At 39.9% G+C, this 576,716-nt stretch overlaps 5 protein-coding genes and 1 pseudogene across 6 annotated transcripts in view; 2 read left to right on the top strand and 4 right to left on the bottom strand.

Annotated features, from left to right (window-relative positions):
* PRMT9 (protein arginine methyltransferase 9) overlaps positions 1–36,915 on the bottom strand; it is a 38,610-nt gene extending 1,695 nt beyond the window's left edge. The window contains exons 1-10 of the mRNA XM_032855557.1: positions 36,518–36,915; positions 34,057–34,205; positions 30,232–30,468; positions 29,519–29,686; positions 27,136–27,238; positions 24,602–24,708; positions 18,780–18,969; positions 17,006–17,189; positions 12,584–13,298; positions 3,594–3,747 (exon numbers count right to left, since the gene is read on the bottom strand). Of these exons, the coding sequence (XP_032711448.1) occupies positions 3,594–3,747; positions 12,584–13,298; positions 17,006–17,189; positions 18,780–18,969; positions 24,602–24,708; positions 27,136–27,238; positions 29,519–29,686; positions 30,232–30,468; positions 34,057–34,205; positions 36,518–36,706 (2,196 nt within the window). The 5' untranslated portion in view covers positions 36,707–36,915. The remainder of the gene's footprint in view (positions 1–3,593; positions 3,748–12,583; positions 13,299–17,005; positions 17,190–18,779; positions 18,970–24,601; positions 24,709–27,135; positions 27,239–29,518; positions 29,687–30,231; positions 30,469–34,056; positions 34,206–36,517) is intronic.
* Positions 36,916–94,674: 57,759 nt separating this feature from the next.
* On the top strand, positions 94,675–411,860 carry ARHGAP10 (Rho GTPase activating protein 10). Of its 2 annotated transcripts, XM_032855552.1 has the most exons (23): positions 94,675–94,923; positions 177,958–178,053; positions 178,128–178,189; positions 198,989–199,060; positions 207,637–207,738; positions 214,292–214,402; positions 216,715–216,819; positions 226,702–226,831; positions 229,635–229,741; positions 232,023–232,117; positions 257,843–257,924; positions 259,871–259,916; positions 261,970–262,035; positions 280,818–280,892; positions 287,365–287,452; positions 296,324–296,382; positions 307,772–307,877; positions 309,529–309,688; positions 359,793–359,943; positions 385,668–385,824; positions 401,577–401,729; positions 402,920–403,011; positions 411,335–411,860. In XM_032855552.1, the coding sequence occupies exons 1-23, from the start codon at positions 94,770–94,772 to the stop codon at positions 411,421–411,423; spliced, it is 2,358 nt and encodes a 785-aa protein (XP_032711443.1). In that variant the 5' UTR covers positions 94,675–94,769; the 3' UTR covers positions 411,424–411,860. The 2 variants fall into 2 exon arrangements, with proteins under 2 accessions (XP_032711443.1, XP_032711444.1); XM_032855553.1 differs by lacking the exons at positions 385,668–385,824; positions 401,577–401,729; positions 402,920–403,011; positions 411,335–411,860 and adding an exon at positions 366,992–367,110.
* LOC116866572 (40S ribosomal protein S24-like) lies at positions 241,297–241,811 on the bottom strand. The gene has a single exon (XM_032855555.1). It carries the CDS (start codon positions 241,789–241,791, stop codon positions 241,399–241,401), a length of 393 nt encoding a protein of 130 aa, XP_032711446.1. The 5' UTR covers positions 241,792–241,811; the 3' UTR covers positions 241,297–241,398.
* Positions 292,193–292,474, bottom strand: LOC116866573 (60S ribosomal protein L37a-like). The gene has a single exon (XM_032855556.1). It carries the CDS (start codon positions 292,472–292,474, stop codon positions 292,196–292,198), a length of 279 nt encoding a protein of 92 aa, XP_032711447.1. The 3' UTR covers positions 292,193–292,195.
* Positions 328,495–329,697, top strand: LOC116866571 (annotated as a pseudogene).
* Positions 411,861–420,383: 8,523 nt separating the features above from the next.
* NR3C2 (nuclear receptor subfamily 3 group C member 2) overlaps positions 420,384–576,716 on the bottom strand; it is a 330,198-nt gene continuing 173,865 nt past the window's right edge. The window contains exons 4-9 of the mRNA XM_032855551.1: positions 517,078–517,194; positions 487,301–487,645; positions 485,891–486,035; positions 459,126–459,256; positions 453,399–453,556; positions 420,384–420,651 (exon numbers count right to left, since the gene is read on the bottom strand). Coding sequence (XP_032711442.1) covers positions 420,496–420,651; positions 453,399–453,556; positions 459,126–459,256; positions 485,891–486,035; positions 487,301–487,645; positions 517,078–517,194 — 1,052 coding nt within the window. The 3' untranslated portion in view covers positions 420,384–420,495. The remainder of the gene's footprint in view (positions 420,652–453,398; positions 453,557–459,125; positions 459,257–485,890; positions 486,036–487,300; positions 487,646–517,077; positions 517,195–576,716) is intronic.

Genomic DNA, 576,716 nt, shown 5'->3' with positions numbered 1-576,716 from the left:
CTCAGTGGGTTAAGCCTTTGCCTTCGGCTCAGGTCATAATCCCAGGGTCCTGGGATCAAGCCCTGCATCGGGCTCTCTGCTCCACAGGGAGCCTGCTTCCCCCTCCCCCTCTGCCTGCCTCTCTGCCTACTTGTGATCTCTCTCTCTGTCAAATAAATAAAATCTTTGGGGGAAAAAATGATTAAAAAAGAAAGAAAGTACCCTCTTTCCTTTTGAGTAAAATATTAGAGCAACTGTGCATGGTGAAGCAGTGGACACAGATCAACCTCTCCCCCTCGGCATCCTTGAAGGCATCCAACCTTACCTGCCATAACGACACAGCAGTTCCATGCCATTTCCAGGACTCATTGTCCTTTATCCTCATTTGTATCAATCACCAGAAGAAGCTCTAGATTCCTGTTACCTCTCATCACATGCCCTCTAACCCTCATAGTCCGTCCTCACTCCTGTTTCTCAACCTAGCCTCCTGGCCACTCCTGGCAGCTGTGCTAATTCTTAAATTTCCCATCTAAAGCTCATCATTTCATGAATTCTCATGAGTTCAGTTCTTTCTACATAGCCCCAAGGTGATTCACTCAGGCTTTAAATATCATCTACCAATTCTTTTTTTCATCTATCAAATTTAAGTACCAAATTTTATTTCTAGCCTCAATCTTTCTCTGAATTATTATCCTACTGTTCAATGATCCCACAAATGCATGAACACAACCTGATCCTCATGCTATTTTCCCCATTTCAGTAGATGATAACTATTCTTCCAGGTGCTTTCGTACCCCACATCCTATCTACCACAACCTACCTTCCAATGTCTCTACAATCACAACACTTGGCACCACCTCCACACTGCTACCACTTATTCTAGTCTAAGTCACTATCCCCTCTCACCTGGATTACTGCCGTAATACCTTTGCCTGCTCTCACAAGTGGTTTACTTCTAACACAGCAACCACAATAACTTTCAAAACAAGATACACGGTGTCATTCCTCTGTCAATACCTGACATGTGTCTCCCACCCTTTTCAGAGTAAAAGTCTTCATAGGACCAAAAGGCTGTACAAGATCTAGCTCCTAATACTTTTCTGTCTGCATCTTTTACCTGACCTGCTGTTTCTGAACACTCCAGTCATGCTCTTGCCGCAGGCCACTGCACTTTTTGATACTTTAACTTGTTTATGGTTTGCTTCCTTATTTCTTCAGTTCCCTGCTTAAATATCGCTTACCCATGAGTCCTTTCCTTAGTCATCACCTATATAAAATAGTTTATCACATACCCCCATTCCCTATCTCATAACCTGCTTTATGTTCATAGCACTTTTAACCACCATCGTTCTAATCTTTTTACTAGTTTATTATCTATCTCTTGTTTGTCAATCTGAACAGCTCCATGAGTGCAGGAACTTATCTCTTAGATTCACAGCTATATTCCCAAAACCTAAAGTAGCACAAATATGCTACACATTTGTTGAATGAATAAATTTGTTATTTTCTGTACAGTCCTCTTTGTGATTTCACTTTCCATGGTTTCAGTTACTAGTAGTCAACCAAGGTCCAGAAGCAGAGGATCCTCCTCCTGACAAACTGTCAAGTCAATGGTAACCTAACACATCATTTCCCTCACATGATCTCATTAGGATAATAATGAGAGGATACGAGAGGCATTTTATCATCCCACGTCATCACAGAAGGGTGAATATGGTACAATAAGCTATTCTGAAAGAGATCACATCCCTGTAAGCTTTATTACAGTACATTATAATTCTTCTATTTTTAGTTATTGTTATCTCTTACTCTACCTAATTTATAAACTAAACTGTATCATAGGTATGTTTAGGAAAAAAACAGTATAGATAGGTTCAGTACTATCTGGTGGTTTTCACTGTGGGTCTTGGAAAGTATCCTCCATAGATAAGGGAGAACTACTGTGTAGTTTTTCTTTTTTTTTTTTTTTAAACACCTCTCATTTTGTTTCATTGGTTCACTCAGTTGTCTATGTAACAGATAATTCTCATATTAGAAGAGAGGAGACAATATCACCTAAGAAAATGAGTAAGTGGACCAGGAAATGTAAAACTACCAGGCAACCTGCCTCTTGAGATGAGTAGTCACAAGCGGAAGAGAGACCAAAGTTTGCATATTCAGCTGCAGGGCTACTGGTGTAGAGAAGGCAGAAAGCTGGATTTAACCAAGGTAGGATTTTCCTAGGCCAGTACAAAAACTAAAGAGAAGGGATATATGAAAAGTTATATAGACCATGGAATACACACTCTTAAGGAAGGGAGAAAATACAGTGAAATGATGGCAGGATCAAAATATCATAGATTCTGATGGAATCAAAGAATTATAGACACCAAAATCAAGAGGGAATAAGCTAGAAAGGAGATAGTGGTATTTCTGAACCACACAAACAACCAAAACTTCTTCTTTTTTTTTTTTTAATTGATTTATTTTTTAGTAATCTCTATGCCCTACATGTAGACTCTGAGATTAGGAGTCATAGACTCCTCCCATCGAAATAGCCAGGTGCTCCTAACTTCTGTCTTCTGATAAGTATATTCTCCTTATTAAACTCTCCAAAATCTGAGATTAAACAAACACTAAAATCTCAGTTAGCCAGCCCTAGGAAAAAAAAGCATTTTCTCAAAAAACTTATATTTGCTGAGCAAGTACTATTCACAGATCTAACTGTATATTCAAAGCCTTACTCTGTATAGCCATTAGATATAAGTTTTAGATGTCACTTCTTTAAATATGTATCTACTTCCCAAAATTCTGCTTTGGCTTACATATCAGTATTCCACCTACTTCCTACCTCTGTCTTCAACCCCAAACCTCTTCCCTTAGACACTCCACCCACTCACACAATTTTAACTCACAAATTTGTATTCTGAGGCTAATGCCTCTGCCAGCACTAAATCTTGGGTCCTTGTTTCCCAAATAACAACTAACCCCTTTGCCTTGAGTTCCAGTTTCCTAGGTTTCTGCATTCCTACTCACAGCAGTCTCACTGTCTAGACATTAGCTGCTTACATCTATCACCTGCTAACCTGAGGTTTCAATGTAATTAAGGGTTCATGTTTAGAATGCCAGTCTTTCTCTGGCTGCTTCTGTTTTAGACAAGAAGCACCTTTTTCCTAAGACTAAATCTAGGACCCTATTTTTCACTTGTAACAATGGTTCAGAGGAGTATCTGTAGCCTTTTGTCAGTAGAAACAACAGACTTCCTTGGCTATTCTAATCTCTAGGTTGATTTTCACTCATAAATTCCTTTGCTCTGGGGACGCCTGGGTGGCTCAGTTGGTTGGACGACTGCCTTCAGCTCAGGTCATGATCCCGGGGTCCCGGGATCGAGTCCCACATCGGGCTCCCAGCTCCATGGGGAGTCTCTTCTCCCTCTGACCTTCTCCTCGCTCATGCTCTCTCTCACTGTCTCGCTCTCAAATAAGTAAATAAAATCTTAAAAAAAAAAAAATTCCTTTGCTCTGGGACAATGATTACCATCCTAATCCAGCTAAACACACTGTCTCAATAAAACTACAGAGAAAGATAAGGTAGATGGGGGTAACAGCCACCTGGCTGAACTTCTAAACACTTACCTGAAATTGATTAATAAAAGGTGCTATATTTAATCCAAGAGTACGTTCTGTTCCTTGAACAGCACTCTCTTCTACCAGTGTCTGTGATTCCACAAGCAACCCGAACATCAGCACATACTGAGGAAAGATCTTGCCTCCAGATTGTAGCAAACACCTAGAGAAGGAAAAATATTTTAAAAAGCGTCTTAATTCCCTACATTTTACAAATGCCAATAACTAAATCAGAATGAATTGGTGGGCTACAGATTGTACATAATCTAATAGACTTTATGTTATTGGCTGGTAGTTCAGAGTGGTAAACCACTGAAAATAATTTCCCAAAAAGTCAAAGTGGCCACTGATCCATGAAAGAGAAAAACCACCAGCTGGCTGGATGGATAGGTCTTTAGATTTAGGAAGATTATCAATTGATATTAAAACTAGTGATTGAAAGTCTTATTAGGAAAAAGATATTACAAAGTCTCAAAGTATTGCCCATCCCCCAAATGACATACTCATTACAAAGGGAAACACAGCATTTTATTGTAGAAAAACTTGATAGATACAACTTAAACCAACTGATCTAAATTATTACATCAACAATAATGGAATAAAGCAATACTATGTGCCTCGTAATGTGACAAGACTTGGGTAAGATTCCTCTCTAAAATGGATAATCCAAACCTAATTAAAAACAAAAAAATAGGGCGCCTGGGTGGCTCAGTGGGTTAAAGCCTCTGCCTTCAGCTCAGGTCATGATCCCAGAGTCCTGGGATCGAGCCCCACACCAGGCTCTCTGCTCAGCAGTGAGCCTGCTTCCTCCTTTCTCTCTCTCTGCCTGCCTCTCTGCCTACTTGTGATCTCTATCTGTCAAATAAATAAATAAATCTTTTTTTAAAAAATGAGGAACATTCTAAAAAATAAATGGCCTACACTCTACAAAACTGTTTATGTCATGAAAAACTTCGGAACTGTTACAGAATTAAGGAGACTAAAGAGACAAGACAATTAAATGCAGTATGTGATCCTCAACTGGATTCTGAACCAGAAACAAAAAAAAGCTATAATGGATACTACTGCAACAAATGGTGAAATCTGAGAAGGATTGTACACTAGACATAGGTATTATGGCCATCCTTCCTGATTTTGACAACTGTATGATGGTTATATAAATGAATATCCTTGTTCTTAGAAATATAAACCAAAATATTTAGGGGTAAGAGACCGTGATATCTGGAACTTATTCTAAATAGTTCAGAGAGGGGGCGCCTGGGTTGCTCAGTGGGTTGAAGCCTCTGCCTTCGGCTCAGGTCATGATCTTGGAGTGCTGGGATCGAGCCCCGCGTCGGGCTCTCTGCTCCCCCCTCTCTTTCTGCCTGCTTGTGATCTCTGTCTGTCAAATAAATAAATAAAATCTTTTAAAAAATATTAAATAGTTCAGAGAGAATAATAAAGCAAATGTGGCAAAAGAGTAACAATTTGTGCATCTGGCTATAAGGTATATGTTAAAAATTCTTTTTTGCTGCTGTTGTTAAAAGTTCTTTGTTATTCTTTAACTTCTCTGTAAGCCTGAAATTATTTCAAAACAAAAAGTTAAACACTGAAAGAAAAAAATGTAATTAAAAATCGAAATGTTCTAGTAAAGGACGTTAGGAAGAGTATTAGTAAAGGGTTAACAAAACCCATTCTCCTCCTACAACTGATCTTGGGTTCACCTTTTGATTCCCTGGAAATCCCATAAAGGAAGAATATCAGCCGTCTTAGTGTGATCAGCAACACTGCTTAGGACAAAGATTTTTTTAATTGCCTCTCAGTAGGTAGAATGCATCTTAGACTGAGAGAACCATGAACAAACTATAAGCACCTGATGGGAAGCTGTATCATCTTTCGGCTTCCCTGAGGGTGGTTATCTTGCAACCAAGTTTCCCTATTGCTACACCTACAGGAGGTATTAGTTCCTATGTGAAGTTTAGGGCTCTTAAACCAAGACGGCTCCCACGTCCACCTATACAGTCTTACTTCCTCACCCCTCAGCTGTGTGAAGCATGAGGCAGTATAGTGGGTCTTCTACTACCATCAAATGAAGCAGTTGGGAGAATACTTTAAAGGACTTTCAACCAAGTCATTATTTTCATTTGCCACATTTACAGTCACACATTAAATCCCTCATTTTTACTGAATATTCTAAGCTGGTTTCCACCTGAACTTCTAGGACAGGCTATTTATAGACAAATGAACTTCATATTATCGTATGTATCTTTCATAGTAAATTTTTCCTCTTAAATACACAGGATTAGTAAGGATCTATTTATAATAACACAAGGATAAGGTCTGGTTTTGCCAAGACATTTATCCTACAAGTTAATAAAATTTTATGCTATGTAATTTCCCTGAATGGGTCATTAAAATCTTGACAAACTTATATAAAACACCCATTCCTCAAAACCACTTTGGCATTTCTGCTCTTAAATTAGTTTCAAATCATTAATTCTTCTGTCTTCTACTAAACTGATTCTCTCAACCATTTAAAAATACTGTATCTAAAACCAGAATGGCAAACTATAACAAGACATGACAACTAAATGCAATGCAGGACCCTTGATTAGAACCTAGATTGGGAAGAAGAAAAAGGAATATAGGATATTACTGGGACAGTAGGGGAAATTTTAATATAGATTATATATTAAACCAATAGCATTTTATCAATGCTAAGTTTCCTGAGTGTGATTTTATTGTGATATGTCGGGGGGGGAAGACTTTGTTCTAAGGAGACACACACTAAATGTTAAAGTAAGAGTGAAGGTTATAAAGACAAAACAGCAGTCTTGTTTTCACTGTTGCAATTTTTCTTAAGTTTGAAATTTTGAAGTATTTCAAGATAAAAAGTTGGTGGAAAAGTTTACAATACGTAAACAGACTATTCTTGTAACAGCTCTCCCTAAGATTAGCTAGCTAATCAGAAGCCATGTCATAACCAGATCATTTGAGGAACACAGAATCAGCAAGGGAAGTTAGAGATGATTCCTAAATATAATGAGACAAGTTATGATCCTAAATCAGGATAATCTCTCTTCAGTAAATATAAGTACATAATCATTTACATTGCAATAAATCCTGTATATTACAGACTAGCCTAAAAAAGGATTCCATCCTGACCCCAATGTTTTGCTTATTTTCGTTACTGCTTTCCTATCAACTTCTAATATTTTAGGTAAATTCTAGTAGAAATTAATCTCTATAATTAGTAAAATTACATAGCTCTTAACAAAATTCCTATGTCTTTAGCAAACCAGATGAAAATTTATCTTCCAAAAAACTGAAGAAACCAGTTTTCCTCAAATGGATCAGGTTTAATTCTGAAAATTCATGTTACTAAATTTTTCTCAAGTTATTTGCTAATTGTGATCTGTTTAAATAGAACCAGATCAGGGGCTCCTGGGTGGCTCAGTGGGTTAAGGCTCTGCCTTCGGCTCAGGTCATGATCTCAGGGTCCTGGGATCAAGTTTCACATCGGGCTCTCTGCTCAGCAGGGGACCTGCTTCCCTCTCTATTTCTGCCTGCCTCTTGCCTACTTGGGATCTCCCTCTGTCAAATAAATAAATAAAATCTTTTAAATAAATAAATAAATAAATAGAAACAGATCTAATTTTTCTTTTAAGGGAACAAGATCTCAAATGACAGATAGCCACAGAGCTTTATGCTGCTTGACTAATCCCCTCCACCCCCCAAAAAACACAGGAGGGTTACTGTACTATGAAATCTGCAAGCTGAAAAAGTACACAGGTTAAAAGTCAATCTTCTAACCATAAAAATCTATGGGAAAGAGGAAGGGAGGGCAATACATAAAATCATTTCAGAAAATCAGACCAAAGTATCAAAATTTTACTTGCTGAACGTTAAAAAAGTTATAAAAGGCTGAATCAAGTACTAATGACTATACCAGAGATAAATACTACACAAAGGCAGTATATGAAAATTATTTTAAAAGGCTGTAGTCCTATTATTCTAATCTAAAATCTTTTACAAGTCCTTAACTCAATATTACTGTCCTAACAGAAATGCTTCTTAGTTACGTTAGATAAAACAGTAATCACCTTGCAACTATGCTTAGCTTTACTGACATTGTTTTGTTGTCACTTATGCCACTGGAGCTTCCAGACTCCTCAATGGAATCTTCTTCAAAGCCAAATAGTGCTTCTAAACCATCTGTGCCTTCAGGGGTGAAAAAATACATTCCAGCTCAAAAGTTTAACCATAAATGGCAAAAATTCTGAAGAGAAGAAATCCTTCAGTTTCTTTGTGATCTAACACAAGATGTTTTTAAATGGGTTTAAATTTTAAAAAAAAAGTACCAAAAAAAAGTTCTCCTGTGTTTTAATTTAGTATGACTAAACATTTTACAACAATGACTACGAAAGTAATTTGGAAACTACATACCGAAGTCTGCGAAATGACTCATTTTCTCTTGCTTTGCAGGGTGTGGGGGGGGGGGGGTTGGAGAGGGATGGTGTCTGGGAGGAGTTCCAGTGAGAGAGATCCCTTATCCCAGATATAATTTATTCTCCCAATCACTAATTGCACCCTCTTTCCCAGGCATGAGACCTCCTCTTTGTTAGAGGCTAAAGTAATAACAGCAAGCCTGTGTCAGAGTATCTGCATACCTCTATCCCCAGAATCAAGATAAGCCAGGTAAGGAGGTTGTACAATAGCTTGGGCTAAAGGAAAGAACCACTGGTTCCCCACTGTTCCTCAGGAGGTATTTGGAGGAGAGGAAAGAATACCGGTTAAAACAATGATGACAGGTGCTACTAGCATTTAGTGCCTAGAGATGCCAAACATCCTGCAATCTATAAGACAATCCTATATAAGAACTGTAAAAAAATTAAAAAATAAAAAAAAAAATAAAGAAAACAAAAACAAAAAAACAAAACAAAAAAACTGTCCCACTCAAACTGCTAATAGGACTCCTCCCCCTACTAAGAAACACAGGGAAGAGCAGTTGGTAGCTTTACATAAATTGTTTCCCACTATTATAACACAGAACACATTCTCTGCTAAATTGTTTTTATAACTTTTAAAAAATCCTTTAAAGGTTCCATTTAAATAAAATGTGACTGACTGAAAGCTTTCCCACTAAGATCAGAAACAAGACAAGGATACCCACTTTCACTACCTCCATTCAACATAGTCTCTGGAAGTCCTAAAGGAAGCAATCAGGCAAGAAAAATGAAGGGCATTGAAACTTAAAATGAAGAAGTAAAATTATCTCTGTTCATAGACAACATTATCATATATTTAGAAGCTCCTAAAGATTCCACACAAAAATGTTACAACTAATAAATTCAGCAAAGTTGCAGGATATAAAATCAACACACACAAATTAGTTGTATTTCTAAAACTAGCACGAACAATCCAAAAAAGGAAATTAAGAAAACAATCCCACTTATAATAGCATCAATTTAGGAATAAACTTAACCAAGCAGGTTAAAGAGTTATAAGCTGAAAACTACAGACATTGCTAGAAAGCACAAATAGGAGCAAATGCACAGCTCAGTCAGTTTAGCATCTGCCTTCGACTCAAGTCATGATTCTGGGGTCCTGGGATTGAGCCCCGTATCAGACCCCCTGCTCAGTGAGGAGTCTGCTTGTCCCTCTCCTTCTGTGCCCCCCCATCCCACCTCCCCACTCCTGCGCATACATGCACTCCCTCTTTCTCACATAAATAAATAGAATTTTTTTTTTTAAAGTAATGAATAAACTGAAAGACATCCCACATTCAGGGACTGGAAGAAAATATTGTTAAAATGTAAATACTACTCAAAGTGAACTCTACAGATTTCATGTAATCCCTATCAAATCCCAACAGCATTTTTTACCGAAACAGAAAAATCGCCATCCTAAAATTCATATGGAATTTCAAGGGATCCAGAATAGCCAAAACAATCTTGAAAAAAACAAAAACAAAAACAAAGTTGGAGGTTTTACACTTACCAATTTCAAAACTTATTACAAAGTACAGGGAAAATGACCATATAAGCAAAATGGTGAATAGGAAGCCTCCAACTCACCTCTCCCCAGAGACACTTAACAAAAACACACAGACTAAACTGTTTCTGAGATATCTAGAAACCAGTTAGGAGGTTCCTATACCCCAGGCCAGTGCACAGCCAGAAAGAACGACATGGAAAATGGTAGGAAAATGTATCACATTTACTTGCCATAGTCCCTTCCCCAAGCACATACAGCAATCAAGTACAATCAAGAGAGAACTCCAAATTCCCTGCTTCTTGTTGGGAAGAAAAAAGATATATGCTCCAAAAAAAATGTTGGAGCATATATCCAACATTCTGACTTTGGGTGGGGGGCTGTCCAAGGTACTGGTTTCTCTCTTGCATGAACCTAAGCAGTGACCAAAAAATGGGAGTCAGTTGGGATCTCTGATAGACAAAGGACATCACTTGGCTTGGTTAAGAAGCATAGGGTGTGCAGTACCACAGAGAGACATTAGGGTGAGCTCTAGTACCATGACTTGCCATAGCACCAAGGAAGCTGCAATACTGAAGTCGGAATTATGATTCAACCACACCCCTAGATACATATGAAAAGAATTGAAAGCAGACTCTCAGAGAGCTATATGAACACTCATATTCAAGCACCATTATTGACTGTAGCTAAAAGGCAGAATAACTCAAATGTCCATCAACAGATGAATGGCTAATGAAACGGGCATCTTCATACAGTGGAATATTAGGCAGTTTTAAAAAAAGGAGGAAATCCTGCTACCTGTTACAACATGGATGTACCTTAAGGATATTATGTTAAGTGATATATATCAGTTACATAAGACAAATACCACATGATTCTACATATGAAGTATCTAAAGTACTCCAAAAAATAGAAACAGAAATTGGAAAGGTGGTTGCCAAGGGCTTGCCAGCAAGGAGAATTAGTGTTTTGTGCTTATAGTTTTAATTTTCAAAGATGACAAAGTTCTACAGATCTGTTGTACAATAATGTGAATAACCTTAGTACTACTAAACTGTATGCTTAAAAATGGTTATGATTTTTAAACATTTTTAATGGTCAATCATTAAATGATTTTTAATGGTTATGATGGTTTTATGATTTTTCCACCTAGGAATGCCTCGGTGGTTCAGTCAATTAAGTATCTGCCTTTGGTTCAGGTCCTAGGATTAAGCCTCCTGCATCTGGTTCCCTGCTCAGTGCAGAGTCTGCTTTTCCCTCTTCCTCTGCCCCCCTACCATGTTCTCTCTAATGAATAAATAAAATATTGTTTTAAAATGGTTAAGATGATAAATTTAATGTTGTTTTTTTTACCACCACGACAAAAAAAAAGACTTAGCTGCTTAAAAACACACTTATTATAAAGCTTATTATAAAGAATAGGACGGTAGTGGCATAAAGACCAGATATGTAGATCAATGAAATGGAACTAAAGACTTCAGAAATAAATTTTTACATATATGGTAAAACGGTTTTTGCCAAGGCTGTCAAGACCATTCCACGTGAGGGGCGCCTGGGTGGCTCAGTCAGTTAAGCGACTGCCTTTGGCTCAGGTCATGATCCCAGGCCCCTGGGATCGAGCCCCACATCCAGCTCCCTGCTCGGTGGAGAGCCTGCTTCTCCCTCTCCCTGCCTGCCCCTCTGCTTACTTGTGCCCTCGCTCTCACTCTCTCTCTGTCAAATAAATAAATAAAACCTTAAAAAAAAAAAAAAAAAGACTATTCAATGTAGAATGGATGTCTTTTCTACTAATATGATAACCATACGCAAAAGACTGAAGCTGGGCCCTAACTGTATGCCATATACAAAAATTAAATCAAAATGGATCAAAGATCTAAATATAAGACCTAAAACTATAAACACCCTTAAAAGAAAACATAAGAGAATAGCTTTAGACCATAGCATTTGACAATAATTTCTTGTAAATGACACCAAAAACAGGCAACAAAAGTAAAACAAAAAACAAAGTGGACTGTATCAAAAAATTAAATTTCTACATATCAAAAGATACTCTCAATAAGGTAAAAAGGCAACCAACCCACAGAATGGGAGAAAATATTTGTCAATTATCTGATAAGAGATTAATATCCAGATACACAGAAAATTCCTAAAATTCAATTAAAAAAAAAATCTGACTCAAAAATTGACAAAGAACCTTTAGAGACATTTTTCCAAAGAAGATACACAAATGGCCAATAGGCACTCAGATCTGAGCAGCACAACTAAAGAACTCTAATTGAATTTGCTTTCAATATTAAATATGGGGTCAATTTTTGCCTCCACCAACCAACACTGAAGGGAAAATACCTTGGAGAGAAAACTGTATTATAAAATAAAGATTTTAAGACCTAAGAGAACTGGGACTTGTTTATAAGAAGCACTTTGCTCTACCAATATACCATCAAATGTGTACTATATGTTTCTTAAAGGTATTTTTTAAGATTTTATTTATTTATTTGAGAGATAGAAACAAAGATAATGACAGAGACAGCTAGAGAGAGCATGAGATGGAAGAAGAGGGAGAAGCCAGCTCCCCACTGAGCAAGGAGCCCGACCTGGAACTCGATCCCAGAACCCCGGGATCATGACCTGAGCCAAAGGCAGACACTTTACTGACTGAGCCACTCAGGTGCCCCATTTAAGATATTTCTTATATCATAAAGATGAGATTTGATTTTTTCCTTATTTACCCTGAATATCTTTTCTGTTCTTATATACCTCTACTTAATTCTCTATACTATATACAGGCAGTCCAATCCCAAAGCAGGATCTCTTCTTCACACCTATAGAGAAGGTGTTCCTTTAGATGAAAAAAAAATGAGTACTGACATGCACACAAAGAGAAAGGGATAATGTCACATATCCTGAAAAGCAATGTTTAAGGAACATACATGATCATGACTCATTTGTACAACTACGCCATTAAAGAATAAAAGAATTTACATGAATTTAAGCTCAAAAACCAAAGGTTGTATTTTGTGTTTTACCTGGATATTGCTGCTTTTTCCATTATTTCCTGCTGAATGAGCCCAGATGGCTCAATGACATCCAATATAATTATACTCCACAGCTTGTCTGATTTTGGCCTTTGCAACACAGAAGATTCATCTTCCACATGCCTTAACCAAAACTCAAGTGTTTCTTTAGGAAAGTGATTGGCTTCAGATATGAGGTCCAGAGTGATACGATGCTGGTCTTTTTCCACAGAACTGTAAGGTTTAACCTGCCCAAGTGTGCCAGCAATTATGGGCAGAATAGAGAAGCCTTCAGACACATCTAACACATAGAAAGGTTCAGGGATGATCTCTTGAGAATTACTCTCTTCACTTCCACAGCTCATCTCATTCTGACACTGAGTGTCCATGGCCTGACACAGTTTCTCTGGAGTCAACGAAGACAATACTTTTCTCATTGCCATTTTAAAGCCTTCATGATAGACGCTGTTATTAAGCAAAGCAATTTCTGTGGATTCCAATATACATGTCTGCTCTACAGCATCTGGTTTACTGGTCTGAAGGTTAGCCAGGGCACTACAGAGTTCAGCCTCACTTCCTAAAGTGAGCAAGTCTTTATTTTTGGTAAAATTTTTTCCAGTATCCACTTCACATTCTGGACCAAAAACACTGATATTCTGGATTCTTAAGTAACAATCTTGACAAGACACTTCCATCATCACATGGTCCCCACGTTTTATCCGGTAGTCTCCATAAAATAGTAAGAAAGAAAAAAATTGTAATTGATGAATATATTTATAAGTCTGAGGACCATACAAACTCTCCCACCCTCCCCTATTCTGAAATCACTACAGGAAAGATTACATCCATTGATTTAACAGAATTAAGTGAATTAATTTACTCATTTCCTACAAAAGCCAGGAAAAATCCCTCCAGCTTTCTTAGCCAAAAACTTAAAATTTGAAGACAATTAACTTATAGCCTAATAGAGAGATTAGATTCAAGATCTCTACTATTAGACCCCAACTACTAGTACTACAGTGCTTTTAGTGCAATCACTAGCTATCATCATTTCCATATTAGGGGGTGGGGGAAGGATTCCAGGGGACTCTTAATCTTCTTCAGTAATGAAGCCAACAATAACAAAGATAAATGAAAGGGGTCAATAACCAAACCCTCACCTTAGCTTAAAGGGATATTCTTTTCTCTAAGAAATTTCCAGAAGAACAAGGCAGGATTTAATAGAATATATTTCTAACTGGAAGTATTTAGACACTTGAATGTTTAAGAATTTGATAATATAAGGAAGGATTTAAGTCCTACAATAGAGACTATATCATGCTCTTATCCATGAGCTTTCAAACTCAGTAAAAATTTAAATGTAAACGTATAATCACAATTCCTTCTTATCAGCTTTAGAACCAGTTGCAAATAAAGGTTATTCTTGTTTACACATTTAAAATGTCCTTTCCCAGGGTGCCTGGGTGGCTCAGTGGGTTAAGCCTCTGCCTTCGGCTCAGGTCATGATCTCAGGGTCCTGGGATTGAGCCCCACATCAGGGCTCTCTGCTCAGCAGGGAGACTGTTTCCCCCTCTCTCTCTGCCTACCTTTCTGCCTATTTGTGATGTCTCTCTGTCAAATAAATAAATAAAATCTTTTTAAAAATAAATAAATTTAAATAGATAAAAAATAAAATGTCCTTTCCCTAAGAATGATTAAAAAAAGAAAGCCCACCCAAGTAACTACTAGAAAGAATAAAAATAACACATGAAAAGATAATCAAAATCACTCATCATCATGGAAATACAAATCAAAACCACAATGAGATATAACCTCACACCTGTCAGAATGGCTAAAACCAAAAACACAAGAAACAACAAGTGTGGGCAACAATGTAGAGAAAAAGGAACACTTATGCACTGTTGGTGGGAATACTGTGGAAAATAGTATGGAAGTTCCTCAATAAATTAAGAACACAACTACCGTAATTACCGTACGACCCAGTAATTCCACTACTGGGTAGTGGAATATGAGAATGAATAATGAAAATGAATACCAAAAAGAATATGGAAACACTAATTCAACACTAATACCTACGTTCATAGCAGCCTTATTTACAATCGCCAAGGTACAGAAGCAGCCCAAGTGTCCACTGATAGATGAATGGATAAACAAGATGTGGTATAGAAGGGAGGGTGTGGAGATGAGTTAAACAGGTGATGGGGATATGGGGATTAAGGAGTGCACTTGCTGTGATGAGCAAATGATGAGCAGGTGGTATATGGAAGTACTGAATCACTATATTGTACACCTAAAACTATTAAATACACTGTATGTTAACTGGAACTTAAAAAATGTTTCTAAATGATGTGGTATATAGATAGAATATTACTCAGCCATAAAAAAGAATGAAATCTTGCACTTGCAACAATATGGATGGATCTAGAGAGTATAATGCTAAGTGAAATAAGTCAGTCAGAAACAGACAAATACCATAGTACATTCACATGTGGAATTTAAGAAAAATAAATGAACAAAGAGACAAACGAAAAAACAGACTCTTAACTATACAGAACAAACTGGTGGTTACAAGGTGGGGGCAGATGGATGGGTGAAACAGGAGAAGAGGATTAAGAGTATATTTATGATGAACATTGAGTAATGTAGAGAATTACTCAATTATTACAATGATTATCTCAAACTAGTATAACACCATATACTATACTGGAATTAAAATTTTTTAATAAACTCAAATAAAAAATGCTACTAACTGAGTGCCAGTTGCTATGTTGCTGATACGCATTTTACATCCATTATTTCTTTTTTTTTTAAAGATAGATTTTATTTTATTTATTGTCACAGAGAAGGAGAGATCACAAGCAGGTAGAGCGGCAGGCAGTGTGAGAAGCAGACTCCCTGCCAGGCAAGGAGCCCAATGCCAGACTCAATGCCAGGACCCCAGGATCATGACCTGAGCAGAAGGCAGACACTTTTTTTTTTTTTTAAGATTTTATTTATTTATTTGACAGACAGAGAGACAGTGAGAGAGGTAACACAAGCAGGGGGAGGGGCAGAGGGAAAGGGGGAAGCAGGCTCCCCTCTGAGCAGGGAGCCCAACTCGGGGCTGGATCCCAGGACCCTGGGATCATGACCTGAGCCAAAGGCAGACACTTAACTGACTGAGCTACCCAGGCGTGCCTTGTCCATTATTTCTTAAAATCTCTACAAGGTACAATCCTGCAAGGTAGGCAACATCATCCCATTTTTGTATATCAAATAATAAAAGCTCTGAGACATAGTCAGCAAGCCAGCCAGGAAGTCGGTAAGCAGCAGTGCCAAGACCTGAATCCAAGTCTACGTGACTGGCTCCAAAAACACCATACTAGCCACAAAACTATACTCATTCCAAGATTTAACCATCTTGCCAAATTAGATCCTTGACTAGGAAAACTACACAGAAATAGAAACTTATTACCTGCCCCCACTTAAAAAAGGTAGAATTTTTCTATGTAATACAACTTATGTAAACTATATTGAAATCCACCAAACTGCTGGTAAAAAAATTTCTATACAAAAAATATCTTTAACACAGACTCTCTAGGGAAGTCCGTGAATTTATAAGCCCTCTAAAACTGCAAAATTTTGTTTTATGTGTGTGTGTGTGTGCACTTTTATGACCGGGGGCTCCACAGATTCTACAAGCAGCAAGAGCTCCTACCCTAGTACTTTTCCACTGTTCTATAACAAATAGACTAGCATTTCTCTTATCTACAGATAACCAGAGTAATCAGAGCTAAAGAAATCACATTTTTAGAATAAATCTTATTTATTTATTTATTTATTTATTTATTTATTTGAGAGAACATGCATAAGCAACAGGAGGGGAGAAGGAGAGAATCCCAAGCCAACTCCCTGCTAAGCAAAGAGCCCTACACAGGGTTCAATCTCAGGACCCGAGACCATAACCCCAGCCAAAATCGAGAGTCGAACACTCAACCAACTGAACCACCCTGGCACCCCAATGATAGGTATTTTTGAGTGGTATGCAGCAATTACATTTTAATTTCTCTTCTTAAAACATATATTAATTATTTAAAACTACTTTTTTAAAAAGTAAGTTCTGGGGTGCCTGGGTGGCTCAAACCTGTTAAGCAGCTGCCTTCGCCTCAGGTCATGATCACAATGTCCTGGGATTGAGCCCTGCATGGGCTCCCTGCTCAGCAGGGAGTCTGCTTCTCCCTCTACCCTTGTCCCTACTCAAGCCTGAATGCTCTCTTCTCTCTCAAATAAATAAAATCTTTCAAAACAATAAAAAGTCCTAAAAAATTTAACCCATCTCCCTTGATTGGAAATTTCTTATTCAAAGTAAATTTTTTTTACACTAATTCAAATGCTTACAGGATTAAAGCAACAAGATTTAAAAAAACAAACAAACAACAATTAGCTAAGATATACCTGCAAGGTCATGTACAGGGTAGACAGCTTGTTCCCAACATGTTTCCTCATTAGGACTTGTGGATAAACTATGTTCATCATCAAGCTGGAGTACAAACCAAACCACAACAGCATCTAGTATGCCTTCTTTAATAACAGGAATACCAATTTTACCAGGTTTTTTAGTTGCAAGACTTTTTAATTCCTGACAAAAATGTAAAAGGAATGAAAACATTTTATATACTTAATATATATTTAATATGTATATATCATATCACCAATATCATATCACTTCCCATTTCTGTAAATTCTCACATCTGCCCAGCATCCTTAGGAAAATCAATATCCTTACATACCTATAGCCATTTGAGGCATACTGGATGAAAAGCTCCCATCTATCATAGTGGAATACTGTGTAACTATTAAAAACAATGAGGCAGATACATAATACTGATGTAGAAAGGAGTCCATGACAAAAAAAAAAAAAGGAAAAAGAAAGAAGTTCATGATATATTGTTGAATGAGGGCAGCAAGTGGCAAACAAATAGGGATTTTATTTTTAAAAAGTGTGTGTGTGTGTGTGTGTGTGTGTGTGTGTGTGTGTTTAGAAGAATAGAAAAACAAGTCTGAAAAGATGTACCTCAAACTTGTGGTCTGGGGAAAGTAGGACCTAGATTTTAAAAAGGAAGACATACACTGTTTCTTTTCTTCTTTATTACTCGAAAGTGTTAAACAAGTAAATACGACTTCCAAATTAAAGCCTTAGTAAAGTGTTGTTTTTTTTTAAACTGTGTCAAAGAAAATTTAACATAAGAAAAGCTCAAAATAAGAAAATAACAGTTTTGGAGTATTTAGCAACTATAACTGTATTGTTCCCTACTGTAACTGTTATATCAGAAATGAAATGGTCTTGAAGCTCAGCCTCAGTAAATAATGTCAAAGTGTTAATGCAGCTCCAAACCACCTTAAGAAGAACCTAGTAACAATTAGTAGGAGATTAAATTATATTAAATTTATGAATTGTAAAGATCACAGGCTATAATGGCCCTTACAAAGTCTTCTGTCCCCAGACACATCTCATCTAACCTTAATGTTCTTCAGACAAGGACTCTGTGTGACCTTTCTCAATCTCCTTGGGCATTTTCTTTATGCAGCACATCTGCCCACCACCCACCAATACATACACAGAGACACAGGGCAACCAACCTGTCCTGGTTTGCCCAAGACTATCCTAGTCTAAAACTGAAAGTCCCATGTCTTGGGAACTTCTCATTTCTGGGCAACTGATTTGGGTGATCACCCTGATACAGATACGATCTAGAGATTTGGGTTACCGTTCTTTTCAAGGAATACTGTTAACCTGAAATGGCAGCATGACACTGAGAAAGTCAGAAAGCTCTAGATTATAACTCTTGCATTCACACCTGCATAATTTGGGGAAAATTAATGTAAGAAACAATTCCCTCATCTATATAGCACAAGGATAATCTTAACTATAATTATAGTTGCAACACTGTTGTAAAAACCATCTAAGAACACATGTGAAAGCACCTGTCACATTATACATTCCCAACAAACCTTAGGGATTTTTTTTCCTATGTATTTAAAGTAAGTACATAATCTTCTCAGGAGAAAATACTGATTATAATTAAATCATTTTCCTTATATGTAGTAAGTAGAATCCCATGTAAATTCATAAAATAAGACTGTCCTATGTATTACTTTAAAGAATGCTTGAAATTTAATGCTCAAAAATTATAAGTGAACTTTTTCTTTTTCTTTTTCTTTTTTTTACCTGAAGATTGTTGAAATCTACTGTCATAATTTCAAAGCGCTCTGTCAAAGCCAAATACCCGCCAGGAACTCGACTCATCTTTTCGGTAGTATATGGTTCAACTGTCTCTTCAGTATCTACAGAACAAGCTGGACTCTGAAATTTCACGTATGTTGGTAAACAGATCCCAGCAACATTCTTAGTACCCACCCTGGTAGAAGGGAAAATGAGAAGGGGAAGGGAGAAAGATGTTTTCTTTGTTTTTTGTTTTGTTTTGTTTTGTTTTGTTTTAGAATCAAGTAACACCATCTAATACTGAGTCCAGAAAAAATAAACATAAAAATGAAGTCACTTTACTGACAAAAGTTTAAACACAATTAATTACATACACAATCACTAACTATAAAGCAAAACAAATGACAAATAGGTCTATAATAAAAGTAAAAACTCTTTTCATCAAAAGCTACTCAGCTTTAAAAAAGTACAAAGGCACATTGAGTAGAAGCAATTTATAATACATCTATTCAAAAAAGGGCTCATATCCGAAATATACCTTTAAATTTCTACAACTTAAGAAAAAATGGGCAAAAGACGTAAATGGACACTTCACAAAAGAACATATTGCCAATAACATGCATTAGTCACCAGGGAAGTGAAGTGAACACCTACACAACCACTAGAACTGGGAAAATGAAACAGTCAGTACCAAGTGCTGGTCATGATACCATCTCATACACTATTGGCAGGAGTATAAAATTAATAAGATCACTTTGGAAGACTTTTCACAGTACTTACTTAAGCGGAACATAACCATTCTAGATTCACTCTTAATACAGGAACCTCAAGGTACTTGGCTTTCCTACTTCTGGGAATACAGCCAACAAAAATTCATACACACAATCACCAAAAGAATGCTCAAGAATGCTTACAGATGTACTATTTCCAATAATCAAGGAACTAGGTATCACCTAAATATCCATCATCAGTAAAAGCAAGTATTTTGGCATATTCACCCACTGGTATACTACACATCAATGAGAATGCGCAAACTATACACCAGTGAACAGGGATGTTGAAAAAAAGAAGTCAGGCACAAAAAAACTTACTCTGTATGATCCCACTTGTATGAAATTCAGAACAGTCAAAATAATCGATGGTGTCAGAAGTCAGGATAGTGGCTACTCTAATGGGGGACAGGGAACCCGTAACTGGAAGGGGTTTCTTCCTGGGGACCTTCTGGGGTGCTGGTGTTCTGGATCTTGATCTGATCATTGGTTACACAAGTGTATCAATGTCATGAAAATTCATCAAATCATAAATTTATGGTTTATGCACTTGCTTTAACAGCATTCTGATGTCAAAAAAAATTTACACTGGGGAAAAAAAATTATTTCGTGTATATTTTAGCCACACCATTTTATGAGAAATAAATACTCCAGGGACTCCTGAGTGGCTCAGTCAGTTAAGTGTCTGCCTTTGGCTCAGGTCATGATCTCAGGGTCCTGGGATCGAGCCCCACATTGAGCTCCCTGCTTAGCAAGGAGTCTGTTCCTCCCTTTCCCTCTGCAGGCGGAACAGCAAAGAGAGGGGTTTTTTTCATAATTATGTATATGTTATGTACATTTTGGGTATAATATTACATAAGTGATATATCCTCAAAGTATCAGATTTAGAAGAATCTTACTGGTGATGTTAATTTTGATCACTTGGTTAACATGCTATGTGGTTTTTTCCCTGTGTAATCAACATTTTTCCTTTTGTAATAAATTATTTGTGAGAAGATACTTTTAAACTTACAAATACCTTGACCTTCATTTAATTTTCCCCCCTTTGATTTGATCCATTCATAACCTTTGCTCCCATCTTTACATGGGGATTGCAAACAATAATTTTGCAGCATTAGTTTTATTATTAGTCAACATTCTCCTGCTGGAAAGAACTGTCCTTTTGTCCCCATTTATGAATTTATTAATCTATTTATTATAAGTAGGAACTCATGGATTCTTATTTTATCCAATGGGTTTTAATTTGTAAATGCCCTTATGTATGTATGTATTTGGTGCTTAAATTCTCTCTGATTTGGCCAGTGGGAGACTCTTCCAAACATGCTTTTATATCCTTTTAATGGCCTATAATTTTTTTTTTTTTTAGTACTTCCTTAATTTCCAACGCAAAATGTTTCAAAGTCATCTTGAATCTGTCCTACCCTAATCCTGGAAGCAGCCATTTCTCCAAGGAGCTATAGTTCCCTTTGGCAAGGAATGGAATTTAGAAACCAAGACCTAGTGTCAGGTGTGCTCACTGCTCCTAGGATTACACCTTGTCTTCTTCACTTAATAGTATATCAAGAACTTCTTTCCATGTCTGTACATGTACCTTAAATAATTCTTTATGACATTTGCACAGTACTGCACTAAGCGAATGTTTTATCAAAAATTATTGAAATATTTTATTAATAAGCCTTCAGATAGTTTTTTTTTTCCCAATTACAGCATTACATTAAACACCCCTGTACACACGTGTAAGCATGTTTAACAGGACAGCTTACCAGAAGTGGAAATACTAGGTCAAGGACTATTCAGATCTTTAGTTTTCTTAGATAATGCCAAATAGAGCTACTAAAATGTTGTACTAACAGTGTATAAGTTTTCCCCACACCTGTGAGAAAACAAGATATTATCATTTTTAATGCTAATATAATTACTCAAAAAAATGTTATATTGACTTAATTTCCATTTCTGATTAACAATTTTAAGTATATTAATGCTTTGTTGTAAAAGTTGCAAATTTTTATCTCAGCCTGTCAACTGTCTTTTAACTTTATTTACACTTTCACCAGATAAAAATATTAAAATTTTTTTAAAGTAGTCAAATTTATCACTCTTCTATGGCTTTTTAGACTCTATCCTATGTTTTCCTTTGGAAAGCCTTCATCACTCAATGAATTTTCTACACTTATTTAATTCATCTTGAATTAAAGTAAGAACCTAATGTTTTTCCCTATATGAAAAATATCTCTATTTCCATTCATCCTTTCTCTGCTGACCTGAAATACCACATCTGTATCATTACTAAATCTCTATAAATTCCAAGATCTGTATTTATTTTTTCCACTGATCTGTTTTTCGATCTCTGCATCAGTGTTTTTTATTTCTAGAGGTTTGTATCTAGTAAGGCAAACTTATCACTTTCCTTGGCTATTCTTAAAACATTTGCTTGTTCAGATAAGCATAAGATTCAATAGGTTCCAAACAGTGATTTTTATAACAGTAGTTAAAATTGTTTCTACCACGGGTGCCTAGGTGCCTAAGCTGGTTGAACATCCAACTCTTGGTTTCAGCTCAGGTCATGATCTCAGGGCCGTGGAACAGAGCCCCACGATGAGCTCTACTCGAAGCGTGGAGTCGGCTTGGGATTCCGTTTCCCTCTCTCTCTGCCCCTCCCCCCACTTGTGCTCACTTTGTGGACGCTCTCTCTTGCTCTCAGATTCTATAAATAAATAAAATCCTAAAAAAAAAATTGTTTCAGGACACCTGGGTGGCTCAATTGGTTGGACGGCTGCCTTTGGCTCAGGTCATGATCCCGGAGTTCCCGGATCGAGTCCCGCATCAGGCTCCCAGCTCCACGGGGAGTCTACTTCTCTCTCTGACCTTCTCCTCGCTCATGCTCTCTCTCACTCTCTCTCTCTCAAATAAATAAAATCTTAAAAAAAAAAAAATTGTTTCTACCAGATAAAATAGTAGCACTCATCTCTATATCTTTCAGCACCTTTCTTCATGGTCCTCAACCCACACTGCTGAGCTTCATGAAAAATAAATATCAGGTCTCGGGGATGCCTGAGTGGCTCAGTTGGTTAAGCCATTGCCTTTGGCTCAGGTCATGTGGCTCAAGTCCCACATCAGGCTCCTTGCTCAGTGGGAAGCCTGCTTCTCTCTCTGCCTCTGTCTGCCACTCTGCCTGCTTGTGTTCTCTCTCTCTCTGACAAATAAATAAATAAACTCTTAAAAAAAAAAAAAAATACCAAGTCTCACCCACCCAGACCTACTCAAGCAAAATGTATGGCATTTTTATTTTTACAAAAACTGCTGGTGCTTCTGTTGTATAGTCAGACCCTTATTTGCTATGTAAACGAATCAATGATAAAGGGATCCTTTTCCTTTTTTTTTTTTTTTTTTTAAAGATTTTATTTATTTGTCAGAGAGAGAGAGGGAGAGAGAGCAAGCACAGGCAGACAGAATGGCAGGCAGAGGCAGAGGGAGAAGCAGGCAGGCTCCCTGACAAGCAAGGAGCCCGATGCGGGACTCGATCCCAGGACGCTGGGACCATGACCTGAGCTGAAGGCAGCTGCTTAACCAACTGAGCCACCCAGGCGTCCCAAAGGGATCCTTTTTCAAAATAGTAGACACCAGTCAATTTCTATTTTGTTTAGCCAAACAATTTTAGTGACTTAACTATAAAATATAAAGAGAAACTATTTATGGCAAAGAATCTAGAATCATGTTATAGCAAGAAATCTCAGCAACACACAACCTAGCTTTTCTGGTGGGCAATTCAGCAATGTGTATCCATAAACTGAAAAATGTACACACCTTTTAACTCAATTCTTTTTTCTTTTTTTTAAGATTTTATGTAACTTGGGGTGCCTGGGTGGCTCAGTGGGTTAAGCCTCTGCCTTCGGCTCAGGTCATGATCTCAGGGTCCTGGGATCAAGCCCCGCATCAGGCTCTCTGCTCAGCAGGGAGCCTACTTCCCCCTCTCTCTCTGCCTGCCTCTCTGCCTATTTGTGATTTCTCTCTGTCAAATAAATTAAAAAATTTAAAAAAAAAATAAGATTTTATGTAACTCGATTCTTTATTAAGAAATTTATCCCAAGAAAATAATAAAGACAAGTTCTAAGTACGAAGATATTTACCCTTGTTCTTATATGCAGAATAGTAGAAGCACCTAAAAATTCTAAACTCAGAATGAAAGGAAATTGGTTTTAAAAAATCATGAAGCATATCGATTAACATGAAGAGGCTCACAAAGAAAAAGCAAACATATTTACTGAAACTTTTGAAACAAAATTAAATTGATATACACACACCTTTACTTACACAGAACAGACACTCAACCAGCACACTAATTCAGCCAATCTATTCATTAAGGCCACTGTCTGTCTGGTTGGTGCCCTATGCCCTACCGATAACTATTTTACTTCCTTATCACCCTGTAACATGCACAGAAAAGTAAGGAAGAGTATACAACAAAGATGAACACTAGCTATCTAACAGTGAAGTGTTTAGGATAATTTTTATTTTCTTCTTTTACTCATCACTATGTCCTAAATATTTATACGTTACCTTTACTACTCTTAAGTTATTGAAGGGGGCCTCTTTAATCCACCACAAATAAAAAAAATACTAAGTTGTATCAAAATTAATTTTCCACTAAGAAACTGAAAGCTGGTTTTAGTTCTAGAGTTCTACTTTATTTGTTTTTGAAGATTTTTTTTTTTTTTTTTTTGAGAGCGAGCAAGCATGTGTGCACAAGCAGGGGGAGCAGCAAGCAGAGGGAGAAGCAGGCTCCCCGCAGAGTGGGGCTCAATCTCAGGACCCTGGGATCATGACCTGAGCAGAAGGCAGATTATTAACCAACTGAGCCACACAGGCATCCCTAGAGTTACACTTTAAAGGAAAGTAAGAAAAAGGCAAACGGAATTAAGGCTGGAACAAACATCATGAATCTAAAGGTCACAAAACTACAAATTCTCATCCAAATAAATATTCACTAAATAAACTTTCAAGTAGTTTACTCTTTAAAATTAATGTTTTCTAGTATTTACTATTTAAATAACCACTTACCTATGATGTCTTCTTATCTCTGCACATTCTACTGCCATTCCAAATATGACAGCACTTGCTGGTATAACTTTCCCATACTTATCACAATTACCATTTTCACCTCTGCTCTAAAATATAACAATAAAAATTATATTCAGTTATATTCATGTATGTAAAAATATGTGTGCATGATTATGAGAAAGAAAATTAATAAGAAAAAAACTTTAAAAGCAACAGGTAAGGATAAACAAGTTAAGGTACTTTTTTCTTTCAAAAGTTTTTTTTAGGGGTGCCTGGGTGGCTCATTTGGTTAAGCAACTGTCTTCAGCTTGGGTCTCCTGGTATTGAGCCCCTAATCGGGCTCCCTGCTCAGCTGGGGCCTGCTTCTCCCTCTGCCTGCTGCTCCCCTGGCCTGTGCTTTCCTCTTCTCTGTCGAACAAATAAATAAAATGTTTAAAAAAATAAAGTAAAATAAAAATGAATAAATAAATAAATAAATAAGTTTTTTTGGTGGGGACATCTGGGTTAATCATCTGACTCTTGGTTTTAGCTCAGGTCATGATTGCAGGGTCATGACATCAAGCCCTGTGTCAGACTCCACGCAATCCTTTCCTCCCTCTGCACTTCCCCCTATTTGCACATGCTCCCCCTGCCCCTCAAATAAATAAGTGAATAAATAAGATTTTTTTTAAGATTTTATTTATTTATTTGACAGACGGAGATCACAAGTAGGCAGAGAAGCAGGCAGAGAGAGAGGAGGAAGCATGCTCCCCGCCAGGCAGAGAGCCCCAGGACCCTGGAATCATGACCTGAGCCGAAGGGAGAGGCTTTAACCCACAGAGCCACCCAGGCGCCCCAAAATCTTTAAAAAGTTTCTTATGGGGCACCTGGTGGTTCAGTGGGTTACATGTCTGACTCTTGGTTTCAGCTCAGGTCATGACCTCAGGGTCATGAGACAGAGCCCCACACTGGGCTCCACGCTGAGCGGAGTCTACCTGACATTCTCTCTCTCCTTCTCCCTCTGCCACTCCCCCTGCTCACTTCCCCCTCCTAAAATAAAATAAACAAAATCTTATAAAAAATTTTTTTTAATTAAAAATTTCTTTGGGGGTTCCTGGTTGGCTTCGTTGGTAAAGCATGCAATTTTTGATCTCAGGATTGTGAGTTCAAGCCCCACATTGCTTAAAAATGAAATCTTAAAAAAAAAAATTGAAATTGAAAAGCTTCTTTTGTTTACTAGCCTTATTGTGGAGATCATTTCACAAGATATACAAATTTTAAATCAATACATTCTATACGTGAAACTAATATAATGTTATATGTCAGTCATACCTCAATAAAAAAGCTTGAATATTACTCAGCCATAAAAGAGAATGAAATTTTGCCATTAGCAAGAATACAGATGGATCTAGAAGACATAATGCTAAGTGAAAGAAGTCCGAGAAAGATAAACACCATATGATTTCACTCATATGTGGAATTTAAGAAAGAAATAAACAGCAACAAAATAGAGATAAACAAAAAAACCACTTAAATGGAGAGAACAAACTGATGGTTACCAGGAAGGAGGTGGATGGGGGGATGGGTGAAATAGGTGACAGGGATTAAGGGTACACTTATCGTGATGAATGCTGAGTAACATACAGAACTGCTGAATCAGTATGTTGTACGCCTGAAACTAATATAACACTGTATGTTCAGTATATTAAATAAAAACATAGTAAATTTAAAAAATGAAAAACAATGAATGTGATGCCATGTTAATACTAATTTTATTTAAAAAGTTTATTTCACTTTCATTGCTATATATGTGTGTTTGTATATGTATATATGTATACATATTTTTTTCAACAGTACAAATACGAAGAGGAGGGTAGCTATAAATCTATATATAACAAAAAACTGTCGGATATGACTTTAACTGAGAAACCAAAATCACTACTATCTATTTGAAAGACCAACTGCTCTTCTTTTCAGTCTTTAATTAGGTATTTTAAATTCAAATCATTTTCTGTAAATAGTAAATTCTCATGACATGTTAAAAGACTTTCATTCACATTACATATTATAAAAACTAAATCTGTAATTCATGGGCCACCTTAGAGAATTTCATTGCAAAACACAATTTGGCAATTTTAAGAGTTAGTCCTGTCCAATCATTTGGTACCTTAAAACCACACCAAATCAGTTATCGCTACACTCCCCTTTGATAGTTTGCCAAAAATCCAAGCAGTGAGGGCTATTGAGACTGAAAGTACTTCCCTTTCTCAATCCTATTCAAGAATTCCACAATAGCTGTCCCACAGTGTAGCCTCAATTACTATGAATTCCTTCCTGGAGTCTTTTTTTGGCCTATCTACCCCATGGAGGTACACAAGTATATATTACATTAGATGATTAAACTGGTTTTTGCATGGATTTCTTCCCAACTACGTAGTATAAACCTTGATAGGAGAATGTATTTCATACTGCTTAGCAGGACACAAAGGGGCTCAATAAATACCTACTGAAATAATGAGTTCTTAATCAAATTTAAGTGTTTTCATGCTGCTTACCTTTGGCTGCAAAAGTAAATGCTCCCATGCATGAATCAAACTCTCCACAATTCCTTCTCCAAATAAACCTGCATCGACAGTTTCTGTTACAACTAGGGACACTCTATAGAATGATTTTTTAAAGATATATGTAAGTAAAATATCATGCTATTTAAGTAAAGATGTCAAAGCTGAGAGAACAAAGGAAAAGTATATTATAGAAACAGTTCACATGTAAAATGTTCTAATACATTTTACTTTTTTAGTATCTACCCTCAGATCTTAAGGAACTTGACTCTACTGTTTCCACAGGCTCCTCTGTTCTCCACTGGCACCCTCTGGGGGCAGGGAGACACACAACCTTCACATGACCCTGGGGCCTCTTCAGGTGATTCTTTCACTGCCTAAATTCTTAAGAGTGCTTCATACCCATTATCTTTACCAGTCCCCTCTTTCATGGTGAGTAAATGGATTTTTATCCCCAATACTCTATAAAAATATTCTCTATCATAAATAACTCCCCTACTTATAAAGATGAGTAATCTTTCTCAGTTATCATTTTCCTTAATCTACAAATAACATGTAATGGACCTGAGAAGACCTCCCTCTCAAAATCCTTTCTCTCCCCTCATTATCCGTGTTTACCTCTTACACATTCACTGTAGCTCTCTTGTTGCTTCTTTTGCTTTACCTACTACCTGTGAGTTTTCACAAAAGCTTAAGTCCACAGAGTTGGGATCTTCTGACCATTCTTTCTAGAAAATTTCACCCAAAGAGATATACTTTCTCCCTTCTTTGAACTTCTTTAGCAATTATTGCCAGTAACATTTATTTATGTAATTAGAAGATAAAGAAAAGTTTCATGAATATTCCTTATCTTCCTCTCTAGATTATAGGTGCCTTGAGGACAGAACAACTTTGGTATGGGGCACCTGGGTGGCTCAGTGGGTTAAAGCCTCTGCCTTCGGCTCAGGTCATGATCCCAAAATTCATAAATTGAAGCCCTAACTCCCAAGTGACTACATTTGGAGCTAGGGTCTTTAGGAGATTAAAATTAAAGTTAAATGAAGTCATAAGGGTAGGGCCCTAATGTGACAGGGCTGGTATCCTTATAAAAGTGGAAAAGACAAGGTGATCTCTCTTTCTCCTCACATGTACAGAGGAAAGGGTAGGAATGTAACTGTCTGTAAGCTAGGAAGAGAGCTCTCACCAGAAACCAAATTTGCCAGCACCCTTGATCATGGACTTCTAGCTTCCAGAACTGTGAAAAAGTAAATGTTTGTTGTTTAAGCTACCTAGTCTGTGGTTATTTTGTAATGGCAGTCTGAGTGGATTACGATAATTCAGGATACTGTTTATTTCTATAAAATGTGTCTCTCTGCTTCAACAAGATAATTAAGACTTCTTCCATGAAAATCAATGCTGAGCCCATTGGAAAGTATAATTATTAAGTAAACAAATATTATTATACATACGGAAGAAGACTTTTAAAAATCACAGTCCAAATGACAAGAGAGTATAAAAGTCCTCTTTCAATATAAATTGAATTTAAGTAAGATGAGAAGATAGACCACCCAGGAGAGGTATTAAAGAAAGTGCTACATTAAGAAAACTGTATCGAGGCTCTTGGGTGGCTCAATGGGTTAAGCCACTGCCTTCGGCTCAGGTCATGATCCCAGGGTCCTGGGATCGAGTCCTGCATCGGGCTCTCTGCTCAGCAGGGAGCCTGCTTCTCCCCTCACCCCCGCCTCTCTCTGCCTGCCTCTCTGCCTACTTGTGATCTCTGTCTGTCAAATAAAAAAAAAAAAAAAAGAAAGAAAGAAATAAAAGAAAACTGTCTCACAAATGATAGTGTTGGACCAGATGATTTGTAAATCCATTCCAGTTCTAAAATTCCATCACCCTTGCAATAATGATTAAAGTGAGATGATATACTAAAAAGCCAAGACTTATGAGATAATATCCAAAGCATTTGAAGAAGCCAGGACAAAATACTTTGACGGCTTTCATTTTAGCCAAGGTTAACACAAAATATGATAAGTCCATCAAGCCGGATCTACTCTTGTATTATTTTTAACCACAATTTTTAAATAGTTGACCACATAAGAGATAGTATCCATTTTCACAACCAGAATACTAAAATTAACAGAATAAAAGTAACTTGCTAAAGGTCAAGTATATTTAGTAAATATCTTAGCACAAGTTTTTTTTCCAAGATCTAAATATTTTTTATCAAGAATATGACCTTATGAAAATCCATCTTATGCTAAATGATCCCATATTCCTATCTTTACAATATAAGGATTTTAGAATTTTTATTTGGGCTAGAAGCTCTAAACAGGAACATCTTAATTTTTTAAAAATTATAAAAATAAAATTATATTACATAAATATTATATAATACCTTTCAGGAATGTGTTTTGGAATTTCTATATCAAGTGACTTCATATGTAAGAGTTTGATTCCGGCTTCCATCTTGTTTGCTGCCACTACATCACAGGCAAGTTCATACATGGTCTTGGATAACTCACAAGCATATACTGAGTGTGCTCCAGCTTTTTTAGCAAACATGCTGCAAGGGGTAAAAGTGCTCCATCAAGAAAAAATCATCCACTGCAGCTTTTCAAATTTTAGTGGAATTATTAGGCTTAGACATGCTTTTTTCCTTTTATTCTTTAACTAACACAACCATTATTCATTTCACATTTAAAAAAAAAATGAACCAGTATTCTTATCAAGAAACAAATCATACAATAAATCATGATACTCATGTTTTTAAGAAGACATAATTGACATGAAAAATGTCGACAGGCTTTAACTTAGACAATTAGACTCAAGCACAATATTAATGCAAAAAGTACTCTTAAAAGGCATTGTTCAAAATTTTAGTAACCCCAAATTCTTAGTAGTTGTGTCCAGTGCTTGATAAAATAGTTACAGTGAAAAAAACAATAATAGTAGTTTACATGAATAATCATAAGATTATGAGAAATAAATTGAACTCTATTTTTAAATTCCACTGTTAAATTTTCCATATTTGGTAAAAAGCTTTAATTTACCTTTGTGTGTGTGTGTGTGTGTGTGTGTGCATATAATTAAAACACAATTACAACAAACCTTAGTATTCCAGTTCCTGCTCCAATGTCCAAAACACTCTTGGACCCCAAGCAAACTGCATTTTGGATTGCTGCATTATAAACTGTATTCCTTTTGGTGTCATTAAGCATGATAAAGTGCCAGCGTTCCACCAACCAGTTTGCAACACGATAAAAATTCTCCTTTGCATCATTGAATTCAGGGTTTAGTTTTACAGCTTTATGAAAATACCCAGCTGCTTCATCTCTAAAGCCCATTCTACAGTAAAAAATGACAGACAAAATGTTCAGTTATTATGATATCAATTACTGTGCCTTTGTTCATGCCACTTATCAGGCGTAAGAATCACTCCAGCACCCCAAATCCTACTCATTCCAAGCACCATCACTTATGAGAAGTCTTTTGTAAGGATGACAGTCTTTGATCATTTTTTTTTCCTTTCTGAACCCTTACTGTATTTATGCATTTTAGGAAACTGACTATAAATTACTATTGTACTAAAATATAGTAGAAGCTCTCCGAGTCATCCTGCCATTTAACCAACTCACTAGAAAACCAGTGCTTTCTAAAAATCATTCCTGTGTAAAACATACTAATGCCTAAAGCTAGTAGGGGGTGTGACTGTATACCTTTTCTCACAGCAACTGAGTGAATTATCAAGAGCCAGACCAGTTTTTATCCGTTGTACTTATTATTATAATTTCATGTAATTACATATTTCAATTAAATGTATTTAATATATAAGTATATAAAATATATACATTATATAAACATAACAAATATATATGATAGAAACTAAATAAACATAACTGCAAAGAGAGAGCCACTGTTTCTGAGGACATTAAGCTAAATCCTTTGATAAAAATCAAAGGCGAGTCATCCAAAAGTTCCTACTGAATTAGATGTGAGCAAATCAACAATAAAAGCGGGAAAACTACTGACCTATCTAGAATAGGGCTTCTTGAACTTTCTGTAGTAAAGAATCCATCTCCCCCTTTTTAGATACATAAATATTTGTAGACCAAAACAGTTCTACTGCATGTGATTAGCATGCAACTCACCCAGCAGATTTCAGCAGCACCCTAACTGGTCCACACTCTCCTTCACAACTGAGTTCCCTGATCACATGCTTGGATTTAAAGCAGTATCAAAGTGCTATATACATTTCTAAACACTTACACTCAATTTCTATACTTACTGTCACTGACTGATAATCTGTGGACCTGCCCCAGTGTGTGGTCCACAAATTGAAGAGACATGAGCTAGTAAAACCCTTTTACACTCACATTTCTTCATGAGAACTTTTAAGCATTTGAAAATCAGACTATTCATTCTAGGTATGGTTTACATAAAACAAATAAACAAACAAACATTCTGGAACTTCAAACAGGGAACTACACTCTAACAAAAGGTAATGGCCCTAGTCAAATGACTGGCACTCATGTTTAAGGTTAAAATAAAAATGTTTAAGGTTAGTATCTGTTATTTTTAAGTATCTTGAAGACAGGATTATCTTATTCTACAACTGACACTACACAAAATACAATACGAAACACATTTTACATAATCATTACTCAGTGAGACAAAACTAGCAATAGGTATTTTAGAATGTTTAAATATCAACAATCTGCTGAATCAATGCCAAACCTGCCCCTAATAATTTCCTGGGGTTTGTGCTTCCCTTAAGTTTGATTCTTAATATATCATTCAGGTTTTTTTTTTTTTTTTAAAGATTTATTTCTTTGACAGAGACAAACACAACGAGAGAGGGAACACAAGCAGGGGGAGTGGGAGAGAGAGAAGTAGGCCTCTTGTTGAGCATGGAGCCCAATGCGGGGCTCAAGCCCAGGATCCTGGGATCATGACCTGAGCCAAGGCAGACACTTAATGACTTAGTCACCCAGGTGCCCCATCATTCAGTTTTCTTAAACCATAATGTTAATCTGAAAGATATATGGTACACTCAATTAAAGTTTATCTGATATTGATAGACCCAACATGTGTGTCAGTATCAACAAACTATAAAACCACCCTTCTTTTAACTAGAAAAAAAGAAATATCTTCCCAATTAGCAACTTAAATGTTTTGTTTAAATCTGATGCTACTGGACTATTGGACAAGGTTGTAAAGTTGAGACTTTCCAGACACATATTGTATTTCACAAATACAAGGAAGGAAGAAAGGAAAGCTATCGTTTACTCTGGAAATTTTTTTCTCCTGGAGCCATGATTCTCTTAGTGCGGAGTGAGTGACCCACTGTTTTTGATGAGGAAAGTAGAAAGGACAAAAGGTAAGAGCCACTGTTGTAAAGAACAAAGACAAACTATATAGCAAAGCCACATTCACACTTTTACAAGTTCTGAATTCTCAATTATTTTGCATAATTACATTTCCTGAAGCAAACAAGCATTATTGTCTCAGTAATTGGTAACTGCTCAGACTAGTATCTTAAAACAATAGGTAACCAAATTATGATCCGTCAAAAGTGTACAGAACTCCAATTTTCTGTTGAATTGAGCTTATCCTAAACATTAGTTTTAAAATGTTATGATCATTACATGCCTATTATCTGGAAATACAACTGAATCCTGTAGACTAACTTCCCTTATATGAACTGAAGAACTAAAGAAAATTTTGAAATTAAAATGTATACTTTTAACTAATGTGACAAGTTATTTAAAAATCTTCTTAAGCTAGGGGCGCCTGGGTGGCTCAGTGGGTTAAGCCTCTGCTTTCAGCTCAGGTCATGATCTCAGGGTCCTGGAATGAAGCCCCGTATCGGGCTCTCTGCTCAGCAGTGAGCCTGCTTCCCCCTCTCTCTGCCTGCCTCTCTGCCTACTTGTGATCTCTCTCTCTCTCTCTCTGTGTCAAATAAATTAAAAAAAAAAAAATCTTCTTAAGCTAAATTTCATTTAAAGGGCAAGTAATTGCTAATTAATAGAGATGGAATCTGTGTATCAGGATCAGGTTAGCTGTTAGTGTGAGCAAACAAGCCTCAGTTGAAAAATCTGCTTCATATCCCCAGTTATTATCATACTCTACAATTAGAAACTGTCAAATATTTATCTCTTAAAGGAGTACTTATTTCACTCCCCAAGTTATGCTGATTAAGACTATTAAACTGTATACAGCTACCTGAGACTAATACATTTTGATAAAGATACTTCCTTTATAGAACTTTTCATTGAATAAAACTTAATATGATTGGATGAACAAAGCAATAATACTAGAGGACAACTGCTGGAACATGTAAAATGATCTCACTATATAGAACAGGACATTAGCATGCTGTTTCTTACAAGAAGCTTCCTGCTAAGTTGTACAAAGTGAAACCAAATTTAATAAAATAAATCCAAAACAAAAATTGGGGGTTTTCATGTTTTTCTAGTTCTATAGTTTCTATGGAGAATGGACAGAATTTCTAATGGCAAGTTTCCAGCCAGATCCAGAGAAGAGATTCACAAGTTCCCTGGCAAGGTACCACAGTGACTTACTTCACAGCCATCCTGCAACATACACCTTGGTCCTCTCCAACAAGGTCTCGATCTTAGCCCAGTGAGGGGAACTCTTCCTCAGATACTCTGTGTCAACCCTTGGGACAATGGCTATTATGTAGCACAAATATAATACTAAAATTAATCTGTTATTACATATTATATTTGCTATTCTTATATTCTTTTGAGTTCTCTCTACTTCTTACTAGCCAATCCTTCATTACTCTGATCCCCGGTCACAGTTAATAATTCTTTATATTAAACTTTCCTTTTCAAATTACTGTATGATTTATCCCTGATCAAGACTGATACAGAGTAATTCTTAACAGGTAATACTGAAATCACTACAAACCTGAAGAGATGCTCCCCCATACTATTACAAATCACTTCATCATCAGGAAACAGTTCCAAAGCTTGTTCATAACAACTAAGTAAGTCTTGTGTTCGATTGAGAGAATCAAGTTCTTCAGCCCATCTAAACAGTGTATACTGAAAAGTTTCCTATTTGAAAGAGAAAACAGTAATTTAGTCAATAACATAAATGAAGAACATACAGCATCTGATGATTCCACAGAGAACAGAACTTAACTACTATTAACTGATTACTTTAAATTTTATTTAGCTTTAGTAGACAACTTACCAAATAAACAAAGGCATAAATGAATTTTACCACCTATGTAGCAATAACATGCAGAAGTAGAGAGTATGACCACTCTAAACTCTCTCCATTCTTAGCTGTCATATCACATTCTCCACCTACCTCTCTTTTGTGGGCTCCTATGTTTTAGGAGTTGTTTTTGGCCACCTTCTTTCTCATTCATCTCCAATGCATTAACTATCACCCATGCATTGAAGGATGAAGCGACATCTACATCTCCAATCAAGACTCCCTCCTCTTTTGAACCTGACTCACAGACACAACTTCCTATCAGTCATCTCAACAAGGAACTGCACCCTCATCCATCTCAAATTCAGCTCAACTGAAGTATTTCCTGAACAATCAGTATGCAAAGAACTGGAGCTAAAACACAGCAATGAACAACATAAATCCTGTTCCTGTCCTCACAGAAGACTTGCTGGGAGAAATTAAACACGCAATTTTTAAAAATTCAAAATGCTCTAAAGTGAACCTATTATATTCCTCTCACACAGGATATAAGGTTAAGGTACCACCCAACCTCAAACCACTGAGTCATCTTATTTAACACTACCTTAACTCCAATGCAATTAGTTTCAAACCCAGCCAATTATAGCTCAACATCTTTAAGTCTGTCACCTTCTCTCCATCCCCACTGTTAAAACATAGTCTGGGCCTTCTAATACTTGTTGGACCACAGTAACAGCATTCCCACTGTCCCCAGCTCCAATCTCACCTCCCTCCAGCTATTCTCCACATCACAACACCATAGAAAGAGGGAAGGCTTTAGTCATGCCAGTTTTATGGTGAGCACATTTTACATCATCCTCACAGATTTACAGAAGAGTTGATACTTGTAACTGAATTCTGATGTAGTTTACTAGAGAGAAGAATATGCAAGAAGAGTCTATAGTATCAGGGACTAAAAAGCACAGATGATATGAACTGGGTCAGGGAATCTACAGGTAACCAGCTTGGTGTGGCTGAAGTGTGGGCATGGGGAATAGAGTAGTGAAAAATAAGACTAAAGAGATCTTTTGCTAAAGCCTGAACGAAGAATATGGCCTTTGTTCTGCAGGAAACAAAAGTTTCTGAACCCTACTGAACATGAGGCATTCAAATACAGGCTTTAGATATACTTTTGATGCGCACTAAACAGTTATAAAAAAGGTATTGTCACTGTTTGACAAAGGAGGAACCTAAGGAACAAAGAAAGAAACCACCACTTGGGTTGATTCTACTGCTGCCTACCTATAAGAGCAAACTGTATCTCAACTAGCACCTTCTTCTTGGGGCCAGCTGCTCGTGAAATTTACACTAAACTTATGTTAACCACAAACATCTAGACATTACTGACATCTAGTAGGTAGAGGAAATCAACAATGTTGCTAAACATTCTACAATGCACAGGCCAACTCTCCAAAAAAAGAATCACGCCATCAACAAAGTCAGTAAGGCTAATGTTGAGAAACGCTGGGTGAAATAAAGCAAGTAGCTTGAGGCTGAAAACTGAATACAAAATTAAGTGAAATCACTTAAGTTAGATTCTAAAATAACTTGAAAATTTTTTCAGCATTTAAACAATAACCATCACAATCCAGTAGTTGAAGGTTAAAGAATGCATCATCAAATGATAACTTTAGGCTACTTCCAAACTTTATTCAACTGCAGATACCCACAACACTCCTTCTGCACACAGCTGGGCCAGGGTCAAACGTCCTGAGGCAGGGATACTAGAATTAGATATAGGAGGAGGGAGAAGATCCCTTGCGGCCTTATTTGCAATACAGCCTTTATATTAAAATGGAAGTTTTGAAAACGAGAAGTGACATCGTTTGACTTGTTATGAAATGCTCACGCAGGCTGTGTTGGGACAGCCTACGGGGGAAAGCCTGGTTAGGAGCCTGCCGCAACAGCCAACCGATGACTGAGACTTTAACCAAGGTAGTAAGGGAGAAGGTGGTGAGCAGTGGTCAGATTCTGGATATATTTCAAAGATGGAGCCGACAGGATTTTCTGATGGGCTGATTGCGGGCGTGAATAAAAGAGAAGTCAAGAATGAACAGTAAATATTAATGGCAACCGCTCACCCATCTCAGCCACCCACCTCCCCCAACTTATTTTACGTGAAGAACACAGATCTGCCAGCAAGTGAAAGAAGGGACCTCCTCCTCACCTTCACGTCGTCTTTCAGCTCCGGCGCCAGGCTGAGTACGAGGAGGTAGTGGGCATAGGCGGTGCCGAAGTCCTGGGCGCCCAGGCAGTGCTCTGCGCTCTGCAAGGACCTCGACACCAGCTCCTCCCGCCCGGCTGCCCCGCCGCCACTCCGGGCACCCCGATGGGGCCTGGACCGCGAGTTCGGCATGCCAGAGCCACCGCCCTGAAACCTGCGCTTGTATCACCAAAGGGAAGATGTTTGGCTAAACGGTACGACAAAACTGTCCCGACGGCCACACTTCCAAGGGACTTAAAAAGAGCGCGAGAGCCGGTACAGGAAAGTTATCCTCTGCGGCGTCCGTGCGCACCCACCTCCGCCAGACAGAAGCCCCGCCTCCCCCCGGCCAGGCGGGCTCCACAGACCGCGACTCCCGACCCCGCAACTAACGACGCCGGCCGCCGGCGCACGCCAAGCGAGCGTCAGTGCGCCCGACGTGGGCACGTCGCGGTCCTCCCCCTCCCGCAGGAAGTGTGGCGTAGGGCGGCCAGTGCGCGTGCGCGAAGCGTGCCTTCGCGGATCTGTGGTACTCTTGCCTCCTTCTCCCTTTCCCTCCTCCTTCTCTCCCTCTTCTCCCGCAATGAAACCGAACTTTTCTCTTTCCTGGCGGCCATAAGTGTGTGACTGCGACTGCTAGACCTCACAATGCAGACCCAGTCAACGCGAAGCAGCACCTAACCGTGAGGAACCTGAGTGGCTATGAGGAGGGAAGGTCAGGCGTTCGCGGTGATGCTTAAGACCTTTGGGTCCTGATTCATCAAATCTCAAAATGGCAAGACTGCAAAGAACCCCGAGATAACAAACGTACCTCAGAGGTGCTAGAGCAAATGCTTTCACAGGCATTATTTTAAATCACCCTCACAAAACCCCATGAGGTGGCCTTTAAATCACAATCTTAAAGACGGAGACGAGGACACCCTGAGAAGTTACTTGCCCAGTATCACACAGCCGGTTGGTGGCAGAGGCGTGGCTTAAACCCACGTTCCATGAGTTATTTTAAAACGAGTTTAGGGTCTATTTCACTGTTCGGTGTATCACCGCTGTACAGTGATTATATTAATACATAGAAAAAGTTTTTCTACCTTCAAGTGTGGCCCCTAAGAGATGGATTCAAAACTTTAAAGGGGATGAGCTTGGGAATTACACTTGAAAGCGGTCATTTTTGTCTTCATTTTCACACATGCCAGTGGTGAGTAGTTTACTTAGCAAAAAACAACAAATAGAGCATCTGCATATCAAACTAACACGTTGGGGGCTCCTCCAAGTCTCTGCCTTCTCTATTGATCTGATTATCTGAACCACCCTTCCTCTGAGCACCTACCAAAGTCATTCCTAATCAATTTTTTGGAGTCCTGGTCACTAGATTGTAACCTGCTATCTTAGAAAGTCCCTCAAAGACAGTAACTATTCTTAACCATTTTTGTAACCTTTGCCCCTAGCAGAGTCTAGCTCAGTAAGGACTAAAAAAATTTTTAATGGAAAGTACCTACCATACTACCAGGTTAGTATTTTTTTGTTTTAGTTTAGTTTTTATGTTTTAGTTTGTAGATTTCCCCAACCATTGAGGTCCTTATTTCTCTCCCCTTCTGATTTGCTACTTTTTGTACTAAACAACTTAGGATGTAGCTATATATTTCCCTAACAAGACTGAAATGCTAGTCCCGGAAACTTGCAGGGACCCACATTAGAATGTAGTAGAGCAGGAAAAGATCACTGAACTTAAAAAATTTTAAAAAAGAAAAAAAAAAAAGCATTCTAGTTCAAACTTGACCTTTTCTGCCCATCCAATTTTCCTTAAGAAGTATTATTTGTAAAAAAGCTTAACAAAGCTGTATTTCCTACTTTGGACCAAAAGTTGTTATAACCATCAAGTGAGATAATGAGATGTATATAAGATATATTTAATGCTAGGCATTGTTACTATTATCTAGAGTTATTTAAAATTTACCTGGCTTATTAAAATAAAAATTAGGTCACTAACACCTTCAAGCACATGATCAGAAATGTATGCAACTCATAGCATTTAATAGTCTAAAGTAATTGGCTAGATTATCCCTTCAGAATGCAGAGGGAGACCTACCAAACTTTCTCTGCAGAGAATTTAGGTTAATGCGGAATCACTTAGAGGTCATTATTCTAGTCACCTCTGTGAGTCCTTGATTCAGCTGAATTACTTCACTTCACAGCTTATCTTATAGTCCAGGGCATCCTTTCCCATTCTACAGTGGCAAGGTTTCTCTTGTCTTGTTTCACTTTGCTTCATTTTGATCTGTTGGCTTATTGAGATAACCTACATCCCTCAAACACCTAAACTGCATGAAGCTTAATGTGGACATATATTACCAATATAGGCTAAGAGATGAAGGAGGGACTTGGCAGGAAGTGTAGAGAAGGCAGAGAAGAAATGAAAGGAGCCAACCTGCCTTATTTCATTATCATCTACGGCATCATCCTGTAGACAGTGACTACTGCTAAAAAAGTGCAAGGGGTGCTTCCTGCCGTTTGTGAAATCCTTCAGTTACCTCTGTGAGCTACTAAGTTGCACTGAGTTAAAATGTGATTAATTTTCATAGAGAAAGCACAAGTGACATTTCTTTGTAGTTCATAGCTTGGACACTACATAGGTTGATGTGTGAAACAAAGTCAGAAAAAAATTTTTAAATTTCCTTACTACCTACAGCCCGTTGACAAGTCCTTGAAACAGGCAGAGTGACATTCCTCTAGGAGCTCAACTGCCTAGATGTTAATACTTTGTAAAGGACAAAATGCCATCCTAGTCTGACCAACCCTTCCCCCTGGCACCCCACACCAGGATCCTGTAAGTCTACTTTAACGTATAAAAATTCCTTTGGAAACTTCCTTTATCTCTAAACCTCCCTCAAGATATGTGATGGCAATCATCCCCCAAGCACATGGCTCATTGACACACATCTGAAGGGTCTCATGAGTAAGGCTTTATTAGACAGTAATAAATGACCTTTTCCCAACAATGGTTAGCCTGCTCAAGGTCCTGGCAACCTTCCTTCCAAAATTCCTTAGAGACTTACCTATCCCTAACCCCGTCTAACTTGAAAGTATATAATGGGCCACTCCTCATGACCCCATTGTATCTCTTTCTGCCCACAGGTCCTGTCCCCGTGCTTTAGTAAGATCACCTTTTTGCACCAAAGGCATCTCAAGAACTCTTTCTTGGCTGTTGGCTTTAAATCCTAATGTCGTCTTTCCTACATCAAAGGGTAAGCCATTTGAAAAAAATAGAACTGATACAAATAACATGGGACATATGGTTACCTTAACAAAATGGAATAAAGAATATATTTCAACTATTTTCCTTTATTACCTCATTTCTAATTAAGACTTAGAATTACTCAGATTGTTCATATTTATTGAAGGTCAACTGTATTTATTGTAATTCTTTTTCAGCCCTTTTTGAAAGAGTATTTATTTGATTAAAAGAACTCAAAAACATGTTGCAAAACAAATGCAGAATGTAGATTTTACTTCTTGAGACTTAATCAAAGTTTTCTTTAAAAATATTGAGGGCATCACTCCTTTGTTTCCAACTGCCTTCTTCCCACTCCCACCTCACAACCAAAACTATAATCTTTAATTACCTTTGAGAGTCTGTTTGATTCCTTCACTTATGTGTTCTAGCTCACCATCTTTTAGTGTTCCAAGAAAAACCCTACTGATTAGAAAACCACAGCTGACTCAGAGGCAAGTTTAATGAGGTTTTCTTTTACCATGTTCTGGGCAGTTTGTCAACAAACCACACATGCCAAACAAGGAAGTAAAACCAACTGAAAGGCTCTATCAACTTTACAATGTGCAAAAGTTGAAAGTTAACAGTCCAAAAAAGGGCTCATGGTAAGTTCATTAACAAGGGATAAATAGCTTGCTGGGGACAAGTATCTTGTGTTTATACTTTTTGTGGAGATTCATACTTTTTTGTGTAATTTAGTTTGTTTTCTTTTGTGGTTTGGAGATCTGTTCTGAACTCTTGCATTTGAAGATTGTTTAGGGAGCTTTTAAACAATATCAATGTCTAGTCTTTGTACCTAGAGATACTGATTTAATTGGCCTGGAGAGGAGGGGTAGGGAGAGGGTCTGAACCTGAGTCCTTTTTTTTTTTTTTTTTAAGATTTTATTTATTTACTTGACAGAGAGGAAATGAGAGAGCACAAGCATGGGGAGTGACAGGCAGAGGGAGAGAGAGAAATAGGCTCCCTGAAGAGCAGGAAGCCCAATGTGGGGCTCTATCCCAGGACCCTGGGATCAGGACCTGAGTCTAAGACAGATGCTCAACATCTGAGCCACCCAGGTACCCCTGGACATGAGTACTTTTAAAAAGCTCTCTGAGTGAGTCTGAAGTGTGTGGTAGGGGTGGGAATGTGGTGCAGACTTCTATTTTATCTGATATATTTGAAGTATTTAAGGTATTGTAATATAAAATGTGAGGGCAATGTAGGGAGTAGAAATATAATTTTTTTATGGCTCAACAAGAATTGTAAAGATTCTCTAAATTCTTTTGAAGTGATTGCTATGTGATGAAGAATAGAATGTTCATCATATTGAATTACTTGTTGGATTAAAAAAAGTATAATTAGGGGCGCCTGGGTGGCTCAGTGGGTTAAGCCGCTGCCTTCAGCTCAGGTCATGATCTCAGGTTCCTGGGATCGAGTCCCGCATCGGGCTCTCTGCTCGGCAGGGAGCCTGCTTCCCTCTCTCTCTCTCTCTCTGCCTGCCTCTCTGTCTAGTTGTGATCTCTCTCTGTCAAATAAATAAATAAATCTTTAAAAAAAAAAAAAGTATAACTAGATCAACAAAACACTACCACCATCAACCAACTGCTTGGGCAGGGAAATTTGCGTTGATACATTCCCAATGCTTAATTTTCCCAGTTTCTTCAATCTTTTTTGTTTTACTAAAGTTAGGATTATTTTGTTGTTGTTTTATAATAGCCCCTTTCTATTGCTCGTGGCATTTCAAAATATAAAACTCTATTAATAGCTAGATCAGTGTTAAATTCAGGATCTGGAAGTACAAGGACATAAAATAATGTAACAAGAGTTTCAGAGACAAGGTAAGAGAAGCTTCACTTACTCAGTTCTACTGTGTACCAAGTATCATGCTTGCTTCTGGAGAACCTGCCTGAAGCCGCTGCTGGGGATACCTACCAAGGTGCTGGTACTGGGACAGAGTCCAGGTAGTCTGGACAGAGCATGTCCTCACAGAGCATTCAGGAAAATGCTAAAATCCATTAGAGAGCAAAGAATCTAAAGCCCAGAGTCCCCTCAGTTCTCTGTACTCCTCTCCCTATTCCCCATCAATCATGACTAGTCAGGTCTCTGCAGGAAGAAGATTCAAAGGACCTAATTCTAGAGAGCTTAACTGAAGGACATTTTATAGAGGTAGAGTTTGTGAGATACCCACAGAACATCAATAGCTGGACGCTATTACCATCCCCTGTCCCAAGGAAGCAAAATAAGAAGACTATATTACTGGAACCCAGAAAGAGCTGTAGCTGTGGAAGAGGGGCCACTGAAATAGAGGTGTACTATAAGTAGAGGAGAATTCCCTGACCTTTTACTCTTACTGTCCTTGTCTCTCACTGTCCTCCAGCCCTCAATAATATACCAGCCAGAAAGGGAGTTTGGATGATACAGCCTATAGAGTCACGCCCTCCAGAGCAAAGAACAGAGCATAGACAGGTGGAAAATGGTTCAGTAGAGCAAAGGGAAAGTAACCATCAGAATTTACTATGTTTTACCTCTTTTACTCACTAATTTTTTTTTAGTCTGCCTTGTCCTTTCAATGCTTATTACCATTCTCTGTGTTCATTTTCTTTTTTTTTCCCTAATATTTTATTTATTTATCTGACAGAGAAAGAGAGACAGCAAGAGCAGGAACACAAGCAGGGGGAGTGGGAAAGGGAGAAGCAGGCTTCCTGACAAGCAGGGAGCCCCATGTGGGGCTCAATCTCAGGACCCAGGGATCATGCCCTGAGCCCAAGGCAGACACTTAACTACTGAGCAACCCAGGTGCCCCTGTCTTCTTGTTCTTTTAATCTTTCACATTGTCTGTTATAATGGCCTTTTCATCATCCAGCTTTCATTTACACACTCCTTAAATTCATCTTTTATGTTGTAGCTAGAATGATCTAAAATACAAATTCCCCATTCAGTGGCTCCCCAAAACCTACAACTGTATTTTACAAACTTTTTTCTTAGTTGTTTGTGTCAAAAATTTCCTAAATCCTAATAAAAAATATGATCGTCTTTCATTAGGAAAGAGTTGTGTTGAATGTGTAGGTTTACACACAAAGATGGTTTGGTTTAGAGTGTATTATTTGAATAAATGAATTGAAGATAATCTGGTATCCTTAGAGACAAAAAGCCAAAAGATTGTTGTTATATTGTCCACCCTGGGCAAAATAAAATGGTTGAGCCACTTAAGATTGGCCCTTAGAGGTAAATGAACTGATAAGGACACAGCCCTGATTTCTTTTGTAGCAACATTGGAGGAACTGGACCGTCAGGGTACAGGCTTTTCTTCCAAAGGTAGGAGATGAGACAAATTGACTTTAAAAAATCTAAGCCATGGTCATAGGCTAGGCTTTTTGGAATTGGCCTTTTACATCCTCTGCCTTAAAGGACTCTCCTTAAGACCCACTTAAAAACACACTATAGCTCAGTGATTGTGAGATCAAATACTGGAGCCAGATAGTCTGTGTTTAAATTCTAGCCCTGCCACTTACCCTCTAGGTATCTTGAATGAGTTAAAATCCTTAATTTCTGTACCTGAATTTCCTCATCCATAAAATGAGGATCACACAGTATCTGTACCTTAGCTTTGTTGTAAAAAGTAAATGAGTTAACGCACTTAAAGTGCCTGAAACATATGAAGCCCTCAATTAAATATTAATTATTGCTGTTACTACTCCAGCTTTCCCTGGAGGAAGACTCTACTTGTTCTCAGAGAAGCCAGGCTTCCACCCAAGAGGAGCCAGTGAGTATCTGTTCGCCAGTCATGTAAGTCTTAACACAGAGCTTGGATCTAGAGAACTTTAATGGGGGTAGGAAGATAAGTCCTTCCTCCTTCGCCGACTGCCTCCCAAATAAACTGACATCTGTCTCAGAGCTGAACAATAAATGCTTAATTTGGTTTTCTCCCACAGTTGAGTTAAGGAAAAGGAGCAAAAACAGTGTTTTTCATGGTAGAGTAGATCTTAAAGGATAGATCTTAATCTGTGATAACAAGCCCTGTGAACAGGTTCTTAGAACCTGATGGAAAGCAATGTTCACAGTAGACTTCTATGACCTATTTTTTGTGCAGAGTACTATTTGAATGTGAACCATGAAAAAGCCATAAAACAATGCAGAAATAATAACAATGTCTCATTCTGTGCTTTGTCTTCAGAGTAGAGTTCCTGAACTGTTCAGTCCTCATGCTTTCCAAGCCGAAGATATCTTCTCCACCCTTTTTATTTGTATTGTTTTGATAAGCACCCAACACCTTTAGGTAAGGGAAGTATTTGCAAGTGATGTTGTGAAAGTTAGCTGAGCTGCTCTGATTAAAGTAGGTATCAGAACCAAAGTCATAAAGCACAGTTGGCCTTCTGTCTATCCCCCCCAACCATTCACCAAACTCTGAGGGGCTTTCTCTAAGGGGAAAATTGCAATCATACAAGATTAAGTTCAGGTTTCTTAATTAAGTCCAGATACGTGATTTGGTTTCCACTTAACCTTTCTAGCCTCAATCTTTAACATTTCCTACTTCACTACCACAATTCACACCTTTGCTAAGGTGGTTCTTTCTCCCTATGTTTTCCATCTTAGTTTGCTCTGTTATTTTGTATCACCTCTACTCAGGATTCTTCCTTCCAGAAATTGCCAGTTTAGGAGGAGCATTCTTTCTTTGATTTCTCATAGTCCCCTGTCTATAGCTCTTAGCATTAACCCAATTATGTAAGTGAAATGATATGTTTGTCTTCCTGACTGAAAAGTGAGCTCTAGGCCTTAGGAAGTATACCTTTATTTATTCCTTGTCTCCAGCATTCAAAATAGTGACTGGTACTTAAAAGGTAATGAGATGTGTGGTGAACTAAGCTAAAGGCATTAGCAGGAAGATCAGAGAAAGGAAGACTCAGAAGATGTGTAGAGAACAGAATCTATCGGACTTGAAACAATTACATTATAGGAGTACCAAGGACATAAAGAAAGGGGAAAAAGTTAAGGTGATGCCAAAACTTTTAGCATGAGCAGCTAGGGACATGGTGGTGCTGCTGACCAGGGTAGTCAATTCAGGCAACAGCAGCAACAACAAAGATTTGAAGAGAAAGACGATGAGTTAAATGACCATGTTTTAGATATCAATGGGATATCAAGTGAAGATGTCCAGTGAGAAGGGAAGAAAATGTATCTAGAGCTCACAAGCAAGATTTGCTCTAGAAGTATATTTGGAGGTTTTTTTTTTTTTTTTTTTTTTTTTTTTTAAAGATTTTATTTATTTATTTGACAGACAGAGCTCACAAGTAGGCAGAGAGGCAGGCAGAGAGAGAGGAGGAAGCAGGCTCCCCGCTGAGCAGAGAGCCCGATGCGGGGCTCGATCCCAGGACCCTGAGATCATGACCTGAGCCGAAGGCAGAGGCTTAACCCACGGAGCCACCCAGGCGCCCCATATTTGGAGGTTTTAATTATATTGGTAGGTTGAAGTTGTGTGGATGGTTCTTATTCTCAGGAAAATGTGCAAAGGGTTGGAATGCTCAAACCAAAATATATAATGAAGAGAGAACAAAATATATAATGAAGAGATACTCTGGGAGAATCTTCTGAAATTAGTAGTGGATGAAGGTAAAATCCTGGGTAAGATGGATCATTTTGTAAAAATGCACTATTCTAAGGAATGGTTTATAAATGAGTTGCCAGTAGGACCAGTGTCTCTCCCAAATCAATCAGGGTAAGGGCATATAGAATAGATAAATATAAGGAATATAAATGTTATATTTTTTTCAATATACAGGTATAAAGTCCTCTTCAGATTTCTTTTGGTTAGTGAAAACAGGTATTAATGTAGGGGTTTTGGTAAAAGCAAACTGATGGAATGCAAACTTGGGAAGTGGAGGATACTCTTCAGTTTATGCCATTTCAGCTTACAGATTTCATAGGAACATTCCACCTTTAGATTGTAGGAAGAAGCTGTGTTCTAACTCATTTTTTATGAGGATTTTTTTTGTGACCTATTAAAAGTGAGAGTCAGAAAGTTGGAATTTATTGGTATATCTCCAGGGAAGTGTATAGTGAATGTATTAAGTAACTTAGTGTTTAAGTAATTTAATATTTCACCAGCCAGCATCTCCCCTCTCTTTTTCTAGGAACTGCTTGCACTTGTCAGCTTTCCTGGTTATGCTATATAACAAACAACTCTGAGAGTTCACTGGCTTACAAAACAAAGTACTTCTTTCTTATATTACATACAGACTACAAGTTGCCTACAATGGTGCTTCAGGCTTTGGGAAGTAATCTACTGTGCACCATGTCTTATCTCATCCTGGATTCCAGATTGGAGAAGGAGGTCCTAATGTGAGACCTGCCATTCTCATGGTGGGAATGGGAGAAACCTGTTAGAAAAATCATAATGCCTTTTTTTAAAAAAAACTTTATTTATTTACTTGGTTGGTTGTTTCTTTGTTTATTTAAGTAATCTCTGCATCCAAGGTGGGGCTCAGACTCGCAACTCCAAGGTAAAGAGTTGTATGCCTTTCCAACTAAGCCAGCCAGGCACCCCAAAAATCATGATGCCCCTTAAAGCTTCTACACAAGGGTGTTGTGTGTTATGGCCTTTCACTCCATTGGCTAAAGCATGTCATATGACTAAGCTCAGCCTTAATGGGTAGGGGATATATATTCACCAGGAAAGATACACTTCAAGTCACATGTACATGGAAAGGGAAGAACAAATAAGTCAATAATAAAATTTGCCGTACTATTCCTCTGTCAGCTTAATTTCCATGACTCTTGTGGGAAAATTCCCATGTTCTTACATGTTCCCAATTTTTTGGCCATAATTGGTTTCTTCAGTGTTGAAAATATAACTCAAACAGAGCCCTTCTATTTTCTAGTAGGATTTGAGGCGGCGGGGGAAGGTGGGGAGCCAAATTGTATATGTGGTGCTGAAGCGAGCACTCCAATAACCCAATTGTAAAATGTAGTGCCTGGGAGTCATCAGTGACCACGTTCCTCAGCATATAGAGAAAACCAGGCTGCAGTAGTAGGGAATAGAGCTGACCCACAGAATAAAGTCAAACAAGGACAGGAAGGAAGTTATGGCATTTCTGCTCTTCCTATGGTTTGGTTGTTCAGCCATTCCTTGGATTCTGTGAATCATGAAACTTTTTTTTGTCTAAGCCAAAATTGTATTGGTTTTTGTCTTTTGTAATGATATCAAGATAATGGATATATAATTTCATACATTTAGGCAGTCACTGTAATTGACATTTCACACATGAGGATTAGAATTAGGGATGGAAGTTCTCTCTGATACCCTGGCTGGAAGAAATATTTTTCAAGAACACCCATATACATTATTCTATACTATTCTCACCAGCAGTTCTTTGTACTGGTTTCTTCCAAGGGCACTAACAAACTGGGAAACAGTGACCTGAAGAAAATGGGCTGATGTTGGTTATCTTGCCAGAAATAGTTTGCTTTATGAACTAATTGATGTTATAATTTTTAAACTAGCTTTTTAGTGAGTTGGGTTAGTATGAATCATTTCTAAGAATTTGAGTTAACTATTTAGAATTTAAGAATCTGAAAAGTTGAGGATCATATTAGAGGCAAAACTTATTCGGGTCTGACCTTGCCTACAGCAGGTATACAACCTAATTTTGAGCATCTCCTTAACTGAACAACCATCATAAGCGGGATTTTTAAAGATGTTGAAAGATAGAATTTCTATGAAGAACTGACTTCTGGACACAAAATTCAACTTCCTGATCATTTCTATCTCAAAAAAGATGTAAAAGATGTATGTTATCTACACTGTTTTTAGCCCTAGACTATCAGTGTTTAGAACAACCTGAGGTTCTATTAGTGAAAATAGCGGAGTAACATACTCCAAATTTCATCCCCCTATAAAAGCAAATGAAAAATAGGCAAATAAAATAATGAAAAATGATCAGAGTTAACTTTTTTGTGACTTTAAAAATTAGCCTATGGCAAACTGTCAAATATTTATTTGGGAAAAAGGGCTGATTTTTAATATGAACAGTAAAATATATAGTGTTTCAAACTGTGCCATCCCTATCCTCTGCTCCTCAGATTAATGGTAGCTGTGTGAGTAAGAGCCTGCATTCCTGGTACCAGAGGGAACAAAATATACTTCATAAGCAAAGAATTGTAATTAATTGCAGTTGACCCTTGAATAGTATGGGTTTGAGCTGCACAGATCCACCTACATACAGATTTTTTCAATAAATGCAGCACTGTAAATGTATTTTCATTATTATCTTCATATTTTCTCTTGCTTACTTTGTTATAAAAATACAGTATATTATATATACAAGTATGGGTTGATTGTTATTGGTAAGGTTTCTGGTCAACAGTAGACTATTACTAGTTAAGTTTTTGGGGAACCAAATGTTATAACTGGGTTTTCAGCTGCCCAGGGGGATAATGAGGAGACTCACCACTCAACTCCCATGTTGTTCAAGGGTCAACTATATTTGTTCTAACCATGTCTGGTGGCTCCCTGGAATATTGGCTCAAAGACTTGTCTTTGTTTTGCCTAACTCCAAACTAGCCTAGTGCTAAAGCTCCTTCCCACAGAGCATTTGTCGAAAACATTTACAGTATAATATCTTGGGTTATTATGCCTGCTATGATAAATAATAGCTGGGGTAAACATAGATTCATCAGAAAGGCTGGGCTATGAGTGCCTTGTAAGGGCTTACAAAGCTCCTAAGAATTTAGAAGGCCAAACACATGCTCAGGGTGGTGTGCATGCTCAGGAAAGACCCAAGCAAGCCCTAAGTTCTCACTCCTTGCTGACTTTGAGGTTCTAAGAAAGAAGGACAGAGTTGTAGAGTGCCTGGTGAACGTTGAAAGGATGGCACGACAAACATACATGGGTTCTCCTCAAAGACTGGGACATTTTTTGGTTCCAAGTATTTAAGGAAATCTCTGATCAATCATTTAGCTGGTCACTAAGCTACTGTAACAGATACTTTAAGGGGCTATATACAACAAAGAACAGACTGCAGAATTACTTCAAGGAGAGGCAGAAACAGGGGCACCTGGTTAGCTTAGTCAGTAAAGGATGCCACTTGTTATTTCAGAGTTACGGGTTTGAGCTTCATGTTGGGTATAGAGATTACTTAAAAACAAAATCTTAAAAAGAAAGTCACTGAGCAAACAGAACTGTAATAAGCAGTAACATCAGCCAATTAGGGAATGGGAGAGTTAATATAATCATTATCACCCAGTCTGTATTTACATAAAGGTTCACTCCTGGGGTATAGTCTATGACTTTTGACAAATATATAATGACATGTAGCTTCCATTATAGTATCATACAGAATAGCTACACTGCCCTAAAAATTTTCTGTGCTCTGCCTATTCATCCCTTCTTCCCCTCTAACCCATGGTAACCACTCCTCTTTTTACTGTCTCCATAGTTTTGCCTTTTCAGAATGTCATATGGTTGAAATCATATAGTATGTAGCCATTTCAGAACTTCTTCTTCATTCCATTCCATTCAGGCATCCCAAAACTACTTCTATGTACTCATATGTATCAAAGGTTCCTCTATATCTTTTAGTGGATTGATAACTCATTTCTTTTTAGCGCTAAATAATATGTGATTTTCTGGATGTACACCATTTATTTATCTATTCATCTATGAAAGGAAATCTTGGTTGCTTCCAAATTTTGGCAATTATGAAAAAAGCTGACATAAACATTTGAATGCAGATTTTTGTGTGAACATAAGTTTTCTTTTTTTAAAGATTTATTTATTTTAGAGAGAGAGAGAGAGAGTTGGGGGAAGGGGCAGAGAGAAAGGGAGAGAAAGAGAAAGAATCCCAAGCAGATTCCCCACTGAGTAGGGAGCCTGATGCAGGGCTTGATCCCATGACCTGGAGTTCACGATCTGAGCTAAAATCAAGAGTCAAACACTTAAACAACTGTGCCAAGAAGCCACCCCAACATAGGTTTTCACCTCCTTTGGATATAAAAACAAAGAGCATGGTTGCTAGATTGTGTGTTAAGACTATGTTTTGGGGGCAGTTGGGTGGCTCAGTTGCTTAAGTGGTCCACTCTTGGTTTCACCTCAGGTTATGATCTCAGGGTCCTGGGATGGAGCCTGGCATTGGGCTCTATAATTGGTGTGGAGTCTACTTGAGATTTTCTCCCTTTGCCTCTGCCCTCCCTCTTGCACACTCTTCTCTTTCTCTCTCTCTCTCAAATAAATAAATAAATCTTAAAAGAAAAAAAAAAGATCATGGGGTGCCTGGGTGTCTCAATTGGTTAAGCATCTGTTTTCGGCTCAGGTCTGATCCCGGGTCCTGGGATCAAGCCCTGCAATGGGCTCCCTGCTCAATGGAGAGCCTGGTTCTCCCTTTCCCTCTGCTGGTACCCCTGCTTATGTGTGTTTTCTCTCTGTCAAATACATGAAATCTTAAAAAGAAAAAGCCTATGTTTAGGGTTTTTTTTTTTAAGATTTTATTTATTTATTTATTTATTTATTTTTTTAAGATTTTATTTATTTATTTGATTTATTTGACAGGCAGAGATCTCAAGTAGACAGAGAGGCAGGCAGGGCGGGGGGGTGTGGAGCAGCACCCTACTGAGCAGAGAGCCTGATGCGGGGCTCGATCCCAGGACCCTGGGATCATGACCTGAGCCAAAGGCAGAGGCTTTAACCCACTGAGCCACCCAGGTGCCCCTAGGTTTTGTTGTTGTTGTTGTTGTTTTAATATTTTATTTATTTACTTGACACACAGAGAGCTAGATCATAAGCAGGCAGCGAGGAAGGCAGAGAGAGAGGGGGAAGCAGACTCCCTGCCAAACAGAGAGCCCAATGTGGGGCATGATCCCAGAACCCTGAGATCATGACCTGAGCCAAAGGCAGGGGCTTAACCCACTAGGCCACCTAGGCACCCCCTATGTTTAGTTTTTAAGAAGCCTCTAGTCTTCCAAAGTGGCTATACCATTTCACATTCTCTGTAGCAATGGATGAAAGTTCCCGTTGCTCCACATCTTCACCAACATTTGGTACTGTAAGCACTTTGGATTTTGGCTGTTTTAATAAATGTGTAGTGATATTTCTTTGTTGTTTTAATTTGAAATTTCCTGTTGACATATAGTGAGAAGCATCTTTCCATATGCTTATTTGACATCTGATGTATCTTTTTTGATGAGGTGTCTGTTCATATCTTTTGCCCATTTTTTAAAATCAGGTCATTGGTTTTTCTTATTATTGAGTTATAAGTATTATTTGTTTACTTTGGATAACAGTCCTTTCTCAGATACGCCTTCTGCAAATATTTTCTCCCACAATGTGGCTTCTCTTCTCATTCTCTTGATAGTGTCTTTCACATATAAGTTTTTATATTTAGCAAAACCCAATTTAACCATTCTTTTTTTCATGAATTGTGTCTTTGATGTTCTTCTAAAAAGTTATCACCATTCATAAGGTCATGTAGATTTAATCCTATGTTATCATCTAAGGTTTTTATAGTTTTGCATTTTATACCTAAGTCTGTGATCTATTTTCAGTTAATTTTTGTGAAGGGTATAAAGTCTGCGTCTAGATTTTTTTTTTTTAACATGTGAGCATCCTGTTGTTCCACCACCATTTGCTGACAAGTCTGTCTTTGCTCCTTTATTAAAGATCAGTTGACTGTATTTATTTGGGTCTAATTTGGAGCTCTCTAAACTGTTCCATTGATCATTTGTTATTTTGCCGATACCATTCTGTGTCGATTACTGAAGTTTTATAGCAAGTCTTGATGTCAGATAGATTTAGTCTTTTGAATTTGTTTTTCCTTTTCAATATTGTATTGGCTATTCTGAGTCTCTTAGCTCTCCATATTTGCAGTCAATTTGTTGATGCCCTCAAAATATCTCACTAGGATTTTTATTCAGAGTGCACTGAATCTATGCATCAAGTTGTAAAGAACTGACATCTTGATAATATTGAAACTTCCTATTCATTAAATATGTAATTTGTGCCCATTTATTTAGTTTTTAAATTTCTTTCATCAGAGATTTATTGTTTTCTTCAAATAGATCTTGTACATATTTTGTTGGATTTATACTTAATTATTTCATTTGAGGGGGTACTGATATAAGTGATGATGTTTTTAATCTCAAATTCTACTTATTCACTGTTGGCATATAGGAGAGTGATTTATTTTTGTATATTAATGTGTCCTATAGCATTGCTGTAATTGCCTTTTCATTCCAGAAGAGTTTTTGTTAGTTCTTTCTGATTTTCTACATAAGTAATCATGTCACCTATGAACAGACCATTTTATTTCTTCCTTCTTAGTCCATACACCTTTCATTTTCTTTTCCTGTCTTATTGCATTAGCTAGGGTTTCATTACAAGGTTGAAAAGAGTAGTGAGAGAGGGTACATCTTTGCTTTGTTCCTGATCTTAGCAGGAAAGCTTCTAGTTTTTCACCATTAAATATGACATTAGCTTAGGGGTTTTGTAGATTTCTTAATCAAGTTGAAGGTGTTCCCCTTTATTCTTACTTTGCTGAGAATTTTTGTCATGAATGAATGTTGCATTTTGTCAAATGCTGTATCTGTGATATGATCATATGATTTTTCTTCTTAGCCTGTTGACATGATCAATTACTTAGTTGATTTTAAAAGGTTGAATCAGCCTTGCATATATGGAGTAAATTTCACTTAGTTGTGGCATATAATTCCTTATACATTGTTGACTTTGATTTGCATTATTGAATTTGATTTACTAATATTTTATTGGAGATTTTTATACTTAATGCTCATGAGAGATTTTAGCCTGTAATTTTTTCTTGTTTTTGTTTTGTTTTGTTTTGTTTTGAAGATATTATTTATTTAGTTGACAAAGAGAGAAATAGCAAGAGAGTGAACACAAGCAGGGGGAGGGGCAGATGGAGAGCGAGAAGCAGGCTTCATACTGAGCAGGGAGCCCAGTGTGGGACTTGATCCCAGGACCCTCGGATCATGACCTGAGCTGAAGGCAGACACTTAGTGACTGAGCCACCCAGGCACCCCCTTATAATTTTCTTTTCTTTTGATAGCTTTGTCTGGTTTTGGTATTGGGGTAGTGCTAACTAACCTCATAGAATGAGTTAAGTATTCTCTCTGCTTCTGTCCTTTGAAAGAGATTGTAGATAATTGCTATAATTTTTTCCTAAAGTGATAGAATTCATTACTGAGTCCAATCTGGGCAGGAAATGGTTTTTCAAACATGATACCAAAAGCAAAAGAACCAAAAAAATAAATAAATTGGACTTGATCAAAGTTGAAAACTATTGTGTGTCAAAGGATACTATCAAGAATAGGAGAAAATATTTGTAAGTCATATATTGGTTAAGGATCTAATATCCATAATATATAAAGGACTCTTAACTAAGAAAGACAAATAACCCAATTAAAAAAATGGGCAAAAGATCTAAATAGACATTTATCCAAAGAAGATATACAAATGACCAACAAGCATAAGAAAAGATGCTCAACATCATCAGTCATCAGGGAAATGCAAATCAAAACCATAATGAGATACCACTTTGTACACACTAGGATGGCTATAACCAAAAAACAGTAACAAACTCAAAATTAAAATGAAACTACCCTATGATCCAGAAAATGTATTACTGGGTATTTACCCAAAGAATACAAAAACAGTCATTCAAAGGAATATATATACCCTTGTGTTTATTGCAATATTATTTATAATAACTAAATTACGGAAGCAGTCCAAATATCCATTGACAGATAAATGGATAAAGAAGATAAGGTATACATATACAATGGAATATTATTCAGCCATAAAAAAGAACAAAATCTTGCTATTTGCAACAAAATGGATAGATCTAGAGAGCATAATGCTAAGCAAAAAAGTCAGTCAGAGAAAGACAATTACCATATAATTTCACTCATATGGAGTTTAGGAAACAAATAAAGAAAAAAATAGACTCTTTTTTTTTCTTTTTTAAGATTTCATTTATCCATTTGGCAGAGAAAGAGAGAGTGCAAGTAGGCAGAGAGGCAGGCAGAGGGAGAGGGGGAAGCAAGCTCCCTGCTGAGCAGAGAGCCTGATGTGGGGCTCGATCCCAGGACCCTGAGACCATGACCCAAGCAGAAGGCAGAGGCTTAACCCACTGAGCCACTCAGGTGCCCCAAATAGACTCTTAACTATAGAGAACAAACAGGGGATTACTAGAGGGGTACTAGGGGGCAATAAGTGAAGGAGATTAACTATACTTACATTGATGAACAGTATATGAAACTGCTTATTCACTATTTTGTACACCTGGAACTAAGATAACACTCTCTATAGAATTAAATTTTTTTTAAAAAGCAGTAACAATTGTTGGTGAGGATATGGAGAAATTGGATCTGTCATACATTGCAATGCAAAATTGTGTGGTCACTTTGAAAAGCCACTTGAAAGTTCTTCAAAATGTTAAACAGAGGATTGCTGTATTACCCAGTAGTTCCACTTCTAGGTATGTATCCAAGAGAATTGAAACATGTTCACAGTAAAACTTGTACATGAGTTTTCACAGTGGCATTATTTATAATAGCCAAAAAATGGAAACAAGTCATATATAATGATGATGAATGAACCAAAAAATTGTATAGCCATTTGCAATTTGTTTTTAGATTCCACATGAAATATTATTCAGCCAGAAAAAGTAATGAAATACTAATACACACTACAACATGGACGAACTTTGAAAACATACACTAAGTGAAAGAAGACTGTAACAAAATTCCTTGCATTGTATGATTCCATTTACATGAAATGTCCAGAATAGGAAATAGAGACAAAAGGCAGATTAATAGTTTTCTAGGGCTGGGGTAGGGGTGGACAAATAGTGGAGTAACTACTAATTTCTTTCTTTTGGGGGGTGATGAAAATGTTCTGAAATTATATTGTGATCATGGTCACACAAAATAGTGAAAATACGGGCGCCTGGGTGGCTCAGTGGGTTAAGCCTCTGCCTTCAGCTCAGGTCATGATCTCAGGGTCCTGGGATCGAGTCCCGCGTCGGGCTTTCTGCTCAGCAGAGAGCCTGCTTCCCCCTTTCTCTCTGCCTGCCTCTCTGCCTATTTGTGATTTCACTCTCTGTGTGTCTAATAAATAAATAAAATCTTTAAAAAGAAATAGTGAAAATACTAAAAACCATCGGAGTATATACTTTAAAATAGTAAATTTTGAGATGCCTGGGTGGCTCAGTCAGTTAAGCATCTGACTCTTGGTTTTGGTTCAGGTCATGATCTCATGGGTTGTGGGATCAAGCCCCACATCAGGCTCCATGCTCAGTGGGGAGTCTGCTTGAAGATTCTCTTCCTCTGCTCCTCTCCTCTCCTCTTTCTAATAAATCTCCGGGTGCCTGTTTGGTGCAGTCTGTTAAGCATTGAACTCTTGGTTTAGGCTCAGCTTGTGATCTTAGCGTCACAAGATCGAGCCTTGTGTCAGGCTCTGTGCTAGCACAGAGGTTGCTTGAGATTCTTTCCCTCCCTATCTGCTTTTCCTATTTGTGCTTTCTCTCTCTCAAAATAAATAAATCTTTAAAAAAATAAAATAAAATGGAGAATTTTGTGTTATCTGAAGTATATCTCAATTATATACATATGTATATAAGTATATTTCTATCTATATCTATATCGATATATGTTATAAGGGAGAAAAATAACCTGGCAGATTACAGTTACAATTTCTAGAGAATTGTTAGTTTCTAACATGAAAAATTAGAGAAAATATAAGTCTCTATTCAATTCAATTCTTGTTTTTTTTTAAATTTTTAAAAATTTGTAGTTGGCATACCGTATTAGTTTTGGATGTACAACATAGTGATTTGACAATTGCATACATTAAAAAGTCCTCACATGGTACGTTTAATTGTACCACCTGTCACCATAAAAAGTTACCACAATATTATTGACTTTATTCCCTGTGCTGGACTTTTTATCTCCTGATTTACTTATTTTATAACTGGAATTTTGTACCTCTTAATCCTTTTCACATATTTCACCCATCCTGCCCACACTCTCTTTGCCTCTGGCAATCACCAGTATGTTCTCTGTATTTATGAGTTTGCTTCTGTTTTGTTGTTGTTGTTGTTGCTTCTTTGTTCATTTGTTTTGTTTTTAGATTCTACATGTAAGTGAAATCACACAGCATTTGTCTTTTTCTGACTGACTTATTTCAATTAGCAGAATACTCTCTATATCTTTCCATGTTGTTGTAAATGGCAAGAGTTCACTCTTTTTCATGGCTGAGTAATATTTCTGTGTGTGTTTGTTTGTGTGTGTATGTGTACACATATGACCTTTTCTTTGCTCATTCATCTTTCAGTGAACACTATGGTTGCTCCCATATCTTGGCTATTGTAAATAATGCTGCAATAAATATAGGGGTGCCTCAAGTTAGTGTTTTCATTTTCCTTGGGTTAACACTCTGAAGTGGAATTACTGGAACATACAATATTTTTATTTTTAGTATTTTGAGGGACCTCTATACTGTTTTTCATACTTGTTACACCAGTTTATGTTCCCACCAACACTAGGAACATATGTTCCCGTATGTTCCACAACCTTGCCAAAAGTGATTTTTTCTCTTTTTGATATGGCCATTCTGACAAGTGTATGGTAATATCTCATTGGGATTTTGATTTGAATTTCCCTCATGGTTAGTAATGTTTACCATTTTTTCAAATATCTGTTGGCAATCTATATGACTTCTTTGGAAAAAAGTCTATTCAGGTCTTCAGCTCATTTTTTTTTTTTATTAGATTGTTAAGTGGGAGTTTTTTTGTGTTGAGTTGTAGAAGTTCTTTATAGATTTTGAGTATTAGCCCCTTATCAGGTATATCATTTTTTAATATCTTCTTCTCTTCAGTCAGTTGCCTTTTTCTCTTGTTGATGGTTTCCTTCACCTTGCAAAAAGGTTTTTATTTTGGTGTAATCCCAGTAGTTAATTTTTGCTTCTGTTTCCTTTGCCTGAAGGTCCAGGAAAATATTGCTAAGGCTGATGTCAAAGAAATTAGTACCTATGTTTTCTTCTAGGAGTTGTATGGCTTCAGATCACATATTTAGATATTTAGCCCATTCTGAGTTTACTTTTGTGTGTGGCATAAGAAAGTGGTTCAGTTTCATTCTTTTGTATGTAGCTGTCCAGTTTTCTCAGCACTGTTCACTGAAGAGACTGTCTTTTCTTCCATATTATGTTCTTGCCTCCTTTGTCATAGATTAATTGGCCATATAAACATGGATTTATTTCTAGGATTTCTATTCTGCTCTGTTGATCTATAGGTCTGTTTTTGTGCCAGTACCATGCTGTTTTATTATAGTTTTGTAGTGTATCTTGAAATCTGGGATTGGATACCTCCAGCTTTGTACTTCTTTCTCAAGATTGCTCTGGCTATTCAAAGCAATATTCAAAGCTTTGGTCTTTTGTCTTTCCATACAAATTTCAGGATTCTTTTTTCCAGTTCTGTGAAAAATGCTGTTGGTATTTAATTAAGGACTGCACTGAATCTGTAGATTGCTTGTGGAGTATGGTCATTTTAACCATATTAATCATTGCAATCCATGAATGTATATACCTTTCCATTTATTTTTATTGTCTTCAATTTTGTTCGCCGTTGTCTTATAGTTATCAGAGTACAGATCTTTTATCCCTTTACTTAAATTTATTGTTAGGTATTTTATTCTCTTTGATGTAATTGCAAATAGAAATATATTTTAATTTCTTTTCCTGCTATTTTGTTAGTGTATAGAAACACAACCAATTTCTATATATTAATTTTGTATCCTACAACCTTGCTGAATTCATTTATTATTTCTAACAGGTTTTTTTGATGGAGTCTTTAGGGTTTTCTGCCTCCATAACACAAGTGTTATTGTGTTTGATGTTCCATAGATCCCTTAACTTACCTTACTTTTTTTTTTTTAAGATTGATTGATTGATTTGAGGGAGAGAGAGAGAGAACATAAGCATGAGCAGGAGGAGGCAGAGGGGGAAGCAGATTACCCACCAAGCAGGGAGCCTAATGTGGAGCTTAATCCTAGGATCTTGGATCATGACCTGGGCCAAAAGCAGATGCTTAACCAACTGAGCCACCAAGGTGCCCCAATCTACCCTACTTTTTAAATTCTTTTTAAATTCTTCTTTCACTTGGGCTTGGGTGATTTCAATGCTCTGTTTTCCAGATTACTGATCCATTCTTCTGCGTTCTCTAATCTGCTGTCAATTGTCATTAGTGTATTTTTCATTTCAGTTATTGTAGTATTCAGCTCTGATTGTTTCTTTTTTGCATTTTCTATCTCTTTGTTGAAATTCTGAGTTCATCTACTCTCAAGTCCAGTGAGCATTTTTATGACCATTGTTTTGAACTGTATCAAATAAATTGCTTATCTCCATTTTATTTAGTTGTTTTTCTGAGTCTTTTCTTGAAAAGTTCTTTCATTTGGAACATACTCCTTTGACCCCTCATTTTGTCAGACTGTCTGTGCTTTTTCTGTATGTTAGGTGGGTCAGCAATGTTTCCTGGTCCTGAAAGTAGTGGCCTTCTATAGAAGGCATTCTGTGATGCTCAGTAGCCCAGTCTTCCAGGTCACCAGAACCCAACACATAAAGGGTATCCCCTGTGGAGGCTGTGTGCACCCTCCTGTTGTTAATGCTGTGCGCACACTTGTGGGCAGGGCTGACCCCCAGCCTGCTTGACTCTAATGATCACTTGTGACTACTGTGGGCACACCGGTAAGCAGGGCTGGCTCCTGGTATGACTGGCTGAGAGGCCTGCATTTGTGCTGGTGGGTGGGTCTGCTTCCCCAACCCAGGGCAGTTAGTGCTTTGGAGGGGCATTGGTCCTGGCCAGGGCTATTTGCTGAATGGGGCGGGGGGGGGGGCAGTTGCTTTTGGTAGACACCAGTCCTGACCAAAGCTGTCTGCCATGTGTGGCATGGCGGGTGCTGCTTTGGAGGGCAGCCTTTCACAGTGGGTGGGTGGATGGGACTGGTTCACAGGGGAATACCAGATCAGTGTGAGTGGTGTTCTCAAGGTAGATGGACAATGTCAGAACTAGCTCCCACCAATGTCTGGCCAGCTAGCTGAAGATAAGTTATAAAAATGGTGCCTACCATCATTTCTGTTCCTTGACAAAGTTTGTACAGATTTCTACCCCTTTACCACAAGCCTTAAAATTAGTCCATAAATCTCCTTCACATATAATTCAGGCACTACTTTAAAAAGAAGATTTTATTTATTTCTTTGTGAGAGAGTGAGAGAGAGAAAGCACAAAAAAGGGGGGGAAGCAGACTACCTACTGAGTAGGTTGTCCAGTGTGGGGCTCTATACCAGGACCCTGGGATCATGAAACCCAGGCACTTTTCAAACTGCTGCCTCTGTGCTGGGTCTCAGACCACATGATATAATGCATTGGCCCTTTACTAAGAACAGTCTCAGCCTCCTATAACTGTCTCCTGGAGGTAAGCCCCACTGGTTTTCAAAGCCGGATATTGGCTTTGAAATATTGTGGGAGCTTGTCTTCCCAATGCAGATGAGGAGGTGCAAATTTTTGGCTTGATCCCCTGGCTTCTCTTGGAGAACCTCTGTGTCTATGATATCCTTCCCACTTTGGGGTCACTGGACTTCCAGGAGGTATGGGTTCTAACCCCATCTCCACCCCTGCTGCCCTTCTCAGTGTGGCTTTTTCTTTATTTTTATCTGTGGAAGAGCTGTTCTATGAGTCTCTAGGTTGATTTCAGAGTGAGTTGCATCGTATGTGGTTGTAGAGTCAGTGTCTGTGGGAGGATGTATGCTCAGGGCCCTCCCACTTTGCCGCCATCTCCATCCTCCCAATTCAATTCTTAATTTCTCTAAAAATTGCATTATAAGTTCATTTTAAATGGCTACAACAAATGCATAGACCTTTAGGAAGGTGATAGGACTCGAACCAGGTCTTGAAGAATGGATAGTATTTGGGATATGCTAAGATAAGGGGAATGGTATTTTTCCAGGAGAAGACACCAACAAAGCAGAAGCAAAAAGCTGAGAATGGATGCTGGAGAGAGTGAAGAAAGCTGTCTCTACAGAAAACTATTTATTGTTTCAGTTAGCAGCAGTAGCAAATAAAATCGAGAGTGTAGAATGGGTCTAAATAATGGGAAACTGGAGAATAATACAAAGGAAACTCTCAAGGCAATAAAAAGAAAGTGTGTGTATTCATTTAAAAAAGAGAGAGAGAGAGAGAGGGTCACTGGGGTGGCACAGTTGGTTAAGCCTCTGACTCTTGGTTTTGGCTCAGGTTGTGGTCCTGGGGTCTTGAGATGGAGCCGGGTGTCGGGCTCTGCACTCAGTGTGGAATCTGCTTAAGGATTCTTTCTCCCTCTCCTTCTGCCCTTCCTGTTCATGCTCGCTCTCTCTTTCTCACTCTTTCTCTCATAAATAAATAAATCTTTAAAAGGAAATAAAGATAGAATTCACATTTCTTGAACACTTAGAAAATTACTCTGATATCAGTTGCAAGATAAAAGAATTTAAAAATAATTCAGGCATGAGCTAATTCAAGCCTGAACTAGAAAAACAGTCCTGGGATTAGGAATAAGGAAGATTTAAAAGGGTTTTGTTCCAAAGATAGAAAGAAAGATTATTTAAAGATTTTTTTTTTTAATTTATTAATTTGACAGAGATCACAAGTAGGCAGAGAGGCAGGCAGAGAGAGAGAGGAGGAAGCAGGCTCCCTGCTGAGCGGAGAGCCCAATGTGGGGCTCCATCCCAGGACCCTGGGATCATGACCCGAGCTAAAGGCAGAGACGTTAACACCCTGAGCCACCCAGGCGCCCCAAGAAAGATTATTTAGAAATAAATTGCTAGTGATGAAGAAAAGAACCAAGTAAAAATGAATCATTAGACAATTAGGTAAAAAAAAATTGAAAGAAAAATGGAAATTGGAAAAAAATGAGAACTTACAGATATATGACAATATTGAGATAACCAAAGTTAGTAAATAAAATTCCAGTTCAATAGTAGGACTAGGGAAGCATGATCAAGGGATCTTTAGTTTAAAAGTCTTTAGTATTGGGTGCTGGGGTGACTCAGTTGGTTAAATGTCTGCCTTCACTCAGGTTGTGATCCTGGGGTCAAGAAGCCTCGAATTTGCATCTAGCTCCCTGCCTGGTATTATTGAAGCAATGAATAAAATTTTTCATTTTGATATAACCCAATTTCTATTTTTCATTTTTGTTGCCTTTGCTTTTAGTGTCATATCCAAGAAATCATGTCATAAAGCTTTTCTCCTATGTTCATCATTATAACAAATTCTCTTTACATCCTTCTTTAATGAACTATGATATCAAGCATTTGTTCAATATTTGCACAAATCACAAAATACTTCACTAATTAGTAATTATTCTTCGTAGTGACTTTATCATAGATGTTACGTCAATGATCATACAAAGGCACATTGAACTTAAGGGTTTTTCATAGAACAATGGTTCTCAAACTTTTTGGCTTCAGGATCCCTTTACATTCCCCCAAATTATTGAGGGTACCAAGGAGCTTTTGTTTATGTGAGTTATAACTATTTTATTTACCTTATTGGAAATTAAAACAGATGTTTTTAAAATATTTATTTGAAACAACAGTGATACATTCGTTACATATTACCACACATAACATTTTTATAAAAAATATTAAATTTCCAAAACATGAATCATGTAGTGAGAAGAGTGGCATTGTTTTACATTTTCAGGTCTCTTTAATATCTAAGTCAATAAAAGATAGCTGGATCTTCATATCTGCTTCCCATTCTATCAGTGCAACATGCTGTTTTAACTGAAGTTTATAAAAAAAAAAAAAAGAAAGTCCAGACTGACTGGGCGCCTGGGTGGCTCAGTTGGTTAAGTGACTGCCTTTGGCTCAGGTCATGATCCTGAAGTCCCAGGACCAAGTCCCACATCAGGCTCCCAGCTCCATGGGGAGTCTGCTTCTCCCTCTGACCTCTGACCTTCTCCCCTCTCATGCTCTCTCTCTCTCAAATAAATAAATAAAATCTTAAAAAAAAAAAAAAAAAAAAGTCCAGCCTGGCATAGATATGTTGTTGTAAAATTGAAAAGCATTTTAATTTTGGATAATTGAGGATATTTTTCTTTGTTATAATACTCAACAGTAATAGTTTTTTTTTCTTTTTAAGATTTTATTTATTTATTTTAGAGAGAGAGAGAGAGAGCACATAGGAGGAGAGGAGCAGAGGGAGAGGGACAACCAGACTCTGTGTTGAGTGTGGAGCCTGATGTGGGGCTCAATCCCACAACCATGAGAGCATGACCTGAGCTGAAATCAAGAGTCAGATGCTTAACCAACTGAGACACCCAGTGTCCAATAAGTAATAGTTTCTTAAAGGCTAATTACAATATGGTATTTGTTTTGTGGTTTATCTTACCCTTTAATGAATCTCTAACTGAGGCATGATTTTGTAACATCGTGCTTTAGTCATTTGGGAAGTAGTTCACTGAGTTATGTAGATCCTCCTAATGTTAGCACATTTTGTCATACTTTATTTAAAAAAAAGTCATATTTGTTAATATACCACCACTCTCATCAGAAAATCTCCATGTTTTTGGAAGCTGGTCATTCTAACAGTGGTAGATACAATTTCCAAAATTCTAAATTTTGCCTAAAAGTTGAATATTTTCATTGGTAACAAATACTGTAAATTATTTTCATAGAAGTTGGAGGCTTGCTTTGCTCATATTTTCAAGTCTAAATAACCATAGTTTGTCTTTAAGTTCTTTCAAATAAAGGTGGGGTTTCATTTTAAAAAGCAGCTAGTTCTGGGGTGCCTGGGTGGCTCAATCGGTTCAACGTCTGCCTTTGGCTCAGGTCATGATCCCAGGGTGCTGGGATCCAGCTGGAAGTCAGAGCAGGGAGCATGCTCCTCCCTCTCCCTCTGCCATGCCCACTGCTTGTGTTCTACCCCACTTAAATAAATAAATAAAATCTTTCTTAAAAAGTGGCTAGTTGCCTTTCCTCAAGACAACCATTATACTGCTGTATGCAGAAGTGCTTTATGTATATTTCCTGTTTTGTCACCCAGAATATTAAAAGGATATGTATTCGAAGGATGAAATTTAATATAAAAGTTAGTAATTTTTACTGCTTCACTAAAGACTTCTTAAATAAAACTGGCTTTTTTCTTTTTTTTTTTTCCTGCCAATGTGTGGTACTAGAGAGTACATAACTACTAGTAATTTGGTACCACTGCCTTGATTCATGCTAAGCCACTTGCAATTTAACACAACAGTGTTTTCATATGATCACTGCAAATGTGGACGTATTGGAAAAGTCAAATAATGCCATAGTATTATTAAAGAATGTTTTGACCTCTTGGACCCTCTGAGGTATTTGGGAGGGATGTGAGGACCACACTTTGAGAACTGATGATCTAGAATATGAGCAATATAAAAGCAGTGAGTTTCTTTTTTCGCTTTATATTTTCAACACAGTTCTATCTAGAACAGGGCCTGAAACACGATAGGTGATTAACAAATATTTCCTAAATGTATTAATAAAATAAGAATAAATGAGAGATTAATTCTTTATAGAAAACAAAATAATAATTTAGGATGTATTTCTTTTTACCATATGTAACTCAATAATTAACCAATACAATCCATAAATGACATAAAAATCTAGTTTCACTATTACCATTTCCTTTCATAAAGATCCCATTGACTACTAATTTATGAGCAAAAAGACTAAAAGACGTATGTGAAGGAAGAAATGTGAAATGTGCCAGATTCAGAATAAATGTCTTTTTATTTTTCCACAGAAGCACCGAGATTAAATGCATTCAGAAGTCATGTAGCCCAATTCCTTCAATTTTGCAAATGAGAAAATTTAGCTGCCCAGGCTGCTCAGTGACTAACCCAAAGTCTTAGAGTGAGTGGCAGGACTAAAATACAGGATCTTTCACATATTTTCTTGCATAGAGAAATGATAGAAACAATCATGGGAGGCAAAAAACCTCTTGTATATTTCTGCTTTGAAAAGGGGCCAAGCAGGTCAGAGTCAAATCCTTAAACCACTCCGTAGGTACTTTAGGACAGAAGAGAAACCTGAAGTTAAAGGATAGGACACTTAAGTAATACTTCCTGGACAAGTACCCTGCTCCTCCCCCAGACAGCTCAGGCTGGAGACATGTAGAGAGTACACGGGGAGTCAGGCTAGCCCTGCAGAACTGTGACGAGGAAAAGATTCAAGCTCTGAGAAGTAAGCAAAGGGCAGGCAGCGGGGAGGGGGCCTGATGCCTAAAAGGAGGACCTTGGAGCTGTACTGGATAGTAACATGGATTGGGCCAGGGACTGAAAAAGCCCCAACAGAGAAGAATGTCTTCGGTATTTGCCAGCAGGGAGCTAAATGGTATTTCGTATGAACTGTCTGGCACTTTCAGGCTGTTTACTATCCCTGCCCTCCCCCCACCAGATAACAGTGAATTCCAAGTCACTGTGACAATTGAAAATGTCCTGCGCATTTTCAAGTGCATACTAGAGGGTTTGTACCACCCCTGATTACCCTGATTGGTGTGTACCACATATTTACCAAAAAACACACTTCCTGATAGATGTGGTGGGACACAATTTGGAGATGTTTCTCTTCTTCACAGGCTTTTTGGTTTTCCTCCTCCACCACTGGTCCTCCCCTTTCACCCACTGAATCAATAGCATTCATGGCTTCAGGATGAGGGTAAACATAGCTAAGCACAAACAAGACAACCAAGTTTCGGAATGGGGTTTTATGTTGGTGGTGGTGGTGGTATTGTTTAGTTTTCTAGTGAGTGACTTGTATTTTTCTTTGACCTTATACAGTCAATTTCTACAAAACTTTCTCCAGAGAAAATCCGAATGGAATTTTAAAATCAAAACAAAAACAGTAGGTTTTTTTTTTTTTTTATCATAACAGAAGGTTTCTTAAAAGAAGAAACAAGGGAATTTTATTTATTTATTTATTTATTTATTTATTTTAGTTTTAAATCTGTTAGAGGTTGGAGAACTCAGGGCAGATTGTTTACACCATCAGCTGGAGAGTTATGAGATATGAAGTTGTCTACCAGAAGAAAAAAGATATTCAGCCTCTTGGAAGGAGAAGAGAATCTGAGGGCCTGTTACTGTAGTTTAGATGCTGGCAGGTGCCTATGAAAGGCACCCCCCATTCATTCTTCTGAGTCAACTGAGAGGACAGAAAATATCCTGGAAGAAGACAGTAAGGACTTTAAAGCCGAGAGGATCTTCACCTTGCTTCTAGCAGACCTCATTGAGAAGGCCCCTGCTCACCACACAACTGAAGCAGAGTGACTGAGACATGCATACCCACCCTCCAGGATACTGAGCATCCAACAGTTGTTTCCTGAGCTCCCCAAAGCAGCACATAAGTGGTTTGAGTGGGATGGCGGAATGGGAGGGGCCTTGTGGTTAGGATGGGGTTGTGGACGATAGGCAACAGGGAAGGGAGCTGACAACCATAAGCTAGAGGTAACTACTTATCCCAGCAGATCCTGGACCAGCTGACTCTGAGGTTAATACAACATACAAATCCCAAGAAAAGGAGAGTGAGGGGCAAACTCCTGGGTTGACTGAATTTAAATCTGTAAATTGCAAAGTTTACATAGAAGGTCAAGTTTTAGGGTCTTAAATGAAAAGGGGCTTAGGTGCAATAATGCTCTAGTGCAGTAATGCACTAAAGAATGCAGGAAATCCATCCTCAATTCAGTAATGAATTTTACTCCCTCTTTGCTTAAGCCCTTTAAATTTGCAGAAGGTACCCAGATGCCAAATATCAACTCTTTAGTTTGTTCAGGTTTTAGTATTTCTGTGGCTTTGATGACGATTGACAAACATGTCCTCTTTTTACTTCTCTATGTTTGGAAATACCACTGAAGTGGCTCCTAACTATATAGAGGAGACTGAAGATCAGTTGATTTTGCTGGTTATCAATGGTTGAGATACTTCGGCTGGAATCTGTCCCTTTTTAAATTGGTGGAATACTCACCCTCTTTTGTACAATCTGTAGTTTTAAAGTTAATTGTCACTCAAAATAGACTTTAGAACAAAGACTAACAAGAGCCAAAAAGGCATTACATAATGATAAAGGGATTGAGTCAACAAGAGTACAAGATATAACACTTGTAAATATCTAGGCACCCAACATTGGAGCACCTAAATACATAATGCAAATACTAACAGATATAAAGGGTGAAACTGATAGTAATACAATAATAGGAGGGGACTTTAACACCCCATTATATCAATAGATAGATCAACCAATCAGAAAATCAAATAAAGAAATGGATCTTTGAACAACACATTAGCCCAGATGAACTTACCGGTTATACACAGAACATTCCAGTCAAGAAAAACAGAATACACATTTTTTTCAAATGCACATGGAACATTCTCCAGGATAGATGACATGTTGGGCCATAAAACAAATCTTAATCAGCTTAGAAAGACTGAAATCATATCAAGCTTCACCTTCAACCACAATGGAAAAAAACAAAAAAAAAAAACTAGAAAAACCCTGATGGGACAGATGGCATTCATGGCCACTCAGGTGGCCTTGGGATTGGCTATGGGACACATTGTGGGTAGTACCCTGACCAGAGCCTTCAATGAGGTGAACTCAGAGCCCACCCAGCCTGCTACTCAGGAGGTCCCATCCACTCTATCCCCCTGCCCCTGCAGATGGGGCCCTGTGCCTCTGAGATCAAGCAGTTCCTGAACGGTTCCAACACTCAGAGTGACCTCTCCCTGTGCCAGAGCTTCAATGATGCCCTGGAGCAGTGCAAGTACAACCATGGTCCGAGCTCCCTGCCCTAAAAAGATGGGGGCAGATTTGTGCAAATTGGCGGGTCAGCCCTGCAACCACCTTCCTCCACTTCACTGATGTCAGATCATACACGTGTAGCTGGGATTGGGGGTAAGGATGGGGGTTTTCACCCCAGAGTCACAAATGTGCAATTAAAAGAGGTTTTTTTTTAATCCTAAAACTTATATGCAACCACAAAAGACCCCAAATTGCCAAAGCAATTTTGAAAAAGAAAAGCAAAGCTAGAGGCATTGCAATTCCAGACTTCAAGTTATATCACAGAGCTGTGATATAAGCTGTGATAATCAAAACAGTATGGTACTAACACAAAAAAAGACACATAGATCAATGGAACAGAATAAAAAGCCCAGAAATAAACCCATAATTATATGGCCAATTAATCTTTGACAAAGCAGGAAAGAATATCCGGTGGGAAAAGATCATCTATTCAACAAATGGTGTTGAGAAAACTGATAAACTACATGCAAAAGAATGAAACTGGACCTCTTTCTTACATCATACACAAAAACAAATTCAAAATATGTTAAAGACTGGACACCTAGGTCCGAGTTTTTATTTCAACTCAGGTCTTTATCTCAGGGCTGTGAGTTCAAGCCCCATCCCCTGTGTTGGGCTCCACAATGAGCATGGATTCTACTAAAAAAAAGAAAAGTGTTAAAGACCTAAATGTGTGGCCTGAAACCATAAAAATCCTAGAGGAGAACACAGGCAGGTCTCTGACAATGACTATGGCAACATTTTTCTGGATATGTCTTCTGAGGAAAGGGAAATAAAAGCAAGAATAAGCTATTGGGACTACATCAAAATAAAAGGCTTCTGTACAATGAAGGAAATAATCAACAAAACTGAAAGGCAATATACTGAATGGAAGAGATATTTACATATGACAGACATATCTGATAAAGGTTTACTATTTAAAATATATAAATAACTTATAAAACTCACCCAAAAAACAATCCAATTTTAAAAAACGGGCAGAAGAAATGAACAGACATTTCTCTGAAGAAGATAACCAGAAAGCCAACAGACGCGTGAAAAGATGCTCAACATCACTGATTGTCAGGGAAATCAAATCAAAACTACAATGCAATATCACCTTACACCTGTCAGAATGGCTAAAAATAAAACCACAAGAAACAACATGTTGACAAGTATGTGGAGAAAAAGGAACTCTCTTGCACTGTTGGTGGGAACACAAACTGGTACAGCCACTATGTAAAACAGTGTGGAGGTTCATCAAAAAGTTAAAAATAGAATAACTCTATGATCCACTAATCATGCTAATGGGTATTTACTGAAAGAATACAAAAACACTCGGGTGCCTCGGTGACTCAGTGGGTTAAAGTCTCTGCCTTCAGCTCAGGTCATGATCCCAGGGTTCTGGGATCAAGCCCTGCATCAGGCTCTCTGCTCAGCTGGGAGCCTGCTTCCCCTTCTCTCTCTGCCTGCCCCTCTGCATGTCTCTCTGCCTACTTGTGATCTCTGTCTGTCAAGTAAATAAATTAAAAAAAAAATCTTAAAAAAAAAACACACTCATTTAAAGGGATACATACACCCCTGTGTTTATGACGGCATTATTTACAATAGCCAATTTATGGAAGTAACCCAAGTGTTCATTGGTAGATTAATAGATAAAGAAGATATGGCATATATGTATAATGGAATATTATTTAGCCACAAAAAAGAATGAAATCTTGCCACTTGTAACAATGTGGATAGACCTAGAGGTATAATACTAAGTAAAATAAGTCAGAGAAAGACAAATACCATACGATTTGATTCATGATGTGGAACTGAAGAAACAACAAATAGACAAAGGGGAAAAACAAGAAAGGGAGTGAGAGAAGCCAAGAAACAGACTCTTAACTGTTGAGAACAAACTGATGGTTAGCAGAGGGGAGGTGGGTAGGAGAATGGGTGAAATAGGTGATGGGGGATTAAGGAGTCCACTTGTGATGAGCCCTGGGTGATGTATGGAATTGCTTAGTCACTATATTTTACACCGGAAATTAATATAACACTGTACACTGATGAAAGAAATCGAAGATGACATAAACAAATGGACAGACGTGCCATGCTTGTGGATTATAATAATTTTGTTAAAATGTCCATACTCCACAAGCATTTACAGATTCAGTGCAGTTCTTAATCAAATACCAACAGCATTTTTCACAAAACTAGAACAAAGAATCCTGAAATTTGTATGGAACCACAAAAGACCAAAGCTTTGAATATTACTTTGAATACCCAAAGCAATCTTGAGAAAGAACAAAGCTAGAGGTATCACAATTCCAGATTTCAAGATATACTACAAAACTATAATAATCAAAACAGTGTGGTACTGGTACAAAAACAGACCTATAGATCAACAGAGCAGAATAGAAAGCCTAGAAATAAACCCATGTTTATGTGGCCAATTAATCTATGACAAAGGAGGCAAGAATATAATATGGGGGGAAAGAAAATCTCTTCAATGAACAGTGCTGAGAAAACTGGACAGCTACATGCTAAAGAATGAAATTGGGCCACATTCTTATACAAAAAATAAACTCAAAATGGATTAAATACCTAAATGGGTGATCTGAAGCCATGCAATTCCTAGGAGAAAACATAAATAGTAATCTTTTTTACATTAGCCTTAGCAACATTCTTCTAGGTATGTCTCCTTAGGCAAGAGAAACAAAAGCAAAAACAATAACAACAAAAAGCTTTTGCTGAGTAAGGAAACCATCAACAAAGTGAAAAGGCAACCTACTGAATGACAGAAGATATTCACAAGTGATATCTCCAATAAGGGTTTAATTATCCAAAATATATAAAGAACTCTATAGCTCAGCACCAAAACAAAATAAAACAACCCAAAATCAATCTAATTTAAAATTGGGCCAGGGGTTGGCGAGGAAACACCTGGGTGGCTGGGTCAATTAAGTGTCTGCCTCTGGCTCAGGTCATGATCTCAGTGTCCTGGGATTGAGCCTTGTGTAGATCTCCCTGCTCAGTATGCTTCCCCCTCTCCCTTTGTTTCTTCCCCCTGCTCACATACTCTCTCTCTCTGACTCAAATAAATAAAATCTTTTAAAAAATGGGCTGAGGACCTGAATAGAATTTTTCCAAAGAAACATACAGATGGCTACCAGGTACACAAAAATATGCTCAACATCAGTAATCATTAGGTAAATGCAGGAAAAAACCCTAGTGTGATATCACCTTTTACCTATCAGAATGGCTAGTATCAAAAAGAGAAAAAAAAATAACAGTATTGATGAGGATGTGGAAAAAAGGGAACTCTCATGCAGTGTTGGTGGGAATATAAATTGGTGAAACCAGTGTAGAAAACAGTATAGAGGTTGCTCAAATATTAAAAACAGAAATACCATATGATTCAATAATTCCACTACAGGGTATTTACATGAAGAAACAAGCAATAATTTGAGAATATACATACATTCCTACATTTATTGCAGCATTATTTACAATAGCCAAGATACAGAAGCAACCCAAGTGTCCATCAGTAGTTGAATGGATAGAGAAGAGGTGGGATATACACACAAGGGAATATTACTCAGTCATTTAAAAAAGAGTGAAATCTTGGGGTGCTTGAGTCACCTAGCTGGTTGAGCATCTGACTCTTTTCAGCTCAAGTAGTGATTTCAGGGTCATGAGATCAAGCCCTATGAAAGGCACTGCACTCAGTGTGGAGTTTGTTTGAGTTTCTCTGCCCTCCTCTTTGTGCTCTTTCTCTCTCTCTCCCAAAAACAAATAAATCTAAAAAAAGGTGTGAAATCTTGGCATTCCCAACAACATGGATGGATCTAGAGGGTACGATGCTAAGTAAAGTAAGTCAGACAGAGAAAGACAAATACCATATGCTTTCATTATATGTGGAATCTAAAAACAAAACAAATGAACAAGCAAAGCAGAAACAGACCCATAAATACAGAGACAGATTGGCTGTTGTCAGAGGAGAGAAGAGTGGGAGGATAGGCAAAATGGGTGAGGGAGATTTGGAGGTACAGGCTTCCAATTATGGAATGAATAAGTCATGGGGATGGAAAGTACAGCATAGGGGATATAGTCTCAATGGTATTGTAATAGCTTTGTGTGGTGACAGATGGTAGCTGCACTCATGGTGAGCACAGCATACAGGGGTGTGGAATCCATATTGTCCACCTAAAACTTATGTAATATTGTGTATCAGCTATACTTCAGTTAAAAAAATAGAATTTAAAAATAAATAATATTAACTGTACTAAGAAAACAAGGGTTCATACCTCATGGAGGTTTTTAAATTTAGATGTCATTAACATTCAGATTTTAAATTCAGTAGGCATACTCAGTGTAGAGACTCAGCCTGCCTGTGGTGATGACCAAAATGGCCTTTCTTACCTTATTGCATACACTCATTCCAAGTCAACCTTGTTTTGATACTTGTAAGAAGCTCATGTTTTCATTAGTATGTTTGGCCTTTCTCTCTTTCTCTCTTTCTCCAAAAAACAAAAGAATTTCAGTTGTTCTCGGAGTATACCAAAATAGTCTGAGAAAGTAAGAAAGAAAAGAAAGGGAAAGAAAAGGAAAGGAAAGGAAAAGATCAAACGGGAGGAAGGAAGGGAGGGAGGGATGATGGAAGGAAAGGAAGAAAGTCTTAAGTTCTCATAAGCACATAATCAGATCTTCCCCTCTTTCATGGTCCCTGTTGTTTGATAAATTATGTTTTATTTTCCAAAAGAGCAAAGTGGCAGTATGTAACACACTTCTGGTTTTGCAGCAAAGTCCTGTAAACTTTCATGTTCTCTGGGCGCCTGGGTGGCTCAGTGGGTTAAAGCCTCTGCCTTTGGCTCAGATCATGGTCTCAGGGTCCTGGGATCGAGCCCTGCATCGGGCTCTCTGCTCGGCGGGGAGCCTGCTTCCCTCTCTCTCTTTCTCTGCCTGCCTCTCTGCCTACTTGTGATCTCTCTCTCTCTGTCAAACAAATAAAATCTTAAAAAAAAATTTCATGTTCTCATTCTTAAATATGTGGAGTTTTTTTAAGTGATAAAACAAACGTACTGAAGTTAGTCAATTTTATGACAAATCTGACACCTTTTGTGGTTGAATTTGATTACTCCATTCACGAAAAAATCTGCAGGCTTGGCTTTCAAGTAATTTGGATAGCCTTGTGGTTCATATGTTGCTTTGGAGCTTTGCATTCTGCTTTTTATTTGTTGGTTTGTTTTATTTTTCGCTGAAAATAAGTTGGTAGTTCTAATAGTATTTATGTCTTAGTTAAGTAAAGAATCAAGAGAAGACTTGCAGCCTTCTTAACCATATTAATGTTCTCTCTGGTAAAGATGGTGACTGAGACTGGAATAGGAGAGACAGTTGTGAATTTAGAATTTCTTTTCTTCTTTTGATCACTTCGTTCTGTAAGTAACAAAAAACAGATGAAACAAAATTCTGAGAACTAACTTTTAAGCTCAACCTTTAAAAACCAAGAGAAACTATGAGTTAAAAACTGGGTTATTAGTCACTGAGCATGCCAAAGCAACTTAACTTCTCTCTTGTAACTACTTTTTCTAACAGGTTAAAAACTGATAAGAAGCTCTTGGGAAAGTCTTATCAGTCATTGCAAAAAGTAGGTTAACCCATCCTAATTTGGCAAAGACTTAAAAGGCCTAAATTCCTAAAAGCATTAGGGGATTTTTTTTTCTATTTGCTAAATATGCTATATAAGAATCATTTCTGTTACAACAAATTCAGGGTTAAAATATCTTTTTATTTATGTGACATGTTCTATAAGTGCATTTGCAGCCTATAAAAGAGACATTTGCTTAAACTGACACTGCAGAACATGGCAGGAAATGTTGATTAGAATTTGCACATTTGTTCTGAGTTTGTGAATTCCCAGAAGGTGTACTAATGGAGAAGCGGTGGCTTTTTCACAACTGTTCAGCTGTAGATCATGGCTAGTTTTTTGTGTTTCCTATGTGTGTTTCCTATGTGGTAAAGGCTATTAGTATTTTAGTATACATCCTTCCGAGTATATATTCCTAGTATATATCTCTTCATATGTGTTTTTCACTTTGCAAAGTTAATCTCATAGTATACTTGCTATTTCATAATTTTTTTCTCTAATGACATGTTATTAATTTTTTGAAAAATAATCTCAACCATATAAAATAATCTATCATCTAGCTATAATATAATTTATTAAACTACTTTCCTATTGTTAGACACTTGGGCTACTTCTGATTCTTACCTATTGTAACTATTATAGCTAGAATCCTTGAACTTAAACTTTTGGCACAATTTTTTTTTTTTTTTGAGATTTTATTTATTTGACAGAGCACAAGCAGGGGGAGGGGCAGAGGGAAAGCGAGAAGCAGATTCCCTGCTGAGCTGGGGCTCACAGGGCTTAATCCCAGGATCCTGAGATAATGACCTGGGCCAAAGGCAGATGCTTAACCAACAGAGCCACCCAGGTGCCCCCAAACCTTTGGCACATTCTAGTTTGTCCTTATTTCCTATAGATAAGTTCCCATAAGTAATACTATTGGATCAAAGGCAAATATTTTAAATGATCACTACCCTAAAATAGCCACTGCCAACAATTTGATGTGTATTTTTACAGTCTTCTAAAAAATTAACATTTATGTGCTTGAATGGATGTATTCATACAAGAAACCTAGTTAGGAGTTCATAGCAGTAATCCAGGAGATGGATCAGAGTGGCTTGCAGCAAGAGTCAGTAATGGACATAGTGAATGGTGGTCAGATTCTCGATAGATTTTTTTCTTTTTCAGGAAGACATTGAATACAGAGTAAGAGAGAAAGAAAAGAGTAAAGATTTACTCAAGTTTGGAGGCCTAAGCATTTGGAAGAATGGCACTGAGATCAAATGGCAGGGGAAATGCTGTTGGAGGAGCAGGCTGGGGGAGATGGAGGAACAGAGTTCAGCTAGGAGAGAGGGAGAGTGAGATACCTATTCGGTATCCAAGTAGAGAAGTCCAGTAAGCTGTTAAATATATGAGTCTGCACTTTGAGAGTGAGCAGGTAGTAGAAGTATAAATGTGGGAATCCTCGGCATATAGATGACATTTGAAGCCAGGAGATTGGGTGAGATCACCAAGAGAGTGAGTACAAAGAGAAAAGTCAAGACTGGGGAGGAGGGCATTCCTACCTGAAGAGCACCAGGCAGTCGTCTGCGTGCTTTGCATAGATTATAGGTTGACTCATTTAGTCTCCAAAGCAACTCAGTGAGGGGGTATGATTATTAACCACATTTTACAGAGGAGGAATCTGAGGCACAGAAAGATTCATTTAGTAATCAGTAACTATTTCATGATAGGAATTGATGGAATAGGTTTTAACTCCCTTTTTGAATAATGGAAACTTGTTTTGAAATACATCACATAAACTTTTTCTGCATAGGCTTTATCCATTATGTCTCAAAAATCTTAGTAGATATGCATTCCAGTTATACTTTAACTAATCAGCATGACTAAACTGTTCAAAGGTGCTTTTCTTTTCAGCTGACACTACATTCTAGAAGGGGATATTGAGGGGGTGTCTCGGTGGCTCAGCTAGTTGAGGGTCCCACTCTTGGTTTTGGCTCAGGTCACGATCTCAGATCATGATCTCAAGGTTGTGAGACTGAGCTCCAGAAGTGGCTCTGCTCTCAGAGTGAATTCTGCTCGAAGAGTCTCTCCTTCTGCCCCTGTTCACACTTGCACGTGAGTGCATGTGCTTTCTCTTCCTCTCTCCCAAATAAATAAATAAATCTTAAAGAGAGAGAGAATTTAGAAGAGACTGGAAAAAGAAAAAGCTTATTTTCAAAAAGTTAGAGCTATTTTTAGTGTTCAGTGTTTCTTAAAGACCTTGTGTTTATTTGCTTTCATGAGTCTCTTCCTCAAGAACCATGTATTTTTTAATCATACTTAAGGATGGGAGAGGCAAGTTAATAAAGGGAGATTGTCATCACTCCTACCATCTCACTCTATGCCATATTCAGAGTATCTCAGTGGGATGGCTTCTAAGGCTATACCTCACCTTTAACAGAAATGTGCATAAGACAGGGAAAGACAAATTCACTATGATGGATTAATCATTACAGAAGGCTTCCAGAAAAAAATATTTCAAAATGTCCCCTTGGTATCCTGGAGCTTTTAACATCTTGGGACAAGGTTGCAGATGAATGAACTTGCAGTGTGCTTTTCTACCTTCTCCTCCTTGAGAGAAGGGTTACTGTGAAAGGGGAGGTGAGTAGGAGAACTTGCAAAATGCTTTTTCAGATAGTTCAGTTTAAGGAAAAAGGATATATAGAAGTTGAGGATCTGGAAATAAAATATTCCCTGCCAACAGTGCTCCTTGAAAAGTATTCACATACTTTCAAGGGTTCTTATAACTCAGGTTGAATACTATTGTTTTAAATAATCTCAATAGGGAATAATAAAAGAGATATCTTAAAACACCAAGAATGACTTCAGAGGCATTCCTTTACTGAGGCCAAAATATGAAATGATGGAAAGATGTGTACATTTACATAAATACTAGAGAGTGGCATGACCTTGAATAACAATACCAGGAAAAGCAGAATCCAGAATTAATTCAGGGAAGTGAAAAATATTTTTAAAAAGGAGGGAGGTACACACCAGTCAGAATGGCTAAGATTAACAAGTCAGGAAATGGCAGATGCTGGTGAGGATGTGGAGAAAGGGGAACCCTCCTACATTGTTGGTGGGAATGCAAGCTAGAGCAGCCAATCTGGAAAACAGCATGGAGGTTCCTCAAAAAGTTGAAAATAGAGCTACCCTATGACCCAGCAATCACACTACTAGGTATTTACCCTAAAAATATAAATGTACTGATCTGAAGGGGCACATGCACCTGAATGTTTATAGCAGCAATGTCCACAATAGCCGAACTATGGAAAGAACTTAGATGTCCATCAACAGATGAATAGATAAAGAAGAGGTGATATATATATATATATATATATATATATATATATATATATATATATATATGAATACTATGCAGCCATTAAAAGAAATGAAATCTTGCCATTTGCAATGATGTGGATGGAACTAGAGGGTATTATGCTGAGCAAAATAAGTCAGACAGAGAAAGACAATTATCATATGATCTCTCTGATATGAGGAATTTGAGGCAAAGTGGGGAGTTTGGGGGGTAGGGAAGGAAGAAATGAAACAAGATGGGACTGGGAGGGAGACAAACCATAAGAGGCTCTTAATCTCACAAAACAAACTGAGGGTTGCTGGGGGGTGGGGGGTAGGGAGAGGGTGGTTGGGCTATGGACATTGGGGAGGTATGTGCTATGGTGAGTGCTGTGAAGTGTGTAAGCCTAAAGATTCACAGACCTGTACCCCTGGGGCTAATAATACATTATATGTTAATAAAAAATTTTTTTTAAAAAAAGGAGGGAGGTGGTTGGTGGGAAGGGCCCTTTTAAAGTCATGTTCATAGCAAGAACAAAAACATAAAGACACTGAGGAAAGACGATGTAATGTTTAAAAGATAACAGAGAAAACAGAACTAACCAAAGCCTCTTTTTCTCTGTTCTTCTCTCAAAAACTACCTTCAAATGAGAAGGTAATGGTAGGAGGGAACATTAATGCAAGGAAGGTAGAAAACAATTTAATTAATAGAGTTATTTTAATGAGTTTATTTTTGATACCCAGATAAATTGTATCCTGAGATACTTAGAGAACTTGTAGGTATAATCATGTAACCACAGTTAACCTTAGAAAATGATTTCAGAAACAAAGTCATCATAGATTCATTAAGAATCAATGCTGTCAAACTAAGGTTACATCTAAGAACTTATTACTCAACTTAAGACCTAGACTTCATATCTTTTTCATTTAATGTTATATTAGAGCATTTCTTTAACATTTCTCATCAAATATACTTCAATACTATAATTTTAGATAGCTACATAGTTCTCAATGGTATGAATATACCCTAAATTGCTTAACCAATCCACCATGGTCAAGTTTAGAATATTTCACATTTTTGGCTTTTAAAACTGCCATGGTTAAGATCATTTAACATAAAATTTTATAAATTATGATTTTTAAATTTTAGGTTAAATTCCCAGAAGAGGAATAGATGGATCAATGGCATCATATATTTTTAATGGCATGATATTTCAAAGGCTTTTTAATAACACCACCAAAACAGCCTCTAGAAAGAAGTATCTATTTATATTTTCTTTTTCTTTTTTTTTAAAATATTTTATTTATTTATTTGACAGAAAGATAGAGAGAGGGCACAAGTAGGCAGAGTGGCAAGCATAGGGGGAGGGAGAAGCTGATTCTCTGCTGAGCGGGAAGCCTGATGCGGGACTCGATCCCAGGACTCTGGGATCATGACCTGAGCCGAAGGCAGCCACTTAACCAACTGAGCCACCCAGATGCCTATTTATATTTTCAACAACAGTATGTGAATGACTGTTTTTCCAACCCTTATAATTACTGGAAGATTTTGGTAGAAAATCTTTATATTGGTGATTTTTTTTTATAGTGGTAAAATATAAACAACATACAATTTACCATCTTAACCAGTTTCAAGTATGCAATTCAGTAGCATTAAGTATATTCATAATGTACACAACCATCACCACTGCTTTCAGAATTTTTTCATCATGCCAGAGAGACACTCTGTACCTGTTAAACAAAAATTTAAAAATAAATATTAAAGAGACACCTGGGTGGCTCAGTCAGTTAAGTGTCTGCCTTCAGCTTGGGTCATGATCCCAGGGTCCTGGGATAAAGTCCTACATTGGGCTCTCTGCTCCTTGGGGAGCCTGCTTCTCCATCGGCCTGTCTCTCCTCCTGCTTGCTCAGTCTCTCTCTCTCTGAGAAATAAATGAAATCTTTAAAAAATATTAAACAATATTGCCATTATCTTGCTGTTTGTTATTCAGTCCCATCAACAATACTCTTTCCCCTTCCTAATATGTTAGAATTCTTCTGTATTAGGATAGGACAGGCTGTACCATGGTAACTACTCCAAAATCTTGTGGCTTACACAAGAGTTTACTTCTCATTCAACTTACATATTCTGTGCCAGTCAGCGAGTATACTTGTTCCTCAGACTTTCAGAGGTTCAGGCCCAATCGTATAATTGATTCGTAGTTTCATGGTTACTGCCAAGGCAGGGCAAGAAAGTGCTGTTGAGCCTTGAGGCAGCAATCAGATGCTTCAGCCTGCAATGGCATGTGCCATTTCTAAGTACTTGGTTACAACTAATAACACGGTGAAGGGTACAGGTACATTCCTCCCATGTTACCTACAGAGAGAGGAGAGTGCTAGAAGTTCTACATTTTCCTTTGTATCCTTACTGATACACAGTTGGCTTCATTTAACGACTTGCATTTTTTTCCTATTTGTAAAGCCCACACATTAATGTTTCATTTTATGGATTGCCGCAATAAATTCTGGAATAAGTGAAAACAATTAATTTAGAAGAGTAGTAATTTGATCTACGGGAAAAGACACATGTTACAGAGTAGTATATTGTGGCTAACATGATAAATTGCCATCATTGGGCCCAGTGTTCATAATATATTCTAACTTTTGAAGTAGGTACTGAACATTTCAGTGACATTGGGTGCTCTGGTTTTCATGTATCACTGTGTATGTCCCATGGAGGATGATAAATATTGGCAAACACTTCACAAGTTCATTAGGAACTTTATTGAGAAACGAGAAATCAGTACTTAATTTTTCATTAGACATGCACTCTCTCTTAGCTCATTTCTGCCAAAAGGTTTTTTTGTGTGTGTGCAAAAAAAATGGTAATGAAACAGTAAAATATTTAGTTATATAACTATAGCCATGGAGTTCAGACTTTTCTCTATATGTTCTGTGGCAGCTCCAGTAAGCCTTCATTTTCTTTTTCTTTTAAGTAACATATAATGTATTACTTGCCCCAAGGGTACAGGTCTGTGAATCATCAGACTTACACATTTCATAGCACTCACCATAGCACATACCTCCCCAATGTCCATAACTCAGCCACCCTATCCCTCCCCCCACCACCACCCCCAGGAACTGTCAGTTTGTTTCGTGAGATTAAGTGTCACTTTATGGTTTGTCTCCATCCCGATCCCATCTTGTTTCATTTTTTCCTTTTTTACCCCCCACAACCCCCCCGCCTTGCCTCTTAAATTCCTCATATCAGAGAGATCATAAGATAATTGTCTTTCTCTGATTGACTTATTTCATTCAGAATAATACCTTCTAGTTCCATCCATATTGTTGCAAATGGCAATATTTCGTTTCTTTTGATGGCTGCCTAGTATTCCATTGTGTGTGTGTGTGTGTGTGTGTATACATATATATATATACCACATCTTCTTTATCCTTTCATCTGTTGATAGACATCTAGGTTCTTTCCATAGTTTGGCTATTGTGGACATTGCCGCTATAAACATCCGGGTGCACATCCCTCTTTGGATAACTACATTTGTATCTTTAGGGTAAATACCCAGTAGTGCAATTGCTGGGTTGTAGGGTAGCTTTTTTTCAACTTTTTGAGGAACCTCCATGCTGTGTTCCAGAGTGGCTGCACCAGCTTGCGTTCCCACCAACAGTGTAGGAGGGTTCCCCTTTCTCCACATCCTCGCCAAAACCTGTCATTTCCTGACTTATTAATAATGGCCATTCTGACTGGTATGAGGTGGTATCTCATTGTGGTTTTGATTTGTATTTCCCTGATGCCAAGTGATGTGGAGCACTTTTTCATATGTCTATTGGCCATCTGGATGTCTTCTTTGCAGAAATGTCTGTTTATGTCTTCTGCCCATTTCTTGATTGGATTATTTGTTCTTTGGGTGTTGAGTTTGATAAGTTCTTTATAGATTTTGGATACTAGCCCTTTATCTGATATGTCATTTGATATCTTCTCCCATTCTGTCAGTTGTCTTTTGGTTATGTTGCTGTTTCCTTTGCTGTGCAAAAGCTTTTGATCTTGATGAAGTCCCAATAGTTCATTTTTGCCCTTGCTTCCCTTACCTTTGGTGATGTTTCTAGGAAGAAGTTGCTGTGGCTGAGGTCAAAGAGGTTGCTGCCTGTGTTCTCCTCAAGGATTTTGTTTTTTGTTTTTTAAGATTTTATTTATTTATTTGACAGACAGAGATCACAAGTAGGCAGAGAGAGAGAGAGGAGAGGAAGCAGGCTCCCTGCTGAGCTGAGAGCCGGATGCGTGGCTTGATCCCAGGACCCTGGGGACATGACCTGAGCCGAAGGCTGAGGCTTTAACCCACTGAGCCACCCAGGTGCCCCTCCTCAAGGATTTTGATGGATTCCTGTCTCACATTGAGGTCTTTCATCCATTTTGAGTCTATTTTTGTGTGTGGTGTGAGGAAATGGTCCAGTTTCATTCTCCTGCATGTGGCTGTCCAGTGTTCCCATCACCATTTGTTGAAGAGACTGTCTTTTTTCCATTGGACGTTCTTTACTGCTTTGTTGAAGATTAGTTGACCATAGAATTGAGGATGTATTTCTGGGCTCTCTGCTTTGTTCCATTGATCTATGTGTCTGTTTTTTTTTTTTTTTAAAGATTTTATTTATTTATTTGACAGACAGAGATCACAAGTAGGCAGAGAAGCAGGCAGAGAGAGATAGAAGGAAACAGACTCTCTGCTGAGCAGAGAGCCCGATGTGGGGCTCGATCCCAGGACCTGGGATCATGACCCGAGCCGAAGGCAGAGGCTTTAACCCACTGAGCCACCCAGGCGCCCCTGTTTTTTTGTTTTTTTTTTTTTTAAGATTTTATTTATTTATTTGACAGAGAAAGAGATCACAAGTAGGCCGAGAAGCAGGCAGAGAGAGAGAGGAGGGGAAGCAGGCTCCCTGCCAAGCAGAGAGCCCGATGCGGGGCTCGATCACAGGACCCCAGGATCATGACCCGAGCCGAAGGCAGAGGCTTAACCCACTGAGCCACCCAGGTGCCCCTATGTGTCTGTTTTTGTGCCAGTACCATACTGTCTTGATGATGACAGCTTTGTAATAAGGCTTGAAGTCAGACATTGTGATGCCACCAACTTTGGCTTTCTTTTTCAACATTCCTCTGGCTATTCAGGATCTTTTCTAGTTCCATAGAAATTTTAGGATTATTTGTTCTATTTCTTTGAAAAAAATCAATGGTATTTTGATAGGGATTGCATTAAATGTGTAGGCTGCTTTAGGTGGCATAGACATTTTCACAATATTTGATCTTCCAGTCCATGAGCATGGGACATTTTTTCATTTCTTTGTGTTTTCCTCAATTTCTTTCATATGCACTTTCTAGTTTTCTGAGTACAGATTCTTTGCCTCTTTGGTTAGATTTACTCCTAAGTATCTTATGGTTTTGGGTGCAATTGTAAACGGGATTGACTCCTTAATTTCTCTCTCTCCTGTCTTGTTGTCGGTGTATAGAAATGCAACTGATTTCTGTGCATTGATTTTTATATCCTTACACTTTACTGAATTCCTGTATGAGTTCTAGCAGTTCTGGAGTGGAGTCTTTTGGCTTTTCCACATAAAGTATCATATCATCTGCAAAGAGTGAGAGTTTGACTTCTTTTTTTGCCAATTCGGATGCTCTTAATTTCTTTTTGTTGTCTTATTGCTGAGGCTAGGACTTCTAGTACTATGTTGAATAGCAGAGGTGATAGTGGACATCCCTGCCATGTTCTTGACCTTAGGGGAAAAGCTCTTGGTTTTTCCCCATTGAGAATTATATGTGCTGTGGGTTTTTCATAGATGGCTTTGATGATATTGAGGTATGTACCCTTTATCCCTATACTTTGAAGAGTTTTGATCAACAAAGGATGCTGTACTTTCCCAAATGTTTTTTCAGCATCTACTGAGAGTATCATATGGTTCTTGTTCTTCCTTTTATTAATGTATTGTATCACATTGATTGATTTGTGGATGTTGAACCAACCTTGCAGCCCAGGAATAAATCCCACTTGGTCGTGGTGAATAATCCTTTTAATGTACTGTTGGATCCTATTGGCTAGTATTTGCATGAGAATTTTCACATCTGTTTTCCTCAAGGATATTGGTCTGTAATTCTCCTTTTTGGTGGGGTCTTTGTCTGGTTTTGGGATCAAGGTAATGCTGGCCTCATAAAATGAGTTTGGAAGTTTTCCTTCCATTTCTATTTTTTGGAACAGTTTTAGGAGAATAGATATTCTTCTTTAAATGTTTGGTAGAATTCCCTGGGATGCCATCTGGCCCTGGGCTCTTGTTTGTTGGGAGATTTTTGGTGACTGCGTCAATGTCCTTACTGGTTATGGGTCTGTTCAGGTTTTCTATTTCTTCCTGGTTCAGTTTTGGTAGTTTATACCTCTCTAGGAATGTATCCATTTCTTCCAGATTGTCAAATTTGCTGGTGTATAATTGCTCATAATATATTCTTATAATTGTATTTCTTTGGTGTTGGTTATGATCTCTCTTCTTTCATTCATGATTTTATTAATTTGGATCTTTTATCTTTTTGATAAGTCTGGCCAGAAATTTATCAATCTTATTACTTCTTTCAAAGAACCAGTCCCTACTTTCACTGATTTGTTCTACTGTTCTTTTAGTTTCTATTTCATTGATTTCTGCTCTTATCTTTATTATTTCTCTTCTCCTGCTGGGTTTAGGCTTTCTTTGCTGTTATTTCTCCAGTTCTTTAGGTGTAAGGTTAGGTTGTGTACTTGAGATCTTTCTTGTTTCTTGAGAAAGGTTTGTATTGCTATATACTTTCCTCTCAGGACTGCCTTTGCTGTGTCCCACAGATTTTGAACAGTTGTGTTTTCATTTCCATTTGTTTCCATGAATTTTAAAAATTCTTCTTTAATTTCCTTTTTGACCCATTCTTTCTCAAGTAGGATGCTCTTTAACCTCCATATATCTGAGTTCTTTCCAACTTTCCTCTTGTGATTGAGTTCTAGTTTCAGAGCACTGTGGTCTGAAAATATTCAGGGAATGATCCCACTCTTTTGGTTCTGGTTGAGACCTGATTTGTGACCCAGGATGAGATCTGTTCTGGATAATGTTCCATGTGCACTAGAGAAGAATGTGTATTCTGTTGCTTTGGAATAGAATGTTCTGAATAGCTGTCCATCTGGTCCAGTGTGTCATTTAAAGCCTTTATTTCCTTGTTGATCTTTTGCTTAGATGATCTGTCCATTTCAGTGAGGGGGTGTTAAAGTCCCCTACTATTATTGTATTATTATCAATGTATTTCTTTGGTTTTGTTATTAATTGTTATTAATAATTATTAATCATATATATAAATAAAATAATTATTAATTATATGAGTGGCTGCTCCCATGCTAGAGGCTTAGATATTTAAAATTGGTAGATCTTCTTGTTGGACAAACCCCTTGAGTACGATATAGTGTCCCTCCTCATCTGTTACTGTCTTGGCTTAAAATCTGATTTATCTGATAGAAGGTTTACCACCCCAGCTTTGTTTTGATGTCCATTAGCATGGTATATTGTTTTCTACCCCCTCACTTTAAATCTAGATTTGTCTTTGAGACTAAAATGAGTTTCTTGTAAACAGCATATCAATGGGTCTTTTTTTTTTTTTAATCCATTCTGATACCCTGTGTCTTTTGATTGGGGCATTTAGCCCATTTACATTCAGGGTAATTATTGAAATATATGATTTTAGTGCCATTATATTGTCTGTAAAGTGACTGTTACTATATATTGTCTCTGTTCCTTTCTGGTCTGTTACTTTTAGGTTCTCTCTTTGCTTAGAGGACCCCTTTCAATATTTCCTGTAGGGCTGTTTTAGTGTTTGCAAATTCTTTTAATTTTTGTTTGTTCTGGAGGCTTTTTTTTTTTTTTTTTTTTATCTCTCCTTCTATTTTCAATGACAGCCTGGCTGGATATAGTATTCTTGGTTGCATATTTTTCTCATTTAGTGCTCTGAATATATCATGCCAGTCCTTTCTGGCCTGCCACATCTCTGTGGATAGGTCTGCTGCCAATCTAATATTTCTACTGTTTTATGTTACAGACTTCTTGTCTAGAGTTGCTTTCAGGATTTTCTCTTTGTTGCTAAGACTTGTAAGTTTTACTATTAGATGATGGGGTGTGGACCTATTTTTATTGATTTTGTGGGGAGTTCTCTGTGCCTTCTAGATTTTGATGTGTGTTCCCTTTACCATATTAGGGAAATTGTCTACTATAATTTGCTCCAAAATACCTTATACCCCTCTCTCTCTTTCTTCTCTTTCTGGGATCCCAATTATTCTATTATTGTTTTGTCTTGTGGTATCACTTATCTCTAGTATTCTCCCCTAGTGTTCCAGTAGTTGTTTGTCTCTCTTTTGCTCAGTTTATTTATTCTCCATCATTTGGTTTTCTATATTACTAATTCTCTCTTCTGCCTCATTTATCCCAGCAGTATAAGCCTCCATTTTTTATCGCACCTCATTAATAGCTTTTTAAATTTCAGCTTGGTTGGATTTTAGTTCTTTTATTTCTCCAGAAAGGGATTTTATTTCTCCAGAAAGGGATTCTCTAATATCTTCCATGCTTTTTTCAAGCCCAGCTAGGATTTTGATAATCATCATTCTGAACTCTAGTTCTGACATATTACTAATGTCCGTATTGATTAGATCCCTAGCCATTGGTACTGCCTCTTGTTCTTTTTTTCTGGTGGTGATTTTTTTCTGCCTTGTCATTTTATCCAGATAAGAATAGATGAATGAGAGAACAAAATACTAAAATGGTGGCAAAGACCCCAGAAAACATATGCTAACCAAAATAGAAGAGACCCGAAACTGGGCGGGGGGGGGGGGGGGAAAAAAAGGGGGAAAAGTAAACAAAACCAAAAAATTATATATATATATTAGACTGGTGAATAGAACAGAGCCAGCAACTTGATTTTGGGTGTATTCTGGTCTCTTAGAAGAAACTATCTCCCAAAATCTTAAAGAAAGAAAAAGTTTTATATATATATATATATATATAGGCACAAAAATAAGGGTAAATACAATGAAGGGATGAAATATGACTGTGAAGATGAAAATCAAAAAATATTCTAAAAAGGGAACTGATAAGATAAGAAATTGGTTGGAAAAAGAGAAAAGAAAGAGGAGAGAATGTGAATGTGATCAGGCTGGAGACTAGAGCAAAGCCATGCACTAGATTTAGGATATATTTTGATCTATTAGAAGAAATTGTATCCCAAAATTTTAAAGAAAAAAAACCTATATATACACAAAAAATAATGTTAAATACAATGAAGAGATAAAATATGAGGATAACAATGAAAATTTAAAAAAAATTTTTTAAAAGGTATTGGTAAGATAGTTAAAAATGTTAAAATAGGAAAAAAGAAAATTAAAAAAAATAGAATAAGAAAAAATAAAATTTAAGATATTTAACTTTGAAAGACTAAAGGATCATGGGGAAAAGCCATGAATTCTATGTGCTGCATTTCCCTAGATCTGGAGTTCTGCAGTTCTCAATGATAGGTGAACTTGGTCTTGGCTGGATGTTCTTGCTAATCTTCTGGGGGAGGGCCCTGTTGCAGTGATTCTCAAATGTCTTTGTCCGAGGCAGAATTGTACCACCCTTGCTAGGGGCCATGCTAAGTAATCTGCTCTGTTTTGGTCTTGGGAGCTTTTGTTCCCTAGATGCTTTCTGTGTAGGAGGACAGGAATGAGGATGGCAACCTCCCAATCTCCAGCCCCATAGGAGCTGAGAGCTTGGGGCCCCACTCCTCAGTGTGCCCTCAGAGGAAAGCAATCAATCTCTCCTGTCTTCCTGATCTCTGGCCATACTCCGGGCTCACTCAGCCTGTTACTGAGTGTTTCTGCCTCTGGTCCACGGCCCCGTTTGGAGTCTCCAAACCAAGCAGATTCCTGCCGCGTGTTCCCACACCGCTTCTTCTGGAGGAGGAAGGAGGAGGTGTCTCTCTGGATCTGCCATTTGTGGGGTCCCTGCTTGAAGAACCATGGCCCTACTGTGCTATGAATTATGGTTTAAGGTAACCCCAAGCTGAGAGTGCACTCCTTGCCTCTGTGTCTGTAGCCAGCTTCCCCGCTCCGATACCTGGGAACTCTGCCACACTCAGGGACTCCCGATCTTTCTGTGACCCCGCAGGTCCTGTGACCACACTGTCCCTGGGAGGGCTCCACCCCTCTTAGCCTCTGGAGCAACATTCCTCAGTGTAGCAGACTTCTAAAAGTTCCGATTTTCTGCTCCGCTGCTCTTTCACTTGCCGGAAGCCAGTCTCTCCCCCCGAGGTTTATCTTCCTGTTGCTTCGGATTCATTTCTCCGCATGTCCTATCTTCCAGAAAGTGGTCAATTTTCTGTTCCTATGTTTGCTGCACTTCTTCTTTTCTATCTCCTGCTGTGTTTGTAGGTGTTCAGAATGGTTTGATAACTACCTAACTGAACTCTTGGGAACTGAGGTCATTTTAGTCTGCTATTCCTCCACCATCTTGCTTCCTCCCCCAAACCCTCATTTTCTTTTGTATCTTATACTTAACCTGAACGTTTTTATGAATCATGTTGACCCTGATGCCCTGGCAGCTTTATTCATCTTGTAGGTTATTGCATGAAACTTTCTAAAATTGGCTGATATATTAAACAACCAAGAGTAGCAGTGTAAACTCCCAGAAGGAGTAACTCTAACTGTCTCTACCTGATCATAGCCCAGGGAGCTTCATTAGATTCATAAGTACCCTTCTTGAAAGTGTGTCGGTTACACTGCTTCTGGGAAGGTAAAAAAAAGAGAGATAGGTCATCCTTGGTCACCTTTCAGATTTCCTTCTTGTCAAAGTAAGACTCTGTTCACTGTGTTTACTGCACATGTGTCTCATGCACTACTAGATGAGACCATGGCAGATCAAACACAGGATGGAGGTCCAGGAACCCATCTTGGCTTAATTTTAAAAATCTCTTCCATGATGGGGGACCTGAGTGTCTCAGTCAGTTAAGCATCGGACTCTTGATTTGAGGATTGTGAGTTCAAGTCCTGCACTGGGAGTGTGGAGTGTGCATGCATACATACATACATACATAAAATCTCTCTAATGCTATTATTTATTGTAAAACTCTATTTCAAAATGACACACCCAGTGGAAAATTGTGAAAGGACAACAGCTTGGCATATCAGCCTTGGAACAGGAAGCTGGGTAGACTGCCAGGCAGCAGGTCTCTTTTGACACTCTTGGCTGGAACAGATGAACTTTGTTTCATTTGTCAGTGCTTTACTATACTTCAGAGTCAAACTCCTGGGAAAAAGAATCTGGTTGGCTGAGCTTAGGGCATGTGCCCCCCCCCCCTTGGCAATTGCAGGTCTGAGAGGAAGGATTAGCAGAAGGAGTCTCCAGGGATCTCTTTGGATTCCCTAATGTGAAGCAGGCACATGAATTTTACCAAGACTCCATGCTATGTGGGAAAATAATTACCCATGTGAAAATCAGGATGCTCTTGGGAAGTGGGAAGGAAGGCTAAGCCTCCAAAGATGCCAGGATCCACCATTAAGAGCAAAAAAAAGTAATCATTCTAATGGCATCAAAGCCCATGTACTCATTAATCTGTGGAGCTGATGTGTTGATTTATTTTAGTATTCTACAATTGTTAGATTGCTTCCTTTTGTTTTCTTTCTTGCAACAAATAGCCCTGAGCAGATACTTTTAAAAATAATTATTTTCTTAGGACAAATGATCAGGCCTGGAATTATTGGGTCAAAAGATAACACACGAGTATTTAAACCTTTTTCATTATCTATTTTACTGAAGTGCTGATGGACTCTGAAAGTATGCCTCTAGTCATTGTAGATTGGGTTTCCTGTAATTGGATAATTGCTCAGTTGAAGGTCACCCTGTGAAACCTCTCTCAGGGTCATATCAGGGGCATTTGCGGTCCTGGGAAAAGCATACTATTTAGAGCTCTCCTCTTTCCTTCTACTAATGTTTTTAAAATATCCATTGCTATCTGGATGAAACAAAGTACAAGGTTTCTGTTTTGGTCAATTGATTCACATGTTATAGAAAAGAGCACAGCATTTGCTGGAGGGATCTGTGGGCAGTGGGGAGTGGCCGCTGATATGTATCAGCATATATAATAGGATATGCCCAGCTCCCTCTCCTCCCTGCCAAGTCTCTCCAAACCCAGAGGCAGGAGAATGAGTGATTTCACTGACAGGGCACTCCACCCAAGAAAGGTACTGGTTGTGTGCCTTGGCCCACATGTTCTTGAGCCAGTTTCTTCTAACTCCAAATGTGAGCTGAGTCCTTTGGAAGCAGCAGTGTGCTTTGTTTTATAATTATCCCTATGTCGCTTATTCCCCATGGCTAGAGTACACCAGATTGTAGATGACTTGAGATTAGGAATTGTCTCACCTTGGTGTTTCTTGCAGCACTTTGCACAGTGCCTTGCTCATTCTAGGTACTTAAAATTTGCTACATATATTGTTTTAAGATTTTATTTGTGTGTGTGTGTGTGAGAGAGAGAGAGAGAGAGAGAGAGAGAATGCCAGTGGGGGAGGGCAGAGGCAGAGGCAGAGAGAGAAGCAGACTGCCCACTGAGCGGGCAGCCCAAAAGGGCCTGGATGCCAGGAGGCTGAGATCATGACTTGAGCAGAAGTCAGATGCTTTAACTGACTGAGCCACCCAAGTGCCCCAATATTTGCTGACTACCTTAAGTGGAATAGTTCTAGTACTTTCTTGGGGTCTAAATTCTTCCAAGTTATGTCTCAAGGTGCTGGAAAAGGTGAGCATCCCCTAAAAGCCATCGGGAAACCCTAGGGCGTTCTGAAACCCATGTTTAGCAATCTGGAGGAAAATTGCTAAGCCTGGTGCAGATGCAGATGGATGGGCACTCGCTCCCTTTCCAGGAGTTGTATCTTAGCCCACAGTGCTCCAGCCACATGGCCGTTTTGGTTTCTTGTACTAGCTCTCTGACCAAGGTTTCACTGGGCATGTTTCTCCCCCTCTAGATCATATCCACTAACCAGCACTCATTAAATCCTCATTCTTCAGATCTCAGCTCAGTTGTTAATTTCTCAGAAAAGGCCAAATTCCTGTTATATATAGCATCATGGACAGCTCCTTCCTAGCACTTATCAGTGATTTCATTGAATATTTATATTTGTAATTATTTAATATGTTCCTTCTCCCTGACTGGAGACATTAATCCATTAGGGCATGAATTGAACCTTTCACAGAAAGTGCTCATTTTATTTACTTTGTCTTCCTGGTTCTAGGGTCCTCTCTGGCATATAGGGGGTACTGTGTTAACAGAGGCATGAGTAATAATTTCTCCACAGCACATACATGTACCCAATGCACTCCTGGGAGATATAGAGTATATTGACCAGGATTCTCCAGAGAAATAGAACCAACCAATGCGATATGTAAAAATACATGTTTTTAGTGTGGTTATAAATATTTATATTATTTTTATTGTGGTAAAATACACATAAAGTCTACCATTTTTAGCCATTTTAAGTGTACAGGTAGTGGGATTATCTTAATCTTAAAGTATATTCACATTGTTGTACAACTTTCACCATTATATTTTATAGATTCCTCATTCACCAACTCATTGTATAACATCATCATATTTTGGTAGATTAACCCACCTTCAGCTCAAAGGATTTATGTATATAATACGAAGAAGTCCCATGATCTTCCATTTGCAAGCTGAAGAACCAGGGCAGCCAGTGGTGGAAGCCCTGTCTGTGTCTGAAGGCAGGAGAACCAGGAGCACCAGTGTCTGGGGATAGGAGAAGATGGACATCTCAACTCAAAAATAGAAAGGGAATTTACCCTTCCTCTACCTTTTTGTTTTATTTCTGCCCTCAATAGACTGCGTGATGCCTACCTGCAGTGGTCACCCCCAGCTCAAAGGGCAGCCCCTTGGTGGCCTAAGCAACTTGGCATCACCCCTACCCTGCCTCAGTGAGCGTTTGAGGGAGAAGCCTCTGGGTTTAACTGAGATAGGTCATGGCAGTCTCCTAAACTGGTTTGATGCCCTGATGGAAGTAGTTGTGATAGGGGAGCATCTTTCTAGTGAAGGAAGTGACATTGTTTATAGGCAAATCTGGAAATGATGAAGCCATTCGATTCTCAGAAAGGAAGTGTCCAAGAGGCTAAAGTCAATACTTAGCTGGTGCAGAGCTGAGCAAATCACAGAAAAGTGAAGCTGGAGTGGTGATAAATCTACAGAACCCTGTCTTGGCTCTCCAGGGAGGATTTTAGTGATATGGTCCAATAATTTCTTGTTTACATTATTTTGACAATTCCCCCCTTAATACTTGTGAGAAAAAGCAATCTGATACAATTTGGAAGACACTCAAAGATTTATCTTGCATTTCTTTATATCATTTATGTTTTGCCATAGCTATAATTTATGGGCCTCACTCATAAAGCTGTCACCCTGCAGCAGAGATGCTAGGTCTCTGCTCAAAATCTGTTGTCCTTTTTCTCTTTGTAAAAAAAATTCAAGTTTCACTTAGGTGACAGTGTACTTGGATAAAAGACCACCTTTTCCATTTTCCCTTGCAGTGAAGCAGTGAAGTGTGGCCATGTGACTAAGTTCTGGCTAATGAGATAAATACAAAAATGTCTGAAACCTGCTGGAAGGCTGACCAAAGTGCTGACTTAGCTGGGGGTGGGGGGGATACACTTTTATCCTTTCCCTTCCTCCTTCACAGAGGGAGCTCTAGGAGCCTCCTTTTATTATGAGGTGAAACTGAGGGTGGAACCCAATGCTTCCCTGGGGACTGTGGAATCCTGTTAGACTATCTACTTCTGGACTTCCTGTACATGAGAGAGAAATACACTCCTTATGGCTTAAACTACTTTTATTTTACATTCTCTGTTACAGTGTGTCTGAACCTATTTCTAACTGACTCAGCCTGAAACATATCCAAAGATTAAGTAAAAGCCATGTTTGAGTTTATATGTGGTAACTTTGTTACTCATCAGGGAAAGACTACATTGTATGTAGCAAAACCTACATAAAGAGAAGATTTCATCTGTATTAACCTCTATTTTATCTAGACTGGAACCTGACCAATTTGCATTGTTTCAAATCCTTAGCTAATCTACGCATTCAGCAAAGCATAAGAATGCTTACCTGACATATATACTTGAATATCTCCCAGGCATCTAAAAATGAGTCTGAAACTGAAACTGATCTTGCCCATCCCAGTCATCATTAATTACCACCACCACATGGACTTCTCTATCCCCTGTTTTCCTTTCAGTGAATGTTCAGTGAAGTTCATATCCACTCACCTTACTTATCATGACAAGAGCCTGGGGGCCATCTTTCACACCCTCCTCATTTCTAATATCCAGGCCATTGTCAACTCCCAGAATCTCCCTCTACAATATATTTTGATCTATTTCTGTCTCCACTGTTACTTAGAGGTTAAAACTTTTCCATTTCTTGCTCAGACCACTCCAAAAGCCATCCTTTTGGACTCCCATTCTCCACCCAGCAGCTAGAGAGAAAACACAAACCAAATCACATCCCCATCATGCTGAAACCTCTTTAAAGGCTCGGAATAGCATTACAATACAAACCAAAATCATAAATATGGCCTATGAGGCTCCATGCAATTGGGCCCTTTCCTCCCCTCCACCACCTGTGTTGTCTTGAGCCAGTTTCTCTCACTGACCATGCTTTAGCCGCCTGACCCCTTTTGTCTCTTGAATGTACCAGACTCTTTCCCATTCCAGAGGCTTCCACAGGCTGGTTCCATGCTTGGACTACTTTGCTCTCAAAGCCCTCTATTTAATGGTGAATTCCTACTGATTCTTCTGATCATTGATTAAATGACACTTCTGTTAAATCTTCCTGACCCCACTCTTCATTTTTATCAGGCCCTCAATTATAATCTCTCACATGCTCTAACTGTATGGAACTTTCATTTTAAATTAGATATATATTTGTGTGTGGGGGGGCAGTAGTTAATGTGTCATTTTCCCTCCAGAGAACAAAAGCACAGTGAGGACAGACACTGATTTGTGTACTGCTGTATCACCAGCACCTAACACATAGTACATAATACATATAGAAACTTAACAAATATTTGTGGGAAGAATTAATGAATTAATGAACAAAAATGAGACCTAGGAACCCAGTAGTATCTGCTTTTGTGATCACTTTCTTTGAATTCTGTCTTATGTGGTTTTAGAATAGATTCTGCTGCCCTGCCCCCCCATTTTCCCCATATTGATGGAATGTAATCTTCATCTCCTCTTCCTCCTCTGTCTTTTCAGCCTACCCTCCAAACTTCCTCCTCCTTCTATTGATCATCAGTATCATGACTTTCAGCAGGTACTTTACAAAAGCAGTTTTATTAAATCTTCTCAACCAACTTGCAGTTGCTAAATCATCCTCTCCATGCCATGGATGGCAAGCCTGAGATTTAGAGAAAATTTACCTTTGCCAAACTGGTACAACTATTATGTAGTAAAGGTGACTAGGAGCTCCTAAATTTCTATCTTTCCACTCTACCATAAGGTTTCCCTTGACTTGGCCATACTCGTTCTTTCTAGTTACTGATCATCTCTACTAGGCACTGCACAAGATGTAATTGAATAAAGCTAAACTACTTAGGCCTTCCACTACTGGTGATCACAGTAGACCTGTTGAGTGTTGAATTAAGAATCATATTCACCTGCTCTTTAACAGTGTTTTGGGGTGTGCGTGTGTAAAGACAGAGGTAGCAATGTTTTTGTGATGTTGTAAAATTGTTTTAAACAACTCATTTTCCTCCAAATATCTAAATATCTAAAGAAGAAGTGGCCAAACTGAATGAACCAGAATTTTTGTGGCTGGGAGTAGAAACTAATAAGGAGAGAGAGGAATTTTTGGAATAGCCCCTACCCCCTTTTTTAACTTTGTAATTTAGGTATTCCACCCATTAAAATGTACAATTTAATGATTTTCAGTATAGTTAGAGTTGTGCAATCATTACCGAAATCTAAGTTTCTTTTCATCATCCCCAAAGGAAACACTCTACCCCCCACACCACCATCCAGACTCTGGCAATAACTCATCCACTTTCTGACTCTACAGATTTCCTTGTTCTGGATGTTTCAAATGAATTGAATAATATATATGGTCTTTTATGACTGGTTTCTTTCACTTACATGTTTTTCAGGTTCACTGTGTTGTAGCATGCATCAGTAAATTTTTTCTAATATTCCATTAGATTAATATTCTGCTGTATGGATATACACATTTTCTTTATCCCTCCATTCATCAGTTGTTGGACTTTAGGGTTGATTCCATTTTTTTTGGCTCTTATGAACAATGCTACTGCGAAGAAGTATTTGTACAGACATAGGATTTCATTTCTCTTGGGTATATATCCAAAGAGTGGAGTTGCTGGCTCACGGGTTATTTTTATGTTTAGTACATTGATGCAGCCGCTGTGTATGAGGATAAGGTTAGGGATTGTCTAGAGGATTGAGTCAGTTTCTGTTTTGCCAGGTCCTGCTTGTTTACATCCCTTTTATTCTTGTGTCTTTCCCCCTTTATTTGCTTCATCTCTCCTCTTTGTAGAATCCAGCCCCCTCCTGATTTTAGTAGTAACTGAAGCTTTCAATGCCTAAAAGTTATTTGTAAAACATTTTGAACTCTCTGGAGGATGGACGTTAAAGCAATAATGTTTATCTGTTTTTCTTTGGGTCGGCGGCATGCGGTGCTATTTTGTAACAAAAGAGCTCATTGAGTAGGAGGCTTATTTAACTTGTTCCTGAGGGTTACACTCCAACAACATGCTGTCCAAACAGATTCTTAATTACCCAGAGCCGAGCCTGAACGTTTTAAACAAGCAGTTTGAAGTTTCTTGGAGGATATTAACATCTTTAATAAACCTGGATATGTAAACATATGTTGAGAGCTTGTGAAAAATGTATGTAGAGTTCCTGGTGTGTGCCTGGCACATAATTGCTTAATAAATTGCTAATTGCCACTATAAAAAGTTGCCATAACGAGCAACCGATTTCTTTTAAGTATAAATCTCAACTACGTAAAATATCTTTTTTTTTTTTTGGAGACACATTTGAGTTCTGTTTCAGAATACACAGGATACTTTTCCATGAGTGCTGACATAAATTCTCATTTAATCATCACCCCCACCTCGTGAAACCTGGCATTTGTTTTCCAGTGGTTATTTTTAGAACAATAAAGATCATCTCCACCTACCCAAGCAAATTTAATCTGAATACAACAGAGACAACTCTTCAGTGGTTTATCCACCCGCTCCCTCCCTACAAATCCTTGTGTAGATACGCAGAAGGGTGTAATAGGAGCCGCCGGCCCCCAAGCTCTCCCTGCTCGGGTAAAGCTTTCAGTTAAAGCGGAGATTTAACATGCATTTTACTTGAGATGAAGAACGGGAATAAGGAAAAGCGAGCCCTGCGTGCGAGAACTTCCACAGCTCCGGGTCGTTCCCAGAATAAATGAGATCAATGAGTCAATCGTTTCCCCTCGCAAGTCAGACATCTGAGCGCGATCTCCGGCGAAGGGGATTAGAGGCTGCTAGGAAGACGCCCCTTCCCTGTTCTGGTCGAGTTCCCGGCCTCGCGGAGCTGACTTTAAGTCACCCCAAGAAGGGAGCTGGAGAAAGGGGAGGCGCACGCGCCCCGGGGGTGGAGGAGAGCCGCGGGACGAAATTCTAGACCGAGTGAGGCTCGGAAGGAAGAGGAGGGGCAACTGCGCGTGGGGAAGAGGAGAAGAGTGTGCTGGGGAAGGGAAAGGAAGGGAGGGAGGAAGAAGGAAGGCGGAGGATAAAGAAGGGGGCGAGAGGGGGCGGGGGCGCGGGGCGGGCCGGGGAGGTGCCCGGGGCGGGCCGGCTCGCGCCTCGGGGAGGGTGTGCGGAGCGGGGGCCGGGCGGGGCGGGGCCGCGGGCGCCCGGGGCTCGGCGGGGGCTGTCGGGATTGGGGCGCCGCGGTTCTCGCTCGCCTCGGCGGCTCAGCTCCGAGGGACACGTCCGTGCGGCGCTCGCCCGGGGCCGCGCATCTCTCCGGGACTTCCTTCCCGCGCGCCCCGTACCTGGCCACGGCTCAGCAGCCCGGCTCCGGCTGTAGTGCGCGGCGGGCGGGCGGCGGACCGCGGCAGTCATGGGGCTGCAGCCCCTGGAGTTCAGCGACTGCTACCTGGACAGCCCGTGGTTCAGGGAGAGGATCCGCGCCCATGAAGCGGAGCTCGAGAGGACCAACAAGTTCATAAAAGAGCTCATCAAGGACGGGAAGAACCTCATCGCAGCAACCAAAAGTAAGAGGGACGTGGGCGCGGGCAGGCTGCGGAGCGGCGAGGCCGGGAGGAGCCTCTGCGGGAGGGAGACGGGCAGTAGCGTGCCCGGGGTCAGCCGGCCGCGGAACGGGAGACTGGGGACTAGGAGGCCCCGGGCTTTCTCCTGCCCTCCCCAAGCAGCGGGTGGCGAGTCCCCTTTCCCGTCCCTAGTGCTTTAGCAGCGGCCAGAGGCAGGAGCTGTGCGTGGGAGAGCGCCGCCCGCAGCCGGGTACCCCTCGGCGCCTGCAGTTCCTGTCCCACCCGCCCGAGGTCAGGTGGGATTGCGCCCTAAAGCTCAGTTTCACTAGTTTTGCCTCGTGACCTATCCAGAGGACTTTCCTGGGGATTCTTTGAAAACCTGCTCCGTGATTTACTCAAAAGTCCCTTCAACTGCACCCTTACCCTATTATTTTCTGATCTTTTCGGATAGTTTCGGCCCGGATCCTCCACTGTGCTAAACCAGAAAGTTCTCCTGGCGTTGTGCTGCTTTCCGCACATTCTTTCCCTCCTGCGCTGGGGAGGGTTCAAAGATTGGGACTTGAAAAGGTGAGCAGGCAGCCTACCCTTTGGCCAGAGCCAGCGTTGCCTGCAACTAGGGAATTCCACCCACGTCGGGCTTGATGCCTTCCTCCCTGGTTCTTTTCTGCTTTTTGAAAAACTAGGAAGTGGCCACCGGGGAAATAGATCTCCGTAGATAACATCTGTATCTGAGGATAGTCTAGGAGGGAGAAGGTCTAAAATTCTTGCTGAAACACCGAGTTGGTGATGTTGCTGGATGGGGGTGGAGGGTGAGGCGGGGAGCCTTAGCTCCAGTGAGGAGCTGGGCGGCCTGAGCACACCTGTAGTCCACAACCCTTCTGAGGATGCCTCTGAGTGTCCTCTTAAGACAGCAGACGAGGAACGGGGCAGTACCCAGCCTCACAAGTCTGTATTGTTAGGGTCTTTACCACTTTTCTAGTTTCTCAGTTCAGTAATTCCCAGCTTTGGAGTTAGTCCCTTGTACACTTGTTTGCAGACATCACCTCTAGGAAAAATACTCCATATCACTCTCCCCTCTACCACCATTTTGTATTAAGGAAGATTAAAATATACTGAATAAAACTGTCTCAAGAACCCAGCACAGTGCCTGGAACAGTAAATATTCATTTAATGAATGAGTTGAAATAAGTTTTAATGTGAAGAATTTAGTGAGCCATCCCTGTAATTCTGGAAGCAATTCACTGCTCTGGATGGTGTCTGGATGATGTTCTGTGACCTTGTTGGTGATGCAAAATGAGGATTGGGAATCACTTTGTTCGGGATATGTGACAAGTGGGCTTATTTGGTTGATGGCTGTCCAGCGTCTTGGTATTAGGTATGTGTGTTGGGTAGGAAGTTGGGAGGGGTTATAAATATGTAGGCAGGAGTGAGAAAGGCAGTTTGTGTGTGTGTGTGTGTGTGTGTGTGTGTGTGTGTGTTTGTACATGTGAGCGCCCCTGAGAACATGAGGGAGAGATCTCCTTCCTCTGTACTTGGTGTTAACCAGTGTCACTGGCTGGGGGAGTGTACCTTCTCTCTTACTGGCTGTAGCAGCTCCCTCTGGAGTTAGGATGACAAGGAGAGAGCCTTTGGTATGGGGAGAGGCAGATGGCAAAGCGAGTTTGGCCACTGGTAGAAAGCTATTTATGTGACTGCATGTAAGCTTTTCTGCCAACAGGACACATGCCTGGTGTTCCAGCAGCAGCTGGTGCATCTGGGGGGCCAGCTGTCAGCCTTCCTCCCCAGAATGTAGACTTTCTTGAATTTGTCAACTGCTGTCTTACTCCTTTTGATTCTTGTCCTTTACCATAAGGAACATAATTTATAATCATGATTAAGAGAGCAACCCGAGGGGGCACCTGGGTGGCTCAGTGGGTTAAGCCTCTGCCTTCGGCTCAGGTCAGATCCCAGGGTCCTGGTATTGAGCCCTGAGTCTGGCTCTCTGCTCAGCGGGGAGCCTGCTTCTCCCTCTCTCTCTGCCTGCCTCTCTGCCTACTTGTGATCTCTGTCTGTCAAATAAGTAAATAAAATCTTAAAAAAAAAAAAAAAAAAGCAAACTGAAAGTATCTTTTTTCTCATTATATTTGATTAACTTAAAGTCCTTCCCAGAAGGCAACAAAAATACAGCTTTTGTTCACATGCTTTAGGCCAGTTAGGAAGACCCTGCATTTGCCCAACTTGCTCCTCAAAGTGTAGTTCTAGTTCATATCAAAGATTACAAGCACCTGACTTAAGTCAGGACACCTGTGTTTAATTCACCTTTCCTGTTGGTTAGGCCCTGGCCACATGACAGCTGAACAGGTCAATTATTTTGTGTTCGGTTTCTCTTGTCCTACTTCTTAGAGGTACTGGTAAGGTTCTGCAGTGTTTGGAAATTGCAGTGTAGGTCAGTCATTTGCCTAACCAGTTGAGCCTTTCTATCGAATATCTTCGAGTCAAGAAGTCAAGGAAGGCTGTAAGGTGGGGAGAGGAGCTGCAGAAAGAACAGCAATCACCTGGGTCAGACTGATTATATTTTCAGGTGTCTTATATTCCGTTGTGCCTAAATGGCATTTGGTGCATTTTCAGAATTGTGAGTTTAAGTGATTTGTTTTTAATTGCCCTGTAAGATGTCTCCTGCATGCACTAAATACTTGTTGGCTTTATGTAGTTTTGATGTCATGATGCTTTGAGTATTCCATAAATATTTAAAGAAATTGGAGGTGGCTCTGTGGGACTTGAAGGCTTACTGCTGAGTTGAGTGATGCAGCAATCAGCACATATTTAGCATCTATGATTCATTAAATATTGGGATTGAGATACAAAGAGGTAATAAGACAGAAACCCTTGTCCTTGAGTTTATCATGTAGTTGAATTCAGCCCAATTTAGGGAATGTGTTTGAACTCCTGTAGCAATGTGCTGATTTCTTAAAGGATACGCAGACACACACATATTAAAAGGTTAAGGGGTGCCTGGGTGGCTCAGTCATTAAGTGACTGACTCTTGGTTTGGGCTCAGGTCATGGTCTCAGGGTCCTGGGATTGAGCCCCGTGTTGAGTCAGCACAGAGTCTGCTAGAGATTCTCTCCTTCTCCTCCCAACCCCCTCCCCCGCTGCATGTGCATGCTCGCTCTTTCAAATAAGCAAATTTTTTTTTCTTTTTATTTTTTTTTAGAGATTTTATTTATTTATTTGACAGAGCAAGAGAGAGGGAGAGAGAGAGCACAAGTAGGGGGAGCGGGAGAGGGAGAAGCAGGCTTCCTGATGAGCAGGGAGCCCGACTTTGGGCTTGATCCCAGGACCCTGAGATCATGACCTGAGCCACACAGGCACCCCGTAAATAAATGTTAAAAATAAATAAAAGTTTAAAAATATAGTGACGAGCAAGTATTCTAACTTTGCCAGAAACAAGAGTTTGTTATAGGTTAGAATAAAGACATGTGACTGGCAATTTGGGCACTTGTTTTAAGGAAGGACTAGAACCTTGTAGAACTTGTCAGGTTGAAAACAGCTGAGAAGAAACTGGAACACCACAGTGCTTAAGGACCATGAGGAGACCAGTTAGGAATGAGATGAAGGGAGAGGTCAGTTTCAGATTATGGAGGGTCGTAAAATCGAGGTGAGGAATGTGGACTTTATCCTGTGGAGAATCACTGAGGTTTGTCAGCAGAAGGCTGACATAAGGGGAAAGAGTTGATTTTGATACAGGATTTGACATCTGTGTGTAGGGTGGACATAATAGTGGGGGTAGGCGGGAGCTACAGAGAAGTCTGGGATCACTGATTTATGTGGTACATTTGGAGATCATTCACTCAGTTCAATGGAGTCTTTGTTTAAATTGATTTTTTGGTCTTTTTTCTTTTTCACGCCTTTCCTTTCCTAGAATAACGAGTGTCCTCTTTTAATACAGTCTTTCCTTTTGTAAGCCTTTCATGTGTTGTCTGTATAGTTTCAAATGCTTATGATTCATAGAAATGTTTAGCTTATTTGCCAGGAACAGAAATAGATCAGATATGCTTTTCTCACAAATTTTACATTAGGTAGTCTTGAGAGAATTCATTCTGTTTTCAGAGGGAAAAAAAATTTTTTTTTTTTTAAAGATTTTATTTATTTATTTGACAGAGAGATCACAAGCAGGCAGAGAGGCAGGCAGAGAGAGAGGAGGAAGCAGGCTCCCTGCTGAGCAGAGAGCCCGATGCGGGGCTCGATCCCAGGACTCTGAGATCATGACCTGAGCCGAAGGCAGCGGCTTAACCCACTGAGCCACCCAGGCGTCCCAGGGAAAAAAATTTTTTTAAAGCAAATAGTCCTTACAGTTATTAAACACTTACACAGTTATATAAAATGTTCTTTAGTAAGCTTAGATTGTCTAGCTCTCTTGATGTGTGTTAAGCTGGAGAGCCCTTCATAAGTGAGCCTGCTTTTAGCACAGATATGGAGAAGGGTGTTAGAGGCACCCAATCCTAGGATTGGAGTCTTCCAAGTCTTGGTTTTAGTACTTTTTTTAGACCTTGGTATTTTAATCTTTGCTTTGCTATTTAATATTTCCTTGATTTTTGCCTTGCTTTCTTTAGGACAACATAAAAGTTCCTTTTTGCTTTCTTTATGTTAAATGTTTCAGAGGAATTGTTCATGCGATAATCCCTTTTAGGGGAAATTTCCCAAGTTGCTATTGAATTGGAATATATAGAAGTTTGGAAGACTTAAAAGAATTTCACTTTGCCAACTTGAGCCTCAGTTTCCTTATTTGTAAAATGGGACTATTGCGGAAAGCCCAGTCTGAGGATTAAATAAAATGGTGTGAAAGTGTTTTGCAGACACACATATAGAGGGGTTGGTGTAACTCTATTGTTTGCCCAACCAACATTATTCTTCTCTGACTATCTGAATTTTGTTCAGGTGTCTATACCTTTTCTCAGGAGACACAGGGAAGGGTGATTGCAGGTAATTCCAATTAGTTTAACTCAGTTTTTCAGGCCCAGCTGATCTTTAGAATCACCTGGGTGGCTATAAAGACATGTGGTCAGGGTTAAGAGTCGCAGAACTCTAACTCAGTTATGTTGAACTTATTTTCTGGACTGGTGACTGGTTTAAGAATGAGGCTATATCTCAGTTCTAGCCAGTGAGACATGATAGGAAGGCTGCTGGAGACTTTGAAAAATATTTCCTTTTTTGTGAGGAGACTCATAAAAACGGCTTTTGGGGTGCTTGGGTGGCAGTGTTGGTTGAGCGTCTGACTCTTGGTTTTGGCGCAGGTCATGATCTCAGGGTTGTGGGATCGAGCCCCGTGTCAGGCTCTGTGCTTAGCTGGGAGACTGCTTGAGATTCTCCCTCTCCCTCTGCTCCTCCCACTCGTGTGCTCTCTCTCTTTCTCTCAAATATATAAATCTTAAGGGAAAAAAAAAAAAAAAGCCAAGGGGCTTCTGGGTGGCTCAGTTGTTAAGTGTCTGCTTTCATCTCTGGTCATGATCCCAGTGTCCTGGGATCGAGCCCCACATCGGGCTCCCTGATCAGTGGGAGGCCTGCTTCATCCTCTGCCACTCCCCCTGCTTGTGTTCCCTTTCTCACTGTGTCTTTCTCTGTCAAATAAATAAAATCTTTTAAAAAAAAAGCCGAAAAGCTTCTTTACTCTTCTGTGATATGTGATTGTGTTGCCTGGAGCGCTACCACCATCTTGGGACCGATTAGTGGAGCCAAGGTAAGGACTGTGGAGCAAAGAGGTAAGTGTATCTGGGTTTTTGACATCATTGTGGGAGCCAAAGATTGTTCTATGTCAAAAGCCCAGCTCTGGATATGTTGTTAAAGGACCTAAGCCAGTTTGAATTGTGTTTTTTGCTACTTCATACCCCAGGTTTTTTTCATACCCCAGTTTTGATGGAGTGTAATTGAAGGAGTATAATTGTAAATTTCATGCTGATGCTGCTATTGAGTGGAATTTAGGGAGGTATAGAAATGTTACTTAAAAAGTTGACAAATTACAAATATAATTTTTCCCTGAATGGAAAAGAATACTCATATGTATTTTTGTCACAAAGAAATCACCAACAGTTCAGGGCATCTCCTGGATAAATCTTCAGCTCTCACTTGGGGTTTTAGTAAGGTCGGCCAGTCTCCAGGGTGAATGCAGACTTGCTGTAGAAAAACTATCAGACTGGAGCTAGGATGTGGACCCAGACAGGCTTTAAAGCTTCATATACTTTACTCACTACGGGTAGTCCTTGATTCCATAGAGAATAGTTTTTTTTTTTTTTTTTTTTTTGGTTAAGATTTTATTTATTTATTTATTTATTAGAGAGAACAAGCAGGGGGAGAAGCAGAAGCGGGGGGCGGAGAAGAGGGAGAATCAGGCTCCCCACTGAGTGGAGAGCCTGATGCAGGGCTTGATCCCAGGACCCTGAGAGCATGACCTGAGTCGAAGACAGACGCTTAACCAACTGAGCCACTCAGGTGCCCTTATAGAATAGTTTCTGTTTAGAGGTCTCCACTGGCCAGCCATGTTCATTTAGAATGTTTTATGGGTTAGTCATCCAATGTTCTCCATGTCTTACTTTGACTTTTCCCTTTGCCTTTTCCCTGCCCTCCCATCTGGTGGGCGTCTTCTGACTACCTCCCTTCTGGTTAGTTATTTTGGTGGGGGCTAGGGAGCTTTATTGACTTTTGGAAGAGGGAAAGTCAGGAGGACATTTTTATGTTTTAATTTTTAAAGTAGCCGATGATACAGTACAGTTTAGAAGATTAAGAGCACAGGTTGAGGGTACTGGTCTTTCTGGGTCCTTATCCTACCTCGACCACTCACTGACAGTGGGGTCCTGGTCAAGTTACTTAGCTTTTCTCTATGTTGTCTCCTATAAAATGGAGATTTTAATACTATCCACTGTATAGGGTTGCTCATTGGATTAAATGAGTTAATACATAAAAAGCATTTAGAATAAACATTCGGATGTGAAATGTTAACACTTACGATGTATTATCTAAATTGCAGGTACATGTTTTAATATCAAGGTCCTTTTCTTGTCTGAAGAATGGCTACTTGGCCTAGTGACTAGTATGTAACCTTTTGGTGCTTATTACCCTTAAGAGCATATGGGTTCATATCCTTATTAGCAGTGACGAAAAAGAGACCCAAATTTGTCAAACTCTGAGAAGGCTTCCAACGTTTGAATGTAGTGCAGGATACTGAAAAATCTGGAAAATAAGTTGATGAATCAAAGCTAAATGGTATCTTGGAAAAATATTCTTCAGAATTTATTTCCAATTCACAAGGATTTGAAGATGGAGAGGGTGTCAGTAAGGCTGCTGTAGATCTCATGAGCCCCTGCATGTGAGGCTCAAGCAGTCAGCAGCTAGAGGACTGGTAAGGAGGAGTTGAGGGTAACAGAGCTGTGTTCAAGGTACTGAGATGATAACATCAATGAGGAGACTTAACAATTATAGTGATACTTTTAGAGGATACTAATGTTAGTGTTTAATCTGCAGGAAACCCTAACAAGTAATGGACAGTGTTTGTGTCTGCTATCGGAAATTCACAATGAGAAATTCACAATGAGAAAGGGGAGTCAGAGACCTTTCTAAGAGGGCTGTACTGAGGACCTGTTAGGTAATCCTGTTCATTCTCTATGAAAGAATCCTCCAAGTCTCCTCAGCAAATTCCCAAAGAGGCTGTTAGGAGTTTGTGACTCTAATAGCTATTTATCACCTTATGATTTTGTTTATTTCTTGGGTCATAAGCAAGAATTTTGAAGGATAAAAACACTGGGTAGTGTGCTAGGTTACCATAAATTATGCTTTAAGTGATTGCTGACTGTATGTGGCAGTGAGTAGGTACAATGTGAAAGCTTGTTCAAATCACACAGTTTGTCAGTGGAGGAGCTGGAATGTGAACCCACTTTTGTCTGACTCTGAAAGCCTTAACCACAATCATTAGCTGGCCCCATAAAGGGGTGTAACTGTGGTCTTGTGTTACACTTGATCTTAGCCAAAAGGCCGAGAAGCGATCTGTGGTCTTGTGTTAAGGGAAGTTATTATGATAAATCTTGGTTATCTGGAATGTGTGTATATTTCATGATCCAGTGGAGAGACTGTTCTTATTAGCTCAGCACAAGGATCACGATTGACACAATTTCAGGCCTCCTGGGATGATTATCATGAATAAAAGTGGCTTCTAGTTTGTATAATAAGTATAGGCATTCAGATATTGGTTGATTTAGAATCAATTACGTTCAAATCTTTCCTTAGAACAGTATCATTTCCTTCCCAGCAGTCTCTGTCTCTTAATCTCCACTCCCTCCTCCTTCCTTTGCTTCCCATTCCTTCTCCCACCCTTTAGTAGAATACATTTTCATTTTGTTCTTATATTTTGGCATTAGGCTTTTTTGCTTACCAAAATTATGAGATAGTTTAGAAATATAAAAAAATATAGAGAATCTCATAATAACTACAGTGTGTGTAATTGTGTCCTTCAGCTAACATCTTGTTTCATTAAGATGCAAGTTTTTGTAAACATGTGCAGAAGCATATAGGAATAGCTGTGTTCTTAACTCATTGAAAGCACACTGTATAAATTGTCTTTCAAGTAACATGTTTTTTCATTAAGATACAAGTGGTTGTAAATGTTAGTGGAGAAACATATGGAAATAGCTCTATTCTTAACTCGTTAAAACTATGCTGTGTGTGTGTGTGTATAAAGAATCTCAGAATAAACATTTCTGTATTTACATCTTAGTTTAGAAAAAAGCTTACTATCTGCCTCTCCCCAGTAGCAACCTGTCCTTCTTCCTAAACAGTAGCAGCTATCTCAGATCTGGTGTTTATTTTTTCTAGACATTTTAATATATATGTACGAATTCTTAGATAATAGCATGTTTTTAGACTTTATATAATGGTTCTGATACTATATGTTCAACTTCTTTTTTTCCCTCAATTTCATATTTGTGAGATTTACCCGTGTGGATACATGCATAGCTCTATTTCATTTAGTTCTACCTGTTTTTCCTCCAAACTGTGTTTTAGAAGACTTTGTTAATTGATGTTTTGTAGATGTTATATAAAAATATAAGATGTTCTATGATGTGTCATATATTCATGCATTTTTTGATTGCCAGGCAACTTATTAGAGAATTTATGCAGCATGAAATCCTTATTGTAATTAATTTTATAAACTTTAAAACAGTGGCTTTGACAACAATCTGCAGATAATGTGCCCATGAATTTTGAAGTCCTTGGGTAAAATTTCTTTTTGATAAATTATCAGCTTAGTCTGGATAATCGGAGCAAACCAGTTTAAGTTTCAGTCACTGGTCTGAATCACAAAATTTAAGGCCATTTTACTTCCTTGAAATCAGACTTCGGATATTGGTATCTGGAGGAAAAAATTTATATTCGTAAACACAGTGTGCAGTAAGACCTCTGGTAACTGTCAGTCTAGTTAGGTCAGATGAACATGATTTTTAGGCAGGGATTGGTTGGTATTTTGCGATAGCCCTCAAAGCAACGGGAACCACAGCCTGCTTTATTTGATTATCATAATATAGGAACATAATTTGTAGACTCGCCAAGGGGATACTTTTGTGATGAGGAAGACTCGACATCCCTGTCTTTTAAACAAACACACACATGCTGAAAATCCCCTGACACTTTACATTCTAAGGGCAGGCATCTCTAGGTCCTAAGCTCTACCAGTATCACACCCTTGTTCCTCCTGCTGGAGACCTGCCTCTCTGGTTGAACTAGAATTTCCTCCCTGTGTTTCCTGAGGAAGATGTTAATCCTGTGCCACTTGATATTTCAATGGTGAGTGTGATTTTTTCCTTCCTTGTTGGCTTGTTCACCCATGGGCACTGTCTGCCCTTGGGTATCAAGGTGTGTGTTCTGCCACTGTCTGGGAGTGAGCGAGTCATGGTGAGGTGTGTGGCTGGAGGAAATCCATTTGGCCAGAGTAAGGTCACTTCAGGTCTGAATACAGGATGTTTAATACTCTCTAAAAAGATGAATGTGTTTATCTCTAACTGTAAAGTTGGCTCCCCTACTTCTTAGTAGTGTAGACTGGTAGACTTTGGACAAATGAGACTTTGGGCAAATTACTTAAACCCTCAGTGCCTCACTTTCTCCCCCCCCCCCCCAACTTTTTAAAGATTTTATTTATTCGTCAGAGAGAGAGTAAGAGAGCACGAGCAGGAGGAGAGTGGCAGAAGGAGAAGCAGACTCCCCACTGAGCAGGGATCCTGATGCGGGGCTTGATCCCAGGGCCCTGGGATCATGACCTGAGTCAAAGGCAGACACTTAACCAGGGATCCCATCTCACTTTCTGTTTCGTTATTAGTAAAGTGGAGATAGTAGGAACTCTGTCTGATGGGGTGGCATTATTTAATCCTAGTACTCCATAGTAAAGGATCTCAGAATTGTGTCTGGTCCCTGTTAGGAGCTGTCAGCAAAAGAGCACCATTCTGACTTCCTTTTGTTGAACTTGGACATAGTTGTGGCTTTACCGGTAGAGATAGTAGAAATAGTCTGTGAATACATTTTCCTTTCTTTTTCAGGCTAACAGTATTTTGAAGTATAGGGCTGAATATAGGCCTCACATTTATGAAATAGAAGAAACCAGCTGTAATAGCATGTTGAAATACAGTGTATTACTAAGCTCTTTGCTTGAAAGTTCTGGGGACAAGCCAAAGAAGTACAAGGGAGTGGAGTGTCATTGACATGTCATTACTTTTATTGGAGAATCTGGCAGATAGGACTTCTGTCACTGTGACAGATAGTTTTGTTTTTCTTTCGTGAAATGCAGGTCAAAGGCAGCATAGCAAAAATATTGAAGAGCATGGTCTTTGATGTCAGATTTACTGTGTGATCTTGGACAACTTGTTTAACTCCTTTGTGCCTTAATTTCCTCTTCTGTAGAATGTGGGTAGTGTTTTATCTCCCTAAATGTTGCTAGAATTAAATTAGTTAATTATTTCCAAAGCACTTAGAAAACGGATTCATAATGACCCCTGAATGTGTTTGCTAAGCATAGGAAAAAAAAAATTAAAAATCTATTCACCATCATCACTATAATAACCTCATTTATGACAGAGGGGACAAAGTGTCCTCCGAAGTCATTAAACCCCACCTATTGTGGGCAAGTTGCTAGAGGTTTAGCAATGAACAAAGACCTTGTGTATCTGTGCAGAAGTCAGAGTTCTAGTGGGGGAGATGGAAGATTAATTAAGTCTTGTCACTCTGTTGAGTAAGATTGGGATGCTATGTCCCTTGTTAGGTCTATCTAGGGAGTCAAGACTTCAAGAGAGTAGCAACTTCTAAGCTGAGGCCACAGGGAAGCTAGGAGCTTTCCATGCTGAGGAGAGGGAAGAAGGGTTCTTCAAGCATGGTCAAATGCATGCAAGAGGACTGGAGGCCAGAGAGATCGTGTGCTACATGGTTGGTGGAGCAGCACCACCGGTGGGCTGGGAGTGGGGCAGGAGCACAGTGAGAACAATGGGGCTGCAGAGTGGACAGGTGCAGGGTTGGGAAGGGCCTGCTGAAGCCGTTAAGGAGGTCTTCACACTTCATTTGAAGCACAGTAGGAGGTGATGGAAACATTTCCAGCAGGGGATTGGCATCATTGGAATTGCATTTGAGAAGTTTGTCTGGCAGGCAGTGGTTGTGAGAGTGAATTTGAGGAAAGGGGACCTGGAGGTTGGGAGGTCGCTCCTCTAGGGCAGAGACTTTGGTAGCAAAAGAGGCAGATTCTCGAGGAGGAGAATACAGAGGCTGCAGACTGTGGTGGGTGGTTGGGTGTGGGGGTTGAGGAAGGAGGCACCCAGGGTGATTCCTCAGTTCCTGCCCTGGGCAGTTGGGTGCTATTCTCTGAGGCAGTCCAGCTAGAGGAACAGGTTCTGTGGGAGAGAGGAGACATTTTTGGATTGGATATGTTGAGACTGAGGTGCTTCTCAGCTATCCAGTAGACACATTCAGTAGTTTGCTGCTTTTATAAGTATGTATTTCAGGAACACGGCATAAAGCTGAAGGTAAAGATTCTGGAGACACAGCATATAGATAGGAAAGGACACCGTGTAACAGCAAACCTGCCCGAAGAAGGAATGTAAAGTGAGAAGACAGGGAGCCTGGGCAAATCCTGGGGAATATGACTCTTTTTTTTTTTTTTAATTTAATTTTTTAAAATATTTTATTGATTTGAGAGAGAGAGAGCAAACGAGAGAGATCACAAGCAGGGGTTGGGTGGTGGTGGGGAAGAGGGTGGTGCTAAGCAGAGAGCCCGACGTGGGGATAGATCCCAGGATTCCAGGACCTGAGCAGAAGGCCGATGCTTAACTGACTGAGCCCCGCCAGGCACCCCAGGAATACAAATTTTAAAGGGTGGATAGAAGAAGAGCTTGAGAAGGAGATTTGAGAGCAGTAACGATGGGGTAGGGGGAGGGAGGAGATGGAAAATCTGGTGAGGGTTGCACATGTCATGCAGAAAGTAGGAGGGAGGCAAAAAGGTAATTTTACAAAGAGAAACCAGTACCAGCAGTACAGGTGACATTGCATTAAGGCAGTGTCATTGGTCAAACAAAAAGACTCTCAACCATTGAGAGCAGACTGATGGTTACCAGAAGGGAGGTGGGTAGGAGAATGGGGGACATAGGTTACAGAGATTAAGAGTACATTTGTCCTTGGGGCGCCTGGGTGGCTCAGTGGGTTAAAGCCTCTGCCTTCGGCTCAGGTCATGATCCCAGGGTCCTGTGATGGAGCCCCGCGTCGGGCTTTCTGCTTGGCAGGGAGCCTGCTTCCTCCTCTCTCTCTGCCTGCCTCTCTGCCTACTTGTGATCTCTGTCTATCAAATAAATAAATGAAATCTTTTTTTTTTTTTTAAAAACACAATCTTTTTTTTTTTTTTTTAAGATTTTATTTATTTATTCGACAGAGAGATATCATAAGTAGACAGAGAGGCAGGCAGAGAGAGAGAGAGAGAGAGAGAGAGAGAGAGAAGCAGGCTCCCTGCTGAGCAGAGAGCCCGATGCGGGACTCGATCCCAGGACCCTGAGATCATGACCTGAGCCGAAGGCAGCGGCTTAACCCACTGAGCCACCCAGGCGCCCAATAAATGAAATCTTTTAAAAAAAAAAAAAAGTACATTTGTCCTGAAGAACACCAAGTAATCTGTGGAAGTGTTGAATCACTATATGGTACACCTGAAACTAATATGACACTGTATGTTATCCTGGGGGAAAAAAAAAGGACAGTGACATTGGTAGTAACTGGGAGATTTAGTTTATGTCACAGTAGGGATGAGACCCTGACATAGAGGGTTGAGAGGGAGGGTGTAAGGGAAATAATGAGCTCATAGTATGGATAGCTCTCCCAAACTCTTGGTTAATGGGTGAGATTTGAACATGCTGAGGACAATATCCAACAGAGAGGAGAGACTGAAGATTCAGGGAGTATTCCAGACTAAAACGTACTTCTTTCTGCCTATAGAAAATGGGATTCAGAGCCCAGGTGAAGGCAGGACCACACCCTTCATCTACTTCAATATTGGAAGGGGTGGAAAAGAGGGGTGGAAAATAAATAAATTTATTGATTTGTTGAAGACTTTGAGGAAATTATTACCAGTAGATTTATTTTCTCTGTGAGGTAGATGACAAGATAGTTTCTAGTAGTTAACTGTGTTTTAATTTCTCCTCCACCACATTCTTTTTCTGGTTAATAAATAATACATGACTTGTAAGACTTTCATTTCGTAGTCTGTTTGAAATGGGGGTGGGTGGGTGGAATCTAGACATTAAACTGAGACAAGGTAATGGTAGGTGTATGGGGAGAAAAGGTAGGGATAAAACGTCTGGATAAACATCATCGACATTAACAAATGCCTCAATTCCAGACTTTTATTCTGATGGCACTTAAAGTTGAATACTTTATTCAGTCTTTAAACTTGTGTGTGTGTGTGTGTTTCACATATTAAATGAAAACACCTTTTTCTTTTTCACGGAGTGACACTGCTGATTTTTCTGTTTTATCTCCGTGGAATCATGCTGGTTCTTTTTAGATGCCTACAGAGAAGACCATGCCTCTGGCAACATCTAGGAAGAGACTCTAGGACTTCAGATTTTTGCTTTTTTGTCCAAGAGAGGAGGAGGAATAGAACCTGTAAGAGTTTAAAATGTAATTATCAGCAATCTAAAAAGATCTTTTTGTCCTCTTTTCTAGCTATCTGCTTAGGTTCTAACAAGTTTAGGAATGATTCTAGAAGAAAGAACTGTTTCCAATGACTGTAACTTTTCAGATGCAGTGGTGTGCAGATGGGACCACTCTTTCTTTAGGCCTGGTCGCACTGAATATAGACACACTGTGCCCCTGGAGGTGAGGTGCGGAGGTTCTCAGGCTCTTCAAAGGGAGGGACTCTAGGACCTTAGTGCAGAAGTTCATTGCTTGTGTCCCTAGAACTAGAGTTCATGGTCTCTTTTTGTGGAAAGTATAGGATAGGGTTCAGAATTAATCTGAATTCTTTTTCTTTCTTTCTGTCTTCTTTTTTTTTTTTTTTTTTTTAAACATTTTATTTGTCAGAGAGAGCTTGAACATCAGTGGGGAAGGGACGGAGGGGGAGGGGGAAGGAGAAGCAGACTCCTTGCTGAGCAGGATGCCCAACACAGGGCTCATTCCCAGGACCCTGAGATCATGACCTGAGCTGAAGTTAGACACTTAACTGACTGAACCAACCAGGCGCCCCGTGAGCCCTTTTTCTTTTTCTTTTTTAAAAAATTTTTTTAAAAAATTTTATTTATTTATTTGACAGACCGAGATCACAAGTAGACAGAGAGGCAGGCAGAGAGAGAGGGAAGCAGACTCCCTGCTGAGTAGATAGCCCATTGCGGGGCTTGATCCCAGGACCCTGGGACCATGACCTGAGCTGAAAGCAGAGGCTTTAACCCATGGAGCCACCCAGGCGCCCCAGAGCCCTTTTTCTTTTTTGACAGCTTACATCTTTGACATAAAACAGGCTGTATATCCTTATTCATTTCTTTCAGTTGCAAGTGAGAGAAATCCAGTTAGAATCGTTGAAGCAAAAAAGAGATTTCTGGGCTCACATAAGTGAAGTCTGAGGAGTGGGGCTTGCTTTAGGTACACCTGAGTCCTGGGGTTCCTACAGTGTCATCAGGTCACTCTTCATATCTCGGGCATTTCCCTCCATTGGCTTGACCCTCAAATGGGCACTCTTTGCATGGTGGTAATAGCTTAAGTCTATCTTTCTTATTGCTCTGGGAATTTTAGATGACAGTGACTCCTTTTCCTTAGAGGACTTGTTCTCAAATGGATGAATTTGACCTCCCTGGATACATGTTTGGTTGTCCTGATTGGGAGGTGCTACTGGCATCTGGTGGTAGAGGCCAGTGACGGAGTGCTGGTGAGTGTCCCACAATGCGCTAGACAGCCCCCCCGGAACAAAGAATGGCCCAGCTCTGTTAATTGTGCTGTGGCTGAGGAACTGACCAAATAGTCTAACAAAACACTTTTTCGAGAATAAAATGATGCCAGAGCAACAGGGATAAACTGGGATTGTCCCAGGGAAAACCTGGACCTGTGGTTGCCTTCCCTAAAGGCCCTATCAGTCCTGGGTCACTTGCCCAGCCTGGAGCCACCACTGAGCACAGCAGATGGTATACTTGGGCCAGCTGAGTTCTGTGCCCCCACTGGGGTGAAGAAGCAGGCAGCAAGTAATTGCTTTACCAGAACGCTAAGGTTCATAGCAAAGGGATTTGTAGAATGCTGGAAAAGAAGCAGACAGCTAATATGTAAGAGAACTTACATTTTTGAAAGTGACTTCTAGGGACACCTGGGTGGCTCAGTGGGTTAAAGCCTTTGCCTTTGGCTCAGGTCATGATCCCAGGGTCCTGGGATCGAGCCCCACATCGGGCTCTCTGCTCAGCGGGGAGCCTGCTTCTTCCTCTCTCTCTGCCTACTTGTGATTGTTCTGTCAAAAAAAAGGAAAAAAAAGTGACTTCTAGACCTATTTTGATCTGGGCCTAGGGGCTTCATGGGGCAAATGAGGGCTGTGAGAAGATAGAATAAGTTTGCCCTTGGGCACCTGGGTGGCTCAGGTGGTTAGGCATCTGACTCTTGGTTTCTGCTCAGGTCATGATCTCAGGGTCATGGGATAGAGCCCTGCTTTGGGCTCTGTGCTCAGCAGGGAGTTGGGATTCTCTCCCTCTCCCTCTGCCTCTCCCCCTGCTTTCTTTTTCTCTCTCAAATAAATTAAAAAAAAAAAAATAAGTTTTGGGCACCTGGGTGGCTTAGTCAGTAAGCCTTTGGTTGAAGTTGTCATCTCAAAGTCCTGGGATTGAGCCCAGCATTGGGTTCCCTGCTCAGTGGGGAGCCTGTTTCTCCCTCTCCTGCCTGCTGTTCCCCCTGCTTGTACAAGCTCACTCTCTCAAATAAGTAAATAAAATCTTAAAAAAAAAAAAAAAAAAGGAAATATATGATAAGAAAAAAAAAAAAAGAGTAAGGTTGACTTCTGTTTTTCCCATTGCTTGGTTGATTCCTTTAAATCAAAATTGAAAAGGGCAGGAGAGATGAGAGGCTAGAAATCAAGTGTGACTTGCCTGGATACAAGGTTAAGGTTGTTGATACAGTGAGGCAGTTAGTGTCTGTGCCTTCCTATAATTTACCTCTAAAATACGGAGTGACTGTGACACTTCTTTTGATCACTGTGGAAAAGGCTTAGACTAACAGCTAATATTTATAACATTTTAATTTGTGATAGCCCAAGAAAATATTTTAAAGATTAAATCGTAATTTGCTGGCTTAATTGAAATTTCTTGCACTGGTATAGTGCTTCCGTTTAGTTTTGGAGAAATAAAGTATTGCTAAGAAGAACTGATGTTTGTGAGTATAATTTATCTCACACAGTAGATTGAGCAATTTTACATTCTTTTTTCCTTTTAAGGAAAGAAAAATTTTCTTGAACAGAAATTAGAGCAGGTGTTTTTTCTTTTTGTATATATTCCAACCTTAATTTTGTTTGAAATCAATTGAGATAATCCTGTAAGCCACTGGAAAACTTGTCCCAATAAATTTATTTTCTTCTGAATTGTCTGATAGTCTCTGGAAATATTTCCCTTGTCTCCATTTTATTGTGCATGCTGGATAGTATTTAAAGCAAATATTTAGGGGGCGCCTGGGTGCTCAGTGGGTTAAAGCCTCTGCCTTCGGCTTGGGTCATGATCCCAGGGTTCTGGGATCGAGCCCCACATCGGGCTCTCTGCTCAGTGGGGAGCCTGTCCTCCCTCTCCCCACCCCTGCCTGCCTCTCGGCCTACTTGTGATCTCTGTAAAATAAATAAATCTTAAAAAAAAAAAAAAGATTTGAAAGTAGGTAAGTGACCTACTTGGACTATTTTCTTTTCATTGCTAGTTTAGGGGAATTGTGATGGTTAAATTGCACATTTATGATGTAAACTCTGAAATCTTTGAGAATTGACTGCTGTGTCTTAATTGTTACTGTCTAAAAGGCTTATATGGCGATGCAAAATTGTTGATGAGCAGTCCTACATCCAGAAACCGGATGTATCACTTAACCACAGTTAACAGTTTTTGTTGGCTTTAAGACCGTGCACTGCCTTTTGGCCTGGTCTATGGGTGTCTGCAGTACTGATTTATCTCGACAATCATGGAACAAACGGGTTTAAAAAGTGCTTCTTTGTCCAGAGAACAAAGAGGCAACTTTGTAAAGACCTTTAAGTTTTGGGACTTTGAAGTTTTCATTTCAAAAGCTTTAAAGCTGAGTGTGTAGATTTGAGTAAATGTACTTCCTCAGTTTAATGTATGCGGTGAGAACAAAATAGAAAGGAGCAGGGAGAGAGTGGGTTCCCTGATGGAAGCTAGTGCACCGGTGAGGATTTGACCTGTGGAAGGTGATGGAGGGCACCTTAGAGTGAGGCGTGCCAGACTGTGATGGGTTTATTGAATGTGCACCCAAACTCAGAATTTACATTAGGAAGGAAAGTTGGAATGGAATTACTATATAATCAGCTCTGTGGGTTCCATTATGTGTGTGTATATAATCTAATCATAGTTTAGATGTCACCAAACTGTGTTTATTATTTAAGAGGAATGAGTGATGATTCCTTTAAAAGGAATAGTCTTCTCCCATCCTATTTTTGGGATGTGTATGTGAATATCCATTTCTATCTGTTGGATTTGTTTAAATGAAGGTGCACGTAAGATATCTTCAATTTAAAACAGCAGTGAGTAGGTTACTGTTTTAAGTTGGAGATACTAGATTTTGCTTTAATTTGCTTCATAATTATCAGTTGAGCTGTCAGAAAATAATAACTGAGATGTCCTAAAACGTAGAAGCTTACTAAGAGTAAGGATAATACTGGTAGTTGTGGTAGTAGCAGATAGTATGTTTTTATTTATTGTTCATTTTTAGCACTTACTGTATAAGTATGTAAGCCTCTCACATGAATTAACATTTACTTTTCTTAGTCTTATTTGGTGCACTCATTCTTAGTGCGAATACCATTTTGCAACTTAGGAACCTGGGTTTAGATAGATTGAGTTACTTGCCCAACGGCACTTACCCAGAAAGCTGTGTGGCCCCTGCCACTTACACACGGTCTCTGAAGCCTGTAGTTTTCACAACATGCATTATTGCCATTGACATAGTATTTCACAAGTCTTATTTACAGTGTTATCTTGTATAAAGACACGAGGTGGTGCGGTTATGTCTCCAAAGCACACTTCAGGAAATGAAAAAAAATTTCTGTGAAGGTGATAGAAACTTCAAGTTATTAAAAGTCATGGGAAAGGAGGTCATTTTCAGATGTTCTGGAATAGTGGCCATACAGTTCTACTTGTATTAGAAGAAGTGAAAAATCTTAATGTTGTTGGCTTTTTAACCAAAGCAGAATTTTAAAAGTAATGTTATGGTTAATGATCCTAAGGGTGTGTGGGTTTGATGCATTCTGACAGCCTGATACTGTTGCCATTTTCAGCTTCCCTGTCTTATCATGATAGGCCTGTAGGAGTTCTTCCCTTAAAGAGAAAGAAATACTTTGTTTTGTGAAATGGATGCTTTACTGTTTATGCCAATTTGGACCTTTGCTTATGTTTGTTGCTATTTTATGCCCCAAATTGTATTGGCATCTTATTTCCTTCACAAGCAATGACTGTTTCTTTTCTTTCTGGGTGCAGTTTCGTTCTTTTTGGGGATGTATTTTGAATGCATTTACACTGAAGTAGATTTTTTCCTAGTTCACCCAGGAAGAGCTTGCTACCCAGAAGTTTAAGAATTTTGTGTAGAGTCATAGACAGTATTAAGAAGACATTGTAGTTAGTTTAAAACTCTTTTGGGGCTTTTTAATAAATCTTGAGTATAATGAATTTCAGTTTCCATATAAAAAGCTAGAATTAAAGTCCCGTCATCTAACCATGTGCCACAGAACTGGAAGGAATGCCAAACCCTTGTATTCTACGGATGAGGAAACTTGTTCCAAGTGGCCCCTTTAGCTATCTGCTTTGTCTTCTCTGTTGGTTTCTTGAAGTTCATTTATAGTGTTGAATTTACATGGTAGTAATTTTTTTCAAAGGTTTTTTATTTATTTATTCGACACAGAGCGAGCAATCACAAGTAGGCAGAGAGGCAGGCAGAGAGAAAGGGGGGGGAAGCAGGCTCCCTGCTGAGCAGAGAGTCCAATGTGGGGCTTGACCCACGGAGCCACCCAGGTGCCCTACATGGTAGTAATTTTACTTTTTTTTTTTTTTTTTAAGATTTTATTTACTTATTTGACAGACAGATCACAAATAGGCGGAGAGGCAGGCAGAGAGAGAGAGGAGGAAGCAGACTTTGCGCTGAGCAGAGAGCCCGATGCAGGGCTTGATCCCAGGACCCTGAGATCATGACCTGAGCCGAAGGCAGAGGCTTTAACCCATTGAGCCACCTAGGCACCACATGGTAGTAATTTTAAAAATTTATTTGCAGTATTAATGGACAAGTAAATTTGGAAGTCATATTTAAAGGGTGATTTTTTTTCTGCTTTTGAGACTATTTTCATGATGCTCATGTCATATTCATGTATGTGGAAAATTTAGATGTGGATGAGAGTGAGCAAATTTTGAGACTTAGAAATTTAATTTACACGTGTGAAAGCCCTTCTTCCTGATGCTTCATTTAAAAATTAAAGTAGAGAAATTAGTGAATTGAATAAAGATGTTGTGACATTGTTTGTGATGGGGGTTTCCATTTGTCTGCTACTGCTGGTCCTAATAAAGACTGAACATTTCTAAATGCTTTGCCCCTCACCCTGCTCACATTCTAGATTCCAGTAAACTCTAGATCCTTTGAGGGTTCTGTCTCCTTGTGGTGCTCTACTAATGCCTAGCACCACACCTGGTTCTTAGGTCTTGGATTAATACTTGCTTGAGTAAGTGCCTTTTTGACTCCTGTGATGTTGGAAGTCCTTGAATTCTGGAGAGGTTAGGTGACACCAGTGAAGACACAGATAATAATGTGAGAATCCAGGCCCTTTAGTTCCTGTCCTGCTCTGGAATCACTGATGTGAGGCAGAAGTTTCTTGTGTAACTTTGTATCGTATTACGATCCCAGCTCTTCTGCAAATTCCCACTGAGTACTTTGTATCTTATGAAAATAGGAAAATCCTAATGCTCAGTAGGTAAAAAGCTGCTGTATTTCTGGTTAGGAAGCTGTTTTGGGGGCACCTGGGTGGCTCCGTGGGTTAAGCCTCTTTCTTCCACTCAGGTCATGATCTCAGGGCCCTGGGATTGAGCCCCGCACCATCAGGCCCTCTGTTCAGCAGGCAGCCTACTTCCCCCTCTCTCTCTGCCTGCCTCTCTACCTATTTGTGATCTCTCTCTGTCAAATAAGTAAATAAAATCCTGAAAAAAAAGAAAAAGCAGTTTTGGTTTACAGTTGATAAATGTTTGGAGCATGAAGTCAGATCTAGGGGGAGTTAGGGCACAGTTGGGCTAGCATGCCCATTCTTCCGAGGGTTCCAAACTGCCTCTGGATGCAGAGAAAGCTCAGCATGGTTATTGTCAGAAGGGTATTTCTTTTGGGTTGACTTTCTGTTGTCACTTCTTAATGATTGTTTCTACTTAATATGCTGAACATTGCATACTTTTGTTGTTGTTGTTTTTGGTTTAGTCTGTTTCCACATAGAGATAAATAGTATGGGTAAATTTTCATTGTTATACATGAATAAAGGTGGGGTTTTAGTGTTTAATTTGTTTCCTTTAATGAAAACTAACAGAAAAAAGACAAAAATAACAATTTTGCTGCACAGTTAGGTTGCACATTCTTTTAATTGATTTATAATAGCACAAGGTTCCTGGAGAAATATTAAAATCCTTTCAAAATGATAACTTTACAAAATTCCCATGCAGTCCCACAATTCTGTGGTCAATTAGTCTTTGACAAAGCAGGAAGGAATATCCAATGGAAGGGACGCCTGGGTAACTCACTTGGTTAAGCGTTCAACTCTTGATCTCAGCTCAGGTCATGATCTCAGGGTTGTGAGATTGAGCCCTGAATTGGGCTTTGTGCTCAGCATGGAGTCTGCTTTTCCTTTCCCCTTTGCTCCTCTCCCTGATCATGCCCCCTCTGAAATGAATAAATAAATTTTTTCCCCCCAAAAGAATATCCAATGGGAAAAGACAGTCTCTCTTCAACAAATGGTGTTGGGAAAACCAGACAACAACATGCAAAAGAATGAAACTGGACCAAGTTCTTACACATAAGCAAAAGTAAAATCAAAATGGATTAAAGACCTAAATGTGAGACCTGAAACCATAAAAATTCTAGAAGAAAGCACAGGCAGTAATTTATCTCATGTCAGCTATAGCAATGTATTTTCCTAGATATGTCCCCCGATGCAGGGTAAATAAAAGCAAAAATAAACGATTGGAACTACATCAACATAAAAAATTTCTGCACAGTGAAGGAAACCATCCACAAAACTAAAAGGCAACCTACTGACTGGAAGAAGAAATTTGGAAATGACCTATCTGATAAAAGATTAGTATCCAAAATATATAAAGAACTTATAAAAATCAACACCCCCCAAAATAATCCAATTTAAAAATGTGCAGAAGTGGAAGACATTTCTCCAAAGAAGACTTCTAGATGGCTGACAGACACATGAAAAGATGCTGAACATTATTGATCATCAGGGAAGTGCAAATCAAAACCACAATGAGCTAACACCTCACCTGTCAGACTGCTAGAATAAAAAACACAGGAAACAACAAGTGTTGCAAGGCTGTGGAGAAAAAGGAAACCTCTTGCACTGTTGGTGGGAATGCAAACTAGTGTAGCCAATTGGAAAACAGTATGGAGTTTCCTCAAAAAGTTAAAAATAGAACTGGCCTACCACCCAGGAATTGCACCACTTGGTATTTACCCAAAGAATACAAAAACTCATTCCAAGGGATATATGTATCCCGATGTTTATAGCAGCATTATCTACAATATAGCCAAATTATGGAAGCAGCCCAAGTATCTATTGATAGATGAATATATAAAAAAGATGTGGTGTATATGTAGATGCAATGGAATACTAATCTGCCTTCAGAAAGAACGAAATCTTGCCGTCTGCAACAACATGGGTGGAGCTAGAGAGTGTAATGCTAAGTGAAATAAGTCAGAAAGACAGATAACATATGACTTAACTCATGTGGAATTTAAGAAATGAAACAAGCAAAAGGAAAAGAAAGTGACAAACCAAGAAACAGACTCTTAATTACAGAGAACAAACTGATGGTTACCAGAGGAGAGGTGGGTAGGGGGGATGGATGACATGGATGATGGGGCTTTAGGAGTACAATTGTCTTGATGAACACCTGTGATTAAAAGAGAAACTTAAAAACATTTCCCAAACAGTAATGATAAAATACAAGCAAATGTATTAATGAGTTAAGCAAAACCAAAACTGTGATATTTATTAGAAGTACTTGTTATTTTAAGAAGAACAGACTGTCATATTTTTCCTTTTAAAATGTTTCCTTACATAACCAGTTCTTGTGAAACTTATTCTGGACATTCTGTGTTCACAGCATCATTTCTCATCTAATTTCTCCTAGAAAATTGTAAGGCATTCCATCCCATTTAACTGTAAACAAGAAGAGACCCTAGCTATAGGAATATCAGTGCTATGTTATAAAAAAGAAAGAGATGGCTCTTTTTGAAAATATTATCATCCTTGGCCTTTTTTTTGGCAAGCTACCAATATGATATTTTAGGGAGTAGCTTTGCTTTTCGTCTTATAAACATAGCAAATAGATGCTGCCCTCTTGTCCTTCTCTTGCCCTCATATAGTGCTGGTGATACTTTTCTGTTTGTCTCTTTTATTTATTTATTTATTTAAGATTTTATTTATTTATTTGACAAGAGATCACAAGTAGGTAGAGAGGCAGGCAGAGAGAGAGAGGAGGAGGAAACAGGCTCTCCATTGAGCAGAGAGCCAGATATGGGGCTCAATCCCAGGACCCTGGGATCACGACCTGAGCCAAAGGCAGAGGCTTTAACCCACTGAGCCACCCAGGTGCCCCTGTTTGTCTCTTTTAGAGGCTAGACTATCACTAAAGAAAGTAGAGATGTGTACAAATAAACCAAAGACAAAACACACACCGAACAGCCACAGAGCAGGCTCTGTCTTGAGGAGCAATGCATCAGTCACAGCTGGTTGCATGTAATAGTAGACAGACCTTGACCGAGTTGGTGAATTTTTTTTTCTCTCCTAATAAGTCAGTAGTAGGTGGTTGATGGCTGGTTGTGTGAAGGCTGAGGGTTCTACACATTCTTGGCCTTTTCCTCATGGTTGCAGTGTGGCCCAGCCATTACACCCTCTTCCTAGGGCAACAGGAGGAGGAAGTAGTAGTAAGGAGGAAGTCTGTATCACAGGCTTTCCCAGGAATCATCCATCGGCTTCTGCTTATATCCCATTGGCCTCAGTTTTCGGGTGGTCTCCCCTCACTGCAGGAGGTCTGGGAAAGGGTTGTTTCTGGACCAGCCTTCATCGTAGAGGAAGGCGAGGGAAGAGAAGATTGGAATGGCTGTTGAATGAGACAGTTTCTGGACCTGCCAAGAACAGTTTAGGATCTTAGTAGTGTTTCTCTACTTAACCTTAACTAATCAACAGGGCTTCACTGAGCACTGTTAATGTGAACTCTGTAGTTAATTGGTGTTGGTGAAGGAGAGAGAGAGGGCTGCAAAAATATCATGTGTTGTCCTATTAGAATTTGCAGTCCAGATGTGGAAGTGAAAAACATGAGACAAAGGTTCTGTGGAATTAAGTGCTTTGTTTTCTCACCAGATTTTAAGTAGAGGGGCCTTCATGTATATGCAGTATGGTTTAAAAAAAAAAAAAAAGACTCCATATAGAAGGTAGAGTTTGCAGAGCATGGGCTGACGGGAAAGATAGAAATTTCTGAGAATGGGAAACAGCTTGAATACCCAAGAGTATTTAAGATTTAGTGGAAAATATTAAGACCTATTGGAAGGATGAATATGGAAATAAGTTCTGCCCTGAAACAGAACTGGGGAGTCATTGGGGTTTGGGAGTAGGAAATAGGGAAATATGCTGTTTAAAGGGAAAATAATCAGGTACTCCTTTGTGTAGAGCAGGGAGAGCCTGGGACCAGAGAAACCTGTGGAGGGCTGTCCTGCTCACTTGGAGGACAGGGGCTGTGGTCCAGGTTGGAGGCAGAGCAACTGGAGGGAAAGAGCATGCCAGAGGGAAATGAGCGATGCCAAAGGAAAGTTAGCAGAAGTCCAGGGCTTCTAAGATTTGCTGAAAAAGCTAAATCAAAGCTAATGTTTCTGGCTTGGTGCATTAGGAGAACATTAGAGACCAGAACCAGAAAGTCCACTGGGAGCACAGGGCCGTCCAGGTTGTGCTAAAGGCTGTGTGACCCAGCTGGTCTTCGCAGTCTAGGCTGCTCTGTGGCCATCATCTTTACCCACTTCCAACCGTGTAGCGTCCACAGCTTTTGTTTGTTGGTAGTTTCTGCGTCCTTCCAGTTTTGGCTTACTTGTGGGCTGCTTCTCTAAGTGTGCCAGCAGCCTCACCTTCCTCTATGTGTCTGGGTAATTTCCATATTCTTAAGTCAGCTTCCTAAGAGAATCTAGTTGGCCCAGCTAATTACCATTGTCCTTGTTTGGGGAGAGGTTGTCTGGCTCAGCTCTTGGGAGGTCACTAACCCACCTGTTGGTTGTCTGCTCTTGGATCTGGTGCCTGCTCCTGTCCAGCCAGCTGTAACCTGTGATACAGGTTTGTCCAAGACTGCCACCTCACTGGGGCCTGGAAGAGGAAGGGTGGGCTGATTGAGGGGAAGGCACAATTATTTAGTTGTGTGTGTAACTAGTACACGTGCCATAGCTTGCTTTGCATTTTATAATCATTTCTATATGCAGAGGAGCTGATTTCTATCTCACTCTATAAAGAATGTAGTGCAGGGGCACCTGGGTGGCTCAGTTGGTTAAGCATCTGCCTTTTGCTCAGGTCATGATCCCAGGGTCATGGGATCGAGTCTCTCACTGGGTTCCTTGCTCAGTAGGGATTCTGCTTCTCCCTCTCCCTTCTCCCTCTGCTTGTGCTCATGCTCGCTCTCTCTTTCAAATAAAAAAACATTTAAAAAAAATCTGTAAAAAAATAATGTGCAGTTACATATGCATAAGCCTTTGGCTAATACTTTGTGCTTGATATTTTTTTAACCACTTTATTGAGATCGATTTATACACCATATAAGTCACCCATTTGAAGTGTACAATTTGGTGGCTTTTAATATGTGAACATATTAAAACAAGTTCACATATAGGTGTAGCTACCTCCACAATCAGTTTTAGAACGTTTTTTTCATCCTGAAAAGAAGCCCTAGACCCTGTGGGCTACAGGTTTTTTGTGGTTTTGGGGTTTTTTTTTTGTTTTTTTGTTTTCTTTTTTTGTGGCTGATAACATGTAACAGGCTTCTGCACTTCACCATGTTTCAAGGTGAGGCGTTTCTGACCACAGTGTTTCATTTGGCACCCCTTCCTCGTTCTTTCTCCCCCTTGCCTGCCTATGACATGCCACAGCCCTTATCACCTGATATCTTTTATATTTTTGTATATCTGTCTTAATGTCTGCTTTTCTTGGAATGGAAGCTTTGTGGCAGCGTCTTTTGCCTGACTTAAAATAGCCAGTGTGTGGCAGGTGTTTAGATATCTGTTGAATGCATTTATTAAGCTTCCTGCTACCAGTGTGATGGGCTCAGCTCCTTATTTTTCACAAAAACCAGAGGAGGAGGTAATTCTGTCAGGTCCTAGTATCTGTGCAGTTGACACAAAATTTTATAGAAGACAGTATGACGATCTGAAGAGCTTATTAATAGCTTGTCCAGATTCACAAGCTTTCTACTTGGTAGGGTTGGGTAGAATCCAGCTCGCTTGAGGCTCAGGCTAGTCCTTTCACATAAAGGGTTTGTCTCTTTGTCCCCCTGGTCCATCTTTGGCCTTCTGAGAGACTTAGTGTGTCAGAGAAACCCTGAGGTTCTTTGTTGTTGATTTCAGCCTTTGCTCATTTTGACTCCTCCCATTGTCCCTCTTGTTTTGGATGGCTGTCCCTCCTCCCTACCCTAATTCATTCATATCCTCTCTCTTTCTCTATCTTTTTTCCAGACTGGGTTCCTTTTAAGACTTTATTTCCCCCCAAGTTCCCCCCTGAAAGTCTCCTGTTCTGTCTCTTCCATCTTAAATAATTTAAAAAGGCAAACAAATCTTGTAAGAAAAAGATCTACTAATTTGCTGATTTGATTATCTGAGGGCCCGTTCATTAATTGGTAGTACAGGACTAGACAAAGAAAAGATGTTCTCATTCGTGACCAGTTTCCTTAGGTCACAGGGGGTTGTGTTGAAGGGGGGTAGTGTTAGTCTCTTCTGGGGGTGATAGAAGCACCCTGCTGCTGTGCAGGGGATAGTGGGTACTCAGGGCTGGGAGATGGGACCTCTGGCTGGACACTATGGATGGGAACAAAAGCCTGGGCATGAAGTGAAGGACCCCCACCTGAGAGCTGGAAAGAAGCTATTTATGGGCGATTATTTTGGAGAGGTGGTTTATTTGATGAAGTTATGTAACCCTCTTTACAGCAGCCTGGTGTTGTTTAAAACTGTCAAAGCCTTCTCTAGGGCTTCTGCCTTATAAATAATTTCTTCACTGGCCCCAAGTGTGTCTCATGTGTGTTTTGTATTTGTAGGTGGCTGCTTTGGTACTTTCTGAGTGGGTGTGGCAACAGCATTCAATTCAAACCACATGAGTCTGTTGCAATACATAGTGGTTCCTCTCTGATTAAAAACTTGGGGTTTGGATTTGCTCCCCCTCCTCTCCAGAGCAGCAGAAGTCTTTCCTGAGTGGAAGGAAGGCCTTTATCGGGGACGTAGCCATTACATCAGGCCTTTACATTTATCCACTATAAAATATAGTTGCATGGAATTCTGCAACCTAGTAGGAGCCAACAGTCTGAATTGGAAGATTTGGCCATTCGTAGTATGTGGGCTAGTTAACCTTGCACAGTACTGGACTCTTCCTAAGCTTTTGTGCTGATGGGTGCTAATCAGCCTTCAGGGTGATATTAAGAAGGCTTTGCTAGGACCAAGAAAGGAAAAAAAAAAGTTAATTGAATTGAATGAGGGACCGTTTGCTTTACTGTTCTGAGCAGCAGTGTGTTCCGTTCTTTCTCTTGACTCTTTTCATGCTCACGCCTAGATCAGAAACGCAGATTCTCCAGCTTCAGAAACTTACTCCTTTTGAAACGTAAATATGATATCAGTTAATATGTTACTATCTCCTACCGATTACAGTTGCTATTTTTTTCAGCTTACTGAGGTATAATTGAAAAAATTATAAGATATTTAATGGGTACAGTGTGGTTTGATACATGTGTACATCATTTCCCCTGGCACTGATGTACTTCATCAGGACTAGTTGAGGCAGATACAGAATGATTGGTCTGGTAGGGGTGTAGGAAAAGGAAGATGAGTGTTGATGGGTTTGGTGAGATAGCCAAACAAAGAAATGATTTATTTTTTCATGGCCACGTGGACTGGAGTAGGGCAGATTGTTACTAATTCAAGATTGGTTGTTGCTACTCACACACTCTCTGCCCTATTTGCTGGGAATTATGAATGATAACAGATTTTAACAATTGAGGTAAGACATAAACTGTGATAGGACACCAACAGAAGGAAAATAAGAATGAGTAAACCAACTAATGATACAATATAAAAACAAAAGACCCATAATAAGTATGTATAAAATTCATTGCAAGAGGGGTGCCTGGGTGGCTCAGTGGGTTAAGCCGCTGCCTTTGGCTCAGGTCATGATCTCAGGGTCCCGGGATCGAGTCCCGCGTCGGGCTCCCTGCTCAGCAGGGAGACTGCTTCCCTTTCTCTCTCTCTGCCCGCCTCTCCATCTACTTGTGATCTCTCTCTGTCAAATAAATAAATAAAAATCTTAAAAAAAAAATTCATTGCAAGATACATGTTACACAACAGTGTTATATGCACTAGAATCAAATGGGAAACTTTTTTGAAAAATGCTGATGCCTTCTAAAATGATTGAGTGGTTTTATTCTGCTTGCTTTGGGATGAAGCCTGGGCATTGGTAGTTTTGAGAGCTCCTCGGGTGATTCTTATGTGCAGCCAGGATTGAGAGTCACTGGTATAGATGTGAATTAAATCTTACATAGGGAGTGATTATTGAACTTTAGTGAGCGTCAGACTCACCTAGGATGCTCTTTAAAAACGTAGTTTTCTGGGGCGCCTGGGTGGCTCAGTTGGTTAAACGTCTGCCTTCTGCTCACGCCATGATCCCACAGTCCTGGGATTGAGCCCCACATCGGGCTCCCTGCTCAGCGGGGAGTCTGCTTCTCCCTCTTCTTTTGCCACTCCCCCCAATCCGTGCTCATGCTCTCTCTTTCTTTCAGCTAAATAAAATCTTTAAAAAAATAAGAAAAATAAAAATGTGTTTTCCTGATCTCCACTCACATTCTCTCTAGAGTATGAGGCAGTTTCTTGGGCTACCCTTTGAGAAACACTGTTGGTATAGATTATTGGATAATAATATCACTGGGCACTGACTGAGGTTGGACAGATTTCACGTGGAGTGGGACATGAGCAACTGACTGAGTAATGTGTAGGACTCAGAAGAACACAGGGTGGCAGATTAGAAGGTATATTCGGGACATTGACAGCGTTGGTTTTGGTGAAGGAGTAATGGTAGGGAGGCTGGAAGGTAGAGGGACGGCTGTACCACTTTATGGAGCTCACGTTTTGCATTTTTAGGTTTGGAGAGACTTGAGTTTGGAGAGCCTGGCCTCAGCTAGTCCTGAGCAAGCTAGGTCAGTAAACAACACAGAGAGGATCGGCGTCCTTAACTGTATCTGAAGTGATTGTTTTATGAGAGGTGACTTGGGAAGTCCGGTCTCCTTTCCCATCGGCCCCCTGCAGTAATAAAATAGTGACACTGGAGCTAAAAAAAAAAAAACCTCTAAATCTGGGATAAATTAATCCAGCAAACATTTGTTAGGAGACTTTTATATTTATATTTTATTTTTAAAAAATTTTTAATAATTTTATTTATTCAGTTGAAACAGAGATACAGAGAGAGTGAGCATGAGCAGAGGGGAGGCAGAGGGAGACACAGACTCCCCACTGAGCAGGGAGCCTGATGTGGGACTTCATCCCAGGACCCTGAGATTATGACCTGAGCCAAAGGCAGACGCTTAACCATCTGAGCCACTGAGGCACCCATTAGGAGCTTTGATATGACCAATATCCCGAGGACCTATAGGTTATTTTTAAATAACATACTAGAATGCTTTGTTGGTAACACATTTATATAAATTCTGCAGACTCACCAAACACCAGCCCATCAGACTAGGAAGAAAAATAGCAAGTGTCACTTTCGTTTGTGCTCAGATTCTAATAACATCGTTTAATCAGGACAACTTACAGTGTTTTTGATGATCTTGATTTGACAAATACAGTTGTTTTATGTTGGAAATATTACCAGAATAATGCTGGAAGACTGTTCATCGGGAGTATTTTAAAAAATATATTTTAGGGCACAGAAACCTTTGAGTATTGAGTACAAGCAAGAGCTGTCTTTCCACAAAAATGCACAGATACATATAATCTTGCTTATTAATTTAGGGCACTTAAATGCTGTGAAGTCAGATTATAACCCCTGTAGGTATTCACAGACTCTAAGTTAACACTTAGAATCGACTAGGGATAATCCTGATGTCATGTACATTTTGGGGAAGTGGAGAAATAAGGGTGTTCATGACAGTTTCTCTTTTAATTGTTAGCCACAGCACTTCACAATGTGTAAATCAGCATCTGTTTAGCAAATGTTTTTGAATCAAGTGTGCATAAGCCACAGTCAAAGTATTTCCATATCATGGTGCTATCATTAAGTACGCTTTGGAACAGGGGCAAGTGTGTATGTGTATATATGTATTTCAGTGTGCCACATCCATCTGCCCTCCGGACAGGCTGCAGAGTATTGGGTTGTCTATTGTTGTTGGGTCTCCTGAAGTAAAACACAAGATAGGATTTAATCCAGCAATCCCCAGTGTGTTTTTGGGGAATCCCATTTCTGATACAAGCTCCATGAAAACAGTCTCAGAAGACTGAGTCCTTCTGTAACACATAACGTGTTCTATCCTGTCTTGGAGATACACTACACATGTGATTATAGTAAAAGAATTCTGGCTATAAAGAAATCTGTTTCACTTTGCTTAAATCCACCAATTCTTAAGTTTATTTAACCAGGATTTCTTTTCTTAAAACACCCTTTAGCTTCTCAGAGATAAATATTGTGAAATATTAATTTCACTTACTGTTGTCCAAGTTGGCTGCATGAAATACAAGTGAAGCCTTCATGTGTGTGAGCTGCAGATTTTGCTCTCAGTAAAGCCCATGTGGAAAGAATTATATTGGCACTCTGAGTGAGAACTTAGTTTCCCTGCAGATCTAGAGTTAGAGTTTTGAAAGGCATTCTGAGATGACTGCGTGGACATTACCTTTTAAAAATGGCCATATTTGCTGGGCCATTTGGTGGCTCAGTTGTTAAGTGTCTGACTCTTGATTTTGGCTCAGGTCATGATCTCAGGGTCACGACATCGAGCCCTGCATTGGGCTCCATGCTCAGTGGGCAGTCTGCTTGAGATCCTCTCTCCTTCTTCCCCTACTTGTGTGCACTCTCTCTTAATAAATAAAATCTTTAAACAGAAAAAATGGTCATATTTACTCTTATAAAAAGACAGAATTCATGAAGAGATTATTGAGGATCGTGTTGAAAATAAAACAGAAAACTTTTATGGTTTTCTTCTACTAACCCATGCCTTTTGCTCAACCGAAGTCCTTTCCCCGGTATAATTTGCAAATTTGAAGATAATAATTGATGGGGTGGAGAATCAGGGAACACCATATTTGAATGATCAAGGGAATGGTTCTTAAATAACAGGACAGATAAATTAGAGCGTTTATGTATGACAAAGCAAAGATTTTGGTAATAGAAATGATGGATATTATGTATACTAGGGCATTACTACATAAGTCTTTAGGGATGAAGATCATACTCTAATGGATTATTCCTTCTTAATAGTTTATTGATTTTTTGGGGATGATTTTCAAATATTTATTTGATTTAGATCATGTATCCGACACTAAATAAACATCTCTAATTGGCTGGTACCCTTGCTGCCAAATATTCGGGAACAGTTAGATTATGGCTCCTGCCCTTGAGGGGCTTATAATTTTGGTGGGAATTCCTTTCCCACCAATGTGATTTTCCTCTGGGTGGCAACTTTTTCTTCTCTGGGCTTTCTCTCCTGTGCAGCCCTTCCCCCCACCCCCCTATTATTGCCACCTACAGTTGCTAGCCTAATCTCAAACTGAATGAATCATGGACCTGAGTGCGGTAGTGCTTATATTGCTTTATTATATTGTGAAACACTTCCCGAGGAGAAGAACATAGACGTGGTTTTGAGTGTCTGGAAATACTGCAAACCTATTGCCAAATAATCCTAAAGAATCCACTGTTAATGTCCGTGTAAAGATTTGTTAGTGACTTATTTGCCAATTCCTCCTTCCTATCACAGCTGTCTGCTTAATTAAGAAAAAGTCATCGATGCTTTGGATTTAGTGAATTTTACTTAATTTTCTCAGAAGAGACTTTAGCATATCCTCATAATAAAATTGTTCATTCTAAGAATCTTCTCTGCCAAAAATTTTCATTTTTTTCAAAAACCTGTTTTTGCCAACTACTAAGTATAAATGATTGATAGAGACTCTAGAAATTGCAAGAGTTTTATATCACCTTTGCTGTTTTTGAAAGTTTTGATTTAAATACTTAACTACTTAAAAATGAGGGAAGGGATGAATAACACAGTGGTGATCTCTATATCCATATTCTTCAGGTAGAACCAATCTGTTTCAGTGATGAGGCATTTTCTTACCATGTATAGTATGGTAGTTCTGGTCCTCAGGGAAGTTACTCAGTAAACATTCTTGAGGAAGCAAAGAAAAATGAAAGTTATCCATTCTGGCCCATAATTTTAAACTTAAAAGTAAACCCCTAATTAGAAAATAAATGTAAAAAAAATAAAAATAAAAAATAAAAAAATGTAAATTTTATAGGCATCTAGGTTCTTCTATGTCTGTTTTGTATTGTTTTCTTCATAATATGGACATTAAAAATAAACTATGCATCAATAGGAGTCACAGTGCTTATGTACATCTCAAATTCCCTATTAGCTTAACATTCTGCTACCGTGGAATTTCCATATATTAAGAGATTCTTTCTACAGCGATGATTAATACTTGTAATGATTACCCTGAGGATCCACAAAATCCTCTTGAGTCATCCAAGATGACATTCAGTACAGCTTTAATGTCACATACTTACTGTCTTCTAATTGTTTGAAAATTGAGAATCTATTTGTGATTTTTTTTTTTCCCTCTTGGTTGAATGCCCTATTTCCTGATCATTTCATATAAGAAACTGCAGGATGCTATCAGGAAATCTGTCTTTCTTTGGTATCCCAGTTTAAAAAACCAGTGGTTGGGATTAAGAAATGTGTTGTGGAGTTTCAGAGAGGAGGCTGAAGTGACGTCTGCCTTCTCTAACCATGGAATACGCAATAGAGCTTTGGACTAATGATTAAAAAGAGGAGTATTGAAAAGTCCTCCCACTGTTTATGCACATATTCCGGATAACAGAGGGCCCAAGGAAAGCAGGGACAAAAGAGTGTGATGAATCTGTCCCCTTTGATCACGGAGATGTAGTGTGCCTTCATAGATGAGCTCCTCCTCCTCCCTAGCCAGCCCACCACCACCGTGGGCCAGGTCATTATCCATCTCACCTGTGCTGCTTCATCAGTCATGTAATTGGGGCATTTACCCCAGTTCTGGACTTAACCCCAAGCCACTGAATCACTGCTACAGTAGCGTTTGTCTATCATAGCACTTAGGAACTAACCTCATCGCAGTATATTATGGCTTTATGTGGGGACCCCACATTCCAGTTTATAGTCACTTGGTGTAAATAAAGAGTGGTCGGTATTTATTGAGCACTTACTTTGTGCCAGGCTATGTATTCAACTTGTAGAGAGTAGTTTGTGTTTTGACCTAGATTCAAATTCTAACTATACCACGTACTAACCATGTGACCTCGGTTCAAGTTATCCTCTCTGGGCCTCAGTGTCTTTTTCTGTTATAGCAGTTACGGTAATTTGTTTGGGTTGGCATAGCGAAGTGTCACGGATTGGGTGGCTGAAACAACATGAATTTATTTTCTCACAGGTCTGGAGACTAGAAGCTGGAGATTAAGTATCTGCACGGTGTTCCCTGATGCCTTGTTTCTGGGCTGAGATGGCTGCCTTCTCCGTGTGTCTTTTCACGTGGTCTTCCTTTGTGCATGTCTCTCTGTCCTGATCTTCTCTAATAAGGACACTAGTCAGATCAGATTAGGGCCCACCTGAGGGACCTCATTTTAAGTGAATTACTTTTTAAAAGACCCTATCTCTGGGGTGCCTGGGTGGTTCAGTGGGTTAAGCCTCTGCTTTCGGCTCAGGTCATGATCTCAGGGTCCTGGGATCGAGCCCTGCATCGGGCTCTCTGCTCAGCAGGCAGCATGCTCCCCCCGACCCTGCCACCTGCCTCTCTGCCTACTTGTGATCTCTCTCTCTCTCTCTCTCTCTCTCTGTCAAATAAATAAATAAATAAAATCTTTAAAAAAATAAATACAAGACCCTATCTCTAACCATGTACAATCACATTCTGAAGTATTGGCAAGTAAGACTTCAACACATGAATTTTGAGGGACACAGTTCATCAGCCCATAAGAGCAGTGGACATAATATATGCTCAAATATTGTATTGTTGTGAGGATTAAATGAAATACACAAAGGTCGGGCCTGAGTACGAGCTTAGTGCATACTCCCTGTTAACCTACTCTGTGCTAGAGGTGGGATGGAATCTTGTTTTCTTTGTATTCTAGCCAAGTGTAAAAGTAAACACTGGTGAGTTGTGCTGTGAATATCTAGATGTCTCTTTCCAGAGGCTTCTCATCTTCTTTACCCCCCACTTATGCAGCCAAATGAGTGATTTGCTTCGAGGCTCCTATGCGCGCTTTTGGGACGTTCTCTCTTCTTTGGCTCTGCATCCATTAGGATATCATCTCGAGGTTTTTTTGTTTTTTTTTTTTTTAATTTTTTTTTTCAGTGTAACAGTATTCATTATTTTTGCACCACACCTAGTGCTCCATGCAATCCGTGCCCTCTACAATACCCACCACCTGGATCCCCCAACCTCCCACCCTCTGCCCCTTCAAAACCCTCAGATTGTTTTTCAGAGTCCATAGTCTCTCATGGTTCACCTCCCCTTCCAATTTCCCTCAACTCCCTTCTCCTCTCCATCTCCCCTTGTCCTCCATGCTATTTGTTATGCTCCACAAATAAGTGAAACCATTTGATAATTGACTCTCTCTGCTTGACTTATTTCACTCAGCATAATCTCTTCCAGTCCCGTCCATGTTGCTACAAAAGTTGGGTCTTCATCCTTTCTGATGGAGGCATAATACTCCATAGTGTATATGGACCACATCTTCCTTATCCATTCGTCCGTTGAAGGGCATCTTGGTTCTTTCCACAGTTTGGTGACCGTGGCCATTGCTGCTATAAACATTGGGGTACAGATGGCCCTTCTTTTCACTACATCTGTATCTTTGGGGTAAATACCCAGTAGTGCAATGGCAGGGTCATAGGGAAGTTCTATTTTTAATTTCTTGAGGAATCTCCACACTGTTCTCCAAAGAGGCTGCACCAACTTGCATTCCCACCAACAGTGTAAGAGGGTTCCCCTTTCTCCACATCCCCTCCAACACATGTTGTTTCCTGTCTTGCTAATTTTGGCCATTCTAACTGGTGTAAGGTGATATCTCAATGTGGTTTTAATTTGAATCTCCCTGATGGCTAGTGATGATGAACATTTTTTCATGTGTCTGATAGCCATTTGTATGTCTTCATTGGAGAAGTGTCTGTTCATATCTTCTGCCCATTTTTTGATATGATTGTCTGTTTTGTGTGTGTTGAGTTTGAGGAGTTCTTTATAGATCCTGGATATCAACCTTTTGTCTGTACTGTCATTTGCAAATATCTTCTCCCATTCCGTGGCGAGTTTTAAAGTCCATGGGCCTTTCCCTTCCAGTTGGCAGGAATATCCGGCTTCTCCTGAGAACAGCCATGCGCTTTGACTTCCTCTCTCCCTTGATTCTTACGGCATTTCCAACTGCCAATAGCATGTTTCAGCCACTTGACACTGTTCAGATGTCATGGTTTATGTTGTTTAGACCTGTTCTTCCCCATCCTCCCTCCCCTTCCTTCACTTATCAGTACCCTCTCCCCACCACAACTGCATTTCCACACACAGACCAGAGGTTTAAGGCAGGCTGCGATAGATGAGCGAGGAAGTAATGTGAAAGGAAAACGAGCGCAGGCTTGGAATGACTTAGTGTTTGTGTTCAGACCGGTACCATGTGGCCTGTGCCTCATGGTGAATGAGTGGTAATTCCTCTGAGAATATTCTGTTGAAGGATCATGTCTGACAAGGCATTAGCCAGGGTGTATCATCCAGGTAATTCCAAGTAAATGCACATGAGTTTAAAATCCTTGGGTATAATAGGTCACAAAATCATTTCACTTGTTAACTTTTGGGAGACACTATGTATAAGTGTTACTTACAACTCTTTTATGGGCCTTTTCATTATTAACTATTGAGAAGTTTCCCCCCAGTGTTCTCTCAAGTTGAGAACGTTTACTAAGTGTCGTTTCCCAACTGGAGCTTGGTTTCCTGAAATCTATTCTTGGTGTGGTAGATGAGTGCAGCTGTTCATATCTTAATATTTCAGTTTGAGTCATTGGGTGGGCGGAACTGATTAGAATTCCAAATGCAATATACAGGGGGTTAGGTGGAACTCTTGGAATTTACTAGGAGAGGGTTTTGACAGAAGTCCTGCATTCTGGGGTTAAGTGGCAAAAAGAACACTTTAAGTACAAAGTATCTGAATAAATGTCTTCTGCATTTCGCTTTAGTTTTCTTTTTTGGTTGGTGGAAGGGACATTCTTCTGCATTTCGCTTTAGTTTTCTTTTTTGGTTGGTGGAAGGGACATTCTTCTTTATATTAAGAAACAGTTAAGTGGTGCCTGGGTGGCTCAGTTATTAAATATCTGCCTTCGGCTCAGGTCATGATCCCAGGGTCCTGAGATCCAGCTGTGTATTGGGCTCCCTGCTGGGCAGGAAGCCCAATTTTCCCTCTCCCACTCCCCCTGCTTGTGTTCCCTCTCTTACTGTGTCTGTCTCTCTCTCTTTCAAATAAATAAATAAATAAATAAATAAATAAATAAATAAATAACTTAAAAAAAAAGACAGTTAAAATATGTTGTTGAGACAGGATTCTTTGAAAATATTTAAAATAATATTCTTCCCTTCCAAAAAGCGCTTATTTCCTGTGGGCGAACATGACCTTGTTCTCATGAGTGTTCATACGTGTGTTCAAGATATCATTTTTTTCATTTAAACACTTTATGAAGCTTTATCATAATTTCACTCAATTTACCACAAGTTGGAATTTTGCTATATCCCATACACCACTTGGGAAGAGAAATCATATTTATTGGATGGAAAGCGGCTTTTGGGCTGGCTAATATAAACATCCCTGGAATGTTAGCCAGTGTCACAAAGAGGGGCAGTGGAAAGCTTCCTATTTGTGGATTCCAGCTGCCCAGTGACAGCTCGTGAAGCAGCGTGATGTTTTCGAGTTTGTGTTAGGCATCAACCCCAAAACATATGTCTCAAATGTTACCTCCTGAGTTATGACATAAACCAACATTGTAATGTTTTCTAGGATGTGGTGTTCAGTGTTGCCATGATGTCCTAAGTAAGGCTTAAAAAACATTGATTCAGGGGTGAAGCTTAAAACAGTCTGTTAGAAAGCATGCGCTGCCTCTTGAAACAAGCCATAAATCAAAGTGGAATGCTAGGGAATCCCTAAGGGGCAGAGAGAGAAAGAGTGTTCTTGGTTCTCCACCTCAGGTCTTCAGAATGTGAATCAACACAAGCAAGAAAGAAGATGGAAGAAAGAAAGAAAAGATGGAAGCAAGAAAGAAAATGGATGGCTCTAAAGCAGATGCGTTTTAGAGCTCCTTGAAGCTCGTTTAAAGGGTTACTCCCTTTTCTCAGACATTTAGTCCTGGATCAACTCCAGAGCATAGCCTGAAATACGTTTTGAAGGCCTCTATGAAGCTGCACATCAGGTTAGGCACGCAAGAGAACCTGACTGCCTTGGGGGTACACACCTTGGCCTGCCCTTCAAGCTATGTGATCTTGGTCAAGTTACCAACCTCTCGGAGCCAGAGCCATAGTTTCCTCGGCTATAAAATGGGCATGATAATAGCATTCATAGGGGTGTTGTGAGAATGAAATGCATTAGCATATGTAAGGCATTTAGGCCTAGTGCCTGGCACCGGGCCAGCCCTAAGTGTTGACCGCTAATATTATCTTAGCACATACTAAAAACTCATACGTGACCCTGAGCAGACCAGGTTGATACCCAGTGGCATTGTTGTCCATCCCTGACCTAATTTGTCCTGAGTTCTCCAGCTAAACTCTATAGTCCCCGGGCTAGGTAAGCATGAACTCTTGCTCCTGGTGGAGTGTTCATGGAAGAATTTGTTTCTGTAGGTATCTGATGTTGTTTGACAGGTTTGGTTTGTGTGTAAGAGCGTAGGTGGTGCACATGACCTGGGCTTGTGTCTGTAGGGTTTCAGGTATGGCTTCAGGTGAGGGTGAGAAGGATGATTGTGAGATCAAAGTTTTCCTTATCTCTTTCTCTCATTAGTGCTCTCCATTCTGTAACATACTTAATTTTTTTGTTTTAACCTTAAAACCCTCTTTATGTCCTGTGACTTTATTTTGTGGAATGGTGACCACCTGGGAGTTAGCTTGCTGCCTGTGTGTTGTGGGAGATTGTATAACCTTCACATAATGCTATTACTCACGCGCCTGTGTGTGTTTAATTTTTTTTTCCTTGGGCTTGAAGAGGCAGAGATAAGATAAACCTTTCAGTGTTGACTGAGCCCCGTGGGACTCGGAGTTGACGCAAGCAGCATTTGCTCTGTGTCTCCTCCATCCTAACACTTCGCTGTAGCTCCTTCCCCCTTGATGGGCCTTTTTGGCCTTCCACATCCTCACCTGTGACGTCCAGGTGTAAAGCTTGCATCCTGCCTCCTGGCCAGTCTGGAGCCCTACAGAAATAAAGGGGGCTTGAGACGGGTCCCTGCTGTTTGCTGCTTCACGTTTGTCTTAGGCTCATGGAGGTGGCTTCTCTGCAAGGGCCGAGCTGTGCAGATGGGAGGCTGCTGGAGGAAAGCCGTGCCTGCTGTCTCGGGGCTGGCCTAAGGGCCGGTGATGGTGCAGCTTTTTTTTTTTTTCAGAGTTACATCAAGGTCCTGGTGTAAACCTCATTGTCACAGGGGCCCAGCTGGCATAGTGTAACAAGGCCTGGTCAGGCAGAGAACGGTGATTATTGTTGGTACAATAATCACCTTCACTTTTGTCTTTTTTTGGTTCACTCAGAAGGCTGTGGGAATATGGGAGGAGCACAGGCTTTGCAGTCAGGCTGACCTGGATTTGAATTCTGCTCTGTCGCTCACTATATTATCATAGATCGGTACCTCCCACTGAACCTCAGTTTCCTCCTCTGGAGCATGGAGGTTCTCATTCTTCTTGCTCAGGGTTATGGAGTAAAAAAACTAGGTGCAGCACACCAGGATTGTGGCAGTTGCTGATGGTGGAGTGCTTGCTGGGCACCAGGTATCATCCTCAGATAGGACGAATAATGAGTTACTCGGTTCTCGCCATGACAGCATCTCCATTTTGCACCCTAGGAAACTGAGGCACAGAAAGGGAAGTATGTTGACCATGTTGGTACTGCAATCCAGATTCAAATCTAGGAACTCAGAAGTTTGCTTCTGCAATTATCCCGATGTATAACTTTTTGATGATTTCTAAGGCATGGTATTACACGATATGATTCCTTCTTAATTCTTAGTGTCTGCACAGCAGCTTATTAGCTGGTACCTGTACCTTCTGTAGACCTACCAGTGGGCAACAGATATAACCTATTGATGAGAAAATTGTCCTTTTGCAGATGTTATGAGGTTATAATGGTTGTTCTGATTCAATGTGAAGCCCATCTCTCCCCTCAAATACCACCTATGATACCTCCACAGACAGCACACAGACTAGGAATTATTGTTCTAGAACTTTTGATACATTTGTGCAAAAGAAAGTCTCCAGACCCATTGGCATCCCTGTGCATTGTTGCTTAATCCAAGCTGACCGGGAGTTCTGTGGCTGCTGAAGTAAGTTTTGAGAGGGGGCAGCTACCCTGCTCACAGGGCAGCATCAGAAGCTTACACACTGGGACTTGCCCTGGGGCATAGACTGTTACCTTAGCTTCTGGGAGGCTCAGATGACATATAGTGGTTCATTTTGATCCTGGTAGAGTGTCGGGGACTTTTGCCAGGGCATGGTGAAAGCTTTAGGATAGGTTCTGAGCTGGGGGGGAACAGGTCTGTCCTCTTCCCTTGTGGCCTGCAATCACATGGAGGCTTTGTGGGTAGGTGTTTGGCTATATTCGTCACTGACTAGTCCAGAAAAACTCTGGCTGGGCTTGACCTGGCAGCAGAAAGTACCGTGAGGCACTGGTCACTGTCACGATCGGTTTTCTTCATTTGGACTTGAGTATATATTCATGTTAAGCTGTTTCAAGATGGGTGTGCCAGATCCGAGTTTCAACGACATATCTATGTCTGTTCACTATGGAGAAGTTTGGTGGCCTTGCTGTGCTAATTAAATGACAGTCTGTGTGGCCAGATAGAGTTGTCTGCTTAGGGTGTGTTTTTCAAACTTGGCCTCATGTTGAACCCAAGGCTTGGAGTTGTAGCCATTCTGTCAGGCACATCTGTGAATCACACTGGGCTTCAGGGTGATTCATGCGTGTGTCATTTCTGACTGTGTCTTTACCTCTGGTGGGGACAGCTTGCGTCTCTAAATAGTAATATGAAGTACGGGAGTGTACCCTGCTTTTTATTACCTTGAGTAATACCCATGAGTTATACACTGGGGCCCATATTTTACCATAAATGTTGTGTTTTTAATGACCTAACTTTCTAAAATCTAGATTCTGTTTCATATACGTGGGGAGATGTCTTTAGAAATTGGAGCCCTAAAACTAGAAAAGAGTTTTGTAGGTCCAGCCCGTGTGTGGTTACCTTTCATCACAGTCTGTGTGGCACTAAACTAGATAATGTGAGAAACAAAGTCGGTCCTGCTTCCTGTCCTCAAGTTGCTTACTGTTTAGGTGGAGTGGAGATATACGTCGGCTCAAACACTGCATAGGTTTGCAATGGGGAAGATCCTCTTAGAGGTGTCTGTTAATATTGGCACCAAGAAGAGCAAAATGACTTGCAATTGATGGATCCCTAGTCTCTGAGTCTGGCTTAGACATGATTTTTTTGTGTGTGTGTGTGAATTTCCTAAACTCTGAGACAGAGAAAAGATGGGTGTTGTCTGTCCTATGGCAGGTGTTACCATTCTTGACAGGAAATGGGTCTTTTTGTCCCTCATGTCACCTGGTAGAATATAACTATGGAATTTTGGAAAAAAGCACGATATGCATTGGGTTTATAATGTGCTACAGCTCTTTGACCTGGGGCAGAACATAACTGATTTCTGCTGTGGCCTGGGCTGCTCTCTCAGACATGTTGGAGACCTGCCTTCAAGGAAAATGGTACTCAGAAAGTCCTGCTTCCTGTAGTCTCTTTTGTCTCTGGGTCTTTAAGAGCCCTTTTCCTCTATTTCCTTTTGGGTTAAAACCCCAGAGCAGGAAAGAGACCTTTGTGGTAAGTAAGCTATGGCATTGTCCCTACTCTCCCAAGGAAACTGCTCATAGGGCTGTCGCTAGTTGAAATGTCCTTTTCCTACCTGGGTTTAGCTGCAGAATCCTTCTTAACACATGGTTCCTAGATGTCACTACTTTTTGCCTCAAGTCGGCACATTTTGTGAAGTTTGTAATTCCCACGCTACAAGTCTGAGGTGTTGTCCTCTTTCTGCTCTGTTGCATTTTAATAGGGGTTGAGTGAGTGGTAGAGACCATAGGTTCCATTGGCATTCAGAAGGGAAGAACACATTAGAGAGATCAGTAAAGATTTTATGGTGGAAGAGGAACTTGGTCTGTGCTTTGAAGGGTGGCGAGGAGTTGGATGGTGGGGAGGTGACTGTTCTGTGACTGAGGGGCAGAAGAGGAAAGTATGAATGTAACCTGGGGATGGTGGCTTTAGAGGATTTCTAGGGGGCAGTGGGTCTCAGTTTTACACTATCAGTCACCTGTTGGGCCCCATCCCTGAAGTTCCTGTTTTAGTAGGTCTGCAGTAGGTCCCTATAATTTACATTTCTAATAGGTTCACAGGTTATGTTGATGCTGCTGGTTCCAGGACTGCCCTTGAGAACCAGGGCTGTAGGGGAGCGAGTACAGTGCTGCGGGTGGAGCTCTATTAAAGCAGAGGTGGTGGCTGGGGCAGCCCTTAGAGCCAGCTGCATGTGTGCTCTGTTCTGAGGGGGTGCAAAGTAAAAGTCCTGCTGAGGTCTGGAGTGCCGGCCTAAGGACCTGGTGCTTGATCGTGGGTAGTGAGAAGCCATAGGAGAATTTTATCAGGATAGTATTGTTGGTATCTCCTTTCCCAGTTTACTGGGTAGCAGGGAGGGAAGTGGCCAGAGATGGGAGAAAAGCTGGAGGGTCGTGCAGTGTCCAGGGGATGAGTTATTTTAGGATTGGATTTTAAAGAAAGATCTGGAAGGTAAGAAAGAGGAAGTATACAAAGGTGACCCAACATTTCCTTCAGCTCCAGAGCCTGGGGAGTCGTGGTCACATTGCCATAAAGGGGAAATCAGAGAGGTGGCTGCTTTTCCCAGTTATTTTTAAACTGAGTTTAAATTGCTTATATATATATTTTTATAATTAAAGGAATCAAGCTCAGCAATTTAAGTGACTGCTTTATTTATTTATTTATTTTAAAAGATTTTATTTCTTTATCTGACAGAGAGAGACAGTGAGAGAGGGAACACAAGCAGGGCTGGGGTGGGAAAGGGAGAAGCAGGCTTCCTGCTGAACAGGGAGCCCAATGTGGGGCTTGATCTCAGGACCCTGGGATCATGACCTGAGTCGAAGGAAGATACTGAATGACTGAGCCACCCAGGCACCCAAAATTATCTTTTCTTCCAAGAAGATTATTGTCTATCCTGTTTTCAAAGTGATGGTCTGTATAATATTCCATGTCTATAAAATTTCCCCATTTTTAAATGTCTGTGCTTTTTGTGAGTCTACACATGTGGTCACCTGTCTCCCAACATAATTTCCTCTTATCCTCAAGTTTAAATGGGAGAATATTGTTTGAAAATTTCTTAGCCTTCACACTGTAATTTACTCTAGACTCTTATATCCCTGTCGAAGTATAAGTGAAGGACCCTGAGATCATGACCTGATCCGAAGGCAGATGCTTAACCGACTGAGCTACCCAGGCACTCCCCCTCATTTAAAAAAGTAATTAAATCTATTTTATTAATTTTATAATTAATTATATTAATTTATTAAATAAATTAAATTTATTACTTTAAATTTGGAAAAGGGACGCCTGACTGGCTCAGTCTGTAGAATATGTAAGTCTTGATCTTGGTGTTGTAAGTTTGAGCCCCTGATGGGTGTAGAGATTACTTACAAAAAAAAACAACAACAAATTTGGAACATAAATATATAATAAGTTGGACTCAGCTGCGAACTACCTGTAAATCATGTCCGTAATATTTTCATTTATTTCCCTCAGTTTTTGCATGACTGCATGTGTATTCAGCAGTAGAGTCGGGCCTGTCTGGGTCAGATCTGAGGCTCAGTATGCTGGTGTGTGGAGTTGAGTGACAGATTTTCTCCTATGTCCCCCCTCTTTAGTGTTTGGTTACCCCCCATATTTTTGGTGAGGCCGGATGACTGGTAGTGACAGCAGCTCCCCTGAGAATGAAACAGAATGCCAGCATTCTTGAGGAAGGATTCAGGCAAGCAGGGCCTGAAATGAAGAGGGCAACGTTTGTATTTCTGATGAGCCGATACTGTGCTCATCTCAGTTTCTCCTGGTTCTGTCCTCCTGAGGCTTCAAAGGCCTTTGGCAGAATTCTTGTCTGGGTAAAACAGACTGAATTAACTTTGTCACAGCAGGGACCACACAGCTCCTTTGTGGGATTCCCCTTGCCTAGTCCACAGAGAGGGACTCGAGGAGGGGAAGTCACTCGCCTATCATGCAGAGAGAGAAGGAAACATTTGAGGTCAGTGACAGGTCAGCCTCATCCTGGGGGTGAGCCAAGCAGGGCAGCAGCCATGGAATAGGACATCACAGACGACAATGGATGCAGCTAGTGACAGAACTTAAGGCACAGCTTGGTGAGCAGATGCCTAGGGGCATGTTGCTGGAGTGTCCTCCTCTGAGATGGGATCTGGTGATGGTGGAGTGGGTTAAGTAAACCTAGAGAGACAGAGGCATAGAGAGCAGCCTGACTTTGGAATGGAGGTAGGCCCTTTCTCCTCCACCTGTCACCTTTGGGAACTCTAGAGAGAGGGAAAAGAGAAAGAAAGGGCTCAGGTCTGGCACTTGGCCATAGGAGCCATTGATCCTGCAGACTTAGGGAATGACTGTTAGTGAGTGACCTTACCAGGGACCTGGAAACCACCGGGGAATGGGTGTGGTGACCATTTAGCTTATTGATCAAACTGGATACAGTTAATATTTTCACTGGGCCTGGACCTGGCAAGCCTGGTCATAGGGTCACCCGAGATATTGGAGATACTCAGATTACATATGCCTATTTTTTTTTTAAGATTTTATTTATTTATTTGACATAGAGATCACAAGCAAGCAGAGAGGCAGAGAGAGAGAGAGCGGGAAGCAGGTTCCCCATTGAGCAGAGAGCCTGATGTGGGGCTCGATCCCAGGACCCTGAAATCATGACCTGAGCGGAAGGCAGAGGCTTAACCCACTGAGCCACCCAGGTGCCCCTACATATACCTATTTTTAAAAAAATGTGGGACCTGCTTTTATATCTTAAGTAGCTCCTTCCCAAGGCTCTAAGCTTTTTTATACTTTGACTTTTTTGTTCTCCTTAAAAAAAAAAAAAAGAAAAAAGGATAACAGTCCCTTTCATATGAGGAGTATTTTGGTATACTATATATTGTACTGAAGATACTATTAATGAGTAATTGTGTTTCATCTCATAAATGTACCACAATTTCATTAATTGCATTATGTTACTAGTGTCAATTCTTTTTTTTTTTTTTTTTAAAGATTTTATTTATTTGACAGAAAGAGAGATCACAAGTAGGCAGAGAGGCAGGCAGAGAGAGAGAGGGGAGGTAGCAGGCTCTCTGCGGAGCAGAGAGCCTGACACGGAGCTCGATCCCAGGACCCTGGGATCATGACCTGAGCCGAAGGCAGAGGCTTTAACCCACTGAGCCACCCAGGCGCCCCACTAGTGTCAATTCTTTTCCAGCTATTTACTATCAGGAATGAAAGCAAAATAAGTAAATCTTGGTGTATCTCTCAGTACCTTCATAAAAGTCAGATTCTTAGAAATAAAATAACTGGGTCAGAGTGTATAGTTCTTTTTTTTTTTTTTTTAATTGATTTTATTTATTTGACAGACAGAGATCACAAGTAGGCAGTGAGGCAGGCAAAGAGAGAGGAGGAAGCAGGCTCCCCGCTGAGAGGAGCCCTATGCAGGGCTTGATCCCCCGATGCAGGGCTGGATCCCAGGACCCTGAGATCATGACCTGAGCCGAAGGCAGAGGCTTTAACCCACTGAGCCACCCAGGCACCCCCAGATTGTATAGTTCTTGATATGTATTGCCAAATTGTAGGCATTTATTTTAAATTTGAATTTCTAAATTGAAAAATTCAGAGAGTTGAGTTGCTCTGATTTAGAAGTACTGTGAAATAAGTGAAAATTTTTTTTTTTAAAGGCACTAAGTATAGTTTTTACCACTTCGTATTTCTCTTCTGACCTTGGACAACAAAGGTGCAATACAGTGAAGCAACACAGGAATAAAGAAAACACTTTTATTGCTAATGCAGCCTGTTTCATGTTGCTGTAGAGGGAATGTCTCGTTGAGACTGGGATTACTAAATTTAGCTGTGGTGGGTATGTGGGGTGTGGACACAGATATATTTGATCGTGAAAATCCTTAACTGTTTTTATTGATAATTCGCACAATATGGTTGAAAGAACAAATATTGGGCATGGTTAGCTATGAGTAGTTTCCATGAGGAACATGATTCTTTATGTCTGTGGTGACAGTTGTAGAACATATTGGAGTGCCTGGGGCATTTTTCATGTGGCTTATGTGTTTTTATCACCAGCATGAAACTAGCACATTTTCAGGAGTGGGTTCTTCTAGTGTGAGTCAGCTTTGCAGCTGACCAGTCAGCTACTAGTTATAGAATACTACTTTGTGGAATCGTTGTCAGCAAAAAAGAAAAAAAAAAGTCTTCCTTACCTCAGCAAGAATTAGAGCTGAGAAATCAGCTTTGAGAGAACTGTGTGTGTAGACAGTGGGTCAGATGAAGTGAAGGTGCTTTGTTGTGCTTTGTTGTAAAGCCCGTGTAGTAACTGGCTCAGTCACTGCCCATGTCTGAATGCCGCACGCCAGCCCTGTGTCTGAGGTGCCCATTACTGGCTCTGTTACAACTTGCTCAGAGGGGCCAGACCAGTTTGCAAACAGGAAAGAAGAAACTTCTGGAAAGTTAATGTATGGGTAAGGACTTCCTGGTTAGAGAGCATTCCTCAGTTGTTTCCAGTTCCCCTGTCTCTAAAGATGCAGAAGACCCAGGAAAGATTTCCTCATTTTAAATATGACAGACTACAGGCAGCGCTGCAGTATATGGGGGTTTATGTTCTAACAGGGAGATAAAAATGTTACTAGAAGCATGACACTCAGAAAGTAGCATCAAAGCTAAAAGGAGAGAATACTCTTGAATATTGACTTGTTTAGCTCCTCTAGTGTTTATGCCTCAGACTTAAGATGGAAGCATGAGAGTTCATGCATTTGGAAGTAGGACTGTACCTCAAAATAAAATCGCATTGCTGGAGTTCTGCTTTCTGAGATTTCCCGGTTTTCTAATGATGGCCTGTGCTGTTTTGTATATTTGCTGTGGCTGTAATCCAGTGCCCCATTTTGCTCCTCTGTATTCTCTGGCCCCAGATTTAGCATTCACTGTTTGAGGTTCCTCGTTATTTTTGAAAGATGATTCCACAGTGCTGGGCATCAGGGGAAGCTGTGTTATGACCTTCAGATTAACAGCCTGTAACATCTGTAACATGAGTCTTGCAGACAAAGGGCTTTTGATATCTTAAGCACCTCCTTGAATTCCTTGGACGCCCCCGAAATGGATGTATGTGCCTGGTATCCAGGACACACGTCAAGTGCAATTTATGCTTCCAAAAAACTCATCCAGCCCATCTCCCTTCCTGCTGCCACATTGTCCTATCTGAGATCTTTATTCGTAAAATGCTGTATGAAGTCTGTTGAAGATAGTTTTTCCTCTGTCATTGGCCATGACTTTGGCCAATTCTTGTGGATTTTCGTCCTCTGTGAGATTTCAATATTACAGTGGGTTTAAAAGTAACTATCAAGGCTTGACTCATAAATGACTTTTTTTATTAACAAAAAATATATTATTTGTATGACTCTTAAATGACACTCATTTTCTTAATCCTTTAGGTATGTAAACCGCTCCCTATTTTCATAATTTACCACTGAATACATGTTTCTTATATCCCAAGTTAGTTGTGAAAGACTGAGCCTGTGAATGTCTTTTACGGGATAAACTTGTTTACGACTGTAGGAGAACTGAGATTGATGTGTTCATGTTTATTGACAAGAATTTTTCTGAGGTCGGTCACTTAGAAGCTTTTGGTTTCTTAACTTTCCATGTGCAGGGTTGCTTTTTTTGGTTAAAGACACACGGAAGGAGACCCTTGGCTAAGGAGCTGTGAAAGTTTTAAATGGAACCTGCAAGTCGGTTGTTCCGTGGAGCTGCCTTATGACAAGGCAGCTGGGGCAGCATATCAGATAAATGATTTGCGTTAATGTTACCAGGCAGTGTCATTAAGTATATTTGTTTTGTTGATCTTGCAATACCAGCATTGTAGTTGTGGGACACTGCAAGTCATTCCCTGGGAATGGGGAGTATAAGGTGTAGTACCCTACGGAGGGATCCCTTGTTATGGAGGTCTAGTTCTTACAAATAGCAGAGAAAAGTAGTGACTCAAAACATGTAGGGAGTATCTTCTTCTTTCCCATTCATTCATTCCCTTAACCTAGACACTTTCTCATCTGTAGGAGCAAAAGAGGAAAAAAAAAAAAAATCCACACAACATTTTGATTTGCAGTGTGGGAGGAGAAAAGTTGTCCTATGTCAAAGGATAACTGAGGATAAAATGGTAACTTAAATTCTTGGTGATACAATGGAGATCATGTATACTGGATGATACAAATTAGTTTTTGTATCTGATTTAATTTATTGATTTAAATTATTCAAATTTAAATTTAAATTATATATAAAATAAATGTATATAATATATAATATATATTTATTTTAAAATTTATTTAAAATTCATTTTTTAATTTTATTTTTTATTCATTTATTTATTTAAAATTCATATTTATACAAATCAATTATATATAAAACACTGATTTAAATTATTCAACAATAATTGCTCTCTTGGACCTGTTAAAGTTATTTGGGGATATGGATGGAGGAGAAGTGGGTACACACATGAGTCTGTGTTCAGTCTCCATTTCATTTGCCTCCTGCTGTTTCATAGCTCAGACCACTATCGTCTTTTCTGTCTAGTGACACTTGTCCTCATCAAGGTCACACCCTTTTGTGTCAGTGCAGTGGATGCATTTTTTAATGTCTTAATTTCTTGGCCGCATGTGGTACAATGGTGAGACACTCCTTTGTTCTGGAAGCACTCCCTTCCCCATTCTGAAGGGGCCCAGAATGCTCAGTCCTTATGTTGAAGAATGTCTCTTCGTCATCCTTTGATCTCCCCAGCCAATAAGCAAGACGGAAGCTAGAAGATCAGGGCTGTAACACATGTGAGGTGCTGTAGGCCTCCAGAAGACAGGCGCGACCCTGGAGGACCGGGTGTGATTTCCTGGTAGAAGTAGTCCTGAATTTTTTCTTCTGTTACATGGCATTTGCGATGCACTTGGCCCAGTGAGGGGTCTGTATTTGAATGGTTAAAGGCGGGGTTTAAACAGAGGTGGTGGAGGATGATATGTTTAATTTAGAAATCCGCACAGGCCACATGTCCTCTGCAGAGGGTGAAGATGGAGCTGGAGAAGCAGGAATGAATCATTCTCTCCGCTGCAGTGGGGTGATGGCAGAGGGTGGGGCAGGCGACAGTGAGTGTGTGTTCTTGCCAGACTCTGGAAGACTGCGCACATCAGCCAAGGAATTTTGGGTTCTGTTTGTTAGGCAGTGGGTGGACTGGAAGGATTCTGAGCAGGAGAAGCTTTTGGAACTGGAAGACCGATTCAGCAGCAGTTTGTCTGGTGGGATTAGATTGAGAAAAGCCTCATTTTGGTCTCACTTCTGGGCTTCTTGAAGGCATTTGCCCCCCAGAGGGGCGAAGCGCTAACCTCCTGCCTTCGTGCTGCAGTGGCTCTGTCCTCCTGACCATTGCCTTATTGTCCTTTGGGCACTTTACCTGAGCTACCTGGTCCCGTGACCACTGACCACTGAGTTCCTATCAGCGTGTGTGCACAGCGTATCAAGTAACAGCTGTGACTCTGGTCTCCTGATACCACAAATACCAATACGGTAACCTTAGCAGAAGTCAGGTACCCTGTGGAGGCACAGCAGCAGCGTGGCTGGGGTTCATGTGGAGCATCAGGTCTGGAGGGGTGAGAAGGCCTGCGATTTAGAACACTAGAGAGGAGGACATGGAGGGTGTGAAGTGGGCCCCTCGAGTAGGTTCAGGAGTGAGGGCTTAGGGAAAGATCAGGACTAAGTTTGTCTGAAAATCTAAATAGTTCCCAGATATGAAGAAAAGTCATGAGAATGTACTTCAAAGTTTATCAGCTCTTCCTATCTAGGCATCCTTCCCTCCGTATCCATAAACCAGACACACCCCCAGGACCCCATATAGACACCATAATAGCTTTTTTTTTTCTCCTTTAAAAGAGTAAGTACTTCTGAAGTCAAGTGAAAGTATGAAGGAAAAATTCAGAAAGTGCCACCCTTTGTCCGTATGTCTGTAAGCTTGCGGGTGAGGGGAGGGGGCATCAGCACACAGGGCTGGGAAGGGTAGTGCCCTTCATGTCACCTGTGCCAACCTACACATTTGGGAATGTTCTACGAGTATGATTTGAGCAGCAGTAGTAGTCTGTTGTCAGTAAATGATGTCTATGCTAGGTCTTTCTTGTTGATAAAAATGAGGATAATAGTATTATGAAATGTTTGTAGAGAACTCCGATTCTAAGGGCTTTGGTAGATTCCTGTGACACGAGGAGAACTAGAGAGTCTTGTATGCTTGGGAGCATATTCATGCTTCATTGCTGATAAGCTGAAAACATCTAGAAAGTTGCTCACATGGAATAAAACTAGGTCCACATTAGAATGTCAGTGATATTTATCAAAGAACCATAAATGTGATGCTGGTGCCGTAAGTCCATTCAGTTCATGTGACAGCAGTGGCAGTTGGCCTCAAACAGTGTCATTTTTACTGGACCGAGGACGTCAGTGAAAAATGATGGCAAGATGGTCTCTGCTTATTTGGAGGGTGGCCTCCCCTCTTAGCTATTCCAACTGCCTTTGGGAGGAGGGCTGGGAAAGAGGCTCTTTTTCGAAGCATTCTCTGCTTTCCTTTCCATCTTTAGGGAGTCCGTTTAACTATAATCCTAAATTCAGCTGGGCATAATTACAGTCTAAGCACTATTTTGTCAAGGTGTCTATTTCTGTGTAAGTGGGGAGTGTCCATTGGGCCCCAGGGTCCACATATTTTAAGTGAGAGGTGCAGAAATGCCTGATTAGTGGGACACTGAATTCTGAAGTCAAAGAGCCTTTGGTCCCTGGGACCAGGCTCATGTTTTAGATACGGTTGTCAGCTAACTAGAGATCAGCTGGCCTGCCCATGTCCCATAGCTGTGCCAGACCTCAGACCTTCCTGGTTAGGACTTGCCCCAATAAAATAAACTTGTTCTGTGTAAAACAATGGTGGAAGTCATTTAAAATCAGAGCATTCCTGTTGGTCCAGGGAGACAGGATCCAAATTGGATGGTGCAAGTCTCATCCCCTCTCTTTGGTGGGGACTTTTGTGGGCTCACAGCAGGTGCTTTCTGTTAGCACTTATGAAGGTGTGTGCATAATGAGCAGAAAGGTTTTTTGTTTTGTTTTTAATCTTAGTGTCTTAGTCATCTTGGAGTGCTATAACAAAATTTCATAGTCTGCATGGCTTAAACAACAGAAATTTATATCTCACAGTTCTGGAGGCTGGGAATTCCAAGATCGAGGTGCAAACAGATTTATTGGTGATGTGAGCCTTCTTTGTGGTGTGCGCACCTTTTTGCTGTGTCCTGACATAGTGTCGGGAGGAGAGCTCTGGTCATCTTACGAGGGCACTGATGCCATCACGGGGCTCCACCCTCATGAATGCCTCTGAACCTAGTTACTGCCGAAAGAACCCATCTCCAAAATCCATCACACTGGGGGTTTGGGCTTCACCATATGAATTTTAGGGAGACACAGATAAGACTCAGTCCATAACACATAGTGATGCTGTTTTTTAAAATAGGTTGGCTATCTGGTAGAAAGTATGTTTTCAATTTAAGAGACAGTCCAGTGTATCAGTAGTTGTAACTCATGCTCACAAATATTCAGAGACGTGATTAAAGGCTTTTGAAAACATCCAGAGACGGCTAGGTTAAGAATTTGCCTTTTTTTTCTACCTACTTGTCTTTATTCCACAAATGCTTATTTGAGCACATCTTACAAGTGGGCCCTGTGCTGGGTTCTAGGCCAAAGGAATAATAAAATAAAGCTTTTTATTTATTTGAACCATTTAGTAGCCAGTACTAAAGTGGCATATAGTTACTTTCCTCCTGTCTTCTTTCAGATACATTTTATCAGGTTTCAGTCTTGTCCTGTGTGCCTTTTATAGGAAATATTATAATATACATAATATATAGATAATATAATAAATATGTAAGTACCCAAACCTAGCTTTATCAGATCTTAATATTTGAAGGAAACATGTCCAAAATTTTTTTTAATATGAAAAATAAACCACTAGGAATTGAAGATTCCTATACACACCTCCCTGTCCTATGTCTCTTTCTCCCTTTCTAGGAGTAACTACTATCCTGAATTTGGGGTATATCATACCATCCATGTTTTTGTACTTTTATTATGTGTGTATGAGTTTATGAGCAATAGAATATGTGTCCTTTTTAAAACTTTATGAAAACAATAGCAAACTATATGTTCTCCTGTACCTTGAGAGAAATAACATCCAGGTTATCTGAGATTTATTCCCCTTGATAATAGCTCTAGTTCTTTTTAAGAAAACTGATGTATATAGTATCCCATTGCTGATTATTCTACATTATTAGTCTGTTCTCTTGTTGTCAGATATTTTTGGAATGTTTCCCGATTTTCATTATTGTAAATAGCACTGCTGTGGACATTCTCGTACCTGTCCTGCATATCTGTAAATTTCTCCGGGGACATAAGTACGTGTGTAATTGCTGGGTAGGATGTGAGCGTCTTCAACCCCAGGCTTATCTCCAGCTTTCCTAGACTGTGCCACATTGCTCGACATGGCAGACAGTTTGTATTCCCCCTAAAGCGTATCATTGATTTCATGGATCTGAATCTTCTCCAATATTTGGTTCTATCAAACGTTTGAATTTTCACCCACCTGTTGGCTGTAAAGTGATATATTATATTATCGTTTCTAGCTTTAGTACGGCATTTCCCCGACTGCAGTGAGGTTGAATATCTTCTCACACATCGATTGGTCTTTTGCTTCTGTGAATTGCCCGTTTGTCACATAGCCCCACTTCTTTCCTGGTGGTGGTGGTGGTGAGACTCTGGTGCAGAGAAGTAGATCGATCATAGTCCTTAATTCATGACACAGTATCACCATATGGTTTTGCATGACCTGCTTCTTTATTCATATTTTTAATAGAATGTATTCCTGAGAACTCATGAAAGTCTGAAACCCTGCCAACAACTTACCTCTGCCCATGCTTCTCTCCCTTCCATTCCTCTACCTCCTGCCCCCATATATACTGTCCTGAATGTCATCCTTCCTTGGCATCTGGTTCTGTATGTGGTCTTTCTTCTGAGCCTTGCTTTTCTCAATCCCCCACTATTAGCCCAATTTATCCAAGTTGTTGCACTGACTTTAATCAGTTTTCATTGCTGTAGAACATTCCCCCGTGTTGTTATTTTTCTACTCTTTCACCTTGGAATAGGCATTTGGATTGCTTTCAGATTTTTTTTGTAATTATGAACCATTCTTTTAGAAGTGTTCGTGTATGTGAATCTTGCCATGATCAAGACAGTCTCTTGAGTATGACATGGGACTGAAAATGCTCGATTAGATACTCTGATGTCTAACTGTGTTAGCTAATGCCATTTTCCCCTCAGAGTTGTACCATTCATATTCTCACAGGCTGTGGGTCTAGTTGCTCTGGAGCTTCTTTTTATGTCTGTGATTCTCATCAGTCAACAGTTGTTGGTTTGGTGGGATTGGGTAGTAAAGTCTGGTTTCCTTGTAATATGCCTGCTGGTATGAAAGGGGTGCAGGGGGAACACATAAGCCTGCCCTGCTAATAACTATTGGAGGCCCTCAGTGTTTATGAAAAGATCCTGATACTTGCTGGATCGCCAGGTGGGCATAGGTCCATGTGAAACATCTCTCTTTTATGCCTATAATCATTTTAAATTTATAGTGTATCTCACAGGTTTGTTATTTAAAACTCACATGGGTTTAATTCCTGCTCTTCTATAGTGTCTACTCTGTTTTGTCTATGGTCAATTTTTTTTCCCCCTCGTGGGTATGCTTTTTAGTTTTGGATTGTGAGCTCCTTTTCAACTGAGCATTATCTGTTGGGAATCCTGGGACACCTGGTCAAAGGTGTATTAAAAATATAGGGTAGGGGGCCCCTGGGTGGCTCAGTGGGTTAAGCCTCTGCCTTTGGCTCAGGTCATGATCTCAGGGGCCTAGGCTTGAGCCCCGCATCAGGTTCTTTCTTCTCAGCAGGGAGCCTGCTTCCCCCTCTGTCTCTCTGCCTACTGCTTTGCCTACTTGTGATCTCTCTCTCTCTGTGTCAAATAAATACATAAAAATTAAAAAAAATAAAAATATAGAGTAGGTGTTTCAGTTTCAAAATACTTAGTGATGTTGGATAAAATAGAATATCCTTTTAAATGCAAAGCTGTGATTATTTATATATATATATATATATATATATATATATATATAATTTTTAAAAAGATTTTATTTTTTTATTTGACAGAGACACAGTGAGAGAGGGAACAGAAACGGGGGAGTGGGAGAGGGAGAAGCAGGCTTCCTGCTAAGCGTGGAGCCCGATGCAGGACTTGATCCCAGGAGCCTGGGATCATGACCTTAGCTGAAGGCAGACACTTAATAACTTAGCCACCCAGGCACCCCCAAAGCTGTGATTATGAAAAGAAAGCATGGAAACTCCCCAGAGTTGAGTCTTACACAGGGTCAATAATAAGGGTCTTAACACCAGTATGGGGAGAGAGAATGAAGCCTTGAGCAAAAAGTTGTACCTGGGATCTTACCTCATATATGGTTAGCCAGGACCCTCCAATGGCTGCACCCTTGGTGAAAGAGTAGATCAGGAAAAGTCTGCCCAGCACAGAAATATAAAGAAGTTTGTCCATCTCAGCCTGGGTTCTGAGTAGAGGATAAAAATGCTCTGATCCTGTCTTAAAATTAGGAAGCACAGGTGTTTCTTTACTTCTTAGGGTTCAAATGTATACTACCCACATTTTCAAGGAGTCATGAAGTCAAGAAATGAGCTTAAAAACCAATCCAGAGTGAGTGATTCTCCTTTGCTGAGATGCCTCCCAGAAACAAATCTGTGCTATTTGTCTTCTGCCTTAGTAGTAAGCTTCTTGGAACGTAGCCATGTAAGTGATCTTATGCACCTTTACACGTCAATGTATTTTTGAAATTAATGAACAGGTGAAAAGTAAAAACACATGGACATCTTTAACAGAACCTAAAATTCATCTACAAGGTGGATTTTCAACACATTAAAATATAAAGGCTAGAAGAGATATTATTTTGCAATTAAAGTTCTTCACAATTTTCAAATCATTCTTGCATTAGAACCTTCGGCAAATTGCAGAGTCAGCAGACATTTATTGAGCATCTCACTGTTCTGTGTATTGTGAAGGGTACAAAGACTACCATGTGCTTTGTTCTTAGGGGGTTTTAAGTGTAGGGGAGTGACAGGCTTGAACACAGATAGTTACAGTGAAAAGCGCAAAGTGAGTGCTTTAGTAAATTTTCAAAGTAGTTTTGGGATTGTAGAGGTCGGCATTGATTGATTTGGCCCGAGGACTTTATTCATTCGGTAACATTTAATAGAGCTTCTCATGTGGTCAGTATTGGGAAGGATTACAAGAGAACCTAATGGTTATTGTGTGATCACCCCTATATTAGGTGGTAAACATTTTATGTACAGTTAATCTCTACAACATAATCTTAATTCTCTCATCATCCCTATGAAGAGGGACCTATAATTATCCTAGTTCTTAAAACTATTTATTGGAATTTAGTATATATAGAGAGAAGTATACTTTCGTATGTGTACAACTGGATGGACGTTCATGAATTGTATATGCGTGTGTAGTCAGCACTGACGGCAAGAACAAGCTGAACTCAGACATTCTGGAGGCCCCCCTTTGCCTCCTTGACTTCCAGAAGCAATGTTTCTTTTCTCATTTCTGTATTTTCTGGAAACAGAATCCATATAATATGTGTAGAGTTTTGGATTGCTTATTCTTCTACTTGCCTCATATTCCATTATCGCCATTTTACAGATGAAGAAACGGAGGCTGAGAGGTCAGAGTAACCTGACATCATGCAACTAGTAATGAACATATTACAGTACCGTACCACTGAGTGTTTGCAGAACATGATTTTTAATGTTCCTGTGGTGTCCTGTCATGTACGTACAGCACCATTAATTTAAAGGATCGGCTTCTGATGGATATTTAGGCTGTTTACACCATGTTACCATTTATATTTACCATAAAATTTTAAAAAATCACTTTAAATAGTTAAAGTGTGTTCTGAGTTTCCAGCTACTTTGCCATCGACTATAATCAGTTCCATGTAAGTATAGCAGCTAATAGACATTAATTTCCCCTGTGGTTAACATAGCAGCTGCTAGTCAAGCGTGGCTTCTGTAGTTTCCGTGTGGTTGACTTGTCTTTTCAGAGTGCCTTGTGAGAATGTGCAGTGTCCTTGCTTTTTTCTTCTTGCCATATTTGTCTCCTTCTTCCTCCTCCTTTTTGGGAAACTCCTTATTAGAGTACCTCTGTTCTGCTGTAGTCCAAATTTACATCCTGTTGCCTGAAGGAGAGCTCTCCCTCTGGCCTGCTGGTGTGTTTTGCAGCATGTTTTGTGTGGGTCAGTCCTTCAGAGGACTTCATAAAACATTCTTCAAGAAACCTTCTCTAGTGCAGTGATTCAGAAAGGGAAATTGGGGAGTGTGGACCTCTGGAAAGGAGCAGCTGTGTGTTCTTCACCATGATACCTGGCAGGTAGTAGGTGCTCACTGAATGTGAGGTGACCAAATGAATCTGTGCTAGAGCCTCAGACTGTCTTCTTTTCATTGACCTTTATCATGTTACACTTTATGCTTTTGGGGAATATGCATTAATTTTCTTAGGCTCTTTAAACAGAACTAGGATACCTTGAGTTGTTTGAGTTGTTTGTTTAAACTTTTTTTTTCCCTGTTCTTATAGTAGAATAGGAGTGATTTAAGAATCCAGTGGAAAATAAGTTTGTGATGATTTTATTATAGCACGAAGTTTCTTATGTTTTCTCCATTCATTGTACATTTGTTAAAACCCTACTGAGTGTCATGCAGTAGAGATACACAGAGGAATATAATAATTCCTGCCCTTGAGGAATCTAGTGGGAGATACACATGTCTAAGTATAATGCATTGTGGTAAAATGTATCCACGTATAGCTGTGAGCTATTTTTTGTTTGTTGATTTGTTTTGAACACAACAGAGAAGCTGCCAGGAGGGTCCTCTGGGAAGATCTGACACCAGCACTGAATCTTAGGGGAAGTGCATAAATCTATACTGGATGTTCCATCCAAATGCTGCTCTCCTTTCTGTTTCCTTATTTCTAGAATGGGAGTGCTGCCCATAGTTACACCATTCTATCCTTTCTAACATAGAAACCTCACTCTTGTCTTTTCCAGACATCAAACAGCTCTTTTTCAGAGTCCTGTTGATTCTAGCTCTGAAGTGACTGCATCCTCTTCCTTTCCATCCTCACGTTGATTCCTCCTTGATTTGCAAGAACAAGCATGGGAATCATTCACCTTCTTGCTTTAAATATCTGATTATGGCACATAATAGACTCACATTTTTGTTGAACTAAAGTGAACTGAGTGACCTTTAACTGGCCTGCCTTCCTCTAATCCCCTTTATTTTCCTTTGATTCCATACAGGGTTTCACTGCTCTGCTTAAAATTCTTCCATGGCTCCATATCACTCCTAAAATGGAAATCCAGCTTCTTGGCCTGGGTCCTTAGCATTGACCTCAGTTTGCCTTAAGTCATTCTACTGTATGTCAGAGCATGTCTGGGGTTCTCTATGTCATTTTCATGGCCCCATGTACCTTCTCCTTTGCTGATATGTCACTTCCATCTCAGGTGTTACGATCCAGCTCGGCTCTCACCAACCCTGTGAAACCTCCCCTGCCTTTCCCAGGAAGAATTAGTGGTACCCTCCATTGTGTTCCCTGAAGTCTGTCCAGTTCATGAGGGCTAGGAATTGTGCCCGATTCTTTTTTGTCCCCTGATCAGATGCTTGTTACCTGTTGGACGAATAGGTCCTGCATGCAGTGCCCCTTAAATACACCATCTGTTTTCACAACTCTTCAGTTTTGTGTGCATGATTTTCATGATGGATATACCCTTTCAGCAGCTCTGTTTAAATGTAGTGCATTATTCAAGGGCCAGTGCAAGTCATGACTTGTTTACGAAATTGTCTTTGATGGTGGCAAGGCAAAATATTGCCACCTACTTCTAAACCATCTTAGTGCTGGCTGTGGCACTTACACGATACTTGATGTTATTATTTGTATTTTTGTTGTGTATATATCATCTCTCCCTAGTTATAAACTCTGGAGTTAGAGGTTTCTCATAGACTGTTGTGGATCTTCTCTGTTGAAATCTATAATTACTTATTTAATAGTCATTTTTCCTTTAAAGATAGGTCTGTTAGTGACATATTCTTTTAGTTCCCTTTGTTTGAGAGTGTCTATTGGCCATTCATTCCCAAAGGATACTTTTGCTGGGTATAGAATTTGCTTTTGACCGTTCTTCCAGCACTAGAAAAATCTATTTCCTTTAGTCTCCATGGTTTCAAATGAGAAATACACTGTTGTTTTTCTCTGGCTGATTTCAAGATATTTTATGTGTTTAGTTTTCAAATGTCTAATTATGATGTATTATTATTATTATTAACTATTGACCCTGTGTCCTGGCTTTCTTTGAATTTATCCTGATTCAGGAATTTACGTAGTTTCTTAAATCTGTGTATTTATGACCAAATTTGGGAAGTTTTCAGCCATTGTTTCTTTGAATACACTTTTAGCCTAACTCTATTTCTCCTTTCCCTCTGGGACAAATGTTGGATCACTTGTTGTTCCATAGATTCCTGAGGTTCTGTTCATTTTTTCAGCATGTTTTCTCTGTTGTGATTGAGTGAATTCTCTTGTTCTTTCCCCAAGTTCACTGATTCTGTTCTCTGTCCTCTCCAGTCTATTATTGAGCCCATCAAGTGAGTTTTACTTTCTATTAGTGTATTTCTCAGTTGTAGAACTTTTATGTAGTTCTTTTTTGTAACTGCTATTAATTTTCTAAGAATTTCTATTTTTTCATTTGTCTGATAGAATTTATAATTGAGTGTTGGAACACTTTTAAGCTTTAAAATCCTTTCAGGTAGTTCCAATATTTGTCTTAGGGTTAGCATCAGTTGATTGGCTTTTCTTATTCAAGCTGTAGTTTTTCTGGTTCTTGGTATAATGGATGATTTTTTATTAAAGATTTATTTATTTATTTTAGAGAGAGAGAGTTTGTGAGCCAGGGGAGGGAAGAGAGAGGGAAAGAATCTCAAGGAGACTCCCTGCTGAGTGCAGAGCCTGATTCAGAGCTCGAGTCGAGGCTTGACTTCACAACCCTGAGATCATGACCTGAGCCAAAATCAAGAGCTGGATGGTTAACTGAGCTATCCCAGTGCCCCAATGGATGATTTTTTATTATCTCTGTTTTGCCTTGTCTTGTTAGGATATTCAGTGTCCCATTTAAATTTTCTATTTTAGCAGTTAGCCTATCTGGTTTTAGCATATAGGTCTTTACCTACACTTGTGGGCCAGGTTTCCACTGATGGTTAATTTTTAGAGCCTCTGTAGTGGTGTTTTAATTTGTTTGGTGGTGAGGTGTTACTGGAGCTCCCATTGCTCCCTGCTCACACTGGCTGTGGGGAGAGAAGGAGTTTCCCTTGGCTGGGGCACTGGGTGTCTGGGGAGAGAGCAGGTAGACGCAGGCTCCTGGGAACTTGGGGCTTCCCTGAATGTGATAGAATCCCCACTGCCTGCGTGGGACAGAGGGTCACCTTGATCCTGTCACTTGTTGAGGTGAGATCTTTTTACTGGTGCCCTGTGGCTTTCTCAAGGTCTTCTGGACATGAGAAAGGAGTGGATCCCAGGCCTGTGGGACCAAAGAGACTTCTTGGGCCACTTGTGCTAGGTTCTTGTTGGGTTGACTTGTCCTTGGGCATATGTCTTGGTTCCCCTAGTTGGTTATTGTTGGCGGGGTTTCAGATGGGTCCCCCTTTTGGATGGTATAAGGCTTGTCTCATGTTTCTAGAGGGACTCTCATTTGGGTAGGAATCTACATGGTCCATCTACTGTTGTTAGGACAGGGACTAGAAATGGTGGGTCTGAGTGGCTGCTTTCCTTGCATGGCAGGAATGTATGCTTTCCCGAGGTCTTCTGGACAAGGGAAAGGAGGCAGTCCTTTCCTGTTATGCTGCTCCTCTAGTCTTGAAGTTACAGACTGGTTTGCTTTTTTTCTTAGCAGTTTTCAGAGTTCTTTGGTTGTCTCTTTCAATATTTCCAGGATTTATAGTGCTCAGTAGAAAGGAATAGAAAGAAATGAGTCTATTCTATTTTTTCTCTTGTCATTCATTCTTAAATGTTGGATTTTTAAAAGCAATTAAAAATGTTAAGAAGTTTAACATTTATTTTTTACCTTTAGCAAATCATGTCATTGAGCTCTCTTACTTTATAGGTAAGGAAACTTGAGACCCAGTCAAGTTAAGTGACTGGTCTAGGGTTCCCACTGCTAGTTAATTGCAGAATTCAGACCAGAACTAGGCTCCTGGTGAGGAATCTACTATTGGTTTTGTTGTAGCAAACTGAGTCAGAGAGTTATCTAGAGGACACTGAAGAATTAACACCCCAAATGAAAAACCTGTCAGAATGCAAGGTAAAAGATTCAATTTTAAATTATATTGACTGAGATTGAATGACATGCTGTATATTTGTCCCCATTTTAAAACTGAAAATTTTTAATAAAGTCTAAAATAACATACCTCCTGTTTTTGCTATAAAATATCCAAATGACCTTATAAAATGATCCTTCTTACAAAAAAGTTCCATCACTGGTTATCATCACCATTCATATTCTACTTCAAAAAGAGTAAAAAATATAATTAAGATTGGTGGCATTACCCAAACAAATTAACATCCTTGCTTAACATTCTCTGTGCCTTTTAAGATTTTTTTAAAAAAGGATTTTATTTATTTGATAGAGAGCACGAGCAGGAGGGAGAGGGAAGACGGAGAAGCAGGATCCCTACTGAATAGGGAGCCCAATGTGGGACTGGATCCCAGGACCCTGGGATCATGACCTGAGCTGAAGGCAGAGGCTCAACTGATTGAGCCACCCAGGTGCCCCACATCTGTGCCTTTTTATCAGATAATCTTTGTGTACTCCACAGACCAGCTACTTCTCATAGTATTTCCCCACAAAGCTTTTTCCTACATCTCAGAACTGGAGAAATGGAGAAATCCAGATGTTAACTGTTCGGTTGTTTATAAATTTTTTGATGTCTCCAGGGCTTTAGAGCAGATAGGGTCAGAACTGAACTGATGCCAGAACTCTTTGGAGATCTGAGATGGGAAGCATCTACTTCTTCCCCTGGGACCTTTCCCTGAGGCACAGCAAGAATGAGATACAATAAGAAGGGCTATACACTGGCTCTTTTTAATGTCATTTGAGTCATGAAGACTGAATGAAGGGGTCTTTTGTGGGGTGGGGGCATTTCTGTCTCCTTTCCACCCCTTGTATACTAGGTTTCTTTCTTTCTGCTTTGGTGTTTTTTTCCCTCTTCCCTACTTACTAAGTCTTTCTGGAAAGCAGAATCTCTGCACTGAAGAGAGGAATTTAACATTGGGCTTTGGAGAACTTTTCCAGTCACTCATGATAAAACTCTACCATAGGCAATCCATATGCTAAAATCAGCTGCTTAGGATATGGAGTCAAGTTTCATAAAAATCCTATGCAGTATGATGGTTAAATTTTTAAATCTGTCTTATTTAATCCATTATGTGTGTATTCTCACAATGTGCTATAAAGGTAGGAAAGTATTAGTGCCAGTAATTCACCAGCTGTTGATTGGCTTAGAAAAAAGTGTTTGCACAGGGCAGGACCTTTTTGGACCACTGCTCTGAAGTCCCACCCTCAGCAGGGTGTTGCTACCATACCATTAGGGTGATGTCTCATAATTGCCTGCCCTGTGAGACAGCCCATTATATTACACTTAGCAAGTTCTGCTTTACTTTAAATCAGATCTGCTCCTGTTAGCTTCTACCTATATTGGCTTTTGGATGAGTCTTTTAGGACCATGTGTGGTGAATCTAAGAACTGGTTTAATTTCCCTCAAAATTCAGAAACCTTCCCAAGATTTTTGTCTTAATTGGTAGGGTTTTTGGAATCACCATTATCCTATAACTTTTCTTGGATGTTTGGTTTTGCCAGCATCCCTTTAAAATGTAGTCCAAACTGGGCTGCCTGGGTGGCTCAGTGGGTTAAGCCTCTGCCTTCGGCTCAGGTCATGATCTCAGGGTCCTGGGATTGAGTCCCACATCGGGCTCTCTGCTAGGCAGGGAGCCTGCTTCCTCCTCTCTCTCTCTCTACTTGTGATCTCTCTCTCTGTCAAATAAATAAAATCTTAAAAAAAAAAAAAAAAAGTAGTCCAAACTAAACATAGTGGCCCCAAGCTTTCTTACTCATGTTGGAAATGTTTTTTCTTAAAAAAAAAAAAAAAAGGCCTAAAAATTAAAAACATAAAAGCAAGCTTGTATAAAAAAATAACTGTTTTAAATGCTCTGTATAATATCATGTATGGAAAGGGGACATTTCTTTTTTTTTTAATTTTACTTTTTAAAAATTTTTTTCAGTGTTCCAAAATTCATTGTTTATGCACCACACCCAGTGCTCCATGCAATATGTGCCCTCCGTAATACCCACCACCAGGCTCACCTCACCCCTCCCCCCAAACCCTCAGTTTGTCACTCAGAGTCCACAGTCTCTCATGATTTGTTTCCTCCTCCGATTTCCCCCAACTCACTTCTCCTCTCCTTCTCACAGTGTCCTCCATGTTATTCCTTATGCTCCACAAATAAGCGAAACCATATGATAATTGACTGACTCTGCTTGACTTAATTCACTCAACATAATCTCTTCCAGTCCCATCCATGTTGATATAAAAGTTGGGTATTCACCTGGAGAGGGGACATTTCTTAATTTGAATCTTCACTTACCCTTTCTATGTCCGTTCCCTCATTTGTAAAGTAGGAAGCACAACATCTGTCTCTGGAGCCCTTACCCATGTTAGAAACCACATGTCAGGAATCCAGGCTTGGATGCCTGCAGGAACCTGGAAAGGCAGTCTATGGGCAGCTGGCTATAAGGAATGGAGGCTTCTAATCGCTGTACTGTGTTGCTGTTTCATGTTATCTCTGGGAATCTGTTTCTCCTTCTCAGGGATGGCTCCAAGTGCCTAGTTTCTATACTTTGGGGTTTCTCCTTTGCTGTATGGAGGTATGAATGTGATATATAAAAAGTTGGGTGTTTCTGAACTCATTTATCAGCTTCTCTTTATTTTTTAAAAAGCCAGTTCTTAGTGGGTTCCAGGGCAGGTCAGTTGGTTGGTAATCTGACTCCTGGTTTCGGCTCAAGGTCATGATTTGGGGTTGTGGGATTGGGCTCCACACTGAGTGTGGAACCTGCTTGAGATTCTCCCTTTCTCTCTCTCCCTCTCCCCCTGCTCATGTATTCTCTCTCTCTCTCCAAAAAAAAAAAAAGAGAAAAGCTAGTTCTTAGAAAACCAAAAGAGTAATCTGGAAGTTAGAATTAATGATATTATTTGCATGGTATTGCTTACAGAGTGGATAACAAGCCTGGTAAATCCAGTGCTAATACAAAGTGCTAATCCAAGAGCTATCCCAGTCCATCTCAGTACACTTAAAAGAAGCCTATAGGGGTGCCTGAGTGACTCAGTGGGTTGGGGGGGGCCTCTGCTCAGCGGGGAGCCTGCTCCCCCCCACCCCCGCCCCGCATGCCTCTCTGCCTACTTGTGACCTCCGTCAAGTAAATAAATAAAAAAAAAAATCTTAAAAAGAAGCCTATAAATTTTGTACACACACAGTATTTTCCACTCAATAGTGGAAATGTATATTTGCTTATAAAATTTATACCCTCACCCAATGAGTCCTTTATTCTTATCTTACAAGAATTACCTGTTTTGTTCAAAGTGTTTTTGTACCAGCTAATTGTAATGCCCTACCTGTCTTTAACTCTGTAAACCAGAGGACCCTATTTTCTTTCTCTACTATTAAAAAATGCTGGTATGACTCAGTGTACTGATTTTATCACCCACTAAATCACAGATGGTGCACTGAAAAATGCTGCTCTGGGTACTTTGAAAAATGCTGCTGTAGGTCAGTGCTACTCAACGTGAAGCCTGTAGACTTATGCTGGTCCACAGACTGTTGGTTACGATAAGTTGACTTCCTTTATCAAGAAGTTCTTGCAGTAGGGGCGCCTGGGTGGCTCAGCGGTTCAGCTTCTGCCTTCAACTCAGGTCATGATCTCAGGGTCTTGGGATCGAGCCCAGCATCAGGGTCCTTGCTCAGTGGGGAGTCAGCTTCTCTCTCTGCCCCTCCCCCTGCTCATGCTCTCTCTCTCTCTGCCAAATAAAGAAAATCTTTAAAAAAGGTCTTGCTGTAAAATAGTGTCAGCCAAACTAAACAGGTGTGCTCTGTTAATTTACATTTTGTCCAAATTATTGGGTCTCTGGGACCCTGTGACCAACTGTTCAGGGGCTGGCACCTTGAATAGCATTGCCCGAGGGCACCACAAACCTTCCTTTGCCACCTAGTTCTTAGCCATGTGGCTCTCAGATTTCCAAGCCTCTGGTAGATTTGAAAGGTGAGGCAGTGCTACACTAATTTGGTATGTCAGTCAAACCGCCATAGCCCAGTGCTGCCTAGTGTGCAAGCAATTCTACCAGAGTTTAGGAATGAGGAGATCACGAGCTGGGAATCAAGAGTGACCTCGGCTAACTTCCAGTTTTACTGTGTGACCTATTTTACTTCTGTTTCCCCACCCACCCTCTGTCTACAAAATGAAGACATAATATTTACCTTTGTCATATGATTCTAAGGATGAGGGGTAAATTTTGTATAATACACCCCACATGATAGTAGATGCTTATTAATTTTAAGGATAATTCTGAAATGATAGGTAAACTTGTGAAAAAAAAATGGTAGGGATGATTGGTTATATTAAGTAAAAAGTAAGACATGAGACTGTGGTTTAAATTGTATAGAAAGAGAAACAAAGGAACAGAATAACTCAGAGATGCCAGAATTAAGTTTAAAAAAAAAAAAAAGTTTTGGACAATTGGAAATAGTCAGTTTAGTTTTCTTCTAAAATGTTCAGGGATGTAAATAATGGGTGCTTTTTAAGCATGCAAATGATTGAAGATGCTTCTTCAAAATAATGGAAAAAATTTGACTACTTAAGAAGATACAAAATTCAAAATCATAATCCAAAAAAGAGGTCACACAAAAAGAGGGGAAAATATTTAAACCAAAATTATGGATCAAACTCATTGGAGTAGAGAAAATAAAGTCAGTCCATTAATAGAAATTTACACAATAGAAGTACTTGAAATCAAGGAAATAAAGATTAAAGATGAGAAAGTACAAAAAAAGTTAACTTTAAAAAAATTTGGGCAAACGGAATAATGAACTCCCATTTACCTATAACCTTTCTCAGGAATTAAATGAAGTCATGGTCCAGAGCTGAGGTATAATTTAGGCTTGATTGGAAGGTATCTATCAATCATGTTTGTAACTTACAGATTTGATCCTTGGGTTTCTAGGTTACTTAAATTTTTAATGATTATATCTTTGCTTTATCAGTTTGTAGAACATGAAATCCAATATTTCCTTTTGGAACTTTTCCATCTCTAATTCAACTTTTTCTTTCCTTTTGTGCTAACTGTCCCTGTGGCAAAAACACTTTCGATAACATAGTTTGGTGAATGAAGGATGTTAGCTGGTCTCTTGCGAAGTGGAGACTGAGAAAGTGAGCAGATCCATGGGATATTTCAGATGTACAGTTGGATGTGTAGGGGGCTAAGGGAAAGGGAGGAGTCAGGATGATTTGTCAGAGAGCTACTTCTTGCCAAATCCCCAATTTGCAAAACATTTGCCACTTTTGAGCATTCCCAATTTTGTGTCTTCTCTGATTCTGCACACCCCTCGTACCTCATTTTGGCTCTGTCTTTTCTCTGTCTTGTCTTCTTCTGACTCCCCCTTTGTCTATCGTGAGTGTCCTTCATGGTTCATTTCTTTATATTCAGCTCCAGATTTTCTCTATTTTTTTCCTTCTGACAAGGAAAATTCACTTCAGTTACCTCTCTGCACATAATTGACAATGAGAATCTCTGGCCTTGACCTTTATCTTAGTTGCTTTCAGAATTTGTTTGTTCATCTGCTACTTTGTGAAATACCTAAAATGCAGTTGTTTCCTCACCTTACCTTGGCTTCCTCTCTTGACTTCCCCTTTAAAAAAAAAAAATTGGTTTTGGGTGCCTGGGTGGCTCAGTGGGTTAAAGCCTCTGCCTTCGGCTCAGGTCATGATCCCGGGGTCCTGGGATCGAACCCCTCATCGGGCTCTCTGCTCGGTGGGGAGCCTGCTTCCTCCCCAATCTCTCTGCCTGCCTCTCTGCCTACTTGTGATCTCTGTCTGTCAAATAAATAAATACAATCTTTAAAAAAAATATTAAAAAAATTGGTTTCACCACTCTTTTATTCAGATAGGATAAAGTTGTAATCTTTTGATTCACTATTTTCCTTTACTACAATTTGTTATATGAAAACCAGTATTCTTCCCAAGTTGTCAGCAAAGCTTGGAAGGGATGTCTGCCTGCTCAGGGCCACCTAGCTGGTCCCTGGGGGCACCACTGTGTGAGCCCCAGTCTGTCTGGACATCGTCCAGAACCTGTACTCTCAATCACTGTGCTGTGTTGCAGGCCAGGGAGCTTTGTGATGAGGCTTTTTTTGAGGGACAACTAACCTTACTTTGTAAAGTATGTCAATTTTCAGAGGTTGGGACCTCAGCTATTAACAGTAGTCATGTTGGCTATCTTGAGTGTTTTCTCTGGAAATGTTGCACACATACTACCTTTTTATAAAATAGATATAAAAGAAATGGGTCTGCTGCCATGGCAGGTGGTTTGCATTCTTTCCTCTTTTAGGGGGAGGAAGAGAGGAGGAACAGTGAGCCGTACCTGCAGATTCATTTTCTTCTCTCCCACCAATATATGAAAGGTTATTTACCCATATGCTTGCAAATACTGAATTTCACTGAAATCACATTGGCCATCAGGTGAAAAGCTATTCAGGTTTTCTTTCCTTCTTTCATTACTAGTGAATTTTAATTTTTTTTTAATGTTTGTTTGTTCGTGGTTGGATCATGTCAATCCACATTGGGGAAAGCCATCTGCTTTGCTCAGTCTACCGACTGATACGCTAGTGTCTTCTGGACACATCTCCCAGCCATACCTAGAAATAATATTTCATGTGATATCCTGGCATCCTGCGGCCCAGTCAAATTCACACATAAAATTTACCACCTCAGCCATGCTGTCTTATACCTAAGTTTATCCTTATGATCAGATATCATGCATTCTTTTTTGTCCCCAAATACCATACCTTCCCTCCTCTCCTCTCCTCTCCTCTCCTCTTCTCTTCTTTTCCCTTCCCTTCCCTTCCCTTCCCTTTTCTTTTTTTCCAAAGATTTCCCTATTCATTTGAATCAGAGAGCGAGAGCATGCGAGCGCACAAGCAGGGGGAGAGGCACAGGGAGACAGAGAAGCAGACTTCCTGCCAAGCAGGGAGCCTGATGGACTTGATCCCAGGACCCTGGGATCATGGCCTGAGCTGAAGGCAGATGACATAACTGACTAAGCCACCCAGGCATGCCCATCCATTCTTCTGTTTTGTCTTGGCTTTAACTTGTTTTTTTTCCCCTAATTCTAAAAGTAGTTTATGCTACATGAGGAATATTTTGAAAATACAGAAAATTAGAACATTAAAAAAAAATCATTGTTTAGGATGGGGCGGGAGGACTTTTAAATTGTTAGATGTGCACTTCTGTACTTTTCTCATGCGTTCAGTGATTTACAAGTTGACTGTGCCCTATTTATTTATATAACACCTCTTTCCTCTTTTTTATTTTTTTAAAGATTTATTTATTCATTTGTCAGAGAGAGAACAGAAGCAGGGGGAGCAGTAGGCAGAGGGAGAAGCAGGCTCCCCCCTGAGCAAGGAGCCTGTTGCAGGCCTCAAACCAGGACCCTGAGATCAAGACCTGAGCGGAAGGCAGATGCTTAACTGACTGAGCCACCCAGGTGTCCAAACCTCTTTCCTTTTTAAACATGACTAGTTTTCAGGAGGCCCAGACTTGTGTCTGTCTGCTCTAAGAGGCTTAGGTTGTGTGGATCCTGCTGTCCGGGGTCCTGGTGTATGTTGACTTTGCCCTTCAGGAAGCAGGAAACCAAGAAGCATACCTCACAGACCTGACTGCCTGGCTGGTACTTGTTTTCTAAGAGTGGCTTTTCCAATTACTCTTTCCTTCTTCCTGTTGGCTGCGGGTTCCTCTGCGTAGCTTTCTTATCCTGTCCTTCTTCTTGTTCAATTTTCCTTTCCTAGGGACTGTGTCCACAAAGCTGTATTTTGTATTTTTTTCCTCCCAGAACTAAAAAAAAAAAAAAAAAAAAGTTAATTTCATTCTGAATAAAAGAACTCTCGGAAATCCTGAAAACAATGTCATCACTATAGCAAAATTTCCCAGAAATCATTGCACACAGTGTGGAGTCCAAGCCTGGGCCCCAACCAGTTGTGAAGCCTACCTCTGTGGGGAGCGGCATGAAGGGAGCAGAGGCCTTGGTGGGCCAGGCACAGGTGGCGGCCATGCCCTGTGATAAGCTCTACTGGGGTCCCCTGGAACCAGGCTCAGGGCCCAGCCTTCAGCTACCACTGTAGACGGCCAGGGAGTGGGCTGAGAGGCATCACCTTGTCTTCTCGGGCCTTCTCTGTGGGAGCCTTTCCAGCTGCCTGTGCCCCATGTTGCCCACCACTGTAGCAGTGGTGTTGCTAGAAATTCTGTAGTCGGAGCAACTCCACTTCCCAGGCCTGCTTGCAGGACCCTGTCCAGGAGCTCCCTGTCCTCCCCGCCCCTCCCCACTGGTTGCAGAGCTCCTCGGTGTTCATGTGTTGGATGCTGTCAGAGTCTGACTTGTAGAGCCCAGCGAGGCCAAAGCCATTCACCTTCCAGGAACAGTGTGGGTCCCGATGAGCTCCTGTGGTCCAGGCCTGTGACCACAGGTGCAAAGACCAGCTTGTCCTCAACACAGTGTTTGCAGATGCCCATACAACCTTGAAAAAAAAAATTCTTGACTTCTTCTCTAACGCTGCAACAATATCCAGACATTTTGATGATTTACATATATTTTATAAGAACATCGTAAGGAAAGGATCTTGTGGCCCAGCTGTGGCCTGCGTAGTTTTACCTGTGGGGAGGCGGCAGCGTATTGTGGCAATTTAGGTGGAAACCTGGAGCAAATCCTTGATCTACCATCTAACTCAGTGTGACCCGTTTGTGTGTTCCGGTGCTTGTCTCTAAAATACAGTGGCAAAAAGTGTGCCAAACTGGGCACAGTGAGGGTTAAATGAACTAATACAGGTAGAGTTCTTCCTCGCAGCCAGCAGCACACAAGACATGCTGTGTAACTGTTGGATGGTTGTTGTACACATTTTCACCGTTTGGAAGCACTGGATCCGAACCCATGTTCTAGTTTATTAGGATTGTTAAAACTGCCTTATGTCAAACATCATTTCTTAGGCTAAAATGGCCCATCTCGTAGACTTCTGCCCTGCCTAATGCAGTTTTTCAGATGGGCTGGTCTCTGTCTTTAGGGGCATTTTGTGGAATGTTTATGGTTAACATAGTAAAGTCTTCAGAAGTAGTTTTGACCTTTAAAGGAAGTACTTTGTCCTCTTTGGCTTTGTACCCAAGTTGTCACTCTAGGCATTTGCTACCTACTTCACAGCAGCTATAAGGGGAAATGGCTTTGCTCACAGGCGCTGCTGAGAAAGGTCTCTGAGGCCCACATGATCTCCCTCCTCTCTTCTCCCTGAGCTGGCTGACTTGCTTGGGGTGGGACACTAGACAGCTACTTCTGTCATGGCCTTCTGTGGGGGGAAAAAAAAAAATGAGCTGGATACATTTTGTTCTCTTGAGAATTTTAATTTGGGAAACAAGGCAAAAGCAGGTAAGAACTCCACTTCAGAAAACATGAGAGAGAGAGAAAAAAGTAAACACTCAGAAGCCAAGTAGTGTTAATGGCAACAGTCCAGAGAGGAGATCCCATGGCAGGCTATGCTGCGAGCTCTCTGTAAGGACATGTTGTTTACTTAATTTTTCTGGGTTCTTTGCTATTGTATTCTCATTATTTGAGTCTTTATTTCTTGTCTTCAGAAGGCCCTAATTTATACAGGGGGTGCAGTATAGATAGTCTTTCTCATTCCCATCTGGAGGATTCCCCTCAATTTTGTTCCTACTGCCTGGAATGTCTCCTCTGTGGTTTAAAGTGATATGAATTTAACTCATTTATTTGAACCCTCTTCAAGCTGCCCATTCCATGCTGGGCTTTCCTGATGACTTTCACATTTCTTTCGAATTTGTCTTTCATGGAACTCTTGTGGAGTGTGTGATTTGGACCCCTCAGTGTGTATGCGGTATGTGACGTCATGGGGATCTCTTTCCAATGGAGGTCACAGACTCCACAGGGCTACCGTCACATCCTGGTGTTTGTATGACATGTTCGGCTGTGCCAAGTGAGTGATGTGAGTCATGGGTCATTTCTTGGGGCATTTCTTTTAGCCCTTGTGATCCTGTTTTATCTTGGGACACAAAAGAAGAGGTTTTAGCTCCCCCTTACAGTGACTCCTGTTTTACTTAAAGATTATTTTATTTTATTTTTTTTATTTTTAAAGATTTTATTTATTTGTCAGGGAGAGAAAGAGAGAGCACAGGCAGGCAGAGTGGTAGCAGAGGCAGAGGGAGAAGCAGGCTCCCTGCCGAGCAAGGAGCCCGATGTGGGACTCGATCCCAGAACGCTGGGATCATGACCTGAGCCGAAGGCAGCTGCTTAACCAACTGAGCCACCCAGGCATCCCCTTAAAGATTATTTTAAAGGAAACAGATGATTAAAGCATTTGAGGGGAACGAGAGTTACATAGTTACCCTTAGCTTTGGCTGGCAGCTAGGTTTTTCTTTCGTGGGACTGCGGCATGGTGATGCTCGATGGCAGGAGAGCGGGAAAGCTCGCAGTCTTGAGCCAGATGAGCACCTGACACCGCATGCCCTACCTGTTTACTTTGGGCTTTAAGCATGTAATGTGGTTAACAAGGTAGCTTGTCTTGATATTATCCCCTGTATGTGGTTTTGTTTTCTTTTTGTCTCCCCTTTCTTTGGCCATTTTGGAAACCACTTTGTTTGGCAGCTCACTATAGGCAGTGACCAGAATGTTTGAATAATATTGTTTTGCTACAGAGCTTAAATCCCTGATCTGTAATACCAGTACTTATTCATAGTGTTCTTATGCCTATATTACCGTTAACCCCAAGGTCACCTTATTTTTCTAAAAAGTTGGGGGGAGAAGAATCCTGTTGAATTAGGTTGCTAGAGCGGCCATACCGAAGTACCACAGACTGGGTGGCTTACGTATGCAATGTATTGTCTCTTGCGCTGAAGGCTGGAAGTCCAGAACTGAGGTGTCTGCAGGCTAGTGCTTTCTGGGAGCTGTGGGAGGCTTCCCTCACAGTGGCCTGGAACACTGTCCTTAGCTTATTGATGGCCATCTCCTCTGCTTCTCCACCTGTCTTCCCTCCATGTGTCTGCATCCAACGTTCCCTTTTTTAGAAGGACATCAGTCCTACTGGATGAGAGCCTACCCTAATGATCCAGCTTTAACTTGATTACACCTATAAAGACCCTCTCCCCAAATAAAGTCACATTCTGAGATCCTGAAGGATAGGACTCTAATATACAAATGGGGGGGGCACACTGGAACCCATAACACAGCAACAAGAATACTTGACTCATTTTAAGCACTTATAAAGCAGACTTTCTTGGCTTCGAAGCCAAGAAGTTTCAAAAGTGATAGCTATTCTTGGGGAAGTTTTTGCACGTAGATCCCTCAGCGCACGAGGTTGAGATCCCAGAGTCTTACCAGTTGTTGGCACAGTTTCCAGAAATTTTTTAAAGAGGTACTGTCCTCTCTCCCTGGATCAGGGTAGTAGCCTCCTAACTTATTTTCCTGCTGCCTCTCTTGCCTACCTTCAGTCTGTTCTCAGCACAGCAGCCAGAGTGACGCTGCTAAATGTTCAGAGCTCCCCGTCTCACTCATAATAGAAACTCAAGTCCTTTATGAACTGGCCGCCCTGATCTTTGCCCTTCTTGCCTGTTGCTTTCTCTGTCCCTCCTTGGCTTCAGCAGGTCCGTGTATGAAGGTCCCTCTGTCTGGAAAGGCAGTTATCTGTGTGGCTAGCTCCTTGCATGATTCAAGTCTTTGCTTTGATGCCATATTTTCTATACCATCAACTCAGATCTACCCAGCCTCTCCCCAGGCATTCCCATTTCCCTTACCTTTCTTCAGGTTTCTCCGTGGCAGTTACCTGCTCCCAACAGACTGTAGTTGATGTTGCATTATCTGTCTTCTCTACTCCCTTTCTACTCCTCCGTCTCGTTCCTTGGCCTGTTACCCACTCTCACCCCAGTTCGTGTGATTTATTTGTTGCAGTATCCTCTGTGTCTAGAACACTGCCTGGCAAATATTTGGATAAATCCACAACATGAGTAGAATGTGGGTGCGTAGAATAATGTTTCTATGGAATGAGATGCTGAGAAGGGAACACTGGAATTCGGGCTGCTTGGGTTCCTGGAAGTATAGGAGTGAGAGGAGTGTAGATGGGATGAAGGACAACAAAATGGTTCATTGATTCAGGGATGTGTGGGTGTCCTTGTTTCTCTCATTGTAATACATTGTGATCATTTTATTCTTTTGTGCTAATTATTTTGTTTTATGAATATCTACTACAAGAGTTGCAAGGATAGATTAATGACCATCTGCATATCCCTTCATAAACCCACCAGTTGTTTTACATTTTGTGGGCTTTACTTCATTTCTTTAGTTCCATATGTACACATTTCACCTGTTTGTGTCTCTGAGTGGCCTGTAGGGACTGTTCTTAGGTCACCTGTCTATCTGCCTTAACTTAGCCCTGGAAAAGTTTGGGTAGGGTCATGTGTCACAAAACCTGCCAGTGTAGGAAGCGAAGGCTCTGGCTCAAGCATATTGCTCTAGAAGGGAAAGTGAGAGGTCACATGTTCCTTAGATGGGACATTCTGTGTATTTTCAGTTTATAGATGGGAAATCTGATATATATGGTGCATCTTGCCCAAAGCCACACCTGGGATATGTCAGAGCCAATATTTCAAGCCAGCTCTGCCTTTCTTTTTATAAACCACACTGCTTCTAGTATACTGTGCCTTCAGTTCCTCATCTGTAAAATAGGGTCATTAGTCTAGGTTGTCTCTAAGTAGTTGTTCCCTGCTAAAGTTCTTTAATTTAGGCCCATGTTTGACGTATGTGAGGCAGAGAAGCAGAAGACTGTAGGGAGTAGGGGGACCAATGGTAATAACTGGAGGGTTTGAGAGATTCAGATTAAAACTGTAACGAAAGGGGTGGCCAAATAAGTAAGTCTATGGGACCATCGGTTTTTGATGCTGAGATTTAGGTATTTCCCTGGAAATGTCAAGCTATGCAAATGTCAGCATGCAGCTCTGTTATTGTAATGCTTGTTGGCCCCTCAGCTATTCTTATTCTCTATGAATTATAATCAGAGAGGGTGGAGCTTGGGAGGGTGTTCGGCTTAATATTCTTTTTCATACTTAAGCACGTCACCTCAGTCCCCTTCCCCATCTGTGTGAATGTACCCCACCTTTGCAGCCTTTATCTGGGGCATACTGTCCCACTGCTGGACCATGTATTCCTTCCTAACAGGTGCAGCACTGGGTTATCCTGAAAGCAGGATTCTGTACTAAAACTTGGATTTTAGTTAGTGCTCACCTTGAACTAGGTGTGTGAAATTGAACTCGGTGTTCAAAGTTGCGCTTTCCTTTCCCAACTGTATGGTGAAGGTGAGAGACTGTCAGTGATTTTCAGATTGAGTTTTCTGCAGGGTGAGTTCTCATTGGGGACCCCTTTGTGGGAGATGGGGACCAGTTGAATGGGATCCTTATCTTACCTCCACCTGAGCAGCTTTGATAATCTCTTGGTTCTACTACTTACTGGTTGTATAATCTTGGGCAAGTTGCTTAACCTCTGCATGACTCAGTTTTCTTCTCTGTAAAGTGGGCGTAATAATAATACCTGTCTCTTGGAGTGGTTGGGGTACTTAAAGCAATTAATAAATATAAAGTGGTTAGGAGAGTATCTGACATTAGAAGGTCTGGTTGGCAGAATGAGGTCCCTTTCTCTTCCTGGAACCTCTGAATATGTTATTTTACTTGGCAAAAGGAACTTTGGAGATCAGATTAAGTTAAAGGCCTTGGGGTGGTGAGATTATCCTGGGTTAGGATGGTGGGCCCACTGTAATCACAGTAGTCCTTGAAAGAGTCAGGGAAGATGTGTGATAGAAGCGGAGGCCAGAGTGATATGACTGGGGCCCGGGGGCTCTGAGCCAAGGAATTGGGCATCCTCTAGAACCTGGAGAAGGGAAAGAAATGGATGTTCCCCTAGAGCCTCCCAGAGGAATGCCTCCCAGTGAGACCGACTTTGGCCTTTCGACCTCCAAGACTGTAAGAATAAATCTGTGTTGTTTTTAAGCCATTAAGTTTGTGGTGATTAGTTATAGAAGCAGTGGGAAACGAATACTCGTCTGCTAATTTTTCTGCTCGCACCGTAAATAAGATTTTCTTTGAACAACTTTATCTGGGGCCAAAGACGGTTTGCAGGCTGGTAGGCCAGGTGATGGTCACAGTGCCCTGCTCATCTGATGGCCTGAAGTGACTGGGATTCTCTCTGTACACAGAACCTAGCCTGCGTAGCCTCTGTGCATTTGCTGAATGTGTGCAGAACACTTGAAGTTTGGAATAACGTGTGGCGAAGATTGGGTGGTGGTCCCCAGTGTGGACCTGCCTATGGGATTATCTGCAGTGTTCAGACAACCCCTTTCCTGTGTGTTGTTCGCAATGATTTTGGCTACCAGCATCTGGTTGTCTGTTATGTGCCATATCGTGTCTTGGGTCTTGTACTCCAGGTTTATGCGTTTGCTCCGAGGCATATGCCTCTTTGTGGACTCATCTTATTTTCTTCTACCCCATAGATTTGTCAGTTCAGGTCTGGAATATTCTAGTGACTTTAGAAGCTGCTTTTTCTGTAAGAAGATCTTACTCTAGGCACACTGCAGTTAGGCTGGAATTGGAGAGTCAGAGCCAGGAATGCCTTCCTGTAACAGTTCCAGAGATGGCGCCGGCCCTTGAGCTGCTCCTAGAACAGCCTGTGATTTGGCCTTCAGGCCTCGACTAGCCCAGTAATGCATTTTGGGCTCATGAGATCTTTGCATCATTTAAAAAATCTACAAAGTGAGTTATTTGCTTTCTTACTTGACTCGTACAGAGAGGCCATCGTGCTGTTCTTGGATATAGTGCCGCTGCCAGTTGTGTGAATCTGGAAAAGAAGAAGGAAAATGTGAAGCCAGTTTACAGGCTTAGAGGAATTTTGTTTCGTTGCCGAGTTAAGTTGGATTAACATCGGCATTATTTCCTTGGCATGAATTTGGCATGAAAGATATTAAGTTCTTAGAGTCTGTACCCTGTTCCTCTCTAAATAAAACATTGAAGAATTTTGGTACCTGTTTTGATGTGCAGAAAGGGTGGCAGAGCTTCTCTTGGCAGAAAGTTTGCATATTTGATAACCAGTTACTTGGGTCTCTACATGCAGAGGAATGTGAACATCTAGGTGCAGTTTGCCTCGTTGAAAAAAAAAAAAAAAGGCTAATTTAGAACCCACTACGGTGTGTGCAGTCTTGAATCTCAGACTTAATGAGTAAGAAAGATATATTTATTTGCTGTTTCATCTTCTTAAGCCCAGAAGGATAGAAACTGCCACATCTCCTCAAGTGGCCCTGTTCGTGCTTTGCTCGATGGTATGGGAGGTTGCTGGAGACGTTAGTCGCAGGCTTTATCACCAGAGTGGGGCCCGCCATTTCCCCGGTTGTACCTTGTGCAGAAGGCAGCCTCGAAGTGTAGGAACGCTAGAGCAACCTGAACAGAGAGGCTTCCCATTCACCTCTTCTAACTGTCTGTATGTGTCTCAGAGTTCACAGTCCTAACTGAAAACTGTTAATGGGTGGGTATTCCGAAAAAAAAAAAAAAAAAAAAAAAAAAAAAAAAAGTTCTCACCTCTAAAATCAGCAAGGGTGAGCTGTGGCAATTTGGGCCAGCAACAGTCTGGAGGCTGTTTGAACCTGGATTGAAACTGTGGTCATATCTGTCCATGTGGTGCCCTACATCTCAAACCCACAAGGTCTCCAAAAGAACTCCTCATCTCCCACACAGCTCTTAACCCTGGGAAGGGTTCTGTTGCCCGTGCTTTCTTCCGTTCGTCTGGGGATTGAAGACATACAAGTTCTAGTCTGGGGGATTCTGAAGGGGCAGGTTCATTTGAAAGAGCACAGATCGCATGAATTCTTTACATTTGCTGTGCTTGTTTGTGTGTACGTTCAAGGTACTTCATTCTTAGTGCTCAGGAATTAGTAGGCTGGAGAGGACCGGGGCATGGAGCCCCATGTATGCGAATTTTCCCGTTAATTACAAATCTTTATTAACACCGTTCCGATAACTGGGTGAGATCCGGGCAAAGGAATAACGCTCTATCTTCTGAAAATTGGAATGATGTGGTGGAAAGGACATTGGTAGAAGCTTGAGGGACTGGAGTTGATCCTTTGCCTCCAGAACTTATTACTAGCCATCTGAAGAGGTCTGTGCCCTTGATCAAGTCACTGATCTATCTCTGAACTTAACCCATTTGTGAAAGAAGGTGACACCAACTCCTACCCTCCCGGCTGATTAAGGAGTAAGTGAAGTAGTATCTGTAAGTCCGTTAGCACAGAGCAGGTAGTCCGTCATGGTATTCCCATCCAGGGGCCCCTCGCCCGCCATCTTCGCCCCAGTGGAGGAATGTGGCCAGCTTTTGTAACTTGAGAACTAAAGACTGGTTGAGATTCATGTGCAGTGATACTGGAAAGACGAAACATTATCCTTTGCACAGAGCATCTTTGTGCTTGTTTGATGGACTGTACTAAATAAATATGGTGAACCGTCTTACGATGTTTGTATTACATTTGAGAGGCAGAAGATAGCTGTGGAAGTATAAACTACATCGGAGAAGAAAATGAAAAGTACTACGTGATGGAAATGTGATTAAATTTGTGATTCTTAAAAGGAATGGAGTTTGGTATGGTCAGATTTTTAAACAATAAAAATTTTGCATAATGAACTCCAATAAACCAGAAGGAAGTCAACAGAAAAGAAGAACCATTTATTTTAAAATAAAGTATTACTGTGACTGTAATACTTAGGACTTAATAAGAGAGAAAAGTGTGCTATTTACATAGGAAGAAATATGTTAGCTGTGCAAATGAACCCAAATTTAATCTGCTATTGCAAACATTTTAAACTAAAATGAAATTAGGTACTATGAAATGCTTAAAAAACTAGTGCCTTTAAGTTTTAACTTTCTAAAGAGCATCCTGCCCTGGCCATAGGAAACATGGTGTTTGTTTTATTTTATTTTATTTTATTTTATTTTTTTATTTTATTTTATTTTCAGCACAACAGTATTCATTGTTTTTGCATCACACCCAGTGCTCCATGCAATCCGTGCCCTCTCTAATACCCACCACCTGGTTCCCCCAACTTCCCCCCCCCCCTTCAAAACCCTCAGATTGTTTTTCAGAGTCCATAGTCTCTCATGGTTCACCTCCCCTTCCAATTTCCCCCAACTCCCTTCTCCTCTCTAACTCCCCTTGTCCTCCATGCTATTTGTTATGCTCCACAAATAAGTGAAACCATATGATAATTGACTCTCTCTGCTTGACTTATTTCACTCAGCATAATCTCTTCCAGTCCCGTCCATGTTGCTACAAAAGTTGTTTTATTTTTTAAAGATTTTATTTGACAGAGAGAGTACAAGCAGGGGGAGTGGCAGGCAAAGGGAGAAAGAGAAGCAGACTCCCCACCCAGCAGGGTGCCTGCGCAGGACTCTAGGATCATGACCTGAGCTGAAGGCAGATGCTTAATCCACTGAGCCACCCAGGCACCCGAAACATGGTCTTTAAAGTATACCTCACCTGGCGATTTGGATAAAATACTGCAGGAAACAGCTTCAGAGGGGAAAAGGATAATTTATGCCAGTGTTTATATCTTAGATGAATATTATATATAAAATGTGTTTATAAGTAAATATACATTAACAAAATGGAATAACATAAAGTGATTCAAAATGATAAACACACACCAGTAATATCTGGACATAAATGCATGAAATGCAGAAGGAAAATCCTGTTGCAGTCCCTGTTTCAGGGGTATAAGGAAGCACAAGACTGTTGGCTGTTGCCTCAGGGACTTGTCAGGATACTGTAGGGTAGGTAAACAGATGATGCTGAGTAAGTTGTGACTAAATAAGGTAGTTTCCGGTAGTCAGTACGATGAAGAAAAATAAAGCTGCCAATAGGATAGAGAGGGATTTTAGGCCTGGGGGGAAGGATGGTAGGGAGGAGGACTGAATGGGCTGAGCCCTCAGGGTTATGAAGGAGGCAGCCCCGTGGGGGTGGAGAAGGAGTGTTACAGGTGGAGGGAGCAGCTTAAGGGTGTCAGAATAATTAGATGTTTGTTTGGATTATAGTAGAAACTAAGTTACTTTGGAATGGTCTAAATAGCTAGGTTCTATGGTTTAAAAAATTTTATTTTTAGTTATGAGATTATGGCAAAAATACAGAGTTATATAAAACAAACTACATTGTAAACAAGAACCATAAAGCAAATATCTACAGACTCACCACTAGGTTATGAAGTAAAATACCTTTAATTCCTTTGTCATTTTCTGTGTGTCTTGCTGTCCTTGGTCCCCAGTGGTTAAGTATTGTATGACTTTTGAGGTAATGATTCATTTGATTTTCTATAATTTCGTGACCTATGTATGAAATTCAAAATATAGTGTAGCTTGTTTTGAACTTTATATGAAAGAGCCATACTGTGTGTATTTTTTTGTGTGTGACTTCTTTCTGTTCAAGTTTTGAGAGTCATCTCTGTTGACATGTAAATTTATAGTTAATTTTACCCTATAGTGTATGGGTGTAATATAATTTTCAGTTCTATGGTTGATTGGTATTTGTTTTTTCCAGTGTTTGGCTATTATTGTGATTGTTCTGTTACAGATTTTCTAGTATATGTCTGCAAGTGCCCATGTGTTAAGAATTTATCTTGGAAATTACTTAGAAGGATAATTTCTGGGTTGTAGGATATCATCAGATTTGCTAGAAAATGTCAAAGTACTTAAATAGTAAGTATTCCAATTTTTATTCTTTCTCTTTTTTTAAGATTTTATTTATGTGACATAAAGAGAAAGAGTGACAGCAAGAGCAGGAACACAAGCAGAGAGGTTGGGAGAGGGAGAAGCAGGCTTCCTGCTGAGCAGGGAGATTGGGGCTTGATTCCAGGACCCTGGGAACATGAACTGAGCCGAAGGCAGATGCTTAACGACTGAGCCACCCAGGTGCCCCCCAGTTTTTACTGTTAACTAGCAATATGTAAGGATTTCTATTTTCCCCACATAAAGGATTACACTAACACCTGGGCTTGCCAGACTAATTTTTGCCAGTCTGGTGAGTGTTATTGAGGTATTGAAATTTTCATTTTCACTTACTACCGCTAAAGAATTTGAGCACCTTTTCATGTGGTTATAGGCCATTTAGATTCCTTTAAGTTCCTTTTGTGAAGGGCCTATTCAAGTGTTTTGTTCAACTTTTTATTGGAATTTCTGCCTCATTGATTTATAGCTGTTATTTATGCCTCCTGGGTATGTGCTTATCTTCACTCTTTTAATGTCTTAAACATTTTTAAAGTTTAACACAAATTCCATTTATCTTTCTATGTTTTATCTATGGCTTTGTAACAAATCATTCCCAAACCTAGTGGCTTAAAGAGCAGCCATTTATTTATTTCAGTCTGGACTCGGCTTGTCTGGATGAGTTCCTGCATAGAGGGCAGGAAAGCTCTGCTTCTGTGGGCTGGCCGTCTGAACACTGGGACAGTAAGTGGGGGACTGGGCCAGAGGTCTGATGAACCAGTGGGCTAGCTTGGGCTTGTTGACATGAAAGGCAGAGGGTTCCAAGAGAGTTGAGCAGAGGTGTACAAAGTTTCCTGAGGTGGAGGCTCTAAATTAGCACAATGTCACTTTCACTACATCCTGTGGGCCATTAAGACCAGCCTAGATTCGAGGGGTGAGAAGAGAGACTCCCCCAATTGCTGGAGGGGTGGCAGAGCGACATCAAAAAGAGGAGGGGTGGAGAATTGTCTCCATGCTTGTAGTCCATCACAGTTTACCTTACGGTGTGTGCTTTTTCCCCATATGCCAAGGGTAAGAAATTACAATCCTGTATTATCCTCTTAAAGTGTTGTGATTTAGCCTTTCACATTTATTTCTTCCAGTGTCTTCTTTATTTTAATGAGAGAAAGGATTTGAGCAGAGCAAGCAAAACATGAACTAGGTAGAAGGAGAAAGAAGTTTCAAAAAGCATGATAGTGAGGGGATGTTGATAATAAGGGAGGTGATGCATGTGTGTGTGGGCAGGGCGTCTTTGTGCCTTCTGCCCAATTTTGCTAGGAATTTAAAATTGTAAAAAATATAGTCTTCTGGAACACCCGGTGGTTCAGTCAATTGAGCATCTGCCTTGGGCTTGGGTCATGATCCCACAGTCCTGAGATCGAGTCCCATGTTGCGCTCCTTGTGTAGCAGGGAGCTTGCTTCTCCCTCTGCCTGTTCTGCCTGCTGCTCCCCCTGCCTGTGCTCTCTCTCTGACAAATAAATGAATACAATCTTTAAAAAAAATACAGTTCTTTAAGAAAAACATTAAGAAACAAAACCAAGCCATGACAGTAGCTGAAAGAGCTGATGAGCATGACTAGAAAGTTGGAGAAGTGAGAGAAACTGCTGGGGGTCACTGGGGTCACTGGGGGAGCCTTTGTACTTAATGACTGGATGTAAAGAGTTGGTAAAAGATAAAAAAATCAGATAGCATTTTCTTTTCTTTTCTTTTTTTTTTTTTTTAAAGATTTTATTTATTTATTTGACAGAGATCACAAGTAGGCAGAGAGGCAGGCAGAGAGAGAGGAGGGGAAGGAAGCTCCCTGCCGAGCAGGGAGCCTGATGCGGGGCTAGATCCTGTGACTCTGAGATCATGACCTGAGCCGAAGGCAGAGGCTTAACCCACTGAGCCACCCAGGCGCCCCCAGATAGCATTTTCTAATGTAAAAATAAGAATCTTTTGCTTTCGTTCCTTGTTTAGTCAATGACTAAAATAAAAAAGAAAATTGCTTCTACTATCTCATTAAAAATAGTCCTCAGTGTTTTACATTCTTAGCTTCCCTTTCTTGTCAATATTTATTATTTGCATGAGTACTCTGACCAGCAGTTATGGATTGCATTTTATTTTTTTCAACTTTTCAATTTTCTTGACATGAAACTTCAACACAATGTGGATATTCATAGTATTGAGACAGGAAGTGTAAGGAGTACAGGAGTCACTGAGCAGCTTCTTAGAAAGTGCTTTAGACCAGTGGCAGGATTGTATCCTGGGCAGGGTATGGCTTTGTGCAAATAGCACCTGAATAGAATCAAGCCTTTGCTATTGTAGTAACTGTGTAACTTTGTGTAAATTATTGAACATCTCTGAGCTTTTGCACCCCATTGTAAAATGAAGATAATCTTTATTTTGTATATGAGTATTGAATGAGATAAAATTACCTAACATGATCTATGGCCCATAAAATAAATGTTACCCTATTTTAGAAGTAGAGTTTTCCATTTTAAGGTTTTTTTTTCTTTGTATATACTTCCTATTAATTTTTTATTGAGGAATAGTTGTGTTAGTATCAATATAGTGATTCAGTATTTATATATATTAGGATGTGATTGCCACAATAAGCCTAGTTACCATCTGTCACCATGCAAAGTCATTACAGTATTATTAACTATATTCCTTATGGTATACTTTACACCCCTGGGTGTTATTTATTTTATAATTGGAAGATTGCACCTCTTAGTTCCCTTCCCTATTTCATCCATCCTCCCCAATGGCCTCCCTTCAAGTGACCGTTAGTTTGTTCTCTGTATCAGAGTCTTTTTCTGTTTTGCGTTTTGTTTGATTTGTATTTTTATTCCACATATAAATGAAATAGTGTGATATTTGTCTTTCTCGGACTTATCTCACTTAACGTAATGCCCTCTAGTTCCCTCTATGTTGTCGCAAATGGCAAGATTTCATTCCTTTTTATGGCTAAGTAACATTCCATTGTATATATAAACCACACCTTTATCCACTCATCTATCGATGGACATTAAGGCTGCTTCTGTGTCTTGGCTATGGTAAATGAAACTGCAGTGTCATTTTATACTACTTTTTATTAATCTGCAGTTAAAAAAAAAAGTGAGAGCCTACAGGTCTTTCGCAGAATAAATTCTTCCTACCATTTAAGCTTGGCCTTTAGTTACCTCCATGCTGCTGTTTTCTGTGAAAACTCTTTGATCCTCCTGGGTTTCTCTGGCTGGAGTTTGCCAGTCAGTTAAGGGCATCTGACTGGCTGACTTTGAGCTTTGATACTTTTAGATTTGAAACCTGGGCATCGGGCCAGTTCTCATACAGCCCTGGGAGAAACCGTCAGGTGTGTGTGTTCCTAATCATAGCGTGAACTTTTGAATTGGGCAAGTTGTGACCTGAGTGCGCAGCGATAGGGAAAGAGCTTTGGGAAATGGGAACAATGTGGAGCAGTCACATCTCTGAGGAGGAAGAGGGTGGGGGAGGGAGTAAACATTTCTTCAGCACCTGTTCTGTGCCAGAGTCTAGAAGCAAAGACAGAAGCATCCCAGAGCGTGCCAGATTGAGGGCAATGGGCCCCTTGGCAAAGGAGTTAGGTTGTGCCTCCTCATAGATTGGGTGGAGAGCTCTACAGCTCTGGTGATCTTAGGAGGAATACATTTCTTCTAAATCTGGACTTAAAACAAAGCTCAGGTTACCATAAACTTTTTCTTTCTAGGTCTTTCAGCAGCCCAGCGGAAGTTTGCACATTCACTCAGAGACTTTAAATTTGAGTTTATTGGTGATGCAGAGACAGATGATGAACGCTGCATAGGTATGTAAAGGTGAGGTTTGTGGTTTGCCTTCCTTTGCTTTGGCCACCAAATAATCATAACTTTCTTTTTGTAGATGCTTCTTTACGTGAATTTTCTAATTTTTTGAAGAATCTGGAAGAGCAGAGAGAAATTATGGTGAGTTGTGGGATATAAATTAGTAAATTCAACTTCAAGCAGGGAAAATCTGGGTTTAGAAGCTGGTTCTGGTAGAATTTTTTTTTTTTTTAAAGATTTTATTTATTTATTTGAGAGAGTGAGCAGGGGGAGGAACAGAGGGGGAAACAGACTCCCTGCAGAGTGTGGAGCCTGACTATGACAGTTTGGGGCTCTGTACCAAGACCCTGAGATCATGACCTGAGCTAAAATCAGAAGTCAGATGTTTAACCAGCTGAGCCACCCAGGCGTCCCTCTCGTAGAAGTTTTGATGCATTTATCTCCAGATGAAGTAACACTTAATAGTGGAAAGAGCCCTGGATGACACTTCAGGAGCCTAGATTTCTAGTTTCACAGTGGTGCTGACTGCAGTAAGATCTTGGACAAGTTGCTGGACTTCTGGAACAAGGCCGTTTCTTTATCCATGAAATAGTGGTTTGGACTATAGCAGTGCTTTCTAGATTTTTGTTAGCAGTGGAGCCCTTTTGTTGAAATTGAGTCTCAGGCAGAACATTCATGTACCCAGAAGATGAAGGCAGAAAAGCTTATGTAGAGGCAGAGGAACAGCAGAGCAATGTTGGAGCCTGACTCGTACTTTGGCAGATTTTATGTTGTATGATGGAGGAGAATTTGGGCCTGGTAGTCTTCAGAATCCCACTTTGCCTTGAGATTTGTGATCATGGTAGTTCATCATACTAGCTGCTCTCCACATGCCTGGTGCTATGCTGAGTGCACTGAGGGGGTGATTTCATTTAACAAACCCTCAGCAATGGATTTGGAGGGTATTGAATCATATTTTCTCACCATTCTTAAAAGCATCCCTCCTAATATCTGTTATTCAATAAAGATTCATAGTCGAACAGCCCCCAGATTATTATATACTATCTATTCTCACTGGTGTTTAGACTTTAAAAAGTGACGACTATTTTTTCTATGTCCTTGAGAATGAATGAGTACTAGCTAGAATTATGTTCAAGTGTATGAGTAGGTTCAGATGTGGTTGTAATAATAATACTGATTGTGATAGCCAAGATAGCCTTCACTCTGACTGGTACTGGTTTAAGCTGTGAACTTAGTATTTCATCTAATCCTCGAGTAAACCCTGGATATAGATTCTGTTATTGCCCCTGTTTTGCCATTGAGGAAAATGAAGGGTCGTGCCTTGCCCGAGATCACAGGGCAGCTGAGGAGTAGACAGGCACTCTGAACCACCCGCCATTTTGGCCAGCTTCCTAGTTGTTACGGTAATTAATCTTGCCGGGGGTGGTGCTGGTGGTATTTCTGTCTGGTTGAGTGGCAGGAGAGGAAGAAGTAGTGGGAGAGTATTGGTTTTTTATTTAAAAGTGATGGGGAGGGAAGCCTGGGTGGTTCAGTGGGTTAGGACTCTGCCTTCAGCTCAGGTCATGATCTCAGGGTCCTGGGATTGAGCCTGGCATCGGGCTCTCAGCTCAGCAGGGAGCCTGCTTTCCCCTCCCTTTCTGCCTACTTGTGATCTCGGTCTGTCAAATAAATAAAATCTTTAAAAAAAAACAAAAGTGACAGGGACATATGGCCTCTAAAAGCCCCAGTATAATTTGCACTGTACCTTACTTCCTGACATAATGTCCATGTATGGTAAATATTGTAGAGGGCAGGCGAAGGTACTGTGGTCCCGTTAGGTTTTTCGGGCACAAACTGACCTATTGAGTGATTATTTGTGTGATCCTGAGTCATTGATTTTTAGCAGTTTAGGAAAGTCTAAATGTGATAGTGAATAAAAATTGTGCTGTGACATTACCTGTCTACAACACAGAGTGGGTGTGTTCTTAGTTTATGTGCATAGGTATCAGCTTTTTTGTTTTCAGCCCTTCTTGATACTTAATTGTTCTTCTGGGATCCTCAGCATTCTGCACATGCACATTTGATCTGCTTTTGTGTTCCAGTTACTATTTAGAATCTGAGCACACAGAGGCAAACTGAGCAAGGTCCCTCATGGGAGTTTCATCCTGGGAAGGGGAGGTGATAAATAAGCATATAATATAGGTCAGGCAGTGGTAAGTCCTACAGAACGAAATAATGTAGGGTTAGTAGTCAGAGTCAGAGAGTGGGGCGGGGTGCTATTTTATCTGCGGTGGTGAGGGTAGGCCTCTACTGCCGAGAACTGTAAGAGGCATCCTGGCATTAAAGGGAAGAGGGTTCTGGGAAGACTGGTGCCGGATTTTAGCTCCACTGAAATACTGTGTGACTGCTTCCTGTCTTGATGTTCTGTTTTTGTCTCATGTTCCTTGAGATGAACGTGGTCTTAGATCCAGGCTGTCTGATCTCTATCAGACAGCATGGTTCTCAGAGCTATTCGTAGCTGGCATCTTGACTTAGTCTTCACCTATGATGGGGGTTGATAGGTTCTCTTAGATAGAGCGAGGATGGTGGGGCTGGGTTTCCAGTACAGGGTAGAAGTAGGAATAGGATGTTGTCTACACAAGGTCATGAACCTCAGGGAGGGATGAAACAGTGTGTTACCACCCATTTGGGCGAACAGCAACTCTTGCTGCATAGCCCGAAAGTCTTCAAAGCCAGAAAGCAGTTTGGGATGTGGAGGTGGGAGGGAGAAGCTATGACCAACCATAGAATTAAAAAGATACCTAATACCTTTTTATTTATTTTTTTCTTAAGCTTTTCAGTTTGGAAAATTTTGAGCATGCATGGAAAGTAGAGAGAAAAATATAATTAAACTATGTGTGCTCAATATTCAGCTTCCATTGGTTGCCACACAACCAATCTTATTTCTCCTATATGTCTTACTCCCTGTCCCAGTGAGTTTGACAGAAATCCCATTATTCTGTCGTTTCATCCATAAATACTCTACTACAGAGCTCTGAAAGGTAATTCTTTTTGCTCCATCGTATCCTTGACACACTTAAAGACAAGCAGTTAATTTCTTAATATTACAAAGAATTTAAGTTGTATTCAGATTTTTCTGATACTCATTTACATCCGCCTTTAGCAGTTGGTTTGTTTGAATCTGCCTCCAAACACATTGCATTTGATTGGTAAGTTTCTTTATTTTTCAAAGATTTTATTAATTTGAGAGAGACAGAAAAGAACGAGTGGGGAGTGGGGAATGGCAGAGGGAGAGGAAGAAGCAGACTCCCCACTGAGCAGGGAGCCAAACGCTGTCTGGATCCCAGGACTCTGAGATCATGACCAGAGCCAACGGCAGATGCTTAACTGATTAAGCCACCCAGGTGCCCCTTGATTGATAAGTTTCTAAGTCTCTCTTAATCTGTAAGTTTTTCTTCCTCCTTTTTTCCTTTGAAAAGGATTCCTGATATTTTTAAATTCACTTTAAAATACCTTTAAATAGTACTACTTCCTAAGTTATGGGTTAATAACAAAATAATAAAAACAAGAGTTTGATATTTAACCCATATTGCTGTTCTTTCGGTGTTTCTGTCTAATCTTGATCATCAGGTGTCACTTTTTCTAACCAAGAAAATTGCATAGAGTCATGGCTACCTTTGTTTTGTTTTAAATAGCTTTGAACACTTAGTAAAGAAAACTTGATGGTTTATTAGACACTAGCCTTAAACTTTGAATAAGATAAGATACCTCTGTCAGGAAGTGTTCAGTGTGGCTTTGGAGAATAGCTGATAAAAGTGAATTAAAATCTATTCCACTAAGGGGCACCTGGGTGGTTCAGTTAGTTAAGCATCCAAAGTACTCTGCTCAGATCCTGATCTCAGGGTCATGAGATTGAGCCCTGCATCAGGCTCTGCACTCCCATGCTCTCTCTCTCTCTTAAATCTTTTTTAAAATTATGTATTTATTTATCCTCTTAAACCTTAAAAAAAAACCTCTATTCTACTAAGTGTGATAACACGGGTATACATGGGGTTGCATGAAGTGGAGAAAAGCTAAGTCTGTGCTTGTTAGGAAGGACTTTGTAGAAGAAGTTGTGTTTGAGCTGGAGTTTGTGGAGCAGAGACAACAGAGGAGGGCCTTCGTATGGTTTAAGAAGTTCATACCTCCCCAACATGTGACAAAGAGATGAGGAAGGTCTTTAAGTAGTTAAATGGGAGCCAGTGTATTGTGAGAACTTTTAAAAAACTCTTGTTTTACTTAAAATTACTACACATAGCGGTGCCTGAGTGGCTCAGTTGGTTAGGCATCTGACCCTTGATCTCAGCTCGGGTCTTGATCTTAAGGGTCATGAGATCAAGCCCAACATTGGGTTCCATACTGGGTGTGGAGGCTACTTTAAAAAATGGATAAAGAGTACTATGGTTATCAGTACTATCATTGCATTACCTCATTTTCATCTTTTATGTGACATAATGAAAAACCTACATTAAACACATATTAAAGTTATTTCACACCAGCAGTACAGAGCTACATATTAAAAAGGAATGCAAAATGACAGCTGTAAAATAGAGGTAGAAATATTCTAAAATTGGTTCCAAGATTTAACAAAATCTTAGTGGTCACTTAATCTTTAAAAGCAATCAGGGGCACCTGGGTGATTTAGTTGGCTAAGTGTCCGATTCTTGATCTCAGCTCGGGTCTTGGTCTCCGGTTGTGAGTTCAGGCCCCACCTTGGGTTCCATGCTGAGCATGGAGCCTACTTTAAAACAAAAACAAAAACAGGTAGTATTTTCTGAAGTCATAAATTAAATGATGTTGTACCATAATAATTAGATATTCGTAATTAAGACCGAGTCATTGAAATGTGAAAAAATATTTTAAATCTAGTGTTTTAGAAGGCAAAGGCCAGTGTCAGAAAACTTTATAAAGCTTTCCATTTCTTAAATAAATGTTAAAATAGGATGCTTGGCTTTAGGAATAAAGTCATCAGACTAGAAGCTCAACAATAAGAAACAAGTTCTTCTTTGTTGGTTTTACCCTCCCCCGCCCCCGCACATGAGACTGATCTTTATCCCTCAATAGGCTTAGATATAAATAGTTCAACAAATACCATGTGTCTACTACATGCCAAACACTGTGCCAGGTGCTTTAAAGACAAGGGCATAGTTCCTACCTTCATGTGGTTAGCTGTCCATTGGGAGAGACTGCTCAAAGCATGCTATGTGGTAACAAAGTTATCGGGGAATTCGGGGAAGGCATGTTGGGGACACCATTTCATACCTGAGTTGACAGATGAATTGGAGTTATCCAAGTAAGAAAAGATAGAAGTGAAGCACTAGTTTCTTCCCTGTGAGGAAAACCAATAGAATTTGGGAAACAGGGAGGCATCTGTTTGCATATTTCCCACCAGTGTCTGGCTCTGTGGCTATTAAAGCCAATTTTGTTGGGGAGGGAACTGGAAAGAAGGCCAGTCTGGAAGTCAGAGTGTTTCCCCCCAGCCCCTGCATGTAAGTCCAATTTCTGTGAATGGATGTCATGCCCCTTAAAAGGCCACTATTGAGTTTTTCAGGGTAGTGTTTTCAAGTGAGTAGTTTTTACTGATAATTTTCCTAGCCTTGACTGTGTAAGTGAGTAACCTGACTTGGGGAGCTTGGTACTATTTGTGGCCAGAATTGCTGAGCTCACTTCTGTGCATGTTCTCCAAGGAAAGTACTGTGTGTTTCACAGCCAGAATTCTGGAGATGTTCTCTCTGGCATGGCGGGACATGGCGTCCTTATCTGAGGTGGGCAACTGTCCAAGAATTTAAGGACTTTGAAAATAGTGCCACAGGGTGTGTGATGCTCTTCTAAAAGCCCTTCGTGCTGTATTTACTTCTCTACATGGGTTCTTTGATCATAACTTTTTTGTTTCTGGCCTTTTCCTAAACATGTTTCTGAGGATTGAGGAAAATCAGGACAGTTGTGAAAGGCCCAGGGGTTGAGGAAATCTTCAGGGAAGAGGGGATGCCTGGAGAGAGAAGGGAGAGCTTGCCAGATGGTGCACAAAAGGCACTTGCCTCTCGTCCCGAGGGGGCTGGGCGCCTGCTGGGCTGCCAAGCAGGGTGAAGTGCCAACAGTGTCTTACGCACCAGCTGCATCCCTTTTCCTCCTTGAGCAAGATGACCCTGTTTGCTGTTAGGAATTTTGGTGTTACTTAATCTGTCTTGAGCATTACTTACGAGTTCTTGAAATGTGATAAGTATCTCAGGCATTACATGCCATTGGGAAGATTGTGTCTTTAGTTTTATCTTATTTTTATAGTACATCAAATCTATTTTAAACAGTTCTTTTATGTACTCTTTAGGCTTTTGAGACCTCCTCTTCCTTTTCTTTTTTCTCTCTCCCATGTTTTTCTACACCACAGATTTCACTCTTGTGAAAAGTAGGGTAGGGAACACTTTCTGGGTGATTATGTCCCCTTAAAGAAGGCTCTGGGCTGAAATGTACCGAAGGCTTTCGTTAATCGTGTAGGTGGTTCCAGGCAAGACACAGTGGCGTGTTTCCTCAGCACTTGCCTACTTGTTTCACTCCTTTCTCATCGTTCTTTCATTGTTTCAAGTGTCTCACAGAGTGATGTGCTTAAATGATTTCTGTATCTTTTAGGGTTTTTGATACAGATTTTTGCTCCAAACTTCCTATTTTCTTTTTTCAAAAATGTGTCACGATATTGTTAAAATAACATGTTGGTAAGAATCAACTTTTGGGGAGCAATTTTCATGCTGTCCTTTCATCAGTACACTCTAGGGCAGTGGTTCACAAGGCATGCTGGACATGCTAACTCCGGGGCCCCATCCTAGACCTACTGAATCAGGAACTCTGGGGTGCAGCCCCTCAGAGTGTGTTTCAAAAAGCCCTCCAGGTTATTGTGAAGCATGCTTAAATTGGAACCACTGGCTCAGGGTGCCAGTGAAATCTCGCCTGGCATTCCTAACCTTGGAGCTAGAGCAGTCTGAAAGTTGGAAACGCTGTAAATTGCTTTTTGATGACTTTCTCTTTACCAGGAGGTTAAACTAGACTTTAGAAACCTAAGCTTGGGGTGCCTGGGTGGCTAAGTGGGTTGAGCCTCTGCCTTTGGCTCAGGTCATGGTCTCAGGGTCCTGGGACTGAGCCCCGCTTCAGGCTCTCTGCAAGGTGGGGAGCCTGCTTCCTCCTACCCCTCCTCTTACCCCTCCTACTCCTCCTACCCCTCTTCCTACTTGTGACTTCTCTCTCTATCAAATACACAAATAAAATCTTTAAGAAAACAAAAAACAAAACAAAACCAAAAAAACCCTAAGCTTTCGTGTGTTGTTTCCAAAGAATTTTGAACTTTATCTAGTTTAATTTCATAGAACAGGTTTCTGCTGTTAGGAATTTCAGTGTTACTTAATTTGTGTTTAAAATTACTTATGAGTTCTTGTAATGTGGTAAGTACCCAAGGCTTCATATGCCATTGGAAAAATTGTACCTTTAGTTTCATCTGATTAAAAATGTTATATTTTATGTGGTACATCAAATCTGTTTTAATCAATTCTTTTACAGTTAAAGTAACTTTTTTTTTGCATGAAGTTCTGATGGAAAGCATATTCAGATGGGGAATAATCCATCTTGAACTTATTTGTGAAAACTTTTCTCAGTTTCGTTGAAAAGTTGTCAATGACCTAACTTTATGAAGAATTTCACTCCTTGGAACTGACCCTTACAATTTGACATCTTTTTTTTTTTTTCCATATAAAACCCCCCCCCCCCCCCCCCGGAAAATCACTATAATTCAGTCAGATGCAGATGCCATTGTGAAACCTGTTTTCTAGGAAGATAGCTTTTGCCGGTTGGATTTTGACTAACCTAGAATCTTATAGAGGTTATAGTCTGAACTAACTCAAATCAGAATTCTAAAGTGAGTGAGGATATTTTAAGAGGATTGGGCTCCTTGGTGGACCCCTTTCCGTGGAAGGCCTTGCTCATGACTCGGTGTCCTATCTTGGTGACTCAGAGTCATCTGTGGTTTCGAAGCCTTGTCATCATCAGCTTCTACTTCCCTATTGAAACTTATGTTTCCTATATTTTATGTCCTTGGGCTCGCTCTCTGCTTCTGAGGAATCAGCTCTTTTGATAAACCAGTTAGTACTGACATGAAAGAGCGAAGAGGACACACGGACTCCCCTTCATCCCCCCTCCCCCCACCAACCTCACACACACACCAACAACAGACACCAGAATGTGACCAGCCCACTCATTTCATTGTCTTATGGAGAGGAGTGTGGTTCCATTAGTGGGAATTAAGTTCAGCTGAATCTACAGTTTCGTGGGACATATTTTTGTCAGATCCAGTTATGAAGTACTCAAAAGTATGGCCTTGGCTCCTAAAACAAAGAGTTGAGAGAGCACTTAGGGAAACTTTTAACCTTTTATTTACCGAAAGAAAAAGAAGGGGAACTGGAACTCAGTGAGATGGGGTGATTTGATCCACATCACTTCACAAAACGAGTTTGTGACAGTGATAAAAAGAGAATCTCCTATCCCTTGGTAGCCCAAGGGCATTGTTCTTTGCCTTTAGCCCCTGGTAAGATTTACCAGCCTTTCCTCTACCTTTAAACATGGGTGAAATGGAAATGTATCCTTATAGCTGCCACCGATAAGGCAGCAGTCTTGAAGAAATATGAAATTTGTTATTTCTCCTGTCCTGTTTGGACATGTGTAAACCACCCCCTCTGCCAACATTTCAATCAACAAAGCACTTGGCCACTTAAGGAAGAAATATGAATTCTGGTGGATGTTTGAAAACCTTTCGAGGACTTTTAGTTAGGTCAAAGAAGTGCCAGCATCAGTAAATACCTAAAGAGTGGGTGCTATCATCTCGGTAGAAGATCCTGGGACCCATACCATAGTGGAGCAGCCCTTAAAGAAGTAACGTATCTCCAATATTCTTGATGGCACAGAGGAGAAAAAATGTGTGGGCAAAACTTGCTACTGGTGACAGAGATGAAAAGTGATTCAGAAGAGCTGGAATCTAAAGAAGTTTTAGAGATATCTTAGATAAATTTTGATTTTTGTTTTTTTTAATGTATGCATGAAAGGGACACATGATATAAATCTACCAAAGAGCTCTTTCAATAAATGTCAAGGTTCTGAGTATTCAATTTTAGTCAAGATTTCATTAGCAGTATTTTTTCCATAATAGTATATGAAAAGGAGAAAGTATATGAAAAGTGTATTTCAAAATAGTGTATGAAAAATACTGTCAATATTATTATTATTTTATTTTTTGAGAGAGAGAAAGTGCTTGTGAGTGGGGGGAAGTGTAGAGAGTAAAGGAGAGAACTGTAAGTAGGCTCCACGTCCAACCCAGAGCCTGACATGGGGCTCAATTTCACAACCTTGAGATCATGACCTGAACCAAAATCAAGAGTTGGATGCTTAACTGACTGAGCCACCCAGGTGCTGCTGGAGTGTCTTGTTATTAGTGTCACGTTGGATTGAATGAAATACAGAAATTCCTTGGTGATGGGGATTACGAGAGGCCCAGGGGTATACCACTGGCCATGATAGTGTAGTGGAAAGAATATGGACTTTAGGGGCAATGGCAGACAGGCATCTCTCAGTTCTACCACTGCAGGGAGTCGAAGGGACCATTGGGCCCAGGGGCTATATGGTTCCATCACTGCATTAGAATGAAGGCCATGCCTCCCACATGCTGCCCCCAGCCGGTGACTGAGACAGCAGGGGTACAAAAGCAGCTCATTCCTGGGGACCCTGGACTCCTCTGACAGGAAGCCTTGGCTCAGGACTCCCCAGTGACCTTGCTGAACTTTCCCTAGAACTGCCCTGCAGTCTAACATGTGTCCCCGCAATCATCTGACCTTCCTTCCCTCCCTGTCTCCTTCCCCTGGGGTCAGACCTGCATCACTGTCTGACAGCTCTTCCAGCCTCCCCATGTTCTCTCACAGATGTTTCCCCTAATACATTTCTGGCATTTTTCATCTGGTTGTGTTGTCTGCTTCTTAGAGGATGTGGTTTAATACAGAAACGGACGGTTTTGAATGGAGATAATGTGTAGAGAAGCCTCAGCACAGGTATTCATGGTTCCTATTGTCACCATCAGCAGGGAGTATTGAATTTCTATAGAAACTCTGTTCTTCATGTTATCTAAATTTGTAGGCGAATCCTACCTCATTTGTACAATAAATATTTTTGAATGCCTGTTAGGAGCTGGGTGGTGTCCTAGCACCTGAGGATGCAGTGAGACGTTAGGTCCTTGTGGAGATGAGGCCCTCAGCTGCTGACTGCTTAGTGGAGAACGAGAGAGCCTTTCTGCCTCCCGCCATCCTTTTCTGTCTTGGCCACTCCCATAGCCCAGGCACAGAAGGGCTGGTGATGAGTCTCTTTGCCATTGACCAAAGGTTTAGGTGTTCTTTTCTGAACAGTTCTTTTCCCCTCCTTCTCTCTGTCTTTCTCATATTTCCTTCATTCAATCATTTATGGCCTGATTTATGAGGTTCCATTAGGAGCTATGCCTCTGATTTACACTGTTCACTTCAGAAATTAAAATATTCTTTGGAGGCCCCTGGGTGACTCAGTCCATTAAGTGTCCACCTTCGGCTCAGGTCATGATCCTGGGGTCCTGGGATCAAGCCTGCATCAGGCTCCCTACTCAGTGGGGAGTCAGCTTCTCCCACTCTGCTCCCTCTGCTTGCGCTCTCTCTCTTACTCTTTCTCTGTCAAATAAATAAATAAAATCATTTATTTATTTATTTATTTATTTATTTATTATATCATATCATATCATATCCCAGGACCCCAAGATCATGATCTGATCCGAAGACAGAGGCTTTAACCCACTGAGCCACCCAGGCACCCCTAAATAAAGTCTTGAAAAAAATGAAATGTTCTCTTATTTAAAGCTAAAAAATAAAATTTTTAATTCTCTTGTGATACTTTTGCAGCTTTCTGTCAGTCTCCTCTTTCCCTCACTTTTGTGGGGTTTTATTGTTTCTCAGATTGTTCTGGCTGGGTATTTATTAAAAAAAAAAAAAAGGCTACATCCTTATTGTCCCTCATGCACAGAGGGAAAGAAAATCAAGGTTAAATCTCTTATTTAATGTCCTTATTAGGTTAATTTATTCATAATATACCCAATCTTTGAAGATTCTCAGTTTTTCTTAAGAATAATAAAAAAACTTTATTGTTAGAGTCTATTTGATTTAAATAATTGGAGTAAAATTGCAACCTTTAATGAATGGCTTTCAAAATTGATGCAAGGCTTCCTTTTTATTTTTCCTTTCAAATAAACACGAAGATATTTGTTTGTAGAAAAGAGACATTAAGGGAAGCTTAAACTTTTGTGATGTAATGGCTTAACTCTTTTGAGGGCAAGATTATGGCCAAATATTCAGGGAATTAAGCCAGAGAGAAGAAATTGTCAGAACCTCAGCTCAAATCCTCTGGTTTTGTTAGGCTCTGTTTAGAGTTCAGGACTGAAAGCAGACAAAAACTCTAGCAACTTTTTATTCTTGGAAAGAATAAAATTTATTCTTCGGAAAGCAAAGATGTGGTGACTGATCTGGTGAAATTAGAATGTATATTTTATTAATTATAATTTCTAGCTTGTTAAATGGGACTGCTGTGGCCTAAAAGAATCCGACATTCAAGAAACTATTTCCCAATAATTGGTTCTTAATTTTAGGTTTAAACTCTATAGAATTAATTTATTGCACCTCTGTACCTATGTCCCAGTTAGATCTTCGTATGTGGGTTTGTTAAGATTCTCACCAAGTTGAGCTGGTAATTTGAGCTACCACTGCTCTAAAATTTAATTTTGTTTTTATGTTAATTTTTTTCCACCAGAAGGATTAGCTTAGCTTGAGCTGTGCTCATAAATAAAATAACATCCAGGGATTTGTTTGGAAGTTAAAATTGCTTCTAGTGTGGCATTCCCCCCCCCCTTTTTTTTAAACACTTAACTGTGTTAAGTAGGTAGAGCAAGTGTTATTCTTTTTTTAAAGTTGAGAATATTCAGGTAACAAAAGAGAATTGCTTTTTTCTCTGGTCTAAAACCAGAACTGGTGGTTAGGACCAAGCCCAAATGAGAGAATATTGGCCTCTTGTCACTGTGACAAGGCTCTCTTAGCACGACCAATTAAATGTTTTCATTTCTTCTTAGCATCAGAGTCTTTTACCTTCTTTCTCTTATTATTTTAGCTACTAGAAAAATAGGAGGACTTTATTGTGCATTTTAATTTTCCTATTAGGACCCAAGTCTAGGTTGATGGGGGAAGGCTCAGTCCAGGGAGAGACTGGCTAGATGGAGAAAAAGAGAGATTGCAAAGGATGAGTGTGGATGGGGAGTAATCTAATTCATCAAAAACGATCTGGTTTAATCAGGTTAAAAAACTCATTTAAGAATTGAAGTTATAGTGCTGCATTTTGACAATTGTTGAAAGGTCTGCAATTTAAACAAATGTTAATGCTCTGTTAGTCTAGATTTTCAGTTGCAAGGTCTAAGTCTTCTGAACAGAATGGGAATTAATTTAAAGAATATTTGGTAGTGCGCCTGGGTGGCTCAGTCAGTTAAGCATCTGTCTTCAGCTCAGGTCATGATCTCATGGTCCTGGGATTGAGCCCCGTATCCGGCTCCCTGCTCCTTGGAGAGCCTGCCTTCCTCTGCCTCTCTTTCTCTTTCTCTCTCTCTCTCATGAATAAATAAATAAAATCTTAAAAAATCATATTTGGTAGCTTGCAGGATCTTTATCTGGCTCTGGGAACCAGGAATGATGGCCGGAGTTGCACTTGCAGAACCCAGTTTGGAGAAGAAAGTCAGTACTATTTGCTGCAGGGTGTGCACAACATGGCATGTCCCAACAGCACCGCTGCCCCTGCTGGTGATTGTGGAGCAGCTCCTTCTGGAAATGATGGCGCTGCCACCCACCAGAATCTCTGGTCACTAGTTTCTTGAAGCTCTAGCTTCCGAATTCAAGTCTGGGGTGGGAGCATCTCATTAGTGGAACTCTGGCCAGGTCCCACGACCTCACTACCAGTTGGCTGGGAAAACAAGTGTCTGTATTTCCAGCTTTTATAGTGGAAGGTGGACTGTTCCTCAATTGGTAGAATTCTCAAACATAGGAAGGTGTTTTAAGTGTTGTGTATCCCAAAGGACAGATATGCACTACCTATAATGTTTATGCCTGATTGTATGGCAACACCGTTTTCCTGTGAGAAGATTAAACAAAAAATGTTTTGGGATGGCTCGAATGGACACACTTGTAGATATGCCTATGTTTGTCTACTAGATAATCATATGCCTACTTTCATGTAGTTGATTAAATATGTGGCAGTATTTTAAAATCAAATTTTCAAAAACATTTATTTATTTGTCAGAAAGTGTGCACATGTGCACACATGAGTAGGGGGAGGGGCAAAGGGAGAAGCAGGGAGTCTGACACAGGGCTCTATCCCAGGACCCTGGGATCATGACCTGAGCAGAAGGTGACTGAGCCACCCAGGTGTCCCTAAAATCAAATTATTGATGTATACTTTAGAATTTTTTTCCCCACTTCATAAAAATGTTATTCCAAGTCTTGATCCCTTTTATGTTAGTATTTTTATCACTGATACACTCGGATTTTTTCTCGGCATACCTATCCAGAGTATTTCATGGCCACATTTGTCTGAGTTCTTTGAGATATGGCACCTTTAAAAAAATCCCTTTCTGATACTTTCATTGGACATTTTATCTTAAGCTACAGGTGCTCATCTATAGCACATTTGGATAGTCTCCTTTACAGACTTTGTAATACAGATGTATTTTCATGACTTAATCACTCTTATTTCTTTTAAAGTGATCTTTACAAAAGCACAGAACTCTTATAATTTGAGGTTTTCTCCAGAATAACTACATCTCTTAAATTTCTTAGCTTCCTCTTTTTTTGTGACCCAGACACTTTTGTGATCTGAAACTAGGTGTGGTGATGGGATGAGGGCGTTAAGGCTAAGATTCCTCTAATAGTTCTTTGTTGATCAAAATAATGGAAAGCACACTCTTTAAGGAGACTGTAAGAATTCTTTTATAGGGTTAAGTCCTTTTTTCCCCGACAGACAATTTTGCGAAGAATGTTTCTTACATTCAGATATATATAATAGTTCCTTGACACCCTTTCTTGAGGTTCTGTTTCAAGAAGAAAGTAAGAAACATATCTTTGATACACGGTTTCTTGCTGCTATTCTTGATATGGGAGTTGGAAAGTAGAGTTTTCCCTTTATTGAAATGGGAAGTATCTGGAAGGTCATGGGAGAAAATAGTGGAAATTCTCCTTTGCTCTCAGATTATGCATTCCTCTGGGGTCAAGAACACTTGGAATCCAGGCTTAAAAAAACAAGGGCCATGGGGAACAGACATAATTCCTTCTGTTTCATTAGACTCAGTCTATCCTTGTTAGTACTGAGTGATTAGAAAGGCATGGTTTAGTACTTACATGGACTTATTCACTGTTTTATCGAGACTGAGGCGTGAAAAAAATGTTACTAAAGATCTCATACAATGTAGTTTCGCCTTTTTACTGAATATGGGTTTCTAGGCCCAGGCCTCATTTTCTTTAGATTTAGAATTGGAACTTAGCCTTCGATCTCAAATGGGGAAACTCAAAGCAGCAGCAGAGTTCCTTTCCAAAGCAGAGTCTGATTTTGTGCTTGTCAGCTCTCCCTTGTCAACAGGTTTCCTGGTGACTGCTTCAACTATGGAGACAGGCAGAGATACTGCCCTACCTTTCCTTTTCTTTTTAGACATTTAAGTTCTCACCTCCAGGTACCTAATAAAAGGGATTTCAGACTTGACTAGTTGGAAAACTTTTAATTCCCCAGGCTGTTATAAAATAATCCTGTTCTTTTACTTTGAATTGTGAAGTGTTAATGGATTCTGTGATTGGCCATTCAACATTGAGATGTAGCTTGTGCTTCTGCTTCTCTGAACTCCCACAGAATCCTGCAGCTGGTTAAGACCCCAGAGGTCTCCCAGGCCAGCTGTCTCTCAGTGCAGGTCTTACTGAGCTCCTCTTGACAGAGATCCCAGAATCTGATCTATAGCGTTTCCCCACTAGACCTGGTTTTGTCTTCTCTAAACAAATCAGAATGATTTTTTTTCTTCTTTCTTATAGCATCTATTCAAATATTTATGGATAGCTTTCATGTTCCCTGTGAATATTCTCCTCCCCAATTCCATCGAATACCTCTGGTTTTCTTATTCTTCCTAAACTGTTGTACCATTCTGGGCACATTCCTGCTTCACTCCAGCTAGAAAATCTCTCTTGAACCACAGTACCCATGCTACTGAGATAGGACACAGGTGAATGATTGCCTTGTTTGGTTTGAACATATGGTCAACTTATGACTCCTTTGACTCACGCTGACTTCAGTCAACTCATTTTTAGGGACTAAAGTCCTTATTAAAGCCTGCTATTAAATTCACATAAATTGTTAAGATAGGTTTACACTTGAGGGGGGTCTGGGTGGCTCAGTCATTAAGTGTCTGCCTTTAGCTCAAGTCATGATCCCAGGGTCCTCGGATCAAGCCCCCTCATCTGTCTCCCTGCTCAGCGGGAAGCCAACTTCTCCCTCTCCCACTCCTGCTTGTGTTCCCTCTCTTGTTGTTTCTTTCTGTCAAATAAATAAAATCTTAAAAAAAAAATACAAAAACAGATCCTGCCTTTAAAAAAAAAGATAGTTTTACACTTGAACAGTTGCCTGTTAGTATTGAAACCCGCTGGATTGCTTATCCCAGCCAAATTCTACAGCATCACTTTTGAATCCCTCTTTTCAGCCGGACAGCTACTTGAACTGTGGTTCTCTCATCCAGCAGTCAACCTTACCTCCTAAATTTTGGTCCCCTTCAAATACTGTAAATGTATATTTAAAAAATACAGTCGTTGAGAGTAAGTAGAATACCTTTGGCCATGATACTTGAGATGATTCTCTAAGGCAGGGTTTGGATAACTATGGCTCAAGCCCTCTTTGCCTCCTGTGTTTGTAAATATAATTTTGCTGGAATCTAGCTATGCTCATTCACTTATAGACTGTTTACAGCTGCTTTTGTGCAAAAGCAGCAAGAGAGCTGAGTAGTTGCAACCCAGCCTTTCGTTGAACAAGTTGGCTGACTCCTGCCCTAAGGTGAAAGCAACTGGTAAATGAACATGTTTTATGTTCATGTAGATGCATTCTGTTTCTAAGCAAGACTATCCAAAATCCCTTCTAAGGCTCATTAGTCAAGGCTTTTTATGACTTCCTTTTGTGGCTTGTTCAAGTATTTTATGGGGAAAAATATGGTTATATAAGATTATATGTGGATTCTAAAATCACAATCTGTTTGCTTTTTCTTTTTCTCTTTAAATGACATGATTGATTTCTAATCTACTAGTATTTGAACACTTTTGTATTATTACTTCAGCTGTCTCTTTTCAAATTGGGGTACTGTTTTCACGGTAATTTCCTTTAGGGTTTTAGGAGCAGTCCTTGACTCAGTATTCATTTTTCACTGGGGAAGAAGAATCACATTTTGGTCTTAGAACATTTTAGTAACACTCATTACTAACAAATATTATATAATACTTCTGTGAAATTTATAAAAGGAACTGAGAGATTCCAAGGAGTCTCCAGTCTATTTTGAGAAAAAGAAGAAAACAGTCCTCGTTGCTCAACCAACATTGCCTTACTGAAGCATTTAGTTGCCACTGTTATTTTGTTCTTGAACAGAATACTTAAAGTTCAGTTCAGAAGTTACATAACCAGGTTTTTTTAAGGAAAAGAAATGATAATTTTAAATTTAAGAACATTTCAATCAACATTTTATGAAAAAATTAGATATTGGAAAATTGGAAAAAACAGGTAGTCCTTTCCTTATTCTGGAAATTTCCTTGTTAACCTGCAAACAGTAAGACAGAAATCCCTTATATTCTTTTCCTACATCAGTGTTAGACCCTGGGAGTCAGATATTGCATCAAATTAATTCTCCAAGTGAAGGACACACTTAATGACCTACAATTGCTCATGTGTAATCTTTGTGGCCTGGTCTTTTTATAAAGGACATTTACTCCACTGTCTGAAGTTTTAGGGCTCCCATTTCAAAAGGCCTTCACATGTCCGTGTTATTAATGCCCACATCTAGCATTCACAGGGTATTTCCTATGTCCTACTCTGATGGTGAGTGGAGCCCATTAGGTATCTTCAGCTGCGTTAGTGGCACCAGATTGCTTGCAGCTCTATGCCCTGAGAGTTCTGTTTTCCCCTCTTCGCTACTCTTATTCTTTGCCTGAAGAGCTCCAGTGCCCTGTTTTGGGCTCAGGTCTGTTTTATCCCCTTCCAGAAGTCCTCTCTTACCCAGTCAGAATCCCATCTGTGCAGCTTGCCTGTGCAGTGTGATGCTGATAAGTTTACGTCTCCTGCAGATCCTCCTACCAGGGACAACCCTCACTGCTCACCTACTCCCTGCCTCACTAGAGAAAATCTCACAATGGGGCCGATCGGTGTCTGCACAAATTCCTGCTTGCTTATCTCAAAGGGCCTGTAGGCCTGCCTGGGAATGTTCATGTTTCTCTAGGAAGTACCCTGCTCACTGTTTGTGAGGATTCTTTCTTCATTTTCCTCTCTATGCAAACTTTTCCCCATGCCCAAACTCTCTTAGTGAGTGACCTTGCCTTGTACTTCATAGAAAAAGGAACCATCAGGTAGCAGGTCCCCAGCCTCTCTTCATGAAATCTCCATGCTCATTTGTGCTGACACGCGTGTTCTCCTTACCTCCTGTTAATAAGGGAGGGAAGGAGCCCAACTCCTGTGACAGGGCAACACCCATGTGTGGACAGCATCTCATCTCCTCCCCACATTCGAGATTTTGAACCATCTTTTCTGGATTCTTCATGTAGGCATTTAGGTATTTTACTATCCTTGGGATGTCTCCTGGAATCTCAGATTTAGTGTAATGCCTTAGTGCTTGCTTCCAGCTGCTTTCCCTCAAAATTTTCCTACTTTACTAAATAGTGTTCTTGCATATACTGTTGCTCATAGCAGGAATCTGGGAGTGATCCTGGAAACGCCCTCCTTTCCCACATTCAGTCTATCATCAGTTACTTTGATTCTACCTGCAAATATCTCTGAAAATGGTCTCCTCTCAATTTTTGTTATGAAAAATTTTTGTTATTCCAACCCCCCATCCTCTATTGTATGTGCCATTCTAGAAGCCTCCTAGCAGGTCTTTCTCCTCCTAGTTTTCCTCACCTCTAATCTCTTTTTCTCAGAGAAGCCCAAGTAATCTTTAAAAGATCTAAATAATCATTGTTTTAGTGCCTTGCTTAAAACCCTCCAGTGGCTTTCATCATGCCCCAAATCAAAGAACTCTTTCCCTGGACCCGCAGGGCCCTGCATGTTCCCATACCCTTGCCTTCACTCCTCTCTTTCCATCCACTTCTTTGTTCTTAATGCCCCCCACCCCCCAGCCTTTTGCTAGTTACTGTAATACACAAATTCCTCACTTTAAGCTTTTGACCTCTGCTGGCTTCAGGCTGGAAACTGTTTCCCTTGCTCTCTGCACCCCTAATTCCTTCTCCTCTTTCAGATCTGAGCTTAAATGTCATTTCTTTGATGGAACTCTCCTGAGTCTTTTTTTCCTTATGAATCCTCTAATATATTCCTCACCTTAGCCCTGCTTTTCTCATATGAAGGGATTCCTAGAATTTGCAGTTAAATGTTTACTTATGCGTTCATGAGTGCATCCTGTCTCTCTCGTGCTAGACAGTAACTTCCAGGAGGGCAGAAACTGGACTGATTTTGTTCATCATCGTGTCTTCAGCACCTGAGGCTGAATGCTCAGCAAATACTTGTTTCATGAAATACAGGTTTATTGCAATGGCTGCTTGGAAGGGGGAAGACCCTATCTGGTACTTTTAGGGCTCATACTTACATGATTTGGAATCTCTGCTCCTGTCTTCTGTGAACTTGAGTGGTTCCTAGCTCCTGTGTTCCCAGCATGGCTTGCTGGGCTGACTTCTTTCTTGAGTGGGCCAGCCACCATGGAGGATGTATGTGTATATTTTATATGTAGGTTTATGCAGGAACACGATGTGGAAGCTAGACAGTGACTCTGGTGCTCATAGAAGTGTGCCTTAAATTATTTTGAGAGGTTGTGTGTGAGCTGGGTCACTTTGGAAATGTATGGCAGACCCTCTCCTATCTGCTGGAAGTATTCCCTATTGTTCCGAGTGGTTGGAATTACTGGCATTTGCTTTGTCCCTGCTCTCTTCTTTAGTCCAGAGGAGTTTCTGGTTTGCCATTGTTGTCGGTCACATGCTCAACAGTGTAGAGAGGATGAAATGAACCTAGTTTGAAAATGATCCCTTTCCTTTGACTCGTTGTTGCTCTTAATTCTTGTAGTTCTCTGTTGCCCCAGCTCCTTGATACCTAAGTGACAAGTTGTCATGGTGGGAGTGAGTAGAACCTAGTTTCTGGCCCAAGGAAGAGAGTTCAACTTCTAGGCATTTCAAGTAGGCACAGTCACTTTTTTGAGGATTCCCTGTCTCACCGTTGGAATGGTCTCTTCGGGAGAAGTGCTTACCTAATGGAACATTGCAAAGGAGCGTTTGGTTAAATTCAGAATCCTTTCCTTTTCTTCTTCTTTTTTTTTTTTAATTAGAAAAAAATGTGTTTGAAGATTTTATTTATTTGAGAGAGAGAGATGGGTTGCCTGGGCGCCTCAGTCCTTAAGCATCAAGTTCAGACCATTATCCCAGGGTCCTGTGATCAAGCCCTGCATCTTCTCTCTCTCCTTCCTGCTGTGCTCTCTCTCTCTCTCTCTCAAATAATTAATAAACAAAATAAAAAGAGAGCACAAGAGAACATGAGGGGAGTGAGGGGCAGAGGGAGAGGGAGAAGCAGAGAAGCCCAGCTCAGGGCCGGATCTTAGGATCCAAGATCATGACCTGAGCCTGAGGCGAATGCTTAACCACTGAGCCTCTCAGGCGCCCCAGAATCCTTTCCTTTCTAAGTCACTTATTCTTTCTGTAATTTAAAGCTTGGATTTCTAGGGGCCTTTTTTTTTTTTTTTTAAAGAAAAAAAAAAAAAGGAATGGCACATTGTTGTAAAGTATTTTGAGGTTTCCTTTTCTATCCTGGATGTTTTCGATATCCTGGAAATACACGGTGAGAAAAACCATTCTCCACCTGAATATTGTTAAATGCATTTTCCTTAGGTAGTTGTTCCCTCTTGTTTGGATTTTCAGCCTTGTTTGTTGTATATTCCGTCTTAAAATGAAAAGCCCCAAACCAGTCACTTTAAGAATGAGAGCAGTTGTGGTTGGCGTCTGTGCGTGTCTCCTATCATGTACGAGCTGTTTGCCAGCCCGCCCAATACTGACTTCGCTGTGAGCTGCAGCAACGGCTTCGGCTTCGCTGATACATCGTCAATCCTCAAGAGGAATTTCAGTAAGACTGAGTGTATTTAAACTTGTAACCACAAACCTAGCCCTTTACATAATGTAGTCTGATAACTAATAAAGGAATGTAATTGACTTGTAAATTTCTGAGGAGGGGGAGGGAAAAAAAATCTCAAACAGAAGTGTTCTGTTAATGAATGTGATAGACCCCTTTGTTGTTTAAAGACAACCCTCTTGCTATTTCCCTGAAGAAAGAGCTGTGTTGGGGCTGTGTTGCACATTTCACTGGCACTTTGCCCCACCTCCTCTTCCCTGAAAATATTTATGGAGATCTAGCGTGTTAATAAATTTAGAAGTGATTTAATGGTTGCATTGGCAGGGTGAGATAAGGTAGTTAAAATATGTTGTTCATTTTATTTCTGGGTGGGGTGGAAGAGGGAAATTAAATACTGATTTTTTTTTTTCCCTTTAGGGAAACCTAATACTGTGTTCTTTTGTTATCGTTCTTGTCCTCTAGGCATTAAGTGTAACTGAAACCCTGATTAAACCCTTGGAAAAATTCAGAAAAGAACAACTTGGAGCAGTAAAGGTTTGTGTCTAATTTGAGTGCACTTGTAAAGGGAAGACGGAGGGGCCGCTGCTGTTTCAGAGGAACAGCATAAAGTGTATGCTTTCTTCACATTTGGCAGCTTTGAAGGAGATGCTGGAATAAACCATCTGTTGTTTTATGTTTCAATGTGCTTTTTCCCCTTTGGGCAATATGAAATTGTAAACAAAACCAAAACACCTGGGCAGGAGAGTAAAACCTCTAGTCCTCTCTGGCTACTCCTTCCCGTAACAAGTTTTGAAAACATCCTTAACCAAACGGCACACTCGCTCCCAACAGAAACATCTTACCTCTATAGGGAGTGCAGTGGCTTCCTTGAATGCCTCCGTTTTATGGAGGAGTGCAGCCGCATGTGAGGGTTCAAGATTAGAAACGCTGCTACACCATGATGACACTGAAACTAGGAAGAGAATATTGGGTTATTGGGACGTAATTTCCTTCCACTGAGCACAAATTTATTGAGCTGCTGTCATGTGCCAGTATAGTTAGGTGTCGGGGATTCAAAGATGAGTAACCCCGCAGCCTGTGCACCAGGATCTGGGAATTAGCCAGGATTTCTGGGAATAATATGGTGACTTGACCACAGGGAGCCTGGGATATATGTAGCAACTTCTCAAGTTTGTGAACAGAGCTTTGGAATTATCCCAGAGAAATAATTTCCACCAGCCTTTCCTGAAGTTTATGTATTCACTTGAGGAACAAAAAGTAACATTCGTGTGTTGACTATTTTTGGCTTGGCCCGGAAGAGAATAACATCACTTTCAGGTAGGGAAGAGAGTTTTTATATTTGCATTACCACCACACCCACAACCCCATCCCCCAACATGGCTTGGGGATGTGATTCTTTTTTTTTTTTTTTCCCTTTATCTTCCTAAACAAAATATTAAAATCCTTTTGTACAAATACACATTGTGGCTTCGAGGGCTGTAGCTATACAGTTGGGCCCAAAGAGCACCAGCATTTTCCTTGCTATTTATAGAATCAGTTCTTCTCCTTTAAGTGACTTGTTAAAATATTAGACACTTCCTTTTGGTATATTATTTACCATTTTTAGTGAAGGGCTGTGTTTTGAGAGGAGTTAGTGGGGGTACCCTCCTCGTCCCCTTCCTGGGATTGTTTGCTGAGCTGCACCAGGTTAACTGTGTCTTCTGGCTTTGCAGCAGGTCACTGGAGGTCTGCTTTCACACCTGTGACCTTGGGCGAGTAATGGGTTTTAGTTCCTAATCTGTAAAATGAGAGATCTGGGGATCTGACTGTCCCACTTTGTAGTTTATGATTCTGTTCTAAATCTTGAACATCTTGGTTCTTTCCTTTTTTACACTTCATTGGCAGGTATGGAATGGAAACAGTGTCCATTTCTTATTTTTCGTATTTTTGACTGGGTGAGGGTGGTGGTCAGTGAGGATATATTATAGAAATGGAAAATGAATATGTCTTAGTTAATATATTTTCTTTTTATTTGCCATCTACCCTATGGTTTTTTTTTTTTTTTTTTCTTGGTTTGCCTGTTTGTTTTTAAGTGGGTTCCATGCCCAGTGTGGGGCTTGAACTCGTAACCCTCCCAGACCATGCTGTACCAGCTGAGCCATCCAGGCAGTCCCCTACTGGGTTGTTATAAATTTCTGAGCTGAGTTTTCTATTGATGGACAGCTCCTCCCTCTGAAACTTTCCCCATTCCTGATGCTGTACTTGTTCAGAGTACATATTGTAGGTAGGATAGACTACCATATTAAAAGAAGAAGCTATTTTAGTAGTTTTAGTCTATGCCTTGAGTTGTTTAGTGGCCAGATTCCATCCTGAAGTCTTCTTTTTTTTTTTTTTTTTAATTCCTTCATTGTTCTCCTGGCTTTAAGTTTATGAAGGATTTGTCCCATGTTCTTATTCTGTACAGTATGTATGTTGGCTTTCACATCATTGATACTATTTGAGGCAGCCAGTCCTTGTGGGTCACAGGGAGAAGCCCTTTTTTACTGACAGTTTTATATGTTATAATACAGAGTAGAGAAAGGTGATTTTCTAGGTGACACAGTGCTACATAAACATCTGTGTCTTTCATTAGATTTTTCAGTGTTTCAGAGAAAAGGCTGTGCTTTCCTTATTTTCTACTAGCCTCAACTCTGCCTTATTATATAAGGTATCTAATAAATAGCCTATTTTGATAATTCTAGGAGAACCTGGGGAGGGTTTGTCATCTGTATACTTGATTTTCTACATCAGTGCTTCCTAAATATTAAATCATGTGTTTTTTTTTTAAGCATTTTATTTATTTATTTGTCAGAGAGAGAGAGAGAGAGATCACAAGTAGGCAGAGAGGCAGGCAGAGGTGGAGAGAGAAGCAGGCTCCCTGCCAAGCAAGGAGCCTGATGCGGGATTCGATCCCAGGACCCTGGGATCATGACCTGAGCTGAAGGCAATGGCTTAACTGACTGAGCCACCCTGGCATTCCTTAAATCATGTTTTGACAAACATATTTTTGTTTTCACAGGTTAACTGGGATACTTAAAAAAATGACTTAGTGGTTATGACTAAGGTTATTTCTCTTAGTTAAAAGTCTTTTTTTAAAAACAGGATAATGTTTTTTGTTTTTTGTTTTTTTGTTTTTTGTTGTTTTTTTTTTTTTTTTGTGGTGGGGATTAAAACAAAAAAAGCCTTTAAAAGTTGACCACAGCAGAGTGTTTAAAATATCCTTGTCAGAATGTTGATGTCTTTCCATTCTTCTTCCCCACCTGGCATGTCCTGCTGTCTGCCTGTTCAACTAGAGCTCTTTCAGTTCCTTTCAGTCTTGGTTTCTCCAGTTTCCAGAATCCCTGTGACGCATTTGAATTTTGGTTTTCGTATTATCTAAACTGCTAGGTGGTTTTTGCAGGTTGGATTTTCTAAAAGCCCTGAGCTATTCTTTTCTGCTATTTGCCTCTACTTGGATTTGTTCTCCTTCTGTTTGGTTTGGGCTTATTCCTCTGTTCTTGGAGGTTCTGCGGATTTTCTTCCATGCTTGCCAGCTTCTCCTCTCTGTTGGAAAAATTCCATTTCCTGTTGCAGGACACCAGTCCTTCTGTGCTGTGTCACATGAGGTGACTCGTCAGAGTTCCCTCCAAGGCCTAGATCAGCTTTTACTTCCTCTGCAGCTCTTTCTCCTTCCTCGGGTTCTCACCTCCTCTCAGTGTCTGCACAGCACTATCTGTAGCCGCTGCCCATTAAATGCTGAATTAGCCACAGGAGACTAGTACAGGTACTGACCAATGCAGGAGCCTAGTCAGTTGTGTAAAATCTCCAAGAAGTACCCTACCTTGTGAAGGCTTATGGTGGGAGAATTAAAAATTGCTCTTAGGTATTTGAGCAATCCAGTTATGACAACGTGGCTTTAAGCAAGGGGCAGCATGCAAATATCAAATAGATGCAATCAAACTATATTGATAATAGAGCCTATTCAAATGCTGTGTTGGAAAGAGCCCATTATCATTTTATTCCATAGAGTAAAAAATTAACCCGAAGGGTTGAAACAGATGTTCATTTCATATATGATAACTGCCTCATCCATTCACTGGCCCTCACACCAAATGCCTTTTGTATTTCTAAGAATGTATCTAATGACTAAATATTTAATAAAAGTTGATTGCCCAGGATTCTGTAAATGACTGCAAAATATGGGTAAAAAGCAAATATACCTAAATAATCTCTCAAATTATGTTTGATAAAGTAGAAAAAAAATGCTGATTTAATTTAATTACATTTCTTTCATTTTAGTTATAACACACTTCCCAGGGCCTGTTACATGGCAGGAGGCACTGGGGTACAACTGTGAATTAAAACTGTGGCTGGTTGGCCTTCAAGAAATTGACAACTCTGGAGGGGAGATGCCAAATAGAAAAGCAATAAAATTACACTAAAAAGTGCCATAATTGGGGTGGGCATAGGTGCTCTGGAACATCCCCCCTGATCTTTGGAGTTCCAGGCACGTCTCTCAGAAAGACCTGACTCCTCCTCGTGTGAATCCCACATCTGCCCCTTAGCTTGCTGTGCAATTCAGAGTGAGTTACTTACGACCTCTAGCCCTCAATTTCCTGATCTTTAAAATGAGACGAATGACCCCTGCCTCAGGAGTTTTTTTTTGTGAGGATGACATGAACATGATGCTGTATTTCCCATGTCTAGAGTAGGCTCTGGCATACAGAGTCATGATTTATTTTATTGCCCCATTTACAGCTTGTGCTGCACTTGCCAAACGAATTGCTCAGGTTTTTGTCCACTCTCCGCATGCAAGCTGCGGAGATAACATGCCACATGTGACCCTTCTGGCCAAGTAGTGCTGAGGCAATCGGTAGGTGACTCTAGAGCAACTGCTTGGGACCCCAGGGTGCCCGTCAGCTTTGTTGTTGGTACTTCTGCAGCCACAGCCTCCCCCTTCTCTCCTCCGATGGGCGAAGGGTGTCTCCTGGGTCCGGTGTCAGTTGCTAGATACTGTGGGGAGAAAAGCCGAATTCTTATTTCTTTGAATAGGTTGACGGGACTTTACAGAAAGGGGGACTGTGGGGTTGGATCAGGCAAATAAAGTGTCAGGCAGGGATATAGGTGACACTTGGTTAGGACTTAAGTGGGGGGAGTGCTGTTTTTATGCCCCTGAATGGTAGAGGGGTGCCTCCTGGAAGAGGTGGCGTTTCACCTGCGCCTGTGGGAGGTTGGTAGATCAGGGGAGGAGGAGAACAGGGATGGCAAAACTCTGTTTGGCTTGGATATCAGGATTCCATGTGAGAAGGTGTCCTGCTGGGTGTATTACCTGTGGATGAATCTTGCTTCTTGAATGTGTGATATTACTTCCATCTTCTTATTTAAATAAGGGAAGGGGAGTTGGAATCTCTGAGAAAGTAGCTAGTTCTCCAGACCAGTCATGCCTTATTATTTAATGTGTATCGTTGTAAAATAAGTCTTTTCATTTCCTCATCCTAGGAAATTTGTGAAATAACCAAAACCTTTTAAAAAGATATCTGGGAACTTTAAAAACTGCCCCCCCTTCTTCTAAAACAAAAAACCCCCAAATTCTAGTACCCTAAAGAAATGTGGACAATTCACACTAATATTCAAGTTTTTGTGAGTTCTTCATATGTTCCTTACTCATTTTTCAATGGGTATATTAAGTGATTTTAGCAAAAAAATTGCTTAACCTTAAGAATGTTTTATGCATTAGGAATATTTGCTTCTTTTCTTATATATTAATTGCCTCTTCTCCCTGCTTTGTGGTTGGCCTTTTAGCTTGTTTAGTGTGTGTGTGTGTGTGTGTGTGTGTGTGTGTGTGTGTGTGTGTTTTAATATCTAGAAGTTCTTACGGCTTCTCCCATTTCTTTTTTGCTCAAAAAGTACGCCTCTGTTCTGAGATCTGATGAAACTGTTCTTTTTTATGGCTTCATTTTTTACTTGTGACTCTTTCAATCCATCTGGAATTCGTTTTCATATGACATGTGGTTCTCTGTTTCCATGTAGTTAACTAATTATATCAACACCATTGGCTGAAGAATATTTTTTTACCCGATGAATTATGATAAAATCATATATATATGTTTACTTCTAACATATTGAAGACACCTGATTACTTAAGTTTTATTTCATAGGTTTCTGATCTTCCTTTACCATTTATATAGCATACAACTTACTTAGTTTTGCTGTTTTAAATCATTGCTCTTCTTTACCTTTTTTGGGGGAGGGGGATGGGTGGTTTTGTAACAGATTACAAACTGACTTTCAGTGAGTCATATTTAACCTGTAAACATAATTTTGCTTGGCTTACTCATGTGAAAGTGTAAAAACAAAACAAAAATAAACTGTTGGCACCATTTAAAAATCTTTGGGTTTTTCATCTGGTCCAGAAAAATCAGAGGACATGGTTTGTATATTAGCCTATATTCCCACATGGTAAAAATCTGCTGGAGCCATGATATGGCCACCTTCCCCTCTAGAATAGTTGTGGATGATCTGATTTTCCATAGCCCCCACCTCTCCTACACTTGATCTTAGCCAAAAGGCCGAGAAGCAATCCCACCTCTCTTTAATGAGTTCTATCTTGCTTCACTCATTGTGCCTGAGTTCAGGTACAAACTCATTGCGCCTGGCTCAGTCTTACTTGAATTTGTTCTGCTGTTTTTATAAAAGAAATTTTCATTGTATTAGATTTGATCCTTCATAGAACCTTTTGTCATAAGTTACTCAGTTTATTTTTTATATATATATATATATATCTCCACTTAAATAAATTATATTTATATAAATTATATATTTATATAAATTATATATTTATGTATTATACATATATCTCTCCACATTTTTATATATATATATCTCCACACACATCTATGTTACGTATGTCAGCTCTAGCAGTGTTGACGAAAAAATGCTGTTCTCTATTGAGTGCTACTTGAACATAGTCCCTTTTAAAATTTGCATTATTTCAGTGCAAAAGCCATGTGAGCACAAAGAAACAGCAACAGCATTGAGAGAAAATGCAAGAAGAAATAATTATTTAAGTCTTCAGGTTTAACAACAAAACCGCATTTATATGAGCTGTACGGTGTGTGAACGAATGCGTTTCCACTCTATTGGTGGGAGGAATGTTGTTTCTTGGCTGAATTCCTTCTTCACAAAGCCTTTGATACCCCGCTTTCTTTCATTCTCAACTTTACCCACGTGTTAACTTACAAACCCCACAACTGCTGAGTGTGCTGGGTGTTTTGACTGCTGATTTTAGCATCACTGCTTCCTTTGTCCCATTCTGTGATTCACATGAAATCAAATGAGTAAAAATATTTTCAGTATTCCTGTGAAGGATGAATCTGTGAGGATAGCAAATGTTTTTTCCTATAAGATCTCGCTTAGCAGTCCTCTTGTGGTGAACGCAGGGGCGGGGCTTCTCTTCCTGTTTTGTTTCCAGCGGAGAAGCGGATGCCAGGAGAACGCTGTGACGCTGGTGCAGTAGAAAGTGGCCCGGACCAGGATCTGTCTTCTCACACCTAACCCAGTGTGCATTCCACCACATCAACTTTTTAAAATAGTGGAAGATTCTGAAATGATGGCCACATGTTTGTTTTACGTTATTTTTCTGTTAGTCACCAAAACAGTTGATGAAGAGTGTAGTAATAAAAAGCAGAAAAGAGAGTAACCATGTATTAATGCCTTAAACTTTTTAAAAAAAATAATTGTAAATTAAGAGCATAAAGAAAATGTGCTTCTGTTTCAACAAAAGTGTGACTCTTGTAACACATAGGTGAACCATCGGATCACAGAACTTTAGGATTGGATCAAAGAATGAGCTAGTACCAAAAAAAAAAAAATCCCTTATATTTTCAGAAGGAGAACTTAGGTTCTGTGTTGTTACTTTTTTTTTTTTCCCCCTAAATTGTGCAGCTAGTTTGTAATTAAACTTGGAGTAGAAATGGGAAGAAATGTCTGTTCTGGAGACCGCCTGTCTTCCCTCAGTGTGGGATGAGTTCAGGGTCTCTAGATGAGCCCACACAGCAGTTTATAGTCCCTTGTGGTGGGGTTAAAAAAAAAATGTGAAGAAATAGACTTTTCACACTTTGTTCAGTCGCTTTGCCTACCAGGAAAAAGATCATATCAGAAAAGATTATTTTTGCTTTAGAAGATAGAAGTTGGAAAATAGGGAAGGGAATGTTCCTTTCCAGGAGCCCTTGGAGAGTTAGGGAGAATTTGAAGTTAATGGAAACATTTTGACAGTGTGAGGACATAGTGTGCTCTCATTGGTGCTCAGAAATGTTTATTGAAAATCCACTTAAGTTGGCAGGCAGTGTTAGGGAAGATAGTCTGTCTTTTCTGTATTTAACAATTAGGAGACTTATTTTCTCAAAAACTTATATAACAAAAGAAAAGTAAATGCTAATTCTAGGCAGTACTGGAGAAATGTTTGTAACATCACACCACTGGGTCTCAGTATGAGGGTATCTGCCTTACTTTACAGCCTGTTGACCTAGTGATACATGTTCTGAATGATGTTATAGAAATCACTGTGAAGGTTTTGGAAAGAAGATGTTTCTGATCAGAGGGTCTTATTATTAAATTCACACTGGACAATTAAGGAAAATCTTTCCCAAGTTTTTTTTTTCTTTCTTCCCCAATTGTGATGATGATTTTTTAAAAAAAAAATCTAGACCAAAATGTACTCAGTTTTAAGAGAATCCCATTTCTTTGCCAAAGTCTGCACAAGTTTGCTGTTTTAAGCCTGTGTTGTTCTTTTTATTATTTCTTTTAATGAGGGACAAGTGACATGGCTTTGCTTCTAAACACTAAGTTTAAGTATTGAAAAATACCGTGCTCCTTAAGAAGCCCGTTAGAGGAAAAACAGAAAATATAAGTGACTCTTCAGTCCTAACACTGTTTTGAGGATGAATAAGCAGTGGCCTGGGTACAGATGGATTTTTCAGATAACTTCATCACACTTTGTGGTACTTTGTTTATTTTTAGATACTAATCCTATTTTGAGCTTCTCAGTAGATAAACTGTATGTATTCATTTTCCCCCCTGTTTAATCATAGTTGTCTATATGTTCTGACTTGCAGGAAGAAAAAAAGAAGTTTGACAAAGAGACGGAAAAGAACTATAGTCTAATTGATAAACATTTGAATTTATCAGCCAAAAAGAAAGACTCACATTTACAAGAGGTATTGTTTTTATTTTTCTGTTTGTTTCCACATTTCAGTAAGCAGTGCATACCTTTTCTTTTTATTTTTTTATTTTATTATTTTTTTTAAAGATTTTATTTATTTATTTGATAGACGGAGATCACAAGTAGGCAGAGAAACAGGCAGAGAAACAGGAGGAAGCAGGCTCCCTGCTGAGCAGAGAGCCCGCGGGGCTCGATCCCAGGACTCTGGGATCATGACCCGAGCGGAAGGCAGAGGCTTTAACCCACTGAGCCACCCAGGTGCCCCATACCTTTTCTTTTTAAAATGTGCTTTTCTTTTGTAAACTTTTCATCTAGGATTATTAGGGATGAAAAAAAAAAAAAAAAAAGAACGGGTATCACCATGAATTAAGAAAAGAGTTCTTGTGGAACAAGACACAAAATAATGAATACATCTTACAGTGATTAATTCAGTAGAGATTCATAGTATTAACATTTTTGGTTCTGAATATATTTTCACAGGAACAATTTTATCTGGCATTACTGAAGAACAGATATATTATTTTCAGGAATAGACTCATTAATTGGCTTTCAAGATTTTTTGAAGAAATGAGTTGAATTTAATAAGCTCATCTACCATTTTGCTTTTATGTGAAGGCAGCATTAATCTTTTTTAACGCTGAAGATTCAGGATTTCAGCATCATTGGGAGGAGAGAATCTGTTTTACTTGTGTTAATAGACTCTTTTTTTGTTTTTTCCTTTGGAGGGAGCCGTGTGTAAGGAGAAAGGAATTTATATCTTATCTCTCATTTTCTCTGTCTTTCTCTTGTCTAAATTCTCTGGCACTTGTGTTTTCTCACTCACACACTTGAGTGGAAACTCAGTGGCTTGCAATTTGGAACATATGTTTTCATTAAAAATAATGGTGTTTTGCAGCTGTTGGGATCTTGACTCATTCCACAAAAGTGTGATTTTTTTCTCATTTGTTTATTTTTAAACACACAAGGAATCTGGGCATAATATACACTTCTTGAAGTATCATCAAAATGACACTAACAGCATTGGCTCCAGTATATTTAAATGCCAGATACGTAGTTGCACACCCAGTGTGTGTGTGTGTGGTCATTTTGACAGTTCCACATGTCACATTTATTCTTTACTTTTTAATAATTTTGACTGAGATTTGGAAGGTGTTTGACAGTTTATAAAAGAGGAGGGGGGTGCACCTGGGAGGCTCAGTCAGTTAAGCGTCTGCCATCGGCTCAGGTCAGGATCCTGGGGTCCTGGGATCGAGCCCCGCATTAGGCTGCGGGAGTCGGCTTCTCCCTCTGCACGCTCTCTCTCACTTATACACTCTCAAATAAATAAAAAATCTTTAAAAGAAAAATAAGAGAAATGAGCTTTTATATTACTTAATCCATACGTAACAATTCTGCAGGTAGGTAGGGCCCCTTTTCTGCATGGTCCATATTATGTAGAAAACCATACATATGTTACAAACATTCCATCATCTCCTCCGCTATGTCCATTTTAAATGACATTTTAATCGGCTCTCCTTATGCCAGTGGCTTTCGACCTGTCTTCTCCCCTTACTTTTCTTTTCAGGTATTCTGAAGGGATTTTTCCTTTAGAAAAAATTATTTTCTGTGCTACAAGTAAATTTCCATCTTCACTTCCCTCTCTAATTACGTATCTCGTTCGAGCTGTTGCTCAGGCAAAAATCTTTATGGCCATCCTTGGCCCTTTCTCTCCTATGCCACACCTAGTTTGTCAGCCCGTGTTTTCCTTAGCTTCAGGATATTCTCAGGATATATCCACCTCTGACTCCTACTGTCATCATCCTGGCCCATGACCCTGGTGTCCCTTACACAGATTACTGTAAAGCCCTCTTAATTCGTCTCCCTGCTAACACCAACGTATCCCTGTAGTTTACATTCTATACAGTGAGCAGGGTGAGGCTGTGTTTATGTTGCTTCTCTTCCCCAGACCCTCCCTAATTGATGTCTCCAGAGGCCCAGGGCCCACCCTCCTGTCCTCACAGCCACATGGGCTGCTTTGCCCTGACTGGCCTGGGACGCCCCTACTCCATGCTCAGGGCCTTTGCTTTTGCTGTCCTTACTGCCTAGTACGTTTCCAGCCTAGACTCACATGCTGTACTCCTCCACGTACTCTCAAATACTCTCCACTCAGAGTCCACTTTACTGGAGATGTCCCCAAACATCTTATTTAAAGTGCCCCCTGCCTTATGCTGCTTTGATTTTTTTCATACTCTTAGTCCCATTGGACATACTGTATATTTGGTTGTTCCATGGCTTCTTGCACTCGCTTGTAAGCTCCTTGAAGGCAGCAGCGTTGTTTTATTCAGTACTCTATCCTTTACACCTAGAGCACTGCTAGTCGGGGAGGAGGCGCTTAATAAATATTTACTGAATGAAGAAGGCTAAAGTGCTTGCTCAGTGAGCTGGGGCTTCACTAATTTCATCATTCCCGGGATAATTAAACTCCAGATCAGAAATTTGAGGAGACCCTCGAGATGAATAGTTTTAGTTTCATTTAAATTGTATATTCTGGCCTGTCTTGACTGTACGCGCTTTACAAATGTACAGATTCCCACTTAAATCAGCTTTCTGTTGAAAGTGTGAAGGTTTAAAGGGGGGGATGCTCTTTAAAAGTAAAAGGTTATATTTGGATCTTCATTGATCTTGGCTTTCATGTATGTGTTCCTCATCTGCAGCGAACTGAGTTGAGGTGCTGGGGATATTTATAAAGGTTACTGAGAGAGGTAGGAACAAAGGCATAGAAACTTGAATCATTCTTTCTCCTTGTTTCAAATGAAAATAACATAGGAGATAATTGTCGCAGAGAGCAGGCTGGCTATTCAGTAATTCTGTTAGGACCATTACCTATCCCTCTACATTTATTGGGCATAATATCATCTACTTCCATCCACATTCCTGAATTCCAACGAATATTTGTGCTAGAACAGGTATCAGAGATTTGACAAAAATCTATTTCTGTTAATTTTTGAAGTATATTTTTGATTTTCTGAGCAAATGATTCTATTTCAGTACATATGACTAGAGAAGTACATATTTTGACTACCTTTGCCTGAGATTAGTCTGTTCTCATATGTTACATATTTACAGCAGGAATGGCCAGACATTAGATGATGATCAAATAGAAATTTGTTTAAAAAGTCGCTTTTGCTTGGTATGACAAAAAGCATAGTTTGAATGTGTGTTTTCCCATAGCACCCAGCAATTAACTCAGTTCTCACAGTCTACCTGGAGACTGCATCAGTCCCAACAGGTTAAGGGTGCTGTCCCACAAGATGGTCCCTTCTTCAGATACCAGCTGCAAATCAAGGTTATTACCTGTGCTTCTGACCTAGGGGCTCTAAATTTGATGTTCCCTCATCTCCCTCCTCCAGTTTGATTCATTTGCTAAGAGTGGCTCACAGAACCGAGATAAAACACTTACTTCTATTTACTGATTTATCATATAGAATAATATAAAAGGTAGAGATGAATAGTCACACAGGGTGGGGGCTGGAAGGGTCCCAGACACAGAAACTTCTGTCCCCCTGGAACTGGGGTGTGTCCCTCTCCAGGCACTCGCATGCGTCCAGACACATGGATGTTCCAGAGTTCTTACAGAGCTCAGGCTCCAGTGCCCCTCCCACCTCCCATTGCCAGAGGCCAGTGTGCAGGACTGAAAGGTCCAGCCCTCTAATCAGTCTTCCTGGTGCTCTGTAGAAGCTCCCCCCTGCAGCCTCAGTAGCCTAAACTCAGGTGTGCTCCAGAGGGGCTCTTTATCTAGGTATAAAAGATACTCCCGTCACTTAGGACCTTCTGAGGCTTTAGAAGCTTTGGGCTTTATTCCACACATAGCACATTCACGTTCTTGTGCAGTCACCACTACCTTCCATATCTGGAGCGCTTCTCATCTTCAAAGACTGAAACTCTGTATCTGTTGAAGACTACTTCCCCAGCTCCCTACCCCCAGCACCTGATTACAGCCCTTCTGCTTTCTGTCTCTATCAGTTTGTTCTAGGTACCTTATAAAAGTGGAATCCTACAGTATTTCTCCTTTTGGGACTTGCTTATTCCATTTAGCATAATATTCTCAGGTTCATCCATGTTATAACATGTGCCCAAATTTCCTTCCTTTTTGAGGCTGTATAATATTATCTCTATCTATATGTCATATTTTGTTAGCCATTTATCTGTCAGTGGACACTTTGGTTGCTGCCGCTTAGCTTTTGTAAATAAGGCTGCTGTGAACAGGGTTATATAAATCTTTTAAGTCCCTCTTTTCAGTTTTTAAGAGTCTATACCCAGAAATGGAATTGCTGTATCATGTGATAATCCTGTTTTTATTTTTTTTGGAGAGCTGCCATGCTGTTTTTCATAACAGCTGCATCATTTTTCCTTCCCACCAACAGTGCACAGGGTTCCAGTTTCTTCACATCATCAACAACACTTATTTCCTGTTTATTTTTTAAGTTAGTTTTGTTTATTATTATTATTTTTTGATAGGTATAAGATGGTATCTTGTATTTTTATTTCCGTAATACTTAGTGATTTTGAGCATCTCTCTAGGTGCTAATTGCCATTTATATATACTCTTTGGAGAGATGTCTGGATAAATACTTTTAAAATTGGCCAACTTAGGAAACCTGTGATGCCTTGTAAGAGTGGTTTCTAGGATGACCATTCTTGCTCTGCTGTTCCCCCGTGGAACCCTGTTTCTCCCCCAGGTCCCTTCTAGTTAGACAAAATAAGCTGGAACCCCCCCCCCCCACCCCCCGGAATGGTCCCCTGACCATCGGTATCTGTTTACTCCCAGAGGATGACACATTTTGAGGGCCTATGAGCATGATTATATATAAATGGGCTTTAAACCCTGGCCTACTTTTTGAGAATCAGGTTCTTTTATGTTTTCTTTAATTGAAGTATGGTTGACACACAATGTTACATTACTTTCAGGTACAGCTATCAGTTGTCATCATAGAACCCAATACTGTTGACTATATTCCCTAGGCTGTCCTTTCATCCCCATGACTTATTCTTGCCATACCCGGAAGCCTGTACCTCCTCCCCACTTCATTCATTTTGCCCATCCTCCCTAACCCTCCCCTCTGGCAACCATCAGTTCTCTATTTTAATGGGTCTGTTTTGCTTTTTTGTTCCTTAATTGTTGTTTTTTGTTTGTTTGTTTGTTTTTTTGTTTTTTTGTTTTTTTGGTTTTTTTAGGTTCCACAAATATGTGAAATCATGTGGTATTTATCTTTCTCTGACTGACTTCTCTTAGCATAACAGCCTCTGGGTGCATCATGTTGTTGCCAGTGATTGCCGCCCCCCCCGCCTCCCCCCAGCGCAAATCTCACTCTTTTTTGTGGCTGAGTAATATTCCATTGTATGTATATGTACCACATCCTTATCCATTCATCTATCAGTGGACACTTGGGCTGCTTCCTGTCTTGGCTATTGTAAATAATGCTGCAGTAAGTCAGTCTTCTCAAAGTAGTGTTCTTGTTTCCTTTGGGTTAATACCCAGAAGTGGAATTACTAGATCATATGGTATAAGAGAACCAGATTCTTGACACAGTACCCTAGCTGCCACTTCCTCACTCCCCGCCTTCAGTCATGAGTTTTGAGGTGACTAGATTTCCCAGGTCAACTGCATTCTTAGAGGGTTTGTCAACGGAAATAATAGTTATGTGATTTTGATTGTGGGTGTATGTTTAGGTATCAGTTGGGGTTGGGGTGAGTTTTTCGTGAAGAGCCATACTATTTGATGTTCAATCCTTGGGGTCAATCTCATAAAGGGCAGGGGCTGGCAAACTTTTTCTACAGAGTTAGATAGTGAAAATTACTTTTTTTGTAGGCAGTCGGGTTCCTGTTGCAACTACTCAGCTTGGCTGTTCCAACAGGAAGGTAGCCATGGAAGAGATATGAACCAGTAGCTGTGACTATGTTCCAGTACAAATTTATGTAGGAAAAAAAGGCTGGGGGCCATATTTGGCATGGGGCTTAGAGCGTTGCCAACCTCTGATCAAGAGTTTCACTCCTGGGGCGCCTGGGTGGCTCAGTGGATTAAGCCGCTGCCTTCGGCTCAGGTCATTATCTCCGGGTCCTGGGATCGAGCCCCGCATTGGGCTCTCTGCTCAGCAGGGAGCCTGCTTCTCCCACCACTCTCTGCCTGACTCTCTGCCTACTTATGATCTCTCTCTCTGTCAAATAAATAAATAAAACCTATAAAAAAAAAAAAAGACGATACAAAATTTTCATTAAAAAAAAAAAAAAAAAGAGTTTCGCTCCTCGGGTGACCTGGGTGGCTCAGTGGGTTAAGCCTCTGCCTTCGGCTCTAGGTCATGATCTCAGGGTTCTGGGATCGAGCCCCGCATCGGGCTCTCTGCTCAGCAGGGTGCCTGCTTCCTCCTCTCTCTCTCTCTGCCTGCCTCTCTGCCTACTGTGATCGCTATCTGTCAAATAAAGAAATAAAGTCTTTAAAAAAAAATTAAAAAAAAAAAAAGTTTCACTCCTCACCATCTCTGAATTAACCAGCCTCTGTTGCCTTACCACAGGCAGATATCCAAGTGGAGCAGAATCGGCAACACTTTTATGAACTGTCTCTTGAATATGTATGTAAGCTTCAGGAAATCCAGGAAAGAAAGAAGTTTGAGTTTGTGGAGCCTGTAAGTATCACAGAAGGTTATTCCGTTGTTGGATTTTTGTGATATAATAGAAACATTTTTCTTCCTAGATCGATTTTACCATTGCTGGGGGCCACTGTGCATACACGTGAAGCGCAAAGCATCATAAATTAAAAAGGGTGAGCACATCACCATGAAGTCGAGGAATCACCTTACAAATTCATGGTTCTCAGCCTTACTGGCACAGCAACATATAGGGAATATTATTTCTCAAGGACTCGGCAGTCAGGTGCAATTTCGGCCACCCTATCGTAGGTCTGCGCTTTAAAGAAAAGTCCTGTGACATAAATGTTAGGATGGGAGAGACAGTGGTGCTGTTTATGGATAATCTTCCCTTTGCTCGAGTTTGTTCGGAAGCAAGCACACCAGTCCAAATTTTGGTACTTTGAACAATTATCAGTAACAAATTATTTCTAACACAAGTAAGTTATGGCAACCTAGATTAAGAACCAGCAGGTGAAGCACTTGAAACTATTTTATGAGTTACTCTGGCTAATCTATAGACCTGTTTACAGACCTGTGATTTGTGTTTGTGCTTATATGGATGTGTTCTCATAGCTTCAGTTCTTTATATATATATTTGTGTGTGTGTGTGTGTATAATGTGTATAGACACATGAATATATATAAAGTGTAATTCATACTGTGGGTTTTGGTGGAAAAAAAAAACCCCAAGAAACACTGGAATTCATGATTCTCAAGATTAATTTTAATGTAGGTGCTTTTGCCTATGATTTTTTTCTTTTTCTTTTTTTTTAAGATTTTTTTTTTCTTTTTAAATTATTTGACAGACAGAAATCACAATAGGCAGAGAGGCAGGTAGAGAGACAGGAGGAAGCAGGCTCCCTGCTGAGCAGAGAGCCCGATGTGGGGCTCGATCCCAGGATCCTGGGATCATGACCTGAGCCAAAGGCAGAGGCTTTAACCCACTGAGCCACCCAGGCGCCCCTGTCCATGATTTTTTAAAAAAGCTTGACTGAGATAGAATTTACATCCCATACAATTATTCATTCCATGTGTGATTTTGAGAAGCAAAAAAAAAAAAAAAAACAAAACCCACTAATGATAAACTTAAAATTGGCATTCATAGAAGCAGTGGTCTAGTTAGATAATAGAATTAACTTTATTTCTTTATTTAAGATTTTATTTAATCAAGAGAAACAGGGATAGCGACAGAGATAGGAGACAGAACATGAAGCTGGGAAGGAAAGGAGAAGCAGGCTTCCCGCCAAACAGGGAGCCAGATGCAGGACTCAATCCCAGGAGTCTGGGATCATGACCTGAGCTGAAGGCTGACACTTAAGCGACTGAGCCACCCCCACACCCCTAGAATTAACCTATTTTAAACAGAGAAATTCATCTCCATAAAGCTTTCTTTTATGTGAAATACTATTGATGACCTGCATTTATCGAGCCTTTACAGTGCTCACTGTTCAAATGGTTGTTGTAATGCTTCACCATGCTCACGTGTTTATTCCACACACTAACTCCATAAGGAGCTATTTTTTATGATCCCACTAAGCAAATAAGGAAATAGAAGTACAGAAAGCTTCAGTAATTTGCTCAAGGTCTCATAACAGAACTGAAGCTGGGGATTGACCCCTGCTGGCCACTTGACATTAGAGTCCCAGATTCCTAACTTGTGTAACACATTATGAGGACATTGAATTTCAGAATTTTCCTAATTCTGACCCCAAATCACTTTTTCTCACTTTAAATTCACTCACATGTTGGGCAGAAGCAGGTGCCCTTTAATCAAGAGGGGTAGGTGAGGGTAGGTCAGAACTCAGAACTTAATGATCACCCTGTCTCTACCCGTCTCTGCCCCAGTCACTGAAGGTCTATAGACACCAGAGAGAAGTCTCTGAATGCCACTGGAGAGAGCCTCTAGCTCTTCGTTTCTGTGATTTCAATTTCATTATAGATTATATTGACCTATGGTGAAAAGATTTCAATTATTAATGAATGTAGAGATTCTCTTGACTGAAAGAACAAATGGGTGATATAGAACTCCATTTCTCCAGTACACTGTACTCTCAAAGCTATCTAATGGCTCTGATTTTTAAGGAAAAATCACAAACCTTTCATTTTGTAAAAGGACAAATTAATAAATAATATGTAGTTAGATTTAGTTGAATTCCAGTGACTTCTTTTAATTATTTTACTTCCAGTAGAATCATAGTGGGATGTGGGGGGGCGATTGGGGGCGCAATACATGACTGTTTCTATTCTTTTTTTCCCTCCACCCTGAGTTTTTTGTTTGTGCTAATGTCATTTTTTTCCCCTTTGTCTTAGATGCTGTCATTTTTTCAGGGAATGTTTACTTTCTATCATCAGGGCCATGAACTTGCCAAAGACTTCAATCACTACAAGATGGAACTACAGATCAACATTCAGAATGTAAGGAAATGAAAGCTTTCTGGTATAAGAGGATGTTTGAGATGTGTATTCTCATTTTGCTATATGAAAAGCCTTAAGCTAAGACCTGGCTGAGCTGTTGGTGTTGAGAAACTGAGGCTACGTTGCCACCTTCTGGTCAGTTCTCAGTGTAACAAACTGCTCTTCAATTAGGTGAGGCTCAGGAATTCTGCCACCTGGTGGCTCTTTTTTTTAAGATAGTGAATTTGTTTTAAGATTTGTTTTAATGTGTTTTTCTTGTCTAACTTTCAGGTAAGTCATTAGGTATATGTTTTTAATCAGGAGTCCCATAATTTATTTTTATTATTTTTTCCAGTTTTATTGAGATGAATTCATATACATACATATACATGTATATGTTTCAGTTGTACAGTGTATTGATGTGACATATCTATTGCAAAATGATTACCACAATGAGTTTAGTTTATGTTTACCACTTCATAGAGCTGCAGAAGAATTTTTTTCTTGTGATGAGAAATTTTAGGGTCTACTCTCTTAATAACTTTTAAAATATGTCCTAAAGCAGTGTTAACTGTCACCATATTGCCTTCTGTAGGGATAGTTGTAAGGGTAAGCTTAGTTATATAACTCTCAGTCTTTCGTGTAGAAAACAAAGGAACACTCCACTTTACATGTAAGGCATTTCAGTTATTATGACCTCATTTCTATTACCTGTGTGTCTTACTTGATTTTTAATCCCAAGTAAGCATCTGGTTCAAGAGGAATTTCTTCCCTGTGTTTATGCATATTCACTAATGTATTGAGTTCACGGTTCCTGTTGGTCTATATGATTTTCCTGGAAAATGTATGCTTTCAGAGAAGTCTTGGATAAAGAGATTTAGGAGAGCGGTATCAAATAGTATAACATAGGTGATATTGATCAGAAGGTGGTGGATGTTTTTCCTCTCAGCACTTAAGTTGACTTTGGAAGTGTCCTTATTGAAATTCTTTTCAGGTTATGTTTAGTATAATGTTAGACCTCATTAGAGAAAAAAAAGTGAGTGAGTTTTGGGACAAGCACATTCTAGCTCATCCTGAAAGACATATGAAGGATGGGACTCTGTGCCTGACTTTGAATTTGATCTCATCATAGAGACTGAGGAAGAATGGTTTTGTATAGATTTCGGTTCTAAGTTTTTTGTTTAGTTCCCTACATTTGGAAGTGTAGATCAATCTCTTTCTCTCTCTCTCTTTTGGTAATTCAAGTGTCATTTTGTATTTGTAGATTATTTGGATGTTGAGCTGGGTTAAATAACTAAAAGAATATCCACCCCCACTCACACACCCCCACTATCAGTGACTATAGTGGAACAGAATTCTAAAAAAATGTCAAAATGTATCTGTATGTATAGATTAGTTCTAATTTTAAAATTGTCTCTGTAGGTAGTAGAATAGTCTAATGTTGCTGCGATTTTTCAGAGTACTTTTGCAGAGAATGGAATGCAGTTTTGTAAAAAGAACATTATATAGTTGGTTTAGAAGATTAATTATACTCTCGATTTTTTGTCCTCTACCACCTGGTTGTATAACTTGTGGAAATTTACTTCACCTGTCTGGGTGTCATCTGTCAAATGCAGGGCTGGCCTGGATGAGAACCTTCAGGCAGAATGGGTTCCATAATTTTTGGGGCCAGTGTAAAATGGGAAGGCAGGGTCCTTATTTAAAAATGAGGAATTTCAAGACTGTAACAGCAGAGTGTTAAACCAAGCACGTGACTTTCTGAGCACAAGGTCCTGTGTTGTTACACGGGCTATGTGCCCACGAAGCTGACTCTGCCTCCGTGTGTGGGGTGTGGGGTGGGGTACATCATGTCTCCTGGGTGCTTCCATGAAACTATCCCTGCACAGCTTGCTTTTGGATGGACGTAGTCTGTAACACGCCTGTGTAGTACAAGGGATATGGTTACCTTATTTACACCAGAATTATTTCGAGAGATTAAATATTTCAGTGTAAATGGCAGTGCTCGGTCATAAAGTTTTAGAAGCAAAACCTAAAAATAAGCTATCCCTTAAAATGGTTCGGAAAATAACTTGGTTAATATCCTTATGACATTCTGAAGTTAACTTACACCTTTGATAACAGTCATTTCCCATAGAGAAATGGGCAAAGAATGGTTGGCTGGAAAATTTCTCTGTATTCTCTGCAACTCAAGGGTCCTCATCAGTAAATGGCCCTAAGAACTCTTCTCGAAATACTCACCTCTTTTATTCTGCATCTAATGCTGCTCCTAGAACTCTTTCATCCAGAGCCTTCTCTTTCCACCTCACCTGCAGTTCTGAGAGCACCTGGTCCAGGTGTCTCTGCTGTTTCTGTTTGTTCCTAGTTCATTCTTTTCCCTTCAGAAACGCCAACACCTTTGAAACGTGTGCCACTCCTTCCTTGGTACCCACCCACTGTACCCGAGAGTTGCTGTGTTTTGGTCATTTCTTGGCCATTTTGCTCATTCCCTGATGATACCAGCTTTTAGTGTAATAAAGGGAAAATGCTGGCGATAGAAAACTACAGATTACAAAAATCCCAGTTATATGTCTTTTTTTAATGCAGTGTATATTTATCTATTAAGGAAGTATACCCAAATATTAAAATCTTAACATTAACTATCTGTACGCTCTAAGGCTATGGATAATTTTGGTCAACTTTTAAGTATTTGTAGTAAAAAACAGCAAGATCCTTTTATAAAATCAGAAAAAAAGGTAAAAGTTACTTAAAAATGAAAACAACCTAGTTTTCCCCATCTGGTTTCACCTTTTCTGTTGTAAAAATGGTAACACCTCTTTTATTTTTTTGAAAGCAATTTATTCCTCTTCGACTTTCCATAATCCAGAGTAAAACATGAAAAGCAAAACAGCAAGATGGCTTTTAGAAAATAGATTTTCAAGAAAAATATAAGTTGCATCAAAATTGAAGTATATTTTAAAAAACTAAATTTAAACTTTTGTTATCTTTATCCCCAGAGGAATGTGGGGAAAGAGAAACTAGAATAGAATTCTTCCTAGAAGGAAATATAATTTGAGAAATCTTAGAATTCATAAAGAATCCCCAGAACAGCCTAAGAATAGTTAAGATTTTAAGAATATGCCCAAATATTTTTGTTACAGTGTTGTGAGAAAAGTAGAACACTAAAACAATAAACTACTTTTTTTTTTTTTTTTAAGGGATTGGAAGTGATTGTGTAAAAATATGAAAGTGCTTATTTCTGAGGGATAGATTTATGGTCACTTTTAATCACTTTTAAACATTATCTTTCTGCCCCGAAGGCAGGACTGTTTATGCTCCTTCTCTCTTTCTATTTTATAATGTTGTGGATTCGTTTTTATATTCTGAAAAGATTTTTAAAAGTATACTTTCGCTTACAATCAGCTTTACAACAATGAACTGTTAGTCTGATATTGAAGATTTTCCTTTATCCTTTGACAGGGAATAACTGTCACTTTACGGTGACATTGTAATAGTCATTGTAGTAGTAATGTCATCTACAATTATTTTGTTACTGTGGACCAGCTATTACCCATGTGCTTTATTTGGAATTTGCACATTTCGTCTTCATAGAAGTCCTATGATATAGATTTTGTCATTCATGTTTTACAGATGAGGGCACTGAGGACAGTAACTTTCTGCTGTCCTACTGCTTTTGGGTCAGGTCCAGCATTGGAACTTGGGTGGACTCCCTCCAAGTGACCATGGTGGTTGGTTTCAGATTCTGTGCTGGTATATAAATGGGTCTCTCATAGCATGTCTGGGGCCCGTTAACATAGGAGCTGGGGAATGTATTGATACGGCCATCTGTTTGCCCAGACCTCAGCAACTTGTGGGTGACACAAGAGTCCCTTCGATTGTAGAAACTAAGATTTAGGCCCCACGGGTGAATCTCCGTTCACCTTCACCTCTTACCAGTTCTAAACTGTGTTTCCCTCATCCCTATGGAAGGTGTCTTATATGGGATTTAGATCTATTACCTTTTCACCTGGGGTCTGTTGCCTGCCGTTCCTTTTTCTGCCACCTCCCTCTGCGTGGGGGCATTTGAAGGGAATATGGGGATTACAGTGAGGGTGCGTGTGTGTTTGTAGGGCCTTACCTCTTTTCCATTATGTTATTTTGCAAGGTTACTAAAGCAGGGCTGCATGGAACCCACCCTCATGTTTTACAGCTGTTTCATGAAACCTTTTTTGTATTTTTTTTTTAAAAGATTTTATTTATTTATTTGACAGAGATCACAAGCAGGCAGAGAGGCAGGCAGAGAGAGAGGAGGAAGCAGGCTCCCTGCTGAGCAGAGAGCCTGATGTGGGGCTGGATCCCAGGATCTTGGGATCATGACCTGAGCCAAAGGCAGAGGCTTTAACCCACTGAGCCACTGAGGCACCCCCCAAATTTCTTTCTCGCTGAGCAGGGAGCCCACTACAGGGCTCGATCCCAGGACCCTGGGATCATGATCTGAGCCAAAGGCAGATCCTTAACTACTGAGCCACCAAGGAACCTTCCTTTTTTTTGTATTTTTAATTATACTTTGCCTTTTTTTCTCTCTGAATGAGGTCATAGGGCCAGGATGGGAAAACTTAAAATGGCTATCTGTGCTTGGAATCAGCCTTTTCCCTCTGCCTTGAAAGCTTTTTTTCTGGATATAACACTGTGAAAAGCTCCTCCTCTCTCTCGTCTTCCTTTTTCTCTTACTATGGGAGTCAACCTATGTTAAGCCTGACCCACCAGGTTTCGAGACATACTCAGATGTGTCTGAATTCCGGCCTGGTCCCCAAATTGAATCCTCCTCCTCCTGAAGAGGTGATATAATAATATATTTAATTAATAAGGCTTGATTTAAGACTGGTTTATTTGGAAATTTATTTAGGAAAGCATGCTAGGAAAGGAATTTCCTTTTCCTTTTCCTTTTTATTGACAACGGATAGCACAGACTATCTTAGAGGTTATTTTGAAGACTTAAAGCACCAAAAAGTATTTTCAGTTGTGCCAGCCACAGTGTAAACACTCTGCTGGTCACTTACTGTACTGTTTCCAGTCTAACATTATTATTATTTGATGATAATATTTACCTGGAACTTAGAATTGGAGATTGTGAGTTTCTAGCCATTCTATTATTATATTCAAATTTTTAAAAATGTAGGGATACCTGGTGGCTCAGTTGCTTAAATGTCTGCCTTTGGCTGAGGTCATGGTCCCAGGGTCCTGGGATGTAGTCCTGCCGGGCTCCCTGCTCCACGGGAAGTCTGCCTCCTCCTCTGATCCTCCCCACCTCATGCTCTCTCTCTCAAATAAATAAATAAAATCTTTATTTTAAAAAATGCAATTTTCACTCTTATTCATAATTTACCTAAAATGGTAAAATCATTCTTCTCCCCAGTGCAGAGTCCTATGCATCTGAGAAAGTCGGACAGTAAGGCAGGTGGTACTCCATGGCAGGGTCTGCAGCAGGGAAAGTGGGGATGGTAGGGGGTGGGGAGGGTATAGAGGCAGCCTGCAGAAGGGGCGGCTGGAGTGTTCGGGAGATTGCTTATATTGAGCAGATGTGTTAATTGAACAAGTAAGTAAATAGATTGAGAATAATGGGAGCTATAGAGTTCTCACTCTATGAAAAGAAATGTATCAAATCAGGAAGGGAGGGGTGCCTGGGAGGTTTAGTTAGGCTACCGACTCTTGATTTTGGCTCAGGCCATGATCTCAGGGTGAGCAGGGAGTCTGCTTCAGTCTGCTTGAGATTCTCTGTCTTCCTCTTCCTCTGCCCCTCCCCCTGCCTGTGTGTGCTCATGCACATTCTCTCTCTCTCTCTCTCTCTCTCTGTCGCTCCCTCTCTCTGTCAAATAAATAAGCAAATCTTCCAAATTGGGAAGGGATAGGTTAGAAAGGAACTGGAGTATTGGATTGGGGTTATACTTGTTGGTGTGAACATGTGAGTTTTTTAGTATAGCAACACATAGAAATGTATGTATGTAAAGGAAAACCCCACCTATCTTTGTGTACATATATATACATCTGTGTAGTTTTTCTGTCTGCCAAGAACACACAGAAGTAGTGACACCCCTTTAACTGTGACACACTGTGACCAGATTTTGGTTTCTAAATACTGTACTCCACTAAAAGGAACAAGGGCTTCTAGGGGGAAAAAATCGTTGCTTCTAGGACCAGGACAGAAAAAGTATCAGACTCCTTTTGGGACCAGAAAGTCAGGGATTACTCAATTAAGGGAGCGTCTCAAAAGATTCAACATTCAGCTAGAAGGGGCCCCTGCTGGTCTAATCCCAGAACAGTTTGAGCATTACTATAAGTAATGAAAGTATTGGGTGCAACTCATGAGATTAACAGGAATGTCTATGTGCGTGCAGGTGTGTGCTTGTGTGTGTGTGTGTGTGTGTGTGTGTGCGCGTGTGCGTGCCGGCATCTGTACACAACACAGCATGCACGTATCTGTATCTGTGTGTATGTACAGGCATGCCTCACTCCGTTGTGCTCTGCTTTTTTAAGCTTCAAAGATCCTGTGTTTTTGTTTGTTTGTTTTTGTTTTTTACAAATTGAAGGTCTACAGCAATCTACGCCACACAATGTTGTGTTATTTTTACAGTAGGAATTGCTTACCTTGTGTCTCTGTCTCACATTTTGGTAATTCTCGTGATAATTCAGGCTTTTTCATTATTGTTACATTTGTGATCACGATCCATGATCTTTGATGTTACTATCGTAATTGTTTTGGGTTGCCACAGACTGTGCCCGCATACAATAGTGAACATAATCAATGAATGTTGTGTGTGTTCTGACTGCTCCACTGACCAGCCGTCCCACACCCACCCCCATCTTTTTCCCTCTGCTCAGGCTTCCCTGTTCTCTGAGACACAACAATATTGAGATTCGGCCGGTGAATAACCCTATATTGGCCTTTAAGTGTTCAAGTGAAAGGAAGAGTCACACATTAAATCAAAAGCTGGAAGAAAGCTTAGTGAGATAGACATGTCGAAAGCTCAGATAGGCTGAAACCTAGGCCTTTTGCCCCAAACAGTTAGCCAAATTGTGAGTGCAAAGGAGAAATTCTTGAAGGAAATTAAAGGTGCTACCCCAGTGAACACATGGATGCTAAGAAAGCAAAACACTCTTATTGCTGATATGGAGAGAGTTGGAGCGGTCTGGAGAAAAAATCAAACGAGCCACAACATTCCCTTAAGCCAAAGCCTAATCCAGAGCAAGGCCCGAATTCTCTTCAGTTCCATGAAGGCTCAGTGAGGTGAGGAAGCTGCAGAAGAAAAGCTGGAAGCCGGCAGAGGTTGGGTCATGAGGTTTTAAGGAAGAAACTGTCTTCCTAATGGCAGAGTGTGAGGCGAAGTGGCGTGGGCTGATGGAGAAGATGCATCAAGCAGCTCGATCCAGAAGCTCCAGCTAAGAAAATTCATGAAGGTGGCCTTGCTACACAGCAGATTTCAATGTTGATAATGTTTGGCTTCAAAGGTTCAAGGGATGGGCTGACTCTCTTGTTAGAGGCTAATGTAGCTGATGACTTTAAGTTGAAGCTGGTGCTCATCCTGAAAATCGTAGAGCCCTTGAACATCTGCTCTACCTGTCTTTGTGAATGGCACGAACAACAAGGTCTGGATGACAGCCCGTCTGTTAACGGCGTGCTTTACTGAATATTCTCAGCCCACTGTTGAGAGCTAGATGCCACAAAGAACATTCGTGATTCACGGGAAGAGGTCAAAATATCAACATAAGCAGGAGATTGGAAGAAGCTGATTCCAACTCTCAAGGATGACTTTGAGGGGTTCAAGGCTTCAGTGGAGGCAGTACCTGCAGATGGGGTGGGAACAGCAAGAAAACCAGAATTAGAAGTGGAGCCTGAAGAAGGGACTGAATTGCTACAATCTCATGATAAATCTAGAACAGATGAGTTGCTTTTTATGCATGAGCAAAGAAAACGGCTTCCTGAGATGGAAGCTACTGCTGGTGAAGATGCTGTGAAGGTTGGTTAAAATGACAACAAAGAAGTTAGAACATTCCGTAAATTTGGTTGATAAAATAGCAGCAGGGTTTGAGAGGGTTGAGTCCAGTTTGGAAAGAAGTTCTATCATAGGCAAAATGCTACCAAATATCATTGTTGTCTTATTTCAAAACATTGCCCCAGGGGCACCTGGATGGCTCAGTGGGTTAAGCCTCTGCCTTTGGCTCAGGTCATGATCTCGGGGTCCTGGGATCGAGCCCCACATCGGGCTCTCTGCTCGGCAGGGAGCCTGCTTCCTCCTCTCTGCCTAGATCTCTGCCTACTTGAGATCTCTCTCTGTCAAATAAATAAATAAGAAATCTTAAAAAAAAAAAAAAATTGCCCCAGCCACCCCAGCCTTCAGCAACCACCACCCCGGTCAGTCAGCAGACGTCAATATCAAAGCAAGATCCTCCACCAGCAAAATGATTTTGACTGAAAGCTTAGATGATGGTTAGTTTTTTGTTTTTTTTTTAAAGCAAATAGTATTTTACACGTAAGGTATGTACATTTTTAAGACATAATTCTATTGTGCACTTAATAGACTACAGTACAGTGTAAACATAACTTTTATATACACTAGAAGACTCCAAAATTCATTTGACTTGCTTAATCACAATATTCAGTTTATTGCAGTGGCCTGGAACCAAACCTGCAATATCTCTAAAATCTTTATATGTATAAATATTATACACACACAGACACACATTCAGGAAGAAGTGAGGGTTGAGAGAAATCTAAGTGAAGTGACAAACGAGGCAAATAAATAAAATCAGGGTATCGTTGGTATTAAAATGGGGACAGGAAATTCTGGAGGCATGAGAAATAGGAAGGGAAGGAGGGGACCGGCTATTAATAGATGAGTCCCACCCTCCTTGCAATCCTGCATTTTGTTCTAGTACATATATATATTTTTTTCTTACTCTCAGCTTGTGTTTAAAGTAAGCTTCTGCAGATAAGTTTTCCCCTTTGCAATCCACATTTATCAGACTTCCATTCCCCTAAAAAAAATGTGTACCATTCTACCATTTTTCTGTTCTAGGACCCTTGGTAACCTCTTTCATTGTAGGGAGGAAAGGGGAGGGATTTCAATAAAAAAATTTTTTTTTATCTCCACTTCTCCACAATTTCACATCAGCAGTTTTTTGGTGTTAATACAGTTATTTTAGAGTGTGGATAAAAGAAATGTCCAGAAACTTGGTGGTGCTGACTCATCATGTTTGCCTTGGTAATTTCGTCACTTCACCTTGCATGTACGTTTCCAGTGTGTCCGTGTGACAGAGATATTAACATTCCAAGTCTCCTGGGTTTCAGAAATGTGATTTGTCTCTCCAGATATCAAAGACATTATTTGTACATGAGATTCCTTCCCCCGCTCTCCTTTATCTGAGAAATGTCATTTCAAGTGCAACTACAATGGCCTGCAAAAAATGACCTCATATTTATCAGTTGGCAGAGAAGAATTAACTTTTTTAGGTTCTGAGTACCTAATACTGCTGGTATAATACTAGTGAATCAGATTGATTGTGCAAAGGAAAGACTTCTCAGATCTTTTATGACCTACTTTTTAAAAAAATCAAAGACTTAGTAATATTGTGGGATGTGGAGCTACGAATTCTTATGTTGAATAACACAAGCATTCTTGGTGTTCAAAAGCTTCAAGAGTAAAGAACCTTCAGTTACCTTAGACTCCTCTATTAGCTATTCTACCACTAATTTTTTTTCTTTTAACCGTAATCTTAACAAAGAGACACACTGGAAAGGATGGGTATATTTCAAGAATTTTAGAGAAAAATCCTACCAATTTAATTCTAGTTATCCAGAGACTTAAAAATGTACATGGAAAAGGTCATATGAGAACTTAAAACTTATATGTGTTTTTTTATCTATTTCAGACACGGAATCGTTTTGAAGGAACAAGGTCAGAAGTGGAAGAGCTTATGAACAAAATAAGACAGAATCCCAAGGACCATAAACGAGCAAGTCAGTTCACGGCAGAAGGCTACTTGTATGTACAGGAGAAAAGTAAGAGGACCTCCAGCAGTGATAAATGACTAATGAAAAATTATTTTAGAACTCTTACTGTAATTATTCTTTTTTTGGAACAGTTATTCCTACTACCTCCTTTGCCCCCTCTTGTCTTAGAAGGTGTATTTTGTATTGTGAGAGAAAACACATTCTTGCTCTAGGGAGAGGACAGTGAAATTAGGAACTCAAGGAGCACCCCACTTTCCAGATGCACCCTGGAATTCTGCATCACACTTGGCTAAAACTTGCTTATAAGGATGCCAGAACTTGGTGTAAGGCTGAAAGCGAGGGGAGGTATTTTTCCTCCCTTCCTTTCATCCCTCACCGTCCTTCTCACCTACGCACACACATATGCACATTCATATACATATGCACACCCTCCCCCTCCCACAGCCCTCCTTCTCCATGCTCAAGTCAACAGGGACATATTCCTCCTATTCCTTTACATCCATTCTTTCCACACCGATCTGAGATCATTTGTTCTTGCTAAAATTATCAGGGTGATTGCAGATGGCTATAAAAAATAGTCCTAGATGGCATTCTAACTTATCTCACGGAATTTTTAGTATTGTTGCTCTCAGTGGATATGCGGTGCATAAAGTGTCCTTATTTTGAAAATTAAGGCACCTAAAAATTCTTACAAACTTTTTGATAGTTTGGTCTTATTTTAACTGTTCAGCTCTTAAACTTCATTAACTGTAGAACCCAAGTACTGTTTAGTAGAAGGGAGGAGAATGCGAAAATGTTTCTGTATTTGCTGTTTTCCTGCCTTCCCACACCTGACTATAGCCCAGCGCCCTTCAGTTTTCAGTAGTGTGGCTGATTTATAAGACTTTCCAACCAACCGCTGGAGTAGGAGAGCGTACTCAGGGAAGAGCTGTGGGATAGCTACGCTTCCAAGTGAAGTTAATGCATATGTGGCCGGAAGAGTGGTTCTTTTTCCATTTGTCCTTATTCAGTCTGGGCTTACCACAGTCTTCATGTCTCACGAAGAGGAGTTGCGTGGCGAGTAGAACTTGAAATCTTTCTGATGCTTTAGCTTTTTAATCTCAGTTTGTTTTGAATTTGAAATAACTAAATTAATGTGTAGGTTGGAGACATAAGAAGGATAGAATTTTTGTATTATATGCCCCAATGAAAATTATAGGAAACTTTAATTTTTAGATTCATAACTGTTGTTCAACTTACTGTCTTTGAGAGGAAGTGGGCTGAGTCTAGTTGGAAGAACAGAATGAAAACATTAGGGGCAACATCTACTCTTATTAACTGCATGCCAGATACCTTGCTAAACTTTTTATACACCTTGTCTCTTTTAAACCATTAAAAAAAACCCTATGAAGTGCACAGTACTATTGTTACTCCATTACTATTATTACTCCATTTACTATTGAGAAAATGGAAGCACCATTGAGAAAATGGAGAGAATATCCCCTAGATCACACGTTCTGAATGCTGGAATTGTCAGTCCTTGTCATGCTATCTAGGATATTATCTAGAGTATGGACAGCTGTGAAAAAGCCTATATGGGATGTCAGATGGGAGTCAGGAAAGGATAGTGGCTTAATGAATGGGAAAATGTTGGTATTAGGGACCAGAGACTCCAGTTTGAGGATAGCTTTGTCATTTCTCGGGCATTTGGTCTAAGCTTAAGTTCTTTAAAATTAAAAGGATAATAATGAACCATCCATTCCCCCCAAAGTTTTTTCTTAGTATTTAGTGAAATACCTGCACAGTATGTTCTGAACCATAGAACAGGATACAAATACTAGCTATTTGTAACACACACACCAGTGGTCCCTGGATTTTGGTCTTTGCACTCCTGATGACCTGGGGTGAGATTTAGTATGGTCTAGTAACACCTTTCATTCCCCACTGCCCCCAAAACAATGTGAATGGCTAATTTTTAAAGCTCAATGGATTCCTTTGGATGGAGTTCTTTTCTCCCTCCTAAACTTGTCCTTCTTGATTTTTAGGTATAGAAATTTTGTTTGCAGGTGAAATGATGGTGATAAAAGGTGTTATTATTTTTTTTTTAATCTTTACTTTGTAAAAACACAACTGTCAACTTCTTTGGGGAATTAATTTTGTTATGATTGGACTTTTACTGGTGTGTGAAACTCTAGATTGCTAGGTATCCCTGACACAGACCCCTGTCTTCCAAGAGCTCAGGTGGTGATAAGACTGACTTTACAACAGGTAAAAAGAGGTTCTGAGAATGTTCTGGTTGTATGTGAATAGCTCACCTCTCTATGCTTCAGTTTTCTTTTTAAAGCTTAACTTTACCATCGTTAGTAAGGACAGCTGCCTACCAAGGTGCTATAGTGGGTTTAACACTCTTGTAGATGCTGGACTAGATGCTTTTTCTCAGCATTGTGATTCTTTGATTGCATCATTTTGAGAGGCCAGAACTGAATCCAAACCCGTCACGTACATTGAATGGAGTACTTGAAACCCTTGTGAGATCTTAATACCTGGAAATAAACAAAAAATATAGCTCACAATGAAGAGATTTTTAGGTGTAAGATAATGGCCCAGTCTGGCAAACTGTTTGAAGAGTATGTCTTCAACTCATTGCTTTGTTGCTGAGAAGTATTGAATCTTCTCTCAAATAAGCTCTCTCAGCCTTCTTATTTTTCCTACTTTTTTGCTTTTTAAATTGGAATCAACAGTGTTGCTGGTTTGTTTCCTTGAGCTTTATTAGTTGCTGCTTAATGGGTTTTTCCTCTTTAATAATATGTTTGAAACTCTGTGTATCTGTTTATTTATGAGGAAAAATGTAAAGTTCTACTTCTTGTTGAAGGGCCCGCTCCGTTTGGTTCCAGTTGGGTCAAACACTACTGCATGTATCGGAAAGCAGCCAAGAAGTTCAACATAATCCCGTTTGAACACAGATCTGGGGGAAAACTTGTAAGTATTTGATTATATATTATGTATTCTATATGAGAGGTAGTTTTTGAGGCTGACATTTTATTCATTGATTTATTGGTTTTATTTCCTTGAGAGAGAGCATGAACAGAGAGGGGGCAGAGGCAGAGGGAGAAGCAGTCTCCCCACTGAGCAGGGAGCCCAATGCAGGACTCCATCCCAGGATCCTGGGATCATGACCTGAGCCAAAGGCAGACGCTTAACCCACTGAGCCACCCAGAGTCCGAGGCTGACATTTTCATGGTGTTTATATTCTCTAATGAGAAAGACATTATATTTTGATTTTAGGATTAAAATCTTTGTTTTCTTTCTAAATAAAGTAGGCCAGTGAACAACAATTCTTGTGGTTTTTGGATTGTATGTATGGGTTTTTATGGTCAGGACTAGAATCCTTTTATGTCACTGTTCTTGGAGGATAAAATGAACACCTATAATGATTTTTCACAACTCAGTGTTCTGTCAGGATGGTATTTGCAAAGATCTGATACGCACATGTGTATTCACAGCCCGAAAACATTCTACAGTAGATAGTTTGTAGTGAATTTTGTTGTTTTACATTTAGACTTACAAAGTTCTCACTTAGGCCATTCCCAGTTAGTTAACTACTCCTCCCACAGAAATAAATTACAAAACAACACATGATAGGAAAAAGACCTCAGGAATTGGCTCTGTAGGGAAGGTGATCGTTATTTGGGTTTTAAATAGAAATGGCACCTCATAACAATAATTGATAGTCTGGAGGCAAAGCTCTTCCACCAATATTGAACACAATTGGTAACACATTAAAAAAAGGGGGAAGACATTGCTTGTTGGGTAGATGGGCGTGATTTTGCTTGGGTGAATACAGAACTGACTCAGGTTCACTTCTGTTTACATATACTTTGCCTCTTCACGAAATATGTTTAAAACAGCTTATAATACAGACATAGTTTTGTAATAATGAAATAGATGTGGAAAATCAAGGCCATGGAGAAGAGGAAGAAGTGAGGACATCACTCGTAAAGGCTGTTGGGCTTAAGATTGAGTGTGAGGTTCCTGTCAGGACTAATTCAGGTGCTAATGCATGTCTGCTTAGTGATGTCTCTGTTTAACCATGACATAATAAAAAATACACTTCGGAATAGAATGACTGTGACATTTTGAATATTGGCAGACCTGAATGTTTGTTTAATATTACTTGGAGATTATCCTATTTTAGAAAATATAAAAATGTTCTAGAAGGAGGTACATGGGGTCTTAGAGTTTTTTCCTTAGAACCTGTGTTCCTGCATTGCTTCCATTATTTCCCTTGGATGGTTTAGCGAGGTAAAACAGTACCATATTAAAACAAATTAAATATGAATTCCGAGTGATCTTCTCTGGAAACAAAACCCACATTGATTGAGTGGTTCTAGCTTCCTATGATCACAGTAGCTACTCGGCCTTTTGATACATAATACCTTTTAGGTAGATTCATATGTAATTGACGTTTTTATAGGTCAAGAATGGTCACATATTGTCTATTTCATATGGTGTCACATAGTATGAATTAAAAAATTGTTCCTTTTTAAAAAAGAGTGTAATAAAAGAATAGCAAATACTCTGGCATGGGGAAACTGTTGTTAATCTGTCTTTAAAATTAGTGCTCACGAGGTCTGGTTTAGTGTTACTGTAATCAAATCAAAGATCTAGAAAACTTTAAGGAGAAGAGGATGACATAAATGATTAAAATTATAAATAGGGATGCCTGGATGGCTCAATCGGTTAAGCATCTGCCTTTGGCTCAAGTCATGATCTCTGGGTTCTGGGATCGAGCCCCATGTTGGGCTCCTGCTCAGCTGTGAGTCTGCTTCTCACTCTCCCTCATGCTTTCTCTTTCTCCCGATTTCTCTCTCTCTCACATAAATAAATAGAGTCTTAAAAAAAAAAAGATTATAAATAGTGTTTAAACAGATTTGTTTGAAAGAGAATAGGATAACTGGACTTAAAATCTTGAAACTTGAGGGGTGCCTGGGTGGCTCAGTGGGTTAAGCCTCTGTCTTCAGCTCAGGTTGTGATCCCAGGGTCCTGGGATGGAGCCCCTCATCGGGCTCTCTGCTCAGCAGGGAGCCTGCTTCCTCCTCTCTCTCTGCCTGCCTCTCCATCTACTGGTGATCTCTGTCTATCAAATAAATAAAATATTTTTAAAAAAATATTGAACCTTGGGGCACCCCCTCCCCAGTATAGGGTTCTTTAGTGTGTCTATGTTATAATTTTTGAGAAAGTTTAAAATGGTTTTTTGCAGGGAGATGGAGAAGTGTTCTTTTTGAAAGAATGTACCAAGAGGCATACTGACTCCATTGACAGAAGATTTTGCTTTGATGTGGAAGCTGCTGACCGGTAAGTTATTAGAATTCTTGCACTTAATGAAAGAGTACTATAAAAAATGATTTAAAAAATGGAGGTTAATTGAAACTGAGATTTCCTTGGCCTGAAAGAATTTTATCTTGTTACATTTCCAGGTTTTGTATTCATTTTGACCTGGTTAGTCTTTGTCTCTGTGCTTAGCTGTGGAGTGATAGCTTGGACTTGGCTGGAGTTTGAAGACCTTCTAATAAGTAATTGAAAAATTACCTTGAAGCATTTCATTGTTGATTGAAGCCTAATTGTGGCACTGAAAGAATAATGAATGAAAGTGAGGAAGTGGGTGACAAAACTGACAAGAGATGGTGGGTTGTTAATCCAGAACAGTATTCATTTTCGTGTGTGGGAATTTTCCGTATGTGTATTCTGTATGTGATGGAGGCTCATAGGCAAACTGCTTATTTAAAGACTGCTTGTCTTTTCCCTTGTATGACTTTCAGTTATTATAAAAGAATCTTTGCCAGCGAGGAAGGAGTAAAAAAAAAAAAAAAAGAAAACCATACTTCTGATAATATTACTTCTCTGGCATTTCTTTCTGTGTCCTCCTGTCCTACTAAGAAAAATCTTGGTACTCATAGAATATTTGTTTAGTAATGTCTGGCAGTATGGTGGTTCCTCACCGGTGCTGGTTTTGGCAACACTGGTCTTTAGAGAAGGCTGTTTCTTAGTTGTATAACAGAAGTTCACAGTATGAGATTTCTGTAATAAAAGTTCATTTCATGTCAGGATCCACGAATACAAAAATAATTAAGGCTTCCTTTTCCCTCAGATGATGGAGCCTAGTCTATGGGGTGGACGCAGAGAGGCGAGAGCTATGCTTTCCTTTCCAGTAAATGAACTGAAGACCACATACATAAAAGCGTGCTGCTAGGCACCATGATAAATTTGGCACCATCATGAGAAAGGTAGTTGAACAAGCATTTTGCCAAGACTGGAATAAAATGAAAGAGAATGTCATTGTGGAAGAGGTTCAATTTCAGGCCAATAGGGACCGGTTCAGAGACCTTAAGAAGAGTTTCAGGCTGTGTAGTACAACTTGAGCATCTGCGGGTGTCGACCCGTAGTGGGCATTTACGGAGTCCCAAGTGCCAGACAGTGCCAAGTGTTCTGAATTCATCTGTGTTTTATCTCATTGAATCCTCACCACAGCCCTATCAGGCAGGTATCATCCTTCTCATTGTATGATTGGAATCTGGGCCACAGAGAGCTTAGGCGATTCTCCCAAGGGCATGGAGTTAGTAAGTGGAAGGGCGAGGATTTGAACTTCTGCCTTCTGCCTCTGGAGCCCATTCTACCTCTCAGCCACTATCCTGTAAGTCTGAGTATCATGTGTAATTGTGACAGTCCCTGAATAACTGACAGAGGTGAGTCAGCAGTGATGCTAACCAGAAAATGTAATGGAGTTAATCTGACTTGATTTGAAAGCAGGACACTTCTAGGGCTTTCATATATCATTCTAATAGAGCATGTATTGTTTTTGCCTAACCCCATATTTTCTCTAAGCCTTGATCATGCCAAATGCACTTGGTCAATGATGATCCTAGATTGACCAGGGATTACTGTGGAGTTATTTTTGCCTATATAGGGTAATACCTTACAAATAGAGAAAGGGGTAGGAGACTTTAGAGGTGATCTAGTGGTTTTTAAACTGCTTTATAAGGTTTATAGCCTTTTCGAATAAAATCTTACATTTATGTATATGTGAAACAAAAAAGGAAGTTACCTTATTGAAGTAGGGTAAGGGGGCCTGGATCCTTACTTTTTCAGCTTCCTTCTTGTAGACATCTCTAATTTACTTATGTTGATACCCAGAGCTGCTTTTTTGGAAATTGCGGCTGGGGGACCATTAATCTGGTCTAGATAGATGGTCGAAGAAAGACATATAGAAGGTCTGATGTCTAATTGATGACCGATGGATTATTTGGAGTCAGCTGGGATTGAGACTCCTAGGCAGAGTGGAAGGCTCATGTGAAGGTCTGGAGTCAAGGGAAGATATGGTCCATTTGAGAGCCCCAGCAACACTGGAGCAAGATATGGTCCGTTTGAGAGCCCCAGCAACACTGGAGCAGCCAGGAGGAGTAGGAGAAGAGGCTTGAGATGGGGTCAGTAGCCTGACATTGAGGTTTTTTAGTTCAGTCCATTAAATGGCATTTATATTTTTCAACACCCACTCTGGCAGAGTAAAGCCTGCAGGCTGCAAGGACAGATGGAAGGGCCCTATATTAGTGTTGGTAGCAGTGGAAATGGAAACTAAGGGATTCATTTGAGCGAGAAGTTTAGAGCTAAATTTAGAGACAGATTGAATGTTGGAGTATAGAGGAAGGAGGGAAAGGTTTCTGGCTTACACAACTAGGTAATGCCATTTACTAAGATGGAAAACCAAGGAGGCGCAAGGGTGGAAAACAATGAATTGAACTGTGGTCATGTTGAGTTAGATTGCTGTGGGTCATTCAGGAGGAAACCTAGTGGGAGATAGGGTATAGATAGCATTGGCAGCTTTGACAATATTTGACCCCCATGGCTAAATCATGCTCATTGCCCCCAAATTTCTTGGACCTCTCCATCTTCAGCTATTGCTTTTTTTTTTTTTTTTTAAATTCCTATGGCTATCTTATTCTTTCCTTCCTTCCTTCCTATTCACATGGTTTCATTCTCAAAGTGAATCACTCTGCTGTCGGTATTTTTCTTTTTTCCTGTTTTTTGAGCTGCTTTTAGAATCTTTAGCTACTTAAATGGTTTGTTTCCAATTCTACTCCTTTTATAATTCATGGTGATTTCAATACTGCTTGAGATGATCCTTTTCAGCACTTTGCTTCTTGACTCCTGGAACTCCTCTCCTTCGCTCGTCTTGTCCTTTACCCAACCTCAGCCATTCACTCTCACAGTCATTGCTTAGGTCTTGTCATTACAAGGACCAGCAACCACCCAAGAGTCTCAGCCACAAGGCTTTCTTTGTTTGGCACCACCTTTTGGACTTCTCTGCTTCTTTCTTGGTAAGTATCTTTAGAGTCTCTCTCATCAGTTGAGCCTATTGTTACTCAGTTTCTTACACCTTCACTTCCCTTCTAACCTGTTTTAATTTCATGGTCAGTCATTATAATCACTCTTTTAAATATGCTCTATTGTCTTTCTCTTCCTTTATTAGACTTGCTGGTACAACCCCAACTAAACTTTGCCTTCTCTCTTCCTAGAGAGACATATTTAACCATGTTCCCCAGGATCACTTCAGATTCATGACCACTAGCCTCATGAGCCATTAATTCTAACTACTAATTGTGTTACATTTTCTGGTTCCTTCATTCTCCTCGTTGATGAATATTTCATATATTTCTCTTTCTGAGCCTCTGACACTGCCTCATTCCTGATAATTTTGTGTCCTATTTTGTTGTGAAAGTAGAAGCAATGAGAAGAGATCATCCACTGCCATAAACGCCCCCTCCATCACCACGTCCAGACACCCTGCCTTCCCTCCGTCTTTGTGCGAGCTGTGTTCCTGAGCCTCTCTGTTCACTTCTCTCTCATCCTATATTTCTACTCCACAATATCACTGAAGCAGTCTTCTTTCTTGTCAGCATGCAGATTGCCTTTTCTACTGGATTATTCTCATCAGCACACAAAACACTTTTCTTCATTCATCTTGAAAAAGAAAAAATGCCACCACTATCACCAATGAAAGACCCTGTCTTGACCAGTCTTCCCTTTTGTCTGTTGCCCATTTCTCTCCTCTAATAAACAACAAAACTTCTTTGAAAGCTGTTGTATTAAGGTCTCATATTTTCTTCCTCCTGTTCTCTTTTGAGCCCTCTCCGGTCTGGCCTTTGTCTCTCTTCTCCACTGCAGTTGTGTTTGTCAAGCTCTCACCATCTCCACGTGCAACATCCAGTGTCAACTGTCCTGTCTTTCCTCTTCTTCTTCTTCTTCTTTTTTTTTTTTTTTTTAAGATTTTATTTATTTATTTGACAGAGAACACAAGTAGGCAGAGAGGCAGGCAGAGAGAGAGGAGGAAGCAGGCTCCCCGCTGAGCAGAGAGCCCGATGCGATGCGGGGCTCGATCCCAGGACCCTGGGATCAGGACCTGAGCTGAAGGCAGAGGCTTTAACCCACTGAGCCCCCCAGGTGCCCCTGTCTTTCCTCTTCTTTGCTGGCAGCAGCATCTGACATGGCCAGTCACACTCTCTTCCACGACCTACTTGCTTCACTTCTAGAACATCATATCTGCCCGATCGTTTCTCCCACCCCACTGGCTTTTTGATTCTTAGACTCATTTACAGCTAGCTGCTTATTTCCCAGACCTCTTGATGTTGGAGTTCTCTGATGTTCATCTCAGGGCTCTTTTCCTCATCCTCACCCTTATCTCGTCCAGCCTCATGGCTTTAAGTGCCATCCTTATGTTGGTAACTCCAACATTTATTATCTCTACCTACATCTTTTCCCTGAATTTCAGGTTCTTATCTGGCTGCCTACTCAGTATTCTCAGTATTGCTTCTGTGATGCATTTTGAACAGTGTGGAGGTGGAGATCTTGTTTGTTTTGTAAATTTTCCCAGAATTCTTGGAACGAAAACAGTCCCTTTATAGGATCTAACATTTTATATAAGTCTATTCAGTCTTATGTAAATACTAATACCATAGAAATATTTTTTCAAAAATAATACATGTTTATTTTGTGTCTTTTTCCAAAGCTTTTTGGTTAACTTGGAAAATAGCTTTCTTCATGTATGTGTCTCCTTGAGTCTCTAGGATTATGTTACTTTTGAGTTAAATTATTGACTCCTCTTCTGTTTGCTTATTTCTTTATTTCTAAGCAGGGAAACATCTATTCAGACTTGATGTTACCAAAGGATAGTGTTTGTGGGGCTGTTAGGTTTCTGCTACCAGCTCCCTGCACCCTCGCCCACTTTTGAAACAAAATTTGGAGGGAGCGTGAGGGTTCTTTGAGGTCACTCCCCTAATTCTGGGGTTTTGAAAGCTTATTAGTGAATGAGATAGGCTCTTCTCTTGTCTATTTCTCCAGTTCCTGGCCAAGTAGATTACTGGGAATTGTAAGGAATTTGTTCCTTGTCTATTAGATTATGAATTCCATGAGGGTAGAAACCCTGTTTTAGGATTACTTGGTACTGCAGTACCAAATGTAATGCTTTATATATGGTGGGCATTCACCAAATTTGTACTGAATTAAATGAAATTGAATTGTTGTTTAGAAGTGACAGAACTGGGATTAGATTCAATCAAGCAGCTGTCAGTCAGCTGTCCTTTTCTTCTGTACCATGCTGCAGAGCTGTGAGCTCCAGTGGTTTTTTGTTTTCGCTTTTTGTTTTGCTTAAAAAAGTAAACTTAACCCATTATGGAGGAGGTGGGTATTGTAAATGGGTTTCTGATGGATTTTGTAGAGAATTCCTATTGCGTCCTTTCCTATAGTAATTTCACAATTGATTGCATATGCTTAACATAAACATATTTTGTCATCTTTCCTGGTATCAATTTTTGCTGTTTTTTTTTTTTTTTTTTACTCTTTGGGTTGGAAAAACAGTAACATTTTGGCAATCAGTGATGCTTCCAGAACGGTTCAATGGAGCCTGGGCTTGCATTTGATTTATGTAGATATAAATCAAGAGCTTTCACTTAATTGTTGCATGAGTTGAGATCAAGTTTGATTGCATGTAACAGAAAAACTCAAAGTAAAATGGCTTAAACGTGCCAAAGTTTATTCGTTCCCATTTGGGAGAACCTAGAGGAGGTCAGATCAGGGTGGATATCATGCTTCTTGGAGCCAGATCTAGCTCCCCCTTGTGCGGGGCTTAACCTCCCAGTCACCTTAGGTCCAAGATCCCAGATTCCACTTCTACAGCACTGCCTCTTGTAGGAACACTTTCTAGAGGTTAAACATAACACTTCTGATCACATAACAATGTGAATGGAGTTGTGTGGTTATACCTCATTGCAAGGGAGGCTGGGAAATGCTGAGTCAGGGAAGTTGCTGTCTTTTGTTTCCATACATCCGTGTGCTCTTCTGATTTGGGGGGAATCTGTCACTGACAGTGAAAGAGAGAATGGTTGCTGGTGGGGGTCCAGTTAGCCATTACTGCTTTATCAATGTTAAATGGATCTGTGCTTCATTTTCCTCCTCTCGGCTCACCAGAAGTTTACTTTGACTATTTCAGCTAAGAACATTTAGGAACATGTGCTGAGAAATCCATCCAAAATGTGAAAAGACAGCCCACAGAATGGGAGAAATACTTGCAAATGGTATATCTGATAAGAGACTTGTATCCAGAATATATAAATAACTCTTATAACTGAATAATAAAAAGACAAGTAACCCAACTAAAAAATGGGTAAAAAATATTTGAATTAGACATTTTTTTCAAAGAAAATGTACAAGTGGCTGGTAAGTACTTGAAAAGATACTTAATAGAGTTAGCCATTAGGGAAATCAAAACCACAGTGAGGGATGCCTGGCTGGCTCATTTGGTAGAGCATGTGACTCCTGATCTTGGGGTCATGAGTTCAAGACCTATGTTGAGCATTGTGCCTACTTAAAAAATAAATAACAATAAATAAGTAAATGTATTAAAAAAAACAATGAGATACCACTTCACACCCACTAGGGTGGCTATAATTAAAAAATCAGATAATAACTAGTATTGGTGAGGAGTGGAGAAAATGGATCTTTCTCATACACTGGTGGTAGAAATTTAAAAGAGTGTAGCTGTTTGGAGAAGAAGTTTGGCAGTTCTTCAAAAATTCGGTGGAGTATGTGACTCTTGATCTCAGGGTTCTGAGTTTGAGCCCCATATTGGGTGTAGAGATTACTTAAAAACAAAATCTTTAAAAAAAAAAAGTTAAACATGAAGCTATCATGTGACCCAGAAATTCTGCTTCTAGTTATATATATATACAAGAGAAATTAAAACCTATATCTTCATAAAAATCTTATACGTGTATGTTGATAGCAGCCTTATTCATAATAGCCAAAATGTAGAAACCAAAATGTCTGTCAGCTGATGAGTGGGTAGATAAAATGTACTATTCATACAATGAAATATGGTTTGGCAATATAAAGGAATGAAGACTAACATGTGCTATGATGTGGATGAACCTTGGAAACCACATGCTTAGTGAAATACGTGAGTCACAAGAGACTACATGTGATATGATTATATTTGTATAAAACAGCCAGGATGGGCAGATTGTTAAAGGCAGAAAGTAGATTAGTGGTTGTCTAAGGCTGGGGGTTTTGAGGGAAATGGACACTAACTGCTAATGGGTATGGAATATTTTGGGGAGATGATGAAAATGTTCTAAAATTGATTTTGGTGATGGGTTATACAACTCTTAGAATATATTAAAAGCTGTTGAATTATATATTCTAGGTAAATATTATAGTGTGAATTGTATTTCAGTAGAGCTTAAAAAAACACAGCTGCAAATAAGGACCATAAGTAAAATAAGGCTTTTAAAATGATATAAACATTCAGTACCTCAGACCAGCCACATGCCAGATACCACAGGCTGCGAAATGATCATGTCACTCATTTCTCGGGGGAGAAGAGGATTTTGAGTGGCTAGTTTCTCCCTGGCAAGCTGTAGCGTGTCAGAAGATGCAGCTTTCTTCTCTAAAGGACGAAACACCATCCGTTCCTCCTGCCCCAACAATTTTGTTATATAAGGTGCTTTTGCTTCCTTTGCATGCTTATCACATGCCTCATTGTGCTGTGACCCCCACACATTTGCTTGATAAATAATTACCATTGTGCGAGGTTCTCCCACACATTACATTCAGGCGCTGCTTAAAGAAAATGCTTCCCATTTTGCTCTCATTAATCTGACATTTCAGATATTCTGTTTGGTTTGGTTTTGTCTGATTCCTAGTATATTTGTCTTGAAGGATGGCAAGATACTTGTTATGTTTTTAATTCACTCATTTATGTTTTCATGATGACAGTGTGTGGAGGCAGTGGCCTGAGTATCTGGAGCAATGAGCATTTTTGCATGCTGCTATGCCGAAGACTTTTTTTCACAGCTATGTGCATGGTACCATCTTGTTTGTCCCTTGAAAAGTGAGTTAAGAACAGGTTGCTTCCAGAAGCCCATGCAGTTGGGCTGAATAATAATGTTTCCGTAGTATATTAACTGTGGTAGCATTTGTAAGTATTTTATAGAGCATGTTATTCAGGTACCTAAACTATCATTGACTGTGTTTGGCACTTAGGAGGCAAGAATGAGAAACTAAAAGGCCTGACCTTGAGGGAACTCACAGGCCAAGAGCGTTTAAGAGGTCTGAGGTGCTTTAGGGACTGTGAAGCAATAGAAGTGGGGTTGGCTGGTAAAGCTTGCTAGACAAATGGATGGTTAAATTGGATTTTCAAGATCTGGTAACTGCGGGGCGCCTGGGTGGCTCAGTGGGTTAAAGCCTCTGCCTTCGGCTCAGGCATGGGTTAAAGCCTCTGCCTTCGGCTCAGGTCATGGGATTGAGCCCCACGTCGGGCTCTCTGCTCAGCAGGGAGCCTGCTTCCTCCTCTCTCTCTGCCTGCCTCTCTGCCTACTTGTGATCTCTGTCTGTCAAATAAATAAAACCTTTAAAAAAAAAATCTGGTAACTGTTTGGAAACTCAGAGGAAGGCTTGCCCACGGCAGAAGGAATCATAGGAAGCCTTGAGAAAACATACTGAGATAATCCTTTAAGTCTAGTTCTCAACTGTGAGTGTTTGTGTCTGAAGACACTGAGATTGTCACTCCTAACATTTAGTGGATGGAGGCCAGCCCTGATGCTGAATATCCAGCACAGGACAGTCCTCCACAACACAGTATCATCTGGTTCAATATATCCCTGGTGTGGCTGTTGAAAAGCCCAGCTTTAAAGAGTTTGTAAAGGTAACAACTCCAACACATTTGTGGAATTGAATGCAGTTGTTGTTATTGTCATTGTTGTTTTCAATGACTATATTTATGGGATATATATTTCAGTTAAAAAAGTATAACCGCTTAATTGGTTATAGTTCAGGGGATGAATAAAGCCAGAATGTGAAGGGATCTGTCAGGGCTGATGCATCATTCAAGAATTCTTAGATTCTACTGTAGAGAGACTAGGAAAGGAAGTCATTTTATTTTATTTTATTTTATTTTATTTTATTTTTATTTTTATTTTTTTTACACATTAACATTCTTAGTTTATTAATCCTCTCATGAAAAATCTGCACAATCACCACAGATAAAGCCACTGCAGCATCTTTACTCCTTCTGTTGTCCAATCTCCAGCTCACTTTTTGCCAGCACCAACATTGGCTTTCGCTGTCCCCCTGACTTTCTTCATTCTGTTCTTGCGTTCTTTTCGCTGTTTTCTTGAGGTCTTTTTCTTCTCATACAGACCATGTCTTGCAAGTCTATGTTTGGGTTCATTTTTCTTTGCATAATCCAAGGAATCATAAATCATGCCAAAGCCAGTTGTCTTGCCACCACCAAAATGGGTTCTGAATCCAAATACAAATATGACATCTGGTGTGGTCTTGTACATTTTGGCTAGTTTTTCCCGAATTTCTGTCTTAGGTACTGTTGCCTTTCCAGGATGAAGGACATCAATAACCATTTGTTTGCGCTGAAGTAGACGGTTGGTCATGAACTTCCTGGTCCTGATAGTTACTGTGTCGTTCATGATGGCTCCCGAGTTTCAAGCACCGGAGAGAAAAAGAGCAAAGGAAGTCATTTTAAAAGAATTTAGGTAGAGCTGTTAGAAAATGAATTACATAGAATTAGAGACAGCATTTCTTGTCTATGAGCTTCTTGTTTTTCACAGTGTGTAAGATTTTGCCCTAAAGATGGTAGTTGATAGTGGCATACTGAAATTTTATTATACTTTTAAAATTTTATTTTATTTAAATTCAGTTAATTAACATACAGTGTATTATTGGCTTCGGGGGTAGAATTTGGTGATTCATCAGTTGCATATAACACCAAGTGCTAATTACATCACGTGTTCTTAATGCCCATCACCCGGTTACCCCATTCCCCCACCCCACCTCCCATACAGCAGTCCTCAGTTTGTTTTCTGTGGTTAAGAGTCTCTTATGGTTTGTCTCCTTCTCTGATTTCGTCTGGTTTTATTTTTCTCTCCCTTCCCCTATGCTACTTTTGTTTTGTTTCTTAAATTCTACCTATGAAATCATATGATAATTGTTGAAAGACACATTTTGTATTGGTTCCAGTTTTTAAATGGAAAACTAAATTTACATTAATATGAATTTGTTCTTGAAATACTTGCTGACAGACATTGGAATGTGGATCATAGTGCAGTTCTTAGCTTTTGTGGATAAAGTTGTAATGAACAATTGTATAGAAGTATGGACACATACTTTCATTTCTCTTGGATAATTACCTTGGAATGAGAATGCTGGTGTGTGTGTGTACGTATATATTTATGTATATTTGGCTTTTTATGAAATTGACCGTTTTTTAGGGTAGTTTTCTCCTCCTACCAACAATGTATGAGAGTTCCAGTTGCTGTACCCCCTTACCAAGCTTGGACTATGGCAGTCTTTTTCTTTTTAGCTAATTGTGGTTACTGATGTTAAATAATTTTTCATGTGCTTTTTCTGTTTCTTCTGTTATGAAGTGTCTATTCAAATCTTTTGCTTATTTAAGAAATTATGTTGTTGATCTTTTTGTTATTGGATTGTAGGAATTATTTTAAGTATTCTGGATACAAATCCTTCAACAGATATTAGTTATGAATAATCTGGCTTGCCTATTAATTTTTGTAAGTGTTCTTTGATGAGAAGAACATCCTAATTTTGATAAAGTTGAATTTATAAATTATTTTTAAAGATTTTATTTATTAGAGAGAGAGAGAGAGAGAGTGCCACGTGTGAGTGGGGGTAGGGGCAGATGGGGAGGGAGAGGGAGAGAGAATCTGAAGCAGAGTCTGAGCTGACCTTGGAGCCTGACTCTGGGCTCAGTCTCACCACATGACCTGAGCTGAAATCAAGAGTCAGAGACTCAACTGAATGAGCCACCCAGGCACCCCTGAACTTATCAGTTTTTTAAAAATTTTATTGATAGAGCTCTTTGCTCTAAGAAATCTTTATCCCAGTATTATGAAGATATTTTCCCATGCTTTCTTAGAAAAGTTTTAAATTTGTTTGCAACCTGTGAAGATTTCGGGTGGTGGTGTGATGTGTAGAGAGTGAGTGTTACTTATTTTTTCTTATGTAGGTATCTAGTATTTCTAGCACCATTCAATGAAAAGGACTGTGGCGCCATTGAACTGTTTTGGCATATTTGTCATAAATTATTTGACTGTGTGTGTAGGTCTATTTCTAGATTCCCTCTTCTGTTCCATTGATCTATTTGTCCTTTGCCAGTTTTACACCGTCATTATTTCTGTAACTGTATAGTAAGTCTCAAAGCCAGTTGGGAGTCTTCTGTTCTTTTTCAAAATTGGTTGGCTATTGTAGATCCTTTGCATTTCCATATAAATTTTACAGTTTATTTTTACAAAAGCCTACAGTTCAATATCACCAATACAGAGTTTTAATAATTCCTGAGTAATTACCATTTATCTATTCTTTAATTTCTCTCAGTAATGTTTATAGTGTTTAGGGTTTATGGGCACCTTCATTAAATTTCTTTAAGTATTTTATGTTTCTAAATGTTATTTTTAAAGAATAAGTTTTACTTTTCATTTTCCAAAGTACTGTTAATACATTAAAAATGCACTTGGTTTTTTTTGTCCTACAATATCGCTGAGTTGACTTATTTCTTCTTCAAATGTCTTCATGATTTTTTTATGTACACAATGGTATCATGTGTGAATAAAATAGCTTTCTTTTGGATTGAAGCTGTATGTCTTTTATTCCTTTACCTGTCTTATTACAGGGCCAATACCTCTAATAAAATAATAAAATGATATTGGAAATCTTAACCTTATTCCTAATCCTAGGGGAAAAGCATTTATTATTTCACTATAAAATATGATGTTAGCTGAAGATTGTTTATAGATGCCTTTAACATGTTGAGGAAGCTTTTATCTATTCCCAGTTTTAATGATGAATAGATACTGATTTTGATCAAATATTTGTTATTGTCTATCAAAATGATCATTAAATATTTTTCTTGAACCTGTTAATGGGTGAATTACATTAAATCTTCTAAGTTAAACTAACATTGCATTCTTGAGTTAATTGTACTTGGTCATGATGTATTAACCTCTTTATTTTCTGTTCATTTTGCTAATATTTGATTGAGGATACTTAAATGAGAAATTGGGTGTTATGTTCTTTTTTTGTAATGTCTGTGTCTGATTTTTGATATCAGGGTTATGGTGGCCTCAGAAGAGAGTTGGGAAGTTTTCCATTCCCCTCTACTATTTAGAAATGTCTGTGTAATATGGTATTATTGTCCCTTAAGTGTTTCAGAGAACTCACCTGTAAAGTCCTCTTGGTCTGGCATTTTCTTTATGGGAAATTTAAAAATTACAGTTGAAGTTTAGTGAGTAAAGAGGTGTTCAGATTATCTATTTTTCTTGTTTTTCTTTTTTTGCTTAATTAAAAAAAAATTTTAAATTTAATTTGTGTGTGTGTGTGTGTATTCCAAAATTCATTGTTTATGCACCTCACCAGTGCTCCGTGCAGTACATGCCCTCCTGAATACCCACCACCAAGCTCACCCAACCTCCCACCTCCCTCCCCTCCAAAACCCTCAGTTTGTTTCTCAGAGTCCACAATCTCTCATGGTTTGTCTCCCCCTCTGATTTCCCCCAACTCACTTCTCCTCCCCCTCTCCCAATGTCCTCCATGTTATTCCTTATGCTCCAGAAGTGAAACCATATGATAATGGGCTCTCTCTGTTTGACTTATTTCACTGAGCATGATCTCCTCCAGTCCCGTCCATGTTGGTACAAAAGTTGGGTATTCATCCTTTCTGATGGAGGCATTATACTCTTTTGTATATATGGACCATATCTTCTTTATCCATTCATCTGTTGAAGGGCATCTTGGCTCTTTCTACAGTTTGGTGACTGTGGCCATTGCTGCTATGAACATTGGGATACAGATGGCCCTTCTTTTCACCACATCTGTATCTTTGGCATAAATACCCAGTAGTGCCATTGCAGGGTCATAAGGTAGCTCTATTTTTAATTTCTTAAGGAATCTCCACACTGTTTTCCAAAGTGGCTGCACCAACTTGCATTCCCACCAACAGTGTAAGAGGGTTCTCCTTTCTCCACATCCTCTCCAACACTTGTTGTTTACTGTCTTGTTGATTTTGGCCATTCTAACTGGTGCAAGGTGGTATCTCAATGTGGTTTTGATTTGAATCTCCCTGATGGCTAATGATGATGAACATTTTTTCACATGTCTGTTAGCCATTTGCATGTCTTTTTTGGGGAAGTGTCTGCTCATGTCTTCTGCCCATTTTTTGACATGATTATCTGTTTTGTGTGTGTTGAGTTTGTGGAGTTCTTTATAGATCTTGGATATCAGCCTTTTATCTGTAATGTCATTTGCAAATATCTTCTCCCATTGCATGGGTTGCCTCTTTGTTTTGTTGACTGTTTCCTTTGCTGTGCAGAAGCTTTTGATCTTGATGAAGTCCCAAAAGTTCATTTTAGCTTTTGTTTCCTTTGCCTTTGGGGACATGTCTTGAAAGAAGTTGTGGTGGCTGATGTGGAAGAGGTTACTGCCTATGTTTTCCTCTAGGATTTTGATAGATTCCTGCCTCATGTTGAGGCCTTTCATCCATTTTGAGTTTATCTTTGTGTATGGTATAAGAGAATGGTTGAGTTTCATTCTTCTATACATAGCTGTCCAATTTTCCCAGCACCGTTTATTGAAGAGACTTTTTTCCACTGTATATTTTTTCCTGCTTTGTTGAAGATTATTTGACCATAGAGTTGAGGGTCCATATCTGAGCTCTCTACTTTGTTCCACTGGTCTATGTGTCTTATTTTTGTGCCAGTACCATGCTGTCTTGGTGATCACGGCTTTGTAGTAAAGCTTGAAATCAGGCAATGTGATGCCCCCAGTTTTTTCTTTTTCAGCATTTCCTTAGCATATAGGAAAGCAACTGATTTCTGTACATTGATTTTGTATCCTGCCATATTACTGAATTGCTGTATGAGTTCTAGTAGTTTGGGGGTGGAGTCTTTTGGGTTTTCCATATATAGTATCATGTCATCTGCAAAGAGAGAGAGTTTAACTTCTTCTTTGCCAATTTGAATACCCCCTTTTTTTTTTTTTTTTTTTTTTTTGTTACCTGATTGATGTTGTTAGGACTTGTAGTGCTATGTTGAACAGCAGTGGTGAGAGTGGACATCCTTGTTGTGTTCCTGATCTCAAAGGGAAGGCTGTCAGCTTTTCTTCATTGAGGATGATATTTGCTGTGGGTTTTTCATAGATAGATAATATGAAGTTGAGGAATGTTCCCTCTATCCCTATACTTTGAAGAATTTTAATCAGGAACAGATGCTGTATCTTGTCAAATGCTTTTTCTGCATCAATTGAGAGGACCATGTGTTTCTTCTCTCTTCTCTTATTTATTTGTTCTATCACATTGATTTGCAAATGTTCAACCACCCTTGCATCCCATGGATAAATCCCACTGGTCATGATGGATAATCTTTTTAATGTACTGTTGGATCCTATTAGCTAGGATCTTGTTGAGAATCTTTGCATCCATATTCATCAGGGATAGTGGTCAGAAATTCTCCTTTCTGATGGGGTCTTTGCCTGGTTTGGGAATCAGGTTAATACTGACTTCATAAAAAGAATCTGGAAGTTTTCCTTCTGTTTCTATTTTTTGAAACAGCTTCAGGAGAATAGGTATTATTTCTTCTTTGAATGTTTGGTAGAATTCTCCATGGAATCTGTCAGGTCCTGGTCTCTTGTTTTTTGGGAGGTTTTTGATCACTGCTTCAATCTTGTTACTAGATGCTGGTCTATTCAGGTTGTCAGTTTCTTCCTGATTCAGTTTTGGAAGTTTGTAGATTTCCAGGAATGCATTCAGTTTGTCTAGGTTGCTTAACTTATTGGCATATAGCTGTTGATAATAATTTCTGATGATTGCTTCTATTTCCTTGGTGTTAGTCGTGATCTCTCCCTTTTCATCATAATTTTATTAATTTGGGTCCTATCTCTTTTGGATTAGTTTGGCCAGTTGTTGATCTTTCTCATTAGTTTTTATAAATTGGGGTTTCAAAGAATTTATTTCCTTGAAGCTATTGTCTCTGTTAACATGCTTTTCTTCGTAGTATTCATTTCTTACTACTTCATATCTGTAGGATCTGTAATGGTACTTAATTTTTTATCCCTGCTATGGGAATTTTTGTTTCATTTTTTTGTGACGTCTTGTCTAGAGCTTTATCAGTTTTGTTAAAATGTTTTTTCAGATAACCCATATTGTTCATTTTATATTTCATTGGTTTCTGCTTTTATTTTTATTATTTTATTTTACTTACTTTGGATTTAATTTGTCTTTCTTTTAATTGCTCCTTAAGATAAAAGTTTTGATTTTCCATTTTATTTTTGAATGTAGACTTCTTTTCTGAGAGAGTGCCTGTTGCAGGGGAGGGAAGGAGGGAGAGTCAGAATCTTAAGCAGACTCCACATCCAGCAGGGAGCCCCATGCAGGGCTCAGTCTCACAACCCTGGGATTATGACCTGAATTGAAACCAAGAGTTAGACACATAACTGACTGAGCTCCCCAGGTGCACCTGAATGTAGACATTTAAATTTACAATTTTTCTTAAAAGAACTGCTTTAGTTTGCATCCTACTGTTTTTTTTCATCCTACAAACTTTTATGTATTCTGTTTTTATTGTAATTCAGTTGCAAATATTTTTTTTTTTTAATGTGAATAGGACATAAATGTTGAATTTTAACCCAGGTGTTATTTGGGAATACATTTTACAAGTTCCAAATGGTTGGGGGTTTTTCTGTGTGTACTATTACTGTTTTTCTATTTTTTTTTAAATTATTTTCTGTTTTTCCTTTATATTCTTTTGGTCAGAGAACATACTCTATTTTATCAGTACTTGGAAGTTTATTAGACTTGTTTCACTGCCCCAAAGGTGGTCTATTTAGTAAATGTTCTATGTGCACTTAAGAACAATGAGTTTTCTGGTATTGTTGGATATAGTGTTCTCTAAATGTCATTTCGATCAAGTTAATGATAGTGTTGCTTGACTTCTATATTGTTTTGATTTTTAAATATTCTCTAAGTTACTAAACTAAGGGTGTTAAAATCTATGATTAGAATTTGCCAATTTCCCTTTAATTTTGCCAATTTTTTTTCACATATTGAATATTTGAGATTTGAACGTTTGTGCATTTTTATGGTTATTACATCTTATTGATGAAATGACTCTTTTACTGGGATGCCTGGGTAGGTCAGTTGGTTAAGTGTCTGCCTTCGACTCAAATCATGACCCCGGATCTGGGAATCGAGACCCATGTTGGGCTCCCACTCACTGGGGAGTCTGCTTCTCTGTTGACCCCTCCTCCCAGTTCATGCTCTCTGTCTCTCTCAGAAAAAAAAAAAAGAAAGAAAGAAATGACCCTTTTATCATTATGAAATGTCTGTTCCTTCTAATCTTTATTTTGAAATCTACCTTGTTTGATATTGATGCAGCCATTGGTATATCTTTTTTTCTTTTTTTATCTTTTTCCTTTTACCTGTATGCCTTTATGTTTAAACTTTGTTTTTTTATAAGTAGTGTGTTATTGAGTCCTGATTTTAAAAAACCTTGCCACTTAGTCTTTGCGTTTTAGTCAAGGTTTCAGTTAATTTATGTATAATATAATTACTGATTGTATGAGTTTAAGTGCACCACCTTGTTGTTGTTGTTTAAAGTAGGCCCCACACCCCGTGTGGAGCCCAATGTGGGCCTTAACCTCACAAGATCTGAGATCAAAATCTGAGCTGAGATCAAAAGTCAGACAATCAGTTGAGCCACCCAGATGCCTCTTTGTTTTGTTTTCTATTTGTCTTATTTTTCTTCTCCTATTTTGTTTTCCTTTTAGTGAATGGAGTCTTTTAATATTCCATTTTCTATTTCTAGTTATGCTTCTGTGTATGTACATTTTTAAATCTGTGTACACTATGAACACAATATACATTACTATTTTTACTTTATGAAATCACTAATTAGTAATCTTTTAAAAATTTGATACTTTGTGTATGTGATTATCTTTTTAAAAAATATCAATATATTTATCCATTTTGATTTTGTTCGTTTCTTCCTATAGAACTGAGTTTCTATCTTGTGCCATTTCCCTAATTTCCTTAGGCTAAGTTAATCTAAGCATTTCATGTAATGCAGATCTGCTGGAGAATTCCTTCATGTTTCATCTGTCTGAAAATGTCTTTATTTTGCTTTCATTTTTGATAGATGTAGATTTCTAGATTAATAGCCCCCCCCAACCCCAGTACTTCAAAGAAGTCATTCTGTTTTCTCAGGCCTCCCATTTTTTTTTTTTATCATCATGATAAATCATCCATCTTTCTTATTATTCCCCTGTATGTCATCTTTTTGCTACTCTTAAGATTTTTTTTTTTTTTTTTTAATGACCTGCATAGGTGTGGCTTTCTTTATTTTATCTTGCTTTGGGTTCATGGAAGTTCTTGGATATTTGGGTTTATATTTCATAGCAAGTTTAGAAAGTCTAAGTCATTATTTCTTCAAATACTTCTCCATTTTCTCTTTCTTCAGTTTCTGGGATTCCAGTTATATTATCTCTGACCATTTGGTATTTGTTTTGGTTGTATCTGCAGTATTTTAATTTGTGGAAGTGACTGAGTGATGACGTGGACAAACTAATAGCACTGAAAGACCATTTATTAAGAGTTTCCAAGAGAAGAGGGCATGCCATGCCACATAGGACCACATGGGGAATGCCAGGTTTTGGTCAGGAGTCAGGAAGGAGTGAGAAAAAAATCCCAGACCAATCTTTATTGGGATTTTCACAGAAAAGGCAGGGCAGAGAAGGAGAAGCAATTTAGGACTGGCTAGTTTGAATAATATTGGCAGGCTGTCTCCTCTAGGGGTGGTTGTCCTGGGTGACTTAGGGCATAGGAAATAGTGCCTCCCTGAGTGTAAGTTAGATAAAGGAGATGGTTGCAGACACTGACTCCAGACTGTTTTTGTTTTTTTTTTTTTAAAGATTTTATTTATTTATTTGACAGACAGAGATCACAAGTAGGCAGAGAGGCAAGCAGAGAGAGAGAGGAGGAACCAGACTGGTTTTTTGCATATGAAAGGTACCCACCTGAATTCTTCATCACTGTTTTTTATTTTCTATTTCTTGCATATCCATTTGTCTCTTTTTAGTAGTTTTCATTTCTTTGCTGAAATTCCCATCAGTTTATGCATGTTGGCCACCTTGTATGCTGGATCTTTTATTTATTTAAGATTGTATTTATTTATTTTTTTAAGATTTTATTTATTTATTTGACAGAAATCACAAGTAGGCAGCGAGGGTGGGGGGAGAAGGCTCCCCGCCGAGCAGAGAGCCCGCCACGGGGCTGGATCCTAGGACCCCGGGATCATGTCCCAAGCCAAAGGCAGAGGCTTTAACCCACTGAGCCACCCAGGCGCCCCTGGATCCTTTAATGTACATATTGCCATTCATAGGTTCAGTCTGATTTTTTCTTCCTCTAATATCTGGGCTATTTCTGAGAGTCTGGTTCTTTTAACTGCTTTGTCTATGTTCGGTTACATTTTCTTGCTTCTTTGCATGCCTCAGAATTTTTTGGTTGAAAGCCAGATATTGTAAGAGAGCAGTAGAAAGAAAGAAAGTAATATTTATGACTGGGAAAGGATATGCCCTTTCTTCCGTGGGACTGCTAATGTGCAGGGCTGTCCCTTTAGTTGGCAGTTGAGCTGAGAACCTATGTTGTTACTTCATTTAGATTCTGTTTCTCAAGGGTCCATGTGATTTGAGAACACCATCAGATCTTCTCTGGAGGTTTTTCTGCTCTGCCCCTCATACTTAACACACAGACCTCAGGGGATGGGGGTGGTTCTCAGCTCTGCTCTCCTATTCCTCCTGAGCACTTGGTGAAATCCCATGGGAGGGAGTTGGAGGATGGGTTCAGATTCTTTGTGTCTCCGTTTTATAGGGATTTGAAACCATCACACTCACCCATACTCTGCCTTTCAAACTCCAGTTCTACTGTTGCCCTCCTCTCTGCTGTCTTCCTCGTTGTCCTGTTGCTTCTCAAAGGATCAAAGTAGCTGTGTGTACATGTGTGTGTTTTCTCTTTAAGAAAGGGCTTGTTGCTGTCTGCATTTTAGTTCATTAGGTTTTGTTTTGTTTTTGCATCTTCAGTTCTGCAGTCTTCATTTGAACACTGATTTCATAGGTTCTCCATCCTTTTGTGGTTAGGAAAGAACTATGTTCTCTTACAACTTTCTGCGTTCTAAAGTAGCAGTTCTCTAATGATAAATGGTTTGAATTCACTTTTAGTAGAGGAAATAATCATACTTCTAACTGTATCAATGCTTACTTCCTCTATTTGAAACTTTTCTTTCTTTCTTTTTTTTTTTTTTTGGTGGACAGAAGAAAGAAGTTATTATAAAGTTTTCACCCTTAGTAAAATCATTCACCTTGCTTTGATCATTTCTGGAAAAATGTAAGATTCATAGGTTGGTACTAAAAATTTTTCCCCCAGGAATCTTTCTAAGAAACTGATTATGACAGCTATGTTTCTATAACTTTAGAAAGTGTTTGGTTTGGCTTTGGCACTTTCCCCTTCTCATAGTAAAATTTAGTGCAGGACTTACAACATGCCAGCTGGTTTTTTCCTTTTCCTTTTCAACATTCATCTTAGAACAACATTAGAATATTCCTAATTGTTGCCATTGTAAGTTTTGATAGCTGCTTCTTAGTTTGTTCTCTTAACTTCTCTATTTACAAAATCTCATTAATTGGCATCTCATAAATGTCTTGTGGATGTTTCTATTTCTTACATTTTCTTAATTTATAAGCTCATTGAGCTATCATAGAATATAAGGAAAACAAAGGTCTTCCACATGCTTTGATTGAACTATAAAAAATGCAGTTGAAAGAGAATTAATAGATATGGGGTCAAATGTAGAATACAGATAATAGGTCTCTAGACTGCTTCTCATGTGTGGGCCTCCATAGTGCTCAATAGTGCAGAGTGATGCATATTTTCTTAACGAGTGAAAGAAAAAAGATGAATTGCTGATTTAAGAACAAGAACTTGCTTAACCTCAGTGTTTTTCTTCAGATTTCAATTCTCTACCTTGTGCTCTACAGATAACAGTTATGGTTTTAACAAAAGAAAGATAGACTATCTGGGCAAGTGGTGCTCTTTTCCCCTATTGGTTTTTTCTTTATGAAAATCACACTGTTCCTTTTGTATTTGCTAAGAATTAGTTTTGCTTACTGTGTGTGGTAAATTACTCAGAGCTTAGCAGAATGCCTGGCACATATGAGGTGCTTAGATGTTAGTTTGGTTGAAATGAATTTTCTGATGAAGAAGAGAATATTGTGTCCTCAGCGGACCACATAGTACACGGTAGCAGTGATGTTACCGTAGCTTCTCCATGGAATGAAGATGCAATTGGGAATACTCTAGCACACTAGAATTTTCTGTTCTTTGCTATCCATATATTCACTGTGTCGTTCTATGCATCCAGTAAATTTCATGAATAAAACATGTCTTTATTTCAAAAACTAAGGAATTTTTATGGTTTGGTTTAACAGTGAGATGTTGTTAATATTGTAGTTTAAAATGTGTCCACTGTTTCTTAAAGTCTCATATTTGCAAAATGATTTCCTAGCAATTGATGAGTAAAAGAAACTTGAGAATTTAAAAATATTTAAAGCGTGTTTTATTTTTTACTTTTCCTACACTAGTGTTTTAGAGGTGAGGGCTGAGCCATGGGGGATGAATGTGAGCCATCTCTGTGATAGGATGGGAACCCAGCTTTATGTAGTATTAGTGACTGATCCCTGTCTGTGATGTTACAAGTGTGAAGTGTTCTGAACATGTGTACTGTGATGAATTCATTCTCAAAGGGGGAGTTGTTTTGAGTTACCATGCGATTATTTGTCAAAATTCAAACAAATAGTTTCCTCTCCTTGTAGGTGATAGATTTCTATTTAATCTCTCATCTTTCAATGAGGGAGTTTGTTTTCTGCTGTATTCCATGAAGGGCTAGGTGGCTCACGTTTGAGTCATTGTGCTTGGAGACAAGGCATAGAATAATACTTTGGTTTTTATGCTGCATTGGGGTATTATGCAGAAGTACTCTGGCTATTTCACTGGCAGCCTGGCAGTTTTTTTGTCCTCCCTTGCTTCCTGTGCGACCTGGAATTCTAGTTCACGACTCTTGACACTTTTCATCATTCAACACTTTTTTCTTATGTTTCAAGTTACCAGAACCAGTCATCGTTTCTCTTATCCAACATCTCTATTTGCCTCTCTACATGAATATCCAGCCATCTTTGTGTAGTAAATGTTATTTCCCCTCACATATGCATGGAGAATCTTAGGGGGAAACAAAAAAAGTAAGTAGAAAACATAGGAATCTCATCAGGCCTCCGTGTCTGTTTTTGTTTTTGTTTTTTAGGGTAAAGGTATTAAGTCCTTATGTGCTACAGTTGTTTTGACTTTCATGGAATCTCTTTACTATTTATTGTATTAAATATTTCCTATTTATTTACTAGTTATTGATGAAACATTGTAATCGACCTGTCCTTCACTGTTGATTTTGTTGTTGGTGGTGACGCCTAGAGCATAGAGAAGCAGCCTCCTATTTCCAAGTTCCTGCGTATTTTCCTTCATCTGTGCCTTTCCAACTCATCCCCTCATTCTGCTAACAAGCCTCTGAAGCCAGCTCTTGCCTGTCTTCAGTCCATTTCCACCCAGCAGCTGAGTTCACATACACCTTCAATCGTGTTATTCCCCTACGAAAAACCTTTGGTGACATGTAGGATAAATCAAATCCTCTGCATAGCCAAGGATCCCTTTGTGACTGGACCCCCAGGCTGCTTCTGTAGCTTTCCCCTGTGCTCCTCTCCAGCTGGGTGGGAGAACAGTTGATGAGGCTGACCCAGCTCCTCCAAGGTATGTTCCTTCTCTTTTGTGTGCTTTCTCAGCTTGGGGGATAACTCTGGCCCTGGTTGCTCTGACATGGCCCATGTATCCTTAAGGCCTCAGGTTAAATGTCCCTTTCCCAAGGAAGCCTGACTTCCAGGGCTAGGTAAGATCTTTCTCTTTCTTAACCCCCTATAGCACCTTGAATGTTGAAATTTCCTCTGAGACTGGCAGCCGAATTAGCCACAGTCAAGTCTTCTTGACAGCAATTGAACTCAGTCATGTCTTCTTGACAATTGAACATCATTGAAGTTGAACACTTTTGTATTTGGGCATACATCTTCTGATGTCTTTATTACTCCCTCTTTTTCTCCTAGGTAGCTGACTTTTTGCAGGACTCCGTATAATTGCAATTAATAGATTATTTGTAATTTTTTTTTTAGCCGCCTTCTTTCTCTCGTTAGACAGTAAGCCCTTTGTGGGTGGGAGGCCCAGCTTAGGGCCTAGCCCATGGTAAGGTATTCGATAAATAATGCCCAGCGCTCCTGGCACAAGATCTAAAGCATAGTAAGCACTCACTCGTTGTTTATTGAACTGAATGTAGACTCTGTGTCTTTCTGTGATAGAAGTTGACTTGTTTGGCCTTCTGTCCCATTTTCTCTGCTTATTTTGCCATTCCTGGACTAGAGAAGCTGTCCGCTTTCTATTATGTATTTGCTACCATATCTCATTTTACATTTTATATTTTTGTTCCCTTAATTACATACTAAATGTTTGAATACATCTCTGTTTTAGAGAGATATCTAGATATTTTTCCTTCTTGACAAGAATGGAGCATTCTTGCAGACGTGAGACCCCCATATGTAAATATTGTTTTATCACTTAAAGAATGTAAAGAAAAACATTCGTGCCATCTGAAGTTTTCCCTCACAATTTTAATTAACTCCCTTGAGCCCAGTGTGGGTTACTAAGAATAAGGGCCAAAATCTTCACGTCCCAGTCAAGGAACTTCTTGAAACAGACTGGTTGTCTGGGCATCTTGCCTTGATTCTTGCTCCAAAAAGATGCTGTGTGTAGTAGAGCGGGAGGAGGTGGGACCTTGGGTCTGTACTGTGTGGTGCCAAGGTGATGGAAAAGTGGAATCCCGACAAAAAAGTGTCCGGTAGACAATTAAGAGTCATTTTGCTATTTAGGGGTGGGGGAATAGGGATGATTTCCCCCCTCCCCACCTACAAATTTCAGTCTGGAGAATATGGTTGTAGACAAGAACCTATCAGTTGTAGCTGTAGTTACTTTGTAGTGAACCCTAAGCAGATAACTTCTCTTGTGCTGTATAAGGATCATGTGGGGAGAGAGCACAATGCCCGTGTGAATGAGGGTTGGGAAGACTACTTATTCACATTTGGCTCGTTGCCTTTGGAGGACTTTTTACTTTACAGTACTTTATAAAAATTGCAGTGATTCTTGAATTACAGTTGATTATTACTGCTTGCTTTACTTGAAAAAGATTATCCATTAGTTAAAAGTGAGTTTTGAAATACTACCACAAGAGTGATAACTTTAAAAAGTATATTCCGTGTCCAACGGGAATTAATATTTACTTTTTGTTTCAGCCATCTACTTTCATTTCTAGTTTTCTGAGTTTTGCCTTTTAATTCTTTGCCAGAAAAGTTCTTTTCGAATACTAATTCATAATATTTGAATCAAATATTCAAAATCTGTTTCATTCGAGAAACTGCCCCCAGGTGAAGAGGCGTTACCAATGGCTTTTCTACCTAGTTATTCCTTCCTGGTATAAAGAATTTTTCTGGCTGAATCTTTGAACAAATTGAACTGAGAAAGATAATTTGGCCCAGAGGACCAACGCAGGGCTCTAAAAAAATATGAAGGAAACACCAACTGGTGAACAGTCTGCCTTCTTGAACATAGAATTGGGATGGGGTGGAAAATGATTATTCTGGTTTTACACTCTGTCCGTGCCCGGGTAACACTAAGCATGTATCTCTTTTATAAATAAAATTTAGTCATCGCTAGCACTTCATACCCATTATGATGGCTACTTTAAAAAATAAAAGAGAGATAATAACGTAACAAGTGTTGGTGAGGATGTGGAGAAATTGGAAACCTTATGCACTGTCGGTGGGAAGGCACAATAGCTCAGCTCCTGTGGAAAAGGTGTGGCAGTTTCTGGAAAAATTAAAAACAGAATTACCATCGAGCCAGTGGGAGGCAAAATTATTTCTCCCTACCCACATAATACATCTGTACTCCAAATATGTGGGTTTTTACCATACCCAGCAAGTCTCTTACAGCTTAACTGAATTTTGGCACTACCTCAAGTTAGTGAAGACGTTTCAGAGTAAGGGCTCGCTTGTACCTGTCTGCCCCCACCACCTCAGATGCTAGTCTAAGTCCAGGTTGTCGCCTGTGCTTTTGGCGATAAATTGGGGGTTTCATATCTTGGGTTTGATAATTTTCTAGAACAGCTCTCATAGAACTCGGGAAGACTGTTTACTTACTGCTGCCAATTTATGACGAAGGATTTTCTAATGGAAATAAATGAACAGCCAGATGAAGAGATACCTAAGGCAAGGTATAGGGGAAGGGGCATGGAGCTTCCATGTCCTCTCTGGACAGGCTACCCTCCTAGTGCCTCCGCGTTTTCACTACCCTGGAAGCTCTCTGATACTTGCACTATTTTATAGAATCTTCATTGTGCAGATCGTTTAAATGGTTGATTGACTCATTGGCCATTGGTGATTGAACTCAATCTCCAGCACCTTCCCCCATCTGGGAGGGGCGTCGGGGGGTGGGGCTAAAAGTTCCAGTCTCCTAGTCACACATTTCCCCTGGCAACCAGCCCCCATCCTGAAGCTCCCAGCTCTTTTATCTCATTAGTATATAAAATGACATTTATTTTGGAGATTCCAAGAGTATTAGGAGCTTTGTTCCAGGAAACAGAGTCAGAGACCAAATGCGTTATTTCTTATCATGTCACACCCAGTAATTCCACTTCTGGCTATATCCCTACAAGAACTGACAGGTGGGTCTTGAGAGATTTGTACACCTATGCTAACAACAGCATCGCTTAGAATAGCCAAAAGGTAGAAGCAACCCAGGTGTCCATGGGCAAGTGAGTGGATAAGCAAAATGCAGTGCATACACACCAAGGAATATTACTCAGCCTTAGAAAGGAAGGAAATTCTGACACATGGTACAACATGGACGAAAATGGAGGATATCATAATAAGTGAAACAAGCAAGTTACAAAAAGGAAAACACGACATGATTCCACTTCTAAGGGTTACCTAGGAGTAACCCAGTTCATAGAGACAGAAAGTAGAAGGGGAGCGTGTCAGGGCCTGGGCAGGAAGGGAAAGGGGCGTGGCTTCATGGGTACAGAGTTTTAGTCTTACAAGATGAAGGGTTCTGGGGTTTGGATTCCTGTTAACGTGAGCATACTCAACACAGCTGCACTGTGCAGTTAAAAATGGTTAAGATGGCACATCGTACGTTATGTGTCTTCTGTCGCAATTAAACACTCACCCCTGCTTCCTCCCCACAATAAAACATGAGAAGGTGGAAAAGAGGTTTGTTTTACCAGCTCCGGGCTCACCTGCCGCATTCCTGGTGTCTTTCAGGCCTGGCGCTGCTCTGACCATGCAGGCGTTCTCCGAAGAGGAACGGAAGCAGTGGTTGGAAGCTCTGGGTGGAAAAGAAGCTGTAAGAACCCTCACTGGCGGAATTGTAGTCCACATCCTTCAGCGCTGACTTGTATTTCTTTTTATGGGGTTTTTGCTTTATGGTATTGGAAAAAAAAGTTCCCTGCTGACGCTGGTGTTTTGAGTCCTCTTGAAAGTGTTCTGCGTTCCAGTCGTTTGGCTGGAGGTCGCAGCCGCCCACAGAGGACCTGTGTGTCCCTAGATTTTACTTTTGATTTTTCTTGACTTTGCCACTCAGATTTGCTGTGCTTGAGGGAGTCGTGGAAATGCTCATTTTTTTTTTTTTTCCTTTCTTACCTGACAGTTCTTTGGGTGATGAATTCAATAAATTCTTGAGGTTCCTTTTGATCTCAGTGGAGACAGAACAGTAAATATGAGGCAGTGAACGACTGCTGTAGTTATTTTGCTTGATTTAACAGTTTCTGGTTCAGGCTCGTGGTTTAGGGTATGTAGGAGCAGGTAGCCTTAGTGAATGGGCCTCGTGTGATTGGTGTGAAGAATCAATTAAAGGTCGTGGTAGAGATCCAGAGGCAGGCGAACTCAGTCTGCTTGCGACTTCATTCAAGCACAGCTTTCGTTTCAGTGGACTGAGGCCTTTGGGAATTGAGAATTTGGCAGATCATCTATTGAACTGGAGACTCAGAATAATTATAGAAAACACCATAGAACCAATTTAAATAAACTCTGCTGAAAGTATTACAACTCTAAGTAAACTGCCAGTGCAGGTAATGAGGTGGGCTTAACTGGAAAGCATATGTCATCTTAGCAGGGTTTAAAGAAAGGGAAAGAGTGCCTTGCAACATAAAAGAGGGGTCATATATAGGAGAAGGAGAGGTGTCAGAATAGAAACTGGCAAAAGATAATGTTATCTGATGGTCACAGACATGTTGGTGGAAGTATAGGATATGGGGGCTGGGGAGCTGGGCCACAGTGCGTATGGCAGTCCAGGTTCAGTGTTTGAAAAATGAAAACCCAAAGTATATGTGTTAAAAATACATGCTATAAAGGAAAATATATCGTGCTTGGGAAAACAAAAATGTAGTAAATCAATTTGCCTATTATTTTATTATATTTCACCTACATTTAGCCTCCATAGTTTTATTTCTGTCTTGTCCTTGAAGTTTTTAGCTAGGAATCAGGAGTATTTACAGCATTTCTGGTTACTGAGATCCACAACACATTATACTGATCCTCTCTAGAAAAGGCAATGCAGTAACTAGGACTTCTCTCCCCAGAGATTCAAGAAGTGCTTTGGAAAGTGACTTTGGGTAGCATAAAGATCACATGACTAAGTCTTTGAGAAATAAATCTGTTGTCAAAGGCAGTGTAACCTTGAAGACATATATAACCTCTCTTTTAGAGCAAAGAAACAAGTAATTAATTTGAGGTACACAGACAAAGGCAAATCTGCAGAAAGAAAATATTTAGCTATATATTTATGTGAAGACACTTAAGGTTGCATTTTTTTTTTTTCAGGTGTTATATATGCCTTGCAAATAATGGGTCAGTGCTGAAGTTCTTAGAGGCAGCCTGGAATTAGCACCTAGCTATTTCAGATATAGTCATTTAAATTATGAGCAAGAGTCATCTCTTAAGGAAATACCAGATTTTAGTAACAGTGGTGAAAAAAATGAGCTTCTTCTTATGGCTTAGAATGCAGCAGTTCCTTTGTCATTCTGTACCTATAAGCCTGAGCATTTGAAACTTCCAATGAGTTCCTGAAGAGTCATAGCTCCTTCATCTTAACTTTTGCTACTATAAGAGATGAAGTTGACTCAGAGATACCCTTTATTGTTACTTATCTTAGTATTTGAGCACATTAGTATATAATTAACCAGTATTGATGTGGGTTTTTTTTTTTTTTTTTGCATAGTCCTAGGTATGCCTACTTGAAGAGTTTATATTGATGTGTTAAAAATACTGTTTTCCTTTTTTCTCTTTTACTAGCTGTTACACAGTTTTAATAGAGCCATCATCCCAAGACCAGAAGGAAGTAAGTGTTAATTCATGAAAAGGACCGTTTGTTCCCCTTTTTCATGAGTTTGTTCTTTTTCATTACTGATGTCAGACTGTTGCTGAGTGCTCTGTACCCTCTCTAAGCTAGTCCTCCAAATAATATATGGATTCTCTTTGACCTACTGGGGACCAACCCAGATTTGCCTGGATTGCTGTAATCCTCATTGGTCTTTTCCATCTCTGACATTTTTTTTTTCTTTTTCTCTACAAAACCCAAAAGGCTTCCTCCACAACCCACTTTGTTATTTATTCTCATAGCTGTAAATAAACATGTAGCAATTTCAGGGATGCACCTTCCAGCTTCCTAAATTATAAACTCCCATGGAGCTGTTCATCAAGTCACCTGTTTGCAACCCCCTCACCCTGACCCTTGATATTTTTTTTATCCTTTAAGTCTGAGTATGGACTATGTAAGTAGCAAATCATTGCACTTTAGAAAATAACAGCAATCAAACAAATTCAGATATTCTAGGACATTGATCTTCACATGCATTTTATGAGCTTGAGGAACATACAGCCTAGCTCTGTGATCTTGATTTTTACAGGGATGAAACAAAAATATTTTCAGAGTTGTTGGATTCTTTGTAAATTTACTTTGGATATTTTTGGAGAAATTAAGGCTATGTTTATCACATGTGTACAGTTTGGAAACTTTATGTTCTCTAACACACAATTTCAAAATTACCATGATATTTGTTTCATTTGAGCCAGTGCTTGAGTAAAAGACGTCTCGAGCCTACCATTGAAAATTGCTGGTTGTAAACCTACTTGAAGTGCTTTCTTACCCTCTTCTCTCCCTCCCTCCCCGCCTTTCTCCTCTTCTTCTTTCCTCCTCCCATTCCTTATCTCCTTCCCCCCTTCCTTTCTGATATTTTTTTAAATAGAGAAATAAGAACATGCACTTTTTTGAAAAATAGTTTTGCTAAACATTTCATAAGATGTTGTGAAGAGTGGATCCTTAAACAGTAAACCACTGCTCAATTGTTCTCCTTAAAGTACTCTTCAACCTTAGCATTTAAACCTGCACAGTTTATATTCATGGATTGTTTGTGCTATCGCCTCTGAGAGACAAGCGTCAATATTAGTGTTCCCTCATTCTAAATTGACTCGTGTATTCACTTCCCTGATTTCATTTTTGAAACAAGAAACATCTTCTAGTAGGATACTCCAATGTGCCAGCCTAATCACAGGCAAGCATCTAGATTAGAAAAAAAAAAAAGAGGAAATTTTAAAAATAATTTTTTCTGCTACAAGCATCATTTGTTTTAAATTCATTATGAAAATAATAAAATATTAAACACTTAGAACATGGCATGAAATGTGAAATTCTTTTTCAAGCTCATGGCCAAAATAATACCTTCTTTTCCTCCAAGTAATAATCTTAGAAGTGCTGAAAAAAATTTTTTTAAAGATTATATTTATTTGAGGGAGAGAGAGCCTGACCCTGGGGTGGGGAGGGGCAGAGGGAGAAGCAGGTTCCCTCGTAGGGCTCCACCTCAGGACCCTGAGGTCTTGACTTAAGCCGAAGGTAGCCACTTCACTAACTGAGCCACCTAGGTACCCCTAAAAATCTTTTTCTTTAGGTGTAAGGAAAAAAAAAAAACTTTGTGTTATTTTTCTGTCAAGTATTTTACTTCACTTATATATAAACTAAAAAAAAAAATCCTAAGGTGGTGGTAGAATTGTGGGAAAATGTATCTTAACCACCTTTAGATAGATTCCCCCTAAAGATTTGTACCACATTCTTTTCCGCTGCTTAAAGTAAGTTATATTTATTAATATAAAAATTATTTTATATTATAAATTTAAAAATTATTGGTAAGAGATGTCCTAATATTCCAGTAAGTGCTTCTCTAAATATATGAAATTCTCATTTACATTATTTAAACAGGGAACACACGGCCTTTAGCTTTTTTTAATAGTGAAATAAAAATTGAATTGGGTTTAAATAATTTTTTCTATTTTTGTAAAGAAGAGAAACGTAAATAATTCATTGTGCCTTTAATATTTTATAACTGTATTTCTTTTAGGCGCACAATTGGATAAGATGGGATTCACAATTCTCAGAAAATGTATCAGTGCAGTTGAAACACGAGGTAACATGATTGAATCATTTTATTCATGAAAGGCTATAGGTATGTAAAATCTAAGAGTCATTTAAAATGCTTGTTGCATGGTTAAGTGTAGCATGGAATACATCAATGCAAAATGTACATTCTGGTCATCAGAAATTGAGCTGTTCTTTTATCATGACAGGGTAGGATTTTCCTTTCTGTTTACATTTATATTTCAACCTCCCCCCGCCCCCATGGAGACTTGAAATCAGAGCTGAAATGAGCAGCATTTCAAGAATCAGCAGTGTTGGACAGCCATCTCAATCACTTTTTGTTCACTATTAAGATAGTCTCATCTTCCACTGTCTTATTGGCCTCCTAAAAAGTCTGTTTCATTGAGGTGTCCTTTACATGAAAAAGAATTCACGGACTTTGTAGAAATTGATGACTTTTGACAAATGTACTGTTGTGTACCTGCCACAACACAGAAGTAACAATCATAGAAGACTTCTAGCTTTCCTCCCCTCCCCCATTCCTTTGTGCCCCTTTGTAGTCAATCCCCACTCCTTGCTTGGCCCTTGGCAACCGCTGAACTGCTTTCTATCACTTTAGTTCTTCCTTTTTAAAATTTGTATTTCATATATAATATAAATATAAATTTATAAATTTATATTACATTTATATTTCATATAAATGGAATCATAATGTATAGTCTTTTGTCTATAGCATAATGCTTTTGAGACTTACCTCTTTGGGTGTATCCTTAGCTCCTCTCTTTTTATTGCTAGGCATGATTTCATTACGTGGGTCTACCATAATTTGTTCACTCATTTGACCATTGATAAATACTTGGATTCCTTCCATTTTAAATTTAAGGAACACTATTCCCTCCCCTTACCAGAAAATTTCTCTTTATAGTCCCTGAAAAAACAGGGCCCTTGCACTTTGCAGGCATGGTAGCAGACCTCGAAGGAACGAAATATTGAACATTACAAAATAGGCTCCTTCTGGAGGTCGAGTTTCTCTTTGTTTAGAGACCTAGTGAAGTATGGATAAATGGATATTTAATTCACTCTCACATATTGCATATCCCAGTCTTGCCTTGGCTGACTCTGTGGGTTGAGGCATTGCTTTTATACTTTCTTTCAAAACAAGGTCTTTGTGGTGAAGCCAGGTGCCTGCCATGTCTGAAATGAGAGTATCAGAGGACAGAAGAAGACCAACCGCTTTATGATTTGGGGATTTGCCCATCAATAGTAAAAGCCCAAGCCACAGATTGCCTTTTCTCCTGTGCTCTCTTAGAGTGGCAATTTGGGCTGGAACAGATTTTCCTTCATTTCAGCCTGCCCTCAAGTTGAGCTGACAGATTTCTTCATTTTCCTAGTGCTTCACACATTTCCAAAATTTAGATAAAAATACTGTGATTTTCATATCTCTCACTTCATCATTCATGGTTCTCTTTCCCCTGAGTTCCTGAAGTGAAGCACCTTAATTGTATCACTTGTGTGCTTATTATTTTGATAAATTATGTTCCTTCCCCAAAGGATATGTTTTATACATACTGGCTTCTGCCTGAACTGATTAAAATCTACCTTGAATGCTTTCTGATTGGTAGGTGTGGCTTTATGGAGTGTGATATACGTCGAATGGAATATATACATACTAGAATCTGTACTGAATATGTTTTTATTGTAAATTTATGATTATTGGATTTTTTAGCAGAAGAATGAGTCTACACAATTTTTTTTTAAAGATTTTATTTATTTGAGAGAGAGAGAGAGAGTAGAGGGCGGGCAGAGGGCAGCAGACTCCCCATTGAGCAGGAAGCCCAACTCAGGGCTCAATCCCAGGACCCTGAGATCATTACCTGAGCCGAAGGCAGACACTTAGCTGGCTGAGCCACCCAGGTGCCCCAAGTTTACACAATTTAAGTTAGATTTTCTCACTTAAAAATAACAAAGAGCATATGTTCTTCTTTTTCAAATCTTTTGTTCTTAAAGGTCTTCCATTACTGAATGTAGTCTTTTGCTTTTAATGGAATATAATACTAATAACAATGTTAGAAGAATCAATGGTCAGATTATATTATTAAAAGTGATGAGAAACATTGTAGAATCTTTGAGGCTTTTATCCTAAATTTTAAGTTCCTTCAAGGAATATTGCTCTTAATGATTTCCTCCAAATCAGTTATCATGGCTGTTGATTTTTTTTTTTTTTTAATACTACAGGTATGGTTGCCTACTTTTTTTCATCAGAATAAAGTAGCTATCTATGTCCTGTAATAAGAAGCACACAAGTCCCCATGGCTTAAAACAGCAAGACTTATTTCTCGCTCAAGCATTTGTAGGAGGGCTTTGCTCATTACCAGTACCTTGGCTTATGGGTTCCTGGTTGCCTTTGCAAACCAATCAAATTAAAGTTTCCTGGTTGCCGTGCCAGAGGGAAATGGTTTGGCCTTCAAGCTAGTTACATTTGCTTACAGCTAGTTGGCCAATAGAAGCCTTATGGCCCCACTCGACCCCAAAGAGTTTGGGTTGAACTAACTCTCTGGAGGAGACTCCTGAAAACACACAGAGAGCTGGAAATATTTGGTGAATAGCATTAATGACAACTGTGTATTTTGTGGACCTACATGCCTAAAGATCAGGGGCATTTAATGAAATCTGACTGAAAAATTATTTCTAATCACTGCTTTTAGTGTTTTAAACATGACTATCATTGTCTGAAAACTACCATTTCATGTATTTGGATTAAAACCATTTGTGTGCCTTTTTCCCTAATATGTTCTTATAAAAATGACTTTTGGCACTTTAATTACTATCAACCTTAATTGTGACATCACTGAAATATTTGGAAAGCATCAAATAAATGTCTAAAATCTACTGTGGTCCTCAGTATCCCAAGAAGAGGTAACATTTTTAGTGTACTAACATATTTTTGACAACATATATAATATATATGACACTAAGATAATATATTTGACACTAGCATGATACCAATACATGACAATAATATGTAATCTGTGTAGACATGAACAATATATGCTGTCATATACAGATGCTCATATCTTGATCTGAGTGGGACTCTTTAGCAGTTACTCTGCTTTTGAGATAAGAAGAAACTTGTTTCACTATAATATCAGCCTCTGTTAACAAATCATACTCATCATTTCCATAGAGTTGTTTGCTCATGAAGTTTGGGGGTATGTGGGAGTCAGATTACCTGACCTTTCAGCCATTTACTAAAAATTTGTAAATGCTTTGTACTGGCTCTTCATGGATTCAGGCCAACTGACTACTGCTAGGAAATTACTGCTTATGTATACCATACTTATGTATATCCTGCTTATGTATACTTATGTATTACTGCTTATGTATACCAAGCTGAAGGCCTTCCTAAAGCCATGATCCCCAAATATTGCTGCACATTGGAATCATCTGGGCTCCTCAAAAAATATGACGTCTCACCCCACTCCCCCACCCCACCTTATCAGTCTGACTTCATTGTTATGTGGTATGAACTGGGAAGTGGGAGTTCTACTATGTAGCAAGGTTTGGGAGCCACTGTCTTCATGGAAGGGTTGCTTGTGTGTTGGAGAAATGGGGTGTGCGATTATTATCTTTATGGTTATAGTATCCTGCCATGTGGGGAGCTTTTCTTTTAACTTCTTAATAACCCAGCCTAAATCCAAACAAACAGTGAAAACAGAAAAGTTTTGAAAAAATAGGGCAGTGTTCTTTTCCTTCCCTCAGTTAACAGGTGACCTATCACAGTTAAATCCTAGATCTAACATGAAGCCAGTCAGCTAACCAGTATTTACTTATTGAGCAGTCACAGTATATACATAGCTTTGTTCTAGTCCTTTAGGATACATATTAAAGGTTAGTTACATGTGATACTGGATACATTAATAATAAACATAGAGATTTGTAATATAAATCTACCACGCGATAAAATAAAAGTGTTAACGTTTGCAAGAATTGAGAATTTGAATGCATATTGATAGATTGCAGTGTATTTGATGTTAATTGAGGACTGTGTTTTGGAATAGGTTTCCTTAGATTTAAAGAATTAGGAAGGTATATTTTGGCATTTAAAGACACCTCTGCAAAGATGTGGAGACAGAGTGTGACAGGAACAAGGCAAATTTGATTGGAAAGGAAGCATGAAGAAACAGTATAAAAGCAGGTACTCAAGCATTTGAATTTAATTGTAAAGGAACTGGTTAAGTCAGAGGGTGGTGAATAGCAGAGTAGGAGGCTTTAAGGTAAATTTGGCAACTAGTCTTGGTAGGAACCTGTGGGATGACTGAGTGCAAAGGAGCCCCAGAATTCTGCCTAGGTTGGAGGACCCGGCAGGGCAGGCAGCTGATTCGGGATGGGAGATTTGGCAGTGGGGTCAGATAGCATGGAGGCACCCCAGTGATTTAGCAGATGAAGTAGGGGTCACATTTCACACTTGGTCATACGTAGAGGATCAGAGTTCTGCAAGGCATTTCACCTTCAGATTTTAGTTTGGAAAACAGGATATCAAGGAAACTTCAGGGTCCATGACAGACTTGTTGTCATGTATCAAAATCACCAATGGTGCTTCTTGAAAATGCAGATTCCTGGGCTCAGTCAGTTGCGTTGAACCATAATCACTGGTAGCTGGGCCTCTGCTGTAGAGAATGTAAGTTCCAATAAGAACAATTGAAGGGAAACAGGAATATTCTCACCTTCTGCTTTTAGGAGGTAGGTAGATGAAGCCATGATGGTTTCCTGAAAGAGTAGAGTTTTTGAGGGCCCTGGGTCACAGATCCATGTAGCTTTGGGGATTATGAGTGGAGTCTAGCAGATGTAGGGTAGAACCTCCATCCTAAACTGTGCAGTTGAGAGAAGAAATACGAAAATGGCTCAAAGTGGCCAAGTCTCAGTCAGAAGCCAAGAGCATTTCAGATTTCCAGCATATTGTAGATGGATCCAAGGCAAATTCTGACGTGTTCATGGTGCCTGCTGTTCACTGATCCTGTGCTTCCCTCCAGCCCCTTTACCTGCCTAGTTTCTGGTGCCCTGTAGTAGTTTGTTCCTTTGTGGGAAAACACCTGGTTATTCTCAAGCTGTTTTACACCACCTTTCCCTGTCCCTACCCCCCACCCCACCCCCAGCCTCTGAATCACCACTGACTCAGGGCTTCCCTGGGGACTCAGCACATAAGCTGCATTCTGAAGGACAAGGGGGAATTGGCCAGGTGCACAAGTGTGGGGTGTCAGGAAGGATTTTGGTGGGCGGGGTTGAAATGTAGATGTTTGACAGAGCGTGATGCATCTGGGACCTGGGGGGTCACGGGCGAGACCGGAGAAAGGCGCTTGGATTGCTCTGCAGAAGGTATGCACCTCTGTTGGCTGGTAAGAGTGGTCAGGTTTAGGGGCGCCTGGGTGGCTCAGTGGTTTAAGCATCTGCCTTCAGCTCGGGTCATGATCCCAGGGTCCTGGGATCAAGCCCCGCATCAGGCTCCCTGCTCAGCAGAAAGCCTGCTTCTCCCTCTCCCATTCCCCCTGCTTGTGTTCCCTCTCTCGCTGTGTCTCTTTCTGTCAAATAAATAAATAATTAGGGGGAAAAAAAAAAGAGTGGTCAGGTTTACACTCTAAAATGATGCAATAAGGTAGGCATTTTGGAAAGATTCTTAACCCTTCGGACCCTTAGTCTCGAGAAGAATGTGACTAGGATGTCTACCCACACCCACATTTGTGAGGATTAGAGCTAATTTTTGTACATAGTAGATATTCATTAAGTATGTTTTAATGTTTTCCATTCTCCCTTAAAGAACTTTCCTCATGAAAAGGAAGTTCCTCATTTGGCACTTATATTGTCTGATATTGTTAATTGTATTTGATCTGTTTATTTTGTTTCTGGAACTTTATGGTTTCCTTGGAGTGAAAAAAAATATCTTGTTCTTTGCTTGCCTTTTCTCATCTCTGCATATAGTCTGTGTCTTACATACATAGAACTCAGTAAGCAGTTGTGTTTGCTTGAGTCTTCAGAGATTTAACTTATGCCACATCAGAAAATTATGTGTTCCAGCAGTTGGTAAAAATTATTGGAAGGACTTTTTCTTCTATATGTGGTTAGAATTAGTACGTTTGAATAACATGTAGGATTGGTTTTCATTCCTTTGTGAATTTTTGTCAGCATCTCTTGGAATTACTGGTAATACTTTAGACATAGAAAGATACGTCATGTTATATGTTGAAGCATTTTATGATTTCAGAGCTAGGAGAGTAATTACACGACTTCCTTAAGTAAATTACTCCCATTCCTATGAAGGGACCAACTCCCACGACCAGTATATTGACTTTCTCTGGAACTGCACGCCATCTAGTTTTTCAGGTGCGTGCATTCATTGTAAAATACACAAAAACAAAGTAAGACTCTTGCTTAAAAACTTCCTCTGGTTGCTGTTTTTTAAATAGTCATCATGATTTAAAACTAAATTTGTATGCTACTTTTGTTTATGAAGTTTCTCTTAAAAAAAATCTTCCATATGTGAATAATTTGAATATTCACTTTAATTTCTAGAGTATGGCATTAAAATGTCGGTCTAGGCAAGCTGTCAGTTATCCAGTTCAGCACTGTAACAAGCTGTGAATTCATGGGGTAGAAGGAGAAAGCGCATCTAAGATGTGTCAGTCTTTGATTTGTCGTATGTAAAAGTGAATTTCTCTTTCTTTGAAAAACAGAGTTTTAGGTTTTTGGAAAATCTTTTTGAAGTCAGCCTGAGGGTTTTTCCACTTCCGGAGCACCCCTGGAATTGTCTGGGGTCTCGAGAATGCGCCTGGTAGAAGATGATGCTGTATAACTTCAGTATTAGTCTTTGTGGGAGGGAAGATGCCCAGAGTGAACTTGCAACATATTTTACCATGATTGCACATTAATCTTAAATTGCCAAGGGCAAATTATATGCAAAATGAAGAAAATAAAGAACAGCTGTCCCCAGAAAATTTACAGCAAGCAAACTTGAGTTTCTCGCTCACTGTCTCTTTTTTAATCATAATGGGTGTGAGATGGGAGTGGGTGGATAACAGAGGACAGTCTTATGTGGGAGGGAAGCAGAGAGTCTTGTGGTGTCTGCAGAAATGCAAATGCAAAACTGAAATACTAAATTCAGGCGAGTCAGGATTATTCATTTTCTTAATTAGTAATCTTATTTAAGAACAAATAAGCTTCCAAAGCTATTAGTTTCCAAATGAGTGGTTGCATAAAGTTAATAGGGAAAAATGGTTAAACTGTCTTGCTACAGAGTAGGCGTACCAGGTTCTCTGGGTTTGGTTCAGATCCTGATGAGGTCCATGGTATATTATTGCAAGGCTCTGTCAACACTTTTAGCATAGTCCTAAAGGGCATGAGCTCAAAGGTCAGCCTTGATTCAAATATCTTTCAGCACTTATTAGCTCTGCAACCATGGCGGGTTAGACTCCCTGTGACCTGGTTTTATCATGTGTCACCTGGGATAATGGTGGCATCTCCTTTGCGGGCAGGTGGTGAGAATGAAAAAGGAACTTGGGACGTTGGCTCACATGGAGTGCTCTGTAAATCTGAGTCGCTTGTTTAGAGATATATCTGCGAATTGAGGCCAATCACAATTAAGTAGTTCCATTATTGATTCAAGACTCTGGGAGCACTGAGGAACTTAGTTTAGTTTACCTTTTTTTTTTTTTTAAATAGTAATTTACATAGGGAAATAAATCACTTGAGTTCACTTTAGTAGTTTTATGTGGTGCTTGTAACAAGCAGTAACAGTAACTGCTTTGGCTTTCAATCTTCTGTTCCTAGGGTCTTGTGGACCCTTGAGTGAGAAGGTGGCTGGGAGGCAGTGAAAGGAAGGAGCCTCAGGAAGAAGACCATGGCTTTTAGATTACCTCAGGCTCCCCCCTTCTCCACCTGCTCCCCTTAAAAGAGAGATTGCCCAGAGTTGGCCAAAATTGGTTTAGTCCCTGATGTCGCAGCTGCTCTGAGGTGGAGAGACAGATGGCAGCAGCGAGACACCTTTGGGGCTTTCCTGATGTTCTGCTCTCTGTAGAGAAGGGAGGAAACAGAGTCTTGCAAAAAATAATAGCCAACTTCTGCCTTGAGTTTGAGTCTCTTTTCTGATACACGTTAAGTAAAATTTTTTGATGACTTAAGCTGCATGAGTGAGTTTGAAAATAAAATGCATTTATTTTTTATTTAGCTGTTCCATCCATTCCAGCTTATTTGATACTTATGTATTCCTGGGCATGCACCTGTTAGATGGGATTCTTTTGGGGTGTTTCCTACAGGAAAAATATTGGAAGAGAAAAATGGTGGTGATATGCTTCCTTTTCTTAAAGATTATCTTCAATCTAGTTTCAAGGCAGTGAAGGCCCTGATTTTATGCTTTCACGTGAACAAGTTATTTTGCAGTTTCATGGATGCTAGAAGAAAGCTCAAGACTTCTGGATCAGAGATGAAGGATAGTTTATCACTCTCAGTAGCCAGAGTAGTAAATTTTGTGTTGGTCCCTGATTCCCAAGGGCACTGTGGAGAGGGTCATATTATAAGAGCAAAAAGCCTCTGAACTTGGGAAACTTGAGTCTTTTATTATGGCCATTATTTATATGGCCATTTATATTTATATGGCCATTATTAAGCATGCCTGCCCTTTGTTCTAGATGGAGACACTATCTCTATTTTCCAAGGTTGCAGGCAAACCTGTTCTTTGTTCCAGAGGGAGATGGTGGAACAGATGGTGTTCACCTGCCTTGGGGTATTGCTGGCAGAGGGGGTGGATGGGTATGATGTGACAAGATGCTTTGTGAACAGTCGAGGCCAGAGTGTGGCAGATCCCAAGGGCTGTGCTGCATGCTTGCCTTGGCTCTATAGGCAGTGGTGAGATGTTGACAGATTTGAGCGGGAGTGTGTCCACATCTTTCAATGGGAGGAAGTAGATTTAATGGGGGCCAGCTGGGATGGAGGGGATGGCAGGCAGGATGCCTGGTTGGATTTTAGAAATAATCCACAAAAGAGCTGATGGAGGTTTAACTGAGGGAGTCGGCCATGGAAAGAAGGATGGATAGGACGAGAGACTTAGCAGAAAAACAAAATCTGATGACATGTTGGCTGTAGAAGGTAGGGAAAAGGGAAGGTAAACTGTAAGCTTTCCAGCCAAGGTAGGTGGAAGACACGTTTAGCCAAGACAGAGAATGCAGGAGGAGCAGTAGGTTTGAGAGGAATAAAGGGATTGGGATTGGTTTCTGGTACAAATTCAAGGTGCTGTGACATTTCTGTCAGAAATAAAATCAAGGTGACAGAAGAGACAGTGGGCATGATTTTCAGAGAGGTGAAGCTTTGAGTGTCATAAAGTCATGCCAGGTGGATGGTGAGGGAAGAAGATAAGGGGGCAAAAAGCAGAATCTTTGGGGGGAATCTTTGCATTTAGGGAGTATGAGGAAAAAAAGAATACTTAAGGAACACAGCATAGTCATGGGTCAGAGAAGGAACCCAAGACGATGTGGTAGAAAGGAATCTAGAAGAGGGGCAGTTCCAAAGAAGAGAAAGTCATACCATACCTATGTCAATCAACTGCTCTAGCAAGTTCAGGCAGGAAGAAGACCAAGGAAAAAACCACTGGGTGAAGAATTGGGAGGCAAGAAGCTAGAGAGTAGCCAGGCTGGACAGGTTGTACTTCTTACAAGAACCCTATGAGATAATATTTCTCCATTTTACATGAACACCTGAAGCCAAGAGGCGTGATTTGACTTGTGTTTAAACTCAGCTAGAAAGCATTAGACGGCAACTCAAATCCAAGGCTGAGTTTTTAGTGCCGACGCTCTCAACATTCATGAACATGAGGAGATGGAGACTCTGTAGGCTGATTTCCTAAGGATGCTGGAGATAAATGAAAGAATACAGACACTTTTATTTTTAAAATATTTTACTTATTTGACAGAGAGACGGTGAGAGAGTACAAGCAGGGGGAGCAGAAGAGGGAGAGGGAGAAGCAGGCTCCCCACTAGGGAGAGAGCCCAATGCGGGGCTCAATCCCAGGACCCTGAGATCATGACCTGAGCGGAAGGCAGACGCTTAACTGACTGAGCCACCCAGGGGCCCCTAGACAGATTTTTAAAGAATAGAGGAAGTTTGAAACTGTAGGCAGCAGAAGAGGGGAGCAGGGAGATTGAAGTGTCAGTCTCTGAAGTGCTCATCCAAATTTGAGATGAAGCCATTCTGAAGCAATGCTTCTTGTTTCCTTACCAGCTCCACCATGGACGTCTGAAGGGGCACCATCAGCCCAAGAAAGATTTATCCCCTTTGCTGAGAATTCTTGCAGCACCTTGGAAAGTCTCTTAGTGGAAGACATATTATCAGTGTGGAATCTGCATCTGACACTATTTAAAACCCTAATAATAAATGGCATTTTGTTTTCCAAGTATTTCATGTACCGTAGCTCACCCAATGCCTACAAAACTCAGTAGGTGGTTGAGGAGATCGATCTTGTTTATTAGGCTCAGGTGCAAATGAGGCTTGGAATCTGGATCTGAGGCTTGGAATACATTAAGGGTCAACCTGTCATAGTTCGCACAACTAGAAAGTGGCAGAGCTGGGATCTGGCTCTTCATCTCCTGCCTCGAAGACAGAATTATCCTGTGGCAATAGAGTAGGGTGAGAGGAAGGTGGGAGGGGAGGCCAATTCTGCCAGGCGGCCCAGGGACTCCTTTCCCCAGGACTTACACTGTGAGGAGACTTAGAAGGACCCATTGAATGAGTTGTAGCTAGATCTGTCAGATCTGGGACAGCAAAACGTCAGACCCCTTGGAGAGTTTGGGACCCTAAGTATTACTAATGAAAGAGGAAACTTCCTGTTAGTTTGTAGTTTCTCCCTAGCCCTGCTGGAGGTGCCCTGCCCACTGGTTTGGGTGTTTGTGCAAGGAATAGCAGCAAGTCTAGGGGTTGTCTGAAGCAAAAATGCTTTTCCTCATGTGGGCTAGGAACTAGAAATGAGCCTGGCCACATGGAATACTAGGAATATATATTCTGTTCTGGCCCTAATATCAATGTAGCAGCTAATAAACCAAATACCCTTCATACTTGAGGCTTGGATTTGAAAGGATGAGTCTTAGAGTCACGCCTGTATGTGTCTGAAGAGTCCTGAAGTGATCATTGCTTCCAAAAATATTGGCTTGGACTTGGAATTGGATATTTGCCTTGCACTTTGTCCATACTCATGGCTTCTGCTGGGATGGGATGCAGTAATGGAAGTGGATGTGGTCTCCCGCCTCAGTGGCACCGCGGCCCTCACGTGCTGAGCTGTCGGGTTTCTGAGCTCAGTCCAGGGTTGGTTTAGGCATGGGAATACCATGTGAATGAAATCACGTTACCTTTCCTCAAAGTCCCTGCTGGTGGAGAGGCTATCCGTCACAGTGCAGAAGTGGATTTATCTGAAAAGAGTGTGTGGAGGCCCCTGAGAGTGAAACCCCGACTTCATAGGAGTGGTTTCCCCTGCAGACAGTGGCTTTCTGTCTGCAATGTTTCTCTGTCTGTAGCCCACATCATCATCCTATCAGGGAGAAATTCCAAATGTGATCGGTGAACAGGAATTTCATGTTTTCCATGAGCCCATTCATACTGAATAAACTTTGACCCTCTTCTCAACCTGTGCTTTATGGTATAAAAGTAGGCTATAGATGACACGCCTCAGGCAGGGCAACGTGTGTATGTATTGTGGCTTGTACCTAGCTGTTCTGATACTGATTTTGAATTTTATGCTCAACTAAAGCTTATGATGAGTGGTTGGTATGTGAAGCTCATGCACATGCTTTATACATGTTGTCTCCTTTCATTTCCATGACAACCCCATGCCACCATTAACCTCATTTTTCAGATAAAGAATCTGAGACACAGATTGAGCAACTTACCAGGTTGTACAATGGGGGTAGTGGTACACTTGGAAGTTTCCAGGATGTCAGTAACCTTAACTCATAATAATTTTCATCTTACAAACTTAAGCTCAACACACTTGTGTTTCCTGGTTATACTTTTTTTTTTTTTTTTTTTTTTTTTTGAATGAGGGAACCGAGATCTAGAAAGCTTACAATGTTCTTATCAGCTGTAGTCAGTCTTCTCTTTCAGGGCTTAAAATCCGTTTCTTACCCTTTTTGTAGTATTTAATTCTTTGGACGTGTTAAAAACCACGCATCATTCTTCCAAAGTTTTAGAGCTCTAGAATTCTAGAAATCCAGTCTTTTAAATTGATGATGTTGAATGGTATGTCCCTTTGGTGGACTAGAGCAGATGGTTCTTGGTTCTGCCTGCTTATACTTAAAAATAATTTAATAAAATGTGTGTTTTTGACAGAACCTTGAAGTATTATGAATTGTCCTGTATCTTGGAAGGGCATCTTTGTGTACGAAGCTGTTTATTTTTATGTAACCCAGTTATGTGGATAGCCTGGAAAGTACTTACTAGATTTGTGCAGCCATGTAAATAGAGTGTGTATTGGGGATTAGTTATAAATAGATGTAAGGGACACATTATCAATTTTTTGTAACTCACTGATGACCTGAAGCACTATTCACGAGCCTCGTCCTTGCTAATTTTGGGGTCACCTTTATAGCGTATCATTCTTAGTCTTGTTGCTGGGTCATTTCCTCACAAGTTTTTCCTAATCACTTTACCTGCCATGCTTTTTTCCTTTTATTTTCAAGAGTCTCTCAAGGTTAGTTAATATTTATTATATATAATTATAAAACGTACTTCCAACTATGATTAATATTTATATATGCATACAATTATATGTTTGTTCATTATGTAGCCCAAAGGGGAATTCATCTTTGCAGCACTGGGGGACATGTAGACCTACATTTGTATTTATGCGTGTGTGCGTGCGTGTGTGTATGCTTTATTAATGATGGCATGTGGCAGGCTTTTGATGTAAATTCTGTGAATGTGAGCCTGGATATTAATGACCTTTCATTAAGGTCATTGACCCTGTTGTCAGCTAGCACAAATGCAAATAAGTGACTCAGTCCTTCCACAAATATTGATCAATTCCCTCATTCCATGCCAAGCACTCCGCTCGTTACTATATGAGAACTGAATGAATGTTAGTTGATAGACCCATAACATATGGTCATTTATTTCTGTAGAATCATACACTTGGAAAATTCTTTTTAATAATTTTGTGCCTGTTACCATCAAAAGTATTTAGTGTTCCACTTTGAGTCTTACTCCTTTTATACTGTTACATCTCTCTTTTCTACTAACAAATAACCTTTTCTGTCCCTTTTTATTTTTTGTCCTTATCACTTTACAAATCAACCATCAACTTTTTATTTTTATTTTTAAAAAAAATTTATTCATTTATTTGACAGAGAGATAACAAGTAGGCAGAGAGAGAGAGAGGGAAGCAGGCTCTCTGCTGAGCAGAGAGGCCAATGTGGGGCTCGATCCCAGGACTCTGAGATCATGACCTGAGCTGAAGGCAGAGGCTCTAACCCACTGAGCCACCCAGGTGCCCCAATCATGAATTTTTTAATCATTTATCCAGTTTATCCATGAATTTATCCAGTTCATTTGTTAAATGTATACCATGTGCTGAGGATCCTGCAAGTTATTAGGAATCTTGAGTTATCAGGTGTGGAATCTGCTCCTGAAGCCAGAAAGGAAAGGAAAGACAAGGCTTTATGGCTGTGTTGGTCCCAAGTTGCTCTCTTTTAATTTTAGTTCTCTTCTAAATTTTACCTGGTCTTCACTTTATTCTACCTTGGTGCTTAAAGTACAGTAAGTACACAATGTTTTATGAAATTAATAAGAATTTAAATGTTATATAATTTCTAGTCTGTTATCTTCTCATTTATTTCCCATTTCTCCTTCCTTTCATTCTGGTCTTTGTTGACCTTTCCTCTGTGTGTGCGTGTAATTATCTGTCTTCTCTCTTCTTCCTTTACTCTAAATGCCACTTCCTGTTTTCTTCTTACTCAATACATTTATTTGCCAGTTGCAGCCACTCCAGCCTTTGCCCCCACCTCTGTTGTTTAACTGAACTTATCCACCCTCTTTGGGTTTCTTTTCCTTCTGCATCTAGTTCTTTTATTGTCCCAGAGCATCTTACTTTTTTCTCCAGCCCACCTACCACGGCCTCTGAGTGCCCACTGGTGTTGGGTAGTTCTGTCAGGTGTTTTATTTTTTTTTTTTTTTTAAAGATTTTATTTATTTATTTGAGAGCGAGACAGTGAGAGAGAGCATGAGCGAGGAGAAGGTCAGAGGGAGAAGCAGACTCCCCATGGAGCTGGGAGCCCGATGTGGGACTCGATCCCGGAACTCCGGGATCATGACCCGAGCTGAAGGCAGTCGTCCAACCAACTGAGCCACCCAGGCGTCCCTGTCAGGTGTTTTATAGAATAGACTAGACTCTAGTTCTGGCAGCATCATCTGGGCTCTGAGAGGAAAGCTGTTGGGCAGAGATGATGATGAAATCTGACTCATTTCCACTTATTAACTTTCTCCTCAAGAAAGATGTGGCTGGTGCTCAGTGGCAGAACTGTGTGAGATTGGAGGAGACAGGTGTGGGAAGGAAGAAACATTCGATTTCACCTTGTCCATTTTGCCCAGGGACAGCTGTCAGCAGGTGCTCATCATGGTAATGGAGAGCACTGACCCTTTCTTTACTACTGATCAGAAACAATCTTATTTATTAAAAGAAAAAAAACTTTGGGTCTGTAACATTTTGATCAGGTGACAAATTTTTGTCAAAAGTTAGAAAGTCTTGTAGTAATGACATCAGAGAATGTTGATATCCTGAAAAGATTGTAATAACTTGGATATTTTAAGTGTTTAGCTCTTACTTGCAATGTCTGTTTTAGACCAAGTCCAATCTCTCTGTGTAGTTCCAAGTTAATTTCAAGTCATATCACCTTGGCCATGTCTCTTCTTTACTCAACCATTCTCTGCAAGGCACCATGAAAGCTATTAAAAACAAAAACCAAGATTGACCTAGTATCTTTCCATGTCTCTATGTATTTGGGAAGAGAAGGTAGAACACATGCATGAAAATCATGAGGCTGGATGTGTTTTAGAAAGGTAATGTAGACAGTATATAACATCTCCATATGGGTTGTGTGTGGAAATTACCTTTAACATGCTTAATTAGGACTATTTATACTGAGTGGGGGAAAAATACAGACATAAATAATCTGATATCAGGTCAAACCTTCATATTTTTATTTTGGGAATTATGAATAAGAGATTGTGGGCTTGTTTTAAAATGTAATCAGGTGTTAAGAGGAATTAATTATGAGTCCCGTTCAGAGAAAGGGAATATCACTGTTGGCTGGTGGTAGGAAAGGACGGACTTTATCTGGTTTTGAAGGTCTGGATGGGACTTCATTTTGCTCACTGTTGAATCTTGGGCAGCTAGAACAGCACCTGGCATGTATTTGATGAATAAATACTTGACAGATGAGTAATTTGTGAAGAGAAAGGGAAGAACATTTCTGTCAGATGAGACCTCTGCCTCAGGAAGGAATGAATTTAGTTCCTTCGGGTGATAATCTGGGGTCTGCTCTGAAGAAGGTGAATAGTCCACGATAAATGTGGGTAGGTGAGATAGGGCCCATGTTGGTATTTATGTGTTTATGCCTTTGCCTACTGGAATCTGGAATCGAGACTTGATCTGATGGCTTACTCCTTTTTTTTTTTTTTTTTTTTGATGGCTTACTCTTAAATGGGGATGGAAGAGAACTTAGATAATCAAAGTTGTTTGAAAAACAAAAAAATTGATGATGTTCAGAATGAATTATGGTCATGTGTGCTTCCCTGCAAGGATGTCTTAATAAATGTGTGTGTATAAAATTCAAGACTGTGTTGAAGGAGCAGAGATTAGTCTGAAGTTTGAAGAAATTGTGCACACTGACCTATTGAATTTGCAAAATGACAAAGAGGAAGTAGAGAAAATTTCAAAATTCTAATACTTGGCGATTAGACATAGTGACTCCTTTGGCTGAAAGGGGAAAATGTGGAAGAGAAGCCAGAGAGACTTTGTGATAAACCCACTCATGGCACTTGGCATATTGATTGGTTTATATTCTTCAAATTATATTTATTTGTTGTCTTTTATAAGATGTGTGTGTTCATAGATACAAAGTATGTTCCAATTTTCTTAATTCAGAGCTTTTAAGGACATTGTAACAAAAACCAAAATCCTACATGACTTGAGTGTGTGTGTGTGTGTGTGTGTTTTACAGGCTGTTTCCAAGCTGCTTTGATATAAGGTTTATTTAAATTTCACCTTAAAAAAGTAGAAACTGTTGAGTCGCATCAATTCCCCCTTGTACCTTTCATTATGCATTAGCAATTAACTCAGCTTCTTTCAGGTTGATGAATTTGAACTTGATCAATTATCTGATAGTAATTATCAGCACAGAGTGATGATTATTGCTGAAGTAACATTCTTATTTCATTTCTCTATGTATCTCAGGCCCTTCTCAAAGACACACGTTTGTTTGACTGCAGAATATGACTTACTCTTTTGGCTTCTGGCACTGAGGTCAAATTATTTTAGGTTTCTTAAATAGAGGAGTATTGAGGAAGCAAATCCTCTGGTATTTTAAACTCTCTGGACATGGCCTTCTGGCCTCTAGGAGAAGGAAGGAATGAGGCCCAGTCTTTTCTCTTGTAGCAGGCTCAAACTCTGATCTTTGTGTTTCTGGACAATTTCCTTTCCTTTTTATCAACTCCTGGCAGGGTTGACCTGAATTTTTCTCTCTCTCTTGGCATCTGTGAGCTTCTCCATCAGGAAGATGCCTCTCTGCTGCTTTGATTCTTTAGCGTTCAAAGCACCTTTAGAACAGATATGTGGAGACTGAAAGGCTAGCCTTTGCTCTTCTGGTTCTTTGAGCTCTTCAGAGATAATTGAGAGAGAACGTGTATGTGTTTGCTTGGACTGCCGTAGTGAAGTACCACAGACTGGGTGGCTTAAACAATAGACATTTATTTTCTCAGAATTCTTGGGGCTAGAAATCGGAGGTCCATGTGTCAGCAGGCTTGGTTTCTTCTGAGGGCCCCCTCTTCTTGGTTTGTGGATGACTTATCTTCTTCCTGTGTCTTCACATCTTCTTCTCCTCTGTGTGTATGTCCCAACTTCTTAGAGGAACATTGGTCCTATTGGTTTAGGGTCTACCCTAATGACCTAATTTTAACTTAATTACCTCTTTTAAAGACTTTATTTCCAAACAGTGAAATTCTGAGGTAGTGAGGGTTATAGAATTTGGGGGGATGCAGAATTTTGCCTATAATAGACAAGTAGGACATTTGAGAAGCTTGAAAGATGATTAAGGAGAAATCTATGAAAGGCAAAATAGAGAAAAGGAAAATAAAGACTTGTTTTCTTGCAAGGAATAATAAAAGCGTGTATGTGTGCTGTGTGTTAGAACTGACAGTATGTGTGTTAATATCGTCACAATATCCTCCCACCGTAACACAAGGTGCAAGATGTTATCCTTGATCTCAGATACCTTATCAAGACTCAGAGCTAAGTTTCCCGTCTTGCCCAAGGCCTCGGAGCTCAGGAGTGACTGAGCCTTGACTGGAATCCAGACCTTCAGAATCTGTCTGATATTCTATTCATCACCCATGCAGGGAGGCAAAAAGAAAGTAAGCTCACTTGGGCAAATTCCATGGCTTTTTGGGTGGTGTTTTGTTTTGGAAACTTGGAGGATTAGAGGCATTATCTTCCTTTGAGCCAGTTGTGTTCTTGTTAGTGTTAACATTGGTGGTGCAGACCGCAAACACAGGGAGCAAGCTGTAATTCTTTTGAGAAATAAAGATAAGTCTTGTTTTTTTTTGAAAGTCATTTTATTACGCAAGGTTTCAAGCATAAAAACAGTAGAGAGTGGTACAGTCAACTCTTGTATTCCTAGTACTAAGGCTCAGCAGTTATAAAGGTTTTACTAAAATTGCTTCATCTGTCCCTTCTTTGCTCTTAAAGGAAATCTCAGATAGGTTCCTTTCATGCTTTTCGGTATGTACCTTAAAAAAATAGGGACATTTTCTGAGCTAATCTTCATGTCACTCAGACTTTCCTGATTAGCTCAAAAATGCCCTTTTACAAGTTGGTTTATTCAAATCAGAATCCAAATGCGTCATGTATTCAGTATACTAAATTATGTCGGACAGTATATTTTCTTGCCTTTACTTCTTGTCTGTTGTGCAAAGAGATACTTACTTTGTTTCCCCTGGCTCTGCAGAGAGAGAATGCTGTGACTTGATTCATTTTGTTTTATACTTTGTAGTAATGTTCCTTGGAAGTTTCCGAGCTCCTCACTGGACAGAGCATATATCAGCTCTTAAAAACAAAAACAAAAACAGTTCTGCCTTAGTTTTGAATGCATTTCCATGGTCTTAAAGAATCATGCAGATAATGACTTCTTTCTGTATACTAATTAACACCATGCTATTCTTAAAAGGCTAAAACTTCTCAAGAAAAACGTCCAGAATAAGTAAATATAATAAACATGAAAGTTACAATGCATCTTTACAGAATGCATTGGTACACATGAGTACTACTTAAGGAACTTCTTTCATTAACATTGACTCATTACATTTTGTCCACATGGAACATTGTTTTTATGAGATTATTTTCCAACCATAACTCATGAATACCAAGCTGCTAAAACAAGTTGGTAAACACTTGCTTTTGTCAAACGTTATTTTTATAGTCAACAGGAATGCTGCTAATGTGAGTTAGCAAAGATTCTGAATGCAATTGTTTGTTGCCAGCTTTTAAACTATGACAGTCTTGTATTTTGCTAACAACTTTGTCTCTCCCAATAGGTATAAATGACCAAGGATTGTACAGAGTTGTGGGGGTGAGTTCAAAGGTCCAGAGACTTCTCAGTATGTTGATGGGTATGCCTCTTTTCTAATCATTTTCCATGCATTATTTATTTATGTTCATTGACTTCATCACTTAATTTTTCATAGTAATGTACAGCATACTTGTGAATCCATTCTGTTCTTGTCCTGCCTGGATGAGCTTTCTCCTGAGCAGAGATAGCTGATGAGGAGAAGTAGATAAGTGTTCGACTCTGCACAGATTATCCACTCCCTCTTTACTGACTAAGAAATGGTGTGGGGAGGGGCGTGTGGAAAAAGAATGCAGGCTCATGGCTGAATGTCTTCTTGCGCTTCCTTCTCAGAGGAGAGTAGCAGGCAGGCCTCTCCGATTTGCAGGGTTTCCAAATTGCCTGTCCAGAGTCTTGACAGTACATTTGGTTGGACAAGACCACTGGGACTCACTGATTTTTATGTTGCTTCCAAAACTGTCACTTGACAGCAAGGATCTGATTTCTCTGGGATTCATTGGTATTCACAGTGGCTTGTTTGTAGTTTGCACCAGGCTCTTCTCCAGAACCATGCCTGCTCCATCTGTGCTGATAACACAGTGTTCTTTGGCATCGCAGGCTAGAGGAAGCCAGAAAGTGAATTCATTTCATTACCCCAGACATTACGTGAATGACAAAGCGCTTTTACATTACACGCTGCTGTCATTTCAGTGCCACCTGTAAGGGGCCCCACTTCTCTCCCCACCTCAAAGCAGGCTGCCTCTTGAGGAGTGATGATAAGTCATCAGGCTTGAGGGCCTGCATGTCAAACCAATCTGTCATTTTGACCTTGCTAAATATTAATTAACTTGATATCTCACTTTAATTAATCAATATTAACAATGCCCTTAGGTATGCTGTCAATGCATCTAAACCTGTCTGCATCTTAAAGCATTGTAGGGAAGACTCAGTTTTTGGAAGCATAAACCAAGATGAATCAAATCAACTGACATGTTGCAGATAGGATTGCTTGTTTGGCTGTATTTGAATTAAAGATTTAATAAGCAATAACCTTTTTTTAGCTATTAACCACAGGAAAAATTGCCGGTCATCAGTTGGAGAGATGTCTTAGAATACATTCGCTTTCATGAGCTGTTTTCATTTTCTGCCTCTCTGGTTTAACTTGGGTGTGTAATTTTGGCAGTCAGATTTTCCTTTTTACCATTAGTGGGCTCCAAATTAAATAGACTCAGGTTGCCAGTGGTTCAGTAGCAGCTGGAAGAATTATTGGGACTCCAGCATCTGCTTTTAGTTAATTTTAAAATTAGAAACACTTCTCTCATTTCCAAGATGGTGTAATAATGATTAGAATTGGAAGACTGTTGGTATCAGAAGGGGATATTTTGGCTGAAAGGCACACTTTGGCAGTAAATTCGTCACAAGGATCATAGCATTATTTTTATTATCTTGTTCATGTTCAAGGGAAGTTCAAACAAGGGTGTCTCTGTGGTCACGCTGAAGTGTTAAGCTGTCTCAAAAGTTGTTCTTAATCTCATAAAATCCCACTTGATCTGCATCCCTGAACTAAGGTGGTAGTTTCCTCTGCTCATGGGAAATGTCTCAAGATAATCCTGAACTGGCAAGGTGTTTTAAAATACCTAAACCCTCAAAAATTCATGACCTGGAAAATTGTTTTCACTTTCCATGAGACTCAAGAGCAGAGAAGTCAGGGATACAAGCATGATACAACCCGATTTCAGCTACTCACAAAGGAAATGCTGTGTTTTCCCAAGAAGTAATTCTTTAGGGAGTTGAAGAATTGATGAGAGGGAGAGATAATGACTTGTTATCTCCTTATGGGGGGGGTGGGTGGGCGCTACAGAACAGAAATTTTTTTTTTACTTAATCCGTAAAATAATTCCTAGTATAAATTTAAAACTGCCAGTCACAAACCTTGCATTTTTGTTAGGATTAATACCACTTTCTTGTTGCTTTATTACCAACTCAAAAACTTTAAGCTCTTAACAGAATAGACTTATTCACTGTATCCTAATTTAAAATTCCCTTAAGAGATCTCTTTCCATCAAAAGAAAAAAATCTATCTTGATTCACTAAGTGTTCAAAACATATAATTCATACCTCTTCCACAAAAAGGGATTTTAGAGTTGCTGCATATTTGTGTATACTTTGTCCCCTGGACATTCTTTGTTTCCATCTTTCTCACCTCCCTATGTTGTTCTAGGGTTCTGTATCTTAAAGAGAAAAAAAAAAAATTGGATGAGTTCACCAGAGTTTTAGCTTTGCTCTTTTTTTTTAAATTTTTTTTATTTTTTTCTTTATTTGACAGATCACAAGTAGGCAGAGAGGCAGGCAGAGAGAGAGAGAGGAGGAGGAGGCAGGCTCCCTGCTGAGCAGAGAGCCCAATGCAGGACTCGATCCCAGTACCCTGAGATCATGACCTGAGCTGAAGGCAGAGGCTTTAACCACTGAGCCACCCAGGCTCCCCAGCTTTGCTCTTTTAAACCAATCCATAATTCCTCCCCTCTAGAGGAGTTAGTTCTAATGATTTTACTGCCCATTGTGGTACTAGGCAGTTATTATTTATTTTTAAGGTTACCATTTCTCTAGGTCGTGCTTATTTCAAATTTGAATTTTTCAAAGTACAATTTCTGTTTTGTTTCTTTTGTTCTTTGTAGAGACAAGAAATTAATTTTTTAGTATCTGAGGAAAAATTCCAAGACATTTACTATTTTTTGACAACTTCCATTTACTTGGTTTCTTTAGTTCTGGAGAGCTAATTATTTACTTGGATGTTTTTCTGTTATTGTCAGTTTCTATGTAACATATTTGTATATTGTTTGAAATGTTTTAAGTATATAAGTACGCTTGTGTAAATGTGATAATTTCTAAAGAAAGGACGCATGCTTAGTATCTTGCATGTTTTCTTCACCTGTCTTGTTTTTTTGGTGTGTTTTCACTCCTTGTATTTAAGATTAAAATAAGAAGTGTTTCTTTCCATTCTTTTCCTCTCCCATCTTCTCTCCACACCCCCCTTTCCTCCACCCCATTCTTCTCTGCCAACCAGAAATCCTAATGACAATGGACCATACAAAGTCCTCTAAATAGGCCTGTCATCTCTACTCCTCCCAGTCAGGTCATGGTGATGGGTGTTGTTTGTCTTCTCAGTCATTTTCCATTCTGGGAGCAGAAGGTAGAGGTCTGCTACATTTCCTGGACCAACCTCCTTAAGTTAAAAAAAAAAAACAAAAAACAACCCAAGTGAACAATTATCTTCATTCCCTTTCCAGGTGTTTTTCTTTCCTTCCCCTTTTGCTCTAACAGAGGGCATGCACAGACATAGTTTTGTAAAAGTTGTTTGTTTAAATAGAAACTTGGAGCACTTGGGGAGGGAAGGGAGAAATATCAGATGAGGTGTCTTTGGGTGAGTCATGGATTTTTAGTAAATGGGGTGAGAATATAACAGATTAATTACAATAGCTATTGGTAGGTTAGAACTGAGATGGGTTAGAATTGTCAGTATTCTTCCCACCTCCCCACTGAAGAATGAAAACATCAGAGCAGGGTGGGGAAATGGTGAGAAAAATGTGGTGGTAGCTTATGTGTGTTGGTGAATTTGGTGGTTATTTCTAAATTTAACTTGCAAAACAGGCTGGATGATTTTATCTTTAGACACAGAAGCATAGAAAATAAGAAATAAAACTAATTTAGAAGTTTTACTGTATAAAATATTACCTTGTTTATTTATAGGACAACTTTTTTATATAGATTGGAGGGAAAAAGTAATGTAGGTGAAAAAATTCTGATTTTGATTATAAAGAATGTCCTCAAAATTCATCCCATCAGTGTGCTCCGTCAAGTACTTTAAAGTGGGGCCCAAGTCAATATTCAGAAGGGTGTCTGCACTTTGTATTTAGGTGGGGCCAGAAATTCCCAGTTTCAAAAAAAAGAACACTGGTTACATAATTATGAAACAGTAGCCCAAATAAAAAGTCAACTATTTGTATCTGTGCTTGTTAGTTTAGAGTTTTAACTAATCCCTAAGGGTGTTGTCCCTTGGTCAGAAAGGAAGCAAAAGTCCTTCCTTGTTTAGAACATATATTCTGATATGAACACTCAGGTGCATTTTTAAGTTTGAATCACAAATAAGTTATTAGCAAATGTACCTGGTCCCAGTGCCTCCACTGATTGTAAAGAACTGCTAGGGATGATTGAGTTATTTGAAAACAGTGAAAATTTAATAGAGGATTAGTACCATGGGTACTGTGTAGTCATTAGCTTCTGATATGACAGCTACTTCTTATCCTGTGAATTCAAAGGATGGCTTGTTTTTCCATAGAAAGAATATTATCCTCAAAATATAGACTGATTATTTGATAGAAAGATGAAAATAAAAGATTTCCTTTAGAAGCCTCCTGATTTTAAAATGCTGATTTTCCAGTAGCAAGTTGATTGAAAATGTTATCTGACTTGTATGTTAAAATGAGATTTAAATAATTGATTTAATGAGAGAGAGAATATTCAGTTATTGAAGTAATTGGTTGGCAAAGCCTTTAGAACAGAATTATTTAGTCCTAGTTATAAAGGATTGCACCTTTAATCAGGGTGCTTAATTTGATTTTTTGAATGTATCTGCGGCTTGTCTGACAAGCTCAGTAACAAATGAGGTCTGAATTGTAGGAACTGATCAAAATGTAATCAGTGTCAATTGCCATTGTTGTAGTTTATTGCATGTTGCTGTCAGTTGCTGTAATCAAGAACTGTTGAAGTGCTTTAAAAAGTCTCCAGACTTTGGAGTAATTGACTTCCTGTGTATGATGTTATGGCTGTGGAAGAATCATCACTTCCTGTTTTACTTTGTTTTCAGAAAGTTTGAGAATAACGTTGAGTTGCCATCTATCCTTTCTTCTGCCCAAGCCCAGAGCTTTATCAGTGGCGTGTCTGCCTGAACGCAGTGGTCCCATTCTGACAGGCTTTTCTTTTCAGTGCCTTTCAGGAGGAAATAACTAACAAGATGTTTCCTCCCCTATATAGACAAATACAGTGTAAGGGAGGGAAAAAAGAAGCCTGAAACAACTCGTTTTCTTAGGTCTTAGTTGAAACATCATTCCGGAGCGAGGGAGAAATAAAATCTCTTCCAGGAATGTCTGATTTTTTTCCTTTGGATGATGGGAGTGTAGAAAACCAGGCAAGTTCTGTTGATTGTTTAATATCACTCATCATAACCCATTTGCTGCCCCCTCCCTTTGAGTAGCAACCACCTCTGAACGCTTATACTTCTAGTGACTCAGCTGTGGTAATTGCCTACTCATTTAAACAATTTATGTGAGTCTGTACACATTCCTGATGTGCTTTGCCGCTCTTCAGAGTTCTGTGAGAGCATTTACTTGATTTCCATGGTGCAGATGAAAACCTGAAATTCAGACAGGTTTGGAACTGACTTGGTTTGGGTGATGTAGAGAGCTACTCGGGGTGGTGGCGGGATTTAAGCCCAGGTTTGTGATAACATGCCACCCCACCCCACCCCCGCCATGCCAAGCCAACAGCCGGGTGCAGTAGCCCAGCCTTAGAAGGATTAAAGGTACTACCCTACGCAGAGTACTGGCCTTTCCCTTTTGCACCATTCTCTCCTTTTATTTCAACCACGGCTAACTTTTCCTTTTCAGACTTTATTACCTCCCTACCCCTCCCATTTGATTGTTTGTTTGTTTAAGCCCCACATCTTTTTCTATCTAGTTTTTTAGCTATCTGAAAGGGCATTTGGAAGAAGCACATCATTAACACTTTTAGGACAAAGAAAACCGGTTTCATTCAGAATGAATGTCAGAAGTTTTGCATAGAGGCTTCTGATGAGTATTTCTTAGATGAGCGTATTAACTGTGATGTTAACGTGAACGTTGAGTTTTACTGGGTGTATCATTGTATTGTTACTTTGGTGGATCATGCGCTAATCTTCAGAAAGGTGATAATGTTGAGTACAGATCTTAGAAGCATGGGACCAAACCTACTGTCCTTTTCTTCCCACTGACTTGTTGCCATTTTGCCGTTAACAGTGCTGTTTCCCTTGTCATAACAAGTGTGATGACCGTAATGCCACCCAAGACACAGTAAAATATGTAGATACTGCCAGTGCCACACACTCGAAGCCATGGCTGCCGAGTATTGTCTTTAATAATAGTATAACAATAGTAATAAGTATCCACATCGTGGTCATCATGGCTGTGTACGCTTTGAGTTGTGGATACTGAAATGCCCCACTCTGTCCAGGTCTTCCCTTCTCCCAGCCCCATCTTGTCCTGTTCCTTTGAGTTCCACTACAGATCTTCTGAAGTTGCTTAGGAATGTCTAATAATAGAACACAGCTTAACCCAGAAAAAACTGTATGTTTTCATAAGAAATCCCAGAATTAATTATTTGTGGTTTGGCCATTTAAAAGTGGAAGCTTTGTGAGCCATTTTGGGGGGGGGGCATTGAATGTTCTGGTTTCTAATTATTGGGTTTTTTTTTTTGTTTGTTTGTTTTGCTTGCTTGTTCACTAGACGTAAAAACCTGCAATGAGGTGGATCTGGAGAATTCCATAGATTGGGAAGTGAAGACAATAACAAGTGCCTTAAAACAGTACTTGAGGTAAGCTCCCTCAGTGACAGAAGGGAAGCGTGCACTCCTGGGCATCTAACACACAGCAGATGCAGACTCTGCCTGGAGAGATCAGTCATTGAGTTAAACCTTATGAAAAAGGGGGACATTTATGTGGGATCTGTGTCTTCAAAAGTGTGCCAAGTAGTAGCTGCATGTAGTTGTTAGGTAAGTTGCAACACAATTGGAAAAGACTTGGTTTTTGAAATGATGTCTATGGTAGACATGAGTTTTAGGAGATAAGTGTTAGGAAACAGTGAGGAAGAAGGCTATTTCCTGAATTCATTTAATCTTTTAGGCAAAAAAGAAGATTTTCTTTTTCATTTAAATTTAAACCATTGAACTTAGAGGCTTCTAACGATAACACGTTAATATAAAGTTATTCAAAAAAAGAGGTTCAGTTGAGATTTTACGCTCAACTCAAGTCTTATATTTATTATGGAAGATATTTAGGACCAGGGTTAGACAAGGGTTCAGCATCTCTATAGGTCATTACCCTTTTTATAAAAAAGAAAGGAATTTAATGACAAAAAGCTTGAGATTAGATGAAGAACAATACCACGAGAGGGGAAAAAAGAAGTGAGTAAAAGAATGGAAAAAAGACCATGACTGTAATTCCTCTGCTGTGGTGCTCGGGAGGACTTTGATCCTTGTGTGGCAGACAAATGACAGTGCTCCCTCAGGACTGACTCTTGGTCACCAGCACATAGAATTGTGTTTCAGGTATCTATTATTTGGGTTTGAATAAGCACATGAAATAAACTGCTATTACCTATTTCATATTTTATGCAATCCTTCTATTTGAAAAATTCCAAGTTGGTAACCCACGGAGGTTAGTATACTGAATCCCCATGGCCCCATTACCCTGTGTCTACAGTTATCAACATCCTACCCTTCTTGTTTCTTCAATCTCCCTACCTGCTACTTCTTTTGGATACTTTTTGAAGGATTTTCTAAAACGTCATATTGCTGCCCCCATAGATTTGTAAGTATATGCCTACAAAAAGATAAGGACTTAAAAAAGACAATATAAAAGATAAAAAGAATACCATAATCATACCCAACAGAATTAATATCATCCAGTACTGAGTCCATGTTTGATGTTTTACTGGTTTTGTTTTTCAAAAGGTCTTTTCATATTTATTTAAATTCCTACAGGGCTTGAATAATGTCAACACATTTCATTTGATTGATATATCTTAAGTCACTTTTAGTCTGCACAGTCACCTGTCTCTGCACAGCTTTCTTCTCCCTCAGCATTGTTGTATGTTTCTTTATAAACCTGGCTCCTTTTTCTTTTTTTATTCTTATTTTCTTAAGGATTTGTTTATTTTAGAGAGGGGGCGAGGGGTGGGGCAGAAGGAAAGGGAGAGAGAGAGAGAGTCTTAAGCAGACACCGCATTGAGAATGGAACCCAGTGTGGCACTTGGTCTCACAACCTCGAGATTCTGACCTGAGCTGAAACCAAGAGTCTGATGGTCAACTGACAGTGCCCCCCAGATCCCAACCTGGGTCATTTTTAAGTAGAAATGGCAGATTGTATCATGGTGTCATTTAATGTGTTTCTCTAGCCATCAGATTTCCTGTAAACAGTTAAATCTATGGAATTCATTAGATTCAGAGAATGTTTTTAAAATATTGATTTATTCCAAGAATACATCATAGTGGTAACATATTAGAAAGCCTGTTACCTGGTTGTCCCACTTTTTTGTCCCTCCCCCCCATTTATTTATTTATTTTAGAGAGGGAGAGAGTGAGAAAGAGTGCTAGTGTGGGGAGGGGCAAAGAGAGAATCTCAAGCAGACTCCCCACTGAACATGGAGCCCAACATGGGGCTTAACCTCACAACCCTGAGATCATGACGTGAGCTAAAATCAAGAGTCGGACACCCCAACCGACTGAGCCAACCCAGTGCCCCTGGTTGTTCCACTTTTTAATGAGATTTAAATTTATCAATGGATAGATGTGTATTACCTATTTTTGAATATTTTATTTAAATAAGTTATTTTTAACCACTGCTTAAAAATTTTTTTCTTAAACTGTGAAGTACATTATTATTGTCCCTAGTTGATAAAGGGATAAAAAACTGCTTAATCTATGTGTTAATGTCTCCCTATCTGCCACTGATAGTGAATAGCTGGTTTGGATGAGAATTATGGACAAAATGAATCTTCTTAGCTCCCACCTGGGGATTAGAATGTAGGCTTCCTGAGGACAGGCATCTTATGTGTCTTGTTCATTGTAGTATCTCCAGCATCTAGAGCTGTACCTGTCACCAGGATATGAGGCTTCTTGACTGGGGAGATTTTGCTTCTGCTAGGAGATACCTGGCAATGTCTGGAAATATTGCTGGTTGCCATGATTGCTGGAAAGGGGGTGCTACTGGCCTGCAATAGAGGAGGAGGCCAGTGATGGGCTTCTAAACATCCTACAGTGTGGGAAGCAACCTACCATTGTCTCTAAAGGTACAGAATGTTAGTAGTGCTGAGATTGAGAAAGCCTGTAAGAGATGGATGAAGGAAAGGATGGGAGAGGGATATAAAAATACAGTGAGCTGCACATGTTACTTGACGAGCAAAGGATGCTGGCACTCCAGGAGCTGGCTTTAACCCCGTTTTATTCTTTGGTAAATTTATGGCTAAAACAGTTAAAGGGATTGACCAAGGGGACTCCGTTATTGGTGGGAAACTAAAGGCAAAAATCCAGTTGTTTTATAAAAAATTGTATGAATGTTTTTTTCTTTCTTTTCCCTCCCTCCCTTCCTTCCTTCCTTTCTTTCTTTCTTTCTTTCTTTCTTTCTTTCTTTCTTTCTTTCTTTCTCTCTTTCTTTCTCTCTTTCTTTCTCTCTTTCTTTCTCTTTCTTTCTCTTTCTTTTATTTTACCCTGTTCCACGTGGTTCTTTTTCCCTGGTGGGGTAAGTAGTTTAATAAACTTAGAGGATCTTTTTATTGAGCACCACACATAAAATTTCTTTTTGGTTCTTGATGCTTTCTGAAGCTAGTCCCTTACTGTTCCTGGTCTTATGTTGCTTTTTCTGCCTTTTTCTCTCGTTACATTGCTTTATCCTTTTGGATTCTGCTTTGAAGCAAACATTGCCTACAGAACAACATTATGAGATGCTATTATTATATAACTTCCCTCCTAACAATATACACAGTCTGCCTGAATGTGATAAAGTGATTATCATAAAATGGCAGATGCCTTGGGAGATTTTGAAAGTTAGGTTGCTGTTCTTTCCCCTTGTTATTTTTAGCAACTAAAAATGCAGTAATTAGGATTTAAATAATACTTTCTCTGGTGATGCACCAAAGGGGAGAAGATGGAGATTTTATTTTGGCTATCTGGTTCTGGCCTGAGCCCGTTCATTTCTTTCAGCACAGGAGGTAATACGGTGTGATGGTCAAGAGCATGGTGGGAGCCAGCCTGTGTGGGTTGGAATCCCAGCTTTGTCACCTAAGGTACCCGAGCACAAAGTTGAATATAGCTTTTCTCACCAAAAAAAGCTGTTGCTCTTGAATTCTTGTCACTGCAAATAACCCAGCCATCTTATTGGTTGGAAGACTGGAGATGTTAGAAGGGAAGTAGCCAAACCCCTAAAACACTAAGAGAAGGATAAAGATGTGCAGCAGATGCATGTTTGGCATCTTCGTATTTCTTCTACTGACCTGAGACAGAAATTCCTTAGTTTAGTGTTTTAGAGGGCTGAATACCAGCTCCCTGATGGGTCACCTGCCTATTCAGACCGTAATTTTGATTTCCAGCAATGTGTGCATTGCAACGGTTTCCCATTGTGAGGGGACAAATGAGTGGTTTTGTGAGGTTTTTCGTGAACTGATTTGACCTAGAGGAAACTTTTAAAGCCTGGAAATTGGAGTGGAACTTTTTGGGAAGAAAGTGCCAGCTTGGATAAATATTATGATTTATATTCATAGACAGATCCCAAAGGGTGGCAAAGGGAGGTAGCTTTAAACCTGTTGGGTGGCAAGTTGAGAGATACAGTGATTCGGTATGATACATTTTGTATGGAGAATTTGTCATGTTTATTACTGCTTCCCTACCATCAACAATATTTAATACTTATTATTTATGCTGTATTGACTACCAGACATATGACAATAGTAGAACTAGCTCATAGAAGGTATTTCGACGCAAATTCCTTTTTTTTGGAAAAGAAATTCTCCCTCTGGCTTTTCTAAGTGTTCTCTTCCACCACCTCCCCCGCCATTTTCTTTTCAGGACTCTTTAGCTTGCCTTCTATGCCAAGTCATCATTTTCCTTCCTTGCCATTTTTCACATATTTTGAAACAAAATGAAGGTTTCTGAAGGTTTACTTCTTTTTATTTAGGCTATGGTATAATTGATTTTATTTTTCTTCTTTAAATGAGAGTGTAGGAGATGAAGGGGAGGGAGAGAGGAGATAAGAAAGAGCTTTTCTTCACTAGGGCTTTAAGTTTTAATTGATGTGCCTGTTGTCAGTGTGTGTGTGTGTGTGCGTGCACGTGCATGTGCATATGCAGTGGTATCCTAAGTTGTATGTAGGGAATATGACCTGTAAATATATATTTTTTTCCAACAAAAATTAGAAGGATTTTTAATTTCCAAGTCCTCTGGAACACAAAATTAATGCAACATAAATTGAAAGATCTAATTAATAAATTTAACAAGCCAAAATAATTTTGTTACACGAATTAACCCATGTATTATAGGCTAGCAATGTTTCAAATGGTGGCACTTCTACTGGTCTTTCAACTCCTTCAGTCTTCTGATGGCAGACTTTACTGTGACGGCAGAAGTGGTGTTGTAGGTCCAGGCGCCACCAGCGACGGTTTTCATGCAGGAGCCACGATGCCAGATCCCCACAGCTTGTCTTTTCATCTTGGTTTTGCCGCAGAAGGAGCAAGTGTACTTGGCGTGCTGGCTTTTCTCAATCTTCTTCACCATCTTCCTGAGGGAGGCACCATAACGGGTCCCATATTTGCCCACAATTCCGACATTCTTGGTGTGTTTAGCCATGTCGCTGCAAACTAGGTCTGAGCCCAGAGAGTGTAAATATATTTTTACATCTGTTTTATTTGTTTTTTAAACAGCTTTACTGAAGTGAAATTGACCTTGGTAAACAGTGTATTTTATAGTGTACATCGTGGTGAGTTTGACATGTGCATACACCTATTAAGCAGACACTGTAATCAAGATAGTGAACCTCACCACTACCCCCCAAAGTTTCCTCATTCCCCCAAGGAATCCCTCTCTCCCACCCTTTCCTTTTTCCTCCCTCATTCCTAGGCAACAACTGGTCTGTTTTCTGTCACTGTACATTAATTTGCATTCCTTAAAATTTCATATAAATGGAATAAAAATATATCTTCTTTAAAAAAAATCTGGGTTCTTTCATTTAGCATAATTAGGGGGTTCATTTATGCTGTAGCATGTGCCAGTAGTTCATTCCTTCTTGTTGCTAACCAGTGTTCCATTGTAGGGATACATCACAGATTTTTTTTTTTTTTAAAGATTTATTTATTTGAGAGAGAGAGTACACATGAGTGGGGGAGAGGAGCAGAGGAAAAGCAGGGGAGAGTCTCAAGCGGACTCCCCACTGAGAATGGAGCCCGATATGGAGCTCACTCTCAGGACCCTGAGATCATGACCTGAGCTGAAATCAAGAGTCGACTTGAGCCAACTGAGTCACCCAGGTGCCCCTCTGCCATAGATTTTTAAAAAAATCCATCCACCTCTTGATGGATCTTTGGGTTGTTTGTAGCTTCTGGCTATTACAGATAAAGCTGCCAGAATCCTTTCTGTACACATCTTTGAGTAAACAGGCTTATATTTCTCTTGGGTCAGGCCTAGGAGTGGAATGTCTGTCTACTTTATTGGTTGTATGTTTAACATTTTGGGAAACTGACAAACTTTTTTTTTTTTTTTTCCAAAACGGTTATATTTTTTTGCATTCTCACCCTTAATGTGCAAGAGTTCCATTTCCTCTGCATCATTGTCAACTCTTGATATGGTCCATTTTCTTCGTTTTAGCCATTCTAACAGGTGGACAGTGGTATCTCATGTGCTGTGAATTTTCACTTCCACAATGACCGATAATCTTAAACTTTTCTATGTGCATATATGCTGTCTCTGCATCTTCTTGGGTGAAATGTTTGTATTCTTTCATGCAATTAAAAAAACTGAACTATTTGTTGCCTTATTATGTTTTGGTAATTTTTAACCATATTTTGGATACAAGTTCTTCCTCAGCTGTGTGCTTTGCAAATGTTTTCTTCAGTCTGTGACTTGTCTTTTCCTCCTCTCAATAGTGTCTTTCAAAGAGCATCAGTTTTGATGAAGTTCCAGTTTATCAGTTTTTCTTTTTTTGTATTGTCTGGTGATGTATCACGACATCTTTGCCTACTCCAAAGTCACAAAGGTTTTCTTTTATATTTTCTTCTAGAAGTTTTATAGTTTTAGGTTATACTCTTAGATCTATGATCTGTTTTGAGTTCATTTTTATTTAAGATATGAGATACAGATCCAAGTTTGCTTTTGAATATGAGTGCCCAATTATTTCAATACCATTTATAGGAAGAGCTGTCTCTTTCCTCCTGAACTCTCTATTGAGATGAGCATACAGTTTTTCTATTTCAGTTTGCTACTGTGGCGAATTGCATTCATTTTGTTTTAATATTAAGACAGTACCACATTTGTATGATAAACCCAACTTGGTCATGATGTATTATCCTTTTATTTATCTTGTTTAATTTGAACCTCGTTGATTTTATTTGCTTTTGCTTATTCAGGGTTTAATTTCCTCTTTTTCTGACTCCGCAAGATTGAAAGTGAAGTCATTGGTTTAAGACCTATCTTCTCATATGGGTGTTGAATGATACAAATTTACCCCTAAATACTGCTTTACTAATAGTATCCCTTAAATTCTGATATGTTGTGTTTTCATTTCCATTTTGTTCAAAATACTTTCTAGTTTCTCTTTCTTTGGGGTTTTCCAGATCTCTTTCTGTTACTGATTTTTAATTCAATTTTTATTGTAATCGGCGAAATAGCTGGTATAAATTAAACCCTTTTAAATTGATTGAGATTTGTTTGACAGCCTGAAATATGGTTTATCTTGATAAATGTTCCATGTATACTGGGAAAGAATGTCTTTTCTGCTCCTTTTGGATGGAGTATCATTTAGATGAGAGACATATCAATTAGGTAAAATTGGTTGATAGTTTTATTCAAATCTTCTGTATCCTGATTTCTTTGTCTACTTGTTATATCAGTTATTCAAATGGAGAAGTATTTAAATCTCCAGCCATAGGTGTGGATTTGCCTGTTTCTTCTTAAAGTTCCATCAATATTTGCTTTATGTATTTTGAAACTCTTGTTATTATTAGACACATTAACACTTAGGATTATGCTTTTTTTTTTTTTTTTTTTTTTTAAATTTGACAGAGATCACAAGTAGTCAGAGAGGCAGACAGAGAGAGGGGGAAGTAGGCGTCCCGCTGAGCAGAGAGCCTGATGCGGGGCTTGATCCCTGGGCCCTGGGATCATGACCTGAGCCGAAGGCAGAGGTTTTAACCCAATGAGCCACCCTGGCGCCCCTGTCTTGTTGATTAATTGTCTTCCTTAGCAATACAAAATGAACTCCTTTATCCCTGCATTTTTTTCTTGGCTTTTGTATATGTCTTAAATTTTTGTGTGTGTATATGTCTTTGATTTTTCTTTTTTGTTAAGCATTTGAAGAGGAATTTCTGGGTTACACGATTTAAATCTCTTAAAGATTTTTAATATCTTGCCAGATTGCCCTCCAGGAAGACTGTGCAGATTGATACTTGTCTAAGTGTTCTTTAAGTGTTTTTACAGAGTTCAGAGATCTGGTTTTTTATAATTTAAGATATGTATACAGATTGACTGAACTGCAGCATTCTGTTGACTGCAGGACAAAATACACTACCATTTGTGTTATCTGGTTGGTAGAAGGTTAAAATTATGTGGGCATTTTTCACATTGTTACATATTTCATATCTCTTTTATTTTGTACACATAGGTCAAAAATGGATATCCTATTTCTGTAATAGAGATTTGTAAGAGGAGAGGATATGATCTTTGTTTAAAGTTTTTAACGTTTTCTTTTTTTAAATAATTTTTTTATTTATTAATAAATATATAATGTATTATTAGCCCCAGGGGTACAGGTCTATGAATCGCCAGGTTTACACACTTCACAGCACTCACCATAGCATATACCCTCCCCACTGTCCATAACCCCACCACCCTCTCCCAACCCCCCTCCCCCTGGCAACCCTCAGTTTGTTTTGTGAGATTAAGAGTCTCTTAGGGTTTGTCTCCCTCCCGATCCCATCTTGTTTCATTTATTTTTTTCCTACACCCCAAATCCCCCACGTTGCATCTCTACTTCCTCATATCAGGGAGATCATATGATAGTTGTCTTTCTCCGAAAGATTTTAATGTTTTCTTATAGCATCATCTTCAGTTAATATCCTAGAGATGATTTTCAAAACTATATGCTTATATTTGGTTGGACAGAATGTTTGACTTTAAGTTGTACATGGAAAGAAGTTTTACATATAATTTCAGTTGTTTGTAAAGGTATTTTACAAGATTAAATATGAAATATGATGTGATTAAATCTGATAAGGATTTGTGGCTGTTAAACTTTGTTAGTGCCTGGTACAGATAATAATGCATTTGATTTATGTATCTATTTGATATGTAAAAAAATTTCTTAGGGGAAGTTCTACACATTAACTGAGAAATGCACATGATATTTATAACCTTTTATAAAAAATGGACACAGAGCAGTGACCTGTTTGTATGTGTTTGGTAATTCTGGGCTGTCCTTTCATACAGGAGTCTTCCAGAGCCTCTTATGACCTATGAGTTACATGGAGATTTCATCGTTCCAGCCAGTAAGTATTATGTAGAGGTGCAGTGGTTGACAGTGTGTCTAAAGTTTCCACATGAAGAATCTCACTTAATGTTCTTGTAATCTGTATTAAAAATAGAAATCACATTAGAAGATGTTTGATCTCTTTCATCTTTTAGAGGGTGAAAAAGCAGGACTATTGATATATTCATTCATTCATTCATTCATTCATTCATTCACATTTATTTATTGTCTACTGTGGCTAATCACTGGTAGATATTGGGTATGTGGAACCCTGAAAGGATTTCTGCCCCCAGGGGTCCATTCTCCAGCAAGTATTGGGGCACACACACTTCCCATTAACCCATAAAATCTAGAATCCTGACATGAGCAAAATGCTTTGGGAACGCAGAAGTATTTAACTTGCAGAAGGTTGGGGAAGATTAGCAGATTTGGAGAGATTAGCAGGTTGGAAATGGCTTCACATAGCAAGATATTTAGATGGAAATTACAGGCAGAAGGAGTATTGTGAGATAATGCCAGAAGCCCACACAGTATCCGATAGTGAATTATATGTGATAAAAAGTTAAATAAAAAAGGCCTATAGTTGGTAGAATTTTAATTTGTGATTAAATTTTTCGTGAGTCATACTCATTTGAAGCTGTCTTGTTTTCTCTCTCTTGTTTCGTACACCTCAGTTTTTGTGTTGACACATGGTGTTTAATCATCAGAGTCGTCTGAAATACATTGGTGTGAGGTATTTAATAGTTAAGGAGATGAAGGGTGAGACATGTGAAGTCACTTGCCAGATTATAGGGATCTTTATTTAAAATTCAAAACCTTAGCTCACTGGCTAAAACCTGCAGGATTGGTTTTCACAGGTGCACTGACAGTAGCTATAATTGTATTTTCATTTCCTTTTTTTTTTTCTTCCCCCTTGGATGTATTCCATAGTTTAATCTGTTGAAAAATTTAGAGCAATCCCTTGGGTCCTCTGTTACTGCTGCCTGAACACTGCTTTAAACGTTATCTTCTTGTGAGGTCTTTATGGCAGCCTGGGTAAAGGTTCCTAGTGTGTTATAGAGAGAAGCCATGTGTAGGCCCAACTAGACTGTGCTTATAAAATCGGCCTTTGGAAAAGGCAAAAATATGGGTCTACCCACTTCTGTTTTCACGTGGAAGACGAATTTTTTTTTTTTTTTTTTTAAGAGAATTTGTGTGATCAAGGAAGTAGGGGAAAGTTTTCTTGGCAAAAACTCAAGCAAACGCTTAGTTGTTTTGATTCCTTCCCTGTGGCATTTTTGGCAAGCAAGGAAAAGAGAAATTAAACTCTAGTTGGAGGACAATTGCTTCATGTTGTTCGCCTTAGAGACTGGAAAAAGCAGAAGAGTGCCAGTTTTCATCTAAAATCCTTTGAGAATGGGAGAAAGATAAAGTGATTATGGAGTAAGGTTTTAAATTACCACAGGTTAGTGTCATTATGATTATCACGCCTTGCAACTGAGGCTGGTGTGTTTGAGGTTCTAATGTCAATGATTTTTGCCAGATGAAAGCTTCATAAGAGGCAGAAACTTGCGAGTGGTAATGGCGTATGTGGCGGTAGGAAGGGAGTTTAAAGAGTTTGTCAAGGCCGTCCTTGAGGGATGTGGTAGCTTCGTCTACTAGCCCGGTGCCTTGTGTTTTGGCCTCCTGACTTTCTGGGGTTGCTGTAAAAGAGTCTCCACAATGATTTGAATAACAGTCCCTGTTCCAGAGAAATACTATAGCTACTGTAATTACTGGCATGTGTTTGTACCCAAGTGGAGTTGTGGTTGGAACAGAACCTGTAGTTACATTCTTTAATGACAAAAGTACACGTGTTAAACTGGTGTATCCAGTATTCCCAGCGAGGTCTTTAATTTTTTATTTGAGTCTCTGTGAGTACCCCCTCTTGGTCCTCGCTGTGCCTGTCTTAGGAAAGAGTGTGGGAACAAATTCTCTTATCTTCTGCACATGGACTTGCAAGAATTACATAAAAACAGTTACAGAAATCAGGTGGCCAAAATTAGTCTCCCCTTTTGAATATTGTTGGAAAAATTGGGACTGTGGTCAGGCTATCATTTTCCATTAACAACGGCACAGATGACCTTGTTATGCGAAAGTGTCTGTTAGCAGAGCTGACTGCTAAAATTATCAAGCATCGCCAGTCTTTGTTATTGCCTCTCACACCAGCATGGAAACAAATTTTTGATTCTTTTCAGTCAAGTGTGGTTTCCATCCATTCTGGGCTGTTGAGATGGTCTCTTTTGCCTTCCCTGCTGAAAGTTCTGGAGGTTTCTCTTGGGTCCCTTTATTTTCTCTCCTCAGTTTCTTCTCTGCAGGCTTCTGTTGAGAACCTGTGGGTTAATTTCTGGAGTGCCTCATACAAATATGAATTTTATTTCTTTTTTGTCACCACAAGACAGACATTCTTTGTTCTTCATTCTTAAAAAATACCGACTGTTCAGTGTTGAATACATTGGGAAATTATTTTTTTAAGAGAAAATTAAGAGAGTTAACCCTCTCAGCTGAGAAAGTTAACTAAAATTGCCGAAAGGAGCTAGAGTCTCTCTGTATGGAAAAACCATTCCTTTGTTTCTCCTTTACTCACACACAAAATACTTCACTTGTGACACCTCTGGTCACCAACAGTGTGGGCTTTTTTCCCCACACCAACCAATTCTGCAACCAGCTGAGCATCCTACAATTAGATTCAGTTCTAATTCTGTCTACCTGGAGTTAGCATCGGGTCCCGCAGGGCAAGGGCTCAGTCCCACAAGCCTGCCCGCACTTGAGACACCAGTTGTGAGTCCCAGCTTGTCTGCAGGACTTCTGACTAACTGGCTGGAAATCAGAGTTTCACAGCCCCCACCTTAGGTATGATAAATGGGTCTCAGAACTCTGGGAAACACAAAGTTGTATTTGCCATCTTATTATATAATAAAGGATATGCTAGAGGATACAGATGAAGAGCCAGATGAAGAGATACATAAGGTGAGATCCGCAAGTGTCCTGAGTGTAGAAGCTTCTGTCCTTGTGGAGTTGGGGTGTGGCACCCTCTGGCCATGTAGATGCGTTCATCCACTCTGAAGTTCACCAGACTCTACTGTTTTTGTGGAGGTGTCATAATGTAGACATGATGGATTATAAACTCCATTTCTGGAGAATGAGAGGTGGGACTGAAAATTCTGAACTTCTAATTATGGCTTGGTCTTTCTGGTGACCCTCTCCCATCTGGGAGCCCACCAGAGGTTTCCTCATTAGAGTAAAAGATGATCTTATCACCCAGGGAATTCCGAGGGACTTAGGAGCTTGGAGTCAGACACTCCTCTGTCACTTAGGAAATTGTGGAGGTTGTCGGAGCTTTGTGTCAGGAACTAGGATCAAAGACTAAATATTAGAACAAAAGATTCTCTGAGCACTCCTGTTCACAAGACTTTTAGGAGTTCTATGTCAGGAACCAGAAGCAGAGACCAATATATATTTCTTATTACTTCATACCATCCATCTTGTGAGAAGATATAAAGAACTCTTAGTATAGAAATTTGTAAAATGAAAGCATAGTTTACTTGGTCTGTGCAGGAATGCAAATGATTGTGCCCATCTATGGAAGGCTATTAGGTGTCTGTGTGGATGTTTTTCTATGGTGTTTATTATCTCTGAGAATGTTAGTCCATGATCTGTGTCTTAGCCTTTAAGGCTCAGAGTTCTTGATATGTCATATTGATAAAAGTCAGACCCATTCAGGATTGGACTCACGTTAAGCTTAGCTTGAGAATGACCACCAAAGCTTGGATGCCTAATATGGCATCATACAAAAATACTTCCTCCTGAACAAGAATACTTGTCTTGCTATGTTCTGTATGTTTTCTTTCAGTAATCAAGTTACCTGGGAAGCAAAATCATAATCACAAAGCTCTTAAGTCATTTATGATGAAAAATGTAACTATTAGAGGATCTAGGGCACCAGTATTTGCCTAAGTGGAAAGTTCTATTCTAGTTGGTAAACGTGCATGGGAAGCAGGAAAATCATGTGATCTTAATTGGGAAGGACTCGGAAACCTGGACATTAAAGGAATTGAATGCCTAATGACATTGAGCTATTTTAGCCAGATATATTCATTTCCCAGTGGATAGGGTCACCCACAGAAGAACTCAAATACTTGATGTCTGTTGAGTGAAGCACCTTGGGTAGTGTTTGGATGTTTACCGCTAATATTTTCCTAAAATTACTGTACTATTGACGTATGACATTTAAATATTGAAATAACTTAATATTTACTGCCTAAGTATCTTTGATAAGCTCCAGTAAGCTATGATCATATCTTTTTCAGTCTCTGTTAGTTGGCACAGCATCATAGACATTAAGTGTTGTGGATGCTGATTTTTATTTTCACAAATAAAAACGCTTTGGTATTACAGTAAACTAATTCCCTGGCTGAGTTTAGGGTCTGGTGTTATGATTAATTCAGTATCCTAGATTTTTAAAAAGTTACGCTTTTCATTATATAATTTATACAAATTAAAATGAAATGCATATAGCATAGGCCACTAAAGATAATTTATCTAATTATATAATTTATCATTTAGAAAACTTCTCTTGAGTGCCTTAAAGTTATTATTATGTTACAACCACATGGAAATGCCCATTTAGTAGTCAAAATAAAATGGAGAAAAAGTAGCTTTTAAAAGCCTTACTTTCGGGGCATCTGGGTGGCTCAGTTGGTTAAGCATCTGAGTCTAGATTTGATTTCGGCTCAGGTCATGCTCTCGGGGTTCCGGGATCGAGCCCAGCATTGGGCTCTGTGCTCAGTGGGCAATCTGTTGTAGATTCTTTCTCTTCCTCTGCCCCACTCCCCTGCCCTCCTCAAAATAAATAAATAAACATTTTTTAAAAAGTCCCTTATTTCCAAATATCCTTCTTTTTGAAAGAGGGGAAAAAACAGACTTGAGAAAAAGGCGTGTGTGATTTCAAATGAAGATGGCTGTGAGAGTGGCCCTCAAAGAAAGAAGTGGAAGGTTTTGATTCTGTTTTTCAAAACTGATTCTACTGTTTTTAGAAATGAAGAACCTTAACCTTAGAGAGTGGGAAATGATTTCTCTGTCTTGTGTTTCTGAATAAGTAATAAGTCCCCAAATGTTAAAATTATATTTTCTTTTGAGAGAAATGATTATTAATGACAAGGTAGACAACATCAGTTAGAAGTGGCTTTTTAGTGCAAAGTTTTATAAAATTTTCAGTTTTTGAATGCATGAAATTCTTATTATAAGGAGTTATCTTTTTATTCCTTTGGAATTTTTATTATTTTTCAGAGTCCTGACTTTAAATTTTCTCCTACTTTATTTTTATTTTTTAAATTAAAGCTGTGAATTGAAAATGTTATTTTTAAAAAATTTCTTTCATTTTCCTCCAGCTTTGATTTAGTAAGGTATTACCTTGGTTTTAACTCCAGACAAAAACTTGTATAATTTATCATGTAAGTTTTATTTTTTTTAAGTATTGTATATGAAGTATTGACACACAATGTTTGTTACATTAGTTTCAAATATACAATAGAGTGACTTGACAAGTCTATTTGTTACACTGTATTCAGCACAAGTGTAGCTGCCGTCTGTCACCATATCTCACCGTATCATTGACTACATGCCCTATGCTGTACCTTCTACTCCCCTTCACCCATTTGCCTGTCTCCCTACCTAACCCCCTCCTGCAACCACAGACTCTGTTTATGAGTCTGTTTCTGCATTTTTTGTTCATTTATTTTTGTTTGTTTGTTTGTTTTAAGATTACACGTTTAAATGAAATCATATGGTATTTTTCTGGGGACTGATTTCACCCCTCTAGGTCCATCTGTGTTGTTGCAAATGGCAGGATCTCATCTGTTTTTATGGCTGAGTGATACTCCTTATTGACTCTTTAGGTAGTTGTACTTTTGTTTTCAGTGGCAAATTTAGTCTATATCTAAGAGGTTTTTATTTTTTATTTATTTTTATTTTTTTTAAAGATTTTACTTATTTGAGAGAGAGAGTGCAAGCAAGAGGAGTGGCAGGCAGAGGGAGATGGAGAGGTAGACTCTCCACTGAGCAGGGAGCCCAATGTGGGGCTCAATCCCAGGACCTTGGGACCATGACCTGAGCTGAAGGCAGACACTTAACGGACTGAGCCACCCAGGGGCCCCTGTATCTGAGAGTGTTCATTATGTGATATGATTTGATTATTCTGTTTTATCAGATGCCTTTTCATGTCTTAGCCTTTCTGCTTCCTTTGTCTTTAGCAACAACTGTGTCCTGTGTTGTGAAATCTCATTCTTCACTGTAAACCATTACTATTGGAAGTGTAAACTTGAACAGACTTAACTGCACAATCACTGGAAGGAACTCAGATGATCATAGAACTGATGGGGTGAGGCTCCTTTTAAAATGACACAGAGAGACGTCCATGGTACCTTAAATGAAATAGCCGGTTCACACATTTCATTTTGAAAAACCAAATTCTGAAAGGATTAAACCTAAAATGTGCCAGCCTCAGTTAGGTGAGATTTATTATGGGTAGCTTAATGCAAGTGAACTTTTTGTTGAAACATAATAGAAATACACATGAATAATAAGTATATAGCTTAATAAATTTTCACATATTAAGATAGCTGTGTAAGCAGCCCTGGATCAAGAAATAAGGTATTGTCAGAGTCCCAGAAACCCTTTCTCACACCCGCACAGTCCCTGTGACATATGAGCACTCCCCTGACTTTTTTTTTTTTTAATTGATTTATTTGACAGAGAGAGAGAGTGCACAAGCAGGCGGAGCAGCACGTAGAGGGAGAGGGAGAAGCAGGCTCCCTGCTGAGCAAGGAGCTTGAGGTGGGACTTGATCCCAGGACCCTGGGATCATGACCTGAGCTGAAGGCAGTCGCCTAACCAACTGAGCCACCCAGGTGCCCCACTCCCCTGGCTTTTGACACCATAGGTCCAGAGGTTAGGGTTACTGCATTTGCATTGTATCTAAATGGAATCATCCAGAATACCCTCTTTTGCATTCAGCTTTTTTGGTCATCTTGTGACATTCCTCCATGCTGAGTGAATGAGCAGTTCATTCTCGTTTCTTGTGGTATAGGATTCCTTTGTACGAATACACCACAATGCATTTATCAGTTCTGTTGATGAGACTTGAATGGTTTCACTTCTGGGATTATCAAGAACGCTACTGCTGTGAACATTCTAAAATGTGTCTTTTAGTGAACGTTTATGTGCATTTCTCTTGGTTTTGAGTAGAATTTTTGGGTTGTGGGTTGGAATGTGTGTGTTCAACTTCAGTAGGTACTGCCAAAGAGTTCTCCAAAGTGATTGTGCCATTTAATTATTCCCACGTAGAGTTCCATTTACTTCATATCTTTGCCAGAACTTAGTACTACATTCATTTAAAGCCATTCTGCTGGGTGAGTAGTAGTAGCTCATTGTGGTTTTAATTTTATTTCCCTGAGAAGGAGGTTTAGCACTTTCATATGTTTATTGGTCATACGCCTAGCCTCTTTCCTGAAATTCCTGCTTCAGTCTTTTGCCCATTTTTCTTTTGGATTGTTTCTTTCTTCTTGGATTGATTAGTAGTTCTTCATAGTCTGATGGCATGTTCTTTCCCTACTATATGTATTTCAAATTATTAGTGATTGCTTTTACTGAGTTGTTTTATGTATGTCTTCTAAAATGTTAACAGAACAGATACTTAATTCTTACAGTAAGGAAAAAGTAAAACCATCAACATTTTGAAGAAACAGATTCCTGAAATCAGACAAAGACAAAAACCATATTATTTCACTTATATGTGGAGCCTTAGAAAAGAAAAACAACAACAAGCAAGCTGATAGATACAGAGAACAGAGATTGGTGGCTGCCCGGGGCTGGGGAGTGGGCAAAATGGGTGAAAGGAGTTGAAAGATGCAAACTTCCAGTTATAAAATAAGTCGTGAGGATGGAATATGCAGCATGGTGACTATAGTCAGTAACACTGTGTTGTATATTTCAAAGTTGCTAAGAGAGTAAATCTTAAAAGTTTTTTTTTTCCCCCTAAGATTTTATTTATTTGAGATAGAGCTTGAGAGAGAGAGCATGGTCGGGGGTAGGGACAGAGGGAGAAGCAGAAGCAGACTCCTCACTGAGCAGGGAGCCCGATGCGGGACTCAATCCCAGGACTCTGGTAGACACTTCACCAACTGAGCCCCGCAGACATCCCAATCTTAAAAGTTCTTATCACAAGAAAAAAATTTATAACTGTGTGGTATTGGATATTAACTAGATGTATTGTGGTGGTCATCTAACAATATATACAAATATTGAATCATGTTGTACATATAATACAATATTATATGTCAGTTATATTTCAATAAATACAAATTCCTCTTTCTTGATCTGCTTTACCTCTCTTCCCCTTTCCCTTCCATTTCTTGATTTTTGAACCAATAATCTGAAATTCTACTCTCTCTGTCCCTTCTAGCCACTTACTCTTTAACCTCCTTGTATAACTGGAGAAGGACTCCCTGCTGGCCAGCTTAGTGGTGGGTGTGCAGGCCCTCCTCCTCCCCATCTCGCACTTCCTCAGTTCCTCGTTAACTCTTGATACCACTGGCTACCCAGGCCTTGCCTGTTTCTTCTCATTTGACTTTCTCATGACATTGAACCTCCTGGCCCTCCCTCCTCTTCCTCCTCCTGTGCTTTGTTTAGCCCCTAGCTGGCATCTCCACTGAACCCCAGTGGAGCTCTTTCCCCCACAGGAAGCTCTTTCGGCTTTCTGAAGTAGTCAGGTAGCTTTGGCCATGTGCTGGAGGTCCCCATGCCCCTCCGGAGAATATTGCTACCTTCATCTCCAATGCCTCCTGCCATTCCCAGCTCCCTGCTAGATATCTGCCCCTTGCACATCCCTTCCTCTGTCACTCCCACCATCATTGTCCCTTTCAAACCAGCGTTGTCTCCTCTGCTCCTGTCTGTCAGTGGGACTGACCATACTACTGCATAACCCAGGCATGAAACACTGGTTATCTTTGCCTTCTTCCTTCTGATCCATGGCCAGTCTGCAGCTAGATCCTGTCCAGTGTACGTATTCCATAGGAGCGCTCACATAGTAAGAGTAATGCAAACAACAATGGAGACAATGGCTAACAGTGATGGAGCGCCTGCTGTACCTGCCACCGGCGCTCAACCCTTTGCAGGTATTACCTCACTGAATCTCATAATGGCCTTTGGAGATAGTGCTGTTAACTTCATTTTGCGGATGAGGAACCGAGGCCCCAAACCTTCTGTTAGCAGGTATCTTGCTCTTGCTGTCTGTTGGAAGCAGCAATTCGGAAGCCTGCCTGCGGGCTCTACTTCCTTAGTTGTGATTCTGCCACCTGCCCCCCTTCCTGCCTCATTATTACTTCTTGGCCAAATAGCATTTCCCTCCTAATTTGCTTTTCTTCCCATTTGAATCCATCCTCCAAAAATGTCAGGTATATCTCCCCAACTTTGACTCTGTTCGTATCTTTTCCCAGCCTTACTTACCGTGAAGGATTTAGTAGCCAACAGCAAAGACAGATTTTTCAAATTAGCTTTTACAAACCAGAGTTTGGCCTCAGACTTTCCATAAGCTTAAGGTGCTCTCTCTGAATAGGCTGTGCGTTTTCTTATATCATTTATAGAATCTGGAGTGTGTCCCTAACTCCTCATTTCTGCCTTGCTTTAAATTCTTCCCTGCTCTTCAAGACCCAACTCAGATGCTGTCCTTTATGTGAAACCCTCCCTCAGCTTCTCCTGCCGGCTCTCTGTGAGCCTCCAAGCAGTCTGTACTCACTGAATTCTCATCAGTTGCTTCTCTGACACCCCTGAAAATTCCAGTGGAGGTCTCAATAATAAGCATTTTATTGATTTGGTATTTTCTGTCAAGAACACAATAAAAGGAATTTGGGCGTGTTGCTAATAAGAGCCATGGATAATTCATTCCAAAATCTCAGGGGAAAGTGAGTGTGTTAGTTCCCTCTCATTGCTGAATAGCTTCAGTGAATCAGTCAGTCAATAAGTAAATTCACTTGCTCCCTCACTCACAATTCTAGAGAATGGAAGTCTAAAGTCAAGGTGCAGGTTGGTGGGCCGACCTCTAAAGGCTCCAGGGAAGGCTCTTTCCTTACCTCTTCTGGCATGTGGTGGTTCCCAGCCATCCTTGGCATTTCTTGGTTTATACATACATCATTCCAATCTCTGCCTGCATTGTCACATGATAATCTCCCCTGTGTCCATCTTCATATGGCCATCTTCCCTTTGTTTTTTGTTTGTTTGTTTTTTGTTTTTATTTTAATTTGATTTAATTTATTTTCCCTTTGTGTCTTTGTTTTCTTATAAGGGCACCAAACATACTAGATTAAAGGACCACCCTGCTCCAGTATGATCTCATCTTAACTGATGGCTTTTGCAATGACCTTATTTCCAAATTAGGGCATTATGCTGAGCATGTCTTTTTATTCTGTTTTGATATCTGGGGCCTTACTGATCCTAGGGAGAATGCCCTTTCTGGAGCTAACCAATTCCTTGAGGTAGTAAACAGCATGCTTTCCATATGCCAACCAGTCCAGAGCCCATTTTCTCTTCCTGACTCTTTTGGGCTCTTACACTTCAAGTCCATATTCTCCTGTCCTAGTCACCTCAGGGACAGGTACCAGATGTCTCGGCACAGCCCCTGTGCTCTAAAACCTGCTACAATAATTTAGACCAATCAGTCCTGAGTCTGCTTACTCTGCCTTGCCTCTTCCTTCACATGGAAAACACAGTAAAGCCTCTTGCCCACATTTTCCCCTTCTTCCCTCTGCTTGTTGGCTGACGCTGGCTTACCACGCCTCCTGTTTCTAGGGGGTATAACTATAAAACTCTTCCTTCAACTCCGTCATTTCCCTGCCTGCATGTTTTACCATACCTGATTGAAATAAATCCCAGGTATGCTTTCAAAACAGTTATGTTCTGAGACATTTGGGGGTTATAACCTCAGTGTATCTTTAGGGGGGATAAAACTCAACCCTAAGAGAGAAGAAACTATTTGCCCCTATTTTATTTGCATTCCATGGTGGGGCAGTGACTCAGTGACTCGACTTTTTCAAGTGATGAAGTGCGGAATGAAAGAAGGAGAAGCTGTAGTAGCCCTCTGTTCTTAAATATCACCCTAGGGAAAGGCACTCATTGCGTTCACACTGAAATGATCTCCTAGGGCAGGCACAGAAGACCAAGAAGAAGCCAAAAGATAGATTCCCCCACCTTTTTTGGGAAAGGTATAGAAATACGTCTTACATTCTCTGTTGAAAGATGTTGAACAGATGAGCTGTTGTCATGGTTGATTTTTACGAGTGTATTTGATTCTGTGTAATCTATTCTTTTCTCCTTCTTTTTTTTTTTTTTTTTTAAAGAAAGTGGAAGCCCAGAATCTCGTGTTAATGCTATCCATTTCTTGGTACACAAGTTGCCAGAGAAGAATAAAGAAATGTTGGATATTTTGGTGAAACACTTAACAAAGTAAGCCCCTTTGTCTTCCTAACTTTCTTTGTTTCACTCTGGGTGCCATGTGGGGTTCTTGGATTCGTGACGGTTGGAAGTGGGGCTGTCTACACAATACCAGGGACCACGCCTGGAAAGGCAGGCCGGACAGTTGACTCACTGTGTATGTTTTGGACAAGAACATTGAAATATGATGCTTTTGTGAAGTCGTATAATTATTTGCTTAACATCACTGCCAGCAACTTGGGGTTTGATTGGAAGTAAAAGAAGAGAATATTATACACTTCCCTGTACACAGATTCTGGAAATGTGATTATAAGTCTGTTAGCGAATTTAGCCTGGTTTCACACCTACTTAAGTTTGAACATGGCCTTTAAGTTAGTTTAATCCAGTAATAGGTAGTTATTTCTTAGGATCCATTTTAGCCTTTTTATTCCCTCTTTAAAAAGCGAGCAAAATCTGATCATTTAGTGGAGAAATTAGCCCTTTCTTCATATACAAATGACTCTTAGATCACTGTAGTTACAGAAATTTGGAGGTAATAGGAAGCTGAGGAATGCTGTTTTAGAATGTTTTTAATTTTCTTTTCTTTTTTTTTTTAATAGATTTTATTTATTTGACAGAGATCACAAGTAGGCAGAGAGGCAGGCAGAGAGAGAGAGGAAGGGAAGCAGGATCCCTGCTGAGCAGAGAACCAGATGCGGGGCTCGACCCTAGGACCCCGGGACCATGACCTGAGCCGAAGGCAGAGGCTTAACCCACTGAACCACCCAGGCACCCCTTAATTTTCTTTTATTATCCTGTTTATTTTATTATGTTTTTATTTTACATAAAAAGAAACTGAAGGCCAGAGGATATTATGACCTGCTAAGTCCAAGTGTCCTACAACCAGTGAAACCATATTTGTTCATTTAGTCAACACATATTTATCGAATGCCTTTTTTAGGTGCTAGTGGGTACATAGTTGAACAAGATAGACAAATTCCCTGCTTTCATGGAGTCCCTTCTTTATAAGAGGGAAAAGATCATAAACAGAGTACAAATAAAAAGACAAAATAATTTCAGGTGATAAGTGATTTAAAAAATAGAATGAGGAGATAGAGAATATATATTGGGTGTGGGACTATAAAGAGGGTTATTATGGAAGGTATCTTGAGGATGAGGCTTTGAATTGAGACCTGGATTAAGCATCAGTGCTTCTGAGAACAGTTGTCTGGGTTGCTCACTGCACAATGTATTGGGCCAAAGGGGTAAATGCGGGAGCTCTAACCAAGTTCTCTTGCTTCTGAAGCTAATTCTTACAAAGGTGCCATACAATCTGGTCATTAGTGGAAGCCAAAGATATAACAGTCTGGGGAAAGAGGGGATATTCTAAGTAAAAAGGAATGTTAACAGAAGGTCTTCAGAGGGACACAAGCCTAGCATAAACATGGAATTATTAAGAAAGCCATTGTGGTTAGAGCAAAGCATCGAGAAGAGAGGAATAGCAGGATGGTAGGCAGGGGCCTCATCCCCTAGGGTCTTGTCAGATCTTCTTATTTCAGAAGTAGAAATGAAGGACATTTGAGCGTCTTGATTTTTAAGGAAACACACAGCTGTGGAAGATTGTATGTTCCCCAGCTGTTGTCTCTCTATTAACAGACTTTCAACCCCATCCCTTCCCTACCAGTGTTTCGAATCACTCCAAGCAGAACCTCATGACTGTGGCAAATCTAGGAGTGGTGTTTGGACCAACTTTGATGAGGCCACAGGAAGAAACTGTTGCTGCCATCATGGATTTGAAGTTTCAGAACATCGTGGTGGAAATCTTAATTGAAAACCATGAAAAGGTAAACTCTATTTGTTTTTTTCCTTAAGGGAATTCCTGGTTTTGGCTTTATCACCATCTGAAACTAGGCTTTAAGAGCCCCACCACCACCACCATTAATGATTTTATTATTATTGTGACGATGAGTTTAGTTCTGAGAAGTTCCCACTGAGCTTCTGTTTTCTGATGGATTTCCATAAATTCTGATATCTCACTGGTTTAAGGAAGAAGCAAATGACAATCTGCAGTATAATATTGGACTGTTTGGATTCTTTGCAGCTTTCAGTCCTATCCTTGGATTTCTCAAATTCTATTTCTGTAACTCAGGGAAAATATTTTTGCCAGTCTGTGTCACATTAAACACAACATATAACTCCCCCTTATCTCCCAAATTGTGCTGACAATTTCAGGGGATTCACATGCCTCCCTGCATCTGGGAACCCTAGGTTAAGAATCTCTGGTTTAAAATGAAAAATCTTAGTGACACATCTTGTGTCTCTATAATCAGGGAACTGCAAGAGTTTTCAAAGTAGGATATATTCTTTGAGGAACTTTTATGTAGTTTTTTCTCATTATCATCATAGATCCAGACCTCGGTAATAATTTTCCTCAATTCTTTTAAGATAGGGAGTTTGAAAATTGTTAAAATGCTTGGTTCCTCATTTGTTTATTAAAGGTTTGTTGTAGTTTGTTTTCAGCTGATATGCTGAGCATGTACGAGGTGCTAGGTTATGAAGATGAACATTGCAGCCCTGATGGAGAGTAGCTCACAGTCTGGGAGGTGGAGCCCCATTTTGGGACTTGTGTCCCATAGCCCTTAACTCTGTCTAACCTGTTATATAGTTTATTTATTGTCATAGACATCTGTTTTTCCCTGCCAGATCCTTGAGGCAGAGATTGTTTTTTACACTTAGAATAGTACCTGGTACATAGTAGGAGTTTAGTTCATATTTATTGGATGAATTAATGAACTCAGGAAATTTTAAGGGGGTCAGAGGAGTGGGAAAGAGAGAAACAGAGGTGTAGTCTCTATGAGCAAATCATAGCAAGAACCTCGTTGCATTTACTGTTTGCTAGAGCAATCGTATCTTGTGTGAATATTGGTTCCCACTGAAGAGTTAAATGTGAAAGCTGGTCAGAGATTTTCTTGCCCAGTATAGTAAAAGTAGCTTGTTTATGGAAGTAAAAGGTTTGGGTCTTTTATTTGTTGTTTTTTTTTGTTTGTTTGTTTGTTTTTTTGGTTTGTTTTTCGGTAGCAAGTGGTTTTTAGATAGCTTTAAGTAAAGATGGCTTCTAATCATTTTAGAAAAAGAAATAATTAAGGACACCTGGGTGGCACAGTTGTTTAAGTGTCCAGCCTTTGGTTTCAGCTCAGGTCATGACCTCTGTGTTGTGGGATCGAGTCCCACATTGGACTTGGTGCTCAGCATGGAGGCTGCTTGCGATTCTCTCTCTCTCTGCCGCTCCCCTTGCTTGTTCGCTTTCTTTCTCAAATAAATAAAAAAATACATATTTAATAAGAAAAAGAAATAATTTAACCCACAAGCTTTGAAATAGTGTTTAGTGATACAACTGTCCTTAGATTAAGTCCCAATTAGGCAACTTTTATACAGTTTATTTGTTAAAATACTGGCTCTGGGTCTTGCTCTTAGATAAAAGGTTCTCCACTGAATGTTGCAGATTCCTATTTTCTTATTTGAAACTGAGAAGTTAAGTTCATGATTTTTCTGCTTGGGAAGTCGATAGTGCTACTTCCACCTTGTTAACAAATCTTACAATTTCCAAGTGGCACTGGCGAGCCAATTACAAGAACGATGGCAATGAAACTGGACCCACTGTCAGAGATCAAGCTTCATAGAGCCAAGGAGAGGGCTCTCCCTTTTCCCCTCTGCCTTTCTGTGGCTGTGCTAGAGAATGCTATGAATGCACATTGGCTGTGCATTCATAGCATTCTCTGGCCAATGTGAGTTGACACACTGACTTTCCTATCAGGAAGGGGGCATGTGGGATATCGAGTTTCACATTCTCCACTGAGTGTCTGGGTTTAGGTTTGGAAGCACAGGGTTGCTTGGGATAGGGAGCTGTTAGCTTGGATTAGTTCATATTTCTGAGAACTTAATTTCTCCATTTCCTCTTCTTTTCTCTCCGATTTCATCCTTGTCCACTTTCACTCCCAGCTCTTTGTTCTTGCTCAGCTGGATGTCACTTCAGAGTCTAGGCTCTGCTATGAGGAAGGATCTTTCCGCTGACGAGGGTGGTTGTGCAGGAAAACTTCCCATGGACGCATGTACCCATAGGAGCCCGAGGTTTCCTTGGCAACTGATCCATGTTTACCACCCAAAGATCTTGTGTTTGACTTGAATGTGGTGAGGGAGGGATAGGATTCCTCTTAGTAAATGTTTGAGAACAAAGTGAGAGAGAGGAAGGAGGATAGAAGGGTTAAAAGGAGGAGTCCCCTGGGGGAGGAAAGTGTTCTGATAGATAGGGAGGCAAACAAGGGCAATGAGAGAGGGAACGAAGAGTCCTAGGTTCTATGAAGGAGAACAGAGGGGAAGGTGACAATAGAAGGAAGGCCTTTTCTTTTCCTCAGTTACTTATTTTTTAATCTTAGGAATGTGCAAAATGTTGACTCTGACCAGGAGCGTCACTAAAGCAAAAGAAGAAATTTTCAGCATATAATTATGGCAAGAAAGCTCTAGATTAATTTTAGAGTTAGAAAAAGACCCAAGTTAATCTGCCTCGGAGATCACATTTTATCCTAGCCTCTTTGCTGTTTTCATAAAACCCATATGTACTCTATAGGAAACTTAATCCACATGTTTTGGCCTCATTCCCACACAATACATTAAGATGTTGTTTTAAAAGAAGCGTTTACGGGCCAAAAATATTATCAAGGTCTTTTTTCCCGTGCACACCAGAAAATTGCATTTCCCAGGTGGAAAAGGGTACTGTGAAGTTCCCACAGATTTTCAAATTGGGATTGCACCTTATAATTTATGAGCTTTATGTAAATATTTTTTCTTAAAGATTTTACTTATTTATTTGAGAGAGAAAGAGAGCCTGAGTTTGTGGGGGTGGGGGTGGGGGAGAGGGTGGCGCCCCAGGGAGAGGGAGAAACAGGCTTCCCACGGAGCAGGGAGCCCAATGTGGGGCTCAATCCCAGGACCCTGGGATCATGACCTGAGCCACTCAGGTGCCCCATAAGTTTTGTTCTTGACAAAGTGTACTTCTTAAGGATCAGTGCAGTATGTTTGTGGTGAGCCCCTGCTTGGAGTCAGATGTGATGTGAGATTTGGGGAAGAGTCTGGCAGGGGAAAGATCTTTCCACCAGTAACTGCAGGATGCCATCGAGAATAGCGCTCTCAGAGCAATGCAGAGACTTTAGAGGAGAACTTATGTCCGACTGTGAGGAATCTGGAATGTTTCCTGACTAGGTGTTTTGAATAGGTTTTAGAATGGAGTTTGAACAGGTGGTGGGGATGTTTTAAGAGGACATTTCAGGTATGGGGAAGTCGTGTAATCAGAGAAGTACAGAGGGTAGGCATGTGTTCTGGGAATGCAGCTTCTGTGGGAACAGCGGTGAGGGGCATGAGAGATAGTTGTAAAGAGATTCGGGCCAGGTGTAGGGAGGTTGGGAATGCCACTCTAGGACTTTTGGATTTCGTTTTATGGGTACCAAGGCCTCTCATGGTTTTTAGGTAGACTGCTTCAGGAAGTTTAATGTGGTAGCTGGTTAGCGAATAGAAAGTGGGAGAATCACAGCCTGGTGAGAGGTCAGATGGCTGAGGTCATAGTAGTGAGAATTGGAGTTCAGGGGTAGCGGGCATCATGTCCTGAGGCACAGTGAACACAGTCCAGGGACTGGATCAGTGGGCTGTCTCAGAAGAATGTGTTAGGAATGATAGTAGGTCACAAATGAGGACCCAGAGCTGGAGGAATATAGGGATCCTTAATAAAAAGAAGGAAAAAAAAATAGGTTCGGGGCAAGAGTTCAGTGTTTAATGTGCCAAATTTTAGCTGTCTGGATGTCTAACAAATAGTTGGAGATGTGGGGCTCAGATTTGTGAGAGGATTTAGTGGTAAGAAGTGTACGATAAGAAGACATGAGATGAGCATAGGAGAGTGTGCTCACTGTGCTCTTGGCTTGGTCTAACTACATGGTGGGGGTACTTACCTCCTGTAACCTAAGTGAGTACATAAAATAGATATAGTTACTTAAAATAGATATCCTAGATACTTAAAACAGATATATACAGTAAAAAAATATATAAAGGTCCTATTGCATGCATATGTAATAGTATTCCTTTATATGTGCAGAATTCTTAGGACATATATTGTCCCTTCACATCATGGGAGAAGACTGAAGGGTGAGAGATTAGCTTGTTTATGGGCACCCCACCGGTGAGTGGCAAGGCTTGGGTTTGAACTAAGTGTTGTTTGACCCCCAAACCTTTGCTTCACCTCTCTATGAGAAGATTAAGAGCGATATCCTTGAGAAACACCAAGATTTTTCTGTTAGCGATAACGCGGGAGCCAGAAGAAACCCAGGCAAGTTTCAGAGTTAGGGTTGTCAAGGGGCCTTGTCAGTGATGCTGGAGCTGTCACTATGGGAGAGCTGGAGTATTTACTCCAAGAGTAAAATGTCTGTTGAGAGCAAGAGCTGAAGTTGACGTCAGTGAATGAGTGTTTGGGAATAGGTGATAACAGGTACAGATTTATGTTGTATTTTTCCCGCACAACAGAACGTAACAGAGGAAAAAGCAGAGCAGACCGGACAGGGAAGGGAAAGAGTAGGGTAGGACTGGTAGCTCCTGATGTGTACACAGTTTGCCAATCAATCTCAGTTCTAGTTTTCTGTTAGCTAATTTCTGGGGTTGGGGCTCTTTAGAAGAACTTAGGGATGGAAAGAGCCCTCCTGGGAGTTCATAGAGTTTGTCGAAATGGAGCCCGTTCTGCTGTTTTATACATTTGTAGTGTCGTAAAAGAAATTTGTGTTTATAATGTGACTCTCTTCTGGTCTCTCCCCAAGTCCCTGAGGGCCCTTGAAGATTATGAAGACCTTTGGGAATCACCAAAGAAATCATTAATACCAGTGTGGTTTTCTTTTATTATCTGTCATATTTTGTGTTAATATTTAAATTGGCAGTTCATATAAAGTAAGATATATAATGTTACTCTCAACCAAATCACTTTATATAATATATATAATTTTAATCCAGATTATAGGCATGCCTTGTTTTATTGTCCTTCGTTTTACTGCCCTTCATAGATACTGTGTTCTTTACAAAGCAGAGGTTTGTGCCAACCACACAGGGAGCAAGTCTGTCAGTGCCATTTTACTTTGTGTCTCTGTCACATCTCATGTGTTGGTCCTTGCAATATTTTAGGCTTTTTCGTGATTCTATTTCTGATGGTGGTCTGTGATCAGTGATTATAGCTTGTCGATAGCTCGGATAATGGCTAGCATTTTTTAGCAATAAAGTATTTTTTAATGTATGTACATTGTTTTTTTAAGACATCATGCAACTACACTCTTGATAGCCTACACCACAGGGTAAACATAGCTCTTCTATGCCTTGGGAAACCAGAAAATTCACTGGACTCGCTTTATTACAATACTCGCTTCGTTGCAGTGGTTTGGAACCAAACCTGCAATATCTTTGAGGTATGCCTGTATATTTACCTTGTTAAGGATTATAATTGGATTTTCAGTGGGATTGGCCAGATGTGGTGCTCTGGTTACCTTCAGCTTTGTGTGGTGCTGTGGTTCACCTTGATGTTCATGGATTCTCTGGTGGTCAGTAGGGCATGAAGTTGTTTCCAAGTGTTAGCCTTTACATACTGTGGTTTCTGTGGACCCCGGGGTGCTGAGAGATAATCACATTTTATTTACATAAAACTTTTCCTCGGTAAAGATTCTAAAACCTTTGTCGAAATAAACAGTGTTGTCTTTGAAATGGGTGTGCTGGCACCCTGTGCCTCATTTTTCCTGGTGAGAAAACGGAGGTGATTTGTGATGCTCACGCTTTGTGGAAAAGCCTGACGTTATGTTCCCATCTCTGTAACATGTGTTGCAAACTCCTTGAAGAGGTGGTGTCCCTCCAGAACAGAAAAGTTGAGACGAGAAGGGCATAATATACATTTCTTCTCAGGTGTGCAACACAATCAGAATATTAAATTACATGCACACGTGATGAGTATCAAATGGTACGTTGCACTCCTCTGTTGACCTTGGGTTCCAGTTTCAGACCTACACCCCTGTCTTTGCCAAGAGCTAGAAGAATGTGTCCCTGTCCCCAGGCTCTGCAGTGGCACAGATTTCCTCGTTGGTCCCAGCCTGCAGTCCAGCAGCAGCCACAAGTGGACTGGGTTCGGTTTGGGGCAGCCTGCTCCTCCGTTCCTGTGGCAGCAGAGACCAGGCATATCCTAACCCTCTTCTGTGGGCTGGTCTCTGTCATCCTTGACTGTAAAGGAGGCCTCAGGGGGTATGCAAACTGTTTTCCTGGAGACGCAAAGAACCCTTAAGTCTTAGAGCGTGCCTGTCATTCAGTGGGAACAAGACATCTCAATCTCTCTCTCTCTCTTTTTTTTTAAATGCAGCCTAAAATGCTTCTTGATTTAGCTTTGCTGGCACTGGGTTGCTAGGCAGCACCAGTTTTCATGTGAGAGAAAAATAAATGTCTGAAACAACAGCAACAATGGTAAAACTCTGAAGTTTCCAAAAGCTTTATGTTTGCCTGAGTAGTGACAGTTCAGTGTAGAAGTCAAAAACCCACGGCAAGAATAGTAGAAAATTGCAGAAAGGTGGTTTTTCCTTCTTCCAGGTTTCTTGAATGTTGGCATCTTTGGCGTAGCCACGGAGACTTACTTTACTGTTAGATTTTCTTCCCCCCGTCAACAGGGCCTTGCATTCTCTGGAGTGTTTAAAAAGGAGCTTTAAAACCACAGACAACTTTCTGTCTGCCTTTCTCCTTCCTCAAAGACAAGTCAGAAAATAATGAGGACATTGTCTTCTCAGTTCTGCTGTCTTAGCTCTGCTATAGAGGAAGTCCCTTCTTGGTGCTATCGTGTGGCTCTGGAGGGGGCAGGTAGCATTTTCCCAGGGTACTAGTGTGGTTTGATAAGAGAAAATTTGAAAGGCAAGATTCTTCCATTCTGCATTAGTGTCGGGTATAGATGGAGAACTGGGGCTGTCTCAAGAAAATCTAAGAGCTGTGATACAAAAGGGTGGGGGTAGGTTGATTCTCTGTTATCTGTGAACGCATAGTCAGTACCAGTGAGCAGAACTTGCTAGGAGGCGAATGTTTGATTCAGTATAAGGAAGGCTTCATAATATTTTTCATAATGAGAATGTGTTCATGTTGGAGATGAGGATTGAGAAGCTGGAAAAAGCAAGCAGGCCTAGGAGGTCTGGCCCACTCAGAAATTCTTTGCCAAGGTCTCTGGAGACGTAGAGCTGCGAAGACAGGTCTCACAGCAGAGCCCTGGGCTTTGGAACTTGGCACTCGGTTGTGTGTGTAGAATTAAGGAGGATGAGGAACAGGATCCTTTTGTTCATCTCTCTTTTATGAGCAGCATCAAGAGTTCTTGAAAGGGAAAAATAAGAATCCAGGAGTGAGGGGATGGGAGCAGTGGGAAAATGGGTAGGTGAGCAATGGAGAAGGTACCGAGGGATGCCTTTCCTTAAGGGACAGGATGGTGTGGGGCATTTATGGGCTTGACTCTTTGCATGGATGTGCTCATTTTTATTTTCTCTTATAAAATAACCCCCCCCCCCAGCTTTCAGCACTATCTCTTCCACATCTCTCAATATAAAATTGAGAACAATAATAATTATAATAGCCAGTACTGACAGAGGGATGATTATGTGCTGGGCACTAGACTTAGCTCCTTCTGTGACATTTTATTGAAATACTCTGTAGCCAGGACCACATAATGTAGCACAGTGAGCTCTAAATGAAATTCCTTGGATTGGCATCTCTGTTCCACCAAGTTATGTGACTTCTGTGTGATCTGGACACCCTGTTGACACTCACTGGCAGTTTCCTCCTCTGCAAAATAGAAATAACTTAAGTACCACTTCAACAGAGTGGTTGCAGAGATGAGATAAGCTGATCCACCTAAGATAATCCTCTCACTGCTGTTGCACAAATGAGGAAGGTGAGGCTCAGGGAGGCTCTGTTAACTTGCTCAAAGTCACATTCCTAGAAAGTGGCCAAGCTGGGATTTGAACCCAGTCTGTCTCCAAAGCCTGTCCCTTAACCTTACACTGTCACTGTCAGATAATGTCTCTGCAGCCACTCGGTATGTGTTATAACATATATTCATCATTATAATAGCAGCGTATTTCCACAGTCCTAAAAATCCCATGTTCTGTCTGTGCATCTCTTTTGTTGTCTGCCCTACCCTGCCACCCCCCATTTCCCAGGCCCACCACTCACTGGTCTTTTTACTCTCTGTAGTTTTGATTTTTCCAGAATGCCAGGTAGTTGGAGTCCTATGGTAGGTGGACTTTCAGACTGGCTTCTTTCACTGGCTAACATGCACTTAAAGTTCTTCCATGTCTTTTCATCATTTGATAGCTTATTTCTTTTTAGTGCTGACCTGTTTGTATTTTGAGAGAACCAAGGGGTTTATGTGGTCACTGTGCCCAGCAGGCAATGGCAGGAAGGGCAGCTCCTCTCAACTGGCCATCTTCTCTCTCCTCAGATCACCCCACTTTTGCTGCATCATGTACGTCACGCAACCTGCTTCTGAGATGCCCTCTCTTTGGGGTTGACAGGTTGTGTCAGGCCTCCCAGCTCAATTTTGCCAGAAATTCCAGTGAAGAAGCTGTGCTCCTCTTCTCTCTCCTTGTGTTCCTCGCCATCGTGATAATTAACATATAATAATGCAAAGCCTGATATTTATTAAGTGCTCATACTGTTAAGTATTTTACATTATGATCTCATCTAATTCCGCACTCAACATGTCTATGAAGTAGATATCATTGTCCTTATTCTACAAATGAGGAAACTGGGGCTTAGGGTAAGAATTTGCCCCAGGTCACACAGCTGGTAAATGGCGGTGGTGAGATTTAAACCCAGGACTGTCTGGCTCTGGAGGTCGGACCATTAAACTCTAGACTGTAATTGGCTTTACATGGAAGGTTCTGTCTGTGTGGTCCCCGGCTCATAGACTGGGCAACCACCTTCTGATCCTTAGAAACAGCAGACCTAGAGCATATGCAGACTGAACGAAATCACTAAAAATAGAATGTTTCAGTGTCTCAAATAAATTTTCAGAAATCCAAAAATACACCAAATAGTGTAAGTGGGGAGATACCCACGTGAGGTATCACTTCAATAATATGTAAAGAACTGATTTTTCTAGACTGTAAGAGTACTAGGAGTAGGCGACCTATTTTTAGCAAAAACTTTAGAATCAACAATAGAAGCTTATATTAATGAAGTATGTATTCTCTTGAAGCCTACCTAATAATAATATGGCCACTTGCATCAGACTAGGATGCTTGCAGAAGAAAGGTTTTTTTGTTGTTGTTTTGTTTTGTTTTTTCTTTTCCTGGAAAGATGGCCTGCTACTATGTAGATAAGCAGGGCTAGGAGAAGGGTATTTTTCTGGACTGTGAACTCCGTCTCTTCCCCTTTTACCTCTCTCTCGTTCCCCTCATCTCTACTGCCCCACAGTCATTTAGTCCAAATATGTCCTGGCAGACAGCCCCATGCCTCTGAGAACTGCTTACTGTAGACCGCATCCCTAGGTTTATAAGACATGGTCCGCACTAATCTTGATCTGCTGGTGAGAGCTGGCTAGACCCTCAAGAGGAGTCTCACGGGAGTCTGGGCGGAGTCAGGTTCTCTCCCCTAGAGATTTGGAATTGGATGGGGAGAACTCAGCCAGTTACTGTGACATTGCCCTGGGCCAGAGGCTACAGGAACTCTGGCAGTGGGTCAGGTGTCCAGCAGAGAAGGCAGAGTGCTGGGAAGGATGGGAATCTCATTAGAAAAGCTCACAGAGGTGAGAAGTGGAGAGTTGTTAGTTGACTCCTGATGGCCTCAGAACAGTTTTGAGTTCCAGCTCCTTCTACTTCCTGCTGATTCCTTTTAACAAATCCCTTTTTACTTCTGTCAGTTTAGTACTGTTTTAGTTGCAACTAAATCATCTTTGGACAGTGTGAGAAAATTCATAAGGCGCTATACCTGCAATTTGATAAATTTACAGATGCATGATTTATTTGTCGACTTTGATTTAACTCCGTTTATATCTCGGTGCTATCAGGTAGCTTAGGCATGTCCTTGGGGCTGGCTGCTACTCAGGTCCAGTCCTTTTGGAAACAGATCAAGTGGGTCCCGTCAACAGAGTTTTAGGTGGAACCTGGCATTTTGAGGGCGTCCAAATCTGAACCTGTTGCTCTCTTCCCATGATCTTAACTAGAACTTCTTTAGCTTTCTTCTTCAATTTTCTCAGACCAGTATTTAAACCAGAAGTGACTTTTCTCTCAACTCTAGCATAATTTCTTTTTTTTTCTAGGTAATGGTGTTCCCAGTTGTTGGTCTCCAACCTGATAGAGCCATTCCCTCCTCTGCTGCGTTCTTACACATCTCCCAGCAGCAAGGGCCTCAGTCTGCCACTCAGTCATGTAGCATTTTTAACGTCTACTCCTGCATGTGCCACACCCTTCCTCTGTCTAGAGCAGTGGTTTTGAAGCTTTATTACATTAGGACCCAGTTTGAAAATTTAATGAAGGCTTTGGGTTCTGTTCCCAGGAAATGGTATTATTATAGATACACAGAAGAAATGTAGGTGCAGTTCTAGGAATTTCAGGTTAAGAACCTAGAACCATGGGAAAACCAAGAGCTGCCATATATCCAAGTGAGGTTAGGGTCTGGAACATGTCTTCAGGCTCAGCCTTTCTAGTCTTTTGATGTTGGCTTATTTTCCATGTTTTTGCTCAGAAGCTGGGAGGGAAACGGATAAAGATGTCGCTCATCTCAGATTCACACTTTATTTAATCAGTGACACTTCGTTGTTTCTGTTCCTTACCCGGGCCAGCCATGAAGGAAACCCTTTATTAAAATACTGATGGCTCAGTTTGGCCATGGAAAGAATGAGCCCACACTGGAAGGCATTGTCCTTAAATAACGAAAGGCAGCCGTTTTCCACTGAGATGTGCTAATACTCAGACTTCTCTCTGAGTGGGAAGCAGAAGGAACCTGACTTGGGGCCGACTGAAGAAGGCACCTTTGTTCTCGTCAGGTTTTCACAGTGCAACCTTGTTGTCTCATTTGAATTCCTCTGACTTGCCCTGAAATTAAAACCGTTAATTTTAATTTTAATTTTAATTAAAACTGTTAGTGATAACTGAGAACTGACCATGTGCTAGTATTTTAGCTCCTGCCTCTTTAGCATGGCAAACACTAGTGTCCTACCTAACTAAATGTTTTCACTAATGAATGGTACCTGGAAAATGGCTAAATTAAGGGTTGACAGTTTCAGCTCATGCACAGTGGGGCGTGACAGTTCTATTTCTGCTAGGCCTCCACAAATTCTCCCAATTTCTGTCGTAACTAAAAGTCAGAGGAGCTAAAATGTCTACTTGAAGAAGCAGGCCACTATGTCATATCCTTCAAATTGAAGTCTTCCCGGTAAGTGAAGTGCCTGCTTTAGTGGCCGTGTCTGAGGTCCTCAAGACCACCCCCATGTTCGGGGATGTGCTGGAAGGATGCAAAGTTGTGCTCACAGCTAGATTCATCACAGCAATGGAGTAAGGATGCACAGAGAAGAAGACAACCCGGGTGGAGTCTGGAGGAGTCCGCATGTCGTTGTGCTTATGCTCTCCCTTCCCAGGAGAGGTCACACAGAGCAGACTCTTCCTCTAGCCCTGAAATGTAGAAACATGTGTTCAATACTTCTGTTCAGGAAAGCCCATTGGAAACCAGTGCCTGTGGGAGCTAGTCACATAGGCATCCTTTGCCCACCATATACCAGAATTCCAGATTCCCAGATGGGAAACAGGTATTCCACATAACCCCCACATAGGCCCACCATGCCCAAACTGTTTGAACACGAATTCAGTTTGGGCATGGTGGGCCATCCTAACCTTAAAGGGAATGTTTTCTATCAGTTTAAAGAACTGTTTACCAGCCTAGTCCCTGGACACCAACTAAGGGCCAATTTGGCAAACAGGCCTTTCTAAGGATGCCCATCTTAGGCCTGCTGTGTTTATTCTCTTCTACACACTGGGCATCTTCTAACTGCTGGGGTGAGGAGTTTGAGGGCAGGGGTGACTGTGAGTTACTGTCTCTCCTACAAGGATGTTCTCTGTCTTTGGGATTTAGAGCCTTTTGTCTTTTTTGCTTTGGAAGTGTCTTCTTCATGCTGTTGGGGAAGTGTGTGTTGTCAGCCCTATTAGGAAGTGCAGGATTAACTTTATTGAGGAGCATGGGAATCGAGGCGAATGTGGTCAGTGCAGGTCAAGTAAATTTCAAGCCATGCAGCCTTATGTCGCTGTACTAATTTGGCATAGGATGAAAAGTCCTTAAAAGCCCTCCTTGTTTAACTTTCCAGTTGGTTGATTTCTCCTTGAGAATGACCCCAAAGGGCAGGAATCAGTTTTGTCAGCTTTATTTCTGTTCTCACTCTTCGGCTCTATCAAGTGCTGTCATTGGGGGCCCCACATTTTCTCAAAGATCAAGGTCCTGCCCTGTCTGTTCTGCCCTCCCTCCTTGGCATCTGATCAAAACCCCCCTTTTCACCCTGGCTTGGGCTTTGTTGTATCTGGCTGATACCCTCCTCAGATCTGCACTCTCTGTTTAATCTTCTGGATTTTTCTCTAAAAAATCCTTTTACTAAATAGTTTTAAAAAGTTAAAAACAAATATGTAGCCTTTGATGAGGATTTGTTAGGTGAGCTTGTCATCCAATATTAACACTGTGTTCCTCCTCCCAAGTCATTGTTTTTCCTCAGACAGATATTTGTAGTAGTACTGTCTCTCTCTCTCTCTCTTTTTTTTTTTTTAAACTACCAGTACCATCTAACCCATCGTGATTTAGAGGAAGGGTTTGATTTCCTTTTGTTTATGTCACAGCTCCTCTCTTGACCAGATAGTGAAGACTTCTATTGATCTTGACATAGTATTGTTTCTTGTTACTGTAGAGATACAAGTGTCTAGAATTCTGGAGTCTACTAGACTAATCTAGAATTCACTTTAAGTAAAACCTAATTACTTAAAGCTTCTTAAGCAACCTCTACTAAGTCTGGAATCTGCTCGAAAATAATTGAGGGATGTCGAATTAAGCTGACCGTCAGTTAATGACTGATGAAGTTAGGTGATGTGGACATAGGAATTTATTATATTATTTTTTACTTGTATATATATCTCAAATTATTCATGATGGAAGTTAAATGACCTGATATTTGATGTTGGCATCATTTCTTTTATACACTTACCAATTCATTCAGCAGACATCTATAAAGCTGCTCTTTCATGCCTTGTACTGCGTGGACAGGCACAAAAAATTAAGGGGGTGGGGGGAAGCAGATCTTGCTTTCTGGAAGTCCAGTGTGTCTGACATAGTGGTAACATGGCCCGAGGACTGTGTGTTTGGACCTTCAAGAAGCCAGTAGCTTTCTTTGTCCAAAGCCGTGTTAAGACCGTTTTCTGTACTCGGAAGACTTATGTAGCAGGCATTCCTTTGTGAATCAATCAGTTGTTTCTTCAGAAGGTATGTACCCATTCCCTTTACAACAGTGACTTAGGCCTGCAGGAGATCTAGTGGACGTAATTATAAAATTCGAAATTGCTTTTCCTAAGCATCTAGTCTGTGTAGAGGCAGAGGGTTGGCACCAAGGCCATCTTGAGTACCTGATGTTCCAGTCGCTGGCTAGGTCTCGTTCGTAGGACCCATGAATCAGCCAGTCAACCCTGAGAGAGTATGTTTGTTTGTTGTCTTTTAGGTAGTATTGTTTTCTCTGCAGTTTACAGACTAATGCAAGAAACAGAAACTTGGGATGTTGAAATTAACTTACCAGGGTCACACAGCTTGCTTTATTCATTGACAGTCTGCCTCATTCCAAAAAGGATTTCAGGCAGTTAAGCCACACAGTTAGAAAATTCTTTGTGGTCTTTCTACTGTCCCAAGAAAAACAAGACCATATTTTTTTCTTTTTAAGCTTAAATGATGCATAGTGTTTCAGTCAATATTAGTACATGGATAGCTCCAAGTTTAAATTGTACAAAAGTGCTTACGTATGTCTCTGTTGGAATGTGTAGGAGTGAGAAAGGAAATCTCTGTATTTGATTTCATCAAGGCATGAGCTTTATATAGTTGCTGGAGACACACATGCCAGTGCCTGGTTGTGTGCACAAGACAGTTCTTATTAATCATCGCACAGCTGCTGTGTTGTTTGTCATCATTATTACTTATTCTTAATTACCAAAAGTGCACATGGGCTGCAGACTGTAGTTGGTGCCAAACCAAACCTCTAAAGTGGTTGGACTAATAGGTTTTGAGGAAGATTTATAATCCTTTGGAAATGATAGCAGTGCTGTATATAGTCACATAAAGAAACAGTGTACATCAGAAACTCACACAGAAGCGGGATCATAATCTTAGTGTATGATCTCAGTATCTGCCTCCTGTTCTCTTTAATTTGTTGCTGAATCAACTTTGCTTGTTTTGTATATTGAGAATAGAATTTATTTATGGGCTGTGCCTCTTTTGAAGTAATTGTTTCTCTTTCCCTAACTCAGCAATAAGTGAAAGTGGAGACATTCTTTCTCCAGGAAAGCCTTTAAACCCTTGATTTTTCTAGAATGTCATTTCTGTTTAGATGGAAATGCGGGACATGACTACTAAGAGGATTAGTCATCATTTTCAAAATTTAATGAAGGAATTAGGTCATTTGTGCTTAATGTGCTAATAAGCTCAGAGTAAGCTGTACTTACTGATGGATTGATGTGGAAGGGTCCTCGGAATAATAATCGTTTCTTGTGTCTACTCCTTGTATTCCACAGTTTCTGTAGGACTGTGTTACCTGCAATGCCCAGGGTCACCTGTGGTTGACCTCTTTTGAAGTCCTCTGGGCTTTATCTAAATTCCGTGTAACTGAAAAGAAAACTCTTTCACTTGACTTTATTATTTGGATGAATCCAAACTCTTATAAATGGTTTCTAATTCTCCATTGTTTTCTGTTCTTGGCAGCTTTTCTGCTCATTACTGTAGGTCAGTGATTCCTAACCAGTCTTTATGTTTCATACTTCTTGGAGAATTTGATTAAAGATAACAACCTCATTTTCTTTCTTTCTTTCTTTCTTTCTTTCTTTTTTTTTTAAAGATTTTTATTTATTTATTTGACAGAGAGAGAGAGCACAGGTAGGCAGAGAGGCAGGCAGAGAGAGAGGGGGAAGCAGGCTCCCCGCTGAGCAGAGAGCCCGATGCGGGGCTTGATGCCAGGACCCTGAGATCATGACCTGAGCTGAAGGCAGAGGCTTAACTCACTGAGCCGCCCAGGCGCCCCACAATCTCATTTTCTAAAAAGAAAATAATACAAGTGCATATATACCATTTACGGACAATTTGAGGGTATACACTAATACCAGAGTCCGTAAGGAACCTCAGTTAGGAATCCCTGCTTTGGGGAAACGAACTTGGGTGATACCGAAATAACGTAATAAAAACATGTGGGCTCTTTGACACAACTGGGAGTAAGGAAACTTGTGAAGTTCAGTAAAGTTACAGGCTTCTACATGTGATGGTGTGTTACCTTTTACTTACATCTTTACCAGTAGTATTTATTGTCTATTTCTTAACTAAAACAGATACCTCAAACACATGCTCTAAGATGGCAAACTCAGATCTCAAAAATCTTACAATATAAACCAAAAATAGGTTAAAAGGAGAAAAGAATAACATCTTGATATCAGTCAAATGGAAGAAAAGCTAGAGACCAGCACGTGACATTTTTAAAAATTGGCATGGACCTCATCTGTTTTACTCCTAACTCAGCCTTCCACAGATGCGACACGGAACAGATGCATATGTAATCCTCACAATCCCTTTTTGGAGGGAGGGAGAAGATGGTTTGGTCAGCCTTGGGTTAGACTTGCAAATTCCACAAAGGTAGAAGCTCCTCCTGACCACCCTGCTCTCCTAGCCAGGGAAGGAGACTAGGTGGGGTGTGATGCATCATGGACTCCTTCTCACAGACAGCCTGGGGTGGTGATCTCCAGCAATAAACAAAGTCAGAAAGGAAACCTCAGAATCAAGACTAAATTAAAAATTTAAGAAAGAGCTTCTATGAGAGAAGAACATAGGAAAAGTAAACCTCAAGATTAGAGAGAGGAATACCATTTCACACCCTGATAGCTTGTGATGTGAGCATCTAGAAATCCTCTTACCTGCTCCATCTTCTGCCTGGAGAATGATAGGAAGTGGTGATAGCGGCCACCAAGGGCAGAGACTCCTGGTGGGGGCTGAAGGGCCAGGACCTCTGCTGGAATTGTGGGCAGCCCAGGCAAGGGGACTGAGCACAGACACAGACAGAGGCATTTTGGCAAAACCCGAGATGAAGTGAAAGACCAGGTTGTGTGCAGCCCCGGCTGCACTGTTGTCCTCCCCCTCCCCATTGGTTACGGACCTGTTGTGTCCTCTGAAAATGTTCAAGCCCTAACCCACAGGGGAGGACTGTTTTGGGGTCGGGGGTCTTCAAGGTGATAAGGATGTGGCCCCCGTCCAGTATAAGAAGGGGAGAGGACACCAGGGATGTGCATGCACACAGGAAAGAAAGGCCATGTGAGGACACAGCGAGAAGGCAGCCACCGACAAGCCCAAAAGAGAGGCCTCAGGAGCAGCAGACCCTGCCGGTACCTTGAGCTTGGGGCTCCAGGCTCCAGAACTGTGAGAAGATAGATTTGTGTTGTTCAAGCCACCCAGTCTGTGGGGTTCTGTTGTGGCAGCCCAAGCAGACAAACACACCATTCTCCAGCTACAGAACGCCGGGCAGGCAGAACTGTTGTGTGTGGAAGAAGAAAACAGACCCCCGCAACATGGGAAGAGATTCAAGGACGTGTCACCCATGGTGTCGTGGTGTGAATAAAGTGTTGACAAAGCTGCCCGTTTAGAACACAAGTAAAACTGAAATCAGCCAACCAAAAATACCCACTGTGGAGTCTATATGAATGTATTGCAGCAGGAGGGGAGAAAACGTAAACTGTAGTGGAAGAATCTGTTTTGGAAGAAATACTGATCTAAGGAAGAGAAGAAAATAACTTACTAAAATTTGTCTCTATAGAATTAAGTAGTTAATGAAATGGGAGTTGAAAAAATGATTAAGGGATTTTTTTTGAAGGTGCTTGTGGAGCTAAGAAAACAGTACACACATACAGTATTTTGAAACAAATGAACAAATTAAAACATGTCAAAAGGAATAGAATAAAAAATTAAATGACACTCATTGATGAAACAGTCACGGTCAGTGGACGGAGAGAGACAGGCAAAAGAAGTCAAAGAAACAGGCGGAGGGAAAAATGACCTGTCACAGATCACCATGGCAGTACAGAATGAAATGCATGGAATAGAAATAATCTTAATGATAAAACAGATGATAACTTTTTTCTGAATCAAAGTGAGACCATAATCTATCTGATCAGAACATTCACTGAATTTCAAGAAACCTCAGTTCTGATTTTAAGTTCTTCAGAATTAACCATATAGAAACAAACTGTGATTAAGTTATTAGATTTTGAGGAAAAATAGAAAACCCATTAGGAGGATACATCTGGTTGCCTCATATTTTCCTACAGCAGCTCAGAAGACAATAAAGCAGTGTTTATAGGTTTTGAGTATCTGTTTTTGGCCACAAGGAAAAATCCCAAATTTCAAAAGGTAGAAATAACACAGACTGTTTTTTTCCTGATCTGTATAACACTCTAAATCTGGGAGTTGGAAGAAAAGAAAAAGGTCCCTGGTCACCTGGAAATTTAGAAACTTTAAAGATTCATGGATTAAAATAGAAATAAAAAAGTTGGAGAATGCCTAGAAAAATATCATGGAAACAAGAATATCAAAACCTAAAGATTTGTGCAGAAATTATGTTCTGAGGGAAATGGATAACCAAGTCAGTAAGAATGAAATAAGTTACACTTCCACCCACTTCCCCCCAAATTTGGAGAAATTAAGAAATATAAAAGATGAAATTAATTAATTAGGAAAGAAAAAAGTGTTTTTTATAAAACCTCTTGCATTTTTGGGAGAGTTGGGAACATAAAACGGATTTCCTTGGCTAAGCTAGTCAAAAACGGGTGGGAGAGAGGCTCACAAATATAAATAGAAACAAATATGGAAATAACCATAGATACACAGTGCACAAAATTTTGAAAATCAGAATAAAATTAGTGAACTGATAAAGAAATGGAAACTTTAAAAGAGCTGCCATCCCCAACAAGCACCATGCACAGGTATTTTCACAGGTGAATTTTAAACTTGGAAGCAACTGTTGAATCTGTTAATGTTTAAACTGGTCCACACCATGGTAGAGGAGAGTTTCAAATTCTTTTTATGACGCTGGTAGGGCACCAGTGCCGAAGCCAGCTGGAGATAAAGTTGTAGATCAATTTTACTTAAGCATATTGTGCAGAGACCTTAAATAATACATCAGGAAATAATAGCAATACTTTGTGTAATATTTCAGTCTAAGTTGACTTCATCTCTGAAGTATAAGAGTGGCTCAATATTATGAAATACATTAATACAGTATATCATATTATTAAGTCAAAGGAGAAAACCTTATAGCCGATGCCTAAAAGCATGTGACAGAATCTACGTAATTCCTAGGGAAGTATTCTAGTAAAACAGAAATTTGTGGATACTTCCTTAAAATGATCTAAAAATGTGTATTTTATTCCTTAGGTTAGTATTCGGTTTACTTACCGAAACACTTAGAATGTTGAAATTGTGACTTGGCTCACTGTTACTAATTAACTATTGTCCTAGAATTATTAGACAAGAAAAGCGAGGAAGCGATATGAGGTGGTTTGGAAACTGGAAGGGGGAAAGTTTGCATTATTTACGGGTGTGATTGTACACATAGATAGCCCCAGAGAGCAGATTGAAGAGCTCTTATATACACTAAAATGATTCACTGGGATGAAGGATTAAAAGTAATTACCAAAATCAGTAGCTTCCATATGTACCACAAGCCATCAGAAAATACAGTGGGAGAGCAGGCCTATTATCAATGTTATCTGAAAAGATGAATTGCCTGATGTAAGCCTAAATCAAGAAGAGATAAATCACTGGTGTGTAAGGTTAAATGAAGAGATGAAGAACACCTATTTGAAGAAAGCTAGAAAGTTCCACCGAGAATTGAGGGAAATCTCCTGGAGGAGGAAATGAGTATATGTGAGCTGGAACAGATTTTTTGTGATGGTTTGCGTGTCCAGCAAGGCTTAGAATGACCTCCTGCTTTGAAGCCATATCTCTCTGTTACAAAGGACTCGAAGGATTAAGTGTCAAGATTTTGCAAAAATGTAGAGCATATTCACTGCCATTGCGTGTCCACCATACCTCAGTGTAAGAATCAGAAATGGGTTGAGGGTTCTGCCGCAAGTTTCGAAGATGCTGCCCAAGGGAAAAAGTGGTTCTGGGAAAGGGGCGAGAGGGAATCAGCTTCTGGGAGTGACAGTTCTGACAAGAAGGCACAGGGTCCCAAAGGTGGTGGCAATGCAGTAAAGGTCAGACACATTCTGTGTGGAAAAACACGGGAAAGTCATGGAAGCCATGGGAAAGTTAAAGTCTGAAATGAGATTCAGTGAAGTGGCCACACAGTATAATGAAGATAAAGCCAGGCATGGGGGTGATTAGGGGCGGATGACCACAGGTTCCACGGTGGGACCATTTCAAGAAGCAACATTTGCCTTGCCTGTAAGTGGGCTGAATAAGCCTGTGTTTTCAGACCCTCTGGTTAAGATAAGGTTTGTATATCCTATCATTATGGTTGAAGGGAGAAAATAAAATTGTATGAAAGACTTAAGAAAAAATCAGAAAAAGCCTTCAGTGGCAGGGAAGAGGGTTAAATAAATTATGGGATGGCCATAAGGAGAAATGCTCAGCAACCCATTAACAAGAATGGACTCATAAGCACTGATACCAAGCAGAGTGGACGTGTGCTAAGGTAGCCCAGTAGTCTAGGCCCTTGGATGCCTGTGGGACCTATGGCTTGATTCTCACCAGTAGAATCTGGGGTGAGGAGCTGTTTTCCCCATGATGGTTTTGTTATAGAAGACTCCATGGGAACAGACTGGAGACAGAGGTTCTTGGTGGCCTGGAAGAAGCAGATAGCCATGTTGGGCACTGCCTTCAGAGAGGACCTTGACAAGGCAGAGAACTTGGGGCCTCCAGCCCATGTTCATCAAAAAGTCAGAACCCTCAGTCCTGACTGAAAGGAAATGAATCCTGCCAACAACCCAAATGAGTACGGAAGTCGATTTATCCCCAGTTTGGCCTCTGTAATGCTGGCTGGCAGATACTTTTGATTATGGCTTTGTGAGTCGAGAACCTGAGCAGAGGGACCCAGTTAAGATGTGCTTGGACTCCTGATTCTTGGAAACTCTGAGAGAGAGGATACCTTTCTCATACACATCACGAATCAGAAAATACAGTAGTGGTAAGTGTGTTGTTTTTAGGCTTTGAGTTTGTGGTAATTTCTTATACGGCACTAGTAAATGAACACACTGAAACTGAATGATATCTAAAACACTGGTGTGTACTCCCTTACTCTGAATTAAACTTAAAAAATCTCATCCTACTCACTGACCCTACTTTTCTTTCATACCCTCATGACTGTGGTCATCATGGCCTCTTTGGCATTGCTGGAACATGCCGGGCACATTTCTCCCTCAGGGCCTTCATGCTTATTTATTTCTAAGGTGCAGAACATTGTATGTTCCATAGTAAGCATTCAGTTAATAGTTGAATAGTTAAAAATTGAGGCTTGGAACTGTATCTCTATTAGGATCTTCTGTGTGTTAAAATACGTACCTAGAAATTATGTGTGTGTGTTTTTGTGTTTGTATGCAGGCATATGCATAAAGAACTTTTAAAATTTTCTTAGAAGAAATCAAAGAAGCTGTTGGCAATGATTATCTTTGAGGGGTGGAGGAGAGGACTCAGTATTTTTCTGGTATTGTGTGTCAGTACCCTCATCAACAGTGTTATTAAGATAGGGACATTATGGTTCATTTATAGTCTCCTTGTTTGACTTAAAGCCAACTACCACATACTTAAATTTACATTATGGAATAAACAAATACTCTTGTTCTGTATCTCACAGTGTAAAAATATCTGTCAACTTGACTCAGCTCCTGGAAGAAACTGGAAATTGCTAGAGAGATCAGACTTCAGTTTGAAGAACCTTAACCATGAGTCTGATTCTTTTTTGAGTTTGAGCTCCTTACATTCTTCCATGTCCTTCCATGAATGAAGGCCTGTCAGGGCCATCTTGTCTTTAGATGACAAAAACTCGAAGCAGTGATGAGAGAAGTATTTGTATGTATGACCTACTGAGCACCTTTACAACAGAGTGCTTACATTGTGAAGTCGCTTTGGGAATGATTATTTTGCTTGTATCCAAACTATCATCTGGTTGTACAGGGTATCAGATGAAGAAATGAAATAAATGTGTCTCTTTATGACAGATTACATAATGATGACCACAAATTCCTTTACATTCCTTCCATCAAGATAAGAGAATTTGTTTCCTTCCCTTAGATCTTGGTGACCCCTGGGTTTGAAACTCCGAGGCTTTAGAGAGGGCTGTTATGCAGCAATCAACATAAGGAATGTCCCACCATTTCACTGAATTGGTTTAGTAACTTCTGTGTCCCTATTGACTTCCAGAAGAATGTTCTTTTAGGTAGAAAAGAGAATATTTTTAAAGGTTACATATTTAAAGAGCAACACATTATCTGCCTATTTTCATACAATAATAACTCTAAAAGTGAAAATACAGTGCCGGCTCTGTAGGTGGTTAGTTAACTTCTCATCTTATTCTCCCCAAGTTAACATTAGTTTACAGCTTTTGCCAGCTTTCACCAGTTGGCTAAAATTTCCACCTACCCCCCTACCCCCCGCACTGTTCCCCAACACACAGACTTTATTATCAGTTGGACTCTTGGGTCTCGGAGCAGTGCTCAGTATTACTACTATAGTACCTGTATGGTTTTTTGTTGTTGTTGTTGTTGTTCTATTTTATTTACATATTTTTGCATAGTAGGATATAGGAAAATAAGGGTAAAATGCCTATAGGTGCTGTGGCTCTTACGAAGCTCCAAGAGGGTTAATCATTATGCTCTTCAACAAACATCTCTATATCCATGGCTGAGGAGCTGTAAGATCACTATTTCAGAAGCCAAATAAGGATAACTTTATGTTTAACGAGTGCATTTATGAAATGTTAACAGTTCCCAAGGCTTTTTCGTATATGATATCTGACATGTTCTTCCACTGCAAAGGGAAAACCAGAATAGAAGGAGTGGTAAGACGAGATTACTCCGTAACAGTCAGGGCCATCCCTGTGTCACATTAACTGTGCATCTGGGACCTAAGGAGAACTCAGAGCATGGCCAACTTGCAGCGGGAATTGAGGGAGCTCAGGTCTCAGCATGGTACAGTGTGAATTTATCACAGGGGTTGGGGAAAGGTTATCCTGTCTTGCAGAAAAGGGTAACAGGTCAGCTTGAAATGCTTGTTTCTATATTGAGGAGTCAGGCACTTGGCTCAAATAGCTTGGCAAGTGAGACTGTCTTTTGGGGAGGGGCAGATACTTTCTCATTCATGGGTTCATGGGTCAACTCTTCAAGCCCAGCCTGCATGTAGTGTTGGATCCTCTTTTGGCATGCTCCTGGTCTTACCTTTGTAGGACTTGGTAAAACTTTGGTGACATGGAACTCCTCGTCTCCCAAATTCACTGCCAAGAGTTATGTAACTTCATTAGTTCAGAATTTTTTTCCTCATATATTCTGTTGACATATTCCTTCTTAGATTCTTAACCCATTAGGCCTGGTTTTAATCTCTGGACCAAGTACAAAATGAATCCCTCTTTCACATGATAGTGTTTTTAGAATTAGGTGACTGGTAAATTGCATGACTTTGTTTTCAGTTCCCCACATTCCTAGTCACATTGTGCTGTGTTTTATAGCAAGTGATATCTGTTTGGTCTTTGTCCACCGTTCCTGGCTCCCAGTTCCCAGAATTCTTGGAATTTCCTGAGCCATAAGAGCAATGGGGACATCTTTGTTGAGTTTGGTCTCTTGTCCTCAGTCCCTGAATCACTTCAGGTGAAATGGGAGTCTTATTATTCCTGAAAAGCTTTCTCTGCCACAAGTGGGCTTATATAAATGAGGTGACTTTTGTAAACTACCTAAGCATGGGGACTCTTTGCCAGAAGAACCAACAGTGAATAGAGTATTGAAACTTTCAGCCCTAACCCCTGATTTGGGGTTTGAAGAGAGAGGGTAGAGGTTTAATCAGTCACTAGTGGCTAGTAATTTAATCAATGATGCCTATGTCATGAAGCCTTCATAATGAACCCAAAAGCAGAGCAAAGCCACAAAGCTTCCCACATGTCACAGCACCAGATCCCAGATGCCATGAGAACAAAATTCCTTTGTTTGGCACCTAACCTTAGGTATCTTTTCATCTGGTTTTTGATTTACATCCTTTCACATCCTTTGTAATAAACTGGTAATCTAGTGAGGAAACAGGTTTCCTGAATTCTGTGAACTGTGCTAGCAAATTAATTGAGCCCAAGGAGTGGATCATGTGAACCTCTGATTTATAGCCAGTCAGAAGCCCAGATTAAAACCTGGTTTTACAGTCTGGCATCTGAAGCAGGGGTTGGGGGATGCAGTCTCATGGGACTGAGCCCTTAACCTGTGGGATCTGATGCTATCTCGGTGTATACTGTCAGAATTGCATTGAGTTGCTCTAGTGTGGTGCAGTCAGTAAGGAATGCAGTTGAGATTAACATCTTCCTTGCTCTAGATGTTCTATCTGTCAATTCTGTTGGAGATGTCCTCAGCTTGCCAGTCATGATAGGTGGTGGCTTCACCCAAGCCATACTGTCCACATTGACTACTCATGGCTGTGCCTGAGGCATATGTTCTCATACTGTACTTGTGTGGCTGTTTTTATACAGGTTCAAGTACTGGCCCGACAGTTTTTTCTTTTCAACCCTGTATTTCCAGTCTGTTTGTTTCCAATCTGCTGAAACCTGCTTGGGCACATTTCTTGCTCCGGAAATTGTTCAGTATCTCTGCAGTTTTGTGTCCTCTGTCTATGAAGACAAGCGATTACTAACAAATACTGAGCTCTGAGGCATAACACTAGAAATGTTTCTCTAGATGTATAGTGGTGGATCTCAATCGCTAGGGAAATTTGGCAATGCGTGGGAACATTTTTGGTTGTTAGAACTGAGTGGGGCTGATATGGGTATCTAGTGGGTAGAGGCTAGAGATACTGCTAACCATGCATGGGGTGGTGCCTCCAATAAGGATGATCAGGATTTCAAGGACGCTGAGGTTGAGGAATCTTTGTCCGTATTAATATAGTTCTTCCAAACAGTGTCTGGTGAGCATGATAATTTTAATTGTGTTAATCAGGTTTATTAGCACCTAAGACAAGGATTCTCAAAGTGTGAATGGGGGTCCCCTGAGACCCTTTTAGGGATCTCTGAGGTCATAGCTATTTTTATGATAATTGCCTTTCCCACTCATTCTTTTACAGTTGTAAAGGGAGTTTTCCAGAGGTGATATGATATCATAATATGGAAACAGATTGAATGCAGAAGCAGATATGAGAATCCAGCTGCCTTCTCTTAAATCTGACATTGAAGAAATTTTTCAAAATGGAAAACAATGCCATTTCTCTCATTAAATTATTTTTGTTTTGGAAAATCATGTTTTTTTTCATAAAACATGTTAATATGTAATGGATGTGTTATTTTTAATCAACTAAAATGTGGTTAAATTTTTTTAAAATTTTGTTTCTTAATTCTATCATAAGAATGTCAGTGGACGTAATCCACACAAACAAACATCCATACACTTCTTTGGGATCCAAAGAACATTATGGATAGTTTTTACTAGTATGTATAAATAGTTCTTACTAGTATAAAGAGGTCCTGAGATGATGAATTTTAAGAACTTAATTATTTTTAAATTTTATTTAAATTCAATTAATTAACATATAGTGTATTATTAGTTTCAGAGGTAGAGTTATGTGATTCGTCAGTCTTATATAATAACCAGTGCTTATTACATCATGTGCCCACCTTAATGTCCATCACCCAGTTACTCCATCCCTCCACCCCCATCCTCTCTCGCAACCCAGTTTTTTTTCTACGTTTGAGAATCTCTTATGGTTTGTCTCCTCTGATTTTGTAATTTTTTTTTCTCCCTCCCTTCCCCTATGATCCTCTTGTTTTGTTTCTTAAATTGCACATATGAGTGAAATCATATGATAATTGTCTTTCTCTGGTTGACTTATCTCACTTAACGTAATACTCTCTTATTCCATCCATGTCATTGCAAATGGCAAGGTTTGATTTTTTTGATGGCTGATTAATATTGCATTGTGTGTATTTGTGTGTGTGTGTGTGTGTATGTGAGTATACCACGTCTTCCTTATCCATTCATTTGTCGATGGACATCTGGGCTCCCTACAAGTTTGGCTATTATGGACATCGTTGCTATAAGCCTTGGGGTGCAGGTGCCACTTTGGATCACTACATTTGTATCTTTGGGGTGAAACCTTGTAGTGCAATTGCTGGGTCATAGGGTAACTGTATTTTCAACTTTTGGAGGAACCTTCATACTGTTTTCCAGAGTGGCTGTACCAGCTTGCATTCTCATCAACAGTGTAAGAGGGTTCTTCTTTCTGTGCATCCTTGCCAACATCTGTTGCTTCCTGAGTGGTTAATTTTAGCCATTCTGACTAGTGGGAGGTGTACATCATTGTGGTTTTGATTTGTATTTCCCTGATGCTGAGTGATGTTGAGCACTTTTTCATGTGTCTGTTGGCCATTTGGATGTCTTCTTTGGAGAAACATCTATTCATGTCTTCTGCCCATTTCTTGGCTGGATTATTTGTTCTGTGGGTGTTAAGTTTGAGTTAAGTTCTTTATAGAACTGGGATATTTTCCCTTTATCTGATAAGACATTTGCAAGTACCTTCTCACATTCCATAGGTTGTCTTTTGGTTTTGTTCACTGTTTTCTTTGCTGTGTGAAAGCTTTTTATCTTGATGAAGTCCCAATAGTTCATTTTTGCCTTGGTTTCCTTTGCCTTTGGAGAGGTGTCTAGCAAGAAGTTGCTGTGGCTGAAGTCAAAGAGGTTGCTGTCTGCATTCTCCTCTAGGATTTTGATAGATTCCCATCTCACATTGAGTTCTTTTATCCATTTCGAGTCCATTTTTGTGTGTGGTATAAGGAAATTGCCCAGTTTCTTTCTTCTGCATGTGGCTGTCCAATTTTTCCTGACACCATTTGTTGAAGAGACTTTTTTCCATTGGATATTCTTTCCCGCTTTGTCAAAGATTAGTTAACCATAGAGTTGAGGGTCCATTTCTGGGTTCTCTCTTCTGTTCCATTGATCTATGTGTCTATTTTTGTGCCAGTAGCATATTCTCTTGGTGATTATAGCTTTGTAATAGAACTTGAAGCCCTGCATTGCGATGCCACCAGCTTTCTCAGCATTCCTTTGGCTATTTGGAGTTGTTTCTGGTTCCATACAAATTTTAGGATTATTTGTTCCAGCTCTGAAAAAAAGTTGATGGTATTTTGATAGGATTGCATTGAATGTGTAGATTGCTCTAGGTAGCATAGACATTTTAACAATATTTGTTCTTCCAATCCATGAGCATGGAATGTTTTTTCCATTTCTTTGTGTTTTCCTTAATTTCTCTCATGAGTGTTCCTTAGTTTTCTGTGTATAGAAACTTTGCTTCTTTAATTAGGTTTGTTCCTAGTTATCTTATGGTTTTGGATGCAATTGTACATGGGATTAACTTCTTAATTTCTCCTCCTTCTGTCTCATTCATGATGTATAGAAATATAGCTGATTTCTGTGCACTGATTTTATATCCTGCTACTTTACTGAATTTCTATATGAGTCCTAGCAATTTTGGTGTAGGTCTTTTGGGTTTCCCATGTAGAGTACCATGTCATCTGTAAAGAGTGAAAGTTTTATTTCTTTGCTGATTCAGATGCCTTTTATTTCTTTTTCTTGTCTGATTGCTGAGGCTAGGACTTCTAGTTCTATGAATAGCAGTGGTGATAGTAGACATCCCTGTCATATTCCTGACCTCAGGGGAAATTTCTCATTTTTTCCCCATTGAGAACGATATTCATGGTGGGCTTTTCATAGATGGCTTTTATGATATGAGGCATGTCACTCTATCCTACACTGGGAAGAGTTTTAATCAAGCAAGGATGCTGTAGTTTGTCAAATATTTTTTCTACATCTATTGAGAAGGTAATATGGTTCTTGTCCTTTCTTTTATTAATGAAAAGGAGCATGTTGATTGATTTGCATATGTTGAACCAACCTTGCAGCCCAGGAATAAATATCACTTGGTCATGGTGAGTAATCCTTTTAATGTACTGTTGGATCCTTTAATGTACTGTTGGCTGGTATCTTGGTGAGAATTTTGCATCCATGTTCATCAGGAATATTGGTCTGTAATTCTCTTTTTTGGTGGGGTCTTTTCTGGTTTTGGGATCAAAGTAATGCTGGCCTCAGAAGCAGTTTGGAAAATTTCCCTCCATTTGTAGTTTTTGAAACAGCTTCAGAAATAGGTATTAATTCTTAACTGTTTGGTAGAATTCACCTGGGAAGCCATCTAGCCCTGGACTCTTGTTTGTTGAGAATTCTTTTTTTTTTTTTTTAATTTATTTATTGTTGAGAAATTTTTGGTTACTGCTTCAATTTCCTTGCTAGTTTTGTGTTTGTGCAGGTTTTCTATTTCTTCCTGTTTCAGTTTTGGTAGTTTATACATTTCTTGGAATGCATCCATTTCTTCCAGACTGTCCAGTTTGTTGGCATATGGTTGCTCCTAATCTGTTATTATATATGTATTTGTATTTCTTTGGTGTTGGTTGTGATTTCTCCTCTTTCATTAATGATTTTGCTTGTTGGGGTCCTTTCTCTTCTCTTTTTGATAAGTCTGGCCAAGGGTTAATCAACCTTACTAATTCATTCAAAGAACCACCTCCTAGTTTTGTTGTTCTGCTCTGTTATTTTTGTTTCTATTTCATTGATTTCTGCTCTGATCTTTATTAATTCTCTTCTCCTGCTGGGTTTAGGCTTTATTTGCTTCTTTCTCCAGGTCCTTTAGGTATAGGGTTAGGTTGTGTATTTGAGACCTTTCTTGTTTCTTGAGAAAGGCTTCTATTGCTATATATTTTCCTCGTAGGGCCGTTTTGGGCTGCATCCCAAAGGTTTTGAACAGATGTGTTTTTATTTTCATTTGTTTCCATGAATTTTTAAAAATTCTTCTTTAATTTCCTGGTTGACCCATTAATTCTTTAGTAGGATGTTTTTTAACCTCCATGTATTTGAGTTCTTTCCAACTTTCCTCTTGGGATTGAGTTCCAGTTTTAAAGCACTGTGGTCTGAAAATATGCAGGAAATGATCCCAATCTTTTGGTACTGGTTGAGACCGTATTTATGATCCAGTTTGTGATCTATTCTGGAGAATGTTCCATGTGCAGTCATGAAGAGTGTGTGTTCAGTTGCTTTAGGATGGAATGCCATGGATATATCTGTGAAGTCCATCTGGGCCAGTGTATCATTCAAAGCCCTTGTTCCTTTTGATCTTCTGCTTAGATGATCTGTCCATTGCAGTGAGTGGGATGTTACAGTCCCCTATGATTATTGTATTATTATCACGTGTTTCTTTAATTTTGTTATTCATTGTTTTATATATTTGGCTGCTTCCATTATAGCGTCCTTCCTTATCTCTTACTACAGTCTTTGGTTTAAAATCTAATTTTTCTGATATATAAAGCTGCTACCTCAGCTTTCTTTTGATGTCCATTAGCATGATACATTGTTTTCTACCCCCTCACTTTCAATCTTTAAGTGTCTTTGGGTCTAAAATGAGTCTCTTGCAGAAAGTATATCAATGGGTCTTGCTTTTTTTATCCACTCTGATATCCCATGTCTTTTGATTGGGCATTTAGTTCATTTACATTCAGAGTAACTATTGAAAGAGGACTTTAGTGCTATTGTATTACATATAAAGTCACTGTTTCTGTATATTGTCTCTGTTCCTTTCTGGTCTGTGTTACTTTGAGGCTCTGTTTCCACTTAAAGGATTTTAATATTTCTTACAGGATTGGTTTAGTGGTCACAAATTATTTTAGTGTCTGTTTGTCCTGGAAGCTTTTTATTTCTCTTCTATTTTGAATGACAGCCTGGCTGGGTAAAGTATTCTTGGCTGCATATTTTTCTCATTTAGCACCCTAAATATATCTTGCCATTCCTTTCTGGCCTGCCAAGTCTGCTGAGGATAGGTCTTCTGCCAGCCTAATGATTCTACCTTTGTAGGTTATGTTACCTCTTGTCCCAAGCTGCTGTGAGGATTTTCTGTCTCTGAGATTTGCAAGTTTCACTATTATATGTTTGAGTGTTGACTTACTGATATTGAAGGGGGTTCTCAGTGCCTCCTGGACTTGAATGCTTGTTTTCTTTCCCAGATTAGGGAAGTTCTCTGCTATAATTTGGTCCAGTGTACCTTCTGCCCTCTCTGTTTCTCTCTTTTCTCTTCTGGGATCTCAATTATTCTAATATTATTTCACTTTGTGGTATCACGTATCTCTAGAATTCTCCCATTGTGATCCAGTTAGTGTCTCTTTGTTCTCAGCTTGTTCTGCATCATTTTATCTTCTGTATTCCTAATTGTCTCTTCTATCTCATTTACCCTAGCAGTTAGAGCCTCCATTTTTTATTGCATCTCATTAATAGCTTTTTGATTTCAAATTTGTTGAATTTTAGTTCTTTTATTTCTCCAGAAAGGGATTCTCTAGTGTCTTCTTTTTTCAAGCCCAGATATTATCTTTATAATTGTTATTCTGAATTCTAGTTCCATCATCTTAATTATATCTATACTGATTAGGTCCCTGTTAGTATTGCCTCTTTTTCTCTTTTTTGAGGAGAGTTTTTCCATCTTGTCATTCTTGCAGAAAGTGGTTGCTTTTGTATCTGGAGAATTGTGGCAATTCTTCTTTTAGGTCTGTGGTTTAGTTCAGTGGTGTTCAAAATGATTCGATAGCTATCTAGCTGATTTCATGGCACTAGACAGAATTAAGGCCTCCTCCTCCTCCGCCATCCTGGACTCTCTCCACTGAATTTTAGGAACTTCTGACTAGGCTACATTTTTTCATTTTATATGTGAAGATATCATATCATGAGGCCTTATTAGAATCTAGATGTATATATAGAGTGTTGATATTTCCCAGTCTGAAAGGAAATTGAGTGCAGGTTCCTAGTAACCTGTGGTAGTTTCTGGTTATCCTTTTCTGCTCTTCCAAGTGATCACCATTCCTTTAGTAATAAATCTGAGCTCAGTTTGGGATCCCCATTTGTTGGAAGGATTTGCTCTGCTTCAATTCCTTTCCTTTATTCATGGGTACCTTTTGTTTTTGTTATTGTTGTCTCAGAGTTAGGATTAAATTTTTGAAAATGTCTTTGGCCTTTGAGGAGGCTTTCCTTTCAACTTTCCTTGCAGGACCTCAAACGATGGAAGCGTACATTACTTTACCGAGACCATTTTGATGTCTACTTTTGTGAAACCTAAGTCTGGTATCCAGATAAGGAACAGTGCTATTCCTTGGAGAGAATATGTGTTTTACCCTCTGATCTTCTTTAACTTTTGAGATTACATTTCATATAGTTAACCAATTCAAAATATCATTGATATCTGTCATATGGATATGTATTTTGGGTATGTTTACCTTTGCTCCTTTATTCTGCCGTGAAAGTAGTGGGGGAAAAAAAAAAGACCTGCCCAGATGAAGTGTGTGAAGGATGTAGTAGTTGCAGGGTGCATTGGCTTATGGGAAGAGCATGGTGTTTGAGATGCTAGACATCATCTGGTCTGGTGCAACCCTTTCAGCTGGATCAGGAAACCTAGATAGGCTATTACTTTCCCAAGGTCATAGTATATTTAAAAGCAAGGAATATTATTACTTTATGACCTTTCAGCACTTTACTAGTAATATGATTGTGCATAAGTTATTTGATCTCTTCAGGCATCTGTTTCCTCATCTGCATCATTGAAATCAAAATAGCAACCCTTTGTAGGGTTGTTGATATTAATTTACGTAATACCCTTTCTGTTGAAAAATTTCAGACCACAAAAAGGTTGCAACATAGTTCAATAAACATTTGTATAACTATAGAAGTTATTACATTATTATTGTTATTGTTGTTGAACCATTTGAGTTGAAGTTCCATTTCTTCATGACCCCCTTCATTTCTAATTACTGTGGCATGTGTCTTCCAAAACCAAGGACAAATTCAGGAAGTTTGACACTGAAACAATGTTGTTATTTAGTGTATTGCAATACTAAGTGTGACCCACAGTCTTAATACATTGAGGCTAACCGGGAATTTGTTGGAATTGAGAAGTTCGGGCCCCATTCCAGGCCTGCTGAATCAGAATCTGCATTTTTTTTAAAATTTTATTTATTTATTTGACAGAGATCACAAGTAGGCAGAGCGGCAGGCAGAGAGAGAGGTAGAGGCAGGCTCCCTGCCAAGCAGAGAGGCCGACGCGGGGCCCGATCCCAGGACTTTGGGATCATGACCTGAGCTGAAGGCAGAGGCTTAACCCACTGAGCCCAGGAGCCCCCAGAAACTGCATTTTAACAAGACCCCTGATCTGTATGTGTATGAATATTTGAGAAGCACTGTTCTGAGTAGTCCATATTTATACTTCATTAGTTTTTACCTGATACTTTTTGTTTTTAATTTAAGTAATCTGGGGCTTGAACACATGACCCTGAGATCAAGAGTTGCATGCTTCATTGATAGGTTTTATAGAAAAATTTACCCACATGCAGGATCCAGTCCAGTATAATGAATTGTGTTTTAATCATTGATATATCGCTTCAGTTTTCTTTAATTTAGAATAGTTTCTCAGTCTGTCTTTCATGATACTGATACTTTTGAAGAGTATAGACAAGGTGTTGTTTTTAATTTTTTAATTTAAAAATTTTAATTCTAATATAGTTAACATACAGTGTTATATTAGTTTCAGGTATACAATATAATGATTTAACAAACCTGTACATTACTCAGTGCTCATCAAGGCAAGTGTACTCTTTAATCCCCATCATCTGTTTTTACCCATCCCCCCCCACCTGCCCTCTGGCAACCCCCAGTTTGCTCTCTATAGTTAATAATCTGTTTTTTGGTTTGTCTCTATTTTTTTTTGTTGTTGTTGTTGTTCATTTGTTTGGTTTCCTAAATTCTGCATATGAGTGAAATCATACAGTATTTGTCTTTTTCTGACTTCTTTCACTTAGCATTATACTCTCTAGATCCATCTGTTCTTTTTTATGGCTGAATAATATTCCATTTTGCATATATAAATTACCTCTCACCCATTCATCTGTCAATGGACACTGGGGTGGCTTCCATAATTTGGCTATTCTAAAGCTGCAATAAAGCTAGATGAGCACATATATGTATTTTTAAAAAAATTTTTATTTCTAAATGTTTATTTATTTATCTATTTATTTATTTATTTGAGAGAGAGAGTGAGGATGAGTGGGGGGCAGAGAGAGAGGGAGAAGCAGACGCCTCACTGAGTATGGAACACATGCGGGGCTAGGTCCCAGGACCCTGAGATCATGACCTCAGTTGAAGGCAGATACTTAACTGAGTCACCCAGGACCCCAGGGGAGCATATATTTCTTCAAAATAGTATTTTTGTGTTCTTTGGGTAAATACCCAGTAATGGAATTATTGGCTCATATGGTAGCTCTATTTTTAATCTTTTGATGAACCTCCTTACTTGTTTTCCACGGTGACTGCACCAGTTTGAATTCCCACCAGCAGTGCACTGAGGTTTCTTTTTCTCCACATCCTTGTTAACACTTGCTGTATTTTGTGTTTTTTTGATTTTAGCTATTCTGAGAGGTGTGAGGTTCTATCTCATTGCAATTTTGATTAGTATTGCCCTGGTAATTAGTGATGCTGAGCATCATTTCATTTACTTGTTGGCCATATGGATGTCTTCTTTGGAGAAATGTCTGTTCATGTTTTCTGCCCATTTTTATTTGGAATATTTTCGTGTTTGTGTGTTTCAAGTTATATATGTTCCTTATGTATTGTGGATACTAACCCTTTATCATATATGTCATTTGCAAATATCTTCCCATTTGGCAGATTATCTTTTAATTTTGTTGATTATTTCCTTTGCTGTGCAGAAGCTTTTCATTTTGATATAATCCCAATAATAAATATTTGCTTTTGTTTCCCTTGCCTCAGGATACATTTTTAGATGTATCTATTTTAGCCATTGCTATGGTTCACATTAGAGAAATTAGTGCCTGTGCTCTCTTCTAGGACTTCTTTGTTTTCACATCTCACATTTAGATATTCAATTTATTTTGAGTTGATTTTTGTGTATGGTGTAAGAAAGTGGTCCAGTTTCACTCTTTTGCATGTGATTATGCAGTTTTCCCAACACTCTTTATTGAGGAGGTGGTCTTTTTCCCATTGCATATTCTTGTTTTCTTTGTCATACATTAACTGATCATATAAATGTGGTTTTGTTTCAGGGTTCTATCTGTTCCATTGATCTATGTGCCTAGTTTTGTGCCAGTACAATAATGTTTTGATTACTAAAGTTTGTAGTATATCTTGATATCTGGGATTGCTATACTTCCAGTTTTGTTCTTCTTTTTCAAAATTGCTTTGGCTATTTGCAGTCTTTTTTGGTTCCATACAAATTTTAAGATTATTTTAGTTCTGTGAAAAACGCGCTTGGTATTTTAATACAGATTGTATTAAATGTGTAGTTTGCTTTTGGTAGTATAGACATTTTAACAATATTTGTCCTTTCTGTCCATAACCATGGATTTTTTTCCATTTGTGTCGTCTTCAATTTCTTTTCATTGGTATTTTGAAGTTTTTGGAGTATAAGTCTTTCTACCTCCTTGGTTGAGTTTATTCCTAGGCATTTTGTTATTTTTGGTGTAATTATAAGTGGGATTTTTTTTCTTAATTTCTCTTTTTGCTGCTTCATTATTAGTGTATAGAAATGCAGTGAATTTCTATATATTGATTTTGTATCCTGTGAATATACTGAATTCATTTATCAGTTGTAGTAGTTTTTTGGTGGAATCTCTCGGGTTTTTTACATATAGTATCACATCATCTGCAAATACTGAAAACATTACTTCTTCCTTATAAATTTTGTTGCCTTTTATTTCTTTTTCTTCTCTGATTGTTATGGCTAGGACTTCCAGTGTTGTGTGTAATAAAACTGATAAGGGTGGATATCCTTGTCATATTCCTGATTTTAGGGGGAAAGCTCTTAGTTTTTCACCACTGTGAGTGATGTTAGCTGTGAGTTTTTCACATATGGCCTTTATTATACTGAGGTATGTTCCCTCTAAGCCTACTTTTTTGAGGGTTTTTTTTTTTTTTTTCCCATGGAGGGATATTGTACTTGTCAATGTTTTCTCTGCATCTATGGAAATGATAATTTGGTTTTTATCCTTTCTCTGTTGATGTGATATATTTTTAAGTGTATTGTTGGATTGGTTTACTCTATTTTGTTAAGGATTTTTGCATCTATGTTCACCAGAGATACTGGCCTGTACTTCTGTTTTTTTGGTAGTTTTTTTCTTTGTTTGTTTTTTAATCTGCTTTTGGTATCATGGTAATGCTGGCTTCAGAAAGAATTTGGAAGCTTGCCTTCCTCTTCTATTTTTTGAAATAGTTTGAGAATAGTAACTGGTTCTGGACTTTTGTTTGTTGGAAGTTTTTTGATTACTGATTTCGTTCATTGCTAGTAACCAGTCTGTTCAAATTTTCTTCTTCTTCCTCATTTAGTTTTGGCACATTATATGTTTCTAGGAATTTATCCACTTCTTTTAGGTTTTCCAATTTGTTGGCATATAATTTTTCATAATATTCTTTTATAATCCTTTGTATTTCTGTGGTATCAGTCATTATTTCTCCTCTCTCATTTCTGATTTTGTTTATTGACCACTTCCCCCACCCCCGGAATCTGGCTAAGGTTTATCAGTTTTGTTGATCTTTTCAAATGATCAGCTCCTTGTTTCATTGATTTGTTCTTTTTTTGTTTGTTTCTGTTTTGTTTTTCTCTAGTATATATTACTTCCTTCCTACTGCTGGTTTGAGGTTTGTTATTCTTTTTCTAGCTTCTTTAGGTATAACATTAGGTTGCTTATTTGTAATTTTTCTTGCTCCTTGAGGTAGGCCTGTATTGTTATTAACTTCCCTGTTAGAGTGGTTTTTGCTGCATCCCAAAGATTTTGGACTGCTGTTTTCATTTTCGTTTATCTCCATGTATTTTTTTATTTCCTCTTTGATTTCTTGATTGACATATTCATTGTTTAGTATCCTGTTATTTAACCTACGTGTATTTGCTTTTTTCCAGATTTTTTCTTGTGGTTGATTTCTAGTTCCATGACATTTTGGTCAGAAAATATATACATAGTCTGACTTCAGTCTTTATGAATTTGCTGATAACTTGTTTTGTGCCCTAATACGTAATTTATTCTGTAGAATGTTCCATGTGCACTTGAAAAGAATTTGTATTTTGCTGTTTTAGGACTGAGTGTTCTGAATATATCTGTTAGACCCATGTGGTCTAGTGCGTCATTCAAAGCTACTGTTTTCTCGTTGGTTTTCTATCTTGATGATCTATCTATTCATTGATGTAATTGGGTGTTAAAGTCCCCTACTACTATTGAATTACTATGGATTATTTCCTTTATGTTTATTATTGGGTGCTTTATGTATTTGGTTGATTCTATTGTTATATCTTGTTGGATTATTCTCTTTATGATTATGTTATATCCTTTTTTTGTCTCTTATATTTCTTTTTAAAGTCTACTTTGTCTGATATAAGAATTGCTACCCTAGCTTTCTTTTCACTGCTGTTTGCATGACAACTGCTTTTCCATGTCTCCACTTTCAACCAGCATGTGTCTTTAGGTCTGAAATGTGTCTGTTGTATGCAGTATATAGATGGGTCTTGCTTTTTTACTCATTCTATCACTCTGTGTTTTTTGATTGTAGCATTTAGTCCATTTACATTAAAGGTAACTACTGATAAGTATTTACTTACTGCCATTTTGTTACTTGTTTTATGGTTGTTTTTGTACTTTTCTGTTCTCTTGCTCTCTTCTCTCATGGCTTGTTGGTTTTCTTTAGTGATATACTTGGATTCCTTTGTTTTTATTTTTTTGCATCTCATTGGCTTTTGATGTGTGGTTACCATTAGGTTTGTGTATAACATCTTGTGCATTTAGCAGTCTATATTAAGTTTAAGGTCACTTACGTTTGAACCCATTCTTTATTTTTCTTCCCCACCACGTTTTGGTATGTGGTGACATACTTTACATTTTCTAATTTCAACATTTATATTCACTAATTTTTATTTTTCTTCTAAAAATTCACCCATTTATTTGAAAGAGAGAGAAAGAACAAGAGAACATATGTGGGGGGGAGGGGAAGAAGGAGAGGGAGAGAGAGAGAGAAACAGACTTGCTGCTGAGTATGGAGCCCAATGGGGCTCAGTCCCACAACCCTGAGATTATGACCTGAGCCAAAATTAATAGTTGGATCCTCAACTATCCCCAGCCTTGACTTATTTTTAAAAATATAATTTTACTGCTTTTGTGCATCCTACTTTTCTTACTATTACTTATGGTGTTTCCTTTTCATTCAAAGAGTCCCCTTTAATGTTTCTTGTATGGCCTGGTTTAGTGGTCATAAATTCCTTTAACTTCTGTTTGTTTGGGAAAATCTCTCCTTCTATTCTGAATGGTAGCCTAGCTGGATATCTAGCTGGATAGAATATTCTCAGTTGCAGGTTTTTTTCCTTTTAGCACTTTGAATATGTTATGCAACTATTTTCTGACATGCATAATTTCTGCTGAAAAATCAGTTGATCCTTGGATTGAGTTTCCTGCATATTTTGCTGTTTTCCTTTTCCTTGCTGCTTTTAAAATTCTTTATCTGTATTTTTTGCCATTTTAATTACTGCGTGTCTTGGTGTAGACCTCCTTGGGTTGATTTTGTTGGGGGCTTTCTGTGCCTCCTGGATCTAGATTTCTGTTTCCTTCCCCAGATTTGGGAAGTTTTCAACTTTTATTTCTTCAAGAAATTTTCTGGCCCTGTTTCTCTTTCTTTTCTATCTGGAATCTCAACTGTATGAATGCTATTCCCTTTATGGTATTGCTGAGTTCCCTTGTCTGTTTTCATTTTTATTATTTTTTCTCTCTCTTGTTCAACTGGATTGCCCTGTCTCCCAGGTCACTAATCCATTCTTCTACTGTCTCTAGTCTACTATTTATTCTCTCTAGTACATTTTTAATTTCAGCTATTGAGTTTTTCATCTCCGATTGGTTCTTTTATGTTTTTTTTTTAATCTCTTTGTTGAGGATTTCACTGATATCCTTTACTCTTTTCTCAAGTCCAGTGAGTATCTTTATTAGCATTATTTTAAATTCTCTATCAGGTATATTATCTCCATTTTGCTTCAGTCTTCTGCTTTGATTTTCCTTTTCTTTCATTTGGGACATACTCCTTTGTCTCCTCATTCAGTCTAACTCTCTTTGTTAGTTTCTATGTGTTGGGCAAGTTAGCTTTAAAGTAATGGTTTATGAATGAGAGGTCTTATAGTGTCCTGTAGTGCAGTGTGTTCTGTTCACCAGGACATGGCACTTCATGGGAATCTCCAATGTGTATCAATTGCATGCTGCTGTTATGGCTCATCTGGCTTTGCTCAATCCAGTCATGTGCCATGGCTTTCTTTGCCTGTTGTGGGCAGGGTTTGGTCCCTGGGTTGTTAGTGGGCCAGTCTGGAGCTGCCTTGGGCTTGAGTTGAGTCAGACTATGCATTTGCCAGAGGAACAGTAGCACTGAACTACAGGGTGCTTTCCCTGAGTTGTCCCCTGTGAAGCTTTTTTTTGGTGGATCTGTTCTGCAGTCAGACTTAATGTCTGCAGTTAGAATGACATATCTAATTATCTTCCCCTCTCTCTCTGGGACAGGAGTCACTTTTCAGTCGTGTTGGCCACTGTTAGGGCTGCTAGCATAGTGCCAAGCTTTTGGCACCACTTTGGATGGGCTGTGGCCAAGAGTTTATTGGAGGAGACAAGGTGCATGGTGACAGCAAGGTCCACAGCAGTGCTCTATGGGAGAGGACCTGCAACAGCTTGGAGGCTCCTGCTGAGGCTAGCTGGGTTATGGGGGAGCATGTCCATTGAACTGTGATGGGGGCAGGGTACTTTTAGCAAGCTAGGTAGAGAATGCTGGCACTGTGCAGATGTCTATATATTTAGGCTGGGAAGCAGGGTAGGTAAGTTGGTGCCACTAGCTCTTTTTTTCTTGGAGAAGTCTCCCAGAGATCCATGTCCCCTCTGGCCTGTGCTCTGAGATTAATAAATAAATCTCCTTCCCGTATACTACAGGTGTTTTTCTTTTTCTTTTTTTTTTTTTTTTAAGATTTTATTTATTTATTTGACAGACAGAGATCACAAGTAGGCAGAGAGGCAGGCAGAGAGAGAGAGGAAGGGAAGCAGGCTCCCTGCTGAGCAGAGAGCCCAATGTGGGGCTCGATCCCAGGACTCTGAGACCATGACCTGAACTGAAGGCAAAGGCTTAACCCACTGAGCCACCCAGGTGCCCCTCCAGGTGTTTTTCAAACTGCTCTTTCTATGCTGTATCTCAGCAGGGTTGTTTGTTGTACTGTCTGTTTAATGGTGGTAACTCAGTTTCCTCTTACCCTTTAGCTCCCAAAGCTGAGCCCACTGATTCTTCAAGTGCTAAGCCCCATCAGTTGTAAGAAGTTATGAAACCAGGCCCCTTCAAAGCCAAATGTTATGGGAATTCCTCTTCCCAGTGTGTGTTCCCCATGTCTGAGGTATCTGGTGTGGGGTCTGGTCTCTTCCATGCCCACTGTGTCCCTTCATCCTGCAGATAGTCCAGCAGGTCCATTTGGCTCCTGATGGTGTCTTTGCCCTTCCTACCCTCTTTGATGTGGTCCTTCCTACCCTCTTTGGTGTGGCATCTTTTCTACATTTAGCTGTAGAGAGTCTGCTCTGCCGGTCTTTGGGTCATTTTCTGGGTTATTTGCACTGATGTGGGTGCTATTGAGTTGTAACCATGAGACAAAGTGAACTTAGGATCCTACTACTCCACCATGTTTCCGGAAAGTCTAGACCAGTTCTTTTATAAAACAATCTTTATTTTGAATCTTTCTTCATGTTTAGGTTCAGGTTGTATATTTTTGGGAGGTAAATGATGTTTATCTCCCAAATAATATTCTAGGCAAATAAGCTGGGATGTTGGAATGGTTGGGACTGGAATCATCTGGAGGCCTCCATGCTCACATCTGCTGCCTAGGCTGGGGTGATTCAGAGGCAAGGCTCCTCTGGGACAATGGAACAGAGCCTCCTACACAAGCTTGTGTTTCCTCACAGAGCATGGCAGCCTAAGAGAGTATTCTAGCCACCAAGACAGAGACTGTAGTGCCTTTTATAATCTAGCATCCATAGTTCTATACCATCACTAATGCATATGCTGTTGGTTGGCATGGTTAGGAGCTGCCCAGATTCAAGGGGAAGGGATATAGATGCCACACTCTCTCTCTCTTTTTAAAATCTTTTTATTTTTTACTTTGTTATTTTTTTTTATTAACATATAATGTATTATTTGTTTCAGGGATACAGTTCTGTGAATCATCAGTCTTATACAGTTCACAGCACTGACCATAGCACATACCCTCCCCAGTGTCCATCACTCAGCCACCCTATCCCTACCCACCCCCGCCCAATCAATCCTCAGTTTGTTTCCTGAGATTAAGAGTCTCTTGTGATTTGTCTCCCTCTCCAGTCCCATCTTGTTTCATTTTTCGCTCCCTTCCCCCCACAAGCCCCCACCCCACCTCTCAAATTCCTCATATCAGAGAGATCATATGATAATTATCTTTCCCTGATTGACTTATTTCACTTAGCATAGTACCCTCTAGTTCAATCCATGTCATTACAAATGGCAAGATTTCTTTTCTTTTCTTTTCTTTTCTTTTTTGGTGGTGGATAGATGCCACTCTTGATGGAAGAGTGTCAGTGAATTTGTGATTGTGTTTTAAGAATGTCAGAGGTGATGACTGCCAGATTTTTTAATTGTAAAAACAGGTTTTTCCCCATTTTTATAATTAAGTTATAGCCTCAAACTATTTTTTTAAATATTTTATTTGAGAGAAAGAGAGAGAGAGAACATGAGTGGGAGAGGGAGAAGTAGACTCCCTACTGAGCAGGGAGCTCAAAACAGGGCTGATCCTAGGACCCTGGGATCATGACCTGAGCCAAAGGGAGGTGCTTAACCGACTGAGCCACCAACCAGGTGCCCTACCAGTAGCCTGAGACTATATAAGAATCCTATTCCATGGTAGACTTTTATCCATTAGTGATAGCATTCATCGATGGCTCCCTAACATTTATGATTTGGGACTTAAATTACATAAAGATCTTAAATATGCTCATCCCCCAGTAAATAAACATATAATGATGACAATGTTGGATTTTTGAATAATTTCTATGACAAAGATGAGCATGCGTGACCCAATTTGACGGGTACTAAACAATTTATACAGATGTAAGTAACAAGCACTTAAATTATTAGAGTGTCAACAGATATACAGATGAAGAGGTTCTGCTCTCTGTGTGATTCTGTGGTCGTTTTATCCTGACTGTTGTTTCCTTCCAATTAAAGGAATGCACTTAAGGCATAGCACCATTCATCATGATTGGAAACATTTGTTTCAAAGCTGGTTCTAGGAGAAGTGAAATCAGTTGAGGGAGATCTTTCCTTTTACACTTCAAACACAAGCTGTTATAACTGAGAGTTAGCATGTTCCAAACTGAGGTATAATGCAGGAATGTAAGCATTAACCTTTTTAGCTTCACCTTTGAAGGTGCTGGAACTAGGTAAAGATTATGCTTTCATCATATTTAAGTCATACTAAAATGAATTGTGCAGTACATTCTGAAGGAGTTGTTATCATGTGCCATTATGTGATTTCCACAGAGGCTTGAGTTGGCAGCGTTAGGGTTGAACCATTGGGCTGCTTGGAATATTCTTAAAATTATACATGAGTATTTTCTAAATTCCTGATTAGAAACATTTCAAGTAGGAGGTGAAAATCTAGCTATATGCGAAGGTGTTTAGAAAACAAATCCTGCCTAAAGCTTATTCCTAACAATTATATATGGCAGAGGTCACCTGTCAGTGTTGCTAAGATTAAATACTGGCAAATTCTAGGACACTGAGATCTGTATATTTTTGTAGCCATGTATTGACTTCTTTAAAATGAGACAAATGTTACATGGGGGAAAAAAGCTCTGAAGAATAGTCATTAAAATTTTAACAGAAATGTTTCTGTGTGTGGGATGATGGGTGGTTTTTAGTCTTCTTTAAAGAGCTTGCTTTCTTTCTTTCTTTCTTTCTTTAAGTTTACCAGAAATTCTACAAGGAATATAATGTGTTTTAGTTATCAGTTTTGTAACATGAATAAATTATACAGTTGATGTTTGAACAATGAGTTTGAACTGCGCAGTTTCACTTACACACAGATTTTTTTTAAGATAAATACAGTACAATACTATAATTGTATACTCTCAATGAAATTTTCTTTAGCTTGCTTTATTGTAAGGACACAGTATATAACACATATGACACACAAAATACGTGTTAATCAACTGTTTATGTTATCAGTAACAACATAGGTCAAGAGTAGGCTATTAGTAGTTCAGGTTTTGGAAAGTCAAAAGTTATATGTTGATTTTTGATTGCCTAGGGGAGGGGAGTCAGCACCCTAACCCCCACATTATTCAAGGGACAACTCTAATTTGAAACAAAAAAAATTACCAATAAAAAATTAAACCAAAGTGTTCCTATAAATTTTAAAACCATTGATTTAATATGAAGACTGATAAACATCTCCTGCCCTGGCCATGCAGCTTCTCATAAAGGACCACCATTGACCAACTTCAAAACATGGTTTTGCTTTAGACATATCATTTTTATGAGCGTTAAAAATGGAGAGAGAGAAAAAAAGGCTGTTGCACTATCTCTTAAATATGTAGGCCATGCCTGGGGGCATATATACTTGAAAAAGGTTTTAGATGATTCTGATAAATATAATCATATATATGCCTTCAGGAGATGTTGTCTTCACTGTGATTAAAATCCACACACTTCCTTTTAGAGAATTAATAGGTCTTTGGCTTATTTTTCCTTTCTAAGGACATGGTCATTCTGGCCTACTCAAATGACTAGGGGTCATAGCTTGTATTCCAAAAGAAAAATGTCATTCTCCTTGAAAAGGTCATAAAATGATGAGTGTGTTTACTTGTACTCGGTTTAAAGTGTCACAGGTGTCATTGAAGGAGGGGCCTGCTCTTTGTCATGGCTAGAGCTAGTGCTGGGTTGGGGAGGCCTCTTCTTACGGATTCCCAGGCCTTTGGGGATTGTAGATGGTAGGTTTCCTGTGTTCTGATCCTCTGTGTTGCTGTTAGGACCAAGTGATTTCTAAGGGAGTATTGAGTCCTGCAAAGATAAAGGATGAAAAAAACAAAACAAAACAAAATCTGGGAGAAGTGGTACACCAAAATTGGAGGAAGAGGAATAAGAGGGGAAAAAAAAAAAAGGAAGGAATATCATGTATGGAGTATGCTTCATTGTTGGTGTAGAGTACCTCTATTTCCTTAACGTTATTCTAGGCTTTTATTGCTGAAAGGAAAACTTTTTTACTTATTGGTTTTTATTTAGTGAAGAATATTTGGTAGCATTTGGGTTTTGAAAATCAGAGTTACAGCTGTGTTTGGGAAAGTGTATTCTTCTGACTTTGGAAGGTGTACGCTTGTGTTTCCCAAATGTTTGCAGGTGCAAATTGATAAAACAGCATCTGGAGTGTTTTCAAAGTTTCACAAACCAGAAAACAACATTTCAGAACTGGGAATATATGTTCACACCATGAGTGTAAGAGCCGTGTAGCTTTGGCTTGATCAGGAGAAGTTTCTCTTGTGAATTGAGGGGGGAGAAAGTTATTTAGGGAGCCTATAAACATTTTATTAATACTATTTAGTTCCCAATATATCAGAGTTATTAATTATTATCACTACCTGTGTCAGTTCTTGTGGAACACTAGAAAAACCAGGGCACAGATGTTGTATGCACAGTTAATGGCACTGAAAATATCCATGGTTTGGGGTAGGTAGTTCTGGGGTATGTTTCATTATATAAAGTCTGGTAGATAAAAGTTGTCATTTACTGAGATCTTGAAGTAGAAAAACCAAAGTCAGTTGTGTATTACTCTAGTGCATAGAGTGCTGCAGAAATCAATGTGGTATATACCCCATTAGGACTTGGGAAAGGGTCTGAAAATGTCTCTAAGAAATTAAAGCTAAAAGCTTGGAAAGAAAGGAAAAGAGGAACTCTAGCAATTTGATAAATTCCAAAAAAGCACACTTTTTGCTTTTTTTCCCCCCTCCCCTCCCCTGCCCTCCGCTCCCCTCCTCTCCCCTCCTGGGAGGGTCTTGTAAACCAAAATTGAGGTTGTTTTTTTGAAAAGCTCAGGGTAAGTCAGGGCCACAGTGAAAGCCTGAGTCCGTAGGATGAGGAGGCTGGAACTGGGACTGTCTTCTGCTCCCTCCCCCTCCCTCCCATTCTTCTTGGCTGCCCTTCCCCCTGTCTTCTGTGACACAGTGGGAGGGGCCTCATGCTGCCTGGAAGCTGGCTCTCTGAGCCAAACCCTGTAACCCATTCCAGGGTCAGCCTCACAGATCCCCATGTAGCGGCTTGCATCAGATAACACGTATGAAAGCGCTCGGAGGAACTGCAGCTGTATAGCAGAATCTGCCCTGATGAGGAAGCGAATGAATACAGAACAGTCTGTTGGAAAGAAAGGACCAGAGCCAGCAAGATGGGAAATAGCATTTGGCATTGAGGCCTTGGTCTGGGAACAAAGCTTGGGTTTACCACTAACTAGTGGTATAAAAATGAGCAAATCTTTAACTATAGGAGCCTCGGCTTGTTCCACTGTGAGATAAAGGGCTTGGCCTAAGTGATAAGTAGGATATTTTTCAGCTCTGAGATTCTGAGTTCTAATGAACCAGAACAAATGTGAAGCCTTAAACTACTTCCAGAGTCAAGTCTAAACCCAACTGGTATTTCACTGTCAGCTCCTGTTGTGGATTCTAGTTATATTTTCTGCTAAAGACCTGTGTTTAGTCATGGGGTTGAGCCGGTTCAAGGACAGACAGCTGGAAGGTCTTCAGAGTTCTCTGTGTAGTGCTCACACTGTAGCTGACTTCTGAAGTTTTGTTGTAGATGGAAGGTTCAGGCCACCTTGGTGCCAACCTAGAGTCATACGACCTTAAGGTGATGAAAGTTTGTCTAAACACACTGTAGACTCTGAAGGTGGAAGGAATATCTGGCCATTCTGTAGTTCAATATTGTGGAAAGAAGACTGAAAATTTTATCTCTGTCCCTTTTTGTACATTAAATGTTCCCTAAGGGGAGTAGGCATTGATTTCCAACTGCCTGCTGGCTCTCCATCTCTTTGTTTATGGGTAGTATAGTTAGGTGAGATCTACCATCATCAAAGAGGACGTAGTATGAATGGGGCTTAATGTGATTGGAAATACTGGAGACAGAGCAGCATAGTGACTAACACATCCATACTGGAGTCAGGAAATCTGGGCTCAAATCTTTGTGGATCAAGCACTTGGTCCTAAGAATATGTCAGGCATATATTTCAACTACCCAGTAGTTGCAGCTATTGTTACTAAAGATGATAAGAATATGCACGGGTATTAATAATCTTCCTATTGCAGTAAAGACCAGTGAATTCTTCTGCAGAGACATGTAAAAAAAAAAAAAAAGAATAATCTCATCCCCCTTAATTTCCTTTAACCATATTACTAGTTAATTTAGTTGAATCAAATGCTGCAGGTTTGAGTTGGGTTTTAAAGCAAACTTTTTAGAAACCATTTTTATTTGCTATATATCTACAAAGCATTTCTAGCAGACGCAGCCCCATCATTTCCATATGTGGCCCCTGGTGGCAGAGCAAGAAGGACTTGGGGAGGTATTTATCTGTATAGCTGAGTCCCATGGGCATAAATGTGCAGTTTGTTGAGTCTGAGGAATCTGTGACTGAAAGGTGGTGCCAGACTTGTGTTTGCGCTGACGCTCAGGGGACCTGAATACGCGCTTGCTTACCTGACATGCCTATGTGTGGAGTTTTGTTTTTTGTCATTGAGTTGTCTGGTTTGAGTTTTTCTTTGTTGTAAAATACGTGGGTGTAGTGAAGAAACTTTCTACCCTGAAAAAAATATTTTGAGTAGACTTGATCTTTTAGAATTGTTTCAGATGAGTTCATCTGCCCTACAATGAAGGTAGCATGGTGTTAGAGAAGTTAGGAGAGTCCAAAGATTTTGGAAAGAGACGTGGGCAGTAAAGGAATTTGCATCCATATAGTGGTTCTAGAATCAGGAACTCAGTTTTAAAAATGGCACTTCTTGGCCACATAGAATAAGACAAGCCAAATTGTAACTTCTAGAATCAGATGGCCAAAAAACAGGTCAAAACTTTAAAAATATAAACAGTTTACTGTTTCTTCCTCTCCTAAGTTTGAAAAAAAATTTTTTAAATGTTATTTCTGGTGTTTCAGAGAGAACCATGAGAGCGTAACTTTGTAACTTAAAAAACAAACGAGAAAAAGAGTTGAGTACTTGAGGCTAGTGCCTTTTGGCAGGCAAGAATTCTACCACTGAACCACCAATGCAAGGCTAGTGCCTTTGGGCAAACAAGGTAGATGCACATGAAAGGTAATGGGTCTTGAAACATCTGGGAGGACATAGCACAACCATGGTGAGTCTTAGGCAGATAATCTCTTATATACATAATCTGAGATTATATAATCTCCAGTTTTACTCTTTTAAAACAGATAGAGAATAGTATATAGTCAGTGATTCCACCACCCCCCTGCCCCCGCCCCGGGAATTAAATTTTGTTTTTTAACTGGCAACAGGAGCTTTGGAATCAGAGCTGAGTGGAGATACCACCACTACCATTTTCAAACTTAGATTGGAAAAGAGACTTGGGTTCATGATTTAATCTTTGAAACTTTATCATTTTAAAATGTGGGGAACAATGCTTTCCTCAAAAGTTGTGAGAATATTAAAGAAAGCCTACTACCTAGTAGGTGTTTTTTAAATGTTAAATGTATTCAGTGAAAGAGGAGGTAATTTAAATCTTAAATTTTAGTGCAGCAGTGTACACAAAGTAATGATGTGATTCTAGCTGACTTGGGAATTCCAGTGAGGGGCTCTATTTTGTTTCTTTCCTTTTGCCCATTGCTGGATGGGTTTTTTTCCATAAACATTTTAGAATCATAGTGTTTAGAATACACAGTGAATTAGAGGAATATTCAAGACCTTAAGAACTTAGAGCACTCTCAAAACCGTGGTTGAGCTGAGTAATGAGGGTCTAGATCCATTTTTATTATCATTATCTACTATATGTGATCTTATTAGAATTATCAGTAGCTCCCTTTTATTTCTGGTTACAGTGGGCCAACTGCTGTACTAAACTTTATAAATGTTTTCTCATTTAATCCCTGTAATAACATGAGATCTAGGTGTTATAGCCTTCATTATACAGATGAGAAGATGTGGTACTCTGTTTTAAGCAATATGTCTAAACTTCCATAGTTGAGAAGACTTAAAAGCTAGATTAGTGCCTTCTCAAGTTAGCAGATGTGCCTTGGTATCCCCTCATTCAGATGAAAGGTTAACTCTTTGAAGTGTTAATACAACATGGAGTTTATGATATAGATATAAATATATTTATATCTCTATATATAAACATATAGATATAAATACAACATGGAATTTATGATATAGATATATATATCTATACATAGTATAGATATAGATATATATATATATCTTTATATCTATATCTATATAAGTATATAGATATAAAATATAGATATTTTATTCTAATTAGGAGTTGGGAAGGTTCCAAGGAATTGATTGTATATGTTCAGTGTCAGTTTTTCTGAAGTAATTTTTCTGTGTTTTGATTTTGGCTTTGGTCTATCCAACAAAAGTGTAGAGTGCTATATAATGATTGTCTAAATGGGCACTTCTCAGGCTTGGGCTACACAGAAGAATCGCCTGGAAGCTTTAAAAATGGATATCAAAGGAAAACAAAATAGTTCCCCATTCCCAGATATAATTTCTCCCCAGTTTTATTCAGATATAATTGACATAAAGTGTTTGTTTTAGTTTAAGGTGTACACTATAATGATTTGATCTATGTATGTATTGTGAAATGATTACTACAGTAAATTTGGTTAACATCCATATTCTCACATACTTAAAAATTTTTGTTTCTTGTAATGAGCACTTTTAAGGTTCATTCTCTTAGCAGCTTGCAAATATGCAATGCAGTATCACTAACTGTAGTCACCATGCTGTACATTCCATCCCCAGAACTTTATCTTATAGCTGGAAGAAGTTTGTACCTTTTGACCACCTTTATCCATTTTCCCCATCCCCATCCTCCTACCTCTGGCAGCCACTAATCTGTTCTATTTCTAGGAGTTAGGGTTTTTTTTTTTTTTTTTTAATTTATTTTTTATTTTTTTTAGGATTCCTCCTATAAGTAAGATCATAGAGTATTTGTGTTTCTCTGTCTGATTTCACTTAGCATAATGCTCTGTGACCATCCGTGTTGTCATATGGCAAGATTTCCTTGTCTTTTTATGACTGAATAATATTCTCTCAGATATTTTGATGTAAACTAAATATTGTCATAAGTATTCCAGAGGCTTCTGGAGGCTCAGCCCTGGGATGTCTCAGATCAGTCCCCCGAGGACATTGGAGTCACACTCCCAGGTCCTGGCTTGCTTGTTAGTTTGACTCTCTAGACTTGAGCTGCCCCACAGCTCACCGCCTCCCGATATTCCTACTCATCCTTTCCCCCTGAGATGTGTGGGGGAACAGCAGTCATCAGTGTGGATCTCGAAGGAAGGTCTGTTCAGAAGGTTATCAGCTATCTAGCATCAGTTCTGGGGATATAACTTTGCCATTGTTTATCCAGGCTTTGGATGTATTGCCTCTGTGTATTGTTTGGTTTCCGATTTCGCTACTGTCCCAGAGGTATTTCCCATATTTGTAAAGATCAAACACAGGTAAATCAAGACCCTATTCCAAAAGTTGGCCACACACGTGCTGTTTTCTTCCAGTGGAAGTAAGTTTTCCCATCTTTTCTTCTCTTCTTCACGTTGTCGTGCATTTCTCAGCCCTACTTCTCTTCTGTTCCCACTACCCCACAACCTTCTTTAATTTGCACAGTGACAGATGGTAATAAATCCAGCTGTGGACAGTAGTTTAAACAGCAGAGGATTTTTTTTTTTTTTTTTTAAGGCAGATAAGTAATTTGCTATTTGCCAGAGTGCCTGATTGGAACACAGAGTCTGTGGAAATATGGTGTTAGCAGGTTACCAGTTGGAGCACTAAATTACATTTTCACTAGAAAATATTTGTCCAGAGTAATTTAAATCATTTTGTATTCCATTTACACATGAGGGGGCAGTATGGTACTATAAAGCAAAGGCTCTGTTGAAATTCTCTATTTTTATTGGTATATAATAGTTTTTAGGTGAGAACTTTTAGTTTCCATGATTATAGCTCTGCTATGGTTGTTAGCTGTTAAATGTGATACGCGTATGTGATACCCTCACTTGTATACCCGGGTCACACGCCTGTTTTTATTTAAATGCATAAATAATTATTTCCTTGCAGCAGTGGGCTTTTCCCACAGTGCCTTTTATTGTCAGTTTATATTTATGTTTTGTTTAATGCTAGTTAGCTTTCTTCCTGTTTCCTGCTTCCACTTGGGGAGCATCAGCCCTCTTGGAGATGCAGTGTCTATTAGGTTGATATGTTTAAATATTTTATTTTATGAGTTCATTGAAGACCGAAGGGTCTGCAGTTTTGTTTGGGACAGGAAGCCTCTGAACCCAGGTCTTGGAAGGTCTATATATAAATCACCTCTGCACGATATGCTTCCCTTTACAGATTGCTTTCTCAAAAGAAAAAAAATTGCTAGGCAAAGAAGCAGCACATTTTAATTAATGTTATTATTGCTGATCTATGAGTGACACTGTAAGATAATCAAGGTGCTAATATTCTAGGTTTCATAAATGGAAGGGAAATTATTAAAAGAAGTTGGAAGGTATTAACTGATAAAATCTATAAAGCATTTTATGAAAAATGTACATGGGACTCTGAAAGGTAATTTCATAAGCATAAGCTATTTTTAAATGTGTAAAAGTATTTGCAGTCAGATGTTTCTGTTTATGTAGTTAAAAAAAATTGAGACCAGCATTTGGCATAAATATAACCCTGTATGAAATTTAATGGGGTATTTACTTTGACGTTTTATCCTGGCTACTTTCTTTGTGGATGGGTAGCTATGGTATTGTCTATACCTGGTAAAGATAATTATACATATTTAGTTTGGGAATGAATTTATTTTGCAATGTAATGACTGGATGTTGCTTTTACTTAATTTTAATGGGAAATTTTATTTTGAAATCTTCTGTTAAAAAAATAAATGAAAGGCTTAGGACCTGTACCTGAAATTTGAAGGAATGGGTTTTTGGCTCTAGCATGTTTTGGATGAGCTCCAAATCAAATGTTGTTTGATCCTGGTTTAATATTGCAACACACAGGTTTCTGTTCATTGGAAACGATTAATGTCCTTTATGCTTTGATGGCAGATTTTTAAGACCCTGCCTGATGCCACATTCCCAGAGCCAGTCTCCCTGTCAACATCACCCCCAAATGCTCCACCAAGGCAATCGAAGAGACAAGGCCAGAGGACTAAGAGACCCGTGGCTGTATATAATCTTTGTCTTGAGCTGGAAGATGGTAAGATGTTAATGATATTTTTCTGCTTGACAGCCTGTTGAGAGTATGGTATATCGTATGTCCCCAGGGAAGGCCATGGTTTTCCTTCCTCTGTGATTTAATTCCTTTTCTCCTTAAGATGATAATTTTTGAGATTAACAAGGAGGGTGAAGCTTCCTTGGCAGAGAGAGAATGCGAGTTTCAGGTTTGTGTTTGTATTTGTTATGCATGCTTCTTTTTTTATTTTTAAAAGACAGCTTAAATTTCTTTTTTGGGAGACTTGTGTGACCTCCTGTGAGGTTATATAACTCTGAGACAAATGGGAGGGGAACTAAAATTAAAGCAGATCTTTTGAGAGGAGCTGATAGTCTAATGTTAAATGCATCTGGATTAGAGACAAAGTCTTCTGTTGCCCTAGAGTTTAGGGCTTCTGCATCTTACTTAGCCCATCTTTCTGACGTTCTTGTGAGGCTAGCGTCTCCTCATCTAGCAGGAGTGGCAAAGCGACCTGCCTCAGGGGCCAGGCTGAGTGGAGTGAGCATAAGCTGTAGTGGGACTCGGGCGAACGCAAGTTCTCCCGTCTCCTCCTGGCTGCCACGTTCCTGTTACTCGTTGTCATGCAACCACATTGTTTCAGCATTGCCAGACTGCCTCACTGTTTAAAGAGAGCTTGGAAATTGGGATTTGAAATGCTGATCTCTACAAAACAAGACTGTGCCATGTAGAAGTCACTGATTGGCAGCTTGTAATCACGTGGTAATTGGTATGGAGAGGAAGATGATCCTGGTCTCAGAAACTCCGGTTTCAGTAGGCATGTCTGAAAGGGGGACTCATTTGTTGTGTGACTTCACATTTCCTGAGGACATTTCCTGAACTTGAAACTCATTGTCGTTCTTTTTCTTCTCATCCTTTTCTTTTTTCTCTTTTTATCTCTTTCATTAATTATCCTTTCAAACCATTACAGTTGTATCGGTTTGGAAGCTGAAGGTGAATGTCAGAGGGAGGAAGGGAATGAATGCAGACAAACAAATACAGTACCTTCATCATGAGGAGATTTATAGTCAGATGTCCAGGTAGTGAATATCCAAAGATGGATGAGAGCAAGTAACGACTGACTTGGGAGTCTCCCGGGAGGACTCGGAATGCTTCCGGTAGTAACATGGGGGGTGAAGGTGTGCTGGTATTCTTTTACATTAAGAAATGCCTCATATGATACAACTATTAGTTTTACAATCAGATCCTTATTTTCCAGAGGAAGAGCCTGAATCATTAAAATCAACCTATAATTTCAGAGCTTACTTTTAGACATCAGTTTCAACTTCTGATCCCACCTGACTTTTTTGTTCTCTTTTTTTCTCACCTTCACTCCCTCAACAGAGTTGCTAATAAGGAGTAAAACTGACTGGTTTGGATTGCACCTTTTCTTGTATCTTACTTGTCCTCTGGGGGAAGTGTTAATAAATCGTGAAAGAGGCTAATGTTGGGAAGTAGGAAGAGAAAAAGAAGTCAAGGAGATATATCATACATTATGTAGAATAGTATCTACATTGGCTCATGGGCCCTTGAGCAAAACTGAATTGACTATATTTCATAAAGGAAATGACTGAAGAGGGACTGTTTGTCTTAGAATCATATCTGCTTTTTTGGTATTTTAAGGAATTAAATCATAATACCCAATCATGTATACATGGTATACTGGCCTTTTGATCATTGGGTTGCTAAGTGATTAGTAATGAGTAAGAAGTTGCTGAAGTGGTGTTTGGCACGTCTTTTATGGGAATGCTCAAGATGGTATATAATCATAGCTTTCCTAGTTTTAGGTCATATAATAATTCTTAATTATTTGATCATAAGGGGAAAAGATTGTGAAATACTCAATTCCTTTAGTCTGTTTTTATGTTCATTATTTATATGACATTTTCTTCTGCATTTTGTACTTTATAACTTTACATTAATCTTGCTTGATTGCAGCCTTGGAATTTGTTGTTGGTGTTGCAAGCTGTCCGAGTCAGGAAAATCCGTGCTTTTGTTGTAGAAGGATTTTATTTGACTTTAGAGGTCATAATATAAAACAATTAAAAGCTATTATTTATCCTCCCACCCACCCACCCCCATTAATTGTAGCTAAGCTTTAGTGAAACTCAAGTTTGTAAAAAAGAATTATTTCAGAGAGAACAGTAAGGTCTACATATTGCATTTTCCAAAAAGAGAGTGAGTTGTGGGTAAATGAAGAGAAAAACTTTTGAAAGGAAGCATATAGGAGAAGGTTACTAAAAAACTATGTTATTGAATACCACTTATCATATTGAAAACTCTGCCCCCTTCTGAGGGGGGGAATCTATACTTGCCATTAAGATGTAGTTTTTTTTCCCCCGTAACGTAAGTTCTGTTATTGTCAACTCAAAGTTTTCAAAAGGTTCATCTTCTTTGTATTTCTTCTTATCCATGGTGCCAGTCACTTGCTATGTTTCTCTAGGTTTGGTTAAGGTATGCATTATAGCCAACTTTGGTGGATTATTTTTCTCAATTTTGTAGCTTATATGAATGTGATAGATAATTTAAATGCAAATATGCCCTCTCTGCCATTTATGCACTGTAGTATAAATTAACCTTGACTTAATGAAACCCAGGGCAAATAGTTTTTCTTTAAATTTAGGTGGATTATCTGTCAAGATTCAAGGGGCTGGACTGGACAACTGGAGATTTTCTTTAGCCCTATGATTTGGTCACAGATTTGGTATTTGAGTTTGTAGTGTGTTAGTTCTTCTTCTGCATTGAGTAGGGTATGAAACTGTGTGACGTAGCAAATAGACAACCCTGGAAAGCCATCAGAATCAGCTTCAGTGAAACATCAGGCAGATCAAAAAGTCATTATTAGTGAAGAGTCAGCAAGCCTGTTATATGAGTTGAAGTAGGATAGGCCTGGAAGCAGAGAATCCAAGCGGGCATAAAATGAGAGTAAAACCCTCTCCTGTTATACATGACTTTTATTATGATATGTTCAACCCCACCTTCATCCCAATTGAGAGATGACCAATTTAATTAAAGACGCCTAATATCTTTACTTTGTTGAAGACTTTAATTGGCTTTGGCACATCTAGTCATACTGTATAGGCAATGCTCATTATTTTTCTTTGTAATATATGATTAAGTGATATTAAATTTACTATTTGCAAAAGACTTTAAAATTCTAGTTGCTTAAGGATCCTTACTGATGATTAATATGAACTGAAATAGATATAGTTTCTGGCTAGATTTCTTTCAATAGAGCAGCTATTAAATCTTTACTGAAATTCTTATTTTATTTTGTAGAAGCCATATTGTTTGTTTTCATATAGCATTTAATAATCTCATGAACTTCAAAGTTGAGATTTGGCTAAATCTTTTGTGAGATAGCAAAATATGAGGTAGACCAGAAAGTACTAAAAGGAAAACTAAAAATCAGAGGTCTACATTCATTCTCCAATTATCTTTCTGTGTTTTTATTTTCTTAGAATTAGTAATAAAGTAACTCTAAACAAGTTCATTATATAACATATGTTCCATTTCTCCTGCCAGCTCCATATTTATGTCCTTACTACCACTTATATAAAGAGAGACTGTTTTCTTTTCTTTCTTTCTTTCCCTCTCTTTCTTTCTTTCTTTGGGGTGGGGAGGGGCAGAAGGGAGGGAGAGAGAGACTCCCAGGCAGACTCCCTTCTGAGCACAGAGCCTGAATCCAACTCGGGACTCTATCTTACAATCCTGAGATCATGACCTCAGCTGAAATCAAGGGTCGGACGCTTAACCAACTGAACCACTTGGATGCCCCAAGACTATTGTCTTTGTTGTAATTCTCCCAAATATAAGGAAGGTTCTTGAGGCTTCATGAAATATATTCTTTGTTATTTTCATTCATGGCAGAAGAAAAATTTTAAAGGTTTGGGGAGTGGGAGAGAAGATGATTATTGTCTAAATTTTGACCAAGCTCTCTCTTTCTTTGTGCTAGCTCTAATTTTAAACAGAACTAGGCATTCACAGGACAAGTTTTTATTTGTATATTCTTGGGTAGTTAGGTATGCTGTGCCCATCTTCTTTTGTACATGATATAGCAGTTTATTTGTTTAGGCAACTGAAAAAATATGATTTATGGTGAGTTGAAAACAGAATCATCTTGCAAGCCAGTTGGTAAGATTTAATAATATAGAGTAGGTCTTACTTGGGTATCGTTGGGTTGGCACTTTCACACTTGGATGCTGGATGTGCTAACTGCAGCACATTTTGTTGAACATGTGTTATTGTAGTCCTACAGTGTGACAAGGATGCAGAGCCTTATAAGCAAAAAGTGAAAATGTAACTGTTGAAAGAGAGATAAACAGTGAAGCATGAACATTTCCCTTCTGTTCTAAGGCAGAACATACTGTGGCATGGATCAGTCTCTAAAATTGGAGTAAGACAAATAAGTTGTATAAATGTCCTTTCAGCTTAAATGATAACAAGTTGGATTTTTTTAAATGATTACCTAACATTTAAATGTCCCCTATCAGTGAGAATAATGCTGATGAGATAAATGAGGCACCTTAGGTATGTCAGAAAAAATCTTGTTAAATAATGAGGCATAAGCAAGAGAATATAACTTAAAAAGTAGGCTTACTGTAAGGCCTTTTGAAATGTAGATTTTTAATCCTAAAATATGGAATGCTTCTAGCAGTTTGGAGTTTTTTTGCCTCTATCACTTATTAGTGATTTTTCTTATATTGGATACTAAAATCAGACTTCTGCATATCTTTTTTTTAAAAATATTTTATTTATTTGAGAGAGAGCGTGCACAGGTGGGGGAAGAGGCAGAGAGAGTGGGAGAAGCAGGTTCCCCTCGCCACCTTCCCACTCCCCGCCAAGCAAGGAGCCTGATGAGGGACTGGATCCCAGGACCCTGAGATCATGACCTGAGCCTAAGTCAGACACTTAACCAACTGAGCCACCCAGGAACCCCTATACTGGCTGTCTACTGAAGAGCTTTTATAAACTCCGCATCATGTCGCACAGTGTTTCTGTTTCAAGGAGTAGATATTCTACTTCCCTTCTGTCACTACATAGTGATATAATGAAACAGTATGGCAGTAAGGGCCCAGTGCTGGGCTATCGGCTGTGAGGGCCCTTGGGAAGCAACTCCAGGGCTGCAGGAGGTGGGAAGTTTTCCTGGTTTCCTTGAGGGGAGCCATTCTGGCAGTTGGATGGGGAATGATTTCAGGTGAGGGGACTAGCTTGAATGAAGGCATGGTAGCAAAGTTGAGCAAGAACGAGGCAGGGGCTTAAAGAAGAGGCTAGCTTGATCCGAAGGGGACAGGGCTGAGGGGTAGTGACAGGCAACCTGTAGTTTGGTTACAGGGTGATGTGGTCTTGAACCAGCACTAGGGATGGAAGATGAGTCTGGGAGAGATATTCAAGCACGTTGAGGGGACTTCTTAACTGACACTCAGTGTGGAGGATGAAGGCATATAATCAAAACGAGGTCTTCAGCCATGTGTTATGCTCATAGATAAATGTATCATTGTGTTTATGTCTTAGGTTTTTGCTTTGAGGATTTTTTTTTTTTTTTTTTTTAGTATTTAGACCACCTTTCCATCAAGAGGAAGGAAGTATCTCATTTTGTTAGCATATTCAATACATGCTGCTGTATGTAACTGCTTTGGAAAATAGGTTTGGTAAAAATAGCGTTAAATGTATTAGTATAAATATTGTATATGGAAAGTCAGTTTCCATACTGCCTATGGAAAGTTAGTATTAAGAAAATATTAGAATTTTCTGAGTATTTTAAGAAGAAATATTAAGTAACACAAAGTGTTACATCTTCTTAGAGAAAGAATAGTTTCATAACCGTGAGCAGTAGAGAGCTCATTTTTTCCCCTCTGCTTTACCTCACAGGCTTATATCCTCATTCACTCAAAGACTGGAGGGTACTAGATGGGAGAAAAGCACTACACTAACAGGCGCTCATTTCAGTAGATGTCAAAGGTGGATAGCGGGCAGTCATGGCCGCTATGTACTCTCTCATCTCAGCTCCCAAGAGAGCATCTTTAGAAATTGCTTTCATGAAAACATGCTTTTGTAAGTGAATTGTAACTGCTCTGCCCTCCCTAAAACCACCGTAAAACCATTGTTGATGTGAATTTCCGGTGACATTCTACAGCTATTGACGTTTTCCTTCGACCTGTCTGATCAGCTTGACACAGAATTATAACCAGCCTAAGTAACTGAGCACAAACAGATCTTTGGCTCAAGCTTGGCAATCTTCTCTCAATTCTTATAATTTTTTTGGCATGACACTTCATGGATGGGCTCTAGATAATAACTTCCTGAGTGCCAGGCCTCTTGCCATCTTTCCAGAGCAATGTTATGATTCCCTGACATGGAATTACTGTATTGTGAAGTTAAATCTAAGACCAGGCTTGAATCAGTGACAGTATATGTAGACAGATTATTTCTTAACTCGATTTTACAATGATGAGATCAATGGGTTGGAAAAGGCAGCCAGAAATTTCAGGGCTGTAATTGAGTTGTGGTGTGCCCATTAATCATGCAAGCTGCCTCCCCTGCCTTGGCGTCTCCCCAGAAGCCTTCCAGAAGCTCAGCCCCCCTAATGTTAGTGACAAAGCACACGGCAACTTCTTATATGACTTCCTATATAATCTTAACTCTGCTTCTGTGTGGGATGAACATTTCCCCTTTTCTCTGGAGGGAAAAAGCTTATTTAATGCCGTAAAAAAAAAAATACATAGCTGCTTCTGTGGTGAAAATAAGTTCATGGCAGGTAACTAGAATTTATAGAAGAGAGAAAAATTCTTTAAAGCTGTCTCCCTGTGGTGTGGGTTTTTTCTTCAATTCTAATAGCTTTTATTTTAATTTCTAGTTCTGAATTCAAGCAGCTGTCATTCTCTTTATAGCCCTTTTTGAAACTCCTACAGCGTAGGAGGTAGCCGGGCTGTCTAAGAAACATCTTTTCAAACCAACCAAAGTATTGTTTATCCTGAATGAAATAGAATTTTTAAGGCTGTCAAGAGTGAGTGATTTGAAACGTTTTCTTTAATAGCCGGGAAGATGAGCAGAAATCTTGAAGGGGAGGAAGGTGTTATCTCAACGTGGCCAATTCCAAGTAACTTCTATTACTCAGAAAACTCTTTTGGACCAAGATAAAAGTTACCACGAAGTAAGGATGTTGTCTACAATTAATAAAACAAACCTGTGACAGCTCAGTTTTATTTCCTGAATCCTTACCAGCTGTTGAGGAGAAAGAAAGAACGTGAGACGGAGTCAACTAGTTCCTATGAACTAGTCATCTCTAGTTGCCTTTTGTGAACTCTGAGTAGCAGCTCTGCTGCTTGGCTTGGTTTCCTCTGCGGGCTCATTCCACTTTCCATGGCATTGCTGTGTACCCTCTGCACAATATCTGGAAGGAGTCCAGTGTCACCCTTGGATGAAAAAAAGAATCTTCAAACCTACTAAAATGAATTCTTGGGCTGGCATTTTGCATGTACTAATATTTGCTCTCTAAAATCAACAGCATGACTTCTCAAGCTTCAAATGCGATGGTGGTCATAATTTTATTTTTCTCTTCGGGTCAGAAGAGAATAGTACTTTTTAAAGTCTTTGTTGATTATCTTATTTTTAGGGTATATATTTTTTCTTAAACATTTTAATTGTTAATGCAAGAAGAAGATACAGAATTTGGAGGGTGATGATGATGAACAGTTACATATGCCATTGTATGCCTGATACCGTTTTTAGCAATGTCTGTCAGATAATAGATAAAGCTCATAACCGTCCAAGAGCTGCTTGAATTCAGAACTAGAAATTACATTTTATGGTTCAGGAAACTGAGGCCCAGGGGTCAGGAAGGCACCCAAGTCTCCCAGCTGGCCAGTGCAAAGCCAGGACTGAGCCTAAGCAGCATGATCCCACGGTCTGGTCTGGCCCCTTTCCTCCCAGCTGGAGTGCGGAACACAAGTGCTGCCGCGAGAGCTCCTCTTCCCGGAGTCAACACACATGGCCTGTTGGCCTCTGACTCTTTCAGAGATACTTGGTGCATTTCAAACAGTGTGTCGATTTATTCTTTTTGAACTTCAGGAATGATTCTTAGTTTTTCCATTAAAAAAAGACAAAAAACAAAAAACCCAAGGGCCTCGTTTCCATGTACTGGATTCAGAGTAATGGTCTCGATGGAGGAGATGAAAGAGAAGAGGCAGAGATATGTATGGTTTTAAATCTGGGACACAGCAACAGAAATGGGCTCTCCAAAAAAGAAAGAAAGGAAGAAAGCAAGCAAGCAAGCAAGAGAGGGAAGAAGGTGGTCGGGGGGGGGGGGGGGGGGGAGGGGGGGGGGGGGGGGGAAAAAGGGGGGGGGGGGGGGTGTGCCTGGGTGGCTCAGTTGGTTAAGTATCTAACTTTTGATTTCAGCTCAGGGTCCTGAGAGCGGGCCCTGTGTCGGGCTCTGTGCTGAGCATGGAGCCTGCTTAAGATTCTTTTCCTCTGCCCCTCCCCTCTGCTTGCTCATGTCCTCTTTCTCTCAAAAAAAAAAAAAAGAAAAAAAAAAAGGAAAGAAATGGGCTCTCGATAGAAAAAGAGGTGCTCATTTTTATGGAAAATGGGGAGGGAAAACATCATTTTATTTTAGTGCTGTATTTGTTTTCTTGTGGATTATGCAGCCATTTACCTAAACAGACCAACACCCCATCTCATGTTAGCCGTAGTGCAGATATCTCAGGTACCAAACTGTGCAGCAGGTTGTCATAGAAGTGGAAAGGGAATGCAGTCAGCAATGTAATGCTGCCTGAATATCCTGGATTTTGCTAGTATTTTTTCCCCCTCCTCTTTCTTCCTTCTATTAAAAAGAAATCTAAAAAAAACGTAGATAACATGTTCCCTGGTTGGAAACACCAGAAAGTATAGAATGATGTAGTGAAAAGTCTCCATTCCACCCCATCAGCTCGGTTCCCACACCCTGCGGCGTCTGCGCAGTGGGTCTGTGATCACTGATGGTCATGGCTGGAGCCACAGGAAGGTGCCAGCTTTGGGTTCCACAGTTATCTAATCTCGGCCATTTCAAAAAGAGTTTCTCATTTAGTAGGTCAAAAACGCGAAAGCCATCAGAAATTTCATGCAGTTCAACCTATAGTTTCTTTAATCATTTCAGGGTGGAGATCCAAATTGGATTGCTAACTACTGTTGTTGGAAGGGTTGTACCATTTGAAACTGCTGTTTATGCATGTTAAAAATGATTGGAGAGCCTCAGTTTCCCATGGCTGAACCTGTGGTTTCTCATTCATCCTTCCAGAATTCTTTATGTATTTATAAGCAAATATGAATACAGATTCTTACTTTCCTATGCATCCAACAGCCAGGTGTACCTAATTAAAAAAATATTAAATAGACTAATTTTTGCTTTTCATATTGCTACAGAGCTCTCCTTTCCTATTATTCACTGCTGTACAGTATTCTGTAGGTTCTGTTGTACGCATGTACTCCTAAGAGAGCCTTGTGTTCCAGAGTCCAACCCAAGTTGATAATGCAAACCCCTTACTAACCGCAGGCGGGCTTTAGTCTTCCAACGATAACCAGAATGTTTTCACAGAGATAATATACATGGTATGTTTTTGAGTGAATAAAGCAGGCTATAAACAGAATTTCCAGAATGATCTCACTTGTAAAGGAAAACTACGTCAAGAAATGTAGAAGCATAGAAATAAATCTGGAAGAATATGAATCAGTTATGACCTTGGTTATACTTAAGAGGTGTGAGTTGTGGTTTTCTTCTTTATTCATATCTGTGTTCTTTCTTCCTATATTACTTGTTACACATTCCTTGTGTAATAATACACATATTCCTTGTTATACACAGGTATTATTTATTATACACATATGTACATTTTATTTTTATACACAAAGTTACATACACGTACATATAAATACAAATGAATACACATGTGCCAAATAAATATATATGTATTTAAGTTAAAAAAGTTTTTGCTTAACACTGATGCAAGTTGTGCTTGGTATTTGGTGTGCTGGGTGTAGGTTTAAGATTCAAAGTGGTAAGAATGAAGCAGGTCCCTAGAAGAAGGGTCTGCAGCCGCTCTGGCATGAGTCGGTGTGGACAGACTTCATTGGTGCCACATTGAGAATGGATAGCTCTTGCTGGTTAGTGGTTTTCTGTTTGACTTCATATATCTTTCATCTTCCACTTGGGTTGCTCTCTGAGCCACACTGTGCAAGCATTTTGGGGATCACTATCCCTGGAAAGACTTAGGTAGCAAAGAGTTTTATTGACTGGTAGAATTGCTGTGGTCAAGTTTGGATTTAAAGTAATCTGGATTTAAATCCTTGTGCTCTTTCTGTCTTTTATGATCACAGCAAATTCTCCTCTAACCCTCATGGGTTTGGTGCAATAAAATTTCACATGGGTTTTTTGCCAAGAACAAATGAGTTGATAGTTGTAAACCACCCAATATTTTGCAAATACTCAAGAGTTTTAGCTTATTTTTCTGAGGGCCTGCTGTATGAGGTAAAGGGCTTCAAGTATATTTTCACATAAGGTAGACTTCCAAAGAGAGTGTAACTCCATCTTTTATTTTTGTCAAGCGTAATACCTGGGCATATTGGTTTCTAGTGTCTAAATCCACCATTTGATGATAATTAACATTCCTCAGGGGAGAAGAATGGCAAGGGAGGAGGACAGGTAAATAGCTAGGAGTCCAGCAGCCCTCATTGTCTCAGCTGGGTTGGAGTTTGTATTCTGAGCAGTGATCTAAATTTCCTTAGCTGTCAAAGTGTCAGCCTTCCTCAGAAGTTTATGGAAGACAGTTTGATTCAGTATCTGATTACTTTTTGGTTCCTCAGGATAATAGTACATGGTTGTTATATTTTTTGTTTGTTTATGTAGGCAGAAATCTGAGTCGGTAAATAATACTTCAGGACTGTTGATGATGGTGTAAAAATGCTCTCAGGCTTTACAGAGTAAAGCAATTTGCTTTGACTTCTATTGACACGGCAAGTGAACGGGTCTTATTCACTTTATAATTGAATTGCTACAGACTTCCATCGACCTTTGCAAGTAGTAGAGGTGGTTCCTGGAGTTGTAACCTAATGCCCATTAGCTGCTGCTATAATGTTATAAGGGGGTTTGTGTTTTATGTCGTGTGATACTAACTCATCAGCTTGTCCTCGCATACGTGGTTGGTATATCCAGGCTGTGTAGTAGATTTGGGGGGCGAGCATCATCCTTAAGTTTTTCAATCTGCAAGCAATAGAAAACAGAATTTGCCTAATAATTTTATGGTAACTTCATTACACCTTTTATGCCTTAATGTGACGCATGAATTCGTAGTTCAGGAATTGCCTTTTTCCCTCTTACACAAGTGTTTTGGTAGGTGCATATCTGTATGTAATTTTGTTTTGTTGTGCTTTTGGGATTGGGAGTCAGAGGCTATTCTACTGAGGTAACCTTTCCTAGACACAATTTCAGATAAAGAAATTGTATTACCCAAGTGGATTATTCTCATTTAGCCACCGAGTATCATTAATCTGCATGTTATTTAGCTTCATTAAGGTTTCTATTACCGTTTGTCTTGTTGGATGAGGGCAAAATGAAATGAGAGGAACTGGGACATTTTGCCCCCTGCCCAGCATGATGTTGCCTTAACTTGTAGCAGGACTGAGAATTGGGTAAGTGGGACTTTAGGAACCTTTCCTTCCACTCGGCAGTGATAACCTGTCTCAAGGCACCTCCCACTGCGGAGAAACACAATTAGCTTTCTTCCCTTAATGGGCATTTGGCAGGGTTAATCTCTTCTGCCTCCTCCCCTTTCTTCCCTAATGTAAGACTTAGGGAAGATTTTCTGATCAAAGACTCTAGACTGTTTTCTAACAGTACTCATTTACCACCTACTACTCTAGGAACACTTAAGAATTCCCTTTGAAAGGTAGGGTTGGATTTGCTTTTTTAACAAAAGATATCCAATTACTGTAGGAATTTTAAAAGTTCAATTTTAAAGTCAAACTTTGAGTTTCCTAACCTATCTTGATTATTCTAATTAGTTTAAGAAAGAAACTGTGTGTGTGTGTGTGTGTGTGTGTGTGTTTATCTACATTTTTAGTTAAGGAAAGCTGATATATAAGATAATATGATGTAGTTCTTCTGGTTGAAGTTTGGAGGAATGGATAAGAATAAATGTCTGGCCTGAAAAATATATCAACTTTAATTTTTGTCTTGCTTTAGACTTTTTCTTTTTATAGATCTTGCCTGTTTAAGGGCACTATTGATAGTGTTTCATAAAGCAGATTATCTCAGGTCTTCGGCTATTTTGGGTACAGTAGACTGGCATATGGGAAGATGTGAAGGGAGTGCCAGGTTTTCTTTGGCTCGTTAGGTATTAATTGGGTGTTGAATCTGACCCTGACCCTTCCCAGCCCTGCTGCTCACAGACCGCTCTGCTGTGCATCAGTCCTTCTGTTTGTATACCACAGCTCCCAGTTAGAGAAGGTCACAGAAATCCATGAAGTTCTGACCCAGCCAGCCATTTGAGTAGGTTGTGAAGAAACAAGCCTGTTCACTTTTCTTCAGCAGCCATAGAGTGGACTACTAGGATGAAATCAGTGTTAGGCAAACCACCTAGGCAAAATAGGCTGTTGCCTTATTTTTACCATTTTCCTCAGTCTCACGGTAAATTTGGGTATCTGGTCACCCTCATGCCTGTACGTCAGTAATTATGGGAATGCTAGTGCTAAGGACAAGAGATGCAAAAACAAAACACTGGATGAAACCATAATTTTACCTTTGGAGCAGGCACGAATGATAAGCCGTTCTGGAAGTCATGCTTCTCACTCAGAGGTGCAGCTAGAGAATGTTTCACTGTCTGCAATGATTTTACCCAGTTGTCTGAAAGCAGGTAGGAATTACGACGGACATCCAAGACTTGGATAGAAAGCATGAGGCCATGGACAACTGGGTTGTCCTTGGATGTCCTTGTTAAAGGTAGAATTCTGTCCTAGATGGGTTGTTTTTCTGCTCCAGTATGACAATTCTAGGATGTCTCATTTCTTACGAGTCAAGTAGCAGAGTTTGAACGTGTAGTAAACACATTTCGGGGAAGAGCCTTGCCTGACGCATGCTACTGTTCCCATGCACTGGATCCTTATTGAATTCTCTGATCTCCGTTTGCCTTAAAATTCCCTTCTCATCTTTATGGAAATCAGCAGAAAAATACTTTCTTCCTACTGTTCCATATATCTGAAGCTTCTCACCAGCTCCTGAACCTATTTAGCTTAATTTACATAGGTCGCTTCCACATTTGTTACCTGGTTTTGACATGGTAAAATATGGTGACTCAGACTTTATCTTAGCGAAGTAGAAATGGTGTCAGAAACCATAGGAAATGAATTTGGGAGTACTGTATTTGATACAGGGCCCTCCTTTTCAGTACATGTTATGTCCTGGGCAACATTAGAAGGAAAGATGGCTATGGCTCCAAAGAGATTATATTGATGTCAGAATATCTGCCACATGGTGGAAACTAGGGCAGCGTGAGTATTTCCTGCTTCGTTCAAAGGTTGTGTTTTGAACAGGCTTATATAAGTTAGCAAAACAAACAAATGCAGCTCGCTTCCTACTGCAGCATTTCACTGTCACCTCCCACCGCACCCCCCCACCCCACTTACAGCCTCGTCCCATAAACTTCATTCCCAAAGCTGTTGTCTGTCGGCTACTGTGACAGATGTTGATTCTTGAGGGTGTCCTCGCTCCCTTTCCCACCTGCTCAGCCCTCCTCGGCTTCCGTCATTAAGCCTAAATGTTTGGAGCATGAATCTACCTTGGGTGCAGCATCATTAGAGGAGACGCACCAGTTGGGCAAAGAGGTCAAAATACTCTCAGCTAGACCGTAGTGATTATTATTGGGCAGCCCTATTTTAAAAGATGGAAGATACAGAATGACAGGAGAATGGATCCAGGCACAAGGGGAGGGGATTCACCACAGCAGCTTTGTTCACCCCCTGAGGCTGAAAGCGTCCACCTAATTTTGGTTGAAATCAACCTTCAGAAGTTTAATAGATCATATTTAGTTGTCAGACCTATTTCTCTGTACTTAGGGTGAGTTTTTATTTGCTGAATCACATTTTCTCATGGATTTCCACTGTGATTTTTGAGACTTTTTTTTTTCCCTGAAAAGTCTTAATGCCAATAAATATTAAAGATAATAGTTAAGGATATTACCTTCTTACCTTGCAATATAGCTTGCATTTACTAATTATAATATACAAGTAATTCCCCTTAGGTCATGCACTAAAAATAAAAAAATATATCAAATGTATTTCAGTAAATTTTAGTTTCACTGAGAGTTTAGTGTAACTAAATTTTTTAAATTCACATATATTATTTGTTTCAGGGGTACAAGTCTGTGATTCATCAGTCTTACACAATTTTTAGCACATACCCTCCCCAGTGTCCATCCCCTAGCTACCACCTCCCCTCCCAGCAAACCTTAGTTTGTTTCCTAAGATTGAGTCTCTTATGGTTTATCTTCCTCTCTGGTTTTGTCTTGTTTCATTTTTCCCTCCCTTCCCCTATGATCTTCTGTCTTGTTTCTCAAATTCCTCATATCAGTGAGATCATATGACAGTTGTCGTTCTCTGATTGACTTACTTTGCTTAGCATAATAGCTTCTAGTTCCATCCACATCATTGCAAGTGGCAAGATTTCGGGTTTTTTTGTTTGTTTGTCGAATAAATGAATGAAATCTTAAAAACAGAGACCACAAGTAGGCAGAGAGGCAGGCAGAGAGAGAGGAGGAAGCAGGCTCCCCGCTGAGCAGAGAGCCCGATGTGGGGCTCGATCCCAGGACCCTCGGATCATGACCCAAGCCGAAGGCAGAGGCTTTAACCCATTGAGCCACCCAAGCACCCCAAGATTTCGGTTTTTTAATGGCTGCAAAATATTCCATTGTATATATATCACATTTTCTTTATCCATTCATCTGTTGGTGGACATATAGGCCCTTTTCATGGTTTGGTTATTGTGGACTTTGCTGCTATGAACATTTGGGTGCACGTGCCCCTTTGGATCACTACATTTGTATCTTTGGCCGGTAGTGCAATTGCTGGATCCTAGGGTAGGTCTATTTTCAACTTTTTGAGGAACCTCCATGCTGTTTTCCAGAGTGGCTGCACCAGCTTGCATTCCCACCAGCAGTGTAGGAGGGTTCCCCTTTCTCCGCATCCTCACCAACATCTGTCGTTTCCTGACTTGTTAATTTTAGCCATGCTGTAACTAAATTTAATTTGATCATTTAAACAGCCATGATGACTCTCATTTGATTATCAGTATTTTGGAAAATTGTCTGTTTAAATATGGCATAAAAATGTTCTGAACCTTTTTTGTTTTCCAATAAATATTTTAGAACTATAAAGTTTGCTCTTTTGTTGTTGTTGTTTGTTTTTTTGTGTGTGTGTGTGTGTTTCACAAATTTTGATGTGAAATGTTTTTATTATCATTGAATTCTAAATCTTCTTAAATTTCCATTATGATTTTCTTTTTAACCATATTTAGTTTACCAGCATATGGAAATTGTTAAATCTGTACTTTTGTTTATGAAGTTATAAATAGTTTGCAATTTTAATCTGAGATGACAGTATGTATAATAGTCAATCTTTGGTATTTAAGACCTTAGTCTTGCTTCAAAAATACTCTGTGTTCTTCTTCTTTGTTGTTGTTTAAGTGTCATTGACACAAAATGTTACATCAGTTTCAGGTGTACAACTTTATAATTCGACAGGTCTCTGCATTATGCTGTACTCACCACAAGTGGGGCAACCGTCTGTCACCATACCATGTTATTATAATATCATGGACTATATTCTCCATGCTGTACCTTTCATCCCTGTGACTTATTCACTCTGTAACCAGAAACCTGCATCCCCCATTCCTCGTCACCCATTTTCCCATCCTCTTACCCTGCTTCCTTCTGACAGCCGTCAGTTTGTGTTTAAGGGTCTATATCTGCTTTGTTGTTGTTGTTGTTCTATGTGTTTTTTAAAAAAAAAAATTATTTTTTCAGCGTTCCAAGATTCATTGTTTATGCACCTCACTCAGTGCTCCATGCAATCTGTGCCTTCCTTAATATCCACCACCAGGCTCACCCAGTCCTCCACCCCCCTCCCATCCATAACCCTTGGTTTGTTTCTCAGAGTCCAGAGTCTCTCATCGTTTGTCTCCCCCTCTGATTTCCCCCAATTCACTTTTCCTTTCCTTCTCCCAATGTCCTCCGTGTTATTCCTTATGCTCCACAAATAAGTGAAATCCTATGATAATTGACTCTCTCTGCTTGACTTATTTCACTCAGCATAATCTCCTCTAGTCCCGTCCATGTTGATACAAAAGTTGGGTATTCATCCTTTCTGATGGAGGCATCATACTCCATAGTGTATATGGACCACATCTTCCTTATCCATTCGTCTGTTGAAGGGCATCTTGGTTCTTTCCACAGTTTTGGCGATTGTGGCCATTGCTGCTATGAACATTGGGGTACAGATGGCCCTTCTTTTCACTACATCTATATCTTTGGGGTAAATACCTAGTAGTGCAATTGCAGGGTCATAGGGTAGCTCTATTTTTAATTTCTATGTGTTTTTAAGATTTTTTTTTTTTTAATTTATTCATTTCACAGAGAGAGATACAGCGAGAGAGGGAACATAGGCGGGGGAATGGGAGAGGGAGAAGCAGGCTTCCTACAGAGCAGAGAGCCTGATGTGGGGCTTGATCCTAGGACTCTGGCATCATGACCTGAGCTGAAGGCAGATCCTTAACAACTGAGCCACCCAGGCACCCCATGTTCTATGTATTTTTAAAGAATATGTATCCCATTTATTGCCGTGTGTGTGTGTGTGTGTGTGTGTGTGTGTGTGTGTGTGAAATAGGTCACCTCCATATTGTTGACTGTGGATATCTCTCTCTTTTTTTTTTTTTTTTTTTTTTGGCCTGCCTGATAGCATCTGAGAGTAGTGTGTTGAAATCTCCAATTACAATTGTTGATTATTCTGTTTTTCCTTACAGTTCCACTTGTTGCTCGAGGCTGTATCCTTAGGTGCTTACCTTCTTGTTAGATCATCTTGTCCCTTTATCAGTAGAAAATGACTCTCTTCATCTCTCCACTTTGTTAAGATCATTATCTTAATATTTGCCTATTACCTCTGTTATTTTTTTACTCTCAGCCTTTTTTTAAGCGTTTTTTTTGTAATCAACATATTGTTGGATTTAAAAAAATATATTTGGGCAGTCCCTGCCTTTTAACTATTGAGTTTAATCCATTTATGTTACTGTATTTACCATTATGTTAGGACTTCTGTCATTTTATGATTTTTATTTAATAAACTTTGATACTTTTTTTTCTTGCTTTTTCTTCAAAAAAAGCAAATGTTCTTTTGCTTCCAGTACTGTTTTTGTTCCTAAGGCGATTGTTCTTATGTTGGGGCATATAATCTCATTTATCTCTTGATATCTTAAACTTAATTATATGTGTTTCCCTCACCACTCCTAATAAGACAAATTATTTAATGCACTCTCCTCTGCCTCTGGGCTCTCCTCCCCAGTCATGTTGATATTTTCCAGAATTTTTGTTCTGGATCATTATCATTATGTTTTTACCTTTTGTCCTAATGTTTTTATAAGGTAACAATAGACATTATCAAGTTTGTTGAACATACCATATTACTTATTTTATTTAAACAATTGAGTGTTTTCTTTAAGAGTGTTATCAATGCAGTTCTTTGTATGGCACACCTTTTGTATTTTTATGTCTAATAATACGTTTATTATGGTCTCATTTGAGTGGCAGTTGGCATTTTGAATATATAATTCTTTGCTCAAAATTCTTTAATACTTTAAAAATATTACTTCATTGCTGTGCATGCAGAGTTGCTGTTGAGAAGTCTGATGTCAGTCTGGTTCTTTTTTTGTAAGATCTGCTCTTTATATTAGGAAGCTTTTTGTTTCTGTTTTTTCCTTGTATTTGATATTCTCAAATTTTGCAATAATGTATTCTATATGCATTCTTTTCTCTCTCTCTCTCTTTCTTTTTCTTTTCTTCCTTATTTTAAAATTTTTGATTCCAGTTACTATACAGTGTTACATTACTTTCAGGTGTATAATACAGTGATTCATTAATTCCATGTCACCCAGTGCTCGTCATAACAAGTGTACTCCTTGATCCCCATTACCAATTTCACCCCTCTCCCTACCCTCTCTGGTAACCATCAGTTTGTTTGCTGTAGTTAAGAGTCTGTTTCTTGGTTTGTCTCCCCCCACCCTTTTTAAAAATCTTTGCTCATTTGTTTATTTCTTAAATTCCACATGTGAGTGAAATCATATGGTATTTGTCTTTCTCTGACTGTTTGTTTTATTATTATTTTCTTTTTACTTAGTATTATACTCTTTAGCTCCATCCATGTTATTGCAAATGGCAAGATTTTATTCTTTTTTTTTGTGGCTGAATAATATTCATATATATATATATATATATATCTCCTCTTTATTGATGGACACTTGGGCTGCTTCTATATCTTGGCTATTGTAGATAATGTTACTATGAATATGGAGGTGCATGTATCCCTTAGAATTAGCGTTTTTGTGCTCTTTGGGTAAATAGTGTGATTACTGGATTGTAGGGTAGTTCTATTTTTATTTTTTTGAGGAACCTCCATACTGGTTTCCACAGTGTCTGCACCCATTTGCATTCCCATCAGCAGTGCAGGAGGGTTCCCCTTTCTTCACATCCTCACTAACACCTGTTTTTTTTGTGTGTGTGTGTTGTTAATTTTAGCCATTCTGATAGGTATGAAGTGATAGCTCCTTGTACTTTGATTTGCATTTCCCTGATGGTAAGTGATGGTGAACATTTTTTTGTGTGTCTGTTGGACATCTGGTTGTCTTCTTTGGAGAAATGTCTGTTTCATGTTTTTTGCTCATTTTTAAGTAGATTATTATTATTTTTTGGATATTGAATTTTATAAGTTCTTTATATATTTTGGATACTAACCCTTTATCAGATGTGTCATTTGCAAATATCTTCTCCCATTCCACAGGGTGCCTTTTAGTTTTGTTGTTTCCTTCACTGTGCAGAATAGTCCCAATAGTGTATATTTAGTTTTGTTTTTCTTGCCTCGGGAGACATACTTAGAGAAAAGTTGCTTTGGCCAATGTCAAAAAAAGTTACTGCCCATGTTTTCTTTTAGGATTTTTATGTTTTCAGGTCTCTCATTTAGGTCTTTAATCCATCTTGCATTTATTTTTATGTATGATATAAGAAAGTGGTCTAGTTTCTTTCTTTTGAATGTTGCTGTCCAATTTTTCCTGCACCATTTGTTGAAAAGACTATCTTTTGCCCTTTGGATATTCTTTCCTGCTTTGTTGAAGATTAATTGGCCATATAATTGTTGGTTTGTTTTTGGGTTTTCTCTATTACTCCATTGATCTGCATGCCTATTTCTGTGCCTGTACTATACTTTTTGATTATTACAGCTTTGTAATATAACTTGGAGTCTGGAATAGTGATGCCACTAGCTTTGCTTTTCTTTTTCAAGACTGCTTTGGCTATTCAGGGTCTTTTGTGGTTCCACACAAATTTTAGGATTGTCTGTTCTAGATCTGTGAAAAATGCTGTTGGTATTTTGATAGGGATTGCATTGAATCTGTAGATTAGTTTGGGTAAGTGTAGACATTTTAACAATAGTTTTTCTTCTAATTCATGAGCATGAAATGTCTTTCCATTGTGCAGTATTTTTTTTATTCCCTTGTTTGGCACTCTGAGTTCTTTGGATTGAGGTCTTTGAAGTTCATTTAATTTTGAGGAATTGTTGTTTTTCCTTTAAGTATCCCTTCCTCTCAATTATTTCTTCTTTTGGGGCCTGGATGTTGGCAATTTCACTTTCATTCTATATTACAAAGCTGTAAATATCTGAATTTTTGTACTTGTTGAGTTTGCTATCCTAGCTTTCTTTGTGCTCTAGAAATTGTATAATTCTGTCATAAAGGAGGATTTTGTGTGTATACTCATGGTTGTGGTGAGTTGGAACCTCCTTCTCTCTCCTTCTGTTTTCTACTCCCTCTCTGGCTCTTGCCTCAACTGAAGTGCTTTGGTTGAGAGCTAGGCAAGTGGAGAACTCAGTCATAGATTTCGGGCCTCCATTTAGTGTGGAGAGTTCTCCCAGCCCCCAGTTCCACACAGAGAGCCTAGCTCTAGCCACCTGCCCCATGCAGGTGGATTATAGGTGTGTTGTACTTGGGACACCTCAGGATTTTTAAATGTCTGTCTGGTTCTGCTGATTTCCACAGGTCCTGGAGCCAGTAGTCCTTCAGTTTATGCTCCCACTGACCTCTGAAACTGTGTTCCCTTTGTTTCACAGATAAGTTTAACAAAAATTAGAGTGCAGTTATATCTTTTTATTTATTTATTTTTTAAATATTATTTTATCATTTTGGTGGTGATGGTGGTGGCAGTGTATGTGGGAGGGTAGGGTGGATTTCCACTTAAAATTTCATTGCCCTCTTGAGTGGAAATTTCCTGACCAGCCTTTATTATGTAAGTGTTACCGTGGTGTTTTAAGTGTAGTTACTTTACTCTCAGCAAATGCTTCTTTGACCCTAGTGATGAACTGTTTGATATTTAGAAGTACCTACGATTTTCCTGATCTGACAGGGGGCATATGTGTGTGTCAGTGGAGCAGCAGCAGTGGTTTCATTAGAATGAAGTTCAGTTAGTACGCTGGATCCTTTCTTTCTGTACATTTTTCTTTCCTTTTCTTCTGTTCCACTTCTCTTTTCTTCCCTGACTCCTTAACAGTTAGGAAATACATTTGTGAGGAAGACGAGAAGGAAATGCATGAAATGGAAGGGAAACCTCAAAGCCTTGTTCCCTCCGATCCAGAAGCACTTCTTACATGAAATGACCAGAGATGAATAGGGAGAATCATTTGTCATCATCAGAACAAGAAAGTTCATCTACTAGAGTAAAAGTCTATCTGTCTATTAAAATTAAAGAGATAGAACGTCCTTTGCATTATTAGATATGGTAGAACTATGAAGTTCTTGTTTTGTCTTCTTGCTCTGATTTTCTGCCAGTCTTTGAAGTTTCAGTCTATGATGAAAATAAAACACTGCTCATGTCCTCAGAGTCATTTAAAAAAGTCAGACTTAATAATGATATGTAGTAGCCATCACAAAAGCCATGTCCTCTTGCATGCTTTTTTGCCCAAGGTTTATGAAAATGTATGCCTGTGAGAGAATCCTAAATATTTGCAGAATCACACTTCTTCTTTGTATTTATCATACTAAGCATAGCAGCAAGCACCACCACCACCACCACTACCAATACTCTTGCTTTAAGGAGAAGCTTCCTCCTTACATCTGAGGCTTCTCCAGGGTTCTCTTACATTTCCACATCATTTCCTTTGTGTCCATCTAGTGCCGTGACTTCAGTTCTACCTACCTGACACTCAACTCAAAACAACTATCCCCAACCTCTTTCCTGAGCTCAGGGATTGTATAACCAGCTCTATTCTGGGTATTTTCACCTGGATATTTTATTGACACCTGTGGCCCCAGATGTCTACAGCTGGTCTTATTATCTCCCACACGCAATTTGTTCCTTGCTTTTTATTCCCTATTTCAATTAATAGTTCTACCATTTACCTTATTGCCTAAGCCAAGAACTTGAGGGTCATCTTAGTTTCCTCTCTCCCCCTTCACCTTTATGCACAAAGTCCTAGTGTCTATACTACTGAACATCTAGCGTCTGTACTACTGAACATCTCTTGAATGCATTCTCTGGATCTTGCCACTTGAGTGCTTCACCCCCCACACTAACTTCCGAATGCTTATGGAACCAAGTCAGGCACTTTAATGTTTATATATCATCGCACTTCGTACCTTTACTCTCCACCTTTGACCTTATTCTCCAGCCAAATCCAACTATCCAAGGCTCTGGAAACTGCCACATTCTCTCTTGTTTCTATGCTTTCAGCCATGATATTGCTGTATCAGGGGTTCTTCCCTTGCAAGTTTGGTAATAATTTCTTCCTTTTCCTGTTACCTGACTCCTATGTCTTTTTCCCTCCACCACTGGCAGGTTTGGAAACTTCTTTCTCTGGATCTCAAAGCTGCTTGATACAATCATAGTATGACTGACGCTACCTTCTACTGCTTGACTTTACCTTACTGTCCTTGGTACTGTACTGTGAGCACTTCCGAGTTAGGGACCGATTCTTCACCTTGTATAACTCCACAGCCACGATGGCTCTCATACGTTAAGTAGAGGCTTAGTAAACATTTGCTGATTGATAAAGAAGGTGAGAGGTATTTGTGGTTTGAAATGGGAGAGGGTGTTAATCAGAAGCTGTGTGCGGATTCTGTAACAATACTTTGAGGGTTATAGTTTTTTTTTCTCCTCCTCCTCAGTTCCTAGAGGTACTGGCTTTCCATATTCATAATATTTCATGTGGCAGTGAGTCCATGGTATTTCCTGAAGGTTCCTGGTTTGTTTGGTCTTGCATTGTGTCCTTTAAGGATTACCAAGACTGAGGCCTGGTCTCCACCCTCAAAAAATGTATAATGGAAATGGGGAATTAAAACCAGGTCATGAAACCGTTAGATGATAGCGAATGCAAACTTGCTTGCTGCCTCTCATTGTGAGAAAGGAGAGAAGGGGCAGAACAGGCAGCTGGCAGGTGCTTTGTGGAGAAGGTGGGAATGGAGCTGGATGCTGTGAAGAAGTCATTTTCTCTTCTGGGTGGTGGTAGTTCTATTTCTAGTGAGTTTCTTCTCTGGGAGTCTGTTCATAATGAAAGTCCTTCAGCACCATTTCTGCTCACTTATCGAAACAACCTTGTTACTCACAGGAGATTTGTCTGTCTGTAGGTGCCTGTTAAAGGGTAGCACCTACAGGAAGAGGTTGTGTGACACTCTGGAAAGAAATGGAAGGTGAGAAACAATGAGAGTATCCGACTTTAATTCTCAAGTACAAATCAGTTTCGTAGGCTTTAAAATCTTTAATCCAGAAATCATTTGGATATGGAGGTTTTTTGGGAAAAGTTTGATTATTTTCATACTAGTTAAAAAGCCCTAGTTTGATTTGGGGGAACTAAAGTTTCAGAAATGGTTATAAGTATTTAATGTTTATGTGCCTGGGGTGTTCTGTGCCCGTTTCCTCGAATTCAGTGATTCTCAAGTAGATAAGCTCAGTCCGGAACAGTGAAGGAGAAAGGAAATCTGTCTGCCCAGAAAGTAGGGAGAGGTATCTCTTCATTTGATCAGTTTGTGTAAACATATTCCCTTCTACCAATATTCTTTTCGCTGGAGGGTTTCAGATCGCTCCTGTTTGGCTGGATAGGAGAGAGAAATTCTCATAATAGAATGTGATTTAATATGTTGAATGACCATTTGTGCTGTGTCAGTCTGCTGGGGAAAAGGATTTGGGGCCTTGTGGATGAGCTAGTGTATCCGGTTGTCAAAACATCTCAGGCATCTTTTGGAAGTAACATTAGACCCTTGCTTTCCACTTCCCTGAAGTTGCTTCTCATTGAAAGGCTTCTCCTTGTAGGAATGAGTCAGGAAATATCTGGCCCCAGACTCTCATTTGCTGTTTTTGCTATGTCATGCCCTGCCCTAGAGACAGGGCATGAGGCCCAGAGAGCAGAGGGCCAGGATCCAGCCTGCCGAAGCCAGGAAGCTGCCTGCGTCTGACTCACTGTTGAGGTGATCCTGTTCTGCTTCGGAGCTGACCGTATTTTGCTACTTCTAGCCAAGCCCCGATTTGGCAGTGTTCAGGAGCTCCCAGGGGGGCTGGAGCTCCAGCCCTCATTCTTGGGCATATTCACGGAACAGAACTGGATGCATGAGGATTCTCCGGACACAGGGGGAGAAGTAGCTTTCGTTTCAGAGTGGACTGTAGCCCAGAATGCAGATAAAGCAGAGGGAAATCATAGTGGCCTATCAGTGGGTTATGGTTTGTTTTCCTGAAAGGTGCCCCATGTGTTTGGGGCTGAGTTACTCCAATTAGCTAAACACTATTGCCGTGAAGGGCTGTGGAAAAAGTGACTTCACCGAAAGAGGAATCATGCAATACTGTAGACTGCATATTTGCAAATGGGCACTGAGCAAGGCTTTACAGGGACACTGAGGCCACCGAGAAGACCTGCCCACAGAGGTTACATTCATCTCTTGTTGCAGCTTCTCTCTCACCTTTCCCCAACGACAACACACTTAAGGAAAGAAAAAGCTCAGAAAATGCTCGCTTACCAGAATCCTCTGCCCAGAGTCATCCTGGTAGTTCTTCCTAACTATCCCCATAAAGAATTCCTTTTTCCAACCACCACCACCATCTGTAACTCCTACTTTCCTGAATTCAACTTTTCTAGATCTCCATTTCTAAGATTCTTTCTCATAGCCTGAGTTGTAAGCTGGGTCAGAGTTAAATAAGAACTGTCTAGTACAATCAATTTTCAAGGTTAGCATCTTGGGATCTAGCTTAATCAGAGCCCAGAATTTCTCTTGTGCTTCATTATTAGTAGAACTGAAATCCATCCGAGATGGTTTTCTGGGAGCAAGTTCCTTGCTATTCCTGGCGTTCATGCATATTCTCTTTCTAGGACCTGGGACTAAAGGACTAAGGAAAAATGAAGGTTTGATTGGCTAGAAGCTGTTTGGCTGGGGTATGGTCCTCCAGGTCTGCTTCCGTGGCAGATTCTGGATCTACTGTTGTGACCTCTCATCTATGAAATCAAGGTCAGATTGGTGCCTTTTGATAGAATATTGCTACTTCTGCAAGGCCCCCTGAGGCAGTTAATATTTTAACGGGGACTGCGGATGTGAATGTGGCCGGATGGCCCCAGCTCTGATAGGTGCTGTTCCAGGACTTTATGGTAGGTGGGAGTACCAGGAAGATAGAGACCAGTTGAGGAAAACAGCTGCTTTTGTGAACTCTCTTTTCCATCTTCTCCATTTCTTCACCCCAGCCTGTAATATGTACAGATGATACTAAATGCGTTCCATAAAATGGTCCTCTGTGAATGAATAAATCATGTCACCCATTTAAAAAATGCTTTTTAGTTTTGGTTTAAAGTCCTCCCTGCAGTCACCGCAGGGGCCTGATTCTTCTATAACATCTTCTCTAATGTTCACAGGGAAATGGAAGTTTCCCTGTGTCTGGGATTTTAATAAATTGGACTATTAAATTGTAATCCAAGATACCAGCTCAGAAGACAAGATCCCTTTAGAGTTGCTGAATTTATTATGCACTAAGTGGTGACTGGCAATGTCTTAAAGAAGCATCAGGTGACTAGAAAGGGAGAGATTGGCCATGTTGGGGTTGGTGTACTGCTCTGAATTGTTCTTGGAGTTATCACTGATTTATAACTGTGCTTCTTAGAGATTAGGAAATCATTGTGGCCACCATTAAAGCTCTCATCTTCCATTGGATCTGATTTTGATTATTGTGTTTTCTTATGGGGAAAACACCCCTCACTGTGTATAATCTGTGATTTAGTTTAAGCATCTTTGGTTAAAAACAAAAAACAAAAACCTTAAAGAAAGGACACCCAAAAAATCTCAGGGTGAATTGTATTTAATTTGATTTGAGTAATCAAATGATGCCATTTAATTAATAGTGGAGTTGTTTTTTCCCTTTTGAGTCCCATGTTTGGAAGTTTATGCTATTTTTTTTCTTCCTTAGGTGACAGTGCCAACCTTCCTAAGGCAGACACCACAACCGGGAATCTAGATTCACTTTCCTCCCCATCTCCCACAACTGCAGCTGTCCCTGGACCTCTTGGACCAGACAAAAACCACCTCGCAGATGGGAGCAGCTTCGGGGACTGGGCATCCCCTGTGTAAGTAACTGTGCTGCTCTTTGGTGCTGAGGAAAGGAGGGTTGTGACCTTCATTTTGAAGTTTACATGGCAAGTGGGTACTAAAGTGTTAGGTCTGAGGATCTCTGCTCTCTGGTCAGTGGGACGCTTAAGGAAAGATCGTTCATAAGGAAGTTCTTCCTTGAAAGCGTCTCTGTATTCCCAATGTGGAAAAGTGGACGGGTGCTCTTTCAAATCTGTTTTGAGTTTAATTTGTGGCAGTTTTGGGTTGCATGAAGGAAATTTGTTATTGTTCTACTCGGACACTCAGGATGTTTTCTCACTAGTAATGCAAACTTTTAGACATAGGAGAATGCATGCATTGTGATCCATATGTAGACTCTTGAAACTCTGTAAGATGATATTTTAGTTGTTTGAATTTTCAAGAGCTTTGTGCTAGTGTTCTCTATCTTCTCCATAACACCCTGCATACTTGACAACTGATGGATGAAATACCCGATTTTTTTTTATTTATTTTTTTAAAGATTTTTATTTATTTATTTGACAGACAGAGATCACAAGTAGGCAGAGAGGCAGGCAGAGAGAGAGGATGAAGCAGGCTCCCTGCTGATCAGAGAGCGCAATGCGGGGCTCGATCCCAGGACCCTGGGATCATGACCTGAGCCGAAGGCAGAGGCTTTAACCCACTGAGCCACCCAGGCGCATCCGAAATACCCGATTTTATCTTCTCAGTTTGGATGTGCAGATCAGCTCGGGTATATCAGGACAAATAATACTAATACAAACAACATCATGGACATGATCTGACTACATGTTTGTCTTTCTGCACTAACCAAGCTGTGAAATAAATGCAGATTGGTGGTGGTTTGGGACATCCAAAGAGAATCAAATTTCAAACAAATGCTCGGAGAACAACAACAACAAAGGAACCCTACTAATAATTACATGCCCTTATTTGATTAGTCAATCAAATTACATCCAAAAATACATTTATAATTTAGCCTGAGAATATTTGGGTGTCTTGTCTTCAAAGTTAAAAAAAATTTTTTTTTTTAAATCAAAGTTGCCTAAAATAAGTCCTAGATAATGATGTCATCCAGCCCTAACTGGGCATTCTTGGGACTTTAAATGGAATTGGAAAGCATCCCTCCCATTACTTGGCTTTTTATAGTTACTGCTGGATTCACATGAAATCATTATGAACTTAATTAAGTATTAAAAGAGGCTGGGAGAATTTTGGTATGCTAAAATTTGGGGGTGACCTAAAGACTGAAAATCTAACTGAAACTGTAAGTGAAACTCAAAATATGGAAACATTCTCCAGATGAGCTCTTTTCCCCCAAGATTGTAATATATGTATATTTATATGCCGGAGACTGTCTATTGTGGACTTAAATTGCATATTACTCAAACATGCTTGTCATTTTTATTATTCTTTTTCTAGATTAAAAATTCTCTTTTCACTTTAGTACTCCAAGCACCAGTGACAGTGGTTACATAGGAACCAAGAATCTAATCCTGGGCACTCTGGGGGTAGAATTTGCATGGGTGCGTGTGGGTGCCTGTGTGTGTGTTAAAGCAAAAAACAGATTTCTAATTACTTCTTTCAGTAAGCATGTATCACAGTGGGGAGCTAGTTCAGTTAGTCCTGTCTCTTCCAGAGTGGTTCTGTAGGAAAGTGACATTATGAACCATGATATAGCCAATGCTCAATTCGTAGCACGTTCATGCCTGAAACATGAAGGGCTTGATATTTTTGGTCATAAATCAAACGAGGAGTGAATTCCCCAGCTTCCTATTCATACAGATTTTAAAATGTCATGGAAAGCACTCCAACACTGAGAGGCCAAAAAGGGAGAGGAGAAAATAAGTAGTTGAAGTGAATCTGGAAAGGAGATTTGTGTTATAAAGTAGACTTTCTCCTACTTCAAGAATTGGGTTTTTTTCCCCCCATGTAATGGATAAAATGCATGGATATTTCTCTTAATTATGTAGAGTGTTTCTTGTGTATCTTTTGAAGGGTTTACTTGTAAGCATATTTCAATCCAGATTTATCATGAAGTCAGGAGTGTGTCCCAAGCTTGAGCACTCACCAAGATCACCTGGAGGGCTTGTAAAGCCCCCACTGCTGGCCCCCTGCCCCCAGAGTGACACTGAGGCTTGAGGGGCTGCCTCCAAGTATACATTTCTAACAGAATGCCAGGTGATACAAACAACTGCCCCTCTTGTCCCCTTGGAGCCAGGCATGTGTGGATTGTAAACAGCTTCCCCACGGAGGAATGTCATTAGGATGAGTGATATCTCTTCTTGCCTCCTCTTCTCCCCACCTCTTCTGGGATGGTGTGTTTGCTGTCTTGAAGTTCCCCTGGCTGGTTCCCCCATACTTTGATTTGCTGTGCCTGAAATATTTCCCCCTTTCTTTGCTCATGGCGATCTGACCTATCTATAGGGTCTAATTTAGTTTCCACTTTCAGGAAGCTTTCTCTAGAGCTGTAGTCTTTAGGAAGATTCTCGATATCTTTCTATCTATACCTGATGCTGGACATGGGGAAAATATTGCCTTCTAGTATTAGGTAATGTTTACCTGTTAGTGTTAGTCGATATTTAAGTGGTGTATGCGTATGTATATCTGTATATTCTTATCAAAGTCTCTGTCTGCCTGTCTGCCTATCTCTGTATTCTAGTCCGTTCAGGCCGTGATAACAAAAAAACTTTGAGTGGCGTATAAATGACAGAAATTTATTTCTCACAGTTCTGGAGGTTAGATTTCCAGGATTAGGATGTCCTCATGCTGTGTTCTGGTGAGAGGCTGCTTCTGATTTACAGAGTGCTGCCTTTGTCATTCTCCTAAAGACACCTAATTCCATTTGTGAGGACTCTATTGTCATGACCTCACTGAATCCTAATTACTTTCCAAAGACCCCACTTCCTAACAGCATCACACAGAAGGGTGTAGAGTTTCAACATATACATTTGGGAGGGACGCAAACGTTCAGTCCATGGCACTGTCTTTTTCTCACTCTAAGACAGGTTATAAAATTATTGATGATACAAATGGGGTTTTATAACTCTATGAATTTTTCATGATCTTGACATAGTTCTTAGAATGAGAAATAAAATATTATGTATTTATAAAAATACCTCCTTCTTGGTAATCTCATTTCTTTCTGTATATCACTGAATGTCTGTTAAGCAACTATGGTTGTTTCTGGTCCATCTGCCTTCTTTCTTTTAAAGATGAATGAGTCTTCCTCCAGGAATTTAACGGAATTAATCTCACCATTTTCTCTTTATAACATTTTTTTCTTTGCTTCCTTTGCATCTGTAAATGTGGTTTTCATTGTGTGCTCTTTTGTTTGTTTGTGTGTTTTTTAATTCATGATCTCTGCATGCAAGCTGTACAGTATTGAATATGAGTAGGCTCTGAGTAAATACTGATTAAGATTCCTTTTAATGAAACCAAAATTGCTGTGGTGTCATTAAATCTCTATCTAGGGCTTTAAGAAAGGAGGCAGTGCCTGGGCTGCCTGGTTTTACTCCAGGGTAGTGATTCTCCATTCCAAAACTTACACTTGCTTTTTCTCATGTCCTGAAACACGGACAAATGTATGTGGATCACATAGGACCCCAGTAGCTCTGCCACACAGAAATGCTGTGAACCTAGCCACTGGAAAACAAATTTGCAGAGGAAAACCTATAGCAGCCGAGATTCAGATAGAGGCAGTGTGTAAATAAAGCTGTAGCCTCTGACAGGTAGGAAACAATACAGCAGAATTGGATTTCTTGGGTTTCTGCTGATGTTTATGACTTGTGGGTATTATTCATTACAGTCAATCAATCAGGAGCTATTACTTACCTATACACTCAGTAAGGTGATGGGTGACTTCATTGCCAGTGAAGAATTGCTAGCTCAGTCTCCTTGGAGGACATTACATCATAGGTCAAGGTATTTTGGATGTTCTGAAGTCATTTTTTTTTCCCCCCAATAAAGTGGTTTTCTCTAAACAGATTTTCTTCAATTGTAAATGATGGAACAGGTTCTTGACAAGTAATCCTTTTAGGTTCCCTGCCACAAAAAAAAAAAAAAAAAAAAAAAAAAAGAAAGAAAAGAAAAAAAAAATCTCTTTTAAGAAATACACGCCATTGCCATCTGCTTCCTCTATAGATTTCAAATGAAAAGGGCCACCCCCGTTCTTGCCAGCCCATCCCCACCTCCAAGACGGCAGCATCATAGAATATGTCTGTGGGGTTGGGAATGTTGGTGTCCCGAGGTACAACTCACCCTGTGCTCTGGCGGGCCGGGAAGGCGGTAGATCTTTCTGTCCCCTCTGACGAGAAGCTTGGCTTAGTTTATCCTGAATATTAAGCAAGTCCTGACCTATGTTTGCTGCCCAGAGCTGCTTTGTGCAACAGATTCATGCCTACCCGGACTTGATGCTAGTTGCTTGCAGTCTTTAGACAGTAGACTCCCATTCTCATTTGCAGCCTTGTGCTGCAGGTCACCCGTAGACCCTGTGTGCGCTCACTGGTAACCAGTTGTATGCTTATCAATGAAATAACTTGCTTCCTTTAAATTGGGCAGTTTGAGGTTATCCACAAACAGCTACTTGGCATTTTAAATTACTCAACTGTTGGTTCCATGATTGCTTTTTAGGAAAAGTTGATGAACACATTTTGCTGGGAGCCCTTCAAGTTTGATTTGTGGCTTAGTATACCACAACAAACCATGAGTGAGTTGTCTGAAGTTCAGAAAATTAATCATCTTTAACATTTTTAAACAAATTTCTGTGAAATTTGGCACACATCTAGAAATTAGAAGATAGCAGTCATATGGAAGCTCTGTCTTCACCTCTTCGCTTCATCTCATTTTCTTTCCTTTTTGCGTCTTCTCCACCCTTTCAGGGAGACTTCCTCTCAATTTTACTGCTCCTCACCCTTCTTGGCCATGGGCAGTCAGTTCACCCTAGATATTGGTATCTTATATTTTTCCCCTCTCTTATTATGCTTATTGTTTAAAAAGAAAATAGGAAATTTATCTTTTAAAAGTTCCATCCACATCATTGCATATGGCAAGATTTCAGGTTTTTTGATGGCTGCGTTATATTCCTCTCTCTCTCTCTCTCTCTCTCTCTCTCTGTGTGTGTGTGTGTCTGTGTGTGTGTGTCTGTGTACCACATATTCCTTATCCATTCATTTATTGGTGGACATCTGGTCTCTTTCCATAGTTTGGCTATTGTGGACATTGCTGCTATAAACATTCGGGTGCACGTGCCCCTTTGGATCACTACATTGTATCTTTAGGGTAAATACTCAGTAGTGCAATTGCTTGGTCATAGGGTAGCTCTATTTTCAACTTTTTGAGGAACCTCCATACTGTTTTCCAGGGTAGCTACATGAGCTTGCATTCCCACCAACAGTGTAGGAGGGTTCCCCTTTCTCTGCATCCTCTCCAAAATCTATCGTTCTCACTGTGGTTTTGATTTGTATTTCTCTGGTGCTGAGTGATGCTGAGCACTTTTTCATGTGTCTGTTGGCCATTTGGATGTCTTCTTTGCAGAAATGCCTATTCGTGTCTTCTGCCCATTTCTTGATTGGATTATTTGTTCTTTGGGTGTTGAGTTTGAGAAGTTCTTTATAGATTTTGGATACTAGCCCTTTATCTGATAGGTCATTCATGAATATCTTCTCCCATTCTGTCAATTATCTTTTTGTTTTGTTGACTCTTTCTTTTGCTGTACAAAAGCTTTTAAATTGATGAAGTTCCAGTAGTTCATTTTTACCCTTGCTTCCCTTGCCTTTGGCGATGTTTCTAGGAAGAAATTGCTGCAGCCAAGGTGGAAGAGGTGGTTGCCTGAGTTCTCAAGGATTTTGGTGGATTCCTGTCTAACACATAGGTCTTTCATCCATTTTGAGTCTATTTTTGTGTGTGGTGTAAGGAAATTGTCCAATTTCATTCTTCGGCATGTGGGTATTTTCCCAACAGCATTTGTTGAAGAGACTGTCTTTTTTCCGTTGGACATTCTTTCCTACTTCATTGAAGATTAGTTGACCATAGAGTTGAGAGTCCATTTTTGGGCTCTCTATTCTGTTCCATTGATCTATGATCTATGTGTCTGTTTCTGTGCTGGGTTTTGGGCAGTTTCTGTCCTGGCTATTTCCTTGAATCTTCTCTCCAGCTCTGTGAAGAGCTGGCTGCTTAGCATCCTCATGACTTTCCATACCATCCTGAGGGCATTTTTGGTATTTGTATTATATACTTAGATTCGCATGTGGTTTAATTCACATCTTCCCTTGTGCTATAACTGCAGGTTCCAAAATTTGAAGGTTTGATTTCCAGTTCAGAATGTTGATGGTTCATGTCACTTTAAAGCCCCATAATGGAAAGTTGACTTTCTAGAATTAAGACATGGGTCGGAATTTTGTCATAGCTTTTCTCCCTCTTAACTCAAAGAACCAATTATGTCTTCTCATGATTTTATGCTTTGTTGGTTTTTGTTGTTATGATTTATTATTCACTGTGCTTGCATTTGTTGGCACGGTCTTTACATCAAAATGAAGGCAAGGACCTCCCGAGTCCTCTGTAAAGTGGAAGATCGTTTACACTGGTGTAGCGTTGAATGTAGAATCAGACTTGGCTTTGTATCCATATTCTGCTTCTGAAAACCCTGGAGGCCTTAAGTAAATTATCTAAACAAACCAGGGCTTAGCAAGATTGCCTGTGAAAGGGGAATCGCCACATCTGCCCTTCCAGATTGTGAGGTTTCAAGGTATAACATCTAATGAAACCCACTCACTGCTCCCTTAAGAGTGCCAGGTGGCGCCTGTCTGGATTGCTTCCCTCTGAGAACCAAATTTGATATTCTTAGTTTAAGTTGACCTGCCTTCCTGGTTCATCAGTTCCATAATCTCCTTACCATATAGTACAGGGAAATAACCTTTCTGGTCCTGGGGCCCAGGAAGCCTGAGAGGTTGGTCCAGGAGGACTCCGCTAGGGGATCCTCTTCTTGCCTCTTTGTGTAGGAACCTCCTTTGTAGAACCCTGTAAGAATAGGGCCTTTGCTTATTGCATGACCAAGGCATGGGGTACCCCCTGGCACCAGACTAATCTGTAAATTATTCTGAGCAGTATGGATAGCTTACCTATTAGAACAGGTAACTCATAAAACCAGCTTGGTAAGTAACTGAGTTTTTTCTTAGCAAATTAATGCTGTACCCCTTGTGAGCTGTGCTTGGTAGGCCTTGTGTTCTATGTTCAGGCCTCACACCGGGTGGCAGCTATTTTCCACAAAGGAATTGAGCTGGTAGAAACATTTCTGTTAGTTATCCCACAAGACCTCGATGCTGAGACCTCTAGTGCCCCATCATTTTCTGAAATGAAGCTTCAGTTCCTTTTCTGTTCAGCTAGCAAGCTGAAGTGCAACCCTCTTACCTCATTCCAGCGATCATCTGGAAGGAAGAGAAATGGGACCCCGGGAACAATCTTTGAGTGAAAGATGGGTCAGAGATATAATTTGAAGACAATTCTTTTATAGTGAAACCCAAGAAAATGATAAGCTGTGGAGTGAACTTCGTAATCTGTAGGATGACTAGGTGGTGGCATCCTTTCTCCTTAAGGAGGGAAACCCCCAGGAGCCTCAGTGTCTCACAGCAGGAGGGGAGGACCGCGTGTTCACAGTGGCTGGGTCCAGCTTGAAAAGGCTGTGTCTTAGCTGTGCTCCAGTGATTTCCTGTGGGGCTCTTTCTCCTCTCCCCGCTTGCCCCCCTCCTGCAAAAGACTTTTTTCCTCAAGGGTGATCAAGTTATTGCTTTTATGTGCTGATTTGATACATGGGTGGTGCTCATGAGCAGCTGGTGAGGAGCGTTTCTGCTGCAGGTGGGCCCTGGGCATTTGCAGATGAGCTTCTGGCACATAGTGGGGGCCCCATGCCACAAAGCCAGTGTAGACGGACTTGGGGGGCAGGGGCTTCTCAGGCCCAGGGGAATTTGCCATCATCGTCATCTCCCTCAGTCCTCCACTCTGAACTGGATTCTCATCTGGTCCCTCTAGTGCTGGGGTCAGCACACTGTGGCCCACTTCTGCCTGTTTGTATACATAAAGTTTTATTGGCACACAGCCACCCAGTCATTGACATTGTCTCTGGCCCAGTTATTGACATTGTCTCTGGTGGCAGAGGGGAGTTGCTGGGAGACCAAGCATATGGCCTGCAAACACTGAAGTGTTTAGTGTCTGGTCCGTTCCAGACAGTTTGCTGACCTTGATCTCATCTATAAATAAAACAAATCTTTTTGGAAAAAACACCTTTCTCACAACCCACTTTCAACAAGTGAGGCTAATTGCCTTAAGGTGGACAGTGTAGGTGATTTTTAAACATAATCGTTATGAATCTTTTCTTGTCGTTGAACCAAGCAAAAGGTTTCCTTGTGGCTTTTGAATGTCTTCAAGTGGTGTGATCCTAATTTCAAAAGGTCTTTAGTGTTTGAGTGAATAAAGAGTTATATGGGGCTTTTTTTTTTTTTTTACAACCTATTGTTTAAAATAAAATTTTTATTTGAAATAGTTGTAGATTTACAGAAAGGCTACAAAGACACTACTACAAAGGCTTCTTCTAAACCCGTCAACCAGCTTCCCCTGTTGTTAGCATCTTATACAGAATCATGGCAGTTTTATCAAAAATAAGAAATTCACATTGGTACAATACTGTTAACTATAGACTTGATTTGGATTTCACTAGTTCTTCCACTCATGCCCTTTTCTTCCAGGATCCATTCCAGGATACCATATGGCATTCACGGCATTCAGTGACTTTTTTTTTTTTTTTCCTTTTTTTAATGATGACATCCACCGAATATCTCCAGTTTTTCCTCTTTGATAGAGTTTAGATGTCTTTGGGTAAAGAAAATGACTTGTTTGTGATGATGTAACCCTGGAAGGCAGAGGTGACCTTTGACCCGCAAGTCCCTAAGGCTTGTAATCAGAGCTTCATTTATGAAGTGTTGTGAGCCAGTGAGCGCCTGTCACTGCGTGATGCCTCACACCAACACCCCACTGAAGCCATACAGCCACTTCTCCTGTTAGTGAATCCTTTTGTTTTCGTTAAGGAAACTGAGACCAGGGAGTTTATTCTCACCCAGGTTGGTGTGGATGGCCCTCACCCGAGGCTAACAGTGCCGTGGGGCTCCGGGCTCCAGCCTCCAGTGGGCGCTCCGAGGTCATTCTCTTGCTGCTTGCCATGGCCTCTAGCTAGTGAGAAGTGTCCTCTCTGCCTACAAAAAAAAAAAAAAGAAAAGAAAAAGCATAGGGAGATTAGCCAGAGCTGGTTTGGGAACCCAGGTCACTATTGTTCAGAATAGCGGCACTTCCTGCACTTGTAATTTGCGTGATTATAATCCTTCTGTAGCCACACAGTCCTGCCCCCACCCCCCACAAGTGGGTCTGATTCCCATCCCTCTCCATTCCTCTCCTTGTATTTTGTTCCAGCCGCCCAGAAGGACGCGAGGCTATGAGCTCCATGCAGACTAGTCAGAACGCACTTTAGCACGCACATGACCTTGAGTAAATCCTCTTGAGCTTTCTGAGATGCTCTTCTCTCAGGTCCTGTGAAATGGGAGCGTGGCTGGCATGAAGTACGTCGGCATGCGTGGGCTGTCTGACACAGTACTGGAGCGTGTGGCTGGGCCTCGCAGGAGCAGGTTGTGGGGGCTGACAATGATATTGGCACTGGCAGTACCAGCTCAGGGCAGACACTGTGTCGTCCAGAAAGCCTTCTCAGGGCCCACGTGATCGTTGGATGCTTCCTCCTCTGTTCTCCCAAAGGACCCTGGGCAACTCTCTACATGGCAGTCATCACACTGTGTTATGATTACCAACTTGTCATTCTCTACTCACTTGACTGGGCACTCATGGAGAGCAGATGTCCTAGTCCCCTGGGTGTCCCCAGGGCCTAGCATGGGGCCTGACAGGTAGTTCTTAGACCGTAAATGATGAGTGAACAGGGTCCACATCCAAGTCTTCTTATGGGCAGTGAAGGCCTCCTCGTCCATCCCTGGATGATGGTGCCTCTCTTTGTCACAGGCGTTTGCTTAACGCCACTGCCGTCCCCCCTCAGTTTGCTCATTTGGAACCGACAGTGTGCCGGTGGTGGAATTCTCCTTTTCTGGCACTTAAGGAAGAACTGTGGCATTTATTTGAACAGAGATTTCCCATAATATACAGATCTACAATATTTCCTTCTATCTTTATTAACATTTTCAAACACTTTTGCCCAGGACAGCTGTTCTAGACTTATGCTGTACGTTTCCCAGGCTGGAATGAAAGATCATTTCACTAATGTGTTAGCTTCTGCTCGGAGACCTTGCAAATGAGGTTTTAAAATCTTTCATTCCAACGCAAACTTCTGATGTGGTTCTGACATCATATAATCAGAGTCAAATATCTTGGTTGGGAGGGAGGATTTAATCATTTCGTATAAGCAATCATTTCTTTCCTTGCTATGTATTCTCCCTGGTCTGTGTCCTTTGAAATTTAAAATGATGCTTATTCCTCAAAGAGCCCAGAATCGGGCACTTGTGTCACCGGCACTGCCCAAAGCCTGACCCGTCTATGTTATTCAAGAAATGTTCACTAGATGCAGAAGTTCTCTAGTGACTGGTGCAGCTGTTGTCGAATTTTAACAGTTAAGGCCCTAACTCCCCTCCCCCATTGCCGAAATGCTTGAGCTCTTCTGCTGCCAAAATGTTTTTAATATGCGTGGAGTGTCGAGTCTGGTATTGGAAAAGAGTGGGTCACAGTTTGAATCAGATGCAGCATATATTGCTGATATGTTACATTTTATAAATATAAACTGTAAAGTATGTACATACACAGCTACTGTCATAATTTTATGTGTCTGAGGGTTTATTCTTGCTTACCACGAAAGCTACAGGGCCTTTCCCTGAAATACAGACATGCTCCAAAGCAAGAGTGTGCATTTTTTTCTATTTTTTATTTTTTTAATAGAAGTCTCTCAGCGCTTTAAAAAATGCACAATCTATGCCCTGCTTATGTGTTCCCAATCCCCACCCCCAGAGCACAGGAGCCTTCTCTGTTGCCTTAGGAATCGCCAGATAGGCTTTCAGTATAAGTGTTTTCAAGAATGAGTTTCTGAGTTAGCTGTATGAAATCTCTATGTGTTTTTAGTGAGACCGTCTTGTTGCCATTTGTTCCTTTTCTTTGAGAAGGAAGCGCTTCTCCTCAAAGGAAGGTGGTTGGTACTGGCTCTTCTGTTCTAAAAATGGAGAGGGGTCCATTCAGAAGAAGGTTCTTTCAGTTTAGTGTGTGAAATTGGGAAGATAGCAAACAAGCAGATATTAGTACTTCCCTTTAATTTATTTCTGTTTTGGTCAATGTGGTTTCTGAGCTTTTCAGGAAGAGTCGACTTTTGCCTCCATTTTTGCAAACCACAAGTTGGCTTTCAGGAAATATGTAGTACTTAGGTACTTTGTTGTAATTGGTTGCAGCTTGTCATTAAATAAAATTGGTGGTTTGTGATCATGCCAGTCCTACTCATCAAAAATTTGTAAAGGGGCAGCAGGAAGAAGGATATAAATGTTTTTTGATGTTTAAATTTGGGAGGTGGTGGGAGAGGACACTCAAAATATTTCATTATGTTTTAGCAGGTAATAAGCTTTTTATTGTTAGAGTATGCATCATTTTTGGTTTTTAACCCAAAGACTTTTTTTTTTTTAAACCAGAATTCTCCTCTGAACCACAGCCCCCCCGCAAAAAAAAGAAAAAAAAAAAGAAAAGAAAAAAATGGCCCGAGTATTTTTCTCAATTCTCCCAAAGATGTTAATGTCAAGAATTTTGAAGTCTGAAATCTTATTCTGCTTACAAGTCACCAAATTTGTGTGTGTGGTTTCATGGATGCTGGTAGAAGATGCATGACTCTTGGTCAAAAGACTGATCCTACTACAGACCAGTAGTGGAGTAACAGTTCCCTGACTCCTACTTCCCGCAGGCTAATGCCCCATGGGCCACATGATACCTGCATGCGAGCTGTTATAAGAGAGGAAACTGGAGCTTAGGAAACCCACATCTTTTATGATGGGCAGTAAAGCCTGCTTTTTTCTCCAGGGGGAGACCCAGTCTCTATCTTCCCATGCTGTTTGCTCTGCAGATATCCTTGGAAAGATAGTCTAGGACAAAGGCAGGCAGTGCCTCTCTGCTCAGTAGGAGCGCACAACACAAGAAGCCTTCAAGAATTGTCTCCCACCATGTGGGTAGCTGGAACCATTTTAGATGTATAGAAGAGGTGTTAATTTTATGTACCGGATGCCTTAGGGCTTAATTCTCTCCGAGGGCTCAGGATGAGAAAAACTGTGAGACCATTCCTGGGGGCTGCCATTTCCAAAATGCCCTGTGTTTTAAATCAAAGAATAGAAAGCAAATATCAGAAACAACATTTTCCTCTGCTGCTTTTTGGGAAAACAGAAGTAGTATATTTGAAGCATTAAATACACATTTGACCCTCGAACACTCAGGTTTGAGCTGTGCAGGTCCATGTCGATGTGGATTTTTTCAGTACAGAACAGTAGTGTAAATGTCCTTTCTCCTCATTACAGTTTTCTTTAAAACACCTTTTCTCTAGCTTACTTTATTTTAAGGATACTGTACATAATGCAAATGTAACATACAAAATACGCATGAATTGACTCTTACCAGTAAGGCTTCCAAAGGTCAACAGAAGGCATTTGGGCGAGGGTTAAGTTTTTGGGGAGTCAGAAGTTAAATGTGGATTTTTGACTGCGTGGGGGTCAGTGCCCTTAATTCTCACATTGTTCAGGTGTCAACTATAGTTAAAAAAAATTCTGAACTTCATTCCAAAAAAAAAAAAAAAAAAAAAAAAAAAAAAAAACCCTGAAACAAACAAACAGAGGATCCCACCAAATTCTGTGGAGGAAGTAGTTTATGTAAAGAAGCTTATGCTTACAATTTCTTGCCTTCAAAAAAAATTCGGGCAGTTTGCTTGTGGGAAACACCTGTGAAATATGTCCTTATCGGACCTCTGTTGGCTGAGGTGAGAACTCGTTTTAGGACTTTCTATTTACTTAACCACTTCTTGCCCCCTCCTCAGTCCTTCCCAGTGGAGAAACCTGTGAAAAGTTTCTTGTATCCAACCCAGCAGCCGTTCTGTTTGTTTTCCAAACTTTGTTTTGCCACGTAGGTCTCCTCTTTCTGATTCTCCATGTGACTTCTGATGCCTCCCCCCCATAGACACGGTTTCCAGACTTGGGTTTTGCTACCTCTTTTGAATATTCCACTTCACAGAGTTTGTGGCCGTGTGGGAGTCTGGAATCCAAAGGAGAAGTGACTGGCTCAGGCTTCTGAGATACTGTGGGGAGAACCCAGGAAACTGAATACAGAGACAGGGCTCAGTTATGTGGGTGAACTGGTAAGTGCTGGGTCGCTTAGCACACCTATGTATCGAAGGGCATCAAAAAGATCACAGCACACAAACAAAAACAGCTAATGTTGAGAACTTGACCCTGAACAAGGATTGCTGAGTCTGCATCCCTGTTTTGGGACAGGATGGAGAAGGCTGAGCTAAGGGATAGGCTTAGACCTAGAGCACCTGCCATACCAACAATTTTTTCACTTTCCAGAAGGAGTGCTTTTCCTTTACAAAAAAGCAAACCACTTTAAAAAAAAAAAAAGTAAGGATTAAGTAGATAATAGCTATAAAATTTATGATCTTTGTTTTTAAAGAGCCTTGTAAGTATAGTCACCATTGTTACTTTGTCTTCATCCTGTAGCTGTCCTCCCTCTCTGCAGATGGATGGCCGTCATTTAATCACTAGGCTATTTATGACCTGAAAGAGTTGATGGGGGTGTGGTAAAACATCTCATCTGCGGCCACCACCGCCCTCCCAGCACCTTGAATAATTGCTGGGAGATGAAATGGCAATTGTTTGGCTAAGTGCAGCCTTAAATTCTCTGTGAGAGCTTCAGTCACTCCTTCCTCTCCCTTCCTGATTAGTAAGACACCACTTAAGATTCATTTTCTGATAAGGCAATACAGACCATTTGAGATTTATAGATTTCTTTGCTTGGTTATGAAATAGGTTTTATGACTTCCATGTGAACTGGCTGGATGGGGGGGGATTGTAAATAAATTGTTCAAAAACTAACATTTTTTTAAAAAATGTGAGCTCCTCTCCCCTTTTCTGATCAAAAGATAGGAGACCTGCTACCGTACTAAGTATCTATCAAGTCAGGAATGCAATATTTCACGTGCTTGATTTGTAAAATCCAATTTTAGCTGTAGAATGGTTGTTCAGGTGTTTGTGGAAGACTGCACGTGCCTAGCACTCTGCCTGGCTCTGTGAGGTCTACGGAAAGAGTTAAAGACCTGATTTTACCCCAAAGGCAAGAGAAATCTCTGAAACCATCACAGAATAACTCCTGCCAAGCTGCCCTCCCATTTCTTACTGGGCCGGGCCTTCAGAGATCTGTGACTTAGACCAAAGGAGAAGCGTTTGGGGAGGCGGAACTGAGCTGAGGAAGGGACAGATTGGGGCTGGCAGAGGGGTTGGGGAGCCTGAGAGCTGAGAAGAGACCTGAGGCAGGGTGCAGGACCATCAGGAGAGCAGGCAGAGGGCAGGTTGGGGAGTGCACTCATTCTTGGGGAGACGGATGGGGCAGACTGGGTCTCAGGTGGCTGAGGCTGGCTGGTTGAGCTACTTGAGTTGGAGGAATTGGACTGGCGGCTGAGCCAGGAGACCACAGTGGTGACCCAGGTATGAAGCAACCTGATGAGAAGGTAGAGAACGGAACAGCATGAGAGCTAGTGGAAGTAAAAATGGACAGAATTCGATGTTAGCTCTGCTACAGAGGAAAGAAGCAAAGGTAATGCTCAGGAATGTGGAAGGATAAGGGAGCTGCTCACAGAAACTGGTTTTAGCTGAAGCGGGTGAATTTGAGGTGAAGAGCATCTGGGTGTAGCAGCCACTGAAATGCATGTGTGTTGAAAATGTAACTGAAATGAGCAACTTTCGTCACTGTGCTTTTAAAGTAAGCTTCATATGCCATAGTCACAAGCCTCCAGTTTAGAGATAATTAAAGAATAACTTAATTCAGATCCATACCTATATATTGCATTCTTTTTCATGTTTAGAGGCCCCTCGTGAGTCTGTTCCCTGACCTTTTTACATTAGCTTTTTTCTTTTTCATTTTTTTTTAAATTTGCAAATATCAGGGAACATTAAGGTCCCTAAAGATTTTTTTTTCCTGCTCATGGGTTTCTCTCGTAAACGCTGTCTTTGGTCTACTCTAGAGGAATCTTGATTCCTAGCTTTAGTTTTGTCTGAGTTGCCCTGTGTATGTGACAGAGGAAAGGGCTTTAAACATTGAAAGGCCATGGGTTAAGTTTTTGGAGTGAAAGGTCATAAGTTGGGACTGTAGATTCTGACACTTTCCTTATAAGCAGAGAACATGAGCACCTCAAAGTCCAAGTAACTGGTCATGGCAGTTGGATTCTAGTGTCCTAATTAGTGAACTGATATGGTGCTAGGTTGGACAAGACTTGACCTTGTCCACATACCTGGAGAAGTACAAGGCATTGCTCCTTTGGACTGTGGTTCTTGGGGCTACAGACCTAGTGAGAATTCAGTCCTGTTCTGGTCACTGGGGGAGATAAGGAAGCTACCGTCTTAGCCATTGGGGAATGGGGTGTCACGTGTTTGGTGTTCTGTGGCTTTTATACTATTAATCCTGTCCTTCGAACTTCTACCTGCAGCCCCTGCCAGATGCGATCGCCCATGGTCCAGTGGCTTAACACACAGTCCCCGACCACACCGAGCTGCAGCCCGGCTGTTACACCTCCTTCACCCAAGCTCCCGCCTTCCCCCCTCTCTCTGCCTGCCGCCATAGTGGACAAGCCGCCGGAAAGGTATGGGGTGTGGAGAATGATGTCGAAGACCGGGGCAGCACCTAGACCTGAACAGCCTGAGCAGCTTGTGTTCCCCACATGAAAGTGGTTGCTCAGGTTCTTCAAGCCTCCTGGAGCTCATGCGTGACATTGACCACCTTATCTCAGGCAGTGCTTGGTTCAAGAGCAAATACATTCTCTGGAGAAATTTGCCTTATGTGAGAGCTGCTTGAATCTACTGTCCTCCCCCATTTTGTTTGGTGCTTCTTATGCATTGATGAAACCATTTATTTTGGAAGAACTTATTATACATGAATATAAAGCACCTTTTTTTTTTTTTTTTTTTTTTTTTTTTTTATAAAGAAAGTGAACAGGGTCCCAGGAACAGGGGTTAACATGGCCATTTAATGGACCCGTTGTGCAGAAGCCAAAGGAGCTGGCGTAGTAAGCCCTTCATCCTGGGTGGTCGGCTGAAGTTCTTTTCTTCCCTGGCTTCCCCCACTCCGGTGAGGTGGGGCACTTCCTTCTGCTTCAGTCTGCATCTGGCTGACACCATGGTCTCCCTCCTCGCCTGGCATGCTCTTTCCCCAGAAGGGCACAGAGGGCATTTTGACAAGCAGCGAGAAGCTTATTGGCCTTGAAATGCATTTTGGAGGCAGGCGCAAGGGGGTCAAATAGAGAAGACCCAACTCAGAGCCACAAACTCCTTCCAGAGTGGTGTGGAAGCAGACTGTCCGCGTGGACAGATGGATTTCCGCTGTGCACTGCCCAAGTCACTTGGGGCATGTGTGCCTCTGCCCTTCGCTGCCTCGCCGTCTGTCTCAAGATAGGGTGCTTTTCCTAATAGAGGAACACGGTGCTTAGAAGTAAACACCCTGTGTCTCCCATAATGCTGCATGATAGGAAAGGGCATCCCACCAGGCAGAGAGGAGAATTAGGTGATGAGGTTCAGTGAAAGCTGCTCAGAGAAGCTCCCTGAAGAAAGATTTGAATTTGAAACCCATCATTTACTTGAAAATCAAGTGCTGTAGTTGTGCCTGGTGTTCACTTCACTGCTATTTGGTTGGTTGGTTTGTTTGGGTTTTTTTTGGAAGTTGTCCCACTGGTGGTATAATAAATGAGATTTGGGAAGGGGTGGGGCTGGGGGGAGGTGAGGTTCCCCCTCCTGGTTTTTCACGTTTTAATTTGTGTCTTTCATGTTCCCTTCTCAGCGTTGTCAATCGGAAGGCTCGAGCGGTGTATCCATGCGAAGCAGAACACAGCTCAGAATTATCTTTTGAGATAGGAGCAATTTTTGAGGATGGTGAGTATTAGTGGGAGCTCCGTGGTAGCATATGTTCTGTCCCCCCTCCGAATGTCTACAATCCAGAGTAAGCAGTCACTGGTTACGGGGTTGTCAGGGGCACACGTCCATCCCTTGACCTTTGGGTTGGAGAGAGCTGGCCCAGTTGGCTGCCAGGAACTGAACACCGGTGACCGGGAACAGGGAGCGCCATGGAACTCCACTTCTGCTTTCATCTTGATGATTCTCCAGCCCTTTGAACTCTTGTGAATCTTCGTTTAGGATACCTTTCTCCTGATGTAAAGAAGCTAGTGCCATTTGGAATTAAGAAATACTTCTAATTTGCATCCTTTGTTTTCCTCTCCCACAGTCCCCAGCCAAACCTCCTAAATGTGCCAGGTTTGCCAAATCTGAATTACAGAAGAGTACTCTTGTCAAAAATGTTGGTTTATAGTTCCCTTCCCATTTTTATGCTTTATATGATTTTTGCTCAATTTGGACAATGTGTGACTCTCTGGATCTGGGTATTGACTTTGTGTATTGGATTTTATCTGAGTCTTTAATATTCACATGCAAGCATTTAGGAGCTCTACCTGGCTTAATGTTTCACACATTTCTCCTATGGTTCATTGTTTATCTCTTTTCCCCCTCTCCTGATTTCTTCCTTAACAGTCTTGCTCATTATGAAATTCACTGGTTGCTGTGGAAACAGTGATGCGTGTGGGTGGAGCTGCCCAAAAGAGTTCTGGGGAGGCAGTGAGGATCTTATATGTTTGAATGGAATGGTCGGTCAGCCAGAATGTCTGGAATATGTGGAATATATCAACACAACACTTAGTGGTATATCGTCAGTCATGCAGTGTTTGCTGGCGATTGTTTTTTTAAATTTTTTATTATTTATTTATTTATTTATTTGACAGAAAGAGAGAGAGATCACAAGTAGGCAGAGAGGCAGGCGGCAGGGGGTGGCGGGAAGCAGAGACCCCGATGTGGGGCCTGATCCCAGACCCTGAGATCACAACCCGAGCCAAAGGCAGAGGCTTAACCCACTGAGCCACCCAGGCACTCCTGATTGTCTTTTTTAGAAAGCGAGTTGCCTGTTTGTTTGTTTGTTTGTTTATTTATTTATTTATTTATTTATTTAGAGCGGGATGGGGAGGGGCAGAGGGAAAAGGAGAGAGAGGGGATCTTAAGCAGGCTCCACACCCAGTATGGGGCCTGATGGGCTCGGTCTCATGACCCTGAGATCATGACCTGAGTCAAAATCAAGAAGTGTCAGGCATTTAACCAGCTGAGCCACCCCAGCGCCCTGCCAGTTGCCTCATTTAGAATACATTTCTCTCTGTGTGTGGTATGTACTCTTGAGAGCCAGGGACTCTTGATAGTGCCAGAAAACAAATAACACTCCCACCAGAACCCCATATATTACAGAATTATACTTTATGGAGAAATTTTGTTCTTGGAGTAGAAGCAAGGTCATTCCTCTATCACCGAAACACATATTCGTGTGATTTTTTCCAGGAGAGTGTGGTAAAATATCCACCCTACTTCAGGCCTGTCACATACTGGCACACAACATGGCAGGAGGGAACGCTGAATCCACCCTTTTGAGAAATAATGGTGAATTTTTACGTTGTGTGATTAGACCTGATTGGGAGCTTCTGAAATACCTTAGGCTGTATTGTTCGTGAGATATTTACCTTTGTAGAAGGTATATCTGTGAGGATGCCTTTGGCTGCAAGTAACAGAAACTGATACAGCCAGCTCTCAGTCATGAAATTGGATTGGCTCTTACGGTGATTAAGTCTGGAAGGTTTGGTTAATTCACATTCTCAAAGATATCATCACCATCATGGTAGAGCTGTCTCTTCTGAGCCATTCACAGCTTGTGGTCAGGGGCCTCTGGCCAGCTTCCCCAGTGGAATGAGATGGCTGCCAGTCCGGGCGTCATAGCTATGCTGGACCCTCGCAGAAGGGCATGCCTCATCCTTGTGTTTTTTAAGAATGGGAAAATTTCCCAGAACAGTTTGCCTAGTTTACCTGCCCTCATGTTTCAGTAGTCAGAGCAAGGTCAGATGCTCACTCTAAACCCATCACTGGCCAGGGCTTGGGGCAATCCGAACCACGGGGACCCCTCCTCTGGGCACACAGACATGTGAATGAGGGTTAGGACCTCAACCAAATCCGGTTTCTGCCAGCATGGGTAACAGGGGAAAGGCTAGCAGATGTCAGACACAAGAGACTGAGCTTCTCCACCTCTGAAGTCCCTACATGATTTGCAGGAGACACACACACACACACACACACACACACACACACACACACACGTCATTATTTTGCTTAAGATCAGATTGGCTTTTCTACTTTCCCTGTACCTTTGGACAAGTTCTTTAAGCTCTCTCTGGATCCAATTCCCCATCCTCATCTTCAAGAATGCCTATAAGAGTGATGTGGTGTCAAGGTAGCCTTTGGGGCCACAGATGTAGGTGGGGCTTTGAGAACAGCACAGATGTCCACGGAGGATGTTGACAAGCAGGGAGCCATGCTTGGCGCACTGTGGTGTGCCGTGGGTGGGCTCTGTGCTGTCTCCCTCAGACCTGGTTCCCTGGAGTGCTGGAGTCTAGCTCTGTCTGGGTTACTGGCTCAATGGTTCCTCGGTTCCTCCCTCAGGGCCAGCTGCTTTGTACCTGCCTTGTTGACATGTTGCCACCTTCCCCTACCCAAGCATGTGAGCATCTTATTTAATGTGAGCGTCTTGTCCTGTGTATGCTGCCTGTGGTCCTCCCACAGGGGCACAGAGAAGCATGGCCAACACAGAGGGACACATTCAGAACCTACACCCTGACACTTGCTATGTCTTAGGGCTAGTTCTTAAAAGGTACAGAATGTCAAAGGCTCTTAAACAGCATTTATTCTTTTTACTCTGTATTTTCATCTCTATGTGTAATAGATCTCTTAGCAGAAAATGTGTAATTCATTGTGTGCTTGCTTAGAATGTGTAGAGAAGCTCTTCTTTGAATGGTTTGGGGTCTTCCCTTCCGAGGACTGACACAGAGTAGAACAGATGGGCAGCTCATCTGGCCTCAGCTTCCATGAAGCAAGGCAGAGTTCCTGGTGGCCACTGTGACAGCACTGGCCATGGGAATATGGCCAGGACCACCTCCTTTGTGCACACCAGCAATACTCTGGCCTCCAAAATGTCCGAGACCTTTTTCTGTGTTCACTTGCCCACTGGAGCCTTAGCAGCTATCGTAAAGCCTCTTGCAGTGTAATCCCCTTTTGCACCTCGTATGGGCAACATAGGAATTTGGTTTATGGCATCCAGTGGCCTTTGGTAAAGACAAAATCCAGGTTAAAGTGGCCCATGGGCTGCATCATTGGTAGTTCTGTGCTTTGTAATATATACACGACAGTGAGAAACCCTGAACCAGAGTGTGGAAGAGAAAGGGATCTTTAGTAATGAAGTAGCTTGATAGTTCTTCCTTGCTCTTTTCCTCTTACCGTGTGGACCTGGACATAAGTTTTGAGTTTAAATTCTAGGCTGAAGATTGATCTGTATCGTAGACACATGAATGCTTAGCTGTTGTTCCGGGGAAGTGCCTCCCACATCCCCTAGGGAGGGTGATTTGGTGAAGTCTCAGGGTAGCCTCTATTCCTGGGACTGCCATATGGACCTTCCCTTCTCTCTGGGCCTGGGAAACTCCGGAAACACGTTTGCTGGGTGGCCAGTCTTGCTCTCTTTTCAGACAGGCGGTCCTTCAGCTGGCAGACGATCAGAGTGGGGAGCGGTGTCCCTCCATAGGCTGCCAGGCACGACTGGAGGGGGCCCCCTGGTGCCCCTGGTGGGAGGGTGTCTGGGAGCTGGCCATCTCTCAGCAGCGCTTCCCAGACTGTTCATTTCCATGTGGATATGTGACTGAGCCAATGCTTTAGGGAGCAGGTGCGGCCCAGATTAATCTTTTAAAACTCCATTTTGTGATTCGTTTTAAAGATCTCAAATATATAAAGAGTTATCCTTGCAAAACAATTTAGCATTATCTTGGCAGGTTGAATCTGTACAGACCCCACAACCCAACAGTTGTATTCCTAGATATATTCCTAACCTTTGGGAATCCTTACATGTTAAGTTAAAAAAAAGTGAGTGCCAGAAGGCTCTGTATAATGTGGTTCTGGCCAAGCTCAGAAATAAGCAAAATAAGCAGCATATTATTTTGAGATCTGTACATGTGCCACGAAGCTGTGTTTTCACCATAACTGGGGTAAGGGAATGAGATACAGTGTTCAACTCCTGATGAGCTCAAGGTGGTGTGAGGGGCATTAGGTGAGGATCTGGCAGAAGAACAGCTCTGTGTCAGTCATGCGCTGTAGCTCCCTGGTGTCCACTATATTATGATGATGCTTCATAACACTTGAATATTTGTCATATGTGTTGTTTTTATTATGCTGAAAAAAACACCCACCCAAACCAAAACTGAGTCCATATTCTGTTCTGGAGAAAGCATCTTGTAATTTATTCTTGTAACTGGCTCCCGTGCCCCTGTTGTTATGGGATGGTAAATGAGGAGGCCATACCACAGTGAGATTTCACCTTGTACCCATTAGGATGACTTATCAAAAACACAGAAGAGAACAAACATGAGCGATGATGTGGAGAAATCGGAACCCTTGTGCCTTGTCGGTAGGAATGTAACATGGTGCATGTAGCTGCTGGGAGACAGCGTGGAAGTTCCTCAAACGGATGAGTCACAAGGTTACCATCCAGTCCAGTTCCACTTCTGGATGTGTACACAGAAGACTTGAAAGCAGGGACTCACACAGGTGTTTGGACATCCATGTTCACAGCTGCATTTTCACAGTAGCCAAAAGGGGGAACACCCGAATGTTCATTGGCAGATGAGCAGATAAACAAAATGTAGTAGATAAATGTATAATGGAATATTCAGCCATAAAAGGAATGAAATGCTGAGACATGCTCCAACATGGGTGAACCTTGAAGGTATTATGCTAAGGGAAATAAGCCAGTCACAAAAGGCCAAATTGTGTATAATTCCATTTATATGTAATATCTATAATAGGCAAATTCACAGAGACAGCAAGTAGCATGGAGGGTCCCAGGAGCCCGGGGAGGGGATGGGGAGTTAGTGTTGAAGGGACACAGAGTTTCAGTCTGGGAAGGTGTAAAAGCTCTGTGGATGGAGATGGTGCTGGTGGTCACACAACATTGTGACTCTTCTTAATACCACCGAATTGCACGCTTCCAAGTGATTAAAATGGTAAATTGTATATATATTTTATAACAATAGAAACAATTGTACTAGGGAGCACTGGTATAATTGTCATCACACACTGATTGGGTTCCTCAGGATGTGTGACTCGCCCAGGGCCACACGGCTCATAAGTGGCAGGACAGGGCCCTTTCTCTTGGTGACAGGGCGTGGACGTGGTGTATGTGTGGCATCACACTTCATGTAAATTGTCTCATTTTAGTCTTTGCAGTAACTTCAAATGAGTTATCGCTTCCCCTCTTTTAGAAAAGAGGAGCATGGAGGTCAGAGGAGATGAAGTAAATCACCCAGGGTTGCTCAGTCCTGAAGGTGCCAGGGTTCCAGCCAGGACCTTGTTTCACTTATACTCACTGCCTCTTGGAGTCAGAATCTACCCCCACACTGAGGCACTTATTTCTGACACGGCCTGCATTAGGGTTCTCCAGAGAAACAGAACACATGGGATGTTACTGTGTCTGTGAATGAGTGGATCGCTTTCTGTAGATAGCTATTGGCTCATGCAGTTGTGGGAGATGCACAACCTGCAGGGTAGGCCAATGGGCCGGAGACCCAGGAAGTAGTTGTAGTCTGTGTCCAAAGGCAGGCCAAGGGCAGGGTACCCTCTCCTTTGTGGGAGTCTTTTTTCCATGCATGCCTTCAACTTATTAGGTGAGGCCCACCCATATCCCAGCCAGTTATCTGCTTTACTCAGAGTCTACTGATTTCCCTGTTCATTACATCTAAACATCCAGAATAACATGTGGGTACCATGGCTTCACCAGGCTGACACATGGAACTTTCATACTGCCATTGGAGGAAGCGGTTTGATCAGCCAAGTATATAGCAAGGAGCCTAGGGTAGGTCTTCTGGGATCTGATGCTCCCCGGAGGGTCTAAGTCTTCATACAGATGATGAGACCCTCACAGGCCTCATCTGTAGCCTTTGAGCCACCTTTCCTGTGCCTGGGCAGGCCCAGCTATGGGTTCTTTGCTCTCTTCCATCGCCTTCCCAGCCGTTGGCCACTTCCAGGCTCTTGGATACGGTGAGAGTCTCCTCAGTCCCTTCTCTACATTGGTGACCTTTCTCTCATGCCCTTTGGGGAGATGAGGGCTGTGAAGGCAGCAGATGAGTTGTGGAGAAGGCCCTTGGTGTGTGAGAGGGTTGGTGCAGGATTCCCGACCGCACTTGGTTTCCCACATTTAGGCCTCCTTCACCCCCAGCTTTATGGGAAATTACCTTTCTTTCTCTTCTGTTCTGCCCGTGTCTGTTAATACCCACTCGGGGAAGAGTGGGAGTTCATTGTGTATAGGAGAAGAAACAGTGAGCAACTCCAAGGTGTTCTTCCATAAGCTGTTTTACAAACTCCTTGTAGCGGTCCTCCAGGCTGAGTGCTGGTGACCCCATCTTGCAGGGGAGGGGGCTGGGCGGGGCTCCGAGGGTTCAGTCATTCCCCAGGTGCACCTGGCTGGCATCCGTCAGCTGGGAGTCTCCCCTCCAGGCTGTCTGTCCTGAGCCCAGGGCCCCTTTCCATGGAGGCTCTCCAGGTTGCTGTTCTGATGACATTGCCAGCTTGGGGGTGGGGGAGGTGGAATAAGTGAGAAAATCCTGCTCTGAGGACCGATTCTGGGCTAGAAATCAGTGAGTGAGCAAGGAAGGTGACCGGCTGCTGGACCGCCCGGAAAGCACGTGCCTTGTTCATTTGCTTATTCATTCTTTAAACAAATCCTCATGTGCCGGGCATGATGCTGGGGGTGGCAGGGTCCCGGTGTCATGTTAGAACCTAGAGTAGAAGAAGGAGAGTCACAGTCAACCTCCCATCCTCTCTCTCTGTCTCACTCTCGCTCACACCACCCCCCGCTCAACGGAACATGACCGGTGTGTCCCGGGGGGCCCTGACCTAGTCTGGAGCTCTAGGCTGGCCTCGGCAGGTGGGACGCCCCAGCTGCTCTTTGCAGGCTGAGGAGGTGTCATCCAGTCCTGGGCAGACGAGGAGCCTCCGAGCCGAGGGAGCAGGTGTGCGGAGGTCGCACGGTGGCCGCCACACACAAGTGGGTGACAAACTCCATCTGGCTGAGCTGGAGTCAGCTTTTCAGAAGAGAATCAAGAATGTGTGGTGCACACCGAAGAAAGTACTGTTTTGTGCAGGTTTTGTGCGGTGGGCCCGTGGCTGGGTGTACCAGTTTCTGACACCAGGTAGTTGTTCTTCTGGGGGGCGATCCCAGCTGCATGGCTCAGCCAGCTCTGGGCCGTCTGTGTCCTCCCCTTTCCACACACAGCTGCCACTTCGCTCCTAGCCCTGGCTGAGGCCTGAGTGCGGCTTGCCCGCAGTTGGGGCCGTTAAATGTTGCTGTATTTTACTTCCAAACCCTGGTGACCAGTGCCTGGACCCTGTGCCCTTTGCCATCCAGCCTGCAGTCCTTTTCTTTTGTATCTGTTACGGATACTTCTGGATGCCTACAGTTTGCCCCACGCTGTGTTCAGATGTGTGCGGCCTAGGCCCCGACTGCAGGAGCACCGCATCCTGTGTGGCATAGACACAGGTGCCCAGACATGTCCGTGAGGCCTGAGGAGTACTGGGAATGGTCGAGGGAGTCTCCCCAGAGGACAGGGCATGTAGAGGTCTCTGAGAGGAAGACCACCTGGTGAAGAGGTAAAAGACACCGTGTTGGTGGGGAGTAAGAGGGGAGGCTGGGGATTTGGGCAGGACCGGGTGTCTGTGCACCCGACCAGTAGATGCTGAGGTCTGTTCCTATCCCTGCCAGCCTTTAAGCAGGGGAATGTCATCAGCTCCATGTTCTAGAGAGTTCACTGAGCTCCTTTATGCATGGGGATTAGAAGGACCCAGACGAGAAGCTGGGGGACCAGTTAGGAGGCTGCCGCAGGAGGAATGATGGGGACTGTAGTGGCTGAGGGGCAGATCCTATAAATACCACTTGTACACATTTGTAACCAGACAGCCTGGTCATGGGCCTCCTTCTCTTCTGGTTGAGCCTTTAATGTACACAGCGGTGCAGTGAATTCCACAGGAAGCAAGGGCTTGGGAGTGTTTTTGGTAAAAAGTGATTTCTCTTACTTTTCAGTGCAAACCTCGAGGGAACCTGGCTGGCTAGAAGGGACCCTGAATGGCAAGAGGGGGCTGATCCCACAGAATTACGTCAAGCTGCTCTAGTGCCTGGCCAGTGAGGCCCCATGTGGACCTTGGCACCTGGGAACCGGCCTTTTGCCTCCAGGGCGGAACCCACAGCCACCTGGACACAGGAACTCCACATCACCAATGGGCACTCCAGGGGCAGGGAGTGGGACCTACTGCCGGAGGCAGGGGCAGTGGACGTACCGCAGGGAACTGCTTCGGCCTGTGGAGCTGGAGAAGGGCGTCAAGATTGACAGGATGGACTTTTCACGTGTCAAGCCTTGGGACTTTGGACTGTGAGTTTTTAATTATCCTGTCCTCAGCTTGCCCAGCCTCCCCCGTGGTGACAGGTCCACCAGGCAGCTCCCTGCACACCTGCTGCTGAGATGAGAAAGGGAACTTCACTTACTCGTGGGGGTGTTTCTGGGCTGTGCTCTTGGCTGTGGTGGATGGGGTGTGGAGGGCACTGCTGCTGGCAGGCGGGATGTGTCCAAACCCAGAGGGCAGCGGAGAGATGCAGCTGCTGAGCCGGCCTCCCAGGGCCCCACATTCACTCTACTTAGAACGCACTGGCGTATTTATAACAGGCTTCCCATTGGTGCTTCTCACCTGTGTGCTGTTTTCCAGACACCACCTTTTTGCCCCAACTTCTCTGTAAATGAAATAAAATGTAATTTACTATTTGATCGGTGTGTGACCGTATGGGGAAGAGATCATGGAATTCATTCCCTCTGTAATGTTTTATGATTGGGTACCCAGTGAGTAGAAATTCATTTTCCTCTGATGTTGGCACGTGCCCACAGGTAGAGTTTATCAACAAAGAGCCTTGCTTTTTCACAGCAGGCCGTGTTCCTGAGGGTGGCAGCCTTCCCTGGCGTGTGAAATCCTGGATGGCCACCTCCAGCCCCATGAACAGGCCTTTCCCTATGGCGTGTGTGACTCCTGAGTAGGGGTGGGTCTGGGGCTGTGCTCCCCAGTGGTTGGTGCGTGAGCTGCGTCAGGGCCGGGCCTCATGACTCGCTTCACTGGGCGGCTCCATCCCCCCACCCCCCAGCCCGTGTTCCCTCTGTTGGCCAGGTCTCAGTGCTAATCTCTCCATCTGCCTTCAGCTGGGCAGTGGAGCGGCTGGTCAGGCATCCAGACCGTTCCTGGAGGAGTCTCAGCCATGACCCTGCCCATGATGACACCCCCACTGTGTGTGTCGGGAGTGGGGGCGGCCACTTGGATGCTTCCTTCTTCGTCCCAGGCACAGACCAAACCAACTTCTCCCTCATCCCCTGATCTAGAGTCCTTGGAGTGTGGAGCTCCTTTTGAGGGGCCTTGTGATCTGAAGCCTGCCTCACCCTGCTGTGGCGGCCTGGGGCGGAGGGGGTCTCTCTTCCCCACAGGAGGGAGGCTCCTCAGCCTGTCAGACTTTGCTCCTAAGAATTTGCTGCCGCCTCTTCCCCAGATGAGTCAATTCGAGAGCTTGCTGGTTATCAGGTTTGAAGTCACCTACATGGACCATGTTGGGTGTCAAGTTTGGGGTAAAGGGTATACAAAGGGAATGGGCCTGTTGAAAAGCATCCAAAAAATAAAGACAGTCCGAGTGCGATCTAGTTGAGAAAACTGACCTGTGGGCCTAGGGGAGAGGCCTGAGATTGCCAAGGAGCCCAGGGCCTCTGGACGAGGGCCAGTCCGGCATTCTGTTTTCCGAGTTATCGCCTCCTGCTCACTGTGCTGCTTGGGGATGTGGAAGGGGAACTTGGTTTATGAGAGGCCCTTAACTGATGTGTCCCACTTTAAGAAAGCCCTCTGTGGGACAGTGCAAAGGTCTGGGTACTCAGAGTGGGCTCAGTATAGCGCTGGGGGTGATCTGGCAGTTTTCCCAATTGCTAGATCCCCATGGGGCATTACAGACAAGCCCCACTGCACCAAGACCTGATTGATTTGCTTGCTTACAGGCAATTTCCATCCTTGACAGTGAGGTGCACCCTACCTGCTGTTCCCCGCCCAATGGCTGGCAACCCCCAAAGTGTGTGTTTACCACCCCTTACTTGGTCAAGGAAATTGCTACTCAGTGACTACCTGTGTGATTCTGGGTCAATTAAATTGACTCTGTGGTTCTGTTTCTTCCTCCTAAAAAGAAAATGATAGCCAGAGGTTTGGTTTGGAATAATGTAACCCAAGTGGCATGCCCAGGATGTGGTCTATGGTTAGTAAATGGGACCTGCTTTCCCCGTATTGTTTCCACCATGACTCAATTGCACCTTCGGCGTCAGGGCCATTTGTGTTCCATAGAGGGATAATGGGGTGGTCACGAAGCCCCAGAACATGCTGGGTGCAAGGGCCCCAACAGCCCCAGGCTCTGAAGACCCCTCCTGTGGCAAGCTGGGGAGGAGCACCAGGGAGCAGCCAGGGATGTCTACCTCTGCCAGCGGGACCGGTCAGCCAGCTTGCCGGGACCTCCAGGTAGGAAGCTCCCCTCTGGGTCTGGCCCAGAGTGTATACTTCATAACGGGATCGTGAGGTGTTTGCTTACATGGCAGATTGTCTTCATTCCCCCAGATGAGAAATAGGGTGGATTTGTTTCTGTGTTTCTGCTCAGGGCATGGCCGGTTCCCTGACCATCTGCAGGACTCTGACCTCTCAGCCCACTGTGTTCATTGAGAGTCACCAAGGGAGCTTTGAGTAAAAGCAGACACTCAGATTTTGTGTTTCTGCTTGCCATGGGACTGTCTATGGGGCTTTCTGATTGCATCATCCAAGAGCCTGTTCTGGAAATCTCTGTGCCTATAAAGAAAATGCCATGTGAGATTAGAGCCAAAGAGCTTATGGGGTTCCCCCTCTCCTTTGTGGGGCTGTGGGGTGGGAGCAGTGGATTGTCTGTGCCAGCAATGGATGTTTTTAACTCATTCTTTCCACATACAGACTGAATGATCCAGGAGAATTTGTTCCATTTTATAGATGGGAAAAGGAGGCCTTCAAGGACAAAGAGTTTTGCTCAGGTTCAGTCAGCTAATCATGTTCTTTCTGCTGTACCGTCTTGCCTCTGGGGGCCAGCCAGTAGGGGACAATGGCTGTTTTGGGTCGATTTGCACTCCCCATCCCAGATTCATGGGTTGATTTGCATTCCCCTTCCCAAATTCGTATGCTGAATTCCTAATTCCCAGTACCTCAGAATGTGACCTCATTTGGAAGTAAGATCGCTACAGGTGTAATTAGTTAAGGTGAGGTCAGTACAGTTGGACTCTGATCCAGTATGACTGGTATCCTTATAAAAAGGGGAAATTTGGACAGAGAGACAGATGTACATAGAAGGAGGACAATGTGAAGAGACACACAGGGAGAGGATAGCTATCCACGAGGCAAAAGGGGAAGTCCAGAACAGATCCTTCCCTCACGGCCCTCTGAAGGAATCAACACTGCCAATACCTCGATCTCAGACTTGCAGCCAATGGTTTGTGGTACCTTATACAGCATTCCTGGGGAACTAATACAGTGGCTACCTGTATGGGTTTCGAGTTGAAAAAAACCTATTTTGGAACTTTTTTCACTATTTTCTACCCTGGGCAAGTGAACTTGATCTTTTTCTGCTTCTGTGGAGAGAGCACTACTGACCTCATTGGGATGGTGTGACCAGCAGGTGACGTTAAGTGGCTGAGGGGTGCACAGCTGGAAACAGTTTGGTAAATATAGCTGGGAAAAGACAGCCGGCAGGGTACCCTGGTGGTGGTACCCAGGGTACCTTAGTCTCTGCCCCCCCTTTTGTCTCCTGGCCACCTGCTGCTTTTCTCCAGGTCCTTCTCCAAAGACCAGTTCTTGGTCTTTCCCTCTACGTCGTCTGGTCTTTCCCTGCCTTCCCAAGAATATACTCTGCCTCTGTCATCTTGGCCTTGTCTTTGTTCCCTGTTTACCTTGGTGCTAAGCCCCTTCTCACCTTCTTGTTTCCCCTCCAATCTCTCCAAGTCAGTCTTGGTGACTCCTCCTCTCAGCAAGATGTTTTCCATGACTTTCTGAATCTGCCTGAGCCACACAACTTCCCTTCCTTCCTCTTGCCCAAAGATGTTATTCCAGGAGTGTGTGGCTCTGCAAATGTCTTCCCAGAAGCTTGTCAGCACTCTTTCTCCTTCACTGGCCAGGGTGGTAATTTATTGCTACCGCACTTGGGTAACCTGACATAGCCTCTTGATGCTCATGTCTGCAAAAAGTCTCAATCTACTGGTTAGAGGAATACCTTGGGGAATTCCTTGCTATCAGGAGATCAACTCAATTGGAAAGCAGTCTTCTGCATTTTGCCCAAGAAGACACCCGCACTTTGGACTTGGACAGTTAACACACCAGATTCCTTTAGGCAGCTCAGTGCTATGTGCTGGTGTTGTGAAGTTCTCCTTCCTTGGAGGATTTAGCAAATGAGGCAACACTGCAAACAGCAACTCAGAGAGCAGGAGGAGCACGATCCGACCCAGCTCAGCCAGTCTTCCCAGGAGCTGTGACCCTCTCTGGACCAGGCTGGCCCAGGGCATTAAGAGCCAAAGAAATGGGGTTTTCAGACCACCAATAAACTGGAAAGTGCTGTCCTGGTAACATCAGTTCTGTGAAAAAGCATCAGAGTAATTGCCAGTGGTAGATTGATTTAATGATCCCAAATTTCAGCCCTCTCTGAATCCACATCCCTTTTGTAGAGCCCTCCTATGCTGACTCAGGGTTTGACCTTATAACCGGTTTTGGCTAATGGAACAGGAGCAAACTGGATATAATCAGAGGCGTGAAAAGTATTGCAAAACCATCCTAGACCAGTCCACTGATGGTTAACTACAGAAGCACGATTAGGGTTGACTCAGCCAAGCCTGGTCCAGATCAGCAGGACCCTCCAAGCTGATTCATAAACTCATGAGACATCATAATAAAAGGTCATTAAAACACCACATTTTGGGGCTCCTGGGTGGCTCAGTAGGTTAAGCCTTTGCCTTTGGCTCAGGTCATGATCTCAGGGTCCTGATATCGAGCCCCACATCAGGCTCTCTGCTCAGCAGGGAGCCTGCTTCACCCTCTCTCTCTGCCTGCCTCTCTGCCTACTTGTGATCTCTCTGTCAAATAAATAAGTAAAATCTCAAAAAACAACCCCCCCCACCCCAAAAAAAAACCCACTACATTTTGGGATTCTTTTCAGCAAACTATCTGCTACTCTGCTTGGTAGTTCACTTTGCTTTGGGTACGGGCTTGGATATAGTCTTGGTCCATGCTGACCATTCAAATCGTATTGTAATCTTCTCTACTCCAGAGTTTGGGAAGCCACTGTTTGATTTCCAAGAAAACTGCTGCACGAACAATTGGAGACTTGAAATTAAAGTGCCAGAGATACTCATAATCAAGTCATTTTAGTCTGTGTACACTTGCAGTTTATAAAAAGTATGTTAGCACTGACTTTAACATAAAGGGACAATGTTTTCTATTTGCTTGAGGGGCATTCAACATACAGAGGCAAACAAACCCCTAATTACATAGGCATCACCATGCATAATTTCTGCTGCTCTTGTGTACAGTGGCTGGCGGGCTTAGTGGCAGAGACTTTGTTCTTAGCTAATGATTCCTCAAGATGCAGCTGGATTTTTTGCGTCTGAGCACTTTTAGAAATTCTTAGAAACAGTGTCACCCTTTTCGTGAGAATGAGTCTGCTCTAGTCAGAAAGGATACCCACTTTAAGGGTGCATATTGGTGTGGTCTCCAGCTGCCCCTTAATAGGTCAAATTCTGTCAGCTTTGAGAAGAAATTAACTGCATATATAAATATTTTATAAACAAATTTGTGAACCCAACTCTAAAAACATTTTTTCTCCTGTTCTGTGTTTCATGGCCATGTTGTGTTCCAGAAGTCTTTTTGTCATGTTAAAATGAAGTTGAATTTGTTTAATGCTCAACTGGTCTTCTCTTTCTGGAAGCAAATAGTTTGAATGATCACCAGTTAAATGGCACGTTAAAAATGTACTTGAGTTTATCTTCACATGTTTTGTAGTTTTAAGATGAGCTGATAATTGTTTCCTGCTCTTCTGTGGTCCATATTAATGAGTGAAACCAAGGGGAGTGTGAGAAGCATTACAGCCAGCGGGGAGCAGAGTCTCTTGTCGGCCCAAGAGGACCCAGGGTGAAGGAGCACGAGAGGACTGCGTGGAGGAAGAACACTGGTCAGACGGGACATCTGGTCTACTCAGGTCAGTCCCAACGCCTGACAGATGATCAAGCTTCCCTGTGGTAGTAGAGAAAGGAGGCAATGTGCACGGAGTGTTTAGCGGCTACATAGTGGGCAGTTCTTGTTGCTAAACTGTTACAGGTTGTTTTAGTGACCCACATATTATCAGCAGTAAGGAACAAGGCACTGAATTAGTCCCAGAAGAGTATAATTAACATGTGTCTAATGGGGGCTCTATCACGGGGGAACTGTCTTGGATGCAGGCAGAAGCGCATGTTCTCCAGATGTAGAGGGGCACAAAGTCCAGGTGTGCCTGCAGACACCCAAATGAAATGTTTCCAGAACAACAGGTGATTAAAGTAAAGGATTTATTGTAATCTGCTTACAGTCCTTTGCAAAGACAGACATACGTTTTTGCATAAAGATATAAATTGCTTCATTTTAAACTAATTTAGTGTCTTTTAATTATATGAAGAAGTTTTGGTGAAATATGAATTGTACCAAACCAAGATTTTTAAGAGCAATATGGTACAAAAATAAGAGCAGACAGACAATTTGGACTGGGACAGGCATTCAACAGTGAATTTAGAATATGGCTTTGCTGTTTAATCAAGCAAAGTTACCTGGAGACACATAAAGAGCCAGTAACTTTGTTAATACAAAAAGCTGATGCAGACTGTCTCCATCCCAAACCTGGTTACACTGAAATTCCAATTTCATAAAACGTAAGTCTGAGCTAAAAGCTGCTCTTGTAAGCCGTGTCTTTCCTCGAAACTCCCAGTCTGCATGCTGTGTATTTATCACCCTTCAAATGTGGCTTTCATATTGCTGTGCATGTAAGTTGACTGTATTTAAAGATCTGCCTATAAATTAAATTACTGAAATTGCAAATTATGTAAGAAAAACTCCTCCCTCTGAATGTAGCTTTCACAGGTTCCCCCTTGCATAAGGCAGGTGTCTTCTGAAAGACAAGGTAATGTTGCCTGCATGGTGAACCCTAGAGAAGAGTGTGGATCCCAACGCTGCCTTCTTCTGGCCTAGGGCTTCTCCAGCGACAGCTTTTAGGTTCTGGAAAATAATGCGATTTCACTGAGTACCTGATGATTATCATTACTTTTAAAAAGATTAATTTGGCCTCTAGTCAAAATCGTTTGTTTAAGTGCAATCATATTGTGAAGCTTCCCCAAAGATAGATAGGTTTGTGATTTGGGGCAAGAGAAAAGCCATAAATTGCATCAGTGCCAAACAGATTAATGAATTAAAAATTTTAGTGCCACTGTCTTGCTTATATGATCTGTAGTTTTTTTTTCCAAAACTGTTTATGTATAAAATTTTTAAAACCTACCTTTTAAAAATCTAAAAACCCTCTAAATATATGGTCTCCACGCCATTCTGACTGAACTGTGCCAAAATGCATCTTTCCTGGTACGTCCTGCGGCAGCCTACGTGTCCCCATTACCTGTTGTGAGAGCACAAAACCTCTTTCCCAAACCAGAAATGAACATGCCACCTTCTACAGATAGGGTGCCTGGAATTTCCTTTCCCGAAGGAGAAAATGCCGTTTTCTAAAACGGGACGAGATTGTGCTCTCTGGGCCATCGCACTTCCAGCCTCGTGCTCCTAGAGCAGATGCTGCCTCAGGAGGAAAGCAGGAGAAGAGGCCGCTCTCCTACAGCTGCAGCCTCCCAGGACCTTCGCTCACATGTGTTGTCAAATGACCCCTTCGAGGAGCTGCAGACACCACAGCCCATTGTTCCCCGACAGACGCAGGACAGAGCAGAAGCCAGAGCACCTGCTCAAGTCCCAGGAACACCCCCAGCGGGAGACCAAAGACAAAACGAAAGTACAGAAAAAGTAGAAAGGCTGAAAGACAACCAAAGAGGTTTAAGTGTGGTTATTTACAACAGAGACTGTAAAATGGTAAATTAGATATGAAGCTAAAAAAGGCACAGCTTTCCCTTTCTTAAATACACTGTAAACGGTTCATTATGCATGCAGAACATTTCACTTTACAAAAAAAATTTTTACCTTGTTTAGACAAAGATAGTACTTAAATAGTCTCCAGCAAAATAGAATTCTTTCAAAAATACTTTCCCCTTCATCCTATCAACCATTAAAGTTTATTTTTGTGTGTGTTTTGTGGGTTTTTTTTTGTTTGTTTTTGTATGTGTCTCATTTACAAAAGTTCCTTACACCTTAGTTCAGGTCTTTCACAATTTATACATACAGTAATGTACAGCACAGCAAAAGACTGCAAAAAATTATTTGTAAAGCCAACACAATAGATACTAGAAATTGAAACCAAGGCATTTGTTTAACATCTTATCTGTTCTAATTAAATAATAAATGGACGCTAAGGGTGTGTATACCAGTGATGCAGAAGCCCGTGGGTGGACAGGAACCCCCCAGGGGGGCTGCTGTTGCCCTCCACGTGCTCTGTTATTACACAACAGGAATCTGTATATATTTTTTCTTTTTTTTTTGTTTTTTTAAATAACAAAAGAATATTAATGCCCCATATTGACTATACGTTTTATGTGCAACCGAGGGTAAGCTCTAAAAAGTTCGTTAGTCCTTGAACCCTTTTAAAACAAGCGAACGATACCAGAAACTACATGGCATAGTTAAAACTTCCATCTGTTAAAATATCAAAATCAGAGAGTTATTGACTAGATATGGCTTTTCATCCAGAGGAACAGGAACATGTTTCTAAGCGCTGGGGAGCGGAGAGGGAAGAATCCTTCCGACTGCTCAGGTCTTGCCAAATCCATGTCACACTGCTTTCCCGGCTCCAAACCCTTGACGTGATTTTAAACTTGAAAAACTGCTGAACAAGTAGGAATCAGCTATCACACGTGAAAAACCGGATTTCTTGGGTCCTTTGTGGGTGTAGAACAGCATGGGGAAACTTAAGGCAAAACTCTCCTGGTGAGATGTCCTCCGTCACTTCCTGTGAAAGTAAAGGGGCTTGGCGTTCCCGGACTCCACCTTCGGCAGTTGGTCGCTGATGATCTCCACCAGCATCGCGGGGAACTCCACCTTCAGGGCCTGGGACTCTCGGAAGGTGTAGAAGCAGAATTCCAGCAAGTCGCTCACCAGCTGCAACACACAGGACAGGACATTGAGGTCTCCTTTCCCTCCCTACACCCCGCCACGTCCTAACTCAGGCATAAGCTCCAGCAGCCTTCAGAAAGCCGAGAGGGAAGCGCGTCTGTGACGCTGCCTGATTTGGCTAAGTCCCCTGTGCTGGGGGAGGAAGGGTGCTCACCTCACTTGTCAGGGAAGGTGCCTTTCATGCAAAACAGATTCAGCCAAGAGCTGAGTATGGAATACTGACTCTACCGCTGGCAACAGGGTCAGGTAGAGTTCAGAGTGGCTGGGATGCTGAATAGCTCTCACCAAATTCTCATTTGTAAATGTGCGACTCTGGTGGGGCAGGCATGTATGTGTATCTCTGGGCGCTGGTGATGGGCCTGCCCCAGGCTCTGGGGTGGGCTGGGGGCGGGGGTGGGGGGCAGGCAGGTGCTGGCTCAGGGCCTGCACAGTAGAGGCCCAGGACAGTGAGGGGCAGGACACAAAACCTTTGCTGGCAAGTGTCCTGCTCCCTCTAGTCCCCGGTGGGCCCTGCCACCCTCTCCTCCAGCTTCTCACCCTGGGCTGCGGGAGGGTTGAGACTTCTCAGTACCCACCCTGAGCTCTATTAAAGTATAATTGATACATAACATTGCGTAAGATTAAGGTGTCCAATGGGCTGACTGGATACTTAGACATTGCAAAATGATTAACACCTTCATCATGTCATAGAATTCCCATTTCTTTTTCTGTGGCAAGGATATTTAAGGTCTACTCAGCAACTTTCAAGTACATGATACAGTATTAATTATAATTACCATGTATACTCCATCCCCAGAACTTATTCTCTTAGCACTGGAAGTTTGGGTCCTTTGGGCTTCTTTAGATTTCATGTATGAGCGATCTCATATGGTATTATAATCGTTGCCTGACTTCACTTAGCATACTGCCCCCAAGTTCCATCCAGGTATCGCCAACAGCAGGACTTCCGTGTTTCTCATGGCTCAGTAACAGTCGTGTGTGTGTGTGTTTCTTATCCATTCTCAACCACTTTCTATTTCAGCCTGACGGTGACAGAGTGCAAGCAGCAAGGATAACCTCTTGGTCTACTTGCCTGTCTGGCTATTTCCCCTCCTTGTTTGGCCCAAGGACCTTTTCTATCCTCCTGGACCTGAACCACTCCCATTTCTGTAAGTTAACAAAACAACCACCCACAAATGCAGTATACCATCAACTCCACACCACTCTGCAGGACAAATGAGTTTTGGTCATTTCCCACTACATTAGAGCAGACATTACATGCCATAAAAATCACTCTCGTCTTAATAAAAGCATTCTGGTGAAAATACATACGTAACTTTCAGAGCTTTTTCTTTTACCTTAATTAGCAACCCTAAAGACAGTAAATAACTGCATGGTAAAGGCCTTTAATACGAACCAGAGATCAAAAGAATGTCATCAGGAGAAATATCTGGTGCTTCTGTTTGTGCCTGCGTGTTTGCCCTCAGTCTGAAGAGGGACACTTCACTAAGTAGGTTCCAAGGTCTCAGAACTTTAGTAAGTGTTCCTTATGCACAGAATGTTGGGCCAAACAAGCTGGAAAACAGCACAAGCCACTGTCCACTCTGGGCAAGTTCACATTCTGTGCTTGCCTCGTGAAGGCTGAGTCTCAGTTTCTACATCTGTAAAACGGGGTATATCTGCCTCACAGGGTTAAGAGGACTGAATGAGTGAACTGGAACACAGGAGGCCAGTTCTCAGTCAAGCTGTGGAGAGATATTGCTGGTAAAACCCCTCTAATTCTGTCCTCCTGAGTGGTTATCCCAGATTCCTTCAAACATAAAACATCATTTTTCTCTATGGGACATAGTTTGCAAAATCTCGTCTCGGTAGTCTTTTGTGTAATTTGGTGACCCTGGGTCCCCCCTTCTATAAATTGAGGTACAGGAGAATTTTGTGTTTCACCTTTCCAGGAGAGGTTCTTAGAACTGAGATAGTAAATTTCTTAATTTTTAAAAAAATATTCATTTATTTTGACAGAGAGAGACACAGCAAGAGCAGGAACACAAGCAAGGGGTGCGGGAGAGGGAGAAACTGGGCTCCCTGCTTGGCGGGAAGCCTAAGCAGAGCTCAATCCCAGGACCCATCGATCATGACCTGAGCCAAAGGCAAACGCTTAAAGACTGAGCCACCCAGTTGCTCTCATATTTTAAGAAGGGGAGTGGCAGAGGCAGAGAGAGCAGGAGAGATAATTTTTTTTTTTTAAGATTTCATCTATTTATCTGACAGAGATCACAAGTAGGCAGAGAGGCGGGCAGAGAGAGGAGGAAGCAGGCTCCCTGCTGAGCAGAGAGCCCAATGAGGGGCTCGATCTCAGGACACTGGAATCATAACCTGAGCCGAAGGCAGAGGCCCAACCCACTGAGCCACCCAGGCGCCCCAGGAGAGAGAATTTTAAGCAGGTTTCAATCTCACAACCCTGAGATCATTGCCTGAGCCAAAATCAAGAGTCCAACACTTAACCAAATGAGCCACCCAGGTGCCCCCCCCCCCTTTTTTAAGATGGTGGACTAGTGGCTATGAAAGCTACAATCCTTGCTGGGCCCCACTCTCCGGATGTGGTGCCACAAATGAGCTGGTCGTTTCGACTGCAGGGCACGCCTTTCAGTGGGTGATGGCAGAGCTCTGTGCACCAGCTGCGGGCATACAGAACCAAGTTTAAGTTCACCCCCATCTCTACCCCTCCCTGTTCCCAAGGGCCCTCTGTCAGGGATGCCTGCAGGACTGTGGAAGAAGATGGTTTTTCCTTTTAAAAAATGTTAACCTCCATATAAAATTGTACCAAAAAAATAAAGTACCTAGGAATCAACTTAACCAAGGAGGTAGAAAACCTATACTCTAAAAACTATAAAACACTGATGGGGCACCTGGGTGGCTCAGTGGGTTGAGCCTCTGCCTTTGGCTCAGGTCATGATCTCGGAGTCCTGGGATTGAGCCCCGCATCGGGCTCTCTGCTCAGCAGGGAGCCTGCTTCCCCGCCTTCTCTCTGCCTGCCTCTCTGCCTACTTGTGATCTCTCTCTCTGTCAAATTAAAAAACAAACTATAAAACACTGATGAAAAAAAGTGAAGACAACACAAAAAAATGGGAAGATATTTCATGCTCATGGATTGGAAGAACAAATATTTTTAAGATGCCTATACACCCAAAGCGATCCATAAATTTAATGCAATCCCTATCAAAGAACTATAATAATCCTAAAATTTGTATGGAACCACAAAAGACCCCTAGTAGCCAAAGCAATCTTGAAAAAGAACAAAGCTAGAGGCATCACAATTCTGAATTTCAAGATATACAACAAAGCCATAATAACACCGTATGCTACTGGCACAAAAACAGACACGTAGCTCAATGGAATAAAGAGCCCAGAAATCAACCATGCTTATATGGTCAATTAACCTGTAAAAAGGAGGCAATAATATACAACAGGGAGCCACAGGTTGTTTCAGTAAGTGGTGCTGGGAAGACTGGAGCACCTTCTCATACTATACACAAAAATGAACTCAAAATGTGTTTAAGATCTAAATGTAGGACCTCAAAACATAAAACTCCTAGAAGAAGACATAAACAGTACCTTCTTTGACATTTGCCTTCACAACATTTTTCTAGATATGTCTCCTGAGGCAAGGGAAACAAAAAGCAAAAATAAACTATTGGGACTACATCAAACCAAAAAAGCTTCTTTTTTTTTTTTTTTGCACAGAGAAGGAAGCTATCAACAAAACTAAAAGAAAACCTATTGAATATTTGCAAGTGATGGACTGGATAAGGGGTTAATATTCAAAATATATAAAGAACTCCTACAATAACCCCCAAGACCAAATAACCCAATTTAAAAAGGGGCACAAGACCTGAATAAACATTTCTCCAAAGAAGACATCCAGATGGTCAACAGACACATGAGAAGATGCTCCACATCAGTGACCATCAGGGAAATGTGAATCAAAACCACAGTGAGATATCACCGTATACCTGTCAGAATGGCTAGAATCTAAAAGATAACACTAAAATAAGTGTTGGTGAGGATGTGGAGAAAAAGGAACCCTCGTGCACTGTTGTGTGGGAAGGCAAACTGGTGCAGCCACTGTGGAAAACAGCACGGAACTTCCTCAAAAAAATTTAAAAAGAGAAATACCCTATGATCCAGTAATTCCATTACTGGGTATTTACCTCCCCCAAATGAAAACACTAATTTGAAAAGATATATGCACCCACCTGTATGTTTATTGCAGCATTATTTACAATAGCCAAGATATGGAAACAGCCCAAGTGTCCACTGACTGATGAATGGATAAAGATGTGGTGTGTGTGTGTGTGTGTGTGTGTGTGTGTGTGTGCGTGTGTATATGTATACACACGCACACACACACACATACACAATTGAATATTATCCACAAAGAAGGGATAAGCCATAAAAAAAAGGATATGTGGGCACATACACACACACACTGGAATATTAGCCATAAAAAAGGATTAAAATCTGGTCATTTGCAACAACATGGATGCAACTAGAGAGTATTATGCCAGTCAGAGAGAGACAAATACCACAGGACTTCACTCTCAGGTGGAATCTAAAAAACAAAACAAATGAAGAGCAGAACCAGAACCATAAATACAGAGAACTAATGCTTGCCAGAGGGCAGGTGGGTGGAGAGATGGGCAAAACGAAGAGGGATGGGGTACAGGCTTCCAGCTACGGAATGATGTCTAAGTTGATAATTAGCCACAGAGCCAGGGGTACCATCTTCTCTCTCTCTCTTTTTTAAAAAGATTTATTTATTTGACCCTGAGAGAGAGAGAAAGAGAGCGTCAGTGCGCGTGCATGCACAAGTAGGCAAAGAGGCAGGCAGAGAGAGAGGGAGAAACAGGCTCCCTGCTGAGCAGAGAGCCTGATGCGGGGCTAGATCCTAGGACACTGAGACCGTGACTTGAGCTGAAGGCAGAGGCTTCAACCACTGAGCCACCCAGACACCCCATCTTCTCTTTTTTTGCAGTGGTTTGCATCTCTTCTTAGTGTAACTTTTCACATTTGCAGGTCCCTGAGCAGCCTACAAGCTCCTTGGAGGCAGGAAGCACCCACCCACTCAGCTCCACTGCATCCAAGAGAGGCCCCCTTCCCATTCCTTCTGTGCAGCCCTGCTGAGAGCTCCAGGGACCAGAGCCCCTCTTGCTGGGGCCTTGCTCTTGTGTTTCTCTGACTTCTTCCAAACTCTTAAGTGCTCAGAATTAACTAATTTCAACAGTGTTTCCTTAGGGCAGTGTATTGCTAGTTCTAATCAATGAACCCAAACAAAACTGGGTAATTTAGATGGGCATCTTCATTTTAGTGGCAGTAAGTAGGTAAAGCAGACTGAATACATAAAGCTAACCTCTTTCATCAGTACTCAAAGCTATCCCCTTTCATCCTGTCCTGTGATTCTGGGCAACTCACTGATGCTGGGTTTTACAATGTGACTTCATATGTACGCCATGTCACGGTGCCATGAACCCCAGTCACTGCTCACTGGGGTTGGAGGGACAGGTGTGGGGAGGGGAGTCACGGCTAAAGAGATCGGAGTCCTACTCCTCCACTGGCCCATCAGCATGAATACGTTAACTGCAATGAGACAAAAGGCCAGATGCCTTAATATCGATCCTCACCAGCCTTTCCTGGTAAACACCAGGCTAAGGCAAGAACCCTCACTGTTACCAGAAATGAATCTCACATTATTAGGAATCAGAGAAAGTCCTGTGCACTGACTTTTCATTCTGTACAAAGTCTATCTGCTGGATCACGGAAGTTTAGCTAGTTGCCGGGCATGATTTATCCCGCCTCAAGGGCCACAGCCATCAGGGTGGTAGAGGATGCTGGTGAGGTCTCGGCAACTGATGGCACTTTACTTGCACCAAACACAAAGCTGTCAGGTTCCATGAGTGCCCCCTCCCCCACCGAATCATCGCCAGCAGCATGGCCGCTTCTACCCCAAGCGACAAATGGCCTCTGGGGGCACCATGCAGGGAGGGTCTGGCACCACTGTTCTAAGGTTACACAGCCACCAGGTGGTGACGGGAACACCTGAATGATAACAGCCTCTCTGAAATAGGGTCACACATATTTTCAACAGCACATTCACTTCTTGTAAGTTATCTGCTGACTCCAGAACTTTCCCCCAAATAGGATCAAGCTTTTAGCCTGAAATGAGCACAGGGAGGGGGATGGGAATGGTGGTTAAAGGTTTATTTTCAAAGATCAGAATTTTAGCCAGCTATGTAACAGGGTTACCTGCAAAAGATACACAGCTTCAACTCTAAATGCTGTTATACTAATAGAAATGGCCAGCAACCATTTACTCCAGGTATTCCTGCAACAGCTATGTGAATACTGGAAAATGCTACTCAGTGATTGTATAAGCAGTCTGGCCTTCATTCCAAATCCTACGCTCCACCCATTGCAAATCAGTGTGGAAGATGGCTGCACATGCACATATGGGCCCTTTAGGGCTGTTTCTCTCTGGCTGGTGATGCCTCAGTGAAACATGATGGTAACATGGTACATGAGTAACAACAGCAGCCCAAATTTAGTAGCATTAGCTTCTATACCCAGAAGATAATATAACCTTTAACAATACAGTTATACTGCTATTTAGTTGTGGGTTCCCTTTGGAAACCCAAGCCACACAATGGCACTACTCTGCTGAGTGCTCTTGGTGGGCCTACCTACAGGCTGCATTTGGGGGCAGTCCTAAAGGCCTCCTAGATGTGACTGAGAGAGAGAGGGGGGATCAGGAAAACACCATTAGGAAGTGATGTTAGCACACAGCAGTGGAGGGCATTCCTCCTTTTTTGTCCCTCTTTTTCAATGAAGAGTTAGTCATCTATCCATGAACAAAAGTGCCTTTGTGGGAACTGCAGGATCTGGCACCATATGCCAAGGAACTGGGAGGAGTCTGGCTCACCTGTGTATCTGGTTATGGGCATAGGCTGTGTGACCAGTGGGGCAGTGAGCTTGCCCCAACCTCTCTTGCCATAATCAGGAAAAAAACCTAAAGAGTGCTGACCTGGGCTGATACCCATAGACAACAGAGAAACTTCCAAAGCTTAGTCCTTATGAAGACAGACTCCAGCATGCCAATGGAGCAACAAACAAGTCTGGACACAGCAGAGATGGTAGAAAGAACTTTACCAACACGGTCCTCACCCCCACCAAGGGAACACTGCATTGGGCTGAACTAGCAGGTGGTAGTGATCTCTCTCATACAGAAAAAGAAGAGCAGTGAGTATCTAGCTATCCCAGTGGTGTGGAATGCTGCTAGAGAAACCTGTTACTCTCCAGCAGCACCTGGAGAACTTACTTAGGCAGGATCTCTATGACTGGGAGGAAAGAGGAGGTAAGAATACCAAAGGACATTAAAGGGACTCACGGTGTGCTGATTGTACTCAGCAGGAAGTCCAAGCAAGAGCCCCTGGGAGTACTACATCTGAGAATCTCCCTATGGGGCCTGTGGGCAACTCTAATGCCCCAAGGGCTAAATCCATACCTCTCTGCACTCTGTGGGTGGTTATATGTGCACACTCCCAAGTGTGGTGGCAAAAGCAAGCTCTTTAGGAGTGTGCTCAGAATACAGGCCAGAGTCTGTGGACAAGGAGGAAAGCACAATCTTGAGCCATTCTTCTGGAAAATAAAAGAAAGGTTTCCAATAGCCAGCCTGGTGAGTTTTAAAAACCAAAGATGTAAGAGCTTAAGAATTTTGCCACAAGAGGGAGCAAGAAGAGTGGAACAGGTGTACCCATACAAAGGCAGAGAAAATCATAGATGGAAATAGCACTAATGAACCAAATACCCAACCTAAAGGCAATAGTCAAAGATTTAAGGAGGTGGCTGCTACTTCAAGTGTGAAAGAAGCAATTCAAAACTACAAAGAACATGAAAAATCAAGGAAACATGTCACTACCAAAAAATAATAATTCTCCAATAACAGAGCTCAAAGGCAAGGGGTTTTGGATAAAGAAATCAAAATCAGTGTTGAAGAAACTCAATGAGCTACCAGAAAACTCTAAATATAGTTGAAATCACACACACACATGCACGGGCACATACAGAAATGTTCAAGATGAGATATTACTAAAGAGAAATCACAGAAAGGAACCAAGCAGAAGTTCTGCAGCTGAAGAACTCAATAAATGAAATAAAAAATGTAACAGAGTAGAGCAAATGGAAGACAAAAACAAAAGAATGAAAAACTGCGAAGAAAAACTACATGATCTAATCTATTGGATTTCATCAAAAGAGCATATATTAGAATAATCCAGATTCTAAAAAGAAAAAAGAGGATAATGGGACAGAAAGTTTATTTAAAGAAATAATAGCCGAGAAATTCCCAAATGTGCAGAGAGAATTGGACATCTAAGTTCACAGAGCTATAGAAGATCACCCTATTATCTCATGAAAAAAGACCTTCTCCAAGACGCATTATAATGAAACTATAAAAAAAAGTTAAAGATTAAGGAATTCTAGAAGTATCCAGGGGAAAAAAAACTGTAACCTACAAAGGGACCACCATTAGGCTGCCAGCAGATTTCTCAATAGAAACACCATAGGCCGGGTAAGAGGGGAATGACCTATTCAAAGTATTGAAAGAAAAAAATTGTCAGCTAATAGTACTATACCCAGCATAGTTATCCTTCAGATATGAAGGAGAAATAAAGACTTTCCCAAACAAAAGCTGAAGGAGTTCTTCACCATTAAACTTGCTTTGTAAGAAATGCTGAAAGTTCTTTAGGCTAAAATAAACTGACACTAATCAGCACCATGAAAATACACAAAATTATACAACACATCGGTATGGTAAATACAGTGGACGGATGTTATAGTATTGTATACATGTCAAAGAAAAAAGGACTAAAAATAATTAGAGCTACAGCTACTATAATTTTGTTATACAAATAAACAACATAAAAAGAGGTAAACAGACCTCAACGTGAGGCAGGAATCTATCAAAATTGTAGAGGAGAACAAAGGCAGTAACCTCTTTGACACTGGCCACAGCAACTTCTTTCAAGACATGTCTCCAAAGCAAGGGAAACAAAAGCAAAAATGAACTCTTGGGACTTCTTCAAGATCAAAAGCTTCTGCGCAGCAAGAAGTCAACAAAACAAAGACGCAACCCACAGAATAGGAGAAGATATTTGCAAATGACACTACAGACAAAGGGCTGATATCCAAGATCTGTAAAGAACTCTTCAAACTCAACGACCAAAAAAACAGATAATCATGTCAAAAAATGGGCAGAAAACATGAACAGACACTCTCCAAAGAAGACATACAAATGACTAACAGACACATGAAAAAATGTTCATCATCATTAGCCATTAGGGAGATTCAAATCAAAACCACACTGAGATACTACCTTATACCAGTTAGAATGGCCAAAATTAACAGGACAGGAAACAACAAATGTTGGAGAGGATGTGGAGAGAGGGAACCCTCTTACACTGTTGGTGGGAAGGGAAGTTGGTGCAGCCACTTTGGAAAACAGTGTGGAGATTCCTTAAGAAATTTAAAAATAGAGCTTCCCTATGATCCTGCAATTGCACTATTGGGTATTTACCCTAAAGATACTGATATAGTGAAATGAAGGGCCATCTGTACCCCAATGTTCATAGCAGCAATGGCCACAGTTACCAAACTGTGGAAAGAACCAAGATGCCCTTCAACAGACGAATGGATAAAGAAGATATGGTCCATAAATTATATACAATGGAGTATTATGCCTCCATCAGAAAGGATGAATACCCAACTTTTGTGTCAACAAGGACCAGACTGGAGGAGATTATGCTCAGTGAAATAAGTCAAGCAGAGAGAGTCAATTATCATATGGTTTCACTTACTTGTGGAGCATAAGGAATAACATGGAAGACACTGGGAGATGGGGAGGAGAAGTGAGTTGGGGGAAATCAGAGGGGGAGACAAAAAATGAGAGACTGTAGACTCTGAGAAACAAACTGAAGGTTTTGGAGGGGAGGGAGGTGGGAAGTTGGGTGAGCCTGGTGGTGAGTATTATGGAGGCTCCATTCCATGGAGCACTGGGTGTGCTGCATAAACAATGAATTCTGGAACACTGAAAAAGAAATAAAATAAAATGAAAAAAACAAAAAAAACCCAAAACAAAAACAAAAGAGGTGGTAAATAATCACATCATAAATAAACAAGGGGGGGGGTAGTTAAGGGTGAAGACATAGTTTCATTATAATGAAACTATAAAAAGCATTTGTAAACAATTGAAGTTAAGTTGCTGTCAGCTTAAAATGGCCTGTTTTATTTATGAGAATTCTTATGTATGCCTCATGGTAACCACAAAGCAAAAACCTAGAATAGATAAACAAAAGATAAAAAAAGAGGGAAGCCGAGCATACCACCATAAAAAAATCACTAATTTACCAACTTAGGCAAAAATAGAAGGAGACTACGCAAATACAAAATAATCAGAAAACAATAAGATGGCATTATAAGATCTTACATATAAGCTGTTATACGCAAACAATGGATCATGGAACACTATATCAAAAACTAATAAAGTACTGTACGGTGACTAACATAATAAAAAATAAAAAATAAAAATATTTGAAATTAAAAAGATAAGAATTTTAAATGTAAATGGATTGAATTAACCAATCCCAAAGCACAGTGGCTGGATGACTAAAAAAATGACACAACTATATGCTGCCTACAAGACACTCACTGCAGCTTTACACAGGATACACACAGGCACAGAGTGAAGAGATAGAAAAAGGTATTCCATTCCAGTGACTATCAAAAGAAAGTAAGGGTAGCTATACTTAAATCAGAAAAAACAGACTTGAAGCCAAAATGGAAACAAGAGACAAAGGTCAGTGTATAATGAAAAAGGGATCAATTCAAGAGATATAATAGTCATACATACATACACACCCAATATTGGAACACCTAAATATATTAAGCAAATATTAATAGATCTGAAGGAAGAAACAGACAACAATACAAGAATAGTAGGGGACTCCTAACACTCCAATTTTAGCAATAGACAGATCATCCAGACAGAAAACCAACAAGTGAACATTGGGGTTGAGCCCACATTAGGCTGAACGGATCTAACAAAGATTTGTAGGACATTCCTTCTAACAGAAGAATACACATTCTTCTCATGTGCACATGGAACACTCTTCAGAAGAGGCCACATGATAGAACACAAGTCAAGTCTTGTGAATTTAAGATGACTGAAATCATACCAAGTATTCTTTCTCACTACAATGTAACGAAACCAGAATAACAAGAGGAAAGCTAAAATATGTGAAAAGCTACAAACACATGAAAATTAAATAACATACTCTTGAACAAACAATGGGTCAAAGAAGAAATCAAAAGGAAATAAAATATTTCAAAACAAATGAAAATGAAATGCAATATACCAAAACCTATGGAATGCTGCCAAAGCAGTTCTGAGAGGGAAGTTTATAGTAATAAATGCATATATTAAAATAAATCTCAAATAACCTCACTTTATATTTTCTTTTTCTAGAAAAAGAAGAACTAAGCCCCAAGTCAGCAAAAGGAAATTAGTAACAAAGACTAGAGTGGAAATAAATGAAACAGAGACAAGGAAAATAACAGAAAAAAATCAGTGAAACTAAGAGCTGGTTTTTCAAAAAGATTAAACTGTCAAATCTATAGCTAAACTAAAAGGACAAAGAGAGGACTCGAAATCAGAATTGGAAGAGGTGACATTACAAGTGATACTACAGAAATACAAAGGATTGTAAAAAACTACTATGAACAAATTCTATGCTAACAAATTGGTTAATCTGGAAGAAATGATAAATTCTTGGAAACCTACAACCTGCCAAGAATGAATGAGGAAGAAACAGAAAATATAAACAGACCAATAGTACATAAATACTGATTTAATCAGTAATTAGAAAGCTCCAAACCCTGAAAACTCCAGGACCATTACCATGACACCATACCATTACCAAAGCCAGATAAGGACATAAGAAAACTATAGACTACTATCCCTGATGTATACAGATACAAAATTCTCAACAAAATAAAAGCAAGCCAAACTCAGCAATGCATTAAAAGGATTGAACACCATGACCAAGTAGGATTTATTCTGGGAATGCAAGGATGGTTCGTTCAATATACATACATCAATAAATGTGATACACTACATTAATAGAAAGATAAAAATCATGGTCATATAAATAGCTGCACAATAAACATCTGACAAAATACAACATACTTTCATGATAAAAACCGTCAACAAAATGGTTATATAAGGAATAAACCTCAACATAGTAAAGGCCACATATGACAAACCCACAGCTAACATACTCAACAGTGAAAAATTGAAAGCTTTTCCTCTAAGATGAGGAATAAGGCAAGAGTGCCCTCTTTTATTCAACACAGTACTGAAAGTCAATTAGGAAAGACAAAGAAATAAAAAGGCATCCAATTCTGAGAGAAAGAAGTAAAATTGTTATTCACAGATGATATGATCTAATATAGAGAAACCTTTAAAGACTCAACCCAAACTGAATCAATGAATTCAGTAAAGTTGCAGGAGATAAAACCAACATACAGAAATTAGTTGCATTTCATACACTAACAACAAAACATTTGAAAAAAACTATCCCATTCACAATAGTATTCAAACAATAAAATAATTAGGACTAAATTTAACGAAGGAAATGAAAGATCTGTATAATGAAAATTATAAGTCATTGATGAAAGTAACTGAAGAAGATACAAAAAAAATGAAAGATATCTTGTGTCCAGGGGATCAGAAGACTTAACATTATTAAAATGTCCTTACTACTCAAGGCCATTTCTACAGTCAATACAATTGCTATCAAAACCTTAACAGCATTTTCACAGAAATTAAAAAAAAATATGTATGAAACCATAAAAGATGCTGAATAGCAAAGCATCATGAGGAAGAAGAAATCTGAAAGCATTATCTTTCCTTATTTCAAACTATACTACTGAGGTACACAGTAATTTAAATATATGTTTGTTATAAAAATAGACACAGAGCAATGGAACAGGGAGTCCAGAAGTAAACGCCAACATTAACAGTCAACTAATATTTGACAAAGGAGCCAAGAACATTCAGTAGAGAAAGGATGGTCTCTAGAATAAATGGTATCGAGAAAACTGGACCCCTATTCTACACCATACACAAAAGTTAACTTGAAATGGATTGAAGACTTAAATATATAACCAGATACCAAAAAACTCCTAGGGGGATAAAACATAGGAAAGAAGCTCCCTGACATTAGTCTTGTCAATGGGTTTTTAGATATGACACAAAAGCACAAACAACAAAAGCAAAATTCAACAAGTCTGACTACATAAAACTGAAAAGCTTCTGCAGAGCAAAGGAAACAATCAAAAAAAGAGAAAAGGCAACCTAATGACCTAATGAATGGAAGAAAAATATTTACAAACCATATATCAGAGAAGGGGTTACTATCCAAAGTATATAAAGAATTCATCCAGCTCAGAAACAACAACAACAAAAAAACCCAAAACCCAATTAAAAACAGAAGACACACACACACACACACACACACACACACACGAGCAGAGGAACTAAAGAGACATTTTTCCAAAGAAAAGATCCAAATGGTCAACAGGTATGTGAAAAGATGCTCGGCATCACTGAATATCAAGAAAATGCATATCAAAACCACAATGAAGTAACACCACACACCTGTAAGAATGGTTGTCATTAAGAAGACTACAGAAAACAAATGTTGGGGAGGATGTGGAGAAAAGGGAACGAACACTTGTACCTATTGGTGGGAATAATGCAGTTGTTCAGCCACTATGGTAAACAGTATGGAGGCTCCATATAACATTAAATATGTAACTACCATAGGATCCAACAACCCTACTCCTGGGTATATAATCCAAAGGAAATGAAGATAGGGCATGGAAGAGAGATCTGCACTCCCATGTGCACTGCAGCATTATTCCCAATAGCCAACATATGGAAACAACCTGTGTCTGTCAGTGGATAGATAAAGAAGATGTGTGATACACACACACACACACACACACACACACGGATATTATTCAGCCATAAGAATGAAGGAGATCTTGTCACTGGCAATTAACAGATGGCCCATAAGGGCATTATGCTCAGTGAAACAAGGCAGACAGAGAAAGACAAATGCCATATTATCTCACTTAGATGTAAAATCAGAAAAAGCCAAACTTGATGGTAACTTTAGGAAGATCCTGAATTCACCTCCTCTAATGGACACACCAAAGTCTACAACTACATATAAAGCAATTCCTCCTGAAGGATTGTGGGTTGATTGAACAGCTTTTGCACAATAAAGCATTATGGGCCCACACACATAATGGCTGGAGAGACAGAGACATGGTAGTGATAGGAATCTCACCCCCAATGTGGTAACCTGCGGTAGGGAGGGACATCACAGATGGGCCATGTACAGATTCATCTGACCTGGGGCACAGCAAAAAACCATCAGTTTAAAGGGCAACCAGACTGCAAGTGAAGGAAACCTGTTTACTCACTCTGACTGCCAAATGGTGGGGGAATTTCTATAACTCTCTTGAGGGTCAGTGGTGCTGGCAAGAGCCTCTCCACCTTGATAGCACAGATAGGAACAGGGAGCAGGTGCTCTAGCTAGCCTGCTGACTCAGCAAGCCCTGAGCCTCTAGTCCACACCAGCTCCACCCACTTCATCAAGGCTGCCTGAGCATGGCACACCCTGAGAAACTTGTGGCCTACATTTGATTCAGCCCCAGCCATCCCCACTCAGGGCAGCTCTGGCACCCTGCCAGGATGTCCCCTATGCAAAATGCCCTGGTCTATGCTTGTCCCAGCTCAAGCCATCCACCAGGATGACCCTGGTGTGGAGCAACTTAGGACCTCCTTGTGCATGTCCACTACATCCACACCCCCAGGTGTCCAGTGCCAGCCCTAGCTTGTAGCACTGACCGCATCTCCACTGATTCCTCCAGGGTGTCCCCTGTACAGAGCACCTGGCCCATACCTGCTTCAGCTCGAGCCATCCTGCTAGCATGGCTCTGGTGTAGAGCATCCCGGATCCCCTGGCCTGCACTGACTACAGTTCCAGCTGTCTCACCAAGGTGGCCTAGGTACAGGGCAGCTTGGGACTCCCCATAGAACCCTGGGATCTCCTGGCCTGTGCCACCTACAGCTCCAACCAGCCAGCCAGCCTAAGCCAACAGGAACATAATCTACACAGGGGACATTTTTGTTCAAGGCCACTCCTTGAAGACTGGCAGAGGTAGCTGTTTCACCTAATAAACACATGAAGTCAAACAAAATGAGACAGAGGAATATGCCTCAAACTAAAGAATAAGACAAAATTTCAAAAAAGAATGAAGTGAAACAGAGATAAGCAATCTACCTGATGAACAGCTCAAAGTAATGGTCATAAAGATGCTCACTGGACTTGAAGAAAGAGTAGGTGAACTTAGTGAGAACTTCAACACAGACAAAAATTAAAACAAAACAATCAGAGTTGAAGAATACAATAACTTAAATGAAAAATATACTACAGGGAATCAATAACAGATTAGCCAACCTAGAAGAACAGATCAGCATCTGTTGGGGGTAGATGGGGGTAATAGAGAACATCTGTTGGGAAGATGGGGTAAATAGAGAACACCAAAGTGAAAAGAAAAAAAAATGAGGATAGGTTACAGGACCTCTGGAACAACATCAAGCATACTAACATTTGCATAATAGGGATTCCAGAAGGAAGAAAGAGAAAGCTACAGAAAGCTTATTTAAAGAAATAATAGCTGAGAAATCCCCTAACCTGGAAGAAGAAAGAGATATCCATGTCGAGGAAGCAAAGAGAGCACCAAACAAGATGAACCCAAAGAAGTCTACACCAAGATACATAATTAAAATGGTAAAAAGTGGGGCACCTGGGTGGCTCAGTTGGTTGGGCATCAGACTCTTGATTTCAGCTCAGGTCATGATCTCAAAGTCCTAGGATTAAGCTTCATGTTCGGCTCTGGGCTCAGGGGGGAATCTGCTTGAGGATTCTCTCTCTCCCTCCCTCTGCATCTCCCCCTGCTCTTTCTCTCCACAATCAATCAATCAATATTTTAAAAATAGCAAAAATTAAAGATAAAGAGGGAATCTTAAAACGAGCAAGAGAAAAGTAACTAGTTATATACCAGAGATATCTCATAAGGCCATTAGCAGATTTTGTAGCAGAAACTTTACAGGTCAGAAGGGAGTGGTCTGATATATTCGAATTGCTGAAAGGAAAATACCAGAAGTACTCTACCCAGCAAGCTTATCATTCAGAGTTGATGGAGAGAAAAAATTTCTCAGACAAGCAATGTTAAAGGAGTACTCTACCACTAAACCAATGTTAAAGGGGCTTCTTAAAGCAGAAAAGGAGAGACTGTAAGTAGAAGAAAATTATGAAAGGAAAAATTTCGTTGGTAAAAGCAAATATATAGTAAAAGTAGTAGAACAATTACTTATAAAGATAGTATGAAGCTTAAAAGAAAAACATAGTAAATCAATTATATCTAAAAATTCAGTTAAGGGATTCACAAGATAAAAAGATGTAAAATATGACATCTGATACATAAAACATGGAGGGGAGGAGTAAAAATGTAGTGATTTTAGAATGTGTTCAAACTAAAGCAACCAACTTAAAACAAACTGCTATATAATTGGGATGTTATATATGAACCTCATGGTAAGCACAAACCTATAATAGATACACAAAAATAAAGAGAAAGGAATATAAACTTAACACCAAGGGAAGTCATCAATCACATAGAAGAGAACAAAAGAAGGAAAAAAGGAACAGAGAACCACAAAATCAAAGCAAAACAAGAAAAGCCCAACTCATAAAAGCAAAGAATCAAATGGTGGTTACCAGAGGGTGGGAGAATAGAGGAGATGTTTGAGGCTACAAAACTGAAACCAGTATGTAAGTCCTAGAGATTTAATGCACTGGATTCACGTGTGTCCCTGAAGCATGAGACAAGGCTCAATGGAGCTGCTTGCTCCCATGTAAGCTCTGCCTGCAAATTCTGGATAAGGGAACAACCCCTGCCATGAGTGTGGCCAAAGCCAGGGCTCCAGGCCAGGCCAGGCGCCTCTGGCTCTGCCTCCAGAAAGGCCTGGCTTCCTGAAGAAGTAGACAGGGTTGTCCTGTGTGGCCTCACAGGGACAGTTCCAGAGTCTAGGCTGGTTTAGGCACGGGCATTCTGAGCCACACCAGCTACTCACGAGGAAGGGGTTGGCTTCTGGGGTGGGAAGTAGAAGCTGCTCCACATGTTATGAAAAACCAAGAGCATTTCTGAAACTCTGTTATCTGAAGCTACTTTTTAATTTGTCTTCATTACCATTTTTATATTAAATTCAGTGGTAATGCTTGATCTCTGGTCAGTGATGAATATTAAATCTTCCAAATACGTTTTCGGATGCTGTGCTAAGCAAGATGGGTTCAATTTCCTTCTAATTTTTTTGTACTTAAATTTATTTAATTTCTAGCCTGTTTAAGTTCCCTTGTGTTACTAGCCTCATTCTGGATCACAGCTCCGCCTTCTTGTGAATAAGGTCTATTGTACATGTGAAAAACACAAAGAAAAATGACACAATGGAAACAGAAAGTAGAGCTTAAAGATAAAGGAATAATTAGAACATTGTTGAACAAAGGGAATCTAAGGGAAGGGCTGTGTTTGAAATGCACTGGCATGTTACTGTATATAGAAGTATGAACTTTTCTTAATTTTGTTTTCAATATTTCCTAGATCCTTCTTGCCAAGGTACACTGTACTAAGCAATCTAAAAATCTAAACCAATTCCTGTTGGTAAGTTACCAACTTTAATATCAGGTTAACTCAGGATTAAGCAATTAAAATCCTTATTTCAATTTCTGAAGGAGAAGGAACACTAAACAAGGGGCAGACCCCACTGGGCAGGTGCATCCTCTTTTGATCCAAGTAAGGACACTTGAGAACAAGGGGTCTCATCTATTCCCCTGTTCCACTGAATGAATCAGGGTTTGGCAAACTATGGCTTGCAGGCAAAATCTGGCCTAATAATCGTTTTTATAGGTTTTTTTTCTTTTAAAAGATTGAAAAAAAAATAGAAGAATATTTTTGTGCCAATACCATACTGTCTTGGTGAGCACAGCTTTGTAGTAAAGCTTGAAATCAGGCAACGTGATGCCCCCAGCTTTTTCTTTTTCAACATTTCCTTAGCAATTCAGGGTCTTTTCTGGTTCCATACAAATTTTAGGATTGTTTGTTCCAGCACTTTGAAAAAATGCACAAAAACAGACACATAGACCAATGGAACAGAGTAGAGAGACCAGATATGGACCCTCAACTCTATGGTCTAATAATCTTCAACAAAGCAGGAAAAAATATCCAATGGAAAAAAGACAATCTCTTCAATAAATAGTGCTGGGAAAACTGGACAGCTATGTATAGAAGAATGAAACTCAACCATTCTCTTACACCATGCACAAAGATAAACTCCCAATGGATGAAAGACCTCAACGTGAGGCAGGAATCTATCAAAATCCAGAGGAGACCATAGGCAGTAACCTCTTCGACAGTGGCCACAGCAAATTCTTTTAAGACATGTCTCCAAAGGCAAAGGAAATAAAAGCGAAAAGGAAAAGGAAATAAAAGCGAAAGTGAACTTTTGGGACTCCATTAAGACAAAAGGCTTCTGCACAGGAAAGGAAACAGTCAACAAAACAAAGAGGCAACCCACGGAATAGGAGAAGATATTTGCAAATGACATTACAGACAAAGGGCTGATATCCAAGATCTGTAAAGAACTCCTCAAACTCAACACACACAAAACAGATAATCATGTCAAGGATTGACACAGGACATGAAAGACACTTCTCCAAAGAAGACATACAAATGACTAACAGACATATGAAAAAATGTTCATCATCATTAGCAATCAGGGAAAGTCAAATCAAAACCACACTGAGATACTACCTTACACCAGTTAGAATGGCCAAAATTAACAGGAGAGGAAACAAGAAGTGTTGGAGAGGATGTGGAGAAAGGGGAACCCTCTTACACTGTTGGTGGGAAGGCAAGTAGGTGTAGCCACTTTGGCTTTCTAAGTGTCATATGGATTCTCTGAGCCTTTAGGAAACACTTTCCAAAGAATCCTTGTACATCATGGTCAAGCATAAAGGCTCCAGAATTTGTCATGTGGATGGAGAACCACTGTCTTACAGTTCTGGCTGCTCTTTCAGAGTCATTTCCCTTTGAGGCTGGAGTTCCTGCAGGTTACACACATTTACAGTTGTCATTATGCAAGGTAGTTCCATTCTATTATGTTAAGGAGAACAGAATGAGCAGATACTGAACCCTTGTTCCTAGGGAAAATACAAGGTTAGGTTTCCATGAATTGCTGGTCCCACTGTCAGCAATCAATACACAATCTTGTCTTATGTGTTTCTGTTTCAAGACGCCTTATTTAATGGATACTGCTGATTCTTTAACATTGAACTCATGGCCAGTAGCACTATAACTCATGCTTGAATGAAGTTCACCGAACACAATTATTTTCTCCATAAGGCACATCACAGCCTTCTTTCTCATGGGAACATGAGACAGTGCAGGAGTACTACATTTGGGGACCACCATAAACAGCAGAATCAACAAAAATGCAAAAACTGTGTCATTAAACAGATCCTGAAAAGGACAGTTATTTACTGTATGACAGCTGAAACAAGAAGGCAGAACATCACCTTGTTTGACCTTCTTTGGGAACACACACATTTTTACTGCTTGGCACCCGTCTGTGAATGAATGTAAAAGGGCCATATGGATTCTGGGGTTACAAATACATTTTAGCCAGTAGGAGGATATGTAAATACAGATTCTGAAAATAACGAGAATCAACTGTGTTTGAAACCATAGTCACTTTCTAGTTCCTTTAACCATGACCTTGATAAACTGATCAATGGGCATCTTCTGGGTCTTAGCAATCACAGTCATTTAAAATGATCTGCTCCAGTCTAAAAGAGCCCCAGCTGTAACATTCCTCTTTTCTACTGATTGACGATGTCTCTCTCCCTTCTGAAATTTCTCCACTCTTTCTTTTTGTATCAAGTTAGGCCTGATTTTTTTAAGGCTCCTTTTCAGTGTATGGTTGAGTCTCTTAATTCCTTCAGTTCTCCTACCCTGCTTCACTTAGCTTTCTGCCTTTCATATCCTCCATTGCCTCCTTTCACAGACACATCTGTGTGGTGCCCTGTTAGCTGCGAAGTGCCCCCCACGCTCATCATCACCTCGAACCCAAACCATCTTAGGTGGTGATATTGTGCCCAGGACCACTAGCATTAGCTGTGGGGCTCCTCGTTCAGTTTGCTACAGATTTCAAGATGGTGAGAGCAAAACATGAAGCCAAGACTGGAAGCCTTCTATGTGTGGGCCCCTGAAGGACCCCTAACCCATCAGGGGCAAGAGAGCTAACCAGGGGCAGGGCTGTCTCTGCCCTGATGTGTCTCATATGTGCTCCCTTTCCTCCTGCACCCCTGCCTTTCGGTTCTGCCTCACTTACAAACCTGGGAAAGCATGCTTAATCAGTCTCTGTTTTAATTTTTTTTTCTCTGTAAAAGGTAAAAAAAAAAATCAGTAAATATTACTTTTATTCCCTTTTTATAGAGGCAGGAATTAAGATGAGGTGATTAAGTGTAAACAGTAGTATTTACTCATCCTTGCCTCATGGAGTTATTAGGAGGATTTAATGACAGGACTTAAGAAAGAAAGGTACTACATAAATCCCAGGTATTATACAGTTATTTTATATTGTAAGAAGAGTGATTTAGGCCACATAAGAGGGGCCTTTTTATTGACACAGGTGTTAGACAATGAGATAGTTTTCCAAAATCTTCCCTAGATATATTTTAGATTAAAAAAAGATTCCATGTGTCTGGTTAGATTTTGATGTGATCTTCTAAGAGCATGGCTTCCAGGACCCTCAGTGGTCTTTTCTACCTGTTACTTTGTTTTTGTTTTCTATTTTTTCAGAAAGCTCACCTTATAGCATCATAAGTCTTACAGAATCAGATGGGAACAGAATGCACAGTTCTTTTATACCTCCCCAAACAAGGTAAATGCCTAGCTTCCCCCCAGTATTCTTTCGATACTAGCTGTGAACAGTGGCACGTGTTCTGTGGGTAAGCAACTTTTAAAATGTTAATTAATGAATGCAAAGAAGTAGTTATTACAAGACAATATGCCTTTCTCCCTTTTCTTTAAATAAATTAGGATCAGACATAACTTTTAATTTTCCCAGTTAAGTATTAAAAGGAACAAACTACTGTCTGCTATCATTGTAAGTTCATAAGGGAAAGATTCTGATACCAAAACAGATCATCAAAACCCATGGAATGAGAGAAATACTTACAAGTCATGCATCTGATACAGGGTTGATAACCAGAATATATAAAGAACTTGTACAACTCAACAACTACAACAAAAAATTGGGTTTAAAAATGGGCTAGGGGAGCTGTCTGGGTGGATCAGTCTGTTGAGCATCTGACTCTTGATTTCAGCTCAGGTCATGATCTCAGGGTTATGGACTGAGCCCTGTATTGGAACTCTATACTCACTGGGGAGTCTACCTGGGATTCTCTCTCTTCCTCTCTCTCTGTCCCTTCCCCCCACTCATAGTCTTTTTCTCTCTCTAAAATAAATGGATGAATCTTTTAAAAAATGGGCAAAGGGCTTGAATAGACAATTCTCCAGGGAAGAAATACAAATGACCAATAAACACACAGAAGATGCTCAACATCACTGATCATCAGGGAAATGCCAATCAAGACCACAAGATACCACCCTCATGCCAGTTACAATGGCCATGATTCAAAACAAAATGGAACAGAAACTCAGTAACAGCACATACCCAGTGCTGGTGAGGTTGGAGAAAAATGGGAACCCTTGCCATCTGTTGGTGGGGATATAAAAAACAGTGAAAAACAGTTTGGGAGTTCCTCAATAATTACTTGGAATTATCATATGCCCTAGCAATTCTACTTCTAGGAACACACCCAAAGAACTGAAAGTAGGGTGTTGAAGAGAGATCTGCACACTCATGTTCATGTTGCACTATTTACAATAGCCAAGAGGTGGAGGCAACTCACGTGTCCATCAGCAGATGAACGGATACACAAAGTGTGGTATGCACATACAGTGGAATATTACTCAGCCTTAAAATGAAAGACCATTCTGACACATGACACAACATGGATGGACCTGGAGGATAATATGCTAAGTGAAATCCATCAGTCATGAAAAGATGAACACTGTATGAGTCCATATATTTGAGGCACCTGGAGTAGTCAAATGCAGAGACAGAAAGTAGAAGTGTGGTTGCCAGGGGTAGACGAGGGGGAATGAGGAGTTGTTTAATAGTATATATAGAGTTTCAGTTTTACAGGCTGAAGAGTTCTGGAGATTGTAGGCTAAGGTGAATGTACTTAACACTAGTGAACCCTACATTTACAAATGGCGGAAGCGGCAATTTTTATGTTCGTGTATTTTACCACAATTAAATTAAAGGAATGGCAAACTCCTATACTGAATTTCTTTCCTCATTTCCTAAAATCTAATACAACTGCATCTCAGAATGTGACCTAGCTACTGACCAGCAGTTGGTAGGCACTGCCACAGTCTAAACATTAGCCACTGAAAACATTCAATGTTTTAAATCAGCCTTTTCCAAAGACGTAAGGAAGTAACCCAGATTTGGCATTAAGTCAGCCACAGAAAACCATGACCAACCACGAATGAATGAAGGAGATAAAGTTCTGGGCTGCATGTGGAAATTAACTCTCATTGTCATTAAGATTTCATATGAACGTGATGGGTGAGAAAGGACTCAGGACCAGTATTATTGATAAAATTGTTACTTAAAATGCAAGATCAGCCCTAATGCACCATGGGTTGCCTCTGACGCCTGCCCTCCACCTTCTCTAGATAGATAGACAGATGTATGCGGTACGTACACATGTATTTAGTGTACAGAATACATATGCTTGTATAGGGTGTATATAAAGCTTTTACTAATTCAAAATTACTCATGTGTGACTGGATCGAGTTCTGTAATAGTTTGTTTTGGGGTTATTCACAAAGACAGAGTTTGCTAAGCCACTGTGATTTTTTTAGCTATACTCAAACACAAAAACTGCATGTTCTTTCATCCACATATAAAATACTCATTTATATACATGCTCTTACATGACAGAAAGATTCATGCTTCTATTTATTAAAGCAATTTCTCTAAGGAGGTTTACTGGAAAACACCTTGAGTATTCTTTAAAAAAAAAAAAAATCTTGTCCCAGTTTGCTTTGTGGCTTCTGATACAGTTATTGGGAACTACTGAACATTAACACAAGTTGAATCAGTCAGCGATTTTTCATAATAACCTTCCTGTTGCTATGGCTATTCTAGTTTTCAGACTGTTTGCTGACTGACCTTTCTGCAGCTTCTGCCCCTCTGACCCCTCATTTGCACAGTGGGAGATAAACTTTTCTGGCTTGTTTCCTATATCCCTCCTTTTTTTTTTTTTTTTTTTTAAATTTGGATCAGCAGCAGCTCCTTTGTAGCCTTTCCAGAATCTTCCCATTTGGAATCCACTGGCCATTTCGCCCTCCGGGTTTGGTTCTAGGCCCTCTGCTCCACACCAATGTCTGGGCCCATCTGATCCTAGGCTTCATGACCACCATGTGCAGCCAAGTAACCCTTCTGCATCAGCAGTCCATGTTCCTTTTTTTCTTCTTCAAGGAGCCTCATATCTATCTGACATTTCTCCTGGGTTGTCCTAAGGACACCTTAAATCAGGACATCCAAAACCGACTCATCATATCCCCTCCCAAAGCTCTTTCCCTCTCCCCTTGTCAGTGCTGGTTCCAGCCCAACCAGCCATCTATGTCTCAATCCAGGGTCATCTTTGACCACCTCCCTCCTCTCTCAATTTCCATGTCCTATTCATCACACCAAGAGCCATCCATTCTACCACATGAATGTCTCCTCAGTCCCCCTTCCCCCTAGTGCTTAGTCCCCCATCTCTTACCTGGATCACCTCACCAGCATCACAACTGGTGCTTTGTTTCTCTTGCTCCTCCCCTAATAGTCTCTAGATCAGCCCTCAATTGTCAGACCTCCTGCATTACCCCAAATGGTGGCAACCAGCTTCGGGTGGCCACTGAGCACTTGAAATGTGGCTACTATGACTGAAGAACTCAACTTAAAATTTCACTTAATTTTAATTAACTTCCATGTAAATAGCCACATATGGCTAATGGTTACTGTACTACACAGAGCAGATCTAGATTTTCCACAGATGTCCTCAAAATCCCTCAACAGCTCCCTTGTGGTGGTTCACAGATACCTTCATCGTCTCCATTCTCATTTCTCTCAGTTCCTTCCCAACACCCTTGGATGCAATGAAATTCTCCATTCCTCACAATCACCACGCTTTCTCCCTTGGGATATTAACTCCTTTGGCTTGAAACAGCTTCCCTCCATCTGTCTGGCAAACTCCTATTTTGCCTTTTGGGGCTCAGCTTAGCAGTCACTACCCTCACCTCAGGCCAGGGGCCATCTCTACCCTGCCTCTTCCTCTTCCAGATATGCCACCTAAGGGCCTTATAGCCCATCCTGAGCACCTGTCACACTGGGTTTTAGTTCCCAGTTTGTCTATATTTCCCATCAGACTGCACTCTGAAGTCAAGGACCCAGGCTCCTTTGCTGCTGTTGTATCCTCAGCACCAGCACAGTACCTGGTCTGGTGGAGGCTGCTATACATGGGCCTACTCTGCCAGGAGCTCAGGTCCCAGAAGCAGAGCCCCTTGGCAGCACTTCCTCTGCACACCCCATTGGAGACAGTCAACAGGAAGTGTAACTGACACACGGATGTGTCATTCCACAGAGTCTGAAACAAGGAGTCACTGAAAGATATATTCTTACGTATTATCCTGGCTTTTCAAATCCTCTTCCCAACAGGTTTAGGAAGACAGTAATTCAGCTATTCTGCTGCCTCTCACAATATGAACTGATTACAAACCATAGGAGAGCTTTGAGAGTCACAATCCTGACCACTGACTGATGTTGCCCTTAATTCACATGAGAACAAAGAATGAACAATAGGTAAAATAGGCCATCCTTCATATCTGTGGGGGTCACATCTTCTGCTGGGCTTCATGGCCAATCCTACACCTTTCCAAGCCACACCCAAAGTCATGAACTCCCTATTTATCCACAATATCAAAATACTAAAATATTCTATTTTTTTCCATTTTCCCCATTCTTTTTTTTTTTTTAATCTGATGCATTTTTTTTCAACTATATAAACATAATAATGGTCTAAATGAAAATAAGCACTCATTGGCACAACTCACCTGGGGCAATGCATTCTGAACTATGCTATACCCTTGAAACTGGGAATTTGTAAAGGCAAATGCCAGTCTTTAGGTATTATACTGAAATGCAAAAACAGATGCTGTAAACCATTAATAACTGTTCCGCTGGTATTAACAACTAGACAAAGAATAAGATCCGCCATGTCAATTATTCATTTAATTTGAAATCTTCACCTATGATGATTTCTTTTTCAAAAGGACAGGGTCTTTGCATAATTTGTGTCCTCCCCTCCATTGGTATCTTAGAAGATAAGGCTTTGCTTACTTAGCTGACTCTAGAATAAACATCTTTTCCTTTACTTAGACTCTTTCTTAGTCATGGTCTTGTCACATCAGAAGGCAGTATAATGCTGCTAACAACTATTTTAAATAGTTGTTTTGCTCAGTGAAACACAATGTGGCTTTGAACTTGATCTATCTTACACATGAACACACACACATACACAGGTGTGCTACCGCCAGTACTGTATTACAAATAATCAAATAATGTCATTTCCTTGTCACCTGAGCAACGGGAAGAGAGGGAAATTTCTCTCCTTGTGCTGAAGCAGCATGGCCAGCCTTTATTCATTGCTTGAGGTGTTCTGGTAATATCTGAGGCAAGGGCTTATAGTTCGCCAGCCTCAATCCTCCTGATGGTCACCTCACAGCAATCTGCCATCATTCCATCATCGAACACCCTTAATCCTTCCAGCAAATTAGAAGGTGGCTCAAGCTCACCCCAACATGTTTGTAACAATATCGATCTCCCCTGGTAAATGTCCAGCTGACATGGTGTTGCCCTGGGACCTGAAGGACCGTGGAAATGCTTGCAGACTGACTGAATTCTAGTGACTCACTACCAGACAACATATGTGCTTCCTGCCCTGCTCTGTGGAGTGGTCCTTACTGCCTATCCTGCCAACTGTAGCCTGTCATTTCCTTGAAGGTCCATGCTATATCTAAAGGGTTTGGGTGTCTTTGTATTTAAAAGCAGATGAAAACTGCCAGAGGGAAGTTTTTGGGTGGTGCAGGACATGGTTTTGGGGAAACTCTAACACAGTCTGGGGATAAGGGGCTGTGGAGGAGTGTTTGTTGCCCACTCTGTGGCAGATGTCCACTCAGGACCTGTGTTATTTCATTCACTCTTGAAAGTTCGCTATAAGTTGGACATCATTCCCATTTTATAGTTGAAGAGACTAGGGGTGGAAAATTTAAGTGAATTGCCCAAGTTTACTGGGAGAGATGGTGGTAGAGCACCACAGGCCATCCCCTGGGGTAACATTACTGCGGTGGGCTCCTATTTTGGTCTCAGAACGTTTCCTGAGGAGAAGCTGACTGCGAAGACATAAACCAGAATCTAATGTGAAAGAAAGCGGGCTGCCCGAATGGTGGACTGAGCCAAACTTGTGGCTTGCATTCTTCAGTGTGGGGTGAGAAAGGCTGAAAATAGGTTTGCGTCGATCTCAAAACCACCTATAGTGTAATCACGATGGAAATTACCACTACCACAGCCCGGATGCAAAAGCACCCACTAATTAAATGAGCAATGAGAATCTCAAAATAATTCGCTAATAGTCTCGACTGCTTGCAGCAATCTCTCTTTTGTTGGTGATCGTGTCACTGAAACTTAACGCCCTCTTCACGTACAGAATGAAATCTCCCCAGTGTGCACGTGGAGCATTTACTGTACCGCCAGATGTTCTGCTCCTTCCCCCTCCCCCCATCCCCACCCACGGAAGGGAGACATTCGCTCTGAGAGAAGAGCCACTTCAGTTGTCAAGCATTCCCTCTCGAACCGCAGAAAGCAATTCTTCAGCAACATGACCCTCACAGTGTTTCCTTTTGTCACACAGAGAACAGCATCTAAGGGACACACCACTGCCTGCCCAGGCAAGGGATAGGTTCTTACTTGGGCTTGATGATCAGACGCAGAGACAAAAGCCTCCACCCTCAAGCTGGTTTCGCGTTCTCGAGGCCGACCTAACATTTTGTTTTGGGAACTGCTAAACATGCATGACATTTTAATACAATGCCAGGTTCACTGCCTTCAAGATGTAACCCCATGCCTCACAAAAACAACACATTCCAGAAGATGCCAGCGAAGATCCAAATGAGTCTGGAAAGCTGGAGAGCAACGCAGCTGTTTTTAATGTTCCTAGATGCTAGTTTTCTGATTTGCAGAGATGCAGACCGGCCTTAAACTGAACAGCTGCTATTAGCCTGAAGCTCTCCCTCATGGTGATAGTGGTGTCAGGAGCACGAGACAGTGAGTCAGGAGGGTTCAGCAGCCACCAGCTACGTTTGACCCTGTAAAGTCACTCTCTGCGCATCCGTCTCGTCTCTCCTTCTATTAAATAAAGAGTCTCTGAATCCCTTCTGGAAGCCTTCCAGGACCCCCTGCCCGGCACAGCTGGCTCCTATGCCTTTTCAATCAGGCTTTCTATCAACTCAGAATAAACATCAATGGGCCCACAACTCATGGCATGCTCACCTCCTCAGAAGTCCCAAGCACACTGCCTGTACAGTGCTGTCTGGGGCCCCTGGGCCGACTGCAAGCCCCTGGAGGCCAGGCTTTGGGTTTGTTCTCCTTCGTACACTAACTGCCTTGTACTTTCAGACATTAAAGCATCTGCTTCATGAGATGAACATCTTCTTGCATTAGACAAGTGGGATTCCGAAGGACATTCCATTCACACTTGCACCATTGGTCCTAGAACACGGTGGGGTGTGTGGGGGGGTGCTCACTGGCTCATGAAAGAAGGAGACCCATGTACTCTCAAAGGTTCTACTGCCCTGGCGGCCAGTTTTGGCACCCGATTCCCTTCTGTTGTGCACTGTTTCTCCAGCCACCTGTCTAGAATATGAGCTATTTGAGGGTTGGGTTGGTGTCATGCATTTATTTTGTATCCTTTGTAGCCTTGTCAATAGGGCTATGCATGAGGCACATTTTTGCTAGTGTGTATACTGAAATAAAGATGATTATAATAGTATGATCTTGAAACTAATACAAAAAGGGCAATTTTTGCTTCTAAAAAGTACTATTAATATCATTACTTAACATTTACTAACAGTTCTACACAATGATCACAGCACAGTTCTTGATCTCTATGAACAGAAGTTACCAATAACTTCCTTAGAAATGTGCTTCTTGGGGTGCCTGGGTAGCTCAGTCGGTTGAACATCTGCCTTTGGCTGAGGTCATGATCCCAGGGTCCTGGGATGGAGCTCCGTGTTGGGCTCCCTGCTCAGTGGGGAGCCTGCTTTTCCCTCTCTCTCTGTCCCTCCTCCCGCTCATGCTCACTGTCATTCTTGCTCACTCCTATTCTATCTCCAATAAATAAATAAATAAAATCTTTAAAAAAGGAAATGTGCTTCTTACATGTGGAAAATTAGTTGCCTGTCTTAGCAACAGCTAGAAAGTGACCATTAATTATCAATTTTCTTTAGAAGAATAAGAAATCTATACGCCTTGCATGTAACACCAAAACATTTACAATGTTAAAATACATCTATTCATAGCAGCCTGACCACAGCTGCTTTCTTTGAAACATTCTTTGAGGAAAGATTGATGTTCAGGGGGGTTATGATTCATTAAAGCTGCTGACCGATTCAAATACTTAACTGGCCAACCTATTTTTTCAGAGAATGTTCTGTTCACACACCTTGGCACTGTTCTGCCAACAACATGTGTGCACCATGTGGGAGAAATCCACACGAACTGAGATCTTTGGACATGTGTCCTGAGGGGTGGCATTCTATGCATGCTATTGAAGCAGAGCTTTGATTTGACTCATAGGGTTCATATTCATGTGAACCTTAGGCACAAATGCTCTTTTTCCACAAGGTGACCAAAACTAGGCTCGAGTACAGAGCCAGTCATTGTTAGCTCTTTGTTCCCTGGAAGAAAATTCCACAAATGTTGATTCACTAATTTACTCTAATGAAAAAGCTGTAGGCAGTCTCAAGTCTGAGTAAGCGTGAATGTTAGAAAGGTCCCTCTAGACTTACAATGCATTTTTCAATGTTCTGTCTGGAATAGGAATATAAATAGAGCATTCAAGATGCTTCTGTTAGGCTACTTCTAAGTGCAAACATTTTTGATAATTTAAAACAAGGGTTTCAGAATTAGAATGACTACAGTGATTCCCCAAAGAATGTTCTCCTTCCAGCCATGGTGGAGTAAGGCGGATTGGATTTACCCTTCCACAAGGAAAAACCAAAAATGCTCTCAAAAATCAAAATATTAAAAAAAAAATGTTTTTCAAGTTACTCCATATCAGTCAATGAAGGTTAGTGATCTCTAGAAGAAAATAGGAAAAAAGCTTTGTGACATTGGCTTGGGCAAGGATTTCTTGGTTACAACACTAAAAACAGGATTCATAAAAGAAACAATCAATTGGGCTTTATAAAAAATTGGAAACTACTGCTCTTCAAAAGACATTGTTAAGAAAATGAAGATAAGCCACAGACTGGGAGGAAATATTTGCAAGTCATAAATCTGATAGAGGATCTATATCTAGAATATCTAAAGAACTTTTAAAATTCAACAACCAGATGATCCAAATTTTCAGAATGAGTGAAAGAGTTGAATAGATACTTTATAGATGATGACATAAGGATGGCAAATAAGCACACAAAAAGATTGTTGATCATTAGGGAGATGCAAATAAAAACCACAGTGAGATACTAGCACATGGCTATTAAAATGGTTAAAACTAGAAAGACTAGCCATACCAACTGCTAGTAAGGATGTGAATCACTTTGAGTGCACACACATTTTTTTTTTTTTTTTTTTTTTTTTTTTTTGCACACACATTTCTTAACAGAAGGTACAACTGGACAACCACTTTGGAAAAGAGTTTGGCAGTCTTACAAAGAAGGAAAATACCCCTACCATGTGACCCAGGCTTTCCACTGCTAGGTAGCTATTCACCCAAGGAAAAGAAAGCAATGTCCATACGAAGACTTGTATACAAATTTTAGGGCAGCTTATCTGCATTAGTCCCTAACCTGGAAATCACCCAAATGTCCATCAACAGGTCACTGGACTATCAAACTGTGGGATATCCATATGGTGAGATGCTACTCAGCAAAGGGCAGAGATGAACTAGTGATACACGCATTGATGAATGTGATACAATGTGATACATGCTAGTGAGCCATGCATTGATGAGTTTGTGATGAATCTCAAGATAATTATGCTAAGTGAAGAAAGCTAGACCAAAAAACCTACATACCACATGATTCCATGTATATGAGATACTTTGAATATATTAACAGATCTACATAAAAAACTAATGAAGCACTGTATGATAACTAATATAATAAAAAAAAAAAAACAAACCATTTCTGAAAACAACAACAGCAATGAAAAAACAAATCTGTATTGCCAGAAAGCAACTGGGGAGCAGGAGGTAGAAGGAAAGGTTAAAAAAAGAGGGGGCAAGGAAATTTTGGGGGCCATAAATATGTCTATTATCTTGATGGTGATGATAGTTTCTCCAGTGTGTGAAAAACTTCCCAAATGTATGCTGTAATAATGTTCAGTTTATTGTGTTATCAATTATGCCTTGACAAAAACAAATACTAGGAAGACACTGATTTACCTTGGGGAATTTTGCAGAATATCATCAGTTATGATCTAGCCCTTTGGGTCAAGGATTCATTGAGTTCCAATCTTGTGCCAAGCATGGCTCTAAAAAACCAGCGGGGTGAGGACAGTCTGACACACGGACCACAGGTGTGGACTCTGAGTGTTTCTTCAGTGCAACTCTGTTTACAGCACAAAGATTCTGAGAGGTTGTGGAAAAACCAGTTTTAACTTCCGTTGTCAGTTTCATTACATGCGAACTGCCTTAAAGTTTATCATCTATTATCGTATGTTGCAGTGATGACAATCACATACTAATTCTGATTTTGCACTTGAGCCTGTCTGTACATTTGAACAAATAAGAGAATTCATCAAGAAAGAACCCAAGAACCCATTCTGAGTCCACCATAAAGGGCTTTCCATAAAGCTCACAGGAGAAAGCAAATCTGTTGCCTATTGTCATACAGGTGACCTGTGCTCCAGGCTCTAGTTTCCTTTGTTCTCTGTGTGAGCTGTGGAAGGCAGAGTTGTGATCACTCTAAAGATGCATTTGCCATCATCTCTTAGTCCTATGATTTTCCACTAAACCATGCTCTTTAGGCCACTGATAATTAGCCAAATGATCACTGAATTCACTTTGTGAGAATTTGACTTAATACCATACGGAAAGTTGGGAGAAAGCAAAAACAGTTCAGTGTAAAACACTGGCAAGTCACATTCCTTATCTATCAAACCACACATTCCATTGGCATAAACAAAATTTTAAAGGATGACTCATGATTCAAATACAAATACTAATATAATACTAGCTAGCCATGGAGCCTTGCAACACTTTTCTGAACAACAGAGAAATATCTGAAAGAGGATTTCTTATACAAATCATATGGGCTGAACTTGGGCAATAAATTTTTCAAAAGAAAGTACGAAAGCCTCACAAACATAAAAAATGAAATCAGCATGACTGCGAACAACTTTTTCTTTGAGCTAGAGCTAAAGAAAACTGCTCGCAAAGTGAAACAAGAAGCATATTTCAAATGACATAACAAAGCAAGTTATCCAAATTGATATTTTGTAGAAACTGCTAACACCTCGGGTACATCTATAATTGATTCATTTAGAAACAAGCTCAGAATTTACTTTCTCTATTTACATAAGACAAGAAAGGTGACTCCTGTGAAGAATGAATATAGAATTCAAAATTTGGCAAAGACTGAGATGATTCAAGTTGGCCCTGGACCACTAATAATGTTTTGGAAAGATTGGGTTATTAGATTAACAGTTGTCAAGATGGACACTATTTATGCAATGTTAAAGCAAACATTTTTATTAACCAAACATTTCCTAAATTGTAAGCAGAAATGTGAAACTTGATCTGATACCTGTAGCAAATCTGAGGGCCTTCCCTGGCCCAGGACACAGAGGTCTTGCCATGATGGTCCACGCCACTCTCATTTTGCTCAGAATGGAAGACAGCCACACCCTTTACTTTACCTGGGTTTGTTTCAAACGTGATCTGAAGAAAATTTCCTTCTTAATCAGTTCTCAGCACTTGCTGCCTCCCGCTGAATCATTTATCCCTATTCTTCCCAAAGCCCTGAGAACGCTTCCTCACCTCTCCAGTATTGTGGGGTCAACAGGTTGTGATGGTTAATCTCTCATTTAACAGGTACCAAGAGGCTCTACTTACATCATGCATGGAGTCCAGAAGCTTGGTCAGTTGGTAGAACCTTTGCCAGCTCTGCCCAGAATTGTTGGGACACTTAGTTACCATCTTCCTCAGTTCTTTGATGTAATTTGTCCTCATTTCTTCAAATGCGGCCTGGCTTTTGAGGCCATCCTTTGGAACTGTGTTTAGGGAATACAGACATGTAAATCCCCAGGATGGAAAACAGCATTCATATTGTAGCAGTTAAATAACCTAGAATATTTTGAGGTTTTTTAGGCTCACACTTTCAGGTTGATACTGAATTGCAACTAATTGCATTTGTGAACAAATATGGCAGTTATCTACTGATAAATTCGTGTTCACCTCTATATACAAAGAATAATAACTGCTATTTATGGGGTGGATGTTAATATACATCTTGCGTATATTAATGTGAGCTTGACCTCAGTTTTATGACATAATCATTACTCTCATTTTATAGATGACAAAACTGAAGACTGGAGGTTTAATTCTGCCCAAGGACACAATAAATTAAGGGCAGAGAAGGGGTAGAAACCTAGGTCTATTTCCAAAGCCTGCCTCTTAACCACAATGCTACGTTGCCTTGTGGCCTGTCATCTAAGTGTTTTATGGATCCTAACTTGCCAATACTTCAGAGGTAGGAAAATATACTTTGATTTTCCAGGACAACTGGAAGAGTCACAGACAATCTAAGCTGGGGCTAGAATTAGAAAGCAACATCTTTAAATTCAAATTCAAAATCAAAGACACTTGGGGAGACTGGCCGTCTATAGGGTGGGGGAGGACAGGCATGGGGCCCTATCGTGTGGTCTCCCAGGCAACCAGGCTGTGGGTCTGTGCACTGGTTTGTGTGTGCAAAAGAGTAACACCACAGTGGCTCTGCATGTATGGCAAAATCTATAACTTCCAGAGGATAAACCATGTTCTCCTTTTTCTTTGAACAAGTAAAACATTAAGGATCATGTTTTCTTTTATGTAGCGGCTGGCTTTTAATTTTAAATTAAAAAATCTCATTTAGAAACAATATTTTGGGATTCAGGGCTTGGAAGCATATCAAATGTCTCTGCATCCTGCTGAAAGGAGATGCTTTGTCCCAGGATACATGTGAAAGCCCTTATGGAGGAAAGGTGCTCTTGTGCTGAGAATGTTCTAGAAGGAGGTGCAAGGCAGAGTGTACTAAAGTATTCCCTCTGAAAATCTACCTACATGTTTGCTTTTTTTCCACCATAGCAAATAAATAGTTATGTGTATGCTTTAACTTTGAAAAATAAAATCACTTAACTTTATTTTTAGGAGATGGAGAAATCATCTTGTGAAATTAATGTTCTGAGTTTGAAACTGCTTTTACTTTCATTTCTTAATTATACAGCATATTTGCTAATTTGTCATAACTGGGATAAAAATTTACTCAGGTCATCAGCCCTTTAGAATAGCTAAGTACACTTTTGACTATTATGAGAGCCCTGGAAGCTGGGAATACTGCTATTTCCAAATTAAACCCTGTTGTCCTGTACAAAAATTATCTTACAATTTACATTCACATCTTATGTTAATAGTCTCCTTGAATTTAATTGTTGAGGCTTTTGATTTGTGGTTTACCTAAATCTACATTTGTGGGGGAAAAAGAAACCCCTAATAGCAATTGCATGCATTTCCTGAAGCTGCCACAATATTAGCTGTGGTTTCAAATATTTGACATTCACATTAAAAGTTATATGCCACCATTATATAACAAATAGTTTGTTTTCTTTAAAAATAAAGCCTTGTTTTAAAAGTATAAAACATATGAAGGATGGTAATAATCAGGATGTTAACAGTAGAACTATAGATCTACTTTCTACCAAAATTTTAGTGTTAACTTAAAACTTTCTGAAAGAAATGGCAAGTTTGCAAATACTTTGCAAATAGTGCCCATACACAGGTTAACAATTATTTTTTTAAGCTATAAAATATGGAGTAAACCTCTTGCTTTTCAACATAAATGTTTATGGAGATCATCCCATACATTAACAAATTACCTGAAATTAGAATGGAGTGAATAAATTTCACTACTATACTACTATTTGGTGTATCTACTAAGATTAAGCAAAGACCTCCTTATGGATAGTTCTGTATAAGAAATTCTCAAGATTACAAACGATTTGTGTCAAATATTACTTATATATTGTTGCTATAACTCAAATATATTGTACCAATTTCCCAGCCAGATTTTTTAGAAGTTGAAACAAACCCACAAATAAAGAGAACTTAAGCAAAACCTCAAATTTTGGAGGTTTGCCCAGATTTTCTGAATTTACTTATTAAATGCAACAGGGCTGCTGGAAACCATCCAAACAACTGGGGTAGAAGTTCGTCTGTTTTCCTCCATAAGCATTAAGAACACAAGATTCTCTCAATGTCATTGCTAAAAACTTTCTTGATACACTGGACATCAGGTGTGCAACTTAACAACCTAAAGAAGAAAAATTCTAACACATTCTATCACAGGTTAGCAAAATAAACTTCCTAAAGCCTGCAGCTCTATGACTCATACAATTCTTTACTTATGTTTTCCTGCCTTCTTATTTTGCTTTTCCTGCATCTACAAAAATCAGAATTCAAAGTACTGAGCTATTTGGAAGCTAATAAATTAATTTGGGTAGCTTCAAAATGATATCAGGATTGATTATAGGCTAACTGATTAAATGGTCTTAAAGGATAAGACACCAATTAAGATGGAGTAGTATCACATGCATTTTTTCATTTAAATTCTATCACCCATCTGATCTATCTACATCTAGATCTATACTTGCAACATTTTTCAAGTCAGTAATGGTTAATGACATGGCTTGGAAATGGGAACAGAATCACTGTCGCTGAATTTAAAGATTCTGTTTCCAAAGTTATATTCCAAAAAGGCTAAATCGGGGTCGTCAGAAACCTGGAAGGTGAGCAGAGCAGGGAAAAAGAGCCCAGTTCTCCGGACCCTGGACCCTGGGCCCTTCCGATGAGGGTCTGCGCACAGGACCCTACAGGAGATTGGCTGAGTGTAATCAGTGAGGAATGGTAGGGCCTGCGGAAAAGGGGAGAGAACATGCCCTGCCTTGGGCAATCGAATTCAATGAAAATAAAACAAGACAAAAAGCCAAGAGGAACCTAAAATACCTGTGCGGGCCAAACAAAACACAGCTGTCAGGTGCTGGTCCCACCTCTCGGCTGGGGCTGAGGGTCAGCCCCCTCCGCTGGAGTCTAGGTCCCGCCTGCTAAGCGCTCCACGCCCCCTGCTATGGTCACGTGCCACTCCACACCACCTGCTGTGGTCACGTGCCGCTCCCGGCTTCCCGCTGCGGTCACGTGCCACCAGCCTGCCTTTCCACCCCTGGCTCCCCGCTCTGGAGAGAGTAGGAACAACACTGGATGTGAAGTCCAAAGCCAAGGCTTTGAGTTCTAATGCACAGAGGGTACTGGACAAAAACACATGTGTGCCTCCTTTTTGTTAGCTTCAGAAAGGGGTTATCAACTCACTGGGTTCTTTTAAGCATTAAATTAGATGTATGGCAAACCCTTCAAAAGCCGGGAGCTGCTACACACAGGGAAGCAGATGCTTATCCAGAGTCGCTATGGCATCTTCTCTTCCTGCTCTTGTCACTACTTGATTCAGCCTAACTCCTCCTCAGACCCAGTCCCTCTCTGGGGGAAAAGAACATCTCTTTTGACCCCTCCTATTCTCATTACCTTGAAGAGTGACGCCACTTTCTCCTAAACGACTCTACTGAAAACTGCTCCTTCCACCACGCCCCTGGTTCATGAGACAATGGGAAGGCTGCACATGTGCTGGATTCTCTTCTCTGCTTCCAGGTGGTCAGTCAACAATCTCTCCTCCTATGAAGTCCATACCTCTCGCCCTAGCATCCCTGGCACCCAGAACATGGCCCAGTTTCCTCAATGGCCACAGCACTTGGCTTGGAGATTTCTTCTCCATGCTGCCTCCTGCCATCATTCTTGTCTTCCTCTCATCTGATGTGAACTTTCTCAGATTCTTTCCCCTCAATTTGAAAATGTCTGTGCCCTGTGCCGTTGCCCCAGGAAGAAGTGCTCAACACCCTTGCCAAAGCTAATCCTGTTCTATCTTGTCTCTCTGGCACTTTATGTCATCAACTTCTCTACTTTCATACCTGGTTCAAGAAGCCAAAAAAGCTTCCCATCCATCTGCCAAGTCCCTGGCCATCAGGCACCTGCCTGAATCCTAATGGTCAACTCTAGTAGGCCTCGCTCTGTGCTCTCAACTTTCTCTGTGGATGCTCTGCTGTTAGTCATGCTCCTTTTGGAAACCAGTTCTTGGCTTCTAGTTTCTCTGCCTCACTGATACACCCATCTCTGCCTCTTCAGCCCTGCCATCCTCCTTTCACGTGGCTCGACTGGACCGTTTCTCTTCTTCCTGTGCCTTGGCAACCCCACTCATCATTTTAGCTTGGATGATAATTTTCTATGAGGACAATTTCATGTTTATGTCTCAATACCCAAACCTGTCTTCTGAGTGCTAGACCCAGATTCTCCCCATCTTTTGACCCATTAGGATACATCTGAAAATTAACCCATTTGAAATAGAAGTCATTTTATAAAACCCCCACCAAATCTTTTCCAATTCCCCACATGGTATCAACTGCCATCCTAGCCATTTCTCTGTGAGCAAAACCTGTGTCACTTCTGATCCATACCATTTTGTTTCCCCTTCTAGTCCATTGTCAGTTCAGCTGTGTTCCTTGAATGCCTTTGCTCCTATCCATCCTGCCACCTACCACTATCATTCCTGCTATTATTTCAATAGCCTCACAGCAGTCTCTGTGCTTCCAATCTGGCTAAGTTCTCTGTCTTTGCCTCTCTACCTCCCCCTCTTTTTCCTCTTTAATCCAGTCTACTACCAGGTACATTTTCATAAATGCACAGAATTTAGCCTGGGTCATGTATCCCCACTGCACAAAGCCTGCAGTGCTGCACTCCTCTGCCCACACAATGAAGGTCAGGTGTCTTCAATAGACACTGGATATCCTGGTCCAACCTCCATCCCAAACTTATTCCTCACTCCTCTCCAACCCCACATCACCTTATACACCTTGAAAAATTAAATGAATAAAGAAGAAAAAAATTTAAAAATTAATGGGTAAACCACCTCACCCAGAACAAAGTTCTAACACCTGGATATGTTTTCCCACATCTCCATACTTGCTTACATCATCCCCTGACAGGAATGCCATCTCAGACCTCATATCCAATTCATAAGCCTTGCAAAGCTTGCCAAGATTCACCTTCACCATGAATCCCTCTCTGACCTTCAAAACTAAATATGCTCCCTCCTTTTTTGAGCCACTGTGACCCTCTTTATCTTCTATCTTGATTGGATGATCCCTTTCCACAACATACTAAACATATCTTTGAATTTATCTTATAGTAAAACTCGCTGAGGGCAGAAACTGTACCCTGTAGAATCCTACTATACGGAAAACAGACAGTCAATATTTAGTGGTGGGATGGATGAGGAAATGAAGGAATATGCTCTTACTTCACCCAAAGCCTCCTACTCTCCAAGTAACGTAGTTCACCAAAGACCAAAGACCTTCTCTCACCTCCTTAAAAAAAATTTTTTTTTTTTTTAAATACCAACTACCTGACACTGAAAATAGGCTCATCTCCTTAGAGGTCAGATCATCGGACAATGTAGAAAAAGTGCACAAGTGGACATCAACTTACTTGTGCTTAGCAGCAGCAAAACTTTCATTATGGTGTACTCTTCAAAGGTGAGCTGCAGTCGAACGAACTGTAGGCTGATCTGGTGCATCCCCTGGCATAGTTCATACATGGCAGACTGATGCATCTTTTCTCTGCAAATGAAAAAAAAAAAAATTCTGAGAATACACGGTTCAGTATCAAGCCCAGACTGGTGGCCCAAGGCAGCTTAGTCAGAGATCGGAGTCAGTTTCCCCTCTATCTTCAACATGGAGCAGATACGTATCCAAAGACAAGTTAGATGCTTTTCCCACTGATGGCTAAATTGCTTCTAGACCAACTCTGCCATCCCATTTCCTAGTGCCCTGTAACAATGTGCCAGAAGCATGAACACCAAACTTTTTCAAAGTGTGCCATTATTTCATGTCAAGAGTAATGACTGGTCGTGTTGTGTTATATAGTGAGATCATCCAGAGAGCAGAGGGGCCACTGTGATGTGGGGTGAAGCCCACAGGCTTCTGTTCCTTTTCAGCTAGACAGAGCAGGCACTTTACTGTTTTTGACAAACTACTAGATGCTGTGAACACGGGACTGTGATGACCAGTCTTATTTCCATGCGGACCTCCCTTACAGAAGTCATAAAACATGACTGTTAACTGTTTGAAGCAGTACACTTGAAAAGGAAATTGAACAAAATTTTGAAATGTGAGAATCTTGAACAGAATCTTTCTGATAAAGGGGAAAAGCAATGTGGGAAACAAAGGCAAAAGAAAAAATTAAATTTCCATACTACTTATAGCCCACTGACAAGTTCTTGAAAGAGGGACAGTGACTTTCCTCTAGGAACTCAGCTGCCTTGATGTTAATACTTTGCCAAGGGCAAAAGGTAATCTTAGCTTAACATTATCCTGCCCCCCACCCAGGATCCAGTAAGTCTACTTTAATATATAAAAATTCTTTTGGAAACTTCCTTTATCACTACCCACTCCAAAATATAGGTTGGTAATCCTCCTCTAAGCATATGGCCCACTGATATACATCTAAAGAGTCTCATGACTAAGGTTATATTAGATAGTAATAAATGACCTTTTCCTAATAGTTAGCCAGCTCAAGGTCCTGGAAACCTTGCTTCCAAAATTCCTTAGAGATTTACACTATCCCTAAACCCCTCCCAACTTGGAAGTATATAATCGGCCACTCCGTATGATCCCAGTGCAGCTTTTTCTGCCTACAGATCTTGTTTCCATGCTTTTTTTTTTTTTCTTTTTGAAAGATTTTATTTATTTGACAGAGAGAGACACAGTGAGAGAGGGAACACTAGCAGGGGGAGTGGAAGAGGGAGAAGCAGGCTTCCCGCTGAGCAGGGAGCCCGATGCGGGGCTCAATCCCAGGACCCTGGGATCATGACCTGAGCTGAGGGCAGATGCTTAACGACTGAGCCACCCAGGCGCCCCCTGTTTTCATGCTTTAATAAAACCACCTTTTTGCACCAAAGATGTCTCAAGAATTCTTTCTTGGCTATTGGCTCTGAACTCCAACATTCCCAGTGTCAGGAGTTTGGGGTAATATATGCATGTTTCTACTTGGACAACCAACCAATCAATCCTCTCCCTCCACCAAGTCTAAATGTCTTCTTTCTTTCCTTCCTTCCTTTCTCTCTTTTTAAAAGATTTTACTTATTTACCTGAGAGAGTGAGTGAGAGAGAGCACAAACCAGCAGAGGGAGAAGCAGACTCCCTGCTGAGCAGGAAGCCCGATGGGACTCCAGGATCATGACCTGAGCTGAAGGCAGACACTTAACTGACTGAGCCACCCAGCCATCCCACCTTTTTTTTTTTTTTTTTTTTTTTTGATGTGGGAGAAGGGTACACAGAGGAGCATGCATGCTAGTAAGGAGAAGGGCAGAGTGAAAGAATCCTCAAGCAGACTCCCCACTGGGTGCAGAGCCTGATGCAGAGCTTGATCCCATGACCCATGAGATCCAATGACCTGAGCCAAAACCAAGACTCAGACACTCAATTGACTGAGCCACCCACGTGCCCCAAAATGTTTCCATAAAAATCTACATTATATAACAACAGAAGTCATCATTGTCTCTTTTCATGAGAAGTAAACAAAGCATCAGTTATTTTTTAAGATTTTCCTTCTCAAAGTAGTAAATCTTTTGGGAAGTCCTCATAACTATTGTTTTATGATGGCTAGAATCTAATAAATGAAAAAGAGACTATTAGTGAAAAAGGGAATGGACTTGATAAAGGCCAAAGAAACAGAAAGAGGTCCTGATGGCTGATCTATTTCTATGGCTGATGGACAGCAGGTGGAAGTCTGTAGGACAGCAACACTGCAGGACGTCTCCCAGGACTCATTCTTGGGTTCCCCTCATTGGCAGAAATCCCTTTCACCTCAACTCTGAAAGCCACCTGTATAGAACCCATAATGGAACACAGAACATTTTCTCTGATTATTGTATGTCTTTTGTCTCCCATCATCTGGAAGATATTTTTAATTATGTAAATGTTTTAAACACACACACAGAATAATAGCAGGAGCCTCTACATCTGCCATCTAGAACTAACAATGTAAATAAATGCTAATATTTTTGTCATATTTATTTCAGATCTTTAAAAATTAAACATGGCAGAGTTACACCCTGCTCTCTCTTCCTCCCGCTTCCCATTCATCTTCATTCGAGAAGGGAACTGCCCACTTTGGAGGACTACCATTTCCTCTCAGAGGTATATATTTTACTGCCACATGTATGTGTCTATAAAAACAGCATACACTACCTGTTTTGTTTTATGTAAATTTGTAATTCAACATGCACATCCTTCTGCAACTTATTTTTTATTCAATGTTATAATTCTGAGATGTATCCATTTTAATACAGGTAACCATAAATTAATTCGTTTCCACTGATGCAAGTTTCATTTGTTTCAATATATCACAATTTACTTATCCATTCCATTACTGATGGTCACTTGGACTGTTTCCTCTTTATGGCTATTATGAATGATGCCCAAGGTACATCCTAGGGCATTAATCTAGGATACAGAATGAAAGCAGAATTGCTGAGTCACACATCAGTGCACATCTGCTGCTTTCATTCCAACCAGTAAGAGATAAGAATTTCCTTTTATTCCACCCCCCACCAAATTTGTTGCCAGCTGACAGGTGTTGAAAGGATAGCCCCATTGGTGCTTTTATTTGCATTTCCATTAACACCAGTAGGCAGAACATTTTTCAAATGTTTTCTGACCATTTGGGTTTCTTCTTTGGTGATTTGTCTCTTCATATCTTTACCCATTTTACTGTAAGCTTTTCCTCCTCTATCACTAAGTAACATCATCTTTAATCCTAGTATTTTTTTGCCTTAAAAATTTTGTCTGATAATAATTTTGTTTCTTTTCTCTCTTCCTTCCTTCCTTCAACTTTCTTCTGCTCTCTCTTTAGAATTTGCCTGTTATGCCTTTTTTAATCCCTTATTTTCAAATGTCCCAAATAATTATATTTCACATGTCTCTTACATAAGCAGCAAAAAACTGGATTTAAAAAGTCTGAGTCTCTGTATTTTAACAACTCAGTTTAATCTGTTCTCCTTTACCGTGATTACTGATGGTTTGGGATTTTTTTTTTTTTCCCTAGCATTTTAACTTTCTCTCCTCTTTTCCTTCTCTTTTTCCACTTTACTGCCTTTTACTGGGTTGATCCAGCTTTTAAAAAATCCCCCTCTTTGCTCCAGTACTGGATTTAGAAAGTACGCTTTTATTTTTACTCTTTAAATAATTATCAAGTTGTGAATTTGTATACTTAAAAGTCAAAAGTTAATCAACAGCTTTTCCATGAGTAACAAGCAAACAAAGTCAACTGTCTTCGGTCTACTGCTTCCAGTTCTCCTTGTTACAGGTCTTTAGAATTTAGATTACACCTGTTTTCACATCTCTCCTGAAATCAGTACTCCTCAGACCCACATGCCCTTCATCTGTCTCATTAATGATGAGTTTCTTTGATTACCACTGTTTCTTATACCTTAGCTCATACTTCAGGGTTTTTTCCTTTTTGTTTTGTTTTGTTTTACATATTAAAGAATATTTTTTTCATAATTCTTTAAATAGTGGTCAGCCATTGAAAGTTTAAGTCTTTCCATCTTGATTTGTCTGAAAATCTCTTTATTTCACCTTCATTCTTCACAAAATTGTAGATTTCCAGCTTGACAGGTAATTGCCCTCCGTACTTTGAAGCTAGTACTCCACTGTAGTTGGGCCTTAAGACTTGCTTTTGTGGAAATCTGTTAGTCTAGTTGTCATTCTTTTACAGATAATCTGCATTTTCTCTTTGGTAGCTTATCCCAAATTCCCTGTTTATTTGATGTCTGTAGTTTCATTCTGAAGAGCCTGAGTGCAGAGTAGTATTTCTCCTGCTTGGGACTCAATAGCCCTATTTTATTGGAAGGTGTAAGTATTTCTTCAGTTCTGAAATGTCCTTAGACATTGTTTCTTCAAGTATCACCCCTGTCCCATTCCTCCTACTTTTTCTATTTGAACTCCTATTAGCAGTGCATTGGATCTTCTCACTGTGTCCTCCACATCAACCCTCCTTTTGTAGTCTAGGTGATTTTCTCAGATCTGTCTTCTAACTATATATTTTTGTGCCTAATATGTTTAATGTCTACAGTATTTTAATGACAATATTTTTCATGTCTAGGTGCCTAGAAATATTCTATTTAGTTCTTTCTCAGACATCTCTGTTATTTTCCATAAGGCACTTCTTATTTTCTGGCTATTCTATCTTCTTTCTCTAAATTATGTCTTTATCTGTTATATCTCTAAATACTTTTAACATTATATCTCATAGTTTCTTTCAGAGTTTGCTTTTGTTCAACTTTTGGGGCTGCTCATATGCATACCTACCACACACTGTTTTGGCCTGGGTGAATCCCCGGGCACTGACGATGGAAGGGACTCTACAGGAAGTCTCAGAATTTACAACTGTTAGAGGTAGAAGCATTCCACTTGTTCTGGACCAGTTTTTATGCTAATTTCTTAGCTTAAATGCTTTTTGCAAGACTTGTGTAGTTTAAATTTAGATTCCACATTTGATGTGATACAGGCTTGTGTTTCTTATTTCTTTCAGCTTCCCTGCCATGTCCCTGGGCTGGCTGGCATGTTGAGTTGTGCTGTCCTTGTTAGGAGACAGTGAAATCTCTGCAGAGCCATGGCTTTATTCAAGAGGCTCCATTTCTGGCCCCAGCCTTGCTGGAGTCTATGTTCTTGATTTCCGTTCCTGTTTGTGTTCTTATATGCACCCCTAAGGCATTTATCTACATCCACGAGTCTGTGGGCCAACTACAGCTTTAGCTCCAAGTTATACCACTCTGGCTGTGAATTCCCTCTTCTTGCACCTGTTCTCCCCCCCCTCCCTTTTAAAGCTTGCCTATATATTTAAGACTTTCTTTTTTAAATGCAGAATTTCTATGTGTTTAGAGCGAAAAAAAGGCTCAGTTCAGTTTCACCATCCTGATTGCTAACTACAAGCTTCTTAAAGGCAGGATCCACGTCTGGCTCACCTTTCTGAATGTCAAGTAGAATATGATAGCCAAGTATCATGTGTCAATCTTTGCTCAATAAATATTTCATGAATCAATGAGAGAGAAGAAAAAAGTGAAGACAACAAAATGATTTGCATATGATGATGATGATTAGAGCAAGAGAATACTGAAAATTTACACAAAGGTCAAATGTCTAATAAAATAGGGCATTTATGAAGTTCTTCAAAACTTTCTCCAAAAAAGGAGAGATTTTGGTTGTAAAATGGGATGGAGCGAGTAACAAATCAGGATATCTGTGGAATACAGCACAACATGCATTTGATGCTTGACAAATGAAAGAGTGGACTCCTGTGCATTTGATTCCTTAGGCCACCTGGTGCTGGAGAGAGCACAGGCACCCTTGACTTTAGCCCAGCAGGGTCTGCAGATGTGCCGCCCATTGGCCCTTCAGGGTGCTGGCTTTGTCAATCTGTGAGCACATCACCTCTGAGACCCAGACTCATTGCATGTCAAACTGGGATACTAATAATTCCAACCTTGCAGAAATGTAGAAACCAATTATATGCAAATTCTTAAATTACAAAGTACTATTAGCTTTTTTTTTGTATAATAAAGAAAATAAAATTCTTCTTCTTGAGAGACCAGTGATCATTTCAGTTAAAACAAAGCAAGGAATAATCAAATTCTCGAGATGACTTTACAAGAAAACAATATTATATTGTTACCATTATTTCTCTATGTAGGGTAAGGCAGGAGAAAACTCAGAGAGTGTAGGTTTTCAGGGAGGTGGAAGGAACTTGCCGGGAGTAGAACGTGAGGGCTCAGCACCTCCGTGTCAAAGTGTTTCTGTTCTCAGATGTGTCGACAAAACATCCACACACTGATTAAGGTGACTTGAAGAGAGACCTCAGATGCTACTTGGAAAAGATGAGAGCATGGGTGACCACACACCTAAAGGAAGCTTGTTTTTGCCCCTTCAGTATGAACAGCATCTCTTTACCTCTTTCCTGAGGTCTTATTCCCTGAGTAACCTCCATGGTCTTCACAGCTATCACTTATGGGGTGCCTAACATCCACCAATGCTAAATTCAGTCTTGCTAATTCTCACAGTGCCCTGTGAAGAATTATCCTCATGTTCACGATAGGGAAATGAAGGTACATGAAGCAGCCAGAAGCGACCCGAGGTTCTCCACTTCATACCTCAAGTCGTCTTCTCTCTCCATGCTTGCCAACAGCTCAGCGCTGTTTTAGCTTTTACTCCAGAGGATCTCTTTCCAACTATGAAGAGATGTTTGGTACCTCATATGTTTTGTTATTACATTCACTTATTTATTTATTCTTTGCTCCCGATTACATGGTAAGATTTTGTGTTTTCAAACTCCACTGCTGTTTCCACTGCATGAAATTGAGTTCTCTAAATGAAGAGCACTGGGTACTCGATATAGCTTGAAATCTCAGGAAAATAGGCCATCTTAAAAACACATTTTACATCACATCGTTTTTGCACAATTAGATTAAATGCACGGAAATGTACATCCATAGAAGTTGAAACAAGGACAACCTTTTTGGCATGACACTGGTATTAATTTTGCAATATTACTTCACAGAAATACTCTTTGCTATATGCTTTTATTCATTTTATAATCTTACCTCATCTTCAGTAGAATAATGTAAAAATACACGAACGACTTTGCGAAAAAGGTGAAATCTGTATAATGCTTCTAAAATATAAAAGTCAGTGCAGAAGTTATCCTTGAATGCTAAACTAATATGGAGGCAGTGGAAGATTACTAAAGTAGGAAATAGCCCTGTATTCAAGTGAACATTAGACCTGAATAACTGACAGCCTTCTGAACAGGGGGCACATGTTACGCATTTCTAAACATCTCATTTGCAGGAAAAGAATGAACTCTATTTTTGGATAAATAAATAACAACAACCAAAATGGGCACAGAGACCCAGTTCTGATTCCAAAGGCCTTGGGATAAAATCTACAAGAATGATAGTCCTAAAATATTTTTTAAAAACACTTTGAAAAAAAAAAAAAAGAAAAAGAAGAAAAAGGAAAAAAAGAAATATTTCAATAGTTTTGAAAACCTATCATTTTCTCAAACTAAGAAACCAATTTTATTCATAGCTATAACTTCATCTGGTTCTCTCTGAGAACACCCATTACACTAAACTACAATCACAGGGTCATTTGGAAATAGTTTTAAAATATTAAAATAATCTAACATCTCCAAACCTGATTAACTTGGAACAAAAGTGAATAATTGAAGAGTTGGAAAATATATTTTTCCTGGCCTTTGAGAGAACTTGGGGTTGAAAATGGAGTTCATTTTCATGGTAACAGTGGGAATGAGAAAAAGCCCTATTATAATCAGAGTAGGAAGGATGTTCCCAATTTATTTTTTGTTATTTATTTACTTATTTGGAGGGGACAGAGAGAGCAAGCGAGCAGGGGGAGGGGAAGAGGCAGAAGGAGAGAGAGAATCTCAAGCAGACCCCCCACTGAATGTGGGGCTCCATCTCACAAGCCTGAGATCATGACCTGAGCCAAAATCAAGAACTGGAAGCTTACCTGACTGAGCCACTCAGATGCCCCACGAAGTTCACAATTTAAATGATCTGTATGCTAATTTCTGGCTCTTAATTTAACTAAAGAACTGAACAACTTTTGTATCTATAGGGCCCATGCCATCTTGCCATTATTACGTTACCAGTGTTGCCCGACTTTATGAGGCTAGTCTTCTGAACTAGGAATGGGTCAATGGCTGTCAGAACGAACACTTCTGTTTTGGTATTCAAGTACTGGCTTACCAAGACACTACTCAAAATGTATTTGAGAAGCTTAGTCATTCGGTTACCTGGAGGCTCATTTGGAAGCAGCTGATTTGGGAAATTACTGACCCAAATTAAAGGAAATCCTGGAATCATATTTATGTTCTGTTCTGTTGGAAGTAAATATCTGATAAGCCCAAATGACAAACCTTTCCAAACTATGGGTATCTGCAGAACTCAGGAGCTCAAAGTATTAACCTGAACACCTATTGTGGGTCCTCATGCTCTGGTTTCTACATGGAGGATGCAAACTAACTTCTTAAAAGAGACTGCAAAAATTTAGAGCAGGGTCTCAGAGAGACATCTGTATGTACATATTCATAGCAGCATTACTCACAATATCCAAAATGTGGAAGCAACCCAAGTGTCCTTCAATGGGTGAATGGATAAACAAAATGTGGCATATACATTTGATGGAATATTATTTAGCCTTAGAAAGGATATTCTGACACACGAGCCAATACAAACGCACAAAATGATATTCTGTTAAGTAAATGAGCCAGTTACAAAAAGTCAAATTCTGTAAGATTCCACTTAAATGAGGTACCTGGATTAGTCAAACTTCTAGAGACAGGAAGTGGAATGGCCACTCCCAGGGACTGGGGGAAGGGAGGAAAAAGCACTTATTTACATAACATTGTGAATGCACATAGCATCACTGAGCTGCATAATCAGAAATGCTCAAGTTGGTACATTTTACGTTATGGGTATTTTATCACAACTGAAAAAAAATTTAACTAGAAACAAGAAAGAATCTCTGCAACCCATGAGACTATCTGCTATACTCTGACAGAGATTAAGAGACTAGGGTTTGTGTTTAATTAAGTAACTTCTCTTAGAGTTCAGGCTTTTCATTCATTCTTCTTCTTTTATAATACATAAAATGTCTCTTTTCTTCACTGTTTTTACTACTTGCTTTCGGCCTTTTTGTGTCTTGATGGACTTTCACTGTATGTGCTTTTACTGCAGGCTGTGCTAAATGCTTTTTAAAAGAAGGAAGGGTAAAAATTCTTTTAATAAACCATAATTTCAACAAAGTCAGTCAGAGAAACACTTTCTAAAAGGCCTGTCTGCCGTAATTTTGGTACCCTTAGGGAGAAGGGAAAATAGAACTACCTTTATCACTCTTTTCGCTTTCTAAGAATTCACATTTAATAAACATAATCCTTTCACATTGGCTGATTTTATAAATGCCAAAGCAAAAAAGTTCCCAGCTCTTCCACCTATGGGAGCCTATGAAAGGTACAGTGACATTTCTTAACTGAAGATCCTTTAGCAATATTGCACTTAACTGTACCGTTGTCACCTGCATGCCTTTTAAGAAAGGAAAGCATCACTTTATTTAGTGAGGAACTACAAAAATAAACTTCTGAAACATTGCTCATTAGCCCACGATTAAACAATCACCAACTCCCATCACTCTGAAGGTCCGTGTCCTCCTCCTGGATAAGCATCTCTGATTGATTTTTGTTATGTGCACAGGTCCCAAATGACACCAGTACTAAATAAATATCTGGTAGCCCCTGAGATTAGATAAACCCAATGGATTTCACAGGCCTTGAGATGCTCTTAAAATGTACATATATTGGGGCACCTGGATGGCTCAGTTGGTGAAGCGTGTAATTCTTGATTTCAGGGTTGTGAGTTCGAGCCCCATGCTGGGTGTAGAGATGACTTAAAATCTTAAAAAATATATGTATTTCATATAAAAATATACATATATGTATTTTATATGTAAATATATAAGCTATATATTTATATAATTTATATATATAAACAAAACACAGCAAAGCTCATTCAGGGCTGGACTCCTTGAAGTCCCTGGCATCTCAGGAAGGCCCTTCAAAAACCTGTTTGCTAACATGCTACTACTTCCGTAAATTGCTCCTAGGAATGCATGCGTGTATTACATTGTTGGAATGCATACAACAGCCGTGTCAATCTTACAACACAGAGTAAAATAACTTGAGTGCTACGGTACACGCACAATCACAGCCGATCTGAGAGGCCAGACCTTACATCTGATGCTGCAAACGACACCATCATGTCTGAATCAATGTGACATCTTGTTAAGTGGTCAGTGTAACAGATGGTCCTTGTCTTAGGCGTGTTATTTTTCTAAAAAAATAACATGCAGAAACAGGTTTTTTTTCAAACCTTAATTAGAATAAAAATGACCTCCATTTCAACATTCAAATCACTCCAGTCTATGGTATACATTTTTTTTTTTCATCATCCTACCAGATTCTCCCCTCACTGACAAACAAGATCTATCTGTAGAAGGCCCCTCACGCTCACTGCAGTTCTGGTATGTGTTAGAGCACCTGTGCCATTTATTTACAGCCAGGCCAGAACTCAGCCACTTTGGTCTAGGAACTGATGGACAATGTTTTTTGTGGTTGTCTTACTGTACCAGTGAGTGGGATCCCAGTGGTCTCCGTGACATCCACTGATTCTCTAATAATCTTACATGGTCAACTCTAGTACGAGTTAAAAGATAATTCAGTGTTTTGTCACCTTAACTGATGTCCCAAAAGGGATGTGTTTTTGTGGAAGTGCCCTTGAATCTAAGCATCACAGTTGCCACTGACGGTAGTAGATGTTACGCTGATCAAAATAGGATTTGACAATCTAAACATTTAGAAGGGGCTTCGTTACATGGCAACCATAATTTACCACTGACAGTTCTAGAAATCATCAAAAACATTCTTCTAACCATATATTTTATATATAGTGTTTTGTATAAAAAAAAAGTCTTTGGTACCTTAGATTTTTATATACTTACATAGTTAGTATTTCTTTTGGATACAAGGACACATGTTTCTGGTAGAGCAAAGAAAACACAAAGTCATAACCCACTGTGAAAATTTCCTGTTGACTGCTATATTAAGGTGGAAATATCCAACAGCAAGCTTACAATCTTATGAGCACTTCATAAAATCCAAACCATGTTAAGACTTAACACCTGAATTTCTCTCCACACAGAAAGGATAGAAAAACCCAATATTCTCTGGTGAAATAATTTTTTAAAAATTATCCAAGCCTCATTTTTGTAGGGTATAGACTCTAATACTAACTTTCTGCAGATATAATGGTATGCAGAACACAGACATTTCAATAAAAGACAGAAAACCTTTGTGACTTATTATCGCTTCAAACAAGGACATTTTGGGTATATACTTAAAGACACTGCTTAATTTCAATAAACGACCACAGTTTCCTCTCTTGTAAAAAAGGAGTCATAAAACAGTAAGATTCCCACCTGATAACTAGTGAACTTCAAGAATGTGAACAAAGTTAATTGCTGAATTCGGGAGTATGGCTAGACTGTCGTGGGCATAACGGGTGACAGCAAATCACTTTTCCTAGTACAAAAAAAGATTTGTATTAAATTGCAACTTATGGAGTCGTATTCTTCGTGAAGCAAAAGGCACATTCCTCTAGCAACAGACCTGGCACAGGTTATAAGGACGGACATTTACTCTGATAAAGCCCAGGTATGAGGTTATGCTTCCGAGGCAAGAGCGGAGCGTGGCTCACACTTGCAGAGGTGACTTTCCCAGTGTGTGCATGGGTTGGGGTGGAGATGTGGAAGGTACTGAGCAGCTGTGCTCCCATTCCAGGATCACAGACTCCTTCTTCTATCCACAGTGCCTTCCTTTGGAAGAAGAAAATAGCTAAGCCTCTAGAGACTGTTATCACAGACACGACTCCATTCACTAATCGACCTGGGTCCTAGAAAACATTCTCAGGTGCCATCGCTTTGTATGAAAGGTAGTTTATTTTGTTCGTGTGACTCCTTCTAAAAGCTGACAAGTCATCAGCCTAAATAATAATAAAAAAAGATGATATTCAACTCAATTAATCTATTAGAGATGAGCCACGTTGTCCTTTCTTATTATTCTGAACATCTGTCACAAAGCAGATTTTGTTCAGGACACGATGAACAACTGCATCATTCATGACTGGGTGAAGTAAGTATGATAGTACCAGGTCACTACACCAGCAGTGACATCTGTTTCCCGTAAAACATCACCGGTCAGACACATACTACACATGCATGCACATGAGGTGGCGTGAACGCCATGCTTATTCAAAGCGTAGCCTAACTGCTTCTCATCTTCTTTATCCACGTGTAGAAAATGCCTAGTCAATACAGCTGAGGAGGTCAGCCGATGTTCCTAACCTTCTCCTCTACTCAGAAATTCTGTGACCTTCTGAATGTTCTCTAATCAGAATAGAATGGCCATGCGGTCCTTAAGGACAAACAAATGATTCTTTGGGTTTCTGTTTTCATCCACTAGAAGAAACACACATTGAAGGCCAATGCTTCAAAAGGGTTAGCCCCCGAGCGCCTGGGTGGCTCAGTTGTTAAGTATCTGACTTTGGATTTTGGCTCAGGTCACAATCGAGGACTCTTAGGATTGAGCCCAGCATCTGTCTGGCTCTGTGCTCAGTGTGGAGTTGGCTTGTCTCTCCCCTCTGCTCCTCCCCCAGCTGGCACTCTCTGTCTCTCTCTCTCAAACAAAATAAAATATTTTTTTAAAAAAGTGTTAGATTGCTGTGATCTCTTGAACAGGCAGGACCCCAGTCCCCAGCCGGGCACTGGGTCCCGCACCCTGGTAAAAGAGTGTGAGTCGAGCCCCTCCCTCACTGTACTGCTGGGCACAAAGAACTGGGGGGTGGTTCGGCAGCCAGTTGACAGCAGTGTTTTTCTGCAACAAGGATAAAGAATAGCAGTCAGGAAAGATATAAAATATAATAAAAATTAGAAAAGCAAAATCACTCCTCTGAGTAGTTTCTGGAACAGCATTTCAATGATTTGAAGACCAAGACTGGTAGACCTTGAGTGAAAAAGTCTCCCACTTCGGGTTATGACTCCAAAGAAAAGAGCACAAGGGGTCATATTGAAGCCAAAAAGCAACTTCTTGTGTTTACTGTTTTTCTTCCCCTGCAAAGGTGCAGGAGAGCCTTACCACACCTAATTTCAAAACTAAGACAATAGCGTACAGTATGGCGGCTGGTTAATAACACTGTATCGCCTATTTGAAAGTTGCTCTGAAAGTAGATCTTAAAACTTCTCATCAGGAGAAAAAATGTTTGTAACTATGGTGACAGATATTAACTAGACTTACTGTGGCAATCATTTTGCAATATGTGCAAATATGGAATCATCATATTGTATACCTGCAACTAATACAATGTTACATGTCAGTTATGTCTCAATATAAAAGCTAAGCTGACAATGGGATGTAACATTTTTATTTGATAAATGAGAAAGAGTGTAGGGCTGTCAAGTCACAGGGGGAAGAGGACAGAGAAGAAAAAGAGGAAAAGAGAAAGCCAGAAAAAGAGTCAAGCCGAAGGGGAGGGCTGAGACAAGAAAGAAAAAATAGATGTCAGTTATGGCGGGAAGGAAGTTAGGGAAAGCAGAACTAGTGAGAAGAAAAGGGGAGTGGGAAAGAAACAGCCTCTTCCATTCTGAAGTGTGAGCCCACAGTTCTTCATGCCCCATGCACAGTTTGATAGCTTCAACACTGAAATTCAGAGACTCGGCCCCTGTGCCACGCAGGTACAATTCCTCATGCCTGGACCATAGAGCATCGTGTTCACTGTACCCATCCAAATTCTAACCCTCCTTTGGAGGCTAACACAAATTTTAAAGCCAGATAATTCTGCGAGGGAGCTTTCTTTGCTATTTTCAGGCCAAGGGAATCACCTTCTCTTTAAACTCCTGGAGCCCCCATCTCAAATAAAACTTATTTGTCACACTTGTCATGTGGACTCCATCCTGTTGGGCCACTACTCTTGTGTCTTGGTCTTAATTTGCCAACTGCCCGACAGAATTCTGGAGGACAGAAACTGTGTCTCTCATACTGGGTTCCTTGCAACTGCCACCATGCTGCTTTGCATATTGTAAATACTCTCATTATTTATTAATGACCAGTGAAACACAACCATTGTTCACAAATTTTTTTTTTTTTTTAGCTGAACAATAGGAAGACATACATTTCACGTTAGGGGAAGCAATTATGATATTCACTTATAATACTGTCCTCCTCCCTTTTAATTGGCCTCATTTTAGTCACAAGACCTCATAGCTATAAGTCATCTTGTTGGTCAAGCAGAATCATAAACTATAGGAGGTTGGAAGAGACCCTAAGACCCTTCCATTTCCATTACTTTATAGAGGCATGGAGACATAGGGCATAACAAGAACAGCATGAACTTCCACGGAGATCCTGGGCTCAAATCTGAGAGCAACCTCGCAGCAGCTATGCGATCTTGGATAACCCTACTGAACTTCTCTCTGCCTGAGGCAGCTGAATTATTTATAAAGCAGTGATAACAGTATCTGCCTGAAGACATGACTGTCTATAAACAAGACAGCACACATAAAAGCATCAAGTAGAGAAAATGGCTCACAGTAGGCTCTGTAAATGTTCTGCTACTAGACTGAGAGCCCTTTAAGCTTGAGGACCACGTTCTACTCAGGTGCGAATCTCAGATACCGTGAGAAGAGATTAAGTCCTTCCTGAATGAGAAAACAGAGATCCAGACCACAAGTGAGGCTTCCCCAAAGCAAAGCAGAATAACAAGTCTGGGTTGGGTTTTATCGATCACCTTGTCTAGTGTTTCTCAAAGTGTGGTCTGGGGACTCTGGGATATCCCCAAGACCCTTTCCAGGGGTCTACAAGGTACTCCTTTTTCCAACTAACTACCTGGTGAAACAGGAATTTTTTTTTCATATACTTCATCCAAAACAACCTATCACCACAGACTAAATATGAGAAGCAGACAAAGGAATACAACAGTCTTCATTTAAGTCAGACTGAAAGGATTTACAAAAAAGCAAAAAGAGTGCCATTAATGCTTTTGTTAAAAAAGTTACTTTTCATAAAATATTTATGCTATGCTGCTTATGTTATTTATATAATATGTACTTGTTATTTTAAAGTGAATGATAAGACCATATTCTAAAATTTTGCTTTAATTTCTTATATGGGTAAATAAATATGAATAATACAAACAAAAGCTCTAAAAGCACCAGCTCATCATCCATCAAATTCCCCCTCCAAAGCACTTGATTGTACCCTATTATCCATGTAAGTGAAGATGATGTAGACTGAATGTTTGTGCCCCCCAAAATTTGTATGTAGAAATCCTAACCCCCAAGGTGATAACAATAGGAGGTGAGGCTTTGGGGAGTAAATAGGTTAACATGAGCACAGCCCCCATGATGGGATTTACAAAAGAAGCAGCAGCAGAGACACCAGAGCTTTCTGTCTTCTCCATATGAGGACACAGTGAGAAGGCAGCTGCCTATAAGTCAGGAAGAGGGCCCTCCTGGAACACAACCATAAAGGTACCCTGACATCTGATTTTCAGCCTCCAGAACTGTGAAGAATGAATGTCTGCTGTCCAAGCCACCCAGCCTGTGGTATTTTGTTATCACAGTCCAAGGAGACTAAGACAGAGAGTGATATCATAACTGCAGCAAAAAAAAAAAAAAAAAAAAAAATTAGGAGTTTATAAACTCCTAGTTCCCTTGATTCCCTTGATTCTCTTGGTTATGTCAAGGTGGAGGAGCACAGGTGAGGGGCCATTAGACAAAGGATGCCACATCTGTAAATATGGACCCTGAGTAGGGCAGTATTCCTACTGCAGAGACACAGAAGAGCTTTTTTTTTTTTCCCCCAAAGATCTATTTTGAGAGAGAACGAGAGTGCATGTGCAAGTGTGGAGGGCAGGAAGGGTGAAGCAAAGGAAGAGATAAACTGAGAATCTTAAGAAGACTCTGCAGAGCCCAACACAGGGCTGAATCCCAGAACCCTGAGATCATGACCCAAGAGCTGGAGGCTTAACCAACTGAGCTACCCAGGTATCCCACAGATGAGCTTTAATAAGTAGGAGGAAGGTCACCAAATATGGCCCCTTTCCCCCCCTTTCCCTTATCTACTTTCTTCTTTCAGAAAAGTATCTATGCCAGAATCAACCCCCCCCACCCCTGCTCAAAAATTAACCTCTTCAGAGCCCTCCGGATACACAAATCTATTATTTTGCTTAGGTTTCATGGGTGGAAGTGAGGGATTGAAACCCAAATCATCTCTCATGTATGATACAGTAAAAATGGATAATCATGTGGTTTTGGTTCTAGAAGTGTCTAGAGATGAAAGTTCACTGAATAGTTTATATATCAAGACACATTCAAGTGTGTTCCCCTCCTTCACTCTGGAGGAGGATGATCAAAGACAGCATCTATGTGTCTGCGATGACCTGCATCAAGGGAGGAAGCCTAGCACTTTCCTCAGTTTTGTAACTAACTTACACATCCCTCAGCACCTGCCCCAATCTTACAATGTAATCACTGCATTGTAATTAATTTTTCTGTTTATCGATTATTTAAAAAAGAAGAAATTCATCACAGTGATTTTATTTTGTATTGAAAGGAAGAGTGTTTTTAGCTCAAGAGACCAAAGTCTTTGGGCATGTTAATGGAAATATAAAGCAACACATTAATATCAGCCACACTAAGCCTTTTACAGATAACATGTGACCTTAAACTTGTTTTGACTTTTAATCAAAATAAAAAATAGCTCCCTCTAGTTATTCAGAATAAAGCTTGACATTTTTCTTGCATCATTACTACTTGGTGCAATTTTGGGGCATCTGGGGGTTTCAGCTGGTTAAGCATCTGATTTTTTATTTTGGCTCAGATCACTATCTCAGAGTCATGAGATTGAGCCCTTTGTGGGTCTCCACAATCGGTGTGGAATCTGCTTGAAGATTCTCTTTCCCTCTCCCTCTGCTCCTCCCCCTGTTCAGATTCTCCCTCTCTCTCTCAAATAAATAAATAAATCTTAAAAAAAAAAAAAAAGACAACCAGTGTCTTTCTTCAACAAAAGACTGGTTATAAAAAACAAAACAACAAGAGCAAAACCAGAAAAATCCCTGAAACCCAACCCCCCAACCTCCTTCCCCTAAAAAACTACTCTGTGCAACCTCTATATAGTTCTACAGAGCTTAAACAGTGCATTTCATTTGCAGTCTCCTTTTTGTTTCGATTTCATACTACACTGGCAATTACCTGGCTTCATTAACTACTTAGGAAATTTCTCAAGTATGCTACAAGATGCTACATGTAAGAAATATTAAGATATAGCAGTGTTTCTGAAGGAAAATTTGAAAGAATGCTATAAAAAATGAGTCTTTTTCATTAAGTTCACATGCTATGCCCTAAAAACATTGTAGAGTAAACCCATATCAGGAATCTAGCATCTGACATTTGTACTAGAAAGAACACTCATTAACAGACCCCCAAAAAGCCACTGAGTGCCAATAAGTACAAAGCATTTTGCTAAACATTAAGGAAAGTTTTTTTTCAAGTATGCTTCCTGCGCTCTAGAAGTTTACAGTACAGCTGGAGTGAAAAATGTATATAAAACATAAAAAGCAGCAGATAATTGATACAGAAAAAAGTAATATAGAAAAGAAAGTTTTGGGGGCAAAAAGTCCCTCTTGATTTTGAAGATAATGGAAGAGAAGGAGTCCTTCGGTTTAGGTGAGGGAGAGGAAAGGAAAATGTCAGGAGCAAAGGCACAGCAGTGGAAAGACAGGACTAAGGGAAGAGAAAGGTTAATTTGGCTTGTGCAGAGTTTATGCAGAGAAGCAGCAGGAAATAATGCTGAAAATAGCATTTTAAAATTAATTAGTTCATCAAGCACTTACTAATGCCAGACAGTATTATAGGTGCTGGGTCTGCGAAGATAAACCAGACAGGCCAGGTTCCTACCTTCTCTGAGCCTACGTTACGGCGGCAGGAGACCTACTACAAAGAACATAAATGTGCGGTATGATGGGGAGGGACAGAGCAGATGGGTCTCTCTAGATCTGGCGGTCGGGCTTCTGAACAAGGAACACTTCCAGCTGAGACAAGAAGGGGACAAAGGACCACCCTCCTGCACAGAACAAATACCAGGTAGAAAGGGTCTGAGGAAAGGATGAGCTTAGATCCTTCAAAGCACGATAAGGAGGTCAACATGGCTAACCAAAGGCGCTCGTGAATCTTCTGAGGGAATCCGAACTGCCCCTTATTATTTCATGGTCGTACACCTGGATGATGGTATGTTCCCTGAGCTACAGTCCTGGGAGGCACAGCAAGGTGGGACTTCTTCACCTTGCTGCCTCCACTTCTGCTCTCCCACCCACCTGCCCACCGCCAGCACGTGGTGTATGTGACCCGTGACTTCTCCCTGCTGTATTCCCAGTGCCTAGAACAGTGCTTGCTTTGCTGAAGTTGCTCAAGAAACATTTGATGCGTGAGTGGACTAGATAAATATGGCTTACAGCCTTCTCCGAAGAACAGTCCAAAATGAGAAGGCTGGGTTTGGTGAAGAAGGAGACGGGTCGAGGAATGAGTTAGATCACCTGCAGTCCTGGTCTTAATACTCCTCTCTTCAGCGTTCTTGCCTTCCTCAGGTAGGGCAGTGCCTGACCCCTGCACGCTCATTTCAAGAACTTCCCTTAATGTGAGCAGGAACCCAGAAGCAGCACCCACAGCCAAGTTACCCATTTATTTAAGAACTTCCCTCCTCTCAAACCTTTTGCGGGAAATGTCTAGAAGTAACTTTTTGCTCTGACTCTACTTCTTATCACTATGCTAGCTGATTAAAGGGAAGAAATACTGTTTTCAAAGAATGGGAGAAAAAAGAAGAGAAGAAATACCTCTCGTTTGGAGTTCTGCACTTACCTTTCCTCTGCTTCTCTATGTGACTGAATGCTTATTTCTCTTTTGTAGCTTATAAAAATTTCCTCAGGTTTCATTGTAGCTGTGCGTACAGTTCCCTCTGCCTTCGTATAGCAAGAGGTCTTCCCACACCCTACCTTTGTGCAACAGATAAAATGCCATTCTGCAATGTTTCTGCCACTTGCAGGCAAGGATTAACCATTTTCTAATTTGTGACATTGTTTTTCTTCATTCATGAGTGTCGATCTCCATAGTCTACAGGGGCTGGACATGAGGGAAAAGGGCCAGGTGCAAACAGCAGGCAGCAGTGGGAACCATGGGGAGGGGGGCAGCATATGCCCCCTCTAAAGGGGTAGCTGTGGCTCCTGTCCGACTCACAAATGGCCACACCATTCTGCTGCAGACTCTGGCTTTCTCGCTGGTAGAACAGGACCCGGTTTCCATAGGGTCCAATGGAAAGATAAGGCACAGAAGGAGGACTTTCTGTTCTTTCAGTTTATCTCTTCATACTGACCCAGAGGAAAAAAACAGAAGAAATCTCAGAAGACAGGAGGTATGAGTAGGGGTGTGTGTGTGTGTGTGTGTGTGTGTGTGTAAGACACAGAGAGAGACAGAAAGAGATGAAGAGGGAGGGAGGAAGGAGGGGGAGCAGAAGGAGGAGAAGGGAAGGCGGTGGGAAAGGTTGGAGGTCAGATACTGGAAACTATACAGAACAGTGTCCCAGTGAGCACAGGGGAAGTAAGAAATCCTGTCTGGAAGCCACAGAGAGGGAAGAGAAGAGGGGAAGAGCCATTGGGGATAGAGAAGAAAAGTAAATGAAGCCAGGGAAGGGGAAGTTGACCCAGGCTCATCCTACTTCTGTGGCTCCTCTCATCAGAACTCCTGTCCCCCACCATCACTGGCTCTCACCCTGCTGAAACGAGGGTCCAGACACAGAAGTCACCTCTGCAGTACCAACCATGCTGCCTTAGGAGGGGTGGGGGAGGCCTGCCATGTCCTAACTCCACCCACTCCTGGCCTTCGTGGGGACCCCCTGATCCCAGCTGGCACAACAGTGACACGGCCTTGGTATACACAGCCCGAGTATGAGCCAGGCCTCTCAGAACTTTAGGACCTTAAGTGAAGAGGGTCCGTAAGGGCACTGTGGCCTGCGGAGGGCCTCTCTTTAAGGACAACTGGACCATGGCAGCACAGTGATCCCTTACTGGGGCGACAACAAGGATAGACAGCACTCCATGAAACAGGAAATGACTGCTAACTGAGTCTATACTTCCCTTCTGGTGCTGCCATCACACAGTTCAATGGCCAAGAGGAGGGGTTCACCTTCCATCACTAAGAAGCTGAGGTTAAGGAGTCCAGGTCCAGGGCAGACACACTAAGAGCGCTCACTTACAGGGGCTCAGAAAGTGGCACCAAGATTTAAACTCTTCCTCCTACCACCTCGGAACCAAAAATATAAATAAATAAAATTAAGGTTTAGGAACCACAAAGGCAGTGCAAGATCATTCAAGAACCATTTTTTGTTGGGCTACCACTTGGTACAATATAAACATGATTTTAAATATACTTTTGATTCTAAAATATTGGTCAAGACTTAAAAGAGAGTAGTAACACTGAACCTGCCTTTCAGAAACTTAAAAAAAAATTGGAAGAAATTTCATTACAGGCTTAAATGGCAGTTTTAATATGTGTACTGAATTGATAAGAAATTTGAATACTTACAGCGATCTGTAGCAATATATGATAAGCTGTTTCAAGGTACAATTGAATAATTAATCATTTAATACATATTTGAAAAGTTTCACATTTATAATAAGAAAAGTTCTATGCTAATTTAAAGTATTAACTCATATCTTCACCCCAATGTTTAATAAAAAAAGATAGGAAAGAATGTTTTCCTTAATTATTCCCTGCTCCCCACCTTTCCTCCAACTCCAATAAAGCCAGTACACAGCATGAGGATAAGATCTTTGGGAACTTTCAGATCTGTTTCACAGGAGAAGGCAAACACAAAGAATCAACTAGTGAAGTTTTGGTCACGGTTTTAAATATAGCAAAGCTTTTGGTATGAAAACTGCATCCCCTATCACACTTCTTTATCATAAACGTCATCCTCATAATTAGCAATGATAACTTAGAAAGCATCTTCTAGCCTAATTGATTTTTTGCTTCATTTGGTCAATAATTCATTCATTCAGCAAATATTTAGAGTTCCTCCTTTGCCTTGGACACCATGCCAGGTGCTGGAAATTAAAAACTGATTACGACAGAGCTCGTGATTTCAACAAAGAGGTACGAGGGAAACAAAGTAGGGATACAGACACCCAAGAACTGCGGGTGCAAGTGAGAGGTGGCCTGAGCCGTGGAGGTTGGCGGGAGAGCAAGGGAGGATCCCACAAGAGTGGATCTACCTGCCACCAAACAGCGTACGTTACTTCCTTGCACTCTTGGAAGGGTACTGGCTGAGGGAAAGTCCAGGGACACGTTGAGCAGACAAGAATGTGAAAGGTGCTGGCAGGCAAGCGGGAGGTGTCCCTCCCGCTTTCTGGTTCACCACCCGCTGGGCTCACATGGCTTTTAAGGCTGGTAGCCACACTTTCTTTCAGGGAACCCTCTCTTTCCTTGGGATCTCTCCTGTCTTGTGTCCTTTACCACTTCTAAAGTGAGCTCAGAATTTGTATCTTCAGCTGGGACCTCTCTCTAAGCTTCAGGTGTGGATAATAACTCCTTATTTACTATCTTTCCTTGAATAATATTTGAAAGGCAATTCAATTTTAAGACTGGCCTCACACTATCCCTTCCTCTTCCCTTCCGAACTCTGGTCCTCTACCTTTGCTCCCTTTTCCCAGGCAGTGACACCATATCCTACCTGGCACTTAAGGCAGAGGCCTGGAAGTCTTCCTAGACACCCACTTCTCCTCCCCCTCCATTCTCTACCTGAATCTGACCACCAGCAATTCCCATAGATTTTGCCTTTTAACATCTTGGCATTTCTCTCCATGTCCCATCACTACACAGCTCTGCACGGAGTTCCTTCCTGCTGCTGGGTTTGCACATGCTGGGCCGTCAGCCTCCATCAGCATCCCTCCTCCAGTACTCCCTCCACCTGGGTGACACTAGTTTAAGCAATACGAAGGAAGCTTTCCCGACTAGAGCAATCCCTCCCATTAACTGTCCCCAAAGCGCTTGTCCTTTTAATACTTATAATCATGATTTTCGGATCCTCAGATCAAGATCTGTCTCCCTGATTGGACCGTATGTTCCATGAGCCAGGGATTGTCTATACATTTTTCCCCTGTTCTGAAGGTACTGTTCAGAACGCTGGCAACAGTTAGCAAATATTCCTTCAATAAATGCAGGACGAAGCCTGCGTGTGCATGCAGACCCTAGCTGCAGGCTATCCTCTCTAACTTAGTAGTTTCTGCTAGGGACAGATACAGGGTCTGTGATAGCATCCGATAACAGAACTACTGATCAAGCTCTTTTTGTCGGTGTGATTTGATCAAAAGGCTTTATATCATTTCCAGATGTTTTCTGGAAGTAGGTTCTCTTCTTTCTCAACTTTGAAAAACAAGCTCTGCCCTATTCTTTCTAGTTGAGAGAAACCTACAGAACTCTAGGGTGAGGTTAAGGTCAAGATAAAACTTTCATTCTAATAATTATATAATATCATAACATTTAACTATAACATTAGAAAGCCATTATTGTGCTTCTGCTTTATCTGTATTAGTATTTTTTTACATAGGAAAATGTACACAAAGTGTGTATGGCCTTTTCTATCTTTGGTTTCTTATTTATTTCCCAAACCTTTCAATCATGTTAATTTAGGCTTCAAATATAAGCTGCTTTCTCCTAAATCTCATTTGTTAAAAATGATTCTAACACTTTTGTACTGTTTCGAGAATGTATATATTCGGATATGTGCATATAATTAAGAACTAATAGAGTACACTGAAAGCATAGGCAACAAAAGAAAAAAAAATAAACTGCACTTCATTAAAATCAAAAACTCTAATTTTAAATGCCTCAAGGAATACTATCAAGAGTGAAAAGACAGCACACAGAATGGGAAAAGTATACAAAACACATCTCTGATAAGGGTTTAATATCCAGAGTATATAAAGAACTCCTACAACTCCAGAACAAAAAGACAAACAATCCAATTAAAAATGATCAAAGGACTTGAACAGACATTTCTCTGAAGAAGATCTACAAATGGCCAATAAGCTCGTGAATGGAGGCCCAACATCATTAGTCATTAGGGAAATGCAAATCAAAACCACAATGAGAAAGGACTTCACAGCTCCTAAGAGATAAATCAGAGAAAGACAGATGCTGTATGATACCACTTACATGTGGAATCTCAAAAAGGCTAACTGGTAAAAATAGATCACAACAGTGGTTACTACAGGGTGAAAGGAGGAGAAAGAAGAGGTGTGGTTTTAAGGGTACAAACTAGCAACGAGTAGACAAGTTCGGCAGACTTAATATACAGTATAGGGAATATATGAAATATTTTATTATAATTGTCAATCTTGCTAATGGACTAGATCTTAATTACTCTTACCAGGAGAAAGAAATGACAATCATGGGACTTGACAGAATGCTAAGTACCAGCTACAATGGCAATCATATTACAATATATAAATATCGAAAATCAACATGTACACCTTAAATTCACACAATATTATATATCAAATATATTTCAAAACCAAAAAAAAAACCCAAAAAACAAACAAACAAAAAAAACCCATCCCCAAACATTTTGTACCTACTAGGGTAGCTATTAAAAACAAAAAACCTAGGGCCTCCTGGGTGGCTCATTTGGTTAACCATCCGACTCTTGATTTTGGCTCAGGTTAAGATCTCAGGGTGCTGGCGTGGAGCCCTGTGTTTGGCTCTGCGCTTAGCGGGGAGTCTGCTTGAGAGTCTCTCTCCCCCTTTCCCTCTGGCCCTCCCCTATTTCTCTCCCTACTTCCCTCCCTCCCTGCCAAATAAATAAGTAAATCTTAAAAAAAAGAAAAAAAGAAAAAGCCCTAAACAGAAAATAAGTGTTAGCAAGGATGTGGTGAAACTGAACTCTTGTAACTACTGTTGCTTTGCTGGTGGGAATGTACAATAATAGCACAAGTGCTGTGGAAAAGAGTATGGTGGTTCCTCAAAAGTTGAATGCAGAATTACAGTATGCTTCAGAGATTCTACTCCTACATATACACCAAAAAGAAATGAAAGCTGGGATTCAAACAGATATTAGCATACGAATGTTTATAGCAACGTTATTTACAATAGCCAGAGGTGGAAATAACCCAAGTGTCTATTGACAGATGAATGAATAAACAAAATGTGATCAAAGCTCTTTACTTGGTAAAGATAAATAAGGTAGTTATATTTTATAAAGTTGCAGCAAACAGAATCCGTGAATACTGAACTCTTCCTCCTAAGGGAAATACAGGGTTGGGTTCTCGAGAGCCACTGATCACTTTCATCGCCTGATCTATATACATAATTCTGTTGTATGTGTATTTCTGCTTAAGGGCACCTTATTAATAGATATATACCTGATTCATTAGCATTGAACTTACAGCCAACAACACTATAACTCATGCCTGAAAGACGCTTATCTAAGACCTGTATTTTTTTCCCCTAAGGAACGTCAGACTTCCTGCTTTAGGAACACCAGATAGCACCTCAGCACTCTGCTTAGAGGTCACTTTAAACAGTGAAATCACCAACAAAAAACACAAAAATGCAAAAAACGTGGTACTAAATAGACCATGAAAAGGCCACTTGTTCACAGTATGAGAGCCGAAACATAAAGGCAGAGAGTCTCGGCTGAAATGTACACATGGGGTGGGTCGCAAATTTATTGCTGCTCTGGGCACATCTGCGAAGGACTATGGAAGTGCCGTGTGTGTTCACTCTGGGGTTACAAATAAATGTAGCCAGAAGGTCGATTCACAAATACAGAATCTGCAAACGGTGAGCATCGATCCTAGGTACATATATTGGAATATCATTCTGCCATAAAATGAAATTCTGATACACGGTACAGTAAGAATGAGCCTTGAAAACCTTATGCTTCAGTGAAATAAGCCAGACACAAAAGGATAGATATCATATGACTCTACTTGGTTGAATTACCTAGACTAGGCAAAGCCATGCGTTAGAGGTTATCAGGTGTTCGGGGGAGGGGAGACTGTGGAGTTCTTGTTTGAGGGGTTCAAAGTTTCTGTCTGGGACGATGAAGAAGTCTGGGAGATGGATGGTGGGGAAGGTTGCACAGCAGTGTGAATGTGATTAATGCCACTGAACTGTACACTTAAAAATGGCTCAAACGGAAAATATTTATGTTGTATGTATTTTATGGGAAAAATTAATAGATGTACTCAGTAAGACCAAACAGATCATTTAAATCTCCAGTTAAAATCAAATGGAGACATGCTGGATGGCATGGAATAGAGATTCTTGTTTACCCACACTTTTAAAACAAGGAACATGTTTTTCTTTTGGTTTATAGACCATATTTGAAAACAGGCTTCCTATTTAATAATATCAGCTGATTAATGAGGAAAACAAGTAGATGAAAATGTGCATGTCAGTTGTTTGGCCTCACTTCATGCTTTTGGTGAAAAATTATGCAGTAGAATTATTCTTTCTGACTAATTGCCGAAAGAAGAGTCACCTTGAGAACAAACAACTGATGTTCCTAATTTATATTGGAATAAAACAGTCTTTGTGTCCTACTGTATTGGGGTGAACTGGACTTTGTAGGGAAATTGCTACGGTACCATTTAGGTATCTTGGCACTATGAGTCCACTTCTAATCTTTTGCATTGCTTTTCTGTCTTGTATTATCAATCTATTTCTTATCTGCTTCCTTCCTTACTGAAAACCCCTATTTTCCTACCTAGAGAGAGACATCTGATAGAATATGGCTGTGGTTCCTATCATAATTCAAATGTTCCTTTTTTATATTAGGTGTTTCTTGACCCAACAATTACAAAGAAGCACTGGTGGAGATAAACGTAAATGAAATGTACTAATGTAAACTTAACGTAGGAAGGGATTCATGGCCAAAGAAATCTCTCTTACAATTCTTTTGATCTTTTAAAATGCATCATAATACCAAAGATGTTTCACTACAGAGAAGCATTTTTGGCTTTTTTTTTATGATTTCAAAGAATGGTAATTATGAGTGTCATGAAAACACATTGAGCAGCTGTATACTGTTAACAATAGAACGACTATATGAATGCGTGCTAAAACTGGCGCTTCATACATTCCCATTTCCTAGAAACTAGAGAGTCCTCTCAAATGGAGTAGATACCAGAAGAGACTGTTTTCTATTAATCGTGGCATTGTACCAGTCAAGTTTTTAGAGCCAACTGGATCATCTTTCTTTTGGGACAATTCCCACATACTATTATATGAGATCTATATATACTGATTTATATATACTCAGACATGTGCATAGTAATTCTGCAAAAAGGAATTTTTAAATCCTTAAATGATAGGATTTTTTTTCCTCTTAAAAATGCTATGTGTCAGTGGATTCTTTCACAAATATACATGTGATTTATATTTAGAAATCACAAAAAAAGCATTAACAAATAACTCTGCAGTTTATTTTATGAAGGCTAATTAATAGGTACTTACTCATTAAAGACTAGGTCTGGCGCAAAATAGAGAAATTGGCTGTTTGTATGTTTGTACGATCTCCAGCTCAAGGCAAATGATGATAGACACATCCAAGAATACTGGATTAGGGTAATTTGGTCCTCAAGAGGCAGGTTTCTAAATCCTGAAGAACAGAACAATTAATCACAGAAATACACTTAGCATTTAAGTACATTCCAGGAAGAAGCTTCTTAAGGCAACCCTACACAGTCACCTGTCTCTAACAGACTTAATTTAGTGCAATAGTCATTTAAGGAGCACCCACCCTGGGCATAGCCCTATTCAACATTTCATTCTAAATGCACCTTAAATTTTCAATGAGGGTGACAAATAAAACCAGGGAGCTCAGGCAGTTTCATTGTGGGTAACGTCTAAAACCCGTGGTTAGACTGGAGGAATTTATATTAACCTGTAAAACTTGCTTCATTCTACTAACAATAATATTAAACTAAAGAATATTTTAATAATTAACTCCTGCATATCCGCTATCATGGTGGAAGATTTTAATTTTCATGAATTTGGGGTGGTTGAAAAAATATCATTCCTTGTTTCTTTTCTTCTGGGGGTAATACCGGACTCTGATAAAGTTGTAGAGTAGAATGAGCGTCCTTGGCCCCTTTCCTGCCCTGTCCCACAGTCTGGTGTGGGCCTCTGATAGCTCTTCTTTTGTTCCTTTTCTCATCGCCTGTATTCCCAGGGGCAACATGGTATTCTTCCATTTGTAGAGTTTTACCTGGGCAAGCTCCTCTTCAAAGGAACAACTATCGGAGCCTTCCCCAGTCTTTTCTCTTAGGGCCCTGGCTGACCACAGGTAATCCAAGAAACTGCTTTGATTAATGGACTGGGACAGTGGGATAGCCATTCTAAGTGATGTTTCTGTAGATTAATAGGGGCCTTATTAATAAAATTCTAGAGCACAAAAAATGACTAAAGTAGGAATTTCAAGGACAATTTAAAGGGTGCTGGAGGTAAGATGACGTTTTCAGAAAGAACAATCTTTCAGGGTCTCATACCACTTACTCGGTAGGTCTTTGTTGCCTTGTCTGCGCTAAGATTGGCCCTGGTCATACGATGCTGATAATGGGCTCACTGCGTTCTCACAAACAGAATGTATTTGACCTTATGAATATTTTGGGTCTGAAATGTCCCCTTTCAATCATCAACACAAGAAATGTGTATCAACAACAGAACCTGTAGCCCTAACATCTCAGGAGAAATGAGCATGTGAACAGTTTCCCTACACACTCGATTAATTTGATACTGATGGAAAAATATGGTGTGAGGATTAAACGGGGAGCTAACTCCAACTGCACTGTTGGAGATGGCGAAATCGGTTGCCCTGACTTCTCTAGTTCGGGATGCAGACTGTGACAGGAGAGACGTTCCTACCTGGAAGTACCTTCGCCCACTTCACAACTTGGATCATCTGTTTGCCTGCTAAGCGGTTTAGAGTGGAGAGCAGGTTCTCAGCGGTGTCTGGTTTTGAGCTGTCATAGCCTGCATACACAATCTCAGGCTCGATGTTCTCAAGGATCATAACAGGGGAAGGCGTGAGTGCTCGTGAGATCGTGGAGAGCTGAGGGACCAGCGCTGTGTTGACTGAGGGCTCTTTTGCGGGAGGGATGTACGTCGTCCCTTCCTCGGGGCTCTGTGGGGGCGGGGGTGGGGGTTGCTGCTGCTGGGACTGTTCCTCGTGAATACCTTTCAACTTGCCCAACTTCTTTGACTTTCGTGCTGTAAAAAATTATAAACAATAAGGGTAAATTAAGATTATGTTGGGGATACATCACACGAGGTAAGTTACAATTAAACACTGACTTAAACTGATGACTTTCTTTGAAAGAGGTCTTGCCACACTAACAGAAATAGTCCCTTGTCAGTATTTTTCTAATACCAGGCACAGTCCTATTTCCTATCCATTAAGCAATTTAGCAATTTTATGAATAGGTACTATTAAGATTCTTATTCTATAAGGAAACAGACCAGAGGGTTAAGAAATCTAAGATCACACAGTTAACACATGATAGAGATGGGAGTTCAGAGGAAGGAAAATTATTTTGTATGCCAGTGAGTTACATATGCCGCAGTTAAATCTTACAGAAACCAGTAATTCCCGCTATTACCCACCAGTGAGTTGCCAACAAGTGCCAGAATGGGTCTTACGATTCCAGTGCTGTCTCTGCTCCCTCTAATTAGCTCTCCCTGGCCCCTTTACTAGTTCTTCTTGGTGCCTCTCTACCACGTTTCCTGTTCTGGTCCATGTGCGATTGCTGGCTTCTGCACTTATTTCGTGTAAATGCTGCTGGGGCTACGTCCCCAGCTGTACTGAGAAGCCCTGAAACACAAAGCCTGGGTGTCCCTCCTCGTTTACAGCCCTCTGGCCTCTGGGTAAATGTTGCACTTGGAGACGGGGATGTGCAGATTTCCACTGAATTAATGGAACAGCAATTAATCCCAAAGCAAGGCAACAAAAGGGAATAAATTAAGTATCTGGATGATTTCAAATGAGAGAGCTAGCTACTATATGTACAGGAATTAATGCTACAAAAAATCAGGTTTAAGTTACACCAATACACCCATATAAAATCTTTAAAAACCTGTCTCACTATTTTTGATATAAACCATTCACTTATCATATAATCTAGAAATAAAAAAATACAATACTATAATGGAATCCTACTTTAGATTTTTAGGAGAACATATTACGTACAAGTGACCTTATGTTCTGATTTGCTGAGAACAGTCCTGGTTTATGCTGGTTTTCTCAGCATGATTACCAGAAGCACCCTGTTTACTCTTAGGAGTGCCAAATTTTGGACAATGAATATAATGTGGTCATTTTAATGAAAACCAAAGGGTCAGTATTAAGTTTAATAACAACTGTTTTTCTTTCTCATTTCCTTCAAGGGCTTTTGAAACAGACAATGAGAAATGAAAGACTGGGGAGGTGGAAGGGAGACTAGAAGGCAGATGGGAGAACTGGGGGGTGGACGCAGCTGCATGGGGGTGGATGGAGAGATGGACAGATAACCAGGAAGATGGATGGATGACTGAATGGATAAAAAGGAAAGAAGCTTAGAAATGCCAAACTAAACTTAGAGCTATGGTGATAACTTATTTGCAAATGCAAGGTTTCCAATTTTACTAAATACTTTATTTCAAAATTCTTCAAAGACCAGCTACCTTCTACTTAGTTCTAACACATAAGGGACTTCTAGAATACAAATTTAATGTAAACTAGAAATATGCCACACTAATTAACTTGATTGTAAAAAACAATCATTCATGATTACAACTGTGGCCATTAATATTGACCACATTCATTACAGAAACACGATTTAGGTATAAGACAAGTCACTGGCCAATGACAGATCTATCTGCCACACATCCATTAAATAGTGGAACTGGGCTTAAAAGATATAATTCCTATCCTTAAGGAGTTTAAAATTAGCAGAACAATTTTAAAACAGTCATTTTAAATCATTTCACTTCTTTATAGACTGTCTCCTTCAATAAAAGATATGTGTCAGAAAAATCTGATTTTTCAGAATTGCTTCAATGAAAAGCAAATGTGTCATAGTCACATATGCAAATGGGAAGCTGCAAACGAGGTCTGCCCAGGGGTGCTGAGCTTACAGTGGAGAACTCAGATGCTTCTGAGGATTAGATGAGTGAGAGACCACTAAGAAATCAGCCAATTGCCTCACCAAGAGCATATAGTGATCATTTGGGGAATCAGACATTTCAAACGGCCTATGTCACATAAACTTTTCTCTAAGCCTCAACTGAGTCATCTGAAAAATGGAGATGATGGGGCTTCCCTCTCCTATCTTGCAGAGGGCTAACTGGGGAAAGAAAAATAAAACCATGTTAGAAATTATTACTAACATCTGAAAAAATATTTTTCTTACTTTTTTGATATAATATTTCAACAGTACTTCCATTCTTTCCAAAATTTTGCAAATATTTAAAATATTCCGGTTCATTAAAATGTCCTCATTCATTTTAAGACTACATCTGATGATAACCATAATTTGATTGACTAGGAATAGCCAAGGGTTATATTTTCAACTTTTATTAAAAGTGATATTTGCTTGCAAATTAATTATAAAACTCATATTTGTTTTAGGCCTTAGGTCTATCATGCTGTGTTTATTCTCCTGGCTGATTTAAGGTCAATGCCATGAAATATCAAAAAGAAGAGAGCCTAAGGTTTTCTCTAGCACTTATCCACAAGACTATGTCCTGTAGCATAAGCTAGTGAGCAGATTATCAACATTCTGTTTGGTATTTCAGGTATATTTAACTTTACCCTGTGATTTTGTTAACATATGTGGGACACACTTGGAATCGAGTAATACTCCATATTTATTTAAATAGCTCAGGGTAATATTTTCAGTGTGCACATTTTGCAGCATGTATATTCGTCCAATATCTTTTCTAAAAGTACAGGGAGTTACATAATTAATTACACTTTTATTACTCAAAGTAGCCTTTCTAAAACACTGGAAAATTTTATGCTGCTCTTCTAATACATGCTGTTTTCTAAAATGAAAGCTCCTAAAAGTTGGTAATAGTGTCTTATGTGTTCCTATAACATCCTCTCGATGATGCTTATGGGTACTCAATAAATGTTGAATTATTTCAAACTCAAATTTTAATAAACTTGAACAAGTTATTATACTTTAGTAATGGAGTTACACTACACGGCTTCCCTTCTAATCCTTTTCTCTTTGTCTAATTTGCATCATTTTTATACTTTAAGATTAGCACAAGCTTCAAGTCCAAGTGTATAATTAAGATGTTTGCTAATTACCCAGGAAAATCTTTTGCCAAAGATCCTTAATAAGCATGTTTCCATTATCCAAAGCATCAGTGAACATAAATTTGGGGTCTTAACACTGCTTACCAACCACCTTACTAAATTACTGTGGAGCTAATGGGTGTTGGGCTTGGGAACGCATGTGTCCAGGTGGCCAGAGCCTACTTCATTTCTTGAGTGCCAATGACAGCTGTGGGGGGGGGTGCGCACGTGCATAGTGTGGGGGGAGGTGCAGTAACGTGACTGTGAACATGTCCCAGTCCCACTTAGGCCTAAAGGAGTTTCTCTTGTTCTACCTGGAAGTTACAGTAACTAGGATGTGCTTATAGGCAGCCCTCGGCTGCCAAGTCCTTAATTACTAACAGCATCTTGGCAGCCACTTTTTCCTGGCAATGCTGGGAGACAGAACTCTTAGATTCTCCATGAATTGCTCCCCCAGGATCTGTGCAAAGGGGAGGCCCTGCTTCCCATTCTGAACAACATGCAGAAGCAAGCAGGGAACATCTGGCTGGACCTTCTAAAAAGTGTGAAAAACTCCCAATGAGTTCTAAGGATTCGCAAAGGCCTTAAACATAGCATGGCAAGACTTCCTTTTTGGTCTACTCTCTCTTCTGAGGCTGACAGGATCTGCAAGATACCTTTTTGACAAACTTTTGGGGGAGTAGTATGATGGCCAGCTAGGATTTCTGTCATTTTTGTATCTCACAGTAAAATGAGGGGATAAACAAGGTTCTCATAGTACTTTCATCGTGATCTTTCTCAAGTACTAATTACCCTAGAAATGGGTAATTAGCACGGCTTTTTTTTTTTTTTCTTTCCTTATTCTTCTTCTGGAGTAGAATAAAAGACCAGGATGGGATTTTTTTCAATCACAACATTTCACTGGAAAAATTTAAAGTGAGAATTCTGTCATTTTAGAGAAGCTCCATGCTATGTCTTGAAATTCTAGGTCTCGGCAGGAAATATTAGAGAGGATATACTCAGGTTATGTGAAAACATGGATTTTCTGTTCACAGACCAAATGTAACTTCTGGATTGAACCCACAGGACAGTAACGGTACCCATCCCGTCATCCCTCCTTTAACAGACCATTTCTCTTGTCACCCTCTCATTGGTCATGTTTTCCTACCCTCCTCATCCTCTTTATTTGCATGGCTGCTCTTTGCCTTTCTACTGCCAGAAAAGGCCCACTCAGGAGCCGGGAGGACAACCAAATATCTCTGTCGTAAAAGCAAATGAGGGAATGTCATCTTTCTACAGGTTTAATTGGTTTTGCAGCAAAACCTCTCTCATCGGTACTAACAGGAAAAAGAGCATCTAGTATTCACGAGGCTGGATGCTGGGGTGAGCGACCAGCACCCCGATTTATGACTAAATGATTAGCTTCTCAATTGATAATAAACAAGCAGCATTTCAATTGTTTATAAATACTCCTTGAGTGGTTGAAGAACTTGAAAACAGGGTGTTTTAAAAATTATCTCTAAACATTCTCATGTTAATATACATAACTTAAAAAATTAACAGACATTGTTTATGTTAGCAACACATAAAATACGCCATGGCAAACTCAAACCCAACTTGTGACCACTTTAAAAAACATTATACACACACACACACACACACACACACACACACAATGGTAACCGTAAGAGGTGATGGATATATAGTAGCTTGTGGCAATCATTACACAGGTATATCACAATATCACCTAGTACACATTAAATATAAATAATCTTTTATTTGTTAATCATAACCTCGGTAAAACTGGGGAAAAAAGATGATCCAAATTAGTGGATCTCCACATATTAAATTTTAATGTGTGTACAAATATACCCACAGATATCTTTACATCTATAATAGACATAATTTTGTTGCTGATAGAGATCTTGTTTCTTCATGACTTAGCCAGTGACCAGTATCTACCCACTGCGTAGAAGGTGTCTTGGTTCTGTGAGTGGTGCAGTGTTGAATAACAAGATCTGAGCCTGGACAAGAGATCAGAATCTTGGGGAAGGAAGTTGGATCAATACATTAGAAAGTATTTAGGCTTATAAAGCAGACCATGATAAGTGTGGGATCAGTGGTACTGACAAGATACTTGGAGAGTTGGATCATGGGAGGGAGAAGTTGTTTTATCTTTCTCTGGGAGGTCACATTTTCCTGTATCCCTCTGCATTAATTCCCACCATGTTCTGGTTTGCTTCGGGTGTGATTCAGATTACACTGAAGACCCACGTGGGCCAGGCCACCTCCCTCTATAAGGATCACCCAAAGTTAAGCCCCACTGACTCCTCTAAGAGGAGAGTCCCTCAGACCAGAAGCCAGATCTCATCAGAGAGACTTAGAGGAATCTGAGGCAGCCAGAACAGGGGGTCTACTAATTTTGCAGAGATAGTAACAAGGTTCTGGAAGATAATCCCTAATGACATATTCTGATACTTTCCCAGCTGGAGACAGGAGGTGAGAAAGGTGCAAAGAGAGCATCTGCCTACAAGGTACTTCTGGGGCTAGACAGATGATTAGTATGATTGTTTTTATGGCACTTATATTTTATTTTATATATGTATGTAAAATGTTTTCCTCTAATAGCAACATTTTTTCCCCTCCCTTTTTCCTTTCAATGCCAGTCAGACTCAGGAATGTGTGTACGATGAGGCTATGGATGGAGAGGGTTCCATTTTGGGCCAGAGTTTTGAAGGTGGCCCAGCAAGTGTTCCAGGTCTGGCCAGGCTGGGACTACCTTAAACTAATTTTATTAGTGGGGAAACAGTGATAGTGAAGAGCTGCCATTCACTGAGAATCTGTATGTTAAGTGCTAGGATGGCATTATTTCCAATATTTTCTTGTAAAAATGGATTATTCCCAATATTTTCTTGTAAAAAAGATCTCATTGAATTCACAGAAGGACCTTGTGAGGTCAGTACTGCTGTCATCACCACCACTCAGACGGGTAAGGCGGTGTGCACAGGGTCACAAGGATGGCACTGACGGGTTTGTGGCAGAGGAAGTAGGCGGTGAACTACTGTAATGACAATAGAAAAACAGAAGACAGAAGCTCCATTACATGTGCAGGTGACATCAAATCAGGAGGTCAAAGTGGGGTGTAAAAGGGCCCGGCCCTCCAATGACTTTTACAAGTTCAGCAAGGTTACCATTAGGCTGCCTCTATTGAAGAGAGTAATCTTTTCAGTAGAAGGCATATTATGACCTGTACTGATTCACAAGATATTTTCTCTCCTCATTCCCTGGGCAGAAGGGCCAACTTTGGTATACCCTGGGGCTGCTACTGCTATAGCAGGTGTCCCAGGCTTTATGCATTCGCTCAGGTGAGGGCACCTTCATTCTGATGGAAGAAGGTACCAAAAGATGCAGAATTCAGACTGGTCTGTGTAAAAAAATAGTATATATTGGGGCAGAAGAACTCACTACTTCCGATCAAAGATAAAGGTCCTAAGCTCCACTGCGACTGAGAGTTGAGTTCTTTGGTCAAATAGATCTTTGAAATCAGATGAACATTCTTGAAAAAAAATACATATTATTTATCTGCTTTGTAAATTCACATTCTTTAGGAGTAACTATGCTATGCTCAAGATTGATATATCTGTGGACGTAAAATAAAACACAAACAAATAAGCAAAAAAGGGGGAAAAAAGGAGAGAAAAACCTCCATCTAGCTTTATAATAAACTCAAAATAAGAAAAACAGTGCCACGCTGGCTGTGGCTGCCAAGTGAAAAGTCCCTCCCTCAGTTAAAAAGTTAATTCTTTAACAGCTGTAAGGGTTGCCTTCTTGGCGTATGTTTGAGCACAGAATTTATAACACGAAGCATGATCTCATTGGGTATGCAAGGTAAATAGTCTCATTAAGAATGTTTTATGAAGAAACATTACTGTTCTAACAAGGTCAAAGGGTGAACAAGGTATGAGAAAGAGGCAGAAGGCAGTGACCTGGAAACAGACTACAGTGCCCAGCTTAATTTACTGTGCCTTCCTGCGCCCTAGAGTGATCTTCCATTGGCTCAGGCCAAAAAGAACGGGTCAGATGCTAGGACACATGCTGGGCAAAAAATCCACAGAAAGGGCCCCATTCGTACCTTCTCAAACCAGCAAGCTGGCTAAGTGGGATCTACCTTAAGTAGTAGTACACACACACACACACACACACACACACACACACACACACACGTTTGCTTATTTATTTAGATTTATAAATATATAAACAAAAGCTTATCCAATAGATATATTAGGTTATTTACTCTTGATGAATGACATTTTTCTTTACAACATTTTCGGCAAAGGATTCTATAAATAAGATCTAAGAGAACACTTAAGATACAATGCTTTAACATTTGCCTGCACATCACTTTTTAGGCATGTTTCGATTGTTTTGTTTTTCCCTCTTAGCATTTGCTCCTACTTTAGTGCAGTGGCTTCTCCCTCTTGGTCCCTTTCATTGTACCCAGTGACCTTACAACTCGCAAGTATTCAAGAATTTGAATGCAACGAGGCCTAAATTCAATTTCAGATTTTTTTTTTATGACTACTATTTGTGCACCTAAGAAAGAAAAGCTATGGAGTGGAATGCAAAAATATAAAGACTAGGAGGATAGTTTTATCTCAATACCAGTTTTCTTTAAAAGATTTTATAGCTCAATATTCTTTCTGTAAAATAATTACTTAGAGCCACATCATTATAGTTTTAATTATTTTTAAGGACTATTACTTAACAGCATATTTTTTATAAGGTCATCTCAATTTTAATCAAATTATAAGTAATGCTTTACATTCCTTACATGAAAAGTAAACTGAGGAGGTTTTAGTTGAGACTACCTATGTGGAGATTATAACTGGATGATTAAAAATTATTAAAACTTCTTAGCAAGAAAAAGAATTGGTGAACTAGATAACCAAACACAGAATAACAATCCCATGAATTGATATAAACATGTATTTTTAACAATTGGCATAACACAGAAAACACTCCGCATTTCTGAGTACGATCACTCAGTATTTCAACATTTAAAAAACGCAAGACACAGAAGCGAAGCAGAATTTTTAAAAAATCTTCATATTAGAAGCTAACGCTAATAGAAAAAAAGGATAAGTAAACACGTTAAGTTAACAGGATGACATCAAGTTGGAGGGGAAATTAAATAGCCCTGAGGAAACAGAAAACAAATGTCAGTATTTGTAGCTTTCACGCATTTTAAATAAATATTACTCTACATTTTATTCCACTGACATTATCAGAATAACTCTAAATTAAGAATGAATAGTAGCCAATGATGTATGTACTTGAAAAAAAAATTATTTTTCTAGGCTGGGATCTCTTCAGGATACAGGCTGAATTGGTCTGGAAACTCCCAGATAAAGCTGAGCCAAACCAAATGGCCTTTTTTGAATAAGTGATTCTCTTGCATTTGCTTCTCGTGTTTTCATTCCAGCTTTTCTCTGCACACAGGGTTAGCGCTAGAACATTCTGAGGCACTCTGATGATGTCTGTGTTGGTAGGTCTCAGGTCACAGCTGGGGAGGAGCCTTCTTAGCTGCCTGGTGGTGAGCAGAGCCATGCCAGGGTGGGGGTGGACTCCCATGCCTGACATCTCTGCTCTGTTTAGAAGATGAACAGCTATTTTTTTCATCTGGTATTCTGACACAGTGTAAATTCCAGAGCTTTCGGGGCTCTCTCAAAACCTAATTCAGCACAGCAGGCGGGACAAAAGCATCTTTAAAAGAATATACTTTCCATTTAAGTTTCAAAAGTAGTCTTCAAATTTATATCATTTAGCTACATTTAAAAAAAAAAAAAGGTCCAAGAAAGAATTTCAGGAATTGTTTGTTTGTTTGTTTGTTTTTTTAGGGCAAAAAAGGTAGTTTTATTAAAGCACAGGGACAGGACCCGTGGGCGGAAAAGACTCAAGAAAGTTCTTAATAAATATGATGCTAACCCATAAAAAGAAACTTTTAGGAGAAATAAATGTTAAATCCCTTTTTATATTCCATGATTCCTTATAATCTATTTTTCCTTCACATAGGAGATTGAACTATAGATTTAGATGAAAATAAGCCTACCCTTCTCCATCAAAGCTGGAAGATGAGCTGCCCTGAGGAGGTCTTCTGCAGGCTAGTTAAGTAGTACAGGAAGGATAATTGGGCCATTCTGAAAGTTTTTCTTTCAGGCTATAATTCAGATTTATGTCACTGTAAGTAATTTTTAAAGTAATGTCACATTTACAATAAGGAGATTGAACAAAAACAATTATGGTTTCTTCTCACAAACTGCCTGCCTTTTTCCCATTAGTATTCTGCTTATATTCCAAAGATGGGTTTCCCTTCATTTTAATACAGTCTGCTAGGTTGTTGTGATTTTTAACACCCTCCTATGTAGCTCTGAAGAATGGATGGTGCCTTTGATGATAAACTGCACTGATGGCTTTGCTGGTGCTCAAACGAGCCTCTTCTAGCACCACAGGGTGGCCCATGGCTGTCAATCCCAGAGCACAGGTCTTGGCTAGGAGTCAATTCTTCATTGCTGATTTGGGTTGGGGCCAATTTCGTGCTATGATTTTCAAATGGACAATGTGGTTCTAAGGCACATACAATGTAGAACACCACTTTTAGTGGCCATAATAATTTTTAACTTCCATAATTGAATGGGGGAAGACACAAACCTATAACATTCCCATTCGAGAATTTGTAAGCTTTCATGGGAATTTCTTCGGGCCCAGAGTTAGGATTCAAAATTCTTTCTTAGATTCAAATATTCTCCCTTTATAGGTATAATCATAGAGAATAAAGATCATGAGACATGCCCAACATAAAAATATAGTCTATACTCATATGTTTGAGTTCTATATTCTCATGCTTAGAACTTATCAAAGCACACAGCAGGTATTAAATAAATGCTTACTGAATAAAGAGGAAAAAGTGAAAATGAATGAATGCTTTGCTCTTATTCTACAACCAGTTGCATTTCTTAATGTGATGACTACAGTCACCATTCTCTAACAAAGCTCTTGAGGAAAACAGTATGTTAGGTTTTGTTCCAAAGCCCAGTGAGCTAGGCCAGTCTATCCAGAAAACAGCTCTAGCCAAGGCTCAACCCAGCCTTAGTTTGATCACAAAGGCAGGTCAGGTGTCTCCAAGAAGAAGAAAGTCAAGTACAGTAGTGGAGGGCAGGCAGCCCTGCTGGTTCTAACCTTGAGAGAGTCTAATGAGAGATGATAAAGGGAAAATCCAAAAGTTAAGTTTTTTACCTCTTTAACCTCATAGAAGAACTATTCTATCTAGAGACAAAATCCAGGAAGGAAGTACTCAACATTCCTAATCTTAGGGCCCAATTAGTATCACTGAGTTAGACACAGCAGCATGGGTTCCTTTTTGTGGGCGCAATGATGGGAAATGACTCTGCCCTTAACCCTGACCCATCCTTGGGGAAGAGCGCAGGATGCAGGGAAAAGCTGTGGTCTTCTCCTGCCCCAAATGACTCACCAATTCAACACTTGATATCCAAATTGTGGGCACTCTAACAGAATCACAGTCTTTTAGAACCAGAAGGGACATCACAAAACAGTCAGTTTAATCTCCTTGTCTTATATCAGAGGAAGTAAAGTTCTAGAAAGTTGAATTTGTTGAGATTCCAGCTGGTTAAGGTGAAAGATACATTCAGCCTCATCATTTCAAGTTCAGTGTCCTGTTAGCAGTGTTAGCAGCAATTTTTATAGAGGAGCGGCTCAGTAAAACACTTAACCTGTATTTATTTATAGGATGTTGGAAGGCATTTGATGAAAATTATGAGGGAGAAGCTGAAGACCTTTCCTGGCTATCTGATAACTACTTTAATATCTGCTCATATCGCATGAACATGAAGCCAACCAAACAGAATTCTGGCTTTCTTAAAAATAGTTTCTTCAGGATTATCATGAGAAAGTGGTCAAAGTTGGATAAAAAGTTACTTATGACTCTTCAGAAATCCCTTTTACGATGATGGCACTGAAAGCTAAGAAGGAAGCCCCTACCCCTCCCAAACCCGAAGCCAAAACAAAGGCTTTGAAGGCCAAGAAAGCAGTGATGAAGGGCGTCCACAGTCACAAAAAAAAAAGAAGATCCACACATCACCTACGTTTGGACGACCCAAGACTCTGCATCTCCGAAGGCAGCCCAAATACCCTCAAAAGAATGCCCCCAGGAGAAACAAGCTTCATCACTATGCCATCATCAAGTTCCCCGTGACTACCAAGCCAGCCATTAAGAAAACAGAAGACAACAACACGCTTGTGTTCATTGTGGATGTCAAGGCCAACAAGCAGCAGATCAAACAGGTTGTGAAGAAGCTTTATGACATTGATGTGGCCAAGGTCAACACCTTGATCAGGCCTGGTGGAGAGAAGAAGGCATATGTTCGACTGGCCCCTTATTATGATGCTTTGGATGTTGTCAACAAAATTGGGATTGTCTAAACTGAGTCCAGCTGGCCAAATCTAAATACAGTTTTTTTCATGATTAAAAAAAAAAAATTTAAGGCGGTAGGAGAAGAATAAATGAAACAAGATGGGATTGGGAGGGAGACAAACCATAAGTGACTCTTAATCTCACAAAACAAACTGAGGGTTGCTGGGGGGGAGGGGGTTTGGGAGAAGGGGGGTGGGGTTATGGACATTGGGGAGGGTATGTGCTATGGTGAGTGCTGTGAAGTATGTAAACCTGGTGATTCACAGACCTGTACCCCTGGGGATAAAAATATATGTTTATAAAAAATAAAAAATTAAAAAATGCATATTATTAAAGTAGTTAATAAAGCTTAAATTTTTATTCTTGCTACCTAAAGAAAAAAAATTTTTTTTTACTCATGACTCTAGGTGGAAAGCTGGTTAGTAGACTAACACTGTTTGCATGATTCTAAGTTGTCTTATTTGTGTATAGGATATCTGTTTTGGTAATGAAATCCCGGAGGATATGCCTTATTAGTGACCCAATAATTGCCACGTATCACTCTAATGATAAATTTCAAGCCACTGAATAACTGCCGTAGACCTCTCAAAGCCCTGTGATTTGCACTTAGCTGTTATGATGCAGAGAATGCCAGGCATGAGTCAAAGCCCCTGAAGGCAGGTATCTGCATAAACAGGCTGTTTTCCCAAGTTCCAGGCAGGATTTGGAGAAATGGGTCTTACGTACCTACAACTGCCCTCACCTTTCTGCCTCCACGGAACAAGTATGTGGCATAAACTCCCACCTCCAGGAAGTTAATTTTTTGTAACATTTCATATGCATCAGTTTGGTTAAGGAATCACTTACACGGATTATTTCTAATATTTTCAGCTGTTATAGTCCATGCTCTTTTTTTTTTTTTTTTTTTTGACTTGGTTCATACATTTAAAAAACAAGTTTTCAATTTTGTATTTTTGGGGAACCGCTCTCAACCAGGGAGAAGACATACGGTATATTACAAAAAAAGTAGGGAAAAGAGACCAGAAATTTTGGGAAGAAAGTCTATAAGCTATATTACCCAGCTACTTGGTTGACTTGTCCATAGATACATTTTATTTCCCAAAGTATAAATAATTATTAAAAGCTTTCTATACTTTAAGCACTTAATAAAAGTAACAACATAATTGAGAAGTTCAACAAATAAAGGATCTAAACAAATGAAGAAAAGCAGATACTCCGAAAACAAACATAACCCTACCACTCTAACTGTGGTCTATGCATGGTCTTCCTCAGGATCATCTGGGGGCTTTTCAAGATGCAGAATCTTGGGCCATCCCAGATCTACAGGTCAGAATATCTACAAGTGGGGGCTGAGGGTCTTCAGTTTTTAGGAACTCCCATGTGATTTTTTTCTTGCATTTTAAAATTGAGAACCAGGGGCGCCTGGGTGGCTCAGTGGGTTAAGCCGCTGCCTTCGGCTCAGGTCATGATCTCAGGGTCCTGGGATCGAGTCCCGCATGGGGCTCTCTGCTCAGCAGGGAGCCTGCTTCCCTCTCTCTCTCGCTCTCTCTCTCTCTGCCTGCCTCTCTGTCTACTTGTGATCTCTGTCAAATAAATAAATAAAATATTAAAAAAAAAAATAAAATAAAATTGAGAACCACCATCTTAAAGGTTCTGAGTGAGATTACAGAAGGGAGGAGAAATAGAAAGGACCTAGGAAAAGGTGGTTTTGTTTTTTTTTTTATTTTTTTTTATATATAAAAAAAAAAAAGAAAGGGAAGGAGCAAGACACAGAAATTAAAACACAGTCTACAGCAGCGTTTCTCAGTCTTATCACTACTGACATTTTAGGCCAGATAACTCTTTGTTGTTGGGTATAGACTATTTAAATAGCTACATCCCTGGCCCTCTACTCCCTAAATGCCAGTAGCATCCTCCCACTCCAAGCTGTGACAACGAAACATATTTCCAGACTTTGCCTAATACCCCCTGGGGATAAAATTGCCCCTGATTGAGAACCACTGGTTTACACTATGGAAGTTGATAAAAACAGTAACAGTGAGCTAGAAAGATAATTAAATTCTTAGACTATATAAAAAACAATCAAATGAGAACTGAAATAAGCAGCATACTAATTTATTATGCTCCTAAAGTTAGTTTCCTTGATCGCAGAAGTCATAAACTGGAAAGTGAACTAAGTAAAATTTAAAAACTCCATTTTCATCTTTCAGACTTTGGCAGATTTCACCAGAAATTTTATAATTCTGATATCTCAAAAAGAAATCTTAAATTCTGACAAGATCTGCGTATTTTCCCCCATGGCAACAGATGCTTGGAGCTGAGAGCTGGCTACTCCCCTCAGACAGAGCACTGGAGGTCTTGCCCTGTGCTTCATAGATGGGTTAATTCTGTACAAAATTCTCTGTATGCATCGGTAGTGCTGTAAAAGATTAGGACCTATCCATAAACTTAAAATTCACTTTTAGCCTTCTAGAAATCCAAATCTGGGCTATACTGCAAACATAATTTACCAGCAACATGGGCACACACACCGGCACACTAGAAAAGTTCCGCAGCTTAGTGAAATCCCAGCATCAGATTAGCGATTCAAAAGCCATGGCCAAGTACCCTACCATGCTCAAAGGGTGTGTGTACTGACTGACAAGTGCATATCCTGCATGTTATTACACTCATAAAAAAATGAGTAATGACTGACTGACTTCAATATTCTCACATTAAACTTCAAGCTGGGTTTTATACAATAAACTTCCTTACTAACCATCCATTAAAAGAATATTTGTTCCTGCAATGAAACAAAACAGTCTTCCTTCAGCTGTGTTGCTGGCACTGCTCCCCATGGTCAACTTCCTGCTGACACCACCTGGAGGTAAAAAGGTCCACACCCATAGGTTTATAGCCTACTTCCCATCTTCGGAAGTTGCACCTTTGCCCCCATCCCATGAATGGTAGCCCTGCACGCAGCCATATGAAGCATACAATTAAGCATGACTATAACGTAAAGGAATTTCCAGTTATAACCTGCACAGAGTTGCTTCAATCAAGAGTGTGGTTTTACACTGTTCAGCTTAGTAGATTCACATTTTTCTCAAGGATGAGGGCCTTATATGTCCTCCCTGGTCACATGCTCCTTCTTCAGCTGGCAGGCTTCTCTACATCCCTGAAATGGGACCAGGACACTGTCTTCACATTTATGGTCATGAACACAGCATTGCTTATTTCTGCTTCATTCAAATATCTGCCCAAACATGGGCTGAGCACTTCGGTCGATCTTGGTGAAGTTCTTGGGAAGATGGTTTCTTTTCTCACCTGAAATCAGCAGATACGCCTGACTTTGACCTTGGATTACAACTGTTCTGGAGACCATAGATTCCACTGATGTAACTGATGAACCTGGGGACTTGGGATCCCACTAAGCTGCTCCACCAAATCTTCATTTTAATCTACTCATCTCAGGTCTTTCGCACTCCTGTATTTTTTTTCTTTTCTTTCTATTACCTTGTAACCCTGTTTTTTTACATTTATTTTCAAGGCTCGTTTCTCCAGTCCTTTCACTCTGGGCCAACTCAAAGGAGCCTCTCTAGACCTTGAACTTAAAGCTTCACTACCAATCATCAGACCAGGGCTAGAATTTCCACCTTGACAGCTACAACAGCTACCCCAAAATGCCGTCCTCCCACGCTGGTGACAAAAATTGTGGTTAGATAAGTGTAATTAAGAAGTTCAAACATCACATAAAATCCCCCATCAACGAACAAAGAGATACACAAAAGCTTTTTTGCAATATATTATCATTTAAGAAGTTGCCAGTTATATAAGTCAACATTATGATCAAGACTTTTCATATGTTTTTTGGAAACTGTACCTTCCTGGTAAGGGGATGGAAACAATAATATTTATAGTAGAAGTTTCTTAAAATATCATCCTTGGAGTCTTTGTTATGGGACTGGTTTCAAAATGAGAATACTGTGCCTTAAATAACTGTCTAACCAAACTTAGAATTTTTTGCTACGGTCAGCTTAGTTATATTTGTGCAAAGTTTAACTGCATGCTCATTCATTCACTCACTTATCCCATGAGCATTTATTAAACACTGATTGTTTAAGTGCTCTAGATATAAAGACAAAGGGAGAGCTCTGTTCCTGAGAAATCAAAGACTATTTGACAAGAAATACCTATAAACAAATAATTGTAGTCAAATCTGAGAAGTGCTCCAACAAAGGCTTTGGAGTTACAGAGGAGGTACTAAATAACTTCATCTGAGGAAGTCATAGAAAGCTTTATACAAGAAGTCTTAATAAATTATATATATACATAATATCCTGGAACTGTCTAAAAAGGAATGGAAGTTCTCCCCACTGTGCGAAAGACTCATCTGTGAGGGGTGTCCTCAATGTGGAGGTGAGTTTTTTGAAGGAAGAGCGGAGTGGGCTAGAGACTTGTCAGCACAGGGGAGGAATATGTAGGACATTTCAGAACTGTGTGGACAAAGGCACAGCAGAAGGTTGTGAACAAGAAATCAGAGTGGCTTTAGGGAAAGATGGGATGGTGTCAGGGGGAAAGGAGAGAGGCAGATGAGCTGGGTAAGTGCGGACAGGACCCGAATCAGGAAGCCATCCGGAAATCCCAGAGTGGTAACTGTGTTTTATTGGATATAGATGGTTAATAGTGTGATGACAAAAGAATGGTCCCCCAAAGACTACCTCCCAGTCTCCAGAACCTATGAATGTGTTACCCTCCAGGGCAAAAGGGACTCTGAGGATTTAATGACATTAAAGTAGGGGAGATGCATTTAATCTGGCTATGAAGATGGAAGCAGGTCACAAGCCAAAGAATGTGGGGAACCTTCAGAAGCTGGAAAAGGCAAGGAAATGAATTTTCTCTTTGAGCCTCTACCTAGGATCACAGCCTCCTGACACATTGATTATTTTAACTCAGTGAGACCCCTTTCGGATTTCTGACCTCTAGAACTGTGAGATGACAAATGTGTGTTGTTCTAATCCTGTGGTACTTTTTATAGCACTGATAGGAAACTCATACACTTAGGAATATAGGCGGCTCCCTTGGCCTGCCTGTGTCTACTGCAAATGAGAGGCCCTTGCTGTGCCTGACAAAGGGACCCTGTCACTCACAGCAGTGAGGCTGACTTGGCAGGAACTTCCCCACAGCACCGAAGCAGAGGGAGCTGCGGGGTGGGGGAAATCACCAACTGTGTGGAGGGCACAGCGGAGTGGCTGGCAGGACCAGTCGCACTGGCCGGTGCCTAGGAGAAGTACAGACCCTTTCCAGGGCCCGGGAGAGGTGGAGGTGAAAGGGATGTGTGCGGGCTGAAAACAGACTGTCATTGCATTCATGGCTTTATGCTCTGTCACAGGATCCCATTTATTTTATTTCAAATAACCTAAGGGGAGGCTTCAGAGTTTTTTTATTAAAGGAGAAAATGAGTCAAACATTTTGAAAAAAATCGACCTATTGGATAGGAAAGCCTGCTGGGAACAGGGCAGTTAGTGAACCTTACAGTAAATAAATCAAATAGAACTAAGTCTTTTAAGTTTTATTTTGAATCTGTTTTTTAATCCAGGGCATTTAATCAAAGGCTCTTATACATTTAAAGCCTGATAAGGAGTTTTGTTTAACCACGAAACAACTGGAAATATGTCACCACCATTATCGGAAAAGTTTAATGATGTGGCCCAAACCATCTCTACTCAGCCAGGATGGAGAAGCGGGTCAGGAGGTCCTTTACTCTGAAGAACAACTGTGTGGGGAACAGACCCACTCGAGGGCCTGGAAGACGGACGCACACAGACATCTTTGGGCCCGTGATGACTTGCTGGAGAGGAGCACCGCGGCAGGGGTGGTGGCATTGTGTGTGTGGGAAGATGGAACCTTGCTCCCTTTGGGCTCCTCCCAGCTCTCTTCAGGGGTGCAAATGTCCACACATGCCCAGGGTATGAGGTGGGAGCCAACAAACAAAAGTGACGTGACACTGAGTATGGTGTTTCTAAATCAGTCTCCTCTCTTACAACAAATCACAGTCCTGTCCATATCCCCTCCTTTCTCCCTTAGCTTTCTTCCTGAGATTATTCTCTGCCTCCTCATCTCCTCCACTCATGGCTCCCCAGAAGACAACTCTAGGGCCCTTGTTTCAGACTTGTCCTCTCTCAGGATAAGAAACCAACATTCATTCTTTGCATTTTGAACACTCTGCCCCCCATATTTGTAGCATTTAAGTGTATAACTTATAAAGTACTGCTTTGAAAAGCACAGACCACTAAAGTCAGTGGACTAAAAGTTAACATGGCCCTCTGTAAGTCTGTGTTAGGGTTAACAAGGAAAATACAAATATGTTAACTTAAAGTATCATTTTTAGGGGACTTCCCCCAATAAAGAAATATTTTCTAAATGCTTAATGATTTTCTTGAGAAAAAGAAAAGTAACACTAAATAGAAAAAACAAAACAAAACAACAACAAAAAAACCTAAGGTGCTTAAAAAAACCAAACAATGAAAGGGTTTGCTTATGCTAAGAAAACTGCTACCAATGTTCTAGTAACCCCTAGAAGAGTTGTTTTCAGCTCTAGTGAACTGATGCACAATGTAGGTTTTTTCAAAGTAAAGATACCCATGCTCCTTAAGATTTACTGCATGAGGGCTCTGGAAGCAGGGCAAGGGCGAGTGTGAATCTGATATGCAGCCAGAACTAAGAACGACCACCCTAAAATATCCCTTAATTGCAGAGTCCTCCTGGGCTTCCTATCTTTCTTCTGCATAATCTTTTGAATGTGGCTTAAAATTTCTAACCTGACTCAATTTAGCTTATCTAAATATATGAGTATATACAGGATGGGAAGTTGTTTTTATTCTATAGGATTTAAAAGAAAAATTAAAAAAGCGAGTTGGGGTGCCTGAGTGGGTCAATCAGTTAATCGCGCAACTCTTGATTTTGGCCCAGGTCATAATCTCAGGGTTGTGAGATCCAGCCCCACGTCAGGTTCCACGGCGGGCATGGACACTGCTTAAGGTTCTCTCTCTCCCTTTACCTCTAATCCTCCATCCCCACCCATTGGAAAAAATAAATAAATAAATAAAGGAGCTAATTAAATATGCAAATGTTTCTAAGTAATTATCATGAACTGCCAAATGAAGGTGAAACTGAGTTTTCACTGGTGAACTACTCTAGTTTTAGAATCAAGAATGGCTAGAGGTATCTGGGTGGCTCAGTAGGTTAAGTGGCCCAGGTCACAATCTTGAGGATCTTGCCGTCATGGGATGGAGCCCTGCATCACGGTCTGCTTCAGATTCTCTCTCCCCCTCCAGCTTACACTCTCTCTTTTTCTCAAATAAATAAAATCTTAAAAAAAAAAAAAGAAAATAAGAAAGAATGGCTTGATCTGGCTATTTCTAAATTAAGAAAAGTGTGTGAGAAAAGAAATCTTAAAGAATTAAAAACATTACAAAAAAGGTTCTTCATAACAGTTTGTCTCCTGACTTCTCTGGCAGTTGTTGAAGGTGAGTTCTGAAGTTTCTGGGGAATCAGTAACATGCTAGTGTGGTTCAGGAACTGAAGGGAGCGGGAAGAAGGTTAGCTTCTAGAAAGTGGCTTCCAAAGTTCCGGCCTTTCTCTACAGATGTTTCCTCTCATGTTACAAGAGCTACAAAAGAGATAAGACATGGAATGTGTTCTCAGGAGACTAACCAGAGCTGCCTCAGTTGTCCTCAAACTAGAAATGATGGAAAATCCTCTAAGATGGCCAGAAATCTTCACGATAAAGTCAGTTTAATTTTTTGGCAAGAATGTGAAGGGCCTAATCTCATAATTTGAGTTCAGGGAGCAGCATCAAGTGAAGATAGGTGCTGAAATTGGAACCGGGGTGGTGTGCAGTGGGAAAGGGCTGTGTGGTCCTTTTTTTAAGGCTTCACGATGCAGAGCTGCTCCTTTCCAGACAACGTCCCACACAAGGATGGAAAACTGCCATAAAGCCATTTGGTGGGATCAATGCACAAAGAAAGCAACCAGAATGCACCACATATCAAGGGGCAGAGTCATGGGAAGTCATCTTAAGGGGCCGCCACGTTGATCGATAAATACGAATCAACAAGTTAGTGGATAATACCACTCCAAGGCAAAGACAAAGAACTCCAGGGATCTGTGCCACCGTCAACACTAATGGTGCTCTTAAGTACCCTGCTGCAATTCTTAATGCTTATCTGGCCCATAATAAATTCTTCATTCTTAAAGATTAGGTCTTTGAAAGCAAGGCCAGTGCCTGCCTTCTCATGCCACACTGGCGACATCATGGGGGGATATCGGAATTTCAGAGGCACGTGATACAGGTTTGCTGAACAAATCAATGAACAGATGCAGCAAAGATGCCCTTTTATAGAGTATGATTCTCTCCTACACAAACTAGATTCATCTTAATATAAAATATAAAAGATAAGTATATGGTAACAGAGTAACTGCTTATCTTTATCACTACTAAACATATTTCATATTATTATCCTCTCAAAACAAATACTGTACAAAACATTAAGGGAGAAATAGACAACAATTACATTTTGGAGTTTCTTATTTTTATGACCTAACTCAGCAACTGCCTTTATATTGTTGTTGATAGATCATCTTTTCAAAATAATGAAGCAGCACATTCCGAAGAAACCATTTTTGTTAGCTTTGCTAGTTCAGCTTTTAAGAGCCTCTCATTAAAATGTAAATCATTATTTTTTAATCAGTAAATAAAGTGCTCAGCAAACGTCCATCTTTATTCTCTCAATATATTAAAGAGAACTATTACTTTATTAATCACTGTAGTATGTATTTTATAATTCAAAAAATCAATAAAAATATTTTAAAAATCTGTTGGAATTGGGTTAGCCTTTAAAAGGTATGTTATCTGTCCCAGAAAAATCATCATCTTAAAAGATACTAATGATACTAAATATACATATTACTACGAAAGGCTGAAGAACTGTTGGCAAGTTAGCTGGATGGTTTTTTGTAGAGGTAAGGACAGGGGACTTTATTGTAACATAACTAGTTTCCGCTCCCCATCTTCCCACTCGTAACATTTTACTATGAATACGGGGAGAAGATACTTATTCAGAAAGCCAACAAACAGATGACCATTAGTCTCTAGGTTTTCAAATGGAAAAAGATCAAGTTACATGGCTTAGTGGACATACCTGTTCAGTAATTTTAACTTCATGAAACCAGTGTTTGAGGTAATAAAGTGAATCCTACAGAACAGATGGGGACTTTACCTAGAAAGACTGTTCACCCCTTCCTAAGTTGAATGAGTATGGTAAACCTATGATGCTTGATTTTAAGGGTTTCATTTCTCTAATATTTCCTTAGCCCTTATTCCCTACCTTTCCTTAACCCCAGAGCTCATCCTCTCTCCTAGAGCCTGTCATTTAGGGACAGAGAACAATTGGAGTATAGAGAGAGATGTTCTACAAGAGAATGTATACTTTACACATTGATTCTTTTTTTAGTTAAGATTTTTTATGTGTGTATGTGTGGTTTTTTTTTTGTTTGTGTATTTTTAAAGTAGCTATGTCAAAAATTCTTGAACTCCGAAATAAAGCCTTAGTAGTTGTGTTCCAAGAAGCATGAGAAGTTATTTTCCTTTATCAATTTGCTAACTAAAAACAAATGCTTTTTTACTCTTAAATGTATGGATAACTTATAACATGTGAATAAAAATCAGAGTTGAAAAAATTAACTGATTTAAGGGATTCTCTACAATTAACAGATGACTGTAATTGTTACGAGTTTGTACTGAATCTATTACACTATGACTGCTATCTATACTTCCAATTCCTTTCTGAAAAATGGGATCAAAATGTTTCTTGTCAAAAATCATCAAGTGTTGTGCTCCAGGGGTCTATAACCTGCCACACCAACCTGGGTAGGTAGGGGCAGCAGAGGCAAAGACCTCTGGAGGACCCCACCCAACCAGAAGGTCCATTCTGGTAGGGATCAACCAATCAGCCCAGATCCTTTCTTGGGAAGTTTGAATACAGGATACTTAGGTGACAATGAAGCTGAGAGACAGAGAAGGCAGTACATAGAGACAAGTGTAGTGAAAACCACGAGTAAGCTAAAGCACCTAGTGAGGGAGAAAAGAACAAGCCATAAAAAGAGGGGAAAAAATTTAAAGAGAAAGCCCTAGAAATTGAAAACTTGACGTGTCCAAAGAATATCCCAGTATTTCCCAAAGACTAATTGTGAAACCAACAATTTTCTTAAAATAAAACTCTATCTCCTGAGGTAACTTCAAAGAGTGTAACAATATGAAGCTCCAGGAACAAAACAAAACCGAACCCAAAACTCCCCATAGTTTATCAAAGAGTTAGAAAGCAAGTGTGTATTGCAGAAAATACCAGTGAGTGTATGAAAGGCTGCTGTAGTCCAGCTGAAAGAGAGACTGTACACGTGAGGCGCTGCACAGGACAAAGGGCCAGCTCTGACGCTGGGTCTCTGGAGATCACTGTGGCCAGTGACAAGTTAGCCTGGCCCCAAGAGGTCAAGACTAAGCTCTCCCACTCATTAAATAAGAGGTAGTGACAACCTACAAGGAGAGACCACAAATGAAAAAAAAAAGAAAAGAAAAAGAAAAAGTTAAAGGAAACATGGACGTAACAACGGGCCTCTGCATACCAAGCAGAATTTTTCCAACATCTCTGGGTTATATATTTAAAAAGACAGAAGGGAAGCAGCCTACTTTAGTAAGCTTGCCAAGGCCCAAGTATGTCCCTACAAATGTGTATATTCTTGGGACAGATGAACCTTTGAATTGAACGCCTCTACTACTTCTAAGGTGTCATCAATCACAAAATAAGACCCCAATATAATTAAGAGTATTGTGAAACTAACAAAAATTAAATGCACATATTGACTGCAAATTATATAATCATAATAGCTAAAATCTGAAAAGAAGAACATGCCTTGGAATTGAAGAAATACAGTAAATCTTTAAATTCTGCCTGCTTTGGGATCAATCCTGAACTTTCCTCCATGAAATTTTGCAGGGTAAAAATGCCAGTTGTTCAATTCAAGTTATATTACTGAGACAATTAATACGGCTTAACTTATACATGAAGATTAAAAAGAAACATACTTTCACTGATTTATAAAAATGTGTTATTTTCCCCTCCAGTTTACTGTTCAACAGTCCCACTGAAATTCTTATTGTCTACAAGCAAGAGGAATTGGAAAGAAAAAAAAAAAAAAAAAACCCCGAGGAATGGTATTTCTTCATAAAACTTAGTACACTTGGGCTTTCTAAACTTTTACAGACTACTGCATATCCTGCCTCGGGAGACCCTTAAAGATATAAAAATTGTTTTTCTTATTGGATTTCAGATATTAAACCTACTCTTCACTGGCGTTGATCCTGTAATTTCTCTCACCAGACCCACAGTGCTTGTGAGTTTTGCAGGTGACCACGCCAACTAGTTACAGCAAGTCGCTGGCAGGTAAAGCCAATTTCCCTCAAGTAAACAGACCCCTCTCCTCGGGCTTGGTGCGGCAGTTATGATTCTGTCATTTTCCCATCTCTGGGTCTTTTGTTTTTCACTCACTTCTCCATTTTGGTTTTTAAAGCATTTCACAGCAGGAGATTGATTTACTGAGGTCTCTAATCTCTCTTCTCTTTTTTCCTCCTTCCTGTCCAGGGACAACTCCTTTGGTTATCTGTATATCTGATTCTCTGTGTTTTCTGCTCAATAGCAGTATTATTTTCACGTGTCCCTTCTTTTTTAGTTCAAAACTGTGAATTCTATTTTAAATTTTATTATAAAACATGCTCATATTATTAAAAAACTGGAAAGGCAAAAGAAAAACTTTGACTATACCCATTCATATATCCACTATATTTCTACATCCACTGTACTCACAAACCCAGCCATTTTTGGTACTCTATGATCTCCCCCCAACCTCTCGACTCCTGCAAGTCTTTTCCTATAGAGCTGTAATCACAAAGTAAGTAACTTAAATAATTTTGCATACTAAGTTTTCATTATTACTTTTTTTAAGAAAATTTCTGTGTTGCTATGTATTTTCATTGCCATTTTATTGGCTTACTAATATTGCATTATGTGGATGAATTTTAATTTACAGATTTTCCTCTCTTTGGTTCTATTCTCACCAAGAGTTCTTGATACAAGAGTTCTATGTTTCTTTGAATGCTGCTAGCATTACAGTTATGTTTTGTTCCGTTTTTTACCGACCTGCCTTGGCTCTGTCTCCAGAAAGCAACTTGGATGTCTACTGTTGCTTCCTGTGCCTGACATCCTCTCTTTGCATGGGGCATGGTCCATTCCAAGAGGAAAAAGTAGACTTGCCTGACAGGGCTACCCTTCAAAGGAAGGCTCCTGCTGAACTGAGTGAAAGTGATGGGTGGCGTTCAGGAAAGCTGTCGATATGCTCTGGAAGTAAACTGGAACCCAAGTTAGGAATAGCCTGTGGTTTGTAAAGTCTAATTTCTAAAGCTACAGGAAGGAAGATTTTAATATTTTAGAGTCTTCATTAAAGGAATGTGAAAGTGGACTTAGACTAGTTAATGAAAAATGAAATGGGGGGGTGTGCTTTGGAAGAGAGAAAGTCAACAGAATCAGAATCCTTACATTGCATTTTTTAAGTCTCTAATGATATGATCTTGGATTCCAAATTCCTCATCTGTAAATGGGAGGACTAGAATAGAAAAATCTTGAAGACCTCATCTGTATTCTATGGCCAGAGTACAGTCAACTGGAGATACCTTCCCCCTCCCCACACACTCATTGTTGGTCTGAGGGCCACTTGGCATTAATGCTATGTTTTATCTATTTTTGGAGAAGCTCTAAAAGACCTGTATAGATCATCCTCTTCAGAACACTGGCAAGTAAAAGTGATTAATTTCTTTGGAGAAAGCTATGCAAAGCAGTAAATTCTCATGCATATGGAACCAGGACTTTTTTAGATCTACTGATAGGGGCTATAGCAAGAGTGGCAGGCCCAGCTTGGGGCCAGGAAAGCTGTTATTTTCCTTTCAATTTCTCTGTTGACATTCTCACATCTTCTGCTATATTTTCCTTTGCATGCAGCCTAAAGCTCAGCAGGATTTTAAAGAAAAGGAATAGTACTTGTGGTAGGAAGGAGGGAGTGGATCTAGAGAAAAGGGAAGAGGCACATTTTGTGGCTTTAATTTTTGAGAACTAAAAATCTACTTGCTCTTCTTCCGTCCTCCCACTCTCTAGGGTAGAGGCCAGCATGGGGACAATGGTTAAAATTACATGCTAACCAGCTGATAAGATAGGAAAAAAAAATTATTCTAAAGTATTTTGGATTCCTGAAGCCTTTAGGACGGAAGGCTAATTTTGTTCCCAGAGTCATGGTCACTCACCAACAGAAAATGCCTTCCAAATATTACACTGGGTTGGCAACTGCCTTATCCCCCAAGAGAGAGAGAAGAGAAGAAGAGTGGATCAAAAGAAACTGGACAGCCTTGCTCTGTTAAGAACATGGGTGAGACTGGGACTTGTATAGATACAGGCTTATAATTTAACTCACATTTTTAATTTACAAAACTGCTTTATGGTAAAAGGTGAAAATTCATGTTTTTTTGAATATAATAAAAATGCTTGCATTTCTTATTGCCCACATTGAAACCAAGACCAAACCTTCAAAATAAATTACAGAAGAAAAAGAAAAAAAATTCCAACGTATGTCACCGCAACTGGATAATTAGTAGAAGTTAAGGATGTAAACTATGAGCCAGAAGTGGTTAAGTTAGAACTTGAGCCTAAAGAAAACAGTATCTTCATAAATATTAATTTCTACTCTGCCTGTTTTTGACTCAGTACTTTCAATGACAAAGATTCACAGTATGCTTTCTCTCTAGTAAAATGTTTTACCAAAACCCACAGAACCTATGCCACAATACAGAAACCAATGACAAATGACGTGAATTCTAGATCAGGTCCTGTGCCAAACCCCACTCACAGGTCATTACAGACACAAATGAAAAAGCAGGATGCTGTGAGTGCCATTAATAGACAATCTGGGCCATTTTAGAAGTGCCAATCTACAAATAGCGGACCTATGTCGAACCACAGTGATGCTCGACACAGGTTTTGATGCCAGGGACGAGATCTGAGTTCCCTGGCTCTGCGGCCTTAGGCCCATTCTTTAACCTCTCTGTGCCTCTGTGAACTCATTTCCAAAATGGACAGATTTAATAGTATGTATGACATATTGTAATGTGAGGCTTAAAAAAGGATGACACCTATAAAAGGCCCAGCAAAATGCTTAGAACACAGAAGCCCTCGAAAATGCCATTCATTCATTCACTCATTCATTCGACAAATAGCTACTGAATACCTACTTTGTGCCAGGCACTGTTCTAGACACTGGGGAAAAGGCAATGAACACAACAGACAAAAATTCTTTCCCTGCTGGCGTTTATATCTTAGCAGAAAATATCTCATTGAATAGTGCTTACAATAGTTTACTCTTAGAGCTAAATCAGTGGGTCTTGACGCTACCCAGGGTACATTTACCAAAGTCTGGAAACATTCTCGGTTGTTACACCTGGGGTGAAGGGACTGCTCTCGGCATTTAGTAGGTATAGACCAGGGATGCCGATCACAAATGACCCAAAATGTCAAACACTGCAGATGTTGAGAAACCCTGTTTTACAGGTTATGGATGGGCTTGGTTAACCCTTAACAAAACCCTACAAGGTAGGAATTATAAATATGGTTATTTTGTTATTTTATAACAACTAACAGTACTTATATTTTATAGAGTATAATTACATGACATTTATATAATATTTATGTATTAAAGTTTCATGGTGTTTATAAAGTACAAAATATATATACAGGCACTTTAAAAGATACCTCAGTAGTGTGCAAGTATATTTAAGTTCCGATTTTGGAATTTACAAAATCGATTTAAAATTTATTTTATAACCAATGGCTGTACCCTTGTGCCATCTAGATCTTAAATGATTAATTTCTCCAGTTCTCACTCACATGCTTAAGGAGGTGATCTTTGTGCCACATTTGCACTGATTCAGACAATAGAACAAGAGAATAGTGTGGTATACTAGAAGCACCAGAGCAAGAATCCAGAGCTAGAAGACCTATGTTCATCATGTCACTGGCTGTGGCATTTTTAGGCAAGTCACTTAGCCAGTCTGGGCTGAGATTTACTATCAGCAAACGTGGAGCAAAAACGTCTTTCAGATCATGTGTGAAAGCGCTACGGACATCGCAATGAGCACTGCCACCACCCACCAAACCACTGACATGTACTGAGTGATCACTTTTTTTTCACTGCACACTGACTCGGTCAACCCTCATCACAGCCTATGAGGTAAGCATGCCAATTACTGCAAGCTGAAGATCAGGAAACATGGCACGGAAAGGTGGTAACTTGCTTGAAGTTACAAGGTCAGGAAGTGGTAGGGCAAGGGCTCCTACCCAGGCAGTCTGGCTCCAGAACCCATCCTCTTAAACAGCACGAGTCTCTCCAGCTGAGCTGTTATGGAACATCTTCCGGCCCCACTCTGACATGAGCAGCCTCAACTGGCCATAGCCTATACTCCTCCCAATTTCTAAGAGTCGCTCTGCTCTGTGTGCTGCCATGTTTACTCCTAAGTCCTGACTAGTGGCCAGTTGCATTTACCAAAGCAAAAAAGAATGAAGTCTCATTTCTTTTTCAAATTATTTTATTTCTTTTAAATTGGTAGTATATACACAATGCATTAAACACAATACAAAATTCAAAGGCACGGAGGATAATAGTGACGATAATTCTCCTTCCTATCCTTGTCTCCTAGCTATCCACTCCTTTCTACTGAGACAACCAGCATTACCAGTTTCTTATAAACTATTCCAGAAATGTTCTATACAATATATATTCTTTTTCTAAAAGAGTTAAATCACTTGTAGTAGGCAAAACATCCTATACTACAATCTTATTTTTTTCACTAAACAATATTTTGGAGATCAATCCATACAGAGCTTCCTTTATTGTCTGAAGAGGATCTGTAATTTATTTAACCAATCCTGAACATATGAATATTTAATGTATTTCTGATGGTCAGCAATATTATGATATCTTATGAATGTACCATTTCTTATATTGCAAAAATGTACTTAGGACTCATTAAGTCAAGGGATATATGTCCTTTACCATTTTACTGAAATAACTGAATCACTCTCTATACGGGTTGTATTACCTTATACTTCCACCTAAAATGCAAGAGATCACCATTGAATTTTACTTTATTTCTATATCATTAAACAATATATCATAAAAATGTTTTATTTTTGGCATTTATAAGAAATTTAACTCATATTTTTAATTTGCATTTCTGTTACGATTAGATTGAGAATCTCTTCATGTGTTTCAAGAACCAATTATATTTCTTTTGTCTACAAATGTTCTGTTCATATCCTTGTTTTGTTCAATCTCACTGTTTTTTTTTGTTTGTTTTTTGTTTTTTTTCCGAGAAGGGGACAGGAAGAGGGTAGGAGTGGGTGAGGGAGAGAGAAAAATCTTAGGCAGGTTCCACACCCAGCACAGAGCCTGATGCGGGGCTTGATCTCACCACCCTGAGATCGTGACCTGAGCCGAAATCAAGAGCTAGATCCTTAACCAACTGAGCCACCCAAGCACCCCTCAGTCTCATTTTTATAATAAGTTGGTTTCTTTTTCCTATGGAATTATAGGAGATTTTTATGCAAAAAATAAACCCATTATCTATAAGTTGCCAGTACTTTCCCCCAGTTTCTTATTATTTGCCTTTGTAGTAATATTTGATTTGTAAATAGTGTTGATTTCCTTAATTCTCTTCTTTCATAGCTTCTGAGTTTTCTACTTAGAAGGGTCTTTTCCACTTGGAGAGTATAAAAAAAATCCTTCTTTTCTTTTAGTACTTCTATGGCTTTATTTCCAAGTTTAAAACTTTAAAAGATTACAATTTATTTGGGTGGGTAGTATGAGATTGGACTCAATTTCCTTGTTTTCCAGATGGCTTCCCAGTTGTCACAATAATTTCTGTAGAATAATCTATCCTTTTACCACTGATCTGGAATGACAACTTTATTATATACAAAATTCTCATATTATTTATTTCTTTGAATTTCTGTTATTGTCTTACAATCAATAAATAAACAGATCATTTTAATTATTATAGTTGTATCATATGTTTTACTATCTGGTAGAGGTAGTCGACCTCATTATTCATCTTTCCAGAATTTTGCTGGCTGTTCTTTGGGAACTTAGAATCATCAGTTGGTAATTTTGTTAGGATTGTGTTATATTTATAAATTCATTCAGAGAAAATGCATACCTTTAGCAGGCTGAATCTTCCCATCCATGGACATCACATACTTTTGTGTTTGGCTCAAGTCTTTGAACCATCCCTCTCCAGCCTGCCCTCCTCCAGCCCCATCTTTGGGTGGGCTACTGTGACATTTTTAAGTTTTTTCATATAGGTCTTCATTTATTACATTTATTCTTAGAGTTAGAATGTACTCCTGTCTGGCTAATATTATCACATGCAGGGCTTATTTCTAAACAGACACTGTAATAAAAACTGTTAGTTATGGTTTCATATAAAAAGTCATTCATTTTTGTTTTGGTTTTGGTTCTGTTCTGAGTTCTTGAAACCTTAGCAAACTCAGGGTTGAAAACTTCACTAGGACCATAGCCACATAACATACTTCTTTTAAACTCCTGCTAAGAAAGAAATACTAAAATGATTTATCACAAGCTTATGAGATTTTTAGAAAGCTTTGCTCCATGTTAGTTTTATCTTATATTTTGGGAGTATACAGAGCTTAGCAGTGTTATGTTACATATTAACAATTTTTATTGAACTAAAAACACAAAACTTACCTCCTAAATTCATTCCAGCTTGAAGACATTTCTGAAGTCTGCAGGCAGGACAATTCTTCCGTCGAATCTTATCAATGATACAATCATTTCTTCCAGCACATAAATAGTTGTGTTGCCCTGAATAACCAAAAAACAAAAAAACAAAAAACAAAAACAAACAAAAAAAAAGTCAAAATAAAGACTACTTCACTAATATAAAGTACTAATAAGTATAATCAGAATACGAAACTTCATCTTTCCTGCCCTAAAATTTCTTCTTCAGAAAAATAGAAGAGGAATAAGATTTACAGGTAATATAGGTATGGGCATGGCCAGTTTAACACAGGTGAGATTTTAGATTACAGATAAGAGTAATACTGCATTTATTTCTAACTGACGTTCATATACATGGAGCCACGCTCCCCCACACTGAAATTATTGGTAGCTGCCCAATCCCTCTCAGGCAATGGTGCAATTTTTATTTACACATCACAGCAGTAACAGAGTGGATTGTTTGAAGGCTCTCCTGCAGTTGCTGGAGTTGCTATGCTGCCCACCATTTACACACAGGTGATTTCAGTGGGAAGACCTACAGATTATATAACTGTAAATGTTTAACTGTAACTGTTAACAATATTTAATAAATATTTATTATATATTAATAAATAAATATCTAACAATATTTAACTGTAACTTTAACTGTAACAGTTAAATGTTTAACTGTAGACCAAACTGTAATTTAAAATATTCAGATGTGGGACTATACTCAGAGAGAGGGATCTACTAGCAAAATGTGAAATTGTAGCCTAGTGCTATTATTAATTAATTTATTTCAAAAGATTTATAGAACATCCACTAGGTACCAGGCACATAGCAATGAATATGAGCAATGAATGAGATGGTCAGAAGTCCCTGCTATTATTAACTTTCATTCAACTGGGAGGAGACAGTCAACAGACAAGGTGATTAGGTAAAATATACAAATGCTGGACAGCTGTAAGTGCTAGGGAAAGGGCATATAACATGGTGGAGATGTGGGAGGATGCTGGCATTTTAAAAAGAGTATGGAAGGACTTACTCAAAGATGCTTTAAATAGAGGTCTGAAGGAAGGAAGGCACTATGTGGACATCTTGGGGAGAAAAATACAATACACAGAGGGAAAAGTAAATAAGCTAGGGGCGGGGCTGGGGAGGATTCCTGGCATGTTTAAAGAACAGACAAGTATGAAAGAACAGAAAGAATGAATGGAAAGTAAGAGATAAGGAAAAAGAGTTAATGTGAGTTAGATCATACTGGGCCATAGTAAAGATCATATTTAAGACTTGGACTTTTAGTTTGAGTGCAATGGGAAGCTTTGAGCAGAGAAATGACTTGATGTGATTTACATTTAGCATGATCACTCTGGCTGTTATGTTGAAAACGGACTCAATGGATGGAGACATGCAGGAAGAACAGGGGTAGAAGACTATCACTACAATCCAGGGGAGAGATGATTGTGGGTCAGGTCAGTGTGGTAGCACGGACAGTGGTGAGAAGTGGTCAGATACATTTTAAAGGTAGAACTGCTAGCATTTGCTGATAGATCAGAAGAAAAAGGGGAGGTAGAGGCATTAAGAGTCTTGGGTGAACCCTTAAGAAAAATGAAAATGCCATAAATTAAAATGGGGAAGACAGTAGGAGCATGTGGTTTATGGGAAATTACCCTAATTCAGTTCTGGACATGTTAAGTTTGAGATGCTTGAGAAGTTTCTAAGCGGATGTGCCAAGTCGGCAGTTAGATACACAGGTCTGGAGTCAGGGAGAGGTCTGGGCTGGAGGTATAACAGCGTGCAGTCATTATTTTAAGCCATGAGACTGGATGAGATCATATGGAGAGTGAGCACAGACTGGAAAGAGAAGAGGTCTGAGGACTGAGTCATGGGTCACTGAAAACATGCAGACAAAGAAAGGAGAGAGGGAATTTCATCGATTGCTATAAAGCAGTGAACAGGATTTAAGCACTCCCTTCAGCTTAGGACTATATGCTCCCTTGGTTGAGACTTACTAAGTAAATTACAGTAAATACTCAATAAAAATAATGTGTGTTGCTTAATGTAATTGAAATAATTTAATCTAGAGCACATTCTCAGTAACATTATGGTAAATCTTAGTAATAATAACAATAAACAGTACTAGAATAGGGAAATCTATCAAAGTAAAGAAATGAAAACCTACCATTATAATAATCTAATGACTTTTTAAAAAATTGGAGGCTCTTAGTGGATATAAGTAAGTATAGATAATTACACAAAGGCAATCAATACGCATGGTAAAGACCGTAACTGATTCATATAACATTTCACGATGCTGTACAGTATCTTAAGTAATTGGTTACCACCTTTAAAATAAAATTTTAAGATCCTATTATAGCACTATCTTATTTAAGCCTTACAACAACCCTATGACATAGAAGGCCAATATTATTAATGCTATTTGCTCACAAGAAGAAACTCATGCTAGCACTGGTAAAGTGACTTCCCCAAATGGTGGAACTGGAAAAATTCAGGAAGGCTGACAGTATCAGTGTGCATTAAGGGCCAGAGTCTTAAACATCAACTTGCAATATGATTTACTGGTGGTCCAATGGGAGGCTAAAAGTGCTCTTTGGAACTGAGAAGCAAAAGAACGCTATTTGAATGAGGAACACTCTATCCGTCCGTATATCCAGTGACAACCAGCATTATGTGACTTTTGCATGGTGTGAAATTGAACACAAAACCAAAGATTTATCTATGACTCACACTGAACTGAACAAACTTTAAAGTCCAAAGAGAAAACTAAATGTAATTTTAATTGGTTTTAATTCAGCAAGTATTCACTGGGAACCTACTATGTGTGCAAGGCTGCCAGACATTTGCATAAAGGGCTGGGGTAATCTAAGGTTCTTTTCCACTTCTGCCAATGTGCAGTAAAATGTGACTAAGTCTCTTAGATTGCATGCATACAAGAATGCATAAGAAATGACCACTGTCTTCCGTACACACTAGAAGATTTTCTTCTTTGGATATTCAAAAACAGAAACTTCCAAAAAAAAAAAAAGAAAAAAAAAAAAAGAAACTTCCAAAAGCTGGATATTTCTGTAAGGATTCTTAAAAAATGAAGACACCTTAAAAATCCATGTTACTATAATGGTTACAGGATAATTTCCTTCCTGCAGCAATATTTGAAATTGTATACCTGGTTTCTACCAACCAGTGTGGTCACAGCCACCAATTCATTTTCCAAAAATAGGATGGGAGCATTGTAAGGGTCTAAGAGTTTTCACACAGTTTTCCATCATGTATATTTTTAGTTGTGCAAACATTAAAGATTTAAATCGTACCTTACACTAGTAAGTAATGTATGTCCCATCTCTCAGTCTATATTAAAACACCAAAGTAACAACAATAAAACCCGCAATGAAAAAAGAGAATGCATCTAGAAGATCTAAAAAACTTTAATATGTCTTATTTAAACACTGTGTTCTCCTGGTATTAAGATTGCTAATCCTGAGTAAGTCAAATCCCAGGCATTTTCAGGTAAACGATTTTCTATGATGCCCTTCATTAGAAGGGCAGACAACCAGAATGCTGGGGACCAGACGGTGGAGACTTTGGATGACAAACTAAAGCACTCAGATTTTGTTCAGCAGGTGATGGGATATCACTGAAGATTCTTGCTTTCAATGTGTTGAGTTCAGAGCTGTGTTTTAGAAACACTAATCTTAAATTGATATACCAAGTAGATAGAATGGAAATAGGGAACACTATTAACAGTCTACTTGAAAGTTCTCAAAGATGGCCTCTATGCAAATTAGTAGCTATATATTTTGTCAGACTATATAGCAACAGAAATAATCCTGTAGTTAAAAAGAATCTTGGTGATAAAGGAAACAAAGATTTCTCATTCAAATTGCATGTCCATTATGGGGAGCATTCCAGTTCTGGTAGTGGCAGAACAGCTTGAATCAGATAAACCTCCTACAGATAACAATTATAAACTGTCCACAAAAGGAGAGAAAGATTTGAAGGCACTGGGGAGCAACAAAAAGCAGGAAGAAACTGGAAGAAAATGGACTCTTGAAAAAAGACAATCACCCCAGACAAGATTCACCTTTGAACAGGTCTCTCCTTGAGGGCCTATATTCCACTCAGTGCAGGGTTGATAGAAAACAAGCAAAATCCTCAGTCTTACTAACTTCAGAAGGCAGAGAACAAACTTGGGGACTGTCAGAGTAGCTAGAAATTGAAGAAGGATATTCTGGAAAGAAGAGTGTCATAGGGGGATGGAGGTAGATAAAATGTACATATTAACTCCCCTCAAATTCTTGGCTGACCCCTAAACTGAACATGAAATTTCAAAGAGTTTTAGGGGTAAAACAATTTAAAATAAAAGGGCTGGGCAGATTATTTCAGCTGCTGCCCATCACAAAAAGTTTGAATCCCACTAAATCAGAAGGACTCATTAAATACCTCAGGCTTTCCATTTTAATATTGGAAGGTTCCCTACCTTAAGAGGAAATATGGTAGTCCAGGGCTGAGACATTTAGCCTATGGCGTTTATCCTAACCAAAATAGACCTATCTTTAAAAAAGTTTAAAGCAAAGGCTTGACAATTTCAAAGTGATCTGTCAGAAATATAACTACTAGAACAAAACTCAATACTCTTTGGAGAATTATAACAGAATCTGGATATTCCAGAAAGTCTAGAATACAATAATAATCATTAAAAATATTTAAAAACAGGAAAATCCGGACCAAAGTCAATATAAAAATTTATCAGTAGAAACAGATCCAGAGGTTGACATTAACAGATAAGGATTTAAAAACTGATATGTTAAAATGTATAAGTAAATATGATTAATAGGAGTTAAGAATTGTGAACTGTCAGAAGAGGTGTGGAAACTACAGAAATAAAATAAACAAAACCAAATGGATATCCAAGAACTGAAAAATATAATATCTAAAATAAAATATTTATTGGTTAGAATTAACAACATACTGGGCACTAAACAAAAATGGGCTATTGAAATTAAATAAATATAAGTAGAAATCACCCAAACTAAAGCACAAAGAAAAAAATTAAGTATAAACGAACAAGGTACTAATAGCCTGTAGGATAGCTTCAAGTAATTTAATATGTGTGCAGTTGGAGTCCCAGAAACAGAGAGAAAATAGGTCAGAAAACTATGTGAAAATTTATAAATTTGATTAAAGCAGCAACTTGAAAATCTAGAAAGCTTAGCAAATGCCCCCTTAAAGGATAAACACAAAGAAAAGCACTATAGCACAATATAGTTAGGTTGCTGAAAAACAGATATAAAAATAATTATAAGCAGCCAGAGCCAAAAAAAATTACATAAAAGGGAACAAAGAAAGAGCAATATTTGATTTCATATCAAAGCAATTGAGGCCAGAAGACAACATGTAATAACTTGAGAAACCATCAACCCAGAATAACCAATGAAAATATTTCTCGAAATGAAGGTGAAATAGAGACATTTTTGGATAAACTAAAGTTAAGAGAATTTGTTGCTAGTAGAATCACATTATAAGATATGGAAAAGGAAGTTCTCTTTGGTGAAGGAAAATGATACCAGATAGAAGTCTGGGGGTACTGAAAAGAAAAGCAAGAATTGGAAATGATAGATGGTAAAATGTAAATGAAATTTTCTTTCTAAAAATTATTTAAAAGTCAAATGATTTTTTATAGAAAAAAATAAAAATGTATAATGGGATCTATAAAACATGTGTGAGTGAAATATCCAAGAACAAAGCAAAAAGAGGGGATATAAATGAAATTCTACTGCTGTAAGTTTATTACATTATACTTAAAATGGTATCCTTGAAATTAATTGAGGGTAGACAGTGATAAATTAAGAGTACATCCTGTGATTCCTAGAACAATGGTTCTCAAAGTATGGTCCCTGGACAAGCAACATCAACATCACATAAGAACTTATCAGAAATTTAAATTTACAGACATACTAACCAGGAACTCCAGGGTGGGACCTAGAAATCTGTGTTTTATATAGCCCTTCAGGTGATTCTGACACAAATTAATGTTTGAGAGACTGCCTGAGTAGCCACTAGAATAATAACACTAAGAAGTGTAGCTGAAGAGATAGAAGAGATTTAAAATGGCATTCTAAAATGTACTTAACCCAAAACATACAGAGAAGGAAAAACAAGGGAACAAATAGCAGAGGGAACAAAAGGAAACAAATACCAAGTAACAGATATAAATCTAATATAGCAATAATTACATTAAATGTAAATGGTTTAAACACTTTAATTAGAAATCAAAGATGGTAGATCGGCTAAAAACAAGCAAGACTGATATATGTGTTAAGGTGTATTTTAAATATATAGGCATAGACAGGTTGAAGGTTAAATGATGGGAAAATATACACAATGTTAAATGTAATGTAAGAAAGCTGATGCAGCTATATTAAAATCAAACAAAGAAGACTTCAAGACAAAGAGCATCACCAAAGAAATGATGTCATTTCATGATGATTATAAAGACAGATAACAATCCTAAATATAAAATGCATCTCATAGCAGAGCTTCAACATACATCAAGCAAAAATTGACAGAACTAAAAGGAAAAAATATAAATCCAAAATCACAGTTGGAGATTCAAGAACCCTTCTCTCAGCAACAATTTCTCAGAACAATCACTATCTATCTAGAGAAACAGTTAAGATATAGACGATTTAAACAGTATCATCAAACACCTTGACCCAATTAACATTTAGGATACATAATTACAAAATACACATGCTCAACTGCTCATGGAACATTCATTGAGATAGAGCACATCTTGAGCTATAAAAACAAGTATCAAATTCTAAAAGGATTGACATCACGAACAGTGTGTTTTCTCACAACAAAGGAACTAAATTAGAAATCCATACCAATATAAGTTAAAAAGCTACATATACCTGAAAAGTAACACCCATCTAAATAATTTTTGGGTCAAAAAAGAGATCAAAATGGAAATACTGAATATTTCAAACTGAATGATAATGAAAACATATCAAAATTTTTTTGGATAAAGCTAAAGCAGTACTTACAAAAGAATTTTTAGCTTTATAAACTTATATTAGAAAAATGAAAGGTTTAAAGTTGGTGATCTAGGATTCTATCTTAAGAGATGCTAAAAAAAAAAATAGAAACTAATCCCAAAGCAAATAGAAGGAATGAAATACTGTATAGAAATCAATGACAAAGAAAAAATACAAGCAACAGAGAAAAACCAACAAAGCCAAAAAGTAGTTCTTTATAAAGCCTAAGTAATTAGGCAACAGCAGATAGGCTGCAAATTCTGCTCCATGTCTTCTCACCTCCAGCCCTCGGCTGATGGAGCAGCCACAACACAGTGAATGCTGTGAGTCTCACGGCACAGAGGCTGGTGAATCTACTTAGGAAATCCAATGCTCCAGCCCAGAAAGGACAATTCACTATTCATTGCTCAGATCTAATCCAATAAACCCACCCAACCACAAGGAAGGCAGGAATTGGAATCCTACCTTGTGCCCAGAAGACAAAGAGCTGGAAATAAATGAGGAACCTCACTGAAGACTACCTCCATGAAGGGTAAATGAAAACATAAAATTCAGCCCTTATATTAGTTCTTCTCAAAGTATTAGAAGATTTACATTACTGTTTTTATTTTTAAGGTTTTATTTATTTATTGACAGAGAGATCACAAGTAGGCAGAGAGGCAGGCAGAGAGAGAGAGAGGGGAAAGCAGGCTCCCTGCTGAGCAGAGAGCCCGATGCGGGACTCGATCCCAGGATCTTGAGATCATGACCTGAGCTGAAGGCAGTGGCTTAACCCACTGAGCCACCCAGGCGCCCACTGCTTTTTTTTTTTTTTTTTAACAAACTGATTTTAATAGATAATGCTGAGAGCTCTTTCCACAAATAGCTGAACTTTTCAAAATGTTAATGGGAAGCTACTAGTGTGTAATACATTTCCATTTAAAAGAAAGAAAATAAACACCTATGGACTATTTTAATAAAGAATGTAATCCATTGACTGCCCCCAAGTCCTAAAACCCCAGCCCATTTTATCAATGGTAGTATACTAACATGCACATGTATTCAGAATTTGTACCAAAAAGAAAGAAAAAAAAAAAAGAAACTAAACAAATTAAAAGCTTATAGGGGAAATGCAAATGTCGCACAATTTTCAAATAGATTACAATTATTTTTCTTCATAAAAATTTAGAGAAAGTTCCATCTGGCTACTTGGTAACAAGCACTGTAATAGATACTCCAAAGAAAAGAATGTTCATTTCCACAACATGGAGGGAAATAAAAGCTTAAAGTAAATATGATGCTTTGAAGATTCCAAAATATTACTTTGAAGTAAAAGCTTTTGTACAAAACTGCTGAACATCCATCTATGACACTCTATTAGGCACTATGAAGAACAATGCAGCACAAACCGCATACTTCCTGGTCCATACCTGCTACTGAATAAAAGAATGAATATAAACATACTGATACATTCAATTGTGTACAACATACAGAACTTAAATGTTCATACAGTATGTTGTATATAGACAAACCTACAATAATGAATGTTCACAGAAGTCCCACTGACTCCTAGGTAATTGACTTTCACAAAAGATCCTTGCATACAAATTCTTTCTGCTTATCTCCAGCATCAGACCTTTCAGAGTCTCCTACAGGCACACAACAATGGGAAAAGAGCTCTCGGGCTTTACAAGGAAGCAGCAGAGAGGTCTGTGAAAGGCAGAGCTTAAACCAGGGTCAGAAGCCCACAGTGGATGAGAGTGCCTTCCTGGTGTCATTGGTCCTCAGGAATTTCCCCATGAAGCCCACATGGTGGTCCACTGAAGTTGGCTAGGTATCCATTACGGAGCCACTTGCCTTAAGAGCATCTTGTTTTAAGAATGAAAATCTGTTCAGTGGAGCTCAGGGAACTTTAGTCACTCATCCATCTGTGTGTACTAGTTCAATGTACCTCCTGCCTGAGGAAGTGGAAGCTTTTTGGAGAAAAGGCAGTCATTCCAGAAAACAGAAAGCCGCCAAGGTTAGAGCAAACCTGGATGGGGTACCAGGAAGCTTAGTTAGTACATATGTAATATAAATTCATGGGTTTACAGACTAACCAGAAGTACTCAAACCAAATGGAAAGTGCCCATGTACTTTAACAAAGCTGAGCTCAAAAATTAAAAAAATCAATCAACAGTATCATTTTTGCCCTATTGTTCTCAACTGTGGTATTGCTTCTAAGTGGAAAATAATTCAGAAAGTGTCTAAAAATTAACATCATTGTTTTAAAAGTTACTGAACTCAAGAAAAATTATCTTTTAAAATTTTCAATTACTTTGAAATCAAGAACCAAGATTTTGTTGTACTTGGGCTGGGCCCAAATGAGAAAATACAGATTGGATGACATATGGGTCTTGCCTTAAAGCATCAATAATGCTAGAACGGAAAGAGTGGAAACATGGAAGGCAGCAGGGAGGAGATATAGTGGGAAGGGCACATCTTTGTCACCAGACACACCTGGGTCCCAACCCTACCTCAGTCAATAGGGAGCTGTGAGATGCTGGGCCAAGTAAATTACTTAACTTGTTCTGAGCCTCAGCTTCCTGATCTATAAAATGGACATAGTAATGGCTGCTTTGTATGTTGTCAAATGGATTCAAATTGATAGATATATATAGAACACATGCTAGTGATGTCATTTTGTTGTTGTTGTTGTTGTTATCTCAGCCTTAAAAAAAAAAAAGTAGAATGAGAAAATCCAAAGAACAAACACAGCCAACTCTTATTAAATATGTCAGTGAGGAACTTCTTGTGGGAAGAGAATATCACCACTGAGTGAGGAACACCTGTAGGTGAAAAGAGCCCGCTTGAGATGAGACAAATACCATACAGCTCTGATCTCATCTTCAAGTCTTAACTTTTTCAACAAGTCGGTAAAGATATGAGACTGGGGAATGACATCCTTAGGGTAAACACGGGACAGAAAGCTGGGACTCAGATCTGTCTGTAGCTCAGCTAAGAATTCCAGATGAGGGCCCAAGACCGTAAGAGGGTATAAGACTCTGGAAGGTTACAGCTTCCTTGCACAGTTGCTCCCTCTCTACTTTCTCTCTTTTCCACTGTTACTTAATACCAAAACTCTTCAAAGTAAGTAGGCACACATTTTAAAGGCAAAACAAGGTCCATTCCCTCCATGATCTTTCTAGAAGGTGGATGAGGCTGGGGAAATGTGGTAAGATAAGTCACGTGAGGTCGATGTGGTATGACTTTAAAGAAGGAAGTGATTACACTGGGAAGAGACGGATGAGGAAGGCTTTGTGCAGAGAGCCAGCATCTGAGGTAAGCCTCGAAGAATGCTGTGGATTTGAAACATGGAGAGAACAAGCACACTGGCATCCCAGGCAAAGGACCGGGGCAGGGAACAGCAGGGACACGGTTAAATGTGTGGTGAGCAACTGGTCTGGCCAGTTGAGGCCCAGGAAGACAGGGGAACAGAGAAGAACAAGCTGTATCTACACATTCCGGTGACCAGAGGACATCCAGGGAGCTGTCAACACTATGAGGGCTCCTGAGCCCTCTCTTCCGGGTTTTAGACGCGCTTATCCACCTAACTCAGTGGGTGTCCCCACCTGAAGGTCTCTGACCTGTCAAATCCTCCATGTTCACAAATCAAGTGTAATGTGCCCACCCCACAGACAGCCCTCTTCCAGCCTCCTATAGTCCCCTAGCCTTAAAGCTATAGCCAGTTATTAGAACTAGAAGCTTTGGGGTCATCTTTGATTTATACCCTGCCCACCTCCCCACAAACTCCCACAATCTTCAATATTCAGTGAGGTCCTGAGGCTCTGAGGTCCTGATGATTCTCTGCCCTGAGTTTCTCCTGCATCCTGTCTACACCTGCCAGTATTTTTGCCCTTGATTTTAGGCTCCCTTGGTTATATTTCTGAGTTACAGTTTGAATCCTTGTTTACTGTCTGTGTGACCTGAAACAAGTTACTTCACCTTTCCACGTATCAGTCTCCTCATTTGTTAAACAGGAATTACCAACATGCCTATCTCATGAATTATCGGGAAGATGAATACACCACATAAAGTACTTAGAATCATTCCTGGCATCCAGGAAGGATCTGGTGAATGGTAGTTATCATAATATTATTACACATTACATAATATTATTACATATACATATAATATATTATCACATTATTATGATTGTAACTAGTCTACCCTGCCTCTACCATGTCCTTACTTCTAAATCAAATGATGATTAAATTTTAATTTGACAGCTGTCTAAAAGAAATGAACTCTAACATAGCCCGCAGTATCTAAGAACACAGAGTGAAGAGCTACCCTGGTTGAAATGCCCATAAGGACCCTCCCTGGTGTTGCTCCCTATTCTTCACCTGCCAGTAATCCAGAAAGCACTGTGCTGCAAACCTAGGGCTCCTCTGAGCACACATTCAGAGCCATGAGCCTCCATCTTCCAAACAGCTGTGCAGTGATCCTTAGGAATCACAAATCTGATCATTTCACCCTTCTGCTTAAAGGCCTTTGAGGGTCCTTCACTACCTAAACTTCCAAGTCCAAACTCTTCCATATCTTATTCAAAGCGACACTGAACCACTGGGGCACAAAGAGGGGAGGCAGGCTGGCAGGCAGAGCTCAAAGACGTGCTCAGCAAAACTTAACTGCTATTTCAGGAAAAGTAAGCAAAGCTGGGATCAGAGGCATTTGATACTGTAACACTGGACTGTTTTTTTCTACTGGTGTTTTAGTTACGGTGTTTTTTTTTTGTTTTTTGTTTTTTTTTTTTGTCATTTGATTGCTATTAAAATGGGAATGAAAGACACTGTGTCTGGTGACTTATTTTAACAAAATGGAAAAATTCCGAAGATCAGTCCAGAATTACAAACCATCCTTAGAGACTTCCTAAAATTGCAGGTGGGAGCGCAGGGTGCAGTGAGCATCCCTGCTTGTCGGACCCTGGCTCACGTTCCATCTTAGGGCTGTGGCCGCACCTGTGGTACATCTTCCCCATTACTTCTTTGCTTTGACCTTAGGAAGGATTTCTGCTTTGCTCTGGCTCAACTACTTCCATATTCAGTGATATCTAGGTATACATACACTTTCTTCAATTCCCCAGCAATGTTCTGCTTCTCTACATCTGGAAAAATACACTATCCTCTCTTATTCCACCAGGGAGCTAGGCCATACCCCCCTTTTTTTGCTCTTACCACTAAGCCACATCCTTCAACGTATTTACCACTTGCCCCTTCCCCAGGTTGAAATTTTATTTACCACCAGCTACTGCTTTATTTCTTAATTTGTTCACCATTCAGGTAGGAAAACATGGTACTAGGTCCTAGGTTTCTTAGATATTAAGAGAGAAGCCCACACCAGTGTCCCTGAGACTCAGATCTCAAAAATAGGGAAATATAAAATACAAAACAGGGAAATAAAAAAAAATTTAAAAAATTACCAGGTGGGCTCCCCCAATGTGAAACCTGTGACAAAGATCCTGTAGTCCTTCTCCACCTACTTCCATGGAAACCTGCTCCTCAATTCCTGACTCCCCAGATCTGCAACATGTTTGAAGGCAGGGAACCCAGAGAATATATGGAAATGTGAGAATCCAAATGTCAGGGTGCAAACCTCTTGATGACAGTTAAGACATATTCTAGATCCTCTGCTATGATTGTTTTCATTTTCCTTTTAAAAAACAATCTATCAAAGAGATTTCACCAAAGGATCTCATTTTCCTGTAAAATTTTATTTTCACGCTTTCCATGCTATGTGAAATGTAATTTTCTTTTTCACGCCTTGAAACTACAAGAGAGTTTAACTAAAAGGAGGCAGAAATGAATAACAGTTTAATATTTATCCCTATCTGAAAGATACATTGCTCAATAATTTCTTATATGCCCAAAGCCATTAACGAATCTGAAGGTTTTGTTGCTGTTACTGTTATTAAAACTTGAAAACTCTGTGCTTTAGCAGAAAACCGAACTTTTTGAGTCCTCTTTAACTTAACTACCCCTGATGGATACTCTTAAGAATTTCCAGGCTTTATGTACACTGTAGTTTCCCTTTTTCTGAAAAAGGCACACATTTTCAGAAAGGCCATTTCACCAGATCCCTTTTAGAATTAACTTTTGGCTTAAATTTCTTTCTGATTTTTAAAGGTCCATTTGTTATCCTGCTGGAGGATTTTTTTTTTTTTTTTAAAGCAGTTGACAACTGCCCAGCAACAGCAGCCTGTGTTTGCAGTCACTATTTTGGGCTACATCACATGTCACTTACATAACCTTGTTTAACTGCTCTTGAACTGGTTTGAACAACCTGGGAAACAGATTAGGGCAGTCCCAGCAAATTCCCTCATTGCAGATTCTGATGGGTGATTTCCCACCCCCCCCCACCCCCATCTTAAAAAGTTGCACGGTGAACTAGACGGTGTCCGACAAGAACTGGTTATTCATTGTTAGAGCCAGCTAAAACATTTGATAATTAACTTCCTCTGCTCAGTTTAAACCAGTCCAGTCTGCCCATAATAAACCAATGAACAATGATCCCCTGCTGCTGGGGTTTATGAGTGAGCCTGGATTAACATGCTTTAAAATGCTAGGGGCAGGGTGGGAAGGGGGACTCTCTTGAGAGGTACAGGTTGCCTCTGCCCCCTTTAAACACCAATCTTTCAAAGTTATGTTTTGAGGAGTCTAAGATTTTAATTTAGAAGTCAGATTGGACTTATTTTTTTTTCCCTGTGGTGTTTCAAGAGTTCTTCCCATGTGGGTAAGCACGAAATTCCCAGATAAACATTCTTCTTGGTGTGGAAGGTGTTAGTTTTTCATTAAAAAAATAAATATATATAACTTCTAATTATCGTGACTTAAATTTTAGGCATTCAGTATATTTTGGTGAAAGATAATCAAAGAAAATATATGACACAAGCCAAGCGCAATAAGCTTTTAACCTTGAGAAACATGTATTATGATGTGCAATAAGAAAAGACAAGTACGTTATTGACAAGGAACAAGGAATGTTTTTTTCAGGAGTGACTTACATCCTACACATATTCAGTAGTAGGAATTTAACATACTTGTACTTCACTATGCAAAAACATCTGTTATCTAGATAAACGTTCTTTTAAATAAGTTATTCAGGGCACTGGGCAGGGAATTAACATTTGTTGAATTCCTATTATGTGACAGGTGCTTTACAAATCATATAATTTAATCCTTAATTTAAAAATCCTATGGGATGTGGGAATGAATTCTCTGAGACTGGTCATATGTTCTCCATTTTGTCAATGAAGCCACACAGAGAGGTTAAATCGTGTGGCTGGCTTAGCTGGGATTTCTCCCTGGTGCTCTTTCATTACAGCATTTTCTCTTTCTGTGGTTCCATACATAGTAGAAATATCCTTAAGGTATTTATACTCAGGGGGTAAAATGGAACAGAAGGAGGATCTTCTCATGAAAAGACATTCAGGCTACCATATAGGAATAACTTGTATACTGAAATATTAACTACTCTGACCCTCGAGAAGAGAAATGCATGAACTGAGGCCTATCTTCAAGTCTAAGCCTCAACTGATGTTACACAGGATGGCAAACTCCCATACTGCCCAATCCACCACTTTTCCCTGGTCCAAATGTACCTGTAAACCCTGGAACCTGAAGCAAACATATTCACAGTCTTGCAGAACTGAATCCCGTGTGCTGTGTTCTTAATGATCAGATCTCATTCGGTTTTGCCCAACCAGCAAATTCCCCAAGATCTTAAAAGAAGAAATGAGGCCTGGCAGAGAAGGGGTCTTGTTCAACCACCCTGGCCTCAAACTATTTGTTAAGATTTGAAGGGTCTCAACACAGCTCAGTGGGTCCTTATTTGCCATACGAAGCATAACCTGTTTTCTAAACGCCCTTCTAGCTCTAAACCCAAATGAAACTCAGACGAGAGCTGTTTTGGTAACAGAGAAAGACTGTATCATAAACTTATACTGACAATCTAAATTTTTGCTGGAAAAGAAATTATGAAACTTTTTGATACGAGGTTGTTCTGCTCACACACACACACACACACACATTAAATTAGACTAATTTGGGTATATAATGATATAATGGCATGTGCATGGTACAGAATTAAAGCAGTATTACGGGTCATATGACGTAAAGGTTCTCTCCGTCTCCATTATCTTCTGGCCACCCAGTTCCCTTCCCCAGTGACAACCATTGTTATCAGTGTCTTTGTAGCATTCCAAAGGTTTTCTACGACTCGTCTTTTAAGCACAGTGAATATGTTGTTTGTTGAGTTAAGCACTATTAATTCAATATGTCTGTTATTTTATTAATTAACTCAATAAATAGTTATTGGGTGGTTATCTCGTGCCAGTTATTGTGATCGGCACAGGGGCTGAGAGATAAATAAGGCAAGAGCCCTGTCCTTAAGGGACTCATATGTGGCCCAGTGTGGGAGACAGGGTGCTAAGCAAATTGAGCCCCGGAGCAAGAACATGTGGGCAGAGCACTAGAAGAACGTGGAAGAGGAAGGACTGTTGTTTCAGAAGTCAGAAAATGCCCCCTCGGAAAAAAGCAACACTAGGCCAGCTTCTTAAGGAATGTTCATTTGATGGAAAGGGAGAGAACTTTTCTAAGCAGAGAAACAACATATTAAAAAGTAGATGCTGGCAAAGGGTATCCTTTACAAGGATGGGAGAGCCTGGTGTGGCTGGAGCATAGGAAACGTATATGGAGGCCATAAAAAATAAGACTGCAAGGACTTGCCGTGCCATGCTACGTAGACTCACTATGGATCTTTAGGCAATGGGGAAGCCAAATCCAGGTCTAATTTGTGTTTTAGGAAGTTCACAGGGGCAGCTCAGTTGGAAATACTCAGAGTAATGGCAAAGGGACTGGTTAAGCTAAGAATTCACATGAGTCTTTAAGAGGGAGGTTAGGAGACCTAATCTCCAAGTAGTCATCCTAATCTCTGTTACTCCCTAGCTCCAAATGTGTTTTTCTGTATCTTACTCGCTTCAACATCCACTTATTATTCAAGGGAGAACAGTTGAAACCATCCTAAATTATTTCTTTTTGGTCCTCCATGCAAATATTCTACACCTTTCTGATTTTATAATCCAAAGTTGTTGACTTCTGCCTCCATGGTCTCATGGTCTCAAAGAAGCAGATACTATGTATGCTTGAGGTAAAAATGCTAGCCTTTGAGTTACCTTCTTACCATGACAAAGCAGAGTAGATATTTTCTTTTTTAGCATTCTAAATTGGGAAGTTCCCCTTTTTCCAATTACTCCCAATAGAAATTACTCACAGGTTTTAGGATCTTTGAACGAAAATTCTTGTGCTGGTGAGGAAAAAGTGGTACAGGATGTAGATGTGCATACATTAGGACTTTGTGTAAGATTATTTTACCACTTGGAGTTAAGATTACAATCAGAGGAGACATGGTGGAGGAACCGTGGGAAACTGTCCTGTGAAATAAGATGAGCTGTTGGCTGAGAAGGAGAAGGGCAGGGGCAGATGAGAGAGCAGATCTTAAGTGTGTGGAACCATCATGAGAAGATGACTGACAGAACAAGCTAGAAAGGCAGAGGACTAATGTTTGGTGAGTAGCTATGGTGCTCTAAGCTACCAGGCTGGAAAAGTTATATTCTCATCATATTCAGTGTTTATAGATAATATTATCCTCGTGTGCTGGACAAGAAAATAAGTTAAGCAGCTGTCCATGGTGCTTCTCATGGCCAGTGGTGATGTCAGGATTTGAACCCAGATCTGATAAAGCCCAAGGTCACCTGGCGAGTGACTCAGGAGCAGTCCTGAAATCTCAATACGCACGGTATCTATTTTTGCTTTCTAAGAAAGCTTTGTACTTACACATTTTAACCTTGCACATTTGATCATTTGACTAAATTGCTTAAAATCAAACAACTTCCCTTTTAGAAAATAGCATAGTCCTTATTTATAGCTGAAACTCAGAACAAGACAAAGTTCTTAATGTAGTTCCTAAGGTAGTGATGTCTTTGGGCTCCGACACATGTGGGTTATATCCAGACTCTATCACTTATCAGCTACGTAATATTGAACAAACCTTGCAATTGCAATATATTTTCTCACCCACAAAGTCAGAGTAACCAAACTTACCTCATGGGGGGAGATGGGTTTCTCCCCCAAGGTCACATGCTTGAGCCTGAGATCAGGGAGAGGAGCACTGTTCCTGGAGCCGAATGCCTGGCTCCCACCTCGTTTCACCACACCCTGACTATGAGAGCTGGTTAGCAGGCCTCATGAAGCCTTCATATCCCATCTATAAAGTGGAGAGAGTAATAGTACCCCTCCCTTAGGATAGCCCTGTCTAGGCTAATCTTGACTTTGAGCAGGAAGGAAAAAGTCCCTCTATTCTAAACCTGGGATCTCTGTATTAAGTCCAGTATAATCTCTAATTATACTTATATTCTGGGTTCACTTTCTGTTAACCGGCCTTGTGCCTCATTCCCCTGTGTCCCACTGCCTGTTCTGTAGTTTGCATAGCAGCACTCCTGAATTCTCATTGGACAAACTTGCTAACACCCTGGCATCCCCTGAAGTCCAGCTCCCAGAATGAGGCTGTGACAGTTGTTTCTCAAGAGCCCACCTGGCTGCTCTTGTGCTCAGAGACTCTCATGATGTCCTGCCCAGACCACAGGGGCTTCTGTACTCTGCCCTTGGAACTCTGCTCTCCCCGCCTGAGTGTCCATGCTCCAGTAACTGTCCCATATGGGTGAGCAGGTCTGGTTTCATCCACCAGGCCTTTCCAGGTTGCCCCATCATTACTTACTCTACAAAGATGTCTTTTCTTTCCCTAATTCTTGTCATTTCTTTTACACAGAAGAGATGAGACACATAGAGAAACAAGCATTTAGCTTATTTACAAATGTACTATGTTTTCCCCTCTCGAAAAGCAAGAGTTTGTCACGAGGAACGTATAAAACTTGCGTTACTAGATCATTAAGAAATACACAGATTTACAAATTGATTGCCTACCGATCATTGTAGTCACTTTTAAATCAGAGAGACGCATTCACCTTAGTGGCTGCTGTAACTGGAAAATGGCCAGATTATTTTTCAGCTCATCTGGACAATCTCAAGAGGGCTGGGATGGTTGTTCCCAGCTCTTACTGGTCTGGGCCTTCCCCTGCTCTTCCAAGTCTCCCTTCTTCAGGCCTCATCTAGCCATAGGTCTGGGGTTGATACTGCTTTGGGTCAGAAATTCACAGAACATTCCAGCCCTTCTCTACTCCTATTCCCCATTCATGATGCTGGCCTCCTGCATTTGCTCAGAGCTGTACGGCTGCATAACGTGCTCTCACTGCACAAGAGTTTTCCAGGCCTAAATCTCCCTACTGGACCCCAGGTCATAAGTCAGCACTTCAGTGCAATGTCCTCTTCTCCTTAAAGGGGAAGATTCTAGAGGATAACCACTTTTTATTAATAGAGAATGAAAGTGGACAGACAGAGGCCTGCTTTGGTGTGATGCCTGAGTTTCTAATACCCTCTCCTGTGGGATCTAGACCCAAGCACAATGCACTAGAACAAGGTAATTTGCTTCCCTACTTGTTGGTGTTCCTTATACACACCCTAAAGAGAGGAAAAAGACCTGGGGTTTGAGGTAGGGTTGGGCCTTGGTCTTGGTGCCCCATCCAAGCTGCTTTCCAGGTCCCTGCGTGACATTGCTGCTGTGTCCTTACTGTCCCCACCCTTTGTCGCTCTACTCTACCGTATGGTTTAAGCTCCGCAAACCACAGGTAAGACTTTAACGTGCCAACTGTCTATACCTGGATTCTTAGTCCTACACCCTGTCATCAGCTATGTGATCCCCAAGGCCTCCTACTGGCCATATGCGCGGACTGCAGCTGGGAATGGCAATGCCCCCCGGACTCTTGACTTTATTTCTATTTGTCCTAAGATAATGTTGCAGGTACAGTACCATGCTGTGAGAACGAAGAACTCCTGAGACATAGCAAATGTAAAGCAACCATAATGTAGTTTTTAAGCTTTTTATAGCCACAAAGCCAATAAATTATTACTTTAATAAGTTAAAAATTGTATTTTAAATTTTTATTTATTTTATTATTTTTAAAAGATTTTATTTATTTATTTGACAGACAGAGATCACAAGCAGGCAGAGAGGGAAGCGGGGGCGTGGGCGGGAAGCAGGCTCCCCACTGAGCAGAGAGCCCAATGCGAGGCTCAATCCCAGAACCCTGGAATCATGACCTGAGCCGAAGGTAGAGGCTTTAACCCACTGAGCCACCCAGGCGCCCCAAGTTAAATAATTTTATGTATAAGTTCCTGAGTAAGCTTTATAAATCCCTAACTAGCTGGTCATCCTAGTTAAGATGTAGCCTTCCTAAATCCCTTCTCTTAACTGTAAAATGGAGAGATGGGATTGCCTCCACTGTCTCTGTGGCTCTGTCTCTTTGCTTCTATGGTCCTGAAAAGAGGAATGATTGAGGGAAAGATACAAAGTCATCATTAGAATGAGCAGGCAGTAAATAGGGCAATGTAGCCTTACCCTGTGGCCCGTGTAAATACACAGTGTAATTGGCAATGCCAAACTAAGAGCAAATTGCTAAAGACAGGAGAGGGAGCTGTAATCACTGTCCTTATCCCACACAAGAGTCTTAGAATTGCAAATTAGTTAAAAGAATTCAAAAGTAGTCACTGTGGCCTTTGGTGAGAAAGGCAAAGATAACAGAAATTACTTTTGTGAAAATAACTTCCAAAGAAAGTACTCCAGGAGAGAATCTAACAAAATCATAAGACCGTGTATGAATGTCTACAGATATCTATGCATACCTACATCTTAAAGAACTGTAACACTCCTGAAAGTTAAAAAGCAATCACATTACAATCCTGAAGCTGTGTTATGTAAAAAAAAAAATTTTTCCCCAGTGGGAAATTTTCACTAGGTATTCCAAAATTTAACAAAATGCAGAAATAGGTTTTGACCCCCTCCACATTTTCCATGCTCACTCCTACAAGTTTTTAAGGAGGCTACTTGTTTATGTGTTTATCTTTACGCTGCAATTATAAAATTGATAAAACATGTTGGGGGAAAAAATCTAGAAGTCACACTGTAAGTCAAAGAGAAATCAGAGATTATTATAGTGGAGAAGCTGTGGCTTACCAGGAAGAGAATTAAGGAAAGAGGTACTATGTGGTTAACACCTAAGATCAAGTAACGTGAGATAATATGCCTGTATGAAGCAGGATGGTGATAAACATAATACAGCTTGTAGGCCAAAAATAGCCTAGTTTTTCCCAGCTCTGAATTCCATCTGTCAGAATAAGGTGGATGGCATTCATCAGATACCCGCAGTGCATATATAGCTGGACTGATTTAATTCTCTGGGGGACTTAAATTTTCTTACCCATAAAAATAATCAAGCAACAATTAATGGAATTTGTGTAAATTCTTACGTAATAGAGGCTTTGGACATTATCATCAGCCCATTCTTTCTCCCTTCTCAGAGACCAAGGTCTTTCTACACGTGTCTAACTAAGGTCTTGACTAAACCTCAATGCTCTCTGCAAACTTAACTGACCTTGGACACATACATCTTCTCTCTCGTAAACACCCTCACACTTTACTGGAACCTCAGGGATCTAGCTCAGATTAGCTAGGAACTATTATGAGTTGGGCCCCACAGTGCTGCATTATTTTAATTAAGATTTGTAAGAATACCATACACTATTACAATTACTCCCACTTCATGGTGTTCTTATTGCTCTGGCAAATTCTCCCTGGCAATTATTGCTTTCTTCCCTATGTGAAGGGTGGGTGTTTGTGAGCCATTTTTTCATATCTATATCAGAATACTTTCAAGGGAGGAAGAATGTCTTATGTATCAATAGAGCCCCATGGTGTGTATCACCTGGTAAATGTGAAATATGCATTTATACCATTCTCAAAAGTAAAGAGTACGGTGCTCTGGTTTAACACCAGGCCACTGCCTGGGGCAGGGAGGCTCTGTCTTCTCAGCTGGTGCACTAGCCCTGGGCTAATAATGGCAGTTTCCTCCCAAACTTCTCAATGCCCTGGCTGGCAAAGTCATAGGAGTCATCATTTAAGGTCTTGCACCGGAGGAGTCAATACTTATTGTATCACCATATAATAAAACAAATATACACAGGGGGCCAAGAAAATATCTGAAAGTGAATGAGAACTTCATTTGAAGGAAATGAAAATTTAGACAAAAAGTACATTTTGGAGATCTTTAGTGGTCCGCAGCAAGATTTTGAATAACAGATTCTCATTTAACCAAAGTTTAGTTTTATGATACAAAATGATTTGTCCTGTACCCCTGGGGCTAATAATATGTTATATTTAATTAAAAAATAAAAAATTTAAAAAATGATTTGTGACAAAACAGAAGTGTTTTCTAAGTATATAACTTCAGCTTCTGTCCCTTTATACTTACCTACTGTGTGATAGGCATTGTGTTTACTGACATATGGCAGGTGTAAGAAAAGAAGCTTACAAAGTTGTTCACAGAACTACATACAGAACTATTTACAGGTATAAAAAGTGTTAGGAACTTCATGCCTGTTAGGATGGCTGTTACTAAAACGACAAGAAATAACAAGTGTTAGTGAGGATGTGGAAAAAAATGAAACCCTTGCCTTTGGCAGGATTGTAAACAGGTAAAAGCCACTATGGAAAATAGTTATTCAAGAGATTACAAATAAAACTACCATGTGATCTAGCAATCCCATTTCTAGGTATATATCCAAAGGAATTAAGAACATTATCTCCAAGAGTTATCTATACTTCCATGTTCATTGCAGCTTTATTCACGAACCAAGGTACAGAAACAACCTAAGTGACTGCTGATAGATGAATGGATAAAGAAAATGTGATACACACACACACAATGTAATATTAGTCATCCTAAAGAAAGTCTCCTTGCTACAACATGGATTAGATTGTTGGGAACTATGCAAAGTAAAATGAGCCAGACAGAGAAAGATGAATACTGCATGGTATCACTTGTATGTTGAATCTTTAAAAAAGAAAAATATCAAACTCATAGAAACAGAGTAGAATGGTGATTGCCAGAGGCTAGGAGGTGGGAAAATAAGGAGGGACTGATAAAAGGGAACAACCTCTCAGTTATAAAGATGAATAAGATCTAAAGATCTAATATATAATATGGTGACCAAAGGTAATGATACTATATTGTATAAATGAAGTTTGCTAAGAGAGTAGAACTTAAGTGTTCTCACCAAAAAGAAAATAATAAAAAAGAGATAAATATGTGAGGTAATGTATTTGTTAATTCAACAGTGGGAATTCTTTCACAAGGTATATGTACATCAAATCATTACATTATATACATTAGGTGTGTTATAATTTTATTTGTCAATTACACTTCAATAAATCTGGGGGAAAAAGTGTTATGAGATCACAGAGGAGGAGGAAATTAATGAAGAAAGAAGGAGAGATAGCCAGTGGTATTAGATAGGCTTGATGAAGAGGTCATCTTTATCTGGATCTCAAAAGAGAAAAGCAATTTCAGCACGCTGAGAAGGAGAGGGAAGGACACTGATGCTTTCTTTCCCTTGAGACCGTACCTGCCCCTGTGGGGCTATAGCTGCCATAACATGGTCCCAGAGCACACTCAGCGCCTTCCACGTGGGACTCAGAACAGATTGGCTGAATAGCGGTATGGTAAAATTCAATGAAGTCATGGAATTAATTTTAAAACCATGATAATAAAGATAGCAAAAAAATATTAGTAAAGACAATCTTATCACCAAACCCAAGGAAAAACAGAAATCAACCGCCATGATTCCAAAGTCCACGAAGTGTCAAACGAGAGGTGAGAAACTGAGAGAATGTTTAGGTAGGTTTGGAGTTACATGATAATTTACTAGAGAATCAGTTTTCTGCTTTAATATTTATAGTATTCTGAACTGAGTATGTTTATCTCGTATGAAATTAAAGCTGAGTATTATTAGGCAGCATTTCCAAAGGATACGGTCTTTCACGTGTACTCAACCTTTAAGTCAATACAATCTAATCGCTTAAGAAACTGAAGACATTACATCTCAGACAGCCATTCTGCCTAAAAACACTCTAAATTATTTAAATTGAATTCTGATTAAAGTTAAAATAAAATCTTCTTCAATAGGGCATGCAAGGTTCCTTAGAACTTTTGCAAATGAGATCTTTGTAATCTGATTCTGTTTCATCCAGTAAAACCATATAATGAATATGCCATGAAAGTGCAGTCACCGTGGCTGTTTGTGGAGTACTTTTCAACTTACACAGCCCTCTTGTTCTTGCTTGAACTCTAAAAAGGCAGGGGGAAACAGCACGAATGCTTCTCCTGAAAGTCTGAATGCTACTTTTGGTGACTGAATTGAGAATTTTGTTTCTTATAGAGGACCGTAGTCTTTTGTTCATTTTAGAAAATCATATAATTTCAGAGCTGGAGGAAGAGTTCATCCCCAGCCGGGGGGTTAACCAAGGTCACAGAGATAACAGAGAGATGTTAGACTTTAAATCAGAAGAGCTGGGTTTGCAATCAAACTCATCTAGTCACTAGCTTGTGAGTGGGGAGCAGGTTACTCTACTCCTTAGGGTTCACTTTCTTCATCTGTACATCTGTAAAAATATAACCTGTGTGATCGGCTAGAAGATTGTAAAGGACAGGGGAGAAAACCCCATATTTAAGGTGTGAAGTATAGTGTTTAGCGGGAGTGGTATATAAGCAGCTTCATTTTTAACATGGATTGAAAAGTTGAGCCCGGAACGAAAAAAGATGCCCCGGCTGTCAGCCCACCATCCTGTCTGGGCTGTTTTTATTACACTGCTTTAAAACACACACATACACGCTTGAAAACCACAGACTAATAGAATAACCATGTACCCACTTTCTATAATCTAAGTTGCTTTTCAACCCTAGAAACGAAGTAAGACAGAACAGAGAGATTTCCCAAGTCACAGGCTAGGTCACAATGAATGCATTTGGCTTTGGGGCCATTTCACGTTTGGGATGGACAGCTGAAAATCGGCAGGAAGTGAGGACGCGCGGGGGAGAGCAGACAGTACTGCGAGGGGCTGCCGTAGCCCGGCCAGGCGGAGGGGGGTCGGGAGGCTGCGACCGGCTGGAGCCGCGCGACGCCGCGCCGCGTGCAGCCGCAGGAGACCGCAGGCCCTGGCTCGGGACGAGAGCAGCTGCTCCAGCTGCTCCGTGGGGCTTGCCAAATGCTGGCATGGGGAACGCCGGCGGGGGCGGCGGTGCCGGATCTTCCATGGCTTCGGGAGAAGCTGGGCGTCCAGGTTTTGTGTGAAGCGTCCCAATGCCTAAGTGCTGGCAGCTCATTCGCAAATTCAAAAAGAAAAATTGTACGGGCCAAATGAAACACCTCAGCAAGCTGGATTTCAGTCTGGGGGAAGTCAGTGGAAGACCCTCCCGGGGACAAGAGCACCCAGGTGTGGCAGGGGGCCGGGGGCCGGCCGCCTTCAGTAACTGGAGGGGCATGGGAGTGAGGAGAAAACAGCGCGCTGCTCTCGGGAGAATGTGGCCTTCTGTATTTGAATTTGTACTTCGACGTCTAAGAACTCACAACAAACCCTGGAAACTGGCATCAGGACAGATCCTATAAACCCTGTTCGGGGTACGAGAAGGAAAACAGGGCATCTAGAACAGAGGCATGTCCCTGATTCTCGTTACCCTTATGTCCTTGGGATTCACTGCGATATGCCTCTGGTGTTTCACGGAGTATTGGGAAAAACATTCAAATCGACTCGCAGCTCTCTGGAAAACCATTCCAGTTCACTAAGCTGCAAATGTTATTAAATGCCCTTGAGGCGTTTAGCCACGAACTTGCTGTATGCCGGCGGAGACTGTACTCAGCAAGCTTACGGAAGCTGATCCAGGCCTTCCTTGCGAGGAAGCAAATGCTTTGGATAAACAATATGGAGAAAGTGGAGGTCATTTATTAACTCGAATTACAGTAATGCCACACATGACCAAAGGGATGCACTGGTAGCATCAGGATTAAAATAGCCATTAAATTTAAGCTTCTTTTAAATAACTTGGTAAGTAACACTGGGCATCAAGAACACGAATATTAAGGCAAAAAGGTTTCCTCACTCCATATCCTATTTGAGAGAAGGTATGATTACCCTGCCAAGCTCTGAGTACTGCAAGGACCTATCTAGAGCCAGGGTAAACAAATTTTCTGTACTTGGGCCAAACTGTAAATATTTTAGGCTTTGTGGGACATATAGTTTCCGCTACAACTACTCAACTATGCCATTGTAGTGTGAATGCAACCACAGAAAATATGTAAATGAATGAGTATGGCTGTATTCCAATAAAACTTTATTTGTGGACACTGAAATGTATATTTCATGTATTTTTCTCCCCATGCATCATATACTATTATTTTCCTTTTGATTTTTCCCATCCATTCTTAGCTCAAAGACCACAAAAAAGAGTCGGTGGGCTAGATCTGGCCCCTGATCCAGACAAACAAACAAGAGGAAACAGAATTTCCTGGTCGATTACCATAATGCATTTAACTAGGAAAACAAACCTACGAAATACTCTTTTTATCTCCATTTTACATATGAGAATGCTGAGACTTGTCTAGTGTAAACAGATAGGAAATGAGAAGCCAGGATTTGAACCCAAGCATTAAGGCTATGGGCTCCATGCTGAGGGCCATACATGCACATCATAGTTTTGACCCTGGCTAGGCATCAAAACCTTACTGGAGACTTTTCAAAAATACAGATACCCAGATCTGGCCCCTACCTCAGTTTACCAAATCAGAATCACTGGACGTGGGACCCAGGCATCTGGATGTAAAAAAAATAAAAAATAAAAAATACAGTTTCCCACTATTTCTGGAGTAAAACAAGGACTACTCTATGCTTAGAGCCTCTGTGGGAACAAAGACTATCAGACGAGGTCCTCCTAATAAAAAGTTTGCATATCCTGAATGTAAACCACTCTGCTATTTGGACCTGTTACTTAGCTCATGCTCATAATCATAGGCAAATTCTTTAAAAGAATCAAATTACAGATCAGGCTCACGAGAAGCTAAGTCCCAGATGGTGCCCAGAGTCTTATTACCAAAGCCATATTTGCTCAAAACTACTGCCACAGAACTGGGGATGAGCCAAAGTTGAACTAAAGCTGCATGCCTAAACCATACCAAGAACAAAAAGTGGCAAGACAGCTAGTAAAGGAAATACGAATCACCTAAGAACTTTAAATACATTTAAACAGGGCAAGCATAGATAAGCCAACCTGATTTGGGGCAAAGCATTTATTTGCATGACTGCAATGGGTTCCCAGTGGTCAGGATTCTCCCTTATAGCTCTGGGAAGTAATTAAGTCTCTGCCTGAGAAAAACTCACCCTAGGAAGCCCTTGTGATCTCCCCTGCTGGATTTAACCCAATGGCAGCAATCAGCCCAGAGAATGTGCTTCTACCTTAGAACAAAAATAATGGACTGCTCCTAGGACATGCACGGGATAAATGTGTCATGGTCCCGAGGGTCCAACCTTTACACCCTCAGAGATTTTCAACCTGGGGACGGGGCAGTCATGTCTTCCTGAATTTCTCCTTGTCAGAGGTCATTAGTGCAACAGATTATATGGCACTCACTTGAATGATGTGACTGTCCCTACTGATGCCTTCCTGGGGCACATCCACTCTCGTACTATGACTTGACCTTTGCAAACAGAGTTTCTGCCTCTTTCCACCTTTTCTTTTGATGATCCATGATGATATACTTGCCACTAGCCAAACTTTTTTTCCTTTTATCTGCGTGCCTCTGACACCACATATGGGTCATGGCCCTGTGACCCAGGCTACTCTACATGTTTTCACTTTCACAGGGACTGAGAGCTTGCTGTTATCAAGTACTCAAGAAGCTTGGAGCTATAAAAGGAGAAGACAGATATGGAGAACTGTGTATTGAAAGGGGCAGACAGAATGTGTATATAATGAACTGTAGCCCTTGTAACAAACATCTGTTGCCACTAGTAGGAAACTTCAACAATAGCACATTTGAATATAAAAGACAATGAAAACTCCTAAAACCAGGGCAAATCTACTGAAGCTACATGCCTTTTACTTGCTGGGAGGTTGACTCAGTCTGATAAATAGTGCTGTTGTCTTGTTATAATTTTTTCAGGGGTACCCTGTAACTCCGGCAGAGCAGTACAAAAGAAAAAGTCACCAACATTTGATCTTAACTTTTTAAGACACTTGGAGCCAGTGTCTGGAGGATGTTAAGATTATGAATTTGCTATAAGCTTAAGTCCAAGAACAAGAGTAAGTGTTATAACTGATAAGTATTGCCTTAATGAGAACAAAAGAAAGTAAGAGAAGGTTTTAGTAACAAGAATGTATGGATACCCTTGGGAATACACACACACACACACACACACACACACACACACACACACGTATATATTAGAAATATATATATGTGTGTGTATGTATATATATATGTATATACATATATATATATATATACATATATATATATGAATGGCAAAAACAAAATAATACTGATGAGAGTGTGCCCCAAAGGGATACTCAAGCAAAAATATGTGTAATGGTTGAATGGTCCATCATACAAATGATGCAGGATTGTGCAGAATCCTGGGAAGTTCTATGTTCTAAGGGATCTAAAAGGCTCTAGGATAAAGCCACCCACTCTCTCATAGATAACAAGCATCCAATATTAGTGTCATGGTTTTGTTTTGTTTTGGTTAATATTTTGGTGTATTTCCCTTGTCTTATTTTTCAGGTGTCCATTTTTTAAAACACAAAAATATCTATTTTCTCACCCATTTTAAGTGTACAACTCAGTGATTATTAGTTATTTTACATACTTGTGGAATCATCATCACAGTCCAGTTTTAGAACATTCCCATCACCCCTAAAAGATGCATTATGCTCACACGCACTTATCTTCTTCACCTGCTCAACCATTAACCTGTTTTCTGTCTCTTTAGATTCGCCTTACTGGACATTTCATATAAATGGAAAAATAATATGTAATATTTTGCTTCTGGTGTGTTCCACTCGGCACAATGCTTTTGAAGCTCATCTGTGTTGTGGCATGTTACTAGTGGTCAGTTCTTTATCACTGAAGAATATTCCATTATGTGGATATACCACATTGTTTAGTCCTTTGCCAAATGACTGCCATGGAGGCTTTCTACATTACTGTTATACCCAAAAATGATAATGTGGACATGTGTTTATAAATCTTTGGGTGGGTATGTACTTTCATTTTTCTTGGGTGGACACCTAGGAGTGGAATTTCTGGGTCTTAAGTTTAATTTTCTTTTTAAAAGATTTATTCTTTTAAATAATAAATAATAAATAAATAAAATTCTTTTATTTATCAGAGCGAGTGAGCACGTGAACAGGGGAAGGGGTGGAGGGAAAGATAGAAAATCACAAGAAGACTCCCTGCTGAGCAAGGAGCGCAATGCGGGGCTTGATCCCAGAACTCTGAGATCACGACCTGAGCCAAAAACAAGAGTCAGACACTTCACTGACTGAGCCACCCAGGCACTCTGGTAAGTTTAATTTTTTTTAAGAAACTGCCAAATTGTTTTCCAAACTAGCTGTATCATTTTACATGTCCACTACCAATGTGTGAGAACATCCTAATACTTAATATTACCTGTTTTATTTTATATTTTTATTACAGCCATTCCAGTGAATTTGAAGTGGACTCTCCCTATGGAGATTTCCTTTCCTTAATGATTATTGGTGCTGAACATATTTTCATGGAATTATTAGCTATTTGTGTTATCTTCTTTGGTATATGTCTATTCAAATGATTTTTGTACATTTTTAAAAGAGTTGTCTGTCATCCTATTACTGGGTTCTAGGGGTTCTTTATATATTCTAGATACCATGTGCCTGACTAGTGTTTAACTCTGGATGGAACTCTCAACTTTCAATCAATGAGCTAGAATAGGGGCTCTCAAACTGTAAAGTAGGGTTTCTAGGACAGTTTTAGAGAGGCCAAGAAGTCAAAAATATTGTCATAATGATACCAAGGCAGTTTCTGCACTTCTTATTTTTTCATGGGTATACAGTGGAGTTTTCCAGAGACTAGAAGTATCCACAATTATCTGAAAAGGCTCTTAAAATACTCTTCTCCCTTTTCAACTATTTATCTGTGTAAAGCCAGATTTTCTTCACATACTTCAAACAAAATGAGAATCCAGCTGTCCTTCATTAAACCAGATATTAAAGAGATCTGCAAATATACACCAGTGCCATTCTTCTGCTTTTTTTTCAGAAAACGGTTATTTTTCATAAAGTATATAATTTATGTCAACATGTAAAGAGTTTATTATTATTCTTAAAGAAGTTAATAAATAATTTTAAATGTCTCTTCTAATTTCTACATAAAAAATATAGATAGGTGTAACTCACATAAAGGGTTTTTGGCATCTTCAATATTTTTAAGTGTGTCAAGGAATCCTGCAACAAAAGTCTTGAGAACCACTGAGGTAGAGAACCCGTAAGTTAAGAAAATACTGGAGTGGGGGGCCTGGGTGGCTCAGTGGGTTGAGCCTCTGCCTTCGCCTCAGGTCATGATCCCAGCGTCCTCTGATCGAGCCCCGCATCGGGCTCTCTGCTCAGCAGGGAGCCTGCTTCTCCCTCTCTCTTTGCCTGCCTCTCTGCCTACTTGTGACCTCTGCCTTTCAAATAAATAAATAAAATCTTAAAAAAAAAAAAAAGAAAAGAAAACACTGGAGTGACTTGTGATTACAGAGGTCACCCGAAAGCATTTTTGCATGCCAGAGTCCAGCAAACAAAATCTATAATTAAAGGAAAATGTCCTTGTGGAAGCCAGTTCGAGGTGCAACCAACAAGAAAGTGGCTCAGACATGGAGACGTGGAGCGCACTCCTGGGCAGGGCTCGGTGGCAGGGATCTCAGCTCCTCATCTGGACTGGGGTGGGAGGGACCGGGGAGCACGGAGAGAGAGCATGGTGTTGATGTAAAAGAAAACACAGTGTGGACTCCAATTAATCCCAGGTTTTTAATGTCTGCTTCTTCATATCCAACAAACATTTTTGAAGGCTTTGAGGCCTTTGCCATCACACGCTGAAGAGTGAAAGATGCTAGCAAATATGAAAATATGTACAAAGAGTATCTGAAGGTGAGACCAAATTTCTGATGAGATTACTGTTGAAACATGTTAAATTCTATGCATTATGTAAGTCTAGAACAGATGGCCTCTGGGATGACGTTATTCCAATGGTAAGCTGACCATCTACCTCCTGGGACACTTGTCAGAACAGAGTGGCCGAGGGTTTGAAAGGTAAATTCTAAATCATTATTATGTAAACCTACCAATCATTTTCTTTGGAATACATATGCTAAATCTCAAACAAGATTTCCAGAGTCATCACACTAAAAAATCATATGAAGAAGATGTACAATTCATAGATTAATTCTTTCTCAATCACTGTAATATATTCTCAGACATCCTGCAGTTTGAAGGGGACTATCTGTTTAATTACCAGTCATAATATGTCATGAACTACTACAAATGAAAAAAAAAAATGGATGATAGAAATTGGAAGAGGAAATAATCAAATAAGTTAGATAAGCTTCTTCAAAACAAACTGATTAAAGTTTACTTATCTTTTTTCTATTCATTGAGACTAGAAATGAACAAAACCTTCCATAATAAGAAGATTTAAACCAAAGTAAAACAATCCTTATTACATTTCAGAGTCAGTTTAGAAATAGTACTATAATCTTAATATTCTAATATGGAATAATTATAATAACATAGCATAGATTTGGGTGTGTATGTATGTGTGTATTAAATGAACATAATCCATAAAAAGCTAACTATGTCTGCCAACCACTCAACTTATTTGCTTACTCAAGAGTAAGCAATCAGTAAGGGTTAGCTATTATTATTATTGATTGTTATTGATGCAAAAAAACCCTCACTGATACCAAAACTCACTGATATTTTTGTCTGTTTAATCCATGGAATGCCATCATTATATTATCTAAAAATTAAATGAAACATCATTGGAATTAGAACATACCTCAGGAAGAGTCATAAAACACCATCTAAAATGAGGACCTTTCCATTATTTGCAATAATGGGAATAAGGAGGCATAAACAATTATAATTCCTCAATAGATATCAATTTCTTAGGGGGCCAGGTGTTAAGTATGCAAAAGCTTATTGATTTAGTTGACAAGCCCAAAGCCCACTTTACCCTACAATGTTTGCCTGAAAGAAATTCACCTTGGTTATCTAATGCTACTAAGGAAAAGCTAGACAAATTCATATTTTTTTCAACAGCAACTGTGCCACTCAACAACTGAAAATTTTCAATATATTTTATTACAAGTGGTAGCATTTAGGAAATTAACAAAATATAATAAAAATGACATAATTTAAAACATGGGTTATACACTCTGCTTAAGATTCCTTATTTAATTCAGATAATTTTATAGCTTGCATGTGAAATGTTCACTAGGAAGGAGAAGAGAAGGTAGAAGTCTGCTATTTATTTCATGTCAATTTCAATAAAATAAGTTTTTATTGATCATGTACTGAGTGTCCACCAACTCCTTAGAGACTATGGGAATACTAAGACATTTCAGTTAACATTTTCTGCCCTTGGGACTTCACAGCATAGGTTGAATGTGATAGGATCTAATACACATGTGTGTGGGAGAGGAAGGGGAAAGGTATCAAGGGTAAAAATATGTGGTAAAGATAATAGAGGCAATTGGGTAAAAGGAAACTGTGAACTAGAGTTCTTTAGAAATACATTAGGAAGAATATTAAAGAGGCTAGAAACTGAATAGCTAGAGAAGTAAAAGGTATTCTGGTTCCCTCCCCACTTTTCAACCTTATCCATCCATCTGCCCTATACTGGCACTCACCTTCAGCAATACTTATTTTTTATTTTTTTAAAAAAAGATTTTATTTATTTATTTGAGAAAGAGAGAGAACATGTGAGCAAGCAGGGGAGGGGCGGGGAGGGACAGAGACCAGCAGACTCTGAGCTGAGCACGAAGCCCAACGCAGGGCTCAATCTAATGACCCTGAGATCGTGACCTGAGCTGAAACCAAGAGTCCACCACTTGACCAACTGAGCCACTGAGGCCCCCCAGCAATATTTTAGAGCTATACATTAAGCTCCAAATATTTCCTATGTCTCCTTCAAATCTCCACTCATTCTCTTCCCCCGGTCTCAAATGCATGCCTCCCCTCTGCTTCTGTAATTTAGTATTCTCCAAGATGCAGCTTCAGACCCATAAGGAAGCACTCACTTGGTCCTCATTAAGCACGACCATGTATTGTTAGTGTTGTTTTCACACATATGTTTTAATTCCCTAACTAGACCATAAACTGCTTGAGCACATGGACTGTGTGTTATACAAATCTGTGTATTCTCCACAGTGCCTGGCAGGCTTTCAATAAATATTTGGTAGTTGATTAACGTAGAATCTGATTTAAGAGCAAAGTTAGACTGTTACTGAGCCATGGTAAGCTCTTATTCAAGAGAGGCACAAAGAAATAAGCACTGGAGGAATCCCGGCTGAGCAACAGTATGGTTAGTTTAGGGATAGGAAAGAGTCTGCCAATTGAAAGAAAATCAGTACCTGATTAAACAGGAGGAGGGAAGGCAGAGATACTCTGAAGGAAAAGTTAATAAGAGTTAGAGACTGACTTTATGAAAGGAACAAAAGTAAGAGATAAATCCAAAGACTTTAGAGTTATAAACCTTAGTGCGAAATAATAATGGCGTTATCATTAATAGTAATGCAGAAGTTAGAAGGAACTGCCAAGTTTATGGGAGGCTGGGAAGTTAAATTTTCATCTTGTTATGTCTTAGGCATCTACAAAATCTACGCACAGACAGACTGTAGAAACAAACGAACAGATAAAACATGACTTGAGAACTGAAGCTGAATTTGTTGACTTGGGAGATGTTCACAAACCTATGTTGACTCAATATACTGAAGGGATTAAGCCAAGAAAGGAAAACACCAGAGTCAAGAACCTCAACTTAGGCTGGAAGAACATGAATGAGAGAAAGAAAGGACCAAAAAAAAAAAAAAAAAAAAGTGGAGGAAAAAGAATAAACTAGCAGAGACTATACAGAACTGCCTAAACTTAGGAAGAAGTAGGTTATCTTGCAATAAATTTCATGAGCTGGATAGTCAAGAATTTTATGATTAGGGGACATGCTGACTTTCAGTCCAAAGATTTCATAAAGGACTACATCCCCCGCCGACACACACACACATCAAAATGGAATATATTAGAATGACATTCAAAGCACAATGATTTTATCTCTTTTACCTCTTCAGCCCTCCTGGTAAAGCTCAAAGCAAATAGTGAATAAATGTTTGTTATGTGAACGTGCAAAATGTTCCTAACTTGAAAACACTGAGGTAGCATTACACTGTAGATTACACAGACAAAGGAAAATGAGACTCTCAACCCCACGGTGAGTCCTGTGTACAGTGAGTCCATTCCATAGCTGGTGATCACTTCAAAGTTTTTTTGCTTTTTATGGATTTCAACAGATTCTAAATTTCAAGAGATTATGTAACATGTGGGAAAGTGTTTGGGCTTTGGAAGTGAACAAGATGGGTTAGAATCCCAACCTGGCCATTTGTTTTAAAACACTGAAGCTTCTGGAAGTAACAGTTTCCATGTCCTTACTTAAAAATGGTAATAACGGTATCTAACAGGATCGTTATGAGGAGTAAGAGATACAGTGAGAAGGCCTGACTTGGAGAAAATAGTTCATTTCCCCTCTTATTTCAGAGAAACTACCTTCAGAAAAAAACTTCCAGCACCGAGATTCCAGCTCTTGTTTCCATTTTAATCAAGTATCTCCTCTTTCTGCTGAAGCAAGGAGAAACTGATGAACAACAAAGAGGGATGTATTACTAGGAATTAAGTATTGAAAACTAAAATTTAAATCAGGGTATCATCCAGAAAACTGGAGCTTTAAATCTTCATTGAGCCCACTAGAAGCCATAAAAATGTATACGGCTGATGAAACGCTGATTATTTTTTTCTTCTAACTGGACTCTCTTCAACCTTCACCCCAGCTGACACAAGATTCTAGAGGATCCTGTCCCAAGTCCAGAGAGTTCTGATGAGGCTTGACACCTGACAGAAACCTTCTGTTGAATGACCAGTAAATCTAGTCTAAAAAATGCTGTGTGAGTTTCTAGAAAAGTTACCCTGTATCAGGTAATATGAGTTCATGTTTGTCAATACAAATTCATTATTAAACAACATAAAATAATGCCTTGAAAGACAGATATAAAAACATAAATTCCCTTATCTCCAGAACTTTGTTTTTTCAAAAGTTTATACATAATTTTATGAATTCTCTAGTTTAATTTTTTCTCTGCTGAAATGGACACAAATATTCATTTAGAAATTAGTCATTCCCATCATTTCTTAATGAATTACACATAATTTGTGAAATTAAAACTTGACTAACTTTGAAATAAATGAGAGTTCTCTTGAACAAAAAATTTCAGTGTCATTTCTACACCACTAACAGATTTAACTCAGTTCTAAAAAAAAGTTACAAAAAAACAAACAAACCCACACACGAGAAACATTTTCATTAACAAAAACCAATGTTCTGAGGAAATAAATGCAAGGTATTTAGTGGCAGACTCATCCAGAAGATTATAATCCTAGTATTTTTACACTCTGACTTAAGCTGCTCTCAAACATCTGGCATTCTAACTCTATTACTCACTGGGTCCTTTTCTCCCTTTCAGAAAGGATGTTTATGACTTAGTAATAAATGTTCTCGCTTTATACAGAAATTTACCGAAGTAAGAGTAAATATTCTCAGATGTCTGCAATCTATAGTACAAAATATATTAATGAAACTTAGATGAAATGGCAATAAGCTTTCCTAAGATGTCTAATTAAAATAATACATTGAAAAAAATAATATATCGTAAAATTTCCTGAAGACACGTACCACAGACTGTTAGTGAAAGCTTTCTATACATAAATATTAACTTAAGTTTCCAGTTTTATACATGCCGCTCTTGCTTAAGTTACAAGTCCTTCAAAATTCTACTTAGAGCATATTCAATGCCAGGCAGTCTGCTCCATTCTGGGCCTTGCATTTAAGTGAGAAAAAGTTTACTGTCGAATTCAACATGTTTGGATAAAGACACATACCCATCAAATCCAGATACAGACTTTTTCCATCACCCCCCTTCCAGCCATTCCCCACATACCACTGGACAATCACTACTGTGATTTCCCATCTCTACAGCTTGGGGGTGTGTGTGTGTGTTTTTGTTTTGTTTTATTTTGTTTTGTTTTGCCTTTCTTGAATTTCGTATGAATGGAATGGCACAGGCAGCTCTCTTTTGTCTCTGATCTCTTCTGTTCAGTATTGACTTTTAAGATTCATGCAGTTGTATGTATCAGTAGTTCATTATTTCTCCCATTGCTCAGTACTATCCTCTTGTATAAATATACAGAGTTTATGTTATGAATACTGTTGCTGTTGATATTCATGTACACATATTTGTGGGATATATGTTTTTATCTTTATGGATAAATACCAGGAAACAGAACCTCTGGGTTGGAGGCTAGGTGTATATTAAATAGGCAGAGGGCACATACAAACTTTATAGGAAACTGTGAAATTGTTTTTCAAGGCGGCTGTACCATTTTATACTCCCACCAGCAAATTCTAAGAGTGCCAGTGAATACACACACTTGCTGCTATTTGGTGATGTCCATCTTTATCATCAAATCCCACAGCTGTAAAATAGTCCCCATGCAGTTTTAATTTGAAATTTGTGTTCTTTCTGACTATTAATGTTCTTAACATCTTTTCATGTGCTATTGGCAAGCATCTTTTGGAAAGTGTGTGTTCAAGTTTTTCTGCTAATATCTTTAACTTTTAATTTTGAAATAATTTCAGAATTAGAAAATAGCTAAAAAAAAAAAAAAAAAAAAAGTCCCAAGAACTCCTGTATGCCCTTCACTCAGCTTCTCCAAATGTTGGCATCTCACATAAGCCTCACACAATGACCACTGAATTATGCTACAGTGCTGTTAACTCATCCACAGACCTTCTATTCACCAATTAACCCACTTAGATCTTTTTCTTTCGGATCCAATCCAGGATTCCGCAGTGCATTTGGTTGTCATGTCCACTCAGTTTCCTTCCTCCAATCTGAGACAGTTGCTCAGGTTTTGTTGTTCATGACCTTGACATTTTTGAAGAGTACTGGTCAGTTATTTGGTAGAATGTTTCTTAGTTTGAATTGTCTGATACTGCCTTATATTTACCTTCAGGTTAGGCATTTTTGGCAAGAAAAGAAAGCAATGCTGTACCCTTCTCAGGGATCACAGCAGGTGCTGTGCGATGTTGACATTTCTTGTTATTGGCTTTGTTAACTTTGACCACTTGGGTTTCTCACAGGCTTCTCCCCTACAGTGCTGCTATTTTTCTGTTATTAATAAATATCTTGTGGAGAGATCCTTTGAGACAACGTAAACATCCCGATTCTTCTACTTTCACTCACTAATTTAGCACCCAACAAGCATTCTTACTTGTAACAATTTTTACCGTGGTGTTGGTCAAGTACTGGTTTTCTAGTTCCCTCATTTCTTCCACGTTTATTAATGAAATTGTACTATAAGGAATAATTATTCCTTTCCCTCATCTATATATTTATTGTATATGGAATTATGGATGTTTAATTTATACTGTGGGTTATAAACCATGACTACCATCCATTTATTTTGTTATTTAAGCTGTCCCAGATTGGCTATTGGGAGTTCCTTCAGCTTGGCTCGTGGGCACTTCTGACATGCTCCCCTCTTTTACTTTTGGAAGACCACCTTATTTTCTGGTTCCATAAGTTGTTCCAAGATCATAGTATATGTTCCTGGCCCCAGCAGTGAATGGGACCATTTCTCCAAATATCCTGACCTTTTTGTTTGTTATTTACTAGAAATCAAGATCTACAGCTAGGTGGGCTTAACACTACTGGCTATCACTGTTTCTGGACATTCTCAGAGACAGAACAAGAAGTGTATGTGGTGTGTGTGATACATATATGTGTGTGTATACACACACACATGCATACATATAGATACATAAACACACATATAAACCTATTTCTGTACTATATATGTATATACTGATTAAGAATCATGAGTTGATACTCCTATTTCTTATTCCAATCGAATCCCACAGGATTCATTCCTTACTTACAACCAAACTCATTAGTTTCTGGTTTATCCTTCCTGTACAAATAAACATAAATATGCATATGCATATATACATATATTAGATATTGTATTTTCACCTATCTTGAATTAACAGTAGCATTATATAGATACACTTTTGCAATCTGCTTTTTCCTTTTAATAAAATGTCCTCTATATCAATTCTGAGATCTTTCTCATTCTTTCATAAAGCTGGACCATACTCCATGGATGGACAGATCAACCCACCATTGATTTAATCACTCTCCTATGTATGCGTATTTAGGTTGTTTCCAAAATTCTGTAATAACAAACTAAGCTACAGCAATTTTTTATTTTATTGGGTGATCTGTGTTTTTCTTAAGAGCAATCTATGACTATTAAATGCATTCACTCTATGTTATGTAAATAAGCCATTGGTCAGATGTGTAAGATGTACCTTATAAATATTTTCTTCATTCTGTACTTCCCACTGTATTTTCTTCATGGTATCATTTGATGAACAGATTTAAAATGTTGATGAAGTTCAAACTTTTGATGAAAAGAAGGCAGAAAAAGGCTTTAAAGTCTTAAGAGTTACTGAATAAGAGTTACTTATTTTTAAAAATAGCTCACATAAAAAAAAAACAGCTCACATATGCAAACTGTAAATATACAGTTTAGGCAACTATTCGAGCCTATTATAATAGCATAGGAGAAACAGAAAGTATCTTTTCACTGCAGCCAGACTGCTGGCAGGACACAAAGGCAAGCACCTGGTCCAAACTTCTGTATCATGCAGATAAATGAGCCGGAAGGCGTGGACGAGATGAACAATCATGGTGAGAGATGGAAGGACTAAGAGACACACTTGGTCAGACACCATGAGAAAGGCTACTGAGCAAAGAGAACGGATACAGGGTGAGAAGCTCTCTCTTAGTTTTTTTTTGCTGAAAGCAGACCAAAGCAAGTAAGACCAGTGTACATGGCCAGTTCTGGGACTGGAAAGGGTCTCAAGAGCCTGACTCTAAAGAAACCAATGCTGTCTGGCTGTGGCTTTCCTGGCAGAAAGGGATGAGATATGGCTGAAGAATAATGATGTCCGTAGCTCACAGACGTCTGTCACGATAGGTCATAGAAACTCCTGGGACACTCAGGTCTTCTAGTTCTAAGATCTGGTACAGCAAAGAAAAGACACCAAAATGAAATTCACCAGGGCGACCTCTGGCCAAAGATGCCACTTGAAAGTAAGAAGAAAGTTTATTTTTTCATGAGCTGCTTAAAATTAAAGAGACCTTGTAGTGGGCCTTATTTTAGCTCAGCTGTGGCCCATTTCCTCCTTCTCCCTTCCCCAAAGAACTCGAAATACGCCCCCTTTCCACCTCCTCCCACATAGTTTATCTACTTGAAGGGTGCTAACTCCAATCTCAGACCAAGGGGAATTCTTAATCCTATGGGGTAATACCAATCCCCTTGTCAACAGCTCTCACAAACCACCACGTAACTCTAAGGCAAAAGGTTTGCTGAGGACGTCTGGAAAAACAAAGCTCTCTCATTTTTTTTTTTTTTTTTTAAATGAGAGTTCTCTTTTTTCCTGTGCATAAATGAGAAAGCATAGCTCTAGTCACTTCTGGAAGCCAGCCTTGGAGTAAAATGGGCACTCAGAGGAGAGAACAGAGAGAAGAAAAGAACCTGGTTCTTGACATTGTTATTCTCCTGTGTTAGCCAATCCTGACACCTGCTTTCCCTCTGGATTTTCAGTATGTGAGCCAGTAATAGTCTTTATTACTGAAGTCTATGTGCATTGGATTTCTGAAAAGTAATTACAGCCAAAAGCATCCTAAGTGACAGAATATCCTGCTTAACATCCAATACCTTTGCCTTAGCTAACGAATTTCTTCCTACATTGCATTTAAGCTTGGTGTTCAGTTCTAACTGTGTAGTAGGAGGAAGTAAGAGTAAGCACAATTTACGTTCCACATGAAAGACGGGAGAATGTAATTATGCTTTAAGTCTCAATCCTGAATTCAGCAGACTATGTGGTTTTTTAGTATCTCACCGAAGTTCAGCAACAGCTAAAGAATGAGAAGGATGTGTCAGCAATTTTCACAAAATTTAAGTATTAGTTACTGAAATAAGCTCTTGTAATATAAACTCAAAATTCTAATATAAACTCTAGAATTCTAATATAAACTCTAAATTCTAATATAAACTCTAGAATTCTAAGGATGCCTGGGTGGCTCAGTTGGTTAAGAGTCTACCTTCTGCTCACGTCATGATCCTGGGATCCTGGGATCGAGCCCATCGGGCTCCTTGCTTGTCAGGGAGCCTGTTTCTCCCTCTCCCTCTGCATGCTGCTTCCCCTTCTTGTGCTCTCTCTTTGTCAAATAAGTAAATACAATCTTTAAAAAACTGAATTCTAAAAATGTGCATGTGTGGTAATCACATGGCCAAATAAATAAGATGGATTTTTCTTCTTAGTATCATCTAAAGGATGCCTTAAATCCTATTCGTCAAGGTAATTTTCATCTGTTGGTGAGTATTCCAATTCCTATGACAAATTAATCATCTCAAAGACTATTCTGTTAAAAGCATAGTGCTCTAATGTGACAACTGGAAGTACCACATTCTAGAAGACATAATCTCTACTGTGAGTAAAGAGCTAAATTCTAGGGCCAGATAAACAATAATTTTGCATAACTAATTGAAACTTTAAAAATTCAGCTCCTTTGCTCTAAAAAGCAAAATGTAAACAAGACATGCCACAACTATGAACAAATACTCATATATTCATTGTTAGGACAAAATAACCTACCTATAAATCACTTGAAATAAATGGCCCACACTTACTGAATAATTATGAGGTTGAACATTACCCCCAAGCAATCGCCAAAACGCAATTTCTACATGCAAGTTTGGTTACTGCCATGTACAGTCAAAGTCTTAAAGTATTCTGCCTACTAAATAACACTAGCGATGTGTACGGCTTTCCACCTTAGATTCTGGAAAGGTGACATAATCATCAACGGCTTTTAAAACAAACTAGAAAGATTTGCTCCACATGAAAATATTTTCACAGGCTATTTGGGCTAAACCACATCTGCTGTTTTATGGTATCATGAAAATATTTACAAGACCTTTGGTACGGTTAATAAATCACACTTAAAATTACAACTCCTAGCCCCCAAGATCCTAGTTATATGCTATTTAGGACATTAAGCTCTGTGGAGCTTGCTTCGTTCCTGATTTGAACAAATTATAAAAAGATATTTGCAATATGATACTAAAGAAAATTTCAATGATTACTCTTTTAGTAATAATTCTATTTAACACTTTTAAGTGGCAATTTTAGTCATTTTTTTTAAAGAGACCTATCTCTTAAGATCCATACTAAAGAATTTATGGAGGTTGGACATGATTGAAACATAACCCTGTAAAGCAGAAAAGGGGATATATTGATAATTGTGGAACCTGAGTGATGAATACATGAGGGTTCATTATACAATTTTATGTATTTTTAATATAAAATTCTCCAAAATAAAGTAAAAAGCGCTTATTTTATAATATGAAGAATGAAAAGCAGACTGGTTTGGTTGATTTTCTTTTTCAGCTTAAGGATAAACAAAACCACTCTTAAATAGGATTTTTTTTTTTTTAATTTCAATTGCTTTACTGAAATATAATTTACACCCCTACAATTCACCCATTGTAAATGTACAGTTTATTGATTTTTAGTTAGTTTATTCCATTGTACAACCATCAGAACAATGATTTTTAATTTTAAGCCAAGAGAATTTTTTTTCAGTTGGGAGTACTTTTAATTTTTTGCTGTTGTGAAACAAAGTTCTACTCAACAATGGTTATCATAACAGCTTAGCTATGCTTTAGAAATATGCCTATTTTTATCTTCTTGAAATATCAGTAATCCAAAAAAACAAACAAACAAACAAAAAAACCCAACCCAGCATTTATCAGCAACTAGTTTTTGAGACTAAAGCCATCTTTTTTTCCCCTCTATTGACATATTTTTTCCTTGGCAAGTTATGAGGAAGAAACACACATTTCCCCTCCTTTTCCATGTAACTTCTCCATTGGCAGATGGCCACACCAGCAGCAGCAGGCAAACTCGAGATCTGAATTGGCTCTTCTGTGTTTCTATAGCTAGTTCAGGGCAGCCCTGGGGATGGTTCCCACCCCCCATTCCAGGCCCCCTTAGGAAGAACAGAATATAATTTATCTTTCCCACTTCTCAGGAAATGAAAAACAAAACAAAAAAAACCTGAATACACTAGAGTAGGCCTGCACAGCACGGTGCTATCAGGTAAACCAGTTTCGCTGCTATTCCACCACCACCTCTGGCCAGGCCTAGAGGCTAGAGCTAAGTTACCATCCAGCTAACAATGGCTCCCAGTATTTATTTCTATATAAATCCTCTATGTTACCTCAGTGGCACCCATAGGAATTGGCATGTGTGCTTTGATTTTCAAATTTCCAGTCTCAACTGAAAAAGAATAATGGAATCCTATAGGCTTTTCATATGGGTGAAAAATAACTTATTAGAATAATTCATTTTGGACACTTGCCATTAACATATACAATTTGCAACCGATATCCCTTATTTAAAAAAAAAAAAAAAAGCGTAGAAGACTTTTGTTGGAAGGCTTATAGATACCACAAATAAAATATTATGATTTTATAATCACTCATAATACTCAAATCTCACTGTCTGGAGTATTTAGAAAAAAATCCATGCTTCTGGGGAAGTGTTGCATATACCTGGGCACTCATGATCACAATTAATCATGCATCAAACACAGAGTAACTGGTTTATTATCCAAACACTTATACGTGTGAAAGGAGGTGCTATTAAAGATTGCACCAGGATAACAGGAAAAGCCAAAACTATCCCAGGCAAACTGGGTCACATGATTGCTCTAGTTACATGTCAATGCAAAAAACATTTTAGATCAATGGGACTTAGCTATAATTCCCAATTCTTTGGGGTCTATAGTGAAATCTCTACAATAGTTATTCTCAAACTTCTTTGGAAAGCTGTAGCCACCAGTATGGGAGAAACTAAAAGGGATCTTTTTTTAAATCTCATCCTTTTAACTCTGATATTTTACCTTTATACCATTAAAATCCTTATCTTTATATTTATATGTCAATGAACAACAGATGTGAATGAAATATACTGAGTATAGGAAAACATTACAATTTATCAAACAAAAATTATGAAAATCACCCAACTGTAGAAATTATTTTTTCACCCAACTGTAAAAGTCTGAAAACAACATCCAATTCTAGGGAAGACACATTCATTTCCCGACTAGATCATTTAATTGTTTAAGAAACATATTGCCAAAAACCACTAGCACTATAAAATACCAATGACAATTTTGAGACTCAGAGTGTGCACTTAAATTAGAAATCCAAAATAGAGAAAAAGAATGACCCCGGTGGTGCTCACCACAACTATTTTTATCATTTGGATAGTTCTAGAATTTGAATAGCATTTCGATTTCTTTTAAGGTCTCCTCACACTAAAAAATGCCATAATTAACATTCTCAGCAGCATTTATGTCTATGAACTTTGTTAAAACCCAAATCAAACTAAAAAATTAAAAACAGCTGGAATTTATAAACCAAAAGGATTTTCTCCTCTGGTAAAGAGATTATAATGAAGTGTGGCCCAATTTTATGAACTTATTAGTCCGACTAAATGAATTTACATTCTGCAGCACTCCAGCAACTTTCTAAGTTGGAGCACTGCCCAAAAATGAAATGGGGATTTTTTTCTTGTTGCTTTTTATGCAACAAGAAAAATGCAAAATGATTTACATTTAAAAATTAAATTACAGAATAAAATACATGGCATTAAGAAATCATACTAATGCATAAAGTTGAAACATGATACAGAGTTGAGTAATGTGATATGCTTCTTTTGTGAAGCTAAAATGGTTACAATGGGTGACTAATAACAATGTGAGTTTCCCTCTCAAGAAACAAGCAAAATACAGGCTAAAATTATTTCTGAATGAACTTCTAAAACGATTAGCATCATTCATTTAGACACTCTGGTATTAAGATGATACCAGCTTCAATACGGGTTCGGACAGCTTGTTCCATTTATGTAAGAAGATCTCAAGCAGACTCCACTCTGAGCATGGAGCCCAAGGTGAGGCTCCATCCCACCACCCTGAGGTCACGACCTGAGCTGAAATCAAGAGTGGGTGGCTAATCAGCTGAGCCACCCAGGCGCCCCTATACTAGTATTTAGAGCAAACCATCTGAGGACACCATCAAATATTCTTCCCTTTCCCTAAGCAATCACTACAATATCTGCTCATACTATTTTGTATTTTTATTTAAAATTACCAACTGCTATTTGCAAAAGTCTCTATTTTCAGGCATGGCCACTTGGCGTGTTCAGTATCTGAATCTAGAGGAGAGATGAGGTAACACATAGCCACTTGAGAAGTGCCTTAACAGTAAAGACTGTGTATGCAGTCCCACATGGAAATAAAGGACATTCAAATTTACTTTTGATACCTGTTGCCCAAAACAATGTTTTCCCTCAGCTGAAATTTACCATTGCATTGATCCTGTATGTCAAAAATGACTTGAGTTTCTTAATGTCATCTGTAAGAATGTGAGAAATTTGAGCAAATCACTATGACTAACACCCTTAACAAAGAGAGTCATTTTGGCAGACAAAGGAGAGGTCAGAAAAACCAACACAGAAAAGGAACTGAAGTAAGCTATCAAAAGTGTTGAGAACAATTTAAAAATAGTAATAGATATAAATTGCATCCAAAGACCATCATTAAGCATTGAATTACAGTGCACCGCAGAGACCCAATTCAAAAGATAATAATCTTCCATTTTATCCTATAGTTAAAATTTTTAATATTGTATTTCCCAAGATCTGATACAAGACAGACATTCAACAACTACCTATGACTTTGAGGAGACTCTGGAAATCCGGGTTTATAGTTAATTCATTCATTCCCCTACCATTTACTAGGTACCGTGTAACTTGCAGGAATAAAAGACTAAACAAGGCACGGTCCCTGCTCTTAGCAGTCCAGTAGGAAGACATAAATGGGACATTTTAATAGAGCTTGTTAAGACCTGTGGTGGGGCAAGCTCAGGTGTCACAGGACACACAGGACTCAAGGGAGCTTCCTGGAGGCAGCCACCTCTAAAATGAGAAATGAAGCTCTAAGGGGGAGCTGGCTGGCACAGCGCAGAGAGAGCGGGGAGGAAAGAGTGAGCGATCGAACAGGGGACTGCATGTGCAAAGCCCCTGGGTGGGATGGGCAGCCAGACAGACACATGGGAGGGACAGACACTTCCGTAAGTGAAGTGCAGCGGGAGAACAGATTCTGTGGCTTGACTGGAAAGCAATAAAGCTAGAGCGGTAGGCAGGTTCCAGAGCTCATACAGAATGCTGAGGAACCCTGAAAAGCAAAGCAGGGAGAAGAGTGAATGCTGGGGATGGCCTCACTTGCTCTCTGTCACGCGCTCACCCGTACCATCCTCGCCGCACACACGGATTCAAAGTGGGGCCTCTGCATCCGTACTGTTGTGTGCCTTCTGATGAAGGCCAGGCTTGCAGAAGGCAAGGTGAGTTGTGTCAACACGGTTCATGACATGTGGTGCCTGCAGACCTCATGGCAGGCACGGGTCTGCAGTTCAGCTAGGGCTCCCATCCGTCCTCCCCTTTCCCCAGCTGCCCTCTGGATGTCCCTCCGGGGCATCTGAGTCTGCCTCTGATTTAGACTACTGAGAGTGATGCCACAGGGAGGGGGGAATGTGTCTTCCGGCTCTCCAGGTTCCTAATCTGTGACAAGTACGAGGACAACTACAAAGATGCAGAGGACATGCACTTGGCTGGTTGTCACAAGCACAGGAAGGCACAGTTCTTAACACCTGCTAAGACGTCCCATACACCTGGCTGTCAGAAGCTGTATGGGGCCCACAGTTCTCTAAAGACATTTTATCAGGTTTTTTTTTTTTTTTTTAATATATTGGGGAGATAAAACAGGTAAGAACTGAAGTATAAGAAGAAACTCTCCATTGTTTGGAAGAATGTGGGACCTTTCAAAGTTCTGTGGACGGATGTTCAAGTTTTTTTTTTTTTTTTTTTCCCCTCCTTTGTGATCAAACCCTAGAAGCTCCAGAGACACTGTATGTGAGATCTGGTGTTGTTCCCCTCTTCTCTCACCAGGATGGTGTTTAGTTAGTACACAAAGGGCAGTTTGATGGTCAGAGCACTGCGTGAGGTCCTGCATGGGTGCATGCATGTGCAGGAGGAGGAGGCAAACAATAGTTAAACGAGAAGGGCACTGAGGTCAGTATTTGAAATTTCCTGGTCGCCATATTAAAAAGTAAAAATAAACAGGTGAAATTAATTTTAGTGCTTAACCCAATTTCACCAAGATGATAATTCAATATAGTCTTATAAAAATTACAAAAGGTATTTCATATTTTTTTCCTACTAAGTTTTCAAAATCTGGTATGTATTTTACATTTACAACACATCTCAGTTAGGACTAGCCACATTTCCAGTGTTCAAAACCCACGGGGGGGGGGGCACCTGGGTGGCTCAGTGGGTTAAGCCTCTGCCTTCGGCTCAGGTCATGATCTCAGGGTCCTGGGATCAAGCCCCACATCGGGCTCTCTGCTCAGCGGGGAGCCTGCTTCCCCTTCTCTCTCTGTCTGCTGCTCTGTGTGATCTCTCTCTGTCAAATAAATAAGATCTTTAAAAACATAAAAAAAAAAAAAAACCCACATGGGGCTGGTGTCTACCATATTGTATAATTCAAGTTCAGAGTATTTTTACTAAACCTTTCATCTGCAACAAACCATAAGCCCATGAGAAGATAGAGACATTTCTCAAGGTAGAAGTAGCTAGCCCAGGATTAGGGGGAGGCTCTCACTGCCAGGAGATGGTAGTTTCACTGGGCTCTTGACAAACTGCCCAGGGGCAGTGGAAATGCAGAGTGACAGTGGCTGGCTCAGAGGTGTAGTGATTCTGCACAGGTCATCGACTTATATAACATCTACCAACTCCTTCTTAGGGGACTAGAGCTATTCTGGATGTAAACTCTGTTAAGCTCTGTTTTCCAAAACACCTTTTCTATTCACTTCTATTATTTATAACTAAAGGTCTGGGTACAGATTTTTCCATGTCAATCGTATCTTAAAATGTTTTTTTTTAATTATTTTTATTGACATATAATGTATTATTTGCCCCAGAGGTACAGGTCTATAAATCATCAGTCTACACAATTCACAGCACTCACCATAGCATATACCCTCCCCAATGTCCATAACCCAGACATCCTGTTACCCACCCCTAGCAACCCTCAGTTTGTTTCCTGAGATTAAGAGTCTCTTATGGTTTGTCTCTCTCCCTGGTCCCATCTTGTTTCATTTTTAAAATGTTTTTAAAGATTAAAGGTCTGGGGACAAAGATCTGGCTCTTCTTTGCTGCAGGTAGCCACTGGGAAGCAAGTCTTCGGTTTCCTTTACCTCACCTATACAATGGGGACAAATTAAAAATAAAATAAAATAAAATAAAATAAATAAAATAAAATGGGAAACATTTCTAGATGCTAAGTGTTATATCCGACAGAGTGGGTCCTTTGTAACTTCTCTCACTTCCTCCGGGACCTACTGTTAAGGATGAAATGAGGCACCTCTCTGGAACTGTGAAGGGTGCTAAGCAGTCTACGTCTTGGTTCCAAATGCCTTTACACAGATAAATTCCAACCTCCTAACCATGGTCTTTGAGGTCTTACAAGATCCGGTCTCACCTCTGTGCCCTCACTCCATCATTTCCTTCATTTCATCTCCCTTTCTCCCACTTTCCAGCCACATGGGCCACTGCCTATTCCTCTTCCATTCTAGTCTCCCTCCTGCTCTGGGACCTTTGCACTGTGCCCAGGACAAATTTAGGGCTCTTATTTCCACTTCAAACTTTTAAGTCCCAGTTACCTCTCCATGGAGCTTAGAGGGACCACACTGTCTAACATAGCCATTTCCCTGCATCCTAGATACTCTGGGAATTCTTCATCCCCCTTTATTTTACCTATTTGGTTATTTGTAAATTGCCGGTCTTCCCCTCTAAGCTGTACTGTCTCTGATGGCAGTAGTGTTGTTCTGCACCCTGTGCCTCAAACAGCATCTGACACCCAGGAGATGCTCAAATTTTTCATCACTCCAGGAATAAATGAATGTCATTCAAATACATATTTTTTATCAGTAACTACCAGGGCAAAGTCTTTCTTGGGCAGTTCTCTTTCATCATAAAAAGTATCTTTTCATTGACATTATGCTAAGTGACCAAAGCTAGTCACAAAAAGACAAACACCCGATTCACGTACAGGAGGCACTTGCAATAGTTAAATCCACAAAGACAGAAAGAAAAGTAGAGGTTACCAGGAGTGGAGCAGGGGAGAGGGGGCAAAGGTGAGTCATGGTCTGATGGGTACTGAGTTTCAGCTGGGGAACGAATGGAGGAGGACGGCGGTGAGGGCTTCGTGACCCTGTGAATGCACTTAGTGTGTCACTCAACAGGCTCCAGCAGCAGTTAGGATGGTAAATTTTACATTAGTTGTATTTTCCCACAGTTTTTAAAAAGGTCACAATGATACAGATACCTATCAAACTAGCATAAAGTAAAAAGCACGGTAATACCCGCTGCAGGTAGGGCTGGAAATAGCTGCTGGTCAAAATATAAATTACTGTAACCTTTGGAAAGCAATCTGGCAACAACCTCTTAAAATCAAAATCTTCATGTGATTCAGAAATTTTAGTCTGGAAACCTATCAGATATAATAAATATAATGATGTGTACAGGAAAAATCTTCTTGGAAGCATTCTCCCTCCATGTGGGAAGAGCCCACTGCACATATATTTTTGTACTCCTGTGGGCCCTGCATTTACTGGACGAGTAAAGCAAACATCACAACACCAACTGGCTCTCATATAATTCCCTGCTATGCTCAAAGGACAGGTATTTATTCTGTCTTCATTCTTGTTTTCTAAAATTTCACAGAAAACATTTTCTTATATAACAGGGGAAAAGACTACTTATTAAAAATCTGGCCAAATGATGCAATTTAATCATCAAATCAACTAACCCCCAGGCTTAGAAGTTTTAAAGTCTACTACAGAGTAAAGAGGACTAGTTCCTCCGTATAAGAACTTACGCATAGTTCTTAGGTATAAGGAACCTATGCATATGAATGAATCACATTAAGCCTTAAAATTTTCCCGAAACATAATGCAAATCAAAACTTTTATATCTACTCAGGAAGACAAAGTTAAGGCATTAAGGAAACACTATCAGAATGATTCTAACAAGGGGGCACCTGGGTGGCTCAGTGGGTTAAAGCCTCTGCCTTTGGCTCAGGTCATGATCTCAGGGTTCTGGGATCAGAGCCCCTCGTTGGGCTTCTCTGCTCAGCAGGGAGCCTGCTTCCCCCTCTCTCTCTCTGTCTGCCTCTCTGCCTGCTTGTGATCTCTGTCTGTCAAATGAATAAATAAAATCTTAAAAAAAAAAAAAGAAGAAAAATGATTCTAACAAAAGAAGGAAAATGAATGGTTGCAAGGTTACCATTTTAGGTAGAAGGATTTCTCCAGATTTTTTTTTTCCTCTTTAAATAAGATAGGTAGTTGGCTGTAAAGGCATTTTTTAAACTCTGGGAAAGATGATCCCATGATAAATAGGAACTCAACTATCACTAATAAGCTGATGACTATTATGAAAAATAACTCAGAGAAAAAAGCTAATTTTCTTTCATTTAACTGCCCCAGTGATTCATTTTAAAACGGATTTCCAGTCTCCCCTGAGTTTCCGTTCTGAGTTCTGTGTAAGACCAGACCTGCTTTCCTGGATTTCAAGGGTTCCATGACACCTCCTGATGCACAAGAATAAGATGTGCCATGGGAAGACTCGTTTTTAGCATTTTTATTTCAACAAATACAGACTTCGTTAGGGACGGGCCTCCTTTAAATGAGGTACACGTGAACGGCTCTCAGTAGTGTTCACGACTAGCTCCCTATGCCTTAAATACGTCAAAGAAAAGCTAAATGAGATATTTGCAAATCGAAAATATGAAGCCATTCCAATGTCTTATGAAGGTATAGAGCATCTGAAGTCTTGGAAAGAGAATCATCTGTTGATTTTAACAATGCACCAAGTATGACCTTGGGACCAGTTTATTGAAGAAAAGTGCTGTGTGATTCCTACTGTAATTTCTGCAGCGGAAAAGTTTCCTGTAGTTAGATCTTTACAACGGGCACTATGCAAAGTTATTAAAATGGGTAGGTTTGAGGGATAGTCATTTATGTAAGAGAATGAGTTTGTGTTACAGTAAGTTCTGGCTAATATGTACCAACAGGATTAGTCATATATATAGGTGGGACTGGCAGTTAACCTCTGGCCAAATCACCAGCTTGACAGACGGAGCCTATAGTCCGAGCCGGAGACATTTATTGACTTCCTTGGTTTAAAATGCCAGTGACACAACAGCCATCCTCAGTGAACAGAACCTTCTTCGTCTAACGCATGTATTCGCTTCTAGAGGGTCAGCCATAGGTTTTGGGATGAGTAAGGTGGGCATCCCAGGCATTCCCAGGGAAAACCATTACAAGTTAAAAAAAAATATTTTTGGACACTGTAAATCAACTCCTGGTTAAAATTTTTAACCAATGGCACACTCTCCACTTTTCTCCAATAAGTCAGACTCCAAGGGTTAGCTCCTTTGTCAGGACCTTATGGAGTCAGGTTCAGACTGAGTCCAAGCTTTGTCTTTTACCAGCTGTGTGAGCCTCAGTCACTCAGCTACAAGTGTTTACTAGTCTGAAGACACATGCAAACGTAAAGCTGTTGTGATCATAATGGTACAGAAAGATATGGAAGTGAGCTTTGTTGTGTATTTCTTCCTAGGAGCAAGCCCACAGTGTCTTAACTTAAGCTACCAGCATATTCTGGTTTCTGTAGACTTGGTCTTGAAAGGAGACAAACTGACTAATGCAGAGATACATATTTTTTAATCCATTATTGCTTTTCCTTCTCTTTCTTCTAAACATTTTTAAAGAATACTTCCATATTAGGACTATGAGGGCAAAATTGTAGTAAAATTTTATTTCAAGTTAGAATTTAAACTACTCTTTTTAGAAAAATTACAGTTTAGGACTTTTGATCTGTGACCATACCTAATATCATGCAGTGAATCTCTTCTACAAAATAGTATTAAATAGTATTATAGCTTTTAATGTCACCCATTACCCTATTTGATAACAGAACAGAGCTATTTTAACAACTGAGAAGGCTGCTTAACTCAGGTCTGCATCTGATTTCAATGGTATTTATTCTCACTGGGATTCAAAGAAGCTCCTTATTGGTTTCAGAAACACATTTTATATTTAGTACCTGACTGAGGGGAAGGTGGTTAGAATGTGATACACAAAATTATTGTTCCTCTGACATTTTATACGCTATTCCACCAAGTATCCACTTGGAGAGTTTTGTGTAATCTGTGGTGTATGTCCAGTCTGGCAAGTAACAACAAGGTGAACAGCTATCATTTACCGAACGACTATAACAAACCAGCGACTGGCATACATCATCTCCAACTGCCAAAACACCATGCTGAATGAGGTATTACTTGGTCTTCATTCTACATCTGGGAATCCAGGAGCGACTAGTAACTTGCCGCGGTAATACAACATGTAAAACCAAACAAAAGAGAGATTGGTGTCACAAAGACCTGTATGTACTCCTGCCCCTGACATTCGCTGGGCGACTGTGGACACAGGACACTACTTACCGCCTACAGAAACCATATCAAAATAAAACCGCAGAATCTCCATTTCAGTGCCTCGCTCATCTTGGCAGTTAACAGATGTTCACAGTGATGAACAGCCTGTACAGTCACCCTAGACTCTGAACGCAGGCTCCAAAGGTTACTATTGTGGAAGAACATGGCACATCTCAACTGAATATAAAAAAATGAGATCTTATCATCTAGTTTCAGTTATGATTAAAATTAAAAACCAAGACAGAAAGCAAAATGGTGGTTGCTGAGGGCCAGGGGAAGGGTAGAGTATATAGTTCTTATTTAATAGGCATAGAGTTTCAGTCTTACAAGATGGAAAGAGTTATGGAGATGGTTGGTTGTGATTGCACAGTGACATGAATATAGTTAATACCACTGAACTATACATTTAAAATGGTAAGACGTAGAGGCACCTGGGTGGCTCAGTGGGTTAAAGCCTCTGCCTTCAGTTCGGGTCATGGTCCCAGGGTCCTGGGATCAAGCCCCACATTGGGCTCTCTGCTCAGCAGGGAGCCTGCTTCCCCCTCTCTCTCTGCCTGCCTTTCTGCCTACTTGTGATCTCTGTCAAATAAACAAATAAAATCTTTTAAAAAATGGTAAGATGTAAAATGTATGTATATGCATATATATGTAATATATAATGTTACAATAAAAACTAAAACAAACCAAAAATAAACACTGAGCTTTATTAGACTGAATCTGAATATACTTAGATGGAAACTATGTTTTAGTAAATGGAATCATGACATATTTTCCATATGACAGCAAAAGTACTTTATTATATGATCCTAAACAGAATATTTATCCTATGATTTACCTGTGTAATATAAAAAAAAATCACTGCCTGGCATTGATATAGAATGGATTCTTTTTTTTTTTTTTAAAGGTTTTATTTATTTATTTGACAGAGATCACAAGTAGGCAGAGAGGCAGGCAGAGATAGAGGGAAGCAGGCTCCTGCTGAGCTGAGAGCCCGATGTGGGACTCGATCCCAGGACCCTGAGATCATGACCTGAGCCAAAGGCAGAGGCTTCACCCACTGAGACACCCAGGAACCCGATATAGAATGGATTCTTAATTAGCCCTTCAATGAGTGGGTATATGCAATGTGTTCTAGAAACCCGAATATAAGAAAATGTTTGGTGTCCCCATGTTAGAATACATGAAAGAGAACCGACGCTCTTCCCATGTATATGTAGCAATTTCTATTTTAAAAGACACTGGTCTAGGTACATGTGGATGGCTTAGTCAGTTGGGTGTCCAACTCTTGATTTTCACCCAGGTCATGATCTCAGGTTTGTGATATCAAGCCCCGTATTGGGCTCCAGGCTAGGTGTGGAACCTGCTTGAAATTCTCCCTCTCGCTCTGTTCCACCCCCTGCTCACGTGCGTGCGCGCTCTCTAAAGTAAAAAAGAAAGAAAGATACTGGTCTACAGTAGGCAGCATAATGCATCACAGGTACACCCCTCTCTACAGAAAGATGTTTCTTTTAGAAACGGTTTTTCCCAAAGCAAATCACCTATACTGCATAGTAGAATGATGACATAATGCAATTATTAAAGGAAAAACTACACAGTGAAAGATGTTTGCTAGTGTTTCAACTTAAATCTTAAACATATTTCAGTAACCGAAAAAACTGTTTCATGCAGGGTGGATTTAAAAAAATTCTGTATTGAAAGTACCAGTCACAACTATCCAAAATGATACTCTTCTTGCAGTCCAGTCAACAACTGAGGTTCTTCAGAAAACCATGATCAGATATGTTGAGCACATTTATTTATTTATTTTAAAGATTTTATTTATTTATTTGTCAGAGTTAGAGAGTGTGTGTGCATGCACAAGCAGGGGGAGCAGCAGGCAGAGGGAGACGCAGGCTCCCCACTTAACAAGGAGCCCAATGGGAGAGTGGATCCCAAGACCCTGGGATCATGACCTGAGCTGAAGGCAGACACTCAACCAACTGAGCCACCCAGGCATCCCTTGTTGAGTACATTTAATTTAAAAAATTTAAAGGGAAAGTGACAGTAATTTAATATCTAAAATCATCTAATAATGGTATTTCTACAATTAATCTATTCTCTTTAAAAACAGTGACTCTTATTAATGCCTATTAATACTCTTTTAAAATTACTATTCCTTTTTAAATTGTAATATCAAGTCATATTGGATAGTAAAAAAAAAAAAAAAAGCAGAGTTACTACTTATGTAATGGTAAATTATGGTAAAGACAAAACAGGAAAGCCTATTCCATTTTCCACATAAATGAAAACCCATATTTTATGTTATACTTTTTACTTGCTCCCCTGACTTTAAGAGATAATGTGCTTGATTTTTTAAAATAATTTAAAAATTGCTTTAATCTTCTCATTTGTTTTTACAAAAGATGTGCTAATGGCTCAGGAAAGATTAATTTTTGATACTAAAATAATTTCTTTTTTGTTCTCATCCCCTCCTTGTGGGTCAGGACTATAAATGACAACTTACTCAGTCTCATAAATAGCTACCAGGACTTGAAAACTGCAATTTTCTGTTTAGTAAAGAAGTTCAACAGTGAGAATCTTTGTTTAAAAAAAAAAAAAAAAAAAAAAAGGGACACCTGGGTGGCTCAGTTGGTTGGACGACTGCCTTCAGCTCAGGTCATGATCCCGGAGTCCTGGAATCGAGTCCCGCATCGGGCTCCCAGCTCCATGGGGAGTCTGCTTCTCCCTCTGACCTTCTTGCTCATGCTCTCTCTCACTGTCTCTCTCTCAAATAAATAAATAAATAAAATCTTTAAAAACAAACAAACAAACAAAAAACAACCTTTCCTGGTTCCATTAGACTTTTATACAATTTGTACTGCTTTACTGGAAAAGACAAAGTTAATTCCTAAGGCTCAATATGATTATTTTGCTTTATAGGTAACTTTGAAAATATACTAGATGTATTTTAGGAGAAATTTAAAAAAACCACATTGCTTAGAAGGAAATAAGGAGTGGTGTCTGGGATTGGCTTGCCCTTTCGTTAAAGGGAATGGCAGCACACTCCCAGGGCGCACATGGGGCATTTTCTTCTCCATTTTCAGTGACTGATTTCCTTCACTGGCCATGGTCCTGTTGCGTCCCTGCCTCTTCACCTGTCCTCTCAAACATGTGCTCTCCAGGCTCTGGACCTGGCTTTTCATGTCTCAGTGAGATCTGACCTTAGTCACTATTACAGCTCTGTTCTTTGAGATGCTGGTTAAATTAATTAGGCAAAGGTCAGGTATTTCAGTACTTGGGGGATGGAACATAAATATTTTGAATTTTAAGTATCACCAATTAGAGGAACTAAAGCTCCTCAAATAAATCTAAATCTTAATCAGATGTGTCAGTCCCAAATTTGCTTTTAAAAAATGAAAGGGAAGGTTGTTTGCAGGAATTTTTTGGTCTAACATCATTTAATTATGGCATTTCTGGAACAATTTCTTCACCCATTCTTTTAAAACCAGTAATTTTTATGTTGAATCACTACATTGTACATCTGAAACTAATATAATACTCTATATTAATTATGCTGGAATTGAAATAATTTTTTTAAAATAAAGAAATAGTAATTTTTAAAGGATTTCTAATTAATGGCTACCAGTACTCCACTCCAATTCTTTTTCTGAATGCAACTCTATTTCATATTAGGTAGTGAAAAACGAAACAAAACAAAACAATTAGTACTTATGTAATGTTAGCAATATCAAATTGCTGAGCCTGGTCCAACTGGGAAAATGCTACGGTGTGGGCCAGATGAAAAATAATCAACCTAGACTAATTCTGCAATGGTTTTCCAATTAAGTGGTTCAACAAGAGTGGGAGGGTAAGAGAATACAGTATGTTTTAGAAATCTTGGTACAGTTAATTTAAAAAAAAGATAGTAAAAAGCAGTTGTGAACTTGCAAATGGTTAAAATGCTGTAAGAGTGTGACAATGGTCTTTGTTCTTTGTCTGTTCCTGTATTTAGGTGGATTAAATTTAAATCTGACCTTAAATTTAAAGGTCTCCCCACCGTGCCCCCTTGGCACAATACTCACGAACAATATAGATCTGCCTAAACCAGTGACAAAGAGGTCAAAACTCCAAGTTGTGCCTAAAGTAATAGATACTTTCCTTAAAGTTTTATTGGTTTTCCCTTCAAACCAAATATTTAATTGTACATAAAATAGCTACGGTTTAAATATTCTACACTTTACTGAGAACCAACGTATATTGATTAATTACTTCCTAAGAAGGGGAAAGTTCTTTTTTAAATGTAATGTTTGTAAAGCAAGCCATTACTGTTTTTAAAGCAGTTTAAATGTATATAAACTCTTTTACATCTTCCTAACTCTGAGGGATGGGTAGGGGCTGATACTTCAATCATTTATTTTTTCTGGTTTCTAGAACAGGTATCAGACATTCAATTATTTGTTCAAAGCATCAGAGTGACAGCACTATGGACTGAAGTCCACATTGTCTGACCCAAAGGCACTCTCATTCTACTCTACCATCATTCTACATAAAAAGGACTTTATTATGTTTAAAGATTTTATTTATTTGAGAAACAGCAAGAGTAAGAGAGATCACAGAGGCAGAGGGAGAAGCAGACTCCCTGCTTAGCAGAGAGCCTGATGTGGGTCTCGATCCCAGGACCCCGAGATCATGACCTCACCTGAAGGCAGATGCTTAACTGACTGGGCCATCAAAGTGCTAAAAAGGAGTTTATTATTTATTTATTTATATATTTTAAAGATTTTATTCATTTATTTGACAGAGAGAACACACAGAAGTGGGAGTGTCAGATAGAGGCACGGTGAGTGGCAGGCTTCCCGCTGAACAAGGAGCCGGATGCGGGACTCCATTCCAGAACCCTGGGATCATGACTTGAGCCCAAGGCAGACGCTTAACCACCCAGGCACCCCTAAAAAGGAGTTTAAAGCCTATTTTGGTAATGTTTTCTTATACAGCTTCTTACTGGATGACTCCCACAGTAAAGTGTGCAAACTGATGGGTAATATTTAAGTAGTCTTTCACTAAAAAATTAGTAAGTGATCAGTATGGCTTACAAGAGGGTGGTATGAATTTGGAAACTCAAGCCCTGGTTCTTCCTGATGAACTGGAGAAGAAAATAAAATATAATAAGGGATTAGGAGGGAGGAGGAGGTATCTGCCTTGTAGTTTTCAAATTATATAATTTTGAATCCACTGAAATCGAAGAATATAATTTAATGAGTCTGAGCTATCCTACCTCAGGATATCCTATCCAATCCTATGGATATCTGCCTTGTAGTTTTCAAATTATATAATTTTGAATCCACTGAAATTGAAGAATATAATCTAATGCATCTGAGCTAACCTACAGTGATATATGTAATTTGAAATGTATGTTAAACTTCCTAAAAACCTCTCCCTGTCTACTCCTCAGCTAATTTGCTATAAGTGACTCTCCACAGTTCTTCTTGACAATTGTGATGTCCTCCTAGATTTAGATCCTCTAATCTGTTGGTTTGTTTCATTCGCTTTATTTCATGTTTTACCATTAGAAAAGTAAACAAAACATTTTTGTAACCATGTATTAGGCTGTCAGATGCCAGCAGTTTAATGGAGCCTTTGGTCTTCTACCTGTGGAGAGAAAATATATTTCTCACTCTTCCTTAGGGATTGTTCTTTGTTCTCTGGGGTGTAAAAGTTCATTGTTAGTTAGCATCCCAGCACATACAGGAAGGTGATGCTTTTGTAAATGTGACCTTATAGTCAACAAATTCCAAGGGCCAGCATTTACTGAAGAGCTCCGAATAGGGCCAACCTGGGGCAAAATGGAAAAAATCTACATCGCTTACGAGAGCTGTGAGCTTCAATCCTTGCTGTCAGTCTGTTCTTCTCTAGGTGCGGATTCTTTCTATAATGCAGAGGGAGGTGTGTGAGTGTGAGAGAGCATGTGTGGGTGCGCAGAGGGCTTTATGATAACAAACGTCTTCCTGACTTTTGAGGTTTTCCCTGCTCCTTAGCCCCAGAACAGCCATCACTGGGTGATCGAGTGAGGTGGGGCAGAGCTCTGGAAGTGTGTGTGTGCTGCATGTATCTGCTTATCTCTAGAAACATCATTATCAACTGCTCTCTGTTTCCTGTCTAAAAAGTCAGGATGAGTAGTGAACACAGATACCACAAGTAAGGTTAAAAGGAAAAAAAAATCACTATACTACACTGGACATATCTGTCCTTAAAAAGCAAAATGTTACAGGGCAAATTTTAGGGGCTTGAAACACTGGCATCTTTTTATTTGGTACAGAATTTTTCTGTCTTCTCAACCATAAATAGCTTCCCTATGGGGTCATAAGCTGGTGAAGTCATCATTTGGTACCTCTAATAGGAGAAGTAACAACAGCCCAAGTCCCCGCAAGGACCACTATAGGCAGCAGGCCTGTTCCACTGGTGCTGCAGGCCCCACACCTTCGCCAGACTTTCAGTTTCACTGTGTAGCTTCCCACACACCACAACAAAGAGCCAGAGGAACCACTGACAGCTATTGCCTAAAACTAAGCCCATCTGCCAAAATGCTGACTACTTAATGACTCAGTTTATTTTAAAATTTTCAAGAAACTATTTCCAGGTAGAAAGTGAACTTTTGCAGAATTTTGTCTCCGCTTTTCCTTTTCTACTTACCTGGACTGTTTTTTCCCTTTTGGAGAACTGACTGCCACAGCCTAACCGGTTCTAAATTCCACTTTTTCATCATCTCTATTCTTAGAGTTCTTCCTTCCTCAGTCTCTATCAGAGACTTCCTTCTCCCAAACAAAACTACCATGGGGTCTTTCCAATTCTTCCCTCTCACCACTCAAGTCAGGCCTTCCACTGAGTGGCAACAATGCCATCCCAAATTAGGTCCTTTCTACTGTCTACAGTCCCATTTCAGTAGTCATCTCCTCCTGTAGGTGGCACCTGTCACGAGCCACTCACCATTCCACACCAAGAGACAAAACCGCCTAAGCCACTGTGTGATTTTTTCCACTGTAAAGAACTTTATAAAAAGACCTGACATATTTAAGAGAAGGGCTGCAATTTCTCATTCTAGTATGAGGGCCTTACATAAGCTGGCCCTCATGTCTTTGTTCAGTTGCCAACCTGCACATCTGGTCATGGGCCTTCTCTGGCCAGGCTGTCACTGAACAGGGTTTGCTCAAGCAAGTGGGCTCAGGTTCAGGCTCTAGCTTTCCATTCCTTCTCCATTCTCTCCTCCTAATCCTCCCCATCTTTCCAAGACCCTATTTTGGCATTTGACTGTGGTCAATTTAGCAATTTTCATTTTCAGTAACAAAGTACCAAATCATATAAATTGTACAATCCTAATTGCACCATGAGTGCAAGGTCTGTGAGAGCAGCTTTGTGTCCTATAGCTCCTGGGTCCGTTTCTAAGCCACACGGTATAAAGCAGACAACAAAGAGCTGAGGAGTTAGCAGCTTTCAGCTTTGGATGAGGGGTGCCATTCTCACGATGGTTCTCTGAACCTGATAGGCTACATCTAATTTTTATCACACACAGGAAATGAAACACAGGAAGATAAAAGTTTTAAATAAAGCTTTAGATTAATATCAAGATGTTAAAGAGTACTTCAGGATGGTAATGGTAATTTTTTAAAAATATGGAGATCATGCCTTAAGAAAAAAAAAGAGACTACTCAATTTCTTTCCCATTAGGGCAACAGAAATTCAAATTAGAATTTCAACTTGGAATGGCTAGGAGTTAATTATTTAGAGTATAGCGAGATAACTGTTAAATTATAATGTGCTCTTCATAAGTGTTCTGAAGCCAGAGATGTTGCCCTACTTTTTGGTGGGTAAAAATAGTTGGGATCTTTGTAACTCTGTGAGAGGCAGTATAGCTTATGTGTTAGGCACCCATAGTCAGAATGCTTGGGCTTCCTGAGTTCAAATCCCACTTTCTTCAATCTGAGGGATCTTCAACTACTTACTCTCACATACCTCTGATGACTGATCTGTAATATGCAGTCAGATAATAATCATTCCTATTTCATAGGATTATTAGGAGGATTAAAATGAGAATATAGAATAAGGTTCTTAGCATGATGAGCACAAAATAAGTACTCAAATATTTACTATTATTGCTATTAATTTCAAGAGTTGAAGGATCATAGCATAAAGGCTTGTTAAAAAATAGTCAATGTTGTGTGTAAACCTGGAGATTCACAGACCTGTACCCCTGGGGAAAAAATAAATATATGTTTATAAAAAATTAAAAAAAAAATATTAAAAACCACTTACCCAGAGGGGGGGAAAAAATAGTCAATGTTTCAGCTACTCTGGAAAACAGTATGAAGTTTCCTCAAAAAGTTGAAAACAGAGCTACCCTATGACCCAGCAATCACACTACTGGGTATTTACCCTAAAGACACAAATGTAGTGATTCGAAGGGGCACATGCACCTGAATGTTTATAGCAGCAATG

The sequence above is a fragment of the Lontra canadensis genome, unplaced genomic scaffold, assembly GCF_010015895.1.
Source record: "Lontra canadensis isolate GAN:19392208 unplaced genomic scaffold, GSC_riverotter_1.0 scaffold10, whole genome shotgun sequence".
NCBI classification, from domain to species: domain Eukaryota; kingdom Metazoa; phylum Chordata; class Mammalia; order Carnivora; family Mustelidae; genus Lontra; species Lontra canadensis.
This window is presented reverse-complemented; position numbering and strand designations above follow the sequence as displayed.

What these genes read in the sequence shown, in the direction of transcription:
- ARHGAP10 (XM_032855552.1), top strand. Translation starts at nt 94,770, where the DNA reads ATGGGGCTGCAGCCCCTGGAGTTCAGCGACTGCTACCTGGACAGCCCG. An exon ending in ACAGATCTGGGGGAAAACTT is followed by an intron (nt 229,742 to 232,022) that starts GTAAGTATTTGA and finishes GGTTTTTTGCAG; the next exon opens with GGAGATGGAGAAGTGTTCTT. An exon ending in GCCTTAAAACAGTACTTGAG is followed by an intron (nt 287,453 to 296,323) that starts GTAAGCTCCCTC and finishes CCTTTCATACAG; the next exon opens with GAGTCTTCCAGAGCCTCTTA.
- LOC116866572 (XM_032855555.1), bottom strand. Translation starts at nt 241,791, where the DNA reads ATGAACGACACAGTAACTATCAGGACCAGGAAGTTCATGACCAACCGT.
- LOC116866573 (XM_032855556.1), bottom strand. Translation starts at nt 292,474, where the DNA reads ATGGCTAAACACACCAAGAATGTCGGAATTGTGGGCAAATATGGGACC.